This window comes from Sorex fumeus, unplaced genomic scaffold, assembly GCF_029834395.1.
Source record: "Sorex fumeus unplaced genomic scaffold, SorFum_2.1 ptg000028l, whole genome shotgun sequence".
NCBI lineage: Eukaryota > Metazoa > Chordata > Mammalia > Eulipotyphla > Soricidae > Sorex > Sorex fumeus.
In genome coordinates this window covers 6,327,172-6,903,887 of record NW_026606085.1, presented here as the reverse complement: position 1 = coordinate 6,903,887, position 576,716 = coordinate 6,327,172, and the positions used below count along the sequence as shown (strand labels likewise).

At 40.8% G+C, this 576,716-nt stretch overlaps 3 protein-coding genes and 1 pseudogene across 3 annotated transcripts; 2 read left to right on the top strand and 2 right to left on the bottom strand.

Annotated features, from left to right (window-relative positions):
* Positions 1-98,689: 98,689 nt before the first annotated feature.
* CHORDC1 (cysteine and histidine rich domain containing 1) lies at positions 98,690-123,629 on the top strand. The gene is made up of 11 exons (XM_056114918.1): positions 98,690-98,886; positions 102,610-102,659; positions 105,912-105,968; positions 108,796-108,953; positions 111,194-111,297; positions 112,454-112,512; positions 116,416-116,486; positions 118,059-118,164; positions 121,104-121,223; positions 121,789-121,851; positions 122,200-123,629. Exons 1-11 carry the CDS (start codon positions 98,823-98,825, stop codon positions 122,341-122,343), a joined length of 996 nt encoding a protein of 331 aa, XP_055970893.1. The 5' UTR covers positions 98,690-98,822; the 3' UTR covers positions 122,344-123,629.
* Positions 123,630-144,085: 20,456 nt separating this feature from the next.
* On the bottom strand, positions 144,086-224,116 carry CFAP52 (cilia and flagella associated protein 52). The gene is made up of 14 exons (XM_056115168.1): positions 224,023-224,116; positions 202,223-202,422; positions 201,399-201,535; positions 199,781-199,909; positions 193,978-194,077; positions 192,330-192,446; positions 181,745-181,845; positions 172,528-172,698; positions 170,675-170,823; positions 168,174-168,319; positions 161,802-161,953; positions 154,770-154,872; positions 146,035-146,146; positions 144,086-144,325 (listed from the first exon to the last, which is right to left on the bottom strand). Exons 1-14 carry the CDS (start codon positions 224,090-224,092, stop codon positions 144,150-144,152), a joined length of 1,863 nt encoding a protein of 620 aa, XP_055971143.1. The 5' UTR covers positions 224,093-224,116; the 3' UTR covers positions 144,086-144,149.
* A 950-nt stretch (positions 224,117-225,066) lies between these two features.
* STX8 (syntaxin 8) lies at positions 225,067-568,304 on the top strand. Its single transcript, XM_056114921.1, has 8 exons — positions 225,067-225,124; positions 238,946-239,045; positions 268,506-268,600; positions 278,245-278,355; positions 310,344-310,468; positions 324,603-324,695; positions 428,486-428,587; positions 568,142-568,304. Exons 1-8 carry the CDS (start codon positions 225,108-225,110, stop codon positions 568,207-568,209), a joined length of 711 nt encoding a protein of 236 aa, XP_055970896.1. The 5' UTR covers positions 225,067-225,107; the 3' UTR covers positions 568,210-568,304.
* Positions 435,957-436,068, bottom strand: LOC130024523 (uncharacterized; annotated as a pseudogene).
* Positions 568,305-576,716: the final 8,412 nt, after the last annotated feature.

The window sequence follows — 576,716 nt, the reverse complement described above, 5'->3', positions numbered from 1 at the left end:
AAATGGCCAGGCACATGTTAATCCTGGCACTAACATTTGAGAGATATTTTCTGGTACTACCTGAAAGCAGAGAGTGTGCAACAAGAGGGAGCCCAGAGTCAAAGAGTTTGAAGACTGATGGTGTATGGGGGAGTTTGCCTGTGTACCCTGAAATCAGGGAAAGCCTGCTAGTGTCCATGTGGCACTGGGGGTGGGAGTGGGGCTGGGACCAGGAAACTTCCTGTCCAGATCTGGTTAATCCTAAGAGGAAAACTAACTCCAGTGGTTAGTTAGAATGGCCTTTACAAATATCTTCGGCAGTGCCTCTCATATCCTATCTGAGCATCCTAAAAGAGAAAGTTGCTGAGGGTGGACAATGACCCGCTGCCCTAGAGCTCTTATGTGTCACTTGATAGGGCCGCATCACACAATGTCAAGTCAAATCTTGACACTCAGCTGCAAACTACTGGTCTTATTCCTTGCTCTTGATTCCTGACACTGAAGATATAGGGCCTATGAGGGCAGCTGAGGGTCCCTGGGGAGTTGGTAATGCTACATTTACCTCCTCATGCTTCCACATCGCTCCAATACCCCACATACCCCACACACCCCCATTCCTCATGCCCCCCCAGACCCTTCACTCCCCCATATCCTATGCTCCCCCAGGCCCCACACTTTTCTGCACCCTACATTCCCCACACCCCACGCACCCCATGCCCCACACCCCCCACGCCCCACCACTGGACTTAGCAGAGTAGGTGTACCGTTTCCTTCTGTCCTGACTGAGTCTCCTCAGAATGCCAGAACTGCTGGTCCCTCCTTCCCTCTAGCTTCCTTCTGTTCAGGTTTTCCTGCCTGTCACCGTGCAGAGTCCCTTCCTTGGTTGGAACTGTACCTTTTAGGAAACGAAGTAAGTTTCTGGTTGGAATGGGAACTTGCGATCAGATATGTTATCAAGCCCACAGGCCGCTCTGCAGCGTGAGGGGCACCATGGGAAGGGGTATATCTGTCTCTGCATAGTGTCTCTCCACAGGCTCTCTCTGGAGGATGGCCCTCCCAGTCCCTGTCCTGAGCCTTACTCAGAGGCTGACACACCCAGTGGGTTTAGTTCTGAACTGCATCTCAGAAGTCAAGGCCATGAAGAACTTACCTTCGCATTTCATGTGAGTCACCGAGGCAACTCTTCGAGCTGGGAGCCTGCAGTTTAGAACTCTCCCCTGGCAAGAAAAGGGATTAGATCAAAGAAAATCACTTACACAGAGTCTCAGCTTTGGTTCTGAGTCACTAGACCTGGCACCTCACTGTTCTCTGGGCTATAGACCCCTGCCCCGGTTCTTCTGCTCCTCCTTTCTTGAGGGCTGTGGCCACAGTGGGGGCTGGAGTGGCAGTCCAGGCATTGTCACAGAAAGTAGGGGACCCACAGGCATTGTCAGGGAAAATGGGGCCCATTTTCCATGAAATGTTGTTCCCTGTGGCGTGTTACAGCCAGGCCACCCACACAGGCTGGGACTGGTGTTCCAGTGGTCAGACTCACAGGGAGCAGCTGGACTCTGAGCAGAAAGTACATAGTGATGTCTTGGTGAGGAATGTGGTGGCTGTTCTGTCCAGGAATGCTGAGCCGGGTTCCTTTCCTGCAGGATGCAAGCCTGTTCTACCTATTCAAGTGTGTGCGTGAATGATGTACCGGGCTCCTTCCCTACAGGACACAAGCTTCTTTTGTTCACATGTGTTCATGTGTACTGTGCCTTGTGCATTCCCCAAAGGACACAAGCCAGTTCCTGTCACATGTGTTCATGGATGCTGAGCCATGCACCTTCCCCACAGGACAAAAGCCTGTTCTGTTGACATGTGTCCAGGTGTGCTGAGCTGTGCACCTTCCCTGCAGGATGCAAACCAGTTCCTGTCTTGTGTATCCAGGCATGCTGAGCCATGCACCTACCCCACAGGATGCAAGCCTGCTCTGTTCACGTGTGTCCATGTGTGCTGTGCACCTTCCCATGGTACCTGCTCTCCTGAACATCTCCAGTGGCCCCTCTGGGAAGTGTGTTGGATGCTGAGTGTTCCCTGATGTGGATCTGCATGCAGCGAGCTATTCCTCATAGATACTACTCTGTCAGGATACTCACTGGCCACTGGGCAGGGTCCCTGTGTTGTCTGAAGAATAGCGAAGGGACTGTAGAAAAGCATCTAACATTTTTCAGTGTCTCAAAGACCCTTGAGGGTTAGATTCCAGGAGTGCATAGTGATGTATGGGAAAGCATAACTCAAGTACTGGGGCCAATCAGGAGCCAGGATACAGGAGATCGGGAAAGGCCTTGGTAATGGGAGCCCTAGGCTGGACCCGCATTGCTCCCCTGGGTGCCATTTTGCAGGCTGACCTTATTCCAAATTCTTCCTGCAAGCTGTTGGCCAAGGTAATTGTCTGGTTGTCAAAGCAGTTTCCCTCTTTGGGTTCTTTCCTTGATTTCTAAATTTAAAGTTCCAAAATTAGTTTCCATACTGATACTATGTTGACTCTTGAGATTCCAAAGTGCTGAATCCATTTTTTTTAAAAAGAATTTCTAAATTAAGTGCTTGAAATTTGCATGTGCTGCTTTGTAGCAACTGTGGAATCTGGTGACAGGGGCAAGCAAGTCAGTGGTGTCAGACTGATGAAGGCATCTGTCTGAACTGAAGCACCAGCACCCCAGAACCTATGGAGCACAGGTCTCTGGCAGGTCCCAGCTGGGCACTGCAAGCTCATCACTGCAGTGAACAGAAGCTAAAGCTATCCACATACCAGCGTGATGTTCCCAGAGTAGAATCTGAGCAAGCTTTCTGGCTTCTTGACATTTTTTGGCTCCTTAGATGTGTGCAGAAATGAGTGAGGTTCGGCAGCCTGGAATGTGGAGGCCCTTTCTCTACTGCCGGAGGACAGGGCTCAATTCACTGTGGCTGCCAGCCCCAGGCGGATGCCCTGTGGATTGGTGTTGGTCCCTGGGAATGGAGGGTGGAGACCCCCGCTCTGTGCCAACAAGTGCTCAGGGCAGAAGAGCCTACTCTATTCTTGCATTGTGGTCTTCCCCCAAGCGCCTTTGCTATTTGGGCACTGATATGGGCTAAGAGGGGCTCCTTGCACACATCTGCAGAGGAGCTCTCAGGCCATGGTGAGTGCACAATCATGATAGAGCTCTTGTCTCAGTGTCTGGTCCACACAGAACCCGGCACTGCCAGGGTCCTGCAGCCCTGGCTGTGTCTACTCTGCCTGGTGCTGCCCTCACTCTGTTGACTCTGCATCTTACAGCCCACTCAGAGCCCACTCCAAGCCCCTCCACTTTGACCAGGCACCAACACCTTACATACAGGTTGGTCGTTTCTGAGAGCTGGTAACCAACATGAGTAGACTTCTCACTTCATCTCATCAGTAGGAGCTTGGAAACTTGAAGCAGAAACTGTGTCTTAAAAGCATTCAAAAGTAGATAAAGGACCAAACATGATAACCTCTCATATCTGCATTGCAAACCATAATGCCCAAAAGTAGAGAGAGTATAGGGAATATTGTCTGCCATGGAAGCAGTGGGAGGGTGGGAAAAGGGGGAGTATACTAGGGATATTGGTGGTGGGGAATGTGCACTGGTGGAGGGATGGGTGTTTGATCATTGTGTGATTGTAACTCAGACATGAAAGCTTGTAACTATATCTCACGGTGAATCAATCAAATTTTTAAAAAAAAAGAAATATTTTGGGGGAAAAAAGCAGCCCAAGCACATGGGTATGAACCAGAGCTCACTGCTTCGTTGTGCTTACTCACATAAGATCACCAAGCTTCTGAGTAAGGACCCAGACCCCAATGTTTGATGTTTTTCTCTCAACTTCATGGCCACCATCCTTTATCCTTCAATGTTGCCTCAGTTCTTCATTGTCACCTTCCTGTATCCTTCACTGTCACCTTCCTCCTTCCCTTCACTGTCACCTTCCTTTATCCCTTCCCTATCACCACCTTTTCTCCCTTCACTGTCATCATTCTTCATCTCTTCACTGTCATTCCCAGATTCCCAGGCAGGGTCAGTGCCCAGACCCTCTTCCAGCCACTTGGATGCAGGTGGCCCTGGACAGAACATTCCCATCACAGGTCCTTTCACCCACTCTGCACTGACCCATGAGGTCACTGACTCCCTGCACAGACCTGGAGGCAGGGAGGTGGATCCCAGGAAACCCACACTGTGGAGGGGCCCAGGGATACCCTCCACAGCAGGACATTCACCTCACACACCTGGATGAAGCATGGCTCCAGATGCTGTGGGGAGGGAAATCGTAGATCCTCTGTGAGGCGGAATAGTCAGATGCCCCTTTAGGACCAGGAGCTGTGTACTGTCACAATGCCAGGGAGATGGCATACTCAATGTGCTTAGGCATGGTCATAAGGCATGGTCTAAAACACCTGAAGTCCATGAAGCCTCTAAGAATAAATTCATTTTATGACATCCTTAGCTAAACCAGAGCTCCCAAAACTTATTTGACCCTTCTCAGAAAAAAAAAAAGGAAAGAAAATAATTCATTGCCCTCTAGAAATCTACATTCTTTAAGCCCCTGCCTTCTTAAACTGAGGTCATAACTACATTGAGAGTCATGAGAAAATATTTTTTGAAAGTTTCCAAATGCCTAATAATGAATACAGAACCAACCGTGTCACAAGTCAAAGGTGTCTGTAGTAGTGCTCCCTGCGTGGTCTCAGATGAAAAGGTCTGCAGTGAGGAAAAGCCTATCCTTTAAGCTGTCTTGCTCTAAGGGAGAAACAAGAGGCCTCAACTGCACCTGAGGCTGCCACTGAAACCCTGGATGTTCCTGTAGCCCCTGGACACAGTTTCACCTATGTGGGACACTACTTACATGCTTCTAGTCATGCTCAGTCCAGAGCAAAGCCCATTATAGTGTAATTATAGTGTAAAGTTCCTAAGAATGAAGCACGCTTATTGTAAGCATTTCAGAAAACAGATGCCTGGGTAGCTTTATCATATGCTAAAATGTTAATTTGTGTTTTGTTTTAAAATATTTTTATTCCCTTCTCCCAAGGGCACAGTTGGAACAGAGACATTTCTGCTCTGTTTGCAAATAATTTCCCGTTCCTGTGATTGGTTGGAGGCTGAGCTCTAGGGCAGGAACTGACCCCTGGGAAACAAGGTATTACCTATATATCCCCATTTTTTAGCGCAAATTTCATGCACTTGGTGTTTTGAATATAGACTTGGTTCTATTCTGAGACTGAAAAAGAATAAAGTAAATGAACATGATTGCTCTGCTGTGAATGCAAGACGAACTGGAACAATTCAGTGCCCAGAGTTCTCATTAAAGTATTTCCTGTGATAGTCATGATTCCCATGAACCAGTGCATAAAACATACCCAGGACTGAGTCACGGTTGGAGAATCGATCCTTCTGACTTTTGCACTGTTGGTTCTTGAGATTTTAGGGTTTATTTCAGAAGCTAGCTTTCACTTTGTGTTTATGTGCATGGCAGAGACCATTCGAATAAACTTGTACTTAAACAGTTAATCTCATTTACTGTAAGATTATTAATACTTTAATAATTCATAATTTGGTTCAACTTACTATATTGAGAAGGGGAAAAGCATGCTTTGTTCTTCTTCCTTTTCTGGGATAAGTATCACTGTATCACTGTCCTCCCGTTGTTCATCGATTTGCTTGAGTGGGCCCAGTAACGTCTCCATTGGAGACTTTGTTGTTACTGTGTTTGGCGTATCGAATACATCACGGGTAGCTTGCCAGGCTCTGCCATGCGGGCGAGATACTCTCGGTAGCTTGCCGGGCTCTCTGAGAGGGGTGGAGGAATAGAACTTGGGTCGGCCTTATTGGCTGCATGCAAGGCAAATGCCCTACCGCTGTGCTATCGCTCCAGCATGTATTCTGAATCTGGGATAAGTAACAGTCCAAAATTTCTGACAAATACCCAGTCTTTTCAAAGGCTCTTCCAGTTCTGGAAATAGGATATTCCTCATATATCTCATTTTTAGAGCAAATAACGTTAAGTACTTGGCTCATACATGTCCTGCAACCCCATTGGGATAAATGTGTGTAGTAGAGAATTACATACTCAGGCAGAGTGACAGATGCATCACTCCCATCACCACCATGAAGAACAGATCCTTGTCTGCGTGTGTGCTCTGTACTGAGGCTCTGGGGCCAGCAACTTGTCAGAAAGAGTCTTGATGCCAGCAGGGAAGGTGCTTTTTAACAACCAGAGGGAAAGTTATCACTCACAGTCAGTTTTATGAAAACTGACTCCACTGAAAGTTTTTCTCCTCTGCCTTGCAGTGCTAGGAAAGGAGCGCAGACCTCCCCTCAGTGTACAGACACCCTGGCGTGCTGATGATATGGACAGATGCACTGCAGGAAGCTCAGCTCTCTGAGCCTCTCACTGGCTGTCAGGGTCACATGGGGGTCGTAGCCCGGCTCCACCTGCACCAGGATCTCATGGCCAGGCTCTGCACCGGCTCTCTGAGTAGGTATTGGGTGTGCTCAGGGTCTCTAGCCCACCCTCTGAGGCCTGTCCTGCGTGCCCTGTCCATCAGCAGGCATGTGCATGCCTTTGTGTGTATGTGTACCTGTGTGATACTCTCCTTAGGCATATCATGCATGGAAGGACAGTGCCTGGGACTTTGCTCTCTTTAGTGGAGGTTTTGTACTCTCCAAAGTGATTTTTGCTGCCAGTACACATGCAGACAGAGCACTGCTCACACTCCTGCCGCTTTCAGACACAATAAGCTTGGAAGGAAGGTGGGCATAGGCAGGGCTATAGACAATCAGAAAATTTCTGGAAACCTGGCAATGGTAAAATACTTCTTTGAATACTGAAGCACATTTGTCCCCTTCCAAGTTAAGAAAGTTGTGAAGCTATCTGTTTTATATTCTGGAGAGCATTTCACATCTTAGGAGAATGTTCACTGGTCAGCTGAGGTCCTAAACCCCCTTTTCAGAAAGAGTCTGGGGTTGGGCATGGAAACATGACAAGATCTTGTCAGGTCATGACTGGTGGCAACATTCAGGCAAGAGAGAATAGGATCTCTCCAGAGCTATGAAACAGACCACAGTCTGTGGTAAGCTTCAAGCTCGGGGCAGAGTTTCTTTCAAAGAGCCCTGCAAGATAGCAAGTTCCCATTGCTAAAACACACATTCATTTTCAGAAATAGATCTTCTACCAATAGCTCTGGAAATAGAGGCACATGCAGTCATTGTATATTTTAAGATTTTGTAAAGATGGTCATTTTTTAAATGTACACTAGCTATGAAAATGTCAGCTAAAAATGAAATCATCCTATACTGCTGTCTAAATAAATCACCCAAGTTTCAAATATTTCACTGGAAAAGGTAAAGGTAAAGGCCCTCCCGTTGATCGTCGATTTGCTCGAGCGGGCCCAGTAACGTCTCCATTGGAGACTTTGTTGTTACTGTGTTTGGCATATCGAATACTCTCGGTAGCTTGCCGGGCTGTCCAAGAGGGGCGGAGGAATCGAACTCGGGTCGGCCATGTTGGCCGCTTGTAAGGCGAACGCCCTACTGCTGTGCTAAACATTAGAAAAAAGTTTGATTGCCAAATAAACTGTAAAATATTGAGCAAAACTAAAGAAGTACAATAGAACTCTTAACCCAAAACTTCAGAGGTCCATCCTGTTCTTCATGATATCTCACACCAGGGTTATGTGTACTTTCCCCAGGGGGCAGAGAGCCTTGTTCTTGTCCACAGCACCTGTCAACTTTTATGGCTCCCACTGCCAAAGTGACAGGAAACCCCTCATCTGATTCCTGACTATGCCTGAGAAATGTCTTGCCATGCAAACATGGTATTCAAACTTCTCTTTAGCAAATACATGTTGACACAGTTGGAGAGCTACAGGAACCTCTTCCTCTTCACAGGCCAAAAAGTGTGCCAGCCTGAACAGCAGCAGAACATGATGATGCTGAAGTGTCAACAGTCAGCAAAGACAGTAACAGTGAAGTGTGAACAGTGAGCAAACCACATGACAGTAGGAGGAGTCAGTGAGCCACAGTGGCACAAAGGAGTGAACAATCAGTGAACCATAGTGACACGAAGGAGTGAACAATCAGTGAACCACAGTGACATGGAGTGAACAATCAGTGAGCCACAGCGACACCAGAAACTCTCCATGAAACTGTGACACTAAGGCTCTCAGTGAGCTCATTAAGTTCTTTTAAAAACATCAAAATACTATTTGCTCAAGGTCCCCAATTCTGCCTCATGGGTATAGAACAATTTATCAGATGCTGTTTAGATGTTAAACAAAAGAACCAAAACATGTGATTCTGCCACCAAACTCCAGTTCCTTTTAATCTTCCATTACTTGTGTCCCAAGTGCTAATTATCAAGGCATTTCTAGAGCTGCTGCTGTCTCATGAATCTATGTGCAATTCAGGTTCCTGCTAATGTGGTGTGTGGTCACTAAAAGGTCTGATAACCCCCACCAGTCCTTCTCTTACCTCAGTTACACCTGGAAAGAACACATGGGTAACTTCAGAGAAACAGGAGGAAATGGTCAGGACAGACTTGGAGTCAAAGTGGTTTTAAGCTCGGCAGTTTCCTGAGTGTTAATGGACCCATATTTAAAATTAATCTATAAATTTTATTCCTGTGAGTGGAGCCAGATTTTCTCATCATCTTGCTGGAAGACAACTAGAATTCAAGCTTATGAACCAACAACTGGGCAATCCAGATGTGTGTTATCCTGCTTAACCACAGATGTTCCTTCTGATTCGTGCACAAATCCAATTTCAAGTTTCTTTTGTGGAGGGAAAGGGTTTGGAGATGACCCAATTCAAGCTGTCAGCCGTATTGAGGTCTCTGTGCTGCCCTGTGTCATAGACATCAAGCTGACTCATGCGCTGAAGTAAATTATTTTCTAGCTTCTGTCCCATGTTCAGGCAGGAAAGAGTGATTCAGCCCCATGCTTTTCACCATACCCCTCCACATGGAGAGATCATGTGCCTCACTCTACCCAACTTGCCCACCCAGGTAAAGGATGAAGTTTCCGGTGCAAAGTGATGGTGAGAGGACCCCTGCCTCTGCATTCATGATGCAGTTGGAGGGGCTTCCTCACCCTATGATCACCACTTCAAACTGCACCTGAGGAGCAGGGCTCTCCTTGAGAATCTGCTCTTCTCTTTATGAAGAAAAGGCCTATTTCAGTCAGCAGGAAAGGAAAATGGTGCTGAGTGCTATGGGCACCCCTACACCATCAGTGGATGATCTTCCCCACAGACTTTGCCCTGTCCACAGATGAGGCACAGCCCAGAATTATGGCTCTGAATGTCAATGAGGCAGGGGTGGCCAGAGGAGTGGGCAGAACTGTCACCATCACAGGGCAGGCCACTGCTGGTGCCAAGAAGGAGCGCCAAAACTCCTGGATCAGTAAGAGTAATCAATCATTTATCAGTGATGGCATATGGAGCCCTGTCATGAGGTAGGGACTCTGAGCTCAGCAGGGAGCATTTATAAACTTGTTGCTCTCCTGTTGTGAAATATGCTTCAGAGAGAATCCAATCCAGGCAGGCATTTGGTGACTTGGGGATGGGGGTGTCAGCTGGATCGGATCTGTGACCCCTCTGTGCCCTCTCTGCCACAGAGGATGGAACATGGAGCATGACATGAGGGCAGTACATGTCAGGTATGGTCAGCAATTCCCCAGATCATCCTCGGTGCACTAGGTGCATTCATTTAATACCTTAGCACTGAGAAATTTAGACTGAAAAAAGCCTCAAATCTGGAGTTCACACAGCTTCAGGAACTTCTATTCTTTTCTCAAAGTAAAGTTGTTCCTCCGAGATGCTTTGTTTCTGATGAACTATAACTAAGAAGCTGACTGCCTCCATGCTTCCTTCAATACCATAAGACGACCCCTGTTTAGAAGGACTGGACCCCAGGAGGGTAGGTCTCGTGCCTCACACACACCTGCTCCTTGACAAGGAGCAGGCAGGACATATTTCTCATCTCATTGTGCCCAACGAGTGCCAGTGTCCTGGAAGACGAACTCAGTGTCTAGAAACAAGGCTGAACTCTTAGTCATTTCATTTTGTCTGTACTTTTATGCTAACATCTTTGATTTATGAGTGATCATAGTGGTATTTTTAAAATTCTGGACAGATTTGTATGGTAGGATCAAGCCTGCTACATCTACTAAGAAAGCAAGGACCCTGCAAAGGGGAAAATTTGAGGGCATGGGCACCAGAGACAGCATCTTCCAGGAGGGGGAGTTAGGGAGCTAGAATAGGCTTCCCTTCAGAAAAGACTCAGCGATCCACCCTCTAACCAGGAGACTGTGACTTTGCTGAAAGGTCTGACCCCTGTGGAGGTATCAGGGAGTAAAATCCCTTCGGGACATGGTGAGCCCCTGCCTACAGGAACATGCTAGAGACTGTCTGCACTGTGTCCAAGGGAACCTTTGAGCCAATCCACTGTGGATCTGGTGGGTAAAAACCACTTAGCCCTGGTGGTCAGTGGCTCAACCAGGCCTTTCTACAAGCCATGGCCCAATCACACCGTCTGTGACATGCATACCTCAAATGAATGACTCTGCAGCTTTGCAAACCGCTTAGGTCATTGAGTGAAAAGTATTTATCTCATGTCACCTCCTGATTTCAGCTGAAGATCTTGATGTGCGGTGGAGCAGTGATTTCAATCACTTCCCCACACTCTTCCAGTCCTTTCTTGAGATACACTGGTCCTCAGTGCTATGGTAAGGTAAAAGGTAAAGGCCCTCCCGTTGATCCTCGATTTGCTCAAGCGGGCCCAGTAACGTCTCCATTGGAGACTTTGTTGTTACTGTGTTTGGCATATTGAATACTCTCGGTAGCTTGCCGGGCTCTCTGAGAGGGGCGGAGGAATCGAACTCGGGTCGGTCATGTTGGCCGCTTGTAAGGCGAACGCCCTACCGCTGTGCTATCGCTCCAGCCCAGTGCTATAGAATCACACTGATTTTCTGTGCTGCAGAATTTCAGGGGTCCACTGCATTCCTGTGTAATTGCCAACATTTTCACCACCCAAGTTCCAGTGTTGTCCACCCTAAAAATGACGCCTTAGCCATTCCTCCTGCTTTCCCTGGTCCTCTAGTTAGCACCAAGGTGTTCACTTGTCTAGGAGTCGGAGCTGCTTCTTGCCAGTGTATTTCTTTTTCTTCAGTGATTGATTGTGGACTGAAGACAAAGAATGTCTGTGATAAATTCTTATAGATAAGTCAAAATATTTCCTCTTCCTGTCTTTCTGGTTTCATATTTGTGCTTTTATTTACAAGGCTTCATTTTTCATACAATATGACTCCAGGTTCATTTCATGTCTCTGGGGTAGAAACCGAAGTGGAGGGAGGCTTATTCATGTAGCTGAGTATGGAAATGTTCATGCCATGCAATCACATGCCCTAGAGCATTGCAGTGGTGGAGGGTGGAGCCAGCTAGAACCCGCTGAATGCTTTAGAGACAGAGAGATGGAATAGACTGGGCACTTATTCATCTTGAATTCCAGACCAACTCACTCTCTCTTGTTTTTATGAGTCTTGCCATAACCTTCTGAAATTTTCCATCTGAATGAACTGGATCATCTGTAGTAATACAGTCTAATGAGGAGCTAAATAAAAGAAATGGTGTATTGAAACAGGACTTTTTCCCTCCCCTTTTTCCCACCCTCTCTAGTTAACAAAAATCTGTTTTTACATTTTGTTTTTCCTCCAGGTTTGTTTTAGTTTTGTTTCCTTTAAATGAATCTTGTCTGTTATTATTATTATTCCATGTTTCCATAAAAATTTCCAGCTCTGCTCAGTGGTTTTCTGTAAAGTGATGTCTATGGACATCATTGCAAGGAACCATTTCTTGTGGTTGTCGGTTCTCTCTGGGTTTTAGGGATGTTCATTCACAATGATACCAGTATTTTATCTTGATTTTTTTCATTGAATCACCATCAACTACAAAGTTACACAAATATTTATAATTGAGTTTCAGGAGAATATTTTTCTAGCGCCAATACCTTCACCGGTGCCTGTTACCTTCCACCAATGTCCTTGGTTTCTCTCCCCAAACCCTCTCCGTGTGTCTCTGTGGCAGATACTTTCTTCCTCTCCCATTCTCCTAGCAATCCTTTCCCTAACTTATCTCCCCAGCCCCTGCTCCAGTGCCAGGCTTCCTACTGAATATCAATTCTCCTGCTCTCCAGTTATATTGGTCATTGATATTCTCCTATGAGGTTCCTTTATATCCCACATATGAAAGTGATTATTCCGAGTCTGTGCCTCTCCCTCTGACTGATTTCACTCAACATGATACTCTCCAAATCGATCCACATTGCAGAAAATTGCATGGCCTTGTCTTTCCTTAAGACTGAGTAGCATTCCGTCGTGTATATATGCCATAGTTACTTTTTCCATAGGCATTTGTGTTATTTTCATATTTTGACTATTGTATATGGTGCTGCAATAAACATAGGAGTGAAGGTGCCTTTTCTGATTTGTGCTTTCAGGCCCCTGGGGCATACTTCTCCAAGAACTGCTGAGTCATGTGGAAGCTGAATTCCTAGATTCTTGAGGAATGTCCATATTGTATTTTAAAAAGTCTGGACCAATCAAAATTTCCACCAGCATTTGATGAGGGCCTCTTTTCCCCACATCTTTACCAACACTGGTTGCTGTTGTTCTTTTTGATGAGGCCAGTATCTGTGGTGTAAGGTTATCTGTGGTGTAATATCTTCTCGTTTGGGTTTGCATATCCCTTATGGTTAGTTATATAGAGACTTTTTCTTCTCCTTTTTCGTCGTTTGTATTTCTTCTTTGAAGAAGTTCTTGTTCATCTCTTCTCCCCTTTTTTGATAGGGTTGGATTTTTTTTCTTATAGAATTCTACCAGGGCTTTATATTTCTTGGAAAGTAACCCTTTATCAGGTGAGTGGTGGACAAATAATTTCTCCCAGTATGTGGGTTGTCTTTCAATTCTGATCATTGTTTCCTTTGAAGTGCAGAAGCATCTTAGTTTAATGTAGTCCAATTTGTTTATCTTTTTTTCTACTTGTTTGATCAGTGGCATTTCATCTTTAAGATGCCTCTAGATTCAATGTCACAGAGTGTTCTGTCTATATACTTATCTATGTAATTTATGGATTAAGGTATGATACCTAGATCCTTAATCCACTTAAGTCTTGGGAAGAAATAGCCTCTGTCTGCACACAGACAACCTAGGAGCATGGGAGACTGGCGGGTGGGCGGGGTAGTGGGGCCCCTCTCTTGGCTGGGAAATGGACAGATAGTCAAGGACAGACACTAGCACATAGAGCTAGAGCTAGAGGCTCGGATGACCCAGGAATCTCATAATCATCCAGAGGATATTCCAATCAGCCCACATGGTTCCACCAGCCAGCACCATGAGGGAGACACACCTATTGTTTTCAAAGGCAAATGAGTGTGATGAAAGGAGAGAATAGGCAGGAAGGTGTTGGCAGTTCCAAAGCATTCTATTCTTAGTTATTCTGTTTCCTCACTGCTGGGTTGCTGTGTCCACAGGAGCAGAGTTCATTCTATTGTCTCCAAATGACAGATGAAGAGTTGTAGATGACTGGCATATGAAATCACAGAAAGATGCTCAGCAAGGGTTTAGAATCTTCTGAAAATCCCTTTTGTAGAAAAATGCATGACTCAATAAAGGGGAACATTAAGAATTCTGTTCCCTAACAGTCCTGCATCAGCATTGATCAGCTGATTATTTGTTTCTCTCATAAGCAGAGAAATCAACTGGGACTGTTTCCACAGCCAGCTACCATGCGGCTGTTTTCCAGGACTCCAGCAGGGAAGCTGCTGACTCTCAATAACAATCTAGCAAAGGACAGTTTGTGAATCACGATTGATGCTCCACTTCACAATGGACACATGTTCAAGCAACAAGCAGACATGGACCTGACATGGAGGAACAGGTGGTGGGATGAACCTCTAATAGTAGGTCTCCATGCAGGACACACAGAACATGGAGGTGCAGCAATGGCTGAGGGCAGATGGTCCTTACAGTGCACAAGCTGGAGTAAGATTGTGCACATGGTCCAGGAGAGAGAGCATCTCTTAGGTCTATGTCTCATCCAGGAGAGAGTTTCCCTGAGCCCAAGCTAGCAGCAGCCTCCCCTGACCTTCCCCAGGTCTTTTCTAGAAGCATAAAGGGAACTTAAGAATAGAGAGCAAGGGACCAACATTTTGCTAAGAGCCCCTCTGAGGTAGGGTGGCCCTCACAGCACTGGACATAAGCAGAAGGGTCTGAGAGGCTCTGGGCAGGAATCTACAATCCCTGAGGAATGCCTGTGGAAACTTTGTGAAAGACTCATATGACTCCACAGTCCCCTCGAAGGTGTAGCACAGTTGTAGGTCTCCCTAAGGTGCTGGGGTGGTGCTATGGGGAATCCACTCTCAACAGTGCCATGTGACAGAAGAGTGGGCAGGACACTGCCTTAATGGGCGTGGAGACACTGCACAGAGGAGAGTGAGCTCTCTTAGAGGCCAGCTTCATTCCTCTCCAGACAGAGATTCCTGTGGGTCTCTTCTAAGGCATATTATGACCTGGTCAACACAGAACTTGAGGAGACCACATGAAACCCTGCAGCCTTTACCTGCCATCTGGCCCTTGTGGGTGACTTCAGGATGCCTGACACTTAGCCTGGTGTGGTGGCATGTCCCTTTTATGGATTGCCAGATGCCCAGTGCCTCCCACATGGCTGCCGGAGCATGCATCAGTCCCTGTGTCTGTCTACCAGAGGCAGAAATCCACATGTTTGTTTAAAGGCAGAAAGGGACCCGGTGTCCTGTTATGTGACTGATGGAACTGTCTCAACTGAATGACATGAACAGCAGGCTATAGTGTCTGCTGCTCATTGGCAGTAGAACTTCTAGTCTCTGCCCTGGGGTATTTTTCAACTTTGAAGCCTTTTGAAGAGGAAAACAATTAAGAGGTGCAGGAAAGCTCTGAGTAGGATGAAAACCCTCAGACCATGTCTAGAGGAGAAACAGCAGACAGGGAGACTCTCCATTATGGTAGGTGGCAGCCAGACAAAATCAGAGCATGAGACAGACAACACCCAAACCCCATCCAGACAACACCCAGATGATACCCAAGACCATCAGGGAGCAACTAATAGACATGGGCACTGACTCATGTAATGGGAGTGGTCGAGAGTGTGAAATACATGGGATTCTTGAGACTTAGAAAAATGTCTTGGTAATGTTTCATGGATTATCAGAGTTCTATTTTGGGAAAATTGGTGCAAACTGAAATGATCCCTGACATTCAGTTTCCAACCTTTTCTACTTTGTACACACTAGAGAATCTCAGTCTCAGAGTTGACAAGGTCTTGTGGCTCACATTGTGGTTCCTAGTTTACTTTCCCAGTGCTCAGAAAGAGTGCTGCTGTTCTTAACAGTCTCGAGAACTTCTATGTCATCTCAGTCTATTTCTCAACAAACCCACATCACTTTCCCACAAACAGAAAACACATAGGTCTGAGGGGTTCTGGGCTGTGGAGCCTAGGTCCCAGTAGATGGTCTATTCAGAAGAGCCAACATGCTGGGAGTCATGTGGATTGAGTTAGTGAATGTATCTGCAGAGGCTCATGGGCTGGAGGTCAGACTACAAGTACAGTGCCTTAGGGAGATGAAACAGGAAGGACAGAAGGAGCCAGAAAAGAGACAAGGCGGAGAGGCCCTCATTCCCTATAGTGCAGACCAGGGATGAGGTCCAGGGAAGGGATCCTTGGTTTAAACTGGAGGGAATGGAGGTGCGATTTTTGTTTTAAAGAGACCCTGAGGAGAACAAGAGAATCAGCAGTTTCCTGGGTTTCAGACAGAAGTGCATACACACTTGGTGTAACCTCCCTCTTCAGGTCAAGAGAGGTGGTAGAGTCAGGACAGACTGGCAGAAGGAAAGGCTAGAGCTGACCACCACTTGCCCATAAAATAAGGATATTCAGTCAGAAATACAGCATTAAAAGTAATTTTTCCTCACTTCTACAAACACCAGCATGCTTTGACCTGCAATAAGCAAGCAACCAGCCACAACTTAGTAGTGTCTGTTTCAGAAACTCCACAGGATATCCTGGACAATGACTTGAGAACACCTCAAAGCAATCTTTCTTGCCTGTGGGACACCCCGGGACCCCTCCACACCCAGGCTGGAGAGGACTTTCAATCAAATAGCCCTTTCTGTTCTGCTGGTTCAGAGCCAATTTTGTTTTACGTCTTGGGGGGCGGGGGTGGGGGTCAATGTTCTCCTGCCTCATCCATTGCTATACTTCTGAATCAGGGGTGACACTATTGTGCAGGAAGGGGAAGCTGATGCCCTCCTTTTTACACACAGCTGCATCTTGAATGCATATGTGGGCTCTCTGTGGCACAACTAGGGTCAATGAAGACACCTCCTCAGAAACAGAATACATTCGTCATCTTTTAATATTTAATGTTCCAGACCCTAAATCGTGGTTCTACTTTTACCAAACTCAATTTCCTTCATACTTTTGTGGTAGCTTTTTCTATCGGTCACAGTCACGGTCCTCCCGTTGTTCATCGATTTGCTCGAGCGGGCCCAGTAACGTCTCCTTCATGAGACTTGTTGTTACTGTGTTTGGCATATCAAATACATCACGGGGAGCTTGCCAGGCTCTCTGAGAGGGGCGGAGGAATCGAACTCGGGTCGGCCATGTTGGCTGCTTGTAAGGCAAATGCCCTACCACTGTGTTATATAAAGGTTTTTCTATAAACAGAAAAAAATCAGCAATGTCAGTCTCAGTTATACTATCTCAAAAAAAATCCTTTCATCCCCACTGAGGATACTTCTAAGTTCTAGCCTCTAGATTTCTGCTGAAAGGTCATTTCAAAGAATAATATGTAAGATTTGTATAACTTTACTTTTTTTTAATTTCAGACATTACTCCTTCCTTGAATGTATAAATATGTATATATATACACACACATATATATATATATATATATATTAGTGAAATACCATGAGGTACAGTTGTAGACTTACAAATTTTTGTGCTTGGGTTTCAGTTATACAATGATCAAGTACTCATCCCTCCACCAGTGCCCATTCTTCACTCCCACCAATCCCAGTATCCCTCCCAACCCCCTATCCCCCATACCACCCTGTCTCTGTGGCAGGGAACTCCCTTTTGTTCTCTCTCTCCTTTTGGGTGCTGTGGATTGCAAAAGAGGCATTGGGTGGCAGTCATGTTTGGTCTATTGTCTACTTTCAGCAAGCTTCTCCCATCCTGGGCGGATCTTCCCAACACCGTTTACTTGGTGTTCCCTTCTCTATCTGAGCTGCCTTTCCCCTAGAGTATGCGGCTGGCCTCCAAGCCATGGAGTGAATCTCCTGGTATTTATCACAGCTATTCTTGGGTGTGAATCTCCTATTTTGTTACTTTATGTTCCCCAGATGAATGCAATCTTTCTATGTCTGTCCCTCTCTTTCTGGCTCATTTCACTTACCATGATATTTTCCATGTAGTACCACTTGTATGTAAATTTCACAGCGGGTAGGGTGTCTGCCTTGCACGCAGCCAACATGGCCGACCCGAGTTCAATTCCTCCGCCCCTCTCGGAGAGCCCGGCAAGCTACCGAGAGTATTCGATATGCCAGACACAGTAACAACAAAGTCTCCAATGGAGATGTTACTGGGCCCGCTCGAGCAAATCGATGATCAACGGGAGGGCCTTTACTTTACTTTACATTTTTTCTAATAGCTACATAGTACTCCATTGTGTAGATGTACCAGAGTTTCTTTAACCAGTCATCTGTTCTCGGGCACTCAGGTTTTTTCCATGTGCTAGCTATTGTAAACAGTGCTGCAATGAACAAACAAGTGCAGTTGTCACTTCGACTATACTTCTTTGCCTCTCTGGGGTCATAAATATTTTTAAATTTTTCTTCTTTCTGTTCATTTTAGTACAGGAATGTGAAAACTTGTATGATTTAGGGGTACATTGTCATCACAAAAATGCCAGTCTCCCTCCATCCCGTTTGTGGGGTTCTTCCCACCCACTGTCCCCACTTAGAGCTCATTTAGAAGATCAGACTCTCAGCTTTGCTCTGGTTTGGGTTTGTCTATTCCCTTTCTTTGTTCATTTATATTCCACCTAAGTGAAATCAGTCATTCCTCATTCTTCTTCTAAATTGTTTCACTTAGCATAACCCCTCCAGTTCCATCCACGATGCAGCCAAAGAAAGATTTCATCTTTTCTTACAACTGAGCAGTGTTGCATCATGTATATAGGGCACATTTTTTCGTGTGTTGTTGGACATGTGTTTTTCTCCAGTTGTAAATAGCTCTACAATGAGCACAGCTGTACATCTATCTTTTATAATGTGTTATTTGAGTAGATATCTAGGATTGCTTTGTTTTTGTTTGGGGGAAGTCTTCAAACTGTTTTACATAGAGACTGACCCAGCTAACATCCCCAACAGTGAGTGAGGGTTCCTTATAACACTGGTTGTTTGGGGACTTTTGCTCTAGGTCATTCTCACAGGTGAGAGGTGATACTTCATTGTCATTTTGACTAGCATTTTTCTGATTAGAAAGGATAATGAGTATTTTTTATGTGCCTGTTGGCTACTATATGTCGTCTTTGATCTTTTAAATTCTTCTCCCTATTTCTGATAGGGTTGTATGTTTGCTTTTTCTTTCTGGTGTTGAATTTGGGAGTTCTTATATATTTTGGATACTAGCTCTTTGATGGATCTAGGGTAGATGAATATGTTCTCACATTCAGTGGGAGTCTTTTAGTTTTAATGATGACTTCTTGGGCTGGAGCGATAGCACAGCGGTAGGGCGTTTGCCTTACACACAGCCAACATGGCTGACCTGAGTTCGATTCCTCCGCCCCTCTCAGAGAGCCCGGCAAGATACTGAGAGTATCTTGCCCGCACTGCAACGCCTGGCAAGCTCCCTGTGACGTATTTGGTATGCCAAACACAGTAACAAGTCTCACAATGTTACTGGGCCCGCTCGAGCAAATCGATGAACAACGGGAGGACCGTGACCGTGATGATTTCTTTGGCATTTATTTGTTTTACCTTTCATCTACCTCCCTTCTTTGCATCTCTGAAGCCACCACTGCTGCTTCTCCTAGAGATGGTCTTTTTGATGCACTGTGTGGATTTGGGCCCACTGCCAAGGCCTGTGTGCACTTGGAGATGACTTTGTGCATGGTGTGAGATAGTCCTTATGCACTTCCTTTTTGCTCTGTGCCCCAGAGTGCCTGCGTTGTGTCCTCTGAGGCAGGCAGCAGTGTTCCCCATCACGCATGGTCCCTGTGCTCAGGCCGTGTGAGCCTAGCACATACTCCTGAATAATGTTCCTGCTGGTTAATTCCACTGCCCAGTGTCTTCATGAATCAAACCCTCTGACTTCAAGGATAAATGATCTGGTTGCCCAACTAATCAGCAGCCTCTGTGACTGAGCTGGACTCAATATAAATTGATGTCCACCTCCCAGCCATCAGGAACACTGAGGAGCCTCATCAATCACCCGTTTAATGAGGGTCAGCCTTATGCGAAAGGAGTCAGTCTGTTCCCAGATCTGCTCCTTTCTCCAGTAGTCTGAGTGGCAAACTCGCCAACGGTGCACAGATTCCCACTGTGGCTGCACAGTGACACCTACCAGCTGTGGGTACCAGGTGAGTCCCTGAGTCAGGAGCAGACCCTCAGCTGCAGAACTGAGAGAAGGTGGATAGACCTGGAGTCACACGGTCTGCAGCTGTCAGACAGAAGCACTGGGTGTGAGATGGGAGCCCGATCCCGAGGCACTCACTCCTGCACAGCCCATCCACTCTTACCTCATGTTCCCACACTGAGCCTGCCCCAGCTCTGTGGCAGAAAGTGGGCTTTGCAGATGGTGACTGACTGGAGGGCACTGTGTGAACATGTAGTGCCCAGGTACAGGAGAAGGAAGTTCTGATGATGTGTATGATGCAGAACAGTTCCTGCTTACATGAAAGTACTAAGTTAAGTGACGGGTCTCTTATTTGTGATCATGGGCTAGAAATGACTGCTTCCTATGGTGGGCAGAAAGGTGGCCTGTGGGTGCTACTACCCAGAAAGATGCCATGTCCCCAGGGCAGACATGCAGCCTAATGAGTCACAGATAGATTCCAGCATCTGCCCCAGTTTGGAGAGAGCAACCTGTATGCACACCTGGACATATCCTTCCTGTGCCAGGTCACCCAGGGGATATCCACCTGGACCTCCCTAATGCGTTTCTCCTTCCTGTGTCCATGTTGCTCCTGTTTTACTACCTGGTCAGAAGTGCTGCCTGACCTTTCTTGGTACATCTCTCCTTCCCCTTTTCTTAGGGAAGAAGGAGCTGAGCCCTTGACAGTCCAGCAGGCACTGTGTGCTCAGGTATGAGCAAGGAAACATTACCAGCTGTTGAAAGATATTTTGAAGAATGTTGTTAGTAATAGCTGCATTTTTCTTTTTTTTTAAATTTTTTTTTATTAGTGAAACACCATGAGGTACAGTTGTAGACTTACAAATTTTTGTGCTTGGGTTTCCGTTGTACAATGATCGAGTACCCATCCCTCCCCCCAGTGCCCATTTTCCACCACCACTGATCCCAGTACCCCTCCCACCCCCCTTACGCCCCCAACCCACCCTGCCTCTGTGGCATGGCACTCCCTTTTGTTCTCTCTCTCCTTTTGGAATAGCCGCATTTTTCAATGAAGAAAAAAATAATACTGATTGCAGAATAAATAGTTATTTAGAATAAACCTAATAACTCAAGAAAGATTCACTAATTGGTGGTGACTGGTACCTGAATAATTATAATACCCTCAGTTCAAACTAGATTTTATTAAATAAAATTTGAAAGAATCGTGAAAGGGTGGGATCTGCAGGTGGAAATTGTGTGTGTGTGTGTGTGTGTGTGTGTAAGAAAGAGAGAGAGAGAGTGTGTGTGTATAAGAAAGAGAGAAGGTGTGAAACCATGTATGTGAAAGAGTGAGAGAATGTGTGAGTCTGTGTGAGAGAGAGTGGGAGAGTATGTGAGAGTGAATGTGTATATGAGAGTCTGTGTGAGAGAGATAGTGTGTGTGAGAGAGATATTGTATGTGAGAGAGTTTTTGTGAGAGAGATAGTGTGTGTGTGAGAAAGACAGTGTGCTAGAGAGTGTGTGAGTATATATGTGAGTCTGTGTGTAAGAGTGTGTGTGAGTGTGAGAGAGATAGTGTGTATGAGTGTGTGTACATGAGATAAATATATGCACACACACATACATATATATATAAAGAGAGAGAGAGAGTGTGTGTGTGTGTGTGTGTCTATGTGTACAAGATGAAGTCCGTCACTCCCATCAGGGGAAGGTGAGGTGCACTTGAATCTCCCTCATGTTTAGGCAGCATGTGTGGGAGACAGCAGCAGCACTGTATTCGATGAGAATGCATCAAGAGACAAAGCTATCAAATATTCAAGAAATTTGGTCAGTTAAATTTAGATTGATGAAAAGAAAAATAGATGTTCCTCGTGGTGATAGGTAGGTAAATGTTCCTGTTACTTCACAGCACTGACAGTTCAGTGTCCTTCACTGGGGCCAGTCCCAGGAAATCAGGACTTAGGGGGACATGAGCAGGACAGGGCCATGATATAGGAGCTCCTTATTTTGGTGAGGGTTTGAGAACTCAGCTCAGGGCCAGAGAGAGCGAACAAGAGTTAAGGTGCTAACCTCGCACCTACATTCAATCCCCTACATTACCTACAAGTACCCCAAGTACCCTCAGGAGTGATCCCTGAGTACGGAGCCAAGAACACCTGAACACCATCAAACAAAAAACAAAAGTACCAGAAAACAAACAAACAAAAAACTTATTCCATAGGTTTTAAGTTTCTTGAATGGACACCAGTAACATCTCCATTGTGAGACTTCTTGTAACTGTTTTTGGCATATCGAATACATCACTGGTAGCTTGACAGGCTTTGCCGTGTGGGTGGGATATTCTCGGCAGCTTGCCGGGCTCTCTGAGAGGGGAGGAGGAATCAAACCCAGGTCAGCCTCGTGCAAGGCAAACACCTTACCCTCTATGCTATTGCTCCGGCCCTTTTAAGTTTAAATATGAGAAATGAATATTTAAAATCTGAGAAAAATGGACTGTGTATCACTTCAATGGGTGGAGCGATAGCACAGCAGCAGGGCATTTGCCTTGCGCACAGTCAGCCCGGCTGAGCTGGGTTCGATTCCTCCACCCCTCTCGAAGAGCCCGGCAAGCTACCAAGAGTATCTCGCCTGCTCGGCAAAGCCTGGCAAACTACCCGTGACATTCAATATGCCAAACACAGTAACAACAAGTCTGAAAATGGAGACGTTACTGGGCCCTTTCAAGCAAAAATCGACGAACAATGGGAGGACAGTGTTTGACAGTGTTTGTATCACTTCAACACTTCTGTTTCTAATTCTGTGGACTTGGAGTGAATGGGTTCTCCCATTCTACCTTCTGCAGATGAAAGTGTTCCATGCAAATTTCAAACTTCCCTCACTTCTAAAACACTATTGAAAGCTCTAGGTTACCTTAAGCATAGTTTAAGTTGCTTCCTAAGATTTTGGTATATAGCATTTAAATTATCTTTCTATTCAAAATATGTTCCAATTGAATTTGATTTTTTTCATTAGTTCATTTCATTGGTTTCATTTCAGAATATAGTATACATTTTCAAAATGTGTAGTTATCCTTTGTCATTGCATATTTATTTAATCAATAGGAATCATGCCATACATCTATTTTTTAAATATATAGTTCTATCTTAGGACTGACTGTAAAAATAGACTGTTTTGGTAATTGATCTGTGTGGATTTTGAAAGAATGTTTTTTTTTCTTTTTCCTTCCCAGGGTTCTATATTATTGACTGGATTGTGTTGATTTGTTAAGATCTTTTAGATTCTTACTAATTTCTATTTTCCTTTTTTCTTTATTTTTTTCTTTCTAAATGGAGGGAGGATTATTCAAAATGCCAACTTCACTGGGGATTCAGCATTTCTCTCCTGGCTTTGCCTATTTTCCATGTGCATAGATGTTCTGAGTCTGTGGTTTACATTTCACTAGGGTTCTGAATTCTGGACAAGTGACCTTTATCTCTGAAGTAACCCTTGTCTTTAAATCCTTTGTGGATAATGATGTAGCCTCTCCAGGGTTCCCAGAATGAGAGTTCAAGGCTCATCATTTTATCTTTTTTACCGTATCTATTTTTTTATGGTTAAATGCATCTATTTTAGGAAATGGTTAGGTCTTGCTTTTTATGATTCAGTCTGCAGATCTCTGCCTTTTAATTTGTGTGCTTAGCTCATTTAACTTATTTAATAGGTTTGCTTTGATTTTACAAACTATAAATCCTACTTTATTGTCTTTAGTCATTCCCTGTTCTAACTTTTCTCAAATTCTTCCTATTTTTCTGCTGTCTTTTGAATTAATCATTTGTTAAAAACTTCTTTTGAGGTCAGCATAGCTGAGTGAGGCGCACAGGAATGTGCCTGAACCCGCATCACCGTGGAATTCTCATAATGAGACACCCTTAGCCATAGGTTCCCCACCTCACGCATCCAAACACTTTCGGATTGTTCTCAGGGACTGGGTGGACATGTGGTGATGTGCCCACAAGTGATTACACACAGAATCTTCACATCCATACTGTTGCTGCTCACGGATTCTGACTGTTGTAGTAGAGATCAAGCCCAGCACCTCATGAGAGCACCTGCATTTCACCTTTAAAACCTCAGGCCCTGGGTGAGGCAGACAAGACCTTCCCAGTGCCAGCCCCAGTGCTGATCCATGAGCGATGGGGATGATACCAGTACTGTGGCCTCTGAGTGCTCTGGCTCCAAGCACAGACTGTTCATTTCAACCCAATTATGACTGACTGACTGACTGCTCAGGAAATAAATGGGGGTGGGGGGCAAGGTTTAGAGAGGTTTGGCACTGATATGAAAATGGCCTTGGACAGATGGGAATATGGACTTCTAACACCCAAAATTGCTAATTGATCTAGTGCTCTGCTTTGTAAAATGACCGGCAGTTTAGCCGGGAATAAGAAAGTGAACAAAGGCTGTGCAGTCATGTCAAATAGCAAGAGTGGAGAGGGATAGGCTGGGTGGAGAGATGATCTCTAGTGCTCCCCACAGGAAAGAAAAAAGTGTTCAACCTACTCTGATCCAAGGCAGAGCTGCTGGTCCGAGGGTGGGCTGCTGAGACATACTGTGAGAAGGAAGGGAAGTGCTGATTCATTCTATGTGGCAGATGTAAAGGGAGGACCCACACAGTGTCCTGGGGCTCTTGTAAGAAGAGCTGGATCCCAAAGCAGACTGGAGTCACACTTGGTATTAAGGAGTAGCCTGAACTTAGAGCAAGTCCTGTTTCTGCCTGTTCCTCAGGTGTGATCCTTTCCCAGGTGCCTGTCATACGGAAGGGAGGAGGCAAACTCTTTGTTCTGCATGTTGCACACCACACAACTGATCTGGGGCAACCCACTACGGGGCACTCTGAGTCCTTTCTGCAGATTTTCACTGGCTTGCTACCCCTTGCGTTTTCGCTCTTGCTCTCTCCCTTTCTTCTTTAAGCACTTGCTCTGTCTGTCAGGCCACCTGTCACAGGTACGAGGGAGGGAGCGACGCAGACAGTCTCTGTTCCTGCTGATGGAACTGAAAATTCTTTTGGCAGGGGCTGAGGAGAAGGGCTCCCCAAGAGGTGCTCAGGAAGTCTAAAGGGCCCTTTGGTAATTCTTGGTCAACTGAGTTGGCAGATCAGTATAAGAGCCTGAGGATCAGCCCTGTGGGGGCGGGGATCACTCCATCCACCCAGAGATGCTCAGGGACCCTCCTTGGAGTAGCACATGGCAAGGATGAGTAGGATGAATGAGGTCTTGAGAAGGGAGCCTGACCTCCTGGGGACCAGCCGTGGCGGGTGTGGATCCAGGGCCCTGGACTGCGATCCATGGAGCCTGCACTGGGTTCTCAGTGGATTTCAGCCTCACACACTGACACACAGGGCTCAGAATACACTCCATTGGCAGCTGATCTCACCCAGGCCCACATGTCAGAACCTGCCTTTCTCAGCTTCTTAGCAGCAGAGACCTGGTCCACAGCTGTAGAGCTACAATATGATTACACATTTACAGAAAGTAGCCTGGTGTTCCTGGAAAGTAGTTTGACAGAGATGTTAGACACAGGCCTGAAGGAGACATCCAGGTGCATGTCCCCTGGCCATGATTTGTGGGCCTGAGATGGGGCTCCTAGTCATCCCTGAGCTATTTCGCCTCAGGAAGGCAAGAGGATGTTGCCTCTCAGGGTTGATCGCTTAGGAAAGGAGAGTCACACAGCCCTTTGTACTGTGCTGGGAACAGGTCAGCTCTCAGAAACTGCCTTTTCTGCAGAAGTAGACAACTTATGCATTCTGCCTTAGTGGGGCTACATGCACTGAACATCACCACCCCCAGGAGCCAAGAGTCCATCTCAGCTGGACACCTCTGACCTGGTGAGGCAGAATTCTCCAGTGATTGACAGCATCGTGTCTGACAGACAAGAGGCAATGGCAGATGGTCTGGTTCAGGCATAAGGGAGGGCTTCTTCATGACATGCTGACACTGAATAAGGAAAATAATTCACTGCCTCCCTTTCTCCAGAGCAAAATGTCAATCTCTTTAATTTCTCAACAGCAGCAGAACATTTGCTTTGTTGGAAGCTGCTGCTTCTTCAGCAGATGCAAAAAGATTACGTGTTTGCTCTATAAAAAGTGCTCAGTAAGACACCTTGCACACCCACAAACATATACATTGACATAAACACACAGAGACAGACACAGTAACAGACACAGACATGCAGTGAAGGATGCACACACTCACAGGCACATTCACACACAGAGAAACAGACACATAGGTGCACACAGACATTCACAGAGATAGACACACACACATACAGTCATAGACACAGAGAAATATGCACACACTCATACACATATACATAGACACACAGACACACATACGCAGACACATACCACTGAGTAGGTTTTCAGCTGGGAGTTTCCAGTGTCAGGTACTGCATAGACACCTGGTACACTCTGTTAATTCTGTGAGTGTGTGAGGAGGAAACAGGCTGCATTCTTTTGTACTTACATGTGCAGTTTCCCCGACTCATTCTGGAGATAAGACATTGTGTGGCTTTAAGCTGTGCTACTGCAGTGCTAATGGGGCAGGCCAGAGGCCAGGCACTATCACGCCAGAATAATCTTGGACTGGGGCAAGGCTACAGAACGCACAGCAGAAAAGGGTAGTGTTTGAGCTGTGGTTCTGGGAGCCTGGTTTCTCCACGAAGCTCCTCCTGACCCTCCATGCACGAGACTCACTCATTCACTCACTGTCACAACAGCATATGTAGTAGCACTGGGAATAGACTGAAGATGCTCGGACACACTGTGTTGTTGTCTGGTCCTTAGTCAGCTCTCAAGGAACAGCAGTTACCTTGTAAAGAGAATCCAGGGCTGCTGAGAGGGAGCCTGGAGGATACCCACTTGGAGTGAGTCGGGAGCCAGGGTTCTCCTTGGAAAGTGAGGAGGAACGAGGCAGGAAGAGCAGGAAGCAACTCTGGGTGAGAATGTGTGTCAGTGGTGCTCCTGGCTCATGCTTCTGTCATACTCTGACCATCTCCTTGACTTCTGAGAGCTTAACTCTTGGACTGACGACTGGGAATCCCAAATGCTGCAGTAGTGTGGTGGCTAAGCCCCTACTTAAAGAAAAGTTCAAGAAGGAGACGTTTGTGTCCTTTTGGGAGAAGAAATGTCACAACTAGGTCATGGCTTACTTGTAGGAATTTAAGGAGTAGTAGGAACAAATATCATTTCCAGAAACCTCATGGGTGGACATGTTTTCCCTGAAACAGGGCATCTTGAAGGATCTCATATTTAGGGGAACCATGATCTCGCACTTCAGTCAGTTGATCATCAATCAGATCAGAGAACACTCTCATTCCTGTCCTTCTTTTGTGTCTCTAATAATGAATAGCACATGGTCTGTGTGGAATGTGGGTGCCCCACTGGTCCCTACCCTGGGTGCTTCCTGTGGCCCCAAAGGAGCCTCTCCTCCAGGTACAGGACAGTGCTTCAGTGAAGCTTGCTCAGTTCCTGAACAGGTATGAGGCATTTTCTACCAGTCCTATGGTGTGAGGAGAGGAAAACATGGCTGTAAACCACTGAGTAGGGGCTGGGCAGGAGGAGCCAGGAGCCAGGAGCAAGGTGACCACAGAGCAAAACCTTCTGAGGATAGAGGATGCAAAAGGGACCAGGGATTGTGTTGCTGCTTTGCAGACTTCAGCTCTGCCCCAGGCCGACAGCACCAGTGCTTGTCTATCTTTCTTTCCTTTGGTACACTGCTGAGTATAGGTTCTCCTTCCACACCCTCACCAAAATAGCTGCCCAGCGTGTATGCTCTCTTCGATGAATGTGGGAGGGAAAGCAAATGGCCCTCCCTGAGAGAAAGAGTAAGAATTTGACATGGGCATCAATGCATCTTGATTCTTGATTAAAAGTCACAGAAACTGCCAACACAGCTCTAACCCAACAGTAAATGCATTGCAAAATTCCTGGAAGCTAACAGAATCATTAGAGGACTGAAGAGCCCAGCTAAAAAAAAGAAGGAAGAGAAAGGGAGTGTTTGGGGATTTGGCAGGAATCTTGTCTGGCAGAAAGAAGATCTAATTCAAAATCTTAGTGACCATATGTACAGTCACTAACCTGTCATTGTACCAACACCAGTTGGAACAATGGAAAGTAAGGCAATTGGAAAAGACAAGTGCGGAATCACTCAGTAGAGACTCACCTGGACAGGGAGATGGAGCAGAACAATGTGTGTGCATGTGGGGGTGGGTCGGCAGGAGAGGGGACAGAAGTCTGGATTTGGTATGGATGAGAAGAGTGAACTGAGCCATCTGACATCCCTAGGAGTAGTAATAATGATTGATGTGCTCCCAAGTGTCCGTCATTCTGTTCTGGCATCTGTGTTCCTTGTGCATTTTTAAATACTGGATTTTCAAGTTAAAACTTACTGCAGTGTTACTGAAATGAGAGCCTGGGACCATTTGCATCCTGGGTCATAATCACAGATTTATACTTGGATTTGATATTTTTACTCAAAAACACTCTTCTCTGCATGTGTAATATTCAGCAGAAAAAAAAAAGCTACTGAAAATGTATAGTTACTCCAAAAGAGTAATGCTTAATCTTAGTTCCAGAGTTTTCTGAACAACTGGAGCACAGAAACGACAGTGCTGAAAGGACTGCTTATCCTTCTGTTTCCCTGATTCAGCTGTAGACAACAAAGCAAAGGGAAGGTAGCACTGGAGTGGGATTGGGGACCTGAGGAAATGGCTGCTCCTTAAGTGACGCTTCATAACAAAGTATCAGAGACACTTTTCTGGTTACCTAGTGAAGGTGTGGAGTCAGTGGAGAAATGGCAAGAGAGGATGACCAGCTGCAGGAAGTGCAGGACTCTCACAGCTTTGGCAGGTCTCATATACACATACCTCAGACTGGACTTCTGCACAGTGCTCAAGTCTGTAACTTCACATTGCACCCTTCCACCCATGTTCTGAAGACTGTCCCACTAAGACGGACAAAGTCAGTATAAGGTTATTGCTTAGATCAGTAGTAGTGTTAGCTAATAGTTCAATCATCACGATCACGATCACAACCACCCTGTTGTTTGTCGATTGCTTCGAGCAGGTGCCAGTAACGTCTTCTTCGTCCTAGCCCTGAGATTTTTTTTTAAGTGCCATATTTAAGGCTTTTTCAGGGTTAGGAGAATGAGACCCATCACTGTTACTGGTATTTGGCATATTGGGTATACCACGGGGAGTTTGCCAGGCTCTGCCGTGTGGGCAGGTTACATTTGGTAGCCTGCCAGTTTGTCCAAAGTAGGAATGAGATGATAAGATGTCGCGCGGCCGCATTTGCGGCCGCGCGCTTCCAGGAGCTGAATGTGATAATCTCTGGATCCTGGCCGTTGTTGGAGTTACACGGCAGTTGGTGGGTGTAACTGTCTAGTTACTGGCAGATCCAGTCCCAAACCATGCAGGCTTGGAGATCTCAGCCCCGGGTCCCACACACCTGGGTTCCTCTGCCAGTTCTTTTATGCGTGAGGCTCATCCAAGTGTGTGGAGAGTGGTCCCAGCATGGTCTTGGCTGGGACCCGGTGGTCTTCAGCTGTTGGGCCCTGGTGGAGACAGTCAGGCACAGGGTAGAGACTCTGCCTTGTTCTCTCCCAGGAGCTGAGTGTGATAATCTCTGGATCCTGGCCGTTGTTGGAGTTATATATATAGTTATATATATAGTTCAATAGCTTTATAAAATGAACTACTTTTGTTTATATTAAAATTTAATTGATTTAAAATAAATTTTAATTGATTTAGATTTTAATTGATTTAAAGTTGAACCCTGGCCAGGTTCCAGAGAGGATGCGCAGCCTCACAGACCTGGTTCTACAGGAGACTGTGTTGTCTCACTGGCTGGTTCTGCAGGGGGCTGTGCTCTTGTCAAGGCTTGCTCCACAGAAGATGTGCTGCCTCACATATCGGCTCCATAGGCTGATTCTACAGGAGGATGTGCTGCATCAAGGCTGGTTCCACAGAAGATGTGCTGGAATAGAGGATGTGCTGCTGGTTCCACACAATGTGCCATCTCACAGACTTGTTTTGGACTAGACTGATCATGTGGTTTGGCTGTCAACTCTCCAAGTGGCTTGATCTGGGGTCTGAGATAGAGAGAAAAATGTAAGGGCCAAAAAGAATATAGGGGTTCACCTTGCATGCAGCTGACCCCAGTTGGATCCCAAGCATCATCCCCAGCACTGCTGGGTGTAGCCCAACCCTTCCTCCAAATAAATAAACAAACTAAAAATCTGTTAATAATCAACACTGTTGTGGTCCTTAGAAATTTGAAGATCAGAAGCAGGAGCTATAGTATAGTGGGGAAGGCTCTTGTCTTGTACTCAGCCGACCTGAGTTCAATCCTTAGCATCCCATATGATCCACTCAGCACCACCAGGAAGGATCCCTAAGCACAGAGCCAGGGGTAAGCAAGCCCTTAGCACCACTGGGTGTGCCCCCCCCACACACAATAATTTTAAGAAGCAATTTTTGTGAATCTGTATGTGAACATAGGCTGAGTTTCTTGCTCTCATACTTATGTAATTCAGTATAGAATATGGGGGACTGGGGAGAAAATAGCCAATCACCAGGAATGGGACATCAAGGAGAGAGGCCCAGAAGGCAGGTGGGAAGGAAGGGCCTGGGCAGTGGGGAGTGGGGCTGCTGTCAGCAGGCCAGGGACACAGCTCACCAACCTGGAGGGTCACCGGGGAGCAGATCCTGGAAAAACAAACATTTTGAATGGAGTCAGAGTGAAGAAAACATTCTCACAGTGACACTGTGGAGACCACTATTTCAGACCAGTCTCCCATGGAACTTGGCTCTAACAGGAAGGAGAAAAGAAGCTGGAAGCCAAGTGTGGGGCATTGAGGGCTGAAAAACCTTGAGAATGGGCTCTGCCTGAACCTTCTTGCTCCCAGAGCTCAGGTAGTGCTGTGTGACCAGAGTGGACTGAACATCACCTCACAGCTCTCCTGCTGGCTGCCTGCTCAGGATCAGGCACAGCAGGCGACCAGACAGATGCATCTCTTGACAGTGTGAACGTCCTATGCAGCAGATCTAGGCAGTTTCTGTGCAAAAGAAAGAGTGACTGGGTGGATAAAGGGTAAAAAAAGAGTGGTCGGTGACTGACAGAGGTGACCTGGTTAGCCCACTCCAGGTCCTGACTCTGGACATGCTCCTGAACCTGCATCATCCCCAGCACTGCTGGGTGAAGATCAGAGACTAGAGCTATAGGATAGTGGGTAAGGTGCTTGCCTTGCACATCTGCAGAGGCAAAGAGAAGGCTCCAGCAAGTCGTGGACGAGTTGTGGGCCTCACCCACCCAGGGAGACACACAGTGCAATGGCATTAGCAAGGTTGGAGGCTTGTTCTGGAGATTTCCACAAGTGCTGGTGTCCAGACCTCACAGTCACTTGCCCAACCAAGTGCTGGGGTGCTGGCAGGATGTGTCTTGACAAGGGGGCCCACACCCTTCAATGCAGGACCTTGATGTTTGGCATAAATATTCATACTTCAAATACTTCCTGCAATCTTTGCAAACTATTGTCTTATTACCCACTCTTTTCTTCCAGAAGCTCATCTAGAATTTCTGAATACTTGAGCAGTTTAATCTGATTTTTCTTTCTGTTCCTTTGTCTGAAAAAACTGTTTGTTGGTTACATTATTTGATTTCAAGAAGGCTCTGGGCTGAATTCACTGTATCCAAATTGGTAAACAAATTATTTTTAATTACCAAGCAGCTTGAAATAATTTAATAATTTTCATTCAGAAGATTTAAAAGATGGAATATGTTTTGTGACATCTGAAAACTAGTATCATATCAGAAAATCTAGAACAAAAATAATCCCTAACAGACATGAAAACACTGAATTTCAAGTCCATTGTTTCTCATCACAGAAATATTTAAAGTTAAAAAAGAGATTAAAAAAACATCCATTTATGACAAAAGAAAGATATTTAAAATGCACTGAATAGACAACTCTCTTTAAGATATGGTCTGCAATTATGTCAGGGATTTAGCTGCTAAGGGCACTGCACGGGGCCCACACACGTTTTCTGCTCACAGTGTGAAATGCTTGCATCTGCTGCCTTACTCTCATGCAGAAGAAAATGCCTGATGTTTCCATAGCTCTCCAGGCACCATCCAGCCCTGACTCAAAATATCTGCCTGACCCTTGATTCTGAGCATGTGCTTGAAGCTCTGACATGGCTATTTGATCCACACTGACTGTGATACTCAAGAAACAAATGTCAGCTCTTTGTGCTTTGGAGTCTGTCTGCTTGTTAATTTAAGGGAGGGAGAAAATTGGAGGTAGAGGCCAGGTTGGGGAGATCAAGATTGCACCTAATCTGTGTGCTCGGCTTATAAGAAGCACCAAATCAGGTCCACTAGCATTTACTTCACGTCCACTATTTGCTGGATTAATGCTAAGTATACATATATTAGCATCATCTGGTAGTTGTGTAAGTCGTGGAGGGGTAGTTCCCCTGCTGCTGGACAGCCATCGATGATGGGCAATGGTGGAGAAAGAGCTTTCTTAGTATCAAGCGGGTGTTCTGCAACTGAGGAACTAGTGTCCTCCCCTCTAGACCCATAGGGCTGCCATAGGAAAGGAGCCACTGCCTTCATGGGTGATACAGAACCTTCTGGACCAGGGGCTGGAGGACAGCTCCTGGTTGGTGCTTAAATTTTGGGTCTGGTCCCCTGGAAATGCCATATTATGATCAGGGGCCTGACCCTCTGAGGAGATCTGAGGAGGACCTCCATCAGTGGGCCTCCTGGTCAGCTCAGTCCTCCTCCCTTGGCCTCACAGCCACTCAATATGACCCCCACCTCACTGTTGCAGGTGTTGCAAAGAACAGAGCAAGAAAACAAATTCTATTTTGCCATATCAGCCCATGCCTGCTCAAAAGACATGCACAGAGGGCTTTGCTCATTCTTAATTTAAAGTCCAGCTCTAACACCTTTGGGGCTTCTTTTAAACTTACTCCACCCATCCTACAGTTCCCTGGGTGACCTGATGGTGAACCAGAAAGGACCCTCAAACAAAACCCTAAGGTTGTAAAGATGGGGTGTTGCAATCCCAGGTCACTGAGCACAAAGCTCATCTATGGAACAAAATAACCTGGAGCCTGACTCTGGGAGCTTGTGGTGCTGAGACGGGAAGGAGAAAGGCAGCCTCACTGGAAGAATGGCATTCTGTCTCTTCGAGGTTGACTAGCTTCATTGGGCCTAAGGTGGGCAGAATGAGAGGCCTAGGGATAGACTGCAAGGAATTTAGAGGAATACAGAGAGAAGAAAGGAAGGCACAGGTGTGCAGTGTCCCTGACCTGGAGAAGGAAGAAGCTTGTCAACATGTGCCAGACTTCAAGATCAAGGAAAGCAAATCAGGTAGATCTGGAACTTGCTATAGTCAGAGTGTGAGTCTGGGGGTGCTGGCAGGAGGGCTGTGTGCCAGGATCCCACACACTCCCTGGACGTAGGAGAGGAGTGTGGTGTGCCAAGATGGGTGGGTTCGTTTGAAACTCTTCTGGAAAGGTACATGATTCCTTTCACTCTTTCCTCCCTCCAAGGGAACTTGGTGTGGGGAAAGGTAGCAACAAGTGGCGTGTGAGGGGCACTCGGTGGCGCATTACCACAGCTGCTGTGTGTACATGGAGCTGTGAAAAGCTATGCATGCATGTGGAGAAGGGCTAGGAAGAGCTGTGTGTGCATGTGGATAGTTGGAGACAGCTGTGTGTGCACATATAGAAGGCCAAGAAGAGATGTGTGTGCACATAGATCGTTGGGAACAGCTATGCGCTCCTGTAGAGGAGGGATGGGAATAATTGTGTGTGTGAAGGAGAATTGGGAAGAGCTGTGTATGCACACATGAAAGAGTTGTAAACTGCAGAGAGAATTTTCTCTTATCAATGCCAGTTTCCTCTTTGTAAAAGTCTTGTATTAACTTAGTTCACTTGTCCTGTTAATGCACAAATATTGCACATTTGGACTAAAGACTAAGCTCAATAGCTCAATAGATTTGCTTGACTTTCATCTCATGTCCTTTTTTGTCCGGGGATGCTGATGTTTGAGAGTTCTCTTCCCTGTCACGACATCTGTCTGATGGCTGGTAGGTGACAGGCCACATAGTTTGCAAGATGTCACTCTTAATATTACTCAGCCCAAGGGTGAGTGCTGTGGGTCCAGCACTGCAGGGGACCTCTAGGGCCATGCCTGGCTCAGGGGCCTCTGGGGCTTACCTGGAGATGCTTATAGGACCAGGTACTATTGGGTTTCTGATCAGGGTTAGCCACATGCAAAGCATGCACAATAACCACTGTGCTATTCCTCCAGCCTCAATTTCTTTACTTGTTCAATCACTTGTTTACTTCGATTGAACGTTATTTTATGCCATACATCTTGATTCAGGATGAAACCATTGATTTGATTCAAGTTTAACAAACAGTAAGAGTTCTTGGCACTTATGTGTTTTGCCAGGGACCCAGCAGGCACAGACATGGACCCACCAAGACTCAGATGTGCTAGGTGCTCACACAGGACAAACTGCTGAACAGCTCATGCACCCCTGATCACTCAGGCTCCCCAGGTCTCTCTGTTGAGTTGCCCTGTGAACTTCATGTCATTGCTGGAACACGTAGGCACCAAGTAGAAGGTGACTGAGAGCCAAAGGAGGAGACCAGCCAGTATCCAGCTGGAGAAAAAAGTCATAGCTCACCCTCCCTATAGGATGACATTGGTTTGTCCTTTCTTCCTTGCCACAGGGAGCTTAGGTTTATTGGGTTACACCCATAACAGTGCTCCCAAGGCACTCCCATTCCTCTGTGTTTATTTTTAACCTCTTTTTTGCGCTCTGCTTCCCCTATCTGTTAATCACCTATATCCCCAAATTAGACCCTGTGACTTGTAAGGTCAGATTCTTATAAGGACACTGAATTTTGTATTTGTAAGTGAAATATTGCTTTTCTCTTTCTCTTATGTCCTTTGCATAGTCCTTTAGAGCAATGTCCTTTTTCTATAGACATAGGAAGATAGTTAATGCTATGCTTTTGTAAAAAATGCTCGCCGACTTCAACCGTGAGTGTGGAAAGGTCGGACTACAGCTGAATCTCACGAAGACAATGTTTATGAGAAACAGCCTCGTTCCTGATGCTCCATTCGCTCTCAACATAACAACCATCTCTGAATGCAACAGTTATGTGTACCTAGGTCGAGAAGTCAACATGACAAATGATCTGGCATCTGAGTTGCGCAGGAGGAAGAGAGTGGCTTGGAACGACCTCAAGATCATCAAGAGAATAGCTAAGAGGATGAAGAACCTCCGGCTCCAGGCATATCTCTTCGATTCCACTGTTCTTCCTGCATTAACATACACCTCAGAGACCTGGGCCCTACGAAAACAGGACGAGAACACTATTTGGGTCTCCCAAATAGGAATAGAGCTATGCTTGGAGGATCACGTTTCACTCAAATGAGAGAAAGAATCTGGAGTTCTGACCTTCGTTGATGGTCAAGAATCAGGGACGCTGTCTCGTTTGCCAAGGTGTCAAAAATGAGATGGGCTGGACTCGTAATGAGATTTGGAAACGACCACTGGACTAGTGCTATTACCGACTGGATTCCACAGGACGTCAAAAGACCGTGTGGCCACCCACCTACAAGTTGGTCAGACTTCTTCATCAAGACCCTGAATGATTGGTTTGAGGCTCTTTGTGTTCCTAGAATGAACAGACGCCATTGGGCTACACTAGCACGTGACAGGTACAAATGGAGACGTTACTGGCGCCCGCTTGAGCAAATCAATGATTAACGGGAAGTCAAGTGATCAAGTGATTTGTAATTTGAGCTAATTGACTCCAAATAATATTTACTCCTGGGCATCTGTCATATTTACTCAACTTAAACCTCAGTTACTCTTAGTTCCTAGCATCCCAAAAGCAGGGTCCTGACGAATGGACCCAGGGCAAGCTGTAACTTACTCTGGCATCAAAAAAGGACAGGCCAAGTACCATAAAACTTATAATAAGTTAAAAACATGTTCGTGAACAAATTCTGTCATGACCCAAAGAGAAGTGACTAGACAAGGACGCTGTGGGAATTAGGAAGGACTAATGAGGACCCCTTGGAGGGGAGCGGGTTGAGCTTTCCTCCCCGCCCCGACCGGGGGACCGGGGCTCCGGCAGCCGAAGACCTCCAGGACCAGCCACCACCATGCTGAGACCACTCTCCGCACACATGAAGGTACTGGCAGAGGGACAAAGCCACGCAGGTTCCGGGGCCGAGACCTCCAAGCCTACTCGGATTGGAGTCGAGCATCTTCCATCCAGATCCTCCAAATTCCAGTAGGCGGGGGTCACACCCACCACCTGGCCCCCTGGCGCCGTGTAATCCCATCAGCGGCCAAGACTCAGAGACTATAAAATCCAGATCCCGGAACCGCGCGGCCGCGAATCAGAACTCTTTTTATGACATCTTATTATCTCATTCCTACTTTGGACAAACTTGCAGGCTATCGAATGTAGCCTGCCCACAGGGCAGAGTCTGGCAAACTCCCCGTGGCGTACCAAATATGCCAAATACCAGTAACAATGATGGGTCTCATTCTCCTAAAGAGCCGTGAATATAATCTCAGGGCTAGGATGAAAGAGACGTTACTGGGGCCTGCTCGAGGCAATCGACGAATAACAGGATGATGAAATGAAATGAAAATGAGGACTGTAGTCTGAGATCTATAGTGAGATGTTTACCCTATAAACTTAGTATATCTCTTACTGTGTACACACAAAATGACTAGAAAGACTACTTAAGAAGTAAATCTAAGATGATTGTTTATGGACTAAGGAAAGGAGAAGTATGTCCTTAGATAAAATTCTGCCCTTGAAAGGATTCTCCTAGGAGGAGATCTTTGTCTTAGAAGAGCTTCCACAGAAGGAAGGGCCTTACATATGTTGATTATAGTATCTGACCTGGATTGCTACCCTCACCCTTGTGATTGGGATCTTGACTAAGGCTGCGAGACTGGGCACCAGGAGACTAGCATGAGGGACAGGAGGAGATGGGAATGAGGGGCAATGTGAGACTGGAATGGGGAGCTCAGTGAGATTGAAATAGGTATGCAGGAGACAGAGATTGAAATAAACGGCAACTGATCACCAACCAGCCTGGCCCTGTTCTCTCCATCATGCATCTGTTGGCAGCAGCTGCAAGGTGGGGAAGTAGCTCCTGGCAAGAGAACCCATGAGCAATCACTTATTGAACACACAACTCCCCATGCATTCCCTAAGGTCTGCTCCCAGCTTCTCAGCAGCCCTGAGGAGAGTCAAGAGCTAGTTCATGATGCTTCTTTTATTGTAGAATAACAGTGACCCACAGACCGCAGGGCTCCTTACTGGCCAGCAGTGCTCTGCTCACATCTACCCTGGTCATAAATGGTGAAATTGAAAGCGGAAATTATTTGTAAATCTGAATTTTATTTGCTCGGACATAGATGACATACAGGATGGTTTAAAGGGAATCCAAATGGAGTTTAGGATGTGAAGATCCTTCAGTTGTATCTAATTCAATAAATATGTCAGCATGTCTGGGAGAAAAGCATATAGACACAATTTTTATCAAATAAACTGTCTCCTAAAAACCATTCATCTCTACTATTGCTTGCAGTGAGGGAGTCTTGGCACATCAGAGAAATCATAAAATAAACCCACAAATATAAAATTTAATGAGAAATCAAATAGCATAAACCGTTAATCTCATAAAAAAAAAAAGAAATGAGGAAAGGAATTTTTTTTTAAAAAAGAACAGAAAATAGTCAGACTTAGGGCTCTGGGTTCTTTGAGGTGGGGCCTTCTGTGAAGATCATACTGCAGCCCTATGGAGCTATGGAGCATAGACAAAAGATCCTAGGGGGAGGATATGTGCTGATCAGCATGTGACAAGAGCCATGTGTACCACCAGCTCTCAATGCTCACATCAACTAGATCATCTCCTAGCACTGTCCAGCCCCACCTAGAAACACTGAGAATCACTCAATATCACCCAGCACCACCCAGCACCACCCAGCATCACCCAGTATCACACACCATCACCTAGCACCACCCAGCACCACCCAGCACCACACAGCATCACCTAGTATCACACACCATCACCCCAGCACCACCCAGCACCAGCAAGTATCACCCAGGAGCATCCAGCAACACCCAGTATCACTGTGTTTGAAGCTAAAGAGCATGCAAGAAGCTTGATCCCAGCAGGGTCTCTGCAGCTCCCTACCCAATGTCCTGGTCACAAGGTCACACTCTTGATAATGATATTGCTGTAGCAGGAATGGGCATCTGTGAAAACGCTTCATGGAGCATGAGGAGAATGCTCCTCTGCACGTGGGTGACAAGCAACCTGGTGAGGTGTGAGGATGTTTTACGACAGGTGGGGTGGCCTGTGAACCCCAGTCTCCCCAGAGATGTACAGCCACCAGCCATCTGAGTCAGATTCAGTCACACTCAGTCTCACAAGCCCTAAGTCGTTCAATACCTAGTTGTGCTCTGGCAAAATTCTACAGCATTTTGACAATGTGTCCCATCCTCTGGTCCAAGTAAAGGAACAGAGGGAAGCTCAGGGCTCATCGGAGGTGAAGAACCCTCCCTCTCACCACCTGCCAGAACCATGAGTGCATGCTTGGCACTCGTTGTGTTGATCTGAACTGACTTGCTGTCACTGTCTCCTGGAACTTTCCTGCTGACCATCACTATGTCCTAGCACTCACCCACTGACCATCACCGTGCCCTGGCACTCACCTGCTGACCATCACCATTCTCCTGAAACTCACCCGCTAAATATCACTGTGGTCTGGAAATTTATCTGCTGTCACTATGCCCTGGCACCCACCTGCTGACTGCCACTGTGCCCTGGCACTCACCTACTAACTATGGTTCCCTTAGCACTCACCTGCCATTGCACTGACCTATTGACCACCACCAGAGTTTTCTCTGTTCATGGGTGGGCAAAAACACTGAGGAGGTTAATGGGTACTGCCCAGCAATCACAGTCATTAGCGCAGATGAGCTGTCCAGAACAGAGTTTAGTTGCATGAAACACTTCTCTGAGTTAGAACCTCAACCCTTTGGTTTGATTATGCAGAAAAAGGTTCTATAGCACTTCCTGAGAGCTTGAGATCATTAACTTGGAGGCATGGAACCCTGGTGTAAGAATGCTATAGCACGATTGGGTGTACCTTAAATGCAAACTTTTTTTTTTGCTTTTTGGGGCACAACGGGCGATGCACAGGGGTTACTCCCAGCTCTGCACTCAGGAATTACTCCTGGCGGTGCTCAGGGGACCATATGGGATGCTGGGGATTGAACCAGGGTCGGCCACATGCAAGGCAAAAAACCTCCCCGCTGTGCTATTACTCCAGCCCCCTTGAATGCAAACTTAAAGAATAAAACAAAAGGTGAGGAATCCTACATCCACTGTTCCTTGCAGAACTGGGTATCTTTGACAAGTACTTCTGTCAAGTGTTGTCAGCATCTGCTGCTCTGTTCATGCATTTTTGTCTACATTAGCATTTGCTAATTGGAGGCTTTAAGACACATGTTTAAAATTCTAACCAGCTGAATGAATACCCAAAGCTAGTTTCATCTGGCTTTATTCTTAGATTTACTTTTTAATTTAGAGATCATTTTCAAGATTTTTCTCTTCATGGCTCTTTTCTTTGGCCTCAGGCAGTCTCCATGTTAAGCAGCTCTCAGCATATAAATTTAACTAAAAAAGTTTTTTACATTCACCCCAGTTGCTGAAAATTGAAACTGCAGATTTTCATACACATTTTCAAAGAAACTTACTTATTATGATGAACTGTAAAACTTGTTTCTTGTATGTTGGTGGCCTCTTCACCCACCAGCTCATGTAGTTAAAACCCATCCAAAGTCAAGCCTCCAGTACATAACTGAGCCCAGGAACACACTGTGTGCATGTGACATCATGATGGTCGTGCAAGTGTAGCCAACTAATTAGCTCCTCTCTTCACAGTGCTGCCTTTTCTTTGAAGAGGAAAGGCCATTCTGTATCTTCCCTCAGTGATGACCACCTTACCTGTGTCCAGAGACAAGGCACAGGATTCCCAGCATGCTCCTGACTGCAATAGCTGTCACAGGAGTGCACGGGCTCACAGCTCACAGCTGTGTGGACTCCAACCTCCAACCCAAGAGTTTGTGTGCATGCCCCTGACTGCAGACTCCTCCATTTTCCCTTCCACTTGGTCTCTCGGCCAGCCATAAACTTACCTGCTACCAGTCTCCTACTGCCACTGAACAGAGTCAGGCCTGGCTGGAAGAGGTCTGTGCTCTCTCCCCTACATGGGGAACTGGGTTTCCTTTCCCGTCTATCCTTCCTCTCTTTGCTCCTGCTCTTCTTTCACCATTCGAGGACTAGGTGAAACACCCACAGAATAAAACAGGATGGTGTAAGGAACTGGAACCATCACTCAGTCCCAGCACTTATAGTTCAGAGAATTCTTTACTATTTCTGTTCCTGACCATCTCCTTAAACCAAACTTGATGGGAAGTTACTGCAGACAGCATCTCAGTGGCCGCACTGCATCTGCATGCAATCCTATGTGTGTCTTCAAAACATAAGTAGTTTTTAAATGGCCATACAGGTGAAGCAGACAGATGTGGGAGGTGGCACACGGCAAGGAGTTCTCAAGAAGTTGCTCTGACAGTAGCTCTAAAGTAGCCAAAAAGTGTGAAAGTCAGGACTAGAACAATAGTACAGCTGATCGGACGTTTGCCTTGTACACAGCCAACCAAGGTTGGATTCCCAGCATTCCATATGGTCCCCTGAGCCCCACCTGAAGTCATCCCTGAGCTCAGAGCCAGGAGTAAGTTAAACAAACAAAAGCATGAAGGTTGGACCAACTTAACGTACATAGGAACCGAGGCTAGTAAGATTCTAAGTAGTGCCAGCACCAGCCCAGAGAATGCTGGAGCCCTCCAAAGAGAAGAAGCACTAGCTTCAGCAGAAACAAAAGGCAGGAAGAACAGGAAGGTTGGACCACCAAAAGCTCAGTCCTTCCTGTTGACAGTGCCCTAAGAAAAGGCTCTTAGCTTTTGATAAGTATAGTTTTCACCTGTCATTAATCCTAATTTCTTTTTTTTTTGCAGACTCTTCTTTTTTTTTATGCAGTGTTAATGAATGCTAGTCAATACACACTAGTTCCCCAACTTTTCTTTTATAATGTTTATAGTTTTGAAGTTTTATACCTAGGCTTCTGGCCTATCATTTTTAACATGGTATGTGTATGACTCAAGGCTAATTTTCTGCATATGAATGACCACTTCCTCCAGCTCTGTTTGTTGGGAATTTATCTGTGCAATTGACTTCATTCCATTCCACCTCTATTATAATCTGATTCCAGAATGAATATACTATTTTTATATCTACGACTTTTTAAATTTTTACTCAGTACTCATGATTTGTTACAACAAATGTTCCCTAAGTACTAGCACACATCCCTCTTAGGCTTCTTCTTCTAGTCTCTCCTGCCGCTCAGCCACTCATGAGCCTTCTGTCAATGGTTTTGTACCAGTACTGAGTCTGAGGACAGATAACATGACACACTTCATACCTGTGTGACCTGAAGGTCATGGGCTACTTCACAAAAATTTCAGAAAAATATTGAGGAAGAAGTATGGTGAAAGGATACATGAGAAATCACAGCTTAATATAGTTGTTATCATAGAAATGCATTAACATATGTATTAAGATTTTGATTGATAGAACACCCATTTTTTTATCAAATTTTCACATGCAAATTTCTTTTAAAATGAAACTTTAGTAGGGAAAATAGTTTTATGTCTGAGTTTATTCAATGAAGAATTGTTGTGAGCATTTCTAAGGAACAGTCTGATTTGGCACAGAATTTTATAATACACTCTCTGCTTGATATATAGTCTAATTTCTCAAAGAAAAGCTGTCAAAATATTTTCTTACAGAGTTCTCACTGATGCTTCTTCCCCATATTTACTTGGAATTAAGGTTTTTTTTAAATAAGTTCTCTAACTCCCCATGAACTACTCAGTGGTTAGTCCAGACTTGATATTTTTCATCTTAGGTTCAACATCTCAGAACAGTTGTTCTGGAAACCTTTGACATAACAGGTAATGTTGAACATGTCACACTCGTTTTGCTCATTACAAATGAATTGTATGTTTATTAGAGTCAATTTCACAGACTTCTTGCTCTTGGATTGAATTATCATCTACTGTCAGCCACAGAACTTAGAAAGCTTATATTCAGGTTCTGTAGAAAAATAATGAAAGCACAAAAGATGCTCACAGAATGTCGCCTTGTAAATTCTGTTTTCCAGTTGTGATTTACTGCGGCTCATGGCTTCCCAGTGAGCATGCAGCTCTTGCCTCTTCACGGTAACCAGCTGCTAGTTCCCCTGCTCTGGGTCTCTGTCCACACATCATGTTACCATCCCTACAATGACCAGAGGAGGTGAGTAAGTCAAAGTGCCATGTGGACAAGCTTGTCTGACAGAGCCTATGAAATTAAACTACAGAAAGTCAAGTTTTATCCTAGATGAGCACAGAGTGTTTTCCAGTCATATTTGAGAAATGCTCTCCAAAAGTGCCTTCCTAACACTGGTAATTTCTAAACTAAACCTTCCATATGCTTTTTTTTTCTTTTTTCTTTTTGGGTCACAGCCAGCGATGCACGGGGATCATTCCTAGCTCTGCACTCAAGTATTATCCCTGGCTGTGCTGAGGGGACCATATGGAATGCTGGGAATTGAACCTGGGTTGGCCGCATGCAAGGCAAATGCCCTACCCGATGTTCTCTCGCTCCAGCACTCCCCACCATGTACTATTTATTTCACAATGGCACAGATATAATTTCCATCATTTAAATTCTCAATAGTACCACTTACCAACCTTTAAATTAAAAAGCATTCTTTTTTTTTTTTTGTGGGCGAGGGAGACCACACTCAGAAATCACTCCTGGCATTGCAAAGGAGGCCGCATGGATTGAACCCAGGTCTGCTGCATGTAAGGCAAGTGCCCTACCCACTGCACTATCTCTTTAGCCCCTTAAAAACCATTCTTATCATTGTCATGATGTTATTGTCACTAATCAAAATCAAACATTACAGAAATAAAAGTACCAGAAATGAGCAGCCTTGAAAGAGAAAACTGAGCTGAGATGGAAGGAAGAGCAGCCAGCCTGGCAGGTGCCTATACATGTCATTCCCAAGCAGGATTCTTGATGAAGATGACACCTCAGTGAGGTATAGTTTTTAGTCATAGTGGAATGTCACAAGGTGCAGAATCCGCCCTGCAAAAATTCAGGGAGAATTGAGTCACATCTTAGCACCCTAGTAAGGATATTTTTGTCTATTAAGATGTAGCTAGTCAGATTTGGGAGCAGGGTAGAGAATAAGAAGAAATTATGAAGCTGTACTTCATAGAGGAAATTCCCTGGAAGTGATAAAATCCTTTAAAAAATACATTATAAATAAATTTACTTGGAGTCACACCTTTGTCTATTTATCTCAGAATGTCCTGCAGTTCTGCAATGAGAATGCAGGGATGTACTGATCACCATATATTTTGCTTCTGTGCTGCCTAATTTAATATTATTTTGTTCATGAAACATAGGTTTTGCTTTTGTTTTAATTTGGAGATGAGGCAAAGGAAAGACAGAGAGACTGGACTTCACAGAGAAGGGTGGCTGAGGAAAGTAGATCTAGGTAAAATTTATTTAACACCACATTTTGGAAAGTGACTGCATGAAGGAAACTAGAGACTTTCTTTTCCTGTGACTGCACAAGGAGTACGTAGCAGATCCTTTATAAAAGGAAATCCTTCCATTCATAAATGTCACCAGCAATAGCTCAATTCTTTCTCCAGTTCATTCTGTGCACTCTGTGTGCTCCATGGCTCCTGCCCCAGTCTACATACTCTTACTCTAATGGTACAGGCTGTTCTGAAGAGGGGTGGTGGTGGCCGATAGAAAAGAGAAAAGACCCATGTTGGAAGGCCAGAGTGATACTACAGCAGGTAGGGTGTTGGCTGTGCATGTGGCCCAACCCAGGCTCGATTCTTGGCACCCCATAACAGTCCTCTGAGCACTGTGAGGCGTGATCCCTGAGCACAGAGCCAGGAATAGGCCCTGAACACTGCTGGCTACAGCCCTCAAAAAAAAAAAATCCGTGTGACTTAATATCACTAGATTGGGAACTTCTGTGGAAAATGGACTGTACTGGGCCAGGGGTGGGGGGAGGGGCAGCAGGAGGCATGTGCTCAGGGAAGAGAAAATGGTTTCTTTCTGTTCATTTCCAGGTTCCTGTGGAAAAACTATTTCAGTGAGATGATGTCAGTGGTGCGGGTATGTTTAACAGCCTATTACCTTTTCAGTTGGTGATAAGAGACAGAGAAACAGTTCCTGACACTCTTTCATTGTTGGTGGGAATGCCCACTAATCCAGCCTTTCTGGAAAACAATATAGACTCTCCGTCAGAAACTAGAAATTGAGCTTCCATATGACCTCACAATACCACTTCTGGGAATATATCCCAAGGATGCAAAAAAGCACAGTAGAAGTGACATCTGTACCTATATGTTCACTGCAGCACTGTTCACAATAGCCAAAATCTGGAAACAACCCAAGTGCCCTAGAACAGATGACTGGTTAAAGAAACTTTGGTACATCTACACAATGGAATACTATGCAAGCTGTCAGGAGAGATGAAGTCATGAACTTTGCTTATAAATGGATAGACATGGAGAGTATCATGCTAAGTGAAATGAGTCAGAAAGAGAGGGACAGACATAGAAGGACTGCACTCATGTGTGGAGTATAAAACAACATAACATGAGGCTGACACCTAAGGACAGTAGATACACAGGACAGATAGATTGCTCCATAGCTGGAAGCCTGTCTCATGAGCAAAGGGGAGAAGAAAGCTGGAATAGAGAAGGGATCACTAAGAAAAATATGGCTGGAGGAATCTGTAGGAATGGGAGATGTGTGCAGAAAGTAGATAAAGGGCCAAACATGATAACCTCTCAGGGTCTGTATTGCAAACCATAATGCCCAAAAGTAGGGAGAGATTATGGGGAATCATGTCTGCCATGGAGGCATAGGGAGGGTGGGAAAGGGGGGTTATACTGGGGATATTGGTGGTGGGGAATGTGCACTGGTGGAGGGATGGATGTTTAATCATTGTGTGATTGTAACCCAAACATGAAAGCTTATAACTATCCCATGGTGATTCAATAAAATTAAAGAGAGAGAGAGAGAAAAAGAGAGAGAGAGAGAGAGAGAGAGAGAGAGAGAGAGAGAGAGAGAGAGAGAGAACAGTCCCTGAATAAACAAGGGCCTGAGTTGAGACTGTTTGTACTTTTTGGCACCACAGGGTAGCCCTGAGCAGGCTCTACCAGTAGCATACAGTGAACTGAGTTCCCTGAAGAAAGAACTTCCAAGATTCACTCTGACACAGACCAGGTGGCAGATCTGGCACAGATCTGGCAGGTAAAAAGTGACAAACCAGGTGGTGAGAATCCCTGTCTCATCATGTGTCCAGGGCAGTCCCTGCATGAAGACCTGTCAAGAAAATAGAATAATTTTTGTTTGCATTTGTTTCTTTGCCTGGCTTGGTTTGGGGGTCATACACTGCTGTGCTCAAGGCTTATTCCTGACTCTGAGCTCAGGGATCACTCCTGACAGGCTAGGGGGCCATATGGGATTACAGGGATGGAACATTGGTTGGCCACATGCAAGAGAAGCACCTTACCTGTTATACTCTCTGCCCAAAAGTAACATCTTTTGAAACACTGAACTACAGGGACCAGAGAGTTTATAGTACATCAGGTAGTATAAACATAAGACAGGACTTCCGGCAAATAAGGTATTTGACTTTTTGATAGCCAGTTAAATGGGCTGGAACAGCATGGTTGAAAGACTAATTTCTATATTACTGGACCTACTGACTCAGTGACAGGTTCTCCCAGGGGAAACATAAAGAAGGCATTGCAGCAATTAACAAGGTCATTGTCACCTAACTAACTGCTCATGAAGCCTCCTGCTACAGATGTTCATCAGCAATTGCCTTTTGAACTCCATCAGAATCATCTTACAGCCTCTGTCCTTCACCAAGGGTCCCTCTTCTCACCTACTTCCCAGTTTTCCTGTGAAAAGAGCCCTCCAGGTGAGTAGACGTTGGTGGTGCCCATCACTCAGCACTCACAGTCACATCATCCAGCTCTCATGATCCACATCACTCAACATTTATGGCTTGGCTCAAGGCACTCACAACCCACATCACCCAGCACCCACAATCCACATCACCCAGCACTTCTGTTCGTATCCTGGAGCATGGTTGTGTTCCCTGTGCACAGCTCAGTGGTGCTCCCTTTATCCTGTGCTGGGAACTGTGTCACACCCTGAAACCCCAACATCCCTTCTGAGTCTTGCTCATGATAAATAGTGCTTGTGTCTTCCTTCCTGCACCCAAACAGGACATCTCTGTTAGCAGTGTGTTTGTCTGACCATCTGTGTGTCAGGCTTCATTTGCTCAATGAGGTATCTCCCGCTTTCCTCCCCACAGACCCAGCACCAGTACAAATAAATGCTTGTGAATCTGTACTGATTGAGAGCTCACTTTCAGAACTCAGTGACATAAGTCAGTGATGTCAGCACCAAAGTGTCTTAACCATCTGCCCAAACATTTGGGATGCTCTTTCCCAGGTCACTAATACCTTCAGTCTCAGTCTCCCTGACCTTTGGGATGTGATCTGGGACTCTGGTCTCTGAGCTGTTAGATTTTTCCCTGATTAGGTTCATGACTACAATGATTTAATTAAAGTATTGATCATTCACTGATCTCTAACTCTATGTATTTATTAGCTCATTCTTTTTATATATGCTTGAGTGCCACTTCTGCAGCTAGCCCTGCACTACAATTTAGAAAAGAAAAAAAAAGAAGAGGCAGTCTAGGGCAAATTATTTTATTGTCTTCCTAAAACATGTTTGATTTCATTTGTCATTTTCTTTCAGAATGAGTCAGGTTCATTGCATTGCTTTTAGTGTCCTTTAAATATGTTCGGTCAGAGTGGCCTTCAGTTTTTACTCTTAACCCAAGTAGTCTGTCCTTGCCAAATAGAGAGTAACAAAGAAAGACAAAAATACAAAGGTAAATTGAGTTACAGGGCTTCTAGACATGACATGGCACAATGAACCAAAAGGGAAGGTTCTACTGGATATGGTGATGGTGTCCTTGAAGAGATTGCTGGTGAGAAGCACTTGGTGTGGGTAGGGAGTAAGGCCAGACCTTTGGGTGCATCAGAGGGGTTGGGAGAGTAGGGCTAGAATTGAGAGTGCATCAAAGGGGGTGGAAGGAGTAAGGCCAGACCTGAAAGTGCGTCAGAGGGGGTAGGGAGTGTAAAGCCAGTCCTGTGAATGCATCAGACCTGGGGGTCCAGGGACATGCACACTCTGTTGGGACATTTCCAACTCCTGAGACAATCTTATCCACTAACAGCTTCAGTCTCAGACCTTGGTTCCAGCTGCAGTTTCCCAGAGGTTGAACATTTTGGCCTTTGTGAGTGCACACAGAATTTGAGCTGCCTCAGCCAAATGTACCTGGAAAACACAAGACACTAAGACCATACACAGGACATGCAGTGAGTTGAGACCTTGCAGAGAGCAAGCGAGGAGCTGAGACCATTATCAGGACTCACAAGTGATGTCAGTGGACTCCACAGGTGGCTCACATGAGTCGGGAGGAGAAAGATGGTCACTCTCTCCCTATCTGCCTCTGCTACCCAGGACCTAGGGTTATTGTGTTCATGTCTCACTCACAGAAAAGAATTTCAGGAGTAGAAAAGCAGTAAAGTAAAATAGATTTTATTTGGAAGGTTTTTTTTTTAAGTGTGGAGGGGGAGAGAATGAGAGAGAGAGAGAGAGAGAGAGACAGACAGACAGACAGACAGACAGACAGAGACAGAGAGAAAGAGAGAGTAATACACTCAGGAGAGAACACGGGCTTAGATAGGAAAGCATGAAAGTACACATCTCAAGAGGGGAGACGTGGGGGACACATGTACTCGGGCACCACATATGCTCAGCCATGTGGGTGCAAGCAGCACATGGGCTCAGGCAGCATAAGCACCCTTTCTTTGTTCAAGGAGGCTTTTATAGGCTCTTCTCAGGTTGTCTTGATCCCGAACATTTTTGAAGTCTTCTGGGGCTGAATCACTAAAGTTAATCAGATAAGGGAGAGGTCGAAGAGTTTGAGGAACTTCTTGGGGAGGGGTCCAATCTCTTCAGGGTCAGCTGCTAAAGATCTTATCATGTCTCTGTTTTCCATATCCACAGGGTGGATCAGTCTGAGAATTTTTGTTGATCAAAGTTTCATTGCCAAGGGCCTTTGCCTCTCTACTGCCCACATCACAAGGAACTGAGACCATGCATGGAACATACAATGTAATAAGCTGAGGCTATGCATGGAACATAGAATGTGAGATGCTGAGACAATGTATGGAACATGGAATGTTCCATGAGACCATGCATAAACTGAGACCATGCATAAACATAGAACGTGGAGAGCTGAAACCATGCATGGTACATATAACATGAGGAGCTGAGATCATAAATGGGACACAAAAGGAGAGAAGTTGAGGAACTTGCCAACCCTTCTTGCCTGCCTAATACGTTGTAGGATATTGGTTTGTCCTTTCTCCCTTGCCACAGAGAGCTTAGGTTTATTGGGTTACACCCATCACAGTGCTCCCAAGGCATTCCCATTCCTCTGTGTTTATCTTTAACCTCTTCTCTGTGCTCTGCTTCCCATTGCAATTAATCACCTATATCCCCAAATCAGACTCTGACTTGTAAGTTCAGATTCTTCAGAGATCTCTGGATTTGTATCTGTAAGCGAAATATTGCTTTTCTCTTTCCCTTATGTCCTTTGCATAGTTTACTCTAGGGCAATGTCTTTTTTGTTTAGACACAGAAAGATATGAAGGAACCGGCAAAGGAACCCAGGTGTGCGGGACCCGGAGCATAGATCTCCAACCCTCTCGGATTGGGACTGGGGCCTCCTCCACCCAGATCCCCCATCTTCCAGGTGTTACATCCACCAACTGCCCCGCCATGCAATCCCATCAATGGCCATGCCCCAGAAACTATAAAACTCTGCTCCTGGAAGTGCATGGCTATATCTGCGGCTGCACAACATCTTATCTTCTAGGTCTTACTCTGGAGAACCTGGCAGGCTACCAAAAGTATCCTGCCCACATGGCAGAGTCTGGTAAACTCCCCGTGGCGTATTCAATATACCAAAAACCAGTAACAATGATGGGTCTCATTCTCCTGACCCTGAAAGAGCCTCGAATGTGGCACTTTTTAAAATCTCAGGGCTAGACGAAGGAGATGTTTCTGCTCGAGGCAATCGATGACCAACAGGATGACAGTAATACAGTGATACAGAAAGACAGCTAATGCTGTGCTTTTATAGCTAGGGAATAATTGACTCCAAATAATATTTACTCCTGGTCGTCTGTCATATTTATGTGACTTAAGTCTCAGTTGACCTTAGTTCCTAGCACCCCAAAAGCCTGGTTTTGACGAAGGGACTGGATGGACCCAGGGCAAGCAGTAAGCTAACCTGGCATCGAAATGGCACAAGCTAAGTGTCATAAAACTTATAATAAACTAAGAGCACAACTGTGGATGAATTCTGTCAGGAACCAAAGAAAAGTGATTGCACAAGAACCCTGCTAGGGTTAGGAAAGACTAATCTGGCCTGAGAACTGTAGTCTGAAATCTATAGCGAGAGGCCCCCAAGGAGAGACACTCTATAAGCTTAATATATTTCTTACTGTGTCTATACAAAATGACTAGAAAGATTATTAAGAAGTACATCTATAGCTGTTAGAAAAGATGAAGTCATGAAATTTACAGACAAGTGGTACTACATGGAAAGTATCATGCCAAACGAAATGAGTCAGAAAGAGAGGGACAGGCATAGAAAGATTGCATTCATCTGGGGAATATAAAGTAACAAAATAGGAGACTAACACCCAAGAATAGCTGAGTTAAGTACTAGGAGGTTCACTCCATGGTGTGGAGGCCAGCCACATATGCTAGGGGAAAAGGCAGCTCAGATAGAGAAGGGAGCACCAAATAAAGGATGTTGGGAGGATCCTCCCAGGATGCAAGATGCATGCTGAAAGTAGACTATAGACCAAATATGATTGCCACTCAATGCCTCTTTTGCAAACCACTACACTCAAAAGGAGAGAGAGAAAAAAGGGAGTGCCCTGTCACAGAGGCAGGGTGGGATGGGGGGGGGGTTGGGGGGTGAGAGGGATACTGGGATCAGTGGTGGTGGAAAATGGGCACTGGTGGAGGGATGGGTACTCGAACATTGTATAATTGAAACCCAAACACAAAAATTTGTAAGTCTACAACTGCACCTCATGGTGTTTCACTAATAAAAAATAAATAAATAAAAGCTCGAGCGGGCCCAGTAACGTCTCCATTGGAGACTTTGTTGTTACTGTGTTTGGCATATCGAATACTCTTGGTAGCTTGCCGGGCTCTCCACTGTAGCACTGTAGCACTGTCCTCCGGTTGTTCATCGATTTGCTCCAGTGGGCACCAGTAACATCTCCATTGTGAGACTTGTCAATGTTTTTGATATATCAAACACGTAATGGGTAGCTTGCCAGGCTTTGCCGTGCGGGCAAGATACTCTTGGTAGCTTGCTGGGCTCTCTGAGAGGGGCAGAGGAATTGAACCCGGGTTTCTCAAGTCAGCTGCGTACAAGGCAAATGCCCTACCTGCGTTGAACTCGGGGTCATTCTCCAGGACCACCATGGCTCCTTCCACAGCGTCCACGGCTGCAGTAGCCCATGGTGGCGGCTTTCACCACGCCCTGGCACTCCCGCTTGCGGCAGTCCTTGGAAAAATAAAAAATAAAATAAAAATAAAATTTAAAAATTTAAAAAACATTTAAAAGATGGATAGAAGCATTATCAAAGAGCTATAGCATTTCTGAATACTGAACATTTTAAAATTCAAGTGTCTTTTACAATAATTTCTAAATGTTTAATTCTGTGTTTTTTCTAAACCCTAGTGCTTTTTCTAATTTCTAAATATTTAAAAATTCCAAAAAAATAAAAGGAAGTAATCTAAAATGACTGCTTATGGACTAAGGAAAGGAGAAGTGTGTCCTTAGATAAATTTCTGCCCTTGAACGGATCTCCTCGCAGGAGATCTTTGTCTTAGAAGAGCTTCTCTGGAAGGAAGGGAAGGGCTTTACATATTTTGATTGTGTTATCTGACCTAGGTGTAGCTACTACCCCCAATGCTTGGAGATTGAGGGCTGGATGAAGGTAGCGAGACTGGACACCAGGAGAGTAGCATGCTGGAAAGTAGGCGGAGCAATATGGACAGTCAGTGAGACTAGGAGGAGGCAGAGGAGGAATAAACAGCAAATGATCAGGAACCAGCCTACCCATCACCATCAGCCATCTAGGGTGGGAAAATGGCATGGCCACAAAACACGTGCTGTGGCAGGAGAAAGAGCCACGCCTCCCCCACTTATTTTGTGATTACACAATACATGACTTAGTGTTTTCTCACTTTTAAATAAAGGATCCAACAATAGGCCACTTAGGTTTGATTTTAGGGGGTGGGGACTATTAGCATCAAGCAATGTGCCTTTGGAAATGTTGGTTTTAATGACGTGATGTCTGAGTATTTTTTTTTTTTTACCTTAGTTGTAGGAGCTGAGCTATGTGTCAGAGCCCAGAAAGATGCCTTCATCAGCACAGCAGCAATGCCTTCCTTGCCAGACAGGCTGGTGCATGTTGAAATTGCTGCAGTAATAAGAACTCTGACGCCAGATATCTCGACATCCCAACATCTACATCGCTGCCTTGTGACTTCATCATTAATGGACACGGCAAAAGCTTGCTCAAAATTACTTCCAGAACACAAAATGAGTATTACACCGTTTAAATGGATGTCATATAAAAATAATTTGTTTTAATCATAGCACGAACCATTCTGTGATGAAGCTCAGGGATTTCTTCATTTAGAGTACATAAATTTACTAAAGTGCTTTTTAAAGAAAACGACTAAGACCACAAACCCAATATACTGAAAATACAACCAGGTGTGAGTGGCTTTAAAAAAAATTAAGTATGCCAAGATCCATTTCCCAGCTGTTTCAGGATTTCAAGAGATCTTCAGATGTATTCAGCCATTAGAGGCTCAATGTTCTTCAAATTTTGTTTTTCTGTATCTTTTGTCTTCATTTAAAGTCTATTTACAAGAAAACTGAATATAGTGTTTCTGGTTACATATATTTAATTTACTAAGAACTTGCTCAGCCAACTTTCTTTGTGGTGAGAGGAGAGTAGAGTCCACACTCAGCTGTGCTCAGACATCACTCCTGGGGGAACTTGAGAGACCATATGAGGTCCAGCCTGGTGCTAGGGCTAGCTTAGTGCAAGGCAAGCACCTTACCTGCTATACCATCTGGCCTCTCAGTCAACTTTTTACATGACAGTATAACCTTTATGACCATGAATTATTATTTTCCCGAAAGTGACTAGTTTGAGCCATGCCATGTGGAAAATGGACTCAGATTTCAGTGACTTCTTGGATTCCTCTACAGCCCAGGCCCACCCCACCTACACCCCTTCCTCCACAAATAATGACTGTGACCTATGGCAGTGGTAGTTCTCAGATTCCAAGTATTTTTCTGCTCCAGTTGAATTATTCTCACCACCATTATAGATTATAACCGCTAGATTATTCTGGAACATCTCAGATTCACAGCAAACTCAGCACACTTTTGGATAGTTCTATAACAATCTCAGTTACAAGTCTCCAAGTTAGGAGGTATTTGGTGACCATCAGGTAGACTCCACACCAGGATCTCCATGGAAGGATTCACCAAGAGAAAACTTGTTCCTGGACGTGTTGTGGGTCCCCAGGAGGGAGCAGTTGCCAGATAAAAGGAGTGCTTGCTCCCATGGATTATGGAGATTAGGGAGTTTGTCTACTAAAGTGTCCCCATGGGCAGTACTTCCAAACTGAAGAGTGGAAAGCAGCTGTGTCTGAGAAAATATCAGTTGAGGCACAACCCAGGGCCACATGTGTGGTATTACATTTCTAGCCGCCACATTTTAACAAGGAAAAGGTTAAAAATAGTGAATGTGATTTAATATTGAAAGACAATATTGGGCTGGAGCAATAGCACAGCGGGTAGGGCGTTTGCCTTGCACGCGGCCGACCTGGGTTCGATGCCCAGCATCCCATATGGTCGCCTGAGCACCGCCAGGAGTGATTCCTGAGTGCAGAGCCAGGATTCCTGAGTGCAGAACCCCTGTGCAATGCCGGGTGTGACCCAAAAAGCCAAAAAAAAAAAAAGAAAGACAATATTAAAGTAGTGTTATTTATTATAACATACTAAAATATTAACACAACAATATAAAATATTAACTTGATCTAGTCAAACATATCATTATAAAATTTTTTATATGTAAAACAAAATAAATAAGAAAAAGAAAAACTTTCTATATGCACTCCAAATAAAATTATTTACAAGACACTTTATTTTCTCACTCAGTCTCCAAGCTCTGGTATACATTCTGCTCCCAGCTCCCATCTTCGTAAGGCTCAGCTGCATCTGATTCCTGTCAGACTTTGTGAAGTCTGACTTGCCCACTGGTGGGAGCCCTAGGTCCTCAGCAAGCCCAGTGTGCAGGGAGAGTAGCGGCTGCAAAGGCCCCTGCAATTGACTACAGAATTCACTGTGGAGTGGAGTCCAGGGGTCTGGTTCCTCTCAGAGTGACTGAGCCAGCCAGTACTGGACACACACACATCTCAATCAACATCAGGTCCTCGTCCCAGATGCCCCTCAGACAACTGTTTCCAGAAGCCAAAACAGGGAGAAGTCTCTACAGAGAATTCTGCATCTAAAGATCTCGCATCTACAGAGCTCAGTGATGCTCAGCCATGGGTCACTTCAGCAGGCCCCGGTTTCTGTCCTGTAAAGCCAGACACTCTCTGAAGCACATGGTATGGGTGCACACTCTAGCAGAGATGTGCTACCATATGCCATCTCTCTCCAAGCTATGCCTAAGCCAGGATTCAGAAACTGAGCTGCAGCTGCACTGAGAGTTCCATTCCCTGGCTTCACCTGGGCTCTGGGCTTCCATCTCAGTCATCCTTATCTGCAGAGGCACCTGGACTAGCATCTTAGGCCCCTGAATGAGTCGGTTCTCACACTTGAGATGTGACTGCCTCCTGAGGGTTGGTTCTCTGTGTCCACACTGTGTCCACACACTGTCCTGAGTGACATTTCAGTTGAAGGATGAGGAACACAGATGCTCACCCAAGCAGCTAAAAACATGAGTCAAAATAGGAGACTAACACCCAAGAGTGGCCGAGATTAGTACCAGGAGGTTGCTCCATGGCTTGTAGGCCAGCCACACATGTTAGGGGAAAAGGCAGCTCAGATAGAGAAGGGAGCAGCAAATAAATGGTGTTGGGAGGATCCTCCCGGGATGGGAAAAGCATGCTGAAAGTAGACTATAGACCAAATATGATTGCCACTCAATGCCTCTTTTGCAAACCACTACACTCAAAAGGAGAGAGAGAACAAAAGGGAATGCCCTGCCACAGAGGCAGGGTGGGATGAGGGGGATGGGGGGTGAGAGGGATACTGGGACCCATGGTGGTGGAAAATGGGCACTGGTGGAGGGAGGGTATTTGATCATTGTATAATTGAAATCCAAGCACAAAAATTTGTAAGTCTACAACTGTACCTCATGGTGTTTCACTAATAATTTTTTTAAAAAGTGAGTCAATGGGAGGGTCTCTACCTGCCATGGGTATATGGGTGTGAACTGGAGCTTTGGTCTTTCTTGACCCAAAACTCAGTGCTCTTCTTGGCCTCAAAGGGACTAGCTTTTTAATTTTTATTTATTTATTTATTTATTTATTTATGGTCTTTGTTTTGGGGCCACACCTAGCAGTTCTCAGGACTTACTCCTGTTTCTGCGTTCAGGAGTCAGTACTGGTAGGCTCGGAAGATATATGAGATGTCAGGGATTGAACCTAGATTGACTGTGTGTACTATCCTATCTCTCCAGCCACATGGGGACCAGCATCCAACTGAGTCTACACAGTTCTTTCCTTCTTCTCCCAGTCCTGGACTCAGACTAGAGTTGCACCCAATTTTCCAACTCTGATCTGAAGATGCCTCAGCCCCAAGATCAGGTGAGTCAGTGTCTTATTATAACCGCATATAAATCAGCAGGGCACAACCTTAGATATCAATGTGTCTCCCATGGATTCTGTTTCTTTGGGGACACTGACATTCAGATGGGGTGTCCCAGTAGCAAACCAATTTATTTATTTGCAAACATTAAGATTTGCTCTATGCTAGACAGTCTATGAACTTGGAAAAATGCTTATCATTGGACATGGCATGTGTCCACAGTGACTATATAGACAGACAGGTTACAGCAGCCTTTTATTTTATTTTTATAATGTTGTTCACAAGAATTTATTACATTTAATATTCAATACTAGTCCCACCACTATTATACCTTCCCACCACCATATTTCAAATGTATCCACCCCAACCTCAAAACCCTGCCACCAAAGCAGAACCTAAGTAATTTATTTTGTATTGCTTGTTAATAATAAACTGCTAACAATGATCTTAAAAAGTTTCCTTAGAGGAAAGTGTGTGAAGACTATTATATTTTGCCCTGGGGCCATTAGCCCTTGTATAAGAGATTACTAACATGTTATTAAAGGTTGAGCCTTGTGTGCTTATAAATATATCTATAGCTATACTTTTTTCTCCCTGAGATTGGTTGCCTTCTACTTTACACCACATCAAATGTGTTGTGCTAATCTTGGTACCTCAGTGCTGTAGAGTGTGAGATGAATGTGGACATGTGCTTCAGAAATTCTAAAATTTTATATACAGTGATACAGCTGTGATTAATTTAATTATTTTAACTGGATGGTGACTTTGGGGTCCAGGGGCATCTATCTCTGCTGTGTGTTGCTCTGTGTTGCTCTCTTCTGAGAGATTTATTTGTGAGTCTCTGGATCGTGGCCATTAATGAGCTTGTGTGGTGCCAGAGACAATTTGTGGGTGTGGCTGCCAGGTCACCAGATGCACAGGGAGATGCGGGGAGGTCACCCATTCCCAACTCCATGCAAGCCTGGAGATTTTGATCACAAGTCTCCCATATCTGGGTTTTTCAGCAGATTCACTTGTGGATGAATCTCATCCGAGTTCGTGGAGATTGGCTGTGAGCATGGTGGCAATTGAGTTCTATAGGTTTATGGCTGGTGAGGCTCTGTTGGGGGTGAGTGGATGGGGACTTACTTGCTCCGCTCCTGGTTGCCCTGGATGACACAGCATGGCACAGGGTTCAGAGGCCTCTCTGCAATGTGTCTTACAGCATCCTTTATAAAGACTCCGTGGGCCTCAACTCTACAACCCTGTCACTTCCTGAGCTCCTGGAAACCACATATTTGTTTATTATCACAGTCTGCCTGCTTCAGAATGTACACAGATGTGATAGAGACCAGTTCAGCAGCTCAGCTTTGAGCTCACGCACCTGTTGGCATGACTTGCTGATCTTCCTTCATTCAGGTGAGCGGGTCCCACAGCTGGACTCCGTCCACATTTGAAGGTACTCTGGTTGCTTCCAACATGGTGTGAGTGAGAGTGAAGCTGCTACAGGTTTGCTGGACTTTTGGAGAAACTGTCTTCCAAAGTGCCTGTACTGGCTGTTATTGCAATGAAGACAGCAGGGCCTGAGGTTTGATAAAAAGAGCACTCCCTCAGTTAACCCATAAACGATTATTTCCTTTCTGTGTGTTTTGATTTGGGGCTCACAGCTGGTAGTATTTACAGAACCCTGTGTTGCCAGGGAGAAAACCACGCACTCCAGCCCTTTGAGTCATCTCTGCATCCCTTATTTCCTTTGTAGATTCACTTCCTTTCACCTCTTAGAAATCTTAGATCTAGTCTCCTTTCAACAAGCTCCTATTTCTGAAGTTATACAATCTGTAGGGAAGAAAAGCCCTCCCTACAATCTGCTTTCATGACAGTTTATTCTTTCCTGGTAAGGTAAAAACAATCACCATTTAATATTTTTGTCACTGAAGAAATTCTTTACTGAAAAGACTCAAACATCTCTTACTGGCAAGAATGTAACTGAAACAATTTAAATATGTAAACACATACTTTTGGTAGTTAACAGAGCATTGGCACATACTGTGGAAACCCATTTCTTGCCAGCAGCATTCGGTATACAGCCAAGTCACCTCCTGCAGATCAAAGCTGGGCATCCCCATTGTTATACAGCGTGTCTCTGCCCTTAACATGGGTTTGAACTGTAAAATTAGGCTTTCAGTCTTTAAGAAGTCTTGATCCATGGTGTTTATACAATTGTTTGGTTTGCTTTCTGGGCCTCACCTGGCAGTGCTCAAGCATTATTCCTGACTCTGTACTCCAGAATCACTCCTGGTGGCTCTTGGGGAACCCAAACGAATGTTAGGTATTGAACTCAGGTCATGCATGCAAGACAATCTCCCTACCTGCTGTACTGTCAGTTCAGCCCTGCTTTTACAATATAAAGTTTAGGGTTAAAGTGTTCAGATTATGAGCACACCAGCATGTTTAGGGCACCTGCATGTCAGCTATGTCAACATGTACAACAGTCATGCATGTCAGCGTGTTCAGGGGTCATGCACATCAGTGCATTCAGGGGTCATGTACATCAGTGTGTTCAGGGGTCTTACATGTCAGTGCATACAGGGGTCTTGCACATCAGTTGGGTCATGCACATAAGTATGTTCAGGGGTCATGCATGTCAGCGTGTTCAGGGGCCCTGCACGTCAGTGCATTCAGAGTGTTTGCCTGCCTGTACCACCATATGTGAGTCCTGGTGTGCACATTGCCTTGTCCAAGTTCTTCAGTGCCTGCTGTGTTTTCCCCAGACCCCTTGATGTGTGAGGGCTGACCTTGCTGAGGTTGTCTGTGTTTGAAAAGCAAATCTTAGTGAAAACTTGATCTGTGCATTTTGCATGGATTTTCAGGTCTGAGGTGTGCGGTTAGAAGGCTCTTCCCTCCTGTGTGCCCTGATTATTGAGAGCCTGCAGCAGGAAGTTAAGGTTCTGTTCTAAGGAGCCCCTTTCCAGTGGCTCTGCATTCCTGTAGGTCGCCTGGTTTTTCAGGTTTGGGAGTGGGACAATGGCAGTGTTGCCCCTCATGCTTTAGACCCTTCTCTCCTCTTGTCAAAGTCACTCCTACTATCTGTCTCCAGGCTGCAATCTGTAAGCTTCGGGAAAGTGGATGTATATTTAGCTTAATTTACATGACAAAGAGCAAATTACTTGTAAAATGCTAAGCTATTATCTGTGACTGAAGCTAGAATAGTCTGGAAAGGACCCAAGGAAGAAGCTATGAACTTAAAGAGCTAATATTTCACTAGGGAAAAAAGTAAAATATAAAGATTTTAAAGAAGAAAAGACAAAGAAAGTAAAATTTGCCATTTCAATATTGTAGAATTCCATGCATTAAGATAAAATTACCTCAAATTATAATTAAAAATTACAAATCCCCATTTTTATAATGAAACAGAAAATTATCAGTTACAATAGGTGGGGCCAACTCCAGGAAAATGTTAGCTGTCCCTGCACATGGGTAGTTCCTCTCTGCAGGCCATCCCAGAGTGTGCGGTACAGGCCAAGCTCATCAAATGTCCTGGGGTCCCTGGTCAGGGATCCCCAGAGCCAGCACCCGGTGCTCCCTGCAATGCTCAGAGCACAGCTTCAGGAAGGCCCCAATTTCAAGTTCTTAGCATAAAACAGACAAGTATTGTCTTAACTCATCCCTCAGCAAAGTCTAAGAATTCCCTGGTAGAAGACACATCTGAATGAAGGAATAAACACCCTTTGCATGTGCTTACACTCACAGCTCATGGGGCACACATGGGGGTGGGGACTCTGTCTCCCTTGAGTTAAGCATCTCTTCTCCTTCAGAGTGTGATGAGTGTGGTTTAGAGAATCCTGTGGCCAACACTGAAGTCAGTACACGACACCTTGTCAAAGCTGACTGCACTGCCAGCACGCAACTTATCTCAGCACCTGTCTTAATAGTACCCTCAGGATGACACTTCATGCAGCCATCACACTTGAGGGGGTGCTGGAAGTGGATGGCTTTGAGTCTGAGCAGGCATTCTGGGCCTGGACAGAGGGGTACACATGTCCCACCATCCCAAAGAAAGATGATACACAGGGTCATGTCTGGAAGAAAACAAAGAGGCATGCTTTCTTTGTTTTATTTTATTATTTATTTATTTATTTATTTATTTCTTGTTGGAGTACTGCTATTTATTCAGCCACTGATTAGCTGATTGAATTGGGCATGAACTCCACCTTAATTTTTTTTTATTTTATTTATTTTTTTCTTTTTATATTTATTTATTGAATCACTGTGGGAAAAGTTACTAAGCTTTCAGGTTTAAGTCTCAGTCATACAATGATCAAACACCTTTCCCTTCACCAGTACTCATTTTTCACCACCAAGAACCCCAGTATATCCCCCCTCCCACCCCTCCAAATGCCTGTGAGGCAGATGATTTCTACTTAACTCTTCTCTACATTGATTACATTCATTATTTCGACAAAAGATGCACCATTATTGTTTAGAATTTCCCCCCAAACAATCAGAATTGCTGAAAAGTCATTGTGAAATTATTTTATTATTATTATTTTTTTAAGCAGGAGTACTGCTATTTATTCAGCCACTGATTAGCTGATTGAATTGGGCATGAACTCCACATTACTTTTTTTCCCCTTTTTTATAATTTTATTTATTGAATCACCATGAGAGAAGTTACAAAGCTTTCTGGTTTGAGTCTTGGTCATACAATGAAACACCCATCCCTTCACCAGTGCCCATTCTCCACCACCAAAAACCCTAGGATACCCCTATCCCACACCATCCCCCTATCTGTGGTGCAGATGATTTCCACATTACTCTCTCTCTACTTTGATTACATTCAATATTTTGACGCCAGACCCACCATTATTATTTGGGATTTTGCCCCAACACTCAGATCTGCTGAAAAGGCAACAGTAGACAGTTTGTTTTCTATTGCTGGTTATGAATAACATACGATGTTGTGTGGCTGCAGTAGTGGCCGCGCAATTTTGAAATTCTGAAATTTTAACAATTAAATCTGGAGGGATTTCTACCAAAACCTCCTGGGTTCCGAGATTTGTTCCTGAGTCTCTGGGATCATGGCCGTTAAGCAGCTTGATCTGGAGTCAGAAAGGCCGTTTGTGGGCGGTGACTCAGGGTCTCCTTGGTATGGGGAGGAAAGGACTGGCTCCACCCCCATCCCGTGAGGCCCCACGTGTCTCATCACTGTGGGCCCAAACCTGACTGTCCAATGGCCTCTGGAGGGTGGCGGCCACTGAGCCGCCCAGGGGGAACAGGTGGAGGGACAGCACCCTTTCCCCCCATGGGGTGGCCCGGTGACAGTAACCTACTGCACAGTCTGGACTCATTTCTGCCAAAATCCACTGGGTTCTGAGATTTTTTTCTGAGTCTCTGGGATCATGGTCGTTAAGCAGCTTGATCAGGAGTCAGAAAGGCCGTTTGTGGGCGGTGACTCAGGGTCTCCTTGGTATGGGGAGGAAAGGACTGGCTCCACCCCCATCCCGCGAGGCCCCACGTGTCTTGTCACTGTGAGCCCAAACCTGACTGTTCAATGGCCTCTGGAGGATGGTGGTCACTGAGCCACCAAGGGGAAGCAGGCTGAGGGACAGCACCCTTTCCCCCCTGGGGTGGCCCGGCAACAGTAACCTACTGGCGGGTTCAGACACATTTCTGCCAAAAGCCACTGGGTTTCAATATTTGTTTCTAGGTCTCTGGGATCATGGCCATTAAGCAGCTTGATCAGGAGCCAGAGAGGCCATTTGTGGGTGGCAACTCAGGGTCTCGTTGGGTTGGGGAGGAAAGAGCCGGTTCCACCCCCATCCCATGAGGCCCTGCGTGTCTCGTCACTGCGGGCCCAAACCTGATTGTCCAGTGGCCTCTGGAGGATGGCAGCCACCGGGCTGCCGGGGTAATAGGCCAAGGCACGAAACCTATTCCCACCAGGCTTGGCCCAGCACTGGAAACCTAGTGCAGGAACCGGACGCATTTCTGCCAAAAATTGCTGAGTTTTGAGATTTGTTTTTGAGTCTCTGGGATCATGGTCATTAAATGGCTTGATCAGGAGCCAGAGAGGCTGTGCGTAGGTGGCCACTCAGGGTCCCATTGGGATGGGGAGGAAAGGGCCGGCTCCACCCTCATCCCATGAGGCCCCACGTGCCTCGTCACTGTGGGCCCAAACCTGACTGTCCAGTGGCCTCTGGAGGATGATGACCACCAGGACGCCGGGGGAACAGGTCAACGTACGAAACCTATTCCCATCTGGGGTGGCCCAGCACCAGTAACCTACTGCACAGACTGGATGCATTTCTGCCAAAAGCCGTTGGGTTTCAAGATTTGTTTCTGAGTCTCTGGGATTATGGCCGTTAAGCAGTTTGATCAGGAACCAGAGAGGCTATGCCTCCAATTATATAGCTGAGCTGGAGGTGGTTTGTGGGTGTGTCTCCCACATACCTAACTTTTGGCCTTTTACTTTCTTGGTAAACTTTGCCCAAGTTTTTGGGGTCTGGCCATACGCACAGCAGCAATTTGGGGGTATCTGGAAGTCTGAAGACGCCATCAGGCTGCTGATGCACTCGCATCACAGGTACAGATTGACCTGCTGGTGGTACCATACCCTCCAGCTTCCTTTGTTTTAACTCAACCCACTGCTGTTTTCCTTGTGAGAATCCAAATGGCCAGTCTGCACTCTCCTCTTGAGCTCATTTTTCTACATGGGGTCAAGGCCACAGTGGTAATCTTTTCTCCATGGGGTCAAGACCACAGTGCTCAGCTCTTGCAAAGCTTCTTGAAACTCTGACCTGGAATCCAGTGTCTCCTGATTGATAAATAGTATCTTATAATATATATAATGCTTGTATTTTTCTGCTTAGACAACCTGTGAATTAACCCAGGTAGAACAGGATGAGCGTCAAAGAAGTGTCCAGACCTCATAGCTATGTTCTCCCCACCCCACCCTGCTTCTAAGGCTTCAGCACCCTTCCTGATGTTTTGCCTCCGTTGGGGTGGGGTCCAAGCCTTATTTCCTTAAAACAGATTCTCTGAAGGACTCAGGACATAGCCAGGATCCCTAGATCACAGAGATAGTACAGGGCTAAAGGCACTTATGTTGCATGCGCTGGACCCTGATTTGACCTGTAGTACCACACGGTTCCTGGAATATAGCAGACCCTCAAGGCCCTGAGAAATGGGGAGGGGGCACAAGGGTGGGTATTCCCCTGCATCTGACAGCAACACACCCTCAGGCCCTCATTTTGGACTACTGGATCAGTTGGCAGAGAAACACCAGGAGAGGCCCCCGGGGCATCCTTAAAAGGGTTAACTCTCTACCCCAGGGACATGGGGAGAGAAGTGACAGGTAGATAAGAGATGATACTTTGAAAAATTGGCAGTGATACTTGGTGAGGGTATCCTATTGAATTCCACCACAGGGCAGAATTTTTCTAACATTTTCACCCTCATCCCTTTAACTGCCCAGGTGTCCATCCAGGAAACCATGTTCCTGGGGGAGTATCACCCTCTTTCTAGTTAGGTGAGAAAAACCTGTGGTCAGAGTACAATATAAAGACCACAGACCTGCCAAAGTCCAGCACATTCACCAAGAATTTGAAGATTCATTATACTCTTCTTTGTAGATTTCATATCTCTCTGAAATATCCTGAGAAAATCCACCAAGTAACTGCAGGTAAATTATAGTTTTGCAAAATTAGTTCAATCTTCAAGGAGAATGATTAATTTTTTGGCCAGGACCCTATTCTATTCCAAGGGCCCTAATTCTACAAGATCCCAGGAAATATCATTCCTACATTGTGTTTTCATTTATTGTAATTTTCTAGGAAAGGGGCTTACTGCTGGATTTTTTCAATAGATGGACTAGATTGTGTTCCAAGAGAGCAATATGAAAGGAAGTCTTTGACCAACAATAGATTGCATTGATAAGAACATCTTTGCTGACTGTAGTTTTGAGTGTGTTTTAATTCAGACAGCTTGGTGTAATGAAGTAACATGTCCTTTTCCTTCACTGTCCTTTTCTCTGCTGGTGAGTTTGAGTCTCTTCCAGTTTTTACTAGCCACATACAGTTACTTATCTGTCATTTGTTATCTCTAACATTTTTCACTTTTTCTATAAAAACAAAACAAAACATACTTTTAGGGCTGGAGAGATAGTACCGCAAGTACAATGCTTTCCTTGCATTTGGCCAAACTTGTTCAATCCCCAGTTTCTCATATGGTCTCCAATCTACCAGGAGTGATCCCTGAATGCAGATGCAGAAGTAAGCCTAGGGTACTCCTGGATGTGGCCTTAAAACAAATAAACAAAAACGTAGTTTCTTGGGCTAGAGAGATGATACAGCAGGGAGGGCACTTGCCTTACATGCAGTCGACACAGGTTTGATCCCTGTTTCTACATCTCAGTACCATTCTCCAAGCCTGCCACAAGTCATTCCTGAGAGCAGAGACCAGAAGTAAGTCTAAGCATTGTCAAATGTGGCCCCAAAACCAACCAAAGAAAACCATTGTTTCTTTTAAAAGCTTTTAAGATTTTCAAGAGAGGTCAAGTGGTTGCCTTGCATTCCACTGACCCTGACTTGAATCCCTGATACCACAGTAGAGACCCTGAGCCCCACCAGGTGTTGTTTCTGAACACAGAGACATAAATAGCTTTTGAGTACCATTGAGTATTGCTACCCTCCCCCAAAGACAAACCAAAGGGCCAGAGAGAAAAAAGCAGCCACTCGGTCAACTTAGCTTTGACTCCTGCCACCCTATATGGTCCCCCAAGCCTGCTAGGAAAGACCCCTGAGCACAGAGCAGGACTACGCCCTGAGCACAGTGAGGTGTGTCCCCTAAACAAACAAACAAACAAACAAACAAAATTTTCTTGCTGTTCAGGAGCAATATATATTGCTCATGTTTTCTCTTCAACACACACTTCTCCCTTTCTCTCCCCTCACATCTTCTTAAATGAGTTTCAGTAAAAACTATCTCACTTTGGGACTGGAGATTTAGTACAGCAGGTAAGGTTCTTGCCTTGCATGCAGTCGATCAAGTTCAATCCCCTGCATCCCGTATGGTCCCTTGAAAACTGCCAGGAGTGATTTCTGAGTGCAGAGTCATAAATAATCCCTGAACATAGTCATGTGTGACCCAAAAGTTAAAAAACAAAGCAAAACAAAACCTACCTTGCTCTATAAAAAATAATAATGATATCATTTTCCTGGGGCCGGAGAAATAGTACAGTGTGGAGAGTGTTTGCCTTGCATGCAGCCATTCCAAGGTCAGTTCCCAGAACCTCCTATGGTCCCGAGTCTTCCAGGACTAATCCCTGAATAAGCCCTGAGCACTGCCAGGTATGGCCCCAAAACAAAATATAATAATTACTTCTCTATTTTTAAAAAGTACAACCCTTTATTTTTTTATTTTACATCTTTCAATATATTTTTAATTAACTATGACACTAACCAACTTCTCTTTTGTTCTAATTCTATTTAAAATGGTACCTATAGTGTTTTACCATTTACCTGTATATGTGTTTTGAGATATTAGAATTAACTTTCATACTCCTTTTGTAGTTGTGATTAAGTATGGCTGCTAAATTTCTATTTAAAATAATTTTTCAGTATTTTTATGATAAAAATATAAATATTTCTCCAATTTGTTGAGAAAATTAATTTTACTAATAAGTCAGATGATGTAGGACAACTCCAGCATTGTAGGATAAAGATGTAATTTGTTTCTGAATTACATCCTGTTCAGAATGATATGAGCGAATTTTTAATTGATTTCCTTTATATTTTCCTTTTTGCCAGAACATTTTTAAAAGTCAGAGATAGGACAGTAGTATTCCTTAAACAGATTCAATAGACAGAAAAGGTATTGTGTGGGCACCAACAGTGCTGCAGCACCTCAAGTCACAGTGATGTCGGTGGGCCCCACGGGTGACTTACGTGTAGTGGGGAGGAGAAAGACTTTCTCCCCAACCGCCTCTGCCACCCGGGACCTAGGGTTACTGGGTTCTTGTCTCGCCTCGCAGAAAGGAATTTCAGGAGTAGACAAGCAGTGAAATAAATAGATTTTATTAGGAGGATTTTTAGGGTGTGGAGGGGGAGAGAGTGAGAGAGTAACATACTTAAGAGAGAACACGGGCTTTTCCAAGGGCGGAGAGAGCCCCTACACACATCCTAGCCTTAGACAGAGAAGCATGGAAGTACACATCTCAAGAGCGGAGATGCGGGCGACACATGTGCTCAGCCCACATGTGCTCAGCCTTGTGGGCGCAAGCAGCACAAGAGCTCTGGCAGCATATGCGCACCCTTCCTTTGTTCAAGGTGGCCTTTATAGGGTTTCTCCAGCCTGGCCCCTCGTGAAGCTTCTTCCCAGGTAAAAGTCCGTTGCTAAGGAGGTTACCAGAGAGGTTGGGAGCAGTGATGGTCTTCTTTGGGCTAAATCACTAAAGTTAATCGGATTAAAAGGGAGGTCCAAAAAGAGGAACTTCATGGGGAGGAGGTGTGTATCCTCAGAGTCTGTGGATGGTCTTATCAGGTCTTTGTTTTCTGTATCCACAAGGTGGGTCAGTCCTAGAATTCTTCTTCCATGAAACTTTGTTAATAGAGTTTCATTGCCAAGGGTCTTTCCCTGCCTGCATCAACAGAACAGAGTACACACAGGCTGGGTTCAGCCAAGCACTGCTTGCCACTGTGTAAAATCTACCGGCGGGGGGTGGGTGGGAGGGGCGGCCTGGGCCATGGGGCAGACAGAGGAGGAAACTCGTTTGTTGATCAGTTGCCCTTTTATTCCATTCTCCCTGTTGGGATTTCAGTAGCCGGCCTGAGACTTTGACTAAATCCCCTGCCCCTGAAAGAAAGAGCTGGCCCTAATTACAGGGCCCCAGGTGCTTGCTCCAGCACTCCACACACATAAGAACTCTGGTTGAGGATGAGGGATGTAGTAGTTACTATCTGCCTCAGCTAATACACCTGGCCCTGAAAGCAGGAGATGTAAATCATTAACATCTGTATTGAGCCTGACAAGGTACGTGTGATACACGTGGATTGGCCCCTGAAATGTATGTATAAAAACCTGTGTGAGAGCTAATAAACGAATTGTGCTTGACCACCAGCTTTCCCCACTCTGCGTGGTTCCTTTTCGGTGGTGGTGGGAGTCCGAGGTGCAAGAAGGGCCAAGGCAGAGGCTTCTCACCTTCCCACTCCCTCTCTTATAGGGAGTAAGTCCTGCGACCAAGGGTATCATACTCCAGATTGCTGGGGTCGACTGGCCAGGACCCCAACACTCCACACGCACCTGATCCAGTCTCTCTGAGCGTCCCATTCTAGTCTCACACTGCCCCTCATTTCTGTCTCCTGTCTCTCCCACTAATCTCTCCACGCTCCATCTCACAGCCTGGGCTCTCTCTCTCCACATGCCTGCTCTGTATCCTTCTACATTCTTATCCCTCTGTCCTTCTTGCTAGTCTCTCTCACTCCATCTCGCAGCCCTGCTCTCTCTCCAATCTCTTCTTTTCTCCAACTCTTCTGTGGTGCCGCCCCCCGCCCCACCGCAATCCAGCACTCCCAGCATATATATACCCAGTCAGGTAGCAAAATCAACCTAAGAAAACTCTTCCTGACTGCCCATCTGGCTCAAGGGAGGAAACGCCACCTAGGGGTATTCTAAAGCCCTTCCTGACTGCCCCGGGGGCAAAATACCTCTTAAGGTGTTTTTCTCCTTTTCTTAGTCCAATATCTCAATCAACATCTTAATATTAGTTATTTTTGTATGGACACTGTAAGAGATACATTGAGGCTTGTAGGGCAGCTCTCCTGGGAACACCTTGCCGTAGATTCAGACTACAGAGGTCAGGTCAGATTAATCTTTCCTAACCCTAGCAGGGTCCGAATCTAGTTATTACTTTTTGGATCATGACAGCATTTGTCCATGACCAGCTCTTAACTTATAGTTAAGCATTAGGCACTTTGGCCAGGCCCCTCTCGATGCCAGGGTAGCACATAGCTCACCGTTTGCCCTGGGTCCATTCAATCCCTTGTTGGGACCCTGCCTTTGGGGGTCCTAGGAAGTAAGGACAGCTGAGGTCGAGAGAACAGATGACCAGGAGGAAAACATCACTGAGACTCAAACTCCCACGTTACAAAAGCATAACATTTACTGCCTTCTTGTGTCCATACAAAAAGGACATTACTCTGAATAAACTATGCAAAGTTAAGGAGAAGAGAAAAACAGTATTTACAAGTTAACAGAGCACAAAGAAAGAAGTTACAAATAAACACAGAGGAATGGGAGCACTGTGATGGGAGCAACCCAATAAACCTAAACTACCTGAGGCTATGCAGGAAGGACAAACCAATGTAATCCTACACAGCAGGTCACTGTGGGTCCTGTACTCTGACAGTCACTGCTCCAGGCCACAACACATCACTCTCTCTATTCAGGGCTCTTTCAGGTCTGTCCAGCATTCCTAACAGCTTAGGTGTGGCCCTGACAGAATCTAATTGTGCTTACATACTCTTGTTTTTATTTTGCTTTAAATCATCTTTTAATATATGATAATGCCTTTATAGGTTTAATGTTAAAGTCAGTATGAAATCAACTTTCTGAAATTATCTTTCTGAAATCGATTAGAGGGCAATCTATAATGGCATTTCTAGAAAGTCTGTTTGGATCTTTTTTGTTTTTTCCTCTCTGACAGTTGGCTCAGAGAGTTCCTACTTAAACGAGTTTGATCCTACAGCAGACATGATCTGCTTCCATTTCCTTATAGATTCACATTGTATTCTCTGGTGTTTTTTTTGCTTAACTCCTATATAATATTATTGTCAGGCTGTAGCATATTAAAATGTTGTAATTAATATCAACATAAAATTCTCTCAAGTCTTTCCAAAGTTGAGAAGCAGACCAAATCGTTCTAACATTAGTGTTTCATGTCTGTGAAAAGAAATTTGCAGAGAAATCTATGAATGTTCAGTATTTGTTTCTAACTTTGAAGCAAATATTTGATACAAGAAGCAGGGTGTACACATGCAGGTCATGTGTATAATGAAGCCCCCAACCCCCTTGCCTCCCAATGCAGGGGAGGGACCCCCAGATCTTTTAGATGCTATCAGCTTAGATCAGGTTCACCCACAATCTCACCATAACTACTTCTTCTTTTCTGATGTCTCAGAATGTGTTCATATCCGTGCCAAGTGATGGGCATAGTCTGAGGTCAGCATCATCTCTGAGACTCTTGGGAAACTGTTTCAGTGGCTTAAATGACATGTGTGCCTTTTGCATGCCCGGGAGGGAGGCCAGGCTGGTCTGAGTGAGGGGCACTTCCCAGAGGCAGACTGCTCTCATTCCTGTAGTTTCCCTGCAACTTCATCCCCACCTAGTGCTGAGAGGGACAGTCCCCTGAAAAGAACCAGCTCAAAGGCCAGAAAGTGCAGAGATTAAGGCACATGCCTTGCATGCAGTCAGCCTCCATTTGATTCCTGGTACCACATGGCCCACTGAGCATTTCCCAGGGTAACCTTGGAAGCCCCTGAGCACCACTGGGTTGCCCCAGTGATCTGTGGCACTGCAGGGCCAGAGTGGTCTTCCCCCTCCATCCCTCACATTCATCTGCTGGCCCAGCTGGCTGGGAAACACTGAGAGGACCCAAGAGAATCATCAAGAGCACTACTTGGGAAGTCAGAAATAAGTAAATAGTAAATGACCAGCTTAAAATGAACAAACTTGTGCCTAAAAATCTTGTCTAGAGGGTATTCTGGCCCCTTCACAGGTCACATGGTTACAGCGAATGATTTTAAATACATGCTCCTGTGCATCACTTTTGGTTTTTAGTTTTTGGGTTTTCCTTTGGTTAGTTGTCGGGGTTTTTGTTTGGTTGGGGTGAGAGACCACAGCTAGCGATTCTCAGGGGTTACTCCTGGCTCTACACTTAGGAATTACTCCTGGTGGTGCTTAGAGGACCATATGGGATGCTGGAGATCTAATCTGGGTAAGCCACATGCAAAGGAAGTGCCCTACCTGCTGTGTTATCTGACCTGCCCATGCATCACTTTTCTACTGCTGACCCCAACTCCAGCTTCCTTAGTAAATGCAGTTCCCAATCAGGGTAGTTTTTTTTTCCTACATGTCTTCCCCATAATGATGTTTGATGTCAAAGTATTGATCTAACCTGCAGGGTATTTCTGAAGATTGAGGGAGGCTGCATGCTCCTTAGCTTCTTGGCTCCAGATCCTTCCGTTTGCTGAATAGTTCTAAGGTTTGGCTAAGATGATTGTCAGATTTGGGAATGATGAGAAAGGACTTCAGAGGGAAACCAGTTCTAACTATATTAACAGAGTGAATCCTGTCCAGTTAGGATGAATCAGATGTCATTTTGGTCAATATTTGTCAAATCAAATAACAACTTAATTCATTAAGGACAGGGTTTTCAAACAAATGTCTTTAAAAATATGCCTGAAGTGTGTGCAAAGTGTCCACCTTTCCCTTACAGCCACAGATATTGGTCTCTGAACCACACATAGAATGTTCATTTGCTAAATACTGGAAAACCAGAACTTTGGGTCTGTCTCCTAGCAGATGATCCTCAAGGCTTCTGTACCAAGTGTCAGAACCTTCTTGTCAGAGACACAGCTAGATGTTTATAACCTCTTGCTGTTCTGAGTCCCTAGACTTTTAACAAAATACCGGGGACTCTATTGTTTTGTCCAGCACAGCTCTCAGAAGCCAGTGGGGCTAGATCGACAGTCCCCTCAGAGCACAGGCTGTTCCACTTGAGAAGGTCCTAAGGAGCATCAGTCAGATAAACCCAAGACGCCTGGCAAGGCCCTTTGCTCAGATGTCAGGGACAATACCTAAGCCACCAAAGTTGTTCACTATGAAAATCCCAGCTGAAAGAATCCGTGTAATTGGATTACAGCTGCTGCTTTCTATGCTCTTGTTTCAGTTAGAAAACCAAACCCTGACCATAGTAATCAGGGGTCTGGTAGGAGGAGGTAAGGTTCAGGGGACCAGTGGGTAAATAAAGCTGATTCTAGTGCTTTTTATAACACCAGTCTGACTTTGCTTTTGATTTTTGTTTACTTACTTTACTTTACTTATGGACTTTCATTTCCTTAGGGAAGAGCAATGGTCCACTAAAATCCCACACCAGAAGAGTGGAAATCCTAATGGATGTTCAGGGACACATAACTTGGCAAATGGAAGGTGGCTTAAGATGAGAAGTACCCAGAACTGGACTAGATGCCAGTCATGCTAGGAAACGAAGGAGGACCATGCACTAAACAAACCTCCTGAAAACCTGCCTTTTCCAAACCAGGAGTCAAGGTCATGACCCTCTGAGCCTCTCCCAGCTCACATGTGGTAAGCAACACCCCACTACCTGAGGCTGAGAACCTCCCTTTGCACCCCTTTTTCCTAGCCCCCAAACGAGTTCCAGTTCTTAGGTACTAACAGTGGAGTGGAGTCCATAGGCCAGTGTGTGAAGCTCAGGTACCCACAGCCCAGTCCACCCCAGAGACTAGAGTACTTTGCACACACTCTGAGTCTTCATGCATAACTAGGACGTTCCCCTGGGCTCTTCACTGGCACTGACCACAAGGTTGCCCTCTGCAGCTGGCGCTTCATAATCCTCTGCTCACAGCCACTTCCAGAGTGGAAAGCTCCTCCTCCACTAAGAATGTTTGGAGCTCGTCTCTGAGGAGATCTTTACAATCTGACACTGTCGCTTAAACTCAGGCATTTCCTTAACCAGCCTGGATGCTTTGACCCTCTCATTGCACAAGTCCCCACCTCACCCTGGAAGCCTCACAGACCATTCCACAGGTCAGGCTGTACACACTTACCTTGCCTCATTTAATTTAAATTTTTGCATCTCTATAGAACAATAAAGGTCTGGAGCGATAGCACAGCGGGTAGGGCGTCTGCCTTGCACGCAGCCAACATGGCCGACCCGAGTTCGATTCCTCCGCCCCTCTCGGAGAGCCCGGCAAGCTACCGAGAGTATTCGATATGCCAGACACAGTAACAACAAAGTCTCCAATGGAGACGTTACTGGGCCCGCTCGAGCAAATCGATGATCAACGGGAGGGCCTTTACCTTTACCTTTTTTATAGAACAATGTTGCTGCCCTGCTAAGGAATGCTGGACCTGAGGAGAGGTCACAATAGCCTCAGGTACAATTGGTGATACTTTCTGTTTACTTAAAGGAGGTAAGTTTTAAGGGGGTCACTGAGAAATTTTTTTTCTCATAAGGGATCAGTAGGCCAAGTAAATCTGAGAACCTCTGCTATAGAATCTCTGTATATGTCAAAAAATTTGAGTGTTCTTGCTTCTTAATTTTATTTATTTATTTTTTTGCTTTTGGGGTCACACCCAGCGATGCACAGGGTGTGTACTCCTGGCTTATATACTTAGGAATTACTCCTGGCTGTACTTGGGAGATCATATGGGATGCTGGGGATCGAACTCGGGTCAGCCGTGTGCAAAGGCAAATGCCCTACCCGCTGTGCCATTGCTCCAGCCCCTTTGCCTCTTAATTTGGTGGTAACTTGATTGCTCAGGCAACCTAGAGAAATCAAAAGAGGGGAGATTTCCTGTCTGTGCCTTGGGTCTCCAAGACCAAGAACAAAGAGGTGTCAGAGCTATTGTGTTAGGGCAACTACCAACTTCAGACTATCTGAGAGCCAGTGAGGGGAGAGAGGGGAGCCTGGTGGGCATGACAGTTATGAGATCTCCATGCCAGCACCAACCAGCTAGTTAGGTGTTCCCTTACCAGCTGAGCTGTGGGATGGGCCATGGAGCCTCTGGCATCTTAAGAACAAACACATGGCTCTCCTGAGCCTGGACTTCCTTCCAGCTAGTGGCTGAGTTCCCCAAAAGCATCCCCAGAGCAAGCCTTTCAGAGCTGGTCTTGGAGTTACATGGAGGTAGCTACTACTTTTGACCAAAGCAAAGAAACCCTTTCCCCCTTGTAGGGAACAAGATTCTTGTTGGAGGTGTGGCAAGAATTGTAATGGCAGGCAAGACCAGAAATAGTGCTGTCCACATTTCTGGAATGTAGAATGTAGAAAATGCAGTTTACCACCAATCATTTTCCCCAATAATTAATAACACCTGCGATTTAGAAGTATAAACATTTTCAATGAACTTTACTGTAGAGACCACGAAAATTGTTTGGTTAACACAGGACTTAGCAATTATCTTACTATGGTATCGTTGCCAATTTACTAATCTGAAAATTTAAGCTTCATTAGAGCAGGAAATTAACTTGTTTTATTCCACCATTATACCTCTAACACCTGGTGGGATTCTGAAATTTTATTGATGCCTAATTAATATTTTCTAAATAAATGAATCCATAAGTATATATTAACTTGATAGCATAAATCTTACATAACTGCCTTTCATGGCAAAATCTTTTCTCATGAATGTATTTTAGAAATTTGATTTCAATTTATCTTTTTTTTAAAAAAAATGTCTTTTGGTGACATCTGATGATGCTCAGGAATTATACCTAGCTCTGCACTAAGAAATTATAGCTGGCAGTTTACAGGGGAGCATATAGGATCATATGGAATATTAGGGATTAAACCCAGGTCACCAACATGCAAGATAAGTACCCTACCCACTGTACTAACTCTCCATCCCCTGTTATTATAATTTCTGGTGGGTGACCCATTCAAAAGCAGTGATAACTGACCAAATTAGAGGATTACAATCTCACTAAAATTGTGGCAACAACCTGATATCTAACACAAGACCAGGAGTTGGTAAGATGCATTGCACTTGGTCTCACATATGGAAGCATGGAGTGTATAAACCAGGAAATTTGGTGTCCAACCTACACTTTGGAGTTACCCAATATGAATTAGATGTGTCCAGTGCCACTTGGGGTTTGCTTTAAAGCTTGGGTTGGCTTCATAAGCTATTATAAGTCTGACCCTCTCAGTTCCCTCACTGACACTCTTAGTAAACCAGGGTGAAATTAACTGTAAGCAAATGTGACCAGCATAACCTTTATATTTTGAGGATAGAAAGAGAAGTTGTGGTGAGCTTTCTACGGTCCCCTACTCCATGCATATTGTGGAGTGGTAATGCCCTATGGGGCCCATGTGACAGGTGAGTCAACATGAAGGGACAGTGGTGCATAGGACATTCATCTGTTCTTTGTTTCCATTCCTGGTAACAGGACATAAGAGGTGGGGGGTGGAAGGAGTCTTAGGAACCTGCAACCATCAGTGGCTGTGCACTGGGCTGGTGGCATGGCCTGGGAGACAGGGCCCATTATCATCGCATTCTTGTGTTTTTTGTTTGTTTGTGGGGTTTTTTTTTTTTTTTTGCTTTTTGGGTCACACCCAGCAATGCACAAGGGTCACTCCTGGCTCTGCACTCAGGAATTACCCCTGGTGGTGCTCAGGGGATCATATGGGATGCGGGTGCAAGGAAAATGCCCTACCTGCTGTGCTATTGCTCCAGCCCCTATCATGGCACTTTTAACTCTCAAGCCTTTGTCTTTTTCATGTTTCAGCCGCTCAAATTAGAAATCTAGTGAAAGTATTGTTGAGGGAACTTGAGATATCATGGTGGTTATGCCTCATACCTAGCATGCACCTAGGAATTAATTCCCAGTACCATAGAGAATTGTCAGGTGCAACCCTGGAGGTCCCCAAGCACCGCCAAATATGGTCCAGGGATCTTCAGCACATGCCACATCCTTGGTCTTTACACTGAACCAATGGCCAAGTTGACCAAGAATTGCCCCAAGGCCCCTCAGTCCTCCTGAGCACTGCTTGGGGGACCAAATTAATAAAAGTTTATCTGATCAATGAAGATAAAATAGGTTAGTATTGTTAGTCTAATGTCATTTTACATTTCTCAAAACATTGTTTCATCAAATAAAACTTTTTATTTCCTATTTTATGCTTTAAAAAATCTTTTGACTTTTCACCAACACACAGATATGTACATATGTAAATTACCCTGATAATTATTAAAGAGGGAGTTCTCCAGGGCAAAGGAATATCTAATATTTATCAACATAAGTACCCAGGGAAAATAGGGGTGCTTGTTTTGTATCACAGAAGAAAATTCAAACCAAGTAGACATTGTAATTCAAGAATTACAGTGAGAACTAATGCAACAACATTTTAATCTTCCTTGTGGGATCATTTATATTCCATAAAACCCTTCCATTGAAAGTATGCATCAAACAGATTTGATCAAACTAGTTTCGAACATTTCTGTTATCTCCTCCAGTTCCTCAATCCTGTTTCAGTCTGTATTCTCATTCACTCCCACCCACTCAACCACTGATCTGATTTCAGTAGTAACTATTTGACTTTTCTGCCCATTTATGTAAATGGAGTCCATATGTAATATTAGCATCTGTTGTTTTCTTAGCATAATATTTCTAAGATTCAATAGCAGTTAACACTTCGTTCCTTTTATTACTGTGTAATATGCCATCACCAGGAAAACTGCATGTTTTGATCCACTCACCAGTTAAATTATATGAATAACTGTTGCCATGCCATATACATGCAAGATTTTGTGTGGATATCACTGTTTATCACTGTCCTCCCGTTGTTCATCGATTTGCTCGAGCGGGCCCAGTAACGTCTCCATTGGAGACTTTGTTGTTACTGTGTTTGGCATACGAATACATCACGGGTAGCTTGCCAGGCTCTGCCATGTGGGCGAGATACTCTCGGTAGCTTGCTGGGCTCTCCAAGAGGGGCGGAGGAATCGAACTGTTGGCCATGTTGACTGCGTGCAAGGCAAACGCCCTACTGCTGTGCTATCACTCCAGCCCTTGTGTGGATATATTGTTTCATATCTCTTAAGTCATAGATTCTTGAAAATTCTGGAAGACATGGTAACTTTATGTCAAACATTCAAATGTTAATTTCTTTCCAAGTGTCTGTAGGGTTTTCCATTCTTACCAGCAGTATCTGAGGGCCTCTACTTCACCATAATCTGGTCAGCACTGGGCCTGTCTTTCTCTTAGATTACCATTCTCTGAGAGCATGGTACCACATGTGGTTTTCATCTACTTGTTAACAATAACTCAATGAAGTTGACACATAGTCCCATATTTCTGAATTAATAACAAAGCAGAATGAATGGAAGGAGCAGGTAGAAGTTATTCCCTTGTGTGGGAGGACTATCATGCATAGAGGCCTTGCAGTCACAGTGTAGTCAGCAAAGAACTTCATGATGAAAAACATTTGGGCCTCAATGAACCTGAGTCCTTCTCCACAATATCCCCCAGCCTATGCTCCCAGCCAATGGCCATTGCCGCCTTGCACATAATGGCAACCACACATCTTTTATTTATTTTTTTTGAGTAACCATGAGATAAAGCATTACAATATTGTTCATGGTTATATCTCAGTCATACAATGTTCCAAAACCATCCTTCTACCAGTGTAATTTCCCAGCTATGCCATATGTATTAAATTGTGGTAAAATATACATGATATAAGATTTGTCATCTCAATCATTGTAAATGCACAGTTCAGTTGTATGTATCATATTTCACATTGCTTTGCAATTAATATCCAGAATTTTTTCATTTTGCAAATCTTTAACTTTACTTGTGGAGCACCTCCCCAGTTTTCCTTCCCCAGCCCTGAGCAAGCACTACACTGCTCTCCTCTCAGTGGATGTGGCCACTGCTGTTTCTGTGCTAGTAAAATCATATTGCATGTGTCCTTTAAGTTGGTTGGCTCCTTAAACCAAGTTGCATTGAAGTCACATAGGTCTAACCTAGGTGAGGATTTCCAGATTATGTTCCAACATCTGAATCACCTCACATGTTCCTACCAGAAGTAATGTTCCAGAGAGAGGTACAATGGGTACGGTGCTTGCCTTGCATGCCAGTGAACTGGGTTTAATCCTGGCACCACATATGATCCCTCCAACACCACCAGGAGTGATCCCTGAAGAGCCAGGAGTAAGCCCCGAGCTCTGCTGAGTGTGGCACCAAAAAAAAGATATAAGTGAGTCACTCTACACTCCTGAACAGTTAACCCTTTTACCTGATTTACTCCTCTAATCTTCTAACTGGTAACCACTGATTTGTCCTCATAGCCTAAGACTTTCTGGCTTTGTTTTGCTCATTTGTTTTATTTTATTATTTTTTTATTATTGTGTTTATTTATTTATTTTTGCTATTTGGGTCACACCTGGCAATGCACAGGGGTTACTCCTGGATCTGCACTCAGGAATTCTTCCTGGTGGTGCTCAGAGGACCATATGGGATGCTGGGAATCAAACCCGGGTCGGCCGCGTGCAAGGCAAACGCCCTACCCACTATGCTATTGCTCCAGCTCCCTCATTTGTTTTATTTTTAACCACATGAATGTGATCATCTGGCATTTATCTCCTTTCAACTTGCTGCAGGATTCCTGATGCACTTCACTCCACTCATGCTGTAAATCTTTCTTTTGGTGTGTACCTAGCAGAGCTGCATTCCATCTTGTGTTTACAGGCCACCAATCCTTTTATCCATTCATCCTTCATGGGTCTTTAGGGTGTTTCTGGGTTTTGTTTTGTTTTTTTATTTTTTGCTACTGCAAATAATGCCTTTAGAAATATGGGGAGCAGACAACTCTTTAGTCTTTAGATTCACGTATTTGTATTTCTTTGGTAAATACACAAAAATGGGACCACTGGATTGTATGACAATTGTTTTTAATTTTTAGGGCTATCCAAAGTGCTTTCTACTGAGGCTTCACCATTGACTTTTCCCCAGCAAAGAATGAGAATCCCTTCTCATCACATCCTCTCCTGCATTTCTTTTTGTCTTTTCTTTGAAATTTTGGATTTTGGGTTTTATTTTTATTCTTTCTTTTTCTGGTGGGGGTAGGATGGTGTTGGGGCCACGCCCAAGAAGTACTCAAGGTTACTCCTGGCTCTCTGCTCAGGGATCACTCCTGGTGGAGTTTAGGAACCAAATGGGATGGAGAGGATTTAACTCAGGTCAGCCATGTACCAGGCAAGTGCCCTACCTGCTGTACTATGGTTTGGACCCTACTTCTTGTCTTTTGGACAATAGCCATCATCATAGGTATGAGGTGAGAGCATATTTTGGTTTTGATTTATGTTTCCCTAATATTAAGATCTGAGGAACATCTTCTCATGGCCTGCCGACCACCTGTGTGTCTTCACTGGAGAAGTGACTCACTCTGCTCATAGTCCTGAGTATTGCTTTTGTTGTTGAGTACTTGAGTGTTGTGTTGTTGAGTAACTCAAGTTCTCAAGTGTTGTTATTGTGTATTCAGAACTCCTTGCATGCTCACCCTAGTCAGGTGTGTGAGTTGTCAGCTGTTTCTCCCATTCAGTGGCTGGTCTTTTCACTTTGATGACATCCCCTCTGTGCTTTGGAAGTTTTACTCATTGTAACCCTTCGTGTCCCTTGTCACTTGTCACTGAATAGTCAGTTTACTTAATGTCTTCAAAGTTCTCCATGCTGTGATCTGTGTTGGAATTTCCATCCTTTCTACAGGTGAATAATATTAGATTGAATGTTCATATCACATTTTGCTTATCTCTTCATCTGTTGATGTACAATTAATCTGCTTTCTTTGACCTTTTACCATCATGGATAATTCACTATGAACCTGGACGAGCAGATATCTTTTCTAATTTTAAAATGAATCCTATACAGCCTGGAGGGGATAGCACAGGGACTTAGAGCACCTGCCTTGCAAGAGTGTGGTCACAAGTTCACAACCGTAGTATGCTACCTAGTAGTGCTCAGAAGTTACTCCTGGATCTGCACTGAGGAATCATTCCTGGAGGTGCTCAGGGAACTACACTGGATACCTGGGATCTAACCTATCTAACCTGGGTCAACAATATGCAAGACAAGTGCCTTACCCACTGTACTATCCCTCTTGCCCCTCACTATTACATCTCTGACCACATACAGGAACAGTCAGCTGGGAGAGCTTATCAAGTACTGTTTTTTTTGCCACCTGTCCACTTACTTCTGTATGGAACTCAGAGGTGCTACGCATCCTGCAAGGTGATGCTGCTCTTTCCAACCTTTGTTCTCCTAGTGGATACTTTCTTAGAGCTCCAATTCAAGACTCTCTTGCCTTGTTGAGTCCAGGTTTCCTCTTCATTATAAGTTCCATAAGGGCAAAAGCCATCTCTGTTCATGATTGCATCTGAACCCATTACATCGTCAGGACTCAAGAGAGGACAAGTGCGTTGGACCCTTTGGGAAGTTAAATGCAGCCTCGAAGTATTTCATATGTGGTAAACACAGAGTGGGTGCTTGGAAATGATTGAAATAATAATCCATATTTCAATAGACACAGGGCTGTTTATTTGATGAGTGTCCTAAGATTCATGAATGGTTTCTCTGAAACTAATTCCCACTGACTTCAGGTTAGCTATAGATTTAGAGTGTCCTTTGCATAGAATGACCAAAGCAGTAAGTGGGGTGTACAGATAATACAAATACAGCCAGCAATTCATTTCTGCATACCATGTATCCAAATTGATGATGTTTTATTAAATTCAGAAAACAGAGTTGTGATAACATTACTTTTATAATTAACTAACTTTTGTAAGAGAATTTGTTGCTGATTACACCTTATACCTCTATCCTATCAGTGTTGTATAGCTGGACTCATGGCACAAACTTCTTGGTAAAAGAATTTTCCACTAATAAAATGAAGAAAGGTTTTGAATGTGCGGTCAAATCTGGCAACCTGGTGGCTCCCACACTCTGAGTCGCATCCATCTGGTATTCACATTTCATCATTTGGAGTCACTGATTCTGCTCCCACCCATCGGCCTGCACTGACCTGGGTAAGAAAGAATCTTGGCGGCCTCATGCATTAAATTCTTGTCCACAAAATTTGGTTGACTTCCCATTGGTTCATAATACTATATAAATGCCCAAAGTCGAGCTTCACCAATGACACATGTCTGAGCTCACCTCACCCACCATGCTACCAAGTCCCACCTTGAAATAGTGACGCTGTATCCTATGTCAACCAGATATGTTTTGTTTTGCTTTGGGGCCATACCTGGTGGTACTCAGGGCTGACTCCTGGTTCTGTGCTCAGGGATCACTCCTGAAAGGGCTCAGGGGACCATATGTGATGTGGTGTCAGGGATTGGACCTGGGTCATCCATGTGTAAGGCAAGTGTTCTACCCTACTATTATTTCAGTCTCTTAACCAGATTTTTTTTCAGTCAGGGTTATTGTGTGTGTGTGTGTGTGTGTGTGTGTGTGCATGTCTGTGTGTGAAATATTCCTTCATTTCACATATGAGAGGAACTATCAGATAACTCTTCACTTCCTGACTTATTTTATGAGCATAATCACCAGATCTATTCATGTGATTCATGTGAACAAAGTCCAACTGGGACTCTCTACAAAATGGGACTCTCTACAACTGAACTGTGTTCCTTGGGCTTCTCTATTGCATTGCTTTTTTCTGTCTGTTGGTGAGCATCTGGGTAGGCTCCAGTTTTCCCTCCTGTGGACAATGCCACTAGAATCTAGAGTAGATCCTCTTTAGAGTGAGTTGTTCTGCCCTTGAGGTAACAAACATTACACAAAGTTGTTGACATATTATATCATGTATACAGAGCCCCTGGAACATATTCTACATGTCCACAGAACCCTCTATCTTTGGACTTTTATGGTATCTCTACAGTTTTCCCAAAGCTATTCATTCCCACTGGTCCTGAGCAAGCTTCCTATCTCCATTTCTCACCAGGGATGGTTGCTTCTGCCCTTGTGCTCACTCATTGGCACAGATGTGTTTGGAAGCCCAATATGGTTTGAATCTGTACTTCTTTGATGGTCAGGGAGGCTGAGCAGCTTCTCACCTGCCTGGGCAGGTATTTCTTCTGTGTTCCTTCTTGGGAGAAGCATCTATTCGCCTCTTTCTCCCATTTCTTCTTGTTGTTGTTGTTGTTCGTAAAGAAGTGGTCCTTAAAAGCAGAATAAGGCTGTGAACTTTATCCTTTAACCGAACTACACATTGACAATTGCACCTGATTACAGGTGTGTGTTCCTAGATAGAGAATCACATCCTACTGTAGAGCTGAAGAATGTGTGAACACCCACATATGTTCTGCAAGTGGGTCACACATCTGAAAGTGACCTCAGTAACAGGGTGTGCAGAGCCTCACACAATATAAAACTAATCAGATTACCCACCTAGCAATTTGTTTTCAGAGGAATAAATTTATTTTAAAAAATTGGAGATTCAATGTTCTTGCAAAGGAAAACAAATTTTCACCATGAATGTGTCTCTGGATACCACAGACACAGATCAAAAAACAGGTAAAGGTTTGGTGCTTTAGCTGTTAGCTAAACAGACTAATGCAACAGGCTAAATTTTAAAATACAGAAAAGTAAAGTGGAAACCAGACCCACTGAAATTTTGAGTTGTTCCCATCCCAGGTTTGGTAGAAGTAAAAGAACAAGGATTTCCTGAAAGTGAAGGGCCAGGAAATTATTCTTGAGTCTCTGGTGGAGGCCTCAGATGAAAATACTTCCAAGTCACACTGAACTTGCTGCACTTCCACTGCAGCTACTCTGCAGAGACATGACTTCAACACAGCAGCATCCTTCATGTATTAGAGCTGTGGGCATGATACATGTGTGAGGGACTCTGTGGTCATGGTATCATGTCAGAAGCTCTTTGGACATGGAAAGGTATATCAAAGGTTCTGTGGAAATGTTTAATGTGTTTCAGGGGCTCTGTATATATGATATCATATGTCAGGAACATTTGTAATGTGTGTCAGGGCCACTGTGACATAACATGTATCAAGGGCTGTGTTACGTGATAACACAAGTCAGGGGCTCTATAGACATGGTAACATATGTCAGGGGCTCTGTGGACATATTAACATGTGTCAGGGGCTCTGTGGACATGTATAATGTATATCAAGGGGTCTATGGACATAATCAGGGCTCTATGGACATGTTTGACATGTTAACATGTGTCAGGGGCTCTGTGGACATGTATAATGTATATCAAGGGGTCTATGGACATAATCAGGGCTCTATGGACATGTTTGACATGTTAACATGTGTCAGGGGCTCTGTGGACATGTATAATGTATATCAAGGGGTCTATGGACATAATCAGGGCTCTATGGACATGTTTGACATGTTAACATGTGTCAGGGGCTCTGTGGACATGTATAATGTATATCAAGGGGTCTATGGACATAATCAGGGCTCTATGGACATGTTTAACATGTTAACATGTGTCAGGGGCTCTGTGGACATGTAGAATATATTCCAGAGGCTCTGTATACATCATATAACATGTCAAGAACTATGAATAATGTATGTTAGGGCTGTGGTGACATTTATATGCACATGTGGTAACATGTTTACAACATGACATGGGCTCTGTCATATGACAACATGTGTCCAGGGTTCTGTGGACATGGTAACATGTGTCAGGGACTGTGGATATGTGTAATGTGTGTTAAGAGCTCTATCAGGGGCTCTGTAGACATATGTAATGTGTACTATAGGCTCTGTGTACATGACAATGTATGTCAGGTGCTATGTATAATGTTTATGAGAGGCTCTGTGGACATGGTAATGTTGTGTAATTGATCTCTGTGGATATATGTAATGTGTGCTAGGGGTTCTGTGTACATGGTATTATGTCAGGGGCTCTGTGGACACATATGATGTGTGTCAGGGGCTCTTTGGACATGGTAACATGTCAGGGGCTCTGTGGACATGTGTAATGTGTGTCAGGAGCTCTGTGGACATGGCATTGTATTTCAGGAGCTATGTTTACATGTGTCATGTGGTTCAGGGAGTCTGTGAAATGTGGTAAGGTGTTAGTGACTCTGTGACATGATAATGTGTGTCAGGAACTCTGAGGATTTGGTAACGTGTGTTATGAGCTCTGTAGACATGATAACATGTATCAGGGGCTCTGTAGAGGTGGTAACATGTGTCAGTGATCTCTGTGGACATGTGTAATGTGTGTCAAGGGCTCTGTGGACATGATAACACGTGTCAGGGGTCTGTGGACCTGGCAACATGTGTCAGTGATCTCTTAAACTTAAACCTTTGTTGACACTTGCTCTAGGCTTTCCCTAAGCTCTATCAAAGGTACCAGGCTGGTAGAAATAGACCAGAGCCAAACAGTACAGCACAGTGGAGAAGGGGCTTGCCTTGCATATGACCAACCCTGGCTCAATCTCCCGCCCAAGCCCCACAGTAGTGATCCCTAATCACAGAGTTAGGAATAGGCCCTAAGTACAGCTGGTTGTTGCCCACCCCATCCAAAAATAGGAACTAGCCTGCCTAGTCTTATACTCAGGTTGGTCACAAACTAAACTTTATTTACATAGAAAATTGCACATTTTCTTGGCCACTAATGACCTTATTTTTAGAAAAATGCCCTGGGTCATGAAATCAAAATGTCCCAATTCATATGAAAGCTGATCAACTAGCACAGCCACTTAGTTACAACCTATTTCAACTAAAATGTTTTTTTTTCTGCTTCACTTTTTAAAATCCATTCACAAAAATTAAGCATACAAATTTTAAAATCTGTATTTATCTTTTCTTATTTCCATATTTCCAGCTCCTTCTTTTCAATCCCTTGCTCCATGCTTTTGTCCATTAAAATGAGAAACGAAGAGGGACTGCCACCTGCTGGTGTTTGGGAACCTTTCCTGTAAAAACCAGAGCAGCAGAAAACATGCTTTGCCAACAACTTTCCAGACAAAAGAAACGTGAATCTCTTAACATGAAACCCTGGTCAATATATTTATTTATCAATGGACTCATTTCAACACAATTAGCTTAAGAACATCTCTTGTTGCTGAGCACAAATTTAAAGCCAGATCACACAGTAAAGAAACATGGATCTTCGTAGAAGTACCTCTTCACTTTCTTCTTTCTCTTTTCATGCACATTCTGTAGGATATAAATATGATCTTGGAGCATGTACTTGAGTTAATGGAATAAGCCTCTGAGGATAATTTCTGGAAAATATTAAATATTTACAACTATGCTGCCAGCAAAAAATCCCAGAAGGACACAAATCTCATAAATACCCCTTTCTTCACTCATTCAACACACAGTCTACTTATTTTAATGTATTTTATAATCCCTCTAAATATTACTATTCCCAAGGGAGCAGAGGGAATGTGGGAAAAGTGTTCCACTAAGTTGTTCCTTACTGCAGGCACATCTAATCTTTGATAACGGGGCAAGAAATGTGAAGCGGAGCAAGGAAAGCCTCTTTAACAAATTGTGCTGGCAAAACTGGACAGCTACATGAAAAAAGTGGTTCAGATTTCTATCTAACATCATGTACAAAAGTAAGATCAAAATGGATTAAAGACTTCAACATCAGACCGGAATCCATAAGGTACATTGAAGACAAGGTTGGCAAAACCCTCCACGACATTGAAGCTAATGGTATCTTCAAAGATGACATGCCAATGGTCAAGCGAGTGAAAACAGAGATAGACAAATGGTACTATCTTAAACTAAGAAGCTTCTGCACCTCAAAAGAATTATTGACCAAAATACAAAGACAGTCTACAGAATGGGAAAGGATATTCACTCAATAACTATCCAACAAGGGGTTGATATCAAGGATATACAAAGTACTGGTTGAACTCCCAAGAAGAAAACATCCAACCCCCCAAAAATGGGGTGACGAAATGAACAGAAACTTTTTCAAAGAAGAAATCCAAATAGCAAAAAGGCACATGAGAAAATGCTCTATACTACTAATCATCAGGGAGAGGCAGATCAAAACAACAATGAGATATCAACCCACACCACAGAGACTGGCCCACATCCAAAAGAACAAAAGCAACCGGTGCTGGCGCGGATGTGGCAAGAAAGGGACTCTCCTTCACTGCTCGTGAGAATGCCAATTGGTTCAGCCCTTTTGGAAAACAGTATGGACGATTCTTAAAAAATTAGAAATTGAGCTCCCATTTGACCCAGTAATACCACTCCTGGCAATATATCCCGAAGAGCCAAAAAAAGTACAGTCGAAATGACATCTGCACTTGTATGTTCATTGCTGCACTGTTCACAATAGCCAAAGTTTGGAAAAAACCCGAGTGCCCGAGAACAGATGACTGGTTAAAGAAACTTTGGTACATCTACACAATGGAATACTATGCAGGTGTTAGAAAAAGATGAAGTCATGAAATTTACGTACAAGTGGTACTACATGGAAAGTATCATGTTAAGTGAAATGAGTCAGAAAGAGAGGGACAGACATAGAAAGACTGTATTCATCTGGGGAATATAAAGTAACAAAATAGGAGACTAACATCCAAGAATAGTCAAGATAAGTACCAGGAGGTTCACTCCATGGCTTGAAGACCAGCCACACATGCTAGGGGGAAAGGCATCTCAGATAGAGAAGGGAACACCAAGTAAAGGGTGTTGGGAGGACTCACTCAGGATGCGAGATACGTGCTGAAGCTGAAAGTAGACCATAGACCAAACACGATGGCCACTCAAAACCTATATTGCAAATTATAACACCCTAAAGGAAAGAGTGAGCAAAAGGGAATGCCCTGCCACAGAGGCGAGATGGGGTGAGGGGGATGGGGTGTGGGGGTGGGAGGGCTACTAAGATCATTGGTGGTGGAGTATGGGCACTGGTGGAGGGATAGGTACTCTATCATTGTATAACTGAAACCCAAGCACGAAAGTTTGTAAGTCAACAACTGTACCTCATGGTGTTTCACTAATAATAAATAAATAAATATTTTTTAAAAAGAAGTACATTTAAGATGATTATTTAAATGGGTACTGGCTGAGAAAAGGAGAAAGCAATACATACTCAGATGAAATTCTACCCTTGGACAGATCTCCTAGCAGGAATCTAGAATGCTGAGCACCTAGATTTCGTCCTTGAGTATCTCCTAGAAGAACTTCTCTTGAAGGAGGGACTTTACATCTGGTCATTGTTTATGATAATGTTCAATCACACGTACGTGTAATAGCTATCCCAACCCTTCATGATTTCTCTGTAACTAACACTGTGAGACTTGAATAAACAACCATGGATTACCAACCATCCAGGTGGCTCTCATTCCTTCGTTCATCCATCACCATTGGCCATCCAGGGGAATGGTGATTGACCCCGAATGCACCAAGGGACCCTCAGGTCACCATGATGAGCCAGTGACCACCATGTAGAACCAGCGACACTCTGAGCATGGGGCTGGGAGTACAGTTTTTACATGAGGACTTGCCACTGCCTGATCCTCACCCTCTTCTTTTCTTTACTGAGAATTTTTTGGACTTTTTTTTCGTGCATTTTTGTGGACTGTCTGTGGATTGTGAAAAATACAGAGTTAATCCAGTTTCTAATGGTTAATAGGCACCCCTCCTCTCAGAAGAAAAATATTTAAGAAATGACAACAAGTCTCGCGATGAAGATGTTACTGGGTCTGCTCGAGCAAACCGATGAACAATGGGAGGACAGTGCAGTGCAGTGCAGAATATGCTATTGAAATGAAAGCTGACTATTTTAGAGGCAGTATTTCCTAGTGAAATGTATGGGAGATGAACCCTGCCACTAATTTCTTAGGGAGCAGTCAACTCAGGCTGGAGGGAGGAATTGCTCTTTGCAGAGAAAGAAAGCCTGCCTAATCTTACCTGGGCTTTTTGGGTTTGTCATCTTTCACTCACAGAAAAGAATTTCAGGAGAAGACAAACAATGAAGTATTGTGAATTTATTGGGAAATAAAGGGAAGTAAGGAGAGAGGTGGATTGAAATATGTGCTCAAGAGAGAACACAGGAAGTGGGCAGAGTGGAGAGATAGTACAGAGTGTAGGGTGCATGCTTTGCATGCAGCCAGCCCAGGTTCAATCCCTGGCATCCTATACCCAGCTTTCCAAGAATGATTACTGAGTGCAGAGCCAGACGAAATACCTGAGCACCACAAAAACAAAACAAACAAAAAAAGAGAATATGTATTTCTCTAGAGCAGAGAGATTTAGTATATATTCTGGCGTTAAAGTATAAAAGTACACATCGTAAGAGAGGAGATGTGGGTATCATGGGTCCTGGCACCAGGGGCACTGGGCAACATTCATGTGCTCTTTCTCTGCCAACCCAGTTTATATACAGTTTTCTCAAACTGCCCCACCCAGTCCATTGCTAGGGTGGTTGCCAAGGACAAGATCTTGAAGCAGTTGATGGTCTTGCTTTGATATTTTTTTTAATTTTATTGAATCATGAGATAGTTACAAGCTTTTATGCTTGGGTTACAATCACACAATGATCAAACACCCATCCCTCCACCAGTGCACATTCCCCACCACCAATCTCCCCAGTATACCCTCCCTTCTCCACCCTCCCCCTGCCTCCATGGCAGACAATATTCCCAATACTCTCTCTCTACTTTTAGGCATTATGGTTTGCAATACAGACACTGGCCTTGTTCCAGTGGTGGAGTCTCCTATAGGGGTCCAACCAACTGTCCTCTCAGGGATCCATTCTTGCTTGAGCCTAGAATTTTACATTTCAATACTTTTCCGGTCTCCTGAGAAGGGTCCTTTGTGTCAGTCTTCCATTCCTTCTGGCTGTCTTCAGACCTTGTTTTTCCCAATTTATATTACCAAGGGCCCCCTATCTTCCTGCCCACAACTCTGGCTGGTGTTACATGCCCCGCTTGTGGTGCTCACACACACTCTGGTGGTAGTTTTCACTGTGTTGCTCACTCTTGCTCATGGGGTGACACTTCCAGACAGTTTCCTGTGTATTTGCAGCTGTAGTACTTCCCAGCTGCACAGTTTAAGTATGGCACTCACACATGCCTGGCTGCGGTACTCCAGATTTTGCCCTCTCTATAATGGGACAAGGGATCCCAAACAGCAAAGCTGCAAGACCTGGCTTTGTGTGTGTGGCAGGACCGGGATTTAAACTGAGCCCTCACACTTGTAAGGCAGGTATTGTTGCCACTGAGTCATTTCTAAACCATTGTGAACCTTTCAAGGTCACATAAATCCAGTGTGAGTCAAGACTACTGCTCTGAGATAGTATTTGCCCTTTCAGAATCCCACAGATTGGGCAGAACTGGTTCTCATTGTTGCCTCCACAAAAGCTTTTCTATTTTTGTGGAGAGAGGACACACCTAACAATACACAGGGCTTACTCTGGGCTCTGAACCCAAGGATTTGGAGGACCATATGGTGTGCTGGAGATTGAACCTGGGTTGATTGCACGTAAGTGATGCTTTTGGAATCCTCAGGTAACTTATATGAAGTGGTGAGGAACGAGGCAGTAGCCTCTAGAAGGGAATCTGCCATTTTCTCTCTATCCACCTGTGCACCCAGGGAATGGCTGGGGAAATCAAGGACTGTGAGCCTTGCTCACTGCAGGAAAGAAAAGTCTGTCCTAGAACTTACCCAGTCCTTTTGGGTACTTCACCTTTCCAAAAAAAGTTGGGAGAGGAGACAGTGAAGTAAAAAGCAGGTTTTATTTGGAAGTTTTGAAGAAAGGAGGGAGGGGGAGAGAGAGGGAAGGAGGGAGGGAGAGAGAGAGAGTGAGTGAGAGAGAGAAGAGAGAATATGGACATATGGACTTCTCCAGAGTGGAGAGGGAGCCCCAGTACACAACCCAGCATCCCAGTACCAGATATGAAAGTATCTTAAGACGAGAGATGTGGGCAACAGATGTACTCAGGCACCACTTGCTCTTGGCAGCAACGTACAGGCACAAGCAACAGAAACGTGTGCACTTCCTTTGTTCGAGTTGGTTTTTATAGGGTTTTCCCAACCTGCCATGTGTGGAGCTTTCTACGTAAATAAATGTGTTTCTAGGGTGTTTGCCAAGTTGGGAGGAGTTGATGGTCTTCCTTGAAATTCCTTTCCTGGTTTTTGTTCCTGCTGGAGCTTCGGGGTGGGGGGTTCGGGGACCCAACTTTCTCTGTACCTGTTCTGGCACAAGGTAAAGGTCTTGTATCAGGTCTTAGTTCCTGTGTTCACAAGGTGGGTTTTGTAGCCTTGGGGCTAGTTGATTTTTTTACTTCCCAGGGGTTCATTGCCATGGGGGACACTTCCCTATCTACTTTCCTGCCTGCTTCACAAGGCAAGTGTCCCATCACTGTTCTTTCTCTTCAGTCCAGAAAAATATTTTCCTCTTGGTGTACCGTGGGTTTGAAGTACTATACAAATTCAGGGGTAGAGCTTCATACCTCTATATATGTATAATACTAACCACATATGTGTAATACTAATCCAGAGTGCCACTGCCAAGCCTACTGCAAAGATCTTCTACCCATTCCTCCCACTTTTTAAACTCATGTTCTTGTTTTTCACCTACCAACCTCGTGGCCAATGCATCTCCTTGACAAACATCTGGGTATCTTACCCACAATGCTTGGTTCCCACTATGTGGACAGTCTGTGCTGCATTATGTTTTAACAGTTCCCTGACTTAATATCCACCAATGCCACATAACTTTTTATTTTTCAGGAAAGTCTATTAAGACATTGTGATTTACCCAGTTGTTTATGTCAGAGTAGTATCAATCATACAACATTGCAACAATAATCCCACCACCAATATTCCCTACCCTCCACCTGTATTCTCAAGTTCCCTCCCACCCACCAGCCTTCCCACTTGGCAGACATATAACAAATTTATTTCCTTTTATTTGGTCCAATAAATCTTAAAGAAATGGCAAATAGAATTGGCACTGTAGCACTGTCCTCCCGTTGTTCATCCATTTGTTTGAGCAGGTACCAGTAACATCTCATGACAAATTGTGAGACTCTTACTGTTTTTGGCATACTGAATACGTCACTGGTAGGTAGCTTGCCTGGCTTTGTGGTGCAGGTGAGATAGTCTCGGTAGCTTGCCAGGCTCTCCGAGAGGGGCAGAAGAATCGAAACCAGGTCAGCCATGTCAGCCATGTGCAAGGAAACGACTTACCCACTGTGCTATTGCTCCAGCCCAGAAAATAGAATTATCAGAAAAAAAAGCATTAAAAGTCAATTTATGGTGATGAATTATTGTATGTTTTTAACCCTTCTAATTTTGTAGAGGACAACCGTATGCACTATTAGTGAGTGCCATACTCGATGCCACATGATGGGAAGTTTCTCCTGTCCTTTAAAGAAGTCCTTTTAATTCTTGTAAAACTGGTTTCAAGGCTATGAATACCCTAAACCATTGTCTGTCTATGAAACTCTGTATAGTTCCTTCTAATATGAATGATAATCTAGCTAGAGTATTCTTGGTGAGGTGTTTATTTCGTTGAATTTTTGTATTATGCCCTACCATAATCTTTTGGCTCATAGAGTCTCATAGGTTTTTCTTTGTATATAAGTTCCTTTTTTGGTATTTCTGCATTTGATACTCTGTCTCTATGTTTGGATTTTGTCATTTTGAGTATAATGTGTTTGGGGGTTTTGCTTTTTGGCTCCAATTTCTCTGGGACCATTTGGGCCTCTTGTATCTCATTGCCTGTAATCCTCAACTCTGGAAAGTTCTTATTGATGATTTCTTTAAATAATGTTTCTTCGGGCTGGAGCAATGGCACAGCAGGTAGGGCATTTGCCTTGCACATGGCCAACCTGGGTTCGATTCCTCCATCCCTCTCAGAGAGCCCAGCATACCTAGAGTATCCCACCCACACAGCAGAGCCTAGCAAGCTCCGGTAAAGTACTCTCAGTATGCCAAAAACAGTAACAAAAGTCATTACTGGTGCCCACTCCAGCAAATAAATGAACAACGGGAGGACAGTGCTACAATGTTTCTTCATCACATTTACCTTCCAGCACTAGGGGGACCATATGTGCTATTGCTCCAGCCCCCTATGATGATTCTTATGTTGTTGTTCTTAAATGCATCCCATAGTTCTGTAGTATGTTGTTCATTTCTTTCTAGGTTATTTTTCACCTTCAACTGTTTCCTAGAGGTTTTCTAATCTTGGAGCTCCTTGATCTTTTATTTGGTTTCTGTTATTCTACTGTTCAGGGCTTCTGTTGACTTAATATCACCTACCATGCTCCTCATTTCTGTCATTTATGACTTTACTATCACTGTATCACTGTCATCCTGTTGTTCATCGATTTCCTCGAGCAAGCACCAGTAACGTCTCCTTCGTCCTAGACCTGAGATTTTAGAAAGTGCCACATTTGAAGCTCTTTCAGGCTCAGGAGAATGAGACCCATCGTTGTTACTGGGTTTTGGCATATTGAATATGCCACAGGGAGTTTGCCAGACTCTGCCGTGTGGGCAGGATACTTTTGGTAGCTTGCCAGGTTCTCAAGAGTAATAACTAGATAATAAGATGACATGCAGCCGCAAATGCGGCTGCCCACTTCCGGGAGCAGGGTTTTATAGTCTCTGGGTCTTGGCCGTTGATGGGATTACACGGCGCTGGGGCAGTTGGTGGGTGTAACGCTTACATACTGGAAGATGGGGAATCTGGGTAGAGGAGGCCCAGTCCCAATCCAAGCAGGCTTGGAGATCTATACCCCGGGTCCCGCACACCTGGGTTCCTCTGCAGTTCCTTTATGTGTGAGGCTCGTCCAAGCATGTGCAGAGTGGTCTTAAGAATGGCTGTGGCTGGAACCGAAGGTCTTCAGCTGTCTTCACCTCGGGGTGGGGAGGGAAACTCAACCCACCCTCCTCCAAGGGGTCCCAGTGAGGACAGCCAGGCGTGGAGGCAGGAGACTCTGCGATGTTCTCTTCCGGGAGCTGGGTTTTATAGTCTCTGGGTTTTGACCCAGAGACTATGACTTTAGTAGAAATTTTTTTTGATTCTCATACTTTCTTGTACCTTGATAACTACCTGTGCTATTGTTTCTTTGAACTTATTGAGCATACTCATCATAGTGTCACTAAAGACATTGTCTGAGGATTTTTCTGGTGTTGTTTATGACTTAGGTGGCATTGGTTTTGTTCATTGAGCTCGGTGGGCTTCTATGCTTTCCCCCATTGGTTTTCTATTTTCTTGCTGTGCTGGGAGTGAGTGTAGTTACCCCCACTGGAAGATACTGAGGGATTAAGCTAAAGATTGCTCTTTGTCTTCTCTGACTGTCCTTCCAGAATGATAGGAAGAAAACTTGTGAGCTTATAATTTGTTAATTATCTATGTCACAAGGCCCTTAATAATGGTGCAGGTCAGGTGTGAAGGCTACTAGGCCCAATGTCTTGGAGGGGCTCTACTTCCCTTCCTGGAATAGGCCCAGTGATATCAGCCTGAGGAGCACAGCGACATAACTTTGCATGAAATGTGGCCTTACTTCTAAGATCACAGGCATTTCTTGAGGGTCTGAAGAGATAGTACAGCAGGTAAGGCACTGGTCTTGCATGTGAACCAACCCAAGTTTTATTCCCCGCATTTCATATGGTCCCCCAAGCCTTCCAGGAGTGATTCCTGAGTGCAGAGCTTGGAGTAAACCCTGAGTACCTCTAAGTGTGACCCAAAAACCAAACACACAAAAAAGATGACCCACATGTATACTCACAAACCTGATGTTATTCCTCATCCCAGTGACCTCTGCTCTCCCCTGATAAATCTGGTTGCTTCTGCAGTTTTCCCTATCCATGCTTTTTCCATCACAAATACCTACCTTCCTCTTTGTTTCTCCTGTGAAAGCCTCTTAGTAGGAAAACCCTAATCCAAATCCCACAGCCCCTGCTACTTAATTATTCCCAGGCATCTGAACCCATTCCTGCCAATCCAGCCAGCAATCACTGCTATTCACAATCAAGGTACAGCCCTCCCATCACACCAATTTCTACACAAACATTTCAGATTACCTCCATCTGTCACGCACCAGGATTTTGTCTTCTCCCATCTCATGACTGAAATGGTTGGAGCATCAGACAGAAGTTCCTTCCATGCTCCACCAACAAATTTATTAGCAGCCTCCCTCAAAACCAATATCTCTTCCTGCCCTCCTGATAGAAAACAAACATGTTTGTCCTTATCTCTGTGGCTGGAGCAACAGCACAGCGGTAGAGCATTTGCCTTGTGTGCAGCCACTGCTGAGCAGGATTCGATTCCTCCGCCCCTCTCGGAGAGCCCGGCAAGCTACCGAGAGTATCTCGCCCACGTGGCAAAGCCTGGCAAGCTACCGTGACATTATTCAATATGCCAAACACAGTAACAACAAGTCTCAAAATTGAGATGTTACTGGGCCCACTCGAGCAAATCTATGAGCAATGGGAGGACAGTGTTTGTTTTGTTTGTTTTTTGACAGTCCTTATCTCCAGACCACTTCCTCCACATAGATCCACATAAATCCTAAATCCCAGCTACCTCCCTAATGTTCTAGCTTTCAAAGCATTCTTTTGTTTTGTCCACAAAAAATACAGATTTACATTGCAACCCAGTATATATATATATACCCATGCATACTTTATGTAAATATGTAGCACTGTAGCACTGTCCTCCCATTGTTCATTGATTTGCTCGAGCGGATGCCAGTAATGTCTCCATTGTGAGACTTGTTACTGTTTTTGGCATACCAAATACACCAAGGGGAGCTTGCCAGTCTCCACCGACCGTGTGGGGGGGATACTCTCAGTAGCTCACCAGGCTCTCTGAGAGGGATGGAGGAATCGAACCCTGTATAAAATCTTTGAGGGAGGCCAGGGCCCCCCCCCCCCCCATGGCTCTTCCCCTAGCTGCCCGCATTTGGGGTGGGCCCAAGCCACTCACCCAACCCAGGCCCTGGGGCAGACGGCGGAGGAGACGAAGGCCAAGCTGGTTGATTGATCAGATGCCGTTTATTCCATTCTTCCCACATGCCTGCCCCAGTATCTCTGAGCCTCCCATTCTAGTCTCCACACTGCTCCTCGTTCCCATCTCCTTCTGTGTCTCCCACTCATCTCCGCGCTCCACCTCGCAACTTGGGCTCTCTCTCTCCACGTGCTTGCTCCTGTATTCTTCTACATTCTTCTCCCTCTGTTCCCTTTGCTTGCCTCTCCGTGGTCCATCTTGCCGCCCTGAGCTCTCTCCTCTCCCGCCCGGTCTCTCCAACTCCCCAGCACTCTGGGCTGACACTGCACCCAGTCAGGTAGCAAAATCAACAAAAGAAAGCCCTTCTGAGGGCCCACCAATAAGAGGTATTCCAAAGCCCTTCATGACTGCCCAAGGGCAAAATACCCCTTAAGGTGTTTTTCTCTTTTCCCTAGTCCAATAACTCTATCAACATCTTAATACTAGTTATTTTTGTATGTACACAGTAAGAGATAACTTTGAGGCTTGTAGGGCAGCTCTCCTGGGAACATCTTGCCACAGACTCAGACTACAGCGTTCAGGCCAGATTAATCTTTCCTAACCCTAGCAGGGTCTGAATCTAGTTATTACTTTTTGGATGGACCATGACAGCATTTGATCATGACCAAGCTCTTAACTTACAGTTAAGCATTATGGCGCTTTGGCCAGGCCCATCTCGATGCCAGGGTAGCACATAGCTTACCGCTTGCCCTGGTTCTATCCAGTCCCTCGTTGGAACCCTGTTTTTGGGGGTGCTAGGAAGTAAAGGCAGTTGAGGCTTAGGTGAGAGAACAGATGCCCTGGAGGGAAATATCGAGAGTCACATTACAAAAGCATGTCGTCTTGTGTCCATACAAAAAGGACATTGCTCTGAATAAATTATGCAAAGGATTTAGGGAGAAGATAAAGACATATTTACAAGTCAACAGAGCACAAAGAAAGAAGTTACAAATAAATACAGAGGAATGGGAGCACTGTGATGAGAGCAACCCAATATACCTAAACTACCTGAGGCTATGCAGGAAGGACAAAACAGTGTTTTCCTACAGAACCCCAGTCCGCCGAGTGCAAGGCAAACACACTACCTGCTGTAGTATATCATATAAATGTATAAGGGTGTATATAAATACAAAACTATTTCTTAAATGGCTTGCAGTTCACAATTTATACAGATAATGGGAGCATGTATCCGAGGATCAGGTTTTATTGCTGTGCTTCGGTGTTGTCAGGTTTCCTTTCATTGCAGGTGAGAAAATGCTATACAATGCTAGCACAGCCCTGATGAGTTCAAACATGCAGTTTGAACCAAAGGGCATTTCTCCATTCCCTGTAACTTTATCTTTGAATTCTATCATTGAATCTTTTCAATTTCTCATCTCCCTGAGCCTCTGCACACTTAGTCATATCAGAAGTGCTATTTCATTGTCATCTTCCTTTCTGTCCTATTAACTTCTGAGATCCAGCTAATCTGTCTTCATGCCCCACTCCAAGGAAACCAGTTTTAACTGACCCATTGAGCATGTATGAGCACCACAGCTGCAGACTCACAAGACACTGGATCCAGGACTGTGACCCCTGTGAGCACATGTGAGTGCCAGAGTGCCCCACAGTAAGCACTACGACTGGGTGACTCCCTAGAACCAAAATAATCTAAGGTTCCATGGAGGTAGCTGTATCTGCTCCTCAGAACTGACTTGGTGCTGCTGTCGTCGGCCTTTCCTGCTCACGACCTCTTTCTTCTGACTCCTCTTCCAACCTTTCCAGCATTCAAGGCTTCTCCCTCTGTGTTTATTTACACTTCCCAGAACTTGCTCCAGTTACAATAGTAATCCTTCTTAGAATTACCATTGGGATGTAGGAGACCCATGAAACTGGCCTTTCACAGACTGGAGGTCTTTGAACCTTAGTCATGTTAGAAGTCTTCCTCGCCCCGAGAACAGAGAATGACTCTAATGAGTCATGATCCAAAGATTCTCTCAAATCACTTCCATGCAGTTCCCACACAGAGAAATCCTTCCTTTTATATCCTTTGCTCAAGCCCTTAACTATGTAAATTTTAGCATACCAAACACTATTAATATTCCATCTACATTTCCTATTTCATTAAATTAGAGGATTCTTTTTTCTCCTTGCAGAACTTAGGTCTCTGTGGAAGCTAACAGGTTCTCTCTGAAATCAGCTCGAACTCTTTGAAACTTATATGCTCATATTTGACGGAGAGGTTTATAGGATAAATGAATCATAATGCCTGCCTCTAGCTTTGTCAATTCTGTGCTCTGTCTCAAGACATTTGGCCATTTCATCTATCTTTGATTGCATTTCTATGTGTATAACCAAAAATCTTTTTTCAAGTACCTTGCAGTGAAATGAAACTCATCTTTAATATCTTGTGAATGGTTTTCTTTACATACTTTTTGAAAAATGTGAAGATAATGGGATATCAACAATTGGTCAATGTTTAAGTGTCTATTTACAGATTTATGCCATGGTCTTCTGAATACAGAAATGTTCATTTCAAACTAGCATCCCAGTAGAATAACTTTGGTGACTTTAAGGATACAAGTCTGGTTCATATTAAATTAAAATGTGACCTTCTGATCACATACTTGTTTGAAAATATCCTGGTGGAGGAGGCATGGGCCACAGTATAGCAAGCAAGGCTGTACTTAGCAGGGTTCAACCCTGGTACTCCATATTCTGTGCACCATTAGGAAAGATCCCTGATGCAGAGTCAAGAGAAGGCCTTGAGCACCAGAGGGTTTGGTCCAAACCATCACCCACAGAATTAACTTCTATTTTCATCTACTCTGCATTGTTTTCTGAATTTCAATATTTTTGATTTATGTTACTTGTGTTCTGATTATTATTTTTTCCTTTCTTCTACTTACTTTGGGTTTTACTTGCTGTTCTTTTAGGTGTCTGGGCTATTAATATGAGCTTATTCTTCTTTCCTGATAGATGCTTGTATTAGTATGAACTTCCCCTTTTGTGCTGCTTTTGCTCTGTCCCATAAGCTCAGTAGTGTGTGCTTTCCTTGGTTTTGAGGAATCTTTTATTTCTTCTTTCATTTTCTCTTTTCAATAGTTATTTAACAGTACGTAGTTCACTTTCTAATCATTGGAGTATCCCCCAACTTTTTTTTAATGGTTATTTTTTATCTTCATAGTTTTGTGCTCTAAGCAGGCATAATTTTCATTCTCATGACTTTATGGACACTCATATTACTTCCCAGCATGTGGTTTATTAGAATGTTCTTGAAAAGAATGTATATTTAACTTTTGGGTGGTGAAGGCCCCGTACATACCTATTTGGCCCTGTTTTTTAAAAATTCCTTATTTAGAGCTTTTTTTTCTTACTGATGTTCTAAAAGGTGTGATTCCTTGTTCATGACTTTAAGGACACTAGAATTGTTCCCCAACATGTGGTTTATCATAAAGAATATTCTGGAGAATATATATTCAGCTTTTGGGTGGTAGAGGGTCCTGTACATGTCTATTTGTCCCAGTTCTTTTTAAATTTCTTATTAGGGCTCCTGTTTCCTTACCCATATTCTGTCTGGTTCATCTGTCCAATATATTAGTTTCTCACTACTATTGTGCTATCACTGTTTTATCTCTTCAGTTCTTTTAGCTTTATGAACTTAGTTACCCTTCATATGGCGTATTTATATTGATTAGCATTAAGTTATTTTGATCATTGATTCCTTAATCAGTAAGTAATGACTATCCCTAGCTCCCTAGTTCTCATTTCCTTTAGCTTGAATGTTATTTGATTTGATACAAGGAGGACCTTCCCTGATTTTCTCAGTCGGCCATACAGGTAACAGTATGATAGTTTTTTCACTCTAGGCCTGTATGTATTGTGAAAGTTCAGGAGTATCTCATAAGCAACAGAATGCTGGATTTTGTTTCTTGATCCACATAGCCACACTCTGTGCCTCTTGATAGAAGAGTTAAGTCCATTGACATTATATAAATTATTAATTAAAGGAATTTGTTACATTTTTTTCAATTAGGGTTTTATTCATTTTGCCATTGGCTATTTTTTTTAAACAGGATGCTGTTACTTGCAGAACGCATTTAGATACAACAATTGTTCTTAGTTTTTTATTCCCTGACATTTTAGTCCCACTCTCTCAAATCTAAATGATAACCTTGCAGGACAGAGGATTCTTGGTTAGAGGCTTTTTCATTCATTATCTTGAATATATATATATATATATACATACATATATATACATATATAATCCTATTCCCTTCTTACTCATATAACTTCATTTGAGAACTCTGATATGAATTTTGTTTTGCACACATTTGAAACAGGAGTTTGCTTTTCATTGCTACTTTATATCTGTCTGGTTCTTATTACTTTGTTACAATGTGTCTTAGAGTTGGAGTATTTTATTTGGCTCTCCTTCCACCTCCCTTATTAGTGCCAGATTCTCTCCTCTCAGACTGGGGAAGTTTGCAGATAATTATTTTCTCTTCCAGAATCCATTCTTTCCCTTTCTTTCTTCTGCAGATCATTCCTTTTCTTTGTAGCTTTGAAAGTCACCTTGGACTTTCTCCACCAATTGGGAAGGCTTAGTTTTCTTTTTTTTGCCCTACCATGCCTTAAAGGAAATCCAAGAATAAAGAAATTAACAGAGAAGAACACTTTTGAAAATATTAAATGTAATGATCAATAAAATTAAAATCACAGTCACAGTAAGATTCTTTGTCTTTCCTTATGTTTGGATTAACTTCAGCATGCTTATCATAGACTTCTCAGGTCCCCATGTCTCGGCCTCTGATATTACTCCATTCTACTTACATTACTCTGTTCTACTGACATGCCAGTACTCACCTTGTTTTCAGATTCCTGCTGATGTCTATTACTTGAGGGTATGAGTGGGGCTGACCACACCTAGATTTGCTCAGTGCAGGGCTCATGCCCAACTGTGCTGGTGGTAGAATCATGATGTGATGCTGAGGCTAGAACCCAATCAGTCACATGCAAATACATTTCACCTGCTTTCTTGAATTTTATTATTTGTTCATTATGGGGGTGGGATGGAGGTTTGGGCCACTGTTGGTGGTGCTCAGGGTTTTCTCCTGGCGGTTGTCAAGTATTCCTGGGACTGCAAGTCAAATGCCCTACCAGCTGTACTAGCGCTCCGGCCCCATGTATTTTTTTTAAGATTGTGTGCAAATTGCCTTTATATTTATTAGTTTCACATAAGCGTATTAATATGGATGTTTATTAATTTTTCTTTTCTTCCTCATCTGCGGCATCATCTACTGCAGGTCTAGCAGTTATCAACACCTTCCTTGTGAGTCTGTTCTGTGAGTGTGTGGCAGGCATCCACCCAGGGTCTTAGAACAAGGGACTATCATAGTTTTGGGGGGCTCCAATACTTGCAACGTAGTGCTGCTCAGTGCTGGGGGCACTTGGTCACTTGTGCCTTGCCAGGAATGCTCAGGGGCTACATCACGACCCATATGTGACCCTGGGAACTAAACTCAGGTTTCCACATGCCACGCATGGACACCAATTCTTTGAGATATATGGTCTGCGCTTCTGTTGTATTTCTTAAGGATTTAAAAAAAAAATTTTTTTTAGATCACCCCTCCCACTGCCCCCTCCTTGAACAGGCCCCTGCCCACGGCCCCGCTCAAGTTCAGGCCCCGCCCACTGCCTCCCCTCCCCGGGCTCACAGGCCATTCCGCCCACTGCCCGCCCGCCGCCTCGTGCGCAGGCCCCGCCCACTGCCCCCTCTCGCGTTCAAGCCCCGCCCACTGCTCCCCTCCAGGAGCCCCCCGCCCCCAACTCGGGTTCTCGGGCCACTCCGCCAGCCGCCCCCCCACCCCCCACCCCGCCTCGCGGCTAGTCCGCAGCCCCGCCCGCCGCGCCCCTGGCTCGCAAGCCAGTTCGCCCGCGGCCGCCCCGGTTAGCAGGCCAGTCGGCACGACGTTGTCCGGCCGCTGCAGTTGCTCCTGTGCGCCTGCGCCGCCGGAACCTTCGCGAAGGTTCCCGAAGCGGCGGCGGCCGTTTCCGGAAGCCTTCGGCGCGGAGGGCGCCCGAGGAGCTGCTGCCGCCGCCGCCGCCGTCCCGCAGTTCCGGTGCCTGCGCCCGCCCGTTACGGCAGAAACATGGCCCTGCTGTGCTACAACCGCGGCTGCGGCCAACGCTTCGACCCCGAGGCCAACTCGGACGGTGAGGGAGGCTGGCGCCCGCGCCCGCCCCGGGCCGGGAGCGCCAAGGCCGCCGGGGCCCGCCGCGCCGCCTCAGCGGGTCCCGGCGCCCATCGGCGCGCGGCCCCTGCTCGGCCGCCTCAGCCCGCTCGGGCTCCGGTCCGCGCGCGGCCCCCGCTCCGCCGCCTCCGCCCCGGCGCCGCCGCAGCCATCCCGGGCGGCTGGGGGACCGCGCGTGAGCGGGACGGAGTGCGCGGTGCCTGGGTGACGGGGGGTTGTTGATGAGTGAGTGGGGCGGGTGGTGTGCTTGGTGTCGGGGGTGCGTGTGTGTGTGGGGGGTGGGGGGCTGTTGTCTGAGTGGGGCGGCCGGGCGAGTGTGACCTGTGGTGGTGGGCTGCGGTGTGGTGCGTGTCTGCGGGGGGCGCGGTGTGGTGTGTGCCTGGGGGCTGTTTGATGAAAGTGGGTCGGGCGAGTAGGAGAGGTGGACGTGGTGGTTGTGTGGTTTGTGTGAGCGCGACTGGCGTGGGGGTGTGTGTACGGGAGACGGGGCAGCGTTCTCTTTCGGTATTTTGGTACCCTCGTGTTTTGATGCGTATGTATGTTGTGGCTTCCTGTTGTTTGAGTCCCTTTATAAGTGTCCGTTCTGTCTCTTGTGGCCTTTGTTGGCTATGTCTTTTATTTGATATAGTGGCTTTCTGTTTTTTTTTTTTTAATTCTTCATTTATTAGGGGCCGAGAGATAGTACACCGGGTAGAGCCCTTGGCCTTGAACATGGCCAGTCCAGGTTCAGCCCCCTGTGCCTTGTATCTTCCCCTGAGTCCTGAGCACAGCACAGCCAGGTATGGCCCCAAAACCAAAACCAAAAAAAAAAATTTTTTTTTTTCCATTTATTAGGCACCATTTGGTGACTCCAGAGCACTTGTATGTAGAGTGGCTGATTCTGTATGAGTGCTTGCCCAATCAGGCTGGATGGTCAGTGCTCGCTAGGCCTGAGCAGGCCGCTCCTCAGACCCTGTGCTGCTGGGGCCACTGCAGCAGCAGTACTTAGGATCTCTAGGGTCTCGTTAAACATTCATTTTTGCTCAGGGGCCTTCAGGCTATACCTGACTGTGCTAAGGGGTGAGTGCAATGCTGGAGACTGACCTAGGCCTTCTATACACAACCCTGACTGCTGTCTCCCCAACCCCTTTGTGTAATCTCCAGGCGGCTAGGAAAATCCCGAGGCGCGCTCTCACTGCCTGCGCTCAGTGGTCTGGGGCCTGGGGCCGCTGCTCCACCTGGGCCAACCAATGCCATGGGCAGATGAAAGGGGAAAATGAGGGGCAGACTGGTTGGCGATCAGTTCCCTACGCGCCTGTGCCAGTCTCACTAAGCTCCCCGTTCTAGTCTCCTGTCTCTCCCACTCGTCCCTCCCTCCGCTCATCTCTCCGGGCTCAGACTTGCTGCCTTGGTCTCTGATCTCTCCCCTCTTCCTGCATTGGAGGTAACACAGTCAACATATGAAAGCTCAAGTGGTCAACGGCAAAATACCACTTCCAGTGTTTCTTCTCTCCTTAGTCCAATAGCTTAATTAACATCTTAATTCTACTTCTTAATATTATTTTGTATGGACACAGTAAGGGATACCTTAAGTTTGTAGGGTGGCTCTCCTGGGGACAGCTCACTATAGATCTCAGACAACAGTGCTCAGGGCAGATTAATCTTTCTAAACTCTAGCAGGGTCCTAATCTAGTTGTTACTTTTTGGAACATGACAGAATTTGTCCATGACCATGCTCTTAACTTTTAATTATTATGGTACTTTGGCCAGGCCTATTTCAATGCCTGGATAGCTCACAGCTTGTCCTATGTCCATCCAGTCCCTCATTGGGACCCTGCTTTTGGGGTGCTAGGAAGTAAGGGCAACTGAGGCTTAAGTTGAGAGAACAGATGCTCAGGAGTAAATATTATTTGGAGCTAATTATATCCCAGGTTACAAAAGCATAGCATTAACTGTCTTCTTGTGTTCATACAAAAAGGACATTGCTCTGAATTAACTATGCAAAGGATTTAAAAAGAAGAGAAAAGCAATATTTACAAGTTAACAATCAGATTAGGAGATATAGAGTCAGATTAGGAGATGAAGGTGACTGATTCATTGAGGAAGCAGAGCACAAAGAGGTTACAAATAAACACAGGAATGGGAGCACCCTGATGGGAGTAACCCATTAAATCTAAGCTCCCTGTGGCAAGACAGAAAGTGCAAACCAGTGTTATCCTACATCCCTTGATCAGTGTTTTGTGAATTTTTTTTAAGTTCAATTATCTTTTCCTTACCACAGTTACAAATTTGGCCATGATTTGATTTCAATCATACGATGTTCCAATACCCACCCCTTCACTAGTGTACATTTCCTACCACCAATGTCCCCAGCTTCTTTTTATATGCCCCGGATATTTTTTTTCACAGTTCTCCTTCCATTTCCGTATCTTAATCTTTTAGTGCTTGTTGCCCTTGTTTACTTTCTTTATAAAGTCACATATCATTCTTAGTGTCTGTTTTATAAAACAATTTTCTCTCCTTCCAGTTCAGTCATATTTAGGTTTCTGTCTTCAAGCTTGCTGGTTTTTAAGTCTGTTTTCATAGTTTGTGTTGTACTCTTGGTCGCAGTGTTTCTTAAAGTGGGTGATGTCCTCTCCTTGGGGGCACTGGGATGATTGTGGGGATTGGGGAAATAGTGTAGCAGAAAATGTCCTCCAATTGCATTCTTAAGGTAGATACACAGGGGAACAGTATTTTTATTCGCAGTGGGGAGAGGGAGGGTTATCCAGAGTACTTTCTCTGTTGCCTTTCTTATTAGGCTCTCTGCCCATGTGGGTCACCTCAGCTCCTCAACTTTGGAATGTAGTTTGAATAGAAACCTGTCATTGCAGTCACTGCCTAACCCTAGAATACCTTCTCACATCCCAGCCCTGCCAGCTATTCAGTTTTGGTTATACAGATGCTTGGAGCTCCCTGGTCTCCTAATGCAATTTGTCTAGGGTCTCAGAGAGAGGTACATCAGCTTCACCTCTCCCTTGTGCTATAGGATTTGCTCCTCTAGGCCCCTTTCTGAATTGTTTATCTTGTCAAGAGCCAAATAATATTGTATTATCTTGGTGTGACAGTCATGGCCACGGTCCTCCCGTTGTTCATCGATTTGCTCGAGCGGGCCCAGTAACGTCTCCATCGTGAGACTTGTTGTTACTGTGTTTGGCATATCGAATACGTCACGAGGAGCTTGCCAGGCTCTGCCGTGCGTGCGAGATACTCTCGGTAGCTTGCCGGGCTCTCCGAGAGGGGTGGAGGAATTGAACTCGGGTCAGCCATGTTGGCTGCGTGCAAGGCAGACGCCCTACCGCTGTGCTATCGCTCCAGCCCTTGGTGTGACAATCTGATCTATTCAGTACGGTATTGCATAGGTACTTGTATTGAATTCTTAAGAAGTATTAACTACATTTGGAGAAAACATTCAATGTTAATACCTGAAGGAAAGCATAATTTTTTAAAAAAATTGTTGGGGGGCATAATACCCGGCGGTTCACAGAAGTTACTCCTGGCTCTGCACTCAGGAATTACTTCTGGTCGTGCTGAGGGGACCATATGGGATGCTGGGAATTGAACCCGGGTCGGCCGTGTGTGAGGCAAACGCCCTACCCACTGTGCTATTGCTCCAGCCCCCAGAAAACATAATTTTTATTATAAGACTTTTTCTTTTTTTAACCAGATGCTTGCACATACCACCCTGGTGTTCCAGTATTTCATGATGCACTAAAGGTAAGAACTTGTCTTATTTCTGTTTTTTCTTACCCATATAGTAAACTTAGAGGTGTAATACTGTCTTTGTCTTCTCATTTTTCTCATCAGCTTGTGTCTGTCCAGTTTTGTGTGGGGCCACACCTGCAGGTGCTCAGTGATTACTCCTGATTCTGCACTCAGGGAGACAGGGTGGCAGGGATAGAACTCTGGTTGAATGCTAGCAAGGCAAGCATCCTAGTCACTGTGCTATCTCTCTAGGCCCTTTCTTTCTTAATGACTACTTTTGGTGTTATTTATTTAGTCTTGGCGGCCATACCTGGCAGTGCTCAAGGCCTACTCTTGGCTCTTTGCTCAGGCTCTTTGCTCACGGCAGGCCTCAGGGAACTGTATGTGATGCTGATAATTGAACCTGGGGTAGTCACATGCAAGGCAAGTGCCTTACCCATGTACTATCACTCCAGCCCCCTATTTCTTGTGTTTTAAGTGGGCAGACTCCTCAGTAGGCAAAGACAGTAGCACTGTAGCACTGTCCTCCCTTTGTTTATCGATTTGCTTAAGCAGGCACCAGTAATGTCTCCATTGTGAGACTTGTTACTGTTTTTGACATATTGAGTACTCCCTGGGTAGCCTGCCAGGCTCTGCCATGCGGGCGGGATACTCTTGGTAGCTTGCTGGATTCTCTGAGAGGGATGGAGGAATCGAACCCAGGCCGGCCGTGTGCAGGGCAAACGCCCTACCCGTTGTGCTATTGCTCAGCCCAGGCAAAGATAGTAGTCACAAAACGATGTAATTTCTGTTTCTGCCCTAATTGTTTATATTCCTCATTTTTTTACTTGCCCATTGGTGGGGAAATTAAAATCAGTTGTATTGGATATTTTTGGGGGAAGGGACAACACATCCCATTGTTTCTCCTCAGGGGTTACTCCTGCTTTATGCTCAGGGATCACTCCTGACTTTTCTCAGGGAACCATATAGGATGCCTGGTATTGAACCTGGGTTGGCCGAGTGCAAAGCAAGTATCCTACCCACTGTTGATCGCTCTGGTCCCTTAATCTCTCATCCTGTATAAAAGAAGTTCCCTATTTTAGGAAAAACTGTCATAGACACCCACAGTGCCAATTTCAACCATACTTAAGCTTAAAGTAAGCTCTCAACAAAAAAAGAAACACTGGCAGTTTTATGCCTGTATTTTTTTTTTCATATTTGGCACATTAGAACATTGGGGTGGGTGTGTGTGTGTGTGTGTGTGTGTGTGTGTGTGTGTGTGTGTGTGTGTCTTTGGTAGGTTCTTTCATCTTTCACAGTTTTTCATGACAATACATTCTTCACTGTCTTAAAGTATTGCATTTTCCTGGAGTGCCATTCTAACTCTTCTCTGTTTACCAATTTCAGTAACCCTCCCTTGTGATTATTTTCCTCTTACCTTCTAGCCATAGGAATACCTCTCAGCCTTGGCCTTCCAGTTTCTCTAATTGCAGTTGATAAATTCCTATCCTTAGACATCACCTCTACACCAAAGGCTTCTGCAGCGTATCCCCATTTATAGCTCATTGGCAATAACAAACTAGCTTCTAAAGAAAACTATTCCAAAATTAGTTTGCCTTTCAACTCTGCTACCATGAGTTATGTTTTTCCACCATGGTGCTTAACTCCTTGTGACTGTTTTTTTTTTAAGGCAGTTTTATTAATTTTTTTTTCAGATAGTGCTAGTGATCAAACCCAGGAACTCACACATGCAAGGCAAGCACTCCCAGTACTGAGCCATAGCCCCAATGCCACAGTCATTCTTTACTATTTGTTAGTGGCCCAGTTAAGTAATCTTAATAGTTTTAAAGTTTAATGGTTTTAAAATCTTCCTTTTAACCATTCCTGCTGTTTGGAGTTTGGGGCCATACCCAAAGGTATTCATGGCTTGTTCCTAGCTCTGCACTCTTAGGAGGATCATACGTTAGAGGGGTCATAAGTTATGCCAGAGATCAAAAATGTCTTCCTGCTATGTAGCATATCCTATCCTGTAAACATTGATCAAACACTTAAACTTTGTATTAGACTTTTTAACCCAGTATGATTTCAGATAAAATATGTAAATTAACTAGTTGCCAGTTTCCTAGATTACCAGTTAAAAATTCAACACTTCTGTAACCAAAACGACATGCTAATATACAAATTAGGAGTATATTTAGAGAAAAGGACAGTTCTGAAGACCATTGATAACCTTCTATCCATATGCCTAAGTTTTTTCCTTCTCTTTCTCATCTTACAGCCAGAAATTCAGATTGACAGCCCCCCCCCCCCCCCCGTATTCTTTTTTGTTTTTTTGTTTTTTCTTTTTGCTTTTTGGGTCACACCCGGCGGTGCTCAGGGGTTACTCCTGGCTTTACACTCAGGAATCACTCCTGGCTCCTGGCGGTGCTCAGGGGACCATATGGGCCGAGGTCGGCCGTGTGCAAGACAAACGCCCTACCCACTGTGCTATTGCTCCAGCCCTCAGATTGACTTTTGGTAACAGCTAATCTGAGCCATAAGGGAGTTCATCATGTATAAATGAGACAGAATTGCTTTTTCTCATAGAGGATATATTTGCCAATGACTTCATTATTTATGCAAAGTAAACTCTATATTAGGTTGTAGTTATTAAGAGTAAAGTATGGTTATTGTTGAGAAACAAGTTACAGTGATTTTATTCAGAAATTAAATTAATATTAACATCTCTACTAGACTTTTTGTCTGTTTTGGGGTCATACCTAGTGATGCTCAGGGTTACTCTTGGTTCTCTGTTCAGCAATTACTCCTGGTAGTGCTCTGCGGGCCATATGAGATGCCAGGGATTGAGCCTGTATTGGCTGCATGTAGGTATCTGTTATACTGTTGCTCTGGCTTCTGCTAGACTGCTCAGACCCTTCACAATATAATGCTTTTAAAAATTGCAAGTTGAGAGGCCAAAGATTTAATGCCTTGCATGTGGCCAAACTGTGGTTTGATCCGTGGCCTCCTGTAGGTTTCCCCAAGAGGAGTGATAACTGAGCACAGCTGCTTATGGCCCACTCTCAATACCCCCGTCCCCCACCAAATAAATAGAAATTGCAAGTGTTTCTTGTGTGTGGCTCCCAAAATGGAAAAAAAAAATCAAGTGCTTTTCTTGAAATCTACATATTTTGTACACAGATGTAAAGATTAGATAAATACAAGCTGCTTCCTTGTTTAAGGAGATCTGTGGAGTGTTCAGATGTTGTGGTTCTTATCAGTTTTCTTTTGTTTCTTGTTTCACAGGGTTGGTCTTGCTGTAAACGAAGAACAACGGATTTTTCTGATTTTTTAAGTATTGTAGTAAGTATTGCCTTTTTTTCTCTAGATCTTCTCTTGAGATGTATTATGGGCACCTCAGATTTGAGGGGTTTAGTTTGGATATCAGCTAGTCTTCATTAACTTGTAGATTATACTTTTTAAAATGGGGTTCAGGGACCTAAGAGATTGTACTGAGGGTAAGGTACTTGCCTTGCATGCAATCAACATGGTTTTGATCTCTGGAACTCCATATGGACCTTCAGGTCTCTCCAGGAGAGATCTGAGTATTGAGCTGGGACTAAGACCTAGGCACCTCTGGGTGTGGCTCAAAACCCAAAACTAGGAGGGGTGTGGGTGGGGTCTTGCCTCTCTGCTTTCTATAACTTTTAAAATACAGAATTTATTTGTTTCAGAGATTAAATTTGGGAGATATTAACTCCCAAGTTTACCCATTTGTCAGTTCAGGCTTGATCAGGAATATGTGGAAGCAGAAAGTAGGGAAACAAACTAACAGCGTTTTTATTGAAGTATTGTGGTGGTGGTGCATTGTTAGTTTTTGCAACTTTAAGAAAACAAAGGTTATTAAGTAAATCACATGTCATTGTTCTTTTGTACATTTTAAAATGTATAAGTCAGTGAGATTTGGAAGTAGTTACCCTTTTTTGAATGTTTACCATGTGCCAGATGTGCGAAATATTGTTTTTATATAAAGTCCTTTCAAAAAAATAAATCACATGCCGTTACCTTCACTGTACTGAAGTTTTAAAAGATTAATTGGTTAATTAGGGACCTGAGAACACAAAGGTCTGTAGCGTGTATGTGTTATACATGAGCTCCAGTGTTGTGTCTGGCACAACATGTACCTTTTGACCCCCACCCTCTCCATCTCTAATACCTTCATGTCAGAGCCCTGGTGCCCCTGTCACCAAACAGCTAGACTGGGTATCATCAGGAGTGGTCCTTGGAAAGAAAAAAAAGAAAAAAAATTGTAATAAGCAAACATAATTTGTCCAAGGTTGTAGATAGTCGGAGAACTAGAGCTCAAATTGATGACATATTTTGTTTTTGTGTTTTGGGCCACATGCACGGGTGCTCAGGCAGCACTCCTGGTGGCCTCGGGAGACAATATGGGGAGCTAGGGATTGAAAACCCCAGGTTGGGTGCATGCAAGGCAAACACCCTACTTGATGTACTACTGCTTCAACCCTGATGACAGTTTTTGACCCAAAAAAACTCTCAGGCCTCTCCCCCTCAAATCCTCAGTCAACCTTATTGGTAGGTTCAGTGTGAAGATGCCATGCTTGTAATGTGAGGGGTTGCTCAAACCACCCCAGCAGTGCTTGTGGCCCTCTGAAACTACATTCAACAATACTCAGTCTGGGTGGTGTTAGGGATAGAAGCAGAGTCAAGTCACATGCAAAGCATGCACCTTCATGCTGTACACAAGTTCTGGCTCTTTGAGCAAAAGATCTAGATCTATAACTTAAGAGAATTTATTTGATGACTGGGAGTTCACAAAATATGTGGGGGATGCTGCGTGACATGTGTATTTAGTGGCTAAGAGCTGCTTCCTGTCCTCCCAGTCCTCCCTGGCAGAGAGACAGAGAGACGGGGGATCACAGCCTGGTGGTGAAAATGGCCCATTTAATGCAGAGCCGCTGGTATACTTATAGAACATCTGAAGGGGGTTGAGGTATAGGACCTAGTTGTGATTGATCATTTATAAAGCTAAAGCATTTGGCAAAAGCAATTCTCATGGGGAGATTAACTCAAGGAGACACTCTTCCAGGGACATCTACATTGCTTTTGTCTTTCCTTCTAGTTGTATATGTTAAACAATTAAGTTTATTTCTTATCAGTACTTGTTTAATATACTTGTTTGGATTAACAAAGTAAGAGATAAAGATCCCAAAATTTAGTACTCTGGGCTCTGATAACAAGCAAAGCTTTTAGCATAAATCCCAGACCAAGTTTCCTCAGGCCAGTTCAGCTTGTCCTTCCCCATGAGGGGTCCTGTCTCTTAAGTTGTAACAGATTGCATCAAAACCTTGCATTTATGCTTTCTAGACTGTCCCATTTCAATGCCAGGGTAGCTTTACCACTCTCCCCGGCTCCATCCCAGTCCCACGGCGGGAACTTTTGGGGTGTTAGGAACTACAGTGACTGAAGCCTGAGTCAGGTAATTATGGCCAATGCCCAGGAGTAGGTATATTTCAGAATCAGTCAACTCCCAAATATTAGAAGCATAGCATTAACGGTCTTTCTGTGTTTAACCAAAGAACATTGCTCTATAGTAAAATATAAAAAGATTATAGTGGAAATAGAAAAGCAGGTACAAATACAGAGCCCTTCAAATACAAAGCACTACAAATACAAAGTCCAGAATTTCCAGAAAGTTTTGGCTTATAAGTAATCAAGACTAACTTGGAAAACTGAGACAATGAGAGGTAAAACATAGAAGAAAGGTTAAAGATAAACTTGAACTGAATTCGGGATGCTAGCAAGAGCGCGGTAAGTTTCTCTGGGACGAGGAAAATGGGCAACTTACAGATAAAGCCTAAAACACTTAGGGTTAATATCCAACAATGAGTTCTCCACAATTTGTTTCGGTTAGTTTATGTTACTTTGTTTCATGGAATAAGTTTAGTAGACATTTTTGAAGCATAATTCAAAGACATGCATTATTTATTATATGAGAACTCGTATACAAATACAGCAAATTCAGAGTCTTGTTTCTATTTTCTTAAATGAGTTTAATAGAAGTGGACAAAACATACTGAGAAAATAGGATTGCTCAATAGAGATTTGTACCTCAGTATATGTGAATTAAATGATAGGCTATCTCACAATGCATGTGTTTTACCCACAGGGCTGTACCAAAGGTAGGCATAACAGTGAGAAGCCACCAGAGCCAGTCAAACCTGAAGTGAAGACTACGGAGAAGAAAGAACTGTCTGAATTAAAACCCAAATTTCAGGAGCACATCATTCAAGCTCCTAAGCCAGTAGAAGCAATAAAAAGGCCTAGGTACACTTTTAATAGTTACTCACTCTTAAGGAATAGCATTTGCGTCTATTTCATACATGGTTTTGCATGATACCAGTGTTAGCAACTGAGGATACCTGTTATTGAGCCATTTGTTTTTCCTTCTGTATGCCTTTTCATTTTTTTTCAGATGCCTGAAAATTGTTAGTCTCTTTTTACTAATGAAGTTTTGCTTTTTGTTTCGTTTTTTGGGTCTCACACACTGGTGCTCAGGGCTGACACTTGGCTCTGCACTCAGGGATCACTCCTGGTGCTCAGGGGACCCTGTGAGGTGTTGGGCACCACACCGTAGTTAGCCACATTGCAAGGCAAGAGCCCATCTGTTCTTCCTCTCTGGCCCGTTGATTGATAAAATTTTAATGTATTTGATTTAGATGGCACATTTGTTAAAGTGTTTGTTAATTACCTATTGCTTGTATTATAGTAGAATCACATAGCTACTTAGTAATCACCTTCCTGATTAGACTTTTACTTCATTTTCCACATGCATGCTGGGCACTTCTGTTATACCAGGTCTTCTTTCTATTGGCCTTGAGTACTAAACTGTTTTATAATCAAAATACTGGACTTGAATATTCATCAGATGGTTTAGGGACCTTCAAAGGACCCATGTTATTTCATGGTTTTCCTGGGGGTTTTTTTTTGGTTTGATTTGTTTTTAACTGGGCTGGAGCAATAGCACAGCGGTAGGGCGTTTTCCTTGTATGCAGCCAACATGGCCGACTTGAGTTCGATTCCTCCGCCCCTCTCGGAGAGCCCGGCAAGCTACCGAGAGTATCTCGCTCGCATGGCAGAGCCTGGCAAGCTACCCGTGATGTATTTGATATGCCAAACACAGTAACAACAAAGTCTCCAGTGGAGACGTTACTGGGCCCGCTCGAGCAAATTGATGAACAACGGGAGGACAGTGACAGGTTTGATTTGTTTTTAACTAATCTTAAATTTATGGTTTATTAAATAATGGTGAAGGAGATCAAGATAAGAGCCTAAGAGATTTTTTTTGAGTTTGTCTCCTTTAAAGAATACATTTAAAATGATTTTTGTCCCAATTCTACCTTGTTTTATAATCAGGAGACTTTATCAAATGCCTTGGTAACGGATTTGCCATTTTATAACAAAAGCCAGAAAAAAATTATAAAACTGGTATTAGAATCTGATATACTTGATAGTATGAGTTAATGTTTTCTTTAAGTAATCTTTAATTATTTTCTTCATAATATTGATTTTATTTATGAACATGAGGGAAGGTCTGGAGACATAACTAGCATCAGAAGAAAACTTGCTTGCTTAAGTTTGTAAGGTCCAGGCTTCCCTCAACACCAGGAAAATAAAATTAAGAAAGTGAAGGAAGTCAAGTATGTTACCCTAAAATGAGGTGGCACTGTGGAGTTGTGAAGACTTGTTTTTATTTTGGTCTTAAACAGATGATGCAGTCATTATGAAATAGCAGGGGCTGTCATTATTCCTCCTTTTTGGGGGATTGGGGGTATCACACCTGGCAATGCTCAGAGGTTACTCCTGACTTCGCACTCAGGAAATACTCCTGGAATTGCTCAGGGAACCATATGGGATGTCAGGGATCAAAGCTGGGTTGGCTACATGGAAGTCAAACACCATACCCGTTAAACTATTGCTCTGGTCCCTCTTCCTACTCTTTTAAGAGAGTCTTTTAAGTTTATAGGTATATATACAAAATCTTGTAGCAAATATTTTCTTAGTAATTATTTATTGCCTATTTATGATAAACTCGGTTTTCTTTGACCATCCAATGTAATAGTTGTATGTGGGGCAGAGAGTATAGCAGATAAGGTGTTTGCCTTTCATGTGGCTGACCTGGGTTTGATCTCCTGCATCCAATGTGGACCCCCAGCACTGCCTAAACTAAATACTCAGAATTGCTGGGTATGGCCCATAACCCCTCCACCACACACACCCACACTGTTGTACGTGGTTCCATTAAATTGCAATTGCACTTCATGAATGAAGATTTCTAGAGTTATTGTTAATACTGATGATTTCATAGTTTACTGTGTTGATAATAGATAATTTGATATTTAGCACCTTAAAAACCTTAATGTTGCTCTATTAAAACAGTTCCCTGGAAATACTTTCTAATAGGAAAAACTTGGCTTTTCATAAATCAACTCTTAATTATAATACGTTTGATTTGATGAATTATTTTGGTATATCATTGCTGGTTTTAAAATTTCAAAATTCTCCAGCCCAGATGAACCAATGACAAATCTGGAATTTAAAATATCTGCCTCCTTAAAGCAAGCACTTGACAAACTTAAGCTGTCGTCAGGGAATGAAGACGAGAAGAAAGGTAAGGTATTTTATATTTTATAATATATCTGTTCAATTAACCTATCATTGATAAGGGAGAGAACAGGCCAGAGAGATAGTATAGCGGTACGACACTTGCCTTGCATATGACTGACCTTGGTTTGATCCCCAGTATCATTCTGGTCTGCCAGTCCCCACCAGAAGTGATTCCTGATTGCAGAGCCAGGAGTAAACCATGAACAGTGTAGGTTATTTCTGGAGCGATAGCAACTACCCCAAAACCCAAAAAAATCCAAAAGCAGATTTTGAAGAGAGAGGAGGATAGTTGGATAGTTTACTAATAAAAATACGAAAAACACATTTCAGTATAAAACTTTTTTTAGTAGCACAGAATGAAAAAATGGTCATTGTGTTCTGATTAGAAAGAACAAAACTAATGAAAGTCCTTTTAGTCTGATTAATTCCTTGTTAAAAGTTCGGTTTCTTTGATTATATTTTATTGTTTGTAATATAATATGTATTCAGTATTCTCTGAACTAAGCCTGACACTATGAAAGGATAGCACTCTTTTGAGATTTCTTCTGTATATGGTTAAGATGGTGGATAAGGAATAGAATTAGAGGGGCTGGAGAAATAGTACAGGGGGTAGAGTGTTTGCCTTACATGTGGCCAATGCGGATTAGATCCATGGCACCTTATGTGGTCCTGCAAACCCACTAGGAATGACCCTGAGTGCAGTGGCAGGAGTAATCCTTTAGCCTTAGCCCAACCAGGTGTGAACACCCTGTTGCCCAAAACCAAGAAAAAACTCCAATAGCATAAAACAAAGTAATATGTCATTTTGCGATATAATTGTACATATGTTTTAGAATATCACAGTAGTTAACTTACTAATGTTTAAAATGTATTGCCTGAAAGTTCTCTTGGAAAACACAATAACTTAAAATTAGAGTTTTCCTGTTTGTTTGATTTGGGTATTTATGTTAATTAGTTAAAGTTGTTTTATGGAAAAGATGAAAATCTGCATCCAGGTGAAGAGCTACTTCCAGTGGTGGTTGAGGGGATTGCAGGGCTAGACAGAGATTGTATTTCAGTCATCTCCACCAGCATAAAATGATTACTTTTTTAAAAAGGCACTACAGTAAAATGTTCTAAGCCAATGTTTTAAGTTGATTTTTTTGTTGTTACTATTTCAGAAGAAGACAGTGATGAAATTAAGGTTGGGACCTCGTGTAAAAATTCAGGGTGTTCAAAGGTATGCATTTTGTAAAATTTATGTTGTGTCGTGGAAGCAATGTTTTATTTTTTTATTATAATGCTGTGATTTACCAGGTTTTTCATAATACAGTTGTTTTAGCATTAAATGTTCCAACACCAATCCTGCCACCAGTCCCCCTTCTGGTGTGACCTTCCCTCCCCCAATTTCCCACCCACCACCCCAGCCTGCCATTGGCAGGCACAAAGTTACTTCATATTGCTTGTTACAACACAAAGGCAGATAGAATTATCAAAACTTGGATCAGTAAAAGTCAGTTTGTGATAATTGTATCTCACATTGATGTAAAGTCTTCATGTGAGAATCTGCTTTGCTGCTGGTCAGTGCTAGTTGAGCCCTCTCCATTATTGTTTAGGCTCATTGAGCTTGGTGGTCTTCTATGAATTTCCTGTTATATTTGTTGTGCTCCTGTTGGACTGACAGTACTACAAAATTTAAAGGTTTTGCATCATTGCTGTCCAGGAACTATATACTTGGATCAGTTTGGTTCATTTGTGGAGCTGGGCCACTTCTGTGTTGGATAATCAGGTGTGGATATCAGGTGTGGCTGCAGACCTCTGTGCCTTCAGACCGAAATGAGAATCTGCCTGTCCCTGTTCTGAGAAGGCCCCAGAATTCTCAGCCTAGACCAGTTTACCTGGGAAGATTCAGCAGATATGCTCTTACGGAGATGTGGCACACGCCATTTCTCTGCTGCCAAGATGGCAGGTGTTCACAAGTTTCTAATTTGGAAAAAAGGAGTTCAATTTACTGATGCACTTCAGCAAAAGTTTGGTTGTCTGTTGTCTGCCAAGTAGTTTGTCATTGACCGTACTGTGAACTTTGATAAAAGAATATCTTTGGGGTGCATATATCTGATAGAAACAAGAGAACATTTAAATCTCAGCATTTACAGAAAACAGACTGTGCTAGGCGTTGTTTTAAAGCAGAACACCTGATCTTCTGTTGCTTATAATCTAGTTTGGGGAGAAGAACAGCATATTGTCGGTCAAAACATGATTTGGGGGCAGGAGCAATACTATGATAGGAAGGGCTGTGCGTGGCTGACGAGGGTTCGTTCCCCAGCATTCCATATGGTTCCTTTAGTACCACCAGGAGTAATTCCTGAGTGCAGAGCCAGGAGTAGCCCTGAGCATCGCTGGGTGTGACCCAAAAAGCCAAAAAAAAGTATGATTTTTGGTTAGATAAAGCAGATAGGGAGACACAGTGATTCAAGCTGATGAGATGAAAATGAATCAGGTGAATTATGTCTAACTTGGAGTTGATGTGGACTTACATGTGTAAGTTTGAGAAAGGTTTGTATGGCTTGGTACATGGAATGAAAGCAAGAGCAAGACTAAATTTTGGAGCTACTCACAGCCATTATCTGATTCAAGTAGTGTATTTTTTTATTATTTGACACAAATAATTTTTTTAATTGAATCATTGTGAATTACAAAGTTACAAAGATGTTTATGATTGAGTTTCAGGTGTATATTGTTTCAACGCCAGTCCTTTGACCAGTGCCTACTACCCTCCACCTGTACCCCTAGTTTCCCTCACCCCCAGCCTGCCTCTGGCCTCTGTGGCAGGCACTTTTTCCTGCTCCCCCTTTGTCCTAGTGTTCCCTTCCATTCCTTATCCCCTTCACCCCTGCCCCAATGCCAGGCTTCCTACTGAAGACCACTTTTCCTACTCTTTTCACCTGTTCACCTGTTCCTTACTTTACACATTTATTTTGCTTATGATTTCTCTCTTCTAACTTTCTCATGCTTCCTGTCATGAAAAGTTTTTGAGCATAGAATTTTGTATCTTTTAAACTGTATTGTGTCTTGTACTTGGTACATGGCAAATACATGTAGAATGAATGCTATTTAGAAGTCTTGGCAGGAGGTTCGGATGAACTGAAAGAAAAGGGGGCTTGTGATTTAAGCATCGAGGTGATTGATGACACCATTAAAAAAGGAGATTGGAGGAAAGTGGGATGTAGTTTTGCCTAATGTTGCACTTATGTTCTCCTTTTTTTTCAAATAGAAACTGTAACTTATAGCTACTATTAATTCTTTCTCATGCACATAAGTCCAACACCACACCCATCACCAGTGTTCCCATCTCCCACACCTAAGGACCCAAGATACCTCCCTCCCATCTCTCCCCTTCCCCCCACTCCATCTCAGTTGTGGATCAGTTTCCCAAGGAGCCACCGTGTGAAATGTTGTCATTTATTTATTTTTTGGTGTTTAATTGGATCTCTGCAACACATACACATTTACAAAAGTTGTTCATGGTTGAGTTTCTGTCAGACAATGTTCCAACACCATCCGTTCAGCAAACTTTTCTGAAAAGTTAGGGAATCTTTGGGAATCTTTTCATCTAGAAGTGCTTTTGAATATCTAAGCCTGCTGGACTTGACATTGTATAAGGTATGACGTAGAAATATTTAGCGGACTTTAAGAGATGCAGCCCCCTTTTTTTTAATGTAGGAGTATTGCTATTTATTCAGCCATTGATTAGGCTGATTGAATTGGGCATGAACTCCAACTTACCTTTTTTTTTCTTTTTTATAATTTTTGTTCCAGCGGGCCCAGTAATGTCTCCATTGGAGACTTTGTTGTTACTGTGTTATAATTTTATTTATTGAATCACCATGAGGGCAGTTACAAAACTTTCGGGTTTGTACCTTCACCGGTGCCCATTCGCCACCACCATAAACCCCAGGATACCCCCATCCCACATACTCCCCCTACCTGTGGGGCAGATGATTTCCACATTACTCTCTCTCTCTACTTTGATTACATTCAATATTTCAACACCAGACCCACCATTATTATTTGGGATTTTACCCCAACAGTCAGATCTGCTGAAAACGCAACAGTAGACAATTTGTTTTCTATTGCTGGTTATGAATAACATATGATGTTGCTCGGCCACAGTAGTGGTCACACGATTTTGGATTTCTGAAATTTTAACAATTAAATCTGGAGGAATTGCTGTCAAAATCTGCTGGATTCCAAGATTTGTTCCTGAGTCTCTTGGATCATGGCTGCTAAGCAGCTTGATCAGGAGCCAGAGAGGCCATTCATCAGTGGCAACTCGGGATCTCGCTGGGGTGGGGAGGAAAGGGCCAGCTCCACTCCCATCCCGTGAGGCCCCACGCGTCTTATCACTGAGTGCCCAATTCAGACAATCCAATGACCTGGAAGATGGTGGCCACTGAGCCGCCGAGGGGGAGTAGGCGGAGGGACAGTATGCTTCCCCCCCGGCGTGGCCCGGCGACAGTAACGTACTGCAGGTACTGGATGCATTTTTGCCTAAAGCTGCTGGGTTCTGAGATTTGTTTCTGAGTCTCTTGGATCACGACCATTAAGCAACTTGATCAGGAGTGAGAGAGGCCGACTGGACTTGTCATCAAGTTGGGAGGAGGCCTAAGGAGGTTGTGTAGTAGTAGGATAGATTTAGAATCTCTTACATGCTTCGAGAATATCTTTGGGGAATACGTCACCTGTATTTAAAACTCAGAAAAAAGGAAACCTATGGAAATTTATTGTCTGTACTTGGAGATAGTTGTTTTAAAATCCAAATCAAAGACATTCTACCACTATCTTTATCTGTGTTGTTGGCATAAGGTTTCATGAATTTATCTGTCAATACTTCAACTGTAGCCATGATGAATATGCAGCTCATCTTACCTTTCCCAGGGAGAAGAAGTCATCCAGAAATTTAGGAATCCCAGAAATAAGCACATACAAAAAGGAATCCCTTTTCATTCCTTATTAGAATGTCTGGGGTGAACTGGATATGTTAGATAATATTATCTGAATATTTTTGTAGTTTACAGATGCTTAGTGACAATTATGTGTTAATGCTGAGATGTGTCACTTATTTTTTCTTTTTTTCGTTTAGACATATCAGGGCCTACAGAGTCTGGAAGAAGTCTGTGTGTATCACTCTGGAGTACCTATTTTTCATGAAGGGTAATTTATGCATGGCTCAGATGTTATGGTAGAGGTTAAAAAAGCCAATTCATATGTCTTTAGGGATTATTTACCACATTATTAGGTATTTTATTTTGGATGGCCACCTACAAGTATAAGCTTTGTCCTTTCGTTTGTTTTATTTTGGGGCCACACCTGGCAGTGATCAGGCATTACTCCTGGCTGTGCAGGAGACCATATGGGATGTTGGAGATTGAAACCTTTGTCGGCAATGTGCAAGGGCAAGTGCCCTACCCGCTGTACCTTCACTCTGGCCCCCAAGCCTTGTCTTTTTAAAATATATTTTGTGTGGTCCACATCCCATGATGCTTAGGACTTATTCCTGGTTCTGTGCTCAGGGCATCATTCCTAGTGGTACATGGCAGACTCTGTGGAGTTCCACAGATCCAATCTTGGTTGGCCGCATGCAAGCCAAAAGCCCCAAATTGTACTTTGTCTCTCCACACCAGTATGAAACTAAAAGATTATAGTTGAAGATTCTTGTAAGAGAGTACAGTGGGTTGGGCACTTGTTCTGCACACTGCTGAACCAGGTTTGATCCCTGGTACTCCACAGGGTCCCCTGAGCCCCACAGAAATGAGTTAAGTTTATAGGTAAGGCCATTTTTTTTGCCACATCAGATAGCTTTCCGGTTTAAAGATTAAACATCATATTTTTTCTTACAAAACTTATATACAATTTTGGTAGGGTTTGGGGGATAACCACACTTAGTGTTTCTTGAACACTACCCTGGGGTAATCTCACCTTGGTTTCCTGCCTGCTAAACATAGTAGTCTCTCCCTTGCATGGCAATGCCATCCTGGGAGCCACCCAGTGCATAGTCCTGACCATGTGTTACAGGAAATTGAACTGGAGTTTTCTACAGGCAAGGCACATATCCAGCCCTTTGAGCTATCTCCTGGCTGGAGTGTATTATTTAAAGTACTACCCTATGCATTGTAGGGTCTTGTCAGTGTTTGTCGTGTGGCACTGAGAGCCGCAGTGCAGCAACTAGGAAGTGACTTTCTCTTCCTGAACTTCATCAAGGAGCCTGTCCTCAACTGGACTGCCTCACTACCATGCTATCAGGAGGCAGCATCCTCCTGATACCAAATATCTCTTGTCATAGTCATCAGGACCGGCCTGAAGTTTTATGTACCAGAGGAGTCTTATATATCTTCCTCGTGGTAAATTTTTCTTCAGTAATAGTAGGTTTCTACTATTTTGGGACTCACCATTTCACATTTGTATAAATATTAATTTTTAGTTTGTGTATTCTTTCTTGCATTTCTGAAATATGAGAACTGTCATCTTTGTATTGCTGTGTTAACTTCATGGGAAAATGGGATTGTGAATAGTCATTGTAAAGCTGATTTGGCATTTTGTGATGATTTATGAATGTCTTGACATATGAGCTCCAGAATTTCCACATCAGATAGCTTTCTGGTTTAAAGATTAGACATTTATAAGGTACAAGAGCAGCAATCAATTATTTTTTAAAATCATAATGATCATACTATTTCTGAACTTGATCAATTTGAGACTTCTGAAATTTCCTATACTAATTTAAAGGATGAAATACTGGAGCTGTTGTAGAAGAAAAACTTCTGATTTTAATACATTCTTAGCCCAGGAGGGCTGTACAACAGGCAAACACGTGTGGACTAAAAAGGATGCTGTAAGTAGCCTTTTCTGAATTACTGAGACCAGAGTCATTTTTAAAAGATTGGAGATTGTGTTCTCATTGAATAAAAAAGAAAGGTTTTATTCTTATTCAGTTTTTAATGGGCTGTCAGACTGAAGACTGAATCTGTGGCTCTGGAGAAGCCATGTAAGCAAAGCAACCCATCACACAGGTTTGTGCGCATATGTGTTTTTTTTTGTGAAACATGTGAACCTGTCCAAATCTAAAGCATTCAATATAATTATGTGGCCTGTTCCATTTTTTTTTTGCTTTTACAAACAACTTTTCTACTGATTTGCTGATTATTAAACATTCAGACCTCGGATTTTTACTTAACTTTGCAACTTTCTTCAGCCTTTTACAGATCTACAGATATTAGTGAACAAAAGGAAGAATTGGAACTTGTAACAGTGGGGTGGTTTTGAGTGCTCTGCTTGCTACAGAGATAGTAATCAGCAAACATAAGCAATGACTAGTTTCCATTTTCCTGGACACCTTTTTAAAAAGACTTGTGGGTGGGAGCTGGATCGATAGCACAGCGGGCATGGCGTTTACCTGGGTTCAATCCCCAGCATCCCATATGGTCCCCTGAGCACTGCCAGGATTAATTTCTGAGTGCAGAGCCAGGAGTAACTCCTGTGCATCGCTGGGTGTGACCCAAAAAGCAAAAAATAAAAAAATAATAAAAAGACTTGTGACTGTGCCAGTGACTCCTCATGATCTCCTTAAATAGTTGGAAGGCAAGCAATTTGTTGCTAAGTAAATGTTTGTTTGTTAGCTATTGTTTGTGTGAATTTTTGATTTTTTTTTTTTTTTTTTTTGCCTTTTGGGTCACACCTGGTGATGAACTGCACAGGGGTTATTCATGGCTCATGCACTCGGGAATTACTCCTGGCAGTGCTCAGGAGCCCAATGGGATGCTGGGAATCGAACCTGGGTCGGCTGCGTGCAAGGCAAATGCCCTACCTGCTGTGCTATCTCACTCCAGTCCCTCCCCCCCCCCATTTTTTTTGTGAGGTGGGAACATCTTACGAAATGCTCAGGTATCACTCCTGACCATGCTTGGGGGACCCATATCGGGTGCCAGGGACCAAACCTGGGTTAGGTGTGTGCAAGGCAAGTACCTTAAGTATTATAATATTGCCCGGGCTCCCCATTCCTTATTTATTTATTGGTTTCATTTTTGTCTTGGGATCCCAGCTAGGTGTGCCCTGGTAGTGCTCTGTGGACCATCTGTAGTGGTGGGGATTTAACTAGAGTCAGCCATTTGCAAAGCAAGCACCTTTAACCCCTGTATTTTCTCTCTTGCCCCTGTAATCAGTTTTCTGTGCTCTATTAGCACTAGTAACCACAGTCTGTATTTTATATCTTGCAACTTAAAAAGTAATAGTAAAGTTTTACGTTTGAGTACTCTGTAAAATCTGCTTTTTTATTAAATTCGGTTGGGATTGAAACTGTATCCTAGTTACTTGTCAACCACCATACAACTACCAAGGAAAGATTCGTTAGTAAAGAGTGAAGTTTTCTTGTATTTTTTCCAATGTCCAAAGTTTGGAAAGTATAGTTTGAGAATTTAAAACATTTTATATGCAAAAGTTTACCGAGCATAATGCTTATGAAATGTTTTTGTTACTTTTCAGTACATGTAGTTATCAAGTGTTAAGTGTCAAAGCTGATGTCTAAGGGAAGAAAAATGTGAGTGATATGCATTAATTAATATAATTATATTAAAATGTATATGTATTTTACAACGGCAGTGTCTTAGTTTCCTGAAATTGTTATTAACTCCTTCATTTATTGAAGAAACATCAGCACTCATTTATTGAAAAAACATCTCTTCATTTAAAAGAAATATAAATAAGCCAGGGATTGTACTGAAGTGGTAGATAGAGCACATGCCTAGCATATATGAGGCCATTAGTTCCCTGTACCCTATGTCTAACACTGCTAGGTATGGCCGTGGTCTTCTCAGGAAAAAATAGTTACTGATACAGCAGTAGGTCACTGTTAAGTAAAAATATTTCCATCATAGTAATTAAAAGGCTAATCCCCACTTTTTACTTGCTTGGTATTAGGTGAGAAAATTTATTATTCATTAGCAGCAGATAATTTTAAGTAGTTATTTCCTCACAGTTTGATTTGCATAAGATATTCTATCATGAGATGAAGATAGGACCTGGTGGATTCTACAAAGCCAATATGTTTCTCACTTTAGTTTTTAAAGTTTGTTTTTATGGGGTTGGAGAGCTAGCTCAGTGGGCTGGAGCACATACTCTGCATGCAGGTATACCGGAAGGCTGATTTGCTCCCCGACATCTCGTGGAACCCTGAGCCACCACCAGGAGTTACTCCCTTGCACTAAGCAGGGAGTAGACCCCAAGCACTGCCAAAAATTTCGAAAATAGTATGTTTAAGTGTAGTAACTTACACTATTTTTTTAGTGTATATAAGGTAATAAGTAAAATAAAAGGAATAAACATGTTCTCAAAACATGAGACTTCATTTTTTATAGGAGTGCTCTCAGGCATCTGTCAGGTGGCTGGTGGGTGTGGTTGGAGGGCAGTTCCAGCAGCAAAGCAGACCAAGCTTCTCATTGCTAGGGCCCAGCAGTGCTTGGTGGCTCCAGGTGATACTTGTGCTGAGTGTGGGAAAAGGCATGTGGTGGGTAGGTGTTATTGAACTTAGTTCCTCGCACATGCAAGGTATGCACCCCTATCAGCTTGAGTTATCTTCTTAGCTTCAACTGTAAAAATTCTTGATTTATGTTACAGTTCATTGTCTAAATTTCTGTTCAAAATTTTAGAAGTTGTTTGCTCTTGAATTTTTTTTTTAAATTTAAACATTCAGTTTTGCATAGTCATTTATTCTTTGGTAAGTCTGATTTTTTTCTGTGGCATTTTGAAACTTTAAATAATAGTATGTGTATATTACAGGGGAAAAAAGTGGTTCCATGTAGACATGACTGGCATCAGACTGGAGGTGAAGTCACCATTTCAGTTTATGCTAAAAATTCGCTTCCAGAACTTAGTCAAGTAGAAGCAAATAGCACATTGGTAAGTACATTTAATGTCTTTGATGCCAAAGAGATAGTACAGCAGATAAGTGTTTTTCTTGTACATGGTGACCGAGGTTCAATATCTAGTAATATCCCTTAGGGGTTCCCCCAGTCCCACCAAGGGTGATCCTTTAGTGCAGTGCCAGGAGTAAGCTCTTAGCACTTAGCAGTGTGGCCCAGAAATCTCCCCTCCCCCAAGAATTTCATTACACATTACATTAATGTTTTATATAAGGTACTTTTCTTTGAGTTAATTTTTATATCCCTTTTAGTCTTCTAAAAAATAGTCTTTAAAAAATAGTCAAAAAATCTTTTTTTACAGAATTTCTTTTATATGAAAATATCTGCATGATAGAGTATCTGGAATACTAATGTAGCTTAAAGCTGTATTAGATAATGTAATACCCAGTCTGAAACTTGAAGTTAGTTTTTCTTGTAATTGTTTTCTTGTACAAAATGAAATAGCTAGAATTATTTTCTCAGTATGTCTGATGTGTATAATCATTGTTTTATGTTCACAACCTTCACTCTGAATTGATCAATGAATCTACTGTCTCTTACAGTTAAACGTGCACATTGTATTTGAAGGAGAGAAGGAATTTCATCAAAATGTGAAATTATGGGGTGTAAGTACTATGAAACCAACAGAGCCCTCTTCACCATTTAAAACCCTTTGTACAGAAAAGGCAGTGCTTCATTTAGTATTGATGCAAAGTAGGGTGTATGTAACTGACCATTATATCATACCAAAAAATTTAAAGCTAGATATGAAAATGACTGTATTAGTGGTTAAAGATTCAGTATAGCAGGTAAGGCGTTTTGCCTTCCATGCTGACCTGGGTTCTATCCCCTGCGCACCACATCATCCCTAAGTCCTGCCAGGAATTCTGAACCAGGAGTAAACCCTGAGCATGACAGGTGGGGCCCAAAACAAAACGGAACTACCCAGATTTACTTTTTTTTTTCTCCAACAGGTGATTGATGTAAAGCGAAGTTATGTAACTATGACTGCCACAAAAATCGAGATCACCATGAGAAAAGCTGAACCTATGCAGTGGGCAAGCCTCGAACTGCCTGCAGCCAAAATGCGGGAAAAACAAGAGGATAGAACAAAATAATTCCGCATTTTTTGCCTATTTCAGAATCCTTACTATATGGTGAAATGGTAGCTTGCTGCTGTACTCTATTTTTATTGTGGAATCTGGCATTTCAGGGTCAACACTAGGTTGTTAAAAACCAAAGTCTGTTTGTCTTTTTGAGCTTCCCACTCTTTTGCTTAAGATTGCATATTCATTTTTTTTCTCTCCAGTAGAAATACAATTTGTCCTATACTTGAAGAGGCTTAAAAATAGCTCATAGACAGTTACAGTATTTCTTAGTACATTAAGTAGAGAAATGTAAAGGAAAATTTGTTTATTTTGCATCTCTTCCCATTATCCCACAGTTAGTAAAGCAAGATGGAATGTAAAATTTTTAATTAGTATTAATATTAAATTAATAATTGCATTTCTGTAATACTTGAAAATATTTGAGTGGAGAGATGGAACTCTGGATGGTTACTCTTTTTCCTAGGAGAACTAATTCTGAGGTAGTGTAGTAAGTAGTTAAAGGGAATATAGGCATTAATAAATTAAAATTGGCTTTCAACTATGATTTTTTAAATTTTTTTGTTTGTGGCCTATGACTTTAAAAAATACATGTTCCTCCATGGTAGTGCACACACTTTGCAATTGTTAGATCCCTGTCCTATCCCCAGCAATTCCCTCCCCCACCCCCCAAAAAAAAACCCCTTCCAACTGTACAATTTAAGAGTATCGAAGTAAGGGTATAGCGATAGTAAATTGTTAGAATTTACCACTTTTGTGAGATTAAGCAATAATGGTTAGCAACATTTTTTCCTGATTTCCGTTTCTTTGGTGTTGGTGTTATGAGTATATTGTACCTGATTTATAACCTATACCTTTCTGAATTCTTTTGTTACACATCAAGAGGAATTGAGTGTGTGCCTGCCTGGGGGAAAAGCTAAAGTTTCAAATGTAAGAGTATGGGAGTAAATTAAAGTGTCAAAAAAACTAAATAATTCAGCTTTGCATTGTGGCAGCTGTGTTTTCCTTGTTGAATAATATAGCTTCATCCTTTGGAATTTTTTAAAAGGTGTTCATGAGACAGTGGACAATTCTAGGTGATGGTTTTTTGGTTATTGTGTACTTTATAAAAATATAGCTATCACAGAATTAGATTATTTATGCTCCTTGAGCCCATTGAAGGATAGGTTAATTTTTAAGTAATGCAGTAGAGTTGTCAAAGTAAACTAAAATTAATGTTATGAAACCGTAAACTCTGATAAACCATATATGTTTGGATATGAGTGATGCTTATGTAGATTAAAAGTATTATTTCCCAAGTTCTTTTGCGTGTTTTTCTTCTCTTGGTATTTAATGATATTAAATGGAGAAAATCTGGTCCTGCAAGATTATACAGTGGGTAAGATATTGCATACTGTTGACCCAGATTTGATCCCGGACATCCCATGTGGTTCCAACCAGGAGTGATCCTTTAGTATAGCCGGTGTGTCCCATATATTTATATGTGCCTACACCCCAATGGATGTTGTCACGAATCCCCATGGACAAGCCATAGGTGAATCTCAGGTGTGCGGCTGCCTGGACCCTCATGAGATCTTAGCTTTAAGTGTTGTTGGTATGAGTTACAGTTAGCTTTAGGTTTAGGGTAGGGCTAGGTGAAAGAGTAGTATAGGGTTATGGTTAAAGGTAGGGGTAGAGTTAGATTTAAGGTGAGAGGGTTAGGTTTAGGGTTATGGTTAGTGGTAGGTTTATGGTGGGAGGTGTGGTTAGCCTTAGAGTTAGGTTTGAGGTTAGGGATACGTTTAGGGTTATTATTGGGTGAGGGTGTTACTATTAGTGTAAGAGTAAGGGTACAATTAGGTTTAGGGTTATGGATGGTGTTATTAGGGTAAGAGTAAGGGTTAAGGTTAGGGTTAATGTTAGAGTTAAGGTGAACGGGTTGCGTCTAGGGTTTTAATTAGGGTTGGAGGGTTAGAGGTTCAAGGTTAAGAGAGTGAGAATGACGTTGAGTGAAGGGTTCAGGTTAGGGTTAGATTTAAGGCTAGGGTTAGGACTAGAGCTAGTGTTGTTAGTGTTTTGATTAAGGTTAGGTTAAGAGTTAAGGTTAGCGTTTGGGTTAGGTTTAGGGATAGTGTGTGATACAGATTAAGGGTTAAGGTTAGATTAGGGTTAGGTTTGAGGTTACGATCTTGGTGAGGTTAGTGTTAGGTTTAGGGTGAGGTGTTGGGGTTAGGTTTAGGGTTAGGTTATGTTAGAGTTAGGTTTAGGGTTAGGATCTTGGTCAGGGTCAGGGTAGGGGTTAGGTTTAGGGATAGGCATTATGGGTTAGAGTTAGGGGTTAGTGTTAGTATTAGGTTTAGGCTTAGAGTTAGGAGTTTGGGTTAGGGTTAGATTTTAGGGTTAATATGTTTAGGGTTAGGATTTGGGTTTAGGGTTAGTGTTAGGGTTATGGTCAAGGTAAGGGTCAGGCTCAAGATCATGATCAGGTTTTGGGTTAGGTTTAGTTTTAGGGTTAGGTTGACTGGGGTTAGAGTTATATTTGGGTTAGAGGGTTAGGGTTATGAATAGTGTTCGGATAGATATTAGGGTTAGGGGTTAGCATGAGTGAAGGTGACATTTAGGGTGAAGGTGAGTAGGGTAGGGTTGCGGTTAGGGTTAGCATTAGGTTTAGGGTAAGTTTAGGCTTAAGGTTGAGGTAGGGTTAGGTTTAGGGTTGGGGCTAGGATTAGGGCTAGAGCTAACACTAAATGTACATTTAGGGTTCAGTTTAGGGCAAGGGTTATTGCTAGGTCTAGGGGCAGTGTTAGGGATAGGGTTTTGGTTTTTGTTAGGGGTAGGTTAGGATTCTGGTTATAAGGGTTAGAGGATAGTGTTAGAATAGGATTAGAGTTAAGGGTCACTATTTTAGGGTTAGGTTTAGCGTTAGGTCAATGTAAGGTTAGGGTTTTATGCTTAGGATTATGGTTGTGATTGTTAGGATGAGGGAGATAACACGAGCGTGTGGGTTAGGTTGAGGGTGAGCATAGGTGTTAGGGTTGGTGTTAAGGTTTGAGTTCAGGGTCAGGGTCAGTGTAGGGGTTAAGTTAGGGTTAGTGTTAAGATTAGGGGTTGTCAGGGTTGGGGTTAGGTTTTGGGTTCAGGGTTAGGATGATAAGGGAAGGTTTTTGGTTAGGTTTAGGATTAGTGTTAGGGTTAAGTTTATGGCTTAGGGTTAGGGTTATAGTTTGGGTTAGAGGGTTAGTTTATGGTTAGTGATAGGTATTAGGGTTAGGTGTTAGCATGAGGGTGAGGGTGAGTGTAGTTTAGGATAGAATTAGGGTTAGGGTGAGGTTAGGTTTATGGTTTAGGATTAGTTTAGGGTTAGGGATAGGATTAAAGTTAGGATCGGTTTAGGACTAGATTTATGGGAGGGTCTAGAGTAGGGCTAGGGGTTAGTGCTAGGTCTATGGGTAGATTTAGGGTTTTGTTTAGGGTTAGGATTAGTGTTAAGGTTTGGTTAAGGGTTAGGACTATGGTTAGTGTTTAGAGGATAGGGTTAGGATTTGCGTTTAGGGTAAGAGTAAGGGTCAGGGTTAGATTCAGGATCAGGTTAAGTGTCAGGGTCACAATAGAGGTAGAGTTTGGGTTAAAAATAGAGTTAGCGTTAGGTCAGGGTTAGCATTAGGGTTAGGTTTATGTTAGGGTTAGGGTTATAGTGTTAGGGTGAAGGAGATCATGAGTGTGGGGTTAGGGTGAGAGGTTGTGGGTGAGCATAGGTGTTAAGGGTTAGGTTGGGTTAGGGATAGTGTTTGGATTAAGGTTCAAGTTTGGGTTGGGTTCAGGGTAGAGGTCAGTGTAGGGTTAGGGTAGGAGTTAGGGTTAGGATTATGGATTTTGATAGGTTTAGGTTAGTGTTAGGTTTATAGTTAAATTTAGGTTTAATCATTAGGGGTTAATGATTAGGGTTAGAATAGGATGAGTGTTAGGGTTAGGCTTAGTGTATGGTTAGGGTTAAGGTTAGCGGTAGGGGTAGGGTTGGTTTAGGGTTTAGGGTTAAAGTTAGGGTATGATTAGGGGTTATTATTGTTTGGCTAGGGGTAGGGTTACTATTAGGTTAGGATTAGAGAGGTTTAAGTAGGTTTAGATTAGTGTTAAGGTTATGGTTAGGCTAGTGTCAGGGTCAAGTCAGAATCAGGGCCTGGGTAGGGATTAGGGCTAGGGTTAGGCTTAGGGGTTAAGGGATAGGGCTAGGGTTAAGGTTAGGATAAGGGTTAGGTTAGATTTAGGGTTAGGATTAGTGTGAGGATTGGGGTTTAGGTTTAGAGTTAGGGTCAGTTTCAGGGTAAGTCTTAGGTTCTGGGTCAGGTTAGGGTAAGCATTAGGTCAGGAGTAGGATTAGGTGTATGGTTATGGTTATGGTTAAATGTTAGGGTGAGGGAGATAGGTTTAGGGTGAGGGTTAGCTTGATGGTGAAAGTAGGTGTTCGGGTTAGAGTTAGGGTTTGGGTTTGGGGTCAAAAGAGTCAGGGTCAGGGTGGGATCTATGTAGGGGTGTGTTTAGGGTTAATGATAGGATTCCGGGTAGAGATAGGTCATTACGGTTACGGTTAGCATTAGGGTTAGGGTTATGGTTTGGGTTAGGGTTAGGATAAGGGTTAGGTAAGGGTAGAATTAAGGATTCGGGGTTAGGGATTTAGGGTTAGGGTTAGAATATGGGTTTAGGGTTACAGTTAGGGTCAGCTTCAGGGTAAGGTTAAGAATTACGATCATGGTAGGGTTAGAGCTTGATTTAGGGTTAGGATTAGCGTTAGGTCAGGGGTAGGCTTAGCATTAGATTTAAGGTTAGGGTTAGGCTTCTGGTTAAGTTAGGGTGAGGGAGATAGTGAACATGAGGGTGACAGTGAGGGTTAGGTTTAGGGTGAGCGTAGGTATTATTCCTAATTGTGGGATAACCCTAACTTAAATTAGGGTTAAAGTTAGGGTTAGTCTTTGGGTTAGGGTTAGGCTTAAGGTTAGGGTTTAGGGATAGAGTTAGGGGTTAGGAGTTAGGGTTAGTGGTTAGGGGTTACAGTTAGAATTAGGGTTAGAGTTAGGGTTATGGGTTAGGGTTAGGGTTTATTTAGGTTTAGATTTAGGTTAGAGGGTTAGGGTCAGCTCTAGTGTTAGTGTTACAGTTAGGTTTTGGGTTAGGCATTGGTGTTAGAAAAGTGGTTTCGGTAAGGGTAAGTGTCCAGGTTAGGGTCTTTTCAGGGTTAAGGTTCAGGGTGATGGTAGGTTTTATAGTTAAAGGTAGGGTTAGGGTTAGAATAGGGTTGCAATTAGGTTTGAGTTTAGGTTTAGGGTTAGGCTTAAGGTATATCTCGGGTTAGGGTTAGAATTTTTGTTAGGGGATGGCAACTCCTCCCAGCATCCCGTGAACCTGCAGCCACTTCCAGCACTGTCCTGACTCCCTCCACCAGGTGTACAGACCTCGCTGGCTGGTGACCCATTTCCCATGCGTGCCCCAACCCAGAATCCAGACGGCAACTCCTTCCAGCATCTCGCATGCTTGCAGCCCGCTTCCAGTACAGCCCTGACTCCCTCCACCAGGTGTGCGGATCTTCCTGGCTGGTGACCCATTCCTCGTGCATGCCCCAACTCAACCAGATGGCAACTACTCCCAGTATCCTGCAGGATCTACAGTGCAGCAAGGTGGCCACAGTTATTTTTCCCTTTCCCAATACTCTGGACTCACATCTCAGTCTCCATTACCTAATTCTGTGGAGAACATCCAGACCATTTCAAACACAGTAGGCCAATAGTCCACTTAGCCTATTCCAATCTTACCAAAATAATGGTGCACACAAGAAGTTGCACAAATCTAATATAAAAGAACACATCCTCTGAAGCTTCACTAAAGGCCCCACATAAGTCACAGAGGAATATCAAAGAGGAAGGTAGTATTCTAGAAAGGGAAAAGGCAACCACCATTGATCAAGCTCATCCAGAATCCTTTCTTGCATTGAGAGGGGTACTTTGGTAGTGGACTGGAGGGCCCCACCTCCCTACTACCATACCAACATGAAGAACTAGCACAAATCCCCACCACGAGGAGAGGATGAAGAAAAGAGTCCAGAAGCCTTAACAAATACGATCTCTCCAATAAAGAATTCAGAGATGAAATGTTGAAGATATTCAATGAACCCAAAGAAATGGTGGAACAGGCATCTAGTAAATTAAAGGAGGACTTGAAAGAAATAGTGGAACCCATGAAAATGGGCGAGATTTCTCGTGTGTCCTGACTGGTTTGGATGAGGCTGAACATCTTTTTCCTTCAAACTGCCTTCAGTAAATAATTTCATAAATTTCAGTATATTGGAAGAGTCAGTTTTTCCTTTTCTCGCAGAAGCCCAGCCTGATCTTTAACATGTAGATTTAGGGCTCTGGCCCAGCCTAGTCTTTGGGATGCAGATTTCAGGTGCCTGCCCAGTTTGTCTTTGGGAGGTAGATTTCAGGTGGCAGCCCAGAAAGGTTTTGGTTTTGGTTTTGTATCTTCTTTCCGGGGGCCAAAATTACAGGCCTGCTGATGCAAGGGAACAATACATGTTTTGCTGCCTCAATGTTCTTTCTGTAACTTCTTTTGATGCTTTTTATGACGTCACTGTATTGCACCCTTTAGAGGTACCATGATCAATTAAAGGAGACTTCAGGGCTCTCTACCTTTGTCACAAGTCTGAGAGAACCGGGGCCCTCTATGACATAAATTTCTTTCTTGTTCCTTGTCTCAGAGCTTCCCAAACAAACGAGATTAAAACTCAGCAAGGAAACACTGGCTTTGAAGGAAGAAATAGGAGAGAGAGAGGGCTAATAGATATATAGAGGGCTTTCCACCCAACCAAAAAACCAATACAAATTCTTTTCCAGTGCACATGGAGCATTTTCAAGATAGACCACGTGCAGGGACACAAAACATACCTCAACAGAATCAGGAAGATAGAAATTGTATTGACTATTTTCAGAGCACGATGCATTGAGGATAGAAGTTAATTACACACAATGTGAAGAACCAAATGAAACACCGGTGGAAATTAAACAACTCAATGTTGAAGAACAAGTGGGTCAGGAAGGAAATCAAGGAAGAAATCAAAAGATACCTGGAAACAAATGTGAATGAAGGCATGAGCTACCAGAAACTATGGGACACAGTTAAAGCCATATTAAGGGGAAAATTTATATCTATGCAAGCATTTCTCAGGAAGGAAGAAAGGGCCCACATAAATAAGTTGACTCCACAACTCAAGGTCTTAGAAAAGGACCAACAAAAGGAGCCCAAACCAGGCAGAAGGAAAGAAATAATGAAACTTAGAGCAGAAATTAACGACATGGAAATCCCAAAAGGCAATCCAAAAGATCAGTGAAAGCAAGAGCTGGTTCTTTGAGAAAATAAACAAGATTGTTAAACCACTAGCAAGACTAACAGAGAGAGAGAGAGAGAGAGAGAGAGAGAGAGAGAGAGAGAGAGAGAGAGAATCCTAATAAACCAAATCAGAAATGTAAAGGGGGACATCACAACAGAAACCAAAGAAATTCAAAATATCATCAGAGACTACTTTGAAAGTCTGTATGCCACAAAGCAAGAGAACCTAGTAAAAAGGGATAAATTCCTGGATTCCTATAATCTCCCAAGACTGAACCAAGAAGATTTGGAATACCTAAATAGATCTATTACTCTCAAGGAAATTGAAACTGTAATCAAAATTCTTCCCCAAAACAAAAGCCCAGGTCCAGATAGATTCACTAGCGAATTCTTCCAAACATTAAAAGAGGACATATTGCCAGTTCTTCTCAAGCTTTTCCAGGAAACTGAATAAACATAAACTCTCCCAAACAGTTTCTATGAGGCACATATATCCCTAATTCCAAAAGCAAATAAAGACACCACAAAAAAAAGAAAAGAAAAGAAAACTACAGGCCAATATCCCTGATGAACATGGATGCAAAGATCCTCAACAAAATATTAGCAAATAGAATCCAACAACTCATCAAAAATATCATACACCACGACCAAGTGGAATTCATCCTGGGGATGCAAGGATAGTTTAACATTCGGAACTCAATCAACAAAATCCATCATATCAACAAAAGAAAAGATAAAAACCATATGATCATATCAATGATGCAGAAAAAAGCATTTGACAAGATCCAGACCCGTTTATAATGAGAACTCTCTCCAAAATGGGTATTGAGGGAACTTTCCTCAATATCGTCAAAGCCACCTACCACAAACCTATGGCAAGCATTATCCTGAATGGGGAAAAACTAACAGCCTTCCCTTTAAGATCAGGGACAATACAAGGATGCCCACTCTCACCACCTTTGTTCAATATAGTACTGGAAGCACTTGCAATAGCGGTTAGGCATGGAAAAAATGTTAAGGGCATCCAGATAGGAAAGGAAAAAGTCAAGCTCTCACTATTTGCAGATGATATGATACTATATTTAGAAAACGCTAAAGCCTCTACCAAGAAACTCCTAGAAACAATAGACTTTTATAGTAAAGTTACAGGCTATTAAGTCAAAAAGTTCATGGCTTTCCTATATACAAATAATGATAGAGAAGAAAGTGACATGAAAAAAAGCAATCTCGTTCACAATCATGCCTCAGAAAATCAAGTACCTTGGAATCAGCTTAAGTAAGGAAGTAAAGGACCTATATGTAGAAAACTACAAAACGCTACTCCTCAAAAAAAAAAAGAAGACACAGGAAATGGAAACATATCCCCTTCTCGTGGATTGAGAGAATTGACATTGTCAAAATGCTAATACACCCCAAAGCATACAGATTCAATGTGATTCCTATAAGGATACCTATGAAATTCTTCAAAGAAATCGATCAAACACTCCAGAGATTCATATGGAACAACAAACTTCCATGAATAGCTAAAGCAATTTTTGGGAAAAGAAGATAGGAGGCATCACCTTCCCCAACCTCAAACTCTACTACAAAGCAGTAATAATTAAGCCAGCATGGTACTGGAACAAATGCAGAGCTGCATGCTGATGAAACAGGGTTGAGTATTCGTACACAATCCTCAAATATATGATCATCTAATCTTTGATAGGGGAGCAAGAAATGTGAAGTGGAGCAAGGAAAGCCTCTTTAACAAATGGTGGTGGCAAAACTGGACAGCAACATGCAAAAAAAAAATGGATTCAGACCTCTACCTAACACCATGCACAAAAGTCAGATCAAAATAGATTAAAGACCTCAACATCAAACCAGAATCGTAAGGTACATTGAAGACATGGTTGACAAAACACTCCACGACATTGAAGCTAAAGGTATCTTCAAAGATGACATGCCACTAGAAATGCATCCAGACTCCGCATTAGGTTACCAGCCCCGGCCACCATAAGGTGGAAGAAAGTGCCAACCCACTGCCTGTTCTCCCTGGTGGCTCGGGGTTCGCCATCTTCCAGAGGTCAATGGACAGCCAGGTAGGGGCCTACAGTGACGAGACACGGAACCTCATGGGATGGGGTTGGAGCCAGCCCTTTCCTCCCCAACCCCAATGAGACCCTGCGTCCCTGCCCAGGAATGGGCCCTCAGGCTACTCAACAAGCTGCTTAAGCCATGATCCCAGAGACTCAGAAACAAATCTTGGAACCCAGCAGCTTTGGGCAGAAATCCCTCCAGATTTAATTATTAAGTTTTTTTTTTTTGCTTTTTGGGTCACACCCGGTAATGCACAGGGGTTACTCCTGGCTCTGTGCTCAGGAAGTACCCCTGGCAATGCTCAGGGGACCATATGGGATGCTGGGAATCGAACCCAGGTTGGCCGTGTGCAAAGGCAAGTGCCCTACCCACTGTGCTATTGCTCTAGCCCCTAATTATTAAGATTTTAGAATTCCAAAATCATGCAGCTGCTACTGTGGATAGCCTTTTCATAATCATATCCTATTCATAATCAGCAATAGAAAAAATTGTCTAATGTTGCCTTTTTGGCATATTTGAATGCTGGGGTAAAATCCCAAATTATAATGGTGGGTCTGGTGTCTAAATATTGAATGTAATCAAAGTACAGAGAGAGTAATGTGGAAATCATCTGCTACACAGTAGGGGGAGGGTGTGGGATGGGGGGTATACTGGGGTTTTTGGTGATGGAAAATGTGCACTGGTGAAGGGACGGGTGCTTCATCATTGTATGACCGAGACTTAAACCTGAAAGTTTTGTAACTGCTCTCATGGTGATTCAATAAATAAATTTATTAAAAAATAAAGATGACGCACCACTGACCAAACAAGTGGAAACAGAGATAAACAAATGGGACCATCTTAAACTGAGAAGCTTCTGTACCTCAAAAGAAACAATAACCAGAATACAAAGACAATCTACAGAACGGGAAAGGATATTCACCCAATACCCATCTGATAAGGGGTTAATATCAAGAATATAAAAGGCACTGGTTGAACTCGATAAGAAGGAAACATCCAACTCCATCAGAAAATGGGGAAATGAAAAGAACTTTCTCAAAGAAGAAATCTGAATGGCCAAAAGGCACATGAAAAAATGCTCTTCATCACTAATCATCAGGGAGATGAAGATCAAAACAACAATGAAATATCATCTCACACTACAGAGACTGGTCCACATCAAAAAAAAAAAAAAAAAAAAAAGGAACCAGTGTTGGTATGGATGTGGGGAGAAAGGGACTCTCCTTCACTGGTGGTGAGAATGCCGACTGGTTTAGCTTTTTTGGAAAAGAGTACGGATGTTTATCAAAAAATTAGAAATTGAGCTCCCATTTGACCCAGCAATACCACTTCTGGCAATATATCCTGGAGATGCAAAAAAGTATAGTAGAAATGACATCTGCACTTCAGCACTGTTTACAATAGCCAGGATCTGGAAAAAACCCAAGTGCCCGAGAACAGATGATTGGTTAAAGAAACTTTGGTACATCCACACAATGAAATACTATGCAGTTATTAGAAAAGATGAAGTCATGAAATTTGCATATAAGTGGATCGACATGGAGAGTATCATGCCAAATGAAATGAATCAGAAAGAGAGGGACAGACATAGAATGACTGCACTCATTTGTGGAATATAAAGCAACATAATGGGATACTAACACCCAAGGATAGTAGGGATAAGGACCAGGATGATTGCTCCATGGCTTATAAGCCAGGCTCACATGCTGGGGAAAAAGGCAGCTGAGATAGAGAGAGACCACCAAGTAAAGGGTGCTTAGAGGACCACTCAGGGTGAGAGATGCATGCTGAAAGCAGACTATAGACCGAACATGATGGCCACTTAATACCTGCATTGCAAACCACAACACCCTAAAGGAGAGAGAGTATAAAAGGAAATGTGCCTGCCATAGAGGTGGCGGTGGTGTGGGGATAGGGATTAGGTGGAGATGGTGGAGGGATACTGGGAACATTGTTGGTGGAGAATGGGCACTGGTGGAGGGTTGGATCCTGGATCATTGTATGATTGAAACTTGAGCACGAAAGTTTGTAAGTCTGTAACAGTACCTCAGGGTGAGTCATTAAAAAAAAAAAAAAGACCTGGAAAAAAGAAGTGAAAAAAAGAAAAAGGTAAGAAAAAAGGGAAAAAAAGCAGATCACAGGATAAGCACCTACAGTATAAATGATCAGCACGTGAAGCCCAAATTTTGAAGTTCAAATGATCAGCACCTGCAGCCCACGTATTCAGCATGTGCAGACCCCATTATCAGCACATGAAACCCATGTGATCAGCACCTGCAACCCACATGAGCAGCATTTGCAGCACACATTAAAAAAAAGAAAAAAGAAGAAGAAAAATTAAAAAAAAAAGAAAAAAGAAGAAAAAGGTAAAAAAAAAAAGAAAAAAGGAAAAAAGTTTAGAAAAAGAAAAAAGTAATAAAAAAGTAAAAAAAGATAAAAAGTTAAACATGGGGGAAAAGGGAAAAAAGGAAAAAAGCAGAAAAAAGTGAAAAAAACAATTTTTTTAAAAAGTGAAAAATTTAAAAAAGTAGCTAACAGGATCACCTACAGCCCATGGGACAAGCACATGCAGCCCGCATGATCACCATGTGCAGCTCACAGGACCAACAAGTCTAGCCCATGTGATAATCACCTGAAGGTCACGTGATCAGCATGTGCACCCCATGTGATCAGCACCTGTAGTCCATGTGATGAGCATATGTAGCCCACATGATCATCATGTACAGCCCATGTGAAAGGGAAAAAAGAACAAGAAGTAAAAAAAATAAAAAAAAGAAAAAAGTTAAAGAAAGAAAAAAAATTAAAAAGAAGGAAAACAGAAAAAAAATACACCTCATGAGATCAGTACCTACAGCCCTCGTGAGTAGTTAGGCCCTCATGATCAGCACGTGATCAACATGTGAAGCCCACAAGATAAAAAAGAATAAAAATAAAAAACTGTAAAAAAAGAAAAAAAGAGACAAAGTAAAAAAATGGTAAAAGATGAAAAAAGAGTAAAGTAAAAGTAAAGGCCCTCCCATTGATCGTCGATTTGCTCGAGCGGGCCCAGTAACGTCTCCATTGGAGACTTTGTTGTTACTGTGTCTGGCATATCGAATACTCTCGGTAGCTTGCCGGGCTCTCCGAGAGGGGCAGAGGAATTGAGCTTGGGTCGGCCATGTTGGATGCGTGCAAGGCAGACGCCCTACCCGCTGTGCTATCACTCCAGAGAAAAAGAAAAAAAACAGAATTAAAGCAAAAAAATTTAAAAAATTAAGAAAAAAGTTAAAAAGGAAAGGAAACAGAAAAAAGAAAAAAGTAAAAAAGGTAAAAATGGAAAAAAAGAATAGAAAAATTTAAAAAAAGAAAAAGCAGCTATGAATAAGCACCTACAACACACGTGAAAAGGGAAAAAATGTAAATAAATTGAAGAAAAAAGAAAAATATTTTAATATGAGAAAGAAGAAAAAACAAATAAAGAAAAAAGTTCAGAATAGAAAAAAGAATAAAAGTAAAAAAGATAAAAAGTAAAAAGAAGAAAAATGTGAAGAAAGTGAAAAAAGAGAAAAAAGAAAAAGTAAAAATAAAAAAGTAAAATACTAAAAAGAAGAAAATGTAAAAACAGAGAAAATGTAATAAAAGGAAAATAAGTAAAGAAAGAAAACGAGGAAACAAAAGGAAAAAAGACAAAATGGAAAAAAGTAAAAAAAGGAAAAAAATAAGAAAAGTCCCAGGTGTGGTGGTACAGCACACAAGAGATAGTACAGCCCAAGTATGGTAATACAGCCTTTGGGTTATGGAGCAGCACAGTGGGTTATGATTCTACCCATGTGTAGTGGTACAGCCCAGGGATGATGCTACAACCCAATGTATGGTGGGACAGCCTATGATTGTTGGTACAGTCCCATGTGTGCTCTTTCAGCCCTTGGGTGATGGTACAGCCCTGCGTCTTATGGTTCATCAACAGTATTTGGTGGTACAGACCACTGTAATGGTACAGTCATGTTGGTGGTACAACTAAAGGGTATTTATATTGTGGTGGTACAGCCTAAGGGTAATTGTAGATCCCCATGTGTAGTGATATAGTCCACGGGTGTTGGTTCAGTCCCGTGTGGTCATATAGCCCAGTGTTGATGGTACAGTCCCTTGTTTGGTGGTTCAGCCCTCTGTGTGTTGGTACAGTCACAGGTGATGGTAAGCTCCTGTGTCTGGTTGAATAACCCTGTGTATGGTGGTAAAGCCCACAGGTAATGGCACAGGTCAATGTGTGGTGGTACATCAGGGAGTGATGGTACAATTCAATGTATGATGTTACAGGGCATGGGTGATGGTACAGTTCAGTGTGGTGATACAGGTCATGGGTAATGATACCACCTGATGTGAGGTGGGACAGCCCATGGTTGATGGTACAGTCCCGTGACTGGTGGTACAGCCCACAGCTGATGGTACAGCCCACAGCTGATGGTACAGTCCTTTGTGTAGTGGTATAGCCCATAGGTAATGGTATAGCCCCATATGTGGTGGTGCAACCCATGGGTGATGGTATAGTCAAATATGTGGTGGAATAGCCCATGGGTGATGATACAGTCCATGTGTGGTGGTACAGCCCCGTAGGTGATGGTAAAGTCCTGTATCTGGTGGTGAATCCCCGTGTGTGTTGTTACAGCCCAACGGTGATGGTACAGCCCTGTGTGGTCGAACAGTTCCATTTGTGTTAGTACAGCACCACAGGTAATGGAAAATTTCTGTGTTTGGCAGTACACATCCGTGTGTGGTTGTACAGACCCATGTGTGGTGGTATAGCCCATGGGTGTTGGTACAACACCATGTGTGGTGGTACATCCCACGAGTGATTGTTTGGTCCCAGGTGTGGACCTAAGGCTCACTGGTGGTGGTACAGCCCCATGTCTGATGGTACTGCTAGAGATGATGATACAGCCCCATGTGTGGTGGTAGAGCACAGGGGTGATGGTATATCCCTAGTGTGGTTATACACCCAAAGGCGACGGTACAATATTGCATGTGTTGGTATAGCCTATAGGTGTAGTAAACCCTGGGCAAGGCAGTACACCCCATGGCTGATGTTACAGCATAATGATGATGGTTCAACCCATGTGTGGTGGTACAGCCCAGGGGTGATGGTACATCCCCAGTGTGGTGCTACAGCCCAGGGGTGATGATACATTCTTAGTGTGGTGCTACAGCCCAGGGGTGATGATATGTCCCATGTTTGTATAGCCCACAGGTGATGGTACAGATTCAGGGGTGATGGTACAGCCCCTTTTGTGGTGGTACAGCCCTTTGTGTGTTGGTGTAGTCCACAGGTGATGGTACATTCCTGTGTCTGTTGGTACACAACTGTATATGGTGGTACAACCCCTGGTTAATGGTGCAGCCCAATGTGTGGTGGTACAGCCTGGGGTGATGGTACAACTTGATGTATGGAGTTACAGGCCACGGGTGATGGAACAGTCCAGTGTGTTGGTACAGCCCAGGGATGATGTTACAACCCGGTGTGTGGTGGGACAGCCCATGTTTGTTGTTACAGTCCCATGTCTGGTGGTACAGTCCCTTGTGTAGTGGGAGCCTATGGGTATTGATATAGTCCCATATGTGGTGGTATAGGCTACGGGTGATGGTACAGCCCTACGTGTGTTGGAATAGTCCGCTGGTCATGGTACAGTCCCCTGTTGTGTGGTACAGCCCAGTGGTGGTAGTAAAACCAAATGTGTGCTAGTATAGACAACAGGTGATGGCACAATTTTGTGTGTGTTGAAACAGCTCCATAGGTGAGGGTAAAGCTCCTTGTCTAGTAGTGCAACCCCGTGTGTGGTGGTAAAGTCCATGGGTGATGGTACAGTCCTTTTTGTGGTCATAGAGCCCTGTGTGTGTTGTTACAGTCCCACAGATGATGGTAGAGCTCTGTAGTGGTACAGCCCCATTGTGGTGATACATTCAAGTTATGTTGCAGCTGACAGGTAATGGTACAGCCTGACTAATGATTGTAAAGCCCACATGTGGTGGTAGAGTCCAAGGGTGATTGTATAACCCCATGTGTGGTGTTAGAGGCGAAGTTTGATTGTACTGCCCCTGTGCAGTAGTATAGCCTATGGATTAAGGTACAGTCCTGGGGGAATGGTACAATCCCATGAGTGGTGAAACAGTCCACGGGTGATGGTACACTCTCAGCTATAGTGGTACATCCTTTTGTGTGGGGTGGTATAGTCCATGTGTGTAGAACAGCCCTAGGAATGACGGTACAGCCCCATGTGTTGCATTACACCTCAGTGTTTGGTGACACAGACCACCGTGATGGTACAGTCCCGTCTCGTGGGTGGTAAGACCCAGGGTGACTGTCCAACCCACGTGTGGTGGTATAGCCTAAGGGTGATGATAAAGTCCCTTGTGTGGTTGTAGAGCCCACTAGTGATTGTACATCTCCGTCTAGTGGTACACCACCATGTGTGGCACTACAGTCTATGGGTAATGGTACAGCCCATGTGTGGTGGTACAGCCCTTGGTTGTTGGCACAGCCTCGTGTCTGGTGGTACACCTCTGTGTGTGGTGGTACAGCCCACTAGTGATGTCTCAGGCCCCTGTATGGTAGTATACCCACAAAAAATGTTACAACCCTATGTGTGTGGTACAGCCCAGGGGTAATGGTACAACCCATGTGTGGTGATAAAACACAGGGGTGATTGTACACACCATGAGTAGTGATAAAACCCAAAGGTGATGGCACAGCCATGTGTCTGGTGGTACACTACCTTGTGTGGTTGTATAGCCCACGGGTGATGGTACAGCCCTGTTTCTGGTGGCACACCCCATGAGTCATGATACAACACAGGGGTTATGGTACAGGCCCGTGTGCATTGGAATAACCAAAGGGGGATTGTACAACACTGTGCGTGGTGGTATAGCCTACAAGTGATGGTATAGTCCCTTCTGTGGGTGTAGAGCCCACAGGTGATTGTACAACCCCACATCTGGTGGTAAACAACCTTGTGTGGTTCTATATCCCATGGGTAATGGTACAGCCTCATGTGTGGTCCTACAGCCCTCAAGTAATGTACATCCCCGTGTGTGGTGGTACAGTCAGGGGTGATGGTACAGCCCTATGTGTGGTGGTACAACCAAGGGGTGATGTTACATCCCCAGTGTGATGGTACAGCCAAGGACGATGATACAGTACCATGAGTGATGGTAGAGCCCACAGGTGATAATACAGCCCTGGTATGGTGGTTGAATTTTATATGAAAAAGACAGCCAACCCCATCCAAATATGGGAAGAAGAAATGAATAGAAACTTCCTCAAAGAAGAAATGCAGATGGCCAAAAGGTGCATGAAAAACTGGGTTTCATTTATAATCATCAGGAAAATGCAAATCAAAACAATAATGAGATATCATCTCCCATCACAGAGACTGGCATACACCCAAAAGAACAGGAACAACCTGTACTGACGTGGATGCGGGAAGAAAGAGACTCATTTATTGTTGGTGGGAATGTTGACTGGTCCAGCTTATTTTGGAAAACAATAAGGAAAATCCTTAAAAAAACTTTGACCCAGCAATACCAGTTCTGGGAATATACCCTGGTGCGAAGGAGTGGGGAGCGTGGTCAAAAACACACAGCAAAAATGTAAAAATGTCATCTACACTTCTATGTTCATTGCAACACTATTCACAATAGTTAGAATCTGGAAACAATCCCAGTGTTGAGAGCAGATAACTGGATAAAGAAAACTATGGTAAATATAAATAATGGAATACTACACAGCTGTTAGGAAATCATGAAATTTTCTTACAAATGGATGGGCATTGAGAGTATCATGCTGAGTGAAATAAGTCAGGAGAGGGACATATGTAGAATGACTGCATTGTAGGATATAAAAATAGTATGAGACCAATATCCAAGGCAAGGAAAATTAGGGGCCAGGAGGACTGGTCAATGGTTGGAAGCTTGCCACAAGTGTGTGTGGAGCAAAGGGAAGCTTGGATAAAGAAGGGACCAGTATGACAGTAAGAGTTACAAGTGATCATTTTGGACAAGAAAGCGGGTGTTGAAAGAGATATACATGATAACCTTTCAGTATCTGTATTGCAAACTATAATACCTTAAATAAAAGAGAGAAGAGATAGAGAGAGAGAGAGAGAGAGAGAGAGAGAGAGAGAGAGAGAGAGAGAGAAGAGAAAAGTGCCTGCCACAGAGGCATTGTAGAGTGGGGGATGGGAGGTAAACTGGAGACATCAGTAGTGTGAAATGTAGAGTGCTGAAAATGCATGTTGTAACATTATATAACTAAAACCCAATAATGAACAACCTGTAACTTGTATCTCACTTTGATTCAATAGAAAGATTAAAAAATAAAAAAGAACAAGAACAACCAATGCCGGCATGGATGCAGGGACAAAGGGACTCTTGTGTGGTGGTACTGCCCAGGGGAGTGATGGTATATATCCAGTGTGGGTGTACAGTCCAGGATGATTGTACAATCTTATTTATTATTGGTGGGGATGCTAACTGGCCCAGACTTTTTGGAAAATAATATGGACATTCCTCAAAAAACTAGAAATTGAGCTTCCATACAACCCAACAATAGCACTTCTGAGAATATACCCCAGGGGCCCAAAAACTCACTCAGAAAAGCCATCTACATTTCTGTGTTCAGCAGCACTATACTCCTATAAACAACAGGCAGAATCTGGAAGAATACAGAGTGTATGAGAATATATGACTGCATAAAGAGACAATGGCAAATTTATATAATGAAATACTATGCAGTCACCAGAAAAATTAAGTAATGAAATTTGATTATAAATATATGGGCATAGAGAGTCTCATGATGAGTCAAATGAGTCAGAGAGGGACAGACATAGAATGACTGCACTTATTTGTGAGATATTAAAAAAGCATAGTATGAAACTAATACTCTAGGACAGTTTAAACAGGGGCCAGGAGGACTGGTCCACAGTTGAAATCTTGCTACTCGTGGTGGTGAAGGGGAGGGCAGTTAGAATAGAGAGAAGTCCACTTTGACAGTGATAGCTGGAAATGATTGCTCTAGACAAAAACTGAGTATTGAAAGTAGGTAAAGAGATAAACATGACAACGTTTTAGTACCTGTGTTGCAAACCATAATGTTCAAAAGGAGAGAGAGAGTATGACAGTAAGAGAGAGGGATAGAAAGAAGAAATGTGCCTGTCACAGAGGTAGACCTGGAGATTGGTAGCAGGAGGGAATCTGGAGACATTGGTGGTGGGAAATGTAAACTGGTAAAGGGAAGGGTGTTAGGACATTTTCTGACTGAAACCCAATTGTGAACAACCTTGTAACTATATCTCATGGTGATTTAATAAATAATAATTCCAAAGGTAGTCTAATATATTTTATTAAGGTAGTCAGATCTACTACATACTTGATAATGACTTAAATACCTTCTGGATACCTTCTGGATCTAAAAGAGGAGAGTGTGACTAGAATACTAGATTGGTACTCAAATCTAGATAATTAGAATAAGCTTAAATTTGTTTCCAAATTTGTTTGCAAACGGTCAAATGCTGCTGTTAGTTTATAATCAATTAATATTTCACTAAGTATCAGGGAAAAAATGTGGAGAGTAAATGAATAAGCACTTCTTTATGGAAGACCAATGGTTGGCGAACAGGAGAATAAATGTTCATCATCACTTATTATTAGGGAAGTCCAAATCAAGAGTATAATGAGATATCACAGTGGTAGGGCGTTTGCCTTGCACGCAGCCAACATGGCCGACCTGAGTTCGATTCCTCCACCCCTCTCGGAGAGCCCGGCAAGCTACCGAGAGTATCTCGCCTGCACGGCAGAGCCTGGCAATCTCCCCGTGACATATTTGATATGCCAAACACAGTAACAGCAAAGTCTCCAATGGAGATGTTACTGGGCCCACTCGAGCAAATCGATGATCAACAGGAGGGCCTTTACCTTTATCATCTTACACCAATGAGAATGGCATATACCAAAAATACTAGAACAATCTCAGATGGCAAGAAAGTGGTGAAAAAGGAGCTCTCATTCACTACTGGTGGTAATATTGTCTGGTCCAATGCCTATAGATAAACAGTATTGAGGGTACTCAGTAAACACAGAATTGAGTTCCTATGTGGCCAAGCAATTCTACTTTGGGGTATGTATCCCCAATACAGGAAATCATTCATTCAAAAGGACATGTGCACACCATAGTTCACTGCAGAACTCAGAACAATAGCTAAGATTTGGAACCAACTTAGATGTTCAACAACAGATAAGTGGATAAAGAAGATGTGGTATATATACACAATGGATGTGATAAATATATATATGTATATATATACACAGACACACAAGATGATATCACTTCTCTCTGGTATTTAGAATAACAGGAGGAGAAAATGGAATGTTTTAAAAGAGGGATGCCCAGGTCAACCTTGGACCCAGAGTATAGGAAGGAAAAGAAAGAGTGGTTGGGAACAGACAGATGAGAAGAAATGGGCCAGGTTAGGTGAGTCAGATACAAAGGTGGTGTTAAGGAGTGATATACTCAACAACACTGAAATCAAGACAACCAAACTTTAATAACTGAACTCAGAAAGATGCCTGTTATGAAGATATGCTGGGGGGGGGGGACAAGTATGGGAGGGAACCTGGGAATATAGATGGAAATAAGTTGATAATGGTGGTGGGATCGGTGCTGAAATATTGTATGTTTAAAACTCAACTATGTGGGGCTGGAGCAATAGCACAGCGGGTAGGGCGTTTGCCTTGCATGTGGCTGACCCGGGTTCAATTCCAGCATCCCATATAGTCCCCTGAACACCGCCAGGAGTAATTCCTGAGTGCAGAGCCAGGAGTAATCCCTATGCATTGCTGGGTGTGACCCAAAAAGCAATAAATAAATAAATAAATAAAAACTCAACTATGAATAACTTTGTAAATCATGGTGCTTTAGTAAAAATTTAAAAATCATAAGATAAAAGCAAATTAAAAAAGAAAAGAAAATGGTGGATGGATAGAAATGTAGGAGAGGGGAGTTAGCTGAGGCAGATGTAAGCTAACAAGTGCTTGGATACAGTGGTGTAGCAGTGCAATATACATATATCACTAAACCTCAGGGCCAAGAATACTGTCAGCATGTGACTCAAAGTACACCAAACTTCAAAATATGCCTGGGAGATAGATTGGAAGGCAGGAGAGAACCTGGGGACTTTGGCGGAGAGAAGCTTAAATTGGTGGTGGGATTTGTGTTGAAACATTGTATGTCCGAGACTTGGTTAGAAGCACTTTTGTAAATCATGGTTTCTAATTTTTTAAATTTTTCAGAAAGTCCCTTTTTGGACTTATTTTAAATTCTTAGGAGTTCTTTGTATCGATGTCACAGGAGTGTTCACAGAATTGTTCCTTGTTTGTTCTCTTACCCTATCACTTCAGTTTCCTTCCTTCCTTCCTTCCTTCCTTCCTTCCTTCCTTCCTTCCTTCCTCTCTCTCTCTCTCTCTCTCTCTCTCTCTCTCTCTCTCTCTTTTTACTTTTTGGGTCACACCCAGCCGATGCTCAGGGGTTATTCCTGGCTCTGCACTCAGGAATCATTCCTGACGGTGCTTGGGGGACCATATGGGATGCTGGGAATCGAACCCGGGTTGGCCGTGTACAAGGCAAACGCCCAACCTGCTGTGCTATTGCTCCAGCCCCTCTTTCTTTTTCTTCTTTTTTTTTTGGTTATTGAGCCACACCTGGTAGAACACAGGGGTCAGGTTCACTCCCTGTGATGGTCAAGGGACCATGAGTTGCCAAGAATTGAACCTGGAGATTCCACATACAATAAATACAATTCAGGTTTGTTTTTTGTCTGTTTGTAAGCTAAACCTGGCTGTTCAGAGGCTATTCCATTGCTATTCCATTGCTCAGAATGACATCTTATTTTGCTAAGGAAGCAACCGTATGCTGGGGATCAAACAAAGTTTGGCAGTAATGCAAGGAAATATCTTAACTTCTATCCATTGTGCTATCTATTCATCACGGAGAGAAATCATATACATTGACCTTTATGAACCATCCTTTTGACCCATCACCTTCATTTTTAGAGGGCAATAGCAATGTTTCGGCGAACAAGTCATAGGCAAGGGCTGTGGGCCTTATCAAGCCATTGAGAAGATATGACAGGAAGGAAATAGAAAGAATCATAGTCACAATTAATAAAAAGAAACCTTTATTAATGATGAATAAATTATTTCTGACATATTTAAATTATTACGTATAATTAATTTAAGAATGTGAAATGGTTTCTGATGTATTTTATAAACACATGTTAAAAATAAGGACCCATTCTAGCATTAACTAAACTTATTCTTCACCAGAACTGTCCAGAGCTCTGAATTGGGGAGATTCTGTTACTTCAGGAGGAGAATGGATACTTCCATCTCAAAATGGCTCCATCAGCACTTACGCTAATAATATATTTATTTCCTGGACTTATCCGGATGCTCATGATGTTTCCACTATGCCCAATCCCAACATGAGTCACTTTACCCTCATTATAATCCCAAACTTTGACCAGATGATCATTTCCACCTAAAAAAAAAAAAGACAAATAGTTAAGTGGCATTACTGCACTAGAGTGGAAACAGCCATGATTTCAAATAACTAATAATTTTGCAACCATAAAAGGGCCTGGGATCACATTATTCTAGTTTTATACATTAATTAAATGCTTGTGAAATTTTAGTTCAAAAAGCACATTTCCTTGTAAATGTTCAGAAGAATTTAAGAACCTGGTAAGATATGATATCAAGGTTTTTCACTAGGCATATTTGTGGATTCTAAATACTTATGAAAATCTTGATTTAAAATCCTCACTCTTTTTTTCAGTAGGAAATAACAGCAAGAGATTATGGAGCACTCAATTCAAGGAAGGGTCTATTTCTTTATTTTTTTAAATGGGGGTTGTGGGGTCAGAGTGATAGTACAGCAAAGAGGGTGCATGCCTTGCACACAGCAAACCCCTGTTTGATGCCCGGCATTCCAGGACTGATTCCTGAATGCAGAACCAGGAGTAACCTCTGAGCAACACCAGGTGTAGCCCCAAAACAAAAAATGCTGGTGTACCTTCCAAGAGGTGCTCAGAGGGTCTAAGGCTACTTTTCAATTCAGGAAGGTGTTTCAACATAAGGGTTGAAAGATGTTCTACTGCTTGGGTTATACGGTGTTGGGACCACCAGAGCAACACTAGCTGTGCCTGGATTCATTCAGGGCCATGCCCAGAAGCCATTTGGTGCCAATTATTGAATCCAAGCCTGAAGACATATACCCTAACCTCTGTATTCTCTCCACTAGCAGAGGTCCATTTCTTTAATCAGCGTCTATCACAGAACAAAATCAGGCAATAGAAAGTATAGCTGGGGCTGGAGCAATAGCACAGCGGGTAGGGTGTTTGCCTTGAACGCGGCCAACCCGGGTTCGATTCCCAGCAACCCGTATGGTCTCCTGAGCACCGCCAGGGGTGATTCCTGAGTGCAGAGCCAGGAGCAATCCCTGTGCATTGCTGGGTGTGATCCAAAAAGAAAAAAAAAAGTATGGCTTTTATTTGTGGGCCGGAACAATAGCACAGCAGGTAGGGTGTTTGCCTTGCATGAGGCCAACACGGGCGACCGGAGTCCAATTCTTCCACTCCTCTCGGAGAGCCCGGCAAGCTACCAAGAGTATCTTGCCCGCAGGGCAGAGCCTGGCAAGCTTCCCGTGATGTATTCGATATGCCAAACATAGTAACAAGTCTCACAATGTTACTCGGCCCGCTCGAGCAAATCGATGAACAACGGGAGGACAATGACAGTGACAGCTTTTATTTGTGCACTCTTAAAGTCCTAGGCAAGTGTTTTTCAGAAACGTAATTTCTGAATTCTCCTATTCCAGCACCCTAGCTACAACGTGAAGTGCTGAATCCAATCATTCTCTCTCTCTCTTTCTCTCTCTCTCTCTCGCTCTCTCTCTCCCTCTCTCTCCTTTGCTCTCCTCGCCCTTGCATCTCTTTCTCTCTCCTCTCACTCTCTCTGTCCTTTCTTCCTGTGTGGACTAAACATGATGATTTATGGGGCCCATGTGGTACCAGGAAACAACATAGTATCCATTATACTGGATAATGTGTCTTGATCCCTGTACTCTCTCTCTGTTTCTATGTATACATTTAAATCTGTTTTGCTGACACTTTTGATAGCCTCTTGCTTGGGTGTTACATTTTTATATTTAAATAAGCCATATCTATCTTTCTCTATCCCAGTACTAACCTGTGACAAAGTGTACTCCATCCAGTGTGATATCCATGCCATTTATTGATCCAGATAAGGAACCTTCCAACTCTCGGATTACTGACCCATCAAATACTTCCCAGTAAGCAATCTAGAATTCAGGAAAGGATCATTTAAGCATGAATAAATCCAGTGGAATCATTCACATGTAACCTAACAAAAGCTAATTTTACAGAATTTTGTAGAAATTAAGAAAATATGTCAAGGGGTGATATGCTAACTGATATTATAAAATACTACAGCAGGGGTGGAAGAATCATTTTAATATTTTAAGTATTCCATTTAAGAAGTGCATTCTATTTGAGGAGATGCTGGTAGACTGATAAACCAATAACATGATAGAATATGTTTTTTATTAGCTAAGCACACTAAGTCACAGCAAACTATAAAAGGAAGGAGAAAAAAATGTCCTTTATCCACTTTATCAACTCCGCTTTTGTGAAAGAAAATAAGCTACAGACAGAATGTAAGGGGAAATATTTCATGCCTTCAGATTGAGAAGCAATTGAGTAATCCAGAGAGTTCTAAAGACTGAACTTAAAATTTGCTTTCTTGGGCAGCTCAGATAGAGAAGGGAGCACCAAATAAAGGGTGTTTGGAGGATCCTCCCTGGAGGGGAGATGCATGTTGAAAGTAGACTATGGACCGAACATGTTTGCCACTCAATGCCTCTTTTGCAGACCACAACACCCAAAAGGAGAGAGAGAACAAAAGGGAACGTCCTGCCACAGAGCCGGGGTGGGATGGGGGGGGGGATGGAGGTGGGAGGGATACTGGGATCCATGGTGGTGGGAAATGGGCACTGGTGGAGGGATGGGTATTTGATCATTGTATAATCGAAACCCAAGCACAAAAAGTTGTAAATCTACAACTGTACCTCATGGTGTTTCACTAATGAAAAGAAAAAAAAAGAAAAAAGAAAAAAAATTGCTTTCTTATATGGCTAACCCTCCCCCTACCACCACTCTTTCCATCCTTTCCCCAATGTTCTCTTTTGCCTCATAGCAATAAAATATTCCAGAGGGTGCATATTAAATACTAGGTGATAACACCATGGTAGTTTAGGGGGTGAGTAGGGGAGACAAGAGTCAAGGGAGCGAGATGAACTGCTTTCATATTATTAAACTTTGAAACTTTATCATTTGCAGCCTACTTAAAAAGTATCAGCTCATTTTAAACGAAGAACTTTTGGCCAAGAGTTAGGAGTATGAATTTTGTTGTATATTTCACTCTTTCTCTTTGCTTGATGTTGATACCATTATTTATGTTCATTATGCCAGAAAACTGTGAATCTAAATTTAGCTCAAAATTATGTTATTTTAAGTATTTATGTAATTTTTAATTGATGTAGTGTCTGGGGAGATAGTACTGTGGTAAGGTGCTTGCCTTGCATGCAGGACATCTAGGTTTGATCCCCAGAACCCCATAATTGTCCCCCAAGCTCTGCTGAAAGTGATCAGTAAGCACAGAGCCAGGAGTAAGACAAGTGTAGACCTCCCCAAAACAAAACAAAATAAAAACAAAAAATCTAATTTTATTTGCTTTAACAAATACTTCTATTTTCTTCCCCCTCCCTTTTTTGCCACAGATAGGAAGGTGTTTCCTTCAGTTCAGTGTTGCCCTGGCTCCTCATGTAATCTATGTTTTCTTTCTACCTGCTCCATTTCTTACAATCTTGTTCACTCATTACTAAATGTTCATTTACCTATTCGCTTACATTTATATTGATCATTTCCGTTATTTATCACTCAAAATATATACATAAAAATAAATAAGGGGCTGGAGTAATACTACAGTGGGTAAGGTGCTTGTCTTGCATGCAGCCAACCCAGGTTCAATCCCCAGCATCCCATATGGTTCTCTAAACACAGCCAGGAGGCATTCCTGAGAGCATAGTCAAGAGTAAGCCCTGAGCACACAGCCAGATGTGGCCCCCAAACAAAAAAAAATAAATATATGAGAGAGCGGAGGCATAATAATATGGCCAATATATTTATAATAATAAATCTATAAATAATAGCATTACCATTTATTAACTTATTGAATCACCATGAATTACAAAGTTACAAAACTATTTATTATTGAGTTTCAAGTGTTAATTTATTATTATTTAAATACTCTAATGAATTTCCTAAATAGCAAACCCAGTGGTTCTCAATGGGCTGCTCCTGGATCAGTGCTTAAGAACTTGTGGTGTTGGTCATATAAACCACTGGGCCTCCCACATAAAAAGCATGTGCTTCAGTCCATTGATCTCTCTATCTTTTCTTTCTCTCTCTTGGGGCCCATGACTATTCAAATTTGAGTTAGACTCTCAAATTTTATAATGTAAATCCTAGAATATAGCCACCATCATAGTAATTAAAACATATTGAGCCTTGATTCCTACACTGACATCTGCCTGAGATGTGTCCTTTCTTACTCTCAGGTCTCACTAGTTCACATCTTCCCATGATGTACTTTCCTACTTTAGGACACATTTACCCTTTCTGAGGAAATGTAACACATCCTGGCTTGGATGTGTTACTTGCTTTTCTAGCGCTATTTGGCAATAATGTTGGTTTACCCAAATCCAGAAAGGTAGACCTCTTTGTAGTAGACATTTTGCCACACCCAGAAAGGTGTGAAAATATTACTTAACAGACAAGAAGTCTTAAGAGTCAGCTATGAAATGCCAAAGCCCTGTTCCAGAGAAAAAGAGATTTGGACAACTTTTGAAGGCTTGGTTTAAATAACAAGGAGTAGGCCCAATATTAAGTGCCCTCCAAACTCAGGGGGAGACCCTGAAGACAGGCCGACTCAAGAAAGAACTTAAATAGTCTTTGCCAATGGAAAACAAGGAATGTCCAGATCTGCAATCATTTCATGGGTTCTAAACTTAAGAATCAAGAGAAAAATCCCAATAACTTGGATATCTCTAACCCAAGAGTGGGATAGAATGGATTTTTGCATGCTAGGCAAGATGAGAAGACTCCTCTGAGAAGACTGAGAAGTTTGAGGCCACCATCATCTCACTGTGCTGACCTTATTGTCACAGCGTCTTTCTAAGCCTTGGTAACCAGACATGACAGGTAAAAATTAATTTCTTTTTTAAAAATTTTATAATGTAGGAGTACTGCTATTTATTCAGCCGTTGATTAAGCTGATTGAATTGGGCATGAACTCCACAAAAATTATTAATTTTAATTATTATTTATTGATCAGGATGGGATGGAGTGATAGCACAGCAAGTAGGGTGTTTGCCTTGCACACGGTTGACCTGGGTTCAATTCCTCCGTCCCTCTCGGAGAGCCCGGCAAGCTACCGAAAGTATCCTGCCCACAATACGGAGCCTGCCAAGCTCCCCATGGCATAGTCAATATGCCAAAAACAGTAACAAGAAGGCTCACAATGGAGACGTTACTGGTGCCCATTTGAGCAAATCGATGAACAATGGGAGGACAGTGCAGGACAGTGCTACAGTGCTATTAATGAGGATAACCTGACTTGTCCTTAGCAAACTCCCAGGACTCCCAGCAAATAACAGAATTCTCTAATCTTGCTTTATTTATGCAAAACAACTGACCATGGTTATAAAAGCAAATTATTTGTTAAATGCAGAGAGAAAACTATGTTTCAGTAACATGCCTTTTTGTAGAAATCAGTGTAGTTCTATGGAGGTGACAAACTTTCTGGGTGGGTAAGGATGTAAAATCTTCCCCTCTAAGGCATAAATTGCCAAGAAAAAGGTTAAATATTCAGGATATGTATCTACTCCTGAAGGTTTGTCTTTGTACAAAAGCCTTGCAGAAGTTATTCTTAAACTCACAGCACTTCAAACTAGAAAATAATTGAGACCTTTCTTGGAAATGACAGGATTCTGTACATTTGGAATCCTTGTCCATAGCAATATAGCAAAACTTTTGTATAAGGAACTAAAGGAGACTTATTTTAGACCCTAGAGTAGAACTAGAACTGCCATCTGGAACTTCAAACTCTTAAAGATCACTTAATCTCAGCTCCAATACCTAATCAGAGAAAAGTTGTGTACCTTATATGTAGATAAGAAGCAAGGATAACACTAGGTTTGTTAACTTCTAAAACTTCGGGAAACTCCTACACCTTATATGTAGCTAAGAAGCAAAGCTTTATAACTGTATCTCATACTATAATAATAACAAGGGCTGGAGCGATAGCACAGCGGGAGGGCGTTTGCCTTACAAGCGGCCAACATGGCCGACCCGAGTTCGATTCCTCCGCCCCTCTGGGAGAGCCCGGCAAGCTACCGAGAGTATCTTGCCCGCACGGCAGAGTATTACCCGTGACGTATTCGATATGCCAAACACAGTAACAACAAGTCTCATGATGGAGAAGTTACTGGGCCCACTCAAGCAAATTGATGAACAATGGGAGGACCGTGACCGTGAATAATAAAATTAACATTCTGAATTTAAAAAAAGTAATGTGGAGTTCATACCCACAATCAATGGCTGAATAAATAGCAGTATTCCTACAATATAAAAAAAACTTTCCCCAATATAATCAAAACCATCTACCACAAGCCCACAGAAAGCGTTAATCTCAATGGGGAAAAACTAAAGGCTCTCTCCCTAAGATCAGACACAAGACAAAGCTGCCTACTCTTGCCACTCCTATTCAATATAGTACTGGAAGTAGTTGCAAAAGCAGTTAGAGAAGAAAAAGATATCAAGGACATCATGATAGGAAAGGAAGAAGTCAAGCTTTCACTATTAGCAGGTGACATGATACTATAATTCGAAAATTCTAAAGAATCTACAAAAATTCCTGGAAACAATAGATTTGTTTAATAAAGTAGCAGGTCAGAAACATCGTCTCAAGAAAGAGAGATACAAGTATGAAATGACAAGAGAATGGATCTGAGTGGAGACTGGTAACCTAGATTGTCTGAATTGTGTTGAGAACCTGAAAGATCAAGAAGATTGGAACACAATCATTTCACATCTGCCTCAATGACCAAGTAGATTGGAGCACAATCATTTTACATCTGTCCACATTCTTAGAATATAATAAAGTGCTTACTCATCCCACTTCCCTTTGTTAAAAAAAATATAAAACCTTTCTCTGGAATCCTTTGGGAAACCCTTCCATAATATGGGAGTTTCCTTGCATTTCTTTTTCTTTCCTTTCTCATTCCTTAAACCATTTTTTTTCTGATTTTGACCACTTGATCTCTGGTCCCTTTCTTTCATTATTGACTGCTTGAAAACAAGAACCTGTGTGCCTGCACCATTAAAACAGCACCACCTATTCAGCATTGAGAAATCTACCCAACAGATTAGCAGCTTGACTTCAAACAAAAGTCTAACTGTTCAGGGTACAAATATTTATTGGTTCTTATTAATACCTTCACTGGGTGGGCATTCTCTAACCATACTGAAAAAGCCAAAGAAATGTCTAAAGTGTTGCTTAAGGAAATAATCCCTAGATCTGGCTTTCGAGGTCATTACAGAATGACAATAGAACTTTATTTGATTCTAAAGTCACCCCATATTCAGCCTCTGCCTTAAAAATTAATTATCTTGGGACTGGAGTGATAGCACAGTGGGTAGGGTGTTTGCCTTGCATACGGCTGACCCGGGTTCGATTCTCAGCATCCAATATGGTCCCCCGAGCACCGCCAGGAGTAATTCCTGAGTGAAGAACCAGGAGTAACCCCTGTGCATCGCTAGGTGTGACCCAAAAAGCAAAAGAAATTAATTAACTACACACAGCCTTGTACATCCTCTGGCCAAATTACAGGAAAGATGGAGAAATATAATCATACCCTAACCAAATATATTAGAGAAATTATGTCAAGAAACTTCTGAGACTTGGTTTTCACTCCAGACTATATTTCAAGATAGGGAATAAATAGCTCCTAAGAAAAGACACAGAGGCAGGGTAGGAAGGGGGGGTGGGGGGTGGGAGGGATACTGGGATCCGTGGTGGTGGGAAATGGGCACTGGTGGAGGGATGGGTATTTGATCATTGTATAATTGAAACCCAAGCACAAAAATTTGTGTCTACAACTGTACCTCATGGTGTCTCACTAATAAAAATTTTTTAAAAAAGTATTCTGTATTACAAAAAAAAAAGACTTTATCTTGGTCCCCTTGAACTGGTATATGGTAGGCCCTTTTAATGTTAGATTCTTACTGGACTTGGAGAGCTGTGATGTGAATTACAATAATATAGTGTTATGCTGTTTAAAAAATTTGACATGTATTCTTTGAACTTATGATTTTGCTTGTATGAGTGGAAAAATTTTAGTTTTGAGAAATGCCTTAACTTGAAATTTGTACAAACCATAAAAACTCCCTTTCCTGACACCCTTTTGCTATACTGTCTTGTTCATAATAAATCACATAAATCAAAGATACCATGTTTCAAACCACCACCTCCTTGCTGATGCCTGGTAGATAAGTGTGACTGATAAGGACATATGAGTTTGCACTAATACCCTGTACAATGTCTTGTGGGATTCCCCAATAGAGACTGATTATTTCAAGCATTTTTGCCTACTCTCAGTCCACCGGTAAACACACTTTATTCTTCTTCCTTAAGTCTTGGTGTGCTTGATCAAGGGAATTTTAAGCACAGCATATCCACGTACTCAATATAGATTTAAGGGGGTAAAATCTCTAGAGATTAAATGTTGTAGCAGGAAGACATGAAGGAAAGAATACGGTAATGTATACTGGGAAAACACTGTCTGGAACTGAAATCAGTCCAAAGGCACAAAGATGACACAAAAATATATCTTAGGAGCCAAATCACTGAAATGCAGACCTTTAGCCCCAGAGCACAAACGTTCTCCTGGGATAAAAAGTAGCTAAGCCCCTTAGGAGCAGATACTACAGACTATAACAAAGATAAGGAGAAAAACATAAAAAGTTCCAAGCTGTTTCTGGCAACCACCCTTGAAATGAGCTTTGGGGAGGAGGTAGTTTGGGGAAATTGTATATAAACTACTTGGCAGAGGAAAAGGGGCCTTGTCTCTTTGACCAGCTCTGAGATATGTACTTTATTATCCTACTGCCTCTTTGGCTACACATCTATCTGGCCTGTGATGTGTATTTTCTTACTTTTCCCATTCTAAGAAAATGGCCTTTACATCTTGCTTTTGATGTGTACTTTCTTTCTTTCCTTTTTTGTTCTTTTTGGGTTACACACACCCAGTGATGCTCAGGGGTTACTCCTGGCTCTGCACTCAGGAATTACTCCTGGCCATGGTGGGGGACCATATGGGATGCTGGGTATAGAACCCAGGTTAGCCGCATGCAAGGCAAATGCCCTACCCACTGTGCTATCACTCCAGCCCCCTTGATGTGTTCTTTCTTTGTTCACTCTTAAGTAGTCTGTGTTTTCTATTAAGCACATATCTCTATCATTCCCTCCCTTTATTTCCTGAAAAACTTTATAAACCATATACCAAAACCATATACCAAAGTATTTACAGTGGAACTTTGATTACCTCTCTAATTAACAATTCTATGCCAGTTCTTATAGGAACTACATTTTGACTGTAGTGAAATGTGGGGTTAAGAGATTGACTGGGACCCAAAAAACTGGAACACATGTTTTGCATTCAGGAGCTTGGGATTTAATACCAGAGCACTAGATAGTCCTTGAGCATTTGGACAGGTATAACCTCTGAGCACTGCCCGATTTGGGTACTATCCACAAGAACAAAGAGATAGGAAGGCCTAAGTCAATTTGGGTTCATGAGACATATTAAGGCAAATATTCTAGTTGGACTATGTAATATTTCTTGCGTTTCTATGACAAAGTATCTCCTATGATTCCCAAAATCCTAGATGAGAAGAGTGTAACTCAGTGGTAGACACCAATGTCAGGACCTAGATTCTATCCCCAAAAGCACAAATAAAAAGAAATAAATTAGTTAAATAAATATGAATAACCACCATGCAAGTTTAAATAATAAAAATATTATACCTAAATTCTTATATGGGTAATTGGAGAAAGGCACATTTAATATATTTTTTACAATAATTTGTTACTTTCAACTCCATCAATTTTTTCTGTAGCTAATGAAATTATAAATATTTGAATTTTACTTTTATTATTTGAAAATCATGTTAAAGTCTGAATTTGGGGAATCGAGACAGACAAATTGAGTATAAAATAATTAGATAGGTATCATATGGGTAAAACCATCTTCCTTATTCCTTATTCTTTATCCTCCCTCCTTATACCACCATATACATCTATCCTCTTCAATGAGAAATGTTACTCAAAAGAAAGACGATCTTTACTGAAGTAAGTGGACTCCTCAACTAACTAGGTTTTTAATATATTGATGGAGTAGAATGAAAAGAGATGACATGCTCTATTGTCATTCAAATTGTTTAGTCAAAGTGATTTGGGCACTGCAATTCTATTCCAGCAACAGAAAAATGTCCTAATAATAAAAAACAGTTCTTGTTGAGTATCCACTAAGTGCAGACCCCCTGCAATTACCACTATGTACAAGCATCATGTGAATCACCAAACATTTCAATTTGGTCTCTTTCATTATTTCCATAAAATTTTTAAATAGCATGACTGATCAGCAGCAAAATCATTGAAATGGCATCCTCTAGACTCCCTGAACTGCATCTTCAGCTGCAATGCCATAGTGTGATTTCCGTAGTACATACACACACACACAAAACAAACAATAAAGCATCTTAACTCTTACTAGAAATATTTACCTTTCTGTCTGTCCCACTGGTGATGACCTGAAATTCTTCAGGGTGGTAACAAACACACTGAAATAAAGTGTTGGCCAGGATCATCTGATTCCTCCTAAGATGCCTAAAAACAAAGGTGATGTTAAGGAACCAAAGCACTGAAACCAAATGTCATCAACACTGAGATCAAGAGACCAAACTTTAACAACCAAACTTAGAAAGGTGCCTGTCAAGAGGTCAGGCTGGAGTGTGTGTGTAGTGGTGTTGTGGGGGCGGGGGGCAAGAAAGGGGACCTGAGAACATTGGTGGAGGAAAGTTGATGCTGGTGATGGAATTGATATTACAATACTGTATGTCTAAAACTCAATCATGGTGCTTTAGTAAAATAAAAAATATATATTAAATAGCTGTAAAAGTCAACTTCCTTCTCTCTAGAAAGTACTTATTTTTCTTTTTTTCCGTTTTTTCTTTTTTTTTTTTGCTTTTTGGGTCACACCCAGAAGTGCTCAGGGATTACACCTGGCTCTGCACTCAGGAATTACTTCTGGCAGTGCTTGGGGGACCATATGGGATGCAGGGGATTGAACCTGGGCCGGCCACATGCAAGGCAAATGCCCTACCTGCTGTACTATCGCTCCATTCCCAGAAAGCACTATTTTTCAAATTGAATTTTGTACAAGTTGGATTTGAATTGGTTTAACTATACCAAATGCACTAGGAGTATTTTCAAAGGCAAAGCACAACATTCTATGATAAGTCTAAAGTTCCTATTGGAAAAAAATTGAAGACTGAACTTAGAGTCAAAATTCTAAGTTCTCCCTCCACCTGCCCCCTAAGAACTCAAGCAGCCGCCATCTTTCAGAAGTGCAAGCATGCAGGTTCCACGATGGTAAACTCCAGGCCTCAAGGGATAGGGGATGGGCCGGTCCTTCTCATCTCTCCATCCCTATGGGACCCTGGAGGTCACGCACACAAACTGCCTCCGGCTGCTGCTTAAGCTCCTTGACAGCCCAAATCCAGAGACACACAAAAGAATCTCCACGTGAGCAGCTTATGGCAGAGATTTCGCAAGACCCTAATTATCTAAAATTTTAGAATTCCAGGAGAGCACAGCTGTGACAGCTTATGCTACTCAAAACAAGCAATACAAAAGAGAGTATGGGGGAGAGTGTCTGCCACAGAGGCAGGGGAGGGGTGGGGTGGGGGAGACACTGGGGACCTTGGTGGTGGGAGATGTGCACTAGTGGAGGCTTGGGTGAGAGATCATTGTATGACTGAAACTCAAACAGGAAATCTTTATAAGGGTATCTCACAGAGGAAAAGTAATAAAATAAAATTAACATTCTGAATAAAACAGTAATGTGGAGTTCACATCCAACTCAATTATCTTAAACAATGGCTGAATCAATAGCAGTACTCCTACATTATAAAAAAAATTCTGAATTCTTTATAAGGTACTTTGTTCTTGAGGATGGGTTGGAGCGATAGCACAGCGGGTAGGGTGTCTGCCTTGCATGTGGCTGACCCGACCGATCCAGGTTCAATTCCTCTGGCCCTCTTGGAGAGCCCGGCAAGCTACCGAGAGTATCTTGCCCGCACAGCAAAACCTGGCAAGCTACCCGTGACGTATTCGATATGCCAAACACGGTAACAACAAGTCTCACAATAAAGACGTTACTGGGCCCGCTTGAGCAAATCAGTGAATAACAGGAGGACAGTTACAGTGTCAGTGATGAAACCTATATGATATTCAAGCTAAACTTATGCTTTTGTTTTGGGACCAAATCAAAAGTTGGGGGGTGCTTGTAGTTCAGTGGTGAGAATTGATTCTAGTAGTGGCTCTGGAGACCATGAGGTATCTGAGATCAATCTGGGGCTTCTCTATAAGCCATCTCTCCAGAGATGAGCATTTTAAACCACAGACACAAATTAACCAGAGATTACCCATTATATACAGAGAGGCTTAACGTATTTGAGGCTGTCATAAATCATTCATAGAAACAAGTTCAGATCTCCCTTCAGTACAAATAGGAAGTTTATGTGTAGACTAATACTTTTTACAAGCATTAGGAAAATGGTTATATACAAATAACTGTTCCTAAACCATTCAACAATGTTTTTTAGCCTTTTCTGCTGCTCTGCTTTACAGTGTTTTTTATTTTCAAATAAACTCTTGCTAAGCTTTACTTTTGCCTGTGTCTGTTGCTCAATTCATAATTTGAGATAGTTGGATCCGAGACATAACTAAGAACACGATCAGCTGAAGAGAAAGAAAAGTTTACAGCACTGTGCCCACTGCCATGATAAGATCATTATAGCCCTGACTAGATTGTGTAGGATGACCAGATTCTACATCATAAGTTATTTTCCCTCGAGATAAGGGATATAGCTAAAAGGGTTGGAGGTATGTGATATACAGAGGCCTTGATTCTGTCCCCGTAATCACATGCATTGAGCCCTGGTGGTCCCCAAACCACTGGACTTCAACAGTGCCATATTGCCAGTTTTATTATTTAGTTTTATCATCGAAGTATCTCCAGAAATAGCCACCAAAGCCCTCTGAGCACAGTGTGGGAGTTCTCTACCCTCCCAAACCTATTTCCCTTCTCCCTCTTGGGAAAAATAATGTTTCTTCTTTCTTTCTTCCTTTCTTTCTTCCTTTCTTTCTTTCTTTCTTTCTTTCTTTCTTTCTTTCTTTCTTTCTTTCTTTCTTTCTTTCTCTCTCTCTCTCTCTCTCTCTCTCTTTCTTTCTTTCTTTCTTTCTTTCTTTCTCCCCTCCCTCCCTCTCTTCCTTCCTTCCTTCCTTCCTTCCTTCCTTCCTTCCTTCCTTCCTTCCTTCCTTCCTTCCTTCCTTCTTTCCTTCCTTTCCTTCCTTCCTCCCTCCCTCCTCTCTTTCTCTCTTTCTCTCTTTCTTTCTTTCTTTCTTTCTTTCTTTCTTTCTTTCTTTCTTTCTTTCTTTCTTTCTTTCTCCCCTCCCTCCCTCCCTCCCTCTCTTCCTTCCTTCTTTCCTTCCTTTCCTTCCTCCCTCCCTCCTCTCTCTCTCTTCTTTCTTTCTTTCTTTCTTTCTTTCTTTCTTTCTTTCTCTCTCTCTCTCTCTCTCTCTCTCTTTCTTTCTTTCTTTCTTTCTTTCTTTCTTTCTTTCTTTCTTTCTTTTGGTACACTAGGAGGTACTCAGGGCTTACTCCTAGCACTATGCTTCAGAATCACTCAATCACTCCTGGCAGTGCTCAGGGCACCGTATAGGTGATGGGACCCAGGTTATCAAGTGTTTACCTGCTGTACTATTTCTTCCTCCTCAATTTTATCTTTTCTTAAATCTGAGTAGTGTTTTATTGTGTATAAAGGATATACAATCATTTCTTTATCCAGTCAACTATTCTTGGGGAATTGGGTTATTTCCAGGTTTTGACTATTGTGAATAGGCTGCAATGAACAGAACACGCCAAATGTCTTTCTGAATAGAGTTTTGGGATTACTGGGGTAGTTGCCAAGAAGTAAAACTGCTGGGTTATATAGAAGCTTAATTCCTAGTTTGTTGAGGAGTGTCCATATTGTTTTCCCAAAAGGTTGGATCAGTCAATATTCCCACCGCAGGGAATGAGTGTCTCTTTCTACCCAAATCCACACCAACAGTTTGTTTTTCCCCCCCTTTATGATGTGTCTCACTGGTATGAGATGACATCTCCCCTTTGCTTTATTTGCATTTCCCTGATGCACAGCATTTTCCACACACCTTTTGGCCATCTGTATGTCTTCTTCAAGCAAGTTTCTGTTAATCTCTTTCTCTCATTTTTTTGATTGGGCTCTTGGTTATTTTCTTGCAAAGTTCTACCAGTGGTTGCATAGACATTTTTTTTTTCTTTTTGGGTCACAGCCGGCAATGCTCAGGCGTTACTTTGGCTCTGCACTCAGAAATTACTCCTGGCAGTGCTTGGAGGATCATATGGGATGCTGGAGATCAAACCCAGGGTTGCCTGCGTACAAAGCAAACGTCCTCCCGACATACTATTGCTCTGGCACCACTACTAGTGTTTTATATATCTTCTATGACATTCCTTTATCAGATGGGTTGTGGGCAAATATATGAGTAATAGGCAAATATCATAATTTTTAGTCAAAAATCCCCTTATTTCTAATTTTCAAGTGATGGAGATTTTTTCCTGTTTCTTTTTGTGATTAGTTTCCATTTTCAAAGCATCATGGTCTAAGAGTAGTTAAACATAATTTTTATCTGTTTGATTTTATGGACATACATTTAGGGTTCTAGCTTGTGGTATATCTTGAGGAGTGTCCTGTATCCACTGAAGAAGAATGTGTACTCAACTTTTGAAAGATGAAGGACCCATATTCCATCTGACCACTACCACCATCATTGTGAAGACTTTTCTGTGGGATAGGTGAATGAATCCCTTTGCATTTATATATCTTCTTTGGCCTATTTATTCCATTCTTTCTCTCAAGACCACTTTGATATTTTGCCTAATCATCCAGAAGTAATAAGAGAAACGTCTACTGTTCTTGTATTGCTATCAGATCTTCTTTCCTGTATATTAGAATTGCATTAAATATTTTAATGGTCTATTAGATTGTTTAAGAATGTGAGCTCTTGCTATTTGATCGTTAAAAATGTTCATAGTGGCCCTTTATGGCATTTATAAATTTGAATTCTATATTGCCTGATATTGGTATGGTCACCCCAACCATTTTAAGGGAATTGTTTGCCTCTAAGATTGCTTCCCTGACTTCCACTGTGCTTATTTACTGTTATTATGTGTCTCTTGTAAGTAGCAGGAAGTTAGATTAAGTTTTCTGATCCATAATGCCACTTTTGACTTCATGCTATTAAAATTGAGTGAGATTATTGAGATGAATAAATTCAATGACATAACTTTCTAGAAGTTATACATATTTTTGAAATTTATCTTGACTTCCACTATTCTTCCTGCATTAACATATGCCTCAGAGACCTGGACCCTACGAAAACACTATGGATGAGAACACTATTCGGGTCTCTCAAAGAGGAATCGAAAGAACTATGCTTGGAATATCATGATTCACTCAAATGAGAGATAGAATCCGGAGTTCTGATCTTCGTCAACGCTCAAGAATCAGGGACGCTGTCTCATTTGCCAAGACATCAAAAATCAGATGGGCTGGACACGTAATGAGGTTTACAGACAACCGCTGGACTAGAGCCATTACTGATTGGATTCCACGAGACATCAAAAGATCACGTGGACGCCCACCTATAAGATGGTCAGACTTCTTCGTCAAGACCTTAAATGGTCGGTTTGAGGCTCTACATGTTCCTAAAACGAACAGATACCATTGGGCTACACTAGCACGCAACCGGGATGAATGGAGACGTTACTGGCACCCGCTCGAATAAATCGATGAATAACGGGGATTAAGTGATTAAGTGATCTTGACTTTTAAAGAAGTTTCTTTAATACTTCTTGCAAAACTTGTTACAAGGCAATCCATTTCCTAAATTCATGAAGCTTTTTATCATTCCTTTGAATTTAAAAGATAATCCAGTTGGAGAGCGTATTCTTGGCGAGATTATAATGTAATCAATTCATTACATTGAAGGGTTTTGTTTATGTTTCTTACTATATATCACCATTATCTTCTGACCTTTAAAGTCTCATTTGTTCTCCTCTGAATCAAATGGAAGTTTCTTTCAAATTCCTTTTTTGGTCTTGTTGCTTTCAATATTGTTTCTTGCTTTGACTTTTATCATTCTGATAACAATGTGTCCTGGAGTTTTCCATTTGGGTCTGTTTTGGCTGGGACCCTTCAGGTCTCTTGAATCTGGGTGCCAGCATTCCTCAATTCTGGAAAATTTTTATCTATGATTTCTTTGACTAGTAACTCTTCATTGAATTCACCTTCACCAAGAGACTCTGGTGATTATTATTTTTCCTCTTCAACTCATATAGTTCTCAAGTGTGCTATTCATTTCTTTTCAGACATTACCATCTTCTGCTATTTCTAGAGATTTTCTGCAACTCATCATGGAGCTTGCCAATTACTCTCAGTTGTTACTAGAATGTAATGCTTAGGCCTTCCATTGAATTTCTGTTAGTTTCAGTTATGTCATTTCTTCTCTCATGCTTTCTTCTGCTTTATTTGCTACCTATACCATAATTTTTCCAAGCGTATACTTTTTTCAGGTCTATGTGAGAGGCTATAGAATTGTTTGGAACTTTCAAGCCTTCCACACTTGAGCTTGATGAGATTGTTGAGCTTGATGGGATTCTACTTGGCTTCTCCATTGTATACACTATACTCTGACACAAAGTACACTGTGAGGGTGAATCTTTGTAGTTTGACCTGATGGGAGATTTATAATGAATCAATTCTCCAAGTGCTACTATTTTCTTCCCTGCCACACCTTCCCAGAAACATTTTGTTTTTTAGTGCTTGTGATATCTAGGTCTGATATGTATTACACAGCTTCTTTCAATGCTAGATTAGCTCTGCCTCCCTTCTTGCTACAATTTAAATTTCTATGGTTTCTTACTACCATCAACCACTGCCTTTGAGAGGACTTTTCTGTGGGATAGATAGGATAGATATATAGATAGATAGATAGATAGATAGATAGATAGATTTTCTGTAGGATAGATAGTAGAATAAGATATTAATAGCGTGGAGCCCTGGTACCACTAGAGGTACCACCAAATCTGTGGGTTCACCTCAAGAAGTGTAAGTGTGTAGAGTGTATTATGTAATATGTAGAATTACTGTAAGACGAGTAAGGCCAGGAACTTCAGGGTATAAGTAGCAGAAAATGGAGTTATATGTGCCTGCAGTGATGAGAGGTCAGTCACCATCTATTTTAATTAATCTAGCTCTTCCTGGAAGCCATACCTTATCTACATCATCTAAAAATCCCTCAACACTCCTATAAAACATAGGTTCTCCAGTTACACTTCTTTACTGTTGCCTTAAATAAGATTGTGACTCTCCATTTGCATATTATTTTGAGTACAATTAAATGTTGTATCTTGTATGTGCTGCTTTGTTGTCCCCATCACAGGTACCTACACCAGGTCCCAAATGATGCAAGTTCCATCTGTACTGGCTGTGACACACTCCTCGTTGTTCTTTTTCACCCTAATACAGGACACAGAAGACTTGTGCTCCTTTAGGGCCTCCTCCAGCTTCTGAGTCTGGCAATCTATCTGCCATACTCTCACCTAAAAGCCACAAAACACAGGTTCTCAATACAAACTTGTAAAGTTTTGAAGGAACCTTTTCTGAATTTCCTGTTGTCATCCCAGTTTTGGGCGAAAAAATGGGGCAGAAATATTCTGTCAGGAAGTTGTGAAAATGCTACTATCCTCCTGCTCTTAGGACTGAGAAATATACCAGACACACACTAATAAAACCAATAATACAGGAGTTATTGCTAAACCAAGTTAATTAATATATTTATTCACTTATGATAAGGATTGCTCTCTAATTTCTAGTACTATCAGAAAATTTCTTTGGTACTTAGCACTGTATAAAAACTTTCATATTGGGGCCAGCGTGAAAGTACAGTGGGTAGGATATTTGCTTTGCATACAGCTGACCCATATTTGATCCCTGGCATCCCTTATGGCTCCCCTAGCACCAGCAGGATTAATTTCTGAGCATGAAGTCTAGAATAACCCCTGAGCATGGCTGGATGTGTCCCCAAAAGCAAAACAAACAAAAAATAAAGGAATCTTTTTAAAAACTTTCAGATAAGCTGTTTGGTTTTAATTGAGTAAAATAAATAGGCTAAGTCCAGTTAACATGAGTGTTAATTTTCTTTAAGAAATACTTCTTAAAAAAATCACGATCATGATCACGACCATCCTGTTGTTTGTCGATTGCCTCAAGCAGGCCCCAGTAACGTCTCCTTCATCCTAGCCCTGAGATTTTTAAAAAGTGCCATATTTAAGGCTCTTTCAGGCTTAGGAGAATGAGACCCATCATTGTTACTGGTATTTGGCATATTGAGTACACCACAGGGAGTTTGCCAGACTCTGCCGTGTGGGCAGTTTACATTCAGTAGCCTGCCCGGTGTGTCCAAAGTAAAAATGAGGTAAGATGTCCTGCGGCTGCAAATGCGGCAAATGAGGCCACGCTCTTCCGGGAGCTGGGTTTTATAGTCTCTGGATCTTGGCCGTTGATGGGATTACACGGCGCCTGGGGGCCAGTTCGTGGGTGTGACCCCTGCCTACTGGAAGGTGGAGGATCTGGGTGGAGGATGCTCAGCCCCGATCTGAGATCCGAGTAGGCTTGGAGATCTCAGCCCCGGGACCCGCATGCCTTTGTTCCTCTGCCGGTACCTTCATGCGTGTGGAGAGTGGTCTCAGCATGGTGGTGGCTGGTTCTGGAGGTCTTTGGCTGCCAGAGCCCTGACCGGGGCAGGGAGGGAAATTCAACCCGCTCCCCTCCAAGGGGCCCCGGCGAGGACAGCCAGGCGCGGGGGCAGGAGACTCTTAAAAAATAAAAAATAAAAAAGGAATACTTCCTAAAAAAAAAAAAGGAAATACTTCCTAATATTCCTTCACTTTCTGAAGTTAAAATCATCTACTTATATGGAAAATCTCAAAATTTCAATGTGATGTCCTAAAATGATAAGTAAAATGAATATAGGTAAAAAGGAAAGGTAAAACAAAAATTAGTACTTTCACAACTCTACTAGAAAACAAGGGTGTACGAAAAAAGAGATAGCTCAGCTGACTGAACACAGTATTTTGCAATGCAGGAGGTCCGAGTTAGATCCCTAGTACTACATGATCCTACCAAACACCTCTAGGAGTGATCCCCAACACTGCTGGGTTGATCAAAAATAAAAAACGAATAATGTAGTCAGATGTTTATAATTTCTTACAGTGAATATTAGATTTACAAAACCAAGGAGAGCAGAAGCTGTCTTGTATTAGTCACACAAGACAAATGAAAGTAGTTTACACTAGACAAAAATTAGTGTTAGGATAAGTAATAAGACTATTTTATTATTTGTTTTGGTCGGGGGGAGGGTTGGGTCACACCCGGAAATGCTCAGGGGTTAGTTTTGGCTCTGCGCTTGGGGATCACTCCTGGAGGTGCTTGGAGGACCATATGGGATGTCTGGGATCGAACCTAGGTCAGCCATGTGCAAGACAAATGTCCTGCCTGCTGTACTACTGCTCTGATCCTGACAAATTTACTTTTTACCTAAATGCTAATCTTAAATGAAGAAAGAAAACATTTTAATCCCAAACAAACTGAAACATATTCATGTCTACATTGCCTAAATAATCCCCCATACAACAAAGAGACATGAGCTGGATAGTTACCAAAGTCGAAATTAAAATATTTTGACTAATATTTTACTAATATTCCTCACATTTTAAGGCATACATTCATTCTTTAATGAACATGATACTCAGATTACTGACAAGTATTGTATGGGCACAGGCAAAATGACTTCGGGACTGGAACTTCAAAGGTGCCAGGTTAATGTGCCCCTTAGTAATGATATTGCAGGGATTTTTGATAAAGTTTAGCAGGAAGGGGATAAGTGGTGGGGGAGGAATATTTGCAACCCAGACAATGGCCATTTATCTTTTACCAAGAAAAATGGGATTATCTGAGTATGTTGCTGCATGATTATTAGCACACAGCTGATACAGTACCTCACATTTCTAGTACTTACAAAATACTACGTATTTTTAATACAAAGATAACAAAATTTTAATACAAAAAATACAAAGAAGAAAAGATTATAATAGTTGTATGGGATATGGGAGGAGGAGCTTACTTTGATACTGTGATAAGATTGCTGAGCAGAATTAAGGATAATTTTCAATGTGATATTTCCTCCAGAACCCCTCATCTATTCAGGTTTAGACACTCAGAATGCAGATGAAAAAAGGAAGTAAAACCAGGAGGTGACAGATGGGAGTTGGAGATGCAGCAGGTTCAGGGTTTAATCTGGTTGTGTAGTTGATACCTGTCATGTGGTTAGTCCCACTGGAGTTGTGCTCTGATTGTAAAACAAATACACAGTTTTGAAGATTTCATACAGAACAGTCTAAAATATACCATTGTTGGGGTTAGAATGATAGTACAGCAGGTAGGGCATTTGCCTTGTGCGCGGCTGACCCGGGTTCTATTCCCAGCATCCCATATGGTCCCCTGAGCACCACCAGGAGTAATTCCTGAGTGCAGAGCCAAAAATAACCCCTGTGTATCGCCAGATGTGACCCAAAAAGGAAAAAAATATATCATTGTTAGTTGGAAATGGTCACTCTGGACAAGAACTGAGTGCTGAATGTAGGTAAAAGGATATACATGATAACCTTTCAGTACCTATATTGCAAACCATAATGTCCAGAAGGAGGAGGGAGAGAGAGGTAGGGAGGGAGAGAGGGAGTGAGAGGAAGGGAGAGAGAGAGAGAGAGAGAGAGAAGAAAAGTCTCTGCCATAGAAGCAGGCTGGGAGGGTGGGTGATGCTGGCGGGAGGGAAACTGAGGACACTGCACTGGCATTGGGAAATGTACAGTAGTAAAGCAATGCATACTGGAATATTGTACAACAGAGACCCAATCATGAACAACTTTATAACTGTGTATCTCAGGATGAGTAAATTTAAAAAATAAAATATAGATTGATTGGAATGTTCTTGTCTTTATACAGAGAAACTCTATGTCTTTATTTTTTTAATTTAATTTATTTAAAATTTTTTTTCTTTTTGGGTCACACCTGGCGATGGTCAGGAGTTAATCCTGGCTCTGCACTCAGGAATCACCCTGGTGGTGCTCGGGGGACCATATGGGATGCTGGGAATCGAACCCAGGTTGGTCGCATGCAAGGCAAAAGCCCTACCCGCTGTGCTATCACTCCAGCCCCTGTATTTTTTTTTAATGTTGGAGAGAAACTCTATGTCTTTATACATGCCTTTATACTCAGATACATAATTCTGTGTATACATAGTTCTAATTCTGTATACATAAAAACTGTCTATAATCTCCCTGGAGATTAAAGAATATGCACAGGTCATTCACCTGGGAAGCAGAAGTGAAATTTAAGTATAGACCCAAACACTCAGCTACTAATCTGCATGGTCCAAACTCTGCTAAGTGCTACATCATGATGCTGTGTTTTTATTCTCTTTGAAAATTAATTATTGGGCCTGGGAACATATCATAGTGGTCATGGCAGGATCTCAATTTGATTTCCAGAGCTGCATAGCCCAGTACAAGATATGATCCTGGTGTTTTCAGGAATCTCTGAACGTAAGTAACTACTTCTTCGAGACCTAATACTGAACTGTCTTTCCAGATTTAATGTGGCTGAGAATTGCTAGGAGTAGCTCTTGAGACCCCTAAATATGGCTTCTTATTTTGTTTCAGAGCCATACCTGGCAATAATTAGGCTCTATGGTCTGGGATCACTCTTAGTGATGCTCAGGGAGATGACATGAGACGCTAGCTTCACACCTTATGTTCTGTCTCTCCAGTTTCAATAATTAAATAGTTTAAAAAGTTATATGATGGTACATATAAAATGAAGGGAAAATAAAGATCCTCTGTAAAGAAAAGGATAGTTTTAAAGTAGGAAAAAGCTGAGGGTAGAGGAGGAGATTCAGAGAATGAATGTAAGTGTTAGATGTTTAAACATTCTCAAAATGGTAGATTAAGTAGAAAACCAGTATAAACAAACAAACACTGTCCTCTCATTGTTCATGGACTTGCTCGAGTGGCCCAGTAATACCTCCATTTTGAGGCTTGTTGTTACTGTGTTTGGCATATTGAATATGGTCACGGGTAGCTTGCCAGGCTTTGCCGTGCGGGTGAGATACCCTCAGTAGCTTGCCAGGCTCTCCGAGAGGGGCAGAGGGATTGAACCCGGCTTGGCTGGGCTGGCTGCACACAAGGCAAACGCCCTACCACTGTGCTATCACTCCAGCCCTACCATTTGTAGTTTCCACCAGAAAAGTAGTATAGTTTTATATTTTAGTTATACTACTTTAGGTCAAGTAGTATAAAGTTCTTTTAAGTAGATATTATTTCAGGGGTCAAATGGCAAGTGGTCAACCCAGACTTGACCAATCCAGTGTTTTGGGGCTATCCCTGTTGATGCTCAGGACTTGCTCCTGATTCTGCATCCAGGGATCACTTCTAGCATGATGCAGGGGACCATATAGGATGCCAGAGAAGAACCAGGTTGGTTACAAGCAAAGAAAGCACTCTTCCCGCCATACTATTTCTCCAGCCCTATCATGTGTTTATCTCTAATATCACTTCTATGTAAGAAAATTTATTTAAATGTTTGTATTATCAGAAACGTATAAAGTATTTTTGAGTTCATTAAAATATTAATTCGTTATCATCAGTGTTAACTATGCAAGCATATAATCAGATAAGACAAATACTTGGAGAACTGCTTTGAAAATTATTTTGTATTATCTGAAAGTGAAGAAAAATTTTAAATTCTAAATATAACCAGAACAATCATTTGATAGTTATATGTAAATCTATTAAAGAAATATGTAAATATGAGATAATATATTACTAAATCTTAATAGGTCATTTTTATGCAGAACACTTTTGGAACTTTTGTACATAATGGATGTGTGCTGAGAATATTTCAGCTTAGTAGCATGTCTGTAAAAGATATTAAATATTTTTACAAGTTATACACAGAAAAAAATATTAATTCGTTAAATCTCAAGAGATCATCTAACTGCAAAAACTCCTTGGACATCCATTACCAGGTGAGATCTCTGAGGTGCTTTCAGTGGAATAGGTCAGCTCTGCCAAAAGCAAACCCCGGCAGCCACTCCCACACCCCAAAGCTACTGCCATGCATCAGGCCAGACCCCACCGCCTCAGTACTTTGCACCATAGAGAACCTAATGTGCTCAAAGCTTCAGGTCTTTGTAGCTGAAAGCTCCAGGCCTTCTCAGAGTTGGGATGGACAACCTCCCCCAAACCCTCATACTTTTGGAAGACCCAGCAGTGACGGCCATGTCTCACCGCTGCCACCATGTAAACTTATCTAATTCAGGGACTTAATGTCTCCAGGATGAGATACAATTTTCATAAATTTTCTTCCACTGAAATAATTTTTGATCAATCTGTTAGACATTTAATGGTACCAAGTAATGTGAAGTAAATCATTGTTGGCCTCCTACAGGGGTAGGATTTAGGGTTGGTTGGAAAAATAGAGACAGTGGTGGAAGGAAGGTGACAGTGGTGGTGGGACTTGTGTTTTAATATTGAATACCTGTAAGAAATCTTTGTATACCACAGTGTTTAAAGCAAGTGGGAGGAAATAAAATAAATTCCTAATTTGTTCCTGCTTGAATCTTAGTTCAGAAACATATTAAAAATGGGTAGCTGCTCTAAACAGAAGGCTATTTTAAAATATATATCCAGCTTTTCAGAACAATACCTCCCCTTCCCCACCGCCACTGATGATCCTTTTACAGTCACTGGTGGTAGCAATAGCTGTCACTCCGATCCTGTGGGCGTTGTTTATCACATACATCAGTCGACCTGTCTCTGGCGCAAAGGCTCGGATTTTACCATCATTCCATGCTGACATAAAAAGAAAACAAAAGGCAGGTGAATTAAGTATGAAGATGGCTGCTTTTCTAAACAATAGATGACTGGATAGTAATGGTAGTAATAAAGGAAAAACAGAAACTAATCTCCTGCCAATTGAAAATAATAGTATATTTCTTCCCCCCTGTTTCTTAAATAGGACCTGAGTGGTTTTCCTTCATTTAACCTAAATTCAGTTGCACCCACCGTCAGGAGAAGATTGGGATGGGAGGGAATGAAGAAGACCAGCTTCTTCCTCTCATGTGAACTATAAAACCTGTACATTTAATTAATTTCTATCACATCTAGGATAATTTAACATCTTCAAATAAATGTCACCCCTCCTCCACTTATGGATGAGCTTGATGTTCTTCCCTCACTCCTGTCATCTTCACCTCAATAAAAATTTCCACCATCTATCCTGATGCACAAGTCAACTTTATTATTTTTTTTACAAATCAACTTTAGTCATCATTGATTCTTCTCTATTTCATCCACTCAACCTAATCCAATATCCAATTCAATAGCAAGTTATATCAGCTTTCAAAAATTTACTAATATTTTTATTAATGCACCATTATTTACAAAGTTATTCATAGTGTATTTTCAGGTATTTAATATTCCAACACCAGTACCGCTAGTGTCAACTCTCTCCACCGTCTTTCATGTTTATAATGGAAAAATTATAAAAATCAGTGTATTTGGAGAAAAGTAAAGAATGGGTATTTGATCATTGTATAGTTGAAATCCAAGCACAAAAATTTGTAAGTCTACAACTGTACCTCTGGAGTGATAGCACAGCGGTAGGGAGTTTGCCTTGAACGCAGACAGCCTGGCCAAGCCAGGTTCGATTCCTTCACCCCTCTCGGAGAGCCTGGCAAGCTACGGAGAGTATATTCAATATGCCAAACACAGTAACAACAAGTCTCAAAATGGAGACGTTACTGGGCCCAATCGAGCAAATCGATGAACGACGGGAGGACAGTGACAGTGACAGTGACAACTGTACTTCATGGTGTTTCACTAATAAAATTTAAAAAAAGAATCAAGAATGGCTAGAGGGTTGACTGACAAGAGAAAAATTAGAAGTAAAAATGCAGTTGTGGTAGAGAAGGGAAGACAAGGAGATAAAGGACTTGTAGGCAATTGCACTTTTACTCTTAAAGGGTAGATCTGTGGTCTGAAGGAATAGTACAGTCTGTCATATGTTTTTAAAAACTGGAGAGGAGTTGGGCCTATTCCAGTTATACTATGAGGTTTTTCTGGCTCTTTGCTCAGGAATGAATCCTGGCAGTGTTTGTCTGTATACAAGGCAAGCACTTGATTATCCTTCTGGGTCAGATCTGGGCCCAATCTCTAGCACTGCAAAAAATTTTTTTTCTGAGTTCTGTGTTGAGACTAGACCACTGTAGAAGGGTTATAGACAAGGATAGAAACAGGGAGACCTAGTAGGCAGTTACAAGAGAGTGATGATGGTGAGGTTTGACATGACATAAAATTATCAAATCTTGAATATACTTTGAAGTATGAGCTATTACAGGAAGTGGGTGTAAGAAAAAAGAGGTTCATGACTCCAAGACCTGAGTCATGAACAGTTAACTATTTGTCAACTACTTGTTCAATAGTACAGCAGGTAGGGCATTTGCCTTGCAAGCAGTCAACCTGGGTGTGATCCCTTACACTCCATATGGACCCCTATGCCACACCAGAGAGCCAGGAATAAATTCTGGGCAAGCCAGATGTGGCCAAAAAACAAAAAAACCAAAAGTCTAAGTCAGGTCTTTCTCTCTTATACAACAAATGGGGTTCTTAACACAATTGTCCTGTACTGAAGAGATCTAGTTTATTTCATAACTGAATTATTCCAGGTATGTGGGAATCTGTAATTGAGAACTCTGAGTTCAACGGGACCTGGAATAGAGATCCTCTACCCAAATTCCCCTGTCTCCAGCAACTCAGCAGCCACACCCATTAACGAGCTCTGGCTGGTGCCAGATAATCTCTTCACCGGCCACCATCCAGATCACATGTCCCTCTCTCATGGAAGAGAGCATAACATGAATCTCACCATAACCATGCTGGACCCTGTGCCAGCTGTTTCACTCGGGGTGCCCCAGAGGGAGCCGGGTGAGAGCCTTCCCTGCCCCAAGAGACCAAGACCCAGGAGCCGAAAACCTCCAGAACTCAACTACCGCCATGCTCACAGCCACTCTCCACAAGCTCGGGCTCACCCAGGACTGAACATTTTCCTGGACCTGTATCACATGGGAAGACTAGTAGCAAAAGAGAATGACAATAGCCAAAGCTCCTATCAGAGTCTGAGGTGAAAATTCGATATATTGAAATTACCGGAAATGATACTTTTGCCATCTTTCATGAAATCAATGCTGTGGCAGGTCATGTTGGGTATAGTTATCCGCAGCAATTCTCTATTGGACAATGTGTGCCACACCCTGATGTCCTTCTTGGCACAAGTGGCAAACAGCTCAGCAGTACCACTACAAAGAAACCACTACGTCACTCAGAGCTATATCATTGTTTCTTACATGCATGTCTGACACTAAAACGTATTTTATAAGAATATAGAGAAGGAAGACTCTTCAATACTAATCATCTTAAAGGCTGACTATCCTATAGGTTTCATGTAGAGAATGGAATTTAATGCCTCAGATATCTGTAAAGAAGCTTCTGGGGCGGAAGCAATAGTAACAGCAGGTAGGGTGTTTGCCTTGCACTTGGCCTACCTGGATTCAATCCCCAGCATCCCATGTGGTCTCCTCAGCACCGCCAGGAGAAATTCTTGAGTGTTGAACCACGAGTAACCCCTAAACCCTGAGCATTGCTGGGTGTGACCCAAAAAAGGGGGAAAAAAAGCTTCTGTTGTCTTTTCCCTTGAGGAAGAGTTAAGATAAAGTTTTTCATAAATAAAATATACATTTTTTCATGTTCTTCCTCTGAGCTCAGATGCCTCTGCAACTCAGTGATGGTGGAGAAAATGGAAATGGATAGTTGTTTCACTACATTTCTTTTTGAGATAATGAGATGTTCTAAAATTAAATTAGGTGAAGGCTATACAACTCTAAATTTGCACCCCCATTGTAATCTCTATAATAAATCAATGGTATCGCATGTACTTAAATTTCAATAATGTATTTTTTGGCAGAACTATGAATTGACTCCAGGAAAGTACTCTACCTCTGAGTTACATAATTGTTTCCCAATCTGTCTTTAAAATACAGGTGCAAAACCTAATTAGGATTAATTAATTCTTAATAAATTAATAAATGTAATGATTAAAATAAATAATTTGAAATAAAGTTATAAAAGGTTATAGGACCCAGTAATTTTACATACGAACTCTACCAAACTTCTTAAAAAAACAGAGGATGTGAAACAAAAATAAATGACCAATGAGAATCATCAGCATTTCCAATAGTGGAAAATTTAGAAGACTCTAGTTACTAATCACAGAACCAAAATTATACCTCACAAATTAGATATTGATTCTTTCAAGTGGAACATTTTAACTATTAAAGAATAATTTGTATTTTTATAAGTTCAACATAAATGTTGAAGAAATTTAGAACTGAAGATCTTTGATAAACCTCAGTGAATAAATATCATGAAGGACAAAATGTTGCAAATTCAATTATTGGTTGAAGCTGTTGTTGATATAAAACTTCAGGTGATTGTGTGTTTAATTTGTTTCATGGGGGACTTACTAAAAACCACTTAGCTCAATCCGAAAGAACCACCACTATAAGAACTTCAAATTGGGTCAAGATTGTGGCTTAGCTGTACAGCATATGACTCTTCTCTATGAGTCCTTTGATTTAATGCACAGCACCACAGAAAAAAATAGAGGGAAAAAATACAAAATGTGAAATACCCTAGAGGTGTTTTGAAGTTTTTTAATGCCCTATTACACTTTTTTCCAGTTTCCAGCATTGGGAAAACAGAAAAAAAATTAAGCAAACATTGTAAAGAAGGCCAAACTTGAGTACTAAGCACTAATGTATATTAGTAAAAGCAAGATAAAATCTATTACAGTAACTTACTGTGATATAAATTAAGGAGGAAAAATCATAATTATACTAGTAAATATGGAAAACACATGAATAAAATTAAATTTCTCTGCACACTACATCACATTTCCACATTCTGTTTGTAGGAGGATAATATCTTCCCCCTCTTATACTTACAATGGAAAGACAATGTCCTGGACAGCTTCAAAGTGACAAGTTGCAATGAGAGTCTCTTTGAAATCTGTGAAGTTGACACGATAAATGTGTGATTCTTCTGTTCCTACAAAAAATTGGTGTCCTTCACCTCGAAGTGTTATAGAAGTGATACCACCTTGAAACTGGATCTTCCTTTAAGGAGAAACAGATTCAGTCGATGAGTTTTGTATGCCATATAAAAATTATGTAGGGGATACAATAACAATTCAGGAATATGTCTATAGATATGTCTTCACAAAGTTAAGAGTTAAAACAGTCTTGAGATTCCACTGTGAGAAAATAAAGAGAGAGGCCAACTTAGTTTGCAATAATCAGGGAAGCTTCATTTTGGGGATATAATTGGAAAACAGATTGCAATAAATGAAGGGTTTGAAGAGAGATAATTTCAGGCAGGTATATTGGAAAAATAGTTGTGTCAATTAAATATTAATTCATGGGGCTATGGTGCTGCCAGCAGGTCAATGTGTACCTGTGAGGCGAGTGCATCAGCAACCTGATGGTGCCTTCAGACTTCCAGATACCCCAAAATTGCTGCTGTGCCTTTGGCCAGACCCCAAAAATTGGGGCAAAGTTTACCAAGAAAGCAAACGGCCAAAAGTTAGGTATGTGGGAAACACACCCACAAACCACCTCTGGCTCAGCTATATAATTGGAGGCATGGCCTCTCTGGTTCCTGATTGAATTGCTTAATGGCCATGATCCCAGAGATTCAGAAACAAATCTCGAAACCCGGCAGCTTTTGGCAGAAATGCGTCCGGTCCCTGCAGTAGGTTACCGGTGCTGGGCCAACCCAAGTGGGAATAGGTTTCGTGCCTTGGCCTGTTCCCCCTGGTGGCCCGGTTTCCACCATCCTCCAGAGGCCACTGGACAGTCAGATTTGGGCTTGCAGGAACTAGACGCGCAGGGCTTCACGGGATGGGGGTGGAGCCGGTCCTGTCCACCCCACCCCAACGCGACCCCAGGTCATTGCCCACGAATGGCCTCTCTGGCTCCTGATCAAGCTGCTTAACGGCCATGATCCCAGGTCTCAGAAACGAATCTCGGAACCCAAAGGCTTTTGGCAGAAATGTGTCCTGTTCCTGCAGTAGGTTACTGGCGCTGGGCCACTCCAGATGGGAATAGGTTTCATGCCTTGGCCTGTTCCCCCTGGCGGCCTGATGATCACCATCCTCCAGAGACCACTGGATAGTCAGGTTTGGGCCTGCAGTGACAAGACACATGGGGCCTCACCACATGGGGGTGGAACTGACTCTTTCTCCCCATCCCAACAAGACCCCAAGTTGCCGCCTACAAACGGTCTCTCTGGCTCCTGATCAAGCTGATTAATAGCCATGATACCAGAGACTCAGAAACAAATGTTGACACCCAGTGGCTTTTGGCAGAAATGCATCTGGACTGCATACAAGATGGCTGCCAGCTCAGAGCTTATTGGAAAGCCAGGTATGAGCCGGTGGTGACGGGGCAACTGCAGTCTCATGGGAAGGGGGGCGGTACCAGCTCATCCTTCACGCCCTACCGAGGTCACGAGTTGCCCCCCACAAGCGGTTCTCTGGCACGGCCATGGCTCCAGAGGCAAAAGGACTTAATCCAGAGCCCGGAAGCTTGCAGCAGAAAAGTGAATGGACCATGCGTTAAACTATGGCGCCAAGCCTCCCCGGGAGAAAAAGGGTGTTGCTCCCTTCCGCCTTTCCCCGCCCTGGCAGCAAGGTAGCCGCCACCTCAGAGCTTATTGGAAAGCCAGGTATGAGCCGGCAGTGACGGGGCAACTGCAGTGTCATGGGAAGGAGGGCGGTACTGGCATGTCCTTCACACCCTACCGAGGTCACGAGTTACCCCCCATGAGCGATTCTCGTGCCATGTTATGGCATGGCCATAACACCCGACACACAGAAACCAATCTCGTAATTATCTGGCTCTTTGCAGAAATCCAAAATCGTGGCTGCGTGACATATGAGTCTCATAACCAGCTATAGAAAACAAAATATTTCACAATGCCTTTTCAGCAATTCTGATTGTTTGGGGGGAAATTCTAAACAATAATGGTGCATCTTTTGTCAAAATAATGAATGTAATCAATGTAGAGAAGAATTAAGTAGAACCATCTGCCTCACGGGCATTTGGAGGGGTGGGAGGGGGGATATACTGGGGTTCTTGGTGGTGAAAAATGAGTACTGGTGAAGGGAAAGGTGTTTGATCATTGTATGACCGAGACTTAAACCTGAAAGCTTAGTGACTTTTCCCACAGTGATTCAATAAAAAAATATAAAAAGAAAAAAATAAATAAAAAAATTAAGGTGGAGTTCATGCCCAATTCAATCAGCTAATCAGTGGCTGAATAAATAGTAGTACTCCTACAAAACATATTAATTCAATATCTGAATATAATTTGAAAATCAAGGGAAACCTTCTTGTCAAAGAATATTATGATCATATCTTTTAAAGAGAGAAGTTAGAAACAAGCTACCAAACTGCTAAATCATCTCAGGGAGATTGATCTATGGGCTGAAAATTCTGTAGGGGCTTCTCAGGATGGGGTGGGCCAACTCCCCCTCCCTTCAGATATGGCTAGCAGATGCCACACCCAACCTCCTATGCCATATAAATGAGCCCAGTTCCACAACTCCTAAAGTGACACCTCCTACAAATTTCATGGCACTAACAGCACAACAAATTTGATGTGTATTTGGGGGGAAATTCTAAACAATAATGGTGTATCTTTTGTCAAAATAATGAATGTAATCAATGTAGAGAAGAATTAAGTAGAACCATCTGCCTCACAGGCATTTGGAGGGGTGGGAGGGGGGATATACTGGGGTTCTTCGTGGTGAAACTCAACAATCAAAACTCAACAATCAAAAACAATTGCTGGGACCCATGGGGATGGATGACGGGCACTGGTGGAGGGATGGGGACTTGATCATTGTATAACTGAAACCCAAGCACAAAATTTGTAAGCCTATAACTGTACCTCATGGTTTTTCACTAATAAAAAAAGAAAAAAAATTTAAAAAAAAAACAATTACAGAGAAGTTTCACCAGCAACACTCAGCTCAGCAATACCTTAGAAAATGTTTAGGAATACCATCATGAGATTAGCAATCGATCATCATAAAATGACTTTGATTTATCTATTTTCTTATAATTTCACCTCCATTTTATTGTTGCAAGCAATATTAAGTAAATTTGTAGTTTGCCTGCTAAGGGGACAGGCTATGGGGGTGGGATGGAAAATGGGGTCATTGTTGGAGGAAAGATTGTATTGATTGTGAGAGTTTGGGCATTCTGGAACACTGTATGCTAGAAATAACTGTATTTTGCTAAAACCTCAGGGTTGGGAGGAATAGAGACGTTACTGGCCCCTGCTCAAGTAAATTGAGGAACAACGGGATGACAGTGATACAGTGATAAAATAACAATAAAAAGATAGGAGAAGCATGCCAAAAGTAGACTATAGACCAAACATGATTGCCACCCATTGCCTCTTTTGCAACCCACAACACCCAATAGGAGAGAGAGAACAAAAAGGAATGCCCTGCCACAGAGCCAGGGTGGGATGGGGGGATGGGGGGGTGGGAGGGATACTGGGATCCGTGGTGGTGGGAAATGGGCACTGGTGGAGTGATGGATATTTGATCATTGTATAATTGAAGGGCTGGAGCGATAGCACAGCGGTAGGGCGTTTGCCTCGCACGCAGCCAACATGGCTGACCCGAGTTCGATTCCTCCGCCCCTCTCAGAGAGCCCGGCAAGCTACCGAGAGTATCTAGCCCACACAGCAAAGCCTGGCAAGCTCCCCGTGATGTATTCGATATGCCAAACACAGTAACAAGAAGACTCACGGTGGAGATGTTACTGGGCCTGCTTGAGCAAATCGATGAACAACAGGAGGACCGTGACCGTATAATTGAAACCCAAGCACAAAAATTTGTAAATCTATAACTGTACCTCATGGTGTCTCACTAATAAAAAATTTTTAAAAAGATACATGTATGTTATGCACATTGTAACACTATTTGCAAGTCAGAATTTGAAAACAACCCAAGTATCTAACAACAGATGAGTGGATTTACACAATGGAATACCACTCAGGTATAAGAAAGTACGAACTCTTGCTTTTTGCTATAACATGGGTTGAACTCAAGTGGATTACACTAAATAAAATAATCCAGAAGGAGAATGACAAATACCAGATAATCTCATTTTTATGTGGCATATAAAGAAAGAAAGGAACAGATGTTTCCCCAAGAGCCCTTAGGGACCAGAGCAATAGTCTAGCAGGTAGGGTGCTTACTTTGTAACTTGTTGGCCTGAGTTCTATTCCCGTAACCACATATAGTCCCCTGGGCCCACCAGGAGCGATCCCTGAGCACATAATCATGAGTAAGCATCATTGCGTATGGCCCAAAAATCAAACAAAAAAAAATCAACTACTAGCTTAACGTCTGGCACATAATATATTTCAATGAATAAAACAAAACTGAAAGCCTGAGAGTTGATATTATAGTATGATGAGTTTATGACAGTGTACTTCATGTTATGACTCTGTATTTACTAAACAATAACATGCATTTATTGAAAGGGCAGCATCCCTTTGGTAATACTGGATTATGTTCATTTAACATTTCACTGGCAAAGAAAATGTCTATTGTTCTTGGACTCTGGACTCAACGGGACCCGGGAACAGAGATCCTCTACCCATTTCCTTCAGTCTCGGCAACCAGGTGTCACACCCATAAGCCACTTCCTGCAGGCGCCAGATAATCTCATCATTGGCCACCATCCAGATCACACGGCTACTTCTCCTGGAAGGGAGCATAACATGAGGCTCCCATAGCCATGCCACCAGACTTTGTGCACCAGGATATTCCACTCAGGGCACCTCAGAGCAGGGGCAGGTGAGAGCCCTCCCCGCCCCAAGGGACCCAGCTCTGGCAGTCAACCTCCACAACCCAACTGCCACCACGCTCAAGGCTGCTCCCCACATGCTCGGGGCCAAGCCCCACATATGAGTCAGCATATTCTTGGACCATGCGGCCGTGAAAGCCACAAAAGCCGCGAAAGCGGCCGCGTGACATATCATAAGACACTACCTATCCATTCTCCATAATTACACCATATTTGATGGGGTTCATACAGTAGGCAACAAATCATAGAGGAAAAAATATATATGCATATATACATATTTTCAGATATATATGACAAAGCTCACATCACCCAAACTTTAACAACATGTTAGTGATAGACTCCTATAGACTGTCTTAATGGCTCCTGCCAAAACAGAACAATCTTCACACTGTTTCCTCTAAGAACACTTTTGTAACCATGTTCAGCAGTTCTTCATAACAGAAAATACAAAATGTATTATTTCGGTTGTGTTTTGGGATAGGGTTTTTGGCTTGGGTTGGAAACATCCCGAATTTGGTGGTGGAATTAGTGTTTGAATATTAAATGTAATCAAATATTGTGAACTAAATTATAAAATAAAAAAATGTAAAATTCCCTGTAAAAAAAAAGAAAATGTCTATTGGAATTCTAACCACTCATATTAATAAATAAATTGATTTTTGTTTGGACAAACTTGCAGGCTATCGAATGTAGCCTGCACACAGTGCAGAGTCTGGCAAACTCCCCGTGGCGTACCAAATATGCCAAATACCAGTAACAATGATGGGTCTCATTCTCCTAAATAGCCTTGAATATAATCTCAGGGCTAGGATGAAAGAGACGTTACTGGGGCCTGCTCGAGGCAATCGACGAATAACAGGATGATGAAATGAAATGAAATGAAATTGATTTTTAAATTTAAGCATTGTGATTTACAAATTTCCGGGGCCGAGATCTCCAAGCCTACTCGAATTGGAGTCGAGCATCCTCCACCCAGATCCTCCAAATTCCAGTAGGCGGGGGTCACACCCACCACCTGGCCCCCTGGCGCCGTGTAATCCCATCAGCGGCCAAGACTCAGAGACTACAAAATGCAGCTCCCGGACGAGACCAGTGCAGTCAGTCTCCTGCCCCTGCGCCTGGCTGTTCCTCGCCGGGGTCCCTTGGAGGGGAGCGGGTTGAGCTTTCCTCCCCACCCCGACCAGGGCTCCGGCAGCCGAAGACCTCCAGGACCAGCCACCACCATGCTGAGACCACTCTCCGCACACATGAAGGTACTGGCAGAGGGACAAAGCCACGCGGGTTCCGGGGCCGAGATCTCCAAGCCTACTCGAATTGGAGTCGAGCATCCTCCACCCAGATCCTCCAAATTCCAGTAGGCGGGGGTCACACCCACCACCTGGCCCCCTGGCGCCGTGTAATCCCATCAGCGGCCAAGACTCAGAGACTACAAAATGCAGCTCCCGGACGAGACCAGTGCAGTCAGTCTCCTGCCCCTGCGCCTGGCTGTTCCTCACCGGGGTCCCTTGGAGGGGAGCGGGTTGAGCTTTCCTCCCCACCCCGACCAGGGCTCCGGCAGCCGAAGACCTCCAGGACCAGCCACCACCATGCTGAGACCACTCTCCGCACACATGAAGGTACTGGCAGAGGGACAAAGCCACGCGGGTTCCGGGGCCGAGATCTCCAAGCCTACTCGAATTGGAGTCGAGCATCCTCCACCCAGATCCTCCAAATTCCAGTAGGCGGGGGTCACACCCACCACCTGGCCCCCTAGGCGCCGTGTAATCCCATCAGCGGCCAAGACTCAGAGACTACAAAATGCAGCTCCCGGACGACACCAGTGCAGTCAGTCTCCTGCCCCTGCGCCTGGCTGTTCCTCGCCGGGGTCCCTTGGAGGGGAGCGGGTTGAGCTTTCCTCCCCACCCCGACCAGGGCTCCGGCAGCCGAAGACCTCCAGGACCAGCCACCACCATGCTGAGACCACTCTCCGCACACATGAAGGTACTGGCAGAGGGACAAAGCCACGCGGGTTCCGGGGCCGAGATCTCCAAGCCTACTCGAATTGGAGTCGAGCATCCTCCACCCAGATCCTCCAAATTCCAGTAGGCGGGGGTCACACCCACCACCTGGCCCCCTGGTGCCGTGTAATCCCATCAGCGGCCAAGACTCAGAGACTACAAAATGCAGCTCCCGGACGAGACCAGTGCAGTCAGTCTCCTGCCCCTGCGCCTGGCTGTTCCTCGCCGGGGTCCCTTGGAGGGGAGCGGGTTGAGCTTTCCTCCCCACCCCAACCAGGGCTCCGGCAGCCGAAGACCTCCAGGACCAGCCACCACCATGCTGAGACCACTCTCCGCACACATGAAGGTACTGGCAGAGGGACAAAGCCACGCGGGTTCCGGGGCCGAGATCTCCAAGCCTACTCGAATTGGAGTCGAGCATCCTCCACCCAGATCCTCCAAATTCCAGTAGGCGGGGGTCACACCCACCACCTGGCCCCCTGGTGCCGTGTAATCCCATCAGCGGCCAAGACTCAGAGACTACAAAATGCAGCTCCCGGACGAGACCAGTGCAGTCAGTCTCCTGCCCCTGCGCCTGGCTGTTCCTCGCCGGGGTCCCTTGGAGGGGAGCGGGTTGAGCTTTCCTCCCCACCCCAACCAGGGCTCCGGCAGCCGAAGACCTCCAGGACCAGCCACCACCATGCTGAGACCACTCTCCGCACACATGAAGGTACTGGCAGAGGGACAAAGCCACGCGGGTTCCGGGGCCGAGATCTCCAAGCCTACTCGAATTGGAGTCGAGCATCCTCCACCCAGATCCTCCAAATTCCAGTAGGCGGGGGTCACACCCACCACCTGGCCCCCTGGTGCCGTGTAATCCCATCAGCGGCCAAGACTCAGAGACTACAAAATGCAGCTCCCGGACGAGACCAGTGCAGTCAGTCTCCTGCCCCTGCGCCTGGCTGTTCCTCGCCGGGGTCCCTTGGAGGGGAGCGGGTTGAGCTTTCCTCCCCACCCCAACCAGGGCTCCGGCAGCCGAAGACCTCCAGGACCAGCCACCACCATGCTGAGACCACTCTCCGCACACATGAAGGTACTGGCAGAGGGACAAAGCCACGCGGGTTCCGGGGCCGAGATCTCCAAGCCTACTCGAATTGGAGTCGAGCATCCTCCACCCAGATCCTCCAAATTCCAGTAGGCGGGGGTCACACCCACCACCTGGCCCCCTGGTGCCGTGTAATCCCATCAGCGGCCAAGACTCAGAGACTACAAAATGCAGCTCCCGGAACCGCGCGGCCGCATTCGCGGCCGCGCTACATCTTATCTGAACATCTTTTTATGATATCTCATTATCTCATTCCTACTCTGGACAAACTTGCAGGCTATCGAATATAGCCTGCCCACAGGGCAGAGTCTGGCAAACTCCCCGTGGCGCACCAAATATGCCAAATACCAGTAACAATGATGGGTCTCATTCTCCTAAAAAGCCTTGAATATAATCTCAGGGCTAGGATGAAAGAGACGTTACTGGGGCCTGCTCGAGGCAATCGACGATTAACAGGATGATGAATGAATGAATGAATGATTTACAAATGTATCCATAAAGGCTTTATGCATAAGATCTTCCAACATCAATCTCCCGACAAGTGTTGCCTCCCTCTACCATTGTCCTCAGGTTTTCTTGCACCCCAGCTTGCCTCCTAAAAAATACATTTTAAAGTTTAATTATTGTTATAATAGCACAGCGGTAGGGCGTTTGCCTTGCACGCCGCCAACATGGCCGACGCGAGTTTGATTCCTCCGCCCCTCTCGGAGAGCCCGGCAAGCTACCGAGAGTATCTCGCCCACACGGCAGAGCCTGGCAAACCACCCGTGATGTATTTGATATGCCAAACACAGTAACAACAAAATCTCCAATGGAGACGTTACTGGGCCCGCTCGAGCAAATCGATGAACAACGGGAGGGCCTTTACTTACTTACTTAAAGTTTAATTTAATTAACTCATGCTTACAGTCTTGATGGCTCTGTTGGTTTATATATATATATATATATATATATATATATATATGTATACATATATCACACACCTCCATATAACCTTGTGTCCTAGGACCCTGATCCTTACTCCTTGCTACCTGCTGCTCTCCTCTGATATTTTCATTTATATATTTTAGGGTGAAGGGTTTCCACCTTTGGAATTTAACAAGATAAAACTCTTTAACAGAGTACTCTACCAATATTATTTAGTAACTCCTTTCCCTGTTACAATCCTATGGGGCCTAAAACAAAAACTTACTTGATGGGTCTGTAGCTGGGGCTTTTACAGAAGACCAATAATCCAGCTCCAGAGCCTACCAACAAACCTCCCATCTTCAGGCATTTGATAGCTGATACTCCCTAGAAGAAGAAACATCATTAAATTCAAATGGTTACATTTCAGGTAAAGAATCAGTGCTCATAAGGATGAGGATTTGATTCAGCAGTAGAGTAACTGCATTAGGCTCTGGATTCAGTTACCACCATCACTCCCCTCGAGCCCTCCCCACCCCAAAAGTCGGCATATGACTGACACAATAGGCATGTTAGTATTGTCACATTGAAGCTCCTGGAGGTAAAAATTCTTAAACTCCTATGCTGATCAAAGAGCTCAGTGTCAATCACAATGACCATCAAGGAATAGTACTCCTGATCCTGCAAAAACTAATTTGGAGTCACCAAACTTCTTCCCTTTAAAATCACCTGTGTATTTTGACTGTTAAAAATTAACTCTTTTTTACTGACTCACAACCAGGTAGAATTAGAAGGCATTAACATTGTACCAGAACATTGTGCTTTCCCCCCCTTCTCTTCCTATTATTGTGATTTCCACAGCTCACAAACATTGTTGCTGTGCCATGGATCCCAAAGGCAACACTAGGATTGTATTCAGTGATATCGGTATGCTAAGGATCAATCTTGGACTCTCACATCTGCAAGACTGTGATTTACACCTTTGCTTTGTTTCGTTTTTGATTTTTCGGCAACACCTGCTGTTGCTCAGAACTCACTTCTGGCTCTGCACTCCTGATGCCTAGCCGGGTTAAGGGGACCATATGGGATGCTGAGGATGAAAGCAGTATTAGCTGCGTGTTAGGCAAGCATCTTATTTGCTGAATTATCTCTCCGGTTCCTCTAGCCCCTGGTGATTATATCTTCTCAACCGTAGTACTTAATTTTGTCAATAAAAAATGATTGAAATTCAAAGCCATCTTCCAAGTTTAGGAATAACCATTTTATAGAACTAAAAATAAATTTTTAATTTTAAAATGTCTAAAATTTTTAATTTTTAACAAGATAATGGAGCTTAGGATATGGATCAGAGTAAGAGCAAAGTCTTGCTTATGTGAGATCTAAGGTTTGATACATGATGCCAGAATAAATATGATTATATAGATTTTTATTAAAATTGAATATTGAAGAAAATATATTATGTTCTTTCCAATTATTTAAAATTTTGCCTATTCTGGATCAATACCATTTTATGGTATTGACAACAAAAACTGAGACTTCTCCTTCATTCCACTCTTAACTCCAAAAGTGCCATATCAAGATGATATTAATGCCAGGCCTATAAAAAGAAAATCTATAAACCTGTAATCTCAGTATTTGTTTAGGAATTTTGGAGAACAAGGGATAAAGAGCTCAATGGAGCCTCAAAATCATATAAAAATATCATTAAAAGATTTTTCACATCAAAGATGATATTTTTCAAGCTCACAGATATTCGTATCTCAGTTCTATTAATTGCTAATCATGAGGTTGTAAGTGGCACGTCTCAGTTTTTTTTTATCTACAAAGCAGAGACGAAAATGGCATCTATATCAACATAAATGTGGTGAAGATCAAATAATGTGCTATATAAGGGAAGTGCTTTACTTTGTGGTTAGCACACCAATGTCTACTGACTGTATACAACTTCTAATATTGTCTCTGTCACTGTTCTCCCGTTGTTCATCGATTTGCTCAAGCGGGCCCAGTAATGTCTCCATTGTGACAATTGTTACTGGGTTTGGCATATCAAATACGTCACAGGTAGCTTGCCAGGCTTTGCAGTGTGGGCGAGATACTCTCGGTACCTTGCCGGGCTTCTAATATTATATAGTATTTATCTTTTTTTAATTTTTATCTGTTATATGCTTAATAGGTTCATTCAATATTATTCCAATTATCTTTATAACCATAGAGTGAAACATTTTGGCAAAGTTTCAGAATGGGAAACTGCCAAAGACCACTTGATATTCCAATCAGATGTATTCAATGTTATTGCTTTTCCTTTTATTTAATAATTTTTTTCTTGGGACAGGGAGATGGCTGAAGCACTAAAGTACATTCTTTGCATATAAAAGGCTTGATCTCCATATATCCACATGGTCTCCAAAAATTTTTCTAGAAGGAATTCCCCTACCAACCACTGAGCCAGGAGTAGTCCCCAAGCCCCATTATTTTATTTCCATTCATGTAAAAGGAGTCTTGGAAACAATGCTCTGTGGAAGACATAATCTAAAGGTTTAGGTATTTAAATAGCAATAATATCCTGAAATAGAATTTTTTTGAGTAAATTAATCACATTTTCTGGATAAGCACTTATATTCCAAACTGAATGTCTGATGTGCCAGAGGTCCTCTGGTGTGTTTGTGGCCAATAACCGTCCCCCGTGGCTGATGGATGAAGGAAGGGGTCCACAGACTGGTAACCAGAGGCACTTTATTCAAATCAATCAGCATTATTATAGAGATATCATGAAGGGTTGGGGGGCAGTGTTTACATATAGGTGTGGTTGAACATTAACATAAACAATAAACACATGTAAATCTTCTCCTTCAGAGGAAATTCTTCTAGGAGATCCATCCAAGGATGGAATTCCATCTGGGGCTTCAGTACTCTTGATTTCTTCTAGGAGATCCACGCAGGGGAGGAATTCCATCTAGGGGCATAATGCTTTCTCCTTTTCTTTACTGGTAGCATTGTAGCACTGTCCTCCCACTGTTCATCCATTTGCTCGAGCGGGCCCAGTAACGTCTCTGTTGTGAGACTTGTTGTTACTGTGTTTGGCATATTGAATACGTCACGGGTAGCTTGCCAGGCTTTGCCGTGCAGGCAAGATACTCTTGGTAGCTTGCCGGACTCTCCGAGAGGGGCGGAGGAATTGAATTCAGGTCGGCCAAGTTGACCGCGTGCAAGGCAAACGCCTTACCGCTGTGCTATCGCTCCTTTGCAGCACTGTAGCATTGTCCTTCCGTTGTTCATCAATTTGCTTGAGTGGGCTCCAGTAACGTCTCCATTGTGAAACTTGTTGTTAATGTTTTTGGCATATCGAATATGCCACAAGGAGCTTGCCAGGCTCTGCAGTGCAGGCGGGATACTCTTGGTAGCTTGCCGGGCTCTCTGAGAGGGATGGAGGAATCAAACCCAGGTTGGCTGTGTACAAGGCAAACGCATTATCTACTGTGCTATCACTCCAGCCCATCCACTTAAACAATACATAAATTTATATTTTAATAAAATTTCTTGTCATTTTGTATAAACATAAGAGATAGAGACTTTTACTTATACCCTAGGTTAAGCCTAAAATAGTCTCTCTGAACTGATGCTAAAGGGTCCTTTATCCCCCTTTTCCTGGGGACATCTTTCCCAGACTACAGTCCTCAGGTCAGGTTAGTTTTTTCCAACCTCAATAGGTTCCGTACTCAGTTACTTATTTTTGTGTGATTACAGAGTTTGTTCCATGACCATGATCTTATTGTACTTCTTATGGCCTTTAGGCTGTCCCATGTCAAAGCCAGGATAGCTTATGGTTTGCCCTGGGTCCATCCATGTTCCTTGGCAAGACCCATATTTGGGGTCGTAAGGAACTAAGTTCAATATAGAGGCAATTAAGGTTTAACTCAAGTAAATATGATGACTGCCCAGGAGTAAATATTATTCAGAGTCAATTAACTCCCATATTGCAAAAGTATAGCATTAACTGTTTTCCTGTGTCTTTATTTTTGTAAGGACATTGCTCTAAAATAAAAATACGCAAATGACATCAAGAAAAAGTAATATATATGTATATATATTCACATATAAAAATCCAGAGCCATCAGAAGGTTTGACTTTATAAATTACTGTGTCTGAGTTGGAGATATTTGTTACTGATAGGGAAAGAAGAACACAAAGGAGAGGTTAAAGATAAACACAGAAGATTAGGAGTGCCCCAATGGAATTGGGTGTGCCCCCAGGAGCACTAGAGTGGGTGTAATTCAATTAACCTAAGCTCCCTGTGGGAGGAGAAAGGATAATCCAAAGTCAAGCCTAAAATGCTTGGAACTAAAATCCAACAGCTGAGGAGCAAAAACATCCAGATCAGTAGTTTTCATATAGTGTTTTTGTAGTCCTTTGGAGTTTCTCTTTAGCAGAAGCTGAAAGTCTTGACCTCCTTTAACCCAATTGGCTTTGGTTTTGCCTGCTTCTCTGAAAATTTATTTGAAAATCATTGGTCACTACATTGTATCTTTAATAAATGCAGAATTATTTCTAAACTTTATACTACAGTTTCCCCCCATTCCCATGCAGTTTAACAAAACCCTGGGGCTGTAGCAGTAGTACAGAGTAGGGTACTAGTCTTGCATGCAGCTAGGGAGAGTATGCAGAGCCAGGAGAAAGCCCTGAGTACTGCTGGGTATGGCTCCCAAGCAAAAATATAAATAAATAAACAAAAATTGATTATTAAATAATTATTAAGAAAATGTTAATATCTTAATAATATTTGCAAGCATCTTTAGAGTATCTATTAAGTGGGAAAGTATCTAAGCTTGATTAATATAATTGTTATTTAAAATGCTATGCTCTGCCATGCCACCGGACCTCACACCAGGCTGTTTCAATCGGAGCAACCAGGAGTGGGGTGGGTGAGGCTCCTCCCCACCCCGACAGAGCCAGCTCTGGTAGCCAAAAACCTCCAGAACTCAACTGCCATCATGCTCATGGCTGCTTTCTACATGCTCAGCTCAAGGGTGTGCCTCAGGGGCACTGGTGTCTGAGTAGTTCAACAAACCTTAAGCTCCCTGCACGAGGAAAAGGAAAACCCAATGTTATCCAACACCCAGAGTCCTCCTTGGCAGTAAGGGGTGGGGAACATTGATAGTGTATTGGAAAGAACCACATCCACCCGACCACAGGCACCATGGGGAATCAGCACAGAACCCCACCATGAGGAATGGTTGAACATAGGAGCCCTAAAACATCAACAAAGAATATCTACATGCATAATCTCTCTGATAAAGAATTCAGAAACAAAATGGTGAGGATGTTTAATAAGCTCAAAGAAACAGTATGATGGACATCCAATAAAATACAGGAGGATATGAGAGAAACAGTGTGAAAGACAGCCAATAAAATACTGGAGGAAATGAGAGTATAAATAAAAAAAAACTACAAAAAGAAATGTCAGTAATAAAAAATATGGTAGTTGAAATAAAAACTCAATGGGTCCCCTCAACATTGAGCAACAATAGCTAAAGATAGAATCAGTGAGCTTGAAGATGAGATGCAGAAAACCTACATGCAACAGGAGAAGATGTAAAAAGACTTCAAAATAACTGAAGGTCAATTGGGATGAATTCAAGAGGAACGACATGAGAATCATCACAGACCCAGGGGGACAAGAAGGCAACCCCAGTGAGGAATTAACTGTCAAATATATCATTGCTGTAAAGTTCCCAGAATTGGGAGAATGCAGGCATTCAGATCCAAGAAGCCTGAAGGGTACTAGATAAAAGAGACCCTAATTAAAAAAAAAGACTCCAAGATATATCCTAATCAGAATGATGAAAACCATAGAGTTACAATACTGGATGCAGCAAGATCAAAGAAGGAAAATACCACATTGCACTGAAAATAGAAGTCAAGCATAAACAGAAACAGAGAAATAATTCAACACCTAGAAATTAAAAATCTCATTACTGAATAACCAATGGATCAGAGAAGAAATCAGAGAGGATATGAAAAGATCCTTGGAAATAAATGTGAATGAATGAATGAATGAATGAATGAATGAAAAAATGAGCTACCAGAACTTGTAGTACACAGCAAAAACAATTTTAAGGGGAAAGTTCATAGCTTTGTAAACATTCATCAGAAGGAAGAAAGCCCCCCACACAAATGATCTAACTTCACACACAGCTAAAGAAACTGAACAACTAACAATAAAAGGAGCACAAAGCAGGCAGGAGGAAATGATAAAATTTAGAGCAGAAATTAATGAATTAGAATTTAAAAATTCAGAATATTATCAAAAGAAAGAACTGATTCTCTGAAAAAAAAATAAACAAGATATATTTGCAAGACTCACAAGAAATAGAGAGAGCCCTAATCAACCAAATCAGAAATGAAGAGGAATGTCACAATAGATACCACAGATATTCAAAGGATCATCAGAGATTACTATGAAAATCTGTGTCCCTTGAAAGGAGAGAACCTAGCAGAAATGGATAAATTCTTGGACTCCTATGATTTACCAACACGGAACCAAGATGATATGGAATACCTGTATAATACTGTCGAGAAAGTCAAAATGGTAATCAAAATTCTCCCCTGAAACAAAATCCCAGGCCCAGATGGGTTCGTGTGTGATTTCTTTCATTCCTTTATAGAAGAACCACTTCCAATCTTCAGGTTCTTTCAGAAAATTGAAGAAACAGAAACAATCTCAAATAATTACTCTGAATCAAACATCGTCCTGATACCAAAAGCAGAGATAGCACAAAATTGAATTACAGACCTATAATTCTGATGAACATAGATGCAAATATTCTCAACAAAATACTTGAAAATTGAATTAAAAAAACTGATATAAAAGATCATACACCATGATCTAGTGGGATTAACCCCAGGATGAATGGATTGTTAAACATACACAATGCAATAAACTAATACACCATAAATACAAGGGGAAAATCATATGATACCAATAGGTGCAGGCATTTGACAAAATCCAACACTCATACATGATAAAAAAAAAACATCTCTTAAAAATAGGTATTGCAAAGACAGTCTACAGAATGGGAAAGGATATTCACCTAATACCCATCCGAAAAGGTATTATTATCAAGGACATACAAGGCACTGGTTGAACTCTACAAAAGAAAACATCCAATCTTATCAGAAAATGGGACGATGAAATTAACAGGAACTTTCTCAAAAAAGAAATTAGAATGACCAAAATAAAGTAAAGTAAAGGCCCTCCCGTTGATCATCGATTTGCTCGAGCGGGCCCAGTAACGTCCCCATTGGAGACTTTGTTGTTACTGTGTCTGGCATATCGAATACATCACGGGGAGCTTGCCAGGCTCTGCCATGTGGGCGAGATACTCTCGGTAGCTTGCCGGGCTCTCCGAGAGGGGCGGAGGAATCGAACTCGGGTCGGCCATGTTGGCTGTGTGCAAGGTAAACGCCCTGCCGCTGTGCTATCGCACACAAAACTATAAACTACTACTTGAATAAAAAAGAATATAAAGAAAGGAAACTCATTACCTGTTTGATAACTAGGAGGATTAACATCATAAAAATGGCATTACTCCCTAAATTTTACGCAGATTCAATGTAATCTCTATAAGTGTACCCATGACATTTTCAAAGAAATATATCAAACACTTCTGAAATTCAGGTAGGACAATAAATACCCCCTCCCCACCAAATAGCCAAAGTAATTTTCAAGAAAATGGGTACTGGTGAAGGGATGGGTATTTGATCATTGTATAATTGAAATCCAAACACAAAAATTTGTAAGTCTACAACTGTACATCATGGTGTTTCACTAATAAAAATTTTAAAAAAATAGTTCCTAAAAACAAAACAAAAAAAACAAAACAAAAAAAGAAATAAAATGAGTCATCACTTTCCCCATCTTCAGACTGTACTATTAAGCAGTACTAATTAAAATAATGTGGTACTGGACTAAAGACAGACCTTCAGATCAATGGAATAGAATAGAAAATCTAGAGACAGACTCTTAGGTATATGTTCAATTAATCTTCAATAAAGTGGCAAAAGTATGAAGTGTAGCAAGGAAAGCCTTTTTAATAAGTTGTATGATTTGGAAAACTGGTTTGTCCCATGCCAAAAGTATTTAACTCAAATCTTTTTTCTAATGCCGTTCACAGTAGTCAAACAAAAATGTATTATTCTTTTTAAATTTTTATTTATTTTATAAAGTTTCTCATGATGATTTGTTACAGACATTCAATATGCCAGCAGCAATCCCACCACCATTTAACTTTCCCACCACCATTATCTTCAATATTTCCAACCATCCCTTAAGTCTGCCCAGGCTATCAATAATTTACTTTGTATTTCTTGTTATAAATTATTTGCTATTAGAATGATAGAAAATGTTTCCTTAAAGGAACGTTAGTGAAGATTGTTGTATCTCACCATGGAGGCATTAAATCTTTGTATAAGAGATTACTAAGATGTTGTTACAGGTTAATCTTTATGTGTTAATACTTCGTTAATCAAAATTGGTTGCCTTCTACATTCAATCTGGTGTGCTGCTCCTGGTTTATCTGTATTTCAGAGTTTAAGATGTTGTATGGCCATATTTGTGGCCACGTGGTCCAGGAAGTCCAAAATTTTTATTGTGGTGATACAATGGAGTTAAATTTTTAACTGGGAGGCAACTTTGGGGGATCTGCATGAGTGCCAGGACTTCTGGAGTACAGGAAGATGGGGGGAGGTAGATCATCCTTGACTCAGTAGAGGCCTGGAGATTTCAGTCACAAAAACCACAGACCTGAGTTTTTCAACAGTTTAATTTCTGGGTGATGCGCATCCTGAGCAGTAGAGTCTGGCAGGGAGCATGGCAGCAATTGTGGAGTGTGGAGGATTTTGGCTGCTGGGGCTCTATTTGGGTGGGTGCTATGTTCACACACCCCCACTCCATGGTGCCCCAGATGACTCAGCCTTGTGCTGGGTCTGGAAGAAACTCTACAACTTGTTGATCTATTTTGAGATTTATTTATGAGTTTCTGGATCATTGCCAGTGAATGAGTTTGCTTCATGCTGGAGATGATTCATGGGCATGACTGTTAGGGCTTCTGGAAGTACAGGGAGATGGGGGGAAGGTAGCCCATCCCTGACTTTATAGAAACCTGGAAATTTCAGTTAGAAAACTTGCAAACCAGATTTTTCCCTCAGACTAATTTTTGGATGAGGCTCGTCTTGAGCAGTGGAATCCGACCAGGATCAAAATTGAAATGAATTAAAGAACTTGATATTAGACTTGAATCCATAAGGTACACAGAGGAAAACACAGGCTAAATTCTTCATGAAATTGAAGTTAGAGGCATCTTTAACAATGAAACACCACTGACCAAGCAAGTAGAAGCAACATTAAACAAATGGAACTGTATTAAATTAAGAAGCGTCTGCACCACAAAGGAAATGATGACCAGTTAATAAAGAAAGCCCACAAATTGTAAGAAATTTGTGCACCACTCATTTGATAAAGGGTTAATATCCAAGATTTATAAAGCATTGGTAGAACTCTTTAAGATAAAATATTCAAACAAAAAAATCAGGAAAACAGGTGAACAGAAACTTCCAAAACGTCAAAATTTCAAAAACATCCAAATAGCAAAAAGGAATATGAAAATGCTCTATGTCATTAATCAGGAAAATGAAAATAAAAACAAAAATGAGATATCAATAATGAGATATGACCCCACAGCAGAGAGAACTGACACTCATCAAAAAGAACAACAGCCATCAGTGTTGGTGAAGATGTGGGAGAAAATGGACTCTTTTTTACTGCTGATGAAAAAGTTTACTGGTTTAACCTTTTTGGAAGGTTGGCCATTCCTCAAAAAACTGAACATTCCTCAAAAAAACGAGGATTTATTTTCCTTATGACCCAGTATTTACACCCCGGGGAATATATCCCAAGGATCAAAAGGAAAAAGCATGATGCAGTGTAAATGATATTTACACTTTTATGTTTGTTTCAACACTATTCACAATAGCCAAAATATGAAAACCATCAAAATGTCCAAGAAGAGATGACTGGAAAAAAAACCCATAATATCTATCTAAAATGGAATACTATTCAGCCATAAGAGAAGATGAAGTCATGCAATTTTCTGCTATGTGGATGGATCCAAAGAGTAACATGTTGAATGAATTGAGAAAGAGAACTCAGAATGATAATGGTAAAGGGGAAATCTGCCTGTTATAGAGGCAAGCTGGGGGGGGATAAATAGAAACTGGGGACAATGGTGGAGGGTGGTGAACACTGGTGATGATATTGGTTCTGCTACATTGCATACCTGAAACTCAGTCATAACTGTATTTGTAAATAATTTTTAATTCATGGTGGTCAATAAAACTTTTAAAAATACAGTCTTAAAGCTCAAACAGCACACTTCTCTATATGGCTGTAGGTATGCCCAATAAAATAGCATGGTTACAAACCACCAAGTCATAGCCTTATGCTTTGAAGAGGCGAAAACAAAGGTGTATTTTTTTGAGGGGGTATTACATTGGAAGTTCTCAGGGTAGCATGAAATAGGGGACCATGAGATCGCAGGGGATTGAGAGCTTTTGCATATGAAGGATGCACTCAAGCCCTTTGAGCTATCTTCTTGGCACAAAAATACAATTCTGATTCTCTAACCAAGACAATACTTGTAATTATAAACCATAAATGTATGTTTAGAGAACTATTCCATTCACATTACAATTGCACATGTGACCTTGGGTATATGACAGATTTTTCTTTGTTTCACAGACTATAAAATTATAGATTATGGAGGGAAGAGGTTACTAGTATACAGCAGTGCAGAACAGACTTGATAGTCTCTGCTTACCAGGCTATATTTGTCCTTCAAGGGTCCAGTGTCTGACAAAAGTTTAGTCTTAGGGTTCATCTTTAGAATGTCTCCAGTTGTGGTGCCAAGGTAGAAAAAGTTATCGTCACTAGTCATCTAGAATCAAAAAAAAAAAAAAAAAAAAGAAAACCTATGAGCCCCAGATCAGAGAAAGAATAAACTTTCTCTAAGGAAGACAAAAAAATGTATTCGTGGCTATTTCTTTTTCCATAAAATTAAACACTAGTACGAACAGTGCCAAAGGGAAAAACAAAGTATCATGTTCCAATTACCTGTTTCACCTGAAATCTTTGCGTCTCCTGTTAATTCCAACTTCTGAGATATCCCCACGTGGTTCCTAGAATAAACCTGTGCTCTTCACAAAGATTTTGTACCTGCTTTATCTCATGTTTCACAAAACCTATATTCCTAAAATAATTATGCATTAAATAAGAATAAGTAACTGGATAACCGAGTTACATGTATGAATCTACATTAAAAACATGACTGGTTCTAAAAAAACCCAAAAGAAAACATGACTGGTTCTTTATAAAAGAGATTACATTTTAACATATTTTCAGTGGGAGAAATAATTTAAGTGGAGAATACATGTGCTGAGTGTTTCCCAGCTACACAACTTCCCTACAGATGAGTCAGATTTCTGGCACTTGATAGTGTGGGAATTTGTCCCCGTAACAACAACAAGAACAAAAGCCCAAGGATGGGATATTGGGATATGCTCTGGGTCAAAATGTATACATCTTAGAATGTAATGTGTTAGCAAATGTGCACCCAGGAAAGAATAGTATAGCAGAAAATAATTAAATAGGTGACAAATATCTGTTATCTGAAAATGTGCACCAGGCACACATAGTCATTTAGATGTCGGAACAACATGGGCAAAAAATAGAATAGGAACCGGTCAAGTCTTTATTCTTTTAAGAGTGCCTGCTGATTAGCTATGTGAAATATCAAGCTTCTGATATTCATTGTATGTATGTCTCTACATTGTATTGTATGTTAAGTTCTGTGTTCACTTAAACAATATCAGCTCTGTTGGGAAATCAATATTGCATTGAATTAATGGTCATCCCATGAGGCCACTGATGGCTGCCTAGGCAACCCTAAAGATAGGATAGTCCATGTGTGTCTGTTTGTCTATATATTTATCTTGTTCCCTGTGACTAATCCCACTGGATGGGGGTTGAAGTTGTAAATCTAACTAGTATCAGACATGATGGTAGCCCTGGTCCCAGTAAAACAACCTTAAAATTCTGCTTTCTGAATAAAGCTCCAGAAATGAGATTCTTCTTCAACTTTCTCGGTGACCATTTGATATGTACGGACATTACTTGTCCATTTCCAGTTCTCAAAAGATACACACACACACACACATTGATCAGTACTGCTAAAACAGAAATTTGTACTAGTACTTGTTTAAAAAGTAATACTTGGATCATAGAGGTAGTACAGTGGATAGTTGCTTGCCTTTTACACAGCTGAACTGGGTTCAATCCCACAATATTGAACCCCTGAATATCTTATGAGCACTTCCAGGAGCAACCCCTGAACATAGAGCCAGGAGTAATTCCTGAGCACTGCCTGATGTGCCCACTCCTCCAAAAAATCCCCCAAAAGTAATACTTACTGCAATGCTAATGACTATTCTTTTTTTCTGTCCTGTTCGGCATTCAGTTGGCCAAATTTTCCTGTTTGGGAGATCCAGTTCCCAGACACGAATTGTCTCACTATAGAAAAGAAATCACAATCAAATAGATATCTATCAATATGTACTTCCTCTCATCTATGTTTTCTATATTATATTGAAGGAAAATCTAAAGGAACTAAATATATGTAGATTTAGTTAATATACTAAAAATTTTTTTGAAGGTTAATTATAGCCTAGTATTTTTTTTAATTATAGCCTAGTATTTTATCCAAGAGCGATTTTTCATGATCTTTACCATAACCATGTGAGGTAGGTTTTATGATTCCCCAGTTCCAAATAAGAAAATAAAATGTCTAAACAAAAAGAATTCATAACTATCTCTCATTCACTTTAAAGTGAATACTTTATCTGTTACAGTTTAGATAGGAAAATACACAAATAAGCAAAAAAACACTTAAGGAAAAAATGGTAGTTCATTAGTTCTGTTTCTTTCAAAGTATTGTAAAATCAGAGAATTAACAAAAAACACAAAGGGGAAATTGACACAAAGAGAAAATGGAATCTACTGTGCCCTGTTCCCAGAACAAAGGAAATTGCAGCACCTGTTTTCAGGATAGGCTTCAAGTAATTATATCCCCATGACTGTGTTGTGACTTGGTCCAGGATGCATGCTTCACTAATTGCTATTCTTCTTGCTTCTGTAACCCCTTGCTTGCTTAGTGAAATTCTAGAATATTATTTTTCTCTATTAAAAAAAACTTTGCTTTTTGTTCTTAGGGCTGCCTCTATCATCTAGGCTGAGCTTGAGAGAGCAGTTGCTTGCCAGCTAATAAAGACTTCTTGATTTGAGACAAAACTCTTACTCTCTGGAATAGTTTTGGGATGCTTATAAAAATATTGCATATTTTCAAATGTCTTTTAGGGACTGTGTTGATAGCTCAGATGTCATGGAGCATATGCCTTACATACTAAGTGACTCATGTTTTGATCATTGGCACCATGTAGTTGGTGAGAGCATCACTGGAATTTCCTAATATCTCCCAGTGCAGGAGTTCATTTTCTTTCTTTTTTTTCTTTTTTAATTTTTATTAGTGAAACACCATGAGGTACAGTTGTAGACTTACAAATTTTTGTGCTTGGGTTTCAATTATACAATGATCAAAAACCCATCCCTCCACCAGTGCCCATTTCCCACCATCACGGGTCCCAGTATCCCTCTCACTCCCCATCCCCCCCCATCCCACCCTGCCTCTGTTAATAATCCCTAGGTCCAGAATAGTTCCTTGAGTAAAACAGATCTAGTTTAGTTTACAATAACTACAACAAAGGTGAACCAAGGCAGAAACAGAATAAGAAATCACCATGACATTAATACTATACTTGAAAGGTGTTTACTGAATATATATCACCTTTATCCCAACCCTTGCTCTTACTGAACTTGCTTACTCTTTTTAATATACCTATTAATGAAAACAATGACTTAAATGTCTGGAACCAGGAATCCAGGGTGGGAGAGAGATTTTCTGTTCAATAAATAGCCAGATGATTCCCTTGTTGGGGCTGTTGAGGTTAGCTTACAATCTAAACATGCTACAGAGCAAGTCTGCTTCACTCTCTGCTACTAACTCTGCTGAACTACTGTTAGAAGGAGCCAATACAATTGGATTTATTGTGAAAAAATACCATATCCCAGCACCACAGAGGCTGAGTAGCATCGCATCACAGTGCCAAATAATGAAGTATCTGACCTGCTTGACCAAATATTGATGAGAGTGTCCCTGGACCTCCTGCCTCAAAAACTTTTATAAAGGGAAGAACTTGATTTAATTTCAACTTTATAGAAATTTCTAACTTCAAGGGAGATTAAAAAAAAAGAGACTAAGAAGCTAGAAGACAAGCAAAGTAGGCTCCTAAGGTGTCTTAGAATATAGTTGGTATTTAATCATTTTGGGTTAATATGAATTAATAAAAATAGAATAGAATAAATTCATTGTAGACAGGTTAGTCATATAAAAGCATCACAGTTAACAAAACAAAGATTTAATTTTCAAGCTACCGAGAGTATCTCGTCCACACGGCAAACCCTGGCCTTCTACCCCTGATGTATTCGATATGCCAAACACAGTAACAAGTCTCACAATGTTACTGGGCCTGCTCGAGCAAATCGATGAACAACGAGAGGACAGTGACACTGAATGTAGAAAAGTATGCATATACTGTAAATGTGTTAAGATATGTTAAGTATTTTTTAATACTTTTTTATTTTATAAAGTAGTTCACAATATTTCATTACATTTAATATTCAAACACCAATCTCACCACCATTATACCTACCCACCACCATATTTCAGATGTTTCCACCCTGTACCCCAATTCCTGGCCCAAAGCAGAACTGAAATAATATATTTTGTATTATTTGTTAGGAAAAAACGCTGAAAATGAGTATCCTTAGAGGAAAGAGTGTGGAGATTGTTGTATTTCACCCAGGGGCCATTAAGCCCTTTTATAAGATACCACTTACATGTTGTTAAAGGTTGAGCCTTGTGTGCTTTTTCTATATGTATCTATAAAAATGTATATTTCCCTCTAAGATTCGTTGCCTCCTACTTTGAACCCTATCAAACGTGGTGCAGTAATCTTGGAGTATGGGTAGGGTGTGTGGTTTGAAGTATCGTGTGGCCATATATGCAGCTGCGCAGTCCAGGAACAGATTCATTCGTTGGTGAGACAGCCTGAGCATGTGGAGAGAGGATCTGAGCATGGTGTTTGGTGGCTGGGTTCTGGAGATTTTCAGCTGCCGGGGCGGGATCCCTTGGGCTGGGGATGGGTCTCACCCACCCCCTTCCAGGGCGCCCAAGTGAAACAGCTGGCGCTATTTCTGGTGATGTGGTTATGGCCCCTTCTGGGAGAGACGGACATGTGATCTGGATGGTGGCTGATCACGTTGAACATTTTTTCTTGAGGTGCTCCAGTGTTATGACATAGCAAATCCTCAAACATATATTTTGAATACACTTTCCAAATTTAAAAGAATATTCTTTTCTATAGCTCTCCTGGTAGAAGTCATTTTGTATGCTTAAATACTTGAATTTGAAGAATATCTTATGGGAGACAATATAATGGAGTAGTTGATATTGGGCCCATAATGAATACTATCATGAGGATGGATACTATACTCACTATATATAATGAGAAATATATATATATAATGAGAAATCTAAGAGTGCTAAGTTATTACAATTATCATTGTCATGAAATTAAAGCAGTAGTAGAATATAAATTGTCTTAATTATTTATTCATGGATTAAATTCAAGTTCTGATTTCTGGAAAAAGATTGTCAGGTTGTCTAGCCACCAGAAGTGTAAATTTCTTAAATAGTTACTGAAGAGCAGAAAGATTCCATATGACAAGCCACTCTGCTTGCAGATAGTTTAGGAGCTTTATGGTCATTGGTAACTTACAAATGCTTTAAGATTAGAGTACTAATTATTAATGCTTGCTCTTTGGTGGCTAGAATCAATGGAGGTTAGTTAATTTTATGGCTTCTGAAAAATCCTTCCTTGGAGTTAATAATGTAATAGCTGCTTATAGGAAGACAGGCAGGTTGGGGGAAGGTACAGACATGGAGCAGCACAAATTCATAACTCTGTCTAGAAATAAACAATGATGTAAGCCTTTAATATATGGGGCACCAGATATTGTTGCCATCCAGTTTATATGTCAACCTTACATTCACGTATTTCTGACCATTGAACTAGTAATGAAGATTCTTTTGATAGGCAGTGGGGTGTGGATCTTGACAATGAAAATTCAAAAATTTGGGGAGGTTAACCTGCCAATCTCCCTGTTCCAGACTGGTTTCCAACTAAAACTTAATGTCAGGTGTTAGAAAGTTATTACATGGGTTACGATGCTTGCCTTGAGCACAGATAACTCTTCATCACTACCTCGCACAAATTATGGTCCCCTGGGAACCACCAGAAATGATCTTTGAACACTCAAAAAAGCTTTAGAAAATCAAAACCCACAATAAAAATCAAGGGCCTTGGAGATTGCTCAAAGGGTTGTTATGAGTATTTATACACAGGAGGCCCCAGTATGGCTCCCAACACTGCCGACCCAAGCAGTGAACTGTATGAGTCACATAGCTGGGGTGAGTATTTTGGGAAGTAGCCCAGCAATACCCTGAACTCTGCTTAAGAGATGTCCACACACATACACACACATACAGACACACACATACACATACACACATACCAAAAAGGCCTAAGGTCAATGTCCATAAGGAATCCATGTTCTCTCATGAACATGTCTTTCTCTCTTTATCTCTCTATCTCTCTTTCTCTCTCTCTCTCTCTCCACATACACACATACTTCTCTAAGTAAATTTTTTTAAAAAAAACAATTTTACATGAGAAAAAATTGGTAAGAATGAAGGAATAAAATCTCATATAAGACTAAATGCAAGACTCACAAATGAATCTTGAAAGAGAGCAACATGCTGCAGATTTGCCTCCTCACACTGTGGCAGGCTGACTTTATCCAGGGTGTCTCGGTGGGGGGCAGGTGAGTTCTTCTGCCTGTGCCAACAGACCCCAGCCATCTCAAACTCCAAAACCCAATCACCGCCATGCTCATGGTCAACCTTCACAGGCTTGAGACGAACCCCTCATACATGAGAATGAATCGGCTGAAAAACTCAGGTATGTGGGTTTTGTGACTGAAATCCCCAGGCTTGCATGGAGTCAGGAATAGGTGCCCTCTCACCAATCTCCCTGTGCTTCTGGTTGCCTGGCATTTACACCCATCTACTGCCTCTTGCTCCATATGAGCTCATTAACAGCCATGATCCAGAGATCATGATCAGAGATCCAGATCCAGCTTCACAGTGTGAAAAAGCATTATGTAACAACTCCACTAACTCCACAAATTAATGAGCTTTCACTTTAAAACCTGAATAGGACTCTAATTGGTGAGTCTGTACATTAGTATCTTATGTTAGAATATTTTGTCCAGAACTTCATCTTGGTTCCCATTATATGGTCAAAGATAACTCATGGAAGTGATCTCACATAGCTAATAGTCAAGCATTTTAAACTTCCTAGTATGGTTTATTCACAACTGTCATTTCATGAAACCTAAATGAACTGAGACAAATAAATCAATAAGTGTAATGAAGAGTAATGATGCAATTTATTTTATAAGCATAAATTATAGATAAGATGTTTTTAAGAGTACATGTAACCTAAAACAAAGCTTCTCAGAATCTCTTCCCTAGACCAGCAGCATCAACATCACCTGGGATTTTTTAAAAGCAAATCCAGATTTGCCACCCAGACCTGAAATTCTTCAGGTATACTCTACCACTGTTGATTGCAATCAGTTCTCTAAGTGATCCTGACACATAATCTAGAAGAAAGAATGGAATTTTGAAATAGCAATATCAAAGAATTTTTACAAAAGAACATTTTTTCCTTGTTTTGAGCCCATAGCTAGTTATACTCAGGACCTTCTCCTGTTTTGGTGCTTGGATGTCAGTCTTGGTAGTGCTCAGGGAACCATGCAATACCACGGATAAGACTTGGGCCTCCATCATGCAATGCATGTGCTTAGCCTGTTGAGGTATTCAGGCAAGAAAGATATTTTTAATGACATGAAAACTATGATGTAAGATTTTCTAGGATTAAAACTTGTTTCCCTACAAGTTGGAATGACTATGTTTTCTATACATGCAAATTGACCTACTTATGATTATTGAAAATCGTAAATGGAGACACATACTTTCCAGCAGTAACAAACATCTCATCACAGCTCCTGGAGAAGATCACTGTGGTGGCATTCCCAACATTGAGGCCAGCTGCAGGACTGCCACAAATAGCTTCTCTCTTGGCTACGCTCCACACTACCACACTGTTGAAAGGAAAGAAACCACAATCAGGGGAAATCAGGCATTCAAAGTAATAGAAGGCTCTTTTAGTGATTGTAGGAAGAAAAAAGGGGAAATTATTTACAAAGGAGCAAATGAATTACACTGACCCGCAGACAGCTACTCAATTACACTGGATATTAAGAAGGGGTGATACTGATGTTTTGAAGGAAATGAAGCAAGAGAAAGCAGTGAGACCACAAAGCAAATTTGAACGAACATAAAGGCATTTTCAGACATGCAAGGCATAAAATCTTACCATCCATTTATCTCATGTAAAATTTTTCCCGAGGGAAGTATTCTAACCAAAAATAAAATTGTAGTAAAGTGACTGAGATAGGTAGTATTTTTGAGTTTGATTATGTGTCAGGATCACTTAGAGAACTGATTACAATCAACAATGGTAGAGTATACCTGAAGAATTTCAGGTCTGGGTGGCAAATCCAAGGATTTGCTTATAAAAAATCCCAGGTGATGTTGATGCTGCTGGTCTGGGGAAGAGATTCTGAGAAGCTTTGCTTTAGGTTACATGTACATCACTGAGTGCAATCTATAACTTAGTTCTAAATTGAAGTTTGAAAATACCAAGAACTACCAGAAATAGGGTGTAAAGTTAAATAACTGAAACAACGTATTAAAGAGATTGGGGCAGGGAGGGAAACTCAACCCACCTCCCTCTGAGGGGGCCCTGGTGAAGACAGCCTGGTGCGGGGGCAGGAGATTCTGCATGATTAAGTCACAAAAACTACCTCTGACGTTTGCCAGAATTTTTCTTCCTGCTAGCTTTGCTATTTAACAATGGGAGATTTTAGTTCTTTCATTGTTATCTGACCTTAATAGCTCCCATCTTATGGAGCTGTTAGGTTTAAATGATACAATGCAGTTAAATTCTGAGCATACACATATAAATTCTCATCATTCTTAAATGATGATAACAATGATGATTATGGTGGTGTTAATAGTGTTACTAGTGATAATGATGATGATGTCATCTCTTTTTACAGCAATTACTCTTAAATTAAATTGTGCATTTGAATCACCAGGAAAACTCCTATAACTCCTAAAGCCCAAACCAAGAAGCAGATTCTCTGAAAGTGGAACAAGGTATGAGTAATATTCCAAAATTCCCTGCTGGATTTCACTGCACAACTAGGGTTGAAAATCAACATTTTGTGGTATTGCCCTCATGGGTTTTTTACATAAAAATACTGAAATATTGACAAAGCAGCAGAAAGTATCATAAAGGAGACGGTACTTAACATGCTTAGAAATATGTCTGGTGGGCTGGAGCGATAGTACAACAGGTAGGGTGTTTGCCTTTCAATCCCTGGTATGCCATATGGTTCCCTGAGTCCACCAAGAGTGATCCCCCAGTTCAGAGCCAGGAGTAAGCCTTGAGCACTGACTGCTGATTGTGCTCCCCTCGAAGAAATATGTCCAATGGGAAATTAACAAATAAATTTAGATTATTACCTTCCATCATCTGGGCCGCCTAGTGATACCAGATGCAAATCATTTGGTGAAAAGGCCAAAGCTTCAATTTTGCCCTTGTGAAGGGACAGTCGAGAAATCAGCTCCCTTTTCTTATAATCCCATAAAATGATATCTGCCTAGGGACAAAAATACACTGTCAAACAATAGAATCAACCACTTTGGGGGAAGGAGGAAAATAATCAGAAACCACTTCTCTTGGTAGGAGATCATGTCTTACAAACATGACAGTAGCAATTTGAAAACCAGTTTCTGCTTTGATTTCTGTTTTTGTTTTTTGCTTGATCTTAGTGAGGAGTTCTCCCAGATGCCAATGGACCTGAGTGTCACTCCCTGCTATTCTTGGCCAATCAGATCTACATTTCAATGGTAGAGCCCAAGGATGCTAGGCTGCTTGGGCTCTGTATTTCTGGGGCCACTAAGGCCCCAGTCATGCTTATGGGTGTCTCCTACCCATAAGTTAAGTACGGGTAACACTGCAGAGGCTAAGTGGTGCCAGGGTTGAGTGCATGCTGGGCATGTACCCTATCTGATGTACTATCTTCTAACACTGTTTTTTTAAGCAATGAATTTTGTTCCTAAAAAATTTTGCTTCTAAAATTTTTGTTCCTAAAATGATTTTTAGTCGCAAGCTGCAACATCTGGTTTAACAACACTAGCTTTCTTCACTTTGTGCGTCATACAATGAGAATTGGTTCAAAGAAAAGGCAAGAGGAAGAGACATAAAAACACAAAGCAGCGCAGAGCTAGTGGAACAGTTTTCTTGGCAAAACCTTGAAATCAATTCACAAAATTCAGGTTTTTACCTTGAAGCCCATAAAAGTGACTTGTCCAGAGGCAATGTACTCTCCACTCTTGGATATGGTGACACAGGAGACATTGTTGTCATGCCCCTGTAGAAAATTCTGGTCATGCCTATTTATTGCCTGAATTAATATTGTGCAACCCAGAGGGTAAACCAGATGTTCCTGGTCAGGATGACATTTCAGACCAGCAGGCACATGTCCTAAAATAAAAGGGTTAAAATAATCAGATACAAAAGTGGCTAGTGAAATTTTTTCAGTACCTAAGAGAACATTTTTGAGATTGGTCTTTGTTTATAATAGTAATTTTAATTCAGCAGAAAGAGGATGAGTCCAGTATATCCCTTCTCAAACCTTAATGTGTTTAAAATTTCCAGGGGAGTCAGTTAAACTACGTAACTGATTTATTTAAGAAATTTTGGGGTTGAAGTCAGGGCTTGACACCTGCAGGGTGTGCATAAACTACATGCCTGTACCCAGCTGCTGATTTAGATATGGGGTGGAGTCAAGAATCTTCATCTTTAAGCAGCTCACAGTGATGCTGGTCCCAGAACCATGGGATAGTCAGGGCCTCTGGCCAATTTTAGAATCCTAACAAAATTGGCAGCCTACATGCGGGAGTACACAGTAGAGGGCAATGTGAATTACTGTTTCAGGCAAAAGTATAGTAAGAACAAACACTTGGTTTTAGTTTTCTCTCCACAAGGTCCTCTGAAAAAACTCAAGACCTCTTGTAATCAGACCTGTATGTTCACCTCCTCCAGATGTCTGCCAATATTCACCTCAATAACCATAAATTTTTAAAATGTGTCTTAAGATTAAAAGATGTTATTTTCAACTTTGGCCAGTGTCTTTGTTATTTATATTTATTTTATAATATAAATTTCAGTCATTTTGGCTATTTATAAATAAGTTTAAGTACAGTGATACTGGGCTGGAGTGATAGCATAGCAGGTAGGGCGTTTGCCTTGCACGCAGCCAACCAGGGTTCGATTCCTCCGCCCTTCTCAGAGAGCCCAGCAAGCTACCAAGAGTATCCAACCCGCACGGCAAAGCCTGGCAAGCTACCCATGACTATTCTATATGCCAAAAACAGTAACAACAATGGAGACGTTACTGAGCCCACTAACAAATCGATTAAGAGCGGGAGGACTGTGCTACAGTGATACTAAATGACTAAGGAAAATTTGTTAAAGCAATATAACTCCTTACTAAAAATGATACATATATTTAGGCAGACAGGCAGGCAGGCAGTTAGGGTACTTCCTTGGAAATATATTTGGCAAAATAATAAAATCAAGAAATAATTTGAAAAGAAGCTCCTGTCACCAGCTTTGAGTTCCAGATTGAAGATGTCATCCTAACCCCCCTTTAAAGATAACCTATACAAAGAAAAACTCTGAGTAATGCCAGTCCAAAGGGAGAAGGTTGGAATTCTTTAAGAGTGGAGATGTTTCCATAGGAATAAAACGATAAAACTAGATAAAGACCAATGAAAGTTCAAAGTTTTTCCTTTCCATCTAATAAGAAAATTGCAATTGATTGTTTTGAATCACTGTGAGATACACAAGTTACAAAGCTGTTCATGGTTGGGTTTCAGTCAGACAATGTTCCAAAACCCATCCCTCTACTAGTGTACATTCCCTACACCAATACCAATGTCTACAGTTTCTCCCCACCCCCACCCCCAAACAGCCTCTCTCTCTCTCTCTCTCTCTCTCTCTCTCTCTCTCTCTGTGTGTGTGTGTGTGTGTGTGTGTGTTTGGACATTATGGTTTGCAATACAGGTACTGAGAGGCTATTTTGTTTGATATTTGTTTCTTTACCTATGTTCAGCATGATCCAGAGTGATCATTTCCAATTACCATTGTCATAGTGGTCCCTTCTCTATTTCAACTGCCTTCTCCCCCAACACTTGACGCAGGTTTCCAGCACTAGAACAATCCTCTTGGCCCTTGTTTTTAGCATTTTTGGGTATTAGTCTCATACTATGCTATTTTTGTATTCTAAAAATAAGTGCAGTCATTCATGTCTGTCCCTCTCCTACTGACTTATTTCACTCAGCATGATACTCTCCATGTCGTTCCATTTATAAGTGAATTTCATGGCTTCATTTTTTTCCTAATAGCTATTTAGTATTCCATTGTGTAGATAGTTTCTTTATCTGTTCTTCGGTATTCATATTGTTTCCAATTCTGGCTATTGTGAATAGTGCTGCAATGAACATAGAAATCTAGAAGGCATTTCTGCTGTGTGTTTTTGTGGCCACAGGGTATATTCCCAGTAGTAGTATTAGCAATTGATTCTTAGCTGTACCATAGTAAGCTCTCATGCCAAGAAAACTGGGGATAAAAGCTATAAAACTGGCCATACAATGTAAGCATCATGCATTTAATTTCTGAGGTTACCTGAACTCCAACTTTGAGGATAGAATTCCTTTCTGTTTTTGGTGGAGGAGCACCGGGAAGTGTTCAGGGGCTATTCCCAGCTTAGTGTTCAGGAGTAATTTCTGTCCATACTCAGGGGACCAATGGAGAGCCGGAAAACGGACTCAGTCTCCTGCATTCAAACCATGTCTCTTGACCTGTAATTCCTTCCTTGTACTATTTCTCCTTCTCTCCTTGGATAAACCTGTGTTCTCTTCGAAGTATGTGTTTTTTCTCTCTCAATTTTTATTTATTGTGTTTTGAGGGTAAACAAGGATGTGCTCAGATACTGTTCCAATTCAGTGCTCCAGGGTGCTCCTCAGTGTTCAGGGGACAATAGTGCCAGGAATCAAACCCAGGGCTCCAGCATGTACAGCATGTGCTCCAGTCCCTTAAGCAATTTCCTGGGCTTTCTCCCTACCTTTATATTTTAATCGAAATTTTTATTATAGTTTAGATAATAGGGTTACAATAGTATTGTTTGTGATGTACAAAGTTATTGTACAGCACTAACACCAAAGTGCCTCTGACTCACCACTCATCACCTCTGGTCTGATGTTCCTTCTATACCAACTATCCCTATTATTATTTGTTGGTTGATGATTATAATTTTAGTCTATGCTGTTACCTTGGAGAGCGCGGCAAGCTACTGCGAGTATCTCGCCCGCACAGAAACGCCTGGCAAGCTACCCGTGAAGTATTCAATATGCCAAACACAGTAACAACAAGTCTCACGATGGAGACGTTACAGGGCCCTCTCAAGCAAATCGATGAATGAGAGGACAGTGCTACAGTGCTACAGTACTGCAGTGCTGTTACCTCCCTAAGCACCAGCAATGTGCTCAAGACCCACCAGTTATGTTCCATTGTTACTTCTAGTCAACCTATTAATCTCTAATCTCTAGGTCTTTGATTCACCTTAAATTAATTAATATAATTATTAATATTAATAATTAATATTAGATATTAATATAATATCAAATTAGATATTGATATAATTTCATTTTTTTACAAGTGGTTATATAGTTTTCCTGACATCATTTTTTTCTTTTGCTTTTGGGTCACACCCAGCATTGCACAGGGGTTACTCCAGGTTCTGTACTCAGGAATTACTCCTGGTGGTACTCAGAGGACCATATGGGATGCTGGGAATCCAACCTAGGTCAGCTGCATGCAAGGCAAATGCCCTACCTGCTGTGCTATCGCTCCAGCCCCTTCCTGACACCATTTGTTGAAGAAGTCTTCCTTGTTTCACTTAATTTTATATACCCAACTTCTTTGTCATAGTTTAACTGTACATATATCTGAGCATTTATCACTGGGATCTCAGTTCTGATACACTGGTCTGTCTATGTAACCTTATTCTACTTTCATCTCTTTTAATTTCAATAGTATAAAGTTAAGGAATGTGATACTTCCCAACTTCTTATCAGAATGATTTTGGTTCTTTTTAAATTTTTACTTTTTTAATTTTACTTTTATAAAGTAGTTCAAAATATTTGATTAAATTAAATATTCAAACACCAATCCCACGACCATTACACCTTACCACCACTTGTTTCAGATGTTTCCATCCTGAACCCCGACCCCTGACCCAAACAGAACCAAAATAATTTATTTTATATTGTTTCTCTCTACCACTGTCATCATTGTCATCCCGTTGTTCATGGATTTACTTGAGTGGGTGTCAGTAACATCTCTATTCATCCCAGCCCTGAGATTTTATTTATTTATTTATTTATTCATTTTTTATAATTTTATTTATTGAATCACCGTGAGAGCAGTTACAAAGCTTTTGGGTCTAAGTCTCGGTCATACAATGACACACCTGTACCTTCACCAGTGCCCATTCTCCACCCCCAACAACCCCAGTATACCCCTATCCCACACCCTCCCCCTACCTGTGGGGCAGATGATTTCCACATTACTCTCTCTCTACTTTGATCACATTCAATATTTTGACACCAGACCCACCATTATTATTTGAGATTTTGCCCCAAGACTCAGATCTGCTGAAAAGGCAACAGTAGACAATTTGTTTTCTATTGCTGATTATGAATAATATATGATGTCACGTGGCAGCAGTAGTGGCTGCGCAATTTTGAAATTCCGAAATTTTAACACTTAAATCTGGAGGGATTTCTGCCAAAACCTGCTGGGTTCCGAGATTTGCTCCTGAGTCTCTAGGATCATGGCCGTTAAGCAGCTTGATCAGGAGCCAGAAAGGCCATTCATGGGCGATGATGTGGGGTCTTGTTGGGGTGGGGAGGACAGGACTACTTCCACCCCCATCCCGTGAGGTCCAAAATGTCTCGTGACTGTGGCCCCAAATCTGACTGTCCAATGGCCTCTGGAGGATGACGGCCACCGAGCCGCCAAGGGGGAGAAGTCAGAGTGACAACACCCTTTCCTCCCTGGGGTGGCCCAGTGACAGTAACCTACGGTGGGGTCCGGACACATTTCTGCCAAAAGCCACTGGGTTTTGAGATTTTGTTTCTGAGTCTCTGGGATCATGGCCATTAAGCAGCTTGATAAGGAGCCAGAGAGGCCGTTCGCGTGGGCAATGACTTGGGGTCTCGTTGGGGTGGGGAGGACAGGACTGGCTCCACCCCCATCCTGTGAGGCCCAACAAGTTTCATCACTGCGGGCCCAAACCTAACTGTCCAGTGGCCTCTGGAGGATGGTGGCCACTGGGCCACCAAGGGGAACAGGCCAAGGCACGAAACCTATTCCCACCAGGGTTGGCCCAGCACTGGTAACCTATTGCAGGGACCGGACGCATTTCTGCCAAAAACCGCTGGGTTTCAAGATTTGTTTCTGAGTCTCTGGGATCATGGCCATTAAGCAGTTCAATCAGGAACCAGAGAGGCCATGCCTCCAATTATATAGCTGAGCCGGAGGTGGTTTCTCGGTGTGTTTCCCACATACCTCACTTTTGGCCGTTTACCTTCTTGGTAAACTTTGCCCCAAGTTTTTGGGGTCTGGCCAAAGGCACAGCAGCAATTTTGGGGTATATGGAAATCTGAAGGCACCATCAGGCTGCTGATGCACTCACCTCACAGGTGCAGATTGACCCACTGGCGGCGCCATACCCCCGGTAGCCCTGAGATTTTATCAGCCTCTCCATACTCGTCTTTCCCAATGCTGCCATATTGGAGGATCTTTCAGGGTCAGGGAAGACCCATTATTGTTACTGTTTTTGGCATATCGAATATGCCACGAGTAGCTTGCCAGGCTCTGCTGTGTGGGCGAGATACTCTCAGTAGCTTGCCGGGATCATATATATATATGTATATATATACATGTACATATACATATGTATATATACATACACACACATTCCTGTATGATTTGTGCCTACTGTCTGAACCCCATCAAATATGGTTTGGTAATTATGGAAAATGGGTAGGGAGTGTCTTATGATGTGTCGCCCAGCCGCTTTCACGGCTGTGCGTCCCAGGAATATGTTCACTCATATGTGAGGCTCGGCCTGAGCGTGTGGAAAGCGGCCTAGAGTGTGGTAGCGGTTGGGTTGTGGAGGTTGGCTGCTGGGGCTGGGTTCCTTGGGGGCAGGGAGGGCTCTCACCTGTCCCCCTCTGGGGCGTCCCAAGTGAAAACAGCCTGGCACGGAGTTCCTTTGTATTATTATTAATAAAATGCTGAAAATGCTCCAAAAATATTCCTTAAAGAAAAGTGTGTGAAGATTGTTGTATTTCACTCAGGGGTAATTAAGCTCTTTTTATAAGAGATTACAACCATGTTGTTAAAGGTTGAGCCTTGTGTGCTAATACACACACACACACACACACACACACACACACATATATATATATATCTGTAAAAATATATTTCCCTGTAAGATTGGTTGCCTTCTACTTCAAACCCTATCAAATGTGGTGCACAGCTCTTGGAATAGAGTGATGTGAGGTAGACTTCATGTTCCAGGAATAAGTTCACTCACGGGTGAGGATCAGCTGGAGCTGTAGAGAGCAACCATGAACATGACAGTGGTTGAATTCTGGAGGTTTTCGGCTGCTGTGCTGGCTCCTAGAGGTGGGGAGGGGCCTCACTTGCCCCTCTTCAGTTTGCCCCGAGTGAAACAGCCTAGTACAGGATCCAGCAGCATGGCTATGGCGAGTCATTTTATGCTCTCTACCGGGAGATTTATAAGAAGTCTCTGGATCATGGCCGTTGATGAGATTTTTCTGGTGCCAGTCACATGACTGCCAAGCTGCAAGAAATGGGGGGATATCGGGGGAGGTCACCCATTCCTGGTTCTGTTGAATCTGGAGTTTTCTGACTTTGGTTATTGAGGTGTTTTATGGTCAATATGCATTGAAAACACCTTTATTAATACTCATTCGAATTCTTTAAAGATTATTGGGATTTATTTTTTTATTTATTTTTTAATTAAATTACTGTGAGACAGACCCTTACAAAGCTGTTCATCTCACAATTAGGTTTCAGTCACAGTATTCCAACATCATCCCTCCACCAGTGTACATTTCCCAGCACCATTGATTTCCCTTTCATCACTTCCCACCCAAACACCAGCCTGTCTTTATGGAAAGCAGGCATCTCTCTCCCACTCACTCTCTCTCTCTCTCTGATGTTCTTTTTATGTCATAAGTGACTTGTGGTTTTTATGGTATAGGTCTTTCATATCATCAATGCCAAATTGATCCTAAATTCTTGATGTTTTAAGCAATAATTTTTATTTTTACCTTTTAGTTTTAGTTTTGGAGTCACACCTGGTTATTCTCAGTGTTTACTCTGAGCCCTAAACTCAGGGACTTGAGAGACTATCTGTGGTGCAAGGTATCAAATACAGGTTAGCCATGTACAGGACAAGCAAAATACTTGCTTTACTATGTTGCATGCAGATCCCATGAATAGAATTTTAAATAAAGAGGACCTTTGATTTCCATCTCTTTTAATTTATTTTTTCCATATAGAAATGTAGCAGAGTGATCTGCACGGGACGGGAACCGAGCCCCACCTCCCAGCAACAAAGTTGAAGGGCTCCGGGAACTCTCTCCCCATTCCATTCAGGTACAGCCCGCCCCCAAGGCCTGGGACTCTCTCTGGGCATGTGCAGCTAGCTCGATCTCATAGACCAGCCGTTTTTTTCCCCTGATCTGTGTGGGACCAGTGCAGGGACCCTTTCCGGACCCGCAGCCGCTAATGCGGCCGTGAAATATTCTCCCACTACATATGCCCTAGGAACCATAAGCTACCTTCTTAGATGAATCTTCTCTATTTTACCTCAGCCACTAGAAACTCAGTAGCCAATAACTCATAAGCCTATCTCAACTCACACTGCATATCAAGCAGAATAGTAACAGTGAACGTGAAGGACTAAACCACACTTGCCACAATGGTAAAGCAACGCAAAAGCCCACCAAACTTTCTTATTGAAGAGGCTAGCCCAGAAGACATCAACAGTACTGTAGTGTTAGATAACCTCTCTGACAAGGAATTCAGAACGGAGCTACTTAGGATGCTTAGGGAACTAAAAGAAACAATGGAAAGCAATGCCAATAAAAGACAAGAGGATTTGAAGGCAGAAATGAGGAAAATGCAATCGGAAATGTCGGACTTGAAAAACCTGGTAGGCGAATTGAAAAACTCAGTGGAAGGACTCAGCAGCAGAGTAACAGCCGCTGAGAACAGAATCAGTGAGCTCGAAGATGAAGTTCAGAGACTCTCCAGGAAAGAGCAGAAAATGGAAAAGAGACTCACTATTCGGGAACAGGTGGCAAGAGAAGATCGTGACAAAGTCAAGAGGGGTAACATAAGAATTTTTGGAGTCCCAGAGGGACAGGAAGGAAACCTTGATGAAGAAGAAACTGTCAAAGATATCATTGCTACAACATTTCCAGAGCTGAAGAAAACTTGTGACCACATTCAGGAGGCCCGAAGGGTACCAGCTAGAAGAAATACGAATAAAAATACCCCAAGACACATTCTGATCAAAATGACCAAAACCTTAGACAGAGATAAAATTCTGAAAGCAGCAAGATCGAAGAAAGAAATCTCTTACAAAGGAGCATCCTTAAAATTCACAGCTGATTTTTCTGATGAAACCCTCATGGCCCGAAAACAGTGGTGGGACATAGTGAAAAAACTCAATGAAATAAATGCCTCACCAAAAATACTTTACCCAGCGAGACTCTCATTCATAATAGAAGGAACAACACACAGTTTCACAGACAAACAATAGCTCAGGAAATTCATAGACTCAAAACCATGGTTACAAGAACAACTAAATGGGCTACTTTAAGGCAAGAAAGGCCCCTTAAATACACCAAATTTCAACAGAACAATGGGACAAAATCCCATAACAATAATCTCTCTCAATGTCAATGGGCTAAACGCACCAATTAAAAGACATAGAGTGGCAGGATGGATTAGAAAATTGAACCCAACATTCTGCTGCCTGCAAGAAACACATCTCAATAGTCAAAGCAAACACAGACTCAGAGTCAAAGGCTGGAAAACAATCCTACAGGCAAACAGCTCCCATAAAAAAGCTGGGGTAGCCATCCTAATATCAGACCACATCGATTTCAGAGTGAAGAAGGTCATAAGAGACAGTGAAGGCCATTTCTTATTGATCAAAGGATCTGTACAACAGGAAGAACTTACAATAATAAATGTATATGCACCTAATGAGAGACCAGCAAAGTACTTAAAACAACTACTCATAGATTTGGAAAAAGACATCAACAGCAACACAATACTAGTGGGAGACTTCAACACTGCTTTGTCACCTCTTGATAGAACAACCAGACTCAAGCTTATCAAGGACATACTTCATCTGAGGGAAACAATGGAAGAAAGGGACTTATTAGATATATACAGGACACTTCATCCACAAAAAGCTGAATACACATTCTTCTCAAGCGTACATGGAACATTCTCCAAGATAGAACACATGCTGAGTCACAAAACATGCCTCCACATAATTAAGAAGATAGAGATTGTATCAACAATCTTCTCAGACCATAATGCGCTGAAATTAGAAGTAAATCACACACAAAAACAGAAAACTAAATCAAACACCTGGAAATTAAACAGTGCGCTATTGAACAACGAGTGGATTAGACAGGAAATCAAAGAGGAAATCAAAAGATTCCTAGAAACGAATGAAAATGAGAACACGAGTTACCAAAACTTATGGGACACAGCAAAAGCTGTGTTAAGAGGAAAGTTTATAGCTCTACAAGCATTCCTCAGGAAGGAGGAGCGAGCACACATAAGTAACCTAACCTCACAGCTTAAGAGCTTGGAGAAGGACCAAAAAAAGGAGCACAACCCGAACAGGAGAAAGGAAATAATAAAACTCAGAGCAGAGATTAACGAGATGGAAACCCAAAAAACAATCCGAAAGATCAATGAAACCAAGAGCTGGTTCTTAGAGAAAATTAACAAGATCGATAAGTCTCTAGCAAAACTCACAAAGAAAGGGAGAGAGAAAACCCTAATAAACCGAATCAGAAATGAAAAGGGGGTCATTACAACAGAAACTAAGAGAACAAAGGATTCTCAGGGAGTACCTTGAGAAGCTTTATGCCACGGAACATCAAAACCTCGAGGAAATGGATAAATTCCTAGACTCCTACAGACTCCCAAGGCTGAACCAAGAAGACCTGGAATACCTGAACAGACCTATCACCATCAAGGAAATTGAAATGGTAATAAAAAGTCTCCCCAAGCACAAAAGTCCTGGCCCGGATGGATTCACTAGTGAATTCTTCCAAATCTTTAAAGAGGACTTACTCCCAATCCTCTTTAAGCTTTTCCATGAAATTGAAATATCAAAAACACTTCCGAACAGTTTCTACGAAGCAAATATCACACTGACACCAAAAGCAGACAGAGATACCACAAAGAAAGAGAATTACAGACCGATATCCCTGATGAACACAGATGCAAAGATCCTCAACAAACTACTAGCAAATAGAATCCAACTACTCATCAAAAAGATCATACACCATGACCAAGTAGGATTCATCCCAGGGATGCAAGGATGGTTCAACATTCGGAAACCAATCAACATAATCCATCATATCAACAAAAGAAAAGATAAAAAGCATATGATTATATCAATAGATGCAGAGAAAGCATTTGACAAGATCCAGCACCCCTTTATGATGAAAACCCTAGCCAAAATGGGTATAGAGGGGACCTTCCTCAACATAATTAAAGTCATCTACCACAAGCCTACGGCAAGCATCATCCCCAATGGGGAAAAACTGAGAGCCTTCCCTCTAAGATCAGGGACGAGACAGGGATGCCCACTATCTCCACTGCTGTTCAATATAGTACTGGAAGTACTTGCAATAGCGATTAGGCAAGAAAAAGATATTAAGGGCATTCAGGTAGGAAAGGAAGAAATCAAGCTCTCACTATTCGCAGATGATATGATACTCTACTTAGAGAACCCAATAACCTCCACCAAAAAACTCCTAGAAACAATAGACTTGTATAGTAAAGTTGCAGGCTATAAAATCAATACCCAAAAGTCCATGGCTTTCCTATATGCAAACAGTGAGAGAGAAGAAAGCAACATGAAAAAAACAATCCCGTTCACAATTGTGCCCCAGAAAATCAAGTACCTAGGAATCAGCTTAACTAAGGAAGTAAAGGACCTGTACAAAAAACTACAAAACGCTACTTCAGGAAATAAAAGAGGACATGAGGAAATGGAAAGATATCCCCTGCTCATGGGTTGGGAGACTTAACATTGTCAAAATGGCAATACTACCAAAAACATTGTATAAATTCAATGCAATCCCTATAAGGATACCCATGACATTCTTCAAAGAAATGGAGCAAAGACTCCTGAAAGTTACTTGGAACAATAAGCCACCACGAACAGCTAAAGCGAGTCTTGGGAAAAAGAAAATGGGAGGAATCAACCTCCCTAACTTCAAACTGCACTACAAAGCAGTAATAATTAAAACAGCATGGTACTGGAACAAAGGCAGAACTGCAGACCAGTGGAATAGGGTTGAATACACTGACATCTCCCCTCAATCATATGATCATCTAATCTTTGATAAAGGTGCAAGTAATGTGAAGTGGAGTAAGGAAAACCTCTTTAACAAAGTGTGCTGGCAGAACTGGACGGCTACATGCAAAAAAGTGGGCTCAGAACTCTGCCTAACACCATGTACAAAAGTAAGATCGAAATGGATTAAAGACCTCAACATCAGACCAGAAACCATAAGGTACATTGAAGACAAAGTTGGCAAAACCCTCCATGACATTGAAGCTAATGGTATCTTCAAAGATGCCACACCACTGGTCGAGCAAGTGAAAACAGAGATAGATAAATGGGACTATCTTAAACTAAGAAGCTTCTGCACCTCCAAAGAAACAGTGACCAAAATACAAAGACAGTCTGCAGAATGGGAAAGGATATTCGCCGAATACACATCTGACAAGGGGTTGATATCCAGGATATACAAAATACTGGTTAAACTCCACAAGAAGAAAACATCCAACCCCATCCAAAAAGGGGGCAATGAAATGAACAGAAACTTTCTCAAAGAAGAAATCCGAATGGCAAAAACGCACATGAGAAAATGCTCTACATCATTAATCATCAGGGAGATGCACATCAAAACCACAATGAGATACCATCTCACACCTCAGAGACTGGCCCACATCTAAAAGAACAAAAGCAACAGATGCTGGCGCGGATGTGGCGAGAAAGGGACACTCCTTCACTGTTGGTGGGAATGTCGACTGGTTGAGATCTTCTGGAAAACAGTATGGATGATGCTCCAAAAATTGGAAATTGAGCTCTCATTTGACCCAGCAATACCACTCCTGGGAATATATCCCAGAGAGGCAAAAGTTTATAGTCGAAGTGACATCTGCACTTGTTTGTTCATTGCAGCACTCTTTACAATAGCCAGAAACTGGAAGAAACCTGAATGCCCAAGAACAGATGACTGGTTAAAGAAACTTTGGTACATCTACACAATGGAGTACTGTGTAGCTCTTAGAAAAGATGAAGTCATGAACTTTACATACAAGTGGTACAATATGGAAAGTATCATGCTAAGCGAAATGAGTCAGAAAGAGAGGGATAGACATAGAAAGATTGCATTCATCTGGGGGATATAAAGTAACAAAGTATGAGATTAATACCCAAGAATAGCTGAGATCAGCACCAGGAGGATTACTCCATAACTTAGAGGCCAGCCGGGTATCCTAGAGGAAAGGGCTGTTCAGATAGAGAAGGGAGCACCAAATAAAGGATGTTTGGAGGATCCTCCCAGGAGGGGAGATGCATGTTGAAAGTAGACTATGGACTGAACATGTTTGCCACTCAAAACCTCTTTTGCAGACCACAACACCCAAAAGGAGAGAGAGAATACAGGGGATCGCCCTGCCACAGAGGCAGGGTGGGATGGGAGGGATGGGGGTGGGAGGGATATTATCCATGGTGGTGGAAAATGGGCACTGGTGGAGGGATGGGTATCTGATCATTGTATAATCGAAACCCAAGCACAAAAATTTGTAAATCTACAACTGTACCTCCTGGTGTTTCACTAATAATAATAAAAAATGTAGCAGATTATTTTTGCATACTGATTTTGTAACCTATAACTTTATTGTGCCCATTTGTTTTTTCCAGCTTTTTAATGGAATCTCTAGGGTCTTCTGCATATAGTATATTTCACTGAAAATAGTTATAATTTAACTTCTTTTCCAATTTGGATGACTTTAATATCTTTTCCTTGTATAATTGCTTCATGACAAAGACTTCCAAAAATGAATTAAATAGAATTGGTGAGACACCTTTAACTATGTCAGGGGGCTTTCAGATCATTACCACTGAGTATGATGTTGACTGTGTTTTTATTGTAAATGGCCATTCCTATGTTACATCCATCCCAATTTTACTGTTTTTTTGGTCATAATGGATAGCTGAACTTTATCAAAAGATTTTTCAGCATGACCAATGTGATAATTTGTTTTTTACATTTCCTTTTGTTAATCTGTTGTATTAATTAATTGATTTATGTGAATTAAACTTTCATTAAGATCCTGGGATAAATCCTACTTTATAATGATTTATGATCATTACATATTGTTGAATTTAATTCACGTACATTTTGAGGATTTTTACATCAGTGTTCCTTGAGGATATCAGTCTGTAGTTTCCTTTTTTAGTAACATCTCTATCTACTTTCAGTAATGTCTTCATAGAAGCTGTTGGGATGGATTTGATGTTTTGGAAGAGCTTGAGATTACAGGTAGTATTTATTCTTTGAAAGTTTGGTAGAACTCACAAATAATTCCATTCTGGACCCAGGCTTTTGTTTTAGTGGAGATTTTAAATTACTTTTTGGATCTCCTTACTTGAGATTGGTCCGTTTGGGATTTCTACTTCCTCCTGTTTCACAGTAGAATTTATCCATTTTATTTAGGTTCTAGGGCTTGGTAATATAGGCAGTTTGTAAGGATTTTTTATTGTTTGTCTTATAATCTTTTTTTTTGTTTCTCAGATGCATATTAAGAAATCTTCCATTTCATTCTTGATTTGATTTATTTGTCAGTCTAGCTAATGATTTATTGATCTTGTTTAATCTTAAGAACCAGCTCCTGGTTTCATCGACCCTTTGCATATATATTTTTGAATTCTTTATCATTAATTTCTACTCTAAATTTTATAATTATATTTCTTCTACTGAAATATGGAGTTTGGGACTGGAGCAATAGTACAGCCGGTAAGGTGTTTGCCTTACATGAGACTGACCTGTGTATAATCCCTGACATCCCATATGATACTCTGAGCACTGCCAGGAGTAATTCCTGAGTGCAGAGCCAGGAGTAACCCCTTAGTATTTTAGTGTGTGACCCAAAAAAGCCAAAAAAGGAAAAAAGACACATGGGGTTTTTTGTTCTTTTAAAAATTTCTCCAGCTATGTGATTTAGGTTGTAGATATGAACATTTTCTTCTTTCCTGATTTTAGCTTGTATTGATATAAACATCACCATCAGTACTACTTTTGCTGTGTGCCATAGGTTCTGATAGTTTGTGTCTTCATCCTCACTGATTTTTGTGGACTTGTTTTATTTCTTCTTTTATCTCCTCTTTTATCCATTAGTTATTTAACTCTATATTAATCAGCTTCCAATCACTTGAGTTTTTCCCACTTTATTTTTATGATTATTTTCTACTTCCATGCACTGTTGGCCTGAAAATATATTTGATATGATTTTTATTTTTGAAACTTAATGGATAGGTGAATGATCCCATATACGTTGATTAACCCCTGTTATTTTAATTCTTTCTTTAGTGTTCTTGTTTCCTTACTCATTTCCTATCTAGTTGATCTATCCAATGACAAAAGTTGGGTATTAAATTCTCCCACTACTATTGTATTGCCATTAATGTAGCTCTGTAGGTGTACTAGTGATTGTTTTATAAGTATTGTTTCCGATTCATTTGGCACATATATTAATGGCCATTGATTCTTCTTAGTCTATTGAACCTTGACTTGTATGCTGTGATCATACTTACCTCTTATTACTTTCTTTAGTTGGAATACTATTTGTCTGACAAATGTACTTGCTTTTTTTTTTTTGGAGTGGGGTTGGTCAACCATGAGTTTGCATGATTATATTTTATTTTTCACTCTGGGCATGTATTTCTTGTAAACAGCAGAATGCTGGATTTTGTTTCCTGATCCCCCCATGCCATTCTGTGCCCTTTCATTGGAGAGTTCAGCTCCTTAGCGAGAAAGGGTCCCTCCAAACATTGTAACAGCACAACTGAAGAATACTTCTAGCTATGACCGACATTATACCACTGACACCATATAAGTTCATCTATTGGCCCAGCTTCAGAGACTCATAATTAAATCTCAAAAGAGACAAACTAGCTTGCAAAAATTTCTCAGACACAATGTTCCCTGACTGAGAACTCAAGGGCAATCTCAATAGACCCTAAGTTCCCATCCTGCCAAATTCATAGCAGCCGCAGTCACATCCATACAGTTGCTGCCATGACTGCAAACGGGCTCTACCACCTTCACTTTTTGCTGTTCCCCAATTAGGTCTCACACTTTCCACCCTTTATCTTTTGATTTTCCTATTGATGCTAACTAGAATCTCTCCCTCCCCCCCCCCCCCCCCCCCCCGCCAAATCTATGTGGTTTGTTTGTTTGTGGTTCTGAGTCACACTTAACAGTGCTTGAAAACTACTTCCCCAGTGTAGCTTGAAGGCTACACTCCTTAGAGATTAGTGGTCAAGCACTGACAGTGCCTGATAGATCAAATCCAGTCCACTTGCATGCAAAACATTTGCTCAACCCTTTGAGTTGTCTCTGCTTCTTCTTTTTTTTAAAACTAGTTCCTTCCTCATTCCTTTTTTTTTTAAAAATTGAATCACTGAGAGAACAGTTACAAAGCTTTCAGGTTTAAAACTTGGTCATACAATGATCAAAAACCCATCCCTTCACCATTGCACATGTTCCACCACCAAGAACCCTAGTATACCCTCCATCCCAACCTTCCCCCTTCTTGTGCGGCAGATGATTTCCACTTTACTCTCTCTCTCTCCTCTGATTATATTCAATTTTTCGACAAAAGACCCACCATTATTATTTGAAATTTTCTCCAACAATCAGACCTGCCGAAAAGGCATCATTAGATAATTTGTTTTCTGTTGCTAATAATGAAGAGCATATGTCGCTGCCACGCGATTTTGGATTTCTGATATTTTAGTAATTAAGTCCAGAGGGATTTCTGCTAGAAGCTACTGGGTTCTGAGATTGGTTTGTGTGCCTCTGGGATCATGGCCATTCTGGAGCTGGAGGAACCATTCATGGACGGCAACTTGGGGTCTTGTCTGGGTGGGGAGAGGGGCTGGTCCAACCTCCCATCCCATGAGGCCCTGTGTCTCTCATCACTGCAGGCTCATACTTTGGTCAAACAGGCTCTGAAAGATAGTGGTCACCATGCTGCCACCGAGGGGAAAAGGCAGAAGGGACAATGCCCTTTCCCACTTGGGCAGCCTGGGGCTGTAGCTTAATTCACAGTCCAGAAGATTTCTGCCAGAAGCAGTTGGGTTCCGAGATTGGTTTGTGCGCCGCTGGGATCATGGCCGTTCTGGAGCCAGAGGAACCATTCGTGGGCGGCAACTCGGGGTCTCATCTGGGCGGGGCTGTCTCTGTTTCTTGATTCTAAATCTGTATACACTCTGACCCAACTTTAAAAACTATTTTAATTAACCCTTATCAACCTCCCTTAAGCTGAGATAATAATCTTTGACCTAATTTTTATAAAATATTGCTTATGTCTCTCATGAAAATTTGGTAGTACACACTTAAAATATTGCAAACATTCAGAATATTGGGGAAGCACTCAGGAATGTATAAATCAGAAAACTACAGAATTCAATATGCTTTGAATCTACAACTATTTTCTCTGCAAGTAGAATTGAAGGGCTAGACCCCACATGTCATATAGATCTGAAAGAATTAGGGGAAGTTTTGTTACTTAACACATTCATAATGTTAAGTGGAAAACAGATTTGATAAGAATAGTACAGCATGATACGTGCATGTATTCATTAAAAACGTTTATATGTAAGTGTATGTTTGAAAAGATGGCACCAATAGTTTAATAGTGATATTTTTGGGAAAAATAACAGTACAATCTCTATTTATTTTTACTATATAATTTTTCAATTTCTAAATTCTAATATTTGAAACTGATCTAAAATAGTTAAGAGATGAAATCAATATTAAAGCCAACAAACTTCTCTCAATATATCCTTTTGAGAACGTATGTTCTACTTCACCTTAACTTGTTCTTCCTCCAAGAAGACAGCAAATATGCCTAACATCTAATGAGTAATATTTATATTTATACATGGACATATGTATCAAATAAATTGGCTAAAACAAAATTTATTGAGCAGTCTGGTGTCCATTAGGTTACAATATGTCTAATCTATAAATATAATTCCCTGTGTAACAGATTATTTCGCGCTATAACCTGCTTCTTGTGACTGTGCAGGCACAGATGGTTCTTTAGGATTGAATATAACATCTCTGAACACTTGTTGATAAGTTCTTTATCTACCATCACCTTTTCTATTGATCATTTATGTCAAGCAGCAGCAGAGATAAAACTTCAAGGTTATATATACGAAGTAATCTCTGTATTCTCAGCAATAATACATTATTTGCAAGGTTGTGGTTCAAGTGAAATAAGACAAACTGTAATAAAAAAAAGGTAAAATAATTCACTTAATTTGGGCCACTCTAAAAAGAAAAAAAACCCTATTAATTTTGGAAAATTGTCCTCCCAACAAAAAACTCCAAGGTTGAGACATTTCCTTGGGTAAAATAATTTAGGTCATAGAATAAAAAGGGTTTGCAAATTCTCATCCAAGAAATAAATGAAGAGATAACAGAGCAAGCAAGAATGCATTCAATAATAGTAAAAATACATTAGGGTTCTTTTAGATGTCTGCTAACTGGCTTTGTAAAATAACCCAGTCTCTGCTCTTCATATATTTAATTGTATGTTGATGTAGTTACTAACTGCTATTAATGTCTCTGTCAGCACACATGTTGAAAGCCAGGGTACGGTAGCGAGATTGTATTGAATAAAGGAACAGTGCAGTCCTCTGCCCCCGCGCCTGGGTGTTCCTTCCTGGGGCCCCTTGGAGGGGAGCGGGTTGAGCTTTCCTCCCTGCCCCGACCAGGGCTCCGGCAGCCGAAGACCTCCAGGACCAGCCACCACCATGCTGAGACCACTCTCCGCACACATGAAGGTACTGGCAGAGGGACAAAGCCACGCGGGTTCCGGGGCCGAGACCTCCAAGCCTACTCGGATTGGAGTCGAGCATCTTCCACCCAGATCCTCCAAATTCCAGTAGGCGGGGGTCACACCCACCACCTGGCCCCCTGGCGCCGTGTAATCCCATCAGCGGCCAAGACTCAAAGTCTATAAAATTCAGATCCCGGATGAGAACAGTGCAGTCTTCTGCCCCCGCGCCTGGGTGTTCCTTCCCAGGGCCCCTTGGAGGGGAGCAGGTTGAGCTTTCCTCCCCGCCCCGACCAGGGCTCCGGCAGCCGAAGACCTCCAGGACCAGCCACCACCATGCTGAGACCACTCTCCGCACACATGAAGGTACTGGCAGAGGGACAAAGCCACGCGGGTTCTGGGGCCGAGACCTCCAAGCCTACTCGGATTGGAGTTGAGCATCTTCCACCCAGATCCTCCAAATTCCAGTAGGCGGGGGTCACACCCACCACCTGGCCCCCTGGCGCCGTGTAATCCCATCAGCGGCCAAGACTCAAGTCTATAAAATTCAGGTCCCAGAACCGCGCGGCCGCATTTGCGGCCGCGGGACATTTTATCAGAGCTTTTTTTTTTTTTTTTATGACATCTTATTGTCTCATTCCTACTTTGGACAAACTTGCAGGCTATCGAATGTAGCCTGCCCACAGGGCAGAGTCTGGCAAACTCCCCGTGGCGTACCAAATATGCCAAATACCAGTAACAATGATGGGTCTCATTCTCCTAAAGAGCCTTGAATATAATCTCAGGGCTAGGATGAAAGAGACGTTACTGGGGCCTGCTCGAGGCAATCGACGAATAACAGGATGATGAAATGAAAAATGAAATGAAAAAGGGACTGCATGTGAAACCACTGAGGATTACTCAGGTGATCCTAAAGTTTGGACAATCCTTGTGTGTTTGTCTCCTTATGTGTTTGTCTCATTCTCTTTGACTGATTCCTATTGGATGGAAGTTTTTAGATCCCAATCTGACTGGCATTAGACAATTAACTATGGGAAGCATTGGGATATGGCTAACTGTATATTTACTCTTAGAACTAAAAGTGAGTTTTGCTCGGACCAAATGGCAACCAGACCAAATGGCAACTGGCTGATGAGATAACAGCATTCCCAGAATCAAGGTTCACCCTGCTCCCTGCACAGATTTAAAGCCCACCTGGCACCAGGGAGCTACCAGGCTGCATTCTATGCTTCCTCACATTGATCCCTACAGATTACAAGGCCAGACCAAACTCACTGGTCCCACTGGGTTTTGTTCCCTTTTCTTGCCCAAAGCAACTTAAAACCCCCCTTAGACTTTCCCAGGGTGTGGTTCTACCCCAGTCTCTCGAGGGCCAGTGTGGAGTCTGTTCAGAAGTGCACCCTCTATTTCTCCACTTTATAATAAACTTTTCCTAATCCTTTACTTTATTTGTCTCTGTCCCTCTGTCTGCACTAGAGTCATGGTTCTCAAATCTATCACTATACTAAATTGAGAATCATAGGGATCCCTGAGAAATAGGAAGGAGAGATAGATGAATGCCCAAGGAAGGAGATACCCTAAGGAGTAGAACAGAGATCCACCGAGGAACAGGAAGGAGAGATAGATAACTGGTCAAAGAAATTATAACCAAGATATTCCCTGAATTAAAGTCATGCATCCAGATTCAAAAAGCTCAAATAGTTCCAATGTAATATACCCAAATAGAAAAACTCCAAAACACACTGTAGTTAAAATGACAAAGACCAAAGACACAGAGAATCTCGAGAACAGCAAAATCAAAGAAGTAAATTACTTATGACTCACAACAGATCTATCAAGTGAAACTCTTAATGGCCAGAAATATGGGCTAGAGCAAACAAGATTAATGAAATAAACATCCCAACAAGAATATTCCATACAGCTATATTGTCATTCAAATCTGAAAAAATTGGCAAAGACGAGCAATCACTTAAGAAGTTCACAATCATGAAATCATGATTGTGATTGCTTGCAAGAAGCATTCATTAAGTGGTCTCCTTTAAAAGAAAAACAAAATAAAAATAAAATTAAATTTAAAAAAAAGGAAAACATCACAAACACTCATAGTGTCTACAAAACAATGGAAACACATTCCTTCAGTTCAATAATCTTGCCATGACTTGAACTGGGACTGGGATGGTCATTATCTAACATATTTAATGGTCAAGGGATATACTCATCAAGACTTTACACTTATGAACATATACAGACCTAAAGTAGGACCATCAAAATATATAAAATGACTGCTAATAGGCCTAAGAAAATGATCAACATCAATCAAAACAACAGTAAGAGATTTCTTTCCCCCACTTTATTTAACTACTGAGGTTTACAAAGTTGTTCATGATGTTATAAAGGTAAAGGTAAAGGCCTTCCCGTTGTTCATTGATTAGCTTGAGCGGGCCCAGTAACGTCTCCATTGGAAACTTTGTTGTTACTGTATTTGGCATATCGAATACGTCACGGGGAGCTTGCCAGCCAAAGAGAAACCAAAAGAACAATACAAAAGATCAAAGGAAAAATGAACTGAATTTACAAAAGAATAAACTTCTGTAAAGAGATTAGTAAAAAAAAAATTATGCTACCAAATTGGAGAACCTGGAAGATATGGATAAATTTTTGGAATTCTTGAATGTTGATTCAAATATTGAATCAGAATGTTTGAGCAGACAAACTATTAACAAGGATGTCAGTTGGGTAACCAAAAGTCTCCCTGACAAAAAAATGAAGTGAGGTGTGGTATTGGAACTGTGCTTGAAACTGAAACTATTACGAACAGTATTGTAAATCACAGCGCCTAGATAAAAAATTAGGGTGAAAACTTCATTTGGGTGCTGGGTAATAATAAAGCACTCATAAATCTGAAGTACATGAAATGGGGATTAATTCGGTAAGATCCCTGCCAAGCTATCCCCCTCACCACTTCCAGAAGGAACCCACAGCATTGCAGTGCATTCTTCCCTCCATTCCACTCTCCATTTCCTTTTTCTAAAAATATATATTTAGTAATTAAAAAATAAAAACAAAAATCTCAACTAGATAGAATTTTCCTGTTAACGTTAAAAGTGATAGCCATCATAAAAAATATTTAAGCAGAACCAGCATCTCTAGTAGAAGCATTTCTCCACTCCAGTTCCTCTTGGTGTCTTCTCTTTCTAACGCTCACCATTAGAAATCTTACTTAGAGCTGGGTAAGGTCATTCCTAAAAGCAGGTGCTTAATGCATCTTTTCAGCACTTTCTCATCAGCACACTCTCTCAGTGGTTGGAATTTTAGAATTTAGTCAATACTGGTGGCAGAGTAGAGAGACCTTAGTGAGCTGAGGTGGCATTTTACTCTTCGTAGGCGTTGAGAAATTTATCCCATTCCCTGAACACTGCATGTGACTGGATATTTTAGGCAGGAGTGGCTGTCTGAGGATCCCTGTTTTGGCCCAGGCAAGGGGTAAATGTGTCTTGGAGTGGCACTATCGCCGTTTGTAGTTCACTTTCCCTGGGCTTCTAAACCACCCAGTCGCTCAGATGTTAGACTCACCATTAAAGCCGATCACCGATTCAAGCTCTAGATCGGCCACGTCGGTTTTGGGCGAAATTTGTTCCTCCATTATCGACTGGACAACTTCGGCGAGGTGCAGCGTTTGAGATACAGCGTCTTTGGGTCGTTATGGTAACGGAATGCGCATGCGCTCCAGACCCACTGCCGTGCTGAAACCTAGTTGGCGAAGTTAATTTGCCGTCAGGAATTTGGGCGGAGCATTTCTTTCTAGTTCTCTAACCAATTGGGAGGCACTAAATGCAAATCTTAAATTTCCTCTTTTCCTCCTGTGACTTTCTCGGCGACTTAATCAAGTAACACAAATTATTTAAAAATCATAATGACAGGTTGCCTTTAATGAGACTGCTACTACAAAATACAATTGACATTTTGAGTTGATGTTTGAAGCAGGGTTTAAGAATTTTTTTTTTTTAAACTTCAAGTGAATTTCAGTAAATTTGTACCTGCGTGTAGCTCTCACCATAATACACGTTTTGTTCCTTTATTACCTTTGTTTTAAGCAGGATAACAGTTTAAGAAGCTGCTACCGGTCTTGAGGTGCTTCTGCTTTCTGGGAAATGCTTACACTTCGTCAATTCAGGCAGAATTAGCGGGAGCAATTGCATTTGCCTGCTGTGCTCTGGTGGAATGCTTCCCCCCTTTTAATAATAATTTTGGGAACTGATTGAGTCGGGGCAGCAGCGATAGCGCGGCCAGTTGGGTGTTTGCCTTGCACGGCCCGCCGCAGTTCGATCCCTCCGCCTTCAAGTCCTCCGCCCTTCTCGGAGAGCCCAGCAAGCTACCGAGAGTGTCTCGTGGACGGCAAAGCCTGGCAAGCTACCCCTGACGAATTCGGTGTGCCAAACACAGTAACAACAAATCTCACAATGCTACTGGGCCCACTCGAGCAAAATCGATGAACAATGGGAGGACAATGACCAATGACAATGACGATTGTGTCTATTCATTCTGAAAACTCCAGGGTTTTGGGCGCGCTCAGGCCGAAGGGCAACGTTTGACCCGCGCGGGCCACCGTAGTCAGCTGCTGCAAGCCGGAAGTGTCCTAGGAGCTCGAGAACTGCAGGATGGCCCCCGACCCCTGGTGAGTCCCTGCGAGCGTGCCTGGTCGTGCAGCTTCCTAGCCGGGGAAGCCCAGTTTCGGGGAGCAGGCGATTGCTAGACACTGGGGCTGGGGCTGGAGAATTTTCATGATGAGGGGGCAGCAGGAACACCTCGAGAGACTTGCGCCTGGTCACCCTTGGTTCTTGGAGGAAGAGACTAGACAGATTTCTGAGGAGCTGACTCGAACCCGGACTTTTAACGTCACATTTCTTTTGCATTTCGTCCAGACTTTCCCCCGTCACGCATTGATTTGTGAAGCAAGCTAATGCAGGCTTAGGATGCTGGCAAGAAATTGGAAAAGCCGCTTTCACAAAACGGAACTCTCTTTTTGTGGAAGGCCAGTCCATACAGTGGACTCATTTATTTTACGGATCGGTCACCAGCTGCTTAGCCTGTTGTCTCTAGTACCTATACTTTGTGCGTTCTTAAAAAACAAAATAAAACAAAACTAAACATGTTGTAAGAACCTGGGTGGGGGTCAGGGATGTGACTTATTAAAGTGTATTGTTTTGTTTGTTTGAGATTTCATCCGGTATCGAAGAAAAAAAAAACCATTTTGCTCAGAAGGCAAATCCTTGCTTTGGTCAAAGAGTGTAACGAGGCAATTTTGTCATCAGGACTAGAAATAAGACACATGCTTTGATCACATCACCCTGAGTTTTTTGTTTGCTTTTGGGCTGCACCCATGTGGTGCCAGGATGCAAAAGGGCCTGTCTCCTGCAAAGCACTCCGACCCTTTGATTTGAGGTTTTAATAGTTTTTCCTTCCACCATGTTCCCCGAGTTTTTAATAATTAAAGCATTATTATAGTTCTGTAACGTCATTGTTGTAGTAATTTGCCTCTGCTGTCATTTCTATTATAGTTAATAATTATTTAAGTTGTGATCTGGATAGTAGGAGAAATAGAATGTAAAATCAAGGTTTGGGGGTCTATATTGGATCTATTTGATATATATATACACACGTATATGTACATATATGCGCATTTACGAAACAAATTATATCGTTAAATGTCAGTGAACATAAAACAGGATTTTTCAGTGTTTTCATATTTTGAAAATATTTAATAATGGAGGTAATACTGGTTTACATTACTGTACATGTTTTAGAGGTACAACTGTGTACTTCTTCAGATGTATTTGTTACACCCTGCTTATCACAAAAGTAGCAAACACTTCTATCCATTTTGATAACTTCAGTTGTTCAATCAGAGTTTAATCAGTTTGTTTTGATTTGCCTTTATTCTCTTTTTTTGTTTCACATATAAATGAAATTATCTAGATTTTATCTTTTCTCACGCTTACTTTGCTTCACATGACCTCCTCTGAATGGAGAATCCATCAGTGTTGTTGCAAACTGCAAGATTTAATCTATAACTAAAAAGATATATATTGTAAAAATACAATTTTTATACGAAATCATATGCTTAATTATTTCCATCTTTGTAATATAGCTTTACTTCTAATGATTGTAAAATTTGCCTTTTTGTTAAACTCTTATATTTTTAGGCTTACTTTCTAGAACAGGATCTGTTGAGTTTAAGGATATGAGCATTTTTGCCTCTTCCTTTCATTGCTTTAATGATTGGGATTGGACATATATTGAAATGTGGTTCTCACCAGTGTACATGATACATGATACTCTGGGAGAGGGTTTATGCACTTGCTTGCCATGGTTCTCCTGGCTATAGTACTCACACCCTTCATTTATGGTCCTTGCACACACCTGAGTGCAGTGGGCCGGGGATCACACAAACATACACTACCTGCAAGGCATAAAGCTCAAAAGAAATTGGACTATGATACAAATGGCATAAAAAGATGTCAGAGATACAAGAAAAACTAAAGGAGTTAGTGAATAATCTGGTATGAGGAGTGAAAAAAAAAGTGATGATAGTGTGTCCAGGCCAAAGTAAGTGAAGAGGGTGGTGATGCCATCGAAGAAGGGTACCAGGGAACTGGAAAAGGGGGGAATAAACTAAGTTTCTAAATAATGAACCATACCCTTATTCTATCTCAAAAATACTGAGTATACAGTTAATAATAGTAAAAATATTTTAAAGTAAATAACATGTTGTATTTAGTATTAACGAAGGTGGCAAAAATAATTATCAGTGGTCCTGGGAGTGGCTCAATGATTTGAACTACTTGCTTTACTGATAAGAGATTGTGCATTCTATCCTTGGTGCTGCCCCCACACACCAACTCACTGCAGCTCTGCAGTTGGGATCCGTTGTGCCACAGTGATTTCTGGCACTAATATGTATTATATGTATTCTAATATGTATAAGAATTTTAGCCAATATGTGACCCCAAGCAAGTACCACTATGTACAATTGAATGTGTGAGTATTCAGATACTTTAAATATGCGGGAGGTAATTTTTTTTTCTTTTTTGGGTCACACCTGGCGATGCACAGGGATTAATCCTGGCTCTACACTCAGGAATTACCCCCAGCAGTGCTCAGGGGACCATATGGGATGCTGGGAATCGAACCCGGGTTGGCTGTGTACAAGGCAACGCCTTACCTGCTGTGCTATTGCTCCAGCCCTGGGAGTTAAAATATTTTGATAAATGGATTTTTTCCCCTCCCCCTCCACCACTCTTTTTTTTGACTTTTCTCACAATTCTAGAAACACATTTCCAGTTAGTGCCAGGAATATATGCAAAATCCTACAGCGGAACTAGTTACTCAGAGTAGTAAATCCAAAGTAGAACAATGATCTGGACATTAGCAGTCTGATGCAGTGTCATACAAAAGCTTAGTCTCTGAAAGAACATTTAACTGGATGTGACAACTGGCTATCATTTGTAGTATAGACTCATGTTAAGGGGAATGGAAAAAAGTGAGTACAAGGTCAGCCACGTGGAAGCAACCAACCCCCCATCCCACCCTGGCTCTGTGGCAGGGCATTCCCCTCTGTTCTCTCTCTCCTTTTGGGTGTTGTGGTTTGCAAAAGAAACATTGAGTGGCAATCATGTTTGGTCTATAGTCTACTTTCAGCATGCTTCTCCCTTCCTGGGAGGGTCCTCCCAACACCTTGCTGTGCTATCGCTCCAGCCCTTACATACATACATACATACATTTATGTTTGTGTGTGTGTGTGTCTTTGTGTGTGTATGTGTGTGTGTGTATAGTATCATGAATACCTCCAAAGAGGTTGACTTGATTATCAAAGGTCTAAGAAAAGAGCCATGAATGATTGGTAGTGATATTACTGTCTCAAATATTATCCACTTTATGACATATTGTTAAAGTTAAATAAGTTTTTTTTCTTTTTTTTTATTAAAAAAATTTTTAATAGTGAGACATCATGGGGTACAGTTGCAGACTTACACATTTTTGTGCTTGGGTTTCAATTATATAATGATCAAATACCATTCCTCCACCAGTGCCCACTTCCCACCACCATGCATCCCAGTATCCCTCCTGCCCCCCAACCCCCCATCCCACCCTGGCTCTGTGGCAGGGCATTCCCCTCTGTTCTCTCTCTCCTTTTGGGTGTTGTGGTTTGCAAAAGAAACATTGAGTGGCAATCATGTTTGGTCTATAGTCTACTTTCAGCATGCTTCTCCCTTCCTGGGAGGGTCCTCCCAACACCTTTATTTGGTGTTCCCCTCTTTATCTGAGCTCCCTTTTCCCTAGTATGTGTGGTTGGCCTCCAAGTCATGGAGTAGAATTCCTGGTACTAATCTCGGCCATTCTTGGGTGTTAGTTTCCTATTTTGTTACTTTATGTTCCCCAGATGAATGCAATCTTTCTATGTCTATTCCTTTCTTTCTGAGTCATTTTGCTTAACATGATATTTTCCATGTAGTACCACTTGTATGTGAATTTCGTGATTTCGTCTTTTCTAACAGCTACATAGTACTCCATTGTGTAAATGTACCAAAGTTTCTTTAACCAGTCGTCTGTTCTCGGGCACTCAGGTTTTTTCCAGATTCTGGCTATTGTAAAGAGTGCTGCAATAAACAGGCAATTGCAGATGTCACTTCGACTATACTTTCTTGCCTCTCTGGGATATATTCCCAGGAGTGGTATTGCTGGATCAAATGGGAGCTCAGTTTCTAATTTTTTGAGAATCAACCGTACTGTTTTCCAAAAGGGCTGAACCAGTCAGCATTCCCACCAACAGTGAAGGAGTGTCCCTTTCTCACCACATCCTCGCCAGCACCGGTTACTTTTGTTCTTGTGGATATGGGCCAGTCTCTGTGGTGTGAAGTGTTATCTCATTGTGGTTTTGATCTGCATCTCCCTGATGATTAATGATGTGGAACATTTTCTCATGTGCCTTTTAGCCATTCGGATTTCTTCCTTGTGAAAGTTTCTATTCATTTCATCTCCCCATTTTTCGATGGGGTTGAATGTTTTCTTTTTGTGGAATTGAACCAGTACTTTGTATATCCTTGAAATTAACCCCTTATCAGATGTGTAGTTGGCGAATATCCTTTCCCATTCTGTAGACTGTCTTTGTATTTTGGTCACTGTTTCTTTTGAGGTGCAGAAGCTTCTTAGTTTAAGATAGCCCCATTTGTCTATCTCTGCTTTCACTTGCTTGGCCAGTGGTGTGACATCTTTGAAGACACCATTAGCTTCTATGTCATGAAGGGTTTTGCCAACTTTTTCCTCAATGTACCTTATAGATTCCGGTCTGATGTTGAGGTCTTTAATCCACTTAGATCTTACTTTTGTACATGGAGTTAGGCAGAGATCTGAGCCCATTTTTTTGCATGTAGCTGTCCAGTTTTGCCAGCATAATTTGTTAAAGAGGCTTTCCCTGCTCCACTTCACTTTTCTTGCCCCCTTATTGAAGATTAGATGCTCGTATGCTTGGGGGGAGATGTCAGTATATTCAACCCTGTTCCATTGGTCTACAGCTATGCCTTTGTTCCAGTACCATGCTGTTTTAATTATTACTGCCTTGTAGTAGAGTTTGAAGTTAGGGAGGTTGATTCCTCCCATTTTCTTTTCCCCAAGAATTGCTTTAGCTATTCGTGGGGGCTTATTGTTCCATATAAATTTCAGGAGTGTTTGCTCCACTTCTTTGAATAATGTCATGGGTATCCTAATAGGGATTGCGTTGAATTTATACAGTGCTTTGGGAAGTATTGCCATTTTGACAATGTTAATTCTCCCGATCCATGTACAGGGGATATTTTTCCATTTCCTCATGTCCTCTTTTATTTCCTGAAGTAGTGTTTCGTAGTTTTCTTTGTACAGGTCCTTTACTTCCTTAGTTAAGGTGATTCCTAGGTACTTGATTTTCTGGGGCACAATTGTGAATGGGATTGTTTTCATGTCTTTTTCTTCTCTTTCACTATTTGCATATAGGAAAGGCATGGACTTTTGGGTATTGATTTTATAACCCGCCACTTTACTATACAAGCCTATTGTTTCTAGAAGTTTCTTGGTAGAGGTTTTAGGATTCTCTAGGTATAGTATCATATCATCTGCGAATAGTGAGAGCTTGATTTCTTCCTTTCCTACCTGGATGCCCCTAATATCTTTTTCTTGCCAAATCGCTATTGCAAGTACCTCCAGTACTATATTGAACAGCAGTGGAGAGAGTGGACATCCTTGTCTCGTCCCTGATCTTAGAGGGAAGGCTCTCAGTTTCTCGCCATTGAGGACGATGCTTGCTGTAGGCTTGTGGTAGATGGCTTTAACTATATTGAGGGATGTCCCCTCTATCCCCGTTTTAGCTAGGGTTTTCATCATAAATGGGTGCTGGATCTTGTCAAATGCTTTCTCTGCATCTATTGATATGATCATATGATTTTTATCTTTTCTTTTGTTGATATGGTGGATTATATTGATTGATTTCCGAGTGTTAAACCAGACTTGCATCCCCGGGATGAATCCTACTTGGTCATGGTGTATGATCTTTTTGATGAGTAGTTGAATTCTATTTGCTAGTATTTTGTTGAGAATCTTCGCATCCGTGTTCGTCAGGGATATCGGCCTGTAGTTTTCTTTTCTCGTGGTGTCTTTGTTTCCTTTTGGTATTAGAGAGATATGGGCTTCATAGAAACTGTTTGGGAGGGTTTCCATTTTTTCAATTTCCTGGAAAAGCTTGAGAAGGACTGGCAGCAGGTCCTCTTTAAATGTTTGGAAAAATTCGCTAGTGAATCCATCTGGGCCCGGGCTTTTGTTTTTGGGAAAACTTTTGATTGCAGTTTCTATTTCGTTGATGTTTATAGGTCTATTCAGATACTCCAGATCTTCTTGATTCAGCTTTGGGAGATTATAGGAGTTCAGGAATTTGTGCATTTCTTCTAGGTTCTCTTGTTTCGTGGCATACAGACTTTCAAAGTAGTCTCTGATGATCTTTTGGATTTCTTTGGTTTCTGTTGTGATATCCCCCTTCTCATTTCTGATTCGATTTATTAGGGTTCTCTCTCTCTCTGTTTCTTTGTGAGTGTTGCTAGTGGTTTATCTATCTTGTTTATTTTCTCGAAGAACCAGCTCTTGGTTTCATTGATCTTTTGGATTGTTTCTTTGGTTTCCATGTCATTGATTTCTGCTCTAAGTTTTATGATCTCTTTCCTTCTGCCTGATTTAGGCTCTTTCTGTTGATCCTTTTCTAAGGTCTTGAGCTGTGAGGTCAAGTTGTTTATGTGCATCGTTTCTACAGACCTAAGATATGCTTGCAGAGCTATAAATTTTCCGCTTAATACGGCTTTTGCTGCATCCCATAGGTTCTGGTAGCTCGTGTCTTTATTCTCATTTGTTTCCAAGTATCTTTTGATTTCGTCCTTGACTTCATTCCTGACCCACTCGTTGTTCAGCATCGAGTTGTTTAACTTCCAGGTGTTTGATTTGGTTTTCCGTGTCTGTGTGTGATTCACTTCTATCCTCAGTGCATCATGGTCTGAAAAGATGTCTGATACTATTTCTATCTTCCTGATTCTGTTGAGGTATGTTTTGTGTCCTAGCACATCGTCTATTTTGGAAAATGTTCCATGTGCACCGGAGAAGAATGTGTATTCTTTCTTTTTGGAGTGTAAAGCCCTGTAAAGGTCTATAAGCCCTCTCTCTTCTATTTCTTCTTTCAAAGCCAATGATTCCTTGCTGGGTTTTGTTCTTGTTGATCTGTCCAGAGGTGATAGTGCAATGTTGAAGTCTCCAAGTACTATTGTGTTGCTTGTAATGTCCTCCTTAAAATCTGTTAGCAGTTGTTTTAAATATTTAGCTGTTCCCTCATTAGGTGCATATACATTTAAGAGTGTGATTTTTTCCTGTTGTACGTATCACCTGATAAAGAGAAAATAGCCTTCACTGTCCCTTCTAGTCTTTTTCAAGGTGAAATTAATGTTGTCGGATACTAGTATGGCCACCCCAGCTTTTTTGCAGGAGCTGTTTGCTTGCAGGATTGTTTTCCATCCTTTGACTTTGAGTCTATGTTTGCTCTGAGTGTTGAGATGAGTTTCTTGTAGGCAGCAGAATGTTGGGTTCTGTCTCTGTATCCATTTTGCCACTTTGTGTCTCTTCAATGGTGAATTGAGACCGTTGACATTGAGAGAGAGTATGGTTATGGGGTTTTGTGTCATGTTTCTGTGCGGGTGTGTTGTGGTTGTAGGGTTTGTCTTGTCTTATAGTAGCCCCTTTAGTCCTTGTTTTAGGTTTGGTTTTGAGTCTATGAAGTTCCTGAGCTGCTGTTTATCTAGAAAATAGTGTAGCGTTCCTTCGATTTTGAGTGAGAGTTCAGCCAGATAGAGTATTGTCGGTGAAGCATTCATTTCAGTGAGTTTTTTGACTATATCTCGCCACTGCGTTTGGGCTTGTAGGGTTTCCTCTGATAGGTCTGCTGTGAATCTCAGGGGTGCTCCTTTGTATGTGATTTCCTTTTTTGCCCTTGCTGCTTGCAGTATTGTGTCTCTATCGGCAGCATCGATCATTCTAACTGTAATATGTCTTGGAGTGTTTCTGTTCGGGTCTCTTTTAGCTGGCACCCTTCGGGCTTCTTGAATCTGAATGGCTGTATTGTGGAGCTCTGGGAATTTCTCGGCGATGATTTGTTCAAGCATGGTTTTTTCATTGGGATTGTTACACTGAGCTTCTGGTAGTCCAATGATTCTAATGTTGTTTCTTTTGGAATCATCTCGTAGGACTCTGATTCTTTGTAGAGCTATTTTGAGGTCCTTTGCCACTGTTTGTTGTTGCTTGTTGGCTTGGTGCAGCTGATCTTCCAGGTCACTGATTCTTTCCTCAGCTGTGGTCATTCTATTTTTGAGGGCAGAGAGTGAGTTGTTGACTTCATCTAGGGAATCTGTGATGCGTGCCATTTCTGTGTGAAGCTTTCCAATTTTGGCTCTCATTTCTTGCTGTATTTTGTCGATTGTGCGATCGATTGTTTCTTTCATGTCCTCTTTCAGTTTAGCGGATATCTGTCTGACTGTTTCATCGAGTTGATTGAACATCTTAATGACTTCATATCTGAATTCCTTGTCAGAGAGGTCCCTAAGGTGGCTAGCACCTAGTGAGGCTTCTGGGCTTATTTCTTTGTGGTCTCCCTGTGGCGGAGATTTGCGTTGTTTCTTCATGTTGTTGTGTAGGTGTAGGGATGAGATTTCTTGATTTGTGCCTCCCGGCGGAAAGGGAGAGGCAGAGGGGCTCCGATCAGCTTTGTTGCCCGACGTCCGCGGGATGCCGCCTCCGGGGCTTGCGCGGTGCAATCCAAAGTCCCGGGTCTGAGAGTTAAATAAGTTTTAAGAATCATAAAAACAAAATAAACACTATCTTCACCGTTGTTCATCGATTTGCTCGAGTGGGCCCAGTAACGTCTCCCTTTTGAGACTTGTTACTGTGTTTGGCATATTGAATACGTCATGAGTAGCTTTGCCGTGTGGGCTTTCCTTGGTAGCTTGCTCGGCTCTCCTAGAGGGGCGGAGGAGTGGAACCCGGCTTCGACTGTGCACAAGGCAAACGCCCTACTTCTGTGCTGGGCGGAGGAGTCCAACCTGGCTGGCTGCGCACAAGGCAAACGCCCTACCTCTGTGCTATCGCTCCAGCCCAAGAATCATAACAATATTTTAAAATGTGTAGGAAAATTACATACAAATTACTAATATCTGATGTATTCTAAGAATTTTTTCTTAACAAAGTTTTTCATGATCATAATAAAAATGTATGAATAGGTTAACTTGATCAGTGCAAAGGAATCAGAAGAGATAAGGAAACATAAGGAAACAGCATCTTATTTAGAACTCATTCAGGTATATGCTTCTCCAAATTTATCAGTTGCATGAGGTGAAGCCATTTCCCGTAGAAAAGAATTCAGTGGTGTGGAAAACCAACCTACTCTCATTATAAAAGCTTTCTAGGAGCCCTTAAGGCATAAAACTCCTAATTTTCCTATCAGCTCTGTCCTGCCCTTCATTCTTTCTACTCTTCATGATTCTTCTTTGTTATCTTGGAAAATTTTGATGTATGCCTTAATCTCTTGTCCAGATGACCTCTAGTCTCCCAGTTTCATTTTCTTCTTTGTTTTCCTAGAATATGGGGTCCATGGGTCCTTTTCTAACTATGCTGACTTTGCCTCTTTCTTCTGTTCCTTATCTGTTATAGAATTTCCTCTATTTAACATGAAACAACCATGTGCAAAGAGGTATTTATACTTTTTCCAAGTAGTACTGAAAACAGCCTCAGGAGTGATCTCCTGTCTATTGTATTACTGGAAGGGTTAACTCCATCTCTTTTGTTCAATGATAACATTGTTAAGGTTGATATCTTTTTCTTGGCCAACAGCTTTCATGGAGAGAAATACCTTTATCTTATCATTTTTCATTTTTCTGCCAGTAAGCTTCAACCATATTTTGTCTCCAGTGTCTACAATCTCAGAGGGCTTATCTATGTGATATTATGACTTTGAGTTTATATATATATATATCAGACCTTCTGACAGACTGGAATTTTGGTAAAGCCTCAATGGTCTCATGTCTTCCTGAATTCATTCTTAATATTCTGTCGACTATTTCTCTTCTGCTAAAGCTAGAGTATTTCTGTGTCAACTACTAGTTTCTTTGTTAGAGCATTGTTAGACATACCAAACAGATTGTTAATTTTTTCAAGCAAAATTTGGAACTTGAAGCGGTTTTTAAAAGTAGTTCTGGTACAATCTTGCAACACATGTTGGTTGAATCATGATGCCACCTCTTTAGAAGCTCTTGTAGGTCAGGAAAGATGAAATATGTATATGTTTAAGTATTTTCTATACAACATACATAAAGTAAAAATGCTACTCAGAAGGAAAATAAATAAGGTATGATTGTTAAGTCCCTATGAATCCTTAAAAGTGCAAAAATCTGTTGAAAAAGTGCAAAAGTCTGTTACAAAAACAAGTAGAAGCTTAGTGTAAGTTTAAATAGAATTTGGATAAGAGGATTTGGGCTTTTGGATGCCTGGTGTGTGTCCTTTGTCTCCTGAGTATTTTGTTATGGGATAAACAGTACAAGTTGTGTGTACTATAAAAGCACTTTCCCAGGTCATAAGCCTGGCTAGCTTCTTCACCTTGCCTGTCATAGTGTCTCTTAATTCTGCTTTGTTTTTAGCCCAGATCAAATTTGAACATACTCTGTATATTTGTTTTATGCCTTTCTTCCTTTACTTAGCTCTGGGAAATCAGAGACTTGTCCATTTGTTTATTGATATATTCTCCAACTGATATATTCTCCAATAGGGCTGGAGCCATAGCACAGCGGTAGGGTGTTTGTCTTGCGCATGACCGACCTGTCCGACCCAGGTTCGATTCCTCCGCCCCTCTCGGACAACCTGGCAAGCTACCGAGAGTATCTCACCCGCATGGCAAAGCCTGGCAAGCTACCCGTGACGTATTTGGTATGCCAAACACAGTAACAACAATTCTCAAAATGGAGACGTTACTGGGCCCGCTTGCTTGAGCAAATCGATGAACAACGGGAGGACTGTGACAGTGGCAGTGATTCTCCAATACTTGGAAAATGCTCAGTACAGTGAGCTACCAGAATATCATCATCCCTTCATGTGTTAAGGTCCTCGCACAACCCCATGCCACATAAATTTTTCGTTTAAGTGAGTGTGCAGATGAATATTTGGAATAGGTTCTGGCTTAGAATAATTCCTGTGCAGTACTTGTTGCTATTTCTAATAATGCTATTGTTCCTTCCTGTTTGAATTTGTTATATAAATAAAAGTATATAATACAGAGCTCTTTGGCACTATTGCGGCAACATGGGAAGATGCCATTGTTGACAACATTGACGAGGAATACAATCGACTGGTTCAGCACCTCCATGAATGTGCGAGGAACGCCAAGAGAGAGATAGCCACAAAAAAACGCCGGCCTTCGAAAACTCTTGAGCTTATTCGCCAGCGTGGTTTGGCGCATGCCTCAGGTAACCGCAAGCTAACGTCCGAGCTTGCAAAGCAGTGCAGAGATGCGATCAAGGAAGACCTCAAAGAGAGAAGAGCAGAAGTGCTGGTAGATGCGGCAGAAGCCGGGAAAAGTATTCGTAACGCCCGCCTGTCCTTCGCCAACTACAAGACCAAAATGACTGCCCTCCGATGTCCTGATGGATCCATCACATCCTCCAGAACGGCAATGGAGAAGATTATCTATGACTTCTACTCAAATCTCTTTGATAGCCATGTCCACTTGCCGACATACCAAATTCCACAGGATGGATATGTCGTTCCCAACGTTCTCCCTTCCGAAATCCGACACGCCATTTCGTCAGTAAAGAAACAAAGAGCACCTGGCCCAGACAAGGTCAGACCTGAACACCTGAAGAACCTGCCGTCAGTACTCATCAATACACTGGCTCAGACTGTCTGAATGCAAGGTTCCGTCCCAATGGAAAACCAGCAGGACCGTACTACTGTTCAAGAAGGGAGACATCCATGACATTGGCAACTATCGCCCCATCTGCCTATTGTCTGTCATCTACAAGTTGTTCACTCGAGTCATCCTAAATAGGATTGGCAGAATACTAGATGAAGGACAACCATGCGAGCAAGCTGGGTTCCGCAAAGGATTCAGCACCATCGACCATATCCACACGATAACCAAGCTCATTGAGGTTTCTCGGGAGTTCAAGATGCCGCTCTGTTTAACGTTCATTGATTTAAAGAAGGCCTTTGATTCTGTTGAGATGGAAGCGGTCATTGAAGCCCTAGCCAATCACGGCATTCAAGCCCAATACATCAAGATCCTCTGTGAGCTGTATTGCGGATTCACTACCAGGATCTCACCATTCTACAAAGAAGTAATCATTGATGTCAATAGAGGGGTTTGGCAGGGCGATACCATTTCACCGAAACTCTTCAGTGCCACCCTCGAGAACATCATGCGACGACTGGAATGGGAAGGAATGGGAGTGAAGATAGATGGTCGGCAACTACACCACCTCCGCTTTGCTGATGACATTGTTTTAATAACACCGAACATCAGCCAAGAGGCACAAATGCTGGCCGACTTTGACCGTGAGTGTGGAAAGGTAGGATTACAGCTGAATATTACGAAGACAATGTTTATGAGAAACAGCCTTGTTCCTGATGCCCTATTCACTCTCAACGGAACGACCATCTCCGAATGCAACAGCTATGTGCACCTAGGTCGAGAAGTCAACATGACAAATGACCTGGCACCCGAGCTGCGCAGGAGGAAGAGAGCGGCTTTGAACGCCTTCAAGAACGTCGAAGAAATAGCTAAGAGGATGAAGAACCTCCGGCTCCGGGCACATCTGTTTGATTCCACTGTTCTTCCTGCATTAACATATGCCTCAGAGACCTGGGCCCTATGTAAACAGGATGAGAACGCTATTCAGGTCTCCCAAAGAAGAATTGAAAGAGCTATGCTTGGAATATCACGTTTCACTCAAATGAGAGAAAGAATCTGGAGTTCTGACATCCGTCGACCATCAAGAATCAGGGACGCTGTCTCATTTGCCAAGGTGTCAAAAATCAGATGGGCTGGTCACGTAATGAGATTTAAAGACGACCGCTGGACTAGAGCTGTTACCGACTGGATTCCACGGGATGTCAAAAGACCGCGTGGCCGCCCACCTACCAGATGGTCAGACTTCTTCATCAAGATCATGAACGATCGGTTTGAGGCTCTTCATGTTCCCAGAGCGAACAGATGCCATTGGGCTACACTAGCATGCAACAGGGACAAATGGAGACATTACTGGCGCCCGCTCAAGCAAATCAACAACTAACAGGAAGTTAAGTGATTAAGTGATATAATACAGAAATTTCTTTCTGTTTTTATTTATTTTTTGTCACATCTGACTGTGCTCAAGAATCACTTTTTGGCAGCTCAGAAAGATAAGCGATCACCAAAATAAAAGGTGTTTGTAGGGCCCCCTTGGGAGGGGAGATGTGTGCTGAAAGTAGTCTATAGACTCTATAGACTGAACATGATGACCATTCAATACTTGCATTGCAGACCACACACCCTAAAGGAGAGAGAGAATAAAAGGGAATGTTCCTGCCACAGAGGCAGGGAGGAGGGGGGAATAAGGAGGGAATGGGATGGATACTGGGAGCATTGGTGGTGGAGAATGGGCACTGGTAGAGAGATGGGTACTTGATCATTGTATGACTGATATGTAAGCATGAAAGTTTGTAAGTCTTTAACTGCCTCATGGTGATTCATTAAAAAAAAATCACTTTCTGATGCTCAGGGGAACACATGTGGTACCTGGCGTTAACTCAGGTTTTTGTGTGTCACTAAGCAAGTACCTTATCTGGCTGTACTAGCTCTCCAGCATACAGAAATTCTTTTAAAGAAACTTGAACATTTTCTCCTTCTTTGGCATAGGTTTTCAGTGTATGATTCTGCTTGCCAAATTGCACAAGATATTGCTGAGAATATTCAGCAACGAAATCGGTATGAAAGGAATGGTGAAACTACAGTTAAGGTAAGTACATAAGGAATTAGTACTTGAAATGATTTTGAAAGCTTTGAGGTCTGGAATTTTTTTTAATGTGTAAATTATTTTGCTTTCCCAGTTTTTATTTTATTAAAGCACAATGGGTAGCCAAGTTATTCGTAATTGGGTATTTGACATACAGTGTTTTATCTGGTTCAATTCCTGTGAAAAGCAGTATGCAGGGTTCTGAGCTACTTTTTGACCCAGCAATTCTACTTTTAAGTTTCTACCCGTGATGTATTCAATATGCCAAACACAGTAACAACAAGTCTCAAAATGGAGACGTTACTGGGCCTGCTCGAGCAAATTGAACAACAGGAGGACAGTGCTACAGTGCTACCCTCAAGACAGAAAAACATTCAAAGAGGCATATGCACATCATTATCATTACAGCACTCAGTCCAATAGCTAAGATTTGGAATCAATTTAAATGTCCATTAGCAGATCATTGGATCATGCAGATATGGTATATGTACAAAATAGAATATTATGAAGCTGTAAGAAATGATGAAATTATACAATTTTCTGCAATATGGAGGGAACTGGAAGATGTTAAATAAAGTTACCTTGAAGAAGGACAAACATTGGATGATATCATTTCTTTGTGGTATTTAGAGAGGCTCGATGAGGAAATGCAGTGGTTTAAAGAAGGGAGGGAGGTTTGGTACCTAGATCACGTTTGGTCCCAGAGTACAGGGAGAAGTTTAGATATAGAGTGAAAGATAGGGAGAAGAGATCGATAAGAAGCAATTGGAGCAGGGCTCAAGGGGATTCAGTACACTGGTGGTGCTAAGGAATGGTAGAGCTAAATATCTAATTAGAGTTAATCGCAATAAAATCACGAGACCCATACTTTAATAACCAAACATAAAAGATTTTTTTAAAATTATTTTTTAATTGGAATTTAGAATTTTTATTTCTTTTTATCACTGAGATACAGTCACAGACTTAAAAACTTTGGTGATTGTTTTAGTCATAATGAAGGAATACTTATTCCTTCACCAGTGCCCATTCTTCACCAACAATGTTTCCAGTATCCCTCTCGCCACCCCCACCACATACCACATTCCGCCTCCAACTCCCCCACCCCTCCACAAACAGGCAGGCACATTCCCTTTTACCCTTTCTCTCCTTTTGGGTGTTTTGTTTTGCAGTGCATGTAGAAAGTGGCCATCACGTTTGGTCTGTAGTCTACTTTCAGCACACATCTCCCATCCAGGGTGAGCTCTCCAAGCATCATTCACTTAGTGGTCCCTTCTCTATCCCAGCTGCCTTTTCCCCCAGCATGTGAGGCTGCCTTCCAAGCTGTGGAGTGATCCTCCAGGCCCTTATCTCTTATTATCCTTGGGTGTTAGTCTCCCATTCTGTTACTTTATATTCCACAAATGAGTGCAGTCATTCTCTGTCTGTCCCTCGCTTTCTGACACATTTCACTTAGCATGATACTCTCCATGTTGATCCACTTATCTGCAATTTTCATGATTTTATCTTTTCTAACAGCTGCATAGTATTCCATTGTGTAGACATACCAAAGTTTCTTTAACCAGTCATCTGTTCTCAGACAGTTGGATTTTTTCCAGATTCTAGCTATTGTAAATAGTGCTGCAATAAACATACAAATGCAGATATCATTTCTACTGTACTTTTTTGCATCTCTGGGATATATTCATGAAGTGGTATTGCCAGTCAGATGGGAGCTTGATTTCTATTTTTTTGAGAAACATCCATATTATTTTCCAAAACTGGCTGGACCAGTCAGCATTTCCACCAGCAGTGAAGGAGAATCCCTTTCTCCCTGCATCCATGCCAACACCTGTTGTTTTTGTTCTTTTGGATGTGTGCCAGTCTCTGTGGTATGAGATGATATCTCATTGTTTTGATCTGCATCTCTTTGATCATTAGTGATGAAGAACATTTTTCATGTGCCTGTTGACCATTCAGATTTCTTCTTTTGGAAAGTTTCTGTTCATTTCATTGTGCCATTTTTCTGAGGGGATTGGATGTTTTCTTCTTGTAGAGTTCAACCAGTGCCTTCTTGATATTAACCCCTTATCAGAAGGGTATTGGGTGAATATCCTTTCCCATTCTGTAGACTGTCTTTGTATTCTGGGCACTGTTTCTTTTGAGGATGCAAATGTTTCTTAGTTTAATAGTCTCATTTGTTTATCTCTGTTTCCACTTGCTTGGTCAGTGGCATTTTGTCTTTGAAGATACCTTTAGCTTCAATGTCGTAGAGGGTTTTGCCGACCTTTTCTTCAATGTACCTTATGGATTCTGGTCTGATGTTGAGGTCTTTAATCCATTTTGATCTGAATTTTGTGCATGGTGTTAGGTAGAGGTCTGAGCCCATTTTTTGCATGTAATTGTCCAGTTTTGCCAGCACCTTTTGTTAAAGAGGCTTTCCTTGCTTCACTTTATGTTTCTTGCTCCCTTATCAAAGATTAGATGATCATATATTTGAGGTTGTGTGCAAGGACATTCAACTCTATTCCATTAGTCTGCAGTTCTGCCTTTGTTCCAATACCATGCTGTTTTAATTATTACTGCTTTGTAGTACAGAGTGTGGTTTGAGAAGGTGATGACTCCCATCTTTTTTTCTCCCAAGAATTGCTTTAGCTACTTGTGGGGGCTTGTTGTTCCATATGAATTTCAGGAGTGTTTGACCAATTTCTTTGAAAAATGTCATGGGTATCCTTATAGGGATCACATTGACTCTGTGTGATTCTTTGGAGAGTATTGCCATTTTGACTATTTTAACTCTTGCAATCCATGAGCAGGGGATGTTTTTCCATTTCCTCATGTCCTCTTTTATTTCTTGAAATAGCACTTTGTAGTTTGTAGTTTTCTTTGTACAGATCCTTTACCTCCTTAGTTAAGCTGATTCTGAGGTACTTGATTTTCTAAGGCTTGATTGTGAATGGCATTGCTTCTTTCATATCACTTTCTTCTCTCTTATTTGCATATAGGAAAGCCATGAACTATTGGGTGTTGATTTTGTAGCCTGTGACTTTACTATAAAAGTCTATTGTTTCTAGGAGCTTCTTAGTAGAGCCTTTAGGGTTCTCTAATTATAGTATCCTGTCATCTGAAATAGTGAGAGCTTGATTTCTTCCTTTCCTATCTGGATGCCCTTAAAATCTTTTTTCTTGCCTAACTGCTATGGCAAGTACTTCCAGTACTATATTAAATAGAAGTGGTGAGAGTACACATCCTTTTCTTGTTCCTAATCTCAGGGGGAAGGCTTTTAGTTTTTCCCTATTGAGGATAATGTTTGCTGTAGGTTTGTGGTTCTACTGTGGTTTTGACTATCTTGAGGAAATTTCCACCAGTTCTCATTTTGGTGAGAGTTTTCATCATAAATGGGTGCTGGATCTTGTCAAATACTTTCTTTGCTTCTATTGATATGATCATATTTTTTTTATCTTTTCTTTTATTGATATGATGAATTATGTTGATTTCTTGTGAATGTTAAGCCATTCTTGCATCCCTGGGATGAATCCCACTTGGTCATGGTGTATGATCTTTTTTTTTATATGTATGTATTTAATTTACTAAAGAGAAAAACCCCCAACTGCTAATAAAATTCTAGGATTAAAATTGATGAGATGGGGCTGAAGCAATAGCACAGTGGGTAGGGCGTTTGCCTTGCACGCGGACAACCAAGGTTCGATTCCCAGCATCCCATATGGTCCCCTGAGTACCGCCAGGGGTAATTCCTGAGCGCAGAGCCAGGAGGAACCCCTGAGTATTGCTGGGTGTGATCCAAAAAGCAAATAAAATAAAATAAAATAAAATTGATGAGACAACAAACTTGCAATACCAATAGATGTAGAAAATAAATTTAAGTGAACATTGTTATATTTGATTGCAGGATTTTTAAGACTCTAAGAAATTTTGAAGCTTTTTGTTGCTTCAAGAAATTTTTACCTATTTATGTTTAGTTTTTTTTTTTAGTCACCTTTCTCCTGACTTCCATCACCAAGACCCATTATTCACAAGTTAACATACACATGAAGTTACGATGCTAAGACACTGTTAAAGCCTAAGCCCAGATTATAATCAGCAAGCATCTTTCCCTTATAGTACTGATGTCACTGGAAGCTTGTCACATGCTACCTGGATTGCTTCCTTCTTGGCTGCACTCCTGCAGCCCCCTAACACTCCCGGTGCAAAAAAACCTTGTCTTCCCTAGGGGCACTCCTCTGAATGTGGGGATAGTTTTTAGGGATCAACTCATCTAGTGTGCATTTTATGATGTCTAAAAGGCTTGAGAGGTATGCAAAGGTCTTCCCATATTCACAAACATAAGATTCTCTCCAGTATGCGTTTTCATATGGCTAATAAGGGTTATGGGTTGAGTGAAGGTCTTGCACATTACTTACATATATAAGACTTCTCTTCACTTTGACTTTTCAAATGCATAATAAGGCTACAGGGTAGAGTGAAGACCTTCCCACATGTCAGACATTTATATGGTTTCTTTACGGTATGATTTTTTTCTGTGCTTAGTAAAACATCAAGTTTGAGAGAAGGCCTTCCCACAGTCCTTACATATGTAGAGTCTGTCTCCAAGATCAATTTTCCTGTGATTCCAGGGCTTGAGGGCATAATGTAGGCCTTCCCGCATTGCTGATATATTTAAGTTTTCTTTCCGTTATGATTATTACTATGTGTAATAAGGAAGAGTAAGTGAGCACGTTCCTGCAGTCCTTACATTTCTAAGGGGCACTCCAGATTCATCTCAAAGATGGTAAAAGTGATTCGATCCTAAGGTTCTCTGCTCCAACTCCCTGGAACAGGTGCATGCCCAGAACTGCACACACAACATCATGTGAACATGAGATTATGTGACTGAGAAGGTGAGGCTCTCAGAGTGGGAAGGACAAAATAGGAGAAACACACGTCCTGAGGCCTGAGACATTTGTAGCCATAAGGCTACATACATAACCAGCACACCTGGGTTCACCTGAAGCCTATCGGGTGAATCTGGAGCACAGAGCCAAGAGGAAGCCCATGGCAACTCTGCTGTGGTACAAAAATAAACATGAAGGAATACAAAGCAGCATGAAGGAGTAACAAGACAGTGGGTCCGTGGACAGCAGGTAGGGCTAGCGATCCTGCCATCCATTATGGTTCCTCAAGCACTGCCAGATGTGTACAGAGCCAGAAATAACCTGCAAATCACTGGGTATTGCCCCTCCCCTTCAGCACCACAACAGCTGATGGTCGTCTGGTCAGGGAGGGAGTCCATGTATGAAGTGTTTTGCAACTGGACCTTAGGAAGCAGAAATTCTTGACCTGGGGACGGTGTGTCAGATGGCATGTCACCATCTTCTCCTGCCTCTGTTTTCCCTGAGAACCAGAGGCCTCGATAGAAAGGGGTCTAGACAGGGCTTTGCAACTTGATATGAAAGCAGAAATTCCTGTTTGGACAGACAGTAAAACTGGTATGATGCTTGTCTTGCCAGCACCAATCACTCCTCTGCATCCCGATGGCCCCCCAGAGCACTCCAGGAATAATACCTTTGCCAACAGTGGTGGCTGGCAGGAACTTCCACCCGGAAAGCCTGTATGATCTTTTTGATGAGTTGTTGGATTCTGTTTGCTAGTATATTGTTGAAGGTCATTGAATCTGTGTTCATCAGGGATATTGGCCTATAATATTCTTTTTATCAAATTTTCTTTGTTTGCTTTGAATATTAATGTAATGTTCGCTTCATGTAATGTGTTAAGAAGAATTACTTTGTTTTCAGTATTTTGAAAGAGCTTAAGGAATAAAGGCAGTAAATCTTAAAGTTTTGATAGAATTCACCAGTGAACCCATCTAGACCAGGACTTTTTTTTTTTTTTAATTTTTATTAGTGAAACACCATGAGGTACAGTTGTAGACTTACAAAATTTTGTGTTTGGGTTTCAGTTATACAATGATCAAGTACCTATCCCTCCACCAGTGCCCATTTTCTACCACCACGGGTCCCAGTATCCCTCCCACCCCCATCCCCCCATCCCACCCTGCCTCTGTGGCAGGGTATTCCATTTTGTTCTCTCTCTCCTTTTGGGTGTTGTGGTTTGCAAAAGAGGCATTGAGGGGCAATCATGTTTGGTCTATAGTTTACTTTCAGCATGCTTCTCCCAACCTGGGAGGATCCTCCCAACACCCTTTATTTGCTGCTCCTTTCTCTATCTGAGCTCCCTTTTCCCCTAGAATGTGAGGTCATGGAGCAAAACTCCTGGTACTAATCTCGGCCAATCTTGGGTGTTAGTCTCCTATTTTGTTACTTTATGTTCCCCAGATGAATGCAGTCTTTCTATGTCTTTCTGACTCATTTCACTTAACATGATTCTTTCCATGTAGTACCACTTATATGTAAATTTCATGACCTCATCTTTTCTAACAGCTACATAGTACTCCATTGTGTAGATGTACCAAAGTTTCTTTAACCAGTCATCTGTTCTCGGGCACTCAGGTTTTTTCCAGATTCTGGCTATTGTAAAGAGTGCCGCAATAAACAGGCAATTGCAGATGTCACTCCGACTATACTATTTTGCCTCTCTGGGATATATTCCCAGGAGTGGTATTGCTGGATCAAATGGGAGCTCAGTTTCTAATTTTTTGAGAATCGTCCATACTGTTTTCCAAAAGGGCTGAACCAGTCGGCATTCCCACCAGCAGTGAAGGAGGGTCCCTTTTTCACCACATCTGCGCCAGCATCAGTTGCTTTTGTTCTATTGGATGTGGGCCAGTCTCTGTGGTGTGAAATGATATCTCATTGTTGTTTTCATCTGCATCTCCCTGATGATTAATGATATAGAGCATTTTCTCATGTGTCTTTTAGCCATTCGGATTTCTTCTTTGAGAAAGTTTCTGTTCATTTCGTCGCCCCATTTTTTGATGGGGTTGGATGTTTTCTTCCTGAGGAGTTCAACCAGTAACTTGTATATCCTTGATACCAACACCTTGTAGGATGTTTATTCGGCGAATATCCTTTCCCATTCTGTAGATTGTCTTTGTATTTTGGTCACTGTTTCTTTTGAGGTGCAGAAGCTTCTTAATTTAAAATAGTCCCATTTGTCTATCTCTGTTTTCACTTGCTTGGCCAGTGGCGTGACATCTTTGAAGATACCATTAGCTTCAGTAACATGGAGGGTTTTGCCAACTTTGTCTTCAATGAATTTTATGGATTCAGTAGACCAGGACTTTTCATCTGGACAGATTATTAATTACTATTTCACTTTCCTTACTTGTAATTGGCCTTTTTAGGAATTGTACTTCCTCCTTGTTCACTTTTAGGGATTACATGACTCTAAAAATCATTTTTCTAGGTTTTCCAGCTTAAGAGTATTAAGTTGTTTATAGTAACCTCTTGTTACATTTTGAATTTCTGAAAGATCTCTTGTAATTTTTCCCCTTTCATCTCTGATCTGATTTATTTGAACATTTTTTGTTTGTATTCATGTGAGTCTAGCTTCTGGTTTATCTTGTTCATTCTTTTGAAGAACCAACTCCTGGTTTCATTTTTTTTTTCTTCTAAATGACTTTCTTGGTTGATTTCTGTGTTGTTATTTTTTGCTCTGGTTTTTACTATTTGTCTTCTTTTTTAGCTTCATTTCTGTTTCTTCTCTTATTATCGCAATGTGTGTTTTGGTTGTTGATTTGGGCCTTTATTTTTCTCTCTCAACATAGCCTTGCATTGCTATGAATTTCCCCCTTAATACAACTTTTGCTGTATCCCATAGATTCTGATAGCTTGTATCTTCATTCTCATTAGTTTCAGGAAATTCTTTCATTTCTTCCTTGATTTCCTCTTGGATTCAGCTGATATTTAGCAGTGTTTTGTTTAGATTCCATGTGTTGAAAGTTTTCTTATATTCTTTCTGTAAATATTTATTTTCATGAAATTATGATCTGAGAAGGTACTTCATACAATTTACATGTTTTTAAATTTATGTGTGCTCGATTTATGACTTAATATGTGCTCTCAATATGTGGTCTATCCATGTGCATTAAAAAAAGAATGTACATTTTTTGTTTTGGGGAATGAAGAGCTCTGTATTTTAAGTTCAACAGTCCCAGTTTTTTTATGGTTAGTTTTTAGGGTTCTTTTCTCTTTACTGATATTCCTTCTAATTGATTTTTCTACTGGTTTAAGTGGAACGTTGAAATCTCCCATTAGTATTGTGTTTCCTTCAATGTATTTTTAAGTTTGTGAGCAAAAATTTACAGAATTTGCTGAGCCTTCATTTTGTGCATAAATGTTGACAACAGTATTTCTTGATATACTGATCCTAAACTAATGAATAGTGTCCATCAATGTCTCTAATTTTTTTTTAAAATTCTTTTTTTAATTGAATCACTGTAAGATGGGCTGGAGTGATAGCACAGCCGTAGGGCGTTTGTCTTGTGTGCGGCCAGCCCAGCCCAGCCGGGTTCTGACCCCTCTTGGAGAGCCTGGCAAGCTACCGAGAGTATTTCACCTGCACGGCAAAGCCTGGCAAGCTACCCGTGATATATTCAATATGCCAAACACAGTAACAAGAAATATCACAATGGAGACGTTATTGGGCCCGCTTGAGCAAATCAATGAACAATGGGAGGAGAGTGCTTCAGTGTTACTGTAAGATAGACCCTTACAAAGCTGTTCATGATTAGGTTTCAGTCATACAGTATTCCAACACCCATCCCTCCACCAGTGTATATTTCCCAGCACCAATTTCCCTCCTATCATCCCATCACTCTCTACCCCACCCCAAGCCTGCCTCTGGTGGGCACTTCTCTCTCTCTCTCTCTCTCTCTCTCTCTCTCTCTCTCTCTCTCTCTCTCTCTCTCTCTCTCTCCCTCTACCCCCCCCCCCCCCCACCCCCCAATTTCCTTCAGCTCCCATTTTGATGAGAGTTTTCATCATGAAAGGGTGCTGGGTCTTGTCTAATGATTTCTCTGCATCTATTGATATGATCATATGGTTTTATCATGTTTTTTGTTGATATTTATTATCTTGATTGATGTGTGAATGTTGCATCCCTGAGATGACTACCAGTTGGTCATGGTGAATGATCTTTTTGATGAATTGTTGGATTCTATTTGCTAGTATTTTATTGAGGATCTTGCATCTGTGTTTATCAGGGATATTGACCTGTAATTTTCTTTTTTTGTGGTGTTTTCTGCTTTTGATATCAGGGTAATATGTGCCTCATTGAAACTGGGAATGTTTCTGTTTCTTTGTTTTCCTGGAAAAGATTGAAAAGGACCTGAAATTTAAAGATCCTCTTGATATGTTTGGAAGAATTCGCTAGTGAATCCATCTGCACCTAGGCTTTTGTTTTGGGAAGATTTTGGTTACCGTTTCAATTTGTTAACAGTTATAGCTCTATTTAGGTATCCCAAGTCTTCTTGGTTCAACCTTGGGAGGTTATAGGAACCCAGGAATTTATCCATTTCTTTGAGGTTCTCTTGCTTCATGGAATATAGACTCTCAAAGTAATCTCTAATGATCTTTTGAATTTCTGTTTCTGTTGTTATGTTCCCCTTTTCATTTGTTTTTGGGGTTCTCCCTCTCTCTTTATTAGGATTCTCCCTCTTTCTTTGTGAGTCTTGCTAGGGTTTATCATTCTTGTTTATTTTCTCAAAGTACCAGCTGTGTTGGAGGTGGGGAGGAGAGATATTGTTCCATATGATTTTCAGGAGTGCTTGATCTATTTATTTGAAAAATGTCACGGGTATCCTTATAGGAATTGCATTGAATCTATGTGGTGCTTTGGGAAGTATTGCCATTTTGACTATGTTAATCTTCCCTATCCATGAGCAGGAGCTGTTTCTCCATTTCTCCTGGAATTCTTGTGTGTGTGTGTGTGTGTGTGTGTGTGTGTGTTGTCTTTGTCTGCTTTTTGTCAGGGTGATATTTTCGTCACAGAAGCTGTATAAGAGTGTTTCTATTTCTTCAATTTCCTGCAACAGCTTGAAAAGGTTGGGCAGTAGGTCCTCGTTAGAAAGTTTTGAACGAATTCATTAGTGAATCCATCTGGGCCTGGGCTTTTATTTTTGGGAAGAATTTTTATTACTGTTTCAATTTTCTTAATGGTGATAGTTTATTCATGTATTCCAAATCTGCTTGTTTCAGCCTAGGGAGGTTATAGGAATCCAGGAATTCATCCATTTTTTTTTTTCAGGTTTCTGTTGTTTCATGGCATAAAAATTCTCAAAATAATCTTTCATGGTCTTTTGAATTTCTGTGGTATCTGTTGTGTTTTTCCCCTTACATTTCTAATTCAGTTTACTAGGGTTCTTTCTCTTTCTCTTTGTGAATCTTATTAGTGGTTTATTGATCTTGTTTGTTTTCTCAAACAACCAGCTATTGGTTTCATTGATTTTTTTTGATTGTTTAATTGGGATTACAGCTCATTAATTTCTGCTCTAAATTTTATTATTTTCTTCCTCCTGCCTGGTTTGGCCTCCTTTTGTTGGTTCATTTCCAAGGTCTTAAGCTTGAAGTTAAGTTATTTATGTGGGCCTTTTCTTCCTTCCTGATGAATCATGCTTGTAGAGCTATAAACTTTCCTCTTAACACTGCTTTTGCTGTGTCCCACAAGTTCTGGTAGCTCTGTCCTCATTTTGTATGTTTCCAGGAATCTTTTGGTTTCTTTTTGATTTTTTCTTTAAGACACTGATTATTCAGAAGTGAACTGTTTAATTTCCATGTGTTTGATTTGATTCTCCATTTCAATGTATGATTAACTTCTATTTTCAGTGCCTCATAGTCTCAAATGATAGTTGATGCAATTTCTATCCTCTTAATTTTATTGAGGTATGTTTGGTGACCCAGCATGTGGTTTATCTTAGAAATTTTCTTATGTGGACTAGAGAAGAATGTGTATTAATTTTTGGGGAATAAAAAGCCCTGTATATATCTACTACCCCCCTCCCTTTCATTCCTTCCCTCAAATAAAGTATTTTCTTGGTTTGCTTTAGTCTAGTTGATCTATCAAGAGATTAAAAACCAGTGTTGAAATCTTCAACTACTATATTTTAAAAATTTAATTTTTTAAAGCTGTTCACAATAATTTATTACATTTACTATTCCAGCACCAATCCTGCCACCATTACCCCTTCCCACCACCATTATCTTGGATTTTCCCACCACCATCCAAGCCTGTTCCAAAAGCAGGTCCTAAATAATTTATTTTGTATTATAACATCTCTGGGACTGGAGCGATAGCATAGTGGGAAGGGCGTTTGCCTTGCACGTGGCTGACCCAGGTTCGATTCCTCCATCCCTCTCAGAGAGCCCGGCAAGCTACCGAGAGTATCTACCGACACGGCAGAGCCTGGCAAGCTCCCTGTGGCGTATTTGATATGCCCAAAACAGTAACAAACAAGTCTCATAATGGAGATGTTACTGGTGCCCACTTGAGCAAATTGATGAACAACGGGCGGACAGTGCTACAGTGCTATTGAATTTCCAAGGTGCCCTGGGTGAGACTCAGCCTGGTGTGGCATCTCACAGCTTGTGGGTCTCTTCCAAGATTTATTTGTGAGTCCTCCAAATTTGTGTTGCTATCAATGTCTTTCTTCAAGTGTATTATTGGCAGTTGTTTTAAATATTTTGGTGGTCCCTCATTAGGTGGTCCTAAATAAGTATTTTGCTGGTCCCTCATTAGGAGTGAACATTCTTCCTGATGTACAGATCCCATGATCATTAAGAAATGAGTCTCATAAGTTTTAGCCAAGTCTATGTCATCTGTTACTAGTATGGCCACCATGACTTTTTTTTAGTGGGTTGTTTGCTTGAAGAATTTTTTGAGCCTTTGACTTTGCATCTGTGTTTGCTCTGACTGTTCAAGTGTGTTTCTTGCAGCAACAGAATGTTTGGTTCAATTGGCAACACCCTTTCCTCTCCGGACAGACATGATGGCCTGGATTAACGCATAGTCCTTTCACTTTTCTGCTCCAAGCTGCCGGGTTCTGCATTAAGTCCTTGTGCTTCTGCGGCCGTGGCTTTGCTGGAGAGCCGCTCGCGGGGGGGCAACTGGTGACCTCGGTAGGGCGTGAAGGATGGACCGGAACGCCCCCCCTTCCCATGGGGTTTTAGTCACCCCCACACCCCCGGCTCATACCTGCTGTCCACAAGGCTCCCATGCGGCCGCCATCCTTTCCAGAGAAGAGAGGGTGAATGGGGCAACACCCTTTCCCCTCCGGGCAGACATGATGGCCTGGATTAACGCATAGTCCATTCACTTTTCTGTTCCAAGCTGCTGGGTTCTGCATTAAGTCCTTGTGTTTCTGGGGCCGTGGCCGTGCTGGAGAGCCGCTCGTGGGGGGCAACTGGTGACCTCGGTAGGGCGTGAAGGACGGACCGGAACGCCCCCCTTCCCATGAGGTTTTAGTCACCCCCACACCCCCGGCTCATACTTGTTGTCCACAAGGCTCCCATGTGGCCGCCATCTTTCTTTTCAGAGAGGAGAGGGCGAATGGGGCAACACCCTTTTCTCTCCGGACAGACTTGATGGCCTGGATTAACGCATAGTTCCTTTCACTTTTCTGCTCCAAGCTGCCGGGTTCTGCATTAAGTCCTTGTGCTTCTGGGGCCGTGGCTGTGCTGGAGAACCGCTCGCGGGGGGCTACTGGTGACCTCGGTAGGGCATGAAGGACGGACCGGAACGCCCCCCTTCCCATGGGGTTTTAGTCGCCCCCACACCCCTGGCTCATACCTGCTGTCCATAAGGCTCCCGTGTGGCCGCCATCTTTCTTTCCAGAGGGAGGAGGGTGGAAGGGAGCAACACCCTTTCCCCTCCAGGCAGACATGATGGCCTGGATTAACGCATAGTCCTTTCACTTTTCTGCTCCAAGCTGCCGGGTTCTGCATTAAGTCCTTGTGCTTCTGGGGCCGTGGCTGTGCTGGAGAGCCGCTCGCGGGGGGCAACTGGTGACCTCACTAGGGCATGAAGGACGGACCGGAACGCCCCCCTTCCCATGAGGTTTTAGTCGCCCCCACACCCCCGGCTCATACCTGCTGTCCACAAGGCTCCCATGCGGCCGCCATCCTTCCTTCCAGAGAAGAGAGGGCGAATGGCGCAACACCCTTTCCCCTCCGGGCAGACATGATGGCCTGGATTAACGCATAGTCCGTTCACTTTTCTGCTCCAAGCTGCTGGGTTCTGCATTAAGTCCTTGTGTTTCTGGGGCTGTGGCCGTGCTCCAAACTTAACTCTGATTTTCAGGGAGAAACGTTGGGTGGTTTACTTCCCATTGATCACTTTGTATATAGAGAGATGTCGTGCGGCCGCTTATGCGGCCGTGCGGTTTTGAAGAAATGTCCTAGTTCCCACATACTCGAGCTGTGCTAGTAGAGGCTTCTGGTCACCGGGGTTCCATCTGGGGGAGGCGGGATGCGGTACCTACCTCATCTGGGACTTCCCAATGATCTCGGCTCTTTTTGGAACCTGTTTTTTTCTTTTTCTCCGGGAGCTGTGGGTCCCGCCCTCCATGTGGACCTTCTCTTCCGGCTATATGCTGTAAAGATGGCGCTGGGGGGCGGGCTGTGGGCGTGACTTCCGGAATCAGAGGTTACCTGGGAGGTGTAGTCCCGGGAGATTTGAGGAAATGTCCTAGTTCCCACATACTCGAGCTGTGCTTGTAGAGGCTTCTGGTCACCGGGGTTCCATCTGGGGGAGGCAGGATGCGGTACCTACCCCATCTGGGACTTCCCGATGATCTCGGCTCTCTTTGGAACCTGTTTTTTTCTTTTTCTCCGGGAGCTGTGGGTCCCGCCCTCCATGTGGCCCTTCTCTTCCGGCTATATGCTCGATTAGAGTTATTCTTGATTTATTTTTCCACTGATCAATAAATAGTGTCCATCTCTGTCTGTAGTTATCTTGATATTTTTTAGATAGAATGGAGTTTGGTATGATATAAGTATTCACTGTCCCAGCATTTGTTTGTTTCCCATTGGCTTGAATCATTGTTTTTCATCTTGTTTACTCTGAGCCTGTGATTGTCCTGTGATTTTAGATGTGTTTCTGGTGGACACTAAATGGATGGATTTTATTTCCTGCTGCATACTGCCATTCTGTGCCTTTTGATGTGAGATTTTAGTCCAGTGACATTTAGAAATATTGTTATAAAGGGCTATGTTGCCATTTTTATTGTCTACAGTTTATTGCATCTATAATTGGTTTTTTATTAAATGGCCACTCAGTAATTCATTCAGGGCCTGTTTGGTTATCATAAATGTTTCTAGCTCTTATATGTCTGAGAATATTTTTATCTCTCCCTCTCAATCAAAATGAGAGCTTTGCAAGGTAGTAGACTCTAGGAATGTTTCTTTCATTCAGTACTTTGAATATTTTAATCCACTCTTTTTTTTTAATTTTTATGAGTGAAACACCATGAGGTACAGTTGTAGACTTACAAATTTTTGTGCTTGGGTTTCAATTATACAATGATCAAATACCCATCCCTCCAACAGTGCCCATTTCCCACCACCACGGATCCCACTCCCCGCTCCCCCCCCCCCCAATCCCACCCTGCCTCTGTGGCAGGGCATACCCTTTTGTTCTCTCTCTCCTTTTGGGTGTTGTGGTTTACAAAAGAGGCATTGAGTCCAATCATGTTTGGTCTATAGTCTACTTTCAGCATGCTTCTCCCATCCTGGGAGGATCCTCCCAACACCCTTTATTTGGTGGTCCCTTCTCTATCTGAGCTCCCTTCTCCCCTAGCATGTGTGGCTGGCCTCCAAGCCATGGAACAAACCTCCTGGTACTAATCTCGGCCACTCTTGGGTGTTAGTCTCCTATTTTGTTACTTTATGTTCCCCAGATGAATGCAATCTTTCTATGTCTATCCCTCTCTTTCTGACTCATTTCGCTTAACATGATTCTTTCCATGTAGTACTACTTGTATGTAAATTTCATGACTTCATCTTTTCTAACAGCTATGTAGTACTCCATTTTGTAAATGTACCAAAGTTTCATTAACCAGTCATCTGTTCTCAGGCACTCAGGTTTTTTCCAGATTCTGGCTATTGTATAATCCACTTTTTTCTTACCTGTTACTGTTCATATGGGAGATTTGTTGTGATTCTTATGCCATTTTCCCCTTAAAGTTTATTCTTCTCTCTTGATGTTTTAGGAGTTCATTTATCTTGGTGGTTTTGCCATTTTGATTATTATGTATCTTGGTGTTCTGCTTGAGTCTAGTTTGTTTGGTGTTCTTTTAACCTCATGAATCTGCACAACTGACGTCCTCCTTACAATGAGGGAAATTTTCAGCTACTATTGCTTGTACCACTAGTCCTTCTCCCCCCCCCCCCTTTTTTTTGTCACCTTCTGGTGTTCCTATCATTTGGACATTATCTTTCTTGTTGTTCATTGAGTTCCTTACATTTTCTTTCATTCCTTTTTTCTGTTTTCTTTTTCCACTTATCACTTCATTTGCATGGAATCTCTTTGTCCTCTGAAACAGTTCTTTGAGTTGGTAGAATTTGTGTTCCAGTGATTGCTTAGTTTCACTGGCAAGTGCTAGCTTAATTTCTGTTGTCAGTGCAGTGAGCATTGATTTTAGGTCCTCATTGATCAGGCTCAAGGTTTTGATGGGTTGGGGAATTTCCTAGGTTTCTGTCCCTATCTGCTATTTCAGCTGAGTCCCTTTGTTTCTTCTCTCCATTTTTTGATGGGGTTGGAGGTTTTTTCTTGTACAATTCTACTAGTGTCTTTTGTATCCTGGATATTAACCCCTTATCAGATGTGTATTGGTAAATATTCTTTCCCATTATGTGGACTCTTTGTAATTAGTCACTCTTTCTTTCTTTCCTTCTTTTGTCTTTCTTTCTTTCTTTCTTTCTTTCTTTCTTTCTTTTCATATTTTAACATCTTAGAGACTGTGCTATGTTTTCTTTTCTTTAATTTTATTGAATCACCATGAGAAATTTACAAGCTTTCATATTTGGGTTACAATAACACAATGATCAAACACCCATCCCTCCATTAGTGCACACTCCCCACCACCAATCTCCCCAGTATACCCCCTCCATGGTAGACAATATTCCCCATATGCTCTTTCTGCTTTTGAGCATTATGACTTGCAATACAGACACTGAGAGGTCATCATGTTTGGTCCATTATCTACTTTTGGCACACATCTCCCATCCCGACTGATTCCTCCAGCCATCATTTTCTTAGTGATCCCTTTTCTATTCCATCTGCCTTCTCCCATCTGCTCATGAGGCAGGCTTCCAGCTATGGGGCAATCCTCCTGGCTCTTGTATCTACTATCCTTGGGTGTCTGCCTCATGATATGTTATTCTGTACTCCACAAATGAGTGCAGTCCTTCTATGTCTGTCCCTCTTTTTCTGACTCATTTCACTTAGCATGATACTCTCCATGTCTGTCTACTTATAAGCAATTTTCATGACTTCATCTCTCCTTAGAGCTGCATAGTATTCCATTATGTAGCTGTACCACAGTTTTTCTTTCTTTCTTTTTTTTTTTTCTTTTTGGGTCACACCCGGCTATACACAGGGGTTAACTCATGGCTCTGCACTCAGGAATTACTCCTAGTGGTACTTGGGGGACCTTATGGGATGCTGGGTATTGAACCGTGTCGGCCGTGTGCACAAATGCCCTACCCGTTGTGCTATCGATCCAGTCTCCCAAAGTTTCTTTAACCAGTCATCTGTTGTAGGGCACTTGGGTTGTTTCCAGATTTTCACTATTGTCAACAGTGCTGCAACGAACATATAGGTACAGATGTCATTTCTATTGTGCTTTTCTGCATCCTCGGGATATATTCCCAGAAGTGGTATTGTGGGGTCATATGGAAGTTCAATTTCTAGTTTTTGGAGGACTGTCCATATTGTTTTCCAGAAAGGCTGGACCAGTCGGCATTCCCACCAATAGTAAAAGAGTATCTCTTTTCCCCACATCCACGTTAGCACTGGTTGCTTTTGTTCTTTTGAATGTGTGCCATTCTCTGTGGTGTGAGATGATATATCATTGTTGTTTTGATTTGCATCACCCTGATGGCTAGTGATGTGGAGTATTTTTTCATTTGCCCTTTGACCATTTCTGTTTCTTTTTTGAGGAAACTTCTGTTCATTTCTTCTCCCCATTTTTTGATGGGGTTGGAGGTTTTTTTCTTGTACAATTCTACTAGTGTCTTGTATATCCTGGATATTAATCCCTTATCATATGGGTATTGGGTAAATATTCTTTCCCATTCTGTGGGCTCTTTCTGTATTTTGGTCACTGTTTCTATTGAGGTGCAGAAGCTTCTTAGTTTAATGTAGTCCCATTTGTTTATGTTTGTATGCAATTGCTTGGTCAGTGGTGTTTCATCCTTAAAGATCCTTTTAGCTTCAATGTCATGGAGGGTTCTGCCTAAATTTTCTTCCATGTCCCTTATGGATTCATGTCTGATATTGAGGTCTTTAATCCACTTTGTTCTGACTTTTGTGCCTGGTGTTACTGAGGTCAGAGTTCATTTTTTTGTAGGTAGCTGTCCAGTTTTCCCGCACCACTTGTTGAAGAGGCTTTTCTATTATTATTCCACTTCACATTTCTTGCCCTTTTGTCAAAGATTAAGTGATTATATATTTGACTGTGACAGAATATCCATCTCTGTTCCATTTGTCTGTATGTCTGTTTCTAGCCCAATGCCATGCTGTTTTAATTACCAGTGCTTTGTATTACTGTTTGAAGTTGAGGAAGGTGATATCATCCATCTTCTTTTCCCCAAGAATTGCTTTAGCTATTTGTGAGGGTTTATTGTTCCAAATGAATTTCAGGAGTGTTTTGTCTATTTCTTTGAAAAATGTTATGGATATCCTGATAGGGGCTACATTGAATTTGTAGAGTGCTTTGGGAAGTATTGCCATTTTGATAATGTTAATCCTCCTTATTCATGAGCAGGGGATGTGTCTTCATTTCCTAGTGTCCTCTTTTGTTTCTTGAAGTAGTGTTTTGTAATTTTCCTTCTATAGGTCCTTCACTTCTTTATTTAAGCTGATTCTGAGGTGCTTGATTTTCTGAGGTACTATTGTGAACGGGATTTTTTTTTAATATCTCTCTCTTCTCTTTCATTATTTGTAGGATTGATAGCACAAGGGCATTTGTCTTGCATACGGCCGACCTAGGTTCGGTTCCTCCATACTTCTCAGAGAGCCTGGCAAGCTACCGAGCATATCCCCTCCGCACAGTAGAGCCTGGCAAGCTCCCTGTGGCGTATTCGATATGCCAAAAATAGTAACAAGAAGTCTCACAGTGGAGACGTTACTGGTGCCCCCTCGAGCAAATCGATGAACAATGGGACTACAGTGCTACAGGAAAACCATGAACTTTTGGGTGTTAATTTTGTAGCCTGCCACTTTACTGTATAAACCTGTTGTTTCTAGAATCTTTTCTGTAGAGTCTTTAGGATTTTCTAGGTATTGTATCATATTGTCTGCAAACATTGATAGCTTGACCTCTTCCTTTCCTATCTGTATACCCATGCCCTTGATATCTTTTTCTTGCCTAACTGCTATGGCCAGAACTTCCAGTATTATCTTGAGTAGGAGTGGCGAGAATGGGCAACCTTGTCTTGTGCCCAGTCTTAGAGGAAAGGAAAGGCTTTTAGTTTCTCCCCATTGAGAATGATGCTTGCTGTGGGCTTGTGGTAGATGACTTTGACTATATGAGGTAAATTCCTTCAGTGCCCATTTTGCTGAGAGTTTTCATCATAAATGGGTGCTGGATCTTGTCAAATGCTTTCTCTGCATCTATTGATATGATCATGTTTTTTTTTTTTTATCTTTTAGTGATGTGATGGATTATGTTGATTGACTTGCAAATGTCAGACCTTCCTTGCATCCCCAGAATGAATCCTACTTGGTCATGGTGTATGATCTTTTCCATGAGTTGTTAGATTCTGTTTGCTAAAGTTTTGTTGAGGATATTTGCTTATTTGTTCATCAGGGATATTGGCCTAAATAATTCTCTTTCTTTGTGGTATCTCTGTCTGCTTTTGATATCAGGGTGATATTTGCTTCATAGAAACTGTTTGAAAGTGTCGCTGATTCTTCAATTTCCTGATAAAGTTTAAAGAGGATTGGGAGTAAGTCCTCTTTGAAGATTTGAAAGAATTCACTAGTGAATACATCTGGGCCAGGACTTTTGTGTTTTGGAAGACTTTTTATTACCGTTTCAATTTCCTTGATGGTGATAGGTCCGTTTAGGTATTCCAGGTCTTTTTGGTTCTTACTCGGGAGACGGTAGGAATCCAGGAATTTGTCCATTTTCTCGAGGTTTTCTTGTTTCATGGCATAAAGATTCTCAAAGTAATCTCTGAGAATCTTTTGAACTTTTGTAGTTTCTGTTGTGATGTCCCCCTTTTTGTTTCTGATTCAGTTTAGTGGGGTTTTCTCTCTCCCTTTTCTTTGTGAGTCTTGCTAGAAGTTTATCGATCTGGCTTATTTTCTCAAAGAATCAGCTCTTGGTTTCATTGATCTTTCCGATTGTTTTTTGGGCTTCCATCTCATTAATTTCTGCTCTAAGTTTTATTATTTCCTTCCTCCTGCCTGAGTTGTTTGTGGTTTGTGGTTCACTTTTATTTTCAGTGCATCATTGTCTGAGATGATCATTGATACAATCTCTATCTTCTTAATTTTTTGGTGATATGTTTTGTGGCCCTGTATGTGGTCTATCTTGGAGAATATTCCATACACACTTAAGAAGATTGTTTATTTAGCTTTTTGAGGATGAAGTGTCCTGTATATATTTGCTAAGCCCCATTCTTCCATTTCTTCCCTCAGATATAGTATGTTCTTGCTAAGCTTGAGTCTGGTTCATTTATGAGAGGTGATAAAGTGTTGAAATCTCCCACTAGTATGTGTTGCTATCAATGGTTTTCTTCAAGTCTATGAGTAGTTGTTTTAAGTACTTTGCTGATTCCTTGTTAGGTGCATTTATAGTTAGGAGTGTAAGTTCTTCCTTTTGTACAGGTCCCTTGATCAATAAGAAATGACCTTCACTGTGTCTTGTGACCTTCTTCAGTCTGAAATCAATGTGGTCTGATACCAGAATGGCCACCCCAGCTTTTTTAAGGGAGTTGTTTGCTGTAGAATTGTTTTCCAGCCTTTGACTTTGAATCTGTGTTTGCTCTGACATGTGTTTCTTTCAGGCAGTAGAATGTTGGGTTCAATTTTTTGATCCTTCCTGCCACTCTGTCTTTTAATTGGTGTGTTTAGCCCATTGATGTTGAGAGAGATTATTGTTATGGGGTTTTGCTCCATCTTTCTGCTGAAGTTTGGTGTATTTGAGCGGCTTGTCTTGTCTTAAAGTAGCCCGTTTACTTGTTCTTATAACCATGGTTTTGAGTCTGTGAAATTCCTGAGTTGTTTGTGAAACTGTGCTGTTCCTTCTGACATGAATGAGAATCTAGCTGAGTAAAGTATTTTTGGTGAGGCTTTTATTTCATTGAGTTTTTTCACTTATATCCCACTGTTGTCTTCGGGCCCTGAGGGTTTCATCAGATAAGTTGGCTGTCAATCTTAAGGATGATCCTTTATAGGGAATTTCTTTCTTTGATATTGATGCTTTCAGAATTTTGTGTCTGCCTAAGGTTTTCATCCTTTTGATCAGGATGTGTCTTGGAGTATTTTTATTTGGATTTCTTCTAGCTGGTACCCTTTGGGCTCCTGATTCTGGTCCCATGTACTCTTCAGCTCTGGAAATGTCTTAGCAATGATGTCTTTGACAGTTTCTTCCTCGTCAGGGTTTTCTTCCTGTCCCTCTGGGACTCCAATGATTCTTAAGTTATTCCTCTTGGCTTCATTCCGATCTTCTCTTGACATCTGTTGTTTCATTATGAATCTCTTTTCCATTTTCTGCTGTTGTCTGGAGAGTCTCTGCACTTCATCTTGGAGGTCACTGATTCTGTCCTCAGCAGCTGTTACTCTGCTGCTGAGGTCTTCCACTGAGTTTTTTAATTTACCTACCAGATTTTTCAGATCTGTCATTCCTGTTTGTAATTTTGTTTGCATTTTCCACATTTCTGCTCTCAGATCCTCTTGTATTTTATTGGAGGTGCATTCCATTGTTTCTTTTAGCTCCCTATGCATCCTCAGTAGCTCCCTTACAAATTCCTTGTCAGAGAGGTTGGTCTTCTTGAATAGTTTCTTCACTAACTAAGCTTGGTGGGCTTCTGTTTTGCTTTACCATTGTGACCTGTGGTTTAGACTTTCATGCTCACCATTACTGTCATGTTTTTGATGTAATATTAATTTGTAATGTTAATTGATGTGGGGCTAATGAATTACTGGCCTAACATGTTTCTGGTGACCAGACTGCCCTAGTGAGAGTTCCACCTAAGAGGATAATTTATGGTTCTTCCAGGATATGAAGGGGGAGAATAAGGTTCTGGACGCCACCCTCTCTCACCCTCTGGGGCCTGTACCTGGATAGGGGGAGATTAAGTGAGTCCTTGGGAGTTGGCTGTTAGTGGCGCAGCCTGCCTGTGTTCCTTTCCCTCAGTGATCTGGGCTTGGTAGCCAGCTCTGAGTTTTGTGGGTGTTAATGATGGAGGTTTAGATTCCCAGTTAATTGAGATCTGATCTATTCATAAGGCTACTAATACTTCAGTTGCTCTTCAGATTTTCCTTACAATTAGGCAGTGTTGAGTATAATCAGGGAACTTTTAACTGTTTACTCCATTGAGTTAATTGAAATTTGAGGTTATATAATGTCTGAGTAGTAGGAGTGCCACATCCAGCCTGCCTGTGATGTGAGAGATGTTTGCAGTGATATTTTAACTACCTGGTGTGTCCATTTAGTTTTGACATGAGGCAGGCCCAATCTCTGGCTTAGTGGTGAGATATAGCATCCAGTACAAAAGGCTGGGTGTTCTTGGGCTTGCAGGTGTCTCTGTCGGGTCTTACCCACAGGGTGCTGGAAGTCCAAGATCCCCATGGCACCCTGGTGTTAGAGGATAGATTGGCTTGAGGCAGTCCCAATCCCTGATCAAGGGGTAAGGTACAGGGCAGAAGAATCTTTTATTATTATTATTATTTTTTATTGAACCTCTTCAGTGGTGCCAGGGCATACAAGGTTAAATTTCACAGTGTCAGTGAAGACATGGAATGAATAGAATAGGATCTCGATCTCTGTGCATGTCAGGCAATCTTTCTACCCCCCCAGCACTAATTATATTTTATAATATAAACATCTTTCTAATTTTGTTAGAAATTTGTTAGGTTAAAATATACAATAATTCACTAGGTATTTTTATTTTGCCACTAACCATCATTTGATATATTTATTTAATATTTCACTTCTTTATGAATTTACCTTTATATATATCATAACCTAATTCTTTGGCTTATTTGGTATAGATATTTTTCTGTTGATTTAGCTTTTGAGTTTGTAAATGATTTAAAAAATGTAAGTATATGTTTTAACAAGTATTTTAAAGTTTTTTTTTTAACTAGCAGTAACTTTTTTCTTTGTTTTGGAGGAAGAGGTTTATTCCAAGTGGTGCCAAGGACCACAAGGGCCACTCTGGCAGTGATTGGGGGTCTCAGGGACATATTTCATGAAGTTCTGTAGCTTCCTAGGCTACACCTTTTGATACTGGTACTGGAGATCCACCTTGGGGTTGGAATCTTCTAGTCCAATTATCATTATTATTTGTAGTCTTTACTTATAGAGGAAGGAGAACTGGTATTTAGAAAAGTCAGATTATAAAAATACCTAATCATATAAATTTCTGATTTTCTTAGAGTTTTTGCTATTTTTAAATTAAAAATGATTAAATTTATTTTAACTTTTTAATTGAATATCCATGAGATAGACCATTACAAAGATATTCATGATTGGGTTTCAGTCATACAATGATCCAACACTTATCCCTCCACCAGTGTATATTTCCCACCACTTCCCATTTCCCTCCCACCATCCCCCAATCTCCCCTCCCCACTGGAACTTGCCTTTATGGCAGGTACTTTTCTTCTTTCTCTCTCTCCCTTTGTGCATTATGGTTTGCATTACAAGGTACTTAGAGGTCATTGTGTTTTTTAGGGTGTTCAGTATTTTTATCAGGAAGGAAAGACTGAAGTAGCTTTTATTAACTGGGTGGCTTTGGAGTATGGACGGGACTGCCAAAGCTTCCGAAAGTATAGGGAGGTGGGGGAGGTAGCACGTCCCATCGTGAGTCTGAAAAAGCCTGGAGATTTCATTAACAAAACTCACATACCCCAACTTTCAGCAGATTATATCTCAGGGAGGTCCATTCTGAGACGTTGAAGTCTAGGTCAGGACATGGCAGCAATTTTGGATTGTGGAAGCAAGTGGCTGCTGGTGGCTCTGCTTGGGTTGGCACCAGACTGACCCACTCCCCCCCCTTTTTATCCTCCCCAAATTTGATTTAAACCGATCTCTTCAGCCTTGCGCTGAAATTAACTGTGGCTTTTGATCTCTTTTGAGATTTATTTATGGGTCTATGAAACAAGGTCGATAAATAATCTGATATATCTGAGCTAGAGGCATGGATCCTACATACCTAACTTTTGACCATTTAATTTCTTGGGAAACTTGGTCCTGAGTTGTGAGAGTCTGGCCAGAGGCACAGTGACAATTTTGGGATATTAGGAAGCCTGAAGGCACCATCAGGCTGCTGATGCAGGTACAGAGTGACCTGGCAGTACTGCACTCCCAAAATGATTTAATTTATATTGAATCACCATGAATTGCAAAGTTACAAATATATTTATGATTGAGTTTTAGGCATACAATATTCCGATACTATTCTCTTCACCATTGTCCCGAGTTTTCCTCCTGCCACCCCAGCCTACCTCTGTGGCAGACATAATTGTCCTACTGTTGTTGTCCCTATCTTATTACATCCACTTCCACCCCAGTGGCAAGCTTTGTACTGAACACTGGTTCTCTTGCTCTTCATTTCTGTTGCCTTTAGACAGTTTATATTCCCTTAGGAAGCTTCTTTATATCCCACACGTGAGAGAGATCATTCTGAGTCTGTTACTCTACCTCTTACTTGACTCAAGATGATACTCTCCAGACCCATCCATATAGCAGCAAATTAGCACAGCGGGTAGGGCGTTCGCCTTACAAGCGGCCAACATGGCCGACCCGAGTTCGATTCCTCCGCCCCTCTCGGAGAGCCCGGCAAGCTACCGAGAGTATTTGATATGCCAGACACAGTAACAACAAAGTCTCCAATGGAGACGTTACTGGGCCCGCTCGAGCAAATCGACGATCAACGGGAGGGCCTTTACCTTTACCTTTACCATCTTTTCTTATGGCTGAGTAGTGTTCATTGTATATATATGTACCATAGCTTATTTGTTCACTCATCTATTCTTGGACATTTGGGTTGTTTCCATATTTTGACTATTGCGAATAGTGCTGCAGTAAATGTAGTAGTGCAGATGTCTTTTCTGCATCATGCTTCTGGGACTCTTGGGGTATATTCCCAGGGGTGGAATTGCTAGGTCCCAAGGACTTTCAATTCCTAGTTTTTTGAGGAATGTTCATATTGTCTTCCAAAAAGGCTAAGCAGTTACATTCCTACCAACAGTGAATGAGACTCCTTTCTTCCTTATATCCACACAAACACTGGTTGTTATTATTATTATTATTTTTTTGCTTCTTGGGTCACACTCGGCAATGCACAGGGGTTACTCCTGGTGGTACTCAGGGGACCATATGGGTTGCTGGGAATCAAACCCAGGTCGGCCACGTGCAAGGCAAACACCCTGCCCGCTGTGCTATCACTACAGCCCACTATTCTTTTTGATGAGCGCCATCTCTCTGGTTGTGAGTCTTCTCATTTTTGTTATTTGCCTTTTTCCCTGATGAAAAGCAAATAACAAAATGAGAGAGAGCATTTTTTTTCATTTTTTTATAATTTTATTTATTGAATCACCATGAGAGCAGTTACAAAGCTATTGGGTTTAAGTCTCGGTCATACAATGAAACACCCATACCTTCACCAGTGCCCACCTTCCACCACCAAAAACCCCAGTACACCCCCATCCCACACCCTCCCCCTACCTGTGGGGCAGATGATTTCCACATTACTGAGAGAGAGCATTTTTAATGTCTTTTGGTCATTTGGAATTCTTTTTTTTTCTTTCTTTTTTTTTTTAATAGTGAGACATCATGAGGTACAGTTGCAGACTTACACATTTTTGTGCTTGGGTTTCAATTATGCGATGATCAAATACCCATTTGGAATTCTTTTTTGAGGACATTTCTGTTCATCTCTTCTCCCCATTTTTAAATAGGGTTTTATGTTTTTTTCTTGACAGTTCTACCAAGAATATTTTTATTAACCCTTTATCGAATGAGTAGTGATCAGATAGTTTCTCCCAATCAGTGAGTTGAAAGACCTATACAAAAAAACCCGTACAAAATTTGCTCGAGCGGGCCCAGTAACGTCTCCATTGGAGACTTTGTTGTTACTGTGTTTGGCATATCGAATACTCTCGGTAGCTTGCCGGGCTGTCCGAGAGGGGCGGAGGAATCGAACTCGGGTCGGCCATGTTGGCCGCTTGTAAGGCGAACGCCCTACCGCTGTGCTATCGCTCCAGCCCGTACAAAATACTACTTTAAAAAACAAGAGAGGGCTCAAGAAAATGATAACACATCCCCTGCTCACGGATTGGGAGAATTAGCGTTGTCAAAATGGCAATAGTCCCCAAAGTATTATTCAGATTCAGTGCAGTCCCTATAAGGATATTTTTCAAAGAAGTTAATCAAACACTCCTGAAATTTATTAAAAAAATATATCCTTCCACAACCCCTGCGTAGTCTAATTGACGTTTCATGTGATGATAGGGTGGTGTTGAAGTCTCCAACTATTTATTTTTTGCCTTGCACGCGGCCGACCCAAGTTCGATTCCCAGCATCCCATATGGTCCCCTGAGCACTGCCAGGAGTAATTCCTGAGTGCAAGAGCCAGGAGTAACCTCTGTGTACTTCCAGGTGTTACCCAAAAAAAGCAAAAAATATATATATGATTAAATACCTTAGTTTAAAGTTTTCACAAGGCAGTTTTATTTTTCATTTGTTTTTGTTTTGGAGATATACCTGGTGATGCTCTGGGATTATTCCTGGTTCTACGATTGGGAATTATTCCTGGCCATGCTTGGGGGACTCCATGGGAGGCCGGATCAAAACTGGATATGCTGCATGCAGTGCAAGCATCTTACCCACTGTGCTAGGCTAGACCTTAATACCCCTGCCCTAATGTAGTCGTCTTGGGCATTTAATGTTCCAACACCAATCCACCACCAGTGTGACCTCTCCACCAATGTCCCCAGTTTCCTGCCTACCCCCCAAACCTGCTAAGGTTCAAAATAATTTAGTTTGTGTTGCATGTTATATTGAAATGGTAAGTGGAATTATCAAAAAGTAGTTTAGTAAAAGAAAATTTGTGAATATCTCGCAATGGGATTATTAAAATCATTGTCTCAGGATTTACTGAGCTGTTTATTGCTGGATGAGCCTTCTGTATTAATGTTTTTACTTTTTGAGCTTCATTGGCATCTATGATACTTTACCATCTAAGTTGCTGTGCTCCTACTGGACTTTCAGTATTTTTTAATTTGGAGACGTTGTGCTGTTCACATATGTGGCTGCTTGTGCTTCAAGAACTTGAGGATCTGTTTACCTGGGAGTTTTGTTGGTTTGTCATCTCTTCAGCGATTAGTCATGAAGCGGTGAATGAATGGTGTCAGTTGTGGGGTATGGGTTGGCTGCCACGACTTCATCAGGGCAGGAACTTGGCCCGATCCCCTCCCGAGGGTTCCCAGAGTTTTCAATCCAAAGATCACTGTACCTGTGAGTTTTGTTGCTTGGCTTGCATCTCTTTTGAAGTTAGTAGTGAAACTGTGAAGGTGGACCTTTTACATTGAAGCTGACATAGAATGTGGATGTCTCTAACCGTTACTATGTCGATATCAGTGTCCTCAGCTGGATTAACATTTAAGTGTTTTACTGGTCCTCCATTAGTTGCATATATGTTTAGGAGTGTGAGTTATTCCTGATGGACATATCTCTTGATCATTAAAAAATGACCCTATCCATCCCATATAACTTTTTAAATCCTGAAGTCAATGTTGTCTGATGCCATATGGCTATTCCGGCCTTTTTGTGCCATTGTTTGTTTGAAATACTGTCTTCTGACTTTTGACTTTGAGTCTTTGCCCTTTTCAAATGTGTTTCTTATTTTTTTGTAGGCAGCAGAAGTTTGGATTCAGTTTTTTAAAACATTCTGCTATTCTGTGTTTCTTAATTAGTGCATTTATGCTGTTGACATTTAATGAGATTATTATCATGAAATTTTGTGTCATTTTTCTGTAGAATTTTGACATATTTGTGGGACTGTTTTTTTCTTAAAGTAGCTCCATTAGTTCTTGTAAAGCTAATTTTAATATATGAATTTCCTGAGTTGTTGTTTATTGATGAAGTTGTGTATTTTTTCTTTAAATCTGAGAGTCTGGGTTGGTACAGTATTCTAGATGAGGTGTTCATTGAATTTTTTTTAAAAATCAAACTATATACCACCATTGTCTTCATTCCCAGATCATTTCGTTTGGCAGATCTGCTATAATTACTGATGCTTCTTTGTAATATACTTCTTTGATCTTGATGCCTTCAGTAATCTATCTCAGTGGTTTTTGTCATTCAGGCTATGATGTGTTGGCATGTTCTTATTTGGATCTCTTTTAGCTGGTACCCTTTGGGTCTTGGATCTGGGTGCATGCACTCTTCAGCACTGGGAACTTTTCAGCAATGATGTCATTGACTGATTTTTCTTCATTGGGATTGTCTTCCTGACCCTCTAGGACCCCTATGTTCCGCTTGAATTCATTCTACAGTTCTATAGTTCTCTTATCTGTTGTTCATTTATTATGATTCTTTTTTCATCTTCAGCTGTTGTCCAGAGGTTTCCTGCATCACATCTTGGAGCTCACTGATTTTGTCCTCTTCTGTTCTGCTGCTGAGGCCTTCTTGTGGAGTTTTGCATTTCACCTGCCAAATTCTTTTTTTCTGTCATTTGTGCTTATAGTTTTCTCAGTTCTGCTCTCATATTCTCTTGTATTATATTGGCTGTGTATTACACAGTTTCCTTGGATTTCTTAAATATGTTCAACATTTCCTCTGAAAATTCCTTATCAGAATGATTACATGCTGTTTATTGCTGGTTGAGTCTTCTGGGCTATCATCTTGCTAAGCATGCTGGGGTTCTGTGTTGCTTTCCCATTGTGAGTTTCGCAGTCTGGAGATCTTTTTGTGTGTGTGTTGTTATGTGGTTAGTATATGGTCTCTGTGAGATATAAAGAAATCAAGTATTGCTCAGTCCTGTTAGCAGCCTCATGCTTTGCAGAAGTCCTGACCTGAGGGCAAGGTGGGAAATTCTTAGCGCATCTTTCTAGTCACTAATGAGTGTGGGACCTTCCAGGGCCTCCTGGGTCTGCTCTGTTTCCTAGCCAGCTAGCACGCTTACTTTGCGTGGGACCCTACCAGCAGTTGAGATGGCACGTTCTAAATTTAGCTTCCTAACTACTTCCTAGCTTTGGTTTGAGGGACCTTCTGGGGCCTAATGGGGCCTCCTGGGGCTGAGCTTAAGCCTAGCTGGGCAGCAGGTGCGCTTCACAGGTGTCCTGAAGTGGCAGTGAGATGGCAAGTTCTAAGTGACTTCCTCCTCCTCCTCCTCCTCCTCTTCCTCCTCCTCCTCCTTCTCCCCTCCCCCCCCATATGGGATGCTGGGAATTGAACCTGGGTCGGCCACATGCAAGGCAAATGCCCTACCCACTGTGCTATTGCTCCAGCCCCAGAAATTTATTCTTAATTGCGATTACATTGTTTACAGTATTATTAAAAATGTTTCCAACATCCCAGTGGTCACCAGTGTACTCATCTCCCTTACTGCAAAATGATTAGAAAAAATTGACTAATTCCTACAAAAAAGAATACAGTGTTTTACAGAAACACACATTGCTGTAAAACCTTTCAATGCTTTCAAAGTATACAGCTGTGTTTGGAGGTTGGTCAGCATGACAGTGGATTTAACATCTTATTTTATAAATAGTGAAGGGAACTGGCATTTTCATTTATGAATAAACACTAGGGAAAAATTTCTTGTTTGGCACCAAGGTAGACAAATAGGATTAGAGGGTAGACTTTCATGAGACAGTTTTGATAGAAATAAACATTCAGTTCACTGTAAGTGTTCAGGTCTTCATGGTTTACCACCTAGTCTGGGTTGTAGAATGGGTATAGGCATTTGGTGTGTGAACATTAACACAACAACACTAAAAGTCATTACGAGAAATTAGGCATCTCTTCCAGTCCCTTCTTGTTGAATTATAGTATATAAAATAGCATTTATATGGTATTTTTTATAGAGTCTACACCTTTGAACTAGCATACTTAGGGTTGTATTCTTTTCTTTTCAGCTTACCGTGACAATCAGAGCTTTGTTGCAGAATCTGAAGGAAAAGATCGCCCTTTTGAAGGATTTATTGCTAAGAGCTTTGTCAGCACATCAGATGTATCCATGTAAACATTTCCACCTCTTTACTAGAGTGGGAGGAAAAACTGGCTTTATTTTAAGAAAGGAAAGAATCTGGGCCACCCAGATTTTTCCACAGCTTGAGGAAGACCTGCTTTCCAAGATATTGCCTATGATCTTGATTTCTATTTTAAGTGTTACATGTTTTATAGTGCCGTGCTGGCAAAGCAAGACATACTGAAGGAATTAACTTCTTTGGACATAACCTTTTCATGGCAGGAAGCTAATACTTCCTGTTAGCTATACAGAGCTCTGCACCTGTCTAGACAACTTTGAAGATGATTAGTTCCTGCTTTAATAGGACACTCTCATGATAATTTTGAGCTTAGATTCTAATGGTGTTTCCAGAGATTTAAATGATCAATTTTTTTGGCTGGAGCAATAGCATAGCGGGTAAGGCTTTGCCTTGCACGTGGTCGACCCGGGTTCGATTCCCAGCATCCCATATGGTCCCCTGAGCACCACCAGGGGTAATTCCTGAGCGCAGAGCCAGGAGTTACCCCTGTGCATTGCAGGGTGTGACCCAAAAAGCAAAAAAAAAACTGATCAATTTTTACCCCCAAGAGAATGTACCAGTAGAAATTAAATATAAAAAAGTTTCTTCCTCTCGGAAAGCCTGGCAAACTACCATGAGTTTCTTGCTGCACGGCAAAACCTAGCAAGTTACTTGTGATGTATTCCATATGCCAAAAACAGTAATAACAAGTTTCACAATTTGTTGTGAGACATTACTGGTGCCCGCTCGAGCAAATCAATGAACAACAGGAGGACAGTGCTACAGTGCTCCCTATTTGTGCATATTTTGGAATTTTCTTGTTTGGCCTACTGTTATTTTAGAATAATGACACTGCTTAATATGAGGTGTTCTAGGAGATAGAAGATATTTGTTTCCAGTATCTTTTACCTTTATCTCCACTTTCTATTTAAACTTGAAAATACATTTACAAGGATTTTTTTTCTTTTTAAAAGAAATTCATCATCTGAGAAAACTGTTAACCATTAAACATTTTTTTTAAACTTAAAAAAAAAGTTTTTAAACTTAGCTTAATTATAGTTTGAAAACAGAGGTCAAGATGGGGTCTGTTAGGTTAAGAAAGGTCTGTTTAGTCCTAGCTTGCTTGTTCTAGCTTGTTTGAACTTGCTAAGTGATTTTATGCTTTTCCAATAATGAATTAATGTTTCATTTATATTGAATGTTCTGTATGTGTTTGGGTGATTTTGTTACATCTATCTGTAGAGATTTTTATTAGAAGTTATTAATGCAGCTATTTAAGAACTATCTATATAATGTTTTCTAACATAAGGCCAGTATTCCCTTTTCAGGGACAAAACACACTTTTATAACATTATAAGCCTATTTAGATTTTCCCTTAAGATTTTCTTAATTCTCCTCTCTTCACACTTATTAAATTGTATATTTGTAGGACTTATATATTTTATGTAAAGTGTTTAACGTATTAGCATAGAATTATTTATACTATGAATTTTAAAAAATTATATACTTATAAAAAGAAAATCATAGTTTTTAAAAAATATTGAAACTTCTATATTATTTTTTATCTAAAATATTGAAGATAAGGTTATACAGTTTAGCAACAAAATATGTGCTTGACTATCTTTTTAGTGCTGACTTCAGCTCTAATAAGGCAAAGGTGACTATTTCCTCTTCAAGATGGATTTGTGATAGAAAGAGCATTTATTGAATTCATAATTCTAATCTTGTTACTTCTACTGGCTAGTTCTGTGACATTCGGTGACAGAGTGAATGATGCTTTGTCTTTAAAAATGGGACTTTATTTTTTCTGTAGTTTATACAAAAGACCCATATGTGTATATGTACACACACATATATACATGTCACTGTCATTGTCCTCCTGTTGTTTATCAATTTGCTCGAGTGGGCCCAGTAATATTGTGAAACTTATTGTTACTGTGTTTGGCATATCAAATACGTCACAGGTAGCTTGCCAGGCTTTGCCGTTCGGGCTAGAGACTCTTGGTAGCATATATATATATATATATATATATATATATATATATATATTATAAACCTCTTCATGTCACTGGGGAGGTTACATGATTTTCCAAGTATTGTTATCAACCACTATGGTTTCAAAATAAAAGTTTAATTTCATCAAACAATTGGGGTCTTCTTTGGAACACAGTTGGGATATTCTGATATATAATTTTTCTCATTGTCTTTTGTGTGGTATCATTTGTTACTGTACAGTTAGTCTATAATATAAAACTTTTATTTTGTCAAAGTCAACATCTTAATATATAGACTTCAAGGAATTTTAGTTTGGCAGGGCTGTTTTATTCTCATTTAAAGGAACCTACACATATGATTATGGTATACTAAAACACATTACTTAAAACACATTTAATATTAGAATATATTGTGCAATAGATATATTAGCAATTATGTATTTGGTAGCTTTCATGAAAGTAAAGAACTTACTCATCTTAAAATGTTTGTGTACTAAACTATTGTTTAGAACTTTAACTTTTTAAATTTATGTCAAGTTGTTAGAGAGCTAATCATTACACAGTAAAAATTACTTTTTCTTATGGACTCTTAGAGTATACCTTTTAAAATTTTTTTTTGTGATCTCAGTGTTTGCTGAGTTAAGTATAAGCAGTTAAAATATACTAATTATTAAATATACATAAGTATTTAAGAATCTGCATAATTCAAAACTTAAACTGGAATATAACTTTAAAAACATTTCACCCTCCATACAATTAAGTTATTTCTTCTGTAATTTCATCTGGTTCTGAGGATAGAATTTATGTAATCCACCTCAGAGATTGGAGGGTGCTCATAAACTTCTGTATTTTGAGGAAGGAGCGACAGCACAGCTAGTAGGGCATTTGCCTTGTAGGCAGCCAGCTTGGCCGAGCCGGGTTCGATTCCTCTGCCGCTCTCGAAGTGCCTGGCAAGCTACTGAGAGTGTCTCGCCTGCACGGCAAAGCCTGGCAAGCTACCCGTGATGTATTCAATGTGCCAAACACAGTAACCAGAAGTCTCACGAAGGAGACGTTACTGGGCCTGCTCGAGCAAATTGATGAACAATGGGAGGACAGTGTGAATACTGAACAGTGTGAAATTTTTTTCATTGTTTAAATAGGGCTGGAGCGATAGCACAGCGGTAGGGCGTTTGCCTTGCACGCAGCCAACATGGATGACCCGAGTTCGATTACTCCGCCCCTCTCGGAGAGCCTGGCAAGCTGCCGAGAGTATCTCGCCCCCATGGCAGAGCCTGGCAAGCTACCCGTGACATATTCAATATGCCAAACACAGTAACAACAAGTCTCACGAAGGAGACGTTACTGGGCCCGCTCGAGCAAATCGATGAACAACGGGAGGACCGTGATGTTTAAAAGGTTATTTCATTGTTTAAAAAGACCTTGTTTAAATTCTATTTCCCACCTCTCTTTCCCTTTCTCTTCCCAAATACTTTTAATTATTCAGATTTAAAATATATAGGATGGCAATTTACCAATTTCAGGAACTTTAAATTATTGCTTTCCTTCTTTACAAAAAACATACTTGAGATTGGGTCGGATTTTGTACACTGTCACTGATGCAGTTGGAGAGAAATTCTAGCATTCATGCAGTGGAATTACATCAAAAAAAAAAAAAGAATCTCTGTGAACTTAGGACTTCACAGTTGGGAAAGGAAAGAACTAGTATTCAAATGATTCAAAGCTGATTATTTAAAAGCTGAATTATACTTTTTAAAAAAAAATTATACTTTATTTCTTTTCAATTTTGGTTTTGGCTCACACATGGCGGTAGCACCGTAGCACTATAGAACTGTCCACCCGTTGTTTAGCTTGCTCCAGCGGGCCCAGTAACGTCTCCATTGTGAGACTTGTTACTGTGTTTGGCATATCGAATACATCTTGGGTAGCTAGCCAGGCTTTGCCATGAGGGCGAGATACTCTGGGTAGCTTGCCCAGCTCAAAAAGAAAAAAAAAAAAAGTATAACATCTAGGCCAGAGAAAGAGCACAGCGAGGAAGACACCTGCCTTGCAGGTGGCGACCAGGATTCCATTCCCAGCACCCCACGGCTCCCCCGAGCCAGCCAGCAGCGATTCCTGAGCACATAGGCAGGAGTAACCCCTGAGTACTGCTGGGTGTGACCCCAAAACCAGCCCCCAAATGGCTAACAGCTGCATGACACCTGCCTCTAACAATCTTCGCTGGACGATTGTGGGGTCACGGTCCCAGGCATCTCGACTCAGCGTCTTCTCGTGGGGGCTCTGCTGAAGCTCCTCCCCCACCCGACCCCTATTCTGATCACACCTGCACCTCTTCGGGCCTGGGACCTCCCACCTTGTTCATCCTACAAGGTTTTCAGGCACCTTGTTGGACCCCTGACCAGAGAGAATGCTGGCCAGACATCAGCTTGTGTCAGAAAGTGGAAAGTTTGGGGTCACAGCGATAGCACAGCGGGTAGGGCGTTTGCATCGACCTGGGTTTGATTCCCAGCATCCCACATGGTCCCCCGAGCACCACCAGGAGTGATTCCTGAGTGCAGAGCCAGGAAGAACCCCTGTGCATCCCTGGGTGTGACCCCAAAAGCAAAAAAAAAAGTTGAAAGTCTGTCGTGGGGTGGGGGAGGCTGGCTGGACTCAAGGCTGCTGGACAGGACCCGGGGCTAGACTGACCATCGGCTTGGAAACTTGGTGAGTGCAGCGAGGGTGACTGCGGCTGAGACAGAACCCCGTAAGCCAGGTGGAAGAGCGCATGAGCAGAGGAGTGCTGAGCTGAGGCCAGGCGAGCAGGGGTGCGCGGGGCGGGGAGTGGGAGGATGAGCGGGGACTGCAGGGCCATGACCATAGGTGACTCCCCAGGACACGCGCCCAGGAAAGATGGTGCGTTTAGGAGCAAGGCTGCCGGCAGCCGACTCCTTCCAGAGTGCGTGCCCCAGCCACAACTCTGAGGACCCCATTGAAAACACGTGGCGGTGCTCAGGGCCTATTTCTGACTCTGCTCAGGAATCACCTATGGTGGGGTTTGGGAGACCAGATGCTATGCCATGTCTTGAACCTGATTGTACCTGCGTTGACCATGTGCAAACAAATACCCTATCCACTCCAGTCCCTAAATTCTAGTTTAGTAGAAATAATACTGACATATCTGCTGACATGTCTTTTACTAGAATTTTCTACTATTAATAATTTGCATGCTGGTGAGTGCAGAAACACTTGCTGCTTATAATGTGTATCTTCCCAAATCTGATCATCATAAATCTTAAATAGTGTTTACAGCAATTATGAGTTATTCTTTATGATCTATATGATTCTTTGACAAATTTTTGTCCATAAATTTTTAATAAAGTGACTTTTAATTCTCCTTTTTAAGTATAATTAATGTTAGATGATTAAAAAACCTTTTAGTTATGCCTCCTAGACAGTGATTAGGAAGTCCAGAACACCCATTCGTCAGGGTTTACTTCTGGCTCTGCGCTCAGAGATCATTCCTGGCAGGCTCGGGGGGCCATATGTAATGCCAGGGATTAAACCAATGTTAGCTGTGTGCAAGGCAAGTGCCCTGCCCTACCTATATGCTGCCCTACCTGTTTCTGCCCAAAACACTTTTTTAAAAAAATGCAAATATTTGATTTGCATATGATTTAGGGGCTGGGAGATAATGCAGTGGACAGTACCATTTGCATTGATCAGGGAGCTAATATTTGGTCCTTTTTAATGCAGAAGAAACACTTTGGTGTACTATTTTTCAGTTACACTGGTTACTTTATGGTTTTCAGGATGGGATACTTAGTGACTGTAGTCAAGTTGTAAATGAAAAAGCAATGGTAGGGAAGCCTGGCAGTCTGACATGTTGAGAACATTTATTTACTATTTTTAAAATAAAGGTACTAACATTGGTTGTGGCAAATTTTGGTTTTACTGACACTGGGGAAATTTAATGGATTTTTAACTCTTTTATTAGATTTCTCTAGCTAGCAAAACTAGCAAAAACATTTTAGATTCACCAGGCCATGTATCTTTCATTCAGGAAATGGTGATGCTACTGCTCAATTCTGCCAGTTTCTCTATTTGTTTTTTATTTTTCATTTATTTTTTTAAATTTAATTTTATTTTTATAAAGTTGTTCACAACAATTTATTACATTCAATATTCAAACGCCAATCCCATCACCATTGCCCCTTCCCACCACCATAAGAGGAAAGTGTGTAAAGATTGTTGTATTTCATCCTGGAGCCATGAAGCCCTTGTATAAGAGATTACAAACATGTATGTTAAACCCAAAGAAATGTGTGCTACTTTTGGTACATCAGTGGGGTAGAGCATAAGAGGTTGCGTGCTCCAGGAATTCTGAAATTTAAAATTATAGAACAGATTCGCTTGTGGGTAAGGCCTATGTCACTTTCTTCCGTGAACTTTATTTCAGAGTCTCTGGATCTAGGCCATTTATGAGATTATATGGTGCTGGGAGCAGTTTGTGGGTGTGGCTGCCAAGCTACTGGAAAACTTGGAAGCTTGGGGGAGGAGGCCCAGTCCTGCTCTGTGTGAGCTTGGAGATCTCACTCACGGGTCCCACATACTTGTGTTTTTCTGCAGGTTCCCTAGTGGGTGAGGCTCGTTAGAGTTTGTGGAGAGCGGTCTTGAGCATGACTGCAATTGAGTTCTGGAGATTTTCAGCTGCCAGGGTTCTGCTGGGGCAGGGAGAAACTCAACCCCCCCCCCCCTCCCCGCTTCGAGTTGCCCTAGCGAAGACAGTGTGGTTCAGGATCAGGACATTCTCTATTTGTTTTTTAGTCTTATGTATAAAGTTTATTCCGTCTTTTTTTAAAAATTTATTTATTTATTGAATCACTGTGGGAAAAGTTACAAAGCTTTCAGGTTTAAATCTCGGTCATGCAATCATCAAACACATTTCCCTTCACCAGTACTTATTTTTCACTACCAAGAACCCCAATATACGCCCCCTCCCAACCCTCCCAATGCCTGTGAGGCAGACGAATTCTAGTTAACACTCTATCTACTTTGATTAATCAGACCTGCTGAAAAGGCATTGTGAAATAATTTGTTTTCTACAGCTGTTACAAAAGGCAAATGATTTTGGATTTCTGATATTTTACTTATTAAGCCTGGAAGTATTTCTGCCGAGAGTCAGATAATTATAAGATTGGTCTCTGTGGCTCTAGAGCCATTGCCGTGCCAGAGAGCCACTCGTCAGGGGGCAACTTGTGACCTCGGTAGGGCGTAAAGAACGAGCCGGGAATGCTCCCCCTTCCCATGAGGTTTCAGTCACTCCGTCACGACTGGCTCATACCTGGCTTTCCAAAAAGCTCTGAGGCGGCCGCCATCTTGCTCTCCAGAGGGAAAAAGGCAGAAGGGAGCAACACCCTTTCCCTTCCAGGCAGGCATGGTGGCGTGGATTAACACATAGTCCATTCACTTTTCTGCTGCAAGCTGCTGGGCTCTGCATTAAGTCCTTGTGCTTCTGAAGCCACAGCCATGCCCTATTCCCTGTCTTTTAAAAGTATTTATAAATCCCAACAGTAATATCATTAATATTTTGCTAGAAGTAGGTCATTGTGACCAGGAATACTTTGAATCATCTGGAGTTCAGCTTTAATAAAACAAATCATTGAATAAAAAAGGTAAAAGGTAAGGCCCATGAATACAGGCAGACTAATTTGGCCGCCTCCCCCCTTCCCCGCCACCGCCCGCACTTTTTTTTTAAAGTTTTCTGTGAGATACATTCCTTCACCAATGTTCATTTCTCCATTTGTTCTCTTTTGGGGGGCAGTGGGTTTTGTACCATATATGGTGATCCTCAGGGTTTACTCCTGGTTCTGTGCTTAGGGATCTATCCTGGTAGTGCTCAGGAAACTATACTTGGTGCTAGGGATCACACCCAGATTGGTCATGTGCAAGGCAAGTGCCCTACCCAGTGTACTATTTCTGTGTCCCTCCATTTTTTCTGTTTATGGTAGAAATCTTTGTTATTTATTTTTTAAAAACAAGTGTGAACTTGTGCATGTACCCACATTCAGCTTGGAAGAGCTAGTTACTGTATTTTACTTCATGAAGATAGTATAGCACTGCACTGTCCTCCCGTTGTTCATCGGTTTGCTCGAGTGGGCCTAGTAACGTCTCTATCATGAGACTTGTTACTGTTTGGCATATTGAATACGTCACGGATAGCTTGCCGGGCTTTGCTGTTTGGGTGAGATACTCTCGGTAGCTTGCTGGGCTCTCCGAGAGGGACGGAGGAATCGAACTTGGGTCGGCCTGGCCGCATGCAAGGCAAACACCCTACCTGCTGTGCTATTGCTCCAGCCCAAGAAGATAGTATATAGAGAAACAAATCAAGGGAATAGACAATATATAATGATGACACACCCTTGGTCTTTTAAAAAATTTAATACTTTTTTTAATTGAATCACCTTGAGATATACAGTTATAAAGCTCTTCATGATTGAGTTTTAGTCATCCAATGTTCCAAAACCCATCTTTTCACCAGTGAACATTTCCTGCCACTCTGGACAAAAACTGAGTGCTGAAAGGAGATAAAGTGATATGCATAATACTCTTTGAGTAACAGTATTATAAACCACATTACCTAAACCCTTGGCTTTGATTTCAGTACTGAGATTACAAAGAAATAATGAGGGTGAGGAAGGGAGAGGAGCAAAGAGGTGGACTAGAAGTGACACAAAGACAGTGCTGGATGATGTTGGGTACTTGGGTAGTACTTGAAGGTACAGTGACTCTGTTCATCAAAATCAAGTTGACACATTATAACTATGTTATCTGATCTACAGTTTGCAAAAAGAAAGCTAGTATGTAACACTTTGAATCTATTCCTAATTTTTATTAAACCTTGACTTATGAATTTATGGATGGGTTAGAAAATGTGTTAGAGTATTAGTGGTGGTGGGGCTATACCATGCAGTGCTCCGGAAACGATGTACCAGCACTTGAACTGGGAACACTGTGTGATTCGTATACAGGTTATGTGGGAGAGTGGTATAACTAACTGTATATCCAAATCACAGACTCAGCAACACTGGAAACATGAGATCCAAATTACAGCCACCAAACTTTAAAATATGCCTGTCAAGGTGGCAGATGGGGGTGGGAGGTGGGTGGGCGGGAACATGAGAAACTGAAGAAAGGAAGTTGACACTGGTGGTGGGATTAGTGCTAGAATATTATATGCCCAACACTGTCAATAACTTGTAAATCAGTTTTTTAATTAAATAAAACAGAGAGGAAAAACAAAACATAAATGAATTGTTTTATTAACAGATAATAATTTCAGTTTTGTTCACTGGAAAAAAACTAAACTTTGCCACCCACCCACTGTCCTACTAGCTGATTTTGTAGTTTTGTGCCCTGCTCCATCTCCCACCCCCACCCCAGCCACTACCTCCCGCCATGTCTCAATTTTCACATGGAACTCTGTTCCCCTTGGAATAGCTTGGGGGATCACAGGAGACCCTATGTGCTTGGTTGAGAAACACAGGATTAGAGTCTGTGAAAATATGTCAAACTAACTTGAAAAATTCACCTAATAATAAAATAGGTAAAATGAGGCAATCCACCTACTATGAACCTTAACAAGTTGTCTGCAGAACACAGCTTGAAGGAGATCGAAGACAGAACCTATTGGATAATCTTGTAACTCGAGAGAGATTACTTCTGGAATCCTTTAAGAATGAGGGTGCAGAGCCAGATCTTATCAGGTATGATGCTTTCATTGTACATAGATCACACGGTGGACAGATACTTTATTTGCAGATTGCAGTTGTTTTCTGATTGGCTTAACTTCTTTTAACAGTAAAATGTAGTCTGTAATAATGACTGATTATAATTTTCCATTAATTTTGTTTCAGTTAATTGGAATTAGATTTAGTAAACTATGTTCAGGGGAATCTCATCTTGGAGAAAATATTTAGAAAAAATATAGATGAAATTAGAAAATACCTTTTGCATTCCTTGCTTAAAACCTTTGCTGTTAGTTCCTTTCTAAAGAAAGTCTTGAAATCCTTTATAGGAGTATTATTTTGATGTTTTGTTGTTGTTATTTTAATTTATTAGCACATTGAATAAAACCTGTCCTAGTATAATAGCAATTTGTGGCTCATGGGTAGAAGAGTGTTGATGTTGGATTCTTTGACACTGAATAATTCATTCTACAAAGTTGACATCTGCTTTCTATTCAACTCTCTTGGCATACCCAGCTATGAGTTCACAAAGTATGGGGCTGCTACCCGTGCTTCCAGAGTAGGAGAGCCTCCTCCCTATCCTCCTCAGGCCTCCCCAACAGAGCGGCAATGAGATGGGAGACTCTTGGATAGATGGTAAAAGTCACCTATTTAGAGTTGCTAGCATACTTATAGAACATCTGAAGGGGGTTGAGGTACAGGACTGCATGTAGGTGTGGTCGATCATTTACAGAGGTAAAAGATTTCGGCAGAGTCAATTCTCTTTGGGAAATTGACTCAAGGAGAAACTGTGTCTCCCAGGGACATGTATATTCTTTTATTTTTCCCTTAAATTGTACATATTAAACAATTAAGTTCACTTCTTATTAATACTGCAGTTATTTGGATAAACACGGTAAGAGATACAGATTCCAAAACTTAGTTCTCTTAGCTCTGAGAGCAAGAAAGGCTTTTACTGTAAGTCCCAGACTAAGTCCTCAGGCCAGGTCAGCTTGTCCTTCTCCATGGGAATCCTGTCTCTTAAGTCATAACAGCTTATATCAAAACCATGCATTTATGATTTCTAGACGATCTCATTTTGATGATGGGGTAGCTTCGCCACTCACTTTGGGTCTATCCCAGGCCCACAGCGGGACCTCCCTTTTGGGATGTTAGAAGTAGAGGTCCTGTCACTGCAGGGTCTAAACAGCAACAAATCTTTCGTCCCTTATGTTGAGCTATTTGGCCTAGTTTTCCAAGTATCACTAGGGGTGTGGCCCCTGGGTCTCCTCAGCACTGCTTGAGAACCCTCCCCCCAAAAAATTAAAAGAGAAAAATATGTGTCTGGGCTATGATTTTGAGGAATTAGTAATCTGGTGCTAAGTCTGGGCAGTAATAACACCGGGAAAACTTCTAAAATAATTCTAACAGATGGTAAGTAAAAAGCTGTATCTAATAATGATATCAAATAGTTTCCTTCTGCTGTGTTTTCTGTGTGTGCACTGTGCTCACCTTTAAAAAAATTTTTAATTTATTTTTGGTTTGGGATCACACCCCTAGTGATATTTAGGACTGTTGTGTTTGTGGGATTCTTCTTGCCTTACAGTAGCCCCGTGAGTTTTTCCTTCAAGATTGGTTTTGAGCCTATTAAATTCCTGAGCTGTTGTTTATCTATAAATTTGTGTATCATTCCTTCACATCTGAATGAGAGTCTAGCTGAGTAGAGGTAGAGTATTTTTGGCAAAGCCTCCATTTCATGAAAATTTTTAAAACTGTATTCCACCATTCTCCTTGGCTCAGGGTTTCTTTCAGTAGATCTGCTGTAAATCTAAGGGATACCCCTTTGTATGTAATTTCTTTCTTTGATCTTGCTGTTCTCAGCATTGTATCTCTATGTATGGCATTCATCGTTCTGATTAGGATATGATTTGGAGTCTTTTTATTTAGGGTCTCTTTTAGCTGGTACCCATCAGACTCTTGAGTCAGGATGCCTGGGTTCTCCAGCTTTGGGAACTTTCCAGCAATGATGTCTTTTTTTTTATTTTTATTTTATTGAATCACTATGAGATAGTTACAGGCTTTCATGTTTGGGATACAATCACACAATGACCAAACACCCATCCCTCCACCAGTGCACATTCCCTACCACCAATATCCCCGGTTATACCCCCCGTTTCCCACCCTCCCCCTGCCTCCATGGCAGACGTGATTCCCCATAATCTCTCTCTACTTTTGGGCATTATGGTTTGCAATACAGACCCTGAGAGGTTATCATGTTTGGTCCTTTATCTACTTTCTGCACACATGTCCCATCCCGAAAGATTCCTCCAGCCATCTTTTTCTTAGTGATCCCTTCTCTATTCCAGCTGCCTTCCCCCCTTTGCTCATGAGGCAGGCTTCCAGCAATCTACCTGTCCCATGTATCTACTATCCTTAGGTATCAGCCTCATGTTATGTTTTATACTCCACAAATGAGTGCAGTCCTTCTATGTGTGTCCCTCTCTTTCTGACTCATTTCACTTAGCATGATACTCTCCATTTCTGTCCATTTATAAGCAAAGTTCTGACTTCATCTCTCCTGACAGCTGCATAGTATTCCATTGTGTAGATGTACCAAAGTTTCTTTAACCAGTCATCTGTTCTAGGGCACTTGGGTTGTTTCCAGATTTTGGTTATTGTGACCAGTGCTTCAGTGAACATATAGGTACAGATGTCATTTCTGCTGTGCTTTTTTGCATCCTTGGGATATATTCCCAGAAGTGGTATTGTGGGATCATATGGAAGCTGAATTTCTAGGCTTTTTAAAAAATAGCTATTTAAATTTTATTTTTTAATTTTTAATTTTTTATTTTTATTAGTGAAACACCATGAGGTACAGTTGTAGACTTACAAATTTTTGTGCTTGGGTTTCAGTTATACAGTGATGGAGTACCCATTCCTGCACTAGTGCCCATTGTCCACCACCACTGATCCCAGTTCCCTCCTATCCCCCACCCCCCATCCTACCCTGCCTCTGTGGCAGGGCATTCCCTTTTGTTCTCTCTCTCCTTTTGGGTGTAGGTTTTGAAGGACTGTCCATATTATTTTCCAGAAAGGCTGGACTAGTGGGCATTCCCACCAACAGTGAAAGAGCGTCCCTTTGTCCCTACATCCACGCCAGCACTGGTTGCTTTTGTTCTTTTGAATGTGTTCCAGTTTCTGTGGTGTGAGATGATATCTCATTGATGCTTTGATTTGCATCTCCCTGATGGCTAGTGATGTGGAGCATTTTTTTTTCATGTGCCTTTTGGCCATTTGTATTTCTTTCTTGAGGAAACTTCTGTTCATTTCTTCTCCCCATTTTTTGACGGGGTTGGAGGTTTTTTTCTTGTACAATTCTACTAGTGTCTTGTATATCCTGGATAATAATCCCTTATCAGATGCGTATTGAGTAAATATTCTTTCCCATTCTGTGAGCTCTTTCTGTATTTTGGTCACTGTTTCTTTTGAGTTGAGTTGCAGAAGCTTCTTAGTTTGATGTAGTCCCATTTGTTTACGTTTGTATCCAATTGCTTGGTCAGTGGTTCATCCTTAGAGATGTTTTTAGCTTCAATGTCGTGGGGAGTTCTGCCTACAATTTCCTCTATGTACCTTATGGATTCATGTTTGATATTGAGGTCTTTAATCCACTTTGATCTGACTTTTGTGCCTGGCATTAGACAGAGGACAGAGTTCAATTTTTTGCAGGTAGCTATCCAGTTTTCCCAGCACCACTTGTTGAAGAGGCTTTCTTTGTTTCACTTCACATTTCTTGCTCCTTTGTGAAAGATTAAGTGGTCATATATTTGGGGGTCTGTGACAGAATATTCAACTCTGTTCCATTGGTCTGCAGGTCTGTTTCTAGCCCAGTACCATGCTGTCTTAATTACTACTGCTTTGTAGTACAGTTTGAAGTTGTGGAGGGTAATGCCACTCATCTTCTTTTTCCCAAGGATTGTTTTAGCTATTCATGCGTATTTATTGTTCTGCATGAATTTCAGGAGTGTTTTGTCTGTTTCTTTGAAAAATGTTATGGATATTCTGATAGGGACCACATTGAATCTGTAGAGTTCTTTGGGGAGTATTGCCATTTTTATTTTTTGTAAATTAAAAAAATATTTTTTTATGTGGGAGTACTGCTATTTATTCAGCCACTGATTAGCTGATTGACTTGTGCATGAACTCCACCTTACTTTTTAAAAATTTTTTATAATTTTATTTATTGAATCACCGTGAGAGCAGTTACAAAGCTTTTGGGTCTAATTCTAGGTCATACAATGAAACACCCGTACCTTCGCCAGTGTCCATTCTCCACCCCCAACAACCCCAGAATAACCCCATCCCACACCCTCCCCCTACCTGTGGGGCAGATGATTTCCACATTACTCTCTCTACATTGATCACATTCAATATTTTGACACCAAACTCACCATTATTATTTGATATTTTATCCCAACACTCAGATCTGCTGAAAAGGCAACAGTAAACAATTTGTTTTCTATTGCTGGTTATGAATAACATATGATGTCGAGTGGCTGCAGTAGTGGCCATGCGATTTTGAAATTTAGAAATTTTAGCACTTAAATCTGGAGGAATTTCTGCCAATACCGCTGGGTTCCGAGATTTGCTCCTGAGTCTCTGGGATCATGGCCGTTAAGCAGCTTGATCAGGAGCTAGAAAGGCTGTTTGTAGGCGATGACTTGGGGTCTCGTTGGGGTGGGAATGACAGGACTGGCTCCACCCCCATCTTGTGTGGCCCCAAATGTCTCTTCATTGCAGGCCCAAACCTGACTGTCCAATGGCCTCTGGAGGATGATGGCCACCGAGCCGCCAGGGGGAAGCAGGCAGAGGGACAACACCCTTTTCCCCCTGGGTTCGCCTGGTGACAGTAACCTACCGTGGGGTCCGAACACATTTCTGCCAAAAGCCGCTGGGTTTTAAGATTTGTTTCTGAGTCTCCGGGATCATGGCCGTTAAGCAGCTTGATCAGGAGCCAGAGAGGCCGTTCGTGGGGAATGACTTGGGGTCTCGTTCAGGTGGGGAGGACAGGACTGGCTCCATCCCTATCCCGTGAGGCACTGTGTGTCTTGTCACTGAGGGCCCAAACCTGACTTTCCAGTGGCCTCTGGAGGATGATGGCCGCTGGGCCACCAGGGGGAACAGGCCAAGGCACGAAACCTATTTCCACCTGGGTTGGCCCAGAACCGGTAACCTACTGCAGGAACTGGACGCATTTCTGCCAAAAGCCGTTGGGTTTTGAGATTTGTTTCTGAGTCTCTGGGATCATGGCCATTAAGCAGTTCAGTCTGAAACCAGAGAGGCCATGCCTCCCAATTATATAGCTGAGCCAGAGGTGGTTTGTGGGCGTGTTTCCCACATACCTCACTTTTGGCCGTTTACTTTCTTGATAAACTTTGCCCCAAGTTTTTGGGGTCTGGCCAAAGGCACAGCAGCAATTTTGGGGTATCTGGAAGTCTGAAGGTGCCATCAGGCTGCTGATGCATTTGCCTCACAAGTGCAGATTGACCTGCTGGTGACACCATACCCCCAAGTATTGCCATTTTGATAATGTTAATCCTCCCTATACATGAGCAGGGGATGTGTCTCCCATTTCCTAGCGTCCTGTTTTATTTATTGAAGTAGTGTTTTGTAATTTTCCTTCTATAGATCCTTCACCTCTTTGGTTAAGCTGATTCTAAAGTACTTGATTTTCTGAGGTACTAGTGTGAATGGGATTGTTTTTTTTAACTTCTATTTCTTCTCTTTCGTTATTTGTATATAAGAAAGCCATGGACTTTTGGGTGTTGATTTTGTAGCCTGCCACTTTACTAAACCTACCTATTGTTTCTAGGAGCTTTTCTGTAGAATCTTTAGGGTTTTCTAAGTGTAGTATTATATCATCTGCAAATAGTGATAGTTTGACCTCTTCCTGTCCTATTTGTATTCCCTTGATACCTTTCTCTTACTTAACTGCAATGACCAGGACTTCCAGTACTATATCGAATAGGAGTGGTGAAAGTGGGCAACCTTGTCTTGTGCCTGATCTTAGATGGAAGACTTTTAGTTTTTCCCCATTGAGAGTGATACTTGCTGTGGGCTTGTGGTAGATGGCTTTGACTATGTTGAGGAATGTTCCTTCGATGCCTATTTTGCTGAGAGTTTTCATCATAAACGGGTGCTTGATCTTGTCAAATGCTTTTTCTGCGTCTATTGATATGATCATATGGTTTTTTTAAAAAATTTATTTATTTGTGTATTGAATCACCGTGAGAACAGTCACAAAGCCTTTCAGTTCAAGTCTCGGTCGGTCATACAATAATCAAACACCCGGCCCTTCACCAGTGCACATTTTTCACCATCAAAAACCCCAGTATACCTCCCTCCCACCCACCTCTCGCCTATGTGGGAGATTTCCACTTTACTCTTTCTCTGTCTAATTGATCACATTCAATATTACAACAAAAGACCCAAAATTGTTATTTGGAAATTTCCCCAATATTCAGACCTGCTACAAAGACATCATTAGAAAATTTGTTTTTTATTGCTGATTATGAAGAGTATATGATGTTGTATGGTCACAGTAGTGGCCACGCAAAATTGGATTTCTGGTATTTTAGTAATAAACCTAGAGGGATTACTGCCAGAAACCTCTGGGTTCCAAGATTGGTATGTGAGCCTCTGGGTTCATGTCCACTCAGAAGCTGGAGGATGTGTTTGAGGGTGGCAACCTGAAGCATTGTCATGGCGGGGCCGATTCTACCCCCCCATCCCATGAAGCCCCACATGCCTCATCAATGCAGTCTCATACCTGGCTGTTCACTAGGCTCTAAAAGATGCAGGCCACCATGTCGCTGCCACAAAGGGGGACAGGCGGAGGGACAGACACCCTTCCTCTCCCAGGGCGGCATAGCACCATAGTTAAATACACAGTCCAGATGTATTTTGGTTGGGCATTATCTTTTGCTCAGATTTTCCCACCACCATTTAAGCCTGATTTTCAGGGACAAATGCTACATCATTTGCTTTCCATTGATCACTTTACATATCAGGAAATGTCGTGTAAGCGGCTGTGTGGTTCAGAAAACAGTCCTGGTACCCACATGCCAGAGCCATGCTTGTAGAAGCTCATGGTCACTGGGATTCCATCTGGAGAAGGTGGGGAGATAGCACCTACCCCATCTGGGACCTCCCGGTGATATTGGCTCAGAATGGGGCCCGGAGAATTCTCCGGGAGCTATGGGGCCCTCCAGCCGTTATTTTCTTCGCTGCTGTGTGCTGTAAGATGGCGCTGGGGGTGGGTTGTGGGCGTGACTTCCAGAATCAGAGGTTGCCTGGAAGCTGGGGCTACCCCATTGCAGTTCGGAAAATAGACCTGGTGCCCGCATGCCAGAGCCATGCTTGTAGAAGCTCATGGTCACCGAGATTCCATCTGGAGAAGGCGAATCATATGGTTTTTATCTTTTCTTTTGTTGATATGATGGATTATGTTGATCGATTTCCGAATATTAAACCATCCTTGCATCCCTGGGGTGAATCCTACTTGGTCATGGTGTATGATCTCTTTGATGAGTCCTTGGATTTTATTTGGTAATAGTTTGTTGAGGATTTTTGTGTCTGTGTTCATCAGGGATATCGGCCTGTAATTCTCTTTCTTTGTGGTGTGTCTGTCTGCTTTTGGTATTGGTGATATTTGCTTCATAGAAACTGTTTGGCAGTGTTTTTGTTATTTCATTTAGCTTAAAGAGGATTGGGAGTAAGTCCTCTTTAAATACTTGGAAGAATTCACTAGTGAATCCATCTGGGCCAGGACTTTTGTGCTTGGGGAGACTTTTTATTACCGTTTCAATTTCCTTGATGGTGATAGGTCTGTTCAGGTATTTCAGGTCTTCTTGGTTCAGCCTTGGAAGGCTATAGGAGTCTAGGAATTTATCCATCTCTTTTTTGTGTTTTTGTGTTCTGTGGCATAAAGCTTCTCAAAGTACTTCCTGAGGATCCTTTTAATTTCTGTAGTTTCTGTTATAATTACCCCTTTTCATTTCTGATTCAGTTTATTAGGGTTTTTCTCTCTCCCTTTCTTTGTGAGTTTTGCTAGAGGCTTATCGATCTTGTTTATTTTCTCGTAGAACCAGCTCTTGGTTTCATTGATCTTTCGAATTGTTTTTTGGGTTTCCATCTCATTAATCTCTGCTCTGAGCTTTATTATTTCCTTTCTCCTACCTGGGTTGGGCTCCTTTTGTTGGTCATTTTCCAAGCTCTTAAGCTGTGAGGTTTGGTTATTTATTTGGGCTCGCTCTTCCTTCCTGAGGAATGCTTGTAGAGCTATAAACTTTCCTCTTAACACAGCTTTTGCTATGTCCCATAAGTTCTGGTAACTCATGTAATTCTTTTCATTTGTTTCCAGGAATCTTTTGATTTCCTCTTTGATTTCCTTTCTAAGCTACTCGTTGTCCAATAATGAGCTGTTTTATTTCCAGGTGTTTGATTTAGTTTTCTGTGTGTGTGTGTGTGTGTGTGTGTGTGTGTGTGTGTGTGTGTGTGTGTGATTTCCTTCTAGTTTCAGCACATTGTGGTCTGAGAAGATTGTTGATACAATCTCTATCTTCTTAATTTTATGGAGGTAAGTCTTGTGGCTCAGCATGTGCTCCATTTTGGAGAATGTTCCATGCACAGTTGAGAAGAACGCGGATTCAGCTTTTTGAGGATGAAGTGTCCTGTATGTATCTACTAAGTCCCTTTCTTCCATTTTTTCCCCTCAGATGAAGTATGTCCTTGCTAAGCTTGAGTCTGGTTGATCTATCAAGAGGTGATATAGCGGTGTTGAAGTCTCCCATTGTATTGTGTTGCTATCGATGTCTTTCTCCAAGTCTATGAGTAGTTGTTTTAAGTACTTTGCTGGTTTTCATTAGGTGCATATACATTTAGTATTGTAAGTTCTTCCTGTTTTACAGATCCCTTGATCAATAAGAAATGACCTTCACTGTCTCTTGTGACCTTCTTTAGTCTGAAATCAATGTGATCTGATACTAGTATGGCTACCCCAGATCTTTTTATGGGAGCTGTTTGCCTGTACGGTATTTTTCCAGCCTTTGACTTTGAGCCTGTGTTTGCTCTTACTATTGAGATGTGTCTCTTGCAGGCAGCAGAATGTTGGGTTCAATTTTCTAATCCATCCTGCCACTCTGTCTTTTAATTAGTGTGTTTAGCCCATTGATGTTGAGAGAGATTATTGTTATGGGGTTTTGTCCCATCTTTCTGTTGAAATTTGGTGTATTTGAGGGGTCTATCTTGTCTTAAAGTAGCCCGTTTAGTTGTTCTTGTAACCATTTTTAAAAAAAAATTTTTATTAGTGAAACACCATGAGGTACAGTTGTAGACTTACAAATTTTTGTGCTTGGGTTTCAATTATACAATGATCGAGTACCCATCCCTTCACCAGTGACCATTCTCCACCACCACGAATCCCAGTATCCCTCCCACCCCGCAACCCCCATTCCACCCTGCCTCTGTAGCAGGGCACTCCCTTTTGTTCTCTCTCTCCTTTAGAATGCTGTGGTTTGCAAAAGAGGAATTGAGTGGCAATCAGCTTCTGTCTATAGTCTACTTTCAGCATGCATCTCCCAGTAACCATGGTTTTGAGTCTGAAATGCCTGAGCTGTTGTTTTTCTGTTAAACTGTGTGTTGTTCCTTCTGTTATGAATGAAAGTACCTCTGGATAAAGTATTTTTGGTGAGGCATTTATTTCATCGAGCTCTTTTTTTAAAAAAAATTTATTAGTGAAACACCATGAGATACCGTTGTAGACTTACAAATTTTTGTGCTTGGGTTTCAGTTATACAATGATCAAGTACCCATCCCTTCACCAGTGCCCATTTTCCACCACCACGGGTCCCAGTATCTCTCCCACCCCCGGTTCCTTCCATTCCACCCTGCCTCTGTGGCAGGGCATTCCCTTTAGTTCTCTCTCTTCTTTTGGGTGTTGTGGTTTGCAAAAGAGGCATTGAGTGGCAATCATGTTTGGTCTATAGTCTACTTTTTTTTTTTTTTTTGTCTTTTGACATCCCGTGGAATCCTGTCAGTAACAGCTTTAGTCCAGCGGTCATCTTTAAATCTCATTACGTGACCAGCCCATCTGATTTTCGACACCTTGGCAAATGAGACAGCGTCCCTGATTCTTGATCGTCGACGGATGTCAGAACTCCGGATTCTTTCTCTCATTTGATATCACTTTGAGATAATTCTTTTTTTTTTCCTTTTTTTATTAGTGAAAAACCATGAGGTACACTTATAGGCTTACAAATTTTGTGCTTGGGTTTCAGTTATACAATGATCAAGTGCCCATCCCTCCACCAGTGCCCGTCATCCATCCCCACGGGTCCCAGCACCCCCCCTCCCCCCGTCCCATCTGCAATTGTTTGTTCATTGCAGCACTCTTTACAATAGCCAGAATCTGGAAAAAACCTGAGTGCCCAAGAACAGATGACTGGTTAAAGAAACTTTGGTACATTTACACAATGGAGTACTATGTAGCTGTTAGAAAAGATGAAGTTATGAAATTTACATACAAGTGGTACTACATGGAAAGTATCATGTTAAGCGAAATGAGTCAGAAAGAGCGGGATAGACACAGAAAGATTGCATTCATCTGGGGAACATAAAGCAACAAAAAGGGAGAGTAACACCCAGGAATGGCTGAGATTAGTACCAGGAATTTTGCTCCATGAATGGAAGGCCAGCCACAGGCTCTAGGTGAAAAGGAAGCTCAGATAGAGAAGAGAGTACCAAATGAAGGCTGTTGTGAGGGCCCTCCCAGGGTGGGAGAAGCATGCTAAAAGTAGTCGATAGACCAAACATGATTGCCACTCAAAGCCTCTCTTGCAAAACACAGTATCTATAGTCTACTTTTAGCATGCTTCTTCCATCCTGGGAGGATCCTCCCAACACCCTTTATTTGGTGCTTCCTTCTTATCTGAGCTCCCTTTTCCCCTAGCATCCACCACTGTTTTGGGGCCATGAGGGTTTCATCAGACAAATCGGCTATGAATCTTTTTTTTTGTTTGTTTTTTGGGTCACATCTGGCGATGCACAGGGATTACTCCTGGCTCTGCACTCTGGAGTTACTCCTGGCAGTGCTGAGAGGACCATATGGGATGCTGGGAATCGAACCCGGGTCAGCCGCGTGCAAGGCAAACACCCTACCCGCTGTGCTATCTCTCCAGACCCGGCTGTGAATCTTAAGGATTCTCCTTTATAGGAAATTTCTTTCTTTGATCTTGCTGCTTTCAGAATTTTGTCTCTATCTAAGGTTTTGCTCATTTTGATCAGGATGTGTCTTGGGATGTTTTTATTCAGATTTCTTTAGCTGATACCCTTTGGGCCTCCTGAATCTGGTCTTATGTACTCTTCAGCTCTGGAATGTCTTAGCAGTGATGTCTTTGACAGTTTCTTCTTTGTCGGGGTTTTCTTCCTGTCCCTCTGGGACTCCAATTTGGATTCTAAAGTTATTCCTCTTGGCTTCTTCCTGATCTTCTCTTGACATCTGTTGTTTCCTTGTGAGTCTCTTTTCCATTTTCTGCTTTTTTCTGGAGAGTCTCTAGACTTCATCTTGAGCTCACTGATTCTGTCCTCAGCAGCTGTTACTCTGCTGCTGAGGCCTTCCACAGAGTTTTTCATTCGCCTACCAGCTTTTTCAGGTCTGACATTTCCGTTTGTAATTTTGTTTGCATTTTTCTCATTTCTACCTTTAAGTCGTCTTGTCTTTTACTGGCATTGCTTTCCATTGTTTCTTTTAGCTCTCTAAGCATCCTCAGCAGCTCCCTTCTGAATTCCTTGTCAGAGAGGTTATATAGGACTTCATTACTGTTGGGGTCTTCTGGGCTAGCCTCCTCAATAAGTAAGCTTGGTGGGCTTCTGCGTTGCTTTACCATTGTGACCTGTGTGGTTTAGACCTTCACACTCACTGTTACTATTCTGCTTATGTTGCAGAATTAATTGAGATGGGCTTAATGAATTATTGGCTAATGTGTTTCTCGTGGTTAAGCTAAGCTAGTGCAAGTTCAATCTAAGAGGGTAACTTATGGTTCCTATGGGATGTGTAGGGGGAGAATAACTTGCGACCACTAATGTGGCCGCCGCTCCAGGAAGGGACTCTGCTGCCGGGCGGGTATCTGGATGAGTGAGCAGAGAGTGCACAGACCGGTTCAGCTTTGGTGCACGCGCTGTGCTTCAATTCCTATTCCCTGCAGACCAAGGATGAGAACCAGCCGCTCTTGGGGGTGTAGTTAGCCGTGCAGCTCCTGGAAGGGGCCCTGCCACCGCATGGGTACCTGGATGAGTGAGTCAGCAATGATGTCTTTAACTGTTACTTTCTCACTGGGGTTGCCTCCCTGACCCTCTGGGACTCTGATGATTCTTACGTTGTTCCTTTTGAATTCAACCCACAGTTTTCTGTTCTGGCCTTGAGTTGTCTTGAAGACGTTTTTCATCCTCTGCCGTTCTCTGGAGGTTTTCTGCATATCATCCTTGAGCTTATTGATTTTGTCTTCAGCTGTTGTTAGTCTCCTGTTAAGGACACCTATTGAGTTTTTCATTTAATCTACCAAATTTTTAATTAATGCCATTTCTCTTTGTAATTTTTTATTTCTGTTCTCATTTTTTCCCTGTATTTTATTGGATGTCTGTTCACTGTTTCTTTGAGCTCATTAATCATGTTCTCTATTTCGTCTCTGAATTCTATATCAAAGAGATTATGTATGTGGGCATTCCTTGTTGAGGCTTCAGGGTTCCTATCTTCATCCACCCCTTGTGGTGGGTTTCTAAGCTATTTCCCCATGATTCCTATGGTACTCTGAAGGCGGTTCATTCTAATACACTATCAGAGTCTCCGCCTCACTGCCTGGGAGGGATCTATGGGAACTTGGTGGGTCGTGGTCTCTTCTTTCTTCTTCCCCTGAATGGATATGGAGGGGAAATTAACTGGCAGCTGGTCCATTCCAGCAAAACTATGTCCACCTGTCGGAGTGGCCAGGCAGTAGGGCCTTGCAGGTGCCATTATGGTAGATTCTGTCTCCCAGACTGTCTCTAGCTTGCTGGTCCCAAGGAAATATATCCGGCTATACCACCAGCTTTTGTCTTTCTCTAGTTGCCTGCGCTCCAGGCTGCCGATATGTATAATTCTTAAAAATAATCTTTTAATGCTTGCTTGGATTTTAAAATTCAAGTTGACAAATACACAGATTTATTCTGCTGTTGGTAGAATTGTATGTTTACCCATCAGTAATTTCATTTGGAATTACATCTTTTTCCATAGAACATTGCTCTTGGGGCACAGTTACTTGCTTATTTTTGTGTATTTTATCTTCGTAAGACAATAGGAATAAGACAATATTTTTGTCTTATTCCTACTTTGGACAAACTTGCAGGCTATCGAATGTAGCCTGCCCACAGGGCAGAGTCTGGCAAACTCCCCGTGGCGTACCAAATATGCCAAATACCAGTAACAATGATGGGTCTCATTCTCCTAAAGAGCCTTGAATATAATCTCAGGGCTAGGATGAAAGAGACGTTACTGGGGCCTGCTCGAGGCAATCGACGAATAACAGGATGATGAAATGAAATGAATTATCTTCGTAAAAATTGAGGGAGAATTAAATATAGTGAAAAAGTGTAGAATTAAGATGGAAACCATGTGCATGTCAGGGCCTACAGACAAATTGTTCACCTTCTTTGGGCACTCACTTAGTCAGTCATTTTACTGGTTGCAGAGAACAAAATGAGATGCAGCACAATTCTAGGGACCAAAAATCCCACTACATTATATAATCATATAATTGGCTCTTAATTACTTATATACTTATTTTCATGGTGGATTGGGCAATAAAATTAAACATTTCCTATAAATTTGAAATTGTAAATTTTGAACATATAACATTTGTAGTTAAAATTTAACTGTTCACCAGTAGATGGCTCTCTGTTACCATCAGCATACAGTCTAGTACAGCAACTAATTGATAGCAGAATTTTTTGCTTTTACATATTACGTCTTACCCCTCTTCTATTTTTCAGGCACTGTGACAATCAGACAATTAAAGACTGTTCCTTATAGTCTTAGTTGTTTGATTTTAGATTTCCTGGAAGACTGAGGGATATAGCATGTCAGGATTTTTAAAATTCAATTTGGAAGCCCAAACAATGTCTTTAGATATCATTTTCGATTCTGTATTACTGATCCTATTTGATAGTCATAATTTTTATTGGTAAATTTGATAATAAATTACCAGGAAAAATAGGATTGGTTTAAAATAAAATTTTTTTTATTGCAATAGGTTTTAAAGATGGAATAATGAGAATTTTCTTTCTTTTTTTAATTGAATCACTGTGAATTACAAAGTTACAAAGGCATTTGTGATGGAGCTTTAGGCGTAAGTTGCTTCAACACCAGTTTTTTCACCAGTGCCCATTACCCTCCATCAATATCTCCACCTCCCAATTTGCTTCTATCTAGGCAATTTTCTCCTCCCCTATTGTCCTAGTGTTCCCTTCCCTAATTTATCCCTTCCCACGCCCACTCCCACCCCAGTGCCAAGCTTCGTACTGAAGGCCAATTCTCCTGCTTTTATTTTCTGTTGTCATCGGGCATTTGATATTGTCTCATGATATTTCTTTATATCCCACATATAAGAGAGTTTATTCTGAATGTATTCCTCTCCCTAGGACTGATTTCACTGAACATGATACTCTCCAGATTCCTCTATGTTGCAGCAAATTGCATGACTTTATCTTTTCTTAAGCCTGGCAAGCTCCCCATGACGTATTCGATATGCCAAACACAGTAACAACAAAGTCTCCAATGGAGATGTTACTGGGCCCGCTCGAGCAAGATTGTGTAGTAATCCACTGAGAATTTTCTTGATAAGGGAAAACCGAAGATGTTTTCCTTATTTGAGTTCTTAATTGTTCTAGAGTAATAGACACTGTTTCTCATTCAGTTTAGCAAGAAACTATTTAGAGAATTTTGTTTGTAAAAGATACAGTATTTCAATGTTTGTTTTTGGAGTAACAGCCTCAGATGTCACTTGTTTCTCTTGTTGACTTCCAAGTTGGTCGATTGGTTCCTGGCACATATACCAGTAAATATTTGTTGGGTTGGACACACAAAAATAATGGGGCAGGATATTGGACTTAAATTAGCAATCAAGTAAAAATATAGCTCCATATATATTATTCCTTGAAGAAGCAGAATTTGTGTTAAAATTTGAAAAAAATCCTGAAAGAAAACAAAAAATTCCCTATCCCTATTTTGTGTCGTTTCCCAAAATCATCCGGATTTAGAAAACTTTATGTCTGTATAGGCAGTCTAATTACTATAGGCAGTCTAATTACTAATCTTGAGGAGTTTTTCTTTGAATTGCTGCTTAATTGTTTCTTTTTTGCTGTTCTTTTGTCAGACCCCATCATCTTTTTCATACCCCTATCACCTTTTGCCTAACTCACACTAATCTTTGGCTGCCCTTTGTGACTGCAGCCTTTCCTCAAAATATTCCAGTTTTCATATTATTGTAATTATTTCTAAAGAATTTATGTCAAAGGATGTATTTCTATTTAAGTTTGAGCCTCTGTGCATCTTTACACTCACAGAAAGAAACTTCCAAGAATTTTGGAGAACAATTGCCTTTCAATGCATAGTAGCATTTTCACATCTTAGGAAAGTCTTATCGTAAAGCCTTGTATACTTGGTTCCACTCACTGACACCTTTAGAATACCTTCTTTACTCGTAGTTGCAGACTTCTGTGTTTTCTTGTATCTGATATTTGCTAATATTTTTTCAGGTAAAGCGAATATTTTATGTACTCACTTTGATATCTTTTTGAAATACTAAGTAAAGCTAAAGAAAGCTATTCTTTAGCCTTCTTGGAATTCATTGCTTTTTCAGTACTGTATTCAGTTGATAAGAATGAACTCTAACAAACTTATAAATTCTAACAAATTTCGTATGTCATAGAAAAACATGGATTATGTCCCCCACTCAGATATTGTTATATTTTTATAATATACTTCAGATTATTTGGGGGATGAAAATGAAGTGGGTTTTTTTTTGTATCTTTAGAAGTGACTGGAATCTTTTGGTAAAATCTTACTAATGTGGCATATAATTGCTAACTTCCATCTTGAAAGAATATGGGTGAAAGTCATGAAAAAAGTTATTTTAAATCAGAGTAATTGGTAGTTAGTATTTCTTCAACTTTTTAAAACCTTTTTATTTTTATTTTTAAATTATTTTTATTTTAATGAATCACCCTGAGATACAATTACAGACTTAAAAACTTTTGTGATTGCATTTCAGTCAAACAATGTTTGAGTACCCATCTCTCCACCAGTGCCCATTCTCCACCACTATTATTCCCAGTATCATTCCCCCCAGCCCCATCCCTTCCCACCTCCTGCATCTGTGACAGGCACATTTCCTCTTATTCTCTCTGTCCTTTTGGGTGTTATGGTTTGCAATATAGGTAGCAAGCGGCCATCATATTTGGTTCATAGTCTACTTTAAGCATGTACCTACTATCCCGAGCGATCCCTCCAACCCCATTTACTTAGTGCTCCCTTCTCCATCCCAGCTACCTTTCCCCCCAGCATCTGAGATCAGTTTCTAAGCCATGGATGGGGCGCTCCTCCTGATCCTTATTCTACTGTCCTTAGGTTTTAGTCTCATATTATGTTACTTTATATTACACAAATAAGTGCTGTCATTCTGTCTGTCCCTCATTTTCTGACTCTTTTCACTTAGCATGATAATCTCCATGTTGATCTACTTATATGCAAATTTCATGATTTCATTTTTTCTAACAGCTACATAGTATTCAATTGTGAAGCTATACCAAAGTTTCTTTAACCAGTCATCTGTTCCCGGGCACTTGGGCTTTTTCCGGATTCTGGCTGTTGTAAATAGTGCTGCCATAAACATACAAGTGCAGATGTCATATCTACTGTACTTCTTTGCATCTCCAGAACATATTCCCAGAAGTGGTATTGCTAAGTAAAATGGGAGCTTGATTTCTAGTTTTTTGAGAAACCCCCATATTGTTTTCCAAAAAGACTGGACCAGTGGGCTTTCCCACCAGCAGTGAAGGAGAGTCCCTTTCTCCTCGCATTCATGCCAACACTGGTTGTTTTTGTTCTTTTGGGTGTGTGCCAGTCTCTGTGGTGTGAGATGATATCTCATTGTTGTTTTGATATGCATCTCCCTGATTAGTGACGAAGAGCATTTTTTTATGTGCCTTTTGGCCATTAGGATTTCTTCTTTGAGAAAGTTTCTTTTCATTTCATTGCGACATTTTCTGATGGGATTGCGTGTTTTCTTCTTTTAGAGTTCAATCAATGGCTTGTATATCCTTGATATTAACCCCTTATCAGAGGCTTATTGGGTAAATATCCTTCCCCATTCCGGAGACTGTCTTTGTATTCTGGTCACTGTTTCTTTTGAGGTGCAGAAGTTTCTTAGTTTAAGAGTCCTATTTGTGAGTCAGAAAGAGAGGGATAGACATAAAAAGATCACATTTATCTAGATCTGGATGCCTGCATTCTCCAGTTCTGGGAACTTCTCAGTGATGCTATCTTTAACTGTTGCTGCTTGATTGGGGTTGCCTCCCTGTGCTTCTGGTACTCCGATAATTCTGATGTTGTTCCTCTTGAATTCTTCTTCTGGGTCTCTTATTCTCCCAAGTGCTATTTTGAGGTCTTTTTCCTTCATGTATGCTTTCTGCAGCTCGTCTTCAAGCTCACTGATTCTGTCTTCATCTGTTGTCATTATACTATTGAAGGTGCCCACTGAGTTTTTTAATTTTGTCTACCAAATTTTTTTATTAGTGACACTTCTGTCTGTAGCTTTCTTATTTCTGTTCTTATTTCTTCCTGTACTTTGTTGACTGTCTGTTCCACTATTTCTTTCAGGTCTTCTTTTAATTTACTGGATATCTGTTATGCCATTTTTTTGAGCTCGTTGATCATCCTCAATATTTCATCTCTTAATTTTTTGTTGGAGAGATTATATTTGTGGGAATTCCCTGTTAAGTTTTCAGGGCTCTTTTCTTCATCCACTCCTCATGGTAGGGATCTGTGCTGTTTCTTCATGTTGCTGTGGTAGTATGGAGGTGGGTCCCTCCAGTTCACTATCAGTGACCCCTTCTTGCTGCAAGGGAGGATTCTAGATGTTCTTGGTCGAGGGTGGTCTCCTTTTTCCCCTTTGAAAAGGCTACCTCTTTGGTGCTCCTCTATGCCTTATTTGGGGCCACTGGTGCAGCTTCAGGGGATGTGTTCTTTTACATTAGGCTTGCTCAGATTCTTGTGTTTGCTGTTATTTTGGTGTATTTTGGGAGAATTTTGAGTGGAATAGGTTAGTGTACTATTAGTCTAATGTGTTTGGGATAGCCAGGATGTCCTCTTCAGAATTGGGGAATAGAGGCTGAGCTATTAATCCAAAGTTTTGTGTGGCAGGTTTCGCTTCAGTGCCTGCGCAGGATTTTGAGTTCACTTCTGAAGCTCCTAAGACTTGCCGAGTTCCCCGCTGAACATCTGCTTCAAGAAGGCCTTGGCTAAGAAGGGGGCTTTCAGGGTCACAGTGTCCAGTTGCCGGCACTCCATACTGGAGGCCACGCCCCTCCTCAGCTTTTCAAAAGAGAAATGTTCCTTCATTTGTCATTCTAGGACCATGATCACGCTATTAGATGTCTTAATGATAGAATTCGTTTTCAAGTAATTTTCTATCTTCTTGCACAAAATGTGTCTTTGATGTTAAATCTGTAGGTGGGTAACAGTATTTAAGGTTTTTCTTGTTAAATCTTTGGAGATAGAAATGTTAATATTCATCATTTCTTATCTCTTGCTTAAAAAAGATCTTTGCTATTTTTCTCTTATTTTTATAAAAGTTTATTGACCCTATTCTCTAGCTTATTCCAAGGCACTTTTTTCATGGTACCAAGTGTAGAGACATGACTGTCATGTCTCTTCCCTTTTGGAGCTCATTAGTTTGGAAGGGAGACATATGAGTAAATAGCTAACTACAATCCTCCTTGATAAATGTCACATTAGGGATTTGGAACAAAGTGCCATGAGAGTACCATAGAGTGATTAATTCAAAGGAAGGGGGCAGGTAAGGGGATCAGGAAAGACTAAACAGCAGAAGTGACATTTCAGTTGAACCTTAGGGGATGAATAGAATTTTGCCAGATGGTCAAATGCGCGGGGGCTGGGGAACTTCCAGACTCATACAAAAATATGAGAGTGTGAAAGGAATGCACTTTTTAAAATTGAAAGTTAATGCTTTTGTCTGAAAAGTGTTGAACGGTCTGTAGTGGTGAAGGAGAGAAGAGTGTGGAAGAGGGTGTTCGGAGATGGAGATGATGATGCAGAGAACACATGGGGCCATATTTTAAATGTTAAGCTTCATCTATAGCTTCTAGGAAGCATAAAAAAAGTCTTTTTTTTAAAGTATATAATGAAAACTCTGGTTCTTAAAACTTTTTTTGTTGTTCTGGCAGCACAATACAAGGTTGAATGGTGGTGATGGGAATAGGGAGACCAGCCACAGCTGTAGCTATCTTCTACATGCTAGATCATGAGAGTCTGAGTGAAGGCATTGCTATAAGGGTTGGAAATTAGGACATAGACTTGGAAACCACTCTCTGATAGAAGCTTTGGTAATTGACAAAATATGGGGAAGAGAATCCCCTCTATAAATAAATAGATGAATGAATGAATAAATAGAGAAAAGACAGAAAAGGTTACAAGGTTACATTGAGAATGTTGTGATGCTACTAACCTAAATAAGAGGAAGGAAAAAAGAATAGCTTCTGGAGGGAAATTAGTGAATTTGATTTTGGATATATTGAATATCAAGAGGAATACCCAGTTGGATATTCCTAAGTACAAAAACTGTAAGTACAGAAATAGAGCCTTTATGAAGGTATCTCAGTTGAGGATAACTTTGAAAGTCTATAGCATCGTTATTTTCAGCTTGAATGTAGGAAGGATATACATTTTGATATGTGGGCATTCTTTCAAACTACAAACTGTCTTTATCTCCAGATTCTGATATTACTCAGGTAGGGAAGAGACCATGCTCCTCTATCATTCCCACTAAAGAATTCACTACCATAATAATTTAAGAAAATGTCTCCTATTTTACTTGTGTTGAGACATAAAATGTTTTTAAGTGCACCTATTTTCATTGCTTTAATCAAGTGTGGGGAATTTTTTTCTGCTAAGGACCCTTTAGATACTTACAACATGATTTTTATGGGGCATGCTATACAGGCAGATGGACTGTAGGTAGTTGGGAAACATACAAATCTGTTTTGTTGCACGTGACTTAAGTGATATAAGGAGAAGGGAGGTAGCAGCTTCCAGAGTGAAGATTACTTCTTGCACCTTTATCCATACCTTGGTGACCTGGGACATGTCTATGAGGCTTAGGACTGATAAAAGTGTTATAAGCATGTGTGTGATATAGAACTTACATGTCACCAGCTCCACATGTCAGCCATTTAACTGTACCTGAGTTCCACTTGAGCTTCACGATGTGCAAGTTAATTCTCACCATCTGAGAAGGTTTTTGGGGAGTCATGGGCTTAGGTTGGAGGAAGAAATTGCACTTTTAGTAACAGGAACTCAGTGTTTTCAGTACATGAATAGTAGTCCGAACATGAATAGTAAAATAATATAGCTTTATTTGGAAGACATGAGAAGGAGAGAAAGAGACTTTCTTGTTCAAAAGAGAACTCAAAATTCTCCAAAGAAGAGAGAGTAAGTACACATCCTAAGTTGAGCTGCAGGTAAATCCCTATAATAGAGAATGTTCACCATAAATTTTAGACAAAAATTTAACTCTTGACTCACCCTTCCCAGAATGTGTGGCTTTCTGCTGGTCAAGATAGTTTTTATAAATTTTTCCCTCTCTGTCTGTTACTAGGGTGTTGCCAGGCAGTACAACTGTTGATGGTGTTGATAGTTTTCTTTGATATTCTTAGCATGGTCATTATTTCAGATGTGTAGATGTTTCCATCAGGTGGCCTGGCATATGCTTTGGTTCTATGATTCTGCATCTTAGAGGTTTCAAACCTTTGGGTTGGTTTGTGTTCTAGACAGCATCTTTTGCAGTACACGTTGTAGGACCTACCCCCCATATTTCTTCCTGTAACACCAGTATATATCAGGGCCAGACCACATAAATTCTCGCACTTTATATAGTCCTGAGCCAGCTATTCCACACCTCTGTGCCTTAAACCATGGGAACACATAAAATTGCTCAGAGATAGAAAATATATTGAAACGATCTAAATAGAATTCTCAAGGAACACTAATTAAGGGGTGGTTGGAAGATATGTTATAAAGACAGGGGATTGTGTAAAAAATAGTGACTAGCATACAAAGTCTGTGCATGAAATGAGAAAAATTATTTACCCAACACCCTTCTGATAAGGGCCTATTATCAAAGATATGAAGTACTGATAGAACTTTATTAGAAAAAATAGCAATCCCCATCAAAAATGGGGAGAAGAAATGAACAGAAATGTTCTTAAAGAAGAAATACAAATGGCCAAAGACAAATAAAAAAATGCTCTATATTGCTAATCATGAGAGAGATGCAAATCAAAATAACAATGAGATATTGTCTCACACCACAGAGACTGTCACATGTCCAAAAGAACAAGAACAACCAATGCTGGTGCAGATGTAAAGAGAAAGGGCCTTTCCATTGTTCGTGAGAATCGACTGTTCCAGACTTTTTGGAAAACAATATGGATATTCCTTAAAAAACTAGAAATTGAGCTTCCATATGACCCAGCAATACCATTGCTGGGAATATATCCCTGGGGCTCGATTATAGCAGAAACATCATCTCACTTTTCTCTTCATTGCAACACTCTTCACAATAACCAGAGTCTAAAAACAATCTGAATTCCCAAGAAGAGATGACTGGATAAACAAACTATGATGCATCTATACAGTGGAATACTATGAAGCCACAAGAAAACATTAAGTAATGAAATTTGCTTATAAGTGGATAGACATGGAGAGTATAATGCTGAGTGAAATAAATAAGAGGGAGAGGGACAGACATGGAATGACTGCACTCCTATGCAGGATATATATTAAAAAATAAAACATAGTATGAGACTGATACTCAAGGACAGCAGAAATGAAGGTCATGGTGGAAGCTTGCCACAAGGGGTTTTGGTTGGGGAGTGTAGTTAGGACAGAAAAGGGACCACTATGACAATAATAGTTGACAGTTGGAAATGATCACTGGACAAAAACTAAGTGTTGAAAGGAGGTAAAATGAAATAGATGATAAACTTTCAGTAACTATTTCAAACCACAGTGTGTGTGTGTGTGTGTGTGTGTGTGTGTGTGTGTGTGTGTGTGCAGAGAATAGCTGGAGGCTTCTCCTGATTTCTTATCATGAAATTAATTTTACTAGATCAAATCAATATTTAACCATCTATAAGAAAACCACAGCTAGTTTTTTTTTTCTTTTTGGGTCACATCCGGCGATGCTCAGGGATTACTCCTGGCTCTGCACTCAGTAATTACTCCTGGCAGTGCTTGTGGACCATTTGGGATTCTGGGACTCAAACCTGGGTCAGCTACGTGCAAGGCAAACGGCCTATTCACTGTGCTATGGCTCCAGCCTCATTTTCATTTTTTTTTCATTTTCTTTTTTTGGGTCACACCCGGCAATGCACAGGGGTTACTCTTGGCTCTGCACTCAGGAATTACTACTGGCGGTGCTCTGGGGACCCTAGGGGATGCTGCGAATTGGACCCAGTTTGGCTGCTTGCAAGGCAAGTGCTCTACCTGCTGTGCTGTTTCTCTAGCCCCCTCAGTTTCATTTTTAATGATGAAAAACTGAAAGCATTTCCGCTGAAATCAGGCAGAAGGCAAGGATGTCACTGTTTCTATTTACATTAAATAATGGATTAGAAGACCTAGCAACAGCACTCATACAAGAAACAGAAATCAAAGGAATCTAATATGGAAACAAAGAAGTCAATTTATTAGTATTTGCTGGTGACAAGATAATATACATAGATCCTAAAAGTACATAAAAAAAGATCCTAAAATCAATAAACCAATACAGCAACATGACCATCTATAAATTCAATACGCAAAATTTACTAAATTCCTATATGCAAGTAATCATAGGAGAAAAAGATTAATGAGTATATTCCCATTTTAAAATGGAAGATGCATGCTGAAAATAGACTATAGATAGAACATGATTGCCACTCAATTTCTCTTTTGAAAATCACAGCACCCAAAATTAGAGAGAGAACAAAAGGGAATGCCTTGCCACAGAGGCAGGGTGGGATGGGGGGTTGGGGGGTGGGAGGGATACTGGGATTCGTGGTGGTGGAGATTGGGCACTGGTAGAGGGATGGGTACTTGATCATTGTATAACTGAAACCCAAGTACAAAAATTTGTAAGTCTACAACTGTACCTCATGGTGTTTCACTAAAAAAATTAAAAAATAAATAAAATGGAAATTTTAAATAGTGTCCAAAATATCAAGTACCTAGTAATCAACTTAATAACAGAGGTGGGAAATCTATATCATGAAAACTTCAAATCACTTAAGAGATCTAAGATCTAAGATCTAAGAGATATAAGATGTAAAAATATTCCATGTTCATGAATTCTAAAAATCAATATTATCAAAATGATCATAGTACCCAAACAACTATATAGATTCAATGCAATCCCCAACCAATTTCATATGACATTGTTCAAGGATTTAGAACAGCCAGCCCCACCCCACCCCACCTTACCCTCTCCCTCTGTGGCATGCTTCTTCCTTCTTACTCTGTTTTGGTGCATTATGGTTTGCAAAACATACTGAGAGGCCATCATGTTTGGTCCTTAGTCTACTTACAGCACACATCTTTCATCCTGAGTGATCCCCTCCAGCTATCATTGATTTAGTAGTCCCTGTTCCATCCCAACTGTCTTTTCTCCTCCAGTACATGAGGCAGGTTTCCAAACTGCGGAGCAAATCCCCTGACTCTTGTCTCTACTGTCCTTGGCTGTTAGTCTCATATAATGTTATTTTGTATTCCACAAATGAGTGCAATCATTCTACGTCTGTCCTTATATTTCTGACTCATTTCACTTAGCATGATACTCTTCATGTACATCCACTTATCAGCAAATTTTATGACTTCATTTTGTTCTAACAGCTGCATAATATTCCATTGTGTAGACGTACCAAAGTTTCTTTAACCACTCGTCTGTTCTCAGTCCCTCAAGTTGTTTCTGGCTTAAAATGAACAGTGTGGTAATAAACATACAAGTAATTGCTTTCTTCTTTCTCCTTCAAAATAACTTGAAATTAAACTCTAGATAATAAATTTAAACTCTTGACATCTTAGATATTTGAAACTGACAAAGATAAGTATTAAAGAAAACTGTATCTACCACTTGATCAAATAAAGGAAAGTCATACTTCTGTTTGGCATATCAGTACTTCTAAGTACAGTGATCATCTTAAAATTTTTGCCTAAGGAATTAAAACTTTTCATCCAGTTTGCTCCTATTTGCTTTTTTTACTCATCTTATTCTTCTATAGGTTTTATTGTTTCACTAAATTAGAAGCAAAATTAACATAGTTTTTTTGGATATATTCTTTTAGGAAGAAATACCTCACTGCCTTCTGTCATTTATCACAGTAACTGGCAAACTGATAATACAATCTATTGAATTACAATTATCTTCCAGGCATTGTATTAAGCACTTTGCACACAATTTGCATGTTCTCCCCCTCGTTCAAATCCCACAGATAGATGCAACATTTCTATTAAGAATTTATGCTTCTAAGAGCAGAAACAGACTTGTTTTTCCCTCCTCCAATACCACATAGTTATTTTTAGAAAACAGTTTTTAACACATGGATTATATTATTTAATCCTTAGCAACCCTATGGTAGACGTAACTCTCAAATATTATTGGTGCATGGTGGAGCCATGACTAAAGCTCATGTGTACAGCTCTTCCTTCATTCTCTGATTTGGAAAGTGTGTGTAGTTTAATCAGGAGTAATTTTCAGGACTAGGGAGATAGCACAGGTGTAAGAGTTGCAAGCTTTAGTTCTACACATTCTTGTTTTGATCCATGGCATTACATGGTCCCCAACCCTCGGCCTCACCAGGTATAAACCTCAAGTACCTGAGTCTTGTTTTGGTGGCCCCTGAACACTCCCAGGGGCACCATGTGGTCTACACTGCGGGGCCTGAGAAGCATTGAGCCATCATTGCTATACTTGGCCTTTGTGACCTGAGCACTCTTAGATAGGCCCTGCACTCAAAATACAAAGAAAGACAAGTTTACAGTTCCTGCATTCTATCTAACACTTATCTATATGACACCAAAGAATAATATAGAAATGATTTCTAACCAAGGAAAACAAATAATGGAAGTGTGAGAGAATGTGCATGAACAGCCTGGGCTGTGCCTGCACATATGTATTAGCTATTATTATTGCTGGTAATATTGTGTCACATCATCATTATCATCATATTATATGAGTTATATAAAGAATATCCGGTAGTGAATGCCTCTCTCTGGGTTTTGATGGTTTTATGAACAAAATCCTATTGGCAAGGATGGAATGTGGACAGGTTGGGGCAGGATAAAGGAGATACTTGTTATAAGACCTCTATAAAAATGGGTTCTAAAGTCAAATATGTGTTATCTGTTCCTTGGACTGTAATATATCTGAATTAATACATTATAGTAGTGACAAGTGAATTACTAGGAGAAACAAAATTTGATACTGATATCTCAGAATTTATTATGATATAAAGCTACAATATATTTATAAAATTGGATTTGAAACACTGTGTTTCTGTGAGTAATCGGTGCTTTTCATTAAAATTTTATATGATCATTTTGTGTGTGTGCTACATACAATTATATAATTTTTCTCCCCTAAATTTTATTAAAGGACTGTGATTTACAAAGTTAATCATGATTGTATGTTATATATATGTTATATATATAAATATATATAGTGTATATATACACTCTCTCTCTCTATATATATGTGTGTGTGTGTATGTGTGTGTGTGTGTGTGTGTGTGTGTTCCATCACCATTCCTGCCACCAGTGTCAATTTCCTTCCACCAGTGTTCTCAGGTTCCCTCTCCTACCCTGCCATCCCAGGCTGCCATATTGACAGACATCTTTTAAAGTTTCATTATTAAAGTTCAGGTCTTACCCCAAACCACTGTACTTCTGAAAGCCCCAGCCGGCATGCTCACCTTCCTCCCACAATTGTTTCCTGATTAAGTCTCTTAGGAGATGCACACCAGGCAGCATTGCCTAAAGCAACAAGCAACTTAATAAATTTTTAGACAAGGACTTAACCCTGCAACCAGATATAGCAAATTTTACATAGATTTTTTATACTTACTGTTTTTAATAGCAGAGCTTTGTTGTGTAATAAATTTTAGCTGTAGAATTGTATCAAAAGTTGTGAATTTTTCTATATTAAATAAATAAAATTAAATTAAAAAAACCAAGGCAGTTCTGTTGTATTAGTAGCCAACCTAGTAAACCAAAACTAAGCCTAAGTCTCTACACATAAGTCCAAGTAAAAGGATCTGCAAAAAATTGACAAGGTAGTCCCAAATGAGATAACAGATTCAGCTGTGACAAATCAAATTCTTTGCTTTCCTTCAGCATCATTTTAATGAAAATCTTGCTCCAGCCTCTTGCTGTGAGATATCCCTTAACCACTTCTGGTTAGTCATAGATTTGGCACTGCCAGATTTGAATGGATATTTGTTCAAGTCACTTAATCACTTAATCACTTAACTTCCCGTTAGTCATTGATTTGCTCGAGCGGGCGCCAGTAACGTCTCCATTTGTCCCTGTCACGTGCTAGTGTAGCCCAATGGCATCTCTTCGCTCTGGGAACATGAAGAGCCTCAAACCGATGGTTCATGATCTTGACGAAGAAGTCTGACCATCTGGTAGGTGGGCGGCCACGCGGTCTTTTGACATCCCGTGGAATCCAGTCAGTAACAGCTCTAGTCCAGCGGTCGTCTTTTAAATCTCATTATGTGACCAGCCCATCTGATTTTTGACACCTTGGCAAATGAGACAGCGTCCCTGATTCTTGATCGTCGACGGATGTCGGAACTCTGGATTCTTTCTCTCATTTGAGTGAAACGTGATATTCCAAGCATAGCTCTTTCAATTCTTCTTTGGGAGACCTGAATAGCAGTCTCATGCTGTTTGGGTAGGACCCTGGTCTCTGAGGCATATGTTAATGCAGGAAGAACAGTGGAATCAAAGAGATGTGCCCGGAGCCGGAGGTTCTTCTCCGTCCTCTTAGCTATTTCTTCGACGTTCTTGAAGGCGTTCCAAGCCGCTCTCTTCCTCCTGCACAGCTCGGGTGCCAGGTCATTTGTCATGTTGACCTCTTGACCTAGGTACACATAGCTGTTGCATTCGGAGATGGTCGTTCCATTGAGAGCAAATGGGGCATCAGGAACAAGGCTGTTTCTCATAAACATTGTCTTCGTGAGATTCAGCTGTAGTCCTACCTTTCCACACTCACGGTCAAAGTCGGCCAGCATTTGTGCCGCTTGGCTGATGTTTGGTGTTATTAAAACAATGTCATCAGCAAAGCGGAGGTGGTGTAGTTGCCGACCATCTATCTTCACTCCCATTCCTTCCCATTCCAGTCGACCCAGGAACAGAGTTTCTCTGCTTGCTCCCACCAACCACAGGTGACAAAGGGATTCTAATCAGGAGCTCCACCCTACCCTGCCCTGTCTGCTTCCATCAACCACCCAGGGATCGGATTGCGCACAGAAGACCCACCCTACCCAGATAAATACCCCACTGGCAGACTTCCACTATCGACACTACCTCCACTACCCAGCCGTCGCCACACTCCAGGACGCTTTCCGGACCCGCGCGGCTAAATACCCATCTTCCGGAATTGTCATACCATACTTGATAGGGTTCAAATATGGTAACACCTACAAGGGTGATTAGAGGTCGCCACAAAAGCCTCTATCCCTCTCGGAAAGACTGGCAAGCTACCGAGAGTATTCCGCCCGCACGGAAGAGCCTGGCAAGCTATCCGTTGTGTATTCGATATACCAAAACCAGTAACTACAACTGGTCTCATTCACCTGACCCTGAAGGCTTCACCGACATGGCATTTGTTCAAGTAAGCTCAGTAATTAAAAAAAAAATCTGGGTCTCATTATTTCACTGTTGTTGACTCTGTGGTTTGGATATTTATCTTTATCATTCCTTAACACCACCTATGTATCTGAATCTCCTTGACATCTTGACCCTGACCCTGTCGCTTCTCCTCTATCTCTTTACTCCTTCCCCTTCACTCTATTTATTTCCTCATCCTCCCTCTACTCTGGGACAAAGGATTATGATCCCCCTGTTAAACTATTGCATAATTACAGTTACTCTAAATGCTACATATAAGTGATATTATGCTTCTTCTGGCTTCCTCCTTTTAACATGATACCTTCCAGTTCCATCCATATCACAGTAAATTGCATGATTCATCTTTCCTTACAGCTACCTAGTATTCCATATATTCCACATCTCCATGATGCATTAATCTGTTGTGGATGTCTAGATTGATTCCAGATCTTAGCTATTACTGAGTGCTGCAATGAATAATGATGTCCACATGCCCTTTTGAATGAAGGGTTTTTATGTCCAGGATGTACATATCCAAGTGGTCATATGGCAACTCAATTTTGAGTTTACTGTAAAGTCTCCCTGCTGTTTTCCATAGTAGTTGAACCAGATAACATTCCTACCAGCAGTAGATGACAGTTCTTTTTACACTACATCCCCACCCACAGAGATTGTTCCCAGTAATTTTGGGTATGTACCATTGTCACTGGTGTGAGATGGTATCTCATTGTTGTCTTGATTTGGATTTTTGTAATAATAAGTGTCGATAAGCATTTTTCATGTGCCTTTTTTTCCCTACTGAGTCAGCCAAAGTTTGTCTAATCTTATTTATTCTTTTGATGAACTGGTTTCTGGTTTCATTGATTTTTTAAAAATTTTTATTAGTGAGACATCATGAGGTACAGTTGTAGACTTACAAATTTTTGTGCTTGGGTTTCAATTATACAATGATCAAATACCCATCCCTCCACCAGTGCCCATTTCCCACCACCACGGATCCCAGTATCCCTCCCACCCCCCATCCCCCCATCCCACATAATAAGAGAGAGAGAACAAAATGGTTTCATTGATTTTTAATTTTTTTAATTTTTAATTTTTTAAATTATCACCTCTTGATTACTATATCATTGATTTCTATTCTGGATTTTATGATTTATTTTGTTCTGCCAATTTTGGGACTCATTTGTTATTGGTTCTCCAGATATTTTAGATGTGCACTTTTGGGTTCTTGATTTTATTTTTTTCTTTCCTAACATAGGCCTGTATTGCTATGAGTTTTCCCCTAAGTATGGTTTTTGCTATGTCCCAGAGATTTTGATAACTTGTTTCTTTATTATCATTTGTCTCAAGGAATTTTTAAAATTTCCTCCTGTGTTTTCTCTTGTTGAGTCTCCAGGTGTTAGATTTGTTAGATTTTTTCTACATCTTCTTTTTTATGATTAATTTCTGTCTCTGTGGCATTGTGACCTGATAGAATACTTGGTATGATTATATGTTTGTGAATTAATGTAGGTTTGTCTTTTGCACTAATATTTCACTGTATGCTAGAGAAAAATGTGTATTTGGATTTTTGAGAATGTAAGGCCCAGAATATATATCCATCATTCTCTGCTCTTCTAAATTTTCACTTCATTTTGCCCTTATATCTTTACTGATATTTTGTCTAGTTGATCTATCCAGTGGTGACAGTGGGGTGTTGAAGTTCCCTAGTGCTATTATTTTTCTATTCATTTATTTCTTTACTTTGTGAGCTAAAGCCTTATAAACTTTGCTGATCCTACCTTTGGTGTTTATGTTAGTACTTCTTGATCTATTCCCTTAATAAGCAGTGTTCATCTCTATCTTTAATTACTTTCTTTAGATTGAATATTGTTTGGTTATATATATATATATATATACATATATATTTTGTATATATATATATGTCTTTCCCAGCTTTTTTTTCTTTACCATTGGCTTGTATGATTTTCATCTTTTCACTCTGAGCCTGTGTCCATCCTGTGATTTTAGAGGTATTTTCTATAAACACCAAATGGATGGATGGATTTTGTTTCCTGATTCATCCTGCCACTCTTTGCTGTTTGATGGGAGATTTCAGTCCATTTATATTCAGAGAAATTCTTGATATAAAGGGTTATATATCCACTCTTCTGTTTGGGGTTGTTTCTTCTACAATTGACTGTTGGGTTTGTATAAATGGTCTTTCAGTCGTTCTCATTCAGGTCTGGTTTAGTTGTAGCAAATGCTGTCAGCTCGTGCTTGCCTGTGAATGTTTTTATCTTTCCTTCCCTACTAAATTACAGCTTTCCAGAGGATTCTAGTTTGAAATTTTTTCAGTGAGTGATTTGAACATGTCATTCCACTCCTTTCTTTCCTTTACCATTTCTTAGGGAGAGATCTGTTGTGATTTTTGTCATTTCCCTCATATATTTTAGGTTTCTCTTCTCTCTAGGAGCTTTAAGAAGTCTCTCTTTTTATTTTGAGATTTTGGTTACTATGTTGTTCCATTTTGATCTATTTTGCTTGATACCCTTTGAGCCTCTTGAATCTGTATATTCAGCCTCCTTCTAGAGAATGGGGAAGTTTTCAACTGTAATCTCTCCCACTATTTTTTTCCCTTTCCCCTTCTTCTGGTATTCCTATAATTCAGAGATTGTTCTTTCTGTTATCCATTAAGTGCCTTAATTCTCTCCTATTCTAGAGTTTCTCTTTTCTTTTGCCAGTTCCCTATCAGTGCTGACTAGTATTTTGTCTTCAGGTTTATCCATCTGGTTCTCTTTTGCAATTCTACTATGGCTTGCTATTGTGTTCTTTATTTCCTTCATTTCATTTTGTATGGAATCCGTCATCCTCTGAATCAGTTCTTCTTTGAGTTGGTCTAAGTTTTCATCTAGTGATTGCTTAATTTCACTGGCCAGTGCTTGCTTAATCTCTGTTATAATGCAGTGAGTGTTAATTTCAGGTCTCATCATCCAGACTCAAGAGTTCTGATGGGTTTGAGAATTTTCCTGGGTTTCTATCTCTGTCTGACAAAGCACTTGTATTCCTTATTTTCCGCGTTGTTCTTTATGTATATTATTGTGTATGTTTATTGTGTATGTGTTCTTTATGTTTATTGAGTTTTATATGTGTTTATTTTGGAGGCTCAGATTCCCAGTTACTTAAAAACTGATCTGTTTAGTTGTTACTGATAAATATATGTGGTTTTCAAATTATTTCCTTTACCTTGTTTGATTATAACAAGGGGTCTTCAATTAGTCATTCTGTTTAGTTAACTGATACTTATGAGTAAGGTTAGTGAATTATGACTGTTGCGTATCACCAACTTCAAAATAATGAGCTTTTTCAATAATAATCTCACTGGATACACTAGCGTCCACTTGGGTTTGGGTTTGAAGTAGACTCCATGATCTATGGATTGGGATTGACAAAATGGAGTATCTCAAACCCACCTCTGTTTTGTGTGTTTTTGAAATGTGAGATTCTTCCTCCTTTATGTTTGACATAAATGCATTCTAAAGGATTAGTAAAAAAGAATTTGATGTGCTGTCATGGTCTTTTAAAAGTCTTCAATTCTTTAAGGGATCAAACTTTTACAGTATTCATCCTGAAATCTCTTCCAACACTGTACATGGTTGCTAGCATAAACTAAAGGTGGTTTGTTGTGGTTGAGTTAAATGTATTAAAAGAATGCATGAGTAACCATCTTCGTGCTTCTGAGAGTAATTTTTAACAGAATATATTTTGAATAACGTAACATGTTTAATGTTGTTTGTAGGTCTAGCCTGATGACAGGAGGGGCCAAACGAGAATTACCTAACCCTTGGCTCTTCGAGGAGCCAGAGGAGACCAGAGGCTTGAGTTTTGATGCAATTCGGCAACAGCAGCAGAAAATTATTCAAGGTAGTGTATACTCAAATAGAATGGGTTCAAATTCCTTCTCAGATTTTTACCGTGGGCCCGACTATCCTTATACTCATTGGACATTGGAAGTAAAACAGTTGGACTTCAGAAACTATTTTTAATTTTGCACTTCAGGATTCCTTAGACAAATACTATCATTCACCTGCTAGCTTTTGGAAGTATCAGTTCTCTATGAGGAGACATCATCCTCTCAATTATTTGATGTCTGTTTTCCAGATTGGTGTTCTAATAGATTTGTAATGGTAAATCTTCTTTGATTTGAATTACCCTGATGACATACAATGTGGAGATTCTTATTATATGCTTATTTGTCATCTGTGGATATTAATTGGTGAGATGTATGCTAACAGATTTGACGCATCAAGAGTTTAATTGAATAACAGATCTTTGTCAGGTGTCTTTTGTGGGCCGGAAAGATACTACAGTATGTAGGATGTTTGTCTTGTGCTCTGTTGACCTGAGTTCCATCCCTTGCACCCCAAAGGACTCATGAGTGCAGAGCCAGGAGTAAACCCTGAGCACTGCCAGATCTGATCCAAAAAGAAAGAATAAACAAAAAACCAGCTGTCTTTTGCTGATTTTATTTTTCCATTGTATGGCTTGTCTTCATATTTTTTTGACAATATATGTCTTAGCAGACATTAGAATTGTAACGAATTTCAACCTATCAGTTCTTGTCTTCCATTGGTTATGTCTTTGGTATTATATGAAAAAAATTATCATCAGACTTCGTTTTGTGTTATACATGTAAGCGTCCTAGAAATTTCCACACCATTCTAATTGTATAATATAAAATCAGTAGTTCTTCTGGGATAGAATATGAGAGAGAGGAAAGAAGGATAACAGATCAATACCTTTATAGTCAGGTAAATACAGGAAGGTCATTGTTAACTGATGCAGAGATTCTGAAGCAAGAACTCAGTGCTGGGTCAGAAAACCTGAAATATAATAGGCTTTTTTACTGGAAACTCTGTGAGGACAACTCTGAGATTTTAAAAAAAATCTCCAGAAGAGCCAGTAGTAGAGAGGTATCCACTAGTTAAGTTTATCACCAGATGATTGTCCTTGTCCTCTTGTAAATGTCAAAGAAATGTCCCTTTAGACTTCTGGCATTAGAAAGGGAAAAGGAACCATTCTGGAATACTTCTGAGCATTTTTCTTATAGTAGCAATCTTCTTCTTACACAAGTCTGCTGTCAGGAGAAACCCCCAAACCAGAACATAACCCACTTGGGTTCTCTCATAATCTACTGGCCTTATGGAATGAATGTTCAATTCAAATCAACTAATCATTCTGTCTTACTTCAAAAGGAATAAACAATGTCTGTGCATGTTGGGTGTAGGTAGGACTGCCAAATGCTAGTGAATTTCGCAATTCAGAGACATAGGCCTTTTCACTAAAATACTAAAACCTAATCAGAGGACTATAGAATATTCCCTTTTTATCTTGCCCATATTTTCCAAGAGCTGGAGCGATAGCACAGCAGTAGGGTGTTCGCCTTACAAGCGGCCAACATGGCCGACCCGAGTTCGATTCCTCCGCCCCTCTCGGAGAAACCGGCAAGCTACCGAGAGTATTCGATATGCCAAACACAGTAACAACAAAGTCTCCAATGGAGACGTTACTGGGCCCGCTCGAGCTAATCGACGATCAACGGGAGGGCCTTTACTTTACTTTACTTTTATATTTGTAGTAGGTCTATTTTATGCACTAAATTTTGTCTGGTTATCAAGAAAAATTTAAAGGGCAAATCAACAATCAAAAATTTTAACTGAACTCAGACCACCTGCTTCCTCTCATGATGGTCATATTCCAGACTGAAAGCATGAGACCCTGAGCACTGCCTTCTCACTTACCCCAGCTCCCAGCTGCTGGATCAGGGAGTTGCCTTGTCTGGCATCGATCTAATTCTCTGACCCAGGTGTGCGCTCTTAGGCACTGGACCTTCACCCACTTGATCTTCTCACCATGGCCAGCTAGCAAAAGGAAAGCCTCAGACTCAGGACCCTGAGGGCTGGTTTTTTGAGCCCCAAACACTGCATGGAAGCTTTAGTGTCCTCACAAGAATCTTACTGAACACAATTCATATTGAGTTCACAATTCAAGTGAACTCAACAAACATACTTCACTGACCTTATAGAGTCATATATCTCAGTCAACTAAAAGGAGTGATTAGTTCAAAAACCTTTTCTCTTAGTCTAATAGCACTACATGGTAAGTGAAGTAATCTGAAAAACAGGGGTATTATTAGCAGTAGTCTGGTATAAGCAACTGAACATACAAGCTCTTAAGAACTGGGCCTGTAGATCCACATGAAATTCAAAGAACAGTGGAGAAACTAAGTAACTCAACTGCTGTTTCAGGCAAAGATCAGAACCCAGGCAAATTCTCAAGCCCATTAAACATTTTGATCCTTGATTATGAGGACCTCAAATCAACACTCACTGCATTGCAATAAAAATTAAAGAAGTACTGGTCAGTGAAATTAAGCAATCACTAGATGAGAAATTTGACCAATTCATAAAGAAGAACTGATTGAGAGGATGGAAATTTCATAAAAAATGAACTAAAGGAACTAAAGAACATGATTGTAAGCCATAGTAGCAGTATTGCACTTGTAGATAGCTATATAGAAGAACAGAATATGAGCCAGTATTGATAGGGAACTGGCAAAAGGAAAGAGAAGCTCTAGAATGAAAGAGAATGTAAGGTATTTAATGGATAACTACAAGTGGCACAATCTCTGAATTATAGAAATACCAGAAGGAGAGTAAAATGGGAAAGGGGAAGAAAAAGTGGTGGTAGAGGTTATAACTAAGAACTTCCTCTCACTCTGGAAGGAGGCTGATATACAGATTCAAGAGACCCAAAGAGTAATCAGCAAAATAAACCCAAACATAAAAATGTCAAGACATATAGTAATCAAAATGACAAAGTCCAAAGAGATAGACTTCTTAAAGCTTCTAGAGAGAAGAGAAACCTTAAATATAAGTGAAATAACATGAGAATTGCAACAAAACTCTCCCCTGAAATGGTACAGGATAGAAAAGAGTTGAATGACATTTCAAATCACATGCTGAAAAAAAACTTTCAACCTAGAGTTCACTGCCCTTCAAAGCTTCATTTAAATAGGAGGGAGGGATAAAAACATTCTCACACAAACAGAGCTGACAACATTTGCTATAATCAAGCCGGCCACATGAAATACTGAAAGACCATGTATATAAACTAAACATTCACTTGTACAAGCAACAATCCTGCATGGTAAAATGGCAACATAGCCCTTTATATCAGTAATTTCTCTGAATATCAATGGACTGAACTCTCCCATCAAAAGACACAGAGTGGTGGAATAGATCAGGAAACAGAATTCATCCATTTGCTGCTTATAGGAAACATATCTCAAATCAGAAGATAGAAGGTTCAGAGTGAAAAGATGGAATGCAGTCATATAAGCCAACGATAGGTAGAAAAAGCTGGGACAGCCATGCTTATCTCAAACCAAACAACATCCAATCTAAAGAAAGTTGTAGACTTAGCTCTCCACTATCACCACTGGAGAGACCAGCTCAATATAATGTCAGTAAAGGCATAAGAGCTGGGAATCGTGTTTATATTAATATATACAGGCCCTCTCATCCTCAAAAAACTGAATATACATTCTTCTTTAGTGCACACGAAACATTCTACAGGATAGATCACATTTTATGGTATAGACAAACCTCCATAAATTCATAGACATAAATATTATACTGATTATTCTCTCAGATCACAGTTGCATAGATATAGAAATTTATCATAAAAAGAACAAAATAATATCCTCAACGAAATCTTAGCAAACACAACCCAATAGCATATCAAAAAAATTGTATACCACAATAAAATGGGATTTTTATCCCAGTGGGGCAAGGATGGTGGATAAACTCAATGCCTGGAGAAGACTGAACAGCACAGTGTTGAATAACAGTTGGATCAAAGTAGAAATCAAGGAAGATATTTTTTAAAAATTCTTTGAGACTAATGATAATAAAGAAACAAGTTATCAAAAACTATGAGAGACAGCATAAACTGTACTTAGAGGGAAACTCATAGCAATGTGGGCCTACATTAGGAAAGGAGAAAGAAAGATAAACTCAACAACCTAAATGCATATCTCAAACATCTAGAGAACCAACAACAAATTAATACAAAGACCAGAAGAAGGAAGGAAACAGTAAAAGCAATAAAAGCCAGAGCAGAAATCAATGATATAGAAATGAAAGATTCAATACAAAAAAAAAAAAAACCAGAAGCTGGTTATTCAAAAAAATATAAATAAACTGTCGGCTAGACTAATGAGGAAAAAAAGAAAGTATTCAAATAAATCGCTGGAGCGATTGCACAGTGGGTAGGACATTTGCCTTGCATGCAGCTGACCTGGGTTCGATTCCCTCTTTGATGGACAGTATTCAAATAAATATGATCAGAAACGGAAGGAGAGAGCTTACAAAAGAAGCCTTAGAAATGCAAGCCATCATTAGAGCCTACTATGAACAACTCTGCTCACTTCAGCTGGTTAGCCTAGAAGAAATGGGCAAATTTTAGAAACATGTAATCACATACACACAAAAGCCCCAACAGGCCAATCACAAGCAAAGAATTTGAAGCAGTAATCAGGAATCTTCCCTAAAACAAATTCTGGTCCAGGTAGTTTTACCGGTGAGTTCTATCAAACCTTTAGAGAAGGTTAGTGCTGTTGATCCTTAAACTCGAGTTCTGATGAGTTTCCCTCTAAGTACATCTTATGCTGTGTCCCATAGGTTTTGATAACTTGTTCCTTTAACTCTTCCAAAATATTGAAGAAACAGGAATACTTCCTAACATTGTGAAGTTAACATTACACTCATACCCAAAAGCAGGAATCAACAGATCTTTGCCATAAAAATTACAAAACAATTAAGCCAGAAATAGATGACCTTTGAAACTGGAAATATATTCCATGCTCATGGATTTGAAATATCAATATTGACAAAATAACTTTCTTAAACTAATACATAGATTCAATGTATTCCTACCCAAATTCAGACAACATTCTTGAAGGACTTAGAAGAGTCCATAATAAAGTTTGAAATCATACTTTGTTATACATGTTATTTGTATGGAATCATAATTGATCCCAAATATCCAGAACCATATTGAAAAACAAGAAACTGGGGGTTAAAGAAGTGAAAAGTCCAGGATAAAGAGAATAGGAAGGTGGGTTGGAGTAATATGAGGCAGAGAGGAGGTAGCAGGTCAAGTGTCAGGGTTTTAGTGTGTATTTAAAAATGAGTACAACACTTCAGTTCTCTCTTACCACCTGCGTTCAGTGGTCTTGGGCCACTTTCGTCATCTTTGATGGCCAATGGCAATGGGTGGTGGAGGAAACGAGGGCCAGGCTGGTTGGTGATCAGTTGCAGTTTATTCCGATCTCATCTCCCTCTGCCTCCTTCCAGTCTCACCCACTCCTGTATTCCTCCTCCTATCCCCCCCTCTCTTCGTGTCCTCTCTTACAGCCTTAGTTATAGCCTCAAATCATGAGTGGTTGGGGTAACAGTTACACATAGGTGGGGTCATATGATCAGCAGAATGTAAATAGATGTAAGTCCTTCTCTCAGGGGAAACTTCTTCAAGGACAAATTCTCATCCAGTAAAATGACCCACCTAAGGGTGAAATACCATCTAGGGGTGTGTTTCTCCTTTCCTTAGTCCAACAACCATTTAAACATTCATCTTAATTCTTCTTCTTAATAATAGTAGTCATTTTGTATGGACACAGTAAGAGATATATTAAGCTTATAGGCTGACTCTTCTGGGGACATCTTGCATAGATCCCAGACTACAGTGCTCAGGCCAGATGAGCCCTTCTTAACCCTAAGCAGGGTCCTTGTTCAGTTGTTTCTCTTTGGATCATGACAGAATTTGTCCATGACCGTGCTCTTATAGTTAAGTTTTATGGTGCTTGGCCTGTCCTGTTTCAATGCCAGGGTCCATCCAGTCCCTTCATTGGGACCCTGCTTTTGGGGTGCTAGGAACTAGGGGAAACTGAGGTTTAAGTCAAGAAAATATGAGAGATGCTCAGGAATAAATATTATTCGCAGTCAATTAATTCCCAAGTTACAAAAGCACAGCATTAACTGTCTTCCTGTGTCTTCATAAAAAGGACATTGCTCTAAAGTAAACTATTCAAAAGACATAAGGAAAAGAGAAAAGCAGTATTTGACTTACAAATACAAATCCAGAGATTTCTGAATCTGGATTTTGACTTTACTTTGGGGATATAGATGATTAACCTATTGGGGAAGAGAGCACAGAGACGTTAAAGATAAACACAGAGGAATGGAAATACCTCCAGAGCACTGAGAATGGTGTAACCCAATAAACTAAGCTTTCGGTGGCAAGAGAGAAAGAACATATCATTGTTATCCTACATCTTAGAACACAAGGGAAGTGTAGAAGGAGATGCTATATACATATGTCATAACCACAGAGTCATTAATACTGTGAACGTGGGACCCAAACCACAATAATTAAATTTCAAAATGTTCCTGTTAAGGAGTCAGGCTGGGGTGGGGGTATGGGTGGAAACCTGGGACAAAGTGGGAAGTTGACACACATTGCCATTAAATGGTACTGGGCAGTTGACAGTGATGGTAGGGTTGATGTTGGAACATTGTATGTCTGAAGTCCTTATGAACATCTTAGGAAGAGAAAAGAGAGAGCACATATGTGTATGTGTGTTTGTGTGTGAGTGTGTGTGTGTGTGTGTGTGTGTGTGTGTGTGTGAGAAAGAGAGAAAGAGGAGGTGGGAAGAGGGAGGATATAGAACACTGAGACTGGTAGTTTAAAATAAAACACAAATTTTAAGGAAAATATTTTGAGTTAAGTATATTTGAGAGCCTGGTAAGCTACTGAGAGTATCCTGCCCACACGGCAGAGCCTGGCAAGCAACCCATGGCATGTTCGATATGCCAAAAACAGTAATAATGATGGTCTTCATTCCCCTGACCCTGAAAGAGCCCTCAGTATGCCATCAGGCTACACTAGCATGTGACAAGGATGAATGGAGACATTACTGGTGCCCACTCAAGCAAATTTATGAACAATGGGGCGATTGTTCCCAAGTGATACTTGAGTAAATATCAAGTTCTCAAGTTGTATTTTTCATTCCAAACTCTAAAAAAGTAATACATTTTAATTAAAAAAATGTATTTTACTATACACTATTTTTGTCCTCTTTTTTTAATACGTTATTTTTCATCTTACTCTTTTTTATCAACTTAATTTATTTTATTTATGTATTTATTTATTAATGAATCACCATGAGGTACAGTTATAGACTTACAAACTTTTGTGCTTACGTTTCCGTCATACAATGATCTAGTACCCATCCCTCTACCAGTGCTCATTCTCCTCCACCAATGTTCCCAATAACAACCCCCCCATATTTCCCGCCCCCTCTCCCCCCCCCCCCCCGCCCACTGCCTCTGTGGCAGGCATATTCCCTTTTACTCTCTCTCTTAATTTGGTTGTTGTGGTCTGCAATTCAGGTATTAAGTGGTGATCATGTTCGGTTCTATAGTCTACTTTTAGCACACATCTCCCATCCTGAGAGGTTCCTACAAGCATCCTTTACTTGGTGGGCCTTTCTTTATATGAGCTGCCTTTTCCCCAGCATGTAAGGCCGGCTTCCAAGCTACGGAGCAATGCCCTTGTCCCTTGTCTCTACTGTTCTTGGCTGTTAGTCTCGTATATATTATTTTATATTCCACAAATGAGTGCAGTCCTTCTATGTCTGTCCCTCTCTTTCTGACTCTTTTCACTTAGCATGATACTCTCCAGGGCCATCCAATTATCAGCAAATTTCACGACTTCATCTTTCCTAACAGCTGCATAGTATTCCATTGTGTAGATGTACCAAGGTTTCTTTAACCAGTCATCTGTTCTTGGGAACTCAAATTGTTTCCAGATTCTGGCTATTGTGAACAGTGCTGCAATATACATACAAGTGCACATGTCATTTCTACTGTGCTTTTTTGCATCCCTGGGATATATTCCCAGGAGTGGTATTGCTGGGTCATATGGGAGCTCAATTTTTGAGCTTTTGGAGGAATGTACAAACTTTTTCAAAAAGACTGGACTAGTTGGCATTCCCACCAACAATGAATGAGAGTCCCTTTCTCCCTGTATCCAATCCACACCAGCACTGGTTATTCTTGTTCTCTGGGATGTATGCCAGTTTCTGTGGTGTAAGATGATATCTCATTGTTTTGATTTGCATCTCCCTGTTGGCCATTTGTATTTCTTTTTTGAGGAAGTTTCTGTCTATTTCTTTTCCTCATTTTTTTTTATGAGTTGGGAGGTTTTTTTCTCCTTGTAAACTTCTACCAGTGTCTTTTAAATCCTGGATATTAAGCTTGTATCTGATGGATATTGGGTAAATAATTTTTTGCATTCCCTGGGCTCTCTCTGTATTTTGGTCACTGTTTCTTTTGATGTAACGAAGTTTCTTAATTTAATGTAGTCCCATTTGTTTATCTTTGTTTCCACCTGCTTGGTCAGTTGTGTTTTGTCTTTGTATTTTTTTGCTTTTTGTGTCACACCCAGCAATGCACAGGGGTTACTCCTGGCTCTGCACTCAGGAATTACTCCTTGCGGTGCTCAGGGGACCATACGGGATGCTGGGAATTGAACCCGGGTCGGCCACGTGCAAGGCAAACGCCCTACCCGCTGTGCTATGCTCCAGCCCCCTCTTTTTTAATTGTCACTGTCACTGTCCTCTCATTGTTCATTGATTTGCTCGAGCAGGCCCAGTAACGTCTCCATTGTTAATTTATTTATTTTTCCGTCTTTGAACGGAAAGCTTAAGCTTCAGTATCATTTAGGATTCTGCCTACATTTTCCTCCATGTATCTTATAGATTCAGGTCTGATATTTAGGTTTTTAATCCATTTTTATCTGATTTTTCTGCTTTGTGTTAGAGGTCTGAGTTCTTTTTCTTTCTTTTTCTCTTTCTTTCTTTCTTTCTTTCTTTCTTTCTTTCTTTCTTTCTTTCTTTCTTTCTTTCTTTCTTTCCACGTAGCTGTCCCAGTTTTTCCAGCACCACTTGTTGAAAAGGCTTTCCTTGCTCCACCACACGTTTCTTGCTCCGTTATCAAAGGTCAAGTGATCATATACTTGAGAGTCTGTGTCAGAGTATTTAACTCTGTATTTTAGTTGTGGGTCTATTCCAATACCAATACCATGGTATTCTATTCCAATACCATGGTGTTTTAATTACTACAGCTTTGTTTTACAGTTTGGAGTTTGGAAAGTTGATGCCACCAATCTCCTTTTTCCCAAGGATTGCTTTAGCTGAATGGGGGTTTATTGCTTCATATGAGTGTTTTGTCTTCAGGAGTGTTTTGTCTGTTTTCTTTGAAACATATCATAGGTATCCTTATAGGGACTGCAGTGAACCTTTATATTGCCTTGTTGAGTATTGCCATTTTGACAATGTTAATCCTCCCAATCCATGAGCAAAGGATATTTCTCCATTTCCTAGTGTCCTCTTTTATTTCTTTTTTTAATTGATTAATTTTTTTCAAATACTCATCCCTCCACCAATGCCCATTTCCCACCACTACGGATCCCAGTATCCCTCCCACTCCCCATCCCCCCCATCCCACCCTGCCTCTGTGGCAGGGCATTACCCTTTGTTCTCTCTCCTTTTGGGTGTTGTGGTTTGCAAAAGAGTTAAGCCTGATTTTCAGGGAGAAATGTTGGCTGATTTACTTTCTATTGATCACTTTGTATATAAGGAGATATAGCGCGGCCACATGAGCGGCCGCGTGGTTCGGAAAAAATGTCTTGGTACCCGTATGCCAGAGCTATGTTTGTAGGAGCTCATGGTCACCGGGGTTCCATCTGGAGAAGGCGGGATGGCAGCACCTACCCCATCTGGCACCTCCTGGTGATATTGGCTCTGTTTGGAACCTGGAGCATTCTTTGGGAGCTGTGGGGCCTCCAGCCGCTTTTCTTCTTTGTTGCTGTGTGCTATAAGATGGCGCTGGGGGGGCCCTCTTTTATTTCTTATAGTAGTTTTTTGTAGTTTGTTTTTAATAGGTCCTCCACCTCTCTATTGAAGCTAATTCCAAGGTACTTGATTTTCTGAGGCACTATTGTGAATGGGATTTTTTAAATTTATCTCTTTCTTCTCATTCATTATTTGTGTATAGGAAAGCCATGAACTTTTGTGTATTAATATTGTAACCTGCCATTTTACAATCTTATTGTTTCTAGGAGCTTTTCTGTAGAATCTTTAGTATTTTCTTAGTATCATGTCATCTGTAAATAGTGATAGCTTGACTTCTTCCTTTCCTGTCTGGATGCCCTTGATATTTTTTTTAACTGCTATGGCAAATTCTTCCAGTACTGTATTGAATAGAAGTGATGAGAGTGGGCAACCTTGTCTTGTTCCTGATCTTAAAGGGAATGCTCTTAGTTTTTCCCCATTGAGAATAATCCTTGCTGTGGGCTTGTGGTAGATGGCTTTGACTTTACTGAGGAAAGTTCCTTTGACTCCCATTCTGTTGATATATATATTTTGTAATCATGCATGGGTGCTTTATCTTGTCAAATGCTTTCTCTGCATCTATTGATATATATATGATCATATGGTTTTTATTATTTCTGTTATTGATAATATGTATTATGTTGACTGACTTGAGAATGTTAAACCATCCTTGCATCCCTGGGATGAATCCCACTTGCTCATGGTGTATGATATTTTTGTTGAGTCATTGGAGTCTATTTGCTAATATTTTGTTGAGGATCTTTGCATCTGTGTTCATCAGGGATATTGACCTGTAATTTTCTTTTTTTTTTGTGGTGTCTCTGTCTGCTTTTGTTATCAGGATAGTATTTGCCACTTAGAAACTGTTCTAGAAATTTTTTGTTTCTTCTGGAAAAGTCTGAAAAGTATTGGCAATAGTTACTCTACAAAGGTCTGAAAGGATTCTTTAGTGAATCCCTTTGGGCCTGTGCTTTTGTTTTTGGGAAGACTTTTGATTACTGTTTCAGTTTTCTCAGTAGTGATAGATCTGTTCAGGTATTCCAAATCTTTGTGGTTCAGTTTAGAGAAGTTACAGGAATCCAGGAATTTATCTGTTTCTTCTAGGTTCTCTTGTTTTGTGGCATACACATTCTCAAAGTAATCTCTGATGATCTTTTGAATCTGCATTTTTTGTTGTGCTCCCCCCCGCCTCCACTCCCTGTCCCTTTCATTTCTGATTTTTTATTGCATTCTTTATCTCTCTTTATGAGTCTTGCTAGTGGTTTATCTATCTTTTTTTCTGTTGTAAGATAGAACCAGTTTATTGAAAAGAAAAATAAGTTTTTGTGCACATTGGAAACATTAGAAAGATGCTGCAGTACACCACTGCCTACCATTTGTTTTTGTGAGAAACCAGACTCTGAGGGACTTCCAATTTCTAATACATTTTTTTCGGTTTGAATTTTTTTGGCACATTTATCCCTTTTTATTTATTTATTTTTAATTGAATCACCATGATAACAGTTACAAAGCTTTCAGGTTTAAGTCTCGGTCATACATGATCAAATACCCCTCCCTTCACCAGTGCACATGTTCCACCACCAAGAACCTCAGTATACCCCCCCCCATCCCGCCCCTCCCCTTGTCTGTGTGGCAGATGATTTTCACTTTACTCTCTCTTTACTTTGATTACATTCAATTTTTCAACAGAAGACCCACTATTATTATTTGGAATTTCCCCCCAACAATCAGACCTGTCAAAAAGGCATCATTAAGATAATTTGTTTTCTATTGCTATCGAGGAGCATATGATGTTGCGTGACCACTGCAATTTTGGATTTCTGGTATCTTAGTAATGAAGTCCAGAGGGATTTCTGTCAGAAGCCGCTGGGTTCCGAGATTGTTTTGTGTGCGTCTGGGATCATGACTGTTCAGGAGTGGAGGAGCTGTTCATGGGCAGCAACTTGGGGTCTTGTCCGGGTGGGTGATTTATGGATCTTGTTTAATTTTTCAAAGGAAAAGCTCTTGGTTTCATTGATCTTTCAGATTGATTTTTTTTTTTTTTGGTGTGTGTGTATTGTAGGTCGTTAATTTCTGATCTAAATTTTATCTTTCTTTCCTCCTGCCAGTTTGGGCTCTTTCTATTGGTCTTTTTCTAAGATCTTAAACTGTGAAGTCAAATTCTTATTTTGGCCCTTTCTCCCTTTCTGATGAATGCTTGTAAAGCTATAACCTTTCCTCTTAACACTGCTTTTGCTGTGTCCCACAAGTTCTGGTTGCTCGTGTCCTTATTCTTGTTTGTTTCTAGGAATCTTTTGATTTGTTTTCCAAACCACTAGTTATTCGATAGTGAGCTGTTTAATTCCAGGTGTTTAATTTGATACTAATTTGCTTGAAAGATTGTTTTCTAGCCTTTGAGTCTGTGTTTGTTCTGACTATTCAAATGTGTTTCTTATTGGCAGCAGAATTTTGGACTCAGTTTTTTAATTCACCTTGCTACTCTCTGTTTCTTTATTGGGACATTTGGTCCATCGACATCAAGAAAGATTATTATTATGGGATTTTGTGCCATCTTTCTGTAGAACTTTATTGTGTTAGTGGATTTGTCTTACCTTTCAGTAGCCCCTTCAATCCTTATTTTAAAGTCAGTTTGGAGTTCATGAAGTTCCCAAACTGTTATTTATTCATGAAGTTGTGTATCATTTCTTCAAATGTAAATGAGAATTTAGCTGAGTAAAGTATTTTTGGTGAGACATTCATTTCATTAATTTTTTTTTAACTATATTCCACCAGTGATCTTGGGATAGGAGAGTTCCGTAGGATAGGTCTGCTGTAAAACTAAGGAATGCTTCTTTGTATGCAATTCCTGCTTTGATCTTGCTACTTTTAGTATTGTATCTCTATCTCTGATTTTTGTTGTTTGGATTAAGATATTTCTTGGAGTCTTTTTATTGGGGTCTCTTTTAGCTGAACTCCTTAGGGTTTATTGGACATTGATCCCTGTGTTCTCCAGCTCTGGGAACTTTTCAGCAATGATGTCTTTAAATGTTACTATCTCTTTTGGGTTGCTTCCCTGTCCCTTTGGACTCCGATGATTCTGATGATGTTCCTCTTGAATTCATCGCACAGCTTTCTTGCCCACCCTTGAGCTATTTTGATGTCTGTTTCAATCTTCGGTTGTTGCCTTGTTGTTTTCTGCAGGTAATCTTTAAGGTCACTGATTTTCTTTGGTTGTGGTCACTCTACTATTGATGGTACCCATTGAGGTTTTCATATCATCTAATGATTTTTTTTTATTAATGACATGTCTGTAGTTTTTTCATTTCTGCTTTCATTTCCTCTTGTATTTTATTGGCTGCCCATTCTGCTGTTCTCATATCTTCATGTATTTTATTGAATATCTGTTTCATTATTTCTTTGAGCTCATCGAACATCCTCACCATTTCATCTCTGAATTTTTCTTGGAGAAGTTTTATATGTGGGATAGGAGCTTCAGGGCTCCTATCATTATCTACTCTTCATGGTGCAGTTCTTTATTGTTTTCCCATAGTGCCCGTGGCTGTTGGGGGTGGTGTTTTTTTTTCTTCTCCCTTCTAGGATATTCCCTTCCATTTTGTTGTTTTTGTGTAACTATGTGGACCCTCTTTGGAAATGGATCTTAGGGCTATACAGGGGAAGTATAGCTTGTATAGCCCATAAGATTGTGGCAGCATTAGGGGAGACCATGCCCTCCTTAGTGCTAACCTGCGGGCAGGGGCATTCTGTGAGTTGGGGACTTTGCAGGGTCCAGTCGCCAACTAGGAACACTGGTGCCGGGTCCTCGGGATTGCTACCACTCTATTTCCAACTTTAAATTGTCTTCTTCTAATTGCTTTTATTTTACTTGTTTATTTTGTTTGGGGACCACAACTGGGGAGATTGATCTTGGGCATTGGTGTATGAGTAGCCATGCTGTGCCAGAAAATGAATCTGGAACTCACACATGCAAAACATGTACTCCAGCATTTTTTTCCCTATCCCCCTTTCATTTCAGCTTGTTAATTGCTTTATTTTTCCCTACAGAACAGGATGCAGGCCTTGATGCCCTTTCTTCTATCATAAGTCGCCAAAAACAAATGGGGCAGGAAATTGGGAATGAACTGGATGAACAAAATGGTAAGAAAATGTCTGAAACTGACCAAATATACCATACAATTAAATACTAAATGCTTGAATGTTTGTTAGTGATTTTAATATTGCAAAATAAAGTGTTTTAACATCAATACATTATTATTATTTAACATGAATTTAGTTGTTTTCTCTCTTATAATTTGGGTGGTTGGTAGATTATAGTAATCTGGAGAAATTTGTTTAAAATGTTTCTAGTACTTGGAGAAATAGTACAGGAGGTAAGGTGCTTGCCTTGCACAAGGCTGACCCTGGTTCTATCCCTAATACCCTGAAGCAAATCACTCCTGAACACTGAACTAGGAATAACCCTTGAACAGTGATGCATATGGACCAACTCCTCCCACCAAAAGTAAAGGGTTTTATAGACAATTTTATTTTTTATTTTTATTTATTTATTTTTGGTCACACCCAGCAATGCTCAGGGGTTACTCCTGGCTTTTGCACTCAGGAATTACTACTGGTGGTGCTTGGGGGACCATATGGGATGCTGGAAATTAAACCCGGGTCAGCTGCGTGCAAGGCAAACACACTGTGCTATTGCTCCAGCCCCTGTAGACAATTTTAAAGGTTCTTCATTGTATAATTCTTTCATCCCATAAACTTCTTCGTGTGAAAGTGTAATGCAATTACAAGTGCCTTAAACTCTGATACAAATCACGTGGAGGCATTGAGGTGCTAGGGACTCCCTGTTGCCTACACACCCAGTGGACTTGGTACTTCTTCCATCGTAAATATCATTCTCTAGTTAAAAATATGTTTGGCAAAGCTGGAGAAATAGAACAATGGGTAGGGTGCTTGCTTTGCATGAGTCTTAACCAGGTTTGATCTCCATCATTGCCAGGAGTGACTCCTGAGCATAGAGTCAAGAGTAAGTCCTGAATATAGCCAGATATGGTCTCCAAACCATAAAAACTAAACAAAGAAAAACAACACCCTCCCACTTCCCCATACCAAAAATACACCAGAAAAAGGTGTCTGGAGATTTTTGTTAAAGACTTGTGACAAATCTGGATGGAGAATAATTTACGTTAATCTCTTAATATCTACTATCACAAATAGGATATCTACTCCCCAGGCTCTTGTCTTGGATGTTTCTGGTGTGAGGGGACAGGTATTTGAATGAGAGCTGCAACAGCAGGATTGGAGGAGAGAGATCTAAAGGAGAAACCATCCACCTACAATCTTAATTGTGCTTTTAATAGTTTAGATGCAGGGAGAAGGATAGTTTAGTTCTGTTTCTGATAATCCAACAGAAAGACCTTTATGTAATTGCATGTAATTTAAAGATTTCTTCCCTCAAAGATGGTAATTTCCTGTAATTTCCTGTACTCCCGTTGTTCATCGATTTGCTTGAGCAGGCCCAGTAATGTCTCCATTGGAGACTTTGTTGTTACTGTGTTTGGCATATCGAATGCGTCACGGGGAGCTTGCCAGGCTCTGCTGTGCGGGCGAGATACTCTTGGTAGCTTGCCGGGCTCTCCGAGAGGGGCGGAGGAATCGAACTTGGGTCAGCCATGTTGGCTGCGTGCAAGGCAAACGCCCTACCCTCTGTGCTATCCCTCTAGCCCCTCAAAGATGGTATTGTAAGAAAATAGATTTAGAAAATCATTATATATATATGTGTGTGTTCTTTTTCCAAGGAAAATTAGCTTATGAAATTGGTTGTACTAGAAAAGACTACTGTACCAGTGAAGTGTACCCACCCTATGAAGTGCTTAGATAAATTAACTACATGTGGGGAAAGAGTTAAGAATGAGTAGTACAAGAAAATAGATTTAGAAAATCATTATATATATATGTGTGTGTTCTTTTTCCAAGGAAAATTAGCTTATGAAATTGGTTGTACTAGAAAAGACTACTGTACCAGTGAAGTGTACCCACCCTATGAAGTGCTTAGATAAATTAACTACATGTGGGGAAAGAGTTAAGAATGAGTAGTACAAACTTTGGTAAGATGACTTGTTGAATTCCTAGATAAAATAAAGCCCCATATACTTTACCCTCATACACCAATATATTCTTAACTTTTTTTTTCTAGTTTAGTAGTTATCATATTTTGCTGTATAGTTTTCAATCACTTGGGAGATTTTTTTAGACTGCCAACTCTGGGCCTAATATTTTCTGTTAAATAAATTACCAGAAATTTAGTCACCAGAGAACATGTACTTTTATTACTTAAAATTTTTTAGGTCTTTTGCAAACCACAACACGCAAAAGGAGAGAGAGAGAACAAAAGGGGATTGCCCTGCCAATGAGGCAAGGTGGGATGCGGGGGATGGGAGGTGGGAGGGATACTGGGACCTGTGGTGGTGGAAAATGGGCACTGGTGGAGGGATGGGTACTTCATCATTGTATAACTGAAACCCAAGCACAGAAATTTGTAAGTCTACAACTGTACCTCATGGTGTTTCACTAATTAAAAATTTTTTTTTGTAGGTCAGAGATATGACATGGATTTTGCTGGGATAAAGCCAGGGTTTTGGCAGGACCACATTCCTTTTTGGAGACTATAGAGGAAAATTAATTCTGTTTACATTCCTTAAGTTTTGGCCCCTTCTCTATCTTCAAATCCAATAATTGTAGATTGAGTCCTCCTCATTTTTCATGAGTCCTCCTTATTTTTCATGAGTCATTCTATAACTTCTGCCTGCCTCTACTTTAAAGACATTTGTAATTACAGTAGGCACACCAGAATTACCCAGAATAAAATTCTGTTACTTTGTCACCAAATAGCAACCTTAATTTACTCAGCAAACTTATTTCTCCTTCACATATAACCTAACATAGTCACAGATTTTAGGGACTAGAATGAAGCAGGGGTACTGTACATACTAGAATACTTTATGCCATGTAAAACAGAATCTCCAGTGATGTGGCCTAATTATCTGAAAATTTTTTTTTTAAGATTTCTAGATTTCTAGATGATTTAATATATTCCCAAATGTGAGAAAAGTGCCCTGTTGAATATGCTGAGAGAATATATTTAGTACTATATTTATATATCTAGTAATACTATATCTGCTTCATATATTCACAGGTGTGTGTGTGTTTGTGTGTGTGTGTTTGTATCTGTCTTACTAGTCTCTGAGAGATTTTCTTTTTAAAAAATTTTTTCATTTTATAAAGTATTTCACAATATTTGATTACATTTAATATTCAACCAACAATCCTATCACCATTACAACTTCCCACCACCATATTTCAGGTGTTTCCATCCTGAACCCTAATCCCTGCCCCAAAGCAGAACTGAAATAATGTTTTTGTATTGTTTGTTATGAAAACCTGCTGATAGTGCTCCTTAGAGGAAAGAGTGTGAAGATTATTGTATTTCACCCAGGGGCCATTAAGCCCTTCTATAAGAGATCACTAATATGTTGTTAAAGGTTGAGCTATGTGTACTTTTATATATATATATATATATATATATTTATGTGTGTATATGTATATATCTGTAAAAAATATACTTCCCTTGGGGGCTGGAGCAATAGCACAGCGGGTAGGGCATTTGCTTTGCACACAGCCGACCTAGGTTCAATTCCCAGAATCCCATATGGTCCCCTGAGCAGCTCCAGGAGTAATTCCTGAGTGCATGAACCAGGAGTAACTCCTGTGCATCGCTGGATGTGACCCAAAAAGCCAATATATATATTGGTTGCCTTCTACTTTGAACCCGATCAAATGTGGTGCAATATGGGTAGGGTGTGTGGTATGAAGTATCACGGTCCAGGAATAGGTTCACTCATGGGTGAGGCTCGGCCTGAGCATGTGGAGAGTGGCCATGAGGATGGCAGTGGTTGAGTTCTGGAGGTTTTCAGCTGTGGGGGCTGAGTCCCTTGGGGCATATAGGAGTCTAATTGGCCCCCTCTGGGGTGCCCCAAGTGAAACAACTTGTTGCGGGGTCCAATGGCATGGTTATGGTGAGTCATGTTATGCTCCCTTCCGGGAGAGAAGGACATGCGATCTGAATGGTGGCAACGTTATCTGGCATCAGCCAGAGTGGGCTTATGGGTATGACTGCTGAGTTGCTAGAGACGGGAATATGGGCAGAGGACCTCTGTTCCTAGTCACTTTTAATCCAGAGTTCTCAGTCACAAAGTCCTGCATACCTGGGCTTTCCGGGGATTCACTCATGGGTGAGGCCCGCGCAAATGTGTGATCTCAGAGAGATTTTCTAATCATGTTTAATCCCCATCCTTTCTTTTCCCCCTTTTTTTTTTCTGGCTTTTTGGGTCACACCTGGCGATGCACAGGGGTTACTCCTGGCTCTGCACTCAGGAATTACCCCTGGCGGTGCTCAGGTGACCATATGGGATGCTGGGAATCGAACCCAGGATGGCTGCGTGCAAGGCAAACACTGTACTTGCTGTGCTATTGCTCCAGCCCCTCTTTTCTCATTTTTGGTTTTGTGTCACAGCTGGTGATACTCAGGGGTTACTTCTGGAATCACTCCTGGCAGTGCTCAGGAGACCATGTTAGGTGGCAGGTATCAAACCCAGATTGGCTACATGTGAGGCAGTTATCCTACCCACTCTACTATCCCTTCAGTCCCATAATCCCCATCTTTTCTACTTCCTCTTGTTTCTTTAGTCCTTTACTATTTTCCAGACCTAGATGCATACATGTGTACATGGACAAACATAAGGTATTTTTCTCCCCGTAATTTCCAAAATAAGCTTTGTTTTCTCTGTGGTAACCTCTCAGATGGTAATTATGCTTTCAGTTTGTCATGACACCTTTGCTCCTTAGAAATAGGAAATAGGAGAGAATCAGGCATTTTATTTCCTGGAAACTGAGACTCTGAGACTAAGAAGTTATAGTACTTCCAGGATTGTAATTAGCCCTTATTCCTCTTTTCAGAATCTAAAAGGTCATCATGTGCCTGGTAAGATAGCTCCTGTGGTAGAGCACATGACTACCATGTGTGAGGCCCTAAGTTTGATCCTTACCACCACATTATCCGCTGTATCCCCAGCACTGCCTTGTGTAGTTCTACTTGATTTTGAGCCTCACTTCGTGTGTGTTTATATTGTGGAGGTGGTGACACACACAGTTGAATAAAAACAAGCTTCTGAAATTCCTCAAAATTGTAAATCAATAAGTAGATTAAATATCTTGTTTCAAAAACTACTGTCTTTAACACTGTAGCACTATCCTCCTGTTGTTTATCGATTTTGCTTGAGCGGGCCCAGTAACGTCTCCATTGTGAGAGTTGTTACTGTGTTTGGCATATCAACTATGTCACGGGTAGCTTGCCAGGCTTTGCTGTGAGGGCGAAATACTCTCAGTAGCTTGCTGGGCTCTCCGAGAGGGGCAGAGGAATCAAACTCAGGTCGCCCGGGCTGGCTGCACGTGCAAGGCAAATGCCCCTATTTCTGTGCTACATTTTAAATTTTTACAGGCATAAATGTGAAAATTGATAGTGTAGGAGTCTGGAGAGATAGTGCAGATATATGTGCCGGGCTTGCACATGTCTTGCCTGGATTCATACCCTATATGGCCCTAGGAAACTCAATCTTTGAAGCTCTGTGTTGTTACCTCATATCTGAATGATAATCTTGCTGGATAGAGCATTCTTGCTGAGGTTTACGTTTCATTGTGTTTTTTGTTTGTTTGTTTGTTTTTACTATATCCTACCATTCTCTTCTGGTTAATTCTCCTGTGAATTTTATGGGCTTTATATTATATGTAATTTCCTTTTTTCCCTGGTCCTACCTTTATTATTATGTTGTATAGGGAGTGTGGGGGATCCTGTGATTTGTCTGACTTGTCTTTTTAATTTATAAGTGTTATGATCAAAAAGATCATTTAGCCTGTCACCTGGGCTTTGTGCTGATGGCAGAATTGAAAATCCTGTAGTGGAGGTGAGCATTTTGGCCTAGGAGGGGAATGTGAGCAACAATGTGAGCAAGGCAGGTAGACCTGGGAAAAGAGTGCTTTCACCTCTCTGCCTGACCCGCCTCTGCCACTAGCAATGGGGGAAATGCCTGGTGTGGGTCAGGGCTGGTAAAGCTGGCTACAAGCACCTACACAGCATGGGCTCTCAAGTCCCAGCTGCCCCAAGTGGCAGCCAACAAGCTGCTCCTGGGGTCCACTTTTCTTGCTTGACATGGGGGTTGATCCCTGCCACGTGATAACTCAGGGAGCTATGGACTCATACTGGAGCAAGGAATTGTTCTTTGTAAGAGAGGAAAAGTGATAGCTCGCTCTCTCTCTCTCTCTCTCTCTCTCTCTCTCTCTCTCTCTCTCTCTTAACCTAATCTGTAAACTGGAGTTCTGGGTTTGTCGCTTTTCCCTTACAGAAAACAGTTTCAAGAGGAGGCAGTGTTAAGGTATGTTAGAACTAAGTATCCAATCCCCAGAGTCAACAACACTGAAATCCTGAGACCTAAACTTTAATAATGAAACTTAAAAGGTGCTTGCCAAGATGATAGTCTGAGGGTAAGATGGGAACCTGAGAACACTGCTGGAGGGAAATTGACACTGGTTGCAAGTTTAGTGATGGAAAACATTGTATGTCAAAAACACAGCTATGAATATCTTTGTAACTCATAGTGCTTTAATAATTTATTTTTTCCTATCTGGATGCCCTTAAAATCTTTGTCTTGGGTTGGAGAGATAGCACAGCGGATAGGGCGTTTGTCTTGCACGCGGCCGACCCGGGGTTCAATTCCCAGCATCCCATATGGTCCCCTGAGCACCGCCAGGAGTAACTCCTGAGTGCAGAGCCAGGAGTAACCCCTGTGCATCGCCAGGTGTGACCCAAAAAGCAAAAAAAAAAAAAAATCTTTGTCTTGTCTAACTGCTATGGCAAGTACTTCCAATACTGTGTTGAAAATAAGTGGTGAGAGTAGGATGCTTGCCATGGGCTAGTAGATTGCTTTGGCTATATTGAGGAAAGTTTCTTCAGTTCCCATTTTGGTGGGAATTTTCATCATAAACAGGTGCTGGATCTTGTCAAATGCTTTCTCTGTGTCTGTTGATATGATTATGTGGTTTTTCTCTTTTCTTTTGTTGATATGATGGATTATGTTGATTGATTTCCGAATGTTAAACCATCCTTGCATTCTGGGATGAATCCCACTTGGTCGTGGTGTATGATCTTTTTGATGAGTTGTTGGATTCTATTTGCTAATATTTTGTTGAAAATCTTCGCATAGTGCTCATCAAAGATATCAGCCTGTACTTTTTTTTTTTTTTTAGTGTGTCTGTTTTGTTTTGGTACTCGGGTGATATGTGATTCTTAGGAACTGTTTGAGAGAGATTCTGTTTCTTCAATTTCATGGAAAAGCTTGGAAAGGACTTGCAATAATTCTTCTTTAAATGTTTGGAAGAATTCACTAGTGAATCCATCTGGGCCTACGCTTTTGTTTTTGTGAAGAATTTTGATTGCTGTTTTTATTTTCTTGATAGTGATAGGTCTGTTCAGGCATTCCAGATCTTCTTTGGCTCAGCCTTGAGGAATATAGGAATCCAGGAATTTATACATTTCTTCTAGGTTCTCTTGTTTTGTGGCATACAGGTTTTCAAAGTAATCTCTGATGATCTTTTGAATTTCTTTGGTTTCTGTTGTGATGTCCCCTTTTCATTTCTGATTCATTTTATTAGGGTTCTCTCTCTTTCATTGTGAGTCTTGCTAGTGATTTATCAATCTTGTTTATTTTCTTAAAGAACAAACTCTTGGTTTCATTGATATTTTGGATTGTTTTTTGGGTTTCCATGTCGTTGATTTCTGCTCTAACTTATATTATTTCTTTATTCCTGCTGGTTTGAGCTCCTTTTGTTGGTCCTTTTCTAAGATCTTAAGCTGTGAAGTCAAGTTATTTATGTGGGCCCTTTCTTCCTTCCTGATGTTTGCTTGCAAAACTATACTCTTTTTTTTTTCTCTGCTTTTTGTCACACCTGGCAATGCACAGGAGTTACTCTTGACTCTGCACTCAGGAATTACTCCTGGCGGTGCTCAGGGGACCATATGGGATGCTGGGAATCGAATCCGGGCCAGCCGCATGCAAGGCAAATGCCCTACCTGCTGTGCTATCGCTCCAGCCCTGCAAAACTATATTCTTAACGCTGCTTTTGCTTTATCCCACAAGTTCTGTTTACTCATGCCATTTGTTTCCAGCAATCTTTGGATTTCCTCTTTGATTTCTTCTCTAACCCATTAGTTGTTTGGTAGTGAGCTGTTCAATTTTCAGGTGTTTGATTTGATTCTCCACTTTCTGCATTTGATTAACTTCTATTTTCAGTTTTTCATGTACTAAAAGAATGAAGAGCCCTGTATATATCTACTAGCCCCCTTCTATTTCATCTTTCAAAACCAGTATTTCCTTGCCAGTTTTAGTCTTGTTGATCTATCTAGGGATGATCAAGGCAGTGTTGAAGTCTCCAGCTACTGTTGTGTTGCTAACAGTGTTCTCCTGGAAGTACATTAGCAGTTGTTTTAAGTATTTTGCTGGTCTCTCATTGGGTGCGTTTATGCTTAGGAGTGTGATTTCTTCCTCATGTACATATCCCTTGATTGTTAGAAAAGGGCCTTTGCTTTCCCTTCTAATACTTTCCTGCCTAAAATCTATGTTGTTGGATACCAATATGGCCACCCTGGCTTTTCTGAGGAAGTTGTTTGCTTGAAGGATTTTTTTCAATCCTTTAATTTTGAGTCAGTGTTTGTTCTGACTGTTCAGATGTGTTTCTTGTAGGCAGGAGAATGTTGGATTCAGTTTTATAATTCGTTTTGTTACTCTGTGTCTCTTAATTGGTGCATTTAGACCATTGATGTTGAGAGAGATTATTGTCATGGGGTTTTGTGCCATCATTCTGTAGAGGTCTCTTGTGCTTGGAGAGTTTTGTCTTGACTTACAGTAGCCCCTGTAGCCCTTCTTTTAAGGTTGGTTTTGAGTCTATGAAGTTCCTGAGCTGTTGTTTATCCATAAAATAGTGTATCATTCCCTTGAGTTTGAGTGAGCTTTAGCCGGGTAAAGGCTTCTTGGTGAGGTGTTCATTTCATTAAGTTTTTTTTCACTATATTCCCCCATTGTCTTCAGGCTCAGACGGTTTCCTCTGATAAGTCTGCTGTAAATCTAAGGGGTGTTCCTTTGTATGTGATTTTTTTTTGACCTTGCTGCTTATAGTATTGTGTCATCTGTGGTATCTGTCATTCTGATTGTGATATGTCTTGGAGTCTTCTTATTAGAGTCTGTTTTAGCTTGTACCCTTTGGGCTCCTTGGATCTGGATGCCTGCATTCTTCAGCTTTGGGAACTTCTCAGCAATGATATCTGTAACAATTGCTACTTCATTGGGATTTCCTCCCTGTGCTTCTTGTATTCCGATGATTCTTACGTTGTTCCTCTTGAATTCGTCTCCCTAGGTCTCTTATTCGCCTGAGTGCTAATTCTAGGTCTTTCCCCATTATTCTTGTTCCTTGTATGTTTTCTGCAGCTTGTTTTCAAGCTCACTGATTCTGTCTTCAGCTGTTGTCATTCTACTGTTGAAGGCACCCACTGAGTTTTTTATTTCGTCTACCGAATCTTTTATTAGTGACACTTCTGTTTGTAGCTTTCTTATTTCTGTTCTCATTTCTTCCTATACTTTGTTGGCTGTCTGTTCCACTGTTTCTCTCATGTCTTCTTTTAATTTACTGGATGTCTGTTCCACTTTTTCTTTGAGATCATTGAACATCCTCAACATTTCATCTTTGAATTTTACTATTGGAGATATTATTGTTTGTGGGAATTCCCTGTTGAGGTTTCAGGGCTCTTCTTCATCCACTCCTTGTGGTAGGGATCCACGCTGTTTCTTCATGTTTGTGTGATAGTATGGGGGTGGGTTCCTCCAGTTAACTATAAGTGACCCCCTTCTCCCTGCAAGGGAGAATTCTAGATGGGCTCAGTTGAAGGTGGTCTTCTTTTTCCCCTTTAAGAATTCTACCTCTTTGGTACTCTTCTGTGCCTTACTTGGGGCCACTAGTGCAGCTTCAGGGGATGTGTTCTTTTACATTAGGCTTTCTCAGATTCTTTTGTTCACTGTTATTTTGGTGGATTTTGGGAGTTTTTTGATTGGAGTAGGCCAGTGGACTATTGGCCTGATGTGTTTGGGATAGCCAGGATGTCATCTTCAGAATTGGGTAATTGGCTGAGCTGAAAGTCCAAAGTGCTGTGTGGGAGGGGTTGCTTCAGTCCCGGCGTGAGATTTTGAGTTCACTTCTTAAGCTTCTAAGACTTGCTGGGTTACATTCTGACCAGGCGCTCGAAGGGGGCCTCAGCCCTGGAGGGGGCTTTCAGGGTCCCAGGGTCTGGTTCCTGGACATGCCTCCCCGGAGGCCACACCCACCATGCCCCTGTACCTGTGCTTGAGGGGTTGCTTCAGTGCCTGCGATGGTTTTGGAGTTACCATATGAAGTTCCTAAAGCTTGCCAGGTTCCCTCCTGGACAGGTGTTTCAATAGGGCCTCAGCTGGGGAGGGGGGCTTTCATGTCCCAGGGTCTGGTTCTGTTTTCATTAACTTTTGGATTGTATTTTTTCAGTTTAGATTCATTAGATTCTGCTCTAAGTTTTATTATTTCCTTCCTGTATTTGTGTTCCAGTTCCTTTTATCTGGCCCTTTTCTTCTTTATTAAATTGTAAGGTTAGGTTATTTATGTTGCACCATTCTTTGTTCTGGATGAATGCTTGCATAACTATGAAATTTCCTCTTAATACTGCTTTTGTTGCATTCCACAAGTTCTGGTCACTTGTGAAGAAAGAATTTTTAAGCAGGCTTTTTGGAAATTTTAAGTTCTTGTATCCTCATCAATCTCCATTTAACCTTTCACATTATTTGTTTACTCTATTAATCACATAATTTAGTCTTGTGAGCTTTGATAACAGTATTTAATGTAGTGAAATGTTTGGTCAAGTTGGTGAAGTTTTCTTTTTTTTTTAAGATTTTCTGATAACTTTCCAATGTGTGTACACAAAATGCTTTTATGTTCTGTGCAAAAAAATTGTTTATGTTCTATTAACTGTATATGTAATAGTATGATGGAAGTAAAGTGGCACTAAATATCTGTTGTTTGCACAGAAATATTTTGTTCATTTAACTTCTAAAAGTAAAAATAATAGTTGAAACAAAGACAAATATTCATCATATATGGTATACAATAAAATATGAGCATGAGAAAATATTCCAAAGGTGATATTTCAAATTTTTCATTGGGATAGACTACTAGAGACTTTTGTTAAAAGTCTTGTTTGAATGATAGAGAGATTAGAATAATGAAATTATGACTTACAACCCTATAACTGTTACTGTGAAGAGGTTGTCTACAGCAAGGGTGCCTGGTGCTGCGCTCCCAGAATTTACCCCTTGAAGAAAGCAAGCCTGTCAGATATGGCTTTTTTTCCTTTGAAGGTATTATAAATGATTTGAGATAGAGAGAGCATCTGTTATTCAACAGATGATAGGTGATCACTGATCCAATATTGGACATAGGTTGAGGAATGTTAAGTTCAGGGCTTTGAGTACACATCCAGTGATATCCAGTACTTAATGGGACATGCTTAGTTTTTATGAATTAATATTGGGATGCATTCTCTTACTGCCAAATTTGGAATATATGCACAAGTAAATGTTTCTGCAAACAAAGGCTTCTCTAAAAGGCTGTATTGGTTTGGATTTAGTTTTTCTTTTGAGATTTCATTCATTGACTTTTGACTAGTTACTTGGATTAGTGTAATGACTTCTCAAATCTACATTTTGTCTGTAAAGAAATTTGTGAGCTATTTAATTTTAGAGAATTTTAGGATGAAAGAGATTTATGAACATTCTCTTCCCCATTCTCTGGTATCTTTTTGTGTTTTGAAAGAACTCTATGTACTCTCCTCTAATTTGTGTTTGTCTACTCTTTCTTCTGAATTATTCCAGGAAAGTTTTGAGAAATTCTTTTGATGCACAAGATCAATAGCAACAAGATCACATTTTTTGGCCTATGTTTGTACATTTGCTTGAATGTTTACCAATTTGATCTTTAATGTTTCTTTATGTAAGGTAAGGTAAAGGCCCTCCCGTTGTTTGTCGATTTGCTCGAGCGGGCCCAGTAACGTCTCCATTGGAGACTTTGATGTTACTGTGTTTGGCATATCGAATACATCACGGGGAGCTTGCCAGGCTCTGCTGTGCAGGCGAGATACTCTCGGTAGCTTGCCGGGTTTCTTTATGTAGGCCAAATAAACTTTTTTTTTTCTATCAGAAAGGTGTTACTTCACTCAGTAAGTTTTTTGTACTAGTCCAAAGTAATATTTTTGTTTCCTTAGTACAATCTCCTTTCATTTCACTAAGCATGAAGTGCCCATTATATATTGAACTGTATGCTAGAAACCACGTATTCCATTCTAAAAAGATGTTACTCTTGCCCATATGGACCTATAGTTCTAGAATTGGGTAAGGACAGATGCTATGGAAATAATTCAAAGATACTTGTTTAATGTCCTTATTAAATAATATACAGGGTATTGAGCTAGGGAGATAGCTCAAAGGACTGAGAATGTGCTTTGCATGCTGTTCATGATTAGGTTTCAGTCATACAGTGTTCCAGTATCCATCTCTTCACCAGTGTACATTTCCCAGCACCAGTGTCCCCAGTTTCCCTCCATCACCCCCCACCCCTGAGCCTATCTCTATGGCAGGAGCTTTCTCTCTCTCTCTCTCTCTCTCTCTCTCTCTCTGCATTGTAGTTTGCAAAACTGATACTAAAAGGTTATCAGGAATATCCCTTTACCTACTTTCAACATTCAGTTCTTATCCATTGTGATCATTTCCAGCTGTTATTGCCATACTGGTCCCTTCTCTCTCTTACTCTCCTCACCACAGTCACTTGTGGTTGATTGCAACCATTGACCAGTCCTCCGAGACCCTGTTTTCCCTGGCCATGGATATTAGTGTTCTAATGAATGCAGTCATTCTGTATCTGTCCCTCTCCTTTGACTCATTTCTCTCAGCATGATACTCTTCCATGTCCATCCATTTATAGGCAAATTTCATGACTTCATTTTTCCTAAATATCCACGTCGTATTCCATTGTGTAGATGTGTCATAGTTTCTTTACCCATTCATCTGTTCTTGGGCACTCAGGTTGTTTCCAGATTCTGGCTATTGTGAATATTGCTTCAGTGAACATAGGAGTGCAGATGGTGTTTCTACTGTGTGTTTTTGGGTCCCCAGGATATATTCCCAGACACGATATTTCTGGGTTAAATGGCAACTCAATTTCTAGTTGTTTGAGGAATGTCCATATTGTTTTCCAAAAAGGGCTGGATCAGTTCGCATTCCCACCAACAATGGAGAAGATTCCCTTTCTCCCCACATCCGCATCTGTACTGGTTGCTCTTGTTCTTTTGGATGTTGCCAGTCTCTGTGGTATGAGATGATATGTTATTGTTGTTTTTATTTGCATCTCCGTGATCATTAGTGATGAAGAGCATTTTTGGCCATTTGAATTTCTTCTTTGAGGAAGTTTCTGTTTATTTTTTCTCCCCATTTTTTGATGAGGTTGGATTTTTTTTCTTGTAGAGTTCTACCAGTGCCTTGTATATCATTGACTTTAATCCCTTATCAAAAGTGTATTCTATGAATAACCTTTCCCATTCTGTAATCTGTCTTAGTATCTTGGTCACTCTTTCTTTTGAGAAGTAGAAGCTTCTTTTAGTTTAATGTAGTTCCATTTGTTTATCTTTGCTTCCACTTGCTTGGCCAGTGGTTTTTCATCTTTGAAAACCACTTTAGCTTCAATCAGAGACAAATGGCTGAGTTTTTAAGCAGATTTTTGGTTTGTTTGCTTTTTGGGTGGCCACATCTGGCTATGATCAGGGGTTAGTCCTGGCTCTGAGCACAGGGATCACTCCTGATAGTTGTTGAGGGAATAAAAGTGGGTGCTGGGGATCAAATTCTAGTCAGCTGGTTGCAACCTAAGTGCCCTTTCTAGCTCTTCAGCCTTTGTAAGCAGGTCTTTGTTAGAAAAGTAGTTAAGCCTACTATGTTAACCCTTTCCTCAATAAATATAATATTTATCTGCTGCTTTTCTTTATGATTGGAGTATATGTGAAAGAGTGAGAACTCCTGGTTTCTGAGAAAAGTGGTATTCTCTTAAGAGGAGAAAGTGAAACCATAGGTGATACTTAAACCACTAAACACAAAAAATACCTCTTTAGTTTCATCCAGAATATTTGAAGACCATTTCCATTACTGAAGACATTTAATACTGAGTTTCAATAATGTTTTCAATAATGAATTTGGCTTTTCTTTAGGAGTCACAAAGAATGTGCATCTAAAAGGAAAGTTGTTTAGCATATGGGGTGGTGAAAAGGATTGAAGAACTTTGGTAATAAAAACCAAAGCAGCAGGAAGAGGTGTCCTGATTAGAACCAAGTGCTTAAGCAGGAAAAGACAGCATAGGAAAGGAACTTTTTTCATTGTTTCTGAACAGTGTTTTTAATTGATTTAGAATCTTCTCAAAGGGATTTGAGAAGGAAGGTGATCTTGACAGTTTATTTTGGAAAGAAAAAAATGTTCTCTTTCTACCTTTAAATTCCTGCTAGGAGAGTAAAATCTTAGAGAAAAAAAACGTTTTGAATGCATTCTCAAAGACCTTTTAGTTTATTTTTACTCTTACAGTTATAGTCACTTAAAATATTTTAGAACTTTATTATATCAAAGGTAAAACAGTTTCTTTGACAGTTTTTGTCAGTCTAAGATGTGTAAGCACAACTCTAAGAATGTCTCATTTATGCCAAAGAGTTAGCAAGTAGTCATTTGAAGTATGTTTATAAGCAGCTTTTGAATGTATTTCAATGACAGATGTTACATGCCTTTGAATAAGTGAACTTAAGGAGACCTTGGTGTGGTCTGTACCCTTTAGGTCATTTGGATAGGATAATTTAAGGCCCTGGAAACAGAAATGACCTTAACTTCTGTTTCTGGATTCATTCCTAGATTTTGTAGGATTTTTTGCCTCTAAACTCATTGTAAACTAAGTTTATAGGGTTGTTAGGAAGTTAAATGCTCATTATTTTCTATTGCATTCAGTCAAAGAGCATAAGAGTATCATTTTGTTTTGTTCTTAAAACAATATGTTCTCTGTACTTTATTGTGTGTGGGGGGGTTGGGGGCAGAAATTGAGCAGGGTGTCTAGGGAGAATTAAGCAGTTATTTTATGAGAGATTTGTTTAAAATGAGTTCATGAAGAGATTGAGCTTCAAGTTGAGGTATTTGGAGCGAAAATTCAGGTAATAGTTTTTCGTCTCATGTTTATGTGGAACTGGACAGTAGTTAAATCTCAGCCTTCCATGTGGAAAAGAAAGAAACCTGGTAGATCTTTTTAGGTGTGAGCCGTGACCCACACAGCTAGTTGAATGTTAACCAGAGAGAGGGAATGAGAGCTGCAAAGATGGAGTAGTGAGGACTGTATGAAGCATACAGCGACGTTATTGCGAAGCTCACTGACTTTTATAGTATCCAGTAGACAATTTGTGGGAAAGCCAAGGGTTACAAGTTGGGCGAGCTACTCTATCTGTTATTCTGTTTTGCAGCTGCTTTTGCAGGCAGTTCCTTGAACTTTCTCAGCAAAACAGGACAGAAATGAGAATGTGGCTTCTGGCCCAGCCAAGGCGGATCAGGTGCAGCCTTCCCTTCAGCCCCCCTTATCGGGGTCAACCGCCGGGGCATGGAGCTCCCACACACCAAGTTTTTCCCTGCTCATTCCCATTTCAGGGAAAACAAGCAGGGGCTACCAAGGCCAGTCCCCAACAGGTGTGTATGTGGAAAAGAGCAAGAGGGCAAAGGAGGGGAGGTGGAGAGGAGAAAAGAATAGAGGGAGTGAGGAAGAGAAAGGAGACAGAGAGAATGTGAATGAGAAAATGTTTGATATAGAAGTTCACATACAAATAACAGGTAATTTATAGTTGTTAGTAGGAGGCCCACTTTGATAGTTTTGTTGTGTTCCATTTTTTGGATTAGAATAATGCAAAAGACCTACTCAAACCAAATTGCCCATTCTTTTCCTTTATTGAATTTTTAAGACCCCTTAAAATATTGCTGATATAGAGGAAAACCAAGATAATTGTGAAAGCTTTTTCAGTTTTCTTTCTTCATTGGTACCTCTTATTTTTAAAATTAAATTTCTTTTCCCTATATCTAGAGATTGAAACATGGGTTAGGTCTCTCTAGAGAAGAAGTTTGCTTTGCAGGGTGTGTCTGAGGTAGTACTTAATGGGATCACCTTGGAAGGGAGGCATGGAAGCAGGATAACAAAAGGAGAAGCTTCTTGATGTGTCCTAGGAGCCTCCCAGTGATAACTCTGCTGATCTAACCATAGAGTTCAGTGCCCAGACATAGCAATGAAGTGATATTTGGGTCCAGCTGTTGTTGGGGGCCACCAGAACCATCTCAGAAGTACCTGGGGCCTCCAGGACTACACTGTGCAATACTTGGTGGGCTTTGAGTAGCAGGAATAAAACTCAGGACTGCTGAAAATGCAAGGCCTGTGCTTTAGCCCTTTGTCTCAAAGTTTGACAACAATCTAAGCCAACGTCATGGTTAGCTTTGTAGTCAAAGTAGCTTGTCAGAACTGGCCCATTTTGAATCTGTATGACTAGGCCTTTATATCCCTATCTTTTATTAGTCCTTATATGGTAGCACCTGATAGATTTGGGAACTCTGGCACAGACAGAGGGACAGAGATGAATAAAGTGAAAGAAATAGGAGGAGTTAATTGGGGTGTGCTCCTGGGCAGACTCTACAAACCTTGGGTGTAGCTGGGATAGAGCCCCCTACTGGGAGAGACTAAGGGGGCTTTTGAGTTGTCTTGGCAGGAAAAGGGAACCAAGACTAGTTGAACCGGTGGGGGTGCACTTGGTCTGGCTCTTGTTATCTGTAAGGGAATTGATGATGAGGAAGCATGGAATGCAGCCTGGCAGCTTTCTGGTGTCAGGTGGGCCACAAGTCTTATACTCCGTGCTGGGGGCATGGTGATCTCTGGTTTCAGAAGTGTTACTGTCTTACCAGCCAGTTATCATTTTGTCCCGTATGCCATTTTGTCTGAATAAACCTCACAGTACCCTTACACAAGATAACTCTGTGACCTTAAAACAATCCCTATGGGGGCCATATAGTTAGCTCAGTGGGTTGAGCCCATGCTCTGCATGTTGAGAGGTGTTCAACTCTGGCACCATATAGTTCCCCAAGTATCTTTGGTAGCAACCCCAAGCACTGCTGAGCGTGTCCCACAAAAAAAAAGACAACCATAAGGAGACAACAACTAAATATGATTCACTAATATCACTCCCTCTAGTTGGAGATGGATAGGCAGAAGTTCTTTTAAGAGGAACTGGGAGGGCAACTCCATTGGGTCTATCCACATTAGATCAATCTCATAAATTTGAAAATGTCTATAGAGTAAGTAATCAATAGATTAGATGAGGAGTGAGTTAACTAAAATGCTCATCACTTCATAAGATGTTTATAAAACCTATGAAATCAAACTATAAACAAACAAACACGGTACCTCGTTGTTCATCGATTTGCTCGAGCGGGCCCAGTGACGTCTCCATCTTGAGACTTGTTGTTACTGTGTTTGGCATATCAAATATGTCACGGGTAGCTTGCCATGCTTTGCTGTGCGGACGAGATACTCTCGGTAGCTTGCCGGGCTCTCCGCAAAGGGCAGAAGAATCAAACCTGGCTCAGCCGGGCTGGATGCGTGCAAGGCAAACGCCCTACCACTGTGCTATTGCTGCAGCTCATATGTTGCTTTTATCATATTTCTAATTTTCACTTGTTAATGAGATAAACATGTAGAAAATTGTGTCTTTTTACTTCTATTGCTTATAATTAAATGTATATATTAGTTTGGGAGCTATATATTTTAGGATCTTCTGTGTTCAAAATCTTACTTGTTCAAATCAACTGGAATATGGCAGCTAGATTGCTTCAAGAACTTGTGAAATAAGATTTTTTTTAAAAAGATAGGTTACAATATGTAGTTTACTGAGAGCATCTGTCTTGCAGGTGTGAGACTCTTGAGCTTAACTCCTCACACCACACCTGCTGAGTGCATTTCTGGTGGCACTGCTGTTTGAAATCCCCAGGATCATAGCTAACAGTGTGGTCTTTGGCATATTGCAACCATGGTGTATAGAAGATTGACAGTTAGATCCCCAGCGATCATGCAACCAAATATATAAGCACTACAACCAGTGTGTGACATCCTGGAATGACAGACTGACATATGAAGCTTTTGGTGAGCTTTTTTTGACCGGTGATCATCACAACACCTACTGCAACAATGAGGGAAATGATGGAGAAAATAATATGAAAAACAAACCCAGTAGAAACAGTCCCTTGCTATAGTTTATATATCCAAATTCTTACTGCATTTCAGCACCACACCACCATTACATAAAAAGTTAGACTTTGTATTTTGATTGACTTAAAATAAAATTATTCATTGTTAGTTTTTCCACTAAGCTAATTACATAAAATAAGTAGTAATGAACTAACTAATTCATTAATTATGAGAATGTTAAATGGGCAGAATTTTGGTTTTTGGATCACATCCAGGAGTGCTCAGGACCTATTCGAGCTCTGTGCTCGAGGTCGTTCCTGACAGGCTCAGTGTACCACTCAAGTTGAAAAGAAAAAGGTCTTCCTCACTGATTTCTTCTAGTAATAGAGTTGTAAGTGGGAGAAAGAGTAACTTGATGTTCCTTTTTCCTTAACCTGGAGGTTGTGAACCTAGTTTTTATAGCACAGTGGATAGGGCGTCTGCCTTGCATGCAGCCAACATGGCTGACGCGAGTTCGATTCCTCCGCCCCTCTCGGAAGGCCTGGCAAGCTACCGAGAGTATCTCGCCCTCATGGCAGAGCCTGGCAAGCTACCCGTGATGTATTCAATATGCCAAACAAACACAGTAACAACAGGTTTCATGATAGAGACGTTACTGGGCCTGCTCGAGCAAATCGATGAACAACGGGAGGACCATGACTTCGACCGTGACATCTTGTTACTTCTTTGGGGCTGGAGCGATAGCACAGCGGGTAGGGCGTCTGCCTTGCACGCAGCCAACATGGCCGACCCGAGTTCGATTCCTCTGCCCCTCTCGGAGAGCCCGGCAAGCTACCGAGAGTATTCGATATGCCAGACACAGTAACAACAAAGCCTCCAATGGAGACGTTACTGGGCCCGCTCGAGCAAATCGACGATCAACGGGAGGGCCTTTTACTTTTACTTATTGTAAGATTCAGAGGGGTCAGCACAATGATTCATTCACCTAACCTAAAGAGTGGTGGCCTTCGTGATTAAGAATGAGGCCACTGAGACTTGAGAAAATTATTAAACTCTTCTGTAGGCTTTAATTATCTCATTTTTATAGAACTCACATCCAATATTGGGATTGGGGGCAAGGTGCTGGAAGTTGGGCATGTTGTGCCAGGGCTCCAACTCGGGTCTCAAATATGCTTAACATGGGTTCTACAGTTTGAACTAGCTAGCCAAATGCTCATCTCATTTTTTAAGACAGGGAAAGTAAAGTACACCCTTCAGCATGGTTTTGACGAGTATTGAATAAGGTAAAGGGCTTAGAACTCTGTGTAGCATGTAGTAAGCACCCACTAATTGTTCTGGTTATCATCATAACGTTTTGTGCCTCTTAGATGGTCAGTGAAGATGTGTTGTATTAAGATTTCAATCACTTTTCCTATAACTTTTTTATGCCAAAAGAAATAAGACAAAGGCATATTGATGTAGGTCTCAGTCACTTTTCTTGAAAATAAGTCGGAAAATTTATTGTCATCCTTTTAGGATGAATGACTAAGAATCCATAGAATGTGTAAGGCCTAGCAAATGTCTTTCTCCAATGGTTATTTCTGTACTCTATGTAAAGATGTTAAAATGCAAAACCTTCTTAGCAGCTAAACTATCTCTTATCTGAAAAGTGCCGCATAGTTTATTGTCCAGTAATTTATTTAATGCAGTCTTTGGAAATAGGTGTTCTTCACATATTTTCCAAAACCAATCTGTACCTTTAAATATTTTAATATGTCTTCATCTAATTTTTGAAGAATATTTTATTTTTCCTTTTCTATGAATATCAGGACACAAGAAAGGAAAAAAAACAATTTCAAATAGATGCAGCTGAAGAACCAAAGCTTTGAATCTGAAAGATACACACACACAAACACACACACACACACACTTCATTCTCTAGTTGTGTGACCAAAAGAAATCTTCCTAAGATTTCCAAACTTTATTCCTTATGAAAACATCTACATTACAAACTATGAGATTTAAACTCAAGAAGATCTGGCAATTCTTATCTTAGTACAGTGAGTAACACAGTGACTTAATTTAGCACAGTTAAGCCCTGGAAGTTCTCATTAGATGGCCACTCTTGTGTGGTTGTTAAGGCAGTCAGATAGTGCAGAGTGCTGTTCAGTTTTTCTGTCTTGTGATGACAGGCATGCTACTTGAAGAAGTGCTAGAACTAGCCTTTTAAAATGCTCAGTTTCTCCAGGTAATCCTCGAGAAAATCCTGCACATCTGTGGGATGACTGATGTCTCAGTGTATAAATTTCTCCAGCACACAGAATTTCCTTCTCACCACACGCAATTCATTTATGATATTAGTCACTAAACTTGGAACCTTCTGGTTTTGATTGGCTAGTCAGGGTTCACTGAGGCAAATTCTTTCCTGAGAGTGCTCCATATGTTCAGGAAAGGGAGTGATTTGAGTTGCACAGGCAGTAATGTAGACAGAGAGCCAGAAGACAGCAGTATATTGCCATTTTCAGCTACTCCCAGTGGACAACTGGGTAGAATGATTAATATTTTAGCATCTTTATTCTTTCTGTTTGGTTATAACACTAGAGATGTTTAAATCACTCTGAAAATAACATGCTTGACATTTCTGCAGTTAAACCCCTCCCCCCTCCAAAAAAAATACCATAAAGTAACTGCCTATTACTGAGGAAGTGTTTTGGTGAGAAAGCAGAGAAAATTGGATGACTTAGGAGAGAAGAATAATTTTGAATAACTCATAGTGGGTACATTAAAAACCTAAGAAACACAAAGTCTTGACCAAAAATGTGTGTTTAAGAGGCTGAGGTTGGCACCACAAAGTATTACATTTCACAGGTGGACCCTGTTTCCAGTTCCCACTCTTGCTTTGAATATTTATTATTTGCACACTTTTTAAAAAATTTGGTCAAAAGTAAGCAAAGGTGATGTTTTATTTTTTTATTTTTTTAAATTTTTATTAGTGAAACACCACGAGGTACAGTTGTAGACCTACAAATTTTTGTGCTTGGTTTTCAGTTATACACTTTTGACACTCTTCATGTAAGACATACACTTTATAGTTTTCAGTACCATACTCCAGGAATCTGAAAATTTTACTTAGTAAGTACTGGAGACCAGCTATTGTACTTTTATTTCCTAATGACTTTCCATACTTTCATGTACTCTTCTTAAATTTTTTAAAAAAATGGCTTAGAAATCACCTATTCAGCCTACTCTATGTAAGGCATGGAGTTTGAGAATTGAACCAAGGATTATACCTAGAAATAGACACATTATATAAGTATATACATTTGCCCTCTACTATAGCTGTAATCTAAAATAGTTGTATATTGTAATTGAAAGGTCATAATTTAAATCCCTCAGCAATCTTTCTATTTATAGGGTGTTTCAGAAAATCTTTTTCTAAGGGACCTATTCTTTTTTATAATTATCTTTTTCAGGTAATGATTTCTAAGAATTATTTAAGAATGGTATAGAACATATGTTGTAAATCAAAGTGGCATGTTTTACTCCTGTGATAAATATAATATTTGACTAAATTGGAGAGATAAATCATTCTCTCTCCTCAGTACCTAGTCCCCCAAATGATTTTTTTTGTTATTGTTGTCATTGTTGTTTGGGCCATACCTGGCGATGCTCAGGGGTTACTTTTGGTTCTGCACTCAAGAATTAATCCTGGGGGCTGGAGCGATAATACAGTGGGAAGGGCGTTTGCCTTGCATGCTGCCGACCCGGGTTTGATTCCCAGCATCCCATATGGTCCCCCCGAGCACCACTAGGAGGAATTCCTGAGTGCAGAGCCAGAATAAACCCCTGTGCATTGCTGGGTGTGACCTGAAAAGCAAAAAAAAAGGAATCCTGGTAGTGCTTGGGAGACCGTATGGGATACCGGATCAAACCTGGGTCAGCTGTGTGCAAGGCAAATGCCCTACCCATTGTACTATATATTTGATCCCAAACTGATGCTGTTTTAATTTTTCTTAAGACACTGATTTAAAAAGTTGAAAATCATAATTTTATAAGAGTTGTTTCATTCATACAATGTCCTAACACCAATTTGGCCATCAAAGTTACCTTCCCTCCACCAGTGTCCCCAGGTTCCTTGCCATTTCACAGCCTACCCCGTTGGCAGGCATATAACAAATTTATATTATATTGCTTGCTCCAACAAAACTTAAAGAAATGGCAAATGGAGTTATCAGAAAATAAATCAACAAAAGTCAACTTGTTGTGATTGATTGCTATGATTTTAACCTATGTAAATAAAGAAATTCAAATCATTTAATGACAATTCCTAAAAGGAATTGCAAATAGAATTACCAGAAAATAAATGAGTATAAGTTAATTTATGATGATTAATTGCTATATGTTTTTTCTTAAGAAATCTAGAAGACAACAACCAAACTCACCATTAGTGAGTGCCATACTCAATTCCACATAATGGGAAGTTTCTTCTGTCCTTTAAAGGAAGTTTCTTCTGTCCTTTAATGCTTGCAAAACAGGTTTCAAGGCTATGATTCCCTAAGCTGTTGCATGGCCAAGAATCTAGCTGGATAGATTTTTCTTGGTGAGGTGTTCATTTTGTGGAGGTGGGTTTGTGTGTGTGTGTGTGTGTGTGTGTGTGTGTGTGTGTGTGTGTTTTACTATATTCTTTCATATTCTTCTGGCTCATAGAGTCTCGTGTGATAGGTCTGTTGTACTCTATGGGCTTTCCTTTGTATGTAATTTTTCTTTTCGATTTTGTTACTTTAAGTATTGTCTCTACCTTTGGATTTTCATCATTTTGAGTATAATGTGTTCATATAATGTTTGAGTGTAATGGGTCTATGTTTCACTGGGACCCTTTGGCCCTCTTGGATCTCCATACCTATAATCCTCAACTCTGGGAAAGTTCTTATCGATGACTTCTTTAACTGTTTTTTTTTTAAGATCACATTTGCCTTCCTGTTCTTCAAGAACTCTTGATGGTTCTTATATTGTTCCTCTTGAACTCTTTCCATAATTCTCTGGTATGCTGTTCATTTCTTTTCAGAATCTGCCACCTTCTGCTTTTTTCTGTCATTTCCTTCTTCTCACCTGGGAACTCCTCAGTCTTTTGCTCAACTTCTGTTATTCTGCTCTGTAGAACTTCTGTTGACTCTGATATAACCTATCATTTCCTTCATTTCTGTCATTCTTGACTTATAGTGTTTTTTCCTCCCTCTACTCTCATACTTCTTTGCTGGCTACTTGTTTTATCATTTCTTTCAACTCATTGAACATCCTCTTACACATAGTGTCACTAAAGACACTGTCAAACTGTCAAACAAACACTGTCCTCCCGTTGTTCATCTATTTGCTCGAGCGGGCCCAGTAATGTCTCCATTGTGAGACTTCTTGTTACTGTGTTTGGCATATTGAATACTCTCGGTAGCTTGCCAGGCTCTCTGAGAGGGGTGGAGGAATCAAACCCTGCTCGGCTGGGCTGGCTGCGTGCAAGGCAAATGCCCTACCTCTGTGCTATCACTCCAGCCCTGAGGATTTACTGGTGGTCATGTTTTTGGTTGAGCTTGGTGTTTTTCCCCATTGGTTTTTCACTGCTTTTGTTGTGCTTGGGGTGAGTCTTTGTAGTTACCCACCCTGGAAGATGCTGAGGGATTAAACTGGAGATTGGTCTCTGTCTGCTCTGCCCATCCTCACAAAATGACAGGAAGAATAACTGTAGCATTATGTAATTTGTTGAGTAGTAGGTCAGGCAGGAGCTGTGGTGTGGGCTCTTAACATGGCACATGTTGATGTGGAGGATGCTGGGACCCATTCAGTAGTCTCAAATTTTTGAATAGGCCCAGTGATATCAGCTGGATGCAGGCCTTACCTGGGATGATGGAGCAGCAAGTAGAAGGTCAGGAAAGAACTGTGATTTTGGCCATTAATATGGCATAGGTCAATTGTGGAGACTACTTTTTCATGTGCCTTTTGGCCATTTGTATTTCTTTTTTGAGGAAGCTTTGTTAATTTCTTCTCCCCATTTTTTGATACGGTTGGAGGTTTTTTCTTATATAATTCTACTAGTGTCTTGTATATCCTGGATATTAATCCCTTATCAGATGGGTATTGGGTAAATATTCTTTCCCATCCTGTGGGCTCTCTCTGTATTTTGGTCACTGTTTCTTTAGAAGTGCAGAAGCTTCTTAGTTTGATGTAGTCCCATTTGTTTATGTTTGTTTCCACTTGCTTGGTCAGTGGTGTTTCATCCTTAAAGGTGCTTTTAGCTTCAATGTCAGTGTCTGTACTGCAAACCATGATACCCCAAAGTAGAGAGACAGTATAGGGAATATCATCTGCCATGGAGGCAGGGGGAGGGTGGGGAAGGGGGATATATGGGGAGATTGGTGGTGGGGAGTGTGCACTAGTGGAGGGATGGGTGTTTGATCATTGTGTGATTGTAACCCAAACATGAAAACTTGTAACTATCTCACAGCAATTCAATAAAATTAAAAAAAAATTGTGGAGACTTCTTGGACTTACCTAATTGGGAGGGGTTATGTCTCCCTCTCTGGAATAGGCCCAGTAATGTCAGACAGAGGCTAGCCTCACCTGGGATAGTGGGCAGCAAGCAAAAGGTCTGGAAGGAGTTATGGTGTTGGTCCTTAACATGGGGTGTGGAGGCTACTGGTACCCACCTAAGAGAGAGTGGCTCTGTATCTTTTTTGAGTTCTGCATTCTGTTCATTGGAATAGGTCCAGCGTTATCAGTGGAGACAAGCTTCTGAGCTGAGTTTCATTTAAAGTAAAGAACACAGCATAAAATTGTCTTGAATATACTCATTACAACTTTTATTATCAGTAATTTCTATGGCAGAAAAGTAAACCACAGGTACTGGATAGTAATACTACTGTCCTGAGAGTATTTTTCTCTGTATTAGGTACCATTTTTCCTTGTTTATATATTCTTTATAATCTTCAAAGCAACTTTGTGCATAGCACTGCTATTTTTATTTTATAGATGAGAAAGATACAGTCTAAAAATTGTTACTTGCTTGAGATTACATAGCTATACAATAACATCAACTACTTATGATCCATAGGATTGAACCCACTAGAAATTGAAATTTGGATATATTTTATTATATTTTATTTTTATTTTCTGTTTATTCTTCTATTGAATCACTCTCAGATACAGTTTTAAAGCTTTCACGATCGAGTTTTAGTGATACAATGTCTCAACACCCATCTCTTCACCAGTGTACATTCCCTATCACCCCCAACTCACAGCCTGCCTCTATGGCAGACACTTTTCTCTTCTCTCTCTCTCTCTCTCTCTCTCTCTCTCTCTCTCTCTCTCTCTCTCTCTCCATTTGAGCATTATGGTTTGCAATACAGATATTGAGAGGCCATCACATTCGGTCCTTTGTACACTTTCAGCAAGACCATCGTGTTTGGTTCTTTGCCCACTTTCAGCACACATTTCCCCTCAGAGTGATCCCTTCCATCATTGTCAAAATGGTTACTTCTCTATCCCAACTGCCCTCTCCCCAGGTCCTGAGGCAGGCTTCCAACCATGGACCATTCATCCTGACCCTTGTTTCTATGGTTCCTTGGGTCTTAGTCTCATACTATGAGTTTGTTTTTAATGTCCCCCAAATGAATGCAGTCATTTTATATCTGTTTCTCTTCTGACTTACTTCACTTAGCATGATACTCTCCATGTCTATCCATTCATAAATGAATTTTATGACTTCATCTTCTTCTAATAGCTGCATAGTATTCCATTATGTAGATGTACCATAGTTTCTTTACCCGATCAGGTGCAGTTGTCATTTCTGCTGTGTATTTTTGCACACTTCTGGAGTTATATTCCCGGAAGTGGTATTGCTGGGTTATATGGAAGCTCAATTTCTACTTTTTGAGGAATATCCATATTGTTTTCCAAAAAGGCTGGACCAGTTGGCATTTCCACCAACAATGAATGAGAGTCACTTTCTCCCCACATCCACACCAGCACTGGTTGTTCTTATTCTTTTTGAGGTGTGCCAGTTTCTGTGGTATAAAGTGATATATCATAATTGTTTTGATTTGCATCTCCCTGATAATTAGTGATATACAACATTTTTCATGTGTCTTTTGGCCATTTGTATTTCTTTTTTGAGGAAGATTCTTTTCATTTCTTCTCCTCATTTTTGGATGGGGCTGGAGGTTTTTTCTCGTAAAGTTCTACCAATGTCTTGTATATCCCAGATATTAATGCCTTATATGATGGTAAAGGCCCTCCCGTTGATCGTCGATTTGCTCGAGCGGGCCCAGTAACGTCTCCATTGGAGACTTCGTTGTTACTGTGTCTAGCATATCGAATACTCTCGGTAGCTTGCCGGGCTCTCCGAGAGGGGCGGAGGAATCGAACTCGGGTCGGCCATGTTGGCCGCGTGTAAGGCGAATGCCCTACCCGCTGTGCTATCGCTCCAGGCCGGATATTGGGTAAATAATTTTTCTCTCTGTATTTTGGTCACTTTTTTTTAAGGTACGGAAACTTTTTAGTTTAATATAGTCCCATTTGTTGATCTTTGTTTCCACTTGCTTGGTCAGTGGTGTTTCATCCTTAAAGATGTCTTTTGCTTCAGCATCATGGAGTATTCTACCTACCTTTTCCTCTGTGTATCTTATGGATTCAGGTCTGTTATTGAAGTCTTTAATCCAGTTTGATCTGACTTTTGTGACTGGTGTTAGACAGAGGTTTGAGTTCATTTTTTTTTTTTTTGCATGTAACTATCCAGTTTTCCCAGCACTACTTGTTGAAGAGGTTTTTTTTTTTTCCATGCTCCACCTCACATTTCTTGCTCCTTTATCAAAGATTAAGTGATCATATACTTGATAGTCTATGTCAGAATACTCTACTCTGTTCATTGGTCATGAGTCTTTTCTATCCCAATGCCATGCTGTTTTAATTACTACTGCTTTGCCGTACAGCATGAAGTTGGGGAAGCTCATGCCTCCCATCTTCATTTTCCCAAAGATTGCTTTAGATACTCGTGGGGGGTTGTTGTTCCTTATGAATTTCAGTAATGTTTTATTTCTTTGAAAAGTGTCGGTATCCTTAAACTCTCAACAAAATGGGAGTTAAAGGAACTTTCTTTAATATCATCAAAGTCATCTACCACAAGCCTATGGCAAGCATTATTATCAATGGAGAAAAATTAAAAGCCTTCTTTCTAAGATCAGAGACAAGAGTACACGGCCTACCCTCACCACTTCTATTCAGTAAAATACTGGAAGTACTTGCCATAGCAATTAGGGAATAAAAAGATACTAAGAGCATCCAGATAGGAAAGGAAGAAGTCAAGCTCTCACTGTTAGCAAATGACATGATACTGTACAGAAAAGATCATAGAAAAAATAGGATTGTACAGTAAAGTGGAAAGTTACAAAATCATTACCCAAAAGTCTATGACTTCCTATATACACGTAATGAAAGAGAGAGATATTAGAAAAACAATTGTGCCTGTTCACAATTGTGCCTTAGATAATCAAGTACTTCAAATCAGCTTAATTAAAGAGGTGAAGAACCTGTACAAGAAAACTAAGTAGAGATTCAATGTGGTCCCTATACGGGATATTTTAGAATAGGATTCTTTCACGTTTCTCTGTGACATTCTCTCCCCCACTTCCTAAATACCAAAAGAGGGCTTTCTTTAGTATTTTCAGGGCACAGATTGAATGGTTAGTTCTTCCATGGTCTTTATAGACACATGACCCAGACACTGCATTTATATCTACTGGTCCAGGACACGCTGGTATTTTTCTGTTCCTTTTCCTAATAATCAAGAGCAACAAAGAAGATGCTCTAAAGTAGAGGAGCCACGAAGGTGCTCTTGACAGTCCTTACCAGACTCATTTTGTTAAAATTAAGGTTGTTCCCAGATGATTGTTATTTAGAGTGTCATTATATATTTTATTATTCCATGTGGTTTTTAAAAGCCATTATTAAAATTCTTGAAAGGGAAATGAACCTCAGCATTAAAATACAGTTTTATTTTCAGTTCAAATATAATCACTTATTTGGGTACTTCGAAGTTATTATAAGTGCCCACACAACATTTTTAACATATTCCCTCCTACTTTCTCTCTTGGTTTTATATTTCCCCATGTGATGGCATATTGCATGAACTCTGGCGGCAACTGCTACCTTCTACTCCTCCTCTACTCCTCCTTCTTCCTTCTCCTCCTTCCATCTTCTCTTTCTTCTCCTTTTTCCTCTTTTTTCCTTCTCTCTTCTTTCAGAGTAGTTTGAGCTCTTCGTTTTCTTTTTACTTTCTTTTCCTTTCCTTCTTCTCTTCCTTCCTTCCTTCCTTCCTTTCTTTCTTTCTTTCTTTCTTTCTTTCTTTCTTTCTTTCTTTTGCTTTTGTGAAAAAAAAATGGAGACATTACTGGGCCCGCTTGAGCAAATCGATTAACAATGGGAAGACAGTGCTACAGTGCAGTGCTTGCTTTTGTGACTAAGTATGATACTTGTTTGTTGCCGGCATTTGCTGGAACCAAGTACCCCAGGCAAGAACTCTGTAGAAATTCCAGTATGAGATCATTCTCTCACTGGAAAAACAAGTCTCTATCTACTTTATATTGAATTGACTCTTGTCTCTCTGTCCCCCAAAGGTACCACACATGAATATTTTTCTGAGGAAAAATACCAGAGTGAAGGATGATGCTAGGTAGAGTGTGTTTTTAATAGAGATGATTTTGTATTAATTTTGTTTTGTTTTGTTGCTGGGAATTGAATTTATGGTTTCATGCATGGGAAGCATGTGCTCTACTCTACTCTCCACTGTTATGCCCCTGGTGCTTTTGATATCTACACCTTTCTTTTTTTTTTTTTTTTTGTTTTCTGTTTTTTTTTTTTTGTTTTTTGTTTTTTATTTATTTATTGAATCACTGTGGGAAAGGTTACAAAGCTTTCAGGTTTATGTCTCAGTCATGCAAATATCAAACACATTTCCCTTTACCAATACTTATTTTTTACCATGAAGAACCCCAATAAAACCCCACCCCCCACCCCTTCCCGTCCCTGTGAAGCAGATGAATTCTAGTTAACACTCTATCTGCTTTGATTAGATTCATTGTTTCAATAAAAGATTCACCACTATTATTTAGAGTTTACCCCCCCCCCCAAATCAGACATGCTGAAAAAGCATTGTGAAGTGATTTGCTTTCTACGGCTGGGTTCAAGAATTAAATGTTGGTTTTGGATTTCTGCTCTTTTACCTATTGACCCTGGAAGTATTTCTACTGAAAGTCAGATAGTTAAGAAATTGGTTTCTGTGTTCTGGAGTCCTGGCCGTGCTGGAGAGCCGCTCGCGGGGGGCAACCGGTGGCCTCGGTAGGGCGTGAAGGGCGGACCGAAATGCCCCCCTTCCCATGAGGTTTTAGTCGCCCCCACACTCCCGGCTCATACCTGCTGTCCACAAGGCTCCCATGTGGCCGCCATCTTTCTTTCCAGAGAGGAGAGGGCGAATGGGGCAACACCCTTTCCCCTCCGGCAGACTTGATGGCCTGGATCAATGCAGAGTCTGTTCACTTTTCTGCTCCAAGCTGCTGGGTTCTGCATTAAGTCCTTGTGCTTCTGGGGCCGTGGCCGTGCTGGAGAGCCGCTCGCGGGGGGCAACTGGTGACCTCGGTAGGGCGTGAAGGACGGACCAGAACGCCCCCCTTCCCATGAGGTTTTAGTCGCCCCCACACCCCCGGCTCATACCTGCTGTCCACAAGGCCCCCATGTGGCCGCCATCTTTCTTTCCAGAGGGAGGAGGGCGGAAGGGAGCAACACCCTTTCCCCTCTGGGCAGAAATGATTGCCTGGATTAACGCATAGTCCTTTCACTTTTCTGCTCCAAGCTGCTGGGTTCTGCATTAAGCCCTTGTGCTTCTGGAGCTGTGGCCGTGCTGGAGAGCCATTCGTGGGGGGCAACTGGTGACCTCGGTAGGGCGTGAAGGACGGACCGGAACGCCCCCCTTCCCATGAGGTTTTAGTCGCCCCCACACTCCCGGCTCATACCTGCTGTCCACAAGGCTCCCATGTGGCCGCCATCTTTCTTTCCAGAGGGAGGAGGGCGGAAGGGAGCAACACCCTTTCCCCTCTGGGCAGAAATGATTGCCTGGATTAACGCATAGTCCTTTCACTTTTCTGCTCCAAGCTGCTGGGTTCTGCATTAGGTCATTGTGCTTCTGGGGCTGTGGCCGTGCTGGAGAGCCGCTTGTGGGGGCAACTGGTGACCTCGGTAGGGCGTGAAGGGCGGACCGAAACGCCCCCCTTCCCATGAGGTTTTAGTCGCCCCCACACTCCCGGCTCATACCTGCTGTCCACAAGGCTCCCATGTGGCCGCCATCTTTCTTTCCAGAGAGGAGAGGGCGAATGGGGCAACACCCTTTCCCCTCCGGCAGACTTGATGGCCTGGATCAATGCATAGTCCGTTCACTTTTCTGCTCCAAGATGCTGGGTTCTGCATTAAGCCCTTGTGCTTCTGGGGCTGTGGCCGTGCTGGAGAGCCGCTCGTGGGGGGCAACTGGTGACCTCGGTAGGGCGTGAAGGACGGACCGGAACGCCCCCCTTCCCATGAGGTTTTAGTCGCCCCCACACTCCCGGCTCATACCTGCTGTCCACAAGGCTCCCATGTGGCCGCCATCTTTCTTTCCAGAGAGGAGAGGGCGAATGGGGCAACACCCTTTCCCCTCCGGCAGACTTGATGGCCTGGATCAATGCATAGTCCGTTCACTTTTCTGCTCCAAGCTGCTGGGTTCTGCATTAAGTCCTTGTGCTTCTGGGGCCGTGGCTGTGCTGGAGAGCCGCTCGTGGGGGGCAACTGGTGACCTCGGTAGGGCGTGAAGGACGGACCAGAACGCCCCCCTTCCCATGAGGTTTTAGTCGCCCCCACACCCCCGGCTCATACCTGCTGTCCACAAGGCCCCCATGTGGCCGCCATCTTTCTTTCCAGAGGGAGGAGGGCGGAAGGGAGCAACACCCTTTCCCCTCTGGGCAGAAATGATTGCCTGGATTAACGCATAGTCCTTTCACTTTTCTGCTCCAAGCTGCTGGGTTCTGCATTAAGCCCTTGTGCTTCTGGAGCTGTGGCCGTGCTGGAGAGCCATTCGTGGGGGGCAACTGGTGACCTCGGTAGGGCGTGAAGGACGGACCGGAACGCCCCCCTTCCCATGAGGTTTTAGTCGCCCCCACACTCCCGGCTCATACCTGCTGTCCACAAGGCTCCCATGTGGCCGCCATCTTTCTTTCCAGAGAGGAGAGGGCGAATGGGGCAACACCCTTTCCCCTCCGGCAGACTTGATGGGCTGGATCAACGCATAGTCCGTTCACTTTTCTGCTCCAAGCTGCTGGGTTCTGCATTAAGCCCTTGTGCTTCTGGGGCTGTGGCCGTGCTGGAGAGCCGCTCGTGGGGGGCAACTGGTGACCTCGGTAGGGCGTGAAGGACGGACCGGAACGCCCCCCTTCCCATGAGGTTTTAGTCGCCCCCACACCCCCGGCTCATACCTGCTGTCCACAAGGCTCCCATGCGGCCGCCATCCTTCTTTCCAGAGAAGAGAGGGCGAATGGGGCAACACCCTTTCCCCTCTGGGCAGAAATGATGGCCTGGGTTAACTCATCGTCCGTTCACTTTTCCGCTCTAAGCTGCTGGTTTCTGCATTAAGTCCTTGTGTTTCTGGGGCTGTGGCCATGCTCCAAACTTAACTCTGATTTTCAGGGAGAAAGATTGGGTGGTTTACTTCTCATTGATCACTTTGTATATAGAGAGATGTCGCGCGGCCGCGTAAGCGGCCGCGCGGTTTTGAGAAAAAGTCCTCGTTCCCGCATACTCGAGCTGTGTTTGTAGAGGCTTCTGGTCACCAGGGTTCCATCTGGGGGAGGCGGGATGCGGCGCCTACTCCATCTGGAACTTGCCGGTGCTCTCGGCTCTTTTTGGAACCTGTTTTTTCTTTTTTCTTTTCCTCCGGGATCCCGCACCCTCCATGTGTTCCTTCTCTTATTCTGAACGTTTCAAAGATGATATCTACACCTTTCTATCATACTCTATATCTCAAAAATCATACCTTTCTAGATTGATCGTCTGTATTGCCTTCATCCTCTCCATGTGAAAATCTATAACAGTTTGTATTTTGTATTAGTTTATGTTTAGATTTATCATTAAAGATAATTTTTTCAAGAGTTGTGTGCATGGTTTTAAGAAACATGCACTCGGTTTTAAGGTATTTTTAATTTAATTAGAAAGATTTCTTTAAGGAATTATAATAGCTCTCCTCCCATCACCCTTTGTACCATAACCTCTTCAAAGTCATGTAGACCAAGGAAGCTCCCACTGACTGCTCTCAAACCCAGGATCTTCCTCTATAGAATTCTAATGCAGATGCCTGCCTCTGTCATCTAGGTGCATTGAAGGCTTCAAATCTCCTCTTGTCCAATAAGCCCTTATGCCATGATGTCTTCCTGGGTCCCGTGGATCAAGGAACCCCCTGCCACTGGCTATTGAGTCAAAATCTGCCCCTACAGTCCCCCAATGCTGATTTTGGCCTCTATCATTATCTAGGTGCATCAAGGGCTCTAAAATTCCTCTTGCACTTTTTATACTGTGATCTCTTTCTGGTCCTGTGAAGTAAGGAACCCCCTCATGCCAACTCTGTAGCCCAGGACCTGATCCTACAGACCCCTAGTGCTGATTGCTGGCCTCAGTCCTCATCTAGATGAATTTAGAGCTCTAAATATCACCTCACCCTATCACTGCTAATCTCTTACCTATTCCTGGGTCCTGTGGATAAAGGAAGGCCCTGCTGCTACTTCTGGAACCTAGGACCTGCCCATGTGAATCTTTAATGCTGATGCTGGCCCCTGTCCTCATCTAGGTGTATCAAGGTTTTCAGATCTCCTCTTACTCTATAACCTCATACAGTTGAATCTTATCCTGAGTCCTGTGGATCAAAGAAAATCCCACCACTGGTTCTCAAACCCAGTATTTCCCCCTACAAGCTCCTAAAGCTAATGCTGCACTTTGTCATCATCTACTGTCATCCACAACTCTGGACCTTCTCACTCAATCAACCCTCACTTCATGACCTCTTTTTGGGTCCCGAAAACCGTGGAAGCCCTGTAACAGCTGTCGTACCATGTGTTTGTACTTGACTCCTTAACCCACTCGCCTTTCTAAGGACTGTAAATTATGATACCTGTCCACAAATATCTCCATAATAACCCTGCTATTTAAATGGGAGAAGTCACCTGCATGACTCTCCTACTCTTCTGTCACAGTCACTGTCCTCCCATTGTTCATCGATTTGCTCGAGCGGGCCCAGTAACATTGTGAGACTTGTTACAGTGTTTGGCATATCGAATATGTCACGGGTAGCTTGCCAGGTTTTGCCTTGAGGGCGAGATACTCTTGGTAGTTTTCAGGTTAGGTACAGAAATTGTTACAGTAACAGATTATAAGCAATAATCCCATACTGAAAAAAAAGAATTAGATTAGATCTCAGATAACAGGGAATCTTAAACTCAAATTGAACCCCCCCAAAATCTTTAAGAACAATGAGGAAACAAAGGAATTCACTTGCTCCAGCATTATGGACAGAAGTTCCAGCAAATTATCAAGCTAGAAAAAAGCTTAAAATATCATCAAGGACAGGCTCAAATCAATACTCTCTGCAATGACAATAGAAATAAAACAATCGCTAAAAGAAAATTTCAACTAGCTTTAGAATGCACTAATTTAAGGTATCAAAAAGCTCATACAAATGACATTGGAGTTAAAAAATATAATAGCAGACCACTGCAATGGAATTCAGCATGCTGAGGACCATATAGGCAATATTGAAGACAAAATACTAGTTATCAACAATAATAAAGTGGCAAAATAAAAGGGAAGTGAACAAATAGAAGAGGACATAAGGTGCTGAATAGATACTAGCAAAATGAATATGCTCCAAATTATAGGATTTCTAGAGGGAGAGGTAAAAGTAAGGAGAAGAATGACTGGTAGAAGAATAATAACTGAGAACAACCCTGGTCTAGGGAGAGACTCTTCTTCATTAATTCAAGAGGTACAAAAAGTATAAACAAAGTAGATGCAAACAAAAGAACACCAGGATGTAATCAAAATGGAAAAAAAAGACAAAGAAAGACTTAAAGCAGCAAGAAAGAAGAAAACCCTCAAAACAAGGGAAACAGCACAAGAATCTCAGCAGACCTTTCATATGGTATTATGGAAGTCGGGAAACAGTGGAATCGTGTTCAAGGTACTGAATGAAAAAAACACACCTAAACTCACAGAATAAGTACAGATGAAGAGTGAAAGGGTGGAAAACAATCATAAAGCAAATGGCAGATTAAAAAAAAAAGAGCCGGACTCAGGACAGCTGTACTAGTATCAGACCAAATAGCATTCAGCACAAAGTAATTGGTGGCAGTGATGGACACTATGTATTGGTTAAGGGAATAATAGGTCAAGAAGTACTGTGATCAACCTTTATGCACCAATAAAGAGTCAAGAAAGCTCATAGAGCTTCTGCTCACAAACCTAAAGAAACACCTTGACGGAAGCACAATAGTAGTGGGAGACTTCTACACTCCACTTTCTCCACAAGAGAGGTCAACCAGATGAATATCAGTATAGAGACAGGACTTCTAAATATGTTGCTCAAAGAACTGATATCTTTAGACATATGTAGCACTGTAGCACTGTCATCCGTTGTCCATCGATTTGGTAGAGCGGGCACCAGTAACGTCTCCATTGTGAGACTTGTTGTTACTGTTTTTGGCATATTGAATATGCGTCCAGTAGCTTGCCAGGCTCTGCTGTATGGGCGGGATACTCTCGCTAGCTTGGAGGCTCTCTGAGAGGGAAGAAGGAATTGAACCCAGGTCCACCGTGTGCAAGGCAAACGCCCTAGCTGCTATGCTATCGCTCCAGCCCTCACTATCCCAAATAAAAAGAATATACATTCTTCTTTATTGCACACAGTACATTCTTCAGGATAGATTGCATATGAGTGTATAACGCTAGCGTACATACAGTTAAAGATATAGAAATTATACAAAGTACCCTCTCAGGTAACAGTGCCATGAAAGTAGACATTTAAACCATAGAAATGAGATGGGAAAAATTTCTAACACTTGGAAGCTGAACAAAACACTGCTAAACAGCCCTTGGATCAAGAGGAAACCAAGGAAGAAATAAAAAGATTTCTTGAATGAGAATGAAGATAGATACAAGGTACCAGAATCTATGGGATACAGGAAAGCTGTATTAAGGGGGAAATTCATAACAAAGTAGGCCTACATCATGAAAAAAGAAATAGCCAAAATCAAGAACCTACACATACACACAGACACCTACTTCAAAAATCTGCAGAAGGAACAGCAAACAAACTGAAGAACAGTAGGAAGGAAACAGTACAAACTGGAGCAGGTGTCAACAACATGAAAACCAAGAAAGCAATTTGAAGAATCAATGGAAATGAATCTAGGAGCTGGTTCTTTGGAAAAAAAAAATCAACAAGCTAGGTCTTCATAATATTTCTCCTTTCATTGCTGGTCCTCTTTATTTGGACATTTTCTCATATTTTCCCCCTCAGTGATACCTCATAAATTCAAAACATAATGACTAACTTTATGTGTTTAGGTTGGAGAACATAGAAGAAATGGATAGGTTTTTAGAGTCATGTCATCTCCCAAATTTGAACAAGAAGTTGAAAGCCTAAACAAGCCAATCACATGTAAGGGATTTAAACAATAATTAAAAATCTCCCTGAGAACAGAATTCCCAGTGCAGATGGTTCACTGGTAAAGGTAAAGGTAAAGGCCCTCCCGTTGATCGTCGATTTGCTCGAGCGGGCCCAGTAACGTCTCCATTGGAGACTTTGTTGTTACTGTGTCTGGCATATCGAATACTCTTGGTAGCTTGCCGGGCTCTCCGAGAGGGGCGGAGGAATCGAACTCAGGTCGGCCATGTTGGCTGCGTGCAAGGCAGACGCCCTACCCGCTGTGGTTCACAGGTAAGTTCTATCAAATCTTCAGAAAAGATAGATCACCTTTACACCTTCAGCTCTTCCATAATATTAAGGACACAGGAGTCATTCCTACCACCTCTGTGAGACTACCCAAAGCAGAGACAATTTCAAAAAAGAAACTTTCAGAACAACTTTCCTGATAAATGTCTATGCAAAAATTCTCAACAGAATCTTAAACTAACTGAATCCAACAGCATACTAAAAAATTCATACACGATGATCAAGTGGGATTTATTCTAGGAGTGCAAAATTGGAATGCAAATCAGTTAACATAATATACCACATTAGTAAAAGGAAAGATGAAGATCATATGATCATATCAATTTATGCAGAGAAAGCTTTTGACAAGATGTATTTATGGGAAAACAATAGCAACAACAACAAAAAAACCCTTAACAGAATAGCATTGCAAGGAAGCTCCTCAAAATTGTAATGGCCATTATTACAAGCTGACAGCCAGTATCAGTGTAAATGATGAAAACTGTAATCATTCTCTTTGAGATCAGGTACAAGAAAAGATGTCCATTGTTGCAACTTTTATGTAATAAAATACTGCAAGTCCTAGCCGCAGATAGTGGGCAAGAAAAGCAAATCTAAGGGATCCAAATCAGAAAAGAAATCAAATCGGCACTATGTGCAGGTTTAAAGATAATATACATAGACAGCCTTATAGAGTGTACCAACTGAGCTCCTAGAAACTACCCAAAACAGCAGAGTTTCTGCCTTCAAAATCAATATACAAAAATCAGTTGCATTCTTATATACAAAGAATAAATCATAAGGGAAAATGACCAAGGAATCCATTCTTTTTAAAATAGTATTAAAGGCATCAAGTTGCCCGCTCGAGCAAATCAAGTTCTTAGGAACCAATAAAAGACATAGGAGATCTATACCATGAAAACTTTTTTTTTCTTTTTGGGTCACACCCGGTGATGTACAGGGGTTACTCCTGGCTTTGCACTCAGGAGTTACTCCTGGCAGTGCTCAGGGGACCTTATGGGATGCTGGGAATTGAACCCGGGTCGGCCGCATGCAAGGCAAATGCCCTACTCATTGTGCTATCTCTCCAGCCCCTACCATGAAAACTTTAAATCACTTAAGAGATAGAAGACCTTAGAAATGGAAAACTATTACAAGCTCATGGATTCAAAGAATATTGTTTAAAAGACTAGTCTACATAAGTAATTATATAATTCAATGCAGTCCCCATTCAAATTCAGATAAAATTCTTCAGGAATCTAGAAAATTTAATAATAAAGTTGGTATGTAATCAGAATAGACCCAAATAGCCAAATTCATACTGAAAAATAAGAAACTTGTGGATAACTGATTAACAAATTTGGAACTGTACTATAAATCTATGTGATCAAAACAGCATGGTAATGGAATAAAGGTCTGTTCTCTGATCAGTGAACTAGAATCAAATACCCAATGACAAACCCCACATATTTATAGACAGTTTTTTACAAAGCAGCTGAAATAAAATGAAGTAAAGCTAGCCTCTTCAACAAATACTGCTGGGAAAATTGAATAACCAAGTGTAAAAAAAAATAAAGCTGGATCCATATTTGACACCTTACACAAAATTATTTCAAATTGGACCTGAGATTTGACTGGAAACTATGAAGTACATTTGTTAAGGAAAGTCCCACCAAAAGCCAGCAGAAAATCAAGCTGCACATCTTTAGAAGTGGGGAAAACTCTATTATTTTACTCTTGTGGGCTTATTCAAGCTCTTTCTCCAGAACTGGATTTAGAACTAAGGCCTGCACTCTATTTTATAGAATATCTAATGGAGATGGGGATATTTGCAGGAAGCTGGCAGTAGAATAAAGAAACAGAAATCTCGGAGCATGTTATTTGGCACAGCAGGATTTGAACCACCTCATGGACAAGATCACATTTGGCATAGGTTCCCCAGTTACCAAGGTTATAAAACAAAAGTAGGACCATCTCAAGAACATCCCAAATGCATTCCATGGGGGCTGGAGCGATAGCACAGTGGGTAGGGCATTTGCCTTGCATGCGGCCGACCCAGGTTCGATTTCCAGCATCCCATATGGTCCCCTGAGCACCGCCAGGAGTAATTCCTGAGTGCATAAGCCAGGAGAAACCTCTGTGCATCGCTGGGTGTGACCCCCCCCCACCAAAAAAAAAAAGCAACCAAATGCATTCCATGTTTATGTTATATCCTGCAGACTCAGATTCTCCTTGTCAGGCTCTGCCCTCTGGTGTTAGCCTGCTTGAAGTTAGTCTGTTTGATATAAGTAAAGGTAAAGGTAAAGGTAAAGGCCCTCCCATTGTTCATCGATTTGCTTGAGTGGGCCCAGTAACGTCTCCATTGGAGACTTTGTTGTTACTGTGTTTGGCATATCGAATACGTCACGGGGAGCTTGCCAGGCTCTGCCATGCAGGCGAGATACTCTCAGTAGCTTGCCGGGCTCTCCGAGAGGGGCGGAGGAATCGAACTTGGGTTGGCCATGTTGGCTGCATGCAAGGCAAACGCCCTACCGCTGTGCTATCGCTCCAGCCCGGATTTGATATAAGTAGGCATCTCTTAACCTCAATACTCTGAGGAAAACACAAGCAGTATGCTCTAAGAGCATACTTAATGCTCTAAGAGCATTTTTGGACCTTAAAGACTTCATCAATGATATGCCTCTGACAAAGGCAAAAGAATCGAAAGTAAACAGATGGGATTATGTTAAATTAAAGGGATTCTGCATGCAAAAAAAGAAAACAAAAACAAAAACATGAGGTAAAGCAAAAGAGAGATAACTGAATGGAAAAAATATTCACATTCAGTATATCAGATACAGGGTTGATATTGAGGATAAAGTACTCACGAAGATCAACAACAACAAAATCCAAAAACCCTATTAAATATGGGGAGAGGAAATAACTAGCAATATTGCTGAGGAAGACAGACAAATGTCCAATAGGCAGATCAAAAATGCTCAGTATCTCTTACCATTAGAGAAATCCAAATCAAGACAACAATAAGATACCATCTCGCACCAGTGAGGATAGCACACATCAAACACTAGGAACAATCTGTGTTGGCAGGGATATGGTGAAAAATGAACTCTTATCCACTGATTGTGGAATGTTGTCTGGTTCAACCCCTGTGGAAAATAGTGTGGAGAGTTCTCAGTAAACTTAGAATTGAGCTGCCATAAGACCCACCAATTCTACTTTGGGGCATCTATCCCAAGGACAAGAAGCATTTATTCAAAATGACATTGTGCTTTTAGTCTCTCTGAGTATATTCCCAGGAAAGGAATTGCTGGGTCATATGAAAAGAAAGCCCAATTTCTAGTTTCTTAAGGAATGTCCAACCTGTCTTCCAGAAACGCTGGATCAGTCATTAATCCACCATAGTGAATAATGATTCCCTTTTCCTTCACATCCATGCCAACACTGATTTTCTTTCTATTTTTTTTTTTGCAAAATCAGTTGTATTTATATGTATTCATGAAAAAATTTATAAAATAAAAACTTAAAAGATCATATAAAAGCATCAAATATATTTAAGACATCTACATTAAAAAGTGTAAAGCATTGCTGAGGGAAATTACATGAAACGTGAGCAAATTGAATGGCTTAATTTTTCAAAGAAAGTGCTTTTTTTTACCATTTTTTTTATTAGTGAAACACCATGAAGTACATTTATAGACTTATAAATTTTTGTGCTTGGGTTTCAGTTATACAATGATCAAGTACCCATCCCTCCACCAGTGCCCATCCTCCCCCACCACGGGTCCTAGCATCCCTCCCACCCCCCATTCCCCCCGTCCCACCCTGCCGCTGTGGCAGGGCATTCCCCCTTGTTCCTTGTTCTCTCTCTCTTCTTTTGGGTACTGTGTTTTGCCAGAGAGGCATTGAGTGGCAATCATGTTTGGTCTATAGACTACTTTTAGCATGTCTCTCCCACCCTGGGAGGGTCTTCACAACACCCTTTATTTGGTGCTCTCTTCTCTATCTGAGCTTCCTTTTCACCTAGCACATGTGCCTGGCCTTCAAGTCATGGAGCAAAATTCCTGGTACTAATCTGAGCCATTCCTGGGTGTTAGTCTCCCGTTTTGTTGCTTTATGTTCCCCAGATGAATGCAATCTTTCTGTGTCTATCCCGCTCTTTCTGACTCATTTCGCTTAACATGATACTTTCCATGTAGTACCACTTGTATGTAAATTTCATAACTTCATCTTTTCTAACAGCTACATAGTACTCCATTGTGTAAATGTACCAAAGTTTCTTTAACCAGTCATCTGTTCTCGGGCACTCAGGTTTTTTCCAGATTCTGGCTATTGTAAAGAGTGCTGCAATGAACAAACAATTGCAGATGTCACTTCGACTATACCTTTTTGCCTCTCTGGGATATATTCCCAGGAGTGCTATAGCTGGGTCAAATGGGAGATCAAATTCTAATTTTTTGAGAATCGTCCATACTGTTTTCCAAAAGGGTTGGACCAGCCTGCATTCCCACCAGCAGTGGAGGGTCCCTTTCTCGCCACATCCGCGCCAGCACCTGTTGCTTTTGTTCTTGTGGATGTGGGCCAGTCTCTGTGGTGTGAAATGATATCTCATTGTTGTTTTGATCTACATCTCTCTGATGATTAGTGATGTAGAGCATTTTCTCATGTGCCTTTTTGCCATTCGGATTTCTTCTTTGCGAAAGTTTCTGTTCATCTCCTCGCCCCATTTTTTGATGGGGTTGGGTGATTTCTTCTTGTGTAGTTTAACCAGTACCTTGTATATCCTTGATATCAACCCCTTGTCGGATGTGTATTTGGTGAATATTCTTTCCCATTCTGTAGGCTGTCTTTGTATTTTGGTCACTGTTTCTTTTGAGGTGCAGAAGCTTCTTAGTTTAAGATAGTCCCATTTGTCTAGCTCTGTTTTCACTTGCTCGGCCAGTGGCGTGACATCTTTGAAGATACCACTAACTTCAATATCGTGGAGAGTTTTGCCAACTTTGTCTTCAATCAACATTATGGATTCCGGTCTGATGTTGAGGTCATAAATCCATTTCGATCTTACTTTTGTGCATGGCGTTAGGCAGAGATCTGAGCCCACTTTTTTGCATGTAGCCATCCAGTTTTGCCAGCACAATTTATTAAAGAGGCTTTCCCTGCTCCATTTCACTTTTCTTGCCCCCTTATTGAAGATTAGATGATTATATGTTTGGGAGGAGATGTCAGTATATTCAACTCTGTTCCATTGGTCTGCAACTCTGCCTTTGTTCCAGTACCATGCTGTTTTGATTATTACTTCTTTGTAGTAGAGCTTGAAGTTAGGTAGGTTGATTCCTCCCATTTTCTTTTTCCCAAGAATTGCTTTAGCTATTCATGGGGGCTTATTGTTCCATATAAATTTCAGCAGTGTTTGCTCCATTTCCTTGAAGAATGTTGTGGGTATCCGTATAGGGATTGCATTGAATTTGTACAGTGCCTTGTGAAGTATTGCCATTTTGACAATGTTGATTCTCCCCATCCATGAACAGGGGATATTTTTCCATTTCCTCGTGTCCTCTTTTATTTCCCGAAGTAGCGTTTTGTAGTTTTCTTTGTACAGATCCTTTACTTCCTTAGTTAAGGCGATTCCTAGGTACTTGATTGTCTGGGGCACAATTGTTAAATGGAATTGTTTTCTTCATGTCACTTTCTTCTCTTTCACTATGTGCGTATAGGAAAGCCATGGATTTTTGGGTATTGATTTTATAGCCTGCCACTTTACTATACAAGCCTATTGTTTCTAGGAGTTTCTTGGTAGAGGTTTTAGGGTTCTCTAAGTATAGTATCATGTCATCTGCAAATAGTGAGAGCTTAATTTCTTCTTTCCCTATCTGGACACCCTTAATATCTTTTTCTTGCCTAATCGCTATTGCAAGTACTTCCAGTACTATATTGAACAGCAGTGGAGAGAGTGGGCATCCTTGTCTCGTCCCTGACCTTAGGGGGGAAGGCTCTCAGTTTTTCCCCATTGAGGATGATGTTTGCTGTAGGTTTGTGGTAGATGGCTTTAACTATATTGAGGAAAGTCCCCTCTATCCCCATTTTGGCAAGGGTTTTCATCATGAATGGGTGCTGGATCTTGTCAAATGCTTTCTCTGCATCTATTGATATGATCATATGATTTTTATCTTTTCTTTTGTTGATATGATGGATTATGTTGATTGATTTCCGAATGTTGAACCATCCTTGCATCCCTGGGATGAATCCTACTTGGTCATGATGTATGATCTTTTTGATGAGTTGTTGAATTCTATTGGCTAGTATTTTGTTGAGAATCTTCGCATCCGTGTTCATCAGGGATATCGGCCTGTAGTTTTCTTTTCTTGTGGTGTCTTTGTTTCCTTTTGGTATTAGAGAGATATGGGCTTCATAGAAACTGAGAAAGTTTCCGTTTTTTCAATTTCCTGGAAAAGCTTGAGAAGAACTGGCAACAGGTTCTCTTTAAATGTTTGGAAAAATTCGCTAGTAAATCCATCTGGACCTGGGCTTTTGTTTTTGGGAAGACTTTTGATTACAGTTTCAATTTCCTTGATGTGAATAGGTCTATTCAGGTACTCTATATCTTCTTGCTTCAGCTTTGGGAGATGATAGGAATCCAGGAATTTATCCATTTCTTCTAGGTTCTCTTGTTTCGTGGCATACAGACTTTCAAAGTAGTCTCTGATGATGTCTTGAATTTCTTTAGTTGCCAACACTGATTTTCAATCTTTCTGATGAGTGCCACTCTCTGTGGTGTGAGGAGATAGCTTGTTGTTTTAATTTGCATTTCCCGGATGGTAAGTTATACAGAGCAATTTATCATATTCTTTTGGGCCATTTGTATTTCTTTGAGGAACTTTCTGTTCATCTCTGCTTCCCCACTTTTTTAAATTTTTTTGCTTTTTGTGTCACACCAGGTGATACACGGGGGTATTCCTGGTTTATGCACTCAGGAATTACTCCTGGCCGTGCTCGGGGGACCATATGGGATGCTGGGAATCGAACCCGGGTCAGGCCGCGTGCAAAGCAAATGCCCTACCCTCTGTGCTATCACTCCGGCCTGCTTCCCCACTTTTAATGGGGTTGGAATGACTTATTCTTGTAAAGTTCTACCACTTCTTTATAAATTTTGCATATATACTTTATACATATTATATATTCTTTATATATATTCTTTATATATTTTATATATTTTGGATATTAGCACTTTGTCAAATGAGTGGTGGGGAATAATCTCTTCCAGTCTTTGGGCAATCTTTAGATTCTGCTCTTAGTTTCCTTTGAGGTACAGAAGATTCTTAATTTAATGTGCCTTATAGATTCGGATTTGTGCATAGTGTTAGGAAGGGGTCTGAGTTCTTTTTTTTTTATATGGCTATACAGTTTTCCCAGCACCACTTGTTGAAAGACTTCCCATGTTCCACTTCATATTTTTTGTTCCTTTATTAAATATTAACTGACCATACGCTTGAGGGTCTGTCTCTGGATTTTCTATTCTATTTAATTGATCTGTGGGTCTGTCTTTATTCCAGGACCATGCTATTTTATTTACTACGTACAGTTTGTAGTATAGTTTGAAGTTGGGAGATGTGATACCTCCCATTTTCTTTTGTTCTGAGGATTGCTTCTGCTATTTGGTGGTAGGGGCGGGGGTAATTTTTGCATATAGTATTTTTTAATGTTTCAACTATTTTTTTGAGAATGTCATTGCATTGAATGAGTTGGGAAACATTGCCATTTTAATAATGTTAATCCTCCCAATCCATGAGCAAGGAATGTGTTTCTGTTTCCTTGTTTCCTCATTTCTTTAAATAGTGTTTTGTAGTTTTCTTTTTATAGTTCTTTACCCTCTTTTGTTAATCTGATTCCTGGTACTTGATTTTCTGAGGCAAAATTGAAATGAGATTATAGTCCCTTTCTATATTATTTCATTATTTGCAAAGTCCATGAATGTCTTTTGCATGTTGATTTTGTAGCCTGCACTTTACTAATATAATTCAGAAAAGATATTTACACTCCTATCTTCATTTCAGCATGATTTCCAATAGCCCAAATCTGGAAATAACTCAAATGTCCAAGAACAGATGACTGGATAAAGAAGCCATGATACAGGGGTTGGAACTATAGTACAGTGGGTAGTTCATTTGCTTTGCACGCAGCTGACCCAGGCTTAATCTCTAGCACCCTATATAGTTCTGAGCACTATCAAGAGTATTTCCTGAGTGCTGAGCCAGGAGTAGCAGGAGTAGCCACTAAGCATCAATGGGTATGACACAAACGTCCCAAGGCATGTACATTGCGATATTACTGAGCTGTAAGAAAAGATGAAGCCCTGCAATTTGCTAATACATGGATGGATCTGCAAAATATATTACTGAGCAAAATGAGTCTGAGAGAGAGGTAAAAACACAGAAAGATTTTCTTCACATATTGGATATAAAGAAACATGGTAAGGGAATGACTAACACCTGAAGGCAATTGAAGAGCAGGAAAACCTGTCCTTAGTAGTCAGCTTGCCACTAGCTGGGAGGAGAGGAAGGGGCCATTCAGTGAAGGGCTCACTCTGGACCAAGAATAGGTGCTGAATATAGGTAAAGTAGCTTGCAAAATAAATACCCTATTTGTAATAGGCTACAGCACAGTGCGGAAGGAAGGAAGGAAGGAAGGAAGGAAGGAAGGAAGGAAGGAAGGAAGGAAGGAAGGAAGGGCATAGCAAAAATATATTTTGGTATGTGGATATGGGAAGAAGTACAAATGAAAGTAGTAAAATTATATAAAAAGAAACTTAAAAACAATCAAATACAAATTATTAGATTTTTGACTGGTATCAGGGAAGAAATTCTATGAAAGAAAGAACTAAAAATATATACCAAAATGTAACTGCCCCAATAATGTAATTGATGTGTCTTATAGACAGTACAATATAACTTACAAATGGGCTCATTTTCCATTCAATGTTATCTCGAATAATTTGTAAAAACTTTCTAACTTACTACATAAAGTTTGCCACCAATAAGTCTCATTACAGCTCATTTTCTTTATGCCACAAACTATTCTGTGATATGCCCAAACTGGGATTTATAGATACGATTTACTGTACCTAGCACACCCTCCACTCCACAGAGTACAATACAAAAGTGGTTTACACAGGAGCCAGGTGCTACGAGGAACATCATGACCAAGGACATTAAACATAATAGAAGTGTGGCCATAGAGCTTCTCAAGAGATTTCCAGTGCTGAATACCATTATAAGAGAATTATTATTTTCCCGTGGATATCATCTTTATCTACTCTAAAAAAATTGTTTACTGGTAAAGAAAAGGTGGTTGAGTACTGGAGATTTGAGGGTATGAAGTAAGTACAGAGGGTGAGTATGGGCCCATGATGGGTATGGTTCTTTGGAGCAGAAATTATAATAACTAAGTATAAAAAGCCAGAATGGTGGGGAAAAAAAGACTTGTTATAACCTAAATGGCATTTGATCTTTGACCTCCCTGTTCTTACACTGTGCTGAATTCGTTGTACAGCTGTCTAGTGACAGCTGCTTTCAAAGCCATCAGTAACATTTGGTTCTAGCCAATCCTGGGACTCTGGTGAAAGAAAAAGAATGTTCCCCTCCGTTTTTACCTCTCCTAGAGCTATCTTAAATTTGAAATCACTTGGATTTGTAAAAACTATCATTTCTTGGCATATTCACAGAGTCTGTTGAAATATTATTTTAGAAAAGTGAATTTGGGTGCCAGGAGGTCTCAACAGGAAATGAATCTGGCCATTTGAAAGTGCACCTGTGAATTTCCAGGTCATCTCAGTACTCAAATAATTCATCCATCTTTCCAGACATCTTTTGTATCTTTTATTTTTTTTAAGTTCTAAGTTATTATTATCCAAAATAAATCAGAAAATATTCTTGTAACATTAGATGTGGATTCTGTATATTTCTCTAACTCCACCCACCTTACCCCCACCTCCCGCCCCCACACAATTTAATAAATACCCATCTAATCTAATTCTGTGATTGGTAACTTAATTGCTGTTGTTCCAGTGCAAAATCTATGGAAGGCCACATAGAGTTTTGTACGTCATTCTTTGATAGGCCTCATAGAACTGATTGTTATTTCTGTTCCAATTGTTTTATTTCCCCAGGCTCTTTTTTTCTGCCATTTTGTCCTCACTTCCCTACAAAGGATGAGAGAACCTTCAAATACACTTACATCCACATTCCCATCAGCTCTGTTGTTTTTCACCTCTCACTTCTGCATAACCAACAAATCACCAACATATAGTGTCTTGCCCTCCAACCACTTTGGAATCAAATATTTTTTCCAAGTAATTTGACGAGAAAACTAGCTTCTCAAACCAGAAATTAAAGGTATTTTTAAAAATACCTATAAATTGGGCTGGGGAGATAGTTCAAAGGATGAGAATGCATGCTTTGTATGCTTCGAGACCTGAGATTGAACACAGCTCCCACGGCTCTCTGAAGACTACCAGATATAGCCCTGCCTGCCTTCAACTGAGTCTTAGTACCAAAGTGTACTGATAGACCTGAACTATCAGTTTCAGTATTGCTGGGGGTGATACCAAGAACACCAAGCACCTTGGGAGAGACCCCTATGAAAAATTAAAGCTTCCTAAACTTAAAAACTCCGTAAGTGTTTTATTGTGAGGCAGCTGCAAAGACATTCTTGTTTTATATTGGAAGATCAATTTATATGAGGCGTTCTTTTACATAATACCATTCAAACATGTTAGTCTGAAAAAATAACTTAAAATTTTGAATTCTGAATTTTATCACAGCAATATTCATAGGAGATATATTAAAATTCACAAAACAGCTAATGCATTTATCAAACTTACATTACCTAAAAAGTTTTATGTATTGCCTAAAAAATTTTATGCATTGACTGCCAATATTATGTAGGGCCCAAAGAAATTGCCCGTCCTTATTGAGGCAGAACAATAGCAATAAATTGATTTTTCTGCAAACTGTGGGTAAGGAATCCAGGTTCCTGACCTTGAATATTTCACTGTATGTATTCTACGAAGTAGGAAGTGATCAAGATGACATTTGCTGAAATGCTTAAGATTTATAACATAATAGCTTGAGCATATGTCCAAAAATAAAAACCTTAAGTTCTATCAAATCAGGATTAATTACCTATTAAAAAGGGTAACAATAACAAATAATCTAGTGCAGGTTTGAATAATAACTGTCTGTCTTCATCTGTTATTATAAAACAAAATTTTAGTGATGATATGAAACATGAAACATCATGTGCATATCTCACTAATAGTTCAAAAATGGAAAAAATGTATTCAGTCGTTTTGGTATGGAGTTGGGCATTTCATTAAGGAGTGATATCACAAATTTTTCACTGAAAAGCATATGTAACTCTGAAAAATACTGAATTTCCTGGTTTTGTACTATTGTTTTTTAAAAAAACAACTGAAACAGTTTCTTTTCATCATCACTGATATAATTCTTCTTTTTTTTCTTTGCAACTAGTAACCTAGCATTCCATGAAAAGAAAAGCAGTGGGTTGCTTCCTCCCTTCCACTGGCATTGCAAAGATTAATCCCATGAGCAAATATCTTCTTTATAATCAGCCTTAAATAAGTGGGAACAGCAGAAGTTGTAAATTATGATTGTGTTTCTTTATTAAGACAAGTTTTGAAATTTTGGGGAAACTCTTCACAAAACATTGTCTTTAAACATTTTTACTAGGTTTGAGTAATAAGTCATGTTTTTTTAAGTGCCCGGTGAATAGTCAGTTTGCAAATATTTAATGTGTCTCTCCTATGTGCCAGTTTTTTTTTTCTAGACTTCAATAATATAGTGAACAAGATAATTTATGGTCTCTGAGTAAATTCTACATTTATTTGTGCTAATGTCATTGGTTAAAAGTGTATTACTGGACACACAAAAGAATCTTGGAACTGAGCAGCTCACTGCAGAGATGCCTCCGGACTTTGTGCCAGGCCGATTTCACCAGGGTACCTCAGACTGGAGCAGGTATTGTTCCTCCACCTGCACCCTAAGAATCCCAGCGGCCGCCACCTTCCAGAACCCAATGAAAAGCCCAGGTACTTGGGATTTGGTGACAGCAAACTCCAGGCCTCATGGGATAGGGGATGGGCCGGCCCTTCCTACCTCCCCACCCCCAAGGGACCCTGGAGGTCACGCCCATGAGCTCCCTCCTGCAACTATTTAAGCTCATTAATGGCCATGATCCAGAGACACACAAAAGAATCTAGGGACCGAGCAGCTCACTGCAGAGATTTCTTCATACCCTAATTATCTAAAATTTTAGATTTCCAGGAGCGGCGACATCCTATGTTTTTCATAGCGGGCAATACAAATAAATTATCAAGCATCTGCCTGTTGAGCAGGTTTGAATGGTGGTGGTAAATTCAAAATAATGGTGGTGTGAAGGTGTGGTGGTGGTGGGACTTGTGTCCCAGTTGAATTTGTAATTCAGTTACAAATACTGAATGTAATCCATTACTGTGAGCAACTTTATGAAAATGAAAAAAAGTATATTATTGTAATGTAATAGCAAACAAGTGTATAAAATGTTATTGTAGTATTAATTATGTGAAATGTCGTTATGTTTTAAAAGTAAGCCATACTTACACAAAATTATTTATATATATATGTATATATATATATTCACAGGTTGATCTATTTTTCAAACCTGTCTTAAGTAATTGTGTCTGCTTACATGGTGTTTAAAAGCTCTCCAACTGGGAGCTTTACTCCCCTCCCCTTCCTAGAAGAAACCCAGCAACATGCTGTTCTTTTTCCTGAGATCCTAGACCATCACAGTCTGAATGGTTTAACAAGCTATACTTTTTCGTTTGTTTTTTACAAAACAAACTCTTTAGCAATGACATGAAATATTATGTCTTGTCTTTCTCGTTCACAGTGTGAAAAGGAAAAAAAAGTGTTCCTTGGTCATTTCTCTTTGTAGAATTTGGCACTTTCATTAGAAAGTGCCAATAAATGTTCATTTTTCATGTTGCTTTGGAAAGCTGTAAACTGCCTTCCAAGTCACAAAGCAAACTTGGTCCATAACAAACTGTTCTTCAAACTCAGGTCAGAAAGGTGGGAAAGCTTTATTTTCCTAGGCAGGGGGGGAGTGTATGAATAATACACTTGTAACTTGCTTCTTTTCTGGTAGCCAGCTTCTCTGTTAAACAAAATGCACATCAATCTGCTGTTGATGGTCAACAGGGTAGCAAAAAAAGCCAATGTAATTGTGAATATACAGCAAAATTACTTGCTTCCCAGCTGGAGATCAATCTGTGTTAGATGGCAGCAAATTTGCTTCTACAAATGAGTTGGTGCTACGAATCTTTGCCAATATTTGAAAGACAAAGTCTGTTTTCATTCTTGGGGAGGGTTGGTGGGAGGTTGGGAGATAAAGACAAACTCTGTCTCCCTATATTGAACCAGCTTTTGAGAAATCCATATACATATTCACAACAAATGTCCCAAGAAAAAAGTTTTGAGATGTCAGGAAGTTGCATACACAAAGAACAAAAATAACCAAAAACTATGTGTTTGTGTATTCAAAAACAAAATAAATATCTTTTCCCCTTTTTGGTAGCTATAATGTTCTCATGAGACAAATTGTACCTTCTCTGTAGACTTCTTACTTCGTTACAAAAGACCATATGTTTTGGATTGTACTTTACTTCTTCAGGCTGAGGGTGAAACCAATAACGTGATGCTGGTGTAAAACTACTGCAAAATTTTTATTGAAGTTTACTATTATTGTGTTATTATTTACTAAGGTCTAAACTGAAGATATTTCCAATGAATCAGTGCTAAGAGGAAGACATGATGTGTCTTATTAGTTTTGAATTTTTAAGAGATCTTTGAAAATTCATTGGGGTGTAGAGGCAACAGTGCAGTCTAGAAACCATGGTGTTGCAGGAGGACTTTAAAAAAATTTTTTTTTAATTCAGTAGCCATGAAATACACAGTTATAAAGCCTTTGTGATAAGGTTTCAGTCATACAATGATCCAACACCCATCCCTCCACCAGTGTCATTTTCCACCAACAATTATCCCAGTTCCCTCCTGCGATCCCCTTTCCCCCAACCTTTGCCTCTATGGCTCTATGTCCGGCACTTTCCTTCTCTCCCTCTGTCTCTATTTGCTGTCTGTCTGTCTGTCTGTCTCTGCTTCTGGGCACTCTGGTTCTGAAACACAGATACTGAGAAGTTATCATGTTTGTTCCTTTACCGACTTTCAGCACGTGGGTCCTATCCAGAGTGATCATTTCTATTTTTGTCACAATTGTCCCTTCTCTATCCCAATCCCTTCTCCCTCAACACTTTAGTCAGATTTCCAACCTTGGACTAATCCTCCTTGACAATGTTTGTACTGTTGCAGGAGGATTTTGAATTGGTAGAACTGGTGTGAATAGATTAGATAGATGAAGATCACATTATATGAAAATCAATGAATGGGAAGCATATGCAAAGGGAATGCCTTATTTTGCAAGTCAAATGCCATGACTTGCCATGGTATATTTGGGAATAGGTGTGATGAATATGGATATTATTGTTAGTCCAAAGAGAAAAACTGAATAGTCAAAAAAGAAAAGTTGTATATTGTTCAATAGGGATCTAGTAGCACAAATTATTGTTCTTTTTTGCGAGCCTGCTAGATAAATATTATTAATTGATGAAAAAAATGTATAGGAACATTGTGATTTCTTTTTAAAATTCCACCTTGATCAGGGTAAGTGGGACCCTCACCTCTCCATAGAAAGTAAGGATTCCAAACACATAAAGGAGCTAGTAAAATTATGGTAGGTGAGAAAGAAGTACCTCTGGAATGAAAGAATAGAAATCACTTTGTTCTCAGATTATTCACTTTCACCTCATATTTGGTCACAACTTGCTCAATTGGACCATTTCTCTTGAGCCATAGAAGGAATTTCTGGATTATTAAGGAGACTAACTTAATAATGAATGTATTAGATGAATTTAATGGAACATTTCAGTACCGTAGAGATTGTAATCGAACAACGGGAGGACAGTGACAGTGACATTTAGTGTGTTTATGTTAGTTATAGTTAGTACTTCTTGATCTACTGTTTCCTTAACCAATAAATAGTGCCCATTCCTATCTAATTGCTTTCTTTAGAGTGAATGCTGTTCAGTCTGATATAAGTATGGCGGTCCCAGCTTCTTTTTTTCTATTTACTGTTGGCTTGTTTTCCAACCTTTCACTCTAAGTCAGTGTCTAGGACACATTATTTTAGATGTGTTTTCTGTAAACAGCAAAGGTCTGGGTTTTGTTTCCTGGTCCAACCTCCACCTGTGTCATTTGATGGGAGAGTTCAGTCCATTGACATTCAGAAAAATTATTGATATAGAGGGCTGTGTTGCCATTTTATTGTGTGGGGTTGTTGTTTCTACAAATAGCTGCTTGTTTTATATACATGGTTTTCCAGTATTTTATTCTGAGCCGGTTTAGTTATAGCAAATGTTGTCAGCTCTTGTCTAAGAATGTTTTATCCCTCCCTCCAATCTACACGAGAGCTCACTGGGGAAATGGAGTCAAGGTTGAATTTTTTTTTTTTGTTCATCGAGTTGTTCGAGCAGGCACCAGTAATGTCTCCATTGTGAGACTTGTTGTTTTTTGCATAACCAATACATCACAGATAGCTTTCCAGGCTTTGCCATGCATGCGGAATACTCTCAGTACCTTGCCAGGGTGTCCAAGAGGGGGAGAGGAATCGAACTCTGGTCGGCCGGGTACATGGCAAATGCCTTACCTGCTATGCTATTCCTCTGGCCCGAACATGGCAAGTTTAGGATCTGCAATGTTTATAAGGGTTTTACTCACAAACTTAGAGGAACATGTGGATGGAAACACAATAGCTGTGGAGGACTTAAACACTCCACTGTCACCACAGGACAGATCAACTACACAGAATATGTGAATAAACGTGTATAATGTGGTCAGTGGCCAAGAGTCTCCTCCCTGACCTCCCTGACAGAGGAACAAAGAGACATGGACCACTATGGACAGTGGACATTTAATTCAGAGCTGAATAGCATACTTATATAGAACATCTAAGGGGTTCGAGATATAGGACTGCACATAGCTGTGATTGATAATTTATAGAGATGAAACATTTCGATGGAGGCAATTCTTTTGGGGGAGATTAACTCAAGGAGACAATCTGAGACTGAGAAATTCACTCAAGGGTGACAAGCTTCTATACTGCTTTTATCTTTCCCTTGTTGCTAGTACATATTAAACAGTTAAGTTCTTACTAATATTTGCAGTTATTTGGATATACACAGTAAGGAGATAGATCCCAAAACTTGGTTCCCTAGGCTCTGGAGGGCAGAGCCAGCTGGGATTTTACCCTAAATCCCAGATTAAGTTCTCAGGCTGGGTTATCTTTTCCCTCCCCCATGGGGTCCTGTTTCTTAGGTCATCGTGGCTTGTATTGAGATCATGCTTTATGCTTTCTAGACTGTCCCAATGATGCCGGGGTAGTTTTGCTGCTTGCCCCAGGTCCATCCAGAAGTCCTTTGGTGGGACCCAGCTTTCTGGGGTGTTAGTAACTACGGCGACTGAAGCCTGAGTCAGGTAATTATGATGGATGTCCAGGAGTAGATATGGTGTCAGTTAACTCCCAAATATTAGGACCATAGCATTAACAGTCTTTCTGTGTTTCAACAAAGAATGTTGTTCTATAGTTGCACTGTAGCACTGTCCTCCCGTTGTTCATCAATTTGCTCGAGCGGGCCCAGTAATGTCTCCATTGTGAGACTTTGTCGTTACTGTGTTTGGCATATTGAATGTGTCACAAGTAGCTTGCCAGGATTTGCTGTGCAGGCGAGATACTCTCGGTGGCTTGCCGGGCTCTTCAAGAGGGGCAGAGGAATTGAACTCGGGTCGGCCAGGTCGGCCGCATGCAAGACAAACCCCTACCCGCTGTGCTATCACTCCAGCCCAGTAGAAAATATAATTTTTTAAAAATAATCTTTTATATGTAAAAGCACTAGATTTAGTGAAAACAAAACACTTATACATTCAAGTAACCTAAATATAAAAACAAGCATATGGAAAAAATATTCAGATCTCTTAGACAAAATACTTTATTTACTTATGAAGAGATTAAAAGGTAGTTCTCATTCTTCTTACTCTCCACTTGAATTCATTTTTCCTTTTCCTCTAAATTTGCTAATATCAAACTTGGCCCTCCCGTTGATCGTCGATTTGCTCGAGCGGGCCCAGTAACGTCTCCATTGGAGACTTTGTTGTTACTATGTCTGGCATATCAAATACTCTCGGTAGCTTGCCGGGCTCTCCGAGAGGGGTGGAGGAATCGAACTCGGGTCGACCATGTTGGCCGCTTGTAAGGCGAACGCCCTACCCGCTGTGCTATCGCTCCAGCCCATATCAAACTTATGAATGGATATATGCTTATTATCATATCCAAATCATGTGCTGGACATGTTTCAGTGTGTTATTACTCTACAATGTCAGGTCCATATTATCAACTTTACATCTTTACAGGGTGAGGTGCTTCAGAAGCAGTATTTCTAAAGCTCAATTAATTCTTCTCTCTCTCTCCCCCATACCCTTCTTCCATTCTTTATCTCTTGGTTGTTAATGCAATCATCCAATTTTATCCTCATCTGCACAGTTACAAAATTAAATCAATTTCATCTCTGAAATGTGACTCCTGTTTTCTCTCCACTTTTATCATTTTTGCTTTAATGTAAGGTTTGGGAACTAGAGTCATTGCCTAACTCGTCTTAGTACTAGTTTTTTAGTGCCTCAATCAGTACTCAGTTTTGCTGAAATAATTATATTCTTTAAAACAAGGGCTGGAGCGATAGCACAGCGGGTAGGGCGTTTGCTTTGGAAGCGGCGAACATAGCTGACCCGAGTTTGATTCCTCCGCCCCTCTTGGAGAGCCCGGCAAGTTACCGAGAGTATCTCGTCTGCAGGGCAAAGCCTGGCAAGCTACCCTTGACGTATTCAATATGCCAAACACAGTAACAATTGTCACAATGGAGACGTTACTGGGCCCACTCGAGCAAATCGATGAACAACAGGAGGACAGTGACAGTGACTTTAAAACAAATCTAATTGTGATATTTTCTTGCAAAAAACCAATGGTGGCTCTTCATCACATTTAGGATAAAAATAGAAACTTTTAAGATATTGACAGATTAAAGCCTGTTTCTAATCCTCTGCATCCTCTTTGTTAGCCACTTTGAATGCAATTCATTTAGCAACTTCACCTGTGCACATATTCTCTACTTAAAGAGCTTCTCTAGATTTTCTTATATAAAAGATGTGTCATAGTTCAGATGTCTTCTTCTTCAAAAAACTCTTGGCCATTTTACTAGAAAGAGATGTCTCCTTTCTTTGGGCTTTTCAGTACTATTTTAGGTGGGACTTTCTTTTCTTTTCTTTCTTTCTTTCTCTCTCTCTTTCCTTCTCTCTCTCTCTTTCTTTCCTTCCTTCCCTTCTCCCTTCACCTTCTCCCTTCCCTTCCCTTCCCTTCCCTTCCCTTCCCTTCCCTTCCCTTCCCTTCCCTTCCCTTCCCTTCCCTTCCCTTCCCTTCCCTTCCCTTCCCTTCCCCTCCCCTCCCCTCCCCTCCCCTCCCCTCCCCTCCCCTCCCCTCCCCTCCCCTTTGTGTGTTTCTCAAGAAAAGGTAACTACATTCGGTTGTTTGTTTTTTTTTTTTCATCTCCAGTCATGCCCATAGATAGTTTTTGACTGAGTGCATGAATGAATATGTAATTAGTGAGTTTGGACTGAATATAATTGGGAAAGACCTTGTGAAGGGGTGTCTTTGACTCCATCTAAATCCAGTAACTAAGCATCTGTTCAGTGCAGTGTTCACATTACAGTTATGCAGGAATAATTATTTCCATATTGTATAACTAGATACTAAGCTTGGTTAAATTATTCATTTATGCTAATAAAAGAAGGGTTCTTGATCAGAACTCAAGCTGGTCTCTGATCCAGACTGATACCATGTCAAAGTGCTAGTGTTAAAGAATTAATCTTAATAGTATATTATGATGCCCTTCATGATGATAGTGATCTCGTGATTCTAAAGCACTTGGGAACTCTCAAAGGGAGCTTGTGGTTTTGTAGAGAAATAGAACTAATTTGACAACTGGTTTCCGGACTGCATCTATATCTGTGCAACTCACAAAGTTAGTATCATTTGACTCGCAAAGGAAAATTGTTGATCCAGAATGAGCTGGCTCAATTTTTGTTCTCATCTCAAGATTATTTTGTAGAAGAAAATATTTAAAACTGCAACTGAGCTGTAAACAATTTATTCTGAAGGTAACAGTGTTATTATTTCAGTATGTAAACCTTTAGCCAATAAAAATCAAAGTTGCCTAATTTGGAAAGTATACAGGTTAGAGGAAAAGCTTGTAAATGTTTTCAAAGTCATTTAATTCTGTCATAGGCTAACGAAATAAATAGTACAGCTGCTTGCTCCAAAACAGACGCGTGTTGGAAATGAAATGTTAATAGTTTAAATGCATTGGTCATTAAAAATAAAAGGAGCACGAATTGCTCTTTCTAGTTTATAAGAAACAAGGTGAAAGTTCCCAAAACACACTCTTAATGGCACTTAAAATTGCTTCGTCTTCTTTTACTTTATTGCCTAATATTTAGTGAGGCCTATACGTGACTATCAGTGTAGTTTTTTTTTTCCTTTGATTTAAGTGCAAAAAGTTTGTGGAGGAAATGGTGAGTAGAAATTAGGATATGTAATATTCCACTTTTCCATGTGTCCAGGCTAGTTGCTATAGATTGCAAGCTGCATGCCAGACTCTTCTGAGCAATTGGTGGTTACTTTCAATAACATGTTGAGATTGACCTGAAATATTTAGCCAGCAAGTGCTGGCCTGGTATGAGAAGGTTATTGAGGGATTAATTCACTCTGTTGGGTCACTGTCACTGTCACTGTCCTCCCGTTGTTCATCGATTTGCTCGAGCGGGCCCAGTAACGTCTCCATAGTGAGACTTCTTGTTACTGTGTTTGGCATATCAAATACGTCACGGGTAGCTTGGCAAGCTTTGCCGGGCCAGCGAGATACTCTCGGTAGCTTGCTGGGCTCTCTGAGAGGGGCTGAGGAATCGAACTCGGGTCGGCCATGCTGGCCGCTTGCAAGACAAACACCCTACCTGCTGTGTTGTCACTCCAGCCCCACTCTATTGGGTACACTCAAATATTTCTCCACATCTTGTTTTATAATAATAAACATAAAATCATTGAAACTTCATTTTTCCTTGGGAAATTCAAAAACAGAAAGATTCCACAGTGATTTCTTGCTGGAAGCAAATGTTTTTAAAAGCATTAGAATTAAAGGTTTTTTTTTTTATTCAAATACTTATTCTTTTTTTTTTTCTTTTTGGGTCACACCTGGCAATGCACAGGGGTTACTTCTGGCTCTGCACTCAGGAATTACCCCTGGCGGTGCTCAGGGGACCATATGGGATGCTGGGAATCAAACCCGGGTCAGCCGCATGCAACGCAAGGCCCCTACCCTCTGTGCTATCTCTCCAGGCCCTCAAATACTTACTCTTGACATAAAGTTATAGGGGAAATCTCTTTCATTCATTATAGTGATACCATTGTTAGTATTTGACGTTATTTTTGTTATTAGAAAACCAAGAAATGAGCTGAGCATGGGATAGTATGCTGTGTGCTGGTAATGTTTCTTATAACTTTACTAGTTTATGAAATTACATGATTTCTAGAAACTTGGCTACATTATGAAAAGGTGGAGGAATGTAGGCTTCTGAGTATTTCAGTAAACCCTGTACAGAACCAACATCATAAGGTTAATGTATGGCATTATTATTTCTCTAGACATACTGATTTTAAGCAAGTTAACTTTACCTTATATATGTTCTCAGTAAAATTGAGATGAGGTCTGCCTTCTAGAATGTATGTAATGAGAGTTTCTGTCTGTAGTGATAAAATGTTTTGGAATAGGAAACTGTGAGAGTTGTACAGCATTGTCACTATAGTCAATATCACTGAATTGTGCAGTTAAACGTGCTAAAAATGTGGTGGGCGGGGGTTAGGGGAGACTTTACAGCAAGAATTACCTGCATTCAATTATGAGACTGTGAGTTGTATCCCGGTTGCCGGTCCACATCTATAGAGTGCAGTCCTGCATGGAGTGTGGTCCTGATGTCCAAAAACACTGCCACCACAGCAGGTTCTGCAAACACTGTTTGGTGCTACAGTGAGCACCAAAACTAGAAATGTGTGCAATACCAAAGCCAGATATTTGATACTCATTGAGCATAAGTATGAACAACACAGTGACCCCTAATGAAACCCCCAAATTATCTGAATGTGTGAGCACCTCAACTAAAAGAGCATGACCAAAAACCACACCCAACATGACAAACTTTCTCTAATATATGTACATATAAGGAAAGAATATATAAAAAAATTAATACTGAAATATACCAAAACCACATATAATGATATACTTTAAATAGGTGAAATTAGTGTATATAAATTATTCCTCAATATATATATATATATGTTTTTTTTAAAAAAAACTGTAGTTAGGTAATGATATACAGAATGTTTTGGATAGTTAGGGACAGTACATTTGTGCTGAAACCAACCAGTGAAAGAAGTCCTTCAGAGAGATACAGTAATGTGTACTAGAAAAATGTATTTTTTGCTTTACTGACTTACATATTCTTTTAATTTGATATCCTTAAAAATAGGATTCCTTGCTGTTTACAGAATCTCTAAATAGAAAATAGAACTTTAGAACTATGTTGTCCAATAATATAATCACTAGTCAGAACATTTAAAATGTAATATCTGAATTTATGTGTACTATAAAATAGCAACTAGTTTGAAGGTTTAATACCAAAAAATTACAAAATATCTGTTAATGATTTCTATTGGTTTCATGTTGATATGATAGGCATTTATTTGCCTTGCACGCGGCTGACCCGGGTTCGATTCCTCCGTTCCTCTCGGAGAGCCTAGCAAGTTACTGAGAGTATCCCGCTTCCATGGCAGAGCCTGGCGAGCTCCCCGTGGCATATTCCATATGCCTAAAACAGTAACAAGTCTCACAATGGAGGCATTACTGGTGCCTGCTTGAGCAAATCAATGAACAACAGGACAGTGCTAATTACAGTGCTACAGCTTAAACATGATGTTATTAAATGTATTTCTGATTTTTATTATGGCTATAAAAGTTTTTAAAATATATATGTGGTTCATATTACATTTTTCTTTTATAGGCTGCTCTATTTATCAATCTAATCCACCCAGATACCTTGAAAAAATATTAAGAATGGGGCTGGAGCCATAGAAGAGCTGTAGAATGCTTTGCTTGCACTCAGTTGACTGGGTCTAATCCCTGGCATCTCATACAGTTCACCGAGCCCACGAGGAGTGATTCCTGAGCACAGAACTAGGTGTGATAATTTTTTTAAATTAAATAATTTCAAATAACTAAGGTAAAGGCCCTCCCGTTGATCGTCGATTTGCTCGAGCGGGCCCAGTAACGTCTCCATTGGAGACTTTGTTGTTACTGTGTTTGGCATATCGAATACTCTCGGTAGCTTGCCGGGCTCTCCGAGAGGGGTGGAGGAATCGAACTCCGGTCGACCATGTTGGCCGCTTGTAAGGCGAACGCCCTACCCGCTGTGCTATCGCTCCAGCCCTTCAAATAAATAGAATACAGAATTTCTTAGTTGGCATGAATGTCAAGAGAATTTAGCTTCCAAAGGATGGCTAGCCTGCAGAATGTTTTAGAAAATGGCAGCAGGTCACTGTCCATGGAGTACAGTTTGATCTGTGACTGTTTGGGGACCCATAATGCAAGGTGCTTCAGTTAAACAGTGAAAAAATGATGTTATTAGGTCCTAGAGGTCTTATTGATTCAGAAGCAGGTTTTTTTAAAATTTTTTTTCAAGAAAAACAAGAATACCAAGAATTGCATCCTTCAGCAAGAAAGAAAAGATCTCCCACCTACAACAAGTGCCCTTTCAGCTCTCTTTCAAGAAAACTAAAAATGAATGTCTGTCAACAACACTGAAAACATGAACTCTCAGCCGTAACCACCCAATTTTGCAATGTGCATGGCCAAGTTCTTGAAGGTGGAAAGAGGGAGCATGGGAGAGGGAAGTTGACACTGGTTGTGGAATTGCCTAAAACTCACATCCAACCCTCATCCTACCCACCTCTACTCCCTCCCCCATACATCCACCGACATCCCACAGCATGTAGCATATAAAAGGCCCCACTTCACATCTTCACAGCTAGTTTTATTTTGTTGTTATAAAGTTGCTCACAATATTTGATTACATCTACTATTCGAACACCGATCCCATCACCATTACACCTTCCCACCACCATATTTTGGATGTTTCCACTCCAAACCCCAAACCCTGTCCCCAAAGCAGAAATCATTTATCTTGTGTTGCATTTAATGAATAATCCACTAAAAATGATCCAAAAAGGTTTCTTAGAGGAACGTGTGTGAAGATTGTTGTATTTCACCCAGGAGCCATGAAGCCCTTCTATAAAAGATTAATAACATTTTGTTAAATGTTGAGCCTTGTGTGCTTATATCTATATATCATTCACAGCTAGTTTTAAGAGATGCAAAGCCAAAGAATCATCCCAGTTCTACAGCTTCTATCTGTGAGACACCTTCAAATTCTGCAATGCTGACAGCTTAGTAAGAGCACAGCAAACTAAAGGAAAGTAGCACAAAAGTCCATTAAACTCAATAAATGATAACAACACAGAAGGCTCAACTAGCAACAGACAGCCTAGCAAATCCTCAGTCTTAATAACATCATTGTGAGATAAAGACATTTTCATAAATTTTATACTTTGGAACTGTTTTTGAATAATCCTATTTTCCATTTTGTTGTAACAAGGCAGTATAAAATAAATTATTTCATGCCTACTAAGAGGGCAGGCTTGGGTGTGCGTAGGTGTGTGGAAAACTGGTGACAGTAGTGAATGGAAAGTCATGCTGGTGTTGGGATTGGTGTTGGAACATTGAATGCTTGAAACAACTGTATTATGAATAGCTCTGTAAATCACGGTGTTTTAATAAAATTGGGGGTGGTGGGATGAACATCTATCTATGCTCAGGACTCCCTCCCTAGAGAAGTCCTTGTAATTCTGGACTCAACAGTGGTGCTCATTCGTGTACACATTAACAGAGCCACTCTAGCTCAGAATCTCTTTGGATTCCAGCCTTATCACCCTATTTTATTGTTACGTACATATATCATATCCCTGGAGGCAGCTGGAACCACAGCTAAGCTGCTTGCGTGGGCTGTCCAAGTCATCTCCCTAGGTATTAATTATTCTTTGGATAATGCTCTGTTAACATAGATTTCAAGTAGATTACTATTAATGGTGTTTTCCACCATAAACCTGTTATTTTATTGTATTTTATTTTATTTGTATAAAATTGTTCACAATAATTGATTACATTTAATATTCAAACACCAATCCCACCATGATTATGCCTCCCACTACCATATTTCGAGTGTTTCCATTTTGAACTACAAATCCTGCCCCCAAAGCAGAACCAAGTAATTTATTTTGTATTCCTTGTTATGAATAATCTGCTAAAAGTGATCCCAAAAAGTTTCCTTAGAGGAAAGTTTGTGAAGATTGTTGTATTTCACCCTGGAGCTATTAAGTCTTTCTGTAAGAGATTAGTAGCATGTTGTTAAAGGTTGAGTCTTGTGTGCTTTTATGTATCCCTGTGTATATATATTTTCCCATAAGATTGGTTGCCTTCTACTTTAAACACCATCAAATATGGTGTGCTACTTTTGGTATATCAGTGGCGTAGAGTATGAGATATCATGGGCTCCAGGAATAGATTCACTCAAGGGTGAGGCTTGTCTGAATACGTGGAGATCGCCTGTGAGAATGGTGGTGATTGAGTTCTGGAGGTTTTCAGCTGCCAGGGCTGGCTTCATTGGGGCAGGGAGGAGAACTCACTCACTCCCCTATGGGTTTCCCTGAATGAAACAGTCTGATATGGGGGTCTGGAGGCATCTCTATAGCGTATCCTAAACCTGTTATTTTTACGAATCATTTTTCAGGATGTGAGTGTTTTCAGAAATGTATGTATCACATTCTGCGAGAAAAACCCACATGACACTTCTCTGCTCCATTGGTTGACAAGTTACAGAATGCCATCATTGTATCACTGTCATCCCGTTGTTCATCAGTTGCCTCGAGCAGGCCCCAGTAACATCTCCTTCGTCCTAGCCCTGAGATTTCAAAGAGTGCCACATTCGAGGCTCTTTCAGGGTCAGGAGAATGAGACCCATCATTGTTACTGGTTTTTGGCATATTGAATACGCCACAGGGAGTTTGCCAGACTCTGCCATGTGGGAAGGATACTTTTGGTTGCCTGCCAGGTTCTCCAGAGTAAGAACTAGATGATAAGATGGCACACAGGGTTTTATAGTCTCTGGGTCTTGGCCGTTGATGGGATTACATGGCACGGGGGGCAGTTGGTGGGTGTAACACCTACATACTGGAAGATGGGGGATCTGGGTGGAGGAAGCCCAGTCCCAATCCGAGCAGGCTTGGAGATCTACGCCCTGGGTCCTGCACACCTGGGTTCCTCGGCTGGTTCCTTCATGTGTGAGACTTGTCCAAATGTGTGGAGAGTGATTTTAAGCATGGCTGTGGCTGGAACCGGAGGTCTTCAGCTGCCAGGGCTCTGCTCGGGGTGGGGAGGGAAACTCAACCCACCCTCCTTCAAGGGGCCTTGGTGAGGACAGCCAGGCGTGGAGGCAGAAAACTCTGCACTGTTCTCTTCCGGGAGCAGGCTTTTATAGTCTCTGGGTCTTGGCCGTTGATGGGATTACACAGCACAGGGGGCAGTTGGTGGGTGTAACGCCTACATACTGGAAGATGGGGGATCTGGGTGGAGGAGGCCCCAGTCCCAATCCGAGCAGGCTTGGAGATCTACGCCCCGGGTCCTGCACACCTGGGTTCCTCGGCCGGTTCCTTCATGCGTGAGGCTCATCCGAACATGTGGAGAGTGGTCTTAAGCATGATTGTAGCTGGAACCAGAGGACTTCAGCTGCCGGGGCTCTGCTCGGGATGGGGAATATGCCACAGTGACTGTAATTGCCATATTGGAAATATTCCTGGCATTTTACAGTACACAAGAATAAGAGTATATAAGACATACAAGATAATTAAAGATTATCACATTTGACTGGATATTGTTATTCTCTTTAAAAAATTGTATCTTAAAATACTGTAAATGTTCATAGGCCTAATATAGAGTTAGTTAATGACTACCAATTGTCCAGGACTATCAACCATTATTCTTTGGGTTTTGTTGTTGTTGTTGTTGTTTTTAATTGAGTCACCATGAGATACAGTTATAAAGCTGTTCATAATCGGGTTTCAGTCATATAATGATCCAACTCCCATCCCTCCACCAGTGCCATTTCCCTCCACCAGTGATCCCAGTTTCCTTCCTGACATTCCCTCTCCCCCAGCCTGCCTCTATGACTCTATGGAAGACACTCTCAAAGTGATTATTTCCAACTATCTTTGTCATAATGGTCCCTTTTCTATCCCAACTGCCTCCTCCCCAGCACTTGAGGCAGGCTCCCAACCCTTCAACCATTGTCCTTATGTATCTTCTCTCCCCAACTCAAATGATTCGTAACTCAGTTTTATAATCTAGTGCCAAAGGTTTGTCATCATTCAGTAACATTTATTCTTGTTTTCTTTCTTTAGCGATAGCACAGCGGGTAGGGCGTCTGCCTTGCATGCAGCCAACATGGCCGACCCGAGTTCGATTCCTCCGCCCCTCTCGGAGAGCCCGGCAAGCTACCGAGAGTATTCGATATGCCAGACACAGTAACAACAAAGTCTCCAATGGAGACATTACTGGGCCCGCTTGAGCAAATCGATGATCAATGGGAGGGCCTTTACTTTACTTACTTACTTTCTTACTTTATATACAACATGAGCGAGATCATCTGATATTTGTCCTTCTCTAATTTATGTTACTTAGCATAATGCCTTCCAGTCCCACCCAGATGAAAAAAACTGCAAGATTTAATCTTTCCTATACTTTAAAGGCATTTTATTCATTCTTTCAGTTATTTCATTCATTCACCCATCTTTTATGGACATTTGGGTTATTTCCATATCTTGACTGTTATAATATTAGGCACTTCAGTGAACATAAGTATGCATATTTCTTTTGTAAATGTTGCTGTTGTGTTTTGGGAAAGAATTCAAGAAATAGAATCATTGAGATATACGGGAGCTTTATTTTATTTTTTTAGAAGTTTCTATACTATTTTTCATGGAGGTTGAACCAAATAGCATCCCCATTAACAGTTAATGAGGGTTTCTTATTCATCATATTCCTGCCAACTCTGTTTTCAGTCGTTTTGATATATGCTGTTCTCACTGGTTTGAAATGATACCTTACTGTTATGTTGATTTTTGTTTCCCTGTTAATAAGTGCTTGTGAATAATTTTTATGTGCTTACTGTTCATCTGTATATTGCCTTTGTTCATATCTTCTCCACATTTTTAATGTCAGGTTTTGGGTGTTTTTTTAGCTTTATATTTCTTGGATATTAGCCCTTTATCTGTTCTATAGTGTACAAGCTATTTTCTATAAGTCAGTAAAGGTGTTGTTATTTTAAATAGAATTTCTTTTGGAATGCATACTCTTTAGTTTTATGTAATCCTTCAGAATATCATGTTTGTTTGGATATTTGGATATCATATTTTATGATTCTATATGAATTTTAATTGAGATTTTTGAATAAGTTCCAAGCACCACCAGGTATGGTCAAAATAAAGAAAGAAAAGGAAAAGGAAGGAAGGAAGGAAGGAAGGAAGGAAGGAAGGAAGGAAGGAAGGAAGGAAAAAGAAATGGAAGAGGACATAGTTTTCACTTTACATAGTCTCACACTTTGTTAATTTCTAGTTGTTTGATATTTTGGGACATTTTTATTTATTTATTCCAATTGCTGCCAGCTGATTTATTGTCCCTGCAGTGGATCACATTTGATCCCTGATGCCCCCCCAACCCCACTTTGCAGGTTTTCAATCTCCAGCTAAGGCTGTTGGGCCCCAGGAGTCCTGGTGGGCCCCAGATGCCTGCTTCAGCACTCACCAGGTAGGCTTTGGGGGGCATTTTTAAATGGACTGGTCATTTGATTTCTTTCTCTTCTATTTTTTTGTTGTTTGCATACAGAAACGCAACAATTTTTTATGTATTGATCTTGTAACCTTTCTTTGCTATATTGATTTATTATTTCTAAGAGTTTATTTTTTTTAATTGTAGTTATTCGAGTGGGGCCAGTAATGTCTCTATTTTGAGACTTGTTGTTACTGTGTTTGGCATATTGAATATACTCTTGGTAACTTGCTGGGCTCTCCAAGAGACTCTCCAGACGGGTTCGATTTCTCTGCTCCTCTCGGAGAGCCCGAGAAGCTACTGAGAGTATCTCGCCCGCATGGCAAAGCCTGGCAAGCTACCCATGACGTATTCAATAATGCTAAACACAGTAACAACAAGTCTCACGATGGAGATGTTACTGGGAGGACCGTGACCATGACCATAGTTATTAGGGTCAGCTATATATATTAACTTGTCATTTGCATCTAGTTATAGTTTAAATTCTTCATTTTCAGTTGAATGACTGATTTATGTTTTCTTGCTCAGTTGCCGTGCCAAGGACTCCCATAAATATGTTGAATAATACTAGATAAAGTTGGCATTCTTTTCTTATACCTGATTTCAGGGGGACAACTTTCAGTTTTCACTATTGTGTATAAAGTTGGCCATGGATTTATTGTATATGGCCCTTACTATCTTGAGGTATATTCCTTCTATTATTTGTTATTATTATTAATTATTATTATTTTGTTTAGGGGTTTTTTTCTTTTAGATTTTTATTAGTGAAACACCATGAGGTACAGTTGTAGATTTACAAATTTTTGTGCTTGGGTTTCAGTTATACAATGATCTAATACCCATCCCTCCACCAGTGCCCATTCTCCACCACCACTGATCCCAGTATCCCTCCCATCCCCTGTCCCCCCCATTCCACCCTGCCTCTATGGCAGGGCATTACTCCTTGTTCTTTCTCTCCTTTTGGGTGCTGTGGTTTGCAAAAGAGGCATTGAGTGGCAATCATGTTTTAAAATCTTAAATGAATGTTGAATCTTGTTGCAGGATTTATCTGCATTCATTGATATGATTTTTATCTTTTCTTCTGTATATATCATTAATTGCATTGACTTTTATATATTTTACTCTTTTCCCTGAAATGAATTCCAGTTGACTATGGTTCTTTTGTTATTGAATTTTGTTCTCTAAAAATCTTTGTATTAGTGGTTATCTGGATATTAGCCTTTAATTTTTTTAGTGATATCTTTCACTTTGTTATTAGGTAACATTGATACTTTTGTGCTTTAACTAGAAGACAAATTATGTTCTAAATAGGAAAGGAACATGTATAATAAAATAAAGGGTAAGTTCTAGTAGTATACATAACTATATATGTGTGTGTGTAAGCACAAAAGGTATGACAGAGATTTAGATTGCCCTGGTCTTTTAAAGTACAGGCCTTTAGACGTGTATATTAAACATTTTTTTTTTGTCAGAGAGTAACATAAGCTAAAAAAAAAATGCTGGAAATGAGGGGCCAGAGCAATAGTACAACAGGTAGAGCCTTGCATACAGCCAACCTGGGTTCTGTCTGTGGCAATCCATATGGTTCCCATGCAGTGCCAGAAGTAACTCTGGAGAGTACCTTCAGGTTTGGCTCTCAAAGAAATACATAAAAATGCTGGTACTCTGAACTAAGAAGTACATTAGCAGACTATAAGGGAGACTTACATACTTAGTAGAACTTGTGAAGTTGTACAGTTTACCTTTCACATAACTAGAAGGAAGAACTAATTCCAAGCTCTATTTTTTTAATTGCTGAAGTTAATCTCTCAAATTAAATTTTTATCATAATGAATTGTAATAAAATTTTAAATAGTTTACTTTTTACTGTGAAAACTTTTAGATGGTAGTTTTTGAAGTCCATGTCATGTTCAATATCTCAGTAGTTGGTAACTATTAATATTAATATTAATATTAAGTGCAGTTATTAAGTAGAGAGCTCCCTTTTAACATATTCTATTGTTTTAATAATAATTGGAGGAATTGTCATGTATCATACAGATATTAATAGTACACATTCAATGCATACAATACATGAAATATAGTAAATTAGGATATTGAAAATAAAGAACTGGGATGGGGGAATATGTGATAAATGAAAAGAAACTGAAAAATTGTAAAAATATCATATTTTTATAAAGTAGTTCACAACATTTGATCACGTTTAATATTCAAACACCAATCCCATCACCATATTTCAGATGTATTCATCCTGAACCCCAACCCCTGCCCCAAAGCAGAACCGAAATAATTTATTTTGTATTTTTTTTATGAATAAACTGCTGAAAATGATCCAAAAACATTTCCTTAGAGGAAAGTGTGTCAAGATTGTTGTATTTCATCCAGGGGTCATTAGGCCCTTCTCTAAGAGATTACTAGCATGTCTGCCCCCTCCTTCTGACTAATTTCATAACCTCATTTTTCCTACCAGCTGCATAATATTCCATTGTGTAGGTGTATCGTAGTTTCTTTAACCAGTCATCTGTTCTTGGGTACTTAGTTTTTTTTTCCAGATTCTTGCTGTTATGAATAGTGCTGCAATAAACATAGAAGTGTAGATGGCATTTCTACTGTGTGTTTTTGGGCCTCTGAGGAATATTCCCAGAAGTGGTATTGCTGGGTAGTATGGAAGCTCAGTTTCTAGTTTTTTGAGGAATGCCAGTATTGTTTTTCAAAAAGGAGGACTAGTTGACTTTCCCATTCATCAGCATCTTCAGATATGCTGCCTGTTCCTGAGTCTTTTCCTGTGAGGCCCCAGTTGGAAATAAGTTCTTCATTCTTTATACTCCATAGCACTGTACTCTGTTGTAGCATGCAGTATCTTCTGCTTTGAATCATTACTATTTATTTATTTGTTTATTTTTGCTTTTTGGGTAACATCTGGCAGTGCTCAAGGGTAAGTCCTGGCTCTGCATTCAGGAATTATTGATGGTGGTGCTCGGGGGACCATATGGGATGACAGGGATTGAACCTCAGTTGGCCACATGCAAGGCAAAGACCCTACCCACTGTACTATCTCTCTGGCCCTGCTTTTAATTATTTGTGCTTATTTATTATTATTTTCTCTACTAAACTTCAAATCCCTTGACGGATAAGGGCTGTCTTGTATATATCTATGGAAGATATAGAAAGTATATGACACCAAGATTGTATCTTTTCAACTTATAGTTGGTTCCTCTGTTAATTTTATTCCTAGTTTTCAATAAAATCTACTGAAAACATTCATAATCAAAGCTAGGAAGATGGTACCAGAGCTAAGGTTACTACTGTTACTACTGATCAGGCTCTAATCACAGTGCCAACATGATCTCAAAAGCATTCTGACTAGGGCATGACAAATGTTTTTATTTTGTTTGTTTGGGTTTGATTTGGTATGCGGAGCTGTGCTCAGAAATTACTTTTGGCTCTGTGCTCAGAGATCATACCTGGCAGAGCTCAATAAACTGTATGTGATACTAGGGATTGAATTTATGTTGACCACACGCAAAGTAAACACCTTAGCTGTGATACCACCTTTCTAACTTTGATTATGAATGTTTTCAGTGAGATAGTACAGATGTCCCATATATGTCAGTTAGTCCCAATTCTTTCAGTTCTTCATTAAGCACTCATCTTTATTTTTGTTTCATGTTCATTTCTGTGGAGGAAAAAAATTTGCATAAATCTACAACAAATCCACAGTGATATGTAAGAATGAAACTTCCATATAACTGCATGTTCACTTTTGGACTTTACCCGAGAGCACAAAAACATTGATTTGTGTTTTTAGTAGCACCATTTACAGAGTAGCCAAGCTCTGGAAACAACTCAAGTGTCTTTAACAACAAATGACTATATAAAGAAATTATAGTCTGTGATACAATGGAATACTATACTCAGCTATGAAAAAGGTTGAAATCTTGCAGTTTACTGCAGTTAGAATGGACTTGGAAGGTGTCAGAATAAACAAAAACAAAACAAAACAAATATTTGATGATGTAACTCAGTTTTGGAGTATAAAGAAGCATAAAAAGGAATAAGACTGTCCTCAGTGGAAGAAAATTCTGAAAAATGTTCAATGGAATGTGAATTTAGGATACTAAAATGGAGAAGGGACTTTAGGATAATGGCGGCAGGATCTTGAAACTCTAATGATGGATATGTAGCACTGCAACTGTCCTGTAGCACTGTTCTCCCCTTGTTCATCAATTTGCTTAAGCGGGCACCAGTAACGTCTCCATTGTGAGACTTGTTGTTACTGTTTTTTGGCATATCAAAAACACCATGGGGAGCTTGCCAGGCTCTGCCATGCAGGCGGGCTACTCTCTGTAGCTTGCTCGGCTTTCTGAGAGGGATGGAGGAATCAAACTCAGGTCAGCCACATGCAAGGCAAACGCCCTACCTGCTGTGCTATCATTCCAGCTCTAAATCATTAGTGTATTAAAGAGCAAAAAAATTCAATTTAGAAAATAATTATTTAAGTGGGATTCAGGTCTTTGGGGCTTAATATTAAAAGAAAGAAGGAAGTCTTTAAAACAGGAGCTTGAGGGCTGGTTTTTTAACAGGAAATATAAAAACTGTCCCCTATACCTGGATCCTGGTAGCTTCCTAATCTGACCTCCAGTATCTCAGTGGGCCCACATTCACATCTTATTGAGCCTTCTAGGACCAGATTCACACTCTGTAACTTCTCACTGCTGCTTGTACCCTAAACCACCTGGCTGTTTACACAGTTGTGAAACCACTCGGCTTCTTATGCAGTCATGTGACAGGTCTATTCATTGCATCTCATACTGTACACATTTAAACCTTCTGCCATTAAGAAGGAAAGAGCAACACTCAGCCTAACCCACCACAGAGACGTCTAGTGGGGTAAACTACAAAGATTTTTACTTAGAGCACAGCAGACACAATGGGAAAGCCACATAAAAGCCCACCAAATTCACAGTCCTCCCGTTGTTCATCAATTTGCTCGAGTGGGCCCAGTAACGTCTCTATCGTGAGACTTCTTGTTACTGTGTTTGGTATATCGAATACCTCACGGGTAGCTTGCCAGGCTCTGCCGTGCGGTCGAGATACTCTCGGTAGCTTGCCGGGCTCTCCGAGAGGGGCAGAGAAATTGAACTTGGGTCGGCCATGTTGGCCGCTTGTAAGGCAAATGCCCTACTGCTGTGCTATCACTCCAGCCCAGTGGGTGAAAAATAATGGCACAGATGGTTCTACTAGTATGAACCAACTTTGCAATCTCTCAGATAATCACTGTAGCAATATCTTGTTAAAGAGTATTTAGTGAATTCAAAGAAAAGTTGGTCAGCAAAGCACAAAGACAGTAGTATGATAGTGGAAATGAGAAAACTACAATCACAAGTGACAGAAATGAAGTCTATGGTAGGTGAAGTATAAAAGCCTGATCAGCAGAATAAATCTTAGGAAAATAATGTAACTCCAAGATGGTATTTGGGAAACTTCTAGAAAACAACAGAAGATGGGAAAAAAATCTGAAAAGCAAGGAAAGATACACCAGATAACTATGGGATGAGTTCAAGAGGAAAAATAAAAGAATTATCAGAGTTCATAAGATGTTGAAGCAAACTAATGAAGAACCTGTAGTTAAAGAAATCATAGATAAGAAGAACATGAGTTGCAGGCACCAAGATCCAAACCAACAGGAGCATAAAGGAGGGAGCAGGGTCACCAAGCAGGTTGGTGATCAGTTGCCGTTTATTCCCAATTTCCTTCCTTCCATTTAGTCCATTCTCCCCGAGCACCTATTCCAATCCCACTGAGTGTCCTATTGCAGTCTTACATTGCCCCTCATTCTCATCTCCTCCTGTCCCTTATACTCTTCTCCCCTCCCAGTCTCAGCCTTAGTTAAGAGCCCAACCTCCAAGGTTGGGGATAGCAGTTACACATAGGTGAGGTAGCGCAAACAACATATGTAAAGCCCTTCCTTTGGGACGCTCTTCTAAGACAAAGATCTCATCCTGCTAGGAGATCCACTCAAGGGTGGAATTTCATCTAAGGGCACATTTCTCCTTTCCTTAATCCATAACCATTTAAACAATCTCCTTAAATTCTTAATAATCTTTCTGGTCATTTTGTATGGACACAGGCATGGTCACGGGCCTCCCGTTGTTCATCGATTTGCTCGAGTGGGCCCAGTAACATCTCCAATCGTGAAACTTGTTGTTATTGTGTTTGGCATATTGAATACGTCATGGGTAGCTTGCCAGACTTTGTCATGCAGGCGAGATACTCTCAGTAGCTTGCTGGGCTTTCCGAGAGGGAAGGAGGAATCAAACCCAGCTCAGCCGGGTCTGCTGCGCTCAAGGAGAACACCCTACCGCTGTGCCACAATAAGAGATATATTAAGCTTAAAGGGTAGCTCTCCTGGGAGCATCTCGATATAGATCCCAGACTACAGTCCTCAGGCGAGATTAGTCCTTCCTAACCTTGTCCAGTCACTTCTTATTTGGGTCATGATAGAATTTGTCTATGACTGTGCTCTTGTTATAAATTTTATGGCAGTTGGTCTGTTCCATTTTGATGCCAGGGTAGCTTACAGTTTGCCCTGGGCCCATCCAGTCCCTTCCCTGCTTTTGGGGTGCTAGGAACAAGGGCAACTGAGACTTATGTCAAGTAAATATGATAGATACCCAGGAGTAAATATTATTGAGAGTCAATTAACTCCCAAGTTATAAAAGCATAGTATTAACTGTATTCCTGTATCTATACAAAAAGAATATTTCTCTAAAGCAAACTGCAAAGGACATAAAGGAAAGTGAAAAGCAATATTTCATTTACAAATACAAATCCAGAGATCTCTGAAGAATTTGACTTTACAAGTTACAGGTTCTGGTCAGGGGAAATGAGTGATTAACAGATAGGGGAAGCAGACCACAAAGGAGAAGGTAAAGATGAATACCGAGGAAAAGGGAGTGCTTCTGGAGCATTGTGATGGGTGCTATTTAGTAAACTTAAGCTCCTTTAGGGCAGAGGAGAAAGGATATAATTGCTGTGTCCTGCAGAACCTCAGTTCTATTTCCAAATCTATTGATTCTCAATCCACCCCTCTTCTTTGGACAATGCTTACTACCTTTGTGTAGTGATAGTGTAATTATAATGGTCCTGTTCCACAGCTGCCAATATGGCCAGTCCAGTAAAAGATAGGATGGTAAATAGAAAAAGAAATTTTATTAATAACAAGCCAGTTTTTTGGATATAGTAGTTCCCAGAGAATCATTCTGTCTGCTTGTTTAAGAGAAGAACTGTCCTCTCATCGATTTGCTCGAGCGGGCCCAGTAGCGTCTACATTTTGAGACTTGTTGTTACTGTGTTTGGCATATCGAATACGTCACGGGTAGCTTGCCAGGCACTGCTGTACGGGCGAGATACTCTTGGTAGCTTGCCGGGCTCTCTGAGAGGGGCAGAGGAATCGAACCCGCTTCGGCCAGGTTGGCTGTGCGCAAGGCAAATGCCCTACCGCTATTCTATCGCTCCAGCCCAAGAAAAGAACAGAGAAGTCTATTTATAGTCATGTTACAAACTACTTGGTATCAGGGTAATTGATAAACTTTGTTGTAACCTGATCCTCAGATGCATGCTCCACTATATCTGTTGTGTAGATCTCAAGATTTCTAATTAAGAGTTCTTCCTGTGTGCTTCTTTTTATAGGCCTTGCGGGGAGGGACAAAATATGGGAAAATGGGACATACTATACATTCTTATAATCCCAGAAGTTTGCTGATTTTTTTTTGAATCCTCTAACTCTTTTTGGGCTGATTCCAACAGTATAAGGGGCTGGTCTGCCATTCTCTGTCTTTACTAAAAAGATTCCCTTAGTGCTAGTCTGTGAGCAAGGATTTTTCATGTGTCAAGTTGGGTGAATTTCTCGCCTTCCTGATTTTACTTTCCACTCTGTACACTGCTGACCTCTACTGTTCCACTCTTACCCTGCTGACAACATTGTTCACCTTCCTGTTGCTTCCAACTCCCTCATTGTCCTCCCCGACCCCCCAGGATAGCTTTTAATCTTCCTAAAAGCTGGAGTTGTATCTATCCTCTAATCACTCTTGATCCCTAGTGCTTATTTCAGAGTCTAAGTTGTTCAAACCATTACTAGAAACTCTTTGTCCTCTTTGACTTTTTTTTCCTAAAGCAGTTATTACAAACATCAAATCATTAAATCATGTCTTAATTAAACGTGCTTTTCTCTACTTCATTCTACTGCTTAATAGAGATCAGCTATTTTAAACTTCTTTTTGTCATTTTCTATTCTGAAGGCATATCTGTTACTTTCAAAGAACACTATTTATAAAAATAAAGACATCAACATGCATTTATTATAATATACATATATTATATAGAGAGTGAAACAATAAATAGATATACACACATGATGGTGGTAGTGGTAGTGATGGTTAGGGACCAGGGCCTTTACCTAGAAATATTTTCAGGCCACATATTGCTAGGAATTGAGGTTTCCTAAATGCAAGGCACGTACTCTACCAGTGAACCACATCCCTGTCCATCTCTCCCAGCCACCAAACATATTTTGATGAAAGTTCTTAAAATGCTACAGGGAAATGGAACTCTGAGATAGCATCTAATTGTTATTCAGAGTATGTCAGTTATAATGGTCTTTGTAATGCAAGTAACTATGCTGTTTTAGAGTAAACTTCTATTTGGCTTTATTTAGAATACTTTGTTATCGCTCCAGCCCTTTAGTGTTGATTTTATGATTTGTGTAAAATGCTTTTGTGCATTCTAAAGTTATATATTTATTTATTTTAAAACTCAGTCATAATAATTAAGGACTTGATGGTTTTTAAGTTATTTGAACAAATATACTAACATGTAATACTTGCTAAAGTAATTACATTTGCAAACAATATAATGCCTGGCTTATAGTTAGTGGATTGCCTGGTGGTAAATAAATAAGCTAAGACATTTTTTAGGTTGATTGGTTTAATATTATAGACAAATTTGGGCAATCATATGCTGATTATACTGTTTTGCTTTGTTACCATTTGCAAAACTATTCATAAAAGTTTTGTATTTTTCTTCTTGTATGTTACATTTCATGCTAAAAAATTTAAAAACATTTTAGGGAGAAAATGAAACGAATACATGTCATCCAAAAGCTTTTTTTCCTTTAAAGGTTTCTGGATTATAAGGTTAATTTTTTTTCTTTGTCAAGTTGGAGAATAAACACCAGAGTATTTGCTTGTCAACACATGGAATTTGGTGATTAAATTATATTTAGAAAACTCTAATTTTGAACACTTAAGGGAACAAGATTTCCACGTGTATCTTGCTAACAGTCTAGAACAGCTGCATCTATGCACTTTTTCTTCAGATGGCTTCCTTGAGACATCTGTGAAAATAGATAACTTCAGTAACTAAGCATGCTGTGAGCCCGTGGCACAGTATGTGTTTTATAATAAATGGGGGTCCGAGTCTCCAGTGTAACTGAAGTTTGTTGGTTTATACAAAAATGCTTATTTGATTTCCATCTTTATTATAGTCACTTATTAGCTGAATGATATGAATGAAAGCTTAATATTATCAAATACTATAAAATAAATTATTTCATTTATTTATACATGCTAAAATTGGAGAATAGAAATGATTTTATATAAATAGATCAAGATGGAATGTAAGTTAAGTCAATAATAAGCAATGAAAACTTATGTGACTGTTGTAATAACCATTATTAGAAATAAAAGATAAGTCTGTATCGTTTGTTCAAATATGGTACAGAACTGAAGATATTTGGGTGGGATGCAAATGTGGGGGTGAGGGTAGCTTCACCTACACAGTTTCTTTTAACTATTCTTAGAGAGCCCGGCAAGCTACCAAGAGTATCTCGCCGCCACGGCAAAGCCTGGATTCGATATGCCAAACACAGTAACAACAAGTCTCAAAATGGAGACGTTATTGGGCCCGCTCAAGCAAATTGATGAACAACAGGAGGACAGTGTTTGTATTCTATTCACCATGTTTTTTTTTTCTTACTCGATTTCTGTTTTGTTCCACTTCTCCCAATAATCTTATATTTATTTCTGGGGGAAAGAGATTAGGCTTTAAAAAAAATTTACAAGTTAATTAGACGTGGCCATTGGGTGTGTACATTCTCAGTCTATCAATGTTCAAATGATTAAATGTGGCAAAAAGTTTGTTTATTCTCCAATAGACCCTCTTAGGTTTTATAAAAAAAAATCATTACTGTGGAGAAACCCCAGACTTAACACCTTGTCCTTCCCACTCTGCTTCCAATTACTGATCTATTATCTCATTCCAGATAGTTAGAAAGGGATATTCAAAATACTATTTCGTGTAAGTATGTTTTTTCCATGCATTACATTACTGGGAGTTCTCAACACATCTGGTGTAGCAGCCAGAGAGACGTTAAATGCACTGTTTGGGTTGGCAGAGTGACATTATAGTATATGCCAATTTTTAATAGTTTTTGGAAACAGGCAGTTTTAAACTCTCCCTGAACTATTCCCTTAAGAAATTTTTCAATTAAGTAGAACTAAAATTAATGTCTAACATTTTTTATTTAAATAAAATAGGCAGCTATAAGGGGGGATTTGTAGTTCTTACTAGTACCTTTGTTTTAGCCAAAGATAAAGCAGCTAAGAGGTGTCTTAAAATCAGTTCATATTTCTAGATAAAAAATTACCATATCCACCTTACTACTCTTACATTGTACTAATATTTCTATTGCTACCTCAGTTGTTGTAGATATCTGAGTAATTGTCTAGTTCCTACCCCTTCCTGTATCATCTGCAGAGTGCAAGACTATCTGTTTATGTGAGTGCTTCTCAAATTTATTAAGAGGCATGACTTTCAATTGGGGATTTTGTTAAAATTAAAAATTAGGTCTAGGGGCTGGAGCAATAGCACAGCGGGTAGGGCATTTGCCTTGCATGCAGCCAACCTAGGTTCGATTCCCAGCATCCCATATGGTGCCCTGAGCACCGCCAGGAGTAATTCCTGAGTGCGTGAACCAGGAGTAACTTCTGTGTATCGCTGGGTGTGAAGCAAAAAGCAAAAAAAAAAAAAAAAAAAAAAAAAAAAAAAAAATTAGGTCTAAGGTGAAAACTTGGGTTCTGCAAGTCTTCTAAAGTTGGCCTGCCTGCTCTAAGAATCACTCTTGGAGTTGCAAGGTTCCAGACAATAATAAAGTGTGTGTTGAGAGCTGAACTTCACTTTGGTTTCTTATTTGTGACGTGTTCTGGGTATATTCAAGCGGTGATGATTCCTACTCTTCTTCCTGGTATAACATACTCATTTCTCAGACTTCTTGATTTAATTTTGGACATCTTTTGACTTTCTTCTAAGGAATAGATTACTTTAACCCTGAAAATCCTCTACACACATACACTTCTCTTCTTCCCCATTACTCACACATTTTCTCTGAAATATCCATTGTGAGTATGTAAATGTTGGTCATGGCTGAGCCATAGGCTATATTAGAAGTATGTTTCATTATACTCTTTTCCACAGTAATTATCTCCTTTTATTCTTGATTTGCTTAGATATCATTATTGATACTCTTTCATAGACACTCCTGTTCCTTTCAAAATATACAAACACTGAAAAGTCCCTCCTGAGCACAGACCCAGGAATATCCCCTGAGCACCTCTGGGTGTGGACCGAAAATGGGGGAAGCGGGGAAGAAAAACCAACCAGACAGTATTTTTTACAATCTAGGAAATCTAAAATGAGGGTATCAGCACTCTCAAGTGGAGGTCCTTTTCCAGATCACAGGTTTTTCATGCTATAGAAGAGGAGAGGGAGCTCTATTCTCAGGTTACTGCCAGACCATTTTTTTTTGAAAATTCTAACACCCCCACATTGGGCATGTATCTCTCTAATGTGCATCCCCTGTTTTCTCAACTCATTGCCCTCTTTTTTCCTAAAACTGAATTTTTTTTTCCCTGAATGTGAATTTTTTCCTGAATTCCTCTTCTTTTTCTCCACTTTTGATGAAACATATTCTCTAGGAACTTCTAAAACTTGATGAATCAGAAATAAGAAAATTTAAGACCTATAAATGCTTGAAAATTACATTCTTTCCCTTTCATACTTGATTGAAACAGTGGCTGCATTCTAGATTGGAGTTTATTCTCTGAGACTTTTGAAGGCATTAGACTCCAGTCCCCATTATTGCTTTTCAAAGATTTGCCATCTAATTTTCATTGTATGTGAGCTATTTTTCCTCCCATCGCTGAAAGCTTTTAGAATCTTTTCATCTTTTCATCTATATTCACTGGTATAGGTGTAATTTTTATTCAGCACTTTCACCTGGGAATGCATGTCATTACAATCTGGAAAACTGCCTTAAATTTTTATTGCAAATTTTCATGACATTCTCTTTCTTTGTGTCTGTGTGACTCTCTCTCTCTCTCTCTGTTTCTCTTTCTCTCCCTCCCTCCCTCCTACTCTCCCTCCCCCTCTTCATTTCTTTCAGAGTATATGTGTATATTGGTGTACTTATCTGTTGTGTCTTATGCTTCTTAGTGTATATTGGTATGTTTACTTGTATGTTTTCTTTTTATGCTTCCTATATGGACATCGTTTCCTTTGAGTTCTTTTTCTACCTCTAGATTTTTTTTTCTTTTTAAAAAATTTGTATGTGTGTGTGTGTATTTGTTTTCTTTGGAAACTTTTTTTTTTCAAATTGTTGATTCTAAATGACCAGATTTGAAAGTGAGTTTCCAAAGTTGATTGGAAATATTTTGTGTTGGTTGAACTTTGTTAACTGGTGGGACATATTTTAGGAGAAAAGAAGGGGTATCTAGACATTTTATTAAAGTAGCTTCAAATATTAGCACATATGCATCTTTTTTTTCTCAGGATATTTTTTCTGGAAACCCTTTCAGTCTCCTCTTTGAAGCTATCTGCTGCTAAAGTTCTGGATGCTGACAGTAAAGAATTTTAAAAAAGCAGTGCACTGGAGCTCATCTGTCTTGGTAGAGAGCTTGTTTCCTCAGTGGTACCTAGTGTTTTATTATTTTTTATTATTTTTAGTTTATTTTTTATTTTTTTAATATAGTAGTATTGCTGTTTATTCAGCCATTGGTTAGGCTGATTGAATTGGGCATGAACTCCACTTTACTTTTTTTTTTCCTTTTTTATAATTTTATTTATTGAATCACTGTGAGAGAAAAGCTTTCGGGTTTAAGTCTCGATCATACAATGAAACACCCATCCCTTCACCAGTGCCCATTTTCCACCACCCAAAACCCCAGTATACCTCCATCCCACACCCTCCCCCTACCTGTGGGGCAGATGATTCCACATTACTCTCTCTCTACTTTGATGACATTCAATATTTCAACACCAGACCCACCATTATTAATTGGGATTTTACCCCAACACTCAGATCTGATGAAAAGGCAACAGTAGACAATTTGTTTTCTATTGTTGGTTATGAATAATATATGATGTCGCTCAGCCACAGTAGTGGCTGTGCAATTTTGGAATTCCGAAATTTTAACAATTAAATCTGGAGGGATTTCTGCCCAAACCTGCTGGGTTCTGAGATTTGTTCCTGAGTCTCTTGGATCATGGCCGTTAAGCAGCTTGATCAGGAGCCAGAGGTGGCGACTCAGGATTTCGTTGGGGTGGGGAGGAAAGGGCCAGCTCCACCTTCATCCCGCGAGGCCCCACATGTCTCATCACTGCGGGCCCAATCCTGACTGTCCAATGGCCTCTGGAGGATGGCAGCTACCAAGCCACCAAGGGGGAGCAGGTGGAGGGACCCTTTCCCCCCTGGGGTGGCCTGGCAACAGTAACCTGCTGCAGGGTCCAGACGCATTTCTGCCTAAAGCCGCTGGTTTTGAGATTTGTTTCTGAGTCTTGGGATCATGGCCATTAAGCAGCTTGATCAGGAGCCAGAGAGGCCATTCATGGACGGTGACTCAGGGTCTCGCTGGGGTGGGGATGAAAGGGCCGGCTCCACCCCATCCCATGAGGGCCTGCATGTCTCGTCACTGCGGGCCCAAACCTGACCATCCAATGGCCTCTGGAGGATGGCAGCCACCGGGCCGCCAGGGGAAACAGGCCAAGGCACGAAACCTATTCCCACCTGGGGTGTACTGGCGCCTGTAACCTACTGCAGGAACTGGATGCATTTCTGCCAAAACTGGTTTTCAAGATTTGTTTCTGAGTCTCTGGGATCATGGCTGTTAAGCAACTTGATCAGGAGCCAGAGAGGCCATTCGTGGGCATTGACTCGGGGGTCTCATTGAGGCAGGGAGGAAAGGGCCGACTTCACTCCCATCCCATGAGACCCCACGTGCCTTGTCACTGCAGGCCCAAACCTGACAGTCCAGTGGCCTTTGGAAGATGACGGCCACCCAGCCGCCAAGGGGAGCAGGCAGAGGACAACACCCTTTACCCCCTGGGGTGGTCTAGCGCCAGTAACCCATTGTGGTTAAGGTAAAGGTAAAGGTAAAGGCCCTCCCGTTGATTGTCGATTTGCTCGAGCGGGCCCAGTAACGTCTCCATTGGAGACTTTGTTGTTATTGTGTCTGGCATATCGAATACTCTCGGTAGCTTGCCGGGCTCTCCGAGAGGGGTGGAGGAATCGAACTCGGGTCGGCCATGTTGGCCGCTTGTAAGGCCAACGCCCTACCCGCTGTGCTATCGCTCCAGTCCCATTGTGGTTACATCACAGAAATGCAGACGCATCTCTGCCAAAAGCTACTGGGTTCTGAGATTTGTGTCTCTGGGATCATGGCCGATAAGCAGTTTGATCAGGAACCAGAGAGGTCTTGCCTCCAATCAGGAACCAGAGAGGTCTTGCCTCCAATTATATAGCTGAGCCGGAGGTGGTTTGTGGGTGTGTCTCCCACATACCTAACTTTTGGCTGTTTATTTTCTTGGTAAACTTTGCCCCAAGTTTTTGGGGTTCGGCAATCTACCGAGAGTATCTCGCCCGCACAGCAAGGCCTGGCAAGCTACCCATGATGTATTCAGTGTGCCAAACACAGTAACAAGTCTCAAAATGGAGACGTTACTGGGCCTGCTCGAGCAAATCGATGAACAACGGGAAGACAGTGACAGTGACAGTGACCTAAGGCACAGCAGCAGTTTTGGGGTATCTGGAAGTTGAAGGCACCATCAGGCTGCTGATGCACTCACCTCACAGGTACAGATTGACCTGCTGGTGGCACCATACCCCCCGTGTCTAGTTTAGACACATACTAAACTGTGTCTAGTTTTAGACACAGAGATCTCCAGCTGGGATTCAGACCTCTTGAAGAAGGCATTGACTTGTGTCTATATATATTCATCAGGATGGCAGCTCATCGCTGAAAACACTGCTCCTAAGGTAATGGTGTGCCAAAGCCAGTAGACACAAAGTCACAAGTAAAATTGGTGAGTGACAAGTATCCCTCTAGGCCAAAGGCAGGCCAGGACCTGTGGGCAGATATACAGCAGGAGTCAGAATTTTGGAAACCAACTTATTGGTAAAATTGTGCAGAGCATCTATGTGAGAGGGCTGTAGAAAGATTGCAGCCTGGTTGTGAAAGGAGGATGAGTTCCCTAAGAGGAATTTTTACTCTGGTCTCACAGGTGGCACCTGGCATTACAAGACACTGCTGTGTAAGTATAGTGATTGGTCATCTATAGTGACTGTTTATCTATAGTGACTAGTCAGCTGCACCTAAGCAGAAAGGAAACACTAGTGCACCTCATTCTGAAGTGCCGTTTCCTCTTGAATTATTCCAGAAGAACCTTCTACTGATAAGCCTGAATATCATGCGTTCTGCAAAAGGAGTAATGTTTAGAGTTCAGCTCACCAGTGCAGAGTCAATCCTGAAGGGAAAAAGACAGAAGGTAATAAATTGAAAACTGACACAGAAGATTAAAATACAGCACAAAGTACAGTTTATTGATACTTTCTATAAAATTGGAACATTATAAATTTGGTCTTCTTTATTGAACAGCCCACATTTTTCAATTGTACTATGTTTCATGATCATATTTTTGAAATTTTATTTATTTTGTATTCTCAGAAAGAAATTTGAAAAGCAGTGTTTTTTTGTGGGGGGGGGGGGTAAGAACACAGTTTTTATATTTTTTAATTAATTTTTTTATTGAATCACCATGAGAACCGTTACAAAGCTTTCAGGTTTAAGTCTCGGTCATACCGTGATCAGACTCCCATCCCTTCATCACTGCATATGTTCCTCCACCAAGAACCCCAGTATACCTCCCACCCCACCCTTCCCCCTGTTGTGTGGTAGATGATTTTCACTTTACTCTCTCTTTACTTTGATTACATTCAATTTTTCAACAGAAGACCGACCCACTACTGTTATTTGGAATTTTCCCCCAACTATCAGTTCTGCTGAAAAGGCATCATTAGATAATTTGTTTTGTATTGCTGATAATGAAGAGCATATGATGACCTGCAGCCACAAAAGTGGCTGCGCAATTTTGGATTTCTGGTATTTTAGTAATTAAATTCAGAGGGCAGCACGAGGCTGTAACTTAGTTCACAGTCCAGAATCATTTCTGCCAGAAGCCGCTGGGTTCCCAGGTTGGTTTGTGTGCCTCTGGGATCATGGTTATTCAGGAGTGGAGGAGCTCTTCATGGGTGGTAACTTGGAAAGAGCACGCTTTTAAAGTAAAAATTATTAAATGTATTTAAGTGAACTCAAGAATAATTGAGTAAACTGTGACTCTAACAGAGCTGCCTCCTGTAAATCCTACCTCCGGAAAAATGTTGGCTGAGATCTCTGACCTTTACACTCCCTTTGTAGGGTAGAAAAACATATCCAAATTATAATTTATCATTCTTCAAACAGATTAAAATGACATATTTGTATTGTATGAAATTTACCATAAGCTTATGGTGTTTAAAAGTATAGTACTTATAACTTTTGATTTTATTAATACAGTTTTCTTTTGTCTAACTTTGGTTTATTTATTTTTTATTTATTTTGGTTTGGGAACCACACCTGGCAGTGTTCAGGGCTTATTACTGGCCCTAAGTTTAGATATCACTCCTGGAGATCCTCAGAGGACCATATAGTGTGCCAGGAATTATACCTGGGTTGGCTGTTTGCATGGCAAGTAAGTGCCTGGCTTGCTGTATTCTTTCTTGGGTCCCAAGCTTATATATTTTGTTACCATTAAGTCTTCTAATCAACCATAGTCAACTATTAGTTAAGTTTTGGGGAATCAAAAGTTAGACTTGGGTTTCTGATAGCAGTGTTGCTGAAGTGGGCCTCACTGATCCCTACATTTTTGAGGGCACTATGTCCCAAATGGAAATATGTAGTCTGTGTTTAGTCTGGCGTTAGTCACGTACCTGAAATTTGAGATATAAGAAGCATGAACTATGAGAACAGCTTTTGAATTAAAATCCATTGATTCATCTTCTTGACCCGACTATTTGTTCATGGGATCGCTTAAGTGGACTGGGCCTGTTTTGACATATGTAGTAGAGTACTGTTTTTTCTATCTTTCTTTCAGAAATTTCTGGAGGACCCAATAGCTATTAAATGGTTTTACACAGTTCTATGTATTAGAAGGGCATGAGGAAATAGTGGTCAATCTGGATAAAAGGGACAGCTGTACATTAAATGTGCAGAATTGTGCTTTCAGTGGTAAACTTAATGTAGTATATACATGTGTTGACTTTCAGTGATGGATGCATACCTGAAACATATTAGTGCATCTTTACTCCCACCAAACTATCAAAGACCTTTCATCACTTTCCTTATGTCTCTTCTATTCCACCACTTTTTTTCCTTACAGCTATCCTTACAACTTGGTGGATCACAAATTTTGCCTCATTGACAAATATGTTTATTAAAATAAATAATAATTACTTATTCATTTACTTAACAGAATTTAGAGGATACCTGAATTTAGAAGTGATCCGGATCTTCTAGGCAAAGCAGACAGAACAGTCTTTAGGTATTTGATCTGATATCCTCTTTCTTCAGTTCAGAATTTATGGGCGTGATGGATCTTCTATAATTAGATTACAATCTAGACCAGCTTTGACACCTAAGCTGTATCACTTAAAATAAATCATTTAGCTACTTTGGGTTTTGCTTTCATTTAATCTGTGAGCAGAGTGAGCCTAAGAATGAATACAAATAGTACCTTGTTCACAGAAACGACCACCCTTGATACCATCCTTTTTGTGATCTCATTCTTCTGTATAGCAAAACAAAAGAACTGGGCCAGCTGCTGGTGAGGGGATGGCTCAAAGCACTATATATATTGAATATAGTGCCTGTAAAAATCCCTGGCAATTTTTATACAGATGTTGACCAAAGACTGCTAAATTTTATAGGTAGTAATAAACCCTCCAAAATAACAAAAGCACTCCTAGATAAAATGAAGGTGGGAGACTTTTCTCTCACCAACTTTACATAAAGCTGTAAAGCTGTAATAGTCAAGACAGTGTAGTACTGGAATATAGAAAGACCTACCCGCTGTACTCTTTCTGGCCCTATTTTATATTTTCCTATAGCCAAAGAGTATTCCTTTGTGTATATGTATTATAGTTCTTTTAACCACTCATCTGTTTTTTACATGAGTTATTTCCGGATTTGGGGTATTTTTAATACTGCCCAGTGAACATAGGAGTGAAAATATCCTTTTTTAATAGTTTCTTTTGCCTTTGGGATAATGTCAAGAAGTGGAATCACTGGATCATATGAGACTCAATTGCTAGTTTTTGAGAAGTGTCCATATTGTTGTCCAGAAAGACTATTTTTCCTCCACATCCTTGCTAACGCTGGTTATTTTTAATCTTCGTCATGTGTTCCATTCTCACTGGTGTGAGATGATATCTCATCATTGATTTGATTTTCATTTCTCTGATGATGAGTTATAAAGAAAGTTTTTTTCATCTGGCCATCTGTATATCTTCTTTGAGAAAGTTTCTGCTCATCACTCCTCCACTCTGCCCCATGATAATTTTGAAAAATTTGGTTGATTTTTTTTCTTGTAACATTCTACCAGTGGCTTATAATATTTGATGCTAAACCTTTGTCAGATGAATGGTAGGTAAATATTCTTTATCCTAGTATGTCTTTTTATTTATTTATTTATTTATTTGCTTTTTGAATCACATCTGGCAATGCACAGAGGTTACTCCTAGCTCATGCACTCAGGAATTTCTCCTGGAGGTGCTCAGGGGACATATGGGTTGCTGGGAATTCAACCTAGGTCAGCTGTGTGCAAGGCAGATGCCCTACCCTCTATGCTATCTCTCCAGCCCCTAGTATGTCTTTCTTATTCTGCTCATAATTTCTTTGCAGTGCATAAGCTTCTGAGTTTGATATGGTCTCATTTATATGTCTTTGCTTCCATTTGCTTTGGCCAATGGCACTGATTCATTAAAAATGCCTCTAGATTCAGTGTCATGAAGTATTCTGCCTATGGTTTTCTCAACATAATTTATGGATTCCAATTTGGTATCAAATCTTTAATCAATTTTGATTTGACTTTTGTGCATGATGTTAGAAAGGATTCTGAGTTCATTTTTTTGCATGTGAATGATAAATTAATTTTCCCAGGATAATTTGTTGAAGAGGCTTTCCTTGGTCCACTTCATCATAGATTAACTGTCCATGTACCTGCATGGAACTCTCTGGAGTTCCAATTCGATTCCAATGATCTGAGAGTCTCTCCTTATTCCAGTACTACACTGTTTTGATTTCTGCAGCTTTATAATATGATTTAAAGTTAGTGAAGGAGAAGCTTCCCATATTCTTTATCTCTAGGGTTGCTTTGGCTATTCTGGGATTTTTATTATTATATATAAATTTCAAGGCCGTTAGATATATGTCCTTTTAAAATGTCATGGGTGTTTCTATTGGGATTTCACTGAATCTGTATATTGTGCTTCGGACAAGATTGCCATTTGACAATGCTGAGTCTTCCAATATATGAATAGGGGATGTGCTTTCATTTTTTTGTGTCCTCTTCTGTTTTTTGTAGCAGTGATTTGTAGTTTTCTTTGTGTTTCTTTTGTTAAGCTGATGCTTAAGTACTTGATTTTCTATGTATTTTCATGAATAGACGTTGGATCTTGTCAAATGCTTTCTCTATGACTGTTGACATGATAAGATGGTTTTTACTTTTCCTTGTATTGATATAATGACTTGTATGTATCGAACCACCCCTGCCCCACCAGGATGAATGCTCCTTGGTCTTACTTATATATTATTGGATTTTATATATTGTTGGGTTGTGTTGGCTAATATTTTGTTTAGGATCTTTTCATTCATGCTCATTGTGATATAGTTTTCTTTTTTAGTGATATCTCTCTGCTTTTGGTATTAGAGTCAACTTTGCCTCATAGAAGCTCTTTAGAAGGATTCCTATTTCATCCCTCTGAAAGAGTTTGTAAAGGATTGGGAATAGGTCTTCTTTAAAGGATTGGAAAGCTCACTAATAAACCCATCTGGGTCTGGGCTTTTGTTTCTGGGAAGATAGTAATTGGCAGTAATTGATAGTAATTGGTCTGCTCAAGTGCCCTGTTTGCTCTTGATTCTACCTTTGAAGACTATAGGAGTCCAAAATGTATCCATTTCTCTTAGGTACTCAAAGTTCATGGCATAGAGATTTTCAAAGTAATCCCTCATGATCCTTTGAATTTCTGTGACATCTCCCCATTCATTTCTGGTTCAGTGTATTAGAATTTTCTCTTTATTGTGTGTCTTGCTAATGTTTTATCAATTTTTTAATTTTTTTTTGCTTTTTGGGTCACATCCAGCAATGCACAGGGGTTACTCCTGACTCTGCACTCAGAAATTACTCCTGGTCGTGCTCGGGGGACCATATGGGATGCCGGAAGTCGAACCTAAGTCGGCTGCGTGCAAGGCAAAGGCCCTACCCGCTGTACCATCTCTCCATCCCTGTCAATCTTGTTTATTCTTTAAAAGAACCAGCTCTTGGTTTTTTGGAATTTTTTAATTTTGGGGATAATATTTTATTTAGGATCTTTACATCAATGTTCATTAGTGATATAGTTTTTATTTTTTGATTAAAAATATTTTGAATTTTTTTTTCCTAATGAATCACTGTGAATTACAAAGTTACAAAGATATTATGAGTGAATTTTAGGGGTATATTGTTCCAACACTAATCCTTTCCCCCAGTGCCCCTACCCTCCACCAGTGTCTCCAGTTTTCCTCTCATTATCATTGTGCCCTCCCCAATTATCCTACTGTTCCTTCCCTAACTCCTCACCCTTGCCCCAGTGCCAAGCTTCTTACTGAAGACCAGTTCTCCTCCTCATCATTTCTATTGCCATTTAGCATTTGATATACCACTATGAGGTTTTGTTTTTGTTTTTAAATAGCACAGCAGTAGGACGTTTGCCTTGCACATGGCCGGCCCGGCCAACCCAAGTTCGATTCCTCCGCCCCTCTTGGAGAGCCTGGCAAGCTACTGGGAGTATCTTTTTTTTTTTAATTTTTATTAGTGAAACACCATGAGGTACAGTTGTAGACTTACAAATTTTTGTGCTTGGGTTTCAGTGCATGGCAAAGCCTGGCAAGCTACCCGTGACATATTCATTATGCCAAACATAGTAACAAGTCTCACAATGGAGACGTTACTGGGCCCGCTCAAGAAAATCGATGAACAATGGGAGGACAATGCTACACTGCTTTTAAATATCCCACATAGGAGAGAGCTCATTCTGAGTCTGTTCCTCTCCCTCTGGCTGATTTTGCTCAACATGATACTTCTCAGATTCATCCACATTGCAGCAAATTGCATGACTTTATCTTCTCTTAAGGCTGCAAATTATTCCATTATGTATATGTACTGCAGTTTCTTTATCTAATCATCAGTTCATAGACATTTGAATTTTTTCTTATTTTGGCTGTTGTATGTAGGTTCTGCAATAAATGTAGTATTGCAGATGTTTTTTCTAACTTGTACTTTTTAACTCTTGGATTATATATCCAGGAGGGGAATTGCTGGGTCAAATGAAAGCTCAATTCCTAGAATTTTTTTTTCTTTAGGGAATGTCCATATTGTCTTCCAAAAAGGAGGAACCAGTCTGCATTCCCTCCAGCAGAAAATGGGTGTTTTTTCTTTTTCCCCACATCATTGCCAGCCGTGGTTGTTTTGATGAGTGCCAGCCAGTCTTTTTGATATGAGGTGAATTCTCTTTGTTTTTTTGATTTTCATTTCCTTCATGATTAGTGTTATAGAGCATTTTTTCATTTGCTTTTTCATAATTTGTATTTCTTCTTTGAGAAAGTTTCTGTTAATCTCTTCTCCTTATTTTTTGATAGAGTTGGATTTATTTTTTTTGGTAGACTTATACCAGTGCTTTGTATATCTTGGATAATAACCTATTGTTGGATGAGTGGTGGGCAAATAATCTCTCCTGGTCTGTACCTTTGTGTTCTGGTTATCATTTCCTTTGAGGTGCAGAAGCTTCTCAATTTAATGTAGTCTCATTTGTTTATCTCTGCTTCTACTTGCATTTCATCCATTTTTTTGTTTTGTTATGTTTTGATTTGGGGTCACACCTGGCTGCGTTTAGGGGACCATATAAGATATTGGGGATTGAACCCGGGTTGGCTGCATGCAAGGCAAACACCTTACTTGCTGTACTGTCTCTCCAGCCCATGCATTTTATCCTTAAAGATACCTCTAACCTCAATGTCATGGAGAGTTCTACCATTGTATTCCTTTTGGTACCTCATGAGTTCAAGTTTGATATCTGGGTCTTTAATACATTTTCATTTGACTTTTGTGCATGATGTTAAAAGAGGTCTGAGTTCTTTTTTCTTTTCTTTTTTTTTTTTTTTTGCATGAATCCCACCAGTTTTCCCAGCAACATTTGTTGAATAGGTTTTCCTTGTTCTACTTTTTTTTCTTCCTTTATCAAGGGATAACTGATTATATTAATTGAGGGTCTATATCTGAGTTTTTTGTATTATTCAGTTGATCTGAGGGGAAGTCTTTATTCTAGTACCATGCAATTTTAATAATTACCACTTTATAGTACAATTTGAAGTAAGGGAAAGTGATACCTCCCATCTTCTTTTTCCTGAGGATTAGAAAATTTTGCTTTAGCTCTTCAGAGCTGTTTATTTTTCCATGTAAATTTCATGAGTGCTTGATTTATTTCTTTTTGTTTTTTTGTTTCTTTTTGAGTCACACCTGGTGATGCTCAGGGTTTACTCTGTCCTCTGCACTCAGGAATCACTCCTGATGGTGCTCAGGGTGGGGGGGGGGGGGCATATGTGATGCCAGGGATCAAACCGGCTTGACCATGTGCAAGGCAAATGCCCTACCCACTGTACTATTGCTTCAGACCTCCAGATCTATTTCTTTGAAAAATGTCATAGTCCCTTCAATGCGACTGCATTGAAGCTGTGTAATGCTTTGGGGAGTATTGCTGTTTTAACCAAGTTAATCTTTCTGTTGGATTGGAGCGATAGCACAGTTAGGTAGGGCGTTTGCCTTGTAAGTGACCGACCTTCCCGACCCAGGTTCATTCCTCTGCACCTCTTGAAGAGCCGGGCAAGCTACTGAGAATATCTCACCCGCATGGCAATGCCTGGAAAGCTACCCGTGATGTATTTGATATGTCAAATGAAATAACAAGTGTCGCAATGGAGACATTACTGGGCCTGCTCGAGCAAATCATTGAACAATGGGAGGACAGTGGCAGTGACAGTGACAATCCTCCTGTTCCATGAATAGGGGATATGTTTACATTTTCTTGTATCCTATTATTCCTTGAAGTATTGTTTCATAGTTTTCTTTGTATAGGTCTTTCACCTCTTTTGTTAAGCCAGTTCATAGGTATTTGATTTTCTGAGACACAGTCGTGAATACTATGTCCTTTTAAAAACGTCTTTCTATTCTATTTCATTATTTGCATATAGGAAAGCCATAGAATTTTGTGTGTTAATTTTATAGCCTACCACTTTACTGTTAATTTTATATCCTGCCACTTTACTGTACAAGTCAATTGTTTCTAGGAGGTGGAATTTTTTTTGAGTTTTGGAGTTTTTTAAATATAATATCATATCATCTGCAAATTGTGAAAGTTTGACTTCTTATCTGGATGCCAGTGATTTCTTTTTCTTGCTTAATTGCTGCGGCAAGTACTTCTAATACTATATTAAATAAAAGTGGTGAGAGTGAGCATCTGCAGCCATGCAGTTTAGAATTCATGCAGTGAAGGGTAAAGTTATGGTTTTGTTTTGTCCCCTCAGGCTTCTTGACAGAGTTGTGGATTGTGCAATGAATCTTTAGGCAGCCACTGGCACACAGAACTTCTCTGGGGTACTTTAGGCTACAATCCTTTTACCCAGTGTTTTTGTATCAGTTGTTTTATAGGTAATTAAGAATAATATAAATCTTTGAATTTTATGAGAAATAAGAATAGACAAATGCCATATAATTGTGTAAAAATCAGAATGGAAGTTACCTTGGAGAAGAGGAAGGAAGTAGTGATTGATTAGGTGGAAATATGGGTTGTGGAGGTGGAAAAAGGGAATATTGAAGTAGCACTCTTGATTGACCTAAATAAATCTCTTGAACTGTACATATATATTTTTTCTCATAGACACGTTGGTGCTTGAGTTTTAATTTGTTATAAAGCTTGTTAAATTTTTAGGAGTGTTTGATAATATTCCTATTTATTTTCAGTATTTTGTTGCTTATTATGATTTATATTTATATTTCGTTATTACAGCTTAATTTCCTATTTTTACAGTCATTTTTTCATCATCTTAAAATAATTCATCCTCTGCCCTCTCCCCCAGTAATAGTTACCTGTGTATTTTGAAACATATATTTTGAGTGGATACTTCTCTTTTTTAAAAAAAAATTACTTTAGTCACTATGGTTTACAATTCTGCTAATAACATAGTTTAACATATAAAATGTGTCAGTACCACCCCCTCCACCAATGTCCACCTCTCCACGATTGTCACAGTGTCCAACCATTAGAATCTTTTCTTTAAACCCCCCTCCACCCCGCTGTGTTAAGCTTCATACTGAAGAGTAGTTTGCTGTTTCTTTTTATTTGACCATTTGCTGTTCCTGTGCTCTTTCTTTGTATGATGCATATAAGTGAGAATATTCTTTGTTTGCTCCTTCCCATCTGAGTTATGACATTCAGCATGACGATTTCCAGATCCATCCATGTAGTAGTAAATTGCATAGTTTAATCTTTTCTTATGTCCAAGCAGAAATCCATTGTGCGTATGTACCAGTTTCTTTATTTGGGTATCCATTCTTGGACACTTTGGTTATTTACGTATTCTGGCCATTGTGAATAGCAAGTGAAATTAGGAATCTTTTCTAAATAGCAATTTGATACCCATGGGGTAGAAGTAATGAAGTGAAATTGCTAGATCATATGAAAATTTAATTCATGTTTCCTTGAGACGTGTCCATATTGGTGTTTTGATTTTTATTTTTTTAATGCTTGACCAGTTAACATTCCCTATAGCAGTGGCTGAGGGTCTCTTTTGTTCTGCATCCACACCAACACTGATTGTTTTCATTTATTTTGCTCATATCTGTTCAGTTGATGTCTCACACCATCTGTCATACCATCAATCACTGGTGTGAGATGATATCTTATTATTGTTTTGATTTGTACTTCTGTAATGATACGTGATGTGTATATCTTTTGACTATCTGTATCTCTTCTTTTCTTTAATTCCCCATATTTTGGACGATTGGATTTTTTTTTCCTTGTGAAGTTTTGTAAGTGACTTATATATGTTTGAAATTTGCTTGTTTTCAGATGAATGGTTTGCAAATATTTTCTCACAGTGTTTGGGATGTCTTTTTATTCTTCTCCTCATTTCTTTTGCAGTGTAGAAGCTTTTTAACTGGATGTAATCCCACTTGTTTATCTTTTCTTTGCTTCTGTTTGCTTGGCCAATAGCTTCAAATCATTGAAAATAACTCTAGCTTAGTGGTCTAGGTCTGTAGTTATGTTTGATAGATTTATGGATTTCAGTCTCATAATGAAATGATTTTGCTATTCTGTATGGTATTAGAAAGGGATCTGCATTATTTTTTTGCATGTGACCTATCAGTTATTAAACAAACACTGTTTGTTGAAGAGATTTGACTTGCTTCACTTAATTCTACTTTTTTTATCATTTGTGGAATATTAACCTTCAAAAATATCTGAAAATCTGTCTCTAGACTCTTAACTCTATTCCACTGGTCTGAGAGTCATTTCTTATTCCTTCACTAAACTGTTTTGATTACTATAGCTTTATAGTATAGTTTCAAGTTAGGAAGAAAGAAGCCTCTCATCTTTGCCCTTGGGATTGCCTTAACTTTTCAGAGATCTTATTCATATTTTCTAGGTAATAACTGGCCTCCTCAGTGCTCTGTTTTCTCATGATTCAAATAATTTTCTCTAGGTTCCTCGATTTCATGGCACAAAAATTTTTGAAGTAGTACCTGATGAACCTTTGAACTTCTGTGTTGTCTGTTGTTACATCTCCACTTTTATTTCTTATTCAGATTATTACAGTTTTGTCTTTCTTTTTGAAGCTAGCTAATGCCTTGCTCATTTTTCCAAAGAACCAGCTCTTAGTTTTGTTGATTATTTTATTTTACATTTCACTATTTTCTAGTTTAATTTTTATTGTTTTATTCCTTCTTTTATTGATTTCCTTGTTGGTATTTTTCTTACTGCTTATGCTATGTAGTTAAATTATTTATGTGTGTCTTTTCTTGCTTTCTTTTCTTGCATTACTATGAACTTTCCCCTTAACATTGCTTTTGCTGTGTCTCATTTATCTGTTTGAATCATTGTTCTTGTTCCAGGAATCTTAATTTTCTCTCTAATTTCCTTTTTGATCTCAGGATTGTTCAGTATAGTGTTGTTTAATTTTCAAGTCTTTGCTTTTATTCCCCTCGTTTCTGTTTGTGATAAACTTCAATTTTCAATGGATCATGAGAGGATAGTTGATATGATTTCTATCTTATTGATTTAATGAAAGTATATTTTGTAACCCAGCATGTGTTCTGTCTTGAAGTATGGCCCACATGCATTGGATAATAACGTTTGATTTTGTGGGGATGAGGGTTAAGGTGACATATATTTTTGTTGAGCCCATCTCTTTCAGTTCTTCCTTCAGAGCCAATGTTTTCTTGATTTTTAGTCTATTTAGGGAAGAAAACATTGTGTTAAAGTTTCCATCTATTATTCTGTTACTGTCAATATCTTTCTTTAGGTTTGTCTGAAATTGTTTTAAATATTTTGATGATCCTTTATTGGTTGCATAACTTTCAGGGGCATGAGTTCTCTGTGATTTATATATCACTTAAACATTAAGTAATCACTATCTCTGTTCTTATAACCTTTTGTAATTTCAAATCTTTATTTACCTCAGCCTTTTCGTTCTACGGTTTGTTTGAAATATTGTTTTCCAGTTCTTGACTGTAAACCTCTGTTTGCCTAGAATGTTCTATTGTGTCTTGTAGATATCAAAAAGTTGGGTTCAGTTTTCTGATCCCCTTGCACTCCGTCTTTTGGTTGCTTAATTTAGGCATTTGACATTAAGTGTGCTTATTGACATGAAGTAATTTTTTTCTCATCATTTTATAGAAATTATGTGTGTTTGTGAAGTTTGTCTTATGTTAACAAAACTCTTTCAGTGCTTCTTACAAAATTGGTTTCAAGTCTATGAAGTTTCTAAGCTGTTGTTTATCCATGAAGCTCTGTGTTGTTCTTCCAGATATTAGTGATAGTCTGCCTGGGTGTTTTTGTTTTTGTTTTTGTGCTACACCTGGCAGTCTTCAGGGTTTACTCCTTACTTTTTGCTCAGGGACCAGTCCTGGTGGACTTTGGAGATCATATAGGGTGCCATGCTTGGTCAGTTTTGCTCAAGGCAAATGCCATACCCATTACACTTTTGCTCTGCTCCTGTGTGATTATTCGTGATTATTTTGCACTATATTCCCTTCACACTGTCTTCTGATCTGTAGAATCACGCTTGATAAATATGCTATGAATGTTAAGCATTAATAATGTTGATATATATACACACATACTTATGTATATATACATTGTATATATTTTTTCTCTTAGCAATGAATATGTACCTTTGCGTTGCTCACAGAAAAATGAATTTCAATTTGCATATGGATATTTAGATATGTATATACATGTATTTGCATAGACACGGTATGTGTACAAATATATATACACAGATATGTGTCATTTCATTTTTGCGTATTTATATGTTTTTATTTATAAATACTCTGCATAATTTCTTAAAATGGAAGCTAGTATAGCAGACTATACCCCTTGACAGTGAGTTTAGTGCTACCTGAGGCCTATATTGTAAGGGCAAATTTAGCCCTCCTGCAAGTACTGAGTTTTGAAAATAATGCTTAATTCTCTTGGTCTGTTTTTTTACCACTTATTTTGTGTATCAACAGTTGGAAGCTATAGTTATTGAAACATTTGTCCGAGTGAATTGTTATATTGTAGTAAAATACACTTTTAGAAAGATTACCTTGCATTATTAAAAGTGTTTCTTTTTAATATATTCTTTTTTTAAAATTGAATCACGGTTACAATCACAGTTACAAAGCTTTCATGATAGGGGTTTCAGTCATACAATATTTCAACACCCATCCCTCCACCAATGTACATTTTCTACCAGCAATATCCCCCGAATCCCTTCTACCACCACCACTACCCCCAGCCTGCATGCACTTTTCTTATCTCTCTCTCTCTCTCTTTCTTTCTCTTTCTCTCTCTCTCTCCCTTTCTCCTTCTCTCTCCTTATGTGTATTATGGTTTGCAATACAGGTACTGAGAGACCCTAAGAGCTGCATAGTATTCCACTGTGTAGATGCACCATAGTTTCTTTAGCCAGTCATCTGTTATTGGGCTCTTGGGGTGTTTCCAAATTCTGCTATTATGAACAGTGCTGCAATGAACATACAAGTACAAATGTGATTTCTGCTGTGTGTTTTTGTGCCCCTGGTGTTATATTCCCAGAAGTGGTATTGCTGGATCATGTGGAAGCTCAATTTCTAGTTTTTTGAGGAATGACCATAATGTTTCTACCCAATACCCACTAGATAAGGGGTTAATATCCAAGATATATAAGGCACTGGTAGATGCATAGGCAGCTAGGGACTAGGGACAGTCCTCTGGAACAGTGAAAGATATCACAAACTTAACTGGAACATGTGAAGAATAAAATGAAATAGTGAATAGATAAAATTCTAGCCAAAGGCACATAGCTATATAGCTCCTAACAAATGCAAGTAGTGACATTTGTATAATGTTTATGAACTTGACAGAAGCACACTCATATAACTCCTCCTTTATTGACCTGATTACTTGCATTAATCAGCTCTAGGAGGACTTTCAGTCCTTGCAGCACATTCTTTTAGCATTGCTTGGTAAGATTTTGAATTCTTACAAACCTTGACTTTGTCCCTGGTAGTATTTTTTTTCCTTTAATGTCTTTTGGTATTTAGTGTTTCGTAGGAACAGTGTGATAGCTAGCTCAATTTGCTTCTTTGGTTCATGAACTCCCTTTCCTTGTGCCTATATGTAATTATTTGCAGATTTTTTTCTTTATTCTGAATTTTGTACATTTTATGTGATATTTCTTGATCTTTACTTAATGTTCCAAACTCTTGAGTATTTTTGAGTATATAAATTTACAAATATATAGGGGGCAGAGCCAGTGGTGCTTAGGTGCTATTTTTCTAGCGCTGTTCATTAGTGATAGTGTTTATGAAACTATGTGGTGTCAGAGATTTGAACTTAGGTTGGCCATATGCAAAACAAACACCTTACCTTCTGTTCTATTTCTGGCCCCCATGAGTATTTTTGATATTAAAACTTTAATGTCTTTTTCAGCTGAGGAAAAATTTTGTTTATTTATTTTTAGGCAAAATTGTCTATTGATTTTTGTTTCTCCTTATTTTCCTGGATCTTTATCTGTTTCTCTTTTTATTTTTCCTTTCATACATATCCTCTATCATTTTTGTTTGACTTCTAAGAGTAGTGGTTATTTATTTCATAATTATGTTTCTATTTGGGTGCAGTGTTTCTGTTAATCTCTAAATTTGTCCCTTATTGTCATGTCTATTCCAGGTGCATTGAATTGTGTCCTCTTAAATCTTGTTTTTTAAATAGAAACCAATTTCTCAGCTTTTCTCTTTTATGGAAGGATTTTTATTTTTCTCCACAGAAGGGGAAAGTGTATACTCATAAATACCCCTCAACTTCCTCCTTTGAACTCTTCGTTTATACATGTTAATTGTTTGTTTTATCTTCACCAAGAGAGATCAGTGTCTCTTGTAGGAAGTTGGGAAGGATTCTGTCATGTATAGACCTCAGATCTTTTTAGATCCAGATGAAGGAAAAGTGAAAGGCTTTGGTTGGTGATGGGGAGGGAGAACGAAAAGTGCTTGTGCTTTCTGTCTAGCCTAGCCCACCTGGCTGTCCATAAGGTGTGAGCAGGTGTGTTGAAGTGAATTTTTCTTAGGTTCTCAAAGCCTAAGCACACCCGAAAGGTTCTGCTTGGGTGTGCTGGAGTTCCCCACCTGCAGGTGAGCTATTATTTTTCTTTTGCTGAGTCACAAGTTGATCTTTTCTTTCTGTTCCTGAATCCTGTAATTATTTCTGACATTTTCCCCTAGTGTATTACCCTTCCCCCATTTTTAATTTCCATAGATAATTTCAAGAACAGTTTGCGTTGTTCATAATAAAGGGAGTTAAATGAACACCCTCAGGAAAAACTGTTTATTCACTGTTTAACATGTCTTCAAATGTTATTAGCAGTATAAGAAAAAGGCATAACAGATTGAGAGCTGCCAGTTACCATTGTGTATACAAGAAAGGCACCGAACTTATCTGAAAATATATGACACACTTTTTAACTATATAGTTTGAGACTGTAATTTCAGCTAGGAAAAAATTATGAATCAGATATTTTGATACCAGAGAGAATGTATTAGTGCTATTGATTCTGTCAGGTTTTGTGTCACAGTTTATATTGTTGATTATTTCCTTTCTATGCAGGAATTGCAGTCAAGCATCTCAAATTAATAAATGACAGAAGTACGAGCTGCTTCTCTAAACCAAATGCAAATACTTACCAGGAAGTAAGCTATCAGTTTCTAGGATACTATACTGTTAAGAATCTGAAGTCAGCTGGCTGTTTCTCAGCTTTGCTCTGAAACCTGTGTTTAATTTGCTTTTAATAGACCATGGTTAGGGGAATTTCCACCTTAGTAGCTAGTGGTCTACAGGGTGGGAATTCCCCCAAGCCCCTCGATCTTGGAAATCTCCTTCAGAGGTCTTAATAACTGACAAGTGGAATAAGTTCTATCAAATCAGTCAACAGTGGCAGTATAATAAGCCTTTTAAAAAATGACTTAGCAATGTTTTCTAAAGTCCATGCAGCAGTCATAAATATATTTTGCTAAAAAAGAAGAGAAATGATAATAGAGGAAAGAATTCATTGTTCAAAATGATGGAAGCATTCTTAGTATTTCACAATAGGCTATATTTAGTGATTGTTTAGTTAATAGAATATTTTGTACTCATTAGAAATTGTAGCTGAAAACTATGTAATAATATAAAAGAATATAAATGATATGTTAACAGACGTATAAGTTGCAGTTATATGAAAATAAGTGTTTATGACAAATCTTAGAAATGATTATCTGGGCTCTTTTTATTTCTCTGTTAAAATTATTTCTCTCTTTCAGATGTCAAAATGATTTCTTTGTCAAAATGATTTCTCACTAAAAGGATATATTCACATCATTATTCACTAAAAGGATATATTCACACCATTATTCATTGCTAAACATAGTACAATAGCTAAGATGTGGAATCAGCCTAGGAGTCCAGTGACAGATGAATCCGTATGAAGATGTAGTATATATAGTATATATATATATATATATATATATGTATATATATATATTTGCTCGAGCGGGCCCAGTAACGTCTCCACTGGAGACTTTGTTGTTACTGTGTCTGGCATATCGAATACTCTCGGTAGCTTGCTGGGCTCTCCGAGAGGGGCGGAGGAATCGAACTCGGGTCGGCCATGTTGGCCGCTTGTAAGGCGAACGCCCTACCCGCTGTGCTATCGCTACTATGCAGCTTCTAGGATTGATGAAATCATGCAATTTGCTGCAGTGTGGTTAGCACTGGTAGATATCTTGTTGAGTGAAGTAAACCAGATGAAGAAAGACAATCTCATGATTGTCTCAGAATCTCATATGATCATCTCATAATCTCATAGGATGATCTCACTTATCTGGCATATAGAATACTGGATGAGGAAATGTATTGTAAAGGGGGGGGGGTGCCTAAATAACCCTTGACCCCAGTCACCTCTTGTCACCTCTTGACCCTTCAACCCCTTGTGACCCCAGTGACGCCTTGATCCTAGAGGAGAAAGACAGAGAAGGAAATCAAAGGGGAGAGGGAAGAAGAGAATGGGAAGTAGTGGGTGAATTGGTTCAGGGCTTCAGTTACACTGGTGATATGGTAGAATAGCCATCTATCCAAAACACAGACTCAACAACACTAAAAATATGAGATCTTAGCTGAAACCAGTGGAAATTTGTAATGTGCCTGACAAGTTGAGGGTGGGGATGGGGATGGAATATGGACCACTGCTGGAGGAAAGTTGACACGGGTGGTAGGATTTCTGTCAAATCTCCTACAAATATTTTATTTACCTATAAAGTCTGAAGAGCTGCAATAAGAGTTATAAAATGGAAAGTCAAATACATAATATTTATTTATTATGTATTTTAATATTTACCACATGTAGATATATACTATCACTGTAACTGTATCACTGTCATCCTGTTGGTCTTCAAATTACTCGAGCGGGCGCCAGTAACGTCTCTATTCCTCCCAGCCCTGAGATTTTAGCAGCCTCTTCTTACTTGTCTTTTCCCAATGATTGGAGGGTCTTTGAGGGTCAGGGGAATGAGACCTGTTGTCGTTACTGTACTTGGCATATTGAATATGCCACAGGGAACTTGTCAGGCTCTGCCCATATGGGTGGGATACTCTCGGTAGCTTGCCGGGCTCTCTGAGAGGCATAAATGGGTAGGAAGTGTCTTATAATGTGATGTGTTGAGCAGCTGTCTGGGAGGGTGACTGATGAGGAGATTATCTAATGCCGGCAGGGTGTGGCTTATAGGTGTGATTCCTGAGTCATCAGAGACTGGGGGAAGCAGGCAGAGGATCTCTGTTCCAGTCCTGTTGAATCCAGAGTTCAAGGTCACAAAATTCTGCATTATCTGAGTTCTGTGGGACTTCATTCTTGCCTAAGGCTTGGCCTGAGCATCCGGAAAGTGGCCTGGAGCGTGGCGGTGGTTAAGCAATGGAGGTTGACTGCCGGAGCTGGGGTCCCTTGGGGTGGGGACATATATATATATTTTACTATGTGTAAAATATATATATATATATAAATTATATTTGTTATAGCACTGTAGCACTGTCTTTTCGGTGTTCATCGATTCGTTCAAGTAGGCCCAGTAACATCTCCATTGTGAGACTTCTTACTGTTTTTGGCATATCGAATACGTCACGGGTAGCTTGCAAGGCTCTGCCATGAGGGCGAGATACTCTCGGTAGCTTGACGGGCTCTTCAAGAGGGGCGAAGGAACCCAGGTTTGCTGGGTCTGCCGCTTGCAAGGCAAACGCTCTACCGCTATGCTATCACTCCAGCCCATATTTATTATATATTTGGTTATTTAATATTTGGATTATGTATTTGAATATTATGTATTTGACTTTCTAAGAGATAAATACATAATATACCTCTTCTGACAGTATGTATGCAGTTATTATATGATTTCTTTTATATTTATATTAGCATTAAAACATATTATTGTAATAAGTTTGCATGATAACAATGTATTGAACAACTCTACAAAGCATAATTGTTATTGATGGCATGTGGAATGGATCACAAAATATCTCTTATTTTTGCCACTATATAAGCACAAATGTTTTGTGTTGACTAAACAGAAATGAAAACTATGTACACAAATTAGTATCTATTACAGAATATTGTCCAAGCATTAATATGGACACAGAAATCAGTTCCTCCAAGATTCTCTGAAGATTGGAGCTATGTGTCTTTAGCATAGAAGAGTCAACAATATGTATGAGAATAACTTATGGGAAGAAAGAACATTGGTATTATAGAAATAACTACAGTGGAAGTTGAAAACACAGATTTTCACTTCAAGATTAAAATGTTTATAATAATTAGAACTAGCCATTAGCTCAGCCATAGTTTTCTAATGAGTTTCCAACTTCTTCACTCACAGACTTTCAAAATTTAGTTCGAATATCAAATTGGAAATTGTATTTGATGTCCTAGTTTGTATTACTTAATTTTTTAAGAATAATGTTATTGTATTTTGGACAATATATCTCTAAAGCGATCACTGAAAAAAAAAGGATGAGAGAGAAAGAGGGAAGTAAGAGAAAAATAATGCTCATTATAAAGAAATCAAGCAATGCAAAAATTCAAGGAAGAGCACCTAAAATTGTCTTTATTAATATTTGGTTAACATCATCATCTATTTATATCCTGTAGGTATTTAGGTGTGTATCCTCTTACCCATTGTTTCACTTTGTGAAGTTTCTCTTATACTCACTGTTAACAACTGCAGCCCAGAAATACTCCATCCAATGGTATACATTCTGAGGGAGAGATATCACATCCACAATTTTTATTACAATGCATTATTTTAATTTTTCTATTGTACTAGTTACTGTTAATTCTGTACTGTGTCTAGGTCATAAATATAATTTTATCCTAGACAAGTACACCTAGGAAATATGTACAGTATGACATAGATCATTATGCTGCCTAAATAAAATTAAAATAAAGTGAAATACAAATTTGGACGTTTGTATAAAAAGAAGATAAAATTTTCATAGATAATTTTTGTCAATTTTTATTAAAAACAACATGATTTACAAAGTTGTTTATTATACAGATTGTTTCAAGCATTTATTCCAACACCACCAGTGTGACCTTCCCTCCACTAATATCCCCAGTTTCCCTCCCAGTCCCAACCTGCCCCCTTAGACACATAACAAATTTACCTTGTATTGCTTTTTCCAATAAAACTTTAGGAACAAGCAATTAGAATTATCAAAAAATAAATCAGTAAGAGTCAGTTAGTGATTATGATATGATTCTGACCTATGTAAATAAGAAAATTAAAATATTTAATAGAATATAATAAGATGCCTAGTCTCATTTACATATTTTCAACTCTGGAATCGAAAATATATTACATTAAATTTTATTTTATACTTGGATCTCATTATGGTATTAATTCATTTCTCACCTGTTATTAACAAAACTTTTAAAGCAATTCTGTGTTAATATATTTTGGAATTTACATGGAATAAGTAAGGCCTCCATATGTAAATTTCTCCTCTATGCTTTATATAAACACTGTGATTTACAAAGTTGTTCATGATGATTTGTTACTGTCTGACACTGTCCTCCCATTGTTCATCGATTTGCTCGAGCAGGCCCAGTAACGTCTCCATTGGAGACTTTGTTGTTACTGTGTTTGGCATATCGAATACATCATGGGTAGCTTGCCAGGCTTTGCCATGTGGGCCAGATACTCTCGGTAGCTTGCCGGGCTCTCCGAGAGGGGCAGAGGAATCGAACTCGGGTCGGCCATGTTGGCTGCATGCAAGGCAATTGCCCTACCACTGTGCTATCGCTAGGCTTTCAATATACCAACCCCACCACTATTACAACTTCCCTCCATCATTATCTCTGATTTTCCCAAACATCCCTTAAGCCTGCCCCCATAGCAGGTCCTCAGTAATTTATTTTATATAGCTTGTTGTCAATAATTTGCTAACAGAATGATCAAAAAATGGGTTCTATAGAAGATAATGAAAATTGTTGTATTTCACCATGGAGCCATTAAGTCCTTGTATAAGAGATTACTAAAATGTTGTTGCAGGTTAAGTTTTCTGTGTTTGTTTTGTTAATGGAGATTGGTTGCCTTCTGTGTTGCATCCCATCCAATCTGGTGTGCTATTACTGGTTTATCAGTGTTGTAGAGTTTGAGATATTACTCCAGGAAGTCAGAAATTTTAACAGGGTGATACAGCTGGAGTGTATTGGGTGGCAGCTTTGAATTTGTGTGTGTTACTGCCAGGACTTCAGGAAATACAGGGAGATGGAGAGAGGTAGTCCAACTCCAAGGAATCCTGAAAATTTCAGTTATAAAACCCATAAACCTGAATTTTTTAGCAGATTAATTTCTGGATGAGGCTTGGGTCTCTGGCAGTGGACTCTGGTAGCATGAGAGATTTTGGAATGTTGGAGCAATTGGCTGCTGGGATAGGCCAGCCCAAGCTGCCCCACACCTGGGTAACCCCATGACTTAGCCATAAACTGGTTTCCGGAAAAATTTTTCTGAGACTTGTTGATTTATTTTGAGATTTATTCATGAGTCTCTGGATCATGGCCAGTGGATGAGCTTACATAGTGCCAGAAGTGGTTCATGGGTGCCTCCATAAAAAAATTCTTTAAAAAAGAAAAGTAATTACTAAAAGATCAATGTAAGGTTAACAAAATAATTACATAAAACATTGAAGCTTTACGTGTTTATAAAGCAGTAAGCTTCTCCCTCCCTCCACTGCTTCCTGATTTTAAGTTACAATTTGCATCATCCCTGTTTACAATGTGTCTTTCCCCAAACTAATTCAATATTTGTTTGTTTCAGGTAGTATTTAAATTAATTAACTTCTTTCAGATTTCTCTTTGTCATGGTTGCTTCTTGTCCAATCTAGAGTTGTTTTTCTTTTAAATTTTATACACTTCTTGGCTAACTAGATGACATCATCAAATTGTTTTCTTAATAAATACCATCACTTAATCACTTAATCCCCGTTATTCATCGATTTATTCGAGCGGGTGCCAGTAACGTCTCCATTCATCCCGGTTGCGTGCTAGCGTAGTCCAATGGTAACTGTTCGTTCTAGGAACATGCAGAGCCTCAAACCGATCATTTAGGGTCTTGACGAAGAAGTCTGACCATCTTATAGGTGGGCGTCCACGTGATCTTTTGATGTCCCGTGGAATCCAATCAGTAATGGCTCTAGTCCAGCGGTTGTCTGTAAACCTCATTACGTGTCCAGCCCATCTGATTTTTGATGTCTTGGCAAATGAGACAGCGTCCCTGATTCTTGAGCGTTGACGAAGATCAGAACTCCGGATTCTATCTCTCATTTGAGTGAATCGTGATATTCCAAGCATAGTTCTTTCGATTCCTCTTTGAGAGACCCGAATAGCGTTCTCATCCTGTTTTCGTAGGGTCCAGGTCTCTGAGGCATATGTTAATGCAGGAAGAATAGTGGAATCAAAGAGATGTGCTCGTAGCTGGAGGTTCTTTGTCCTTTTAGTTATTTCTTCAATGCTCTTGAAGGCATTCCAAACCGCTCTCTTCCTCCTGCGCAACTCAGGTGCCAGGTCATTCATCATGTTGATTTCTCGACCTAGGTATATATAACTATTGCATTCAGAGATGGTGGTTTCGTTGAGAGCGAATGGAGCATCAGGAACAAGGCTGTTTCTCATAAACATTGTCTTCGTAAGATTCAGCTGTAGTCCGACCTTTCCACATTCACGGTTAAAGTCGTTCAGCATTTGTGCCGCTTGGCTGATGTTTGGTGTTATTAGAACGATGTCATCAGCAAAGCGGAGGTGGTGTAGTTGCCGACCATCTATCTTCACTCCCATGTTTTCCCATTCCAGTCGTCGCATGATGTTCTCGAGGGTGGCACTGAAGAGTTTTGGTGAAATGGTATCACCCTGCCGAACCCCTCTCTTGATATGGATGATTACTTCTTTGTAGAATGGTGAGATCTTGGTAGTGAATCCGCAATAGAGCTCACGAAGGATCCTGATGTATTGAGTTTGTACGCCCTGATTGGCTAGGGCTTCCATGACCGCTTCTGTCTCAACAGAATCAAAGGCCTTCTTTAAATCAATGAACGTTAGACAGAGCGGCATCTTGAACTCCCGAGATACCTCAATGAGCTTGGTTATTGTGTGGATATGGTCGATGGTACTGAATCCTTTTCGGAATCCAGCTTGTTCACATGGTTGTCCTTCATCTAGTGTTCTGCTAATCCTATTCAGGATGACTCAAGTGAATAGTTTGTAGATGACAGACAATAGGCAGATTGGGCGATAGTTGCCAATGTCGTGGATGTCTCCTTTCTTGTATAGTAGTACAGTCCTGCTGGTTTTCCATTGGGATGGAACCTTGCATTCAGACAGGTAGCGTGTGAAGAGTCAAGCCAATGTATTGATGAGTACTGATGGTAAGTTCTTCAAGTGTTCAGGTCTGATCTTGTCTGGGCCAGGTGCTCTTTGTTTCTTTACCGATATAAATAAATATAAATATAAATATAAATAAATACCTTATGGTCCCTAAAATTTTATACTGTCACTTTTAATATTAGAATGACAACTTGGTCAGCCAAGTAATTTCAGTGGGTCAAATTTTCTCCTTAATTTTTATATTTCTCTAGGGCCAGAGCAATAGTACAGTGTTTGGCACTTGCCTGACACATGGTCATCCATCAGAGTTTGATCCATGACACTCCATATTGTCACCCTCATTGCCAGGAGTGAGCCCTCAGTGCAGAGCCAGGAGTAAGCCCTAAGCAGTCATATGGCCCAAAAAGAAAATAAAATTTTTTGGCATTTCCTCTCCATCTCCTAGAATTTTTTTAGATCAATTTTTTTTGTGTGTCCTCCTACTGTTTTTGATTTTCTTTTTGAATCAGAATTATAGTTTTCTTTTGGGAGAAGAGTTTTGTTTGGAACTACCCCAATGGTGCTCAGGGACTGCTCCTCATATAATACTGAAGGGACTGTACAATGCCAATATTGAACTTGATCTGTCTTTATGCAGAGCATTCACTGTAGCCCTTTGAGTTCTGTCCATGGTCCCATGAATTGTAATTTTCAAGCATGAGCTTATTTCTCTTTATTTGAGATATGTATTACTAGGAAGAAGCATCGCAGTACAGTACTTTGGTGTGATTATAGAGTAGTTTTAGAGTATTAACCATTTATTCATTTTTACTTTCCTGTGTAGAAATAATCGATGACCTTGCCAACCTGATAGATAACACAGATGAGAAACTTCGCACTGAAACCAGACATGTGAATTTGGTGGACAGAAAGTCAACATCCTGTGGTAAGAGATGCATAGTCAGGGTTCTGTCTCTTCAATTGATTTTTTTATTTACTTTGCACTGGGTTTCTGTGTTTAATCCTGAAAGATTTGATTACTGTTCTAATATAGGCAGTCTCATTTGATGAACCACCAAGTATGAACCAAAATCCGTATAAATAAATAAAATTAAAATAAGACAAATATATGAATCTAATTTAAAATATTTAATATATTAATTTTTATTTAAAGAGCAATGATTTATAAAATTATTGATAATTAAGTTTAGGCATATGATATTTCTACATCGATCACACTACCAGTGTCAACTTTTCTCCATCGGTTGTTTTACTATCTTTAAATTATAAATATATGTTACAGAGAATAATGATCTTGGAAATTACAAAATTTGGAAAAAGCAAGTTTGTGGTAGTAGATCTTAAGAGTTTTGGAAACTGGGGGCTGGAGCGATAGCACAGCGGGTAGGGCGTTTGCCTTGCACGCAGCCAACATGGCCGACACAGGTTCAATTCCCAGCATCCCATATGGTCCCCTGAGCACCGCCAGGAGCAATTCCTGAGTGCATGAGCCAGGAGTAACCCCTGAGCATCGCCAGGTGTGACCCAAAAAGCAAAAAAAAAAAAAAAGAGTTTTGGAAACAGACTTACCTAATTTTGTGCCTTTTTCTAACTGAAATTTTTTGTTCAGGAGGCCATAGCAATAGTAAGGGGTAGGGCATTTGCCCTGCATGGGCCCATCTGGATTAGATCCCTGGCATTTCATATGGTCTCCAAGCATCACTAGGAGTGATTCTTACATGCAAAGCAGGAGTAATCCCTGAGTATTGCCAGGTGTGCCCCCCCCCCCGCAAAAAAAAAAATAAAAAAATCTTTTTTATTAGTTTGTTGCACAATGGGTAAGAGTCTAGTATGAAATTTTAACTGAGTTCAAATCCTATACTTAATGACATTATCTGTTGTTTTTTTTTTTTAATTGGGGATGGGAGTGGCCACACCCAGTGATGATGGTCAGGGATTAATCTTGGCCCTGCACTTAAGGATCACTCCCAGTAGGCTCAGGGAACTGAATACCAGGGATTAAACTCAATCCATCTCATGCAAAGTAAGCGCCCTACCCACTGCACCCACCTCCTGTACCCACCTACCCCCCTCTAGCCTCTAGTGATGTTATCTTTGGCAGACACTTTACATTTATACCTTGTACTTAAAATGGATCTATACATGCCAATATGAAAATTACTTGGAGTAATTCTTCAGACACTGAATTCCAGGTCATCACCTATGTATTCTGATTCAATAGCATTCAGAACTTTGAGTGTTCACTTAACAAGTGTTATTAATAAATAATTACCAGTTGTGATGTAGGTTAGTATTCTGTAGAATTTCTGATGCAAATTACTGAGTTGTTTAAAGTATATATTACATATTGTGCCTTTCCTAAGGTAAGTGATATTAAATGTTGGTGACAGGATCAATCAAGTGATTATTCCAGACACAGTAACAACAAAGTCTCCAATGGAGACGTTACTGGACCCGCTCGAGCAAATCGATGATCAACGGGAGGGCCTTTACTTTACTTACTTTATCTCACAGGGTTGCAAGTTTATGAAGTAAATACCTTTAGCATGAATGAAAATGCAATCAGATTTTTCAAAAACCTTATGATCTGAGTTTAAGATTTGCCTCTTAACCCTGTCTTATGAAAAAGATAATTGGTTCTTTGATCTATCCAATTTTAGAACAAGTGACCTGGGTACAAATACTGTACAGACTGTGAAAGGTTACCCTATGTGCCTCTGTTTACTAGTTAAAATGAAAGTCAAGAATAAGTAAGGTCAGTCAGAAAAAAAGGGATAAATACAGAGGTAGGCTCTAAAGATACAGGGTAAAGTGGAAACTAAGGGCCAAAGGCAACACAACAGAAATGATCAACACAACTGAGTTGGCCAGAGGAGGGGAGGTAGTTGAAATGGAGTTATGTTGTGGTAGGGAAGTGAGTATACTGGTGATGGCTAGAGTGTTGAAATTATGTGCATGGAAAGCCAGCAATATCAATATTATAAATCACACAGAACTTCAATAAAAATAAAGAAAAAAGAACATTTTCAATTTAAAGAACACAAATCACGACCATCCTGTTATTCGTCGATTGCCTTGAGCAGGCCCCAGTAACATCTCTTTCATCCTAGCCCTGAGATTATATTCAAGGCTCTTTAGGAGAATGAGACCCATCATTGTTACTGGTATTTGGCATATTGGGTACGCCACAGGGAGTTTGCCAGACTCTGCCGTGTGGGCAGGTTACATTCGGTAGCCTGCCAGTTTGTCCAAAGTAGGAATGAGATAATAAGATGTCATAATAAGATGTCGTTAATAAGCGGTTCCGGGAGCTGGGTTTTATAGTCTCTGAGTCTTGGCCATTGATGGGATTACACAGCGCCAGGGGGCCAGTTGGTGGGTGTGACCCCCGCCTACTGGAATTCGGAGGATCTGGGTGGAGGATGCTCAGCCCCAATCCGGTAGGCTTGGAGATCTCAGCCCCGGGACCCGCTTGCCTTTGTTCCTTTGCCGGTACCTTCATGTGTGTGGAGAGTGGTCTCAGCATGGTGGTGGCTGGTTCTGGAGGTCTTCGGCTGCCGGAGCCCTGGTCGGGGCAGGGAGGAAAGCTCAACCCACTCCCCTCCAAGGGGCCCTGGCGAGGACAGCCAGGCGTGGGGGCAGGAACACGAGGGTCTAATAAATCAGACAGCAGAATGTGTGCTTGCCTTGCACCTGACATACCCAGATTCCATTCTTGGAACCTGTATGGTGTCTGGGCCCCACCAAGAATGATCCCAGCATGCAGTTAGGAGACTACTCTGAGAACTGGGTGTGACCTCAAATCAGACCCCCCCCCATAAGACCCCCACCTAATGAAAAGAAAAAAAACACAGGGTGAAATACAGATAGATGTGGAGTCCAACGTCTTAGAGGAAGTGAGAGTCGCAGGAACCTCCCTGTTTACCTTTTATTACCTGCTCTGCTCTCTGAAACACTAGGGTTCCAATCCAGAAGATACTTACTCACAAGTGCTTCTGCTTTCTTTGTAGACATTTGTATTTACAATGAACCATGAAAGTTCATAATTGCTCCAAAGTATACCCACCAGGTAAAACTCTGGCACACAAAAAAAGAAAGACAAATATACAAGGAGATGCCTCTCTAAAGGAAGGCACAGTTGTCTTAGATCTCCAGGGTTAATCAAAAATAAAAATTTTAGGACCATAACCAGGCCATAATCAAAGTTAACAGTAGTACAAGGGATGTGGCATGGGTGATAAGGCTTATGCTTCGCGTGTACAAGACCAGGAGATCTCAGCATGTAAGGAGTGTCCCTACCCACCAAATAATGATAGCATGTATGGAAAAAGCACAGCATGAGCAAGAGCTAGCAACACTGAAACTGATCTGTACAAATTCTCAGCAGTAGAGTGACAGACATGGATTGTAAAATAAACTTTGATTTTATAGTTAAAGATATAGCAAGCTTAAAAGTATCTTCAGAAATTGAAATTTTAAAATGAACAAAATTTGAAGAGGGACCAAACAGAACTTCTAGAAATTAATAAACAAAACAAAACTGAAATTAAAAATCAGTGTTTTGTTTCACCAGAGAAGAAAATCAACCAGAGGATAGATCAAATAAGCCATATTTTCTTTTCACAAGTGCAGCTTTTGCAAAGGATATCAAAATAACAGGACAGTCAAGATGGCAGCAGTGCAGTGCTAACGCCAGAGCTGGTGGAGGGACAGCAACTCTCAGAGCTCTGAAGAGCCAATGGGGTCATAAAATTTCTGCGTGAGTGAATGTGGGTGCCCCTTGGATATTCTCTCTCAGGGAGAGTGCCATTAAATGAAACCAACTGTTTGTCCATCATGTTGCACCAGCTCAGAGTGGGACACTTGAGGATGGTGATAGGGTGTCTGCCAGATGATGGAGCACAGTCCCTGGAGTTGAGGAGCACCCCAAGTTCCCACCATAGGGTTCCAGAAATTTGCCACAGTGGGCATTCCTCCCACCATTTCTTCCCCAGACCAGCCCTTGTCACCACTACTGTGGTGGAAAACCTATTTGGTTTATTATGGAGGAAAACCTCTCTTAGGGCCAACTGTCTAGAGATCCAGGATAGGGCTATGTGTTCCTCAGTCAGGCATTGCTGGACTTGCGGCTGCATCCCACCCAGAGGTCCTGAGCCGCAAGCAGTAGCAGCCCTGACCCTGGTCCTGGTCCCTACCAGGGCAGCTGCTGCGCCATCACCCCATCACCACTGGGGGCCAGGGAGTGATGACTGGTCAACCTGGGCCCGCAGGGCAAGTGCATCAGCTTTAGACTTCCTAGTACCCCAAAATTGCCTCTTTGTCTCTGGCTGGACTCCAACAATTCAGGACCAAGTTTCCCAAGAAATTAAACCACCAAAAGTTAGGTATGTGAGAGCCATGCCTACAAACCACCTCCAGCTCAGTCATGCAAACTCATTTATCAGCCTTGTTTCAGAGATCCTTAAATCTCAAAAGAGATCAAAAGCTGCAGTTAGTCTTGGACCCATGTAAAACTGAACTGGGGTACGTTGGATGGGGAAGAGTTAGCCTGGTCCCTGCCAAAACAGAGTACCTGCAGCTGCTTCCTCCCAGAATCCAAAGCTGCCTCCGTGTTATGGCTGGATTCCGTGTCTCAGGGACGGACCTCATCGAGATATTAACCTGCTGCAAATTTGCGTATGTGGGTTTTGTGACTGAAACCTCTAGTATTTCTCAATCACCTTGGGCTCCCTCCCCCAACTCTCCTATATTCCTGAAAGCACCAGCAGTCACCCCCACAAATAAACTCCAGCACCACTATGTAAACTCTGCTATCAGACTTGCTTCAGAGACCCATAAAGAAATCTCAAAAGAGATCAAAGCCACAGTTAATCTCGGACTTGTGCAAAGCTAAAAGGACCAGGATGGGGTTGGAGAGGGGCATGTTATCCTGGTGCCCACCCAAGCAGAGCCCCCAGCAGCCACTTTCTCCCACAATCCAAAATCGCCATCATGGCCCTGGCCAGATTGCACCATCTTAGGATGGACCTCCCCAAGATACTAATCTGCTGAAAATTTGGGTATGTGGGTTTTGTGACTAAAATCTCCAGACTTTCTCGGGGTCTGGATGGGCTACCTCCCCCTCCACCTCCCTGTACTTCCTAAAGTCATGGTAGTAGTTTGCATCCCAAAGCCACCACCCACTTTTAAAAAAGCTACTCCAGCTGTACCTTCCCAGTAAAAATACTTAACACCCTCAACAAACACGATGATCTCTTAGTGCCTATATTGCAAATCATAATGCTCAAAAAGAGAGAGAGAAAGAAGAAAGGTCCCTGTCTTAGAAGCAGGTAGAGGGGTGAGTGGTAGAAAATGGTGAGAGGAAAACTCGGGACATTGGTGGTAGGAAACGTACAGTGGTGAAGGGATGGGGGTTGGAACATTGAAACCTAATGATAAATAGCTTTGTGGTGGTCTGTCTCACAGTGATTTCGTTAAAAAAGAGAAAAGAAAAAGAAAGAGAAGAACAGCATGGGAACGCGCTGGCAAAAGAGCAGGAGCTTGGGTCGGTAACCTCAAAACATGACAAAGAGTTACTCACCTGCTCTTCCCAAATGCAGGGCCAGATCTGATCATTCAAATGATTGATTGCACATATATAGACATGAAGCTGCAAGAAATGTATATTGTTAGTATTTGAGGAGTGGGAAGCAACCTCTTCAAGGTTCTATCAATTACTGTTTACATGGCTCTCCTCTTACTGTTCTACTAAAGGACTTCTGTGAGCTGAGGTTAGCAGCACGCTGACTTCATTTTACTTAAGGGAGTGCAAACATAGTTTGTGAACAGCGTACAGTCTTCCCCCACCCCCACCCCTACACTCAGCAGATTTCCCATGCTTATGTTTCACATCAGTCATAGAACCTTTTGCAGTGGGGACATTTCTAGTTAAAAGTATAGACCAAATGGCAAGAAGGCCACACAAAAGGACTTGATGATAAATTTATTTGTTTAGTTGTTGACAAAGGGTTCAAGTACCTCTTTGTGAACCTTTCTCTAGGAATCTCCAGCTTAAAAAGAAATTTACTGCAGTATTTGTGTGATTTTACCTCCTTTCTCCACACACTGCTACCTCAGTGATACATCAAGAAGACTCAATATTGTTTTTCTCCAGCTTCTAACTGCACATTAGACTGATACCTAACTTTGTGTTTTCAATGTGATATATTTTCAGTCCTATTACTTGTATTAAGGAATCTACATTAAAGCAAGATCTTTGTAATTGAAATTTAAATGTTCAGTGTGCCTAGCCCTCGTTAGAATTCAAACTACAGCCTTGTCTGAGTCTGACGGACAGAGGCAATTGTGAAAGGCCAGACTAAGAATTCTGAATGATTCGGGTTGAATGAGTGTGCTTCTCAACGTAGTGACTATTATGTAATCTAGTACAAACACGATTATTCTGATTTTAGCAATATTCCAGTGAATTGGTTAGAAATCAGCTCTGTGGTTATCACGTTACAACACTTAATCTAGAATCATCAGTGCCTCAGAATGTGGTTACTTTAGGGAGATCTCCTCCTTTAAGAGGAGATACGCTCCTCTTAACCACTGTACTGGAGTGTAGGACAGCACCAGTGTGAAGCCAAACAGATCCAGATCATAATTTGAATTCTGCTACTTAGAACATAGATGACTTAGAAAGCTGTTCGCCTCATTAAGTATCTACTTCTTTTTCTATATATGAGGGTATCGGTTACTAATACACATGGTTATTCTGCAAACTGAATCATTGCAACTGGGATGGCATGATGACTGTTCTAGTGAGTACTCAATCAATGCAGGCTATGAAATGTGGGTTTAAATTGGTTACAAAGAGCCTCCTTGATAGACAAAAACTAAAGACTCCTATGTCTCTTTATAGCCAGCATTGAGGTCTTTAAGGAGAATGCTTATGAGTAACCAACTAGCTAATACCTCTGCAGGGGTATTCTGGAGTTAAGAAGTAAACAGTCTCACTTGATTAAAAATTGAGTTGAGGGCCAGAGAGATATTATAGTGGGTTATGACACTTGCCTTGCATGTGGCTGTCCCAGGTTTAATTCCTGCAACCCAAGTGGTTCAACAAGCCCCACCAGGAGTGATCCCTTAGCATATAACCAGGAGTAGGTTCTGAGCCCCAGTGAATAGAGCCCTAAAGCAAACAAACAAATCTGTGTATGTAAAACAGAACAAAACAGATCAGCCATTAACAATATAGATGAAACTTTAATTCATTATTAAAGATGCATAAAATCCATTAGTAAGCTAGGAGTAAACATACTTTTTAAAAACCTAATAGAGGGTTAACCGTATGCGTGTTACAGGCCGAAGCCTCTTCCATCCTTGTCAAGGGGAGCGCTAACCTTCTCTCCTTTCATACAACATACAGACCCGAGTTCGATTCCTCCGCCCCTCTCGGAGAGCCCGGCAAGCTACCGAGAGTATCTCGCCCGCACGGCAGAGCCTGGCAAGCTCCCCGTGACGTATTCGATATGCCAGACACAGTAACAACAAAGTCTCCAATGGAGACGTTACTGGGCCCGCTCGAGCAAATCGAGCAAATAGAGGGTTAAATTATGCTCCATTAATAAATGTCCTGTTCAGTGCCAAATTCTGGGAAGTGTATCCTGCACTTTAAAAAAGCTCTTTTAAAATTTTTTGCAAAACTGGTTTTAAGGCTATAAATTCTCTAAGCTGTTACCTGTTCATGTAGCTCTTTATTGTTCATTCAAATCTGAATGATAATCTAGCTGGGTAGAGTATTCTTCCAGCTTGGTGAGCTATTGATTTCCTTGCATTTTGTTACTATATTCCTAAATTCTCTTCTGGCTTCTAGAGTTTTGTTTGATATATCTTCTGTACATCTATGGACTTTCATTTGTATTTAAGTTCCCTTTTTGATCTTGCTGCTGTCAATATTCTGTTGCTATCTTTAGGGTTGGTTGTTTTGCATACATTGTCTTTGGAGTTTTGCTACTTAAGTCTGTTTTCACTGGGACCCTTTGGGCCATATTCCTCAACTCTGGGAAATTCTTATCGATGTTTTCTTTATTATTTCTTCATCACATTTGCTTTCCTGTTATTCAAGGACTTTGATGATTATTATATTGTTCCTCTTCAATTCGTCCCATGGTTTTCTGGTATGCTCATTATTTTCAGATTGTTTTCCATTTCCTCCTTCTCATCTAGAAATCCTTGATCTCTTGATCACCTGCTATTATTCTACCATGCAGACTTTAAATTATCCCCTATAATATGCTTCATTTCTGTCATTTCTGATTGTAGTTGTTTTCTCATTTTGATTCTCATTCTCTTATGCTTTACTGACTGTCACTGTCACTGTCACTGTCCTCCTGTTGTTCATCGACTTGCTCGAGCAGGCCCAGGAACGTCTCCATTGTGATACTTGTTACTGTGTTTGGCATATCAAATACATCATGAGTATCTTGCCAGGATTTGCGGTGCAGGCGAGATACTCTCCGTAGCTTGCAGGGCTCTCCTAGAGGGGAGGGGAAATCAAACCTGGGTCGGGCTTTCTTGAACATTCTCATCATGGTGTCACTACAGGTAGTCTCTGAGTATTTACTGGTGTTGTTTATATTTTCAGTGATAATTGTTAATCCTCTTTAGACTTGTCGGACTTCTACATGTTGTCCTCATTGATTTTCTCGTGTTCTTGCTATACTGAGGGTGAGTCTTTATAGTTAATCCACCTTAGAAGATGCTGAGGGATTAGGCTGGGGATTACTCTCTTCCATCTTTTCCTGTCTTCACCAAATGGCAGGTAATATAACTGTGAGGAATATGTAAGTTTCTGAGTAGATCTGTCATGTGCAGCTGTGTGCTTCTGGAGCTGTGGCGTGGGCCTATCAATATGGCACAGGTCATGTGTGGAGGCTGCTGGGACCTTCCCAGAATGGAGAAGCTCTGCCTTCTGTTTGGAATAGGTCCAGTATGTCAGCCACAGACTAGCCTTACCTGGAATGGTGGATGAGGAGGCAGAAGTTTAGGAAGTGTGGTGTGATCTCATTAGCAAGTCAGGTGTGGAGTCTGCTGGGACCTAGTAGCTAGAAGTCAGCTAGGGACTAGTGTCACCTAGACTGGTGGAACAACAAGTAGAAGTTCAGAAGCTATGGTGTTGGTCCATCATTATGCAGCAGGTCTGATGTGGACGCTATAAAATACTTATAATATTGTTAATCTTTTGGCACTGCCATTCACTTTCTACAAATAGAATTTTTTCTGAAGTAAAAAAGATTTTATTTGGAGGTTTTGAAGGAGAGGAGGAAGAGCAAGTGGAAGAGAGTAGAGAGTAACACGCTTAAGAGAGAACCCGGGCTTCACCAAGGACAGAAAGATTACCTATACACATCCCAGCATTAGACACGGAAGCATGAAAGTACACATCTCAAGAGGGGAGATGTGGGTGACACATGTGCTTGGCCACATGGGTGCAAGTAGAACATGGGCTTAGACAGCATATGCACCTACAAATAGAATTTTTAACCCCCCAACCCCCAAAATCCATATTTGAAATCGTTGAAAGAAAAAATCTCCCAGAAAACAAAAGTCCTACACCAGAAAGCATTAGCAGTAAATTTTACTAAAATTTTAACAGATAACTGACTCTTTAAAACAAAACTAAAGGCAGAACACTTCCAAATGTGTTTTTTGAACCTTTTTTTTATGTAGGAGTACTGCTATTTATTCAGCCACTGATTAACTGATTAAATTGGGCATGAACTCCACCTTACTATTTTTTTCATTATTTATTTATTTTTTATTCTTATATTTATTTATTGAATCACTGTGAGAAAAGTTACAAAGCTTTCAGGTTTAAGTCTCAGTCATACAATGATCAAACACCTTTCCCTTCACCAGTACTCATTTTTCAACACCAAGAACCATAATATACCCTCCTCCCCTCCCAATGCCTGTGAAGCAGATGATTTCTACTTAACTCTTCTCCATATTGGTTACATTCATTATTTTGACAAAAGATGCACAATTATTGTTTAGAATTACCCCCCAACTATCAGAATTTCTGAAAAGACATTGTGAAATACTTTGTTTTCTATAGCTGGTTATGAGAATCATATAATGTCGCGTGGCTGCTATCGCAGCTTCGTGATTTTGGATTTCTGCAAAGAGCCAGATAATTGTGAGATTGGTTTCTGTGCATCTGGTGTTATGGCTGTGCCAGAGAGCCACCATGGGGGGCAAGTTGTGACCTCAGTAGGGCGTGAAGGACGAGCTGGTACCACCCCCACTTCCCATGAAACTGCAGTTGGCCCATCACCGCCGGCTCATACCTGGCTTTCCTATAAGCTCTGAGGTGGCGGCCACCTTGCTGCTGGGGAATGGGGGGAAGGCAGAAGGGAGCAACACCCTTTCCCTCCCAGGGAGGCATGGCACCATAGTTTAACGCATGGACCATTCACTTTTCTGCTGCAAGCTGCCAGGCTCTGGACTAAGTTCTTTTGCCTCTGGAGCCATGGCTGTGCCAGAGAACCGCTCGTGGGGGGAAACTCGTGACCTTGGTGGGGCGTGAAGGATGAGCTGGTACCGCCCCCCCTTCCCATGAGACTGCAGTTGCCCTGTCACTGCTGGCTCATACCTGGCTTTCCTATAAGCTCTGAGGCGGCGGCCACCTTGCTGCCGGGAGGTGGGGGATCGGAAGGGAGCAACACCCTTTCCCTCCCGGGGAGGCATGGTGCTATAGTCTAATGCATGGTCCATTCACTTTTCTGCTGCAAGCTGCCGGGCTCTGGACTAAGTCCTTTTGCCTCTGAAGCCATGGACGTGACGGAGAGCCACTCATGGGAGCCAGCTCGTGACCTCGGTAGGGCATGAAGGATGAGCCGGTACCGCACCCTTCCCATGAGACTGCAGTTGCCCTGTCACTGCTGGCTCATACCTGACTTTCCAATAAACTCTGAGGTGGCGGCCACCTTGTATGCGGTCCAGATACATTTCTGCCAAAAGCTGCTGGGTTTTGAGATTTGTTTCTGAGTCTCTTGGATCATGGCTGTTAATCAGCTTGATCAGGAGCCAGAGAGACCTTTTGTAGGCGGCGACTCAGGGTCTCGTTGGGATGGGGAGGAAAGGGTCGGTTCCACCCCCATCTGGTGAGGCCCTGCATGTCTCGTCACTGTGGGCCCAACCTGACTGGCCTCTGGAGGATGGCAGTCACCGGACCGCCAGGGGAAACAGGTCAAGGCACGAAACCTATTCCCACCTGGAGTGGCCCAGCGCCAGTAACCTACTGCAGGAACAGGATGCATTTCTGCCAAAAGCCGTTGGGTTCCAAGATTCGTTTCTGGGTCTCTGGGATCATGGCCATTAAGCAGTTCAATCAGGAACCAGAGAGGCCATTCCTCCAATTATATAGCTGAGCCAGAGGTGGTTCATGGGTGTGTCTCCCACAAACCTAACTTTTGGCCATTTACCTTCTTGGTAAACTTTGCCCAAAGTTTTTGGGGTCTGGCCAAAGGCACAGCAGCAATTTTGCAGTATCTGAAAGTCTGACGGTGCCATCAGGCTGCTGATGCACTCGCCTCACAGGTACAGAATGACCTGCTGGTGGCACCGTAACCCCTCAACCTTATTTTGAACTAATACTGAACAATAACATTTTAATAACTATAAAACAATGATGATGACATAAGTGTAAAAATATGTCATTGTATCTAAATATCACCATCAATGGATTAAATTCTTCATTAAAGATACATAGCAACTGGAACAGGAAGCAAATTCCAATCTCAGGCTGCTTATAACATTTGATTCACATGATAAACACAGACTTAGAGTGAAGAGGTAGAAAACAAATATACAACCTATTTCTAGACCAAATAAAAGGCATGTACAGCTATACTTGTAATAGATCAAATAGCATTCAAAATAAAGAAAGTAATACAATCAGAGAACAATACAGACAGCTTAAGGGGTCAAGTCTATTTGGCTCCTATCAACATATACGTAGCAAGTGAAGGAGCAATGTTTTTGTGGCTATTTCTAGAATGCCTAAAAACATACATTGGTAGAAATACAACAGTAGGGGGAGACTTCAGTACTTCACTTTTGCACTGGAATAATCAATAAGACAGAATATTAGTAATACTAGTAATATTAGTAATATTCCTCAATGAGGAATTGGAGGAACTGGCATTATTGGTTCTTGACTCTTGGCATCCAGGGTTCTTTACCCTCAAAAAAGCTTTATACATGCTTTTTTCTAGTGCATACAATCTCCAGGATAAACCATATGCTAGGACATAATTTAGTTTTTATCTAAATTCTTAAAATTGAAATCATATCAAGTATCAAAACAGGTGCATAGACCATGGTGCTATGATGGTAGAAATTAACTATAGAAAAAATGGTTAGGGGTGGGAGAACTCCAACATTTGGAAACTGAACAAAGTATTGAACAAAGTGAATAACACCTGGAACAAAGAAGAAATAAAATAAATATATTTCTTGAAAAGAACAAGAAAGAGAACCAAAGAGATAGGATAGTGAGTAGTGTTCCTCCCTTGTATGCAGCTGACCAGGTTCGATTCCTGGAACCCTGTATGGTTCCCCAAGCCTACCAGGAGTGATCCTGAGTTCTGCTAAGTGTAGTCCAGAAAAAAAGAGAGAAAAATAAAAAAGAATAATAAATGAGGAAATAATGATAAGAATTTATTGGACACAGCCAAAGTGGTGCTGAGAGGAAATTTCAAGAAAAAAGAGAAAGCTCAAATCAGTAACCATACAGTGAATCTTGATAATGTAGAAAAGAAACAACAAATAAATTCTGACCTTAGCAGAAGTAAGGAATTAATAATTATCAGTGAAACTAGGAGTTGGTTGGTTCTTTGGAGGCTAAATAGGAGTAACAAACCTCACTTAGCTGTACTCACCAGAAAAAATAGAGGGGGATAAAGAAAATTAACTGAGTCAGTGATGAAAATGGAGAAATTACAACACCAGAAATACAAAAGACCTAAAGAGATTATTGTGAACAATTGTATGCCACTAAGCTGGAGAATCTAGAAAAAATGGATGAAGTTTTTGAATTATATAACATCTCAATATTGCTATCGCTCCAGCCCTGCGGGTAGGGCGTTCGCCTTACAAGCGGCCAACATGGCCGACCCGAGTTCGATTCTTCCGCCCCTCTCGGAGAGCCCGGCAAGCTACCGAGAGTATTCGATATGCCAGACACAGTAACAACAAAGTCTCCAATGGAGACGTTACTGGGCCCGCTCGAGCAAATCGACGATCAACGGGAGGGCCTTTACCTTTACCTTTACCTCAATATTGAATCTTTCAGGAATGCTTTTATTTTTTCACCATTAAAATAATAATATTGGCTCTGAGCTTTTACAGATAGCTCTATTGAGGGCAATTCCTTCCACCCCTATTAAATTAATAGATTTTTTTTTTATTATGAATGGGTGTTGATCTTGTCAAAAGCTTTCTCTGCATCAATTGACATGATTGTATGGTTTTAATATTTCTTTTTACTGATGTACTATATTTTTTTACTTGATTTGCATATATTGAACCAACTTTGAACACCCAGGATGAGTTCCACTTGATCATGGCATATGATTTTTTTTTTTTGATGTACTGTTAGATTCAGTTCACTAAAAGTTTGTTGAGGATTCCACTCTCCCCACTCCTATTCAGCACAGTATTGGAAGTCCAAGGAACAGCAGTCAGTATAGGGAAGTCAAAATGATACAAATTGGAAAAGAGGAAGTCAAGTTATCTCTGTTTATAGATGACGTGATAACATACATTCAGGGCCCTCAAGAGCCCATACAAAATCTCAAGCAATAAATACAGCAAAGTGGCTGATTCAATATAAAATATAAAGTCAATATAAAATAATTGTTTGCTGGATTAAAGAACCTCAACATCAGACCCAAATCCAAAAGGTATATGGAAGAAAATATAGGCAAAACCCTCCACCACAGCTTCAATGAAGCTGAAGGTATCTCTAAAGATGAAACACCACTGACCAAGCAAGTGAAGCAAAGATAAACAAGATGGGACTACATTAAACTAAGAAGTTTCTGCATCTCAAAAGAAATAGCAATCAAGATACAAAGACAGCCTAGGGAGTGGGAAAGGTTATTCACCCAATACCATTTTGACAAGGGATTAATATCAAAGATATACAAGGCACTGGTAGAAATTTAAGAAAAAACATCCAAACCCATCAAAAAATAGGGAGAAGAAATGAACAGAAATTTCCTCAAAGAAGAGATTCGAATGGTGAAAAGGTACATAAAAAATTCTCTCCATCACTAATCACCAGGGAGATGCAAATCAAAACAACAATGGGCCATACCCCATAGAGAAACAGTCAGGGTATGACCCCCGCCCCAACTGTGAGAAAGGGATTAAGTGCCCTAAAACCACATTGTTCTTTCTCCCTTACTCACCTGTAAGCTGATTGGTTAGTGCCACCTGTGGTGCCCCTTTTGTTCTGTTCTTTTCAGGCCTAGCTGACCGACCACTAGATTTCTTCTTTTAACTGATTGGCTGGCACTATCTGCAAGCATTGTAAATTTTGTTTGTTCCCTTCACTTTCCCAAGATAAGGTCTCAGGTTCATGCACAGTTCAGCTGTCAGTTTCATAATCGTGCAGAATAGCAAAATGGCTACTAACAACTAAAATGGCTGCACTTTGGTTGACGCTGAAAATGGCTGTACTTTGGTTCTAACAATTTATGTTTGTGTATTAATTTTATAGCCTAATATTTAGTATTTCTTAGAGTTGTTTGGGGTCTTCAAGGGAGAGTAGTGGGGTCTTCAAGGTCTTCTGTATATATTATCATTTAATTTACAAATAGAGATAGTTTACCTCTTCTTTTTTTTTTTTTCATTTTTAATTCCTTTGATTTTTTTTTTCTTACCTGTTGGCTGCAAAGACTCTTAAAACTATGTTGAATAGTTGACAGTTGGAGAGATAGTACAGCAGGTAGGTTTCTTGCCTTTCAAACAGTGAACCCAACTCTGATCCCCTTAAACACATATAGCCCCACCAGGGGCTATATAAACAATTATAGCCCCACCAGGAGTGATCTTTGAGTGATTATCACCTAGGAGTAAGTCCTGAGCTCAGCTGGGTAGGGCCCAAAAAACAAAATACAAACAAAAAATAAATTAACGTAGAAAGTGGACATCCATTGCCTTTTCCTCATCTTAAAGGGAAGAGTTTCACTTTTTCACCATTAAGTATAATATGTCCTCTGGATCTGGTATAAATGCAGTCTTGAGGAATGTTCCTTCTATCTCTATTTTATTGAGAGATTGGTTTGTTTGTTTTAATCATGAATAGATGTTGAATCTTCTCAAAACCTCTGTATCAATGATATAATCACATTATTTTAATCTTTCTTTTTATTATGTTTTATTAATTGACTTTCATAACCATCCTTATATCTTGAATGAATTTCACTGGATCATGGTGTTTGTCATTTGGTATGTGTTGGATTTGGTTTGCTAAGATTTTGTTGAGGGCATTTACATGAATGATTATAGGGATATTGGCTTGAAAAAATGTTTAGTATCATCTCTACCAGCTTTTAGTATAGGGTAATATTGACTTCATAAAACCTTTTTAAAAGGATTTCTGTTCTTTTTTTTTTTAATTTTAGAAGAACTTGAGGAGAAAGGATATTGTCTTTAATGTTTTGGTCAAACATTTAAATTTTCTGGACCTGACTTTTGTTTGGGGATTTTTGTGGGGAGTATCACATTTTGGGGAATGAGAATATGAACCACAATACTCAGTGACTCCTGGCTTTGCACTCATGGGTCACCCCTTGTGGTACTTGAGGGACCATGTAGGTGTCCAGGGCTGCAACCCCTGTCAGCCATGTACAAAGCAAGCACTTTAACAACTATACTCTCTCTCCAGCCCACAGACTTTTGTTCTTGGGAAGATATTTTAATTGCTTTTTTAATTTCCTTATTCATGATTAGCCGTATTTCCACTTCCTCTAATTTATTCTTTACCAGTATATAGTGTCCATCCCCATCTGGGCAGCTACATGGAAAAGAATGAACTCAGACCTCTTTCTAAAGCCGGTCACAAAGGTCAGATTAAAATGGTTTAAAGACCTCAATATCAGACCTGCTATTTGGTTTCAAAGAATATGATCACCCCTGCCTTTTATAATCTGCCATTTGCTTATTTGATCTTTTCTATCCATTTACTCTGATACTTATTTTTACTGTGTATATTTTATATGCAGCTAAAGGTTGGATTTTATTTCCTGATCCATTCAGCCTCTGATTTCCTTTTAGTAACAGAGTTCAGGTCATTGGCACTTAGAAAGATTATTGACATGAAGGATTTTCTTGTCATTTTCTATGAGGATTTTAGCCTTATTTTGTCAATAAACATTTATTTTTTATAGGCAGTCATTCAGTATGCCTTGTGGAACTAGTTTTGATGCCACAAATGTCCTCAACTATTATTTTTCTGAGAATGTTTTTATCCCTCCTTTAATCTGATTGATAACTTGCAGTGTAAAGGATTCTTGGTTGAGAGCTAGGGAGACAGTATAGTGGGTACGGCACTTACCTTGCACATAGCACACCTGGTTCAATCCCTGGTACCCCATATGGTCTCCTGAACCTAACCAGGAGTGATCCCTGAGTAGAATCAGGAATAAACCCTGAGTACTGCAGGTGTCGCACAGAAAACAAAAAACAGTAACAACAAGAAAACTCCAAAATAAAATAGGTTGGAGGTTCTTTTCATCTAGTTCCTTGAATATATTATACCATTTACTTGTTGCTTGTAGAGTTCCATTAGAGAAATATGATGTGAATTTTAATATTCCCCTTGTATTTAAGACATTGCTTCTTCTTTGTACCTTGAAGATTCATCCTTTTTCTCTCTTTGGTTCTTGCTCTTTTGATTAAGTGGTGTTTTGTTGTTTTTCTGTTTGACTTTATTTTGTTTGGCACTCAGGTTAGTGCATAAATCTCCCTTCTCACACTGGAGAAGTTTTCATCTAATATCTCTTCCATTAGGCACTCTTCCCCTGTTTCTCTTTTCTTCACTCCAAGAAGCCCTTTGTTTTGGTGATTGTTCCTCTTCTGTTGTCCATTGAATATTTTAAATTTTCTTTATTTAAAAATACCTCTTTTAGGCTAATATCCATGACCAGGGAAAGCAGGGGCTAGGAGGATTTGATCAATGGTTAGAATCAACCACAAGTGTGTGGAGGGTGGAAGGTAGGTAAGATAGAGTGTGATAATAGTAACTGGTAATGATCACACTGAACAAGATCTGAGTGTTGAAAGTAGGTAAAGGAATATTCTTAATAACCTTTCTCTATAAATATTGCAAACCACAATGCCGAAAAAGAGACAGAGAGAGGGAGAGGGAGAGTGAGGGGGAGAGAGAGAGAGAGAGAGAGAGAGAGAGAGAGAGAGAGAGAGAGAGAGAGGAAAAGTAAGTGCTGACTATAGGGGCAGGCTGGTGGGGGGATGGTGATGGGAGGGAACCTGGGGACACTGGTGCTGGGAAATATACACTGGTGGAGGGATGGGTGTTGGAATACTGTATGACTGACATCTAATCATGAACAGCTTTATAAGGGTCTATCTCACAGTGATTCAATAAAAAAGTAAAATTTTTAAAAATCTCTTCTATTACCTCTTATTTATTGGTAATATCCTGTGCCTTTTCCTCATGATTACTGATTCCGTTTTGACTTTTCCCATTCTTCTTCTTCTTTTTTTTAAAGGTTTTGTTTTGTTTTGTTTTTGCTTTTTGGGTCACACCCAGCGATGCTCAGGGATTATTCCTGGCTTTGCACTCAGGAATCATCCTGGCGGTGCTTGGGGAACCATATGGAATGCTAGGAATCGAACCCAGGTCAGCCGCGTGCAAGGAAAACACCCTACCCACTGTGCTATTGCTCCAGCCCCTTCTCATTCTTCTGCTGATCCCTGATACTGTATTCTTTAGCTCTTTCAATTCTGTTTTGATCAATTCTTTAATTTTTTTTCCATCAAAATTCCTTTGATTTTATTGGGGTTTTCTTCTAATGCATTCTTCAGTTCAATGAATATATTAAGGAATGCTACTCTATAGTGATACTCAGGTATTGTCAGCACTACCAGGACTAATCCCTGAGCACCACCATGTGTGCCCCCTCTGGAAAAAAAAAATCTTGAACGCTCAAAGCAGGATAGAAAAAGTTCTCTACACAGAGCAGAGACAAGCAAGAACATGGTGTGGGCATGGGGTTACAGACCTAGGGGCAGGCAGGCAGGGGAAGCCATAAGTGCCAGAAGCATGTTTTTGAGTTTGTTTGGGGTTTTGTCTTGTTGTGATTTTTGTCTCCTTTATGTTTGAGAATTTCATTTTACGCTTTGCTTTGGTATCTAATTTTCTAGAATCATAATCAGAAATAATACTTGGTGTGATTTTACTGTTTTTTACACTGTTGACAATTATTGTGTGTCCCAATATTTGTCTCCATTCTCATTGTCTTGCAAGATTTTTACTGAAAAGGTCATAGATACTCTTATAGGAGTTTCCTTGTATGTAATTTGCTTTCCCCAGACACTTGTATCATTCTGTTCTTATTTTACCAATTGAGTTCTAATATATGTGTCTATTGGGGTTTTATTGTTTAACACTGAATCTCTTGTATTTGATTCTTTAATTTCTTCCCCAAGTTAAGGAAGTTCTTGGTCATTTTTTTCTTCAAATAGGTTTTTGCTCCTTTCTATCTTTTTCTTCTCCAACCCCTATGATATAAATTTTGTCCACTTGGTACCTCTCACAGGGGTTTTTCAGTCTTTTGTATTTTCCCTATAATTAACTTCCTTCCTTCCTTCCTTCCTTCCTTCCTTCCTTCCTTCCTTCCTTCCTTCCTTCCTTCCTTCTTCCTTCCATCCATCAGTTTGTTTAGTGGTAATTACCAGGGGTACCCATCATGTTATATTTCTTGTACACTCGATTTTGATGCTTACACTTGTGCTTGCCTAGAGTCATTCCTCTTAGTTGTGGCGTTCATGCACATTCTGATTATAGGACTTACCAAGTCTGCTGCAGCGCTCACACAAGGACTTCTCGGAGTTCCTACTTTGTGAAGGCCACAGTACTTGTACATCCTTTGGCTGTGCTCACTGGGGGGGTCTCACCCCATCAGTTGTGGTACTCATACACATTTAACTGCAGTGCAGTAGGAAATTGCTCTCAGTAATGCAGATCCCAGAAAGCAGAACTGCCACATTCATGCAGTAGAGCACTCAGGATCTCCATAGATGTGGTGGCATCAGAGATTGAACACTAGTCCTAGTTTTGGGAGGCAGATGTTCTGAGCAACTTTCAGGCACTGTCCCAATCATAATAAGCTACTTAATTATTATTTAGCCTCTCCATTGTAATTTTTAGTTCAAATATTCTTTGTTGTTACTATTTCAATTTGAATTTTTTCTGCATTTTCCTATTCTTTGTTGCAATTTGCATTTCAATAATCATTTATTTTTTATTTTTCAATAAGCACTGTTCAAACTGTTGTTTGTATTTTTCCAATGTGTTACTTATTTCTTTTCTACTTCAATTTTATCCCAGAGTTTTGTTTAGGTTCATTTATGTTAAACTCTTCTATCTCTTTATTTTGTTTGAAATTAGATGTTAATTAAAGTAAGAATTAAAATGAGCCACAGAATTAAAGTGAGCTACACAGTTATTTTCCATACCATGACATATAGACCTCATATTAAGATTACAAATTGCAGCTGAGGATAGTACAGCAGGTAGGACACTTGCCTTGCACACAGCCAACCTAGGTTTAATCCCCACATCTCATATGGTCCCCTGATCCCACCCACGAATAATCCCTGAGTGTAGCTGGGCATGACCCAAAAAGAAAACAAACACAACACCTTGCAGAGTATAATCCTAGTTGTTTATCCAGGACAATGTGATGTCTGTTGCTTTATATCTTGATATTTGTACACCCTTAGATGATGAGCATTCTAGTGCCCAACGCAGGGTAGGGGTTGTTATACTGGTAAATTGAGATAGATACTAAAGAGTATCACCAATTCAAATCTTTCTATGAATTGCTGATGTCTGCGATGGTAGGACAAAGCTGTAAATACCTACTCCTCAGGTATTTTCATGGTCATTTTTCCCAGTAGCTTTGGTTTGTCACTGACTCTTTACTGTACTCTAGTCCTAATAGGTACTCCTAATCTTTTACACGGTGCTGATAGGAATGATCTGGGAACTGTTTGAACTGCAGTCTACATACCCTCTTATTTTTATGCCAATTTAAATTAATTTTGTTTCTTCTGGTGATGCACCCAGTTGTTCTCAGGGTTTACTTCTGCCTCTGTACTCAGGGGTCATTCCTAGCCAGGAGAGTGTGGTACTGGATCAGCTACATGCAAGCCCCTTAAATATTATACTATCTCTCTGGTCCCTGCTTTTGTTTTAATTTATTTTATTTATTTTTTAAAATTTTTATTAGTGAAACACCATGACTGGTCCCTGCTTTCAATCGATTTAAGTCTATTTCTCTTTCTGAGACATATCTGCTTTAGTTTTAAAAGATGATATTACTCCATCACAAAGATAATACATACTAACCTTGTGATGTAAAACTTTTCTGAGGCTGAATTCTAAAATATAGGAGAATGCTGTAACACTCCAATGTATATATTGGAATTGTAGTAATGTAAACCACATGCAAAAACTTATTTTTTTAAAAAAGTGCCTCTCATAGACACAGACTGGTGGGTGGGAGGCTAGTTTGGCAGGGGGCAAGGAGGGGAAGTGGAGACTGGTGATGGGATTGGTGTTGAAACATTGTAAGCCTGAAACCCAGTCATGAATAATTTTGTAATTTCACAGCGACTAAATAAATTTTTTAGGATATTTGTTATGGAAGTTAAAGTGCACAATTGGTAGGCATCTTCTTCTCTTCTGAGCCATAAATACTCCCTCCCTTCCTGGGCCCTGTGGGTGCTCATGAAGGTTATATTTGAAATGTGTGGTCAGGTATCTTTTATGTGACATTATTACTTTTGTGTATTTTGAATTTTAAGTTTCAAGTGTGGAAAAAAAACTATTTTTTCTGCTAAGAGTAATTTTTTAGTGAGGGTCTAAATAAATGCATTAATGTTGACAGTTCAGCTTAATCAAACAAAGTGAAGACTGAGAAAACAGAAAATTGGATCCTTTATTTAATGGAAGGTAATTGATAGGAGCTAACAACCTTAGAACTCTTACCTTGACCGCCTTGAGACTTCCTTGCTTCTCTAATCAATAGATTAGAGACAGTAACTTCTGCTATCATCAAGGGGTCAGAAATGATCACAAAGTAAGTCATTTTTTTATTATTGTTTTTGCTTGGTGTGGTTTGAAAAGATAGAGTTTCTAAGAGTGTCTTTTGTAGTTAGAGAGTAATAATTAACATTGTATGGGCCTTGGTTGATGCTGCTGCTGTTGTACATGTTAGTGCATGTTCGATATTTGTTCATTAGTGAATTTGTCTGCTTTGATGTGGGCCTGATTAGACCAGCTAGCCCTATCTGGATTTAGGACTATCAGTTTGTTTTACTTTCTCAAAGTACACATTACCTCTATTCTTTTTCTACTATTGTTTTTCTAATAGGGCAAGAACACTGCCATATAGCCAAAGATATTTTAATAAAAATTTTCAGTTCACTATACCCAGATTCTTCTCATGCATATATTTTTTATTCCATTTATCGAAGTCAAGTGAAAAATTGGATTCTGGTTATGACTGAAATTATATAGGCTGGGCAAATCTGAGAGGGCAGGAAATCATTTGATGTCTTTTTAACTGTAAAATCAGTGGTTTAGAGTAGATGGTCTTTCATGTTTGATTTTGGAGCCACACCCAATGGTGCTCAGGTCTTACTTTTGGGTCTGTGCTCAGAGATCATTCCTGGTGGGCTTGGAATCCAGGAATCAAACCTGGGTCTGCTGCATTTAAACAAGTGCTCTACCTTCTGTACTCCAGTCCCATAAGGTAGATGAGTTTGGGGTTCCATCTAACACTGCCATCCTCTTTTCATCCTATTTTTATGTCCCTTTGAAGAGAATTTGACATTTTCTTGAATCTCAGTGCTCATGTGCACATGTGCGCAAACACAACACACACACAAACACAAACACACACAATTTCTAATTTCTAATTGTGTGTGTTTGTGTTTGTGTGTGTGTTGTGTTTGCTATGGAATCAAGGTCATATCTTGGTCAATTTTCTTTCATACAGGGTAGATGACAACAAGTTAAGTACTTAACAAAGTTAAGTCTTACCTGAACAAGGACTTTTACTCTCCATGTTATATATAGCTGTATAGTTGGTTGAATTTTTTTCAACAAACATACATAATTATCTCATTACAACAAGAAAGATATGGAAGGAATTTTTAATAGAAATGGGGAGATGGTTTGGTGGACTTTGAACAGTAGGATTTTTGAGATAACTCCTGGGATCCATGTTCAAAAGAAGTAGGTAGAAATCCCTTACACTTTCAAGTTATGCTTTAAAAAACATCCTCTTTGTTTTCGTTGATGCTTTTATTTCAGTGATCAAGGGTGTTCACACTTTTTTAGCTATGCTGCTTGCCATGGTTCACACATCAGGTTGTGGCACATAAACACTCAGACATACTGCTCATGAGATTTTCACTCCATTGTTTGTAGAGTTTGCACATGTGCTCACAGTCTCATTCTTTTTTTTTTGAATGATAAAAGTATCTTTTCTTTATTTTTTTTAACTAGTGAAACACCATGAGGTACAGTTATAGACTTACAAATTTTTGTGCTTGGGTGTCAGTTATACAATGATGGAGTACCCATCCCTCCACCAGCACCCACAGGTTATGGCTGTGGGGTAGGACACTGATTGTTTCAGTGGTTACACATGAGCTTGCCAAAACTGCCAATTTTTGAGTCATACAAGTTTGGTTGTAGTGCTTGCTGAAATTGTTTCCAGGAATTTCAAACATCAGAACTTCCAGGTACAAACAGCAGAGCTTCCAGGATGATGCTTGGCACATGTAGCAATACTAGGGCTTCAGATTTGTGACCTTACACTTACAAGGCAGGTATTCTAAGTCACTGTGTTATTCCTCTGGTGTCCTAAATATACATTTTTAAAAGTTAACTGGTAAAAAGGGCTGGAGCGATAGCACAGCGGTAGGGCGTTCGCCTTACAAGCGGCCAACATGGCCGACCCGAGTTCGATTCCTCCACCCCTCTCGGAGAGCCCGGCAAGCTACCGAGAGTATCTCGCCCGCACGGCAGAGCCTGGCAAGCTCCCTGTGACGTATTCGATATGCCAGACACAGTAACAACAAAGTCTCCAGTGGAGACATTACTGGGCCCGCTCGAGCAAATCGACGATCAACGGGAGGGCCTTTACCTTACCTTTACCTAACTGGTAAAAAAATAAAAAAGGATTTATTTTTAATTCTCTAAATTTTAAATTGTATGCATAGTTCTCATTAAAAATTATACCTATAATATGTATTAAATATGCAAGTATAATGGGTATTCAAGTAACAGTTATTCTCAGGTTATTTTCTTTGTACATTAATAAAATGAAAACTCAAATACCAGGTCATGTTCTTGGTATTCTTATGCTTGCAACTCTGACAGTTATTGGTGTATGCTCAGGGAATGAGATAGCTTTACTTTAATAAAATATTAATTTAATATTTAAAAAACTATGATCATTAATAATGTGAATTGAAATGCCAAAATTAAAGATTTTGTTTTGTTTTTAGAAACTCTTGTCATGTTCGCCATTGAATTTCTAACTCTATACAACACATCTCTGTCAGCCACATTTGTTTTTTAATTCATAAGTAAATCCTTGCCCCTCTCCAGCTGTTCACCATGAAAAATGCTTCTTAGTGATGCCCATGTGAAAAGTGGCTCAATTCCAAACCAGTGCTTACAGTCCAGCTCACAGTTCTTATTGATCTTAATGAAACAGATGCCCATTTCAAACTGCATGCTTGGAAGACGTAGGAGTAAACAGTTTAGAATGGCTTAAGGGAATGTATGGTATTTAGAAGATAAATATTCTCCTTGGCAATGCAGTGTTTGTTACAAGCCCTAAGACTAATATTTTTTCTTTGTTTGGGGGAGAGGTGCTGGGTATTATGGGGGCAGTGTTATAGCACTGTGCTTACCTGTGTTCAGGGATGACTCTTGGCAAGGTTTAGGGAGCCAAGTGGGGTGCTGAAGAATCAAACCTGGGTTGACTGAATGTAAGGCAAGCACCTTACCTACTATATTATCTCTTTAGCCCTAAGGCTAATTTGTTAAGAATTTAACTCCAGGTTTGAGACTATGATGTAATTATATAGCACACATACATACGTGAAACTTTGGGCTTGATCCCCACTACTTAATTGCAGGCATTGTTGCATTAATGAAAGCTTTTGCAACTCTGAGGACCTGTTAATGTATTCCATCAGAATTTTACTAATGATTTTGTACTTATTTTTTAATTATTCTCTTTCAGAGCCAGGGAATAATAACAGTTTTCAGTCACTGGACCAGCAAAAAAATTCACAAAATAACTGATTTGGGGGCATATATAATTTATTTGGTTTTGTAGCCACACCCATTTACTGTCACAGCTTATGCCTCACTTTGTGCTCAGAGATCACTTCTGGCGGTGCTCAGGGGATCTTACGCCAGGTTGGGGATAAACCTCAAACTTGAGTAAGTCACCTGAAAATCAAATACCTTATCTCTGTACTATATCTCCCGCTCCTGGGGTTCATGTTAAATTACTCTTTAGAGGGCCAGAAAGATAATCATGACCCATATTTCACATATGGCTGACTTCAGTTAGATCCTCATACCACAGATGGTTCTCCAAACAATTCCAGGAGAGATCCCTAAGCACAGAAACAGGAGTAAGTCCTGAGCACAACTGGGCATGGCCCAAAACCCGAGCATGTATGCGAACACACACACACACACACACACACACACACACACACACACACACGACTGTTTGGGTTATCTCTGTCCATGAGTATGAACACATATCAGTTTATCTTGGTTAGGACTAAATTAATCTTTCCTTTAGATATAGTATCAGCTATTCCTGACAGTGTCCACATAGATAGGCACTTGAATCTCTCCTCGTGTCTCATAGTCTACTGCTTGGAGCTGACAACTCCCCCGACAGCTATCTTATTCTCCATGGGGCATGGAAACATGAATGTTTCCTGTGTTCCTTATACCCTTCCATTCCTTGATTTGTGTTTACTTCTCTGGACCCTTAATGTGGTAAGTCCAGGGGCTGGAGAAATAGTTCAGCTAGTAGAGCTAGTAGGGCACTTACACGTCACCTATGTTCAGTCCCCGGCACCTGTAAGGTTTCCAAACCTGCCAGGAGTGATCTCTGAGTGCAGAGTCAGGAATAAGCCCTGAGCACTGCCAGGTGTGGCCCAGAAACATACCCCCCAAAAGTGGTAAGTCCTTTCAAAGCAATTTGGATTTCTAAATCTTTTCTTAATGCATTTATAATTAATATTTTTCTTCCTTGTGTTAGTATTCTTTCTGATAATCCCTTTCGTATAAACACAGAGTAATAGGAAACTGGAGATGTCTACATTTAAAAAACTGGATAGATTTGGTGACTGTAGTAGTACAACAATTGAATACAGTTTATGCCACTGAACTATGTTAGAGGGCCAAGGACTGCATGCATCACATTTATAGAGCACTGGGTTCTGTTCCGAGCACTAAAAAGAAAGGGAAATATTATGGTGGTAAATTTTGTTATGTGTATTTTATTGTATCAATTTTAAAGGTTAACACTTTAGCAGAGGAGAAAGCTCAAAAGGCTAGAGTGTAATACTTTGAAGTAGAGGCACCAGTTTCTGGTGGTCCACAGCACTGCTAGGCAAAGACACCATGAGCACTTCATGGTAGACAACTCCCACAAAAGAGAAAGTTAACGTGGTGCTCACCATTCCATCTAACAGCAAAATTAGGAGAATATAATTTCTAAAAAGCCTTCCCAAAATTGTATCACAATTTTTCAACTTAAATTATTTATGTAATTTAATGGGCTGGAGCAATAGCACAGTGGGTAGGGCGTTTGGTACATCAGTGGCACAAAGTATGAGATGTCCGTAGCTGCAAATGCAGCCACATGCTACAGGAATTCTAAAAGTTTAAATTGGGTGATAGAGCTGATGTTAAATTTTTAACTGGATGGTGACTTTGGGGTCTGGAGACATCCCTACAGCTTGTTGTTCTCTTCCAAGATTTATTTGTGAGTCTCTGGATCATGGCCATTAATGAGCTTAATATGGTGCCAAAAACAGTTTGTGGGCATCACTGCCAAGCTCCCAGAAGAACAGGGAAATGTGGGGAAGTCACCCAACCCCAACTCCGTGAGAGGCTGGAGATTTCAGTCAAAACCTGCATACTTGGTTTTTTTAGCAGATTTATTCTCGTGCATGAGGGGCTCGCCCATGACATGACATTTTAAAAAGACAAAGGTCACTATTAAAATTATATGGAATACTGGCAGTCCCACCCACCTCCCACAATCACTGCTTTGTCAACTCACCCACCATCCCTGCTCTTCAGATTCACAAACTAAATCTTTTTGGAGATTCAAGCCACACTGCTAAAATTTATTAACATAATGCTCCTTTGGCTGAAAACTCTATGGCACCCTCAGGAGAGGGGCAAGCTGAGTCCCTACCCTGCCAAGCCCCAGCAGTTGTACCAAACCCCACTGCTCAACTACACCAACAGTCCAGTTCCACTGCTTCACTAATAATCTCTGCAGAGACACCAAACTGGGAAAGTTTCAGGTATTCTAGTGTTCAGGCTGAGAACTCTGGTGGAAGGAAGATCACTCTCTGATGGTGTAATTGGTATTTGAACATCAAAAGCCAGGTACAACTATACCATGAACAAATTTGTGAACCATAGTGTTTAAAGTATTTTTTAAAAATCTATATGAATAATAAAACCCGTGGAATAACCAAAGCATCCGGGGAAAATCGGAGCTTTTCCTTCCCTCAAATTTAAATTACACTCTAAAACTGTAGTAATCAAACTTTGGTACTGTAATAAGGAGAGACTCTCATTTCAGTGGAACAGAATTGAAAGTCTAGAGAAAATCCACAAAATTAGATTAAACCAAACTAAGAAGCTTCTGTATGGCATAAGAAATTTGGCAGAATAAAGGCATCCCACAGACTGTGAGAAAATATTTGCTCATGACTCATCTGACAAAGGGTTAATATCCAAGATATATACCTGCAGAACTTTACGAGAGAAAAATCAACCAACCCCTTAACAAAGTGGGAGAGGGAAAAGAGAGGAACAGAAACTTTCTCAAAGAAGAGATACAAATTGCAAAAAAAAAAAAAATTAAAAAATAAATAGCTTCATTTATCATTGGGGAAATGTAAATCAAAAACAACAGTGAGATATCATCGGACACCAGTGAGACTGGTACGTATCACAAAGAGGAAAAAACAGTATTAGCAGATATATGGGAGGGGAAGGAACTTTCATCCACTTCTAGTGGAAATGTCAACTGGTTTTGGTGTATTGCATAGCTATAACAAAATACCTAATACTGCTGTTTGTTGCAAGTCAAATGTAACTGGTGGGCATCATATTAAATGAAGTAAGTCAGGTGGGAGAAGAACAAAGACTAGATGATATCAATCATCTCTGATATGTAGAGAAATAAAACAAGGAAATAGTCATCTAACCATGGAAAACCCTTGTCCTTTGGTTACAGTTGAGATTACAAAACAATGGGAAGGTGCCAGAACGATAGTACATTATAGGGTGTTTGCCTTGCACATGGCCGACCTGGGTTCGAGCCCCAGCATCCCGTATGGTTCTTCCAGCACCACCAGGAGTAATTCCTGAGTTCAGAGCCAGGAGAAACCTCTGAGCATCGCTGTGTGTGACCCAAAGAGCAAAAAAAAAAGGTGGGGGAGGGTTGGAGGGGAGTAAAGAAGCAAACTAGAAGTAACATGAGGCTGTCTTGGAGAGTCTTGGGTACTTTGATGGCGATGAGTAATTATATACATCAAACTATGCTAACTAAACTACAAAAAATATAAACACATAGAATTATTCATTAATAAATAATTTAGATAGCTTTGCCTATTGATAGCACTATGCCTAGTAACGTTCAGGGGCTACTTCCAATTCAGTGCTTGAGAGTCGTTCCTAATTTTACTCTAGATAACAGTGCCAAGTATTGCAGAGCATGTGATCAACACATTCATTTCTCTGTGGTCTTCAGGTTAACTTTTTTTTTTAATTTTTATTAGTGAGACACCATGAGGTACAGTTGTAGACTTACAAATTTTTTTTTTAATTTTTATTAGACACTATGAGGTACAGTTGTAGACTTACAAATTTTTGTGCTTGGGTTTCAATTATACAATGGTCAAATACCCATCCCTCCACCAGTTCACATTTCCCACCACCACGGATCCCAGTATCCCTCCCACCCCCCATACCCCCCATCCCACCCTGCCTCTGTGGCAGGGAATTCCTTTTTGTTCTCTCTCTCCTATTGGGTGTTGTGGTTTGCAAAAGAGGCAATGAGTGGCAATCATGTTTGGTCTATAGTCTACTTTCAGTATGCTCCTCCCATCCTGGGAGGATCCTCCCAACACCCTTTATTTGGTGCTCCCTTCTCTATCTGAGCTCCCTTTTCCCCTAGCATGTGTGGCTGGCCTCCAAGCCATGGAACAAAATTCCTGGTACTAATCTCGGCCATTCTTGGGTGTTAGTCTCCTATTTTGTTACTTTATGTTCCCCAGATGAATGCAATCTTTCTATGCCTATCCCTCTCTTTCTGAGTCATTTCACTTAACATGATACTTTCCATGTAGTACTACTTGTATGTAAATTTCATGACTTCATCTTTTCTAACAGCTACATAGTACTCCATTGTGTAAATGTACCAAAGTTTCTTTAACCAGTCATCTGTTCTCGGGCACTCAGGTTTTTTCCAGATTCTGGCTATTGTAAAGAGTGCTGCAATGAACAAACAAGTGCAGATGTCACTTCGACTATACTTTTTTTGCCTCTTTGGGATATATTCCCAAAGTATGGTTCCAGGTCGGCCAGCATTTGTGCCGCTTGGCTGATGTTTGGTGTTATTAAAACAATGTCATCAGCAAAGCGGAGGTGGTGTAATTGCCTACCATCTATCTTCACTCCCATTCCTTCCCATTCCAGTCGTCGCATGATGTCCAGGAGTGGTATTGCTGGGTCAAATGGGAGCTCAATTTCTAATTTTTTCAAGTTAACTTTTAAACAGAATTTTTTGTATATCCTTGCTAGATGTATATCCTAGGTAGGTATGTTTGCAGGATAATGAACTGCAGAAACCTTAAACTCTTCTTAAATTAATTACTTAACTGTATTTAATAAATTGTATTTAAATTGAGTAGTGTGGTTATTGGGAGTGGCATTAATAATAAAGTAAAGTAAAGGCCCTCCCGTTGATCATCGATTTGCTCGAGCAGGCCCAGTAATGTCTCCATTGGAGACTTTGTTGTTACTGTGTTTGGCATATCGAATACGTCACGGGGAGCTTGCCAGGCTCTGCCGTGCGGGTGAGATACTCTCGGTAGCTTGCCGGGCTCTCTGAGAGGAGCGGAGGAATCGAACTCGGTCGGCCATGTTGGCTGCGTACAAGGCATTAATAGAATAATTCTAAATCTGCCTGTATGAATAGGAGAGAATAAATGAATAAATATAATGATATTCTCTGAAAACAGGAAGATACAGCTAGTGAGTGGGAAAAGTTAAGAATGAAACTTTGTTATACAGACATAAATTAAAGTATTAGTGTCCTGGTTTTTTAAAAAAACAATGTTTCCTACTTTTAAGCATCAGTAGCAGTGTGTACAGGTAGCGCTCAAGTCTTGATTTCCTAATACACTTTACCACAAGTCTGCTGCAGAAACAGTGAAATCCAGGTCTGGGACAAAGTCATGGAAGGGCAAACCTAGAATATCAGAAATATAAAGATACATACAGTGTGAATATGTCTAAAGAACATAGGTGCGACTTACAGCATCAAATATCAGACAATCGGAGTAATAAAAATAATTATGTTCATAAATACTGAATTTAAAAATGCTTCCATGGGACTAGATAGTGGGAAGGGCATTCATCCAACCTGGGTTCAATCCCCAGCACTCTTCATGGTTCCCTGAACCTTGCCTTGCCAGGAGTGTTCCTGATCTCAGAGCAAGTTTCACCATGTTACTGGGCCCGCTCAAGCAAATAGATGAACAACGGGAGGATAGTGATAGTGATAGTGAATATTGCATCCAAAAATGTTAGCTCAAATCTTACCAAAAGGAGCAATAATAATTAAGATTGATGAACAGTCTGTACTACAGTATCATGGATTCTCTCAAATGGTCAGTGTTGTGAAAGAAATGAAAATGGTGGAAGAACTATGTAAGATTTAAAGAAGATCGAATAGACATAACAACTAAATGAAGTTTGTGAGTTTGGATTCTAAGCAGAAACACAAGTAGAGGGATGTTATTGAAATTATAAGTGGCATTTGAATTTGAACTATTTTCAAATAGATAAATTGTCAATTTATTTTCAGTTCTTAGGGGCCTGGAATGGACCTCAGTGGCCGGCCATGTCTCATATATACGAGACTTCCTATGGTTTATCCTCAACATTACACACTCAAGTTTTTCTTACTGAATCATGACATATTATCCTCTCATAAGAGAATGTTCTGATTCTTAAGAAATAGGCTTAATGCTAGAACTTAAAAACGAAGTGTCATGTAAACAATGTAGACAACTTCTGAAAACTTCAAAATAACATATATGTAATTCAAATATAGAAAATATATGTTAATAATTATTTGATAGATAATTGAAATGTGTCTGTTATTTGCACAGTGCTATTTGGTGTTACCTGTTGAGTCTCAATGAAGGATTAGTAACTGCTCTTTTCTTCTTTTACTTTTATGTGGGTTTAAATTCTCATAATTAAAAGTTGAGAGGGGAAGGAAAATATAAACAGAGCAGTTTCTCATGTAATAGTTTTGTTTTATTTTATTTCATATTTCTTGTAGTGTTGGGGCTCAAACCCTAAGCCTCTCACATTTAAGGCATGTGCTCTACATATCTGTATCCTTTTTTTCATATCTGTGTCCATTTAGTTCACATTTTAATGTGCTGTCTGCAGACACTTTTTACCTAGTGAAGTATCTAGATAGATGTTATAGTTAGTTCTTTCAAATTCAGAATTATCTGTAGAAATATCTTTAAAGATGAATGAGTTATCCTGTGAGAAAGATGGTGCATGGTGCAGTAGATGGACATGATATGTGCTGTACATAAAAGATCAGAGGGTCTGCTACTTAGGAGAGAAACACCAGTCTCATCGTAGACATATCTCAGAAGACCCTGATCATCAAGAAGGTAAAAAATGAAATGAGAGCATTACAAGCACATTAAGTTTACGGTATATTCACTCAGGTGAGACACTTTGTGAACTTGAGTTATTGCAATTATCATTAGACTATGTAGAAATTGTGTTTATATTTTCACTAGACCTTGAACAAGTGACCTTGACCCTGAGATCTTTCCATTCTACCTTTTGATTCTGATAGATTTCAATTCTATCTTTTGATTACAACAAAGATGATTGGCTTTTAATTGAATTTATTTGGAAGTAACTGCAATCATATAAATAAGGATTTTTTCAGTCTTCAAATCTCTGAAAATAATTTGTCAATCTGAAAAGATAAAATTTATTTAGGGACAAAAATTTTATTCAATTATAAACAGTATGGTTTGGGTACACATGGATTGTCTTTGTAGTCTGTTTTCTCAAACGTCTAGAAATTTTAAAAAGAAATACTACTTGTCTACTACATGGAAAGTATCATGCTAAGCAAAATGAGTCAGAAAGAGAAGGATAGACATAGAAAGATTGCATTCATCCGGGGAATATAAAGTAACAAAATAGGAGATTACTATCCAAGAATAGCCTAGATAAGTACCAGGAGGTTCACTCCATGGCTTGGAGGCCAGCCACACATGCTAGGAGAAAAGGCAGCTCAGATAGAGAAGGGAGCACCAAATAAAGGGTGTTGGGAGGATCCTCCCAGGATGGGAGAAGCATGCTGAAAGTAGACTATAGACTAAACATGATTGCCACTCAGTGCCTCTTCTGCAAACCACAACACCCAAAAGGAGAGAGAGAACAAAGGGGAGTTCCCTGCCACAGAGGCAGGGTGGGATGGGGGGGATGGGGTGTGGAAGGGGTACTGGGATCCGTGGAAAATGGGCACTGGTGGAAGGATCGGTATTTGATCATTGTATAGTTGAAACCCAGGCACAAAAATTTGTAAGTCTACAATTGTACCTCATGGTGTTTCACTAATAAAAATTAAAAAAAAAAAAAGAGAGAAGACACAGGAAAGGAAAAAAAAAGAAATACCACTTGTCACGTAGGTATATTCCTTAAGCTTAGCACTTAAGGAAAACACACTGAACACCCACATAATACCCATCATCTTTATTAATTTTTTGAAAGCCTCCATACAAAAAATACAATGAAATATTATTCAATCAAGAAAGGAATGGAGTACTAACACACACTACAGAAATATCTAAACTCTGAAACACATTCAGTATAAACATTCAGTATAAAAAGGCAGACTGGAAAGTGTCTGGGACTGGAGTTCAGGTTTTATGTGCAGGAGACCTGGGTTTGATCCTCAGCACTGCATGGTCCCCTGAGCATAGAGCTGGGTGTGGCTCAAAATAGTAAACAAAACTTCCAAAACTCTGTAAAGGATAGAAAAGTGGGGAAACAAACCCTTAGATCTCTAACAGGGCTCAGTTTATCAAAAAAGTGTTGGTTAGGGAGGAGGCCAACTATAGAGATATAGGAACAGTGCAGGAGGGCTGACAATTCATCACACTGTAGTACACTAAATTTATATACCTTCTAAAGAATAAATATTATTTTTAACAATATTATCTCATTTGTTGTTACTGTGTCTGGCATATCAAATACTCTCGGTAGCTTGCCAGGCTTTCCAAGAGGGGTGGAGGAATCGAACTCGGGTCGGCCATGTTGGCCGCTTGTAAGGCGAACGCCCTACCCGCTGTGCTATCAATAGGACATCAATGATAGAAAATTGGATTGATGTGATGTGATGTTACTAGTCATCCACTTTATTATTCTCATCTGGTAACGAGTTTGATTTTTTTTTCTAAAAGAAGTCAAACTTTTAGAAAAAGTTTGGGTGCATCCCTTAGGCCTGATTAAACTGGAACCCCCCCCCCCCCAACACACACACACACACACACTGAGTGTTTGATACAGTTTTGGAATTTTTTTAAACAGTGAACAGACTCGGCTGATCTTTGTGGTCAGCATGGTAAACCTTTTCTCTCATCACTTTCAAAAATCCTTAATTTCTCATGACACACCAAAGTGTTAAGGATTGAAGTTAAGTAGGACTGATGACAAATTGCTGAGGACTGTGCACTTCTGTTAGTAGTTCATGGTGGAGTTAGGGAGTGAGAAGAGAATTACAGAAGGATAGGTGAAAGAAAGGTAAATTAAGAAGCAAGAGTGGAAGAGGGGAAGAACAGCTCTGAAGGAAAGAAGAAAGCACCTCTGTGGGGACCAGCACGACAGTTCAGCAAATAAGGTGTTTACCTTGCACGCATCTGACCCAGGTACTCGCTCCCCCAAAAGCACTACCAGGAATAATAACAGTGCAGAGCCAGGAGTAACCCTTGAGCATCGTTGGGTCTGACCCAAAAAGCTAAAAAGAAAATAGCATCTCTGTGGTGACTGCCATTTGGATGCACTCTGTTTCCTAGAACCAGGTGCCTTTTCTTGATCTTGATAATGAAGGAACCAACAATGACTTGCTTCTAAATTTCTTGAATATTTTTCTAAATTTACTGAAGCAAATAAATGTTTGGAGATAGATGGTCAGACTGTCACAGAATCCCACCTCTCAAAAGAGACTTCTCCCCTCTTCTGTGTAGTTATTTAATTGAATCGTTTAACTAAAAGTAAGGTGATTCCGCTCCCAGAGAATTCTCCAGGCCCTAGACAGAGCTGATATCACCAGGAGGTTCCAGATGGGGTAAGTGCTGCCTCCCTGCCTTCTCCAGATGGAATCCCGGTGACCATGAGCATCTACAAGCATGACTCTGGCATGCGGGTACCAGGACTATTTTCCGAACCGCAATAGGGCTGCCCCGGCTCCCAGGCAACCTCTCGTTCCAGAAGTCACGCCCACAATCCTCCCCCAGCACCATCTTTTTTTTTAAAAAATAATTTATTTATTGGATCACTGTGGGAAAAGTTACAAAGCTTTCAGGTTTAGGTCTCAGTCATGCAAATATCAAACACATTTCCCTTTACCAATACTTATTTTTTACCCCGAAGAACCCCAATAAAACCCCACCCCCCACCCCTCCCAGTCCCTGTGAGGCAGATGAATTCTAGTTAACACTCTATCTGCTTTGATTAGATTCATTGTTTCAATAAAAGATGCACCACTATTATTTAGAGTTTACCACCCCCCCCAAATCAGACATGCTGAAAAAGCATTGTGAAGTGATTTGCTTTCTACAGCTGGGTTCAAGAATTAAATGTTGGTTTTGGGTTTCCGCTATTTTACTTATTAACCCTGGAAGTATTTCTACTGAAAGTCAGATAATTAAGAGATTGGTTTCTGTGCTTTGGAGTCGTGGTCGTGCTGGAGAGCCGCTCGTGGGGGGCAACTGGTGACCTCGGTAGGGCGTGAAGGACGGACCAGAACGCCCCCCTTCCCATGAGGTTTTAGTCGCCCCCACACCCCCGGCTCATACCTGCTGTCCACAAGGCTCCCATGCGGCCGCCATCCTTCTTTCCAGAGAAGAGAGGGCGAATGGGGCAACACCCTTTCCCCTCCGGGCAGACATGATGGCCTGGATTAACTCATAGTCCGTTCACTTTTCTGCCCCAGCACCATCTTACAGCACACAGCAGCAAAGAAGAAAACTGGCTGGAGGGTCCCACAGCTCACGGAGAATTCTCCAGGACCCATACAGAGCCGATATCATAGGGAGGTCCCAGATGGGGTAGGTGCTGTCTCCCTGCCCTCTACAGATGGAATCCTGGTGACCATGAGCTTCTACAAGCATGGCTCTGGCATGCGGGTGCCAGAGCTATTTTCCAAACTGCTGCAGCTGCGTGACATTTCGTGATATGCAAAGTGATCAATGGAAAGTAAATGATCTAGCATTTGTCCCTGAAAATCAGGCTTGAATAGTGGTGGGAAAATCTGAGCAAAAGATAATGCCCAACCAAAATACATCTGGACTGTGTATTTAACTATGGTGCTATGCCAACCTGGGAGGGGAAGAGTGTCTGTCCCTCCGCCTGTCCCCCTTTGCAACATGATGGCCTGCATCTTTTAGAGCCTAATGAACAGCCAGATATGAGACTGCATTGTCAAGACACATGGGGCTTCATGGGATGGGGGGTGGAATCAGCCCTGCTCCCCGCCATGACAATGCTTCGGGTTGCTACCCTCAAATGCCTCCTCCGGCTTCTGACCGACCATGAACCCAGAGGCACACATACCAGTCTTGGAACCCAGGGTCTTCTGGCAATAATCCCTCTAGGTTTATTACTAAAATATCAGAAATCCAAATTCGCGTGGCTGCTATTGTGGCCACATGACATCATATGCTCTTGGTAATCAGCAATAAAGGTAAAGGTAAAGGCCCTCCCGTTGTTCATCGATTTGCGTGAGCGTGCCCAGTAACGTCTCCATTGGAGACTTTGTTGTTACTGTGTTTGGCACATCGAATATGTCATGGGGAGCTTGCCAGGCTCTGCCGTGCGGGCGAGATACTCTCAGTAGCTTGCCGGGCTCTCCAAGAGGGGCGGAGGAATCGAACTCGGGTCGGCCATGTTGGCTGTGTGCAAGGCAAACGCCCTAACAAATTTTCTAATGATGTCTTTGTGGCAGGTCTGAGTGTTGAGGAAAATTCCAAATAACAGTGTCAGGTCTTTTGTCGTAATATTGAATGTGATCAATGGAGAGAGAGAGAGAGAGAGAGAGAGAGAGAGAGAGAGTAAATAGAAATCTGCTACACAAGCGGGGGCTGGGTGGGAAGGAGGGTATACTGGGGTTCTTGGTGGTGGAAAATGTGCACTGGTGAAGGGATGGGTGTTTGATCATTATATGACCGACCTAGACTTGAACTGAAAGGCTTTGTAACTGTTCTCACGGTGATTCAATAAATAAATATATATATAAATTAAAAATTAAGGTGACTTCAGCCTACTATGTGGCTCAAGTGGTAGAATACCACTTGTGTGTGTGAGGTCCTAAGTTTGATTCCCAGTTCTGTGTAGCACATAGCACCACTGGAGTTGCCCCTATTTTAAAAAAGAAAGTAAACTTGTAAAGAAAATTGATTTTCAAAAATTATCACAAGGAAATGATCTATATTGGGAAATTGAAGCTTGAGAAAGAAATACTTTTTTTTTTTTAATCTGGGGGGAGGAAGAAGGCAAGAGTAGCAAGGACTAGCTGAGGTGACTTTATGGGTCTGAACAGGCCAGGAACCATAATGTGAGGACCCAAGGTGCCTGTAGAAGAACCAGGTCATGGGAAGGGAGCAAAAGGATAAAGAAGCTTGGTATTAAAAATAGACTTGTCTGGGGGCTGGGGCAATAGCACAGCAGGTAGGGCATTTGCCTTGCCTGCGGCCAACCCGGGTTCGATTCCCAGCATCCCATATGGTCCCCTGAGCACCGCCAGGGGTAATTCCTGAGTGCAGAGCCAGGACTAACCCCTGTGCATCGCAAGATGTGACCTAAAAAGCCCCCCCCAAAAAAATAGACTTGCCTGATATACTTGCAGTTCACCTGGAGCCTCCTGGTTCATCAGAACTTCGGCTCCCCAGTCTTCAAGTCAAAAGGAAAGTATCCCTCTTTGCTTAATGGTGAAACCTACAAGTAATTGCAGAGTCCTGTACTTGTGCAGCAAAAGTCTGGGGATGTAATTTAATGAATATTAGATTAACTTTAATTTCCATTGGTATATTTATTTTCTATAACTTATTTCATTGTACCACTAATTCCTGTGCTTGAGCCTCATTGTTGAATAGCTACTTTTCATCTGTTCTTTTTTTTTTTTTAAAGGAGATTAACATTACTTTTGTGTTTTAATTAGATTTGGTTACCCAAACCTAGATGGAACAAGAGTGACATCATTGTTTCTTTTTGCAGGAGTGACATGGATAGAAGTTTAGCAGCAGAAAGCATGAAGTGGCAGATGGGCAGGACCTGGAAAACAGGAAGGGTGGTTGAGATGCAACAGGAGCATCAATGAGAATTTTGTGGGGAGCCTTTGTTAGCATGCAGATTTATCTGTTCCCGGTTGAGAACGGTTCTTTACCTTTCTCCACCCCATCTGACATCCATCACTGCCATGCTTGCTTCTCCTGATCTGGTGGCAGAATTTATGTTGATTTCTGAAAAAGTGGAAAGACTTTGGGGAGAGGAGGGATGCAGCAGAATCTGTTGTGAAATGATGAAACAAGGCCTAGGATTATTTGGGCATCTTTCACTTTGAGGTTCTCTGTATGAGAGGCTTTGAGATGTAGAACAGTCACTGTCACTGTCCTCCCATTGTTCATCGATTTGCTCGAGCGGGCCCAGTAATGTCTCCATTGGAGACTTTGTTGTTACTGTGTTTGGCGTATCGAATACGTCACGGGGAGCTTGCCAGGCTTTGTCGTGCGGAGTGATAGCACAGGGGTAGGGCGTTTGCCTTGCACGCAGCCAACATGGCCAACCCGAGTTCGATTCCTCCGCCCCTCTTGGAGAGATGTAGAAATATAGATTAAAAGTGTTATTTTGGGTTTTTTGTTTAAAGAAAACAAAACTGTTATAATGATTCAGTTGGCTATTAGTAGTTGTGGCTATTTTGCAATGAGCAAAAGGGAGAACAGCTTTAATTAACCCCTTTTTTCTATTTTACGATCCCTCAGTAAATTTAGCGCCATTCAAAGTCCCAGTAAAACTGAGTAGTTGAGACTATAATAAACCAAACAACAACAGTTTGGTTTATTAGCCTTAATTTGGAAAAATAAAATCTCTATTTCTTCTTGAAATAAAACAAGAATATTTCTTGTTTGGTGGTATGCACTATTTGTCAGATCTCTCCTCTTCTTTATCAGAAACCTTCTCTATCCCATGGTTTCAGTGGTCATTGCCACTATGTCCCTCCCTGCAATTATACCCTTTTTGTCTCCATACCACCCTGTCATTTCCTAGCACTCAACATGTCTCAAGCCAAGTTAATAATTTAAAAATTCTCATCCTGCTGTCATCACTGTCACTGTCCTCCCATTGTTCATCGATTTGCTCTAGTGGGCCCAGTAACACCTCCATTGTGACAATTGTTACTGTGTTTGGCATATTGATTACATCACGGGTAGCTTGCCAGGCTTTGCCGGGAGGGTGAGATACTCTCGGTAGCTTGCTGGGCTCTCCGAGAGGGGTGGAGGAATTGAACTCAGGTCGGCCATATTGGCCGCTTGCAAGGCAAACGCCCCACCGCTGTGCTATCGCTTCAGCCCCCCTGCTATCATAAATATATATATATATGTATATGTATATACACATATATATATTTGAACCCAGAAGTCTTTCTCCAGTGTTTGTGTCTGACATCATGCCCTAGCAGCTTAATCTATACAATTTCATTCATACTATAGTTTCCCCCTCTTTGTCCTGTGTCTTCTGTTCTCTAAGCCATAGCTTTGCTTGCACACTCATTCTTTTCCTTCTACTTTCTTACCCTCACCACTTTCATATGGGCTCATGTGCTGCTACTGTACCTTTCTCAGTGGACTCCAGTATCCTTGCTTTTCTGCCATGCAAGCTATCCTCATGTGAAGTCTATCCTAGAGCTCTAGCCTGTCCCAGTAAGAGTCCATAATCCATAGCTCTTACCCAAGAACCTCTGCATTCTCTCCAAGCTTTAGAAACCACCTTTTTGTACACCCCTCCCTCCATCCTGAGGGAGCCCTTACACTCAAATAAAGTCTCATAACCCTTGTCTCAACCTGTCTCTGCTTTTGAGCACTTGATCATACTGATAACCCTCCCTCAGTTTCTTCTGAATTTTTCTTCACCTCTACTTAAAACTTGGATCTTCAGGGGAGTGATGGTAAGCCAAAATGGTGTTTATGTTGCACACGGCCAACCCAGATTCATCCCAGGTATCCCATATGGTCCTCCAAGCACCCCCAGGAGTTATTCCTGATTGCAGAGCCAGGAGTAAACCCTGAGCATCCCTGGGTATGACCCAAAAAGGAAAAGATTAAAGAAAAAAAAGTCTTGGATCTTCTTGTGGTTAGTATTCTAATTTCTCACTATGCCATATTGTCCCTCTTCACTTCATTAACAATGCATGAATACACATATCATTGGGAAAGGCACGTGGTAACAGTCAGACAAGTGCAGAGAGAAGCCTGCGATGTCAAAGTTAGGAACTATCCTTTCTCAAAAGTGGCCAGTCCATTTGTGAATATGGGAGGCAGCCATGATTTTGAAAGGAAATTCAGATTTTTCAGTTTCCGTGTGAAATTTACTTATTAATTTTTTTCACATCATCATTTAAAGATGATTCTTTCCAAAGGAACTTTCTTTCCAAAGAAACCTTAAAGAAACTTTAAGTTTCTTAAAGTTACAATTTAAAGACTACCTTATGGATATGAAATAGTAATACATTCATGTACAGATACAAACTGCAGTAGCAGTTCTGCTTTTTAGGATGGTACTGGTATCTGTAAAAGGAGACTTTTAGGAAAACAGTAATTGAATGTTATCCTATGAATTTTGGGATTTGAGTGCTGCTAGACAATTACATCACTTATGCCTTTTTTATAGATTAATTTACTGTCATAGCATGTTAATTGATGTCATGAAATGCTGTTAGTCTCTTAGAGTTATTTTCATTTTACAAAAACATTCCAATAAATAAGAACTTTAAATAAAATAAATGAGAGTGATATGAAAGGACGAGTCTGTTCACTGGGGATATTTTATGTTGAGAGAGTCTGTATATTTGAGAAAATCACAGACCTTTCCAGGTTAGATGAATGTGAAGAGGGAAAGAAGCAGCTGCCCCCTTGACAGACTAGGAAAACTGGAGCAGCTAGCCTCAGCAGGTGTTCAGAGAATTTCTACACAGGTGCAGATTCCAAATGAGCGTTTATTACATTTGGGTTTTGTGACATAGTCATCTTTCATCCATTCATCACATTTTTATTGAGTTACATAAGACTTCCAAGGTTGCTTATGGTCTAGAGTGAGATAAAGAATTGCTCCAAATGCAATTATGTAAGAGAACTATGACTGGTGTTTTTCAGCTCATAAATGACCAAATTAATAATAATAAATGGATGAAGTTTATAAGGTGCTTTCAAAGATAAATAGTCTTTTTGGGGGGGGTTACTTCTTTGAGAAGGTTAATTCCCGACACATCACTGATGAAAAAAACTAAATATCTCATGATTTTAGAGGAAACATCCTTTTCGTACCAATGAACTGACTACAAATCAGGAATGATTTGTTTAATTGTGTTTCTATATGCTACTTTGTTTTGATTTTCAGAGCACATTGATTTGCTGTTTAAACGTAGATGAATAATAGAAAGAGGAAATTGAAAATATGTATTTGCTCATCTGCATGAGTAATGGTGTTCTGAGGTTAGACACAGTGATGCAGGGTCAGAATCATAGGATTTATGACACGGCCCTAGATTTCAGGGAGACTACAGTCTTCTACCATGCTTATTTAACTCTGGTGCTCATGAGACTCTCTTAGAGTGCTTTCCAAAAGGGAAACATCTGGGGCTCTCAGACAGCAAATCATTTAAGGTAATTTGGGGCTTTGTCTCATAATCACCCCGAGGTGATCCAGCAATCAGTAATTGTTAGAAGTTGTTACTTAAAAACCTCTGACCTATACACCATTTCTCAACTGGAGGGCTACATGGCCCTCGATCGTCCCACAGGACAGTCCAAGGAAGTCTACAGGTGGATGTTATATAAATGGTGAAGCAGAACAATAGACTAAGGAGTTAGCTGAAAGAACATGGGGCCACAAGAAGGGAAAGGGTGGAAGGAGGCCATAGTCAGGAAAGGGTTGAGAACACTGGTCTGGTAGATTGGAGTAGAGAGAGAAGATGATAGACAAAATGAAATTGTAGAAATCAGTCCTTTTAAGTGATCTGTTTCAAAGGCTATAGAAATTTAGGTTTGACAGAGGGCTCATTTTTTAGTGAGAAGGCCTTTGAGTTGGTGCAGAAAAGTAAATTGGAATGTTGGTGGTTTGAAATGAAATTCAGGGGGTATGATTAGGAAGTCTGAAAAGAACTTCCTGAAAGGGAGTATGATTCTATTTCTTCCAGTCTTAAAAGCTTTCAGTATCCTGTGAGGTCCTGAGAGCAAAATAAAAACTTCCTAGTATGGTTCCCATAGCAGGCCTACCCATACATTTTTTTTCTCCCTTCCATGCCTTCTCCCTTAACCACAACATATATCTCTCCCACTCCCTACATCCCTTACAGTGTTTACCCTTAATAAGGTACTGTCTTCACCTGTCTCTCATTGATTCATGGCTACCTAACTAAAAGCTGAGGCATTCATTCATTTTGGAAGGGTTTATAGGGCATCTGTTCTCTGCTATGTATCATGCAAGGACCAAAGAAACAAAACAAACCTAGTCTCTGGACTCATAGAATTTATGGTATAGGAGAACTATCATTTAGCTCACTTTCTGGCACAGTGTGCCCTTAGTAAGTATTTACTGAATGAGTAAAGAAGAGGAGAGGGAAAAGAGGAGGGAAAGAACAATGTTAGGGAAGTACGGGGAAAAAGGTTGTCACCGGAGTGCTTTGAACGCTGTGTACCCTGTGGCTCTGGATCTGGCTGGAAGCTCAGAGTTGAATGTCTAAACCAAGATCATAAAATGAGACTATTAAGAAGGGTCTCAATCTCAGTAGGAAAAAGTGTTGCTTAGTATACGTTTGTAACTCAGCAGGATTAACTAACAGAAAACTGAATGAGAAGGAGATTCTGAAAGGTCTGTGAGCATGTTTGGAAAATAGAAAATTTTTATTTGGTGCCAGATATTTGTTCTCCAATATGAAAGTCCCCAAAGTGTGTCACTTTCAGAGATCTTCCTCTTTTCTTAAGGACTTCCCAATATGTTTCCAGTATGTTTTAATGGAAACATAATGTATTTTCTCCAGCTGCAGGAATTTTTTTAAGTCTGGTAATAAGGAAGGAAGAGGCTAGTGTACTTAAATTATTACATTCTATTTGAATATACTTGAATAACCTCAATAAATTAAAAAAAAATTAAAAAAACAAGGACCCTAGGAGCTGGAGATATAATACAGTGGATAGAGCACTTGCCTTGCATGCAGCTGGCCTGAGTGTGATCCCTAGTACTCCATATGGTCCCCCAAGCCTGCTGGGAGTGATCCCAGACAGAGCCAGGAATAAGCCTTGAGCACTACTTGGTGTGCCACAACCTCCAGCCCCCCAATAAAATAAATGAAGGATCCTAGGAAAGATGTGATATGCCCAACAGATAATGAAGACAGGCTAACCAGAGAGAGAGAGAGAGAGAGAGAGAGAGAGAGAGGTTAAGGGAGAGGAGAGTGAGTGACCTGGAGAGTTTTGTCAGGTTTAGACTTCCTTTTGTTGTCCAAGGGACTATGGAATGAAAATAAGTTATCACTCTCTTGAAATATTGATGAGGTTATTTTATTTCTATGATTTAAACTGTGTGTTTTGTTGTAGTTTTCTAAAACTCTGGGAAACAGCCTTTTTTCCTTAATATTTGAACTTTGAAGTTCAGCAAGTATTTTTTTCCCGTGAATTTTAAGGATTTTTTGCATAGATGCAATGGAATGACCTTACACATTTATTTTCAACCCTCTTGGGCACTGTCTGAAAATTTTTCTGATCTGAAAGGCTCACAGCTTCCTTTTATTGATGGTTTCCTGAGTAGTTAAGATAAATCAATATTATTTTGCATTAAAATTAAATTTTAGGAGAAGGGAATTATATAGTTATCTAATTGTTCTGAAATTCATTCTCATCACATTTTTAGCTATAGCTTTGTAAGAATAAGAGCAGAAATAAATCAACAAAGCATGATCCAAAAGAGGAAAAACCTTAATGAGTAAGTATCATCAAGCATATATTTCCCCAGATGTAGGTATTATCCTATTAAATCCATGTTCATTTCTAAATCCTAACATGGTCACTTACAACCTATAGGATTATAAAGTTGTATTTGGCAGCTAATCACTAACATTCCTTTTGGCTACTACCAGGTCATACCTTACCTTTAACTTGCTGCGAGGTGCTAAATCCTCATATTGAAAAAATTAAGTTAGTAAGGTTTTGAAATGCGAGTTTATAGCTGTTGACAAGTATGAATACCTATCCACCGGATTGTTATGTCTCTTTAAGGTAATTGAACATCCTCAAATATTGTCTTTTAAATCCATAAATGAAATACTAGACTGCTTTTAACTAGTATTGAAAGAGGGAAAACTTTCCTAAAATTCCTATAGTATTCTTGTCACAAAGATAACTAGAAAATTAAAAGTAAAAGTAAATTATAACAATGACTATAAAAATAAATAGCCACAGACATACCCTCCACCTCCAGAAATGTTTCTGTATGGCTTTAGTTATGTATTTTCCTGAGCTGAGGACTGTAGCTCCCCTACCAGGTGCGTACTTGAGTACATGTTGAATTTTTCAAAACTCTTGAAGCAGAGGCATGCTCACTGAAATGTTTTTCTGATTGTGAGCAATAGGTATTACTATGTTCAGCAACGATGTCTCGGGCACTTTAAGAACAAGATGTCTTAACTCTTGGTTAAGCTGCAACAATAGTTCTTGTCCTCATAGAGCTCACATTGCAGTGGGGAGGGAGGAGAGTGTAATAGACACTCAGAAGTATTAATTTTAAATTTTGATCATCCAGTCAACCAGAAGGCCTTTCGAATCAAAAGATTCTGAAAAAAGCTCTAGTTCTGCATTACTTATTTTATCAATGTCACTAAAATAGTCTCTAGAGAAATAATTTATAGAGCATAAGTACATTTAAGTAATTGTGACAGATACATGAAATATAATACCATTAGTTTCATTTGAATGTGCTAGAAAATAATCTCCAATTACTTGTAAACTTGGGATAAATGATATGTCATTAAAAACCTACTCCTAAGGAAGAAAGCTGTACCATTTTTGTTCATTACTTTTGCGAATCTCTTCTTCCTCTCTTCATGGATCATGTTAACCTAAGGCAGCACATTGATGTAATGATTTGTAAAATCTGCCTTCTTTGTTCATTGGTGCTTTGAATGATGGAAGATGATGAGATCTCTGATTCTCAGTCATTCCCCCTGACTTCAGCTCAAGCCTGATTCCAATTCATCCAGTTCCCATTATGAAGAAGAAAAGACTCCTTAAGAAAGACCTGGTTTATTTACCTAATAAACTGGCTCTTGTATTGCCTGGGAAATGCTAAAAATTTTTTAGCCAAGAAATCCTAGTAACAAGCAAACAGAGGTCTTGCAGTCAGGTCTGAAGAAACAACAAAATGAAGGTCAGCTAATATCGCCATTATTCTCCTTCCTGGTGGCCATGACAGCACTGGGGTTTATTTGAAGATCCCAGACTCCGAATCATTGCATGCATTGTTAGCCGCCCAAGTATTCCAGGCTGTGCCAACAGTTTCAGATATTAATGTATTCTAGAGATCAGTGAGTGAAGAATTCCTCTGCACTTTTTTCCTTTTTAATTTTTTTCTCCTTTCCATACACTTTGTTTGTAGTGTCTTTGTCTGCCAGAGGTTGCTGGGCATTTCTAATGAGAAAGCAAAGAATTACAGAAGGAAAAAGGCAAGGGGGGAGGAGGGCAGAGAGAAGAGAACAAGCCAGGAAAAACAAGACTTGTTTAGCACTTTAACAGTAAGGTGACATTTTTACAAGCTAGTCAGGTGCACCGAACTCACTGGAGAGAGCAGCATTGGCGATGCAAATTCAGAGTGGAAAGTGCGGTTTTGGAAACGTCTAACTCATTGATTAGCTTCTTGCAACAAAAACGCACTTTTATTTTTGAACATCATTTTCCCTGCAGGATACCCGGCCTCTGTGCCACTTTAGTATTCATTCAGCTTCATTATTGCAGCCACCTTACAACCTACCCTGGGCAGCTGCTAAAAGGGGGAGAAATTAAAGCAATTCATACTCTGGTGACTTACTGCTGCAGAATAATTGGTTTCTATTTGCAAAGAACTTTATCAAAGCACAGCCCAAAAAAACAGAAAGATTTGCTTAAGAGAAGGGTTACTGGGGCTTTGGTGGAAGGTGGAGGCAGTTATAAAAATTAACGTTTTTTGAGAAGGCAGTTGGCTAATAATTTTTAATATCGTCTCATACTAGAAAGTGTGATATACTTCCATATGTATACTATTTTTTAGCAACCCTTTGATACTCATGGAAATGTTAATGAGATGAAACTAGTTAAAGAGCTCTTTAGACAGCACAGTGCTTTGGGGATGGCTAGAATGAAATGCAGACTCTCTGAGGGCCTCTCCAACACACAAGACGTCCCTTTGTTTCCTGTTTTATAAACCAGAGGCATGTCTAAAATTGAGAGAAAGTGAGAGGGGGCTGAAGAGTTGGTGCTGGAGGCTTGGCTTTCTATATGTAAAGAGAGAGAGCAAAAAAATGTTCACTAGGTATTCGTGCCTGGATTTGATAGGCATTTTGAAGTTCTGAAGGAAAGTTCTCTGAAGATGTAAGCGGGGTCTGTCTTTCACTTAGACTTAATTAAGAAACTTGCTGGCTTTGTCTGTAGGGGGCCTATTACGCACAAGCTGCAGCCCCCTCTGAATAGGGGCTCAGGCTGGAAAGTGTATACATGCCATACCGCCTTTGTGTAGTGTTGCCAAACTGGAGGCAGGAGCAAGTGCAGACGAGGCTCTGCCAGAGGTCATCCCTTGTTGTTCATAAATGTGAGCCCATGGCCCCAAGAGAAGACTGAAGCAAGTGCACAGATATTCCTTAGGGACCTACTGGAAAATAAATATAGTAAACTATAAAACAGCGGGCCTAGAAAAGAGTCTGTCTCTTCTCCAGAGTCCTGTTTATGTATTGCAGTGAAAGATTGGAGGGCCAACAAGTTAGAAAAAATAGTGTCTTGGCAATGGTTTGTAGTTCAGGGGTGCATGGAGCCAGTGGCTTCAGGCACAATCTTACCCCCAATTTGCTTCAATCCAGCCCAGGGAGGAAGTTTGTTGTGGTCACTGTTCTTATAACCTTGAGAATAATTTCACCCCGGTGGGCTACTGTGGCCTACCCTATTTAGAACAAAGTTGCTGAATGCTAGAGAATAAAGAACAGTTAGAAGGCTGTGAGCAGTGGTTAATCAGCTAATTCGCATTTCAAAAGACACTAATAAGAGTTGGTAAATTCAAATAAAGCCCTGGGTATGAGTACTTTGCCTACACTAGGGCCTTAGCTAGGTGTTCTCCCTTCAGTTTCTCTTTCCCTGCCTGACTCTATGCTTTTCCTTTTGAAGTTTCCATTATATCTGCCCCTCTGCCCCCCCCCCCCCCACTGTCCTCTGAGCAAGGTCCTGCACACATTCACCTTTCTGTTGGAGGGGACCAGCTGCATTCTGTGTTACAGAAACAAACATCTTTGGGACTTGCTCCCCAAGGAATCTCCAGCCTTTGTTTTCCTGGATCCTCTGAGCCCCCTTGTTCCCCTCTATCTTATTGATTTGACCAGATGCAGAATCTTCCCTTCCAAATAAGTCATAATGACCTTTCTTATTTACCTTGCCCTCTCCTGATCTGTGTATCTAGCAGTACTTGTCCAACTCTGTCTTGTAGCCATTTGCTTGGCTTTGATAGCAGGAGAACCTATTAGTCACTTTGTCATTAAGTGCCCTGCCCTGAGACCCATTCTGCTACTGCCTGGGTGGTCTGAAAGGACTCAAAGTGGCTCTCCCTCTTCTCTACCATATTCTGTTCCTGCCCCTCTCTGCTCTTGCTTACATGCATGCTGTTTAGTCTGTAGTCTGCCTTTTGGGCTTTCCAGAGAGGATCCTCATAATCAGATCCTCCTTTCTGCCATCATTGTCCTACAACCAATGTCTCTTACTCAGTGACTTGATCCTAGCAGCATTACCAATGTTTGACACTTCTGTTGTGTTTTGTTTTATTTTCTGTGATCTTTCATAGTGACTCCCTTCATCATTTCTAGAGCATTAGTTTCATCATTCTCTGGAAATCCATTAGGAGCTAAGTGACCACTTTAAGTTACATATTCCTAAAGAATGACAATCCATTTTGTAGCCATGAGTGATGTGTAATTTTCCAGAACTAAGTCCTTGATGATTCGATGATAGTTTGGGTATCTAGACCCTAGGATGATTGAGATTCTATAACTGGGAACTAGTTGGAATCTTATTTAGACCTTGAATTATTTAGGAAGATTTCCTACTTTAGAAGGAGTATGAACCAGATACCAACAAGATGCCTTCTATGCAGATATTCTGAAGCACTGAGGACACAGAATTCATTTGCTCTCTACCGGCTGAAAGTAGGGGAGGGTGGTTATCAGGTTACACGTGTTACAATAGAATCCAACTTTATATCAGAAAAAGTTCATAGCTATAATCTATAGAGATCAGCTCTGATTACTTAAGCCCTTAAGATTGGTTGTGAAATTTGTAGACCCCGAGAAAAATGAAAATTCAGGCATTTTTTGTTTTCTTCAAGTACAGAAGACCATTATGCCAGGTAAGCAGAGAATCAATCATTCGAAGCTGTGTGCTATACAGTTGGAATTTGGGACTTATAAGGCCATATGAATGTACTCTAGTTTATCAATATTATCTTCTTTTATTTCCTATTCACAGCTTAAGGTATAGTGATAGTTATTCCAGTTTTTAATTATTCCATTCAGTTAAACCAAATAGGGTAGATAATAGTGAATTATGATTTCTAAGCCAGATTTTTTTATTCTCAAGTTCCCCTTTCTCGACCTCATGTAACACTGTCTACCAAGAGCTTACAGGTTTGTGGAAGGTACTCAGTGCTCTCATGGACCTTCATCTTCCTGGGTTGGTGATATATGAAAACTTAAAATGAGGTATTTTTTAAATAAATAAAAAACTTTATTCTGGGGCTGGAGTAATAGCACAGCGAGTAGGGTGTTTGCCTCTCACACGGCCAACCCGGGTTTGATTCCCAGCATCCCATATGGTTCCCCCGAGCACCACTAGGGGTAGTTCCTGAGTGCATGAGCCAGGAATAACCCCTATGCATCACCAGGTGTGACCTCCAAAGAACAAAAAACAAAACAAAACAAAAAATAGTATTCTAGGAAGAAGTGAAGAAGAGTAAGGCTCATCAGCCAGTAACTGGACAACAATCAGGCTCTATATCCTTAATTTAAAAAACACATTAAAAACAAAAAAGACTTCCTTTTTTGTTTTTGTTTAGGGGGCTTAGAGCCACACTTAGAATGCTCACGGGTTCCCCTGAAATTGCTGGGGTGAGGGGGGAGGGTTCTATAACAAGTTCAACTCTGTGTGTGTGAGTGTGTGTGTGTGTGTGTGTGTGTGTGTGTGTGTGATGTGCCATATGGCCTTGAATGCGTCATTGACTCACCTTCGTACCTTCCTATGGCTCCCATTTTCTCATCTATTAAAGTGAATTGACTTCCACAATATAGGATTTCAGGTACCATATCAGTTTTGAATTTATTTATTTTATCTATCTATCTATTTATTTATTTATTTTTGCATTTTGGGTCACATCTGGCAATGCACAGGGGTTACTCCTGACTCTGCACTCAGGAATTACTCCTGACAGTGCTCAGGGGACCATATGGGATGCTGAGAATCAAATCTGGGTTGGCCGCATGCAAGGCAAACGCCCTACCCATTGTGCTATCTCTCCAGCCCCACCATATCAGTTTTGGATCAGAACTCATTCCTTTACTCACATGCATTCCTGTTTTTTCAGTTCCCATTTTGCCACCAGCTCTAATGTTTTTTGTTTTCCTTTGTATCTAATTTCTTTAAAACTCAACCTATGCTGGGTTCACAGCGACAATATAGCGACAATATAGTGCCTTGCATGTGGCTGACCCTGGTTCAGTCCCTCCCCCCACCCTCCCGCAAACCATATGGTCCCCTGGCACCATCAGGAGTAATTCCTGAGTACAGAGCCAGGAGTAACCCCTGAGCATAGCTGAGTGTAACCCAAAGCGCAAAAAAAAAAAAAATTCAACCTATGTTATCTGCTAGCTCTCACCACTCACCACTCACCTATTTCCCCTTTTCCTTCTCTCTGTTTCTCTGTTTCCATGAGAGCTTACTGTGGTATTTTTTTCAGATTCCACACTTAGTAATTTCAACAGTCTTATAGCTCTCTTCCCCAGTGTCTGTCTCTTTTATCCTTTCCTTTTCTTTTCTCTTTTTCTTTTACTCCTTTTGCCAGTTCCCTTCCTTGACAGGGCACAATATATGTGATTCAGGCAATATTTTGAGAATATTGGGCAAGGGAGATAACTCAAAGGGCTGAGCTCATGCTTTGCATAGAAGAGCTCCATGCTCTACCCCAGACACCCTATGATTCCTGAAACCATGTGCCAGGGGTCCTCAAGCCTTGTGCCCTTCTGATATGGCCAAAATGTCAAATATATATATATATATATATATATATTAAAATAAGGTTGACAGGTTTCTAATTTTAAAAGCGTAGTTCTTGAACAAAATATAGCTCTCTTTATAAAGCTATAAATGAATTTAATTGTTTTTTATTGCCATGTAGTCTTTAATTGCTTTCCCCTCCCCCCTAAGGTATATTTTTCTACTTTAAACTTGGGGAAGGAAAAATTTCCAAGGGTTATTAGTTCATTAGCTGTTAGCAGGAATAATTGATCTGTCAAGTCAAAGGATTTATAAGGATCTAGCTCACAGAATTCATGAAAGCAGTAACATGTTCTGCCTCAAAAGAAAACATTTCAGGCGAACTTCCCCTTATTGTAAGATAAAAATTAGCATATCTCAAGTGATGAAAAATCACCTATGTTTTAATATCCTCTCGATCTTAAGAAGCTATAGCTGCAGTACTTGTACCTTATACCTGAAATAGTTTGATATGTATTTCAGTCAAATGGATGGATTATAAATACAAAGTTTTTGGTTCTTTCCAGTGGTTTTTTTCCCCTAATTAAAGGAATGAAGCACAACTAACATTTCTTCAACTTCAAATGAGTTTTTTCTCCTTTTTTTTTAAGCAAATGCACCCAAATTGGGTTTGGTTCACAAAGGAAAGACTGACTGCAAAGCTAACAGACCCATCATTAGCCATCCATGCCCTCTTAAATGGCCTGTCCATTGCACTGTTCACAATATAGCACTAAGACCATAAACAAGGGATCCAAGAAAACTTTGGACAAGGAAAATACAATGGAGTGGGATAAATTTCTTTAGCGTAAATAGCAGTCTCCAATGGTGACTGGTGTGAATGGATTCCTGCTGTGAGGGTCTCTGTGCCTACAGAGGAGATCTGTGGCTTTAAGAGCTATGGTCCCACCCCCTGGGCTGTGGAAGTGCTGAGTCTCCCCTGCTGGGCATGGTCCACAGGCCCCCTATGGGCCTCCTCTTTCCTTTCAAGCTGTGAATCTTAAGGAACTCAGTGACAGCTACTCTTTCATTCTGCTGTACAAATCCTTGAGCTGTTCCTAGTGCTTTCAAAGGGAAAATATAAGACATTTTCTTATTCTGTCCAGGATGAACATGGACGCCTGGTAAGAACTGGGGTAATTCTGGCAGTAGCCTTGTGAGATCTTCCTTTTTGTAACTACTATAGTAGAAATTCCCTAAGATGACTGATAACCAAGTTTATACTTACTACTTTCTTTATATCTTGCTCTGTGGGACTGCATCCTCTGTATTATTATTCCTCAGACTTATTTACTGCCAGCCAATGTCTGTATAACCCAAGTCAGAAACCATACAGTAGAAATGAGTGTATCCAATAGTACATGCCAAAGGTTAATTCCTTGGTAAGCATGAGTCAAAATATTCAGGTTCCAGAATGAATTTTTACTTCTAAGAGATTTAAAGAATGCACAGTTCAAAAAATAACCAGGCCCTTGCTCATTTCTGTCCACTGTCCTAAACCCCAACAACTTCCAGTTTTGTTTCTAAAGTATAATAGTAAGAAAAATAATTACTTTGAACCTCAAATTACTTTCAATATGCTTTTACCAACATATTTGCGTACCAATAGTATAGTAGCATTCAGGGGTTCTACATCTTACCAGTTGTAATAGTGGTAATTTGATGAATTAAATATGAAACCTCACTGGTATCTTAGCTATCAGTCTTTTATTATAAATGAAATTAGGCATCCTGTTCATTGTTTTCAGGATTTTTTTTCCAAAAATAAGATATTTTATACGATTTCCCCCAATGTTCTGCTTGTCCAGCATTTTCTTTCTTATTCTCAATCACTTATGTAAGGTAAAAGTAAAGGTAAAGGCCCTCCCGTTGATCGTCGATTTGCTCGAGTGGGCCCAGTAATGTCTCCATTGGAGACTTTGTTGTTACTGTGTTTGGCGTATCAAATACTCTCGGTAGCTTGCCAGGCTTTCCAAGAGGGGTGGAGGAATCGAACTCGGGTCGGCCATGTTGGCCGCTTGTAAGGCGAACGCCCTACCCGCTGTGCTATCGCTTCAGCCCAATCACTTATGTATATTATAAATACTTTTAGGCAGGTCTTCTCTGTTACTATGCTCATTTTAAATGTAGATTATTATTCTAATAGTATAGACTATAGAAATATATAATACAAATATAAATATATAAAATATGTAAAAGTAAGTAAAGGCCCTCCCGTTGATCATCGATTTGCTCGAGCGGGCCCAGTAATGTCTCCATTGGAGACTTTGTTGTTACTGTGTTTGGCATATCGAATACTCTCGGTAGCTTGCCGGGCTCTCCGAGAGGGGCGGAAAATCGAACTCGGGTCAGCCATGTTGGCTGCGTGCAAGGCAGACGCCCTACCCGCTGTGCCATAAATATGTACACATTTATTATATAATTAGAAGTATTTTCTAACCATGTAGTTGCATTGGTGTCTTCTAATTTTATAATTTGATCCTATGATCAATATCCACCAATTGTGTTTTTAATTTTTTCTATCCTTATGTTGAGTATATAGTGAAATTATCAAATACTTGACTTTTCCATCCAAATTATTTGCTTTCTATAATTCCCTTGATGTTCTTCCAGATTGCTCTGAGTAGCAAAATCTGACTTTTTGATATATATAGTTCTACCGTATAAATGTGCCTTGTCTTTTAGATTAAACCATCTATTGATGATCACTTCATTTCCTTCGAGACTTTAACAGTTGCAAATAATATTTATAGTAAACATTGCAGTATTGTTTTCTTATCTTTCTGAGAGATAGACAAGTTAGATTAGTGAGCCATATAGAAATTCTATCTTTGGGGCCGGGGGGTCCTGCAGTAATATTTCAGCAGATAGAGCGTTTGCCTTGCACGCAGCCAACCCTGGTTTGATTTCCAGCATCCCATATGGCCCCCTGAGCACCACCAGGAGTGATTTCTGAATGCAGAGTCAGGAGTAACCCCTGAGCATCACCAGATAGGACTCAAAAAGCAAAAGGAGAAAGGAAAGAAAGAAAGAAAGAAAGAAAGAAAGAAAGAAAGAAAGAAAGAAATTTCATCTTTGACTTCTTTTTATTTGTTTTATTTGGGGGTTTCTTTTGGAGGTGCTGGGAATTAACCCAGGGCCACAAACATGCAAAGCAAATGAAATGCTCCGCTACTTAGTCATATTCCTGTTCCTCTTAAGTTTTTTAAATTTTATTTTATTTTTATAAACTTGTTCACAATAATTTATTACATTCAATAATCCAATACCAATCCTACCACCATTACACCATCCCACCAACATATTTCAAGTGTTTCCACCCAGACCCCAAGCCCTACGCCCAAAGCAGGACCTGAATATTGTATTGTATGTTATGAATAATCTGGTAAAAATGATCCCAAAAAATTTCCTTAGAGGAAAGTGTGTGAAGATTGTTGTATTTCACTATGGAGTCATTAAGCTCTTGTTTAGGTAAATCAGTGGTGTAGAGTATGTGATATCTATAGGAACTCTAAAATTTTAAATACAGTGATACGGCTGAGGCTAATTTTTTTTTTTAAACTGGATAGTGACTTTGGGTTCCAGAGGCATTTCTGTGGCACATGTTATTCTCATGTTGTTCTCTGCTGAGAGATTTATTTTTGAGCCTCTGGATCATGGCCATTAATGAGCTTATATGGCACCAGAGGCTTTTTGTGGCTACCAGAAGCACGAGGCGATGGGGGAGGTGGCCCATTCCCAAATTGATGAGAGCCTGGAGATTTCAGTCACAAATCCCACATACCTGGGTTTTTCTGCAGAATGCTCTTGGATAGGGTTCGTGTGAGCATGTGAAGATCAGCCATGAGCATAGCAGCAGTTGAGTTCTGGAGGTCTTAGGATACCAGGGCTTTGTTGGGGATTCACCCACTCCCACGTTGCCTGAATGAGACAGCTTGCTGCAGGGTCCTGAGGCATCTCTGCTACATTTTGCACTCCCCTCTTAAGCTTCAGTTTATATTCCTACCAATAGTACACAAATCTTTTTCTGAAAAAATAATTATGTCTTAATCACATAAAATATGTTCCTTCTTCTTACACCCTCTTCAACATTTGCGACTATTGATGAAAGTCATTCTCACAGGTGTGAGGTGGTTTTTCACCGTGGTTTTAATTTGTGTTTCCCTTGTACTCAGTAATGATGAACATGTTTTCATATGCCTATGGGTTTGAAATTTTATATCCCTTTTGGAAATGTGCCTATTTAGATTATCTGCCTGTTTTTCTTTCCAGTTGTGCATTTTGTTTGTTAGGTTGTTTTGTTATTGTTACTATTGTGGTTAATGACTTTCTTTCCATACTCATTATCAGATGGAATCATATATAGCAGATTGTTACTCAGTGTATTGTTTTCATTCTGTTTATATTTTCTATTGATATACAGTATCTTTTCAATTTAATTTAGTCTCAGTTGTTTATATTTATTTTCATTTACCTTGCTATTGGGATAGCACAGCAGTAGGGCGTTTGCCTTGCACGCAGCCAACATGGCCAACCCGAGTTCGATTCCTCCGCCCCTCTTGGAGAGCCCAGCAAGCTACCGAGAGTATCTCGCCCACACGGCAGAGCCTGGCAAGCCACCCGTGATGTATTCAATATGCCAAACACAGTAACAACAAAATCTCCAATGGAGATGTTACTGGGCCCGCTCGAGCAAATCGATGAACAATGGGAGGGCCTTTTTACTTTACTTTGCTATTGGGACTATATTCAAAATATTTCTAATATTAGTATCATGGAATGTTTGATCTTATTACCATCTGTGTGCTTTGTAGTTTGGGTTTCACACTAATTTTTTATTTAACCTATTTTCTTTCTTTCTCTCTCTTTCTTCCTTCTTATCCAGATACACAGTTATAAAGTTGGTCACGATAGGATTTCAGTCATATCATTTTCCAACATCCATCCCTTTAAAATAATGTTGGCATTTATAGTCTTGTACACACCTCACCTCATCATAACCAAAGTGCCCAAAATACCTTACTCCCATCCATTCCCCTCTGCCTCTTCCAATCCACCTACTCCCCCACTCCTCAATCTGGTGTTCTCAGTTTATATGCCAGTGCCAGAGTTTGATGTCAATTGATATTATCCCTGTTTGCCCAATACTCATAGATGACTGACATTGAGTACTTGTCCTTCTCTTTTTGGCTCATTTCATTCAGCATGATATCCTCCAATTCTATCAAAGTTGTAGCAAACTGCAAGATTTCACCCTTTTAAAAAAAAAAATTTGTATTAAAAAGCCATGATTTACAAAGTTACAGATGGTTGCATCAAGCACACAATAATTTAACACCAATCCCTCCATCATTGTCAATTTCCTTCCACCAGTGTTCCCAGATTCCCTTCCCATCCCAACCCCCACTCCATGCCCACCTGTCAATTTGATGGGCACACTACAAAGTGTCAGTGGTTGCTACTTAGATCTCATGTTTTCAATTCTGTTGAATCTGTGTATTGGGAATATGGCTATAATCCTCACTAATATCACTGGTATAACTGAACCCCTGATGCCTGTTAATTCATTATTTCTTGTTCTCCTCCCTTGATTTCTTTCCTTCTCTGTCTGTCTCCCCCTCTGAACACATTCATTTTAGTTGGTGATGGACTTGGGATATTTCAATAATCCTAGCTCTCCCAGTTCCAGATTTAGGGTTTTTGTTTCATTACTGATGTTCTGTATCATTGTTTTGCCCAAAGACAAAAGTGGGGCATCAGAATCTCCCATTACTGTTGTATTTTTATTGATGTTCCTTTTTAGAGGTTAGCAGATTCTTATAAACTTTGCTTCATTTAGTGCAAATATTTTGAAAATATTTATCTTCCTCTATTGATCTCTTAGCTTGTGTGTAGTTTCCACCCTATCTCTTATTACTTTCTTTAGCTTGAATATTATTTTGTTTGATATAAGTATAAATCTGTGTGTGTGCGTGTGTACTGTTAGCTTACATGATTGTTTTCCACTAGTTCACTCTGAGTCTGTGATCATCTTGTGAATTAAAATTTGTGTCCTATAATAAACTGAAGGTTGGATTTTTTTTCCTGATCCATTGCAGCCACTCTTGTCTTTTGATTGGAGCGTTCAGCCCATTGGCATTTTGAGAAATTACTGAGATAAAGGAATTTGTCGCCATTTTTCTATGAGGATTCTGGTTGTTTTTGCCATTTCCCACAGTACTTTGAATACATTATTCCATTCCCTTTTTGCATGTAGGAATTCATTTGAATTGCAAAAAACTATAATGTTTTGTTGTTTCTTGTAACTGAATTGTGTATATGTAATACAAACTTATTTGTATTTTTATATTTGTCATAGTTTAAGTTATGGGTTTTCAGTAGTGTTGAAATTTATGTTCCTGCTACTAAAACTTATTTATCCATTCATCTTCATCCATATTCATTTGGACATAGATAATGAATGTCAAAACCCATGGGTATTTGAATTGTTTCCGTTCTTGGCTATTATACTTAAGGTTGCAGTGAACATAGGTGTCCATCTATCTTATCAAATTAATGTTATTGTGTTTGGGGATATATGCAAAGTAGTGGACTCAATGTGTCCTACATATAAAGTGTATTTAAAACATCTATTTTTAATTCTTAAAGTTCTCCATACTGTTTTCCATAGATGCTAACCGGTGACAGTTTTGCCAATACTATCCTTTTTTACTGCATCTCCACTAGCCCAGAAACTGTTTCCAGACTTATTGAAGTGGCTATTTTGATTAGAATTTCTTGAATAATCATTTGGTCATCTGCATGTTTTTAGGAAAATGTCTGTTAAATTGTTCTCCCCATTTTTTAATGAATTGTTTGTTTTTTATTATTGAGTCTTGTGGCTGCTTTTTACGTTTTAATATTAGCCCATCATCTCATGTATGGCATGCAAATATTTTCTATTTAGTAGAGTATCTTTATTTCCCTTTCTTTTTATTTTTTCACTTTCTCTGTTTTTTTTTTACTAAGCATAATTACTTTAGTGTTTGTCCAGATTGCTCAAAAGAGTAGTTAAAATTCCATTAGATTGATAAATGATAGATTAAATAGGTAGATATGACATCTTTATCCACTCAGCTTTAGAGGACACACAGATGGATTAAATAACTTTCATAACTTAAAATAATGTTTCCTATGGTATGTATACACAGTGGAATTGTATACACAGTGGAATACTACTCAGCTGTGAGAAAAGAGAAAGTCATGCAATTTGGTGCTTTGTGGATGGATCTGGAGAGTTTCATGTTGAATGAAATCGGAGAGGAGCAGACTCAGAATGATCTCTCTCGTCTGGAATATAAAGAAACTTCTTAGGGGAATATCAATTGCCCAGTGTCTATAGAAAGGAAGAGCAGGAGGACTGGTCTTCAGTAGGAAGCTTGCCACTGGGGTAGGGGTTGGTGTGGAGATGGGGATAAATTAGGGAAGGGAACACTAGAACAATGGGGGAGGAGGAAAGTATCTTCCATAGAGGCAGCCCGTGCTGACAGGGAAGGGGAAGGAAGGAAATGGGACATTGATGAAGGGTAGTGGGCATGGTGGAGAGATTGTTGTTGGAACAGTATACATCTGAAACTCAATCACAAATATCTTTGTAACTTTGTATTTCATGGTGATTCAATGAAAATAAATTAAATTAGACAATGTTTTTATTAACATAGGAGTAAAAATAATTCTTTGAGACTTCTTTTATTTCCTTGGGATTTATATACATGTTAAACCATTTTTAAAACTGAGATACCAGGATTTACAGTAATGTTAATTACACTTTTCATTCATACAATATTTCAGTACTACATTCATCACTAGAAAACACAGTTGCTATCAACAGTACATTAAAGACTCCCTCCCAGCTTCCCCTTCCTTGTAAGCTCAATATTTTGTAGGCAAAAATATTAAATGACTTTGATCCTTTTTTGTTCCCTTATTCTTTATTTGTTATTTCACATATTGGAGAGTCTCTTTAACTGTGGCGGTGGTGACACCTACACAAATATTAGTGAATAGAGCTAAAAAATTCTCAAAAATTGTAAATCAGTGATTAGTTGATAAAGTAATTTTTACAAAAATAATGTCTTTCATAGTGGTACATAAACTTTTAAAATTAATATTTTGAATAATTCTGTGCTAACATATTTTAAAATTTACATGAAATATATAAATCCTACCAGTGTAAATTTTAGAAATAGTGAAGAAAATTAAAATTTTAAGGGAAAAATAGAATGAGCCTATAAAGCTTAAAAAGTATATTTTACCACCACGGGTCCCAGCATCCCCCCCACCCCCCATCCCCCCCGTCCCATCCTGCCTCTGTGGCAGGGTATTCCCCCTTGTTCTCTCTCTCTTCTTTTGGGTACTGTGTACAAACCTATAACTGTACCTCATAGTGTTTCACTAATAAAAAAGGGGAAAAAAAGAAAAACCAATAAAAGGCTGTACTGTAAAATAAATAAATAAATTATGACAGCAGACAAACCAGTAACCCAAAAAATAAATAAATAAACATTTTAAAAGCAAAAAAAAGTATATTTTCAATAAAAGATTCACCACTATTATTTAGAGTTTACCCCCCTCCCCCCCAAATCAGACATGCTGAAAAAGCATTGTGAAGTGATTTGCTTTCTACAGCTGGGTTCAAGAATTAAATGTTGGTTTTGGATTTCTGCTATTTTACCTGTTGACCCTGGAAGTATTTCTACTGAAAGTCAGATAGTTAAGAAATTGGTTTCTGTGTTCTGGAGTCGTGGCCGTGCTAGAGAGCCGCTCGTGGGGGGCAACTGGTGGCCTCGGTAGGGCGTGAAGGGCGGACCGAAACGCCCCCCTTCCCATAAGGTCTTAGTCGCCCCCACACCCCTGGCTCATACCTGCTGTCCACAAGGCTCCCATGCGGCGGCCATCTTTCTTTCCAGAGAGGAGAGGGCGAATGGGGCAACACCCTTTCCGCTCGCGGGGGGCAACTGGTGACCTCAGTAGGGTGTGAAGGACGGACCAGAACGCCCCCCGACCCATGAGGTTTTAGTCGCCCCCACACCCCCAGCTCATACCTGCTGTCCACAAGGCTCCCATGTGGCCGCCATCAAAGCAGATAGAGTGTTAACTAGAATTCATCTGTCTCACAGGGACTGGGAGGGGTGGGGGGTGGGGTTTTATTGGGGTTCTTCATGGTAAAAAATAAGTATTGGTAAAGGGAAATGTGTTTGATATTTGCATGACTGAGACCTAAACCTGAAAGCTTTGTAACCTTTCCCACAGTGATTCAATAAAAAAAAAGTATATTTTATCCAAGTGAATATTGAATGTTGGAAATAGCAATAATGCTTGACCGTCAACATTTAATAAGCAAAAGATTGTAATTAAGATCTCTGTGGATGTTAAAAAAACACAAAATGCCTAATCAGACATAGGACATTAAATATAAATCAGACATTAATTATTGAAAACATAAAATCTCTTAGCAAGCTAGGAGTAAACAAACCTTCTTAATCTAATGGAAGTAACCATAAACACCATGAGTGAATGCCGTACTCAAGGCGAAATGCTGAGCACTTTGTTTTACCTTTAAAAGAAACTCCTTTAATGCTTCTCACAAAACTGGTTTCAGGGCTCTGAATTGCTTAAGCTGTTGCCTGTCCCTGATTCTCTGTACTGTTCCTTCAAATCTGAGTGATAATCTAACTGGATAGAATGTCTATTACATTAATAAAATTTAATAAACATTTAATTAAATCTTTGTACTATATCCTTCCATTCTTTTCTTGCTCATATAGTCTCATTTGTATCTGTGAATCTTATGTTATTTCCTTTGTATCTAAATTCTTTTTTTGATCTTGTTGCTTTCTGCATACTATTTTTGGATTTCAATCATTTTTTAAAAAATTATGGGGCTGGGTATGGAGCTATAGCACAGCAGGTAGAGCATTTTCCTTGCCTGCGGCCAACCTGGGTTCAATTCCCGGCATCCCATATGGTTCCCCGAGCACCACCAGGAGTAATTCCTGAGTGCAGAACCAGGAATAACCCCTGTGCATCGCCGGGTATGACCCAAAAAGACAAAAAAAAATTGTGGGCTAACTACTGGTTCAGCATGCAGGGATCACTTGGGACCATATGTGGTGCCAGGGACCAAATGTGGGTTGGCCGTTTGAGAAGCAAGCACCCAACCTGCAATGCTATCTCTCTGGCCCTCATTTTTGTCATTCTGAGTACCATGTGTCTTGAAGTTTTTCTACTTGAGTCTATTTTCACTGGGATCCTTTGGGCCTCTTGGATTTGCGTACCTGTATTCCTCAGCTCTGGAAAATTCTTATCCGTGATTTTTAAATTATTGGTTCTTCATTGAATTTGCCTTCCTTTTCTTTAGAGACACTGATGATTCTCTTATATTTTTCCTCTTGAACTTATCCTGTAGTTCTCTGGTATACTGTTTATTTCTACATGTACTACAGTAGGCATTGCAGAGTATAAAATATATTGCAAATCAGTCTAGAGGAAAGCCATAGCATAAGTGCAGCAAAGCGTTTTTAGAGGTTTACATCTTGGTTAGAATAAATCTCAAACAAATCAGCTGACGTACTGGCAGTTCTTTTCCTCTCACAAATTCAAAATTGTCGAAAAGATGCCGTAATAGGCATATGATATCTCACTTCTCATTCATCAAAGACTTTTATAATGCAAGGCGTTTTACTTGGAGACAATAAGAACACAAGAAGTTCACTCTACATCAAGAAAGAGAGATGACATGTACCTAAGTAACTATTTAACATAGGGTATCGGGAGACAAAAGGTGAGGAGTAATGTAAAATGTTATGAGAGTTTGAAGGAAAATATTACTTCCTCCAGACTTTGTGGAGTAAGGGATACTAAAAAATGCCACTGAAACACATATTAATAAATTAGGTGATTTAGACAACTGAAATTGTAGGGAAAGGGAGTTACCTGGGTGGGTTCAGGGCACAAGGAGAAATTCACACCAGTGGGGTTAGAATTTTAAGCTGCTTATATCATTACGTAATAATACCCCTTTTCTCTAACATCTCTTCTATTTTAAGAGAAAGAGAAATTTTGAATTGCTTAAGAGAAAGATGGATTTCCTTTGACAGCATCTTATTCAATTGAACATCTATTTTTTGTTACTTGATGATCTCAGAATAATAAAAACGCAATTTCGTTGCCCTATTCCTTGTTTGCAGAGCCCTGTTCCCCTGCCATCCATCCAGGGAAGTTTGTGCCATTTATTGTCAACATTTCTCTGTTTTCCTCATTGCAGCCACCAGCTGATAATTTTGTTTTTCAATTTTATTTTCATGAAGTTGTTCACAATAATTGATTGCATTCAATATTTCAGCAGCAATTCCACCATTACACCTTCCCACCACCATTATTTCAAATTTTCCCACCAGCACTCAAGTCTGCCCCACAGCAGATGCTACATAATTTTTTGTGTCGCTTGTTACGAATAGACTTAGAGATAATAGTGACCAGTGTAGGGTGTTAGAAATGTGTAGGTTGTGCAGAGGATTGTGAACATGCATTGCATACATCCAGAAACCCCAGGTTTGATCACTAGAAGAACCAGAATTGGTTCCAAGTAGCATACTGGGTGAAACCCACCTCCCCCAGCTCCATAAAAATGTCTGCTTTACAGCTTAGAGAAGGGGCCACCAAGTAAAGGGTATTTGGAGGACCCACTTGGGATGGGGGATGCATGCTGAACGTAGACTATAGACCGAACATGATGGCCTTTCAATACCTCTGTTGCAAACCACAGCACCCTAAAGGAAAGAGAGAACAAAAGGGAATGGCCTACCACAAAGTTGGGGTCGGGGGACAAAGAGGTGGGGAGGTGGGAGGGCTACTGGGATCATTGGTGGTGGAGGATGGGCACTGGTGGAGGAATGGGTACTCAATCATTGTATATCTGAAACCCAAGCACGAAAGTTTGTAAGTCTACAACTGTACCTCATGGTGTTTCACTAATAAAAATTAAATTAAAAAAAAAACTGCACTGTCCTCCCATTGTTCATTGATTTGCTTGAGCGGGCCCAGTAATGTCTCCATTGTGAGACTTGTTGTTACTGTGTTTGGCATATGGAATACGTCACGGTAGCTTGCCAGGCTTTCCCGTGCAGGTGAGATACTCTTGGTAGCTTGCCGGGCTCTCTGAGAGGGGCAGAGGAATCGAACCTGGGTCAGCCGTGTAGGCCATGTGCAAGGCAAACACCCTACCCACCTTAATAATATGTCAAACAGACATATTGTTATGTATTATCCCTGCACCATGACGTCTTTCTAGGTCCTCTGGACCTAGGAAGCCACTGCCTGTCTCTTGAACCCAAAACCATCCCACTAACTTTCCAGGTTCTTGGTTTGGATATCTTGTCTCAAATACTTTCATAATACTCCTCTATGCCAATGGGAATATTAGTTACTGACTTGTAGCACCATGGAAGGAGCACCCTAAGGTACAGAAATTGTTATATTAACAGATAGTCTGGAATTCTGTCTTGCTGAAAAATACTGAAACAATCATATCTCAGATAATTGGGAGTCTAAAATTAAAATTACAGCACCTTCATATCTTCAAGAGCCATGGGGGAAACAAAGACATTCACCTGCTCTGGCAGACAGGGACACTAGACCTGACAAATTATTGTACTCAAATCCTCAAGCCAAATTGATGAGGAACTTAAATCAATGCTCCATGCAGTTGGCATGAAAATAAAGTAGTAACTGCAAGAAAAATTCAATCAACTCAAACAAAATTGACTCAAACAAAACAACGTCAAGACATATAGTAACCAAAAAGTTTAAATCAAAGTACAGACAAAGTAACTCATCAAGAAACAGAAAATAATCAGATACAAGGGAAACAACATAAGAATAGGAATAGACCTTCCATATGATACCTAAAAGGCCAGGAAAGAGTGGAATGGCATATTTAAAGTACCGAATGAAAAAAAATCTTCCAGCTTAGAGTCTCCTGCTCTGCAAAACTATCATTTAGACTTGTTGTAGGTATAAGAACCTTTTCATAAGCAAGAGCTGGTTTAATTGTTGCAAATGTTGCAGTGTTTACAGCAACTAAATCAGTCGTGCAAGAATTACTGAAGGGTTACCTGTAAAAAACAATTGACTTTCAGACAGTTTGATTCTACACACACATACATAAAAATACCAACACAATTCTTTATAAAAATAGTCTCTTTTAATGTCAGTGTACTAAATTTCCCTATAAAAAGGCATAGAGTAGGGGCTAGAGCAATAGCACAGTGGGTAGGGTGTTTGCCTTGTACGTGGCCGACCCGGGTTCGATTCCCAGAATCCCATATGGTTCTCTGAGCACCGCCAGGGGTAATTCTTGAGTGCAGAGCCAGGAGTAACCCCTGTGCTTCACCAGGTGTGACCCAAAAAGTAAAAAAAAAAGACATAGAGTAGCTGAATGGATAAGAAAAGAAAATTCATGCTTCTTTTGCCTACAAGAAACACACTTAGCTCACAGAATACTGATTCAGAGTGAAAGGACAGGAAACAATCACACAAGGCAATTGAAAAAAAAAAAGTTGGAAGAACTATCTGACCCAATAGCATTTAATATAAATAAAGTAGCTCTGTAGCACTGTCATCCCATTGTTCATCGATTTGCTCGAGTGGGTACCAGTAACATCTCCATTGTGAGACTTGTTTGTTTTTTGGCATATCAAATACACCAAGGAGAGCTTGCCAGGCTCTGCCGTGCGAGTGGGATACTCTCGGTAGCTTGCCGGGCTCTCTGAGAGGGACAGAAGAATCGAATCTGGTTTGGCCGCGTGCAAGGCAAATGCCTTATCCGCTGTTCTGTTGCTCCAGCCCATAAATAAAGTAATTGGAGACAATGATGGGCACTGTTTATTGACTAGGGAACAGTAGATCAAGACGTGTTTTCAGCAACATTTATGCACGAGGGGTCAACAAAGTACATAAAGCTTTTGCACTGAAACCTAAAGAAACACATTGACAGAAACATAATAATAGTGGAACACTTCAAACCTCCACTTTCACCACTAGACAGATCAACCAGATAGTATATTAGTAAAGAGGGGAAAAAAACCCTAAATATTGAGCTGAAAGAACTGGAACTGTTGATCATATACTGGACTCTTAATTCCCCAAAATAAGAGTGTACTTTCTTCTGTAGTGATCTTGGAACATTCTCCAGGATGGATGATGTATTAGGGCATAATTCAAACCTACATAAATTTTAAAACATGTAAACTATATAAAGTATCTTCTCAGACCATAATGGCATGAAAGTAGAAATTAACCACAGAAGGAAGATGGGGGAACCTTCCAACACTTGGAAGCTGAACAAAACACTGCTAAACAACGACTGGATTAAAGAATAAATCAGAGGAGAAAGTGATCTAGGAATCTATCTCATTTAAAATAGTATCCAAAACATCATGTATGTAGGGATCAACTTAACAAAAGATGTGGGAGATCTGTACTGTGATGACTTTAAATCACTTCAGTAATAGATACAAGACCTTAGGAATTGTAAAAATGTTACATGCATATGGATTAGGAGAATCAATACTGTTAAAATGAGTTTCCTAACTAAGGTATTATGTAGATTCAATGCAATCCCCATTCAAATTTAGATAACATTCTTCGTGACCTATAAAAGTCAATAATAAAGTTTTTTGTATGCAATCAGAAGATACCACATATAGCCAAAGCTATACTGAAAAATAAGAAATTAGGAGATCTCTCATTAGCTAATTTGGAAGTCTTTCCAAATTTAAATTTCCTAAATTTAAGAAATTTAGGCTTTCTTATGCCTTTTCAAATGGTGCTGGGAAAAATGGATAAATACATGTAAGAAATTAAACCTGGACCCATATCTAACACCTTACACAAAGTTGATTCAAAGTGGTTCAAAGACCCTGTGATCCAACTAAAAACTTTTAAAACATTGATGTAAATATAGGCAAAATGCTCCAATATTTGGACCTCACAGGTGTCTTCAGTGCTCTGATAACACTTGCAAAGGCAACAAAATCAAAAATAAACAAATGGGACTACATCAAATTAAAGAATTTCTTCATGGCAAAAGAAACAGGGTAAAAATAAAACATAGCTAAGTGAATAGGAAAAAAATCACAATCACGATCACAACCATCCTGTTGTTCATCGATTGCCTCGAGCAGGTCTCAGTAACGTCTCCTTTGTCCTAGCCCTGAGATTTTATAAAAAGTGCCATATTCAAGGCTCTTTCAGGGTTAGGAGAATGAGACCCCTTACTGGTATTTGGCATATTGGGTACGCCACGGGGAGTTTGCCAGACTCTGCCGTGTGGGCAGGTTACATTCAGTAGCCTGCCAGTTTGTCCAAAGTAACAATAAGATAATAAGGAAAAAATACTCGCACCCAAAACATCAGATAAAGATTTGATATTAGGATATATAAAGTTCTCAAAAAGATCAACAACAACAACAAAAATCAAACAACCCTATAAAAAGTGGGGAGAGAAAATGAACAGACAAAGATGAGCAGATTACCAATAGTCATATGAAAAGGTACTCAGCATCACTTACCATTAGGGAAATCCAAATCAAGATATTAATGAGATCATATCATGCCAGTGAGAATGACACATATCAAAAAATAGTAGAAGCAATCTGTGCTGACAGAGATGTGGTGAAAAGGAAACTCTCATCTTCTCCCAGTGGGAATGTTGCTTGGTTCAACTTCTATGGAAAACAGTATGGAGAGTCCTCAGTAAATGTAAAATTGAGCTATCACATGACCTACAATTCCATTTTGGGGCATCTACCACCAGGACTTAAAAACATTTGTTCTAGGGGCTGGAGAAATAGTACAATGGATAAGGCACTTTTCTTGTATGCAGTCAGCCCAGGTTCGATATCTGTCATCCCCTATCATCCACTGGGTCATTCGGGAGTGATCTCTGAGCACAGAGCCAGGAGTAAGCTCTGAGCATCACCAGGTCTAACCAAAAATTAAACAAAAAAATATTTAATTAAAAAAATCCATTCTAAAGGACATAAGCACACCATTATTCATTGCTATAATTAGAGCAATAGCTAAGCTATGGAATCATCCTAGGTGTCCAATTTCAGAAGAATGGATTATGATGATGTGTGTGTTTGTGTGTGTATATATATATATATATATATATATATATATATATAACAGAATACTATGCAACTGCAAGAAAGGTGAAATTATGCAATTTGTTGCAAGCTGATTGGAACTGGAAGCTATCATGTTGAGATTGAAGTAGCCAGAAGAGGAAAGACAAACACAGAATGATCTCACTTCTCTGTGATATATATAGAATAATTGGATGAATAAATATAATGTAGTTAAATAAAAAAGATGTCCAGATCATCCTTTACCCCAGAGCTTAGGGAGGAGAACGACAGAAAAGGGAAAATCAAGGCAGTAAGGAAGACGAGAAGGGAAGTAATGTGGAACAGGGGCCAGGGCTTCGGTTTTAATAAAAAAAATCTATCAAACGATGTATTTTCAATTTTCCTCCATCTTTACAACTACAACTTATATATCTGGAACTAGATCCTCTATCAACGTTCCTGGTGATATGGTAGAGTGGTATAGCTGCATATCCAAAGCACAGACCCAAGAACACTGAAAACATGAGATCTAAGATGCAACTACTGAACTTTGTAATGTATGTGTAAAGGTGGTAGGTGGAGGCAGTGCAGAGGGGATAGAGTATGGGAATAGGGGTAGAGGGAAGTTGACAGGTTGTGGAATTCGTTTTGAAATACTACATGCCTAAAATTAAACTAACAATAACTTTGTAAGTCACAGTTCTTTAAAATAATTTTTATTTATTTATTTACTTTTTTTTTTTTTTTTTGCTTTTTGGGTCACACCCAGCAATGCTCAGGGGTTATTCCTGCCTCTGCACTCAGGAATTACTCCTGGCAGTGCTTGGTGGACCATATGGGATGCCGGGGATTGAACCCAGGTTGACCTCGTGCAAGGAAAATGCCCTACCCACTGTGCTATCGCTCCAGCCCCTTTAATTTTTCTTTAAACCACGGTTCTTTAGTTAATTTTTTAATAAAAAAGTCTATCAAACAATGTATTTTCAATTTTCCTCCATCTTTACAACTACAACCTATATATCTGGAACTAGATCCTTTATCAACATTCCTCTCTCTGTCTCCAATAAGCTATAATTTCATTTTCCCACTCAGACTTGTGAGTTTAAATCTTTTTTTAGAATTTATTTTTTATTGAATCATTTCTGTTGAATTTTTTATTGAGACAGATCCTTACAAAGCTGTTCATGATTAAATTTCAGCCATACAGTATTCCAGCACCCATCCCTGCACAAGTGTTCATTTCCCAAAAGCAATGTCTCCAGGTTCCTTTCCATCATCCCCATCCCTTCACCCCCAGCATGCCTCTGTGGCAGGGGCTTTTCTTCTCTTTTTGTCTCTCTTTCTTTCTTTCCTTTTGGTCATTGTGGTTTGCAATATTGATACTGAAAGGTTTTCAAGAATATCCCGTTACCTACTTTTAACCCTCAGATCTTGTCCAGCAAGATCATTCCCAGGTATTATTGTCGTACTGGTCTCTTCTCTCTCTTACCTACTCTCCTCCCCACACACACTTGTGGTTGGTTCCAACCATTGACCAGTCCTCCTAGTCCCTGTTTTCCTTGGCCATAGATATTAGTCTCCTACTATATCGCTGGAGCGATAGCACAGCGGTAGGGCGTTCGCCTTACAAGCGGCCAACATGGCCGACCCGAGTTCGATTCCTCCGCCCCTCTCGGAGAGCCCGGCAAGCTACCAAGAGTATTCGATGGGTCCGCTCGAGCAAATCGACGATCAACGGGAGGGCCTTTACCTTTACCTTTACTATATATTTTAATGCAACACAAATGAATGTAGTCATTTTATATCTGTCCCTCTCCTTCTGACTCATTTCAGTCAGCATGATACTCTCCATGTCCATCCATTTATAGGCAAATTTTGTGACTTCATTTTTCCTAACAGCTGTATAGTATTCCACTGTGTAGATGTGCCATAGTTTCTTTATCCATTCGTCTGTTTTAGGACACTCAGGTTGTTTCCAGATTCTGGCTATTGTGAATAGTGCTTCGATGAACATAGGAGTACAGATTGTACTTCTGCTGTGTGTTTTTGGGCCCCCAAGGTATATTCCCAGGAGTGGTATTGCTGGGTCAAATGGGAGCTCAATTTCTAGTTTTAGAGAAATGTCTGTATTATTTTCCAAAAAGATTGAAACAGTTGGAATTCACACCAAAAATGAAGACGGGTCCCTTTCTCATCACATCGAGGCCAGCACTGGTTGTTTTTTGGATGTGTGCCAGTCTCTGTGGTGTGAGCTGATATGTCATTGTTGTTTTGATCTGCATCTCCTTGATGATTAGTGATGAAGAACAATTTGTCATTTGCCATTTGTCCATTTGAATTTCTTCTTTGAAGAAGTTTCTGTTCACTTCATTGCACCATTTTCTGATGGGGTTGGAGTTTTTTTTCTTGTAGAGTTTTACCAGTGCCTTGTATATCTTTGTATTAACCCCTTATCAAAAGGGTATTGTGAACATGTGTTTCATCTTTGAAGCTTTTATATCATGAAGGGTTTTGCCTACCTTGTCTTCCATGTACCTTATGTATTCTGGTCTGATGTTGAGGTCTTTAATCAAAAGATCTGACTTATGTACATGGTGTTACTTAGAGTTCTGAGCCCCTTTTTGTTTTTTTGTTTTTTGTTTTTTGCAGATAGCTATTCAGTTTTGCCAGCACCACCTCTTAAAGAGACTTTCCTTGCTCTACTTCATATTTCTTGCTCCTTTATCGAAAATTAAATCATCATATCTTTGAGAAAGTATGTGAGAATATTCAGCCCTATTCCATTGGTCTGCGGGTCTGTCATTTTTTTTACTCGGGATTACAATTTTTATTTTATTTTATTTTCATAAAGTTGTTCACAATAATTGCATTCAGTATTTCAACACCAATCCCACCATCATTACACCTTCCCACCACTAGTATTTTGAAGCTTATCACCACCACTCAAATCTGACTGCAGTGTCTGTCTTTATTCAAATATCATGTGTTTTAGTTATTACCACTTTGTAGTAGAGTTTGAAGTTGGGGAAAGTGATGCCTCCCATCTTTTTTCTCTTGGATGTCTGGATTCTTTTTCCTTCCCACCAGAAAAAAAATGGTTCATTTTCTATCTATAGCTCTTGGTTCTTTAGTTTGTTTGATTTTATTTTGCTTTTGTTTGGGGTGCCACAGCTAGTGGTGCTAAGGACCAAACTTGGACCTCCTGAATACAGAATATATGTGGTCAACCTATTGAACTATCTCTTCAGCTCTTATGATTCCATATATTTAAATTAACTTCCTGATCATTTTTTTTTCTATAATATCATTTAAGGCTGTTCCTTAACTTCACTAATAGTTGTCAGTCTGACTCTTGACTACAGGGTGCTATAAGGAAGTACTTCTTGCAAAGAGGATTCAATTTACAAGTCGATCTGAAAATGGTTATTGAATATTAGTACTGTCCTATCTTCCCGTTGTTCATCGATTTGCTTGAGCAGACACCAGTAACGTCTCCATTGTGAGACTTGTTACTGTTTTTGAACAGCAATTATTAATATTAAATATTATTATTCAATATTATTGAATATATTGAATATGAAATGGTTTCTAAAACCATTATAGAACTTCTGGCATTAAAGCAAGGCAAGTGATATAATGATATTTGGGCTGAGTAATCCCATTTTATTGCCTTATAACAATTAGTACTAATCCTATTTTAGAAATTTTAAAAATCCTACATACAGGTCTAATAACCTTCTCCCTTCTCTTTAATTTACTTCTATAGGGTGAGTGTTACTCATCAAATCTAAAGAACTTATTGTTTAAAAAATTAAATGAAAATTCATCAGAGTGGGATTGCTCCCATAGAAGATTCTCCACTTTAGATGTAAGAAACCAGTGATGAATGTGAACTATCAGGGAACAGGGATTTGGGCGATGAATTTCTCGGGGTTTAATCATTTCATAATTCCGGAGTGTGACTTTTTCCCCAATAATCTACTTATCTCGGTAATTTAGTCCTCCTACTTCATTGCAAGGAAAATGAGTCTCCCAAGTAGTTTGCATGACAAGTAGTTTGGAATTGTGTGAGCCTTTCAAGAAGCAGCCCTAAGTTAATCATAGCAGCTGAAGCTAATGGTTTCCCACATAAGTTGGCAGGTTAAAGGAAGAAGACTTGAAAACACCCTTTATCACAAGTACTATCACAAACAATTGAAAAGCTAAAGTCTTAAAAATGTTTCCTTCATGAAAGATGCTTTCCTTTGCAATATAATGGATGAGGGGAAAAATTTGTCCTAAATATTGAACTAGTTATATTGCAAATGTTCTTGATGTTCACTACTTGGAGGAATCTTAGGGAGGTTTTCATTTTTTTCTATTGGACCATGCTTATTTATATCCCCCTCTTTTTTCAGTTACATCAACATTACTGAATAAGCTGCTTAATGCGAACTGCTAGAAAAATCACTTTTGAAAGAATACAATATGTTTCCTAAAATTTTCTCTTTTATAAATGTCCATTTCACATTTGTATTTTAAATTCTTCATACTAAAAATTACATAGTATATTTTCTATTTTAGAAAAATAATTATTATAAGGAAATCAGTATATTCTGCATAGTATCATTAGAGGACAAGAGAAGGTTACATGTGCTCTCTTAGAAATGAAGGTACAGAAGATGAAATTAACTCAAATTTGATTTGAGTTAAAAAATCAAGATACCTTTACCCACATTGTATAAATATAAAGCTCCGAAGTTTTAACTGAGCAAGGTTTCTTTTGGTTTCTGTGAAAAGGGGGGCAGAACCAGAAGTACATGCTTTCTTTTCACTGCTTTGTGTTCTAAATTCTTAGTTCAAACATCACTTCCTCCAGGAAGTCCTTTCTAATCCTATGAGGAAATATAATCCCTCATAGCAATTTTCAGCTAGCAAATTACAGTCAGAATTTCTCATCTTAAATATGATCAAGTTTGATCATTGTATAATTGAAACCCATGCACAAAAATTTGTAAGTCTACAACTGTACCTCATGGTGTCTCACTAATAAAAATAAAAAATAAAAACGTTAAAAAATATGATCAAGTTATTCTTTTTCACACAAAAATTTAACCTAAGTATTTGGATGATTTTGTAAATTTTTTGTATGTATGTTATTCTGTATCATTAAAACTTCAGTAACTAATGAGATCTCAAAACATACCTTCTGAATAAATAGTTGGCTATTTTGATAAGAATACAGTTCTTAAAAGTATTTTAGGTGGAAAGTAAAGGATGTTGGGAGGACCCATTCTGGTTGAAAGATGCTTGCTGAAAGTAGACTGTAGACCGAACATGATGGCCACTCAATACCTCTATTGCAAACCACAACACCCAAAAGGAGAGAGAATAAAAGAGAATGCCCTGCCGCTGAGGGAGGGTGGGGGGTTGGGGATGGGGTGGGGGTTGTGGGAGGGATGCTGGGAACATTGGCAGGGGAGAATGGGCACTGGTGGAGGAATGGATACAATCTTTGTATGACTGTAATGCAAACACGAAAGTTTGTAAGTTTGTTACTGTACCTCATGGTAATTCACTAATTAAAAATAATAAATTAATAAATAATTTTTTTAAAAAAGGTATTTCTGGTGGAGTGTATCAAAGTGAGTTAGCAGAAAAAATTAAGAGGCTTTTCCTTGTTCCTTGGGATAGGAAGGAATTTTTGTGCTTGGGTTTCAGTTATACAATGATCAAGTACTCATCCCTCCACCAGTGCCCATTTTCCATCACCACGAATCCCAGTATCCCTCCCACCCCCCATCCCTGACCCGTACCACCCTGCCTCTGTGGCAGGACTTTTCCTTTTTGTTCTCTCTCCTTTTGGGTTCTTGGCTTTATGTTAGAAAATATTGTATTATAGATTTCTCCTTTATTGTCTTCATTATTAAGAATTGTATTTTTAGAAAAATCGACGATGTGTAAAAAACCTTCTGATCAGGTAAATGATGTATTAATTTTTTATTATAAATGCATAAAAAACCTTAGCAGGGTAGGAGTAAACAAATGCTCCTTAATCGAGTAGAGAGCAACCATCCATGCCACAACTAAATGCCATACTCAGTGCCAAGTGCTAAGGAGTTTGTCTTACCTTTTAAAGAAGCTCCCTTAATGTTTCTTTAGACATTCTTGAAACAAGACTGGTTTCAGGGAATGAATTCACTAAATTGTTGTCTGTCCCTGAAGCTGCATATGATCATCTTCAGATCTGAACGATAATCTAGTTGGATAGAGTATTCTTTGGTGACTTGTATGGTTTATTAAGTTTTTGTACTATATCTCTATTCTGGCATGTACCGTCTCATTTAATAGATATGCTATGAATCTTACAGGATTTCCTTTGTATGTAAATTCCTTTTTTGATCTTTCTGCTCTCAATATTCTGTCTATATCTTTGGGTTTTATCATTTGAATACAGTGGGCCTTGGAGGTCTATTTTTGCTGATGATGGATTCTTATGTTGTTCCTCTTTAACTCATGTCATAGTTCATTTGTTTTCTCAATCCCCCTCCCCATCCTCTATTGTTTTTTTTTCTTTAGCAACTTCCTGCATCTCATTGATTTAGAGAATGCTTTGACAAAGTTCAGCATCCATTCATGATTTTAAAAAACCCTCAACAAAATAGCAGATCAAGAAATTTCCTCAAGAAAGGGCAGTTCAGATAGAGAAGGGAGCACCAAATAAAGGATGTTTGGAGGATCCTCCCAGGAGGGGAGATGCATGTCGAAAGTAGACTATGGACTGAACATGTTTGCCACTCAAAGCCTCTTTTGCAGACCACAACACCCAAAAGGAGAGAGAGAACACAGGGGATTGCCCTGCCACAGAGGCAGGGGGGGGGGGTGGGGGGATGGGGGTGGGGGGATATTATCCATGGTGGTGGAAAATGGGCACTGGTGGAGGGATGGGTATCTGATCATTGTATAATCGAAACCCAAGCACAAAAAATTGTAAATCTACAACTGTAAAAAAAAATAAATAAAAATAAAGGGAAAAAATAAATAAATAAATAAAAAAGAAATTTCCTCAAAATATGATGGCCATCTATTAAAAGCTCATAGTCAGCTTTTTTTTCAGTTTACTTTTTTTTTTCATTGAATCACCCTGAGATACAGCTACAAAGCTTTCATGTTTGAGTTTCAGTCATACAATGATCAAACACCCATTTCTCCCCCAGTGCACATTTTCTACCACCAATGTCCCCAGTAACCCTTCCCCATATCATCCCTCACCCTGCCTCCATGGCAGAAAATTTCCCCATACTCACTCTCTCTACTTTTGGGCATTATGGTTTGCATATATATTGAGAGGCTATCACATTTGGTCCTTATCTACTTTCAGCACACATCTCCCATCCCAAACAATCCTTCCAACCATCATTGACTTGTGATCCTCTCTCCATTCCAGCTGCCTTCTCCCCCAGCTAATGAGGCAAGCTTCCAACTATGGATCATATTCTTGGCCCTTGTGTCTACTGTCCTTGGGTGCCTGTCTCATATTATGTTAGTTTATATTTCATAAATGCGTATAGCAATTCTATCTCTGTCGTTCTCTTTCTGGCTCACTTAGCATGATACTCTCTATGACCATCCACTTATGAACAAATTTCATGACTTCATCTTTCCTAACAGCTGCATATTATTCCATTGTGTAGATGTACCAGAATTTTTTTAACCAGTTTTCTGTTCTTGGGCACTTGGGTTGTTTCCAGATTTTGGCTATTGTGAACAGTGCTGCAATGAACATATAGGCAGCATCTTTCTTACTGGTGAAAAACTGAAAGCATTCTCTCTGAGATCAGGGTATAAAGCAAGGGTGTTCACTGTCTCCAGAATTATTTAATATAATATTACAAATCCTACCTACAGTGAGCAGGCACAAGAAAGGGATCCAGCTGAAAAAAGAAGTCAAATAGTCACTATTTGCAGATGACATGATACAGAGAAAACCCTAAAGAGTTCATGGAAAAGCTCCTAGAAACCAACCAGTAAATGGAGTGACCAAAACAGCATGCTGCTGAAATAGGATAGACTCTCTGATCAATGCGTTAGAATTGAATATTCAAAGACAAATCCCCACATCTATGTTAAACTAATTTTAGACAGAGGAACTGGGAAGATGAAGTTGAGTAAAGATAGCCTCTCCAAAAATGCAGCTGGGAAAACTGGAATAAACAGTCTAAAAATTGAAAACTGGATCAATACCTCACTCCATAGAGAAAAGTCCATTCAGAGATCCTGAAATCAGGTCCTGGACAGTAGAAATGAGGGCCAAGAGACTTGTCCATGGTTGGAAGCTTGCCTCAAGTGGGAGAGAAGGGGAGACTTACGACAGAGAAGCGACCACAATGACAGTGTGTTGAAACACACTGTTTAACAGAAAGTGAGAAGAAATTATGTCCAGGTCTGAAAACGTTAGCAATGCATGTTAGTGTTCTTTTTCTTTTCTAAAGTGTTGCATGATGTGTCCATGACCAAGCTTTGGCCATGTGATTTATAACTATACAGCTTAGAGGAAAGACCAGACAAATAGAGGTAATTAACACTGACCCCATGAAAAAGCAAAACCAGGCCATAGAGATAGTATAGGAGTTAAGGTACTTACTTTCCTTGTTTACTGCTGAATTCTGTTCCCTACCCAGTATGGTACACTGAGCACTGTCAGGAGTTACTCTTGAGCACAGCCTCTGAGCACCACAGAGTGGCCAGGTTTTACACTTATATGAGGTCGATATTGATTATTATTCTGCTGCTCAGAACTTCTTTTGAGATTTTTTCAATATTATCTATAGTACTTTTCATTTCTGATTATAGTCTTCTTGCTGACCTCCTGTGCCATTGTTTCTTTGAGTTTATCAAACATTGTCATCTGGTATCACTAAAGTCATTAAACCTGTCTGATTATTCTTGCTCATTGAACTTGGTGGGCTTCTACACATCTTCCCCCATTGGGTTTGCAGTGCTCCTGCTGTGCTGAAGATGGATCTTAGTTGTTAGCCCCACTGGAAGACTCTGAGGGATTAGATTGGGAGTTTCTCTTTTCCTTCCCTACCAATCTTCATCCAGTGACAAGAAATATTACTGGGAACAGTGTGAAATTTGTTGATTAGACCTGTTGCGTGGCCATACGTTTCAGAAGATATGACAGTGGATTTATTAAAATGGTGGATCTTGGCATGGAAGCTGCCCAACCAACCCAGAAGGGAGAAGAAGTTACTTCTATTCCAAAAAAGGGCCCAGAAATGTCAGCCAGGAGATTAATCTCACCTGGAGGGGTGGGGAAGCAAGTCGAGTTTCTAGTCATCTGTTCATGGGTGCTTAAGCTATTTCTAGCCCTTGTCTATTTTAAATTATGCTGTGATATAAATGTGGGTGAATATATCTCTTCAGATCAATGTTGAACTAGTAAATAATTCAAAAGTAGAATAACTGTGCAATTTCTATTTTTTATTTGGGGGGGATATCTGTAACTGTTTTCTTTGATGACAATACTAATTGACATTCCCACCCTACAGGTAAGGAGTTCCCTACTCATTACATCCTCTCCAATGTTTGTTTTTTAATTGAATAATGATCATTGTCACTGGTGTGAGGCAGCACAGTGCATTGTTACTTCCCCTAATAGGGATGACAACTTTCTTTTCATGTTTTTACTGAGCCTCTGTGTAGCTTTCATGGAGGGGTCTTCTTCAGACCCTTAGCCTGATTTGTATTTATGTTAATGAAGCAAAATAGTTTTTATTGAAAGAAATGTAAAGTGATGTGAGAGAAGAAAAAGAGATAAGTATGTGTTCATTTCTCTTGTGGACTTCTCCACAGGGGAAATAGCCCCTTTGCCTGATTTTTAATCTGATTGTATATATTTGTGTTGAGTTCATGTGTTAGGTATATAAGCTGTGTGTGTTCAAATATCTTCTCCTATTCAATCTTTTTGATTTGATGATCATTTCTTTCACTATGAAGAAGCTTTTCCATTTAATATACTCCTATTTGTTTATTTTCATTTATTTTTGTTTTCCTTACCATTGGAGTTCATGATGGACAATTTTATGTAGCATATTACCTGTGATATTTTTCTTGTGTTCTATTGTTGTAGGCTTAACATCCAAGTCTTTAATTCATTTTGAATTAATTTTTTTGTATAGTGGCCTAGTTCTATTATTTTACATATAGACATTAAGTTTTCCAAGAACCATTTTTTGAAAAACATTTTACGTGCTATATTATAAACTCTTAGCTATTTTTCTTTAGTTGTTTAGGCTCTTTGTTTTTATCCATTGATCTTTGCATTTGTTTTTATGGCAGTACTGTTCTGTTTTGATTACTATTCCTTTGCAGACTAGTTTTAAGTCAGATAATGTGGTAAGTCAGATAATGTGGTGTCTCCATTTTTCCTCAGAATTTTTTCTATTCAAGGTATTTTGTAATTGCAAATAAGTTTCACATATAAAATATATTTTTATAATAATACTATTGGAATTTTGATAGTGATCTCCTTGAATTTTTTATTGCCTTATATTATATAGACAATTTAATGGTATTAATTTTTCCATTCCATTATTGTGGACTAATTTTTCATCTCTGTGATTTCTATTTAAGTAGTCAGTGTCTCCTAGCTTTCAGTGTATGTTTTGATACAATTGTAATGGAATAATTTTCCTGATTTCTTTTTTTTTTTTTTGCTAATCTGTTATTTATGTATAGAAGCACAGCATATTTTTATACTTTGAAATCTGGTAATGTTCTGTATTTATTGTTCCTAGTAGCTTTTTATTATAGTCATTGATACTTCTTATGGTATGTTATTTGCAAGTAGTGATAGTTCTACTTCTTCCATTCTATATTTTTAAAATTTTATAGCCAGTCTAATTGCTTTGGCTATGTTTTACAACACTATGTAGAATAATAATAGTAAGAGTATATATCCTATCTTGTTTTTTTGGATTGCCTATAACAATAAATTTAGTAGTACTGTAGCACTGTAGCACTGTCCTCCCGTTGTTCATCAGTTTGCTAGTGCAGGTACCAGTAATGTCTCACAGCAAATTGTGAGACTTGTTGTTGCTGATTTTGGCATTATTGAATACGTCACGGGGAGCTTCCAGGCTTTCCCGTGCCGGAGAGATACTCAGTAGCTTGTCTCTGAGAGGGGCAGAGGGATCAAACTTGGGTCCACCGCATGCAAGGCAAATGCCTTACCTGCTATGCTATCACTGTCACTGTTACTGCCCTCCCGTTATTCATCCATTTGCTCGAGCAGGCCCAGTAATGTCTCCATTGTGAGACTTGTTGTTGCTCTGTTTGGCATACTGAATACGTCACAGGGAGCTTGCCAGGCTTTGCTGTGCTGTCGAGATATTCTTGGTAGCTTGCCGGGCTCTCCAAGAGGGGCAGAGGAATCGAACCAGGCTTGGCCAGTCCAGCTGTGCGCAAGGCAAACACCCTACCTCTGTGCTATTGCTCCAGCCCAAATTTAGTAGGATCATCAATAAATTTGATCTCTGCCATGGGGCTGAATCGGGTGTTTTACTTCATTTGAGGCCTTTAAGAATCTGAACACACACAGTCTAATATCCTTTTGTTTGAGATATGCAATAGCTGAATTTTCTAACTCCAGAGAACCCAGTGTCATACATTTTTTCCCCTCTTCTATCTGTGCTCATAAACTAATTCTAGTATGAGCTCATTTTTTTCTTATGATGGTTTACTAAAAGTGAAAATAAATATAAGCATTAATTTTTAAATATGCTTTACTTATGGATAGATTTATACTATTATAATTTTAATAGAAAATTGTTAGAGTGTTCTACTTCTTAATTCTCAGGACTATGGTGAATGGGTATAAAGACAATTGTGTATAATTAACCATATAAAAATGTCATTAATTGCACAAGAAACAACATTATATACCCTACTGAGGTGGGCAGGAAGCTGGAGGGAATGGGAATGCTGACATAAATGCAGTGTGTAAAGACATGAGTGAAGATAAAGAGGATTCACTACTTTTCAAGTCTTTTTGTTTCATTGTTTCTCTTTTAATTTGTCAAGTGTGATATTACGATATGGGTAATGCAAATAGTCCCCAATCATAAAAACTAAGTAGTAGTTCTTTGGAGAAAAATAAGCCTTCAATACCCTTGCAAACATAAAAACATTAAAAATATAGGTTTATTTATTTATTTTAATAAAATCAAGAGATGGTTCAGTTGCATACAGCCAACCCCTTTGATCCCAGTGCCCCGCATTTAAAATGGTAGGTTTATTAATAAATATCCAAGCAGCCTATGAAAATTCTAATTTATTAGATACATCTTTGTCAAACGTAATGGAAAAAAATAAGTAAAAATATTATACCCGCTGTGATAGCACAGTGGGTAGGGCGTTCGCCTTACAAGCGGCCAACATGGCCGACCCGAGTTCGATTCCTCCGCCCCTCTCGGGGAGCCCAGCAAGCTACCGAGAGGATTCGATATGCCAGACACAGTAACAACAAAGTCTCCAATGGAGACGTTACTGGGCCCGCTCGAGCAAATCGACGATCAACGGGAGGGCAAATCGACGATCCCCAGTATTCCCCACCAAATGCTCTGCTTGCAGGAAAATTTATAAGCAAATTACTTTAAAGTATCTTAAGTGTTATTGTTTTTTATTTTTTTAATCATTGTGAATTACAAAGTTATTCATGTTTCACTTTCAGTTGTACAACATTTTAACACCAATTCCTTCGCCAGTGTCCACTTCCCCCCATTGATGCCCCCATTAAACATTATTTTAACATATTATAAACATTCCAGAGAAGGTTGAATAAACTGTTTCACGTACAGAAAAGAAGAAAAATTTCCTGTTTTACTTTATGAAGTTAGAATAACTTTGATATTAGAAAGGTAATATATAAATATAAATCTGAAAACAAAGGCTTTTATTAAAACAGCATATTCTTAGTTTGAATCCGTAATACAGCTTATGGAGGATCCTGAAGTATTGATTTTGAATGCCTGTTTGGCTAGGGCTTTGATGACCGCTTCAGTCTCAACAGAATCAAAGGCCTTCTTTAAATCAATAAATGTTAGACAGAGCAGCATCTTGAACTCCCGAGAAACCTCAATGAGCTTGGTTATCATGTGGATATATATGGTCGATCATGCTGAATCCTTTTTGGAACCCAGCTTGCTCGCATGGTTGTCCTTCATCTAGTATTCTGCCAATCCTATTCAGGATGACTTGAGTGAACAGCTTGTAGATAACAGACAACAGTTAGATCGAGTGATAGTTGCCAATGTCATGGATGTCTCCCTTCTTGTACAGTAGTACAGTCCTGCTGGTTTTCCACTGGGACGGAACTTTGCATTCAGACAGGTAGCGTGTAAAGAGCCGAGCCAGTGTATTGATGAGTACTGACAGCAGGTTTTTCAGGTGTTCGAGTCTGATCCTGTCTGGGCCGGGTGCTGTTCGCTTCTTAACCTACAAAATGGCATGTCGGATTTTGGAAGGGAGAATGTTGGGAATGACACATCCATCCTGCGGAATTTGGTATGTGGGCAGGTGGACATGGCTATCAAAGAGATCCGAGTAGAAGTCATGGATAATCTTCTCCATTGCCCTTCTGGAAGAATGTGATAGATCCATCAGGACAGTGTTTATGAGAAACACTCTCGTTCCTGATGTTCCATTCGCTCTCAACAGAACGAACATCTCCAAATACAAGAATTATGTGTACCTAGGTCGAGAAGTCAACATGATGAATGACCTGGCACCTGAGTTGCGCAGGAGGAAGAGAGTGGCTTGGAATGCCAGCTAAGAGGATGAAGAACCGCCGGCTCCAGGCACGTCTTTTCAATTCCACTGTTCTTCCTGCATTAACATATGCCTCAGAGACCTAGGCCCTATGAAAACAGGATGAGAATACTATTCGGGTCTCCCAAAGAGGAATTGAAAGAGCTATGCTTGGAGTATCATGCTTCACTCAAGTGAGAGAAAAAATCTGGAGTTCCGACCTCCATCAACATAATCAAGAATCAGGGATGCTGTCTCATTTGCCAAGGTGTCAAAAATCAGATGGACTGGACACGTAATGCAATTTGGAGACGACCGCTGGACTAGAGCTGGACTGGATTCCATGGGACGTTGAAAGATTGTGTGGCCACCCACCTACGAGATGGTCAGACTTCTTCATCAAAACACTGAACAATCAGTTTGAGGCTCTTTATGTTCCTGGAATGAGCAGATGCCATTGCACTACGCTAGCATGCGACAGGGACGAATGGAGACGTTACTGGCACCCCCTCAAGCAAATCAATGAGTAATGGGATGTCAAGTGATCAAGTGATTCTTAGTTTAAATAAAAGTAAATCTTCAAACTTGAAATTAAATCAAACTTAAGAGGAAAGTTCGTAGCTATGCAAGCATTCATCAGGGAGGATGAAAGGCCCACATAAATAACGTAACTGCATAACTTAAGAATCTGAAAAATGACGAACAATAGGAGCTCAGAGCAGTCAGGAGGAAGGAAATAAAACTTAGTGCAAAATTAGTGAACTGGAATCCAAAAATCAATCCAAGAGATCAATGAAATCAAGAACTGTCTCTTTGAAATTAAAAAAAAAAAAAAGCTCTATAACCATTAGAAAGACTCATAAAGAAAGACCAAATCAGAAATGATTGGGGAGATGTCACAACAGACACCACAGGAATTCAAAGGATCATCAAAAATTACACTGAGAACCTTTATGCCATGAAACAAGAGAACTTAGAAGAAATAGGTTAATTTGTTTTTAATCGCATATATTTAACTTTAATTTTCTACTTAAACTTTTTTTTAATTTTATTGAATCACCGTGAGATAGTTACAAGCTTTCATGTCTGAGTTACAGTCACACAATGATCAAACACCCATCCCTCCACCATTGCACATTCCCCACCATCAATATCCCCAGTATAACCCCCTTTCCCACCCTCCCTCTGCCTCCATGGCAGACATGATTCCCCATAATCTCTCACTACTTTTGGGCATTATGGTTTGAAATACAGACCCTAAGAGGTAATCATGTTTGGTCCTTTATTTACTTTTTTCACACCCATCCCTCCTCTATTCCAGCTGCTCTCCCCTTTGCTCATGAGGCAGGCTTCCATCTATGGAGCAATCTATCTGTCCTGTGCATCTACTATCTTTGGGTGTCAGCCTCATGTCATGTTGTTTTATACTCCACAAATGAGTGCAGTCCTTCTATGTCTGTCCCTCTCTTTCTAACTCATTTCACTTAGCATGATACTCTTCATGTCTATCCATTTATAAAAAAAGTTCATGACTTCATCTCTCCTGACAGCTGCATAGTATTCCATTGTGTAGATGTGCCAAAGTTTCTTTAACCAGTCATCTGTCGTAGGGCATTTGGGGTGTTTCCGGATTTTGACAATTGTGAACAGTATTGCAATGAACATATAGGTACAGATGTCATTTCTACTGTGCTTTTTTGCATTGTCGGGATATATTCCCAGAAGTGGTATTGCAGGGTCATATGGTAGCTCAATTTCTAGTTTTTGAGGGACTCTCCATATTGTTTTCAAAATGGGTTAATTCTTGGACTCCAGTAACATCTCAAAGGCTGAACCAAGGAGCATCTAGAGATCTTTTGTGGAAATTGAAATGGTAATAAAAACCCTACCCAAAAGCCAAAGCCCAGGCCCAAATGGGATTTACTAGTGAGTTATTTCAAAATGTTAAGGAAGACCTACTCCCAGTACTTTTAGGCTCTTCCAGGAAATCAAAGAACCAGAAACACTCCCAAACAGTTTCTAGAAAGCAGACATCACCCTAATACCAAAAGCAGATGCACCACCAAAATAGAGAACTCCTTTATGAACACAGATGTAAAGATCCTAAACAAAATACTAGCAAATAAGATCCAACAATTCCAAAAGATCATACACCATAACTATTTAGGATTGTTTTCTGGAGCTATAAGGATGGTTGAACATTCTCACATCAATCTATATAGTACACCAAATCAATATAAAAAAAATTATATGGCTGGAGCAATAGCACAGTGGTAGGGTGTTTGCCTTGCACGCAGCCAACATGGCCGACCCGAGTTCGATTCCTCCGCCCCTCTCGGAGAGCCCGGCAAGCTACCGAGAGTATCTCGCCCGCCCGGCAGAGCCTGGCAAGCTCCTCGTTCCGTATTTGATATGCCAGACACAGTAACAACAAAGTCTCCAAAGGAGACATTACTGGGCCCGCTCGAGCAAATCGATGATCAACGGGAGGGCCTTTACTTTACTTACTTATATGATAATCATATCCTATAATTGCATATCAATAGGTGCAGAGAAAGCATCTGATAAGATCCAGCCCTCATTCATGATTAAAAGTCTTAACAAAATTGGAATTGAAGGAACTTTCCTCAACATAGTCAAAGCCATTTACCACAAGTCCACAGCAAATATTATACTCAATGGGGAAAATCTAAAAGTCTTCCCAATAAAGTAAGGCATAAGACAAGGTCGACCACTCTCATCACTTCTATTCAATACAGTACTGGAAGCACTTGCCATAGACATTAGGCAAGGAAAAGATATTAAGGGAATCAAGATAGAAAAGGAGGAAGTTAAGCTCTCACTCTTTGTGAATGACAAGATACTGTATTTAGAAAATCCTAGACTCTACAAAAATAAAACTCCTAGAAATAATAGATTTGTGTAGCTAAACTGGCAGATTACAAAATTACTATGCAAAATTCTGTGACTTTTCTTTATCCAAATAAATGAGAGATTTTTTTTTAAATCACATTCGCAGTTGTACCTCAGAAAATCCAGTACCTCAGAATCGGCTTAATCAGAGATATAAAAGGTTGACACAAGAAGACTACAAAACTTTATTTCAAGAAATAAAAGAGGACACGAGAAAATGGAAACACATCCTGCTTATAGAATGGGAGGATTAATATAATCAAAATGGCATTACTGCCCCAAAGCGTTGTACAGATTCAGTGCAGTCTCTATAAGGATACCATGTCATTTTTCAAAGAAATAGATCAAACACTCCTGAAATTCATATGGAACAGTACCCCTCCCCCGTGAATAGCTAAAGCTGGGGTTAGGGGGGGATGGGGGATGGGAGGCATTACTTTCCCCAACTTCAAACTGTACTGCAAATTGGTACTAATTAAAACAGCATGGTACTGAAATAAAAATAGTCCCTTAGATCAATGGAATAAATGAATATCCTAAGACAGACCCTCAGGTTAGATCAGTTAATCTTTGATAAAGAAGCAAAAAATATAAAGTGGATCTAGGAAAGTCTAATTGTTTAGAGCTTATCCTGAACAACTCTAAATTGAAAAAAAAACTTATTATATATGACAAGAGAGAATATACTAGCTACCTTACATAAAAGAACAAAGCAATGGAGAAGAAATATTTGTTAGAAAGGAATCTTCTTGGGACATAAAAGCTGGTGAGAAAAATATATGTTTGTGATTTTGTTTTATGTTTGCAAATGGTACTGTTCTTGAGGAAGTAATCCCATGTCTGGAAGGAAGGCAAATGTGTAATAAAAGATAATGCCTTTGTAAATATGTTTCATGTCTAATTGCATTAACTTTAAATTTATTCAATTTTGGAAATTTGTAAAAAATGGTTGACAAAAATATTTTCTGTGATGTATGTTCATAGATGTAAGGTTCAAAGGTTTCAGTTTGATAAACATGTAGAATTCTCTTCAGCTGTTCCAAGTGTTGGAAAAATTAGTTGACAGAGACATACTAGAAATAAAAGGAGTTTATGTTCATTCAGTATAACAACTTGAAAGGATGACTCCTAGAATGAAGTATCCCAGCTCTACTGACTTGAAGCAAAATGTAATATCGTCACCGTTAAGAGTATAAGAATGAAGGCAGTCCCCACCCCAAAGAAGTCATGGGGGTTTATAGCTAAAAATCAGACCATATATTTGCCTTGTAAATGATATGCAGATATGGTAAGAGTCTGCATTCTAAGTAGCATATGTTTACAATTAATCACCTAACCACATTTGCACCAGCTGAAGTTGGAACTCTGTCAAGTGTGGAAAACGATGGTGAGATGAGAATCAAGTAGAAAAGGTCACGGTGCCTGCTGAAACATGTGTTGGAGCAAACTTATTCTGGGCACCAGTACCATCTGAAGTTCAAGAGCATATGTGAACCCAAGTTGGCCCGCACACGGTGAACCCTCCAGGCCAAAGGGAAATGACCTTCTTGACTAATGGAGAGAGAATGGAAGTGAGAGAGTGCTCACAAAACACTCACAATAGAAAAACCAGGTGGTGAGATTAGTCCATCTGGTTAATTGGTCACAGACTATAAATTACCCTCAAGTATCTTTCTTTTAAGCCACATCTGCCCTTGCTACTTAGAAGAACCTGGATCTTCTATGGAGATTCAGAGAAATGTTTGCAAGGATGAATGCCACTCAGGTGGAGTTTGGAGTGGGGAGAGGAGTTAGAGTGGAATAGCAGAAATGTTTCTGCTTATAGAGAAATATGGAAAAGAGGGGTAAAAAAAATAAGGCCAGAATGGGACATGGTGAAAATGTTGGAAAGGCACTTAGGAAAAGACTAAGTTGCCGTATCAGCCTTTCCATTGCCAGATACTCTTCCATGACTCTGGGTTCTTGCTGGCCCTGAGCAAAAGTACAGAGGTCAGGAAGTTCCTCTTCTGTCCCAGCCCTTCTTCCTGTTTCCCTCTGCTTATTTATTTAGACTCACTTGGCCCTTAGTCACTGCACTCTTGCCAACCACCCTGTTCCATATAAGAACAAGGGAAGCAGAAGGGTCTTCTCACTCATCAGATTATTCCCAATTACATGGAGGTAGCTTTGTTTATAGGACTGCTGCTTGATATACACTGGAGTCTCATATAACCCTCTTTTCCAATTCATGCCATTGACAGTGTAATGAACATTACTGAGCACCTGCGTTGCTGGCACTGGGACTTTTTGAAAAGTCACATATACTGAAACAGAGCTCTCTAGACCTTGCACTGATGCTCTCCCTTTCTTTCATCATCTTTCCCTCTTCCTCACCATTATTCCCCTTTTCCATTCCCTTCTTTAGCCCTATTTATTCACTCAAATTTACAGGAAAGGGGGCGATAATAAGATTCTAAGACACTTCTCTAATGGTCAATCTCTAGATTCACAAGTGTATTGGAGAAATGTATACTTCCCTCCTTCAAGTCTGGGTAGCTATTGTATTACCAGGCTTTCTTTAAAATGATACAGAGTTTGACTATCTTTGAGTACCTCACATTCTCTCTGGCCATGTTGGTTTTTTCAAAATTTATTTTTTATTTAGGCGCCATGATTTACAATTGTGTCCATACTATATTTTCAGCACCAGTGTCAACTTCCCTTCACCAATGTCCCTAGGTTCTCAACCACCCCCAGTCTGCCTCTTTAATAACCATATTATTAAAATTGATCATTTCAACTTGGGTCTCATGCTTCAGTACTGATTAATCTTTTGTTTAGATATATACATATACCACACCTTTGCGGGCTGGAGCGATAGCACAGCAGGTAGGGCGTTTGCCTTACACGCAGCCAACATGGCCGACCCGAGTTCGATTCCTCCGCCCCTCTCGGAGAGCCCAGCAAGCTACCGAGAGTATCTCGCCCGCACGGCAGAGCCTGGCAAGCTCCCCGTGACGTATTCGATATGCCAGACACAGTAACAACAAAGTCTCCAATGGAGACGTTACTGGGCCCGCTCTAGCAAATCGATGAACAACGGGAGGACAGTGACAGTGACAGTGACCATACCTTTGCATAACATATATACCCAATGGCACTGAACCTTGCCTCTGTCATCTTCTGTTCGTCTTACTTCCCATCTCCATTTCTTTTCTTCCCTGACCTTTTATTTTCTATAATCTAGGGCTGAGGGTTTATCCAGTTTCACATGCATACTGCTTGCTCCCAAAAGATTTCAGTCGCATTTCAGTGTTTCCAATTTGCTCCTTTGGGGGTGGGGGCATACCAGGTGCTCCCAGCAGTGTCAGGGGATTGAGCCTCTGGCTCTCACAGACAAGACATGCAGTACAGTCCTTTGAGCATCTTCGTGGCCTCCAGCCAGCTTGCTGCTGTCTATTCTAAATTATATAAGAATATCAGTGTGTAAAGTATAAACTTATTATAATAGTTCAACATTATAAAAATTTGTTAATATATAGATGCAAGAGTTATAATCTACCCAGGAATCTTCTCTTAGGTCATTCTATACAATTTCTCATCTCCTGAGTCCGTACGGCCCATCACCAAATGAAACTTCTATCTGTAGTTTTTTAATATTCTTCCACCCCTCTCACAAGATGGTGGAAATCAGCACTGTAATAACTGATGTCAGAATATTATACCTGTAATATTGTGTATTAAATAATCTTCATTTTAATTGCTTCATCTCTCCGATAGTAAAGTGATTTGTGTTGGAACAATATATGCCAGAAACTCAATCATAAACATCTTTGTAACTTTGTAATTCATGGCAATTCAATAAAATAAATAAGTAAATAAAATGGATAAAATAATATGGCAATAGTTGTAAGCAAAAAATTAGAATGACAGTCTGGAGCAATTACAAAGCTCAGGATAAGTAATATATGTCACATTCTTTGCAGAGTACAAATTTTATATTCATTTTAAATTTAATTATAGTTAGGGTCTGAGAGATAGTATAAGGATTAAGGTACGTGCTTTGCAGTCAATCACAGTTTAATCAGTGGCACTGCACATGGTCCCCTGAGCACTGTCAAGAATGATATCTGAGCACAGAGCATGAAATAAGGCCTTAGCATAACTGGGTATAGCAAAAAATAATTCATGTAATATATAGTTAAGTAAAATTAATTTTTGCGGGTTTGGGTCACACCAAGTAGTGCTCCAGGACTGTTTCCAGCTTTGTGCTTGGGAGTCACTCCCAGCATTGCTCAGGGGACCATTCAGTGCTGGGTATAAATCTCAGGGCTTCTGCATGTAAAGCATGTAATCAATCTGTTGCACTATCTCTATGGCCCTATATTTTATATTTTTTGAGAGGGGTTGTTTGCTTGAGGGCCACATGTGGCAGTGCACAGGGCTCACTGCTGGCCCTGTGCTCAGGGATCACTCATGTTGGGGGCAGGGAGACCATATAAAATGGCAGAAATTGAACCTGGGTTGGCTGAGTGTTATACAAGTGACCTGCCCACTGTACTATTGCTCCGGTCCCAATATTTTAGTTTTTAATAATGTTTTTGGGGCAAATCATTGACCCACCTTATAACTTCTTTCTCACTATAATTATATACCCAAAAGGACCTTCATCAGGTCTTTGAGAATTCTTCAGAGTTGCCTTACAATCCCAAAGCTTCCTTCTCCCTTGCCCATATTATAATGCACTCATCTTTAAAAAGCAGTCCCTGCTACTTTTTACTAAAAAGTAGTTTCACAGGCCTTCTACAAAATCTTCCTAAATAATCAGAGAATGGCAAATGACTTATCTGGAAGGCTATAGTCATGAGTTAAAGGTCTGTACTCTGACAAAGTTTCTGGGTTTGTATCTAGTTCTGTGACTTACCTGCTATGTAACCTGGAACATAGCTTTGTTCTGTATCTTTACCTGATTAACTAAAAGTATTGGTGATGCCCACCTAATGTTAGGAGGTTTGGGGGGTTTTGTTTTTATGGATATAATGACTTAGAACATGTCTAGTTCTTAGAACAATGTAGTACATAGTGATATTCATTGTTAGTATTCCTCATCTGTCCAGAATACAAGGACTCCTATCTCCCGGTGCTTATGTAGTGATTTCATTCAATAATGTTGGTGAATTAAATAGGAATTTGCTTAACCAGGTTATACACTCATTTGTGTTTTAGCTCACTTTTTTAAAAATTTTTATTAGTGAAACACCATGAGGTATAGTTGTAGACTTACAAATTTTTGTGCTTGGGTTTCAGTTATATAATGATCAAATACCCATGCCTCCACCAGTGCCATTCTTCACCACCACTGATCCCAGTATCCCTCCCACCACCACCACCCCATCCCATCCAGCCCCTGTGGCAGAGCATTCCCTTTTGTTCTCTCTCTCTTTTGTGTGCTATGGTTTGCAAAAGAGGCATTGAGTGGCAATCATGTTTAGGGCTGGCCTCCAGACCATGGAGTAAACCTCCTGGTACTTATCTCAGCTATTCTTGGGTGTTAGTCTCCTATTTTGTTACTTTATATTCCCCAGATGAATGCAGTCTTTCTATGTCTGTCCCTCTCTTTCTGACTCATTTCACTTAGCATGATGATTTCCATGTAGTAACACTTGTATATAAATTTCATGACTTCATCTTTTCTAACAGCTACATAGTACTCCATTGTGTAGATATACCAAAGTTTCTTTAACCAGTCATCTGTTCTCGGGCACTCAGGTTTTTTTCCAGATTCTAGCTATTGTAAACAGTGCTGTCCACTGTATTAAAAATGGTTTCTAAAGAGAAAGCTTACTATCAGGTATAAGGCTGTATGTTTGGGAAGAGAGTGGGGGCATAACGTCAGTGGTGGTATCTGAAGATTTGGAGCAGATACTGAGGAGAAAGAACCATAGACTGGCCTGTGAGCCTTGTAGCCTCTGATTAGCTCAGGATAGTTAAGAAAGATGATTCTTGAAATTCTACCAAGTAGAAACCAGAAGTGAGAGATATTTTGCTTATGGTGTACATAAACTTCTCTTTTCAGAAGATGGAAAGAGTAAACACTTTCCTGTTGGCCTCAGAATTAAAAGAAATAGATGAGTGTTCTCTCTATTTTGTCTATTATATGTGTATCTTTGAAGTCTGTGTTGTGTTATGAAAGAGACAGATTTGATAAACAAATTTTATTTTTATTCTAAGCCATGACTTGCGAAAATATTCTAAATCTTGGAACCAGTGCCCTCTTGATCCTGTAAGCCTGTTACTCTCTTCCGCCACACGGTGGTGACACATCTAAACTGTGGGGTGGGTCTCCAAACCATCAAAGACTTAAGATCACCAGTTGGCATCAACATTGAGATTATCTCACTCACTTTTAAGGTACATTTTCCCTTACCCTTCTGAGGTTATATGTTCAGTGTCCATTTATTTGTCTGACATGTTTTTTGGTGGTGATTTTTTTTTCACTTTGTAAAAAATGGTCAGAGAGCCTCCTCCCATCTCTAGCACAGTTCTGATCATCCTGGATTTACTATACTTCTCAACCAACTATTAATAACTCTTTCTCATATTTTGTTTCTGGTATGGCTAGCTTGTAGGATCCAATCCTCAAAAACACACAGACATACGAAGAAAGTAATTAATTCTCCTTAATTTTGAAAAGCTGGAGGATTTAAAAAATAACTTTTCCAGTGCTGCCAAAGAGGCAGGCAAGGGGTGGGGGGTGGGGGGGATGGGAGGGAACCTGGGGATACTGGTGCTGGGAAATGTAGGCTGGTGAAGGGATGGGTGTTGGAATACTGTATGACTGAAATTCAATCATGAATGGCTTTGTAATGCTCTAAAAAAAGTTTAAAAAATTAATAATGACTTTTCCTTGGAAACAAAAGCAAAACATACACAGAAGCATAAATAAATGGATGCACTCACAGAGTTTAGCCTGCAGACCAAAGCATAAGGATAAAACAGTAAGCACTGAAGATTGACTGGTCAGGCCTGCGAACTTCTCGTGAGAAGCCTAGTAGTTTCCCCATCTTAAAATATTAGAAAGAACAAAAAAAAACCCCACTTCTCTCCAAGCATAGATTTTTATTTTTATTTATTTATTTTCATTTTGAGTCACATCCGGCATTGCACAGGGATTACTTCTGGCTCGTGCACTCAGGAATTACTCCTGGCAGAGCTTGGGAGACCATATGGGAATCGAACGCAGGTCAGCTGCAGCAGGGCAAACACCCTACCCAGTGTGCTATTACTCCAGCCCCAAATTTTTAAAAAATAATTTCTGACCTTTGGATTTCCCAGGAGAATGTGGGGTTGCTTGTAATACATGGGTGTGTAGGTATCTACAAATCTCATAGCTACTAGCTAAACTATAGGAAATATTTAAGTATACATAAACATAAATAGAATTTATCAAATACATAAACTAATATCACGTTTGAGAATCAAATTTAGAAAGAGTCCCCCTAAGTGACTCAAGAACTATTATAACTGATAATATGTAATATAAAACAATTTTCAGGAATAGCAAACTTTTTCATAGTACTAAATATTGATCACATTGGTTGATACTTATAACTCAACAATGATTTTACAGAACACTCAAACTCTCTCCACTTAATTGACAGTAATGTTCATTTGGGCCCTGTTTTAGGACCTGGCAGAATCCACGTTTCTTTCAGATTTGGTTTCCTTGCCCATCGTGGCTATACATCTCTCCCTTTTGTAGCTGATCTGAGGCAAAGAGGCATAGGTGTCCATAGAGATAGTGTCCTCCCAACAAAGGAAACTAGAGAGGAGTGAGGCTCCTGAAGTACAGCCTGATAAGGAGAGTGTCTTGAACTGTTGAGCAATGTCTCTTTCTTCCATTTCCCCTTTCCCAACTGGGACCTTCTAGTAGCATTACTGAGATTTTCATGTATGCACATATGTTGAGCATTTTGGGAAGATGATTGAATTGCTTAGTCATTATATGGCAGATCAAATGTAATGTCATTTTAGAAATAATCATAGCAGGATATAGCTCCATGTGCTGGAGCTTTGTGCACCAGACCCCCATGTTCAATCCCTGGTACTACATGGTCTCCAAGCATATCTGAAGGGCACCCCCTTCCCTAGCACTGTCATGTGTTCGTCTACAAAAAAAAAGCAACTAATCTGCTCCACCTTCCTTCCTCCAAGTTCCACTCTCCAATTTAAAGTACTATCAACTAAAACTCATGTATTTTTTTCCAGAGTTTGCTCTCTAGAATATGCATATTTCTAAATGCATGTTTGCAATTTTATTACCATCCTACATGGAAAATGATGACTTGTTTCTTTATTGGTCCCTCCTTTTACACACACCATTCATATTTCTCCACAATAGTTATTTATTATCCAGCAATTTCATTTTGACTATATAAATTTGGGGGGAGTTCCAAAGAAGTACTCTAGGGGACTGAGTGCCACTCCCAGCAGTTCTCCGCCTACACAGGCTAGTAGTTCAAAGTGAGAGTCAAAGAATATGGTACTGTTCAGAGCCTGACATATTGACAATATCCAAGCTATAGCAGAAGTGCTAGGTAACATATAGAAATATACCCAGGAAGTGGTGGTCAGGGAACTTTGTGGTGCCAGGGATTGAATTAGAGTTTGTCAGATGTGCATATGTGCCTTAACCTCTGGCTCTCAGGTCCCTATACAAATATTTTTAACTGAATCATGTAGCTTACTATAATTAACTTTCTTTTATTGTGCATTGTTCTTCTTGACCTTAATGCCTGTTTTAGGAGAAGAATAGGGTGCAGAAAGCCTCTCTGCCAGTGCTCCGGATTTCGATCTCAATTCTATCATGAAATACAGTATCATACTATTCATATAAATGTTTTGAACCACTATTGAGTTGCTAAGGTAATGGATTTCCTATTGTATTTTACTGACTCCACCTTTTTCTAAGTATTAATTCTGTTAATTCCAGAATTTTGTATACTTTCATAAATAAACTAGTTTTGTTTTTCTAAGGTAAATCTACTATATAGTTTAGATGTTGCTTTCCAAAATCAGACAATACAAATACCTGTTTAAGCAAGTTACTGAACCTCTCTAAACTCCAGGTGTCTCACCTCTAAAAATGGAAATACTTATATTGTAAAGTGAATGTGAGCAAATAACTATGAACCCTTACCAGATCCTCATCACCTACCATTTTCTTTCCCAAAAGGTCAATATTGGCATATTGTAGCACACTCTCCTTCTTACACAGGCACATACCCTTGCACATGCACAAAACAACTTTGGGATGTTGGCAAATTAGAGCTTACTAAAGGTTTTATATTGACACAGGAGATCCAAAATTATCCTTCCTTCCTTCCTTCCTTCCTTCCTTCCTTCCTTCCTTCCTTCCTTCCTTCCTTCCTTTCCCTTCCTTCCTTCCTTCCCCTTCCTTCCTCCGTCTCTCCCTCCCTCCCTTCCTTCTCTGTAAAATCTTAACACTCCAAAGGTTGTGTGTTGCCAAAGGTTGTGTGTTCGCGGGCTCACTGGATGGCACTGTCTCACCGCCCACATTCGGTGCTCTTGAGCCACTGTGTGTGGCCTGGATCGGGACGGCTGTTGCCAAGGGCAGACAGAAGAAGAAACAAGGGCCAGGCTGTCCATATCAATAGTAGTTTATAACAATCCTCTTCATTCCTGTCTCTCCTCTGCCTCCTTCTCTCCTGGGCCCCAATCTGGAACCTTTCTCCTTCTGGCTCTGACTCTGGATCTCTGGAGCCTGAGCCCTCTCGCTTCTGACTCCCCTCTCCCTAGCTTACAGTCTTAGTTTATATAGCAATCACGGAAGGCAGTGACATAAAGATGGGTTGAATATTGACAAATCAACAATGAGAGGTAAAACCACTCCTCCAGGAGATTAACTCAAGGATAAAATCTCATCTAAAGAGATTACTACAGATTATGAGATCTGCTCCAGGGTGGGATCCTAACAAGGGTGTGTTCTTTCCTCAGCTAGTAATCTACTTAAATAGTTGTAGCAAATCTACTTCTAATATTTCTCGCAGTGTCATTCTTTGTGAGCACAGTAAGAGATATAAACATCTCATTATACATTCTGCAGTCCTCAGGCCAGGTTAGTCTTCCTAGCCCTAACAGGGTCCTAGTCTCGTCGTTACTTACTTTGGATCATGACAGCATTTGTCCATGATCATGCCCTCAACTTATAGTTGAGTATCGTGGCACTTTGGCCTGGCCCATTTCTATGTCAGGGTAGCTCACAGCTTGCCCTGGGTCCATTCAGTCCATCGTCGGGACCCTACTTTTGGGGTGCTAGGAACTAAGGGCAACTGAGTCTAGAAAGCAGATGCCCACGAGTAAATATTATTCAGAGTCAATCAACTCCCAAGTTACAAAGCATAATATTTTAACTGTCTTCCTGTGTCCACACAGAAAGGACATTGCTTACAATACAAGTTCAGTGACCTGATAAACCTAAGCTACCTGAGGAAGGACAAAACAGTGTTATCCTACACTCCTCTTCTTCTTTTTCTTTCTTTTCTCTTTCTTCCTTCTTTCCTTTCTTTCTTTCTTTCTTTCTTTCTTTCTTTCTTTTTTTTCTTCATCTGATTTTTTTTCAAGCCACTTCTCTTTCCTCGACAACCCCTTTTGGCCTCAGTTTCTATCCTACCGTGATTCAGGCTAAATCTCTCCAGATTTGCTTTATCATACAAATAGGAAGAAGTACTAATTAATGTCCCCAGAAACATATTTTAGGAACATTATTAATATATCTGTGAAACTAGAACAATTTTATTTAGAAATCAGAAAATGAGTTAACGATATAGAAGAATTTTTAAGATGTGAGGAAACGTCTCAGAAATTAATGTTAAAATGATAAAAAGGAAGAAAGTAATAAGGTAAAAGAATAAAACAAGAAGCCCAATATACATTGAATGAGTCAAAAGAGCAAACAGAAGAGGTAACTATAAAAATCATAAGAAAAATATTAATAATTGAAGGACAGGAATTTCCAGACCATAATGTGCCCTAACCAGTAAAAAGTGAGGGGAAAAACTGAAAGTCTTTCACATTTCATTAGAACACTGAGGCTAAAGAGAATCTCATAAAAGCAAAACAACATACAAGATTCATAAATCAAGATGGCTCAGAACTTCTTTTTTTTTTTTAATTTATTTTTTATTAGTGAAACACCATGAGGTACAGTTGTAGATTTACAAATTTTTGTGCTTGGATTTCGGTCATATCATGATCAAATACCCATCCCTCCACCAGTGCCCATTTTCCACCACCAAGGATAATATCCCCCCCCCCATTTCCCCCACCCCCCCCTGCCACTGTGGCAGGGCATTCTCTTTTGTTTTCTCTCTCCTTTTGGGTGTTGTGATCAGCAAAAGAGGCATTGAGTGGCAAACATGTTCAGTCCAGTCTACTTTCAACCTGCATCTCCCCTCCTGGGAGGGTCCTCCAAACACCCTCCATTTGGTGCTCCCTTCTCTATCTGAACTGTCCTTTCCCCTAGAATACCCGGCTGGCCTCTAAGCTATGGAGTAATCCTCCTGGTGTTGATCTCAGCTATTCTTGGCTCAGAACTTCTAAGTATCAACACAAATCTAGAACACAATAAAAAATGTGTTCAAAATACTGAGTAGAAATTGTTTCTGACTTAACCTTCTATATACAATTCATAGATCCACTGTGAGGGATAGTAATTTACTCTGTCTCAGAAAACTAGTGAGGAATGTGTTCTCTTTTAACCAAAAAAGAAGATATGATTTCCAGAAAAATACATTATTAAAAACTAAAATATTAGTGACCCTGTTTTCTTACCCTGCAATATTTTTAAATGATGTCAGAGGTGCATGTCTAAGGTGCATTTTGAGTTGGTATGCCTCACAAGTTTTACCTTACAGAAAAGAAATGATTCATTTTGGGGCCAATTCCCAGTGTTCATGTCTATAGGTTTTTTCTTGTTGGCTAGTCTTTTTCTGTTGAGAGAATCCCTATATTCTCCATCCTGCTGATAAAAGTTTAGCTCTCAGTGTCTGGGAGGAGATAATGAGCTCTCTGTTCCATATGAAAAATTTTATTTATGCTTCCTGTTTTCATCTCGTCCAATTTCTCTATTGAACTTCTTCCATGAGAGGATAGGGAAGAAGTAGCGTGTCTGTAGTGACAGCAGAGATCTGTGGTCTAACTCTTCTCCTAAAGTTTTTAAACCCCCACCCTCAATTTTTGCAAGGCATTTAGAAGTACGTGGTGCTGCCATCTGCCTTCTTTTCTAGGGACACAGCATACCATTTAATGACCTGTTTTGAATTCCCATCCCACCAACAGTCAACTGTTTAAGTTTTACCTTGTACTGTTAGTCATTTATCAGTTGTCCATTTTCTTTCCACCTTCTAACATTCTGTTGATTTATCTGATCAGACATCATTTTTTCCCCTAATGGTTGGGTTTATAGATTTATACCATTTTCTCCCTTGAGGTTTAGTTTAGGGAGGAAACAGTGGGTGTTCAAGAAAATGTGGGTTGTCAGTGTTCTGTATTTCTAAAAACTGGGCATATTATGTACATTAATTCTTCCAGAATTTCTCTGCTACACCCCCATGAGGTAGGTAGCACTATTCCCATATTACAAAGACAACACAGAGAATGAAGACCCAGACAAGCTAAGGCCCTGTGACAATGTTGTGTACATAATCAGTGGCTACACTGTGATTTGATCCTAGTTATGCCTCTGAAACTCACATTCTTTCAACCATATCACACTTTTCCTGATTTTCTTCAACTGCTGTTGGATTCCTTTTTACCACAGTGAACAATATTAATCAGGAATACATAACACACACAATCCCAAGGGGACTATGTAGTTGAGCTAACAGGGCTATTTTTTTCTTCCCTTTGTTCCCTGAAGCAATTATTTCTTTACTTCATTTAAAAACTGCCTCTGCAGCTGCTGCAGACAGCTTAGAGTTGTCTGAAGAAGTTGTCTGAAGAGGAGAACCAAAGCCATGAGCTTACAAGCTATCAAAATTGAAAGATGAATTTAAGTGATATACTGCTGCAAAGTCTTCCCACCAAACCTTTTTTTAAAGCATGTTTTCTTTCCAAAATGAATGAGCACCTTTTGCTCTATGCATAAAAATCTTCACTCAGGCAGTGTTCAGGGTGAGATTTTTGGTAACTTCCCTCCCTGTCTAGCAGACAGTATAGTCTACCAAAATTGTGTGCCATCTACTGATATTTAAAAGAAATCAAAGATTAGTATATGTGTATGGGACAAAAGCATATGCCTTCTTTTCTATCTTTTGGGGATAATTTGGTAAAAATGGAATAATTTTGTTTTCATATTTAAGTTGCAAGTTTGAGTTGTGTGAGCAAAGTTTTAAAATGAAGATAGCTAAGCTACTGAGGCATTTTTGTAGTTCAACCAAATGGAAGAAACTTAGACTGACTTCATGGAGAAGCATTCGAGTGGAGTTTTTCATCCATTTATGACCTTGCTCTATTTATTTTAGCCTCACAAAGTTTATTTCTCTTGGCATTTCCAAAGAGGTCCATATAGTTATTGGCAAGTGTAAAATGCAATAATATAGGGATTCCAGAAAAAGTTCATTATAACTTTTCAGAAGTATTGAGCAATTTAGTCACTTTTGAAAGGAAAATGTGAAGGTATTGTTTGTTTTTAAACTGTTTGTTTTTCTAAGCACAAATAGTTTAAATGCCTTAGCAACTGTATGTGAAGATAGGTTTATTTCAGCAGAATTTGTAGTAAACAATGTATTCATTTAACCAAGCAATGGTACAGGTCATGGTTTCATCTGCAATTTTCTGGCATGATATAATCAGATCATAGCCATTCAAAAAGAAAGTTTGGCCTCTTTGTGTTTATTTCCCTAAGATGATCACTTTTTCCAACTCTTGGAGCTGTACTGATGGGCAGTCTAGTTCTGCCCCATATTTGGGCAACTGGATCCTCAGTTGTTCATAATACTTTAAACTTAATTATCCTGTGGCTATTGGAGGGAAGGCCTTCAAGAAATGACCCATCTAGATCAAATTAGGAGCTTCATGTAAAGCAGGAAGAATTTTCGAACCTAATTAGATTATAACCCAAATTTGTCTTTTATCATAATTTTCACACCTACATTAGTTTCTCTTGAAAATTTTATCACTACATTTTAAAAACTAGGATTTAGCAACTCCTCATCAATAAGGGCAATGTTTCCATCAGCCAGATGTTGTCTGGGGTGCTCATTATAAATGCATATTCTGGGTCTGGAATTTGCCTTGCACATGGCTGACCCGGGTTTGATCCCTGACATCCCCGAGCACCACGAGAAATGAGCCCTGAGCATTGCCAGGTGTGGTCCAAAAACTAAAAACATAAAATGCAAATTCTTGAGCTTTCTAAATCACTCTCCAAATCTTATGCATGGGAATACTACTATTTTTTCTCCCAGGATTTCTGTCACCTGCCCTTCACTATTGTTATCCTTATGCTATCCAGGGTCATGTTTTCTAGTTTTCCTTGATGGTAAAGATCACATAATGTTCTTACTAAAAATACAAGTCCATGGGCCCTATTCTGGTGCTAATAAATACAAATTCATGGATTGAGGTAAGGATGGATTCTCCCAATGCTAAGAAACTGGGAGAATGCGAACTAGTGTTACAGCAAAACAAGATCCCAAGTCAAGTTTATCTACTGGAAGCCATCAGAAAAAAGAAATAATGCTCTACCCCAAACTTTGAAATGCACTATATATCTCTTAATTAAAGCACAATGCTAGTAAGAGACTAAAGAAGACCTAGGATAGTTGGTCTCTTGGCCACTAAAATCAGAAAATGTAAGTTGTTTCTACACATTAACCTAGTATATTTCTCAGAACTTTTGCGTTTTCTTTTGTGATTTTTTTTTATTATTTTGATCTGTTTTGTGTTTTCTGGGTTTGGATTGGGGACACACTCAACAGTGCTTGAGGAGCATGAAATGCCAGACCTGGGACTCTTTCAGCCCTTTGAGCTATCACCCCCATCCAATATTTCTAAGAGATTTTGAAGCTTTCTAATTACCTCTATGTTAAAGTCAGGATGTATTCTACTAGTTATAAGATGGCGGGTACTCCAAAACTATTGTTTAACTCTTTTTTAAAAGAATGTTTTGTTTTCCTTGACTTTCCAATTAAAATTTAGTGTTTAAATGCTTTTATCTGAGAAAGAGATAGTTTGGGCCATATCCAGTAGTACTCAGGTATTACTTCTGACTCTATAATTAGGGATAATTCCTGGTGGTTTTTAGGAGTCCATAAGGTGCTAGGGATATAACTCGGAGTGCCCACGTGCAAAGCAAGCACCTTAACCCCCGTACTATATATAACTCTGTACCTTTTATATTTCTAAAAAACATTAACACAGAAGGCTGGATAGATAGACAATGAGTAAGGCAATTACCTGGAACAGACCCAACCCAGGTTTGCTCCCTGGTACTCCATATGGTGCCCCAAACATAGGCAGAAGTTATAACTGAGTACAAAGCCAGGAGTAAGCCCTGAACACATCCTGGTGTGGCCTAAAAATATAATAACTTCTATAATTTGTCATATCTTCTGAGGTGTTCAATTTCATTTGTATGTGAGCTGGGAGTTTCTAAGATTCAAAACAGATGTGTCATTTGTCTTTATATTCCCAGGTTAGGTACAGATGGACACCTTGCAAGTTAAGTGAATATTGCGTGGATTGAGAGAAATATATTTTACTTTCTTTGCTGTATTTAATTTATTTTAGTTAGGGCCATCAGAGTTAAACATAATTTTTTAAGTTAAGAAGGAGAAAGGAGCCCAATTATAGACTATATAATTGATTAACATACTGCTTTATTGATTTGAACATTTATGGAGGGCAAAATGCTGATTTTTTTAATATGTAGAAGAGACAAAATATATCATTGTACAAACATCAAAAGAGATGTGCAAATTCCTTTATCCTACTGACAAAATTTTATTGCATAAATAAGTTACTATTAGTTGATGGAAAAATTAAGTTTACTGGAATCCCCAGTTCACCAATCATGCCAGTTAACTGAGGTATTAGCGTACTGTTTATACTCTCAGAGCTATTAAGTTAAATGGTCATGACATGAAACCTCAGAAAAGTTTTATTGTTGTCTAGAAAGATTGCATACAGGTGTTGCTAGCCTGCTTTAGAACGTAAAAGGCTTCAGTATTCTCAAAAAATCATTTCCTCTCATGAGCACTAGTAAAATAGCCTTTAGCAGTAAGGTAATTGATGGCTTTCAGCTTCAAAAGAAAATCCTTGAAATTTTTTCAGGTTATAGTTTCCATCAGGCTTATCTGGGATTTTTGGTTCGATTAATAAAATAATTCTAGAAAATAAAATGAAACATTTAATGTCTGAAAACAGAAGTTGTTTTAAAAACTGTTTTTTGTTTTTATTGTTGTGGGGACCACACCTGGCAGTACTCAGCGGATCATGTAGTACTGGTAATCAAACCCAGGGCTTCACATATGCAAGGCATATGCATTTGTACATCCGAGCCCAAAAAAATGCTTTTTGTTTGTTTGTTTTTCATCTAATTTTATTCACTGGAGTTTGCAAAACTGTTATTAGCAGGGCTTCATACATGAGACATTCCAGCCCCACACCTTCTATCACAATGTCTGCTTCTCTCCAGTGTCCCTTCTCCTTTCTCATCCTCTCCCCCACCCAACCCCTAGTGGTAAGTTTCCTACTGAAGAATATTTCTCAGTTTCTGTTCCCTTTGTACATTTGTTATTCCCCTACTACGATTCTTTATATACAAAATATGAGAGCGATCATTCTGTATCTGTCCCTTTCCTCTGACTAACTTTACTCAGCAGATGAGTAAGTCTCTCCATACCCATTCACATGTCAGGAAATTGCATGATTCCATTTTTTCCTTAAAGCTGATTAGTAGTCCATTGTGGGTAAGTGCCATAGTTTCTTTATCCAGTCATCTGCTCTTGGTCACATAGGTTTTCCCCAGACTTTGACTATTATCAGTACTGCTGCAATGACTAGGAGTACAGTGTCTTTTCTTACTGGGGTTTTGGGGCTTTGGGGTAGATGCCAAGAAGTGGAATTACTGGGTTGCTGAATTCCTTAGTAGAATTATTGGAAACTCAATTCCTAGTTTTTTGAGACATGTCCATATTTTTTACCAAAAAGACCATACGAGTCAACATTCCTACCAGCAATGAATGCGAGTTCCTTTCTGTTACCCCCACCACATCCAACTAACATTGTTTTTGTTCTTTGTAATGTGTGACAATCTCCCTAGAGTGAAAAGATACATCATTGTTGTTGTTTTGATTTCCATTTGTCTGATGACTAGTAGTGAATAACACTTAATTTTCATATGTATTTTGACTATCTGTCCTCTTCTTTGAGGAAGTTTCTGTTCATCTCTTCTCCTGGTTCTGCACTCAGGAATTACTCCTGGCGGTGCTCAGGGGACCATATGGGATGCTGGGAATCGAACCTGGGTCAGCCAAGTGCAAAGCAAATGCCCTACCCGCTGTGCTATTGCTCCAGCCCGCCCCTCTTCTCTCTATTTTTTGATGAGGTTGATAGCTTTTATTTCCTCGTAATATCTGCCAGTGCTTTATATATCTTGGATATCAACTCTTTAGCAAGTTAGTAGTGAACAAATATCTTCTCTCTGTCTGTGGGTATCTTTTAATTTTTTTCTTATTTTTTAATCTTATAAAGGCTTCTAAGTTTGATGTATATTTGTTTATCTTTGTTGCAGTTTGTTTGACCAATAGTATTGACTCGTTAGAGTTAACTCTATCCTCAATGTCATGAAATGTTTTATGTTTTTCCTCTATGTAATTTATGTATTCAGGTCTGATATTGGTCCATTTTGATTTAATTTTTGTGCATGGTGTTAGAAAGGGGTCTGATTCATTTTCATACATGTTTTCCCAGTGCCAGTTGGTGAAGAGATTTTTCTTGCTACACTTAATATCTTTTGTTCCTTTATCAAAGATTAACTGTATATATACTTGGGGTTCTTCTGTGGACTCTGAATTCTATTTCATTGTTGTTCTGAGAGCCTATTCTTATTCCAGTACCATACTGTTTTGAATACTAAAGCTTTATAGTATAATTTGAAGGTGCGAAGAGAATAGTCTCCCATCTTCATTTTTCTCGGGATTTCTTTGACTCTTGAGGAAGAAGTGGGGGGTGTTATTCCATACAAATTTTAATGGCAGTTGATCTGTATCTTTAAAAATGCCAAGGTATTTTTATTTAGACTGTATTAAATTTGTATAATGCTTCGGCAAGATTGTCATGATAACAATATTAATCCTTCCAATCCATGAATAAGGGATGTGATTCCATTTCCTCATATCCTCTTTTATTTCCTTTAAGGATGTTTTATAGGTTTTCTTTTAAAAAAAGCGTTTTACCTCTTTTGTTAAGCTAATTCACAGGTATTTGGTTTCATAAGGCACAATTGTGAATGGGGTAATTTTATTTTTATTTTTCTCTCTTCTGTTTCATTATTTTCATAAAACAAAGTCATGGATATCTGTGGATTTTGCAGCCTGCTTCTTTATTGTACAAGTCTATTGTTTGTAGGAGGACTTTTTTTTAAATTTTGCAGAATCGTTAGGGTTTTCTAGGTATAAGATCATGTCATCTGTGAAATTAAAACCCTGCTTCAAATACAAAAGATTGAATATTTATAAAATGGAAAACTGCTTTCTTTGTAAAAAAATTTTTAGTTATCTATAACTTTTTGTCCAAATGAGAGATAATATGTGATGGAAGAGATTCAGAAGTAACAGTTAGTAGTCATGTAAGCATCATAAAAAAATTCATACTAATAAACCTCTAAGACTAAACTACAGATCTGAGAGTGCTATGTTAGTGAATAAGGATGAAGGGAATGGATAAACTCCCAAGAAGTAGCATAGGAGCATAAGTCTCAAGGACTTGAGTAATGTTAAGGGAAGTAGCAGTATGCATCAAACCATAGCACCAAACCATAATTCTCCACTAACAAATAATAGAGGCAGAGGTGTGTGGAAAAAAATTTTGGATCGTAGTGGGCATAGGGTTGCATAGGAGGGTCATGAACACTTAGGTTGTGGTGGTGAGCAGTTTGTACATTAATGCCATGAACTTACACACTCTGCAACTCTGTCACTTGAATAATAATAATAATAACAATACATTATCTATGGCCAGAAGATCATATAATATCTAGGCCCCCAAGCATTGCCAGGATGACCCCTGTATCCTCCGCATCACAAGGTCCATACTTCCTCAGGCCCTTGCTTTGAACCACAGGCCTAGAATTAGGTGAGGCTTTCAGTGTCTTATGCATTGCTTGGAAAAAACATTTACCCCCAAAATATATTCTCCAGGATCTGGGATGTAGCTCAGTGTTAGAGCACATGCCTCCTATGTGTGAGGCTCAATCCCTAACAATGAAAATAAACTTCCAGATACTAATACCCCAGGGTCCTATCAGTTTGAGGTTCTATATTGTGGTATTGAGGTATTGTGAATACCTCATTTTTCCTATTGATAAATCATATTTTACCACCTTTTAACTCCTGTCCAGGTTCTACAGTTAGTACATAAGCACTCTTTTTTTTTTTAAATCTTTTACTTTTTAATGAATCACCATGAGGTACAGTTACAGACTTACAAATTTTCGTCCTTATATTTCAATCATCCAGTAATCAAGTGCCCATCCCTCCAGCAGTGCCCGTTCTCCACCACCAATGTTCACAGTATCCCTCCTACCCACCCCCATTCCCTCCGCTCTCCCCCCACCCTCCGCCTCTATGACAGGCACATTTCCTTTTACTCTTTCTCTCTCTCTCCTTTAGGGTGTTATGATCTGCAATGCAAGTATTGACTGGCCATCATGTTCAGTCTATAGTCTACTTTCAGCATGCATCTCCCATCCCGAGCAGGCCCTCTAAACACCCTTTACTTGGTGGTCCCTTCTCTATCTGAACTGCCTTTTCCCCCAGCATGTGAGGCCGGTTTCCAAGCTGTGGAGCAAAACTCCTGGTACTTATCTCTACTATCCTTGGGTGTTAGTCTCCCATTCGGTTACTTTATATTCCACAAATGAGTGCAAACTTTCTATGTCTGTTCCTCTCTTTCTGACTCATTTCACTTAACAAGTACATAAGCACTCTTGAATTTCAGTTTGGGCTGGAGGCTTAGGTCTCCATTTGTCAGAGGAGAAAACACAATTTGGTACTTTTAAAAAATATGTCAGAGTGGCTGGAGAAATAGCAGAGCATGTGAGGTGCTTATCTTGAGTACAGCTGATCTGAGTTCAATCCCTGGCACCCCATAAGGTCCCCCAAGCCTACCAGACGTGGTTCCTGAGTTCAGAGCCAGGAGTTAGGCCGAGCACAGCAAGGTGTGGATTAAAAAGCAAACAAAAATTCACTTCCATCAAGTTTCTAATCCATCTCTCATTTCAGTTTTGCAAGTTTATCTCAAGCTTTGTGTTTTTTCTTAGTTTTTCTGTCGGACATGCTGCCACAGGTGAGCAAGAAAATGCCATTCTGCTCTGTCTGAATAGTTTGGCAAAAGGAGTGTCAGATGGAGAAAGGGGGCAGCTTTCCATTGATTGAACTTTCTCCACACATTATAAACTCTTTCCTAAGCCTAAGGATAGAGTTGAAATGGATTGCTATAAATTATGAAAACATATATAAACTAATGTTTCATTGATAAAGGTGATTTTAATTGTGTACCTTTTTGTTAAAAGCTTTTTCACCATATTCTGAAACATTAAATTGTTTGAGAGAATATGAGTCAAGCAATATGTGGGAAAGGGATTTATGTTCAAGAAAATATAAAGTATAATATAAAATGTTTATAGTTTGCTGCAGGTTGCCTTTAGGTTGACCTTGCAACCACTCACTACTTTCCGACTAGCGTGCAAGTTCCTCGACTCCCTAGACGGAGGGGGTGGTGCTCCTGGTGTGCATTGGGAGAACTGAGTCCTGTCCCCCTGGAAAGGCAGCACGGTGGGACCGTGCATGGCACTGGCTCCAGGGGTCCTGGAGCTGCCTCCTGGGGCTGGCTAGTTTCCAGGGCTCGGAGTGAAAAGTGGAAGGTAAAGTGAGACCACACAGAGGGTGCCTCATTGGTCTGTTTTTGGTGGGGGAAGCGCCCACACCCTGCGGTGCTGGGGTTACTTCTGGCTCTGCACTCAGCTCACTCTGCACTCACGGCTCTCTCCTGGTGGTGCTTGGGGGACCATATGGGATGCCAGGGATCGAACCTGAGTCAGCCACGTGCAAGGCAAGTGCCTTAGCTGCTGTGCTGTCGCTCTGGCCCTGTCTCCAGTTCTAAGTGAACACTCCATGTACCATGGCTGCCTTCTTCTCAACCCTGGTAACTCTCCACTCTGTCGGGGGAAAATGGGCTCCAGACAGCTGCCATTCCCTTACTGTTAGGGAACATTTTGGGGGTACATTTTTGGGTTGTTTGGGGCCTCACCTGATGTCTCCAGGCTGCTCCTCACTTCCTGCTTGAGTCTCTCCCAGCAGTGCCAGGGATTAACTCCAGCCCTTGGAGCTCTCAGCAGCCATTGGAGCACAATTTTTATTTATTATTTCGAATTTATTTAATTTCTCTCTCTTGGAGAGCCCGGCAAGCTACTGAGAGTATCCCACCCGCACAGCAAAGCCTGGCAAGCTCCCTGTGGTGTATTCAGTATGCCAAAACCAGTAACAACAAGTCTCACAATGGAGACGTTACTGGTGCCCACTCAAGCGAATCGATGAACAACGGGAGGACAGTGCTACAGTGCTAATATAAAATGTTATCTTGTACAATTATACTCATGTCTTGTATATCCTGGATATAAACCCCTTATCAGATGAGTAGTGAGTAAATATTCTTTCCCATTCCATGACTCTCTCTGTATTTTGCTCACTGCTGCTTTTGAGGTGCAGAAGCTTCTTAGTTTAATATAGTCCCATTTGTTTATGTTTGTTTCCACTTGCTTGGTTAGTGGTGTTTCATCCTTAAAGACGACGCTTCAATGTCATGAGGGTTCTGCCTACATTTTCCTCCATGTACCATATGGATTTAGGTCTGATATTGAAGTCTTTAATCCACATTGATTTGACTTTTTTGCTTGGCGTTAAACAGAAGTCACAGTTAAATTTTTTGCAGGTAGCTGTCCAGTTTTCCCAGCACCACTTGCTGAAGAGGCTTTTCTTCTTCCACTTCACTTTTTTTGCTCCTTTATCAAATATTAATTGATCATATGTTTGAAAGTCCGTGATAGTATATTCAACTGTTCCATTGGTCTATGGGTCTGTTTCTAGTGCAGTACCACACTGTTTTAATTACTACTGCTTTGTAGTACAATTTGAAGTTGTACTACAAAGGTGATGGGGAAGGTAATGCCACCCATTTCCCCCCCGCAAGGATTGCTTTAGCTATTGGTGGGAATTTATTGTTCCATAAAAAAAAATGGGGAGAAGAAATGAACAGAAGCTTCCTCAAAAAAGAAATACCAAAAGGCACACGAAAAAATGCTCTACATTGCTAATCATCAGGGAGATGCAAATTAAAACAACTTTGAGATATCATCTCACACCACAGAGACAGGCACACATCAAAAAGAACAAGAACAACCAGTGTTGGCACAAATGTGGGGAGAAAGGAACTCTCTTTCATTGTTGGTGGGAATGCCAACCAGTCCAGCTTTTTGTAAAACAACCACTTGATCACTTGATCACTTGACTTCCTGTTAATTGTCAATTTGCTAGAGCGGGCACCAGTAACATCTCCATTTGTCACTGTAGCGTGCTAGTGTAGCCCAATGGCGTCTGTTCGTTCTAGGAACATGAAGAGCCTCAAACCAGTTGTTCATGATCTTGATGAAGAAGTCTGACCATCTGATAGGTGGGCAGCCACGCGGTCTTTTGACATCCCATGGAATCCAGTCGGTAACGGCTCTAGTCCAGCGGTCGCCTCTAAATTTCATTACGTGACCAGCCCATCTGATTTTTGATGCCTTGGCAAACGAGACAGCATCCCTGATTCTTGATCGTCAACAATATGGGCATTCCTTAAAAAAATATAAATTGAGCTTCCATATGACCCAGCAATACTGCTTCTGGGAATATATCCCGAGGGTGCAAAAAAGCACAGTAGAAATGACATCTGTGCCTGTATGTTCATTGCAGCATTGTTCACAATAGCCAGAATCTGGAAACAACCCGAGTGCCTGAGAACAGATAACTGGATTAAGAAACTTTGGTACATCTACACAATGGAATACTAAGCAGCTGTTAGGAAAGATAAAGTAATAAAATTTGCTTATAAGTGGAAGGTCATGGAGAGTATCATGCTAAGTGAAATGAGTCAGAAAGAGAGGGACAGACATTGAATGACTGCACTCATTTGTGGAATATAAAATAACATAATATGAGACTGACACCCAATGACAGTAGACACAAGGACAAGGAATATTGCTCCATAGTTGGAAGCCTGCCTCATGAGCTGGGGAAGAAGGCAGATGGAATACAGAAGGGATCACTAAATCAATGATGGTTGGAGGATCGTTTGGGTTGGGAGATGCGTGCTAAAAGTAGATAAAGGACCAAACGTGATAGCCTATCAGTATATGTATTGCAAACCATGATGCCCAAAAGTAGGGAGAGAGTATGGAGGAAATTTTCTACCATGGAGGCAGGGGGAAGGATGGAATAGGGGGAGGGGGCAGATACTGGGAATATTGGTGGTGGAAAATGTGCACTGGTGTAGGCATAAGAGTTTGATCATTGTATAACTAAAACTCAAACCTGAAAGCTTTGTAACTATCTCACAGTGATTCAGGGCTGGAGCAATAGCACAGCAGGTAGGGCGTTCGCCTTACAAGCGGCCAACATGACCGACCCGAGTTCGATTCCTCCGCCCCTCTCAGAGAGCCCGGCAAGCTACCGAGAGTATTCGATATGCCAAACACAGTAACAACAAAGTCTCCAATGGAGACGTTACTGGGCCTGCTCGAGCAAATCGATGATCAACGGGAGGGCCTTTACCTTTACCTTTTTATCAAGTGTACCAAAACATAAATTAATATTCTGGTTTGGGGGACTGTCACTGTCACTGTCCTCCCATTGTCCATCGATTTGCTCGAGTGAGCACCAGTAACATCTCACAACAAATTGTGAGACTTGTTACTGTGTTTGGCATATTGAATACATCATGGGTAGCTTGCCAGGCTTTGCTGTGTGGGAGAGATACTCTTGGTAGCTTGCCAGGCTCTCCAGGAGGGGCGGCTAGAGGAGGAAAAATGGAGTAGTGGCATCAGACCTAGGTTTCGATAGATGCTTGGGAGAAAAAAGATTCCCAGAAGTCCTTGACTAGTGATGCCCTATGAGGTCCTGATGCCTCTTGTTTTGTTTTTGGTTTGTGGCCACAACCAGTAGTTGCACTGTGGGGGGGAGGGGGTGGAGGGAGGGGACAGGGATAATTTCCAGCAGTGCTTAGGAGACCATGAGCCAGTCTGGTGCTCCCACATGCAAAGCAAGCGCTTTAGTACTCTGAGCCAGCTCTCTAACCTTTTTGATGCCCTTTCAGCACTTTAATAGTCACTTCAAAGGATTATAGCTGCTTCACAGTGAAGATACTTAAAATAGATGTGGGCCTCCTCCCAACCCCACACCGTAATAAGGACCCTCCCCCCAAAACCTGGCTAGCCCAAAAGATAAATTCTCTATAATCCCAATGGAAGAAAAGTAAATATTATGTCTGTCAAAATCAGCTTGAAATAACATCCAAGATGTCCAAAACTGAGCAAATGATCTTCTCCAGCCCTGCTTTTTTTTTTTGATGGACAAGACCACCAACCACTCAACATCCCAGGCCAAATACTCATCAGTCATTCCCAGCTCATCTTGCTCAGTCTACACATCCACTTTTCTTGATTATTGTTACTTTACCTTCTTAGAAGCTGCAAAATTCATATATTTGCTCTTTTTCTGACTCTGACTCTTTTAGCTCTCCTATGATCTTTCAGCTGAACCATCACTGCCATGCCAGATTGATACTGTACATCTTGATGTTAGTCTAAATTTTTGTTTATTTGTTTTGGACCACACCTGGCAGTACACAGTGCTTACTCCTGGTTTTGTGTTAGGGATCACTCTGAGCAGTGCTTGGGGGATCATATGAAGTGGAAATGAACCAGAGTCAGCAGCATGTAACTCCAGTGCTATCGCTACAGGCTTTGTTTGACGTCTTTATTTTATTTTGTGTGAGGGTGTTTGTTTATTAGGCCACACCCAGTGGTGCTCAGGTCTTACTCCCAGTTCTTCACTCAGGGATCACTCCTGATAGGCTCAGAGGACTCTATGGGATGCTAGAGTTTGAACTCAGGTCAGCTGCTTGCAAGGCAAACTCCCTACCTGCTATACGATGGCATGAACCATTGAAGTCCAAGTCTTATTAACTTTAACCAGCTGCTTTTTTTTATAGCTATTCTTTATCATAGCTCCATCCACACCTTGTGCTCCAGAAAACTAAGGATTTCTTTCTCTCTTTTATTATGTTTTTGTTTTGGGGGTCACACCCAGTTTTGCTCAGGACTTACTCTGTCCTGCACTTAGTAATCACTCCTAGAAGACTTGGGGGTGTATATAGAGCGCTGCCAGGGATTGAACCCAGGTCAATCATGTGCAAGGCAAATGCCCTACACAGTGTACTATTTCTCCAGCCCCTAAAGAATTTCTTACTTGAGAAATAGTAACATTACAGTAACTTGATAGAAACATTATCACCAGAAAGTTAATTTTTTAAATCAAAATAAGAGTTTGATCTTTATTTACTTTTAAGTCATAAAGAAGTTTATCCCAATTAAATCTCTATACACCATAGAGTCTGAATTTGAAATGGGGTAGATTTAAGATGTCACTTGACTAAAGCCCATTTTGTATATGTTTTATATATCTTGCTGATCACCTAAAAGTCAAAAACTAAACCATCTTGCTAATACTCCAAATTTCGCTAACTAGAAATATATTTCTTTAGTGAAAATCTGTCCTTTAGTTAAAGGGAGAGACTGCGTTGTTCCTAGTTCAACTACAGAGAAGAAAAATTTTCTTACCAAACTCAGGTAATCAAATTGGACTAAAATGACTCAGAGGTTACTGACCAGTCCATAGATTGGCCGACCTCTTTGCCCAAGTCATCAGAGCTTGACAGGAAGAGCCACAGGGTGTCCTGGCTCTCCCCTCAATCAGAGCTATACTCAAAAGAGATCCCATTTGAAGGGACTATATATATATATATATATATATATATATATATATATATATACACATCATGAAATATATACAGTAAAACATTAAGAAAAGCAGATATATGATTTTATGAGGCATGAACAGATTAAGTAGCTCACAAAAATTCACATTGGTATGAAGTGGAGTAAGTCAGGATTTTAACTCAAGCAGTCTACTTCTAAAATAACACAATTAGTTATTTATTACTGACACTGTGTGAGATAGTGTTAGTAAGTAGGGCTAGGTGGGGAAAGGCAGGTAACCATGGAAAGTCATCAAAGAAGCAGCCGTGGTCTCCTGCATCATTTGCATCAGCTCTCTATTTAGAGGTAAAGAAAGAAACCCTGAAGGTAGAACAGTTTAGTTTATGAGGTGAGAACTAAAGGAAAAAGTCACCAAGGGTATTTGGAATAAGAACAGAAGTGGACTGAAGAAGAGACCCAAGAGGTCTGGATAAGCAACTAGTTCCAACATGGTAGAGGTTAAGAGGATGTCTGTCTAATCAGAAATAAATGGAGTATAAGTTGCAAATAGACCATAAATTATAGCTACTAAATAATGAAGGTTTTGATGGTTGAGATATTACAAAGAAATTTTAATGTTATATTTTAGAAAAAAAATTTTAAACAAATGTGACTGTCATCTATAAATTAAGTGTCTAATTTTTTTTGACAATAATGTTGAACAGGGTCAGTCTGATATCATACCTCAGCTAGCATAGAAATAAGGATAGAATCAAATCTCTTTAAGAACTTGCTGCATCAACCACAACACCCAAAAGGAGAGACAGAACAAAAGGGAATGCCCTGCCATAGAGGCGGGGTGGGATGTGGGGGGATGGGGTGGAGATGGTGGGAGGGATACTGGATTCAGTGGTGATGGAGAATGGGCACTGGTGGAAGGATAGGTACTCAATAATTGTGTGACTGGAATGCAAGCACGAAAGTTTATAACTCTGAAACTGTACCCCACACTGATGGGCTAATAAAACTTTTTTTTAAAAAATTCTAGTTTAGCAAGCAAAAAAAAAAAAAGGACCTTACTGCATCAACGTACAGGTGACACGTCTGAATAGAAAGCCTTATCTCTCTGAATTTTGTTGAAATGAAATGTGATAAAGTGGTGGTGTTAGATTATTATTGGCAAGCATGACTGTATTTTATTTTTTTAAGTTAGTAGTTAGGAGCCTATACCCAGCTATCCTCTGGAATCACTCCTAATGGTTCCTGCGTAACCATGTGTGATTCCAGGGATCAAACCAAGGTCAGCTGCAAGGCAAGCACCTTACTCTCTCTATTAGCTCTCTTGCCCTCAGTATGACCATTTCAATAAGAAAAGTTGCCCTTTTGGTTTTGGAGTCACACCAAGTGGTGTTTGGGGGCAACTTTCATCTGTGTGCCTGTGAATCGCTCCCAGCAGTGCTCAAGAAACCATGCAGTGACAGGAACTGAATTGAGATGTCCACCTTGCACCTTGACCTGTAGTATCTCTGGTCCCAGAAAAGTTGCTTTCTTGTTGTAGTCTCCTCAGCAACCAATTTATTTCCTCAGAGCCGGTATGAGACTATAGTGATGAAATGTGGCTTGCAATTCACTCTAATCTTATATTCAGTTCCGCAAGAATGGGAAAACAGCAGCACATCATCTCTGGGGAGCTGTCAAAGGGACCACATAAAGCAGACTCCAGAGTATGGTAGACTATACACCCACAGAGCCTGAAGTTGAGTTCTAGCCATGTAAACACACTGCTCTGTAGCAAGGCTGAACAGCTAGTATTTCCAGTTCAAGATTCAGAATGAGTGGGAAATCATCAAGGCAGAACGGCCTCAGGCCAATTATGCAGTTAGCCAATAGCCTGTGCTGGCCTCCACATTTGTTTAGATAGATTTTGAAATCATCAGCAAGCTCTTGTGCCAGATTCTTCCTTTGCAAGGAGAAAGTCAGATTGTATAAACCTGCATGGCACCACACGGTAATGAACGTGAGACAAGTTCTACCTCCCCCAGCAGGAGCAGGATCCTTCTTTAGATAAATCTCTCTCCCTCCCTCTCTCTCTCTCTATCTCTCCCTCTTTCTTTGTTCTCTCTCCCTGTCCTCTCTCCCTCTCCCTTCCTCTCTCTCTCCCTCTCCCTTCTCTCTCTCTCTCTCTCTCTCTCTCTCTCTCTCTCTCTCTCTCTCTCTCTCTCTCTTCTCTTGTGGTCCTCCCTCTTGAGGGTGGGGATTGGGAGAAAGAGTCACCACTGAGGGCATAAGCTGCTATAATCATACAACCTGCTTTGGCACTGTGTTGCGTCCACAGCTTCAAGGCTCACGTCCATCATCCTTGAACCTGAGGAGGGGCTGTAATTTGCCAGGAGTTCAACTCCAGGAAAGGAGGGGGGCTTTTCATTGCTCTGTTCCAACAAGATGATCTTTCGGACCCAGAAAGGAGAACTAGTTGCTTTTAGTCTCAACCAGTTGCTTTCAGTCTCAACACTCAGAGTGCTTTCCATGTATCTCATTTATCCTCATGACACCCCTAAGGGGTAAGTTTGTTTGAGATTTTATACAGTTATGATTAGACATTTAGACTTGAGTTTCTGACTCTATGTCATTCTAAACTTTAAACCTCATTCCTATCTCACTTTTCCTAACAGAACTAAACCCTTTGAGGAATAAAATGTCACAGACTTTAGCCCAGCCAAAGGGTGATTTTCCCCCCTTTCTTTTTTTGTTGTTGTTAAGTTTGATTTATTGCTTAGCATTCTAGCCAGGTTCATTGGATGTTCAGAATATAATAAATAATGTGGATGGAAAAGATTGTGCTGAAATGTTTATTGCATTCTTAGAAAGAGAACAAGGAATGGAGTGGAGAGTATGGAGTGAAGGAAGGAAAAAAGGCCAGTCTGCTCCTAGGATATTTTAGTGTGTCAATAAGAGACACTGCTCTGAAAGGAATAAAAAAAAACTTATACTGCAGTTGCAGTATCAAGAAGGCAGAAGTGTTCCAGCGGGTGTAAGGAATATGCTTCAAGAATATAAGGAGCATAAGGAACTAATCATTAGACATTCCCTCTTTCATTTCTTTGCCCACAGTGCTTGGAGAATGCTATTAATGGAGCGGCTGCCTCTGCTTTAAAGCAGGCTCTTTAGCATACCAATATTGGGATGCCATTTAATAGTAGATGGTCATAGAGAGGAAGTGGTGAGGAAGCACCTCTTTTTGACTTGTACTTAGTGCTTTAGAATCTTGAATCGCCAGTGCCCTAGAAATGATAGGACCCTAGAAATGAATACAAAGTTTATCAAGATCTGGTTTCCTGATGCAATGCTAGAAGTGTCACGCTGACCCATTGGCATCCAACAATTGCATTTAAAGCTAAAATCATTCCAGCTTCTTCCAATCATATTGTTTCCAACATAAATTCTTCTTCCTCTCTTGGGACTTTCCATAATCTTCTCTGAGAATGACATATACATAATATTCCAAGAACTATTTAGGCCTAAATTATGAGCTGCCACCCAGTCAACCAAAACACAAATACATGTCAAATATCAATTATATGGAGGTATGGTGCCACCAACAGGTCAACCTGTACCTGCGGGGTGAGTGCATCAGCAGATCAGCAGCCTGATGGTGCCTTCAGGCTTCTTGACACCCCAAAATTGCTGCTGTGCCTTTGGCCAGACCCCAAGAACTTGGGACAAAGTTTACCAAGAAATTAAACGGTCAAAAGTTAGGTATGTGGGGCCATACCCACAAACCACCTCCGGCTCAGCTATACAAGCTCATTTATTGGCCTTATTGCAGAGACCTATAGATAAATCTCAAAACAGATCAAAAGCCTCAGTTAATCTCTGACCTTTGCATGGCTGAACAGACTGGGCAAGTCAGAGGGGCATGGATTGGCCTGGTGGCCCGCCCAAACAGAGCCCCCAGAAGCCACTTGCTTCCACAATCCAAAATTGCTGACATCCTCCAGCCTGACTCCACCATCTCACCAAGATATAATCTACTCAAAATTTTGGTATGCAGGCTTTGTGACTGAAATCTCCAGGCTTTCTCAGGGTCAGGATGGGCTACCTTCCCCCACCTCCCTGTACTTCGGGAAGCCTCAGCAGTCACATCCACACCCCAAAGCTGCCACCCTATTGAAAAGCTACTCCAACTATACCATCCTAATAAAAATACCCAATGCCCTGAACAAGTACCATGACCTCTTAGCACCTATATTGCCAACTATAGTGCATAAAAGGAAAAGGAAGAAAAGGAAAAAGAGAGCAAGAAGGAAAGTGCCATTGAGAGAGACTGGGGGGAGATTGTGAGGGGTTGGGGGATGATGGTAGAGAAATGGGGGACATTGGTGGTGGGAGCTGTTCACTTGTGGAGAGATGAGTGCTGGATCATTGTATGACTAAAACCCAATTATGAACAGCTTTGTAATGGTCTATCTCAAGGATATCCGACTAAAAAAAATTTTTTTAAAGTAATGTGGAGTTTATGCCCAGCTCAATCAGCTTAATCAGTATAACACTATATAGCTCAAAACACTGTCCTCCAGTTGTTCGATTTGCTCAAACGGGCACCAGTAATGTCTCCATTGTGACACTTGTTGTTACTGTTTTTGGCATATCGAATATGCCACGGATAGCTTGCAAGGCTCTGCCGTGTGGGCCGAATAGTCTCAGTAGCTTGCTAGGCTCTCCTAGAGGGACGGAGGAATTGAACCCAAGTCAGTCATGTGCAAGGCAAACACCCTATTCTCTGTGCTATCACTCCAGCCTTCTTATCTTAATCAATGACTGAATAAATAGCAGTACTTTTACATATGTATGACTCTTGGAGAGCCTGGAAAGCTACCATCCTGCCCACACGGCAAAGCCTGGCAAGCTAGCTGTGGTGTATTCGATATGCAAAAAGCAATAATAATAACGGGTCTCATTCCCCTGACCCTGAAAGAGCCTCCAATATGTTGAAAGACGAGTAAGGAGAGGCTGCTAAAATCTCAGGGCTAGGGCGAATGGAGATGTTACTGGCACCCACTCAAGTAAATCAAAGAACAATGGGATGACAGTGACAGTAACAGTGACTCCTACATTTAAATATATATATATATATATATATATATATATATATATATATATATAAAACCACTGTACTTGGCACCTGTAGATAATATGCTGAGACACAGAAATACATGATGTAGTATGAATCACCAAGAAGTCAGACTATCAGGACTGGAGACCCAAACCCAATTAATTGTTAATTTGCCCAAGTAATAAGTTAAGTTTTCTAACGTGTTCACTGTGCAGAAGAAATCTGAGGAAAGCATTTCTCTTGGCCATGGGAGAAAAGGTGTTCAGGAAAGGAGTGTTTCGGAGCGAGACCTAAAGCTGATACTGGTGTTCTGGGTGTGTAGAAATGGAAATGGGCTCTCAAGCAGTGTGAACAATCTTTGTGAAGCTGTAGAGGTATGAGTGTGGCATGTTGAGAGTTTCACCGAAGTTATGTAATAAGCCAACTTTTAAAATTTTTGCCCTAGAATCATTTCTGATAGACCATGTTTATAATATGAACCAACAAAAATTTAAAAATAAAATCTGGCTTTTGAATTGTCCCACAAGAATGTGTAGTAGAAGTTGATGACATATTTTAATATTATCTTAATATTCTTGAGCTCAAGAATCAGGGACGCTGTCTCATTTGCCAAGACATCAAAAATCAGATGGGCTGGACATGTAATGAGGTTTACAGACAACCGCTGGACTAGAGCCATTACTGATTGGATTCCACGAGACATCAAAAGATCACGTGGACGCCCACCTATAAGATGGTCAGACTTCTTCGTCAAGACCCTAAATGATCGGTTTGAGGCTCTACATGTTCCTAAAACGAACAGATACCATTGGGCTACGCTAGCACGCAACCGGGATGAATGGAGACGTTACTGGCACCCGCTCGAATAAATCGATGAATAACGGGGATTAAGTGATTAAGTGATAAGTGATCTTAATATTATCCTCAAACACCTTTTATTTCAGGATAATATTATTATTGAGGATAACATTATTATTATTAAAAACTCAATCATGAAAACTTTGTAACTGTATCTCACGGTTATTCAATTAAAAAAAATTCAAAAAGATACGGTTTTATATGCACAATGGGATATGCACCTTCAGGGAACAATGAAATTCTGTAATTTGTTGCAATGTGGTTAGAACTGGAAGACATGCTGAGTGAAGTAAGCCAAAAGAAAGACAAACACGGCACAAAATAGGACATAATTTTTAATCGTTAGCTTTGACCCCAAACTTAACTCCAGACCATTTCCTCAGATACAGCAGTTTTTTAATCTCAGCTCAGCTGCCCTGATTCCTTGATCCCCAAATACTTCTCTTCACCCTTTTCCCTTTTTGGGAGTTTCTTTGGGCCACACCTGGCTGTGCTCAGGGATTATTCCCGGCTCTTCACTCAGGGACCACTTTATAGGGTGCCAGGGATCAAACCCAGGTCGACCACATGGAAGATAAGGGTTCTACCTCCCACCCTTATTCACCTGTTTTGCATATAGAATCCTTGATCGACAGTTTTAGACTGGACATATTCTAGAATTTATGTCTTAGGACTTTGTCCATCTGTTTTCTGTGAGCTCATTTGAGGTGACATTTCATCTCGTCATAATTTCTGTGGGTCTATATCTCAGAGTTCCATAGGAACTTAAGTTTTTCTCCCTTATCTTTCCACTTCAAACACTGACCTCTTGCTTTTGCCCTAACAGCAAAGTCTCAAAGTGGTATCTCACCTCTGCATAGGTCAAATTTTATGGATTCTCAGATGATGAAGTGATCATAAAATGACACCTTTGAAGTGTGAAAGGTTCTCCTTTACTAGATCTAAAAGGAGGTGGTATTATTATTAAAAACTCAATCATGAAAACTTTGTAACTGTATCTCACGGTGATTCAATTAAAAAAATTCAAAAAGATATGGTTATATATGCACAATGGGATATTATGCACCTTCAGGGAACAATGAAATTCTGTAATAATGAATAGGTGGACTCCTTCATTCTACAGAATGGATACACCTATAGTGATGTTAAATGAACTGTCCCTAAAACTCTTGCTTATTCCCTAGATCCAACAGCAAGTCTTTTTTTTTTTTTGCTTTGAGATGTTTGTTTTTCTTTCTTTCTTTTTTAAATTTTTTAATGAAACACTGTGAGATAGAATTACAGACTTACTTTCGTGATTGCATTTCAGTCTTACAATGGTCGAATACCTGTCCCTCCACCAGTGCCAATTCTCCATCCACCACCAATGTTCCCAGAATACCTCCCACCAACCCCCTCCAACCCCCCATCTTCCCCCTGCCTCTGTGGCAGATACATTCTCTCTCTCTCTCTCTCTCTCTCTCTCTCTCTCTCTCTCTCTCTCTCTCTCTCTCTCTCCTTTTGGGTGTTATGGTTTGCAATTAAGGTGATACACGGCCATCATGTTTGGTCTATGGTATAATTTCAGCACACATCTCCCATCCTGAGCAAGGCCTCCAACCATCTTTGACTTGGTGGTTCCTTCTCTATATCAGCTGCCTTTTCACCCAGTATGTGAGGCCGCTTCCAAGTTGTGGAGGAATCCTCTTGGCCCTTATCCCTACTATCCTTGGGTGTTAGTCTCCCATTATGTTACTTTATATTCCACAAATGAGTCCAGATGCTAGTTTGATAAAATGCCCCCTTTCTAAGATCTAGACAGAGCAGTTTCTCGGTCTTTTGTTTTCACTCTGTAATTCTTAGCTATGTCTCCAGAGCTCACTACTCCACTGGCTTTCTTCCTGCTCCTAATGAAAATCTAGCAGTTGGTAAAGGTGTTTAGTACTTTTCACTTTATCTCTCCATACAATAATCTCTTCGCCATATGACATTAAATTGGTGGAACAAGGCCTAAAGAGGAGAACCCTGAGGCACACTAAGTGGCAGATAGTCTCTTCTAATTGATAAATTTGAATTAAATTTTATTGAAGGGCTTTTGGGGGGGAGGCATACCCTATAATGCTCAGAAATTACTCCTTGCTCTCCATTCAGGAGTAGGGTTACTCCTAGTGGTGTTCAAGGGACTATATGGGATGCCAGCTGTGCAAGGCAAGCACCCTACTATGTTCTCTCCAGCCCCCTGACATAGATATCTTTATATACATGGGCATGCAGCCTGTATGCTGACTCTTAGATAATTTTATGTGAGCATAAATCTTAAACTCTTATGTATAAAATCTTTGAGATTTGGGTTTTCAGAGAAAGTATGGCATCAGGTATGTTTGATTACACTGAGCGTAGTGCTGCCTGATCTCTTTGCCTTTCACTGTGTCCAATGCAGAAGAGGGCAGCATTGAAGATTTAAAGAGATCCCAAGTAGGGGGAGATCAGAATATCATTAGCCAGTGATTGCTGATTGTGAATGTCACTTGTGTGGCATGAATGTTTCCAGTAGATAATAATAATAATAGTTAATGTCAGTTGAGAATATGCCATGTATTAGGCAGTTTGTTTGACACTAAGCAGTTTTCCTCCTCTCATCTTCATGATAACTCTGGAAGCAGAGAGTTAGCATTTGCCTTATTTTAAACTTAGAGGTCCCCTACTCAAATGACAAAGCTCTAATTTGAATTAAATCCATTTGGTTTCTCAGCCCACAGTATAACTCTAGTTTTATTAAACATTTCATACTCCCAAAGAGGGAAGCCTTTTATTCATGCATACATTTCACAATTCTTATCATACACCATTTTTGATGCATAATTAAGAAGTGACACATAAATACAGTGCTGGAAGTTTATAGGCTAAAGAACTATGATCACCTCATGTAGACCACTTAAAAGCAGGGGCAACCTCTTAAACACAGTGGAGCTAATTTTTCTGCCTCAATAATGGACATAAACACACATGAGTAATCAAGATATATGTTCTATATATATTCTGGTTATATGAGAAACAACTCCGCTCTTAGAGTGAGCAGACTATGTATGTATTGCTACTCTCTCCAGTTCTTGTTTTTGTTTTTGTTTTTCTCAGTAGTTCTGAGCAGTAATCTTTCTTCTGCCATCCCCACAGTAGCTCTTGGTTATATATAGTATAGGTTACTTTTGTAACCACTGTAATGATGAAATTAGGTGGGAATTACCTTTGGGCAATTATCCACCCTAAGCACCAGAAATGGTGTTAACACTTTGAATTGTGTTATTCCAGATTCTCCCAAACTTTTGGTGACATCTTGTATTTACCATTTCAACCACTGTAACCTGTATAAAACCTCAAGGGGCGGCCAGGAAGAGGCCCAATGGCTCTCCCCCTCCCCTCGCGGCCCACATTGGTGGGGGGGGGCAGTCACTCACCCAGCCAGGGGCGGCCCAGGCCATGGGCCAGATGGTGGATGAAAGGAGGGCCAAGCTGGTTGGTTGATCAGTTGCCGTTTATTCCATTCTCCCCAGGCGCCTGCCCCAGTCTCTCTGAGCCTCCCATTCTAGTCTCCACTGCTCCTCATTCCTGTCTCCTGTCTCTCCCGCTCATCTCTTCGAGCTCTATCTCTCAGCCTGGGCTCACTCTCTCCACGAGCCTGCTCCTGTATTCTTCTACATTCTTCTCCCTCTGTTCCCCTTGCTAGTCTCTCCACACTCCATCATGCTGCCCTGCTCTTTCTCATCCTCTTCCCAGCTCTCTTGCCTCTCCAACTCCCTGGCACACTGGGCTGCACTGCAAAATTAACATAAGAAAGCCCTTCCTGAGGGCCCACCGGGTTCTAAGGAAACACCAACCTTAGAGGTATTCCAAAGCCCTTCCTGACTGCCTCAGGCAAAATACCTCTTAAGGTGTTTTTCCTCCTTTCCTCAGTCCAATAACTATCAACATCTTAATACTAGTTATTTTTGTGTGGACACTGTAAGAAATACTTTGAGGCTTGTAGGGTAGCTCTCCTGGGAACATCTTGCCACAGACTCAGATTACAGAGGTCAGGCCAGATTAATCTTTCCTAACCCTAGCAGGGTCCGAATCTAGTTACTACTTTTTAGATCATGACAGCATTTGTCCATGACCAAGCTCTTAACTTATAGTTGAGCATTATGGCTCTTTGGCCAGGCCCATCTCAATGCCAGGGTAGCACATATCTTACCACTTGCCGTGGTTCCATCCTGGTTCCTCATCGAAACCCTGTTCTGGGGATCACTAGGAAGTAAAGGCAGCTGCGGCTTAGGTGAGAGAACAGTTGCCCAGGAGGGAATATCACTGAGAGTCACATTACAAAAGCATAGTATATACTGTCTTCTTGTGTCCATACAAAAAGGACATTGCACTGAATAAACTATGTGAAGGACTTAGGGAGAAGAGAAAAACAATATTTACAAGTCAACAGAGCACAAAGAAAGATGTTACAAATAAACACAGAGGAATGAGAGTACTGTGATAGGAGCAACCCAATAAACCTAAACTACCTGAGGCTATGCAGGGAGGACAAAAACAGTGTTATCCTACAGTAAGCCAACTATTAATTCTTATAGAATCAATTCTTATATAATTCTTATATAAGCAAATCAGATAGGGATCAGCACTTTGCACTTCTCAACCACACTGCATAAGTGAAAAGTCCCCTAAGAAAGGCAACAGTTATCAGCTTAAGAAGCACACTTATCATTTAGTACTGCCAAAATAGGCCATTGAAGTAAAAGGTGCTGTCCAAAAAGCAGTGTGCTGCTTCTTCATACTATGTCACATTTCCAACCACATGTCTTTACAGAGTAAACTCTGAGAGTTTACTGGCCAAAGTACCCTTAAGCTGGAACGTTCTAGAAACCCAGTGGCAAGATCTTTCTCTCCAACTTGCTCTTTCCTACACTTGGTAATAAGTCCTCTTTCTATTTCCAGTTGTCATAACATCACCCTTCATTCCAGCAAACTCTTGTAATGTGTTATTTCTAAGTTTACATATTATTCACATTTAAGAATGGCAGTTTCCTTATGCCATGGAGGAAAACACTCTAATCTTACTGCAATGTTTCTGAATTCCACAGTATCATCATTCTCTCCCTCTTCTGTCTTAGAACCTTGTGGAAGAAAATACTACCACCTAGCATATATAATCAACAGTCCACTACCACCTAGGATATACAATCAGAAGACATGGGCTGTGTTTTCTTAATGTAACTTTCATTTCTAACACACTGCATTACTTATTGTCGATCTTGATGCACTATACTCCAATATTTCCCATTTCCCCATACCCATCACATGTACATATGCACACACAAATAGAAACTCAATGAGAGCAGAAATTTTTGCCTGTAATCACTGCTATAATCCCTGTGCTTAAAACAGGGCCTGTTATTCTGTAGAAGCTAGATCAGTATTGTTTATAGTCATCATAAGGAAACAAAGAAGTGTAGAATCTTGAGGAATGAGTTTTATTTTTGGTTTTGCTATAGGAGTAGGGAACTTTCTTAATTTAACATTAAGTAACCATCTTAATGTGTGATATTTATGGTTTATATGAAGTGTCTAATATTGATGATATGTGTATGGGTGGGGGGAATCATGCACATATGCATATGTTGCCAGGGACTGGTCCCAGAATCACGCACATGGAAGATGTGTGGTTTACCACTGAGCTACATCCTCAACCTAAATGTGGCTATTTTTTGGAACCACTGTCTTGGCAGAAACACTGTATGGGAACTTCTTGATCCAGAAGCCAATAGAATCCTACATAGTAACCGGGAGAAGATTGTTACCCACAGGAGAAGAGTTTCAGCAGCTCGTTGAAAGTCTATTCAGTGTATTCTTCTTACTTTTGGGGGTCAGAAGGGACACTTTTCTTTGAACTTTTCTCTATATCCTCTTGACCCAGGATTTGAGCATATATTCTGTTCACTTTGACTCTTCAAAACATATCACGCTAATCAAACACTACTTATATATTCTGACCCGAGTAATAGTACCATAGATAAGACAATTGCCTTGCATATGGCTGATGTGGGTTCAATACCTGGCACCAAATATACCAAATATAGTCCTTCAGCGCTGCCATAAATGATGCTTAAGCACAGAGCCAGAACTAAGTCCCTTTTTTTTTTCTTTTTGGGTCACACCCGGTGATGCACAGGGGTTACTTCTGGTCCATGTACACAGGAATTACTCCTGGAAGTGCTCAGGGAACCATATGGAATGCTGGGAATCTAACCCGGGTCGGCCGTGTGCAAGGAAAATGTCCTACCTGCTGTGCTATTGCTCCAGCCCCCAGGACTAAGTCTTTGATGGGTATGGCCCATCTCCCATCCCCAAATAAAATAATAGGATATGTGACTGTAAAAGAGAAGAGTTTGTTGTCAGAGAAGGCCTCTAAATGGTACAAGGAATTCTTCTTGGAGCCTTGGTCCATTTAGAATAAGTGTAGATGGAGTACATTACTGCCCTGAGGAACATTGACTTTGAGCTGCCCTCTTTGCACTAAACTCAATAAACCAACACTGTTCTCATACTTATGTTTTTTTTTAATAATTGGAGACAAATACTTGTTTTTACTGATGATATCTTTACTGAAATATCCTGGTTCTGTAAAAGGGAGTAGCCCTGGCTTGTTTAGGTTAAAGAACGTATAATTTGTTTAAATGATGTTGGGTTACTTGGGAGATTGTATGGTGTAGCCATCTAAGTCTCAGGGAGAGTTGGATCAAAGACATGTCCTTCCAAACCAAGTTTGTGAACCACCCCTGGACACTGTTTCAGTGACTCAGCCCCAACTGGAGTTTCTGCCAAAACCAGAATTCCTGGAGAAGAGAATCCGATTGGCCTCACTTGGTTTCTGTTGCTGACTTCTTATGTAGAGACAGGGTCAAATTGAATGAATAAAGCTACTGGGCACTTCATCCTATGTAATATTGAGGTTTGGAACTTAGATACTCAGTTCAAATCACTTTGCATCTGGACCAAATGGTTTTCTTGTTTTGAAAGGCAATTGATAAGCACTTAACATAGTGAAAATTCATTCTCTTCATGACTGTACCTCTCTCCTCTGACTTTTCTACCTGACCTGGAACTCAGTTAGCATCAGTCTCCTGTTATCTTGCCCAGTATCCCTTATAGATGCCAGATGATATTTCCTAGTCTAAACTGCATAATGAAGGGGTTTGTAATGATGTATCCATAACATGATTGAACTATCTAGAAATAATTTGATACTTAGTCAATAAGGAAATGTCAAAGCAAGCTATCCATAACAGAGTTCCTGATTGTCTTTTCAAAGGCACTTGATTTTCTGCCAAACTCCAGACAGATTCCCATCGCCAGGGATAAATCACAGGGGGTCTTTCTTAGCAAATATTGATGTGCCTGAGAATTGGCATTAAATTATTGACTTAACAACTCATAATAAACTGCTTCTGATTGCTGTTATAAAGGACTATTTACAGTTTAAGTTTACTATTGAATTGTGGTTGCTGGGTTAAACTTGTTTCAGGAAGGGGAATGCTTTAATAATACAGATGGGTTATAGAAACTAGGGAAAGAATCCATATTAGGGCATCAAATTTTTGTGTACTTTAGCTAACTTGCAACATTGCTTTCTGTAAAACTGCTTGGTTGCTTTGCACCTGGGGGAGAGGGGACTTGGAAAGTGAACAGGGCATAACTTCTTTCTAAACCAAGTGTGACAGGATTCAGGTGTATTTACTGTTCCTGAAATGTATTGTCTCAGTAAAGCACCCTGCAGATTTGGGTAAAGGACAACTCAGGATGCGGGTGGTTGGGGGAAATTGCCCTTTCCTGGAGTGTATTGTCTCACTAAAGCACCCTGCAGACTTGGGTAACTCAAAATGTGGATGGTCAAGGGAGATTACCTAAGGCTTAATGATTCCGGCTATAACCTTGCTTGTGCTGACAATGATGTACGTAAATGCTGATCTTTGAATTTATAGGCTAAGGAGTGAGGTACTTTTAAATGGATTGGTTAAGAAAGTATATGTTGTTACAAATCTATTGGCTATGAAATGTGTGGGCCTTGCTGTAACGGCCAGTGAAGGCCTATATAAGATCCCCTTTGAAGAAGCTCGGGGCTCCCAGCCACTGCCCATTTTGGGGTATGCTGCGGAGCCCCAGCATGCTGGTCTAAATAAACCCCGTTTTTACTCCTGCAGGAATTGTGTCTATCTGGTCTCTCCGTGCCTCCCAGGGCTAGGGAACTCCCGATCCCAACACTAGGAAGCAACAATGGCTGAGTTTTTTAGTTATCTAATCCCCAGCGAGGAACAGTGTCATTTTCAGGGGTGTTTTGTTTTGTGCAGGGAGGGATTAACTTTGTACCTCTAGTGATACTAAAATATCTGTAAAAAAAACTCAAAAAAATCTCATACTCTTTAGACCTGACCCATGGCGGACACTAAACTTTATTTTTAGGTCTCTTGGGCAGAAGTGATCTAAACCAGTGACTTTGGTCAGCAGCCCACTATGACTTCTCACATCAGTGACTGCTTGTTAGCTTAACCAAAGCCTTTTTGCTGATGGTCACCTAATGCCCAGTGAAGGACTTTTTCCCTGGATTTCAGAGTCTAGACCCCAAGAACCTGCCTCTCCTAAGCCATTGTTCAGAGATTTTCTGTCCAATCCCTTGCAGACTTAATTTCTTTTATTTTCCTGTTTCTAGACAAGTTCTCTTGTATCTCCCGCATTCTAACCTCCACTCCTCTCAGGGGGCTCTTCCCCTTATTCCTTCCATCCGAAAAATGCTTTCACTCTCTGGCCTCCAGATGTTCCTCTCTATATCATTCTCTTCTCTAACCATCAGCTACCTTCTTTTGAGAGAGGTTTCTTGTCAAATTACTCACATTATGGTCTTATCTTCCTTGAAATGGACACCAACCCCAGGGAAAAGTGAACTTTTCCCTACTGGGGGAGTTGTCAGTGTCATGAAGTTGCACCCCTTCTCCAAAACAGAAATCCAATGCTGGATTTTAGTGTCTCTGGGGGTACTGGATTCCCTGCTCCCATTTTTAGTAAACACTATTTTGCAGAATGTAACTAGGCTCTTGTCATTTAGAATGTCATGTCATCCTCCTCATGTCTTTGGAAATGTGTGTGTCATCCCTCATTAACCCTGAGGAGGCTGGAATGCGGAGGTCTTGTGCACCTTTCATGCAAACTTGCAAACAGCCTGGCTGGAATTTGCAAACTCTCCTTACTCCTATACCATGTCAAAAAGCAGAAACTGTTTGTCACAAACGATTTTAGTCATTTCGATATAATATCCAGATCAAATTAAGATCTGTTCAAGTTTTTTTTTCTTTTGGAAACCAGACTTAGGCAGAATCTGCACTAATTCACTAATAATTCATTAATATTTGAGGCAAATCATGCGTGTCCTGTGGCCCAACCACAATATCTTCTATCCTGAACCCGTGCACCCAGTCGTAGGCCCAATAGTATATTGCTTCTTGTCAAAGACTATGGTCATTTACCCAGCAGCTATCTTGCTGTTAACTTGCTGCCCTCATAGGGTTCTTTAAAGGACAGTGTGGGATGGTCAACCTTTAAACTCCTGTTTTCTTGCAAATCAGAGGAAAGAGTCAGTTTACTAACCTCATAAAATAATATGAATTTGAGTATATGTGAAGTGTTATGAACACATACACCTTCTGATATAATAGAAACTTAATTTTCACTTTCTGTGATACTGCTATTGTTATTTTCTTTATCATCATCGGCACTATTTGTGAGCTCTTTCTGGTTTTCCTCAGATACTCTCATTTCCATTTTTTTTAATTTTTATTAGTGAAACATCATGAGGTACAGTTGTAGATTTACAGGTTTTTGTGCTTGGGTCTCAATTATACAATGATCAAACACCCATCCCTCCACCAGTGCCCATTTTCCACCACTGTCATTTCCCTTTTGAGGTGCTTTAACCTCCTTTCCATAATCCTGTCCTCAACATTGTCCTCGTGCCAAATGTCCATTCCTCAAGGGTCTTTCACATTTTGGTTTCCCATAGCTCTTCTCATAGTGTCTTCTGTGGTTTTCCATAGCTCTTTCCATAGTTCTTCTCTTGGCTGTACTCTCCTTGTACCTCATTTTATTTAGGTATTAGACAGCATTTTACCCAGCACAGCAAGCCTTCCTGTGCCTAATAACTTAAACAAAAGCTGCCAGATATTCCATTCTAAACTTGTTCAACCTCTCCTAGATGCCTCTCATCACCACTGAAATTGGACTGTCTGTCTCTAAATGCCACCTCAGTGTTCCTCTGTTTTTGCTTCTTTCTTTCTGTTTTGGAATGAATGACATTTTATTTCTATTGTTAAACTGAGAGACCATCTCTCCCACAGAATGTCTATAGATCACCTGCAGTACACAAGGCACCCTTCTCCAGCAGTGGGTAATTCAAGGTAGTTATTGTCATCGTAGCTGCCATTCATGGACTGCCTACTGTGCTCTAGAAATTTTATGTGCTATTTCATATTAAATCTGCACATGCCTATAAAATAAATACTTTTAATTCTATATTGTAGGTAAAAAAAAGGTAAAGGTAAAGGCCCTCCCGTTGATCGTCGATTTGCTCGAGCGGGCCCAGTAACGTCTCCATTGGAGACTTTGTTGTTACTGTGTCTGGCATATCAAATACTCTCGGTAGCTTGCCGGGCTCTCCGAGAGGGGTGGAGGAATCGAACTCGGGTCGGCCATGTTGGCTGCGTGCAAGGCAGACGCCCTACCCGCTGTGCTATCGCTCCAGCCCGGGATATTGTAGGTAACCAGAACCAGAACTAAACTCAGAGTTTCCATCATGTCCTACCTAAAAAATAGCAAATTTGAAGTCATTTCTCCCTGGGGCTGGAGCGATAGCACAGCGGGTAGGGCGTTCGCCTTACAAGCGGCCAACATGGCCGACCCGAGTTCGATTCCTCCGCCCCTCTCGGAGAGCCCGGCAAGCTACCGAGAGTATTCTATATGCCAGACACAGTAACAACAAAGTCTCCAATGGAGACGTTACTGGGCCCGCTCGAGCAAATCGACGATCAACGGGAGGGCCTTTACCTTACCTTTTACCTTCTCCCTGGGTCCTAAATCCATTGCCCCTTCAACCACATCAGACTTCATAATTTGGGGATATTCTGTTAATAAATAATTTATAGTTTTAAATATTTTTAATAATAATAATAATAACATAGGGTCTAGAGTAATAATATAGCAGGTATGGTGTTTAACTTGGTCAATACAGTTGACCCAGATTTGATTCCCAGCACCCATCTAGTCCCCAAGCCCTGCCAGGAGTGATCCCTGAGTATAGATCCAGGAGTAAGCTGTGAACACTATTCAATGTGACCCAAAAGCCAAAATAATAAATAATAATAATAATAAAAATGTAAATGCTTCTCTGACTATAAAGGAGATAAGATCTTTGTAGGTTGGATTATTCTTAAGTAGCTTCAGTAGAGGCTTAGGTTAGGCAACAAGATCTGTGAGAAAGGGATGAGGGCAAAGTAGAGGAACTGAAAGGGAGCCTTCAGACACTCCTTCAATGGAATTGCCCTGAATAGAAAGGTAAAGGTCAGAAAAATGGGATGATGCTAGGTATTAACAAAACCAGCTCAACAAATCAGAGACAATTTGTTCTGTTGTTTTAATAAAAGTTCTCTTGGAATACATTAAAATATGGAACATGGGTAATATAAATTCAACAGGCAAGAGGAAAGGCAGTAACTGGTTTTATATGGATTTATATCTACATCTTTACAGCTTCTCTATCCCCAGTATATTTGAATTTCAGACAGATTTGGCCTACAAATATTTCCATAAGAATCTCTGAATCAAAAAGAAAAAGATATCCATGGGTACTTAAGAAAAAATCTCTGAATCATTTAAAAATAAACTATCATTTAAAAAAGAAACCTTCCCTCATATACAGAAGGTTTGAGATTTCTTTTTATTTCTTTTATTTGTTGTGAGGGCCTCACTCAACTTGGGTCCAGTGGTGCTCAGTGGCCATTAGAGTCACACCTGGCAGTTCTCAAAGAGTTGTTTAAAGCCAGGGATGGAATTAAGGTCTTTCTTCTGACTTTAATTAGAATTAACCATCTCCCTATAGCCAGTGCTGAGAAACCTAAGCCAGCCTGCATGTTGGTTTGCTTTAGCCTCGCTGAACTTTGAGGCCAGAAAGAAGAAGCGTGCTCTTATCCACAGCCCTGTGGCTGATCAGCAAAGCAAACACAGCTCCAGAGTGGTCAGGTTCAGGCCAAGGGGTGATCTCAAGGGTTACTGCAATACTTTAGGCATTGAATTAAAAAAAGTATTTCATTTATGTTCATCTTCTCTGTACATGGTCTACTCTTTTCTTAGCTTATTTGCTCGGTAACGGTATTAAAGGGAAACATTTACATAAACTTTTGAGGACAAATATTTTAGTTTTGTCTTTTATTCTACTCATTCTGGACCTCACACCTCGATTCAGGAGTCTGCTCTAAAAAATGTTTCATCAGTGAGAACCAACTAGTTAATACTTAAGCTAATATCACCTGTTAATGGGCATAATGGGGCAGGAGGGTAGTGTGGTGGGACTCTAGAGTCTTTTATAAAGTGTGTGGGTTCTTAGAGCTTAAGTACCTGCTTAAGAGTTGTGTTTGGACCCAGTATGAGAAGACAGAAAGAAAATAAATTTTTCAGTTCAAAACAACCAACAGTTACAGGCAGTCATCAGGTCCTTTCTTTAATAAACAAAACCAGATAAAAAAAATAATCACCAGATAAAATTGCCCTTCATATCTCCCTCCTTTCCATCTGACCCCATTATTCTCCCACCGTGCATATCTTCCCCCATTCCCCTACCTTGAAACAGGACAGTGGACTATCTCCCTATCACCAGTGCCGGGAACTCAGCCTGAATAACAGAAATATACTTACTCTCTCAAGACCAGCCAGACTCCATATTCTTCCCCAGTAAGTACTAGGGCTAGAGTATAGTAACTACTAGGGCTAGAGCACAGCAGGTAGGGCGTTTGCCTTGCACTCAGCCGACCCGGCTGAGCCAGGTTCGATTCCGCCGCCCCTCTCGGGGAGCCTGGCAAGCTACCCTTGATGTATTTGATATGCCAAACACAGTAACAACAAGTCTCACAATGGAGATGTTATTGGGTCTGCTCGAGCAAATTGATGAACGAGAGGACAGTACCACAGTGCAAGTACTAGGAGCTGCTGCCTATACTCAACAGGGACACAAGTGTCAGTAGCTTGACTTTCATAATTTGTAGGTTTCAGCATTTCACTGGGAAAAAAAATTGGACCATTAGTACAGATGAACAATCTTCAGAAGTTCCTGGGACTATGTTTCATATCCTTTCCCAGTTTCAAAAGGAGTTTGTTTTCTTACATCTTTTTTTAATTGCTATGAGCTGTACTTGTAAATATTGTAAGTGGTTGAGTAATACTCATCTGGTAAACTGACCAAAGGAAAAGGACATTTTTTTCCACTCTTGTAACTTTGGCACCCATGCCTACCCCTGATAGGGGCGCTTGGATCTGAGGAGGGAAAATATGCCGTGCCAGGTGCCAGAAGCACCCATGCTCTGAGCTGAGTGAGGGGTGGAGCATATGATACCTCTGTCAAGGCCTCACAAAGTGTTTTGGGGTTGGAACTGCAATCAAAGAGCGCTCATTAGGACTGGAGCAATAGTGCAGCATGTAGGGCATTTGCCTTGCACATGGCCGGCCTGGGTTCGATCCCCAGCACTCCAGATGGTCCCCCCATGACTGCCTGAGTGCAGAGCCAGAAGCAAACCCTGAGGATCACTGGGTGTGACCCAAAAAGCAAAAACAGAGAAAAAAAGAGCACTCATTGTTTAAGAAGTTGGCAGATTCCCAGAAGTTCAACTGTCTTTCCTCATTCTGAAATGTCAGACATTACCCTAGCTGTGGAATGGATGATTAGACCCCCTGAGGTTTAAGCAGTACTCCAAAACAGAAGAAAAGCCTGACCAGTACAATTTGTTGCTTCCCTATTGGTTTCTGTGTCTTTGCTTGAACCTGTTTTGTCCTGCTTCTGAAGTATAGTAGATGCACCCCTAGCTTTGTCTTTAATAAATAACAAAGTCTGGGGTGTGTCATAGTGGAAAAGACCCTAATTCCATCTCTGGCTTTAAATGACTCCTTGAGCACTGTCAGGTGTGATTCTAACAGCCATTGAGCACCACTGGACCCAAGTTGAGTGAGGCCCTCACAACAAATAAAGAAAAAGAAGTCTCAAACCCTCTGTATATGAGGAAAGATGCTTTTTAATTTTTTTAATGATAGTTTATTTTTTAATGATTCAGAGATTCTTATGGAAATATTTGTAGGCCAAATCTGTCTGAAATTCTGGGAAATACTGGGAATAGAGAAGCTATAAGGATGTAAATATAAAACCAAGTTAACAATGTATCTGTCCCAGTTAATGTTTAACAAGGGTTCATCAGATTCCATTAGACTACTAGACTCTTCTGTCTACTTTTGTATTTGGTTACATTTAAAATTAAATTATTAAATTTAGAATTAAAAAATAATTTTAAATTCACTAAAAAGAAGAGGGAACAGGGAAGAAGAAAAAGAGAGGAGGGGGGAGAGGTGTAATTAAAAGAGAAAATTCTTAATCTGCTTTTTCAGTTCGAAGGAATCTGGGTCTCTCTCTTCCTTATAAACCCCACGCTATCAGGAGTCAGGATCCCCTTGAATAGGCCCAACTGATCTGGAGAAATGACATGAAACATGGGGCAGTTGTGATTCTAGCCTTAAATAAGACTTAAATAAGAATTAGCCTTGTGTAAACCTTATGTCCCTCATAAAATGGAGATGAGAATTGTATATTACTAAGAAATAAGCAAGACAATTCACCTATAGCACTTAGTACAGAAACCAGAACTTGTAAATATTCTATGTAGATCATGGTTTAGCTCTTACTGGTTTTGAAAAGATTCTAGGTCCCTTTTCCTGAAACATCCTGTAGGGGTGAGACACTATATTTAGTAAAGCTGCCAGATCTGCAGTCACTTTCCAGGAAAGCCAAACTTCTCTTTAAAAAATGGATTGTGACAATAAGGTGTATAAACACCATTCCTTTGACCAGAAGCCTAGGGTTGGCTTTTGCATATTGCTGTCACTTGTCATCGTTAAAAGTCTGCCTCTGTAAACCGGTTACATGCAGTTTACTAAAACCTGTTGAAAATCTCCTCCCCTAAAGATCTCTGTTTATGCTGAAAGGATTTCAAACTTAAATCTTATGTGTCGTTCTTCTCAAAGTTCATTCCCGTTTCAAAGGAGTGACAGGAACCTAGTTTTCTATTCTGTCATCCTGTACTATCTGTGGTGTCATTAGCTAGAGTGCATTTTCACTTTTCATAGGTATTATGTATATTGTCATACCTTTGCTATGCTCAATTTGTATAATTCACAGTTTCTGTGACAGAATAATTAATAGCTTTGATAGGTATCACTGTATTAAGTGTTGCAGCACACCCATTTTCCCCTCTACTGAAACTATACCATCAAATGTCTCTGAGCCCAGGCTTTTCCCTGCAGTATCTATTGATTTATGCTCACCACTTTTTTAATTTTCTCTTTTCTTGGCCTCCTTGGCACTTTCTCTCAGCTTCATTTTCCCTATTGTTACTGAATCTTGTCTTCCATATAGTCAACACGTTGGTTCACTTACCCAATAAGGAATATGCTGTACTTCATTTGTGAGTCAGACTGTGTGTGCTAGGTACTAGGAATGTGGGCTAAGCAAGAGGGCAAGGCACTGTTGGAGATGCCAAGTGCTACTGATAAAACAGGTAGTAACTGAGGATGCAAAACACCATTTAAGGAGATTTTCAACAGATTTTCTTGCTACAGAGGAACAAAGGGAATTAAGAGTATGGTTAATTGGATGCCAAATGAGGTTACTTAGGAAAGTGACATGACACTGGTGCTGAGTTTTGGAGGACAAATGAGGATGACCAGGTAGGCAGTACACTCTGATGAACAGGACAGCACGCATAAAATACTCAGAGACTGGAGAAACATGACTTATCAGAGGAACTAAAGGCCAAGATGTCTTAATACAGGTGTGCCAAGAGTGACTTCAGGATCAGCAAGAACCAGATTATGGAAGGTTCTAGTCTACCATAAAAAAAAAATTTGGATTTCAAAGGTGTTGGGAGGATCCTCCCAGGATGGGAGAAGCATGCAGAAAGTAGACTATAGACTAAACATGATTGTCACCTATTGCCTCTTTTGCAAACCACAACACCCAATAAGAGAGAGAACAAAAGGGAATGCTCTGCCACAGAAGCAGGGTGGGATGGGTGGTGGGAGGGATACTGGGATCCGTGGTGGTGAGAAATGGGCACTGATGGAGGGATGGGTAGTTGATCATTGTATAATTGAAACCCAAGCACAAAAATGTGTAAGTCTGCAACTGTACCTCATGATGTCTCACTATTTAAAAAATTTTAATATAAAAAATTAAACTTAATTTAATTTTAAAAAATAAATTAAAAAATAATAAAAATAATTTGGATTTCTATTTAAGTCACTTGAGTTTTAAAGCCAGTGATCTCATTTCCTTTCTTGCTCAATTATGGAGAATGGATTAGTGATTAGGTAAAGTGCCTGTAAGTTCACAGCCGTGACCCATGTGGTATATGACGGTCACTGATATCTGGAGGCCTCTACCCTGGGGTTTCAACCTTTATGGATATAAGTTAACACTGGATATGTTTTTTTCTCCTATTTAACCAGTCATTGTTCTTTTGGTGGGGGAGCTAGGGTGGAGGGGGATTGGGACCATTCTTGGGGAGGGGCACACCCAGAGATGCTCGGGGTGGCTTATGACTCTGCACTCAGGAATCATTCTTGCGGTTCTTGGGGGACCTTACGGGATGCCAGGGATTGAATTGGATCACTCCATGCACAAGGCAAATGCCATCCCCGCTGTCCTATCGCTTAGCGCTCCCCCACCATCATTGTTCTTGACTTATTTGTTCTCCTTACTGTTTCATAATCACTCTGATTTGAAAAATTCAAGATCAGATTCATCAGTCTCTCCTTCCTCTTAGCTGACATGCTTCCCTAGTTCTGATCCTACCTGAAGATTCCAAAACGTTGCACTCTCTCCATCCATCAGAAACTCAGTTGTCACCCTTAAAATAAGCCCACCTACATTGCAAATGTAAGACCATATATAAAGTTCATTTTCCAGTACTGCTGCATTTGCAATTCAGAGTCTTGCAAATAATCTCGCCTTAGTTCAGAGTCCTCTGCTGTTTGTGCCTGACAACTTTGTTGTCTTTGGTGACCATAGTCACTTCTACTCACACCTAGGGAAGTATGTGTGTGGGCACTACAACTAAATATGTATGACCCTGTTGTGACTACAACTAAAAAATATGTGTGTAGTAAGATCAGGAAGTACAACCTCCTGATAAGAACATGTGTGCACACCACAGCAATTCCAGGCAAGCACTATAATCAGGATGTGCACCAATATTCCAACTAAGCTGTGTAGCTGCTGGCAAGCACGAAAACTAAACTAGTGTGGCTTTCAGTGAGTGCCACAACCAAATGTTTAAGTACTGCAGCCCCAATAAGTACCAAAACTAAATCTGCAGTCCCCACAGCCAAGTATGTATATAACCATGTTAACGCAACAGAAAACAAAAGGAAGAAAGAAGGGGGAAATAGAGCATCTCTTAGGAGCCGAAAATATTTCCTATATACTACCTCAGCCTTTTATTAGTTTTGTTTGGAAGGCATACCCAGCAGTGCTTGAAGCTACTCCTGGCACTCTCCGTGGGGGGACCACATGGTAACTAGAATCAAACCCTGTGAGCTCCAGCTGGTTGAGCCACTCCCTGGCCCTCCACCTCAGTCTTTCTTCATTTCTATTATTTTGTCTTGATATTTGTTCATCGATTTGCTCCAGCGGGCCCAGTAATGTCTCCATTTTGAGACTTGTCTCCATTTTGAGACTTGCTACTGTGTTTGGCATATTGAATATACTCTCCGTAGCTTGCTGGGCTCTCCAATAGGGGTGGAAGAATCGAACCCAACTCTGCCGGGCTAGCTGCATGCAAGGCAAACGCCCTACCACTGTGCTATCGCCTTGTGCGCAGCCAGCCCGGCCAATTGGGTTCAATTCCTCCGCCCCTCTTGGAGAGCCCAGCCTGGCAAGCTATCCGTGATGTATTAAGTATGCCAAATACAATAACAACAAGTCTCAAAATGGAGACGTTACTGGGCCCACTCAAGCAAATCGATAAACAGTGGGAGGACAGTCTTGATATTAAGCAATGTAAAACTTTAACCCCAGGGCCTGGAGTGATAGCACAGCGGGTAGGGCGTTTGCCTTGCACGTGGCTGACTTGGGTTCAATTTCCAGCATCCCATATGGTCCCCTGAGCACTGCCAGGAGTAATTTCTGAGTGCATGAGCCAGGAGTAACCCCTGAGCATCGCTGGGTGTGACCCAAAAAGAAAAAAAAACTTTCACCCCAGGCAAGAAATAGCAAGATTCCTGTCTTAGTGAAGCTTTTGATCAATCTGCAGATGTTTCTGGAGACAAACTTGAAAAAGGTTCATCTGGTTCTGTCAAGAAGATAGAAATAATACACACATGGCATCTTGAAATGCTAAAAATAATACTATACCACCCTTCCCCAAATGTTAATTTGTAGATAAATTTGTAGGTCAAGGCAGAGAATTATTATTATTTATTTTGAAAATTCTTTAAATTATTAAAAACATTCTTGAAGTCAGGGGTGTGTTTCAGTAGTAGAGCATATGCTTTACTTGTGTGAGGCCCTTTTTGGTCCCTGGCACTGCAATATACATATTAAATATTCTTAACTCATGGATTGCACAAAATTAGATGACAAAATGGGTTTGCTAATCCCTAACATAAAGATTCTCACTATCACTGTCACTGTCATCCCGTTATTCATTGATTTTGCTCGAGCGGGCTCCACTAATGTCTCCATTCATCCCTGTCACGTGCTATTGTAGCCTGATGACATATTGCGGGCTCTCTCAGGGTCAGGGGAATGAGGACCATCATTGTTACTGTTTTTGGCATATCGAGTATGCCACGGGTAGCGTGCCAGGCTCCGCTGTGTGGGCTGGATACACTCAGTAGCTTGCTGGATCTATCCCCTAAGTGCTGGATCTATCCCCAATACCCCATATGGTCTCCAAGAGGGATGGAGGCTTTTGGGGCAGCCTCTAATCACCTTTACAGGTGTTCCCAATCAGGCATATATGTAGGCAGGATACTTTCGGTAGCCTGCCGGGTTCTCTGAGAGCAAAAACTAGACAATAAGAGGTCTAGACATAAAGGCAGGAGGAAAAATCTTATATCCATGAAATCTGTCAGTGTCATTGAGAGTTTTAAAACAAGCTTATAAATAATTATTGGGACAATAAAGATATTAATAAATGTTTTAAATATTAAGAATTTACAAAGTTGGTAGTAATGTTTTCTGGTTCAGCCTCTATGGAAAAAAATATGGAGGTTTTTCAGAAAAATTGAGACTAGAGCTTCCATATGACCAAGAAATTCTAGTTTTTTTGGCATCTACTTCCAAAACACAGAAATATTAATTTGAAAAGATATATATATGATAGCACAACGGGTAGGGCGTTTGCCTTGCATGCAGCCGACACGGCCAACCCGAGTTCAATTCAAACAAGCTACCGAGAGTATCTCGCCCTCACAGCAAAGCCTCGCAAGCTACCCGTGATGTATTCAATATGCCAAACACAGTAACAAGTCTCACAATGTTATTGGGCCCACTCGAGCAAATTGATGAACAATGGGAGGACAGTGACAGTGATAATGTATACATATGTTCATTACAGTGTTTCATACAACAGCAAGGATATGCAAACAACCCAAATGCCTAATAACAGATAAATGGATTTAAAAAAAAAGTTTTAAGGGGCCAGAGAGATAGTACAGCAGGAAAGACTCTTGCCTTGCATGTGGGCAACCATATAAAGTGCTGGATCTATCCCCAATACCCCATATGGTCCCCCAAGCCCCACTACAAGTTATCCATGAGCATAGATCCAGGAGTAAGCTCTGAGAACTGCAAGGTGTGGCCTCTAAAAGTGTGTGTATATATATACACATACATATGTATATATGCAGTGGAATACTATGCAACCGTAAGAAAGGTGAACTCTTGGGTTCTGCTGTAACTTGTATCCTGTTAAGTGAAATAAATCAGAAAGGAAAGATCAAGGTTGATCTCATCTATGGCATATAGAGAAACAAAATAAGGGGACATATTGTATCTAATGATAAAGCCTTGACCTTGACTACCAAACCTGAGATTACAATATTAGTCGGGGGAGCAGGGAGGTTAAGAGGTGGACTAGACCCCATCTTCCTTTTCTTCCAAAAGCCTGGAAATCATGTCTATAAACTGCCTCTGGTACCAAATAAGCCTATTACCGCCCCCCCCCCGGCCATGATCATACAAGCCGTGATCCAGAGACTCATAAATAAATCTCAAAAGAGATTTAAAAAATAATAATAAGGAGAGGTGGACTAGAAGTAACATAAGAGCAGAGGTGGAATGTCTTTGGTATTTGCTAAGATTGAAAATAAAGGAACTATGTACATTAAAAGTAAGGTAAAGGTAAAGGCCCTCCCGTTGATCGTCGATTTGCTCGAGCGGGCCCAGTAACGTCTCCATTGGAGACTTTGTTGTTACTGTGTCTGGCATATTGAATACTCTCGGTAGCTTGCCGGGCTCTCCGAGAGGGGCGGAGGAATTGAACTCGGGTCGGCCATGTTGGCCGCTTGTAAGGCGAACGCCCTACCCGCTGTGCTATCGCTCCAGCTAGTCCGAAAGTAGTGAGTGGTCGCAAGGTCAACCTAAAGTCAACCTGCAGCAAACTATGTACATTAAAATCATAATTAATTGTTGTTGATGCTGGAGTGATAGTACAGCAGTATTTGCCTTGCCTGACCTGGCTTTGATCCCTGGCACCCCACATGATCCCTCCAGATCTGCCAGGAATTCTGAGTGCAGAGCCAGGAGTAAGCCCTGAGCACTGCCAGGTGTGGCCCCAAATTAGAACAAAACAAATATCAGTCATCATTGTATCTATGATACCTAAACTGTGGTGAGTTTGCTAGGTTTAACTCCTAGATGTCCTGTCCTCCCGTTGTTCATCAATTCGCTCGAGCGGACCCAGTAACGTCTCCATTGGAGACTTTGTTGTTACTGTGTTTGGCATATCGAATACATCACGGATAGCTTGCCAGGCTCTCCGAGAGGGGCAGAGGAATCGAACTCCGGTCAGCCATGTTGACTGCGTGCAAGGCAAACGCCCTACCGCTGTGCTATCGCTTAAAAATTCAGAATTTAAAAATTAACAAAATGAAATTTTCTCATCAAATTATAGGGGTAATATTGAAGAAAAATGGAAAATGAGTGAGTCAACTTTGTTTTTGTTTTAGTTTTTTTTTTTCTTTTTGGGTCACACCCAGCGATGCTCAGGGGTTACTCCTGGCTCTACATTCAGGAATTACTCCTGGCAGTGCTTGGGGGACCATATGGGATCCCAGGGACTGAACCCAGGTCAGCTGAATGCAAGGCAAATGCCATATCCACTGTACTATGGCTCCGGCCCAACAATTTTTTTTTCAGGCATTATACTTTACAAATATTGTTAATGGTAGAGTTTCCTGCATAAAACACTTGAGTGCCACCCCTTTCACCGAAGTGTCTTCTTTTCTCCACCATTATCTCAGTGACCCTACATTCTGTTCTCCCCTCAGTCCCTACTCCTACCTTGTGTTCAGCTTACTACTTAAGGGCAGTTTTCAGCTTTTATTGCCTCTGGGTATTATTTTTTTTTTTTACTTTTGGATATTTATTATTCTCTACTATGTTTTTTTTTGTATCTACATATGAGACAGATCATTTCCAGTCTTCCTCACCTTCTGAAATGAGCCAACTTTTAATTCTAGAAGTTAAAGAAAAAAAACTATAAAGAAAATCCAGAGAAAGTCCATATGGTAGATTAATTAAAAAATGCACAAATTAATTAAATAGCAGGTTCTCAGCAAAGTCTGAACTTACTCTTTTAAAAAATGTCTAAAAATGTCTTTTTAGACACACTTGGGACTGAGGAGATAGTTGTGTGGTAGGGAACATGCCTGGTTTGTGCAAGGCCATAAGTTTGATCCCTAGTAACATATACCCTCACCCACCCAACGTCGCTGGGTGTATCCCTAGTGCCCCCAATCACCACACTATGGGACTGAGAAGCTTGCTGCCCAATAGAACATCTCTGGGAGTAGCCCTGATATGAAAAAGAATTAAAGAATTTAAAAGACACGCTTGTAGCAAGGGGGGGGGGGGGGGTGAGAAAGAATACAGTTGTATTGAGAGAAAAAGAAGGCTACAGGTGCTTTACTGTATTTAAATTATAAGACAATAATGTGAACAATCTTATTGTGCAGTTTCCTGGAAAACTATAATTTAACAACACTAACTCAAGAAGAGAATTTCTTCTTCTCCTTCTCCTCCTTTTCCTCCGCCTCTCCCTGCCCCTCCTTGTCCCACCTTCTCTCCTCTTTCTCCACTTCCTCTTTCTCCTCCTCCTCCTCCTCCTCATCTTCCTCAACTGTACTCAGGCCTTACTTCTGGCTGTGCTCATGGATCGTCTCTGTCATTTTGTCTGGGAACCATAAGTGTTGCTGGAGATCAAACCTGGCAAAATAAGCACCTCACCCACTGTAATATCTCTTTGGCCCTTGATAGCAATAATCTTTATTGTCTGTGTGATAATCATTGCCCACATGTGGACTTTGAACACTTGAAAGAATGGTTAGTACAAGATCAAAACAGAACTTTTTTTACTTTAATTTTAATTAACTCAAATTTAAGTAACTACATGTGGCTCATTAGGTGTGTTACTGACTTTCTATAAGAGAAGTAGGAACAGATATCTTTGGATATACTTTCTACAAAGTTCCTCAGCCTGAGGTGGAGTCCTCTGTTACTTTCTAAAGCACTTTCACATGTTTTATCTCATCACTCCTCACTTCTTTCTTGGGGCCTCAGTAGCCCAAGTGTCCATCAGAAGCATGTGATGATAATCATGATAATTTGTTATAGTCACATCGTGTCTTTTAAATGCTGTACTCATGTTGATCTCTGGTACTTAACAATGTTGAATGCTCATTACACACTGGGTAAGTGAATGTGGGAGACCTTGAGTTCTCTGAGTAAAAGGGTGGATTCTCTGCTTCATTATTGTTTGAAAGAAAGACACATGAGCCTGAGGACACAGTGTTGTGTTGGCAAGAAAAGTCGCATGGAGAAAACAGACTGGCTGACAGAACAGATGCTCTTTTTTATGTTTCCCAGCAAAAAAAACTTAAGGGAGGGTGGAGCAATAAGACAGCAGGGAGGGCATTTGCCTTACACGTGGGTGACCCTAGTTTGATCCCATATGGTCCCCGGAGTACCACCAGGAGTAATTTCCGAGTGCAAAGCCAGGAGTAACCCCTGAGCATTGCTACGTGTCACAAAAGCAAAAAAGAAAAAAAAAAGAAATTTATGAACTAAAGCTTTAAAAAATAGATATAATACAGAGGACAGCATGCTTACCTTGGTACTTACCTTGCAGGTAGATGACACAGGTTTGATCCCCAGTACCCCATATGGTCTACCAAGCCCTCCAGGAGTGAGCAATCCCTGAGTACAGAGTCAGGAAAAAGCTCTGAGCACCACCAGTTATGACCACAAAACCAATAATAATAATAATAATAGTAATATAAAATTTTATTTTAGGAAAACTCCCTTTTGGATATATATAATAGTTAGATATATGTTTATAGACTTTAGTGGATAGTGGGGAGAAAATTCTAGAATATCACTTTGTAAACCCTTGAAGCCGTTTGCTTTATGTCTTATCAATGCAAACAGAAAACAGAGTCAAGCTATATACAGAAACTTAAACTAGTTTAGTGAGCACACACCTCCTCACCTGAGTGGGAGAGAAAGGCCATGCGTAGGACCTCAGTCCTGCTATCAGGAAAACCCTGACACTTGGTGAGCATCACTTTTCATGTGGTAATGGAATTCTCTCTATTGTTCATGGAAACTTCCTCTAGTTTCCTAGAAGTCAGAGCTGTGCAGCAGCAGCAGCAGCAGCATCCCAGAACAACTGACACCCCCCCCCACACACACACACACGCACAGTTGAAGTGTACAAACTGGTCTTAGCAGGAGTAGTCACATAATATAATTGCAGCTGCTAGCCTCCCTTAAAGATATTAAAATGTGTGGTGGTCTTCTGGTATGAATTATTTTTGAAAAAGTCTTTCTGCTTTGTTTTTCAGGGATGATAATGGTGATTTTATTGTTGCTCGTGGCTATTGTGGTTGTTGCAGTGTGGCCTACCAGCTAGTAGCAACCAAGGGACCACCAACTGTGATACCTGCCATGACGGAGGAAAGTGCCGCTCCTTTTTGGTACAAGAAATAAATGCCCCCAATCTCTAAACTCTTGCTGTGTGTTGCTTCTATAAAGAAAAATAGTGTGATGACTCTGAAGAGCTGCTGGAAAACTCAGGCTCATTGTTTCTACTTGATCATTTTGATGCTGGCCCAAAATCCATCAAGTAAGTAGTGGCTGCCACATGGACACCATGGATTTCAGCCATCTCATAGTCTGCTGGGTTGTCCTGGGACATTGAATCCATAGGTGTTTATACACTTAGAACACTTAGTCTGCTAGGGAACTCATGTGCCCAGGTTTTAAAACAAGACAAATTAGTGAATAGTTATAGCCATGTGTCACGAAGAAACAGAAATAAAATGCAAAAAGGTCTCATGCTCCTTATTTGTGTAACTGCTATCCTACCGAAGGCACCATTCACAATGGTGCTTTATGCCATCACTCAGAAATATTTCTAGTCTCTGGTTTGGGGATTTCCTTTGCACCTAGAGTCACACTCTTTGTAGTTTCCTCAGTGATAGAAAACCAATTTTCCAAGGCAAAAAAAATCTTCATAAGCAACCAGAATGAATTCTGTTGAAAAGGGTATGCAGGGTGGAAGGGAAGTGAGTTTGTGGGGGAAAGTACTGTGTTTAAGGCTCAAAGAAAGATGTGATTGTGAAGTCAGAAGTGAAGTCATGACTCCTAAACTGGCTCTCACAGACCCTTTGTGAGTGAATACACATTTTTCTGCCCATGCCTGTATGAAAAGAACAGATGGGTCATATCTGCAGAAGGTTCCAGACCCATAGGAGTTAGAATGAAGTTGAGGGTCAGGCCTGAATCCCCTGTCCTGTCTCTATACGTAGAAGGCAGATGGCCTTGCTTGGCACTCTATTGCAGGAAAAGGGAGGAGAGGTGATGATGGAAGTTTCCAAAGCACAAAGTTTCATCAAGGAAGAGGAGGAATAGGACTGTGGTAGGGAAATCCTTGGGTTGGGGTGGATTTTCCAGATACTGCATGCAACTGCCCTCAAGAGACAAGATATTCCCTAGTGCCTTGAGGGACACGAATATCCTCTAGGACCTTGAGAGCTGGAAAGCCCCAGTGCCCTGACCCAGCCTTTAGTAAGAGGGGAACAGTAACCTCCCAATATTACTGAGTTGTAGAATTTCTTTCATATGTGAGCAACCCTATTTGTGGCAGCTCTTTCCAAGGGTTCTTCACCCCCTGCCTGCCCCTGCTCCACCCAAATGATTTCACCTCCATCTTGTGTATGCAAGTGGAGTGGCAGTGGTTCATTCTTTGCCTCATGGAGGAGGCAGTCTAGACCTGGCATGCCTGGATTTTCAGTGTCCTATATCAGCTAGAACGGACAATACCCAGAACATAGTGGCCTAGAACCAGCCCTAACATAGGTCCTGCTGCATTCCTTCTGTGGTAAACCAGGAGCTCTGTCTCATCTCCTTGCTCCCGAACAAGACCAATGGGATAGCTGTAGTTCACTTTGGCAGAGGAATGGGGACTTTGGAATCTAACACACCAACTGGAGCATATTCTGCCAAGAAGTGAACCTAACCCCTCTGCTCAAAGCTCAATGGCTGGAAACAGTCACCTGGCCCTGCTTAACCTCAAGGGGACTGTGAAGTACCCAGAAGACAGAGCCTAAACTAGGCAGTGAATGATTACAAATGATAACCACGCCACTTATCAGGTCTATTATCATGGATAAGAGACCCTTCCTATGCCTCCACATTCCTCCTTCAGAAAATAGAATTTCTCATAGAGGTGGTTGTGAGGATTCGGGGGGGGGGGGGGGGTTAGAATGTGCTCAGCTGTAAAAGGATTTTTCCTCTGATCAGTGTGCAACAGAGCAAACTCATGGAGTTAGCCAGGGTGAAGAATAAGTTCTTGTCTGTTTGAATTCCTGTCCCAGGAGCTGCCAAAACATGTAGACTACAACTAGGTCTGGGAATTTTGAAGTCATAGAAGTGGACTGGCTGGACCATATTTGGATTAAAAGTTGCAATCAAAGAGCAAGATTGGGGACTATTGAGCCATAGATCTTCAAAAGGGAACTAAAGCAAATGAGAGGTGTTCCTGCAAGGAACAATCCATGCTGGACAGGACCATTGGGATGCATAGTTATGAACACTGGGTGCATTTTCCTTGTGGTGTGTGTGGGGGGTGGGGTGGATGCTAATGGATCACCCAACGATTGGGCAATCAAGAATCTGCAGAGCACTTTTTTCAGTCTTGTCTTGAGAACTACTGAATCTGCATGAAGTATCTCCTGGGAGTCCCCCACTTTGAAGCTCTAGGAAGGAAGCATTAAAGGTCTGATTTTCTCACCTCCTCTTGATTTCTTAGCAGGGTCCTGGCTCATGGGGTGTCTTTGAAGCAGACCCATAGCATCCTGACTCCATCACAGAAAGACCTTTTGTTGCCAAACACAGCTGATGTGTGCACATAGCAGCTTCTGTTCTTTTAAATGAAGTGGGCTCAAGACCTAGCCCCAGCAGAGTAAGCTGGGTGACCCTGGACAGGGAATGTCAATTCTTTGACTGGGGAACAAAAAAGAGTGTTTAAATCTGGTGAGGCCAGAGCATCGGGGTGTGCCATCCAAGCTTTGGGCCAGTGGTAGACCTAGAGAGTATGGTGATGTCAACAGAAAGGTGGCCCCTTCACTTCCTCAGAAATGGAATTCTCAAAAAAGGTATCACCCACTCTGAACCCCAAATTATAGACAGAAGATTCTGGGATGAATCATCTGGGGGATTTGTTGCATCAAGACCCACCTTATAGGAGGCTGACTGTGGAAGGGTGGTGCTTTATAGCTTGATTTGGCAAAGCCCAGTTTTGCCATCAAAGTTTCAGGCCCACAGTCCCACGTGTGAGCCAAGGGGCCTCCCCCTAATACACAGTTGAGGTGGCACAGGCCTAACACTCAGCCCCTTGTGTGTTTATAACAGTGTAAAGTACCTGCTTAAAATGGGTACTTTTGTTTCATGGAAAATTCATTAACAATTGAAATTAAAGTTTAATTTTCATTTGTTCCCAAGGACAATTTGCTCCTTTCAGGTACCCTGGGGTCTTAGTAGACCTCCTAAAAGTCCAGGGGATGAAGGGTGTCTTGCTGTAGAATCTTCTTCCCTGATCTTGGTGTATATGGCTTTCCCCAGACTGGTAGAGAGAGCAGCAGCCCCATGTCTGCATTTTTCCTTCCTTCACTAGAACACTTTGCAGCTGCCTTGAACCCTCCCAGTTCAGCTTCTAGGGCACCAGGGGAGTTCTTTGCAAAAACTAGTGAAAAATGATCCTGTTATTGGAGTGAGGAGAATGCTCAAGTGCTAGAGCATATGCTCACATACAGGAGGCCCTGGATTTGACCCTCACAACATGAACCTGCTGACTACTCCCTAGTTAAGCCCCAAAACCTAACCATCAAGAGAATGGCCCCCTGGGTCCAATCCCATCCACAGCTCCCCGAGCCCCCATATATGTATGTACCTATAAAGGTCATCTTATCCAGCAACATTTTCTAATGTTTCATCTGCAAAGACAACCCCGGGAGTTACCTTGCAAAAAGGTGGATTTATACCCGTTTTATTTAAAAAAAAAATGGCCAACATTAGTCTCTCCTTTAATTGCTTCGGTTTCGGGCTTCTTTCAATAACAAAAACATGCACCTCTTTCTAGATATGAATTGCTGTCCTGTTGAGTCTCGTGTTTGTAGAAGCATGAGTGAATCTGCCTTAAGTTTTGTCTCCTTGTTCTGTTCTTCCTTTTACTTCATTTTTCTTGTGAAAGTTCTCATGTTTCTTAGAAGACTATGGAAAGAGATGTCTGTTCAAGAAAATATGAAACAGAGAAGTGGTAGTCCCAACAAAGGGAATTAACTCTAGAGGAGAGGGCTCCTTGACAACTGGTTGGACCCTGGAGGCACTCACCTGGTAGGGTTCTGGGCCCTTGATGGAACTGGAACTGTACTGGACCCTGAGTTCCTGACAGGGATCACTCAGCTTCCTTGTGCTTCAGCATGCCAGTCTTTAAAATGGATTTTTCCATTTCACTAAGTACTAAGCAGTCACCTGGCTTCTTTTTTGCATCAAGTTTGACAGGTAGCAATGCCTTCTCCTCTCAGCCAAAGATAAGCTCTGGGGAGGCATGGGTCTGCTAGATTGTGTCAGTGATCAACAATGTGCTCCCTTCAGGCTGTGAGCATGAGGCCTGGTTTGGGTGGAATCCCAAAGGGAACAGCAGTCTCAGACACGGATGACATTTGTATGAAGGACAGGAAAAAGTCACATCATGAAAATCCTGGGTAGACTGAACCCTTGAAATACAATGTCTGAAGTTGAGACTCAAACTTCCAGTATAGCACAAACTCTTAGTCTTAGTGTCTCAGCAGGTCTTAAATCCTGCACAGGGTCCAACTGGATGTGAACTGGTCTTGGGAGAGCTGAGACTGTAACTAAAGCTTGCTTTTTCCTCAGCCTGTCCAGCCTCTGCCTGCCCACCATATGTCAAGCACTGACTTTCCAGTGGAGCCTTAAGCCCCTTAGACTGACTAGATCCCAGAGACCAGTTATGCCCCTCTCTGAGCACAAGGCCCCTTGCTAAGAAGCCAGTCCCTGAGGAGGCAAGGCAAGACCTATTTCTTCCTGAGGAAAAATTGAAGGCTTTCAGCTCTCTGTACAAGGGAAAGAGTTGGCCATGCCTTCAAGGGGCCAGTGGAATCTGCATTTCTCAAGACCAGACTAGGCTCTTCCCTGTGACTTCAAAACAGCTGTGTGCTGAAATTATAGCTTCCTGGTGACGCTTGGTTCCACTTCGCATGGCAACACAACATGTTCCTAATGACTGAATTGTTTGTTTAATAAAGAAATCGCAACCATTTGGAAGTTTAAATATAGCTTCAGAAACCCAGTGAGCTCAGCTGGTGACTGTGTGGTGCTGGAACCAACCCCATCCCTGCAGCTATCAAAGTCTTTGCTTGGAAAAAAATTATTTTCACAAATCCTGTTATCTTTCCTCATGAGTTTCTTTCTTTTTGGCTTTGAATAGAAGAAATTGGTTATGTAAAAGACAAAACCTTATCTTCAGGTTCTAGAGCAGGTGGGAAGATCAAAGGAGCCGCCTGTCCTGCTGCTGAATTTGGAGCAGGTGGGAGTGTCCTTCTTTTACCCCTGAACATTGTTAGGATGGTGTGCAGGGATGGTTACTTGAGGACTGAAAACAGATTGTCCCAGTCAGTAACCTTTTAGTTCAAAATTGCATCTGCAGCCAGCATTCCACTAGTCCTTGCAAAGCAAAATCGCCTTTTCCTGTCTTTTCTGTGTAGTTGGGGTTTGTTGACCTGAAGAATTCTTAGACCAGAACTATATTCCTTGAGTAGCTTGTTGACCCATATACTTTTCTCCCTTCCACCACCTTCCCAAGCCCCAAGCATAGGCACAATGAAGACTGAGAGACAGACAGTGTACAAGAGTTTATTTAATTGATATTTGAATTTAGTTCTATCATGTGTATCATGTGGAGCCCACGTTACAAGTTCCATCTGGCTCCATTACACCTCTAACCAAAAAGAAGAAGAAGAAGAAGAAAGAAAGAAAACTTAAAAAGAAAATCCACAACTTTTCAATGTCATTAAATATATTCATATATAATAACCATAATATATTAGTAGGTATTGGGAAGGAACCCAAACAATATGTCGTGGTCACAACTAAACATTTACAATGCGGAGTGAACAGAACTCCAAAATCCAGGAGGGAGTTAAGGGAGGATGGGAAGTGCATTTGGGAATGGAGTGGGAAGGGATATCCAATGACACATGGAATGGGACTTGCTGGATTTGTGCAGGGGGAGGGCCCCACAGGTACAAACTGCAATACCCCTAGGGTATGACCATGCACTCAGTGACCTCATCAATGAGTGTAGTTTGTCCACTCTCCAGTCTTTCCTGGAATTTGGAGAAACCCTATAATTGTTCCATTTAAAAGTGTTCCTTACCGTAGAGTCTCCTTGAGTTCAGTCTCATTCCACCATAGGGTAACCCAAATCTGTACCATTGCCAGCGTACAACTTTGGAGACAGAGTTCCAGGAGGTTGCAAGAGGCCTTGGGGAAACTCCTAGCCTCCTTGGCTTGCGCAGGAGGTGTCAAGTATTCCTTCTATTTGTGGGACAATTCTGATGCTGCTTCTCACTCTCCTTTCCCCCAAGGAGGCCACCACGTCCAGGGGGCAGCCTCCATTCTTTCCCCTTCCCTCCATCCCAAGCTTTTACGGCATTACTCTGTGTCAGAAAAGCAGACACTCCACTGCCAAGGGCTCTAGACCACCCAGCAGGTAAGAATAAACAACTGGGGAATCTTCAAACAAAAAATCTAATCTGATATGTTGTTCTTCAAACACCTACATATCACAATTCTGGTTAATACACTCATCAAATTCAAAATCTAGTTCCATTTGCATTCCTTCCTAACTGTACAAATTGGAACACCTCAATTCCTTCCACCTCCTCCTGGGGAGAGGGGTGAGGGTGGAAGACGGGTGCTTTCCCAAGGATGGGTCATCGGGTGCTGGCTGGAATCAGTTGATTCCTGATCAATTGGGTCGAAGAGATTGAGGTGAAGGAGCTGCCATTAAGAAGCCAGATTGGTGTTCATAGAAGAGGGGCACTTGCCCTGTGTAGTGCCTTCTGTGGACTGTGAGACAGCTGAAAGTGCTGGCTGAAATCAGGAGACGTGGGCTGGGTCCAAGAGATCGGGAAGGGCAGCATATAGTGGCTGAAGTCTCATCAGTGTCCTCACACGGATCTGGCTGATTTGACATGGACCCTGGGAATTGGCCTTGTGCCCTCAGGAGAGCCAAAAGGAAGAACGAAGCTATAGGCTGCCTGAATTTAAAACAAGATTTACTCTTGCTTGGCAGACCATTGGCTGACTCAGAAGGCCTCAAGCGACCTATGGTCTTAGCCCTTCACTGGACATGGGGACGACAGAGAACTCTGGTGGGAGGTAAGGGGATACCAGACTGTAGCCAGACTGGTGTACAGAGATAGGACACCTGCTCCAATGCAGTGCCTTTTGTGGACTATGTAGGAGACAGCAATGTTCTGAGACCTTCCAGATGTTAATGGGCCTCAGGAGAGCTGCTGTTTGTTTAGCAGAGTGGGGCCGAGAAAGACAAATGCAGTTCACAGAGGAGTCTTCTCCCTATCCCCATAGGTATCTCTGCCACTCTCCCCTGGAGCACCTCCAAACTCCGCCAGGGGGGCAAACTTTCTCTCCACTGTGTCTGAGATCAGCTGAGGCTGATACTCCTGGAACCTGGACTCCCAGGACTGCCCTGGAGCAAGTTCATTCTCTTCTTTGCTTGCCTCTGAAGATGTCACTTTACCCACTTTCCCCTCCACTTCTCCAGACAACCTTGCATTGAACAGGGTCAATGTCTCAGTGGAGGCTCTGATGGCAGCCTGATATGTGGTAGAACTATCATGGAGAATGGCCCTAGCTCAGAAAGCAAGGCTTGAGTCTGAACATTGTCTGCACAGGACCCTGGTAACTGCCCAAGCCCCAGTGACCTGGTTAACCTATGCCTTGCATTCATCTCTGGTGAAAGAGGGTAAAACCCCCTGTATCACAGGGTTGTCACAGGGTATGATGATATCATGGGGGTAAAGTGCCTACCACCGAACAGGTGATTGGTCAGTGGCAACTATGATGGGGGCTTTAGCTGAGACTGAAGGAAGCCAGACTAAGCTAGGTCGAGCTTCATACTTGGTGTGACCCCTTTGATGAATCAAACTCCAACAGGGAAAATGAAGCCAGTTTCCTGACTGAGAATGAGCCAGACCTCCAAATCAGTGAGTTAGAGAGAGAGCACGCGAGTCCCTGGGCAGTGAAGAGATTCCAGGAGGTAGAAGTCCCTAAACCACCAGAAGGGAGGGCAAGCAGACCAAACAATCCCAGCTAAGCAAGAGGCCTACTTAGGGGCTACATTTCTAAGAAGCCTTGGAAAGGGGGCTGGCCACATGGGCTAGATTAAGACAGCTGTAGAGGGCAGTCCTGGGGTTTAGCGTGGAGGAGAGATGGGGAGCAATAGGCTCCCCTGGCCCTGCAGCCTCTGTCCTTTCCCTTGGGGACCCAAGGAAGGCAGCAGCAGCAGAAAGTGATCATAGCTTCCTTGTTCCCCAGGAACCTGGCCATTCCTTCCCCTTCCTGCCTATGGCTCCAGTAATCTGGCACTTCACTGAGCCTGCAAAGCCTCTCTGACTCAGGCAGGCCCCTCCCCCCAGCGAGTCTGCCTTTGCAGCCTGCATTCCTTGCCCATCCTGGCCATTCCCAGCTGTTGACACAGTGGAGGGCCCGTGTGGGAGCTGATGTCATTATACAAATAGTGTCACTGCAGCAAAGCCAGTCAGTGCTCCGTTCCCCTCCCCTGGAAAATGTCATTAAAAGGGCTAGTTGCAA

What these genes read in the sequence shown, in the direction of transcription:
- CHORDC1 (XM_056114918.1), top strand. Translation starts at nt 98,823, where the DNA reads ATGGCCCTGCTGTGCTACAACCGCGGCTGCGGCCAACGCTTCGACCCC. An exon ending in CCCCGAGGCCAACTCGGACG is followed by an intron (nt 98,887 to 102,609) that starts GTGAGGGAGGCT and finishes TTTTTTAACCAG; the next exon opens with ATGCTTGCACATACCACCCT. An exon ending in AAAATGTGAAATTATGGGGT is followed by an intron (nt 121,852 to 122,199) that starts GTAAGTACTATG and finishes TTTCTCCAACAG; the next exon opens with GTGATTGATGTAAAGCGAAG.
- CFAP52 (XM_056115168.1), bottom strand. Translation starts at nt 224,092, where the DNA reads ATGGAGGAACAAATTTCGCCCAAAACCGACGTGGCCGATCTAGAGCTT. An exon ending in TGAAGGACAAATATAGCCTG is followed by an intron (nt 181,846 to 192,329) that starts GTAAGCAGAGAC and finishes TTCTTCTTCTAG; the next exon opens with GGAGTATCAGCTATCAAATG. An exon ending in TGGAGTACACTTTGTCACAG is followed by an intron (nt 144,326 to 146,034) that starts GTTAGTACTGGG and finishes TTTTTTTTTTAG; the next exon opens with GTGGAAATGATCATCTGGTC.
- STX8 (XM_056114921.1), top strand. An exon ending in TGAACTGGATGAACAAAATG is followed by an intron (nt 324,696 to 428,485) that starts GTAAGAAAATGT and finishes TTTCCTGTGTAG; the next exon opens with AAATAATCGATGACCTTGCC. An exon ending in CAGAAAGTCAACATCCTGTG is followed by an intron (nt 428,588 to 568,141) that starts GTAAGAGATGCA and finishes TTTGTTTTTCAG; the next exon opens with GGATGATAATGGTGATTTTA.